The sequence below is a fragment of the Hyperolius riggenbachi genome, chromosome 5, assembly GCF_040937935.1.
Source record: "Hyperolius riggenbachi isolate aHypRig1 chromosome 5, aHypRig1.pri, whole genome shotgun sequence".
NCBI classification, from domain to species: domain Eukaryota; kingdom Metazoa; phylum Chordata; class Amphibia; order Anura; family Hyperoliidae; genus Hyperolius; species Hyperolius riggenbachi.
In genome coordinates, this window is record NC_090650.1 from 375,450,239 (window position 1) to 375,930,140 (window position 479,902).

The 479,902-nt window shown below is 44.7% G+C and overlaps 1 protein-coding gene across 2 annotated transcripts; it reads right to left on the reverse strand.

Moving 5' to 3' along the window:
• Positions 1-111,013: 111,013 nt before the first annotated feature.
• On the reverse strand, positions 111,014-443,830 carry NECAB1 (N-terminal EF-hand calcium binding protein 1). 2 transcript variants are annotated; one of them, XM_068237605.1, is made up of 13 exons: positions 443,483-443,830; positions 404,733-404,757; positions 393,190-393,298; positions 292,900-292,925; positions 272,238-272,335; positions 171,457-171,593; positions 159,156-159,268; positions 153,264-153,340; positions 150,338-150,391; positions 137,613-137,725; positions 126,512-126,589; positions 125,130-125,221; positions 111,014-111,796 (listed from the first exon to the last, which is right to left on the reverse strand). In XM_068237605.1, the coding sequence occupies exons 1-13, from the start codon at positions 443,579-443,581 to the stop codon at positions 111,768-111,770; spliced, it is 1,050 nt and encodes a 349-aa protein (XP_068093706.1). In that variant the 5' UTR covers positions 443,582-443,830; the 3' UTR covers positions 111,014-111,767. The 2 variants fall into 2 exon arrangements, 1 of the variants encoding a protein (XP_068093706.1); XR_011020945.1 differs by lacking the exons at positions 111,014-111,796; positions 125,130-125,221; positions 126,512-126,589; ... (7 more) ...; positions 404,733-404,757; positions 443,483-443,830 and adding an exon at positions 179,550-184,865 and having other exon boundaries at positions 171,517-171,593.
• Positions 443,831-479,902: the final 36,072 nt, after the last annotated feature.

A 479,902-nucleotide genomic window follows, 5' to 3' on the forward strand; every position in this document is an offset into this window, starting at 1 on the left:
CGGTCACTCTGCATTGGCACACAATCAAAAGAAAGGTAAAGCACTTATCCCTCACAAAAAAAGGAATGTAAACTGCAGCTCTTACTTCCTTAAAAAAAAAGAAAAAAGGGCCCTTAAAAAAAAAAAAAAAAAAAAAAGAAGGGAAGTGCAGCCTTTTAAAATTCTGTATTTTGTTTTGTAACTCTGTACACTTGTCACATTTAACTTTTTAGCCAGACATGCAGGGTGTAAGAGGTACGCACAAAAATATAGTCTCAGGTGGGCATGCGGTACTCTTCACTGCTTATCCTATCTGCGCATTTGTAGAACTATAAAGTGGGTACTGAGAACCTTCCTGCTTTATGGAGGATGGATAAGCAGTACCCGGTCACTCTGCATTGGCACACAATCAAAAGAAAGGTAAAGCACTTATCCCTCACAAAAAAAGGAATGTAAACTGCAGCTCTTACTTCCTTAAAAAAAAGAAAAAAGGGCCCTTAAAAAAAAAAAAAAAGAAGGGAAGTGCAGCCTTTTAAAATTCTGTATTTTGTTTTGTAACTCTGTACACTTGTCACATTTAACTTTTTAGCCAGACATGCAGGGTGTAAGAGGTACGCACAAAAATATAGTCTCAGGTGGGCATGCGGTACTCTTCACTGCTTATCCCGTCTGCGCATTTGTAGAACTGTAAAGTCTTGAATGTGATTCATCATCTCAGGTGGATATAAAGCCTTAGTGCAGGTAAGTCATAGGATGCTGAAGTTGTTATATTGTCTCCTTTAGATTGTAAGCTCACAAAGGGCAGGGCCCTCACTTTTGTAAAGTTGAGAAATTCTGTATTTTGTTTTGTAACTCTGTACACTTGTCACATTTAACTTTTTAGCCAGACATGCAGGGTGTAAGAGGTACGCACAAAAATATAGTCTCAGGTGGGCATGCGGTACTCTTCACTGCTTATCCCGTCTGCACATTTGTAGAACTATAAAGTGGGGGATGAGAATCTTCCTGCTTTATGGAGGATGGATAAGCAGTACCCGGTCACTCTGCATTGGCACACAATCAAAAGAAAGGTAAAGCACTTATCCCTCACAAAAAAGGAATGTAAACTGCAGCTCTTACTTCCTTAAAAATAAAAGAAAAAAGGGCCCTTTAAAAAAAAAAAAAAAAAAAAAAGAAGGGAAGTGCAGCCTTTTAAAAGTCTGTATTTTGTTTTGTAACTCTGTACACTTGTCACATTTAACTTTTTAGCCAGACATGCAGGGTGTAAGAGGTACGCACAAAAATATAGTCTCAGGTGGGCATGCGGTACTCTTCGCTGCCTATCCCGTCTGTGCATATGTACAACTGTACAGTGGGAAATGAGGGGCTACCTGCTTTATGGAGGATAGATGAGCAGTACCTGGTCGCTCTGTATGAATAGGTAGGGTTTTTTTTTGTTACATACACTCACTCCTACCACAGACTTATATATGCTAACTACTAACTAATACTGACCTGATGCTTTGACATGCAAAATGTGACACACACTAACTCTTATGCGCTATTTAGAATTATGTACCTGAACTAAAACTACATGGACTGTAGTTTAGGAATAACCACATAGATTAGATTAGGATTAGATCAGGCTTACTCGCTTATACTTATCCTATATACTAATCGATGGATGGTAGTATGCATGGACTTGACGCAACACTAGAACAGGGTACCTTGGTGAGAAGCACCAACCAGAGCAGGAGATGTGAAATTAGAATGGAGGACACATGCTTACAACCTTAGATTATGCTATTTTAGGGTGACTAGCACCAGCCAGAGTAGGCTAGCCCAGTGTAGTGTAGGTCCCACCCCAAAAGAGTCTACCTTGGCGTTGGTGGGTGGGCTTAAAATCTTCTTGGCCAAGATGTTTTACTGTTGGCCAACTGGATTAACCAAAGGACTCTGTACCAACAAAAGAATAAAAAACGCCTAACTATACGCAGAATGACTAACCCAATATGAATAATACACAGCTAGCAGGCACCAAACCCAGGGTACCAGGAAAGGAGTTTTAACAGTGGAGAGATCAGTGAGAGAAGGGGGGTGTGGTGTTGGGAGAAAGGTAAAGGTTAGGCATGGGGAGGTTTATCATTGAGGGAAGGTTAAGGTTAGGAATTAATATGGGGTTGGTTGTCACGTACATCAAAATTGTATAACTAGATGGTGCTAGACCCTTACGCCATACAGTCTCACATGGGTTGCGATTCATCATCTCAGGTGGATATAAAGCCTTAGTGCAGGTAAGTCATAGAATGCTGAAGTTGTTATATTGTCTCCTTTAGATTGTAAGCTCACAAAGGGCAGGGCCCTCACTTTTGTTAAGTTGAGAAATTCTGTATTTTGTTTTGTAACTCTGTACACTTGTCACATTTAACTTTTCAGCCAGACATGCAGGGTGTAAGAGGTACGCACAAAAATATAGTCTCAGGTGGGCATGCGGTACTCTTCACTGCTTATCCTGTCTGCGCATTTGTAGAACTGTAAAGTGGGTAATGAGAACTTTCCTGCTTTATGGAGGATGGATAAGTACCCGGTCACTCTGCATTGGCACACAATCAAAAGAAAGGTAAAGCACTTATCCCTCACAAAAAATGGAATGTAAACTGCAGCTCTTACGTCCTTAAAAAAAAGAAAAAAGGGCCCTTTAAAAAAAAAAAAAAAAAAAAAAAAAAAAAAAGAAGGGAAGTGCAGCCTTTTAAAATTCTGTATTTTGTTTTGTAACTCTGTACACTTGTCACATTTAACTTTTTAGCCAGACATGCAGGGTGTAAGAGGTACGCACAAAAATATAGTCTCAGGTGGGCATGCGGTACTCTTCACTGCTTATTCCGTCTGCAATTTTGTAGAACTATAAAGTGGGGGATGAGAATCTTCCTGCTTTATGGAGGATGCATAAGCAGTACCCGGTCACTCTGCACTGGCACACAATCAAAAGAAAGGTACAGCACTTATCCCTCACAAAAAAAGGAATGTAAACTGCAGCTCTTACTTCCATTAAAAAAAAAAGAAAAAGAAAAAAGGGCCCTTTAAAAAAAAAAAAAAAAAGAAGGGGAGTGCAGCCTTTTAAAATTCTGTATTTTGTTTTGTAACTCTGTACACTTGTCACATTTAACTTTTTAGCCAGACATGCAGGGTGTAAGAGGTACGCACAAAAATATAGTCTCAGGTGGGCATGCGGTACTCTTTGCTGCTTATCCCGTCTGCACATTTGTAGAACTATAAAGTGGGGAATGAGAATCTTCCTGCTTTATGGAGGATGGATAAGCAGTACCCGGTCACTCTGCATTGGCACACAATCAAAAGAAAGGTAAAGCACTTATCCCTCACAAAAAAGGAATGTAAACTGCGGCTCTTACTTCCTTAAAAAAAAAAAGAAAAAAGGGCCCTTTAAAAAAAAAAAAAAGAAGGGAAGTGCAGCCTTTTAAAATTCTGTATTTTGTTTTGTAACTCTGTACACTTGTCACATTTAACTTTTTAGCCAGACATGCAGGGTGTAAGAGGTACGCACAAAAATATAGTCTTAGGTGGGCATGCGGTACTCTTCGTTGCTTATCCCGTCTGCGCATTTGTAGAACTGTAAAGTGTTGAATGCGATTCATCATCTCAGGTGGATATAAAGCCTTAGTGCAGGTAAGTCATAGGATGCTGAAGTTGTTATATTGTCTCCTTTAGATTGTAAGCTCACAAAGGGCAGGGCCCTCACTTTTGTAAAGTTGAGAAATTCTGTATTTTGTTTTGTAACTCTGTACACTTGTCACGTTTAACGTTTTAGCCAGACATGCAGGGTGTAAGAGGTACGCACAAAAATATAGTCTCAGGTGGACATGCGGTACTCTTCACTGCTTATCCTATCTGCGCATTTGTAGAACTGTAAAGTGGGTAGTGAGAACCTTCCTGCTTTATGGAGGATGGATAAGCAGTACCCGGTCACTCTGCATTGGCACACAATCAAAAGAAAGGTAAAGCACTTATCCCTCACAAAAAAGGAATGTAAACTGCAGCTCTTACTTCCTTAAAAAAAAGAAAAAAGGTCCCTTTAAAAAAAAAAAAAGAAGGGAAGTGCAGCCTTTTAAAATTCTGTATTTTGTTTTGTAACTCTGTACACTTGTCACATTTAACTTTTTAGCCAGACATGCAGGGTGTAAGAGGTACGCACAAAAATATAGTCTCAGGTGGGCATGCGGTACTCTTTGCTGCTTATCCCGTCTGCGCATTTGTAGAACTGTAAAGTGTTGAATGCGATTCATCATCTCAGGTGGATATAAAGCCTTAGTGCAGGTAAGTCATAGGATGCTGAAGTTGTTATATTGTCTCCTTTAGATTGTAAGCTCACAAAGGGCAGGGCCCTCACTTTTGAAAAAGTTGAGAAATTCTGTATTTTGTTTTGTAACTCTGTACACTTGTCACATTTAACTTTTTAGCCAGACATGCAGGGTGTAAGACGTACGCACAAAAATATAGTCTCAGGTGGGCATGCGGTGCTCTTCACTGCTTATCCTGTCTGCGCATTTGTAGAACTGTAAAGTGGGTAATGAGAACCTTCCTGCTTTATGGAGGATGGATAAGCAGTACCCGGTCACTCTGCATTGGCACACAATCAAAAGAAAGGTAAAGCACTTATCCCTCACAAAAAAGGAATGTAAACTGCAGCTCTTACTTCCTTAAAAAAAAGAAAAAAGGGCCCTTTAAAAAAAAAAAAAGAAGGGAAGTGCAGCCTTTTAAAATTCTGTATTTTGTTTTGTAACTCTGTACACTTGTCACATTTAACTTTTTAGCCAGACATGCAGGGTGTAAGAGGTACGCACAAAAATATAGTCTCAGGTGGGCATGCGGTACTCTTCACTGCTTATCCTATCTGCGCATTTGTAGAACTATAAAGTGGGTACTGAGAACCTTCCTGCTTTATGGAGGATGGATAAGCAGTACCCGGTCACTCTGCATTGGCACACAATCAAAAGAAAGGTAAAGCACTTATCCCTCACAAAAAAAGGAATGTAAACTGCAGCTCTTACTTCCTTAAAAAAAAGAAAAAAGGGCCCTTAAAAAAAAAAAAAAAGAAGGGAAGTGCAGCCTTTTAAAATTCTGTATTTTGTTTTGTAACTCTGTACACTTGTCACATTTAACTTTTTAGCCAGACATGCAGGGTGTAAGAGGTACGCACAAAAATATAGTCTCAGGTGGGCATGCGGTACTCTTCACTGCTTATCCCGTCTGCGCATTTGTAGAACTGTAAAGTCTTGAATGTGATTCATCATCTCAGGTGGATATAAAGCCTTAGTGCAGGTAAGTCATAGGATGCTGAAGTTGTTATATTGTCTCCTTTAGATTGTAAGCTCACAAAGGGCAGGGCCCTCACTTTTGTAAAGTTGAGAAATTCTGTATTTTGTTTTGTAACTCTGTACACTTGTCACATTTAACTTTTTAGCCAGACATGCAGGGTGTAAGAGGTACGCACAAAAATATAGTCTCAGGTGGGCATGCGGTACTCTTCACTGCTTATCCCGTCTGCACATTTGTAGAACTATAAAGTGGGGGATGAGAATCTTCCTGCTTTATGGAGGATGGATAAGCAGTACCCGGTCACTCTGCATTGGCACACAATCAAAAGAAAGGTAAAGCACTTATCCCTCACAAAAAAGGAATGTAAACTGCAGCTCTTACTTCCTTAAAAATAAAAGAAAAAAGGGCCCTTTAAAAAAAAAAAAAAAAAAAAAAGAAGGGAAGTGCAGCCTTTTAAAAGTCTGTATTTTGTTTTGTAACTCTGTACACTTGTCACATTTAACTTTTTAGCCAGACATGCAGGGTGTAAGAGGTACGCACAAAAATATAGTCTCAGGTGGGCATGCGGTACTCTTCGCTGCCTATCCCGTCTGTGCATATGTACAACTGTACAGTGGGAAATGAGGGGCTACCTGCTTTATGGAGGATAGATGAGCAGTACCTGGTCGCTCTGTATGAATAGGTAGGGTTTTTTTTTGTTACATACACTCACTCCTACCACAGACTTATATATGCTAACTACTAACTAATACTGACCTGATGCTTTGACATGCAAAATGTGACACACACTAACTCTTATGCGCTATTTAGAATTATGTACCTGAACTAAAACTACATGGACTGTAGTTTAGGAATAACCACATAGATTAGATTAGGATTAGATCAGGCTTACTCGCTTATACTTATCCTATATACTAATCGATGGATGGTAGTATGCATGGACTTGACGCAACACTAGAACAGGGTACCTTGGTGAGAAGCACCAACCAGAGCAGGAGATGTGAAATTAGAATGGAGGACACATGCTTACAACCTTAGATTATGCTATTTTAGGGTGACTAGCACCAGCCAGAGTAGGCTAGCCCAGTGTAGTGTAGGTCCCACCCCAAAAGAGTCTACCTTGGCGTTGGTGGGTGGGCTTAAAATCTTCTTGGCCAAGATGTTTTACTGTTGGCCAACTGGATTAACCAAAGGACTCTGTACCAACAAAAGAATAAAAAACGCCTAACTTTACGCAGAACGACTAACCCAATATGAATAATACACAGCTAGCAGGCACCAAACCCAGGGTACCAGGAAAGGAGTTTTAACAGTGGAGAGATCAGTAAGAGAAGGGGGGTGTGGTGTTGGGAGAAAGGTAAAGGTTAGGCATGGGGAGGTTTAGCATTGAGGGAAGGTTAAGGTTAGGAATTAATATGGGGTTGGTTGTCACGTACATCAAAATTGTATAACTAGATGGTGCTAGACCCTTACGCCATACAGTCTCACATGGGTTGCGATTCATCATCTCAGGTGGATATAAAGCCTTAGTGCAGGTAAGTCATAGAATGCTGAAGCTGTTATATTGTCTCCTTTAGATTGTAAGCTCACAAAGGGCAGGGCCCTCACTTTTGTTAAGTTGAGAAATTCTGTATTTTGTTTTGTAACTCTGTACACTTGTCACATTTAACGTATTAGCCAGACATGCAGGGTGTAAGAGGTACGCACAAAAATATAGTCTCAGGTGGGCATGCGGTACTCTTCACTGCTTATCCTATCTGCGCATTTGTAGAACTGTAAAGTGGGTAGTGAGAACCTTCCTGCTTTATGGAGGATGGATAAGCAGTACCCGGTCACTCTGCATTGGCACACAATCAAAAGAAAGGTAAAGCACTTATCCCTCACAAAAAAGGAATGTAAACTGCAGCTCTTACTTCCTTAAAAAAAAGAAAAAAGGGCCCTTTAAAAAAAAAAAAAAGAAGGGAAGTGCAGCCTTTTAAAATTCTGTATTTTGTTTTGTAACTCTGTACACTTGTCACATTTAACTTTTTAGCCAGACATGCAGGGTGTAAGAGGTACGCACAAAAATATAGTCTCAGGTGGGCATGCGGTACTCTTTGCTGCTTATCCCATCTGCACATTTGTAGAACTATAAAGTGGGGAATGAGAATCTTCCTGCTTTATGGAGGATGGATAAGCAGTACCCGGTCACTCTGCATTGGCACACAATCAAAAGAAAGGTAAAGCACTTATCCCTCACAAAAAAGGAATGTAAACTGCAGCTCTTACTTCCTTAAAAAAAAGAAAAAAGGGCCCTTTAAAAAAAAAAAAAAAAAAAAAAAAAGAAGGGAAGTGCAGCCTTTTAAAATTCTGTATTTTGTTTTGTAACTCTGTACACTTGTCACATTTAACTTTTTAGCCAGACATGCAGGGTGTAAGAGGTACGCACAAAAATATAGTCTCAGGTGGGCATGCGGTACTCTTTGCTTCTTATCCCATCTGCACATTTGTAGAACTATAAAGTGGGGAATGAGAATCTTCCTGCTTTATGGAGGATGGATAAGCAGTACCCGGTCACTCTGCATTGGCACACAATCAAAAGAAAGGTAAAGCACTTATCTCTCACAAAAAAATGGAATGTAAACTGCAGCTCTTACTTCCTTAAAAAAAAGAAAAAAGGGCCCTTTAAAAAAAAAAAAAAAAGAAGGGAAGTGCAGCCTTTTAAAATTCTGTATTTTATTTTGTAACTCTGTACACTTGTCACATTTAACTTTTTAGCCAGACATGCAGGGTGTAAGAGGTACGCACAAAAATATAGTCTCAGGTGGGCATGCTCTTTGCTGCTTATCCCGTCTGCGCATTTGTAGAACTGTAAAGTTATCCCGTCTGCGCATTTGTAGAACTGTAAAGTGTTGAATGTGATTCATCATCTCAGGTGGATATAAAGCCTTAGTGCAGGTAAGTCATAGGATGCTGAAGTTGTTATATTGTCTCCTTTAGATTGTAAGCTCACAAAGGGCAGGGCCCTCACTTTTGTAAAGTTGAGAAATTCTGTATTTTGTTTTGTAACTCTGTACACTTGTCACATTTAACTTTTTAGCCAGACATGCAGGGTGTAAGAGGTACGCACAAAAATATAGTCTCAGGTGGGCATGCGGTACTCTTTGCTGCTTATCCCGTCTGCGCATTTGTAGAACTGTAAAGTGTTGAATGCGATTCATCATCTCAGGTGGATATAAAGCCTTAGTGCAGGTAAGTCATAGGATGCTGAAGATGTTATATTGTCTCCTTTAGATTGTAAGCTCACAAAGGGCAGGGCCCTCACTTTTGTAAAGTTGAGAAATTCTGTATTTTGTTTTGTAACTCTGTACACTTGTCACATTTAACTTTTTAGCCAGACATGCAGGGTGTAAGAGGTACGCACAAAAATATAGTCTCAGGTGGGCATGCGGTACTCTTCACTGCTTATCCCGTCTGCACATTTGTAGAACTATAAAGTGCGGGATGAGAATCTTCCTGCTTTATGGAGGATAAATAAGCAGTACTCGGTCACTCTGCATTGGCACACAATCAAAAGAAAGATAAAGCACTTATCCCTCACAAAAAATGGAATGTAAACTGCAGCTCTTACTTCCTTAAAAAAAAGAAAAAAGGGCCCTTTAAAAAAAAAAAAAAGAAGGGAAGTGCAGCCTTTTAAAATTCTGTATTTTATTTTGTAACTCTGTACACTTGTCACATTTAACTTTTTAGCCAGACATGCAGGGTGTAAGAGGTACGCACAAAAATATAGTCTCAGGTGGGCATGCGGTACTCTTCGCTGCCTATCCCGTCTGTGCATTTGTACAACTGTACAGTGGGAAATGAGGGGCTACCTGCTTTATGGAGGATAGATGAGCAGTACCTGATCGCTCTGTATGAATAGGTAGGGTTTTTTTTTTGTTACATACACTCACTCCTACCACAGACTTATATATGCTAACTACTAACTAATACTGACCTGATGCTTTGACATGCAAAATGTGACACACACTAACTCTTATGCGCTATTTAGAATTATGTACCTGAACTAAAACTACATGGACTGTAGTTTAGGAATAACCACATAGATTAGATTAGGATTAGATCAGGCTTACTCGCTTATACTTATCCTATATACTAATCGATGGATGGTAGTATGCATGGACTTGACGCAACACTAGAACAGGGTACCTTGGTGAGAAGCACCAACCAGAGCAGGAGATGTGAAATTAGAATGGAGGACACATGCTTACAACCTTAGATTATGCTATTTTAGGGTGACTAGCACCAGCCAGAGTAGGCTAGCCCAGTGTAGTGTAGGTCCCACCCCAAAAGAGTCTACCTTGGCGTTGGTGGGTGGGCTTAAAATCTTCTTGGCCAAGATGTTTTACTGTTGGCCAACTGGATTAACCAAAGGACTCTGTACCAACAAAAGAATAAAAAACGCCTAACTTTACGCAGAACGACTAACCCAATATGAATAATACACAGCTAGCAGGCACCAAACCCAGGGTACCAGGAAAGGAGTTTTAACAGTGGAGAGATCAGTGAGAGAAGGGGGTGTGGTGTTGGGAAAAAGGTAAAGGTTAGGCATGGGGAGGTTTAGCATTGAGGGAAGGTTAAGGTTAGGAATTAATATGGGGTTGGTTGTCACGTACATCAAAATTGTATAACTAGATGGTGCTAGACCCTTACGCCATACAGTCTCACATGGGTTGCGATTCATCATCTCAGGTGGATATAAAGCCTTAGTGCAGGTAAGTCATAGAATGCTGAAGTTGTTATATTGTCTCCTTTAGATTGTAAGCTCACAAAGGGCAGGGCCCTCACTTTTGTTAAGTTGAGAAATTCTGTATTTTGTTTTGTAACTCTGTACACTTGTCACGTTTAACGTTTTAGCCAGACATGCAGGGTGTAAGAGGTACGCACAAAAATATAGTCTCAGGTGGACATGCGGTACTCTTCACTGCTTATCCTATCTGCGCATTTGTAGAACTGTAAAGTGGGTAGTGAGAACCTTCCTGCTTTATGGAGGATGGATAAGCAGTACCCGGTCACTCTGCATTGGCACACAATCAAAAGAAAGGTAAAGCACTTATCCCTCACAAAAAAGGAATGTAAACTGCAGCTCTTACTTCCTTAAAAAAAAGAAAAAAGGTCCCTTTAAAAAAAAAAAAAGAAGGGAAGTGCAGCCTTTTAAAATTCTGTATTTTGTTTTGTAACTCTGTACACTTGTCACATTTAACTTTTTAGCCAGACATGCAGGGTGTAAGAGGTACACACAAAAATATAGTCTCAGGTGGGCATGCGGTACTCTTCACTGCTTATCCCGTCTGCACATTTGTAGAACTATAAAGTGGGGGATGAGAATCTTCCTGCTTTATGGAGGATAAATAAGCAGTACTCGGTCACTCTGCATTGGCACACAATCAAAAGAAAGATAAAGCACTTATCCCTCACAAAAAATGGAATGTAAACTGCAGCTCTTACTTCCTTAAAAAAAAGAAAAAAGGGCCCTTTAAAAAAAAAAAAAAGAAGGGAAGTGCAGCCTTTTAAAATTCTGTATTTTATTTTGTAACTCTGTACACTTGTCACATTTAACATTTTAGCCAGACATGCAGGGTGTAAGAGGTACGCACAAAAATATAGTCTCAGGTGGGCATGCGGTACTCTTCACTGCTTATCCTATCTGCGCATTTGTAGAACTATAAAGTGGGTAGTGAGAACCTTCCTGCTTTATGGAGGATGGATAAGCAGTACCCGGTCACTCTGCATTGGCACACAATCAAAAGAAAGGTAAAGCACTTATCCCTCACAAAAAAGGAATGTAAACTGCAGCTTTTACTTCCTTAAAAAAAAAGAAAAAAGGGCCCTTTAAAAAAAAAAAAAAAAGAAGGGAAGTGCAGCCTTTTAAAATTCTGTATTTTGTTTTGTAACTCTGTACACTTGTCACATTTAACTTTTTAGCCAGACATGCAGGGTGTAAGAGGTACGCACAAAAATATAGTCTCAGGTGGGCATGCGGTACTCTTTGCTGCTTATCCCATCTGCACATTTGTAGAACTATAAAGTGGGGAATGAGAATCTTCCTGCTTTATGGAGGATGGATAAGCAGTACCCGGTCACTCTGCATTGGCACACAATCAAAAGAAAGGTAAAGCACTTATCTCTCACAAAAAAATGGAATGTAAACTGCAGCTCTTACTTCCTTAAAAAAAAAAAAGAAAAAAGGGCCCTTTAAAAAAAAAAAAAAAAAAAAGAAGGGAAGTGCAGCCTTTTAAAATTCTGTATTTTGTTTTGTAACTCTGTACACTTGTCACATTTAACTTTTTAGCCAGACATGCAGGGTGTAAGAGGTACGCACAAAAATATAGTCTCAGGTGGGCATGCGGTACTCTTCACTGCTTATCCTATCTGCGCATTTGTAGAACTATAAAGTGGGTAGTGAGAACCTTCCTGCTTTATGGAGGATGGATAAGCAGTACCCGGTCACTCTGCATTGGCACACAATCAAAAGAAAGGTAAAGCACTTATCCCTCACAAAAAAAGGAATGTAAACTGCAGCTCTTACTTCCTTAAAAAAAAGAAAAAAGGGCCCTTAAAAAAAAAAAAAAGAAGGGAAGTGCAGCCTTTTAAAATTCTGTATTTTGTTTTGTAACTCTGTACACTTGTCACATTTAACTTTTTAGCCAGACATGCAGGGTGTAAGAGGTACGCACAAAAATATAGTCTCAGGTGGGCATGCGGTACTCTTCACTGCTTATTCCGTCTGCACTTTTGTAGAACTATAAAGTGGGGAATGAGAATCTTCCTGCTTTATGGAGGATGCATAAGCAGTACCCGGTCACTCTGCATTGGCACACAATCAAAAGAAAGGTAAAGCACTTATCCCTCACAAAAAATGGAATGTAAACTGCAGCTCTTACTTCCTTAAAAAAAAAAGAAAAAAGGGCCCTTTAAAAAAAAAAAAAAAAAAAGAAGGGAAGTGCAGCCTTTTAAAATTCTGTATTTTGTTTTGTAATTCTGTACACTTGTCACATTTAACTTTTTAGCCAGACATGCAGGGTGTAAGAGGTACGCACAAAAATATAGTCTCAGGTGGGCATGCGGTACTCTTCACTGCTTATCCCGTCTGCGCATTTGTAGAACTGTAAAGTCTTGAATGTGATTCATCATCTCAGGTGGATATAAAGCCTTAGTGCAGGTAAGTCATAGGATGCTGAAGTTGTTATATTGTCTCCTTTAGATTGTAAGCTCACAAAGGGCAGGGCCCTCACTTTTGTAAAGTTGAGAAATTCTGTATTTTGTTTTGTAACTCTGTACACTTGTCACATTTAACTTTTTAGCCAGACATGCAGGGTGTAAGAGGTACGCACAAAAATATAGTCTCAGGTGGGCATGCGGTACTCTTCACTGCTTATCCTATCTGCGCATTTGTAGAACTGTAAAGTAGGTAGTGAGAACCTTCCTGCTTTATGGAGGATGGATAAGCAGTACCCGGTCACTCTGCATTGGCACACAATCAAAAGAAAGGTAAAGCACTTATCTCTCACAAAAAAAATGGAATGTAAACTGCAGCTCTTACTTCCTTAAAAAAAAAAAGGAAAAAGGGCCCTTTAAAAAAAAAAAAAAAAAAAGAAGGGAAGTGCAGCCTTTTAAAATTCTGTATTTTGTTTTGTAACTCTGTACACTTGTCACATTTAACTTTTTAGCCAGACATGCAGGGTGTAAGAGGTACGCACAAAAATATAGTCTCAGGTGGGCATGCGGTACTCTTTGCTGCTTATCCCATCTGCACATTTGTAGAACTATAAAGTGGGGAATGAGAATCTTCCTGCTTTATGGAGGATGGATAAGCAGTACCCGGTCACTCTGCATTGGCACACAATCAAAAGAAAGGTAAAGCACTTATCTCTCACAAAAAAATGGAATGTAAACTGCAGCTCTTACTTCCTTAAAAAAAAAAGGAAAAAGGGCCCTTTAAAAAAAAAAAAAAAAGAAGGGAAGTGCAGCCTTTTAAAATTCTGTATTTTGTTTTGTAACTCTGTACACTTGTCACATTTAACTTTTTAGCCAGACATGCAGGGTGTAAGAGGTACGCACAAAAATATAGTCTCAGGTGGGCATGCGGTACTCTTTGCTGCTTATCCCATCTGCACATTTGTAGAACTATAAAGTGGGGAATGAGAATCTTCCTGCTTTATGGAGGATGGATAAGCAGTACCCGGTCACTCTGCATTGGCACACAATCAAAAGAAAGGTAAAGCACTTATCTCTCACAAAAAAATGGAATGTAAACTGCAGCTCTTACTTCCTTAAAAAAAAAAAAGAAAAAAGGGCCCTTTAAAAAAAAAAAAAAAAAAAAAAGAAGGGAAGTGCAGCCTTTTAAAATTCTGTATTTTGTTTTGTAACTCTGTACACTTGTCACATTTAACTTTTTAGCCAGACATGCAGGGTGTAAGAGGTACGCACAAAAATATAGTCTCAGGTGGGCATGCGGTACTCTTTGCTGCTTATCCCGTCTGCGCATTTGTAGAACTGTAAAGTGTTGAATGCGATTCATCATCTCAGGTGGATATAAAGCCTTAGTGCAGGTAAGTCATAGAATGCTGAAGTTGTTATATTGTCTCCTTTAGATTGTAAGCTCACAAAGGGCAGGGCCCTCACTTTTAGGTTGAGAAATTCTGTATTATGTTTTGTAACTCTGTACACTTGTCACATTTAACGTTTTAGCCAGACATGCAGGGTGTAAGAGGTACGCACAAAAATATAGTCTCAGGTGGGCATGCGGTACTCTTCACTGCTTATCCTATCTGCGCATTTGTAGAACTGTAAAGTGGATAGTGAGAACCTTCCTGCTTTATGGAGGATGGATAAGCAGTACCCGGTCACTCTGCATTGGCACACAATCAAAAGAAAGGTAAAGCACTTATCCCTCACAAAAAAGGAATGTAAACTGCAGCTCTTACTTCCTTAAAAAAAAAAAAAGAAAACAGGGCCCTTTAAAAAAAAAAAAAAAAAAAAAAGAAGGGAAGTGCAGCCTTTTAAAATTCTGTATTTTGTTTTGTAACTCTGTACACTTGTCACATTTAACTTTTTAGCCAGACATGCAGGGTGTAAGAGGTACGCACAAAAATATAGTCTCAGGTGGGCATGCGGTACTCTTCGCTGCCTATCCCGTCTGTGCATTTGTACAACTGTACAGTGGGAAATGAGGGGCTACCTGCTTTATGGAGGCTAGATGAGCAGTACCTGATCGCTCTGTATGAATAGGTAGGGTTTTTTTTTTGTTGCATACACTCACTCCTACCACAGACTGATATATGCTAACTACTAACTAATACTGACCTGATGCTTTGACATGCAAAATGTGACACACACTAACTCTTATGCGCTATTTAGAATTATGTACCTGAACTAAAACTACATGGACTGTAGTTTAGGAATAACCACATAGATTAGGATTAGATCAGGCTTACTCGCTTATACTTATCCTATATACTAATCGATGGATGGTAGTATGCATGGACTTGACGCAACACTAGAACAGGGTACCTTGGTGAGAAGCACCAACCAGAGCAGGAGATGTGAAATTAGAATGGAGGACACATGCTTACAACCTTAGATTATGCTATTTTAGGGTGACTAGCACCAGCCAGAGTAGGCTAGCCCAGTGTAGTGTAGGTCCCACCCCAAAAGAGTCTACCTTGGCATTGGTCGGTGGGCTTAAAATCTTCTTGGCCAAGATGTTTTACTGTTGGCCAACTGGATTAACCAAAGGACTCTGTACCAACAAAAGAATAAAAAACGCCTAACTTTACGCAGAACGACTAACCCAATATGAATAATACACAGCTAGCAGGCACCAAACCCAGGGTACCAGGAAAGGAGTTTTAACAGTGGAGAGATCAGTGAGAGAAGGGGGGTGTGGTGTTGGGAGAAAGGTAAAAGTTAGGCATGGGGAGGTTTAGCATGGAGGGAAGGTTAAGGTTAGGAATTAATATGGGGTTGGTTGTCACGTACATCAAAATTATATAACTAGATGGTGCTAGACCCTTACGCCATACAGTCTCACATGGGTTGCGATTCATCATCTCAGGTGGATATAAAGCCTTAGTGCAGGTAAGTCATAGAATGCTGAAGTTGTTATATTGTCTCCTTTAGATTGTAAGCTCACAAAGGGCAGGGCCCTCACTTTTGTTAAGTTGAGAAATTCTGTATTTTGTTTTGTAACTCTGTACACTTGTCACATTTAACGTTTTAGCCAGACATGCAGGGTGTAAGAGGTACGCACAAAAATATAGTCTCAGGTGGGCATGCGGTACTCTTCACTGCTTATCCCGTCTGCACATTTGTAGAACTATAAAGTGGGGGATGAGAATCTTCCTGCTTTATGGAGGATGGATAAGCAGTACCTGGTCACTCTGCATTGGCACACAATCAAAAGAAAGGTGAAGCACTTATCCCTCACAAAAAATGGAATGTAAACTGCAGCTCTTGCTTCCTTAAAAAAAAGAAAAAAGGGCCCTTTAAAAAAAAAAAAAAGGGAAGTGCAGCCTTTTAAAATTCTGTATTTTGTTTTGTAACTCGGTACACCTGGCACATTTAACTTTTCAGCCAGACATGCAGGGTGTAAGAGGTACGCACAAAAATATAGTCTCAGGTGGGCATGCGGTACTCTTTGCTGCTTATCCCATCTGCACATTTGTAGAACTATAAAGTGGGGAATGAGAATCTTCCTGCTTTATGGAGGATGGATAAGCAGTACCTGGTCACTCTGCATTGGCACACAATCAAAAGAAAGGTGAAGCACTTATCCCTCACAAAAAATGGAATGTAAACTGCAGCTCTTACTTCCTTAAAAGAAAAAGAAAAAAGGGCCCTTTAAAAAAAAAAAAAAAAAGAAGAAGGGAAGTGCAGCCTTTTAAAATTCTGTATTTTGTTTTGTAACTCTGTACACTTGTCACATTTAACTTTTTAGCCAGACGTGCAGGGTGTAAGAGGTACGCACAAAAATATAGTCTCAGGTGGGCATGCGGTACTCTTTGCTGCTTATCCCGTCTGCGCATTTGTAGAACTGTAAAGTGTTGAATGCGATTCATCATCTCAGGTGGATATAAATCCTTAGTGCAGGTAAGTCATAGGATGCTGAAGTTGTTATATTGTCTCCTTTAGATTGAAAGCTCACAAAGGGCAGGGCCCTCACGATTGTAAAGTTGAGAAATTCTGTATTTTGTTTTATAACTCTGTACACTTGGCACATTTAACTTTTTAGCCAGACATGCAGGGTGTAAGAGGTACGCACAAAAATATAGTCTCAGGTGGGCATGCGGTACTCTTCGCTGCCTATCCCGTCTGTGCATTTGTACAACTGTACAGTGGGAAATGAGGGGCTACCTGCTTTATGAAGGATAGATGAGCAGTACCTGATCGCTCTGTATGAATAGGTAGGGTTTTTTTTTGTTACATACACTGACTCCTACCACAGACTGATATATGCTAACTACTAACTAATACTGACCTGATGCTTTGACATGCAAAATGTGACACACACTAACTCTTATGCGCTATTTAGAATTATGTACCTGAACTAAAACTACATGGACTGTAGTTTAGGAATAACCACATAGATGAGATTAGGATTAGATCAGGCTTACTCGCTTATACTTATCCTATATACTAATCGATGGATGGTAGTATGCATGGACTTGACGCAACACTAGAACAGGGTACCTTGGTGAGAAGCACCAACCAGAGCAGGAGATGTGAAATTAGAATGGAGGACACATGCTTACAACCTTAGATTATGCTATTTTAGGGTGACTAGCACCAGCCAGAGTAGGCTAGCCCAGTGTAGTGTAGGTCCCACCCCAAAAGAGTCTACCTTGGCGTTGGTGGGTGGGCTTAAAATCTTCTTGGCCAAGATATTTTACTGTTGGCCAACTGGATTAACCAAAGGACTCTGTACCAACAAAAGAATAAAAAACGCCTAACTTTACGCAGAATGACTAACCCAATATGAATAATACACAGCTAGCAGGCACCAAACCCAGGGTACCAGGAAAGGAGTTTTAACAGTGGAGAGAACAGTGAGAGAAGGGGGGTGTGGTGTTGGGAGAAAGGTAAAGGTTAGGCATGTGGAGGTTTAGCATTGAGGGAAGGTTAAGGTTAGGAATTAATATGGGGTTGGTTGTCACGTATATCAAAATTGTATAACTAGATGGTGCTAGGCCCTTACGCCATACAGTCTCACATGGGTTGAGATTCATCATCTCAGGTGGATATAAAGCCTTAGTGCAGGTAAGTCATAGAATGTTGAAGTTGTTATATTGTCTCCTTTAGATTGTAAGCTCACAAAGGGCAGGGCCCTCACGTTTGTAAAGTTGAGAAATTCTGTATTTTGTTTTGTAACTCTGTACACTTGTCACATTTAACTTTTTAGCCAGACATGCAGGGTGTAAGAGGTACGCACAAAAATATAGTCTCAGGTGGGCATGCGGTACTCTTTGCTGCTTATCCCGTCTGCACATTTGTAGAATAATAAAGTGGGGAATGAGAATCTTCCTGCTTTATGGAGGATGGATAAGCAGTACCCGGTCACTCTGCATTGGCACACAATCAAAAGAAAGGTAAAGCACTTATCCCTCACAAAAAAAGGAATGTAAACTGCAGCTCTTACTTCCATTAAAAAAAATAAAAAGAAAAAAGGGCCCTTTAAAAAAAAAAAAAAAAAAAGAAGGGAAGTGCAGCCTTTTAAAATTTTGTATTTTGTTTTGTAACTCTGTACACTTGTCACATTTAACTTTTTAGCCAGACATGCAGGGTGTAAGAGGTACGCACAAAAATATAGTCTCAGGTGGACATGCGGTACTCTTCACTGCTTATCCTGTCTGCGCATTTGTAGAACTGTAAAGTGGGTAGTGAGAACCTTCCTGCTTTATGGAGGATGGATAAGCAGTACCCGGTCACTCTGCATTGGCACACAATCAAAAGAAAGGTAAAGCACTTAACCCTCACAAAAAAAGGAATGTAAACTGCAGCTCTTACTTCCTTAAAAAAAAGAAAAAAGGCCCTTAAAAAAAAAAAAGGGAAGTGCAGCCTTTTAATATTCTGTATTTTGTTTTGTAACTCTGTACACTTGTCACATTTAACTTTTTAGCCAGACATGCAGGGTGTAAGAGGTACGCACAAAAATATAGTCTCAGGTGGGCATGCGGTACTCTTCGCTGCTTATCTCGTCTGCGCATTTGTAGAACTGTAAAGTGTTGAATGCGATTCATCATCTCAGGTGGATATAAAGCCTTAGTGCAGGTAAGTCATAGGATGCTGAAGTTGTTATATTGTCTCCTTTAGATTGTAAGCTTACAAAGGGCAGGGCCCTCACTTTTGTAAAGTTGAGAAATTCTGTATTTTGTTTTGTAACTCTGTACACTTGTCACATTTAACTTTTTTAGCCAGACCTGCAGGGTGTAAGAGGTACGCACAAAAATATAGTCTCAGGTGGGCATGCGGTACTCTTCACTGCTTATCCCGTCTGCGCATTTGTAGAACTGTAAAGTGGGGAATGAGAACCTACCTGCTTTATGGAGGATGGATAAGCAGTACCCGTTCACTCTGCATTGGCACACAATCAAAAGAAAGGTAAAGCACTTATCCCTTACAAAAAAATGAATGTAAACTGCAGCTCTTACTTCGTTAAAAAAAAGAAAAAAAGGCCCTTTAAAAGAAAAAAGGGAAGTGCAGCCTTTAAAATTCTGTATTTTGTTTTGTAACTCTGTACACTGGTCACATTTAACTTTTTAGCCAGACATTCAGGGTGTAAGAGGTACGCACAAAAATATAGTCTCAGGTGGGCATGCGGTACTCTTCGCTGCCTATCTCGTCTGTGCATTTGTACAACTGTACAGTGGGAAATGAGGGGCTACCTGCTTTATGGAGGATAGATGAGCAGTACCTGATCGCTCTGTATGAATAGGTAGGGTTTTTTTTTTGTTACATACACTGACTCCTACCACAGACTGATATATGCTAACTACTAACTAATACTGACCTGATGCTTTGACATGCAAAATGTGACACACACTAACTCTTATGCGCTATTTAGAATTATGTACCTGAACTAAAACTCCATGGACTGTAGTTTAGGAATAACCACATAGATGAGATTAGGATTAGATCAGGCTTACTCGCTTATACTTATCCTATATACTAATCGATGGATGGTAGTATGCATGCATCTACCTGCTTTATGGAGGATGGATAAGCAGTACCCGGTCACTCTGCATTGGCACACAATCAAAAGAAAGGTAAAGCACGTATCCCTCTCAAAAAATCAATGTAAACTGCAGCTCTTACTTCCTTAAAAAAAAATAAAAAAGGGTCCTTTAAAAAAAAAAAAAAAAAAAAAAAAAAAAGAAGGGAAGTGCAGCCTTTAAAATTCTGTATTTTGTTTTGTAACTCTGTACACTTGTCACATTTAACTTTTTTAGCCAGACCTGCAGGGTGTAAGAGGTACGCACAAAAATATAGTCTCACGTGGGCATGCGGTACTCTTCACTGCTTATCCCGTCTGCGCATTTGTAGAACTGTAAAGTGGGGAATGAGAACCTACCTGCTTTATGGAGGATGGATAAGCAGTACCTGGTCACTCTGCATTGGCACACAATCAAAAGAAAGGTAAAGCACTTATCCCTCACAAAAAAAGGAATGTAAACTGCAGCTCTTACTTCCTTAAAAAAGAAAAGAAAAAAGGGCTCCTTGAAAAAAATAAAATAAAAAGTGTCATGCCTGCTGTTACGCCAGCCTCTGATGCGGATAGCGGCGCAGCCGCCGCTTCTGCATCTGGTCTCACGGCATCTCCCGTCGCGGCGTCTCGGGCCTCCCACCGGCATCGGGGTGGTCGGGTCTCTGTCAGGATGTGGGTGAGCGTCAGGCTCGCGTGCGCGCTGATCGCTGCCGCTCTTATGCTCCTAGAAAACGTGTCAGCTGACCTGCTCAGGGTTGTCAGAGTCAGTCTCAGATGTTATGATCAGTCATCCTGAGCCCAAAACCCTTGATGAGGCAATAGTGTTGGCAATTAAGATAGATCGCAGGGTCATATACCATAAAAAAAAAAAGAACAAATCCTGCGCACTTTTCAACCAATAATTGGTTTGCGTTCAAAGGTGCTGCTCCAAATGCTGGGTGGTGCCAGCGTATCTGTACAGAGAGTGAAAAAGAGAACAGAAGCGCACCCCTGGTGCAATAAATTCTTTTACTTCAATTGACACGCATTAAAAATTCACTTACAGTGTGTAGTTGTACAAATGCGCCTGTAAAGCCTGCCGGCAAACGTCTCTTATCACCCATGCTTGGCCAGAGCAGCGGGGAGCGTGATGGTTGGCGTGGGAGTCGGAAGCGGTGGGCGGAGCCAGGACGCGGGGATGCCGTCTGACATCACGACGCGTTTCGGCATTAACCACGCCTTCGTCAGGTGACGTGACGGCGGGGAAAGCTAGCATTTAATTCCACCAGAGTGGGTGGGAGGAGGGTCCAAGGGGAGTGCAAGGACTCCTCCTACTGCCTCGTACTATACAAACTATGGGGAGTTTATTGTGGCAGTAAGAATCAGTTAAAAACAATTAAAATAAATAATAAAAAGTGCAAACTGCAAATACATAATTATAAATAGAACCTGATGATAAAAAATTGTGCAAAAAAGCATTACACAAATGAATACTCAATATGGCCCGAGCCAGCGTGGATATAACGTGCATAGCTAATCCCTCAATAGGCTGAATGATAAATCGCCAGCCAGGGCACAAATTATGTTTGTGGTGGCCCATATGTCAGTTATATCCAAAGTTAATGGAGATTAGGTAAACTACAATGGGGCTACTGATTATGTACTATCCCAAAAGAGGGAGGAAGAGGCATTGCAAGAGTGACGTGATGAACGGAAAAATTAACCCATGTTTCCATGTAGCAAAGCATGCTCGGCGCTGAAGACAGCTAGGGGCAAATCATGCGACTAAACAGTTGCATCAATAGGTAGGTGACCTAGAGCATGGTAGAGGATGGTGACCTCAAAACCATTAAATACTCAATGCTATAATAGAAATGCAAACGTCTAAACGCTGGAGGTTGTAAAGTGCAAAATATGCGGCATAGCCTGAGTCAGCGCAAAAATAAAGCGCATAGCTTCTCCCTCAATTGGCCGATTGTTAGATCGCCAATCAGGGGACAAAACGTTACAATGGTGGTCCACATGTAAGTAATATTCCACAACAGTGGTGCTCAACAGAGCTCGAATATTCGAGTAGCTCGAATATTCGAGCTCTTTTCAGCTATTCGAGCTCGGTATTCGAGCTCCGAATAGCTGCAGCTATTCGAATGGGCTATTCGAGTAAACTCGAATAGCCCATTCACTATTCGCGCTAGTCGAACAAACAGCGCTATTCGAGCTCGAATACCGAGCTCGAATAGCGTCATAGCCCAGATTGATGTCCTTAGAGCCAATCAGAGGGCTCCCAGGCCCTCTGACGGCAGCCAATCACAGAGGGGGACCCTGGCCAGCCCCTACCCTATAAATAGCGGCCGCCATTTTAGGTTTTTCCGTCCTTGCCTGACTTTGTACAGAGAGAGATCTGCTCCTTTGTGCTTTGGCTTAGCAAGTGCTCTATTGTGGTCATACACCTAGCGTTTTTGCTCACATACACCTCCTATATACACCTATATTGTTGTTAGTTAGATAGACATTGTATTTTAGTTAGTAGCTTGTGTGTTACATAGAGACAGCTGCTGCAGGCTTACAGCTTTAGGCCTCAGGGCCTGCCTGTGTGGGCAGCTGTTCTCTCCTGTCCTCTGTGTTAGTTTATTTCTCATCTATACCAGTATTTCTGCTGCTGTCCTTTACTACTGAGTGATTGTATTTTATACTGTAACTGTACTAGGACAGTCACTGTCACTGTTTGTTCATAGCTCCTGCGTTTGTGCGTGCACTGTCTGTAGTGTACACACACTCTATTTCCTTGTGATTACTACTGATTATTGTAATTTCTAGTTGTACTTACTGTTACTACTTACTACTAGGGACACTCAGTCACTGTTCATAGGCTAGCTCCTGCGTGTGTGTGTGCGTGCACTCACTGCCTGTAGTGTACACACACTCTATTTCCTTGTGATTACTACTGATTATTGTAATTTCTAGTTGTACTTACTGTTACTACTTACTACTAGGGACACTCAGTCACTGTTCATAGGCTAGCTCCTGCATGTGTGTGTGCGTGCACTCACTGCCTGTAGTGTACACATACTCTATTTCCTTGTGATTACTACTGATTATTGTAATTTCTAGTTGTACTTACTGTTACTACTTACTACTAGGGACACTCAGTCACTGTTCATAGGCTAGCTCCTGCGTGTGTGTGTGCGTGCACTCACTGCCTGTAGTGTACACACACTCTATTTCCTTGTGATTACTACTGATTATTGTAATTTCTAGTTGTACTTACTGTTACTACTTACTACTAGGGACACTCAGTCACTGTTCATAGGCTAGCTCCTGCGTGTGTGTGTGCATGCACTCACTGCCTGTAGTGTACACACACTCTATTTCCTTGTGATTACTACTGATTATTGTAATTTCTAGTTGTACTTACTGACTGTTACTACTTACTGTACTACGGACACTCAGTCACTGTTCATAGGCTAGCTCCTGCGTGTGTGTGCGTGCGTGCACTCATTGTCTGTAGTGTACACACACTTTATTTCCTTGTGATTACTACTGATTATTGTAATTTCTAGTTGTACTTACTACTTACTGTTACTACTTACTGTACTAGGGAGTCGGGACACTCAGTCACTGTTCATAGGCTAGCTCCTGCTTGTGTGTGTGCGTGCACTCACTCACTGTCTGTAGTGTACACACACTCTATTTCCTTGTGATTACTACTGATTATTGTAATTTCTAGTTAGTGTACTATTGGAAACACTCACTGTGTTCACTGTTCACACTTACTGATTACCAATACCGATTATTGTATTTTGTATTTGTACTGTACTAATCACTTAGCGATCTAATCACTTAGTGATTAGTGTCACCTCTCCCACCAACCCACTCCATTAAAGTACCCCACTTTTTCACCCGCCCTTTAAAAAAACTTTAGTGTTTACGCCCAAAACATCTAAGATGTCTGGAAGTGGCAGCCAGCGCGGTTTGGGCAAGGGGAAGGGCAGCAAGGGAATCAGGAGGAGAGGGAGCAGCATTGTGGCAAGCCGCGCCACCATGCACAGTTCCGCAGCAGCTGCGTCAGTGGCTAACATTCCTCCTATAGCCACTGGGCCGTGGACGCCTTGGGCGCCGCCCAGCAGGAGCATCTGCAACTCACGCTGCAGAGACACAGCAGCAGCAGCGTGTAGCACCTGCTCCTATTTTCCTCCAGCCGGGTCGGAAACGTCCCATTGAGGAAAAGGATGCATCCACTGTGGTGCAACTGATGACGGAGGATGAGCAGCCCGCCATCAGCTCTGCATCCGAGGCCTCCACCCTCACCACCACCACCACCCCTGTTCGCAGCAGCCGCCCAGCAGGGCCTGGGGAGGAGGCCAGTTCACCGTCAGTCGCCGACCTGTCATTCAGCAGTCTTTTGACCCCAGGCATCATGAGTCAATTGTCTGCTGTTGTTGGCGATCTTGAGGAGGAGATGCTGATGGGCACTTTGGGGGAGGAGGGATTGGACAGCAAGACTGTGGCGACAGTCAAGCAGCCCATCCATGCATCAGGAGAGGAGTTTGGGGGGTCATCATCACAGCAGGACATGTTTCAGGAGGGGGAGGATGATGATGACACGGTGACAGACAAAGACTGGGTGCCACCAGCTCCAGGGGATGTCGTCATCAGCAGCTCTGAGGAGGAGGAGGAGGATACGCTTGTGGGCCTTGCAAGGAGGCGCATCATTGCAAGCATTGACAGCAGTAGGCAGGTCCCACAGCCTGCTGGTGTCTCAGGCTCAGCAGCAGCAGCATCTGCCAGTACCACCACCAGCCACACCCAAGCCCCCCCCCCCCCCCCCAACCACCACAGGGAGACAGGCAGCAGCGGTTCCAGGCCGTAGGGGGTTGTTTTTGTCACCAATCTGGCGATTTTTCACCATGCCCACTGTGGACAGCAAGTACGCCACTTGCAACCACTGTCAGCGGAAGTTGAGCAGAGGTGCAGACCCCTTAAAGTTCAGCACCAGCTCGCTCATCAACCACCTTGCTGCTAAACATTTCCACCAGCATGAGGAGTTCCAGAGGCTGAAGGCATCTGGTGCTGGCAGTGGCACCACACCCATCACTGCACAGCCTTCAGCAGCAGCAGCAGCAACAGCAGCCACCCGCCCTCCTGCTCCTCCAGCAGCACCAGCAGGAGTGCGGAAACGAACTGCTCCTCCCCCCTCTGCAACTCCTGCCGCCGACACTGAGGCCTGTTCTGGCAGCCAGTCCTCAGTGGCCTCCTCTGCTGTGTCCGCTGATTCCCGTGCTAGCAAAAGGCCACGCCAGAGCCTTTTGAGCGAGTCCTTCCAGGGGGTGGTTAGGGCTCTGCCTCCCAGCAGCCGTCGCGTGCGGCAGCTGAACGGCTTGCTGGCACGGGCCATGTGCTCCCAACTTCTGCCGTACACGCTCGTGCAGGAGGGGAGCGACATGTGTGCGCTGCTTGCTTGTGCAGCCCCAGACTGGCAGCTCCTCAGCAGACACTTTTTCGCCCGCAAGGCCATTCCTGCACTGCACCGCTTTGTGATGGCCAATGTGGAGCGAGGGCTGGAGCACGCGGTTGGTGAAAGGGTCCACGTCACCATGGACTCCTGGAGCAGCCGCTTCGGGACAGGCCGCTACCTGTCCTTCACTGTCCACTGGGTCAGCTTGGTGGAAGGGGGTGAGGATGGGAGAGCAGCAGCGGGCACAGCAGCAGCAGCAGCAGCAGCAACACAGTGGGTGGCGCCCCCCCCGCAGGGTCAGGGGAACTGCAGCAGGTTCCTCCGATCCTCTGCCATCCTCCGGCACACCTGGCCAAACCCCCCGCCTCAGCAGCAGCGTGAAGGCCTGCCACTGCCAAGCGCTGCTGCAGTTGGTCAGCCTTGGGAAGACCAAACTGACGGCAACCCATGCGTTGGCCAAACTCCGGGAGCAGGAGAGGATTTGGCTGACCCCCAGAGGCCTCAGAGTCGGAGAGGTGGTGGCCGACAATGGGGCCAATCTGGTTGCCGCGATCGACAGGGGAAACCTGACCCACATCCCCTGTCTTGCCCACGTGCTGAACCTGGTGGTGCAGAAGTTCCTGCGCACCTACCAGGGGATGGGCGAACTGCTGGAAACGGCAAGGAATGTTGTGCGTCATTTCCGGCACTCGGCTGCAGCCTGTGCGAGCCTGGAAGACGTGCAAAAGGAGCTGGAGCTGCCACGCCATCGGCTGATCCTTGACGTTCCGACTCGCTGGAACTCCACCCTGGCGATGTTGGAGCGTCTGGTTGAACAGAAGCACGCTGTCAACCAGTACCTTGCCCTGGCCACTGTTTCCGCCGCTCAGAGAAGGGACAAGACCAGCAACATCCCGTCCATCGTCCCCGATGACTGGAGGCACATGCAGCAGGTGTGCTTAGTGCTGGCTCCCTTTCTGCAGGCCACTAACATGGTGAGCAGGGACCATGCTATGGTCTGCGAGTGGGTGCCCCTGGTTTGTCTGCTGAACAGGGCCCTCAATGCTTTGCTGGAACAGGGAGCGGCAGCCTTGGACCAGCAGGAGCGTCATGCAGCTGCACAGTCCACCTCTGAGGGGGAGGAGGAGGAGGACTTGGTGGAGGTCCCTGATCTTGCTGCTGATGAGGGGGATCAGCACAGCGCAGCTGAGTTGGTGCGGGGGTGGAGAGAGGATGAGGCTGAGGAGGAGGATGAGGACAGCAGCACTGCCGTCGATGTGCCAGCACACGTGGCCCGCCTCTTCCCAATGGCAGCGCACATGCTGGCGTGCCTGCGCAGGGACCCCAGGGTGATCCAGATGAAGCAGAGGGAGGAGATCTGGATCAGCATGATGTTGGACCCACGCCTCAAGGGGAAGTTGAGCCAGTTCCTGTCGCCTGCAGGAGGAGACCCAGCGCAACAAATAAGGAGCTTGCAGCAGGCCCTTGTTGAGCGCTTGGAGGAAGCCTTCCCCCAGCCTTCCACCCCCACTGTCCAGCCAGCACAGAGGCAGCAGCAGGTGCCTGCATCCAGCAGCAAGCGCCCCACAGACCTGCTGTCTCTCAGCAACGAGCTCTACAGGACTGTAGAGGCTCCGGCAGCAGTGACTAGAGAGGAGGTGCATGCCGCAGCATCCTCCTCCGGTCACAGCCAGCGCCTGACCCGTATGGTGGCTGACTACATGGGGTCCTACAGCGGGCTTGACAGCGATGCCCCTGTTGATCCCATGGAGTATTGGGTCAAGCGCCTGGAGATCTGGAGCGAGCTGGCGCAGTACGCCCTGGAAGTGCTGTCCTGTCCCCCTTCCAGCGTGCTGTCCGAGCGCTGCTTCAGTGCAGCTGGTGGCGTGGTCACCGAGAAACGCTCACGTCTGTCTCACAAGTCTGTGGACAGACTGACGTTTCTCAAGATGAACCAGGCGTGGGTGGAAGGCGAGTTCCTGGCCCCTGTTGTCGGCGAGAGGGGGACATGAACTGGTTACCGGAAAAACCATCTTTAATGTGCCTTACCACCCTTTACCACCTCCTGGCTCCTGCTCACTAAGCCAGCCTGGTTCACTTTGACTATTACGTCGCCTGCAGCCACACATTTTACACCTACAGTGGGCTGCTGTGTACTGCCCTTCTGCTGTCTGTCTGTGTTTCCCACTGCCAGGGTACACAGATTTACCTTCTGCTGCCACTCTGCCACCAGCTATTACGTCAAACAATAGCTATATCTGTGTAATTTGTTGAAAAAAACAAAACAAAAAAAACATTAAAAAAAAAGGTTTAATTTTTTCTGAGGTGCCCGGGTTGAAAACTGTGTTGTCCCAGTTGTGTATTGGACACGATGTGGGCTGCACGACCGCTGTCTGGGACCTCCTGTTGTGTTTATTTACGCCCTGGTATCACCGCTAGGTACCAGGGCTATTATGTCACGCTGCCTGCCTGCTGCCACACTCACACTACTCCTCCATTCCTCCTGCTGCTGCTGCAGTCTGTCTGTGTTTCCCACTGCCAGGGTACACGGAATTACCTTCTTCTGCCACTCTGCCTCCAGCTATTACGTCAAACAATAGCTGATCACATTACTCCACCATTCCTCCTTCTGCTGCTGCTGGTGCTGCTGTCTGTCTGTGTTTCCCACTGCCAGGGTACACAGATTTACCTTCTGCTGCCACTCTGCCACCAGCTATTACGTCAAACAATAGCTGCCCCTGCTGCCTGAGTGCCTGTATTTACCTTTAAAAAAAAAAAAAAAAAAAAAAAAAGGTTTAATATTTCTGAGGTGCCCGGGTTGAAAACTGTGATGTCCCAGTTGTGTATTGGACACGATGTGGGCTTCACGACCGCTGTCTGGGACCTCCTGCTGTGTTTATTTACAGCCCTGGTATCACCGCTAGGTACCAGGGCTATTACGTCACGCTGCCTGCCTGCTGCCACACTCACACTACTCCTCCATTCCTCCTGCTGCTGCTGCTGTCTGTCTGTGTTTCCCACTGCCAGGGTACACAGATTTACCTTCTGCTGCCACTCTGCCACCAGCTATTACGTCAAACAATAGCTATATCTGTGTAATTTGTTGAAAAAACAAAACAAAAAAAACATTAAAAAAAAAGGTTTAATTTTTTCTGAGGTGCCCGGGTTGAAAACTGTGTTGTCCCAGTTGTGTATTGGACACGATGTGGGCTGCACGACCGCTGTCTGGGACCTCTTGTTGTGTTTATTTACGCCCTGGTATCACCGCTAGGTACCAGGGCTATTATGTCACGCTGCCTGCCTGCTGCCACACTCACACTACTCCTCCATTCCTCCTGCTGCTGCTGCTGTCTGTCTGTGTTTCCCACTGCCAGGGTACACGGAATTACCTTCTGCTGCCAATCTGCCACCAGCTATTACGTCAAACAATAGCTCCTCACATTACTCCTCCATTCCTCCTGCTGCTGCTGTCTGTCTGTCTGTGTTTCCCACTGCCAGGGTACACAGATTTACCTTCTGCTGCCACTCTGCCACCAGCTATTACGTCAAACAATAGCTGCCCCTGCTGCCTGAGTGCCTGTATTTACCTTTAAAAAAAAAAAAAAAAAAAAAAAAAGGTTTAATATTTCTGAGGTGCCCGGGTTGAAAACTGTGATGTCCCAGTTGTGTATTGGACACGATGTGGGCTTCACGACCGCTGTCTGGGACCTCCTGCTGTGTTTATTTACAGCCCTGGTATCACCGCTAGGTACCAGGGCTATTACGTCACGCTGCCTGCCTGCTGCCACACTCACACTACTCCTCCATTCCTCCTGCTGCTGCTGCTGTCTGTCTGTGTTTCCCACTGCCAGGGTACACAGATTTACCTTCTGCTGCCACTCTGCCACCAGCTATTACGTCAAACAATAGCTATATCTGTGTAATTTGTTGAAAAAACAAAACAAAAAAAACATTAAAAAAAAAGGTTTAATTTTTTCTGAGGTGCCCGGGTTGAAAACTGTGTTGTCCCAGTTGTGTATTGGACACGATGTGGGCTGCACGACCGCTGTCTGGGACCTCTTGTTGTGTTTATTTACGCCCTGGTATCACCGCTAGGTACCAGGGCTATTATGTCACGCTGCCTGCCTGCTGCCACACTCACACTACTCCTCCATTCCTCCTGCTGCTGCTGCTGTCTGTCTGTGTTTCCCACTGCCAGGGTACACGGAATTACCTTCTGCTGCCAATCTGCCACCAGCTATTACGTCAAACAATAGCTCCTCACATTACTCCTCCATTCCTCCTGCTGCTGCTGTCTGTCTGTCTGTGTTTCCCACTGCCAGGGTACACAGATTTACCTTCTGCTGCCACTCTGCCACCAGCTATTACGTCAAACAATAGCTGCCCCTGCTGCCTGAGTGCCTGTATTTACCTTTAAAAAAAAAAAAAAAAAAAAAGGTTTAATTTTTTCTGAGGTGCCCGGGTTGAAAACTGTGTTGTCCCAGTTGTGTATTGGACACGATGTGGGCTGCACGACCGCTGTCTGGGACCTCCTGTTGTGTTTATTTACGCCCTGGTATCACCGCTAGGTACCAGGGCTATTATGTCACACTGCCTGCCTGCTGCCACACTCACACTACTCCTCCATTCCTCCTGCTGCTGCTGCTGTCTGTCTGTGTTTCCCACTGCCAGGGTACAAGGAATTACCTTCTGCTGCCACTCTGCCACCAGCTATTACGTCAAACAATAGCTATATCTGTGTAATTTGTTGAAAAAACAAAACAAAAAAAACATTAAAAAAAAAGGTTTAATTTTTTTTGAGGTGCCCGGGTTGAAAACTGTGTTGTCCCAGTTGTGTATTGGAAACAATGTGGGCTGCACGACCGCTGTCTGGGACCTCCTGTTGTGTTTATTTACGCCCTGGTATCACCGCTAGGTACCAGGGCTATTATGTCACGCTGCCTGCCTGCTGCCACACTCACACTACTCCTCCATTCCTCCTGCTGCTGCTGCTGTCTGTCTGTGTTTCCCACTGCCAGGGTACACGGAATTACCTTCTGCTGCCAATCAGCCACCAGCTATTACGTCAAACAATAGCTCCTCACATTACTCCTCCATTCCTCCTGCTGCTGCTGCTGTCTGTGTTTCCCACTGCCAGGGTACACAGATTTACCATCTGCTGCCACTCTGCCAACAGCTATTACGTCAAACAATAGCTATATCTGTGTAATTTGTTGAAAAAAACAAAACAAAACAAAAAAAACATTAAAAAAAAAGGTTTAATTTTTTCTGAGGTGCCCGGGTTGAAAACTGTGTTGTCCCAGTTGTGTATTGGACACGATGTGGGCTGCACGACCGCTGTCTGGGACCTCCTGTTGTGTTTATTTACGCCCTGGTATCACCGCTAGGTACCAGGGCTATTATGTCACGCTGCCTGCCTGCTGCCACACTCACACTACTCCTCCATTCCTCCTGCTGCTGCTGCAGTCTGTCTGTGTTTCCCACTGCCAGGGTACACGGAATTACCTTCTTCTGCCACTCTGCCACCAGCTATTACGTCAAACAATAGCTGATCACATTACTCCTCCATTCCTCCTGCTGCTGCTGCTGTCTGTCTGTGTTTCACACTGCCAGGGTACACAGATTTACCTTCTGCTGCCACTCTGCCACCAGCTATTACGTCAAACAATAGCTGCCCCTGCTGCCTGAGTGCCTGTATTTACCTTTAAAAAAAAAAAAAGGTTTAATATTTCTGAAGTTCCCGGGTTGAAAACTGTGTTGTCCCAGTTGTGTATTGGACACGATGTGGGCTGCACGACCGCTGTCTGGGACCTCCTGTTGTGTTTATTTACGCCCTGGTATCACCGCTAGGTACCAGGGCTATTATGTCACGCTGCCTGCCTGCTGCCACACTCACACTACTCCTCCATTCCTCCTGCTGCTGCTGCAGTCTGTCTGTGTTTCCCACTGCCAGGGTACACGGAATTACCTTCTGCTGCCACTCTGCCACCAGCTATTACGTCAAACAATAGCTGATCACATTACTCCTCCATTCCTCCTGCTGCTGCTGCTGCTGCTGCTGTCTGTCTGTGTTTCCCACTGCCAGGGTACACAGATTTACCTTCTGCTGCCACTCTGCCACCAGCTATTACGTCAAACAATAGCTGCCCCTGCTGCCTGAGTGCCTGTATTTACCTTTAAAAAAAAAAAAGAAAAAAGGTTTAATATTTCGGAGTTGCCCGAGTTGAAAACTGTGATGTCCCAGTTGTGTATTGGACATGATGTGGGCTTCACGACCGCTGTCTGGGACCTCCTGCTGTGTTTATTTACAGCCCTGGTATCACCGCTAGGTACCAGGGCTATTACGTCACGCTGCCTGCCTGCTGCCACACTCACACTACTCCTCCATTCCTCCTGCTGCTGCTGCTGTCTGTCTGTGTTTCCCTCTGCCAGGGTACACAGATTTACCTTCTGCTGCCACTCTGCCACCAGCTATTACGTCAAACAATAGCTATATCTGTGTAATTTGTTGAAAAAACAAAACAAAAAAAACATTAAAAAAAAAAGGTTTAATTTTTTCTGAGGTGCCCGGGTTGAAAACTGTGTTGACCCAGTTGTGTATTGGACACGATGTGGGCTTCACGACCGCTGTCTGGGACCTCCTGCTGTGTTTATTTACAGCCCTGGTATCACCGCTAGGTACCAGGGCTATTATGTCACGCTGCCTGCCTGCTGCCACACTCACACTACTCCTCCATTCCTCCTGCTGCTGCTGCTGTCTGTCTGTGTTTCCCACTGCCAGGGTACACAGATTTACCTTCTGCTGCCACTCTGCCACCAGCTATTACGTCAAACAATAGCTATATCTGTGTAATTTGTTGAAAAAACAAAACAAAAAAAACATTAAAAAAAAAGGTTTAATTTTTTCTGAGGTGCCCGGGTTGAAAACTGTGTTGACCCAGTTGTGTATTGGACACGATGTGGGCTGCACGACCGCTGTCTGGGACCTCCTGTTGTGTTTATTTACGCCCTGGTATCACCGCTAGGTACCAGGGCTATTATGTCACGCTGCCTGCCTGCTGCCACACTCGCACTACTCCTCCATTCCTCCTGCTGCTGCTGCTGTCTGTCTGTGTTTCCCACTGCCAGGGTACATGGAATTACCTTCTGCTGCCACTCTGCCACCAGCTATTACGTCAAACAATAGCTCCTCACATTACTCCTCCATTCCTCCTGCTGCTGCTGCTGTTTGTCTGTGTTTCCCACTGCCAGGGTACACAGATTTACCTTCTGCTGCCACTCTGCCACCAGCTATTACGTCAAACAATAGCTGCCCCTGCTGCCTGAGTGCCTGTATTTACCTTTAAAAAAAAAAAAGGTTTAATATTTCTGAAGTTCCCGGGTTGAAAACTGTGTTGTCCCAGTTGTGTAGTGGACACGATGTGGGCTGCACGACCGCTGTCTGGGACCTCCTGTTGTGTTTATTTACGCCCTGGTATCACCGCTAGGTACCAGGGCTATTATGTCACGCTGCCTGCCTGCTGCCACACTCACACTACTCCTCCATTCCTCCTGCTGCTGCTGCTGCTGTCTGTCTGTGTTTCCCACTGCCAGGGTACACGGAATTACCTTCTGCTGCCACTCTGCCACCAGCTATTACGTCAAACAATAGCTCCTCACATTACTCCTCCATTCCTCCTGCTGCTGCTGCTGTCTGTCTGTGTTTCCCACTGCCATGGTACACAGACTTACCTTCTGCTGCCACTCTGCCACCAGCTATTACGTCAAACAATAGCTGTCCCTGCTGCCTGAGTGCCTGTATTTACCTTTAAAAAAAAAAAAAAAGGTTTAATTTTTTCTGAGGTGCCCGGGTTGAAAACTGTGTTGTCCCAGTTGTGTATTGGACACGATGTGGGCTGCACGACCGCTGTCTGGGACCTCCTGTTGTGTTTATTTACGCCCTGGTATCACCGCTAGGTACCAGGGCTATTATGTCACGCTGCCTGCCTGCTGCCACACTCACACTACTCCTCCATTCCTCCTGCTGCTGCTGCTGCTGTCTGTCTGTGTTTCCCACTGCCAGGGTACACGGAATTACCTTCTGCTGCCACTCTGCCACCAGCTATTACGTCAAACAATAACTATATCTGTGTAATTTGTTGAAAAAACAAAACAAAAAAACATTAAAAAAAGGTTTAGTTTTTTCTGAGGTGCCCGGGTTGAAAACTGTGTTGTCCCAGTTGTGTATTGGACACGATGTGGGCTGCACGACCGCTGTCTGGGACCTCCTGTTGTGTTTATTTACGCCCTGGTATCACCGCTAGGTACCAGGGCTATTATGTCACGCTGCCTGCCTGCTGCCACACTCACACTACTCCTCCATTCCTCCTGCTGCTGCTGCTGTCTGTCTGTGTTTCCCACTGCCAGGGTACACGGAATTACCTTCTGCTGCCAATCTGCCACCAGCTATTACGTCAAACAATAGCTCCTCACATTACTCCTCCATTCCTCCTGCTGCTGCTGCTGTCTGTCTGTGTTTCCCACTGCCAGGGTACACAGATTTACCTTCTGCTGCCACTCTGCCACCAGCTATTACGTCAAACAATAGCTATATCTGTGTAATTTGTTGAAAAAACGAAACAAAAAAAAACATTAAAAAAAAAGGTTTAATTTTTTCTGAGGTGCCCGGGTTGAAAACTGTGTTGTCCCAGTTGTGTATTGGACACAATGTGTGCTGCACGACCGCTGTCTGGGACCTCCTGTTGTGTTTATTTACGCCCTGGTATCACCGCTAGGTACCAGGGCTATTATGTCACGCTGCCTGCCTGCTGCCACACTCACACTACTCCTCCATTTTTCCTGCTGCTGCTGCTGTCTGTCTGTGTTTCCCACTGCCAGGGTACACGGAATTACCTTCTGCTGCCACTCTGCCACCAGCTATTACGTCAAACAATAGCTCCTCACATTACTCCTCCATTCCTCCTGCTGCTGCTGCTGTCTGTCTGTGTTTCCCACTGCCAGGGTACACGGAATTACCTTCTGCTGCCAATCTGCCACCAGCTATTACGTCAAACAATAGCTCCTCACATTACTCCTCCATTCCTCCTGCTGCTGCTGCTGTCTGTCTGTGTTTCCCACTGCCAAGGTACACAGATTTACCTTCTGCTGCCACTCTGCCACCAGCTATTACGTCAAACAATAGCTGCCCCTGCTGCCTGAGTGCCTGTATTTACCTTTAAAAAAAAAAAAAGGTTTAATATTTCTGAAGTTCCCGGGTTGAAAACTGTGTTGTCCCAGTTGTGTATTGGAAACGATGTGGGCTGCACGACCGCTGTCTGGGACCTCCTGTTGTGTTTATTTACGCCCTGGTATCACCGCTAGGTACCAGGGCTATTATGTCACGCTGCCTGCCTGCTGCCACACTCACACTACTCCTCCATTCCTCCTGCTGCTGCTGCTGCTGTCTGTCTGTGTTTCCCACTGCCAGGGTACACGGAATTACCTTCTGCTGCCACTCTGCCACCAGCTATTACGTCAAACAATAACTATATCTGTGTAATTTGTTGAAAAAACAAAACAAAAAAACATTAAAAAAAAGGTTTAATTTTTTCTGAGGTGCCCGGGTTGAAAACTGTGTTGTCCCAGTTGTGTATTGGACACGATGTGGGCTGCACGACCGCTGTCTGGGACCTCCTGTTGTGTTTATTTACGCCCTGGTATCACCGCTAGGTACCAGGGCTATTATGTCACGCTGCCTGCCTGCTGCCACACTCACACTACTCCTCCATTCTTCCTGCTGCTGCTGCTGCTGTCTGTCTGTGTTTCCCACTGCCAGGGTACACGGAATTACCTTCTGCTGCCACTCTGCCACCAGCTATTACGTCAAACAATAACTATATCTGTGTAATTTGTTGAAAAAACAAAACAAAAAAACATTAAAAAAAAGGTTTAATTTTTTCTGAGGTGCCCGGGTTGAAAACTGTGTTGTCCCAGTTGTGTATTGGACACGATGTGGGCTGCACGACCGCTGTCTGGGACCTCCTGTTGTGTTTATTTACGCCCTGGTATCACCGCTAGGTACCAGGGCTATTATGTCACGCTGCCTGCCTGCTGCCACACTCACACTACTCCTCCATTCCTCCTGCTGCTGCTGCTGTCTGTCTGTGTTTCCCACTGCCAGGGTACACGGAATTACCTTCTGCTGCCAATCTGCCACCAGCTATTACGTCAAACAATAGCTCCTCACATTACTCCTCCATTCCTCCTGCTGCTGCTGCTGTCTGTCTGTGTTTCCCACTGCCAGGGTACACAGATTTACCTTCTGCTGCCACTCTGCCACCAGCTATTACGTCAAACAATAGCTATATCTGTGTAATTTGTTGAAAAAACGAAACAAAAAAAACATTAAAAAAAAAGGTTTAATTTTTTCTGAGGTGCCCGGGTTGAAAACTGTGTTGTCCCAGTTGTGTATTGGACACAATGTGTGCTGCACGACCGCTGTCTGGGACCTCCTGTTGTGTTTATTTACGCCCTGGTATCACCGCTAGGTACCAGGGCTATTATGTCACGCTGCCTGCCTGCTGCCACACTCACACTACTCCTCCATTTTTCCTGCTGCTGCTGCTGTCTGTCTGTGTTTCCCACTGCCAGGGTACACGGAATTACCTTCTGCTGCCACTCTGCCACCAGCTATTACGTCAAACAATAGCTCCTCACATTACTCCTCCATTCCTCCTGCTGCTGCGGCTGTCTGTCTGTGTTTCCCACTGCCAGGGTACACAGATTTACCTTCTGCTGCCACTCTGCCACCAGCTATTACGTCAAACAATAGCTGTCCCTGCTGCCTGAGTGCCTGTATTTACCTTTAAAAAAAAAAAAAAAAAAGGTTTAATTTTTTCTGAGGTGCCCGAGTTGAAAACTGTGTTGTCCCAGTTGTGTATTGGACACGATGTGGGCTGCACAACCGCTGTCTGGGACCTCCTGTTGTGTTTATTTACGCCCTGGTATCACCGCTAGGTACTAGGGCTATTATGTCACGCTGCCTGCCTGCTGCCAAACTCACACTACTCCTCCATTCCTCCTGCTGCTGCTGCTGTCTGTCTGTGTTTCCCACTGCCAGGGTACACGGAATTACCTTCTGCTGCCACTCTGCCACCAGCTATTACGTCAAACAATAGCTATATCTGTGTAATTTGTTGAAAAAACAAAACAAAAAAAACATTAAAAAAAAGGTTTAATTTTTTCTGAGGTGCCCGGGTTGAAAACTGTGTTGTCCCAGTTGTGTATTGGACACGATGTGGGCTGCACGACCGCTGTCTGGGAACTCCTGTTGTGTTTATTTACGCCCTGGTATCACCGCTAGGTACCAGGGCTATTATGTCACGCTGCCTGCCTGCTGCCACACTCACACTACTCCTCCATTCCTCCTGCTGCTGCTGCTGTCTGTCTGTGTTTCCCACTGCCAGGGTACACGGAATTACCTTCTGCTGCCAATCTGCCACCAGCTATTACGTCAAACAATAGCTCCTCACATTACTCCTCCATTCCTCCTGCTGCTGCTGCTGTCTGTCTGTGTTTCCCACTGCCAGGGTACACAGATTTACCTTCTGCTGCCACTCTGCCACCAGCTATTACGTCAAACAATAGCTATATCTGTGTAATTTGTTGAAAAAACAAAACAAAAAAACATTAAAAAAAAAGGTTTAATTTTTTCTGAGGTGCCCGGGTTGAAAACTGTGTTGTCCCAGTTGTGTATTGGACACGATGTGGGCTGCACGACCGCTGCCTGGGACCTCCTGTTGTGTTTATTTACGCCCTGGTATCACCGCTAGGTACCAGGGCTATTATGTCACGCTGCCTGCCTGCTGCCACACTCACACTACTCCTCCATTCCTCCTGCTGCTGCTGCTGTCTGTCTGTGTTTCCCACTGCCAGGGTACACGGAATTACCTTCTGCTGCCAATCTGCCACCAGCTATTACGTCAAACAATAGCTCCTCACATTACTCCTCCATTCCTCCTGCTGCTGCTGCTGTCTGTCTGTGTTTCCCACTGCCAGGGTACACAGATTTACCTTCTGCTGCCACTCTGCCACCAGCTATTACGTCAAACAATAGCTGCCCCTGCTGCCTGAGTGCCTGTATTTACCTTTAAAAAAAAAAAAAGGTTTAATATTTCTGAAGTTCCCGGGTTGAAAACTGTGTTGTCCCAGTTGTGTATTGGACACGATGTGGGCTGCACGACCGCTGTCTGGGACCTCCTGTTGTGTTTATTTACGCCCTGGTATCACCGCTAGGTACCAGGGCTATTATGTCACGCTGCCTGCCTGCTGCCACACTCACACTACTCCTCCATTCCTCCTGCTGCTGCTGCTGTCTGTCTGTGTTTCCCACTGCCAGGGTACACGGAATTACCTTCTGCTGCCAATCTGCCACCAGCTATTACGTCAAACAATAGCTCCTCACATTACTCCTCCATTCCTCCTGCTGCTGCTGCTGTCTGTCTGTGTTTCCCACTGCCAGGGTACACAGATTTACCTTCTGCTGCCACTCTGCCACCAGCTATTACGTCAAACAATAGCTATATCTGTGTAATTTGTTGAAAAAACAAAACAAAAAAAACATTAAAAAAAAGGTTTAATTTTTTCTGAGGTGCCCGGGTTGAAAACTGTGTTGTCCCAGTTGTGTATTGGACACGATGTGGGCTGCACGACCGCTGTCTGGGACCTCCTGTTGTGTTTATTTACGCCCTGGTATCACCGCTAGGTACCAGGGCTATTATGTCACGCTGCCTGCCTGCTGCCACACTCACACTACTCCTCCATTCCTCCTGCTGCTGCTGCTGTCTGTCTGTGTTTCCCACTGCCAGGGTACACGGAATTACCTTCTGCTGCCACTCTGCCACCAGCTATTACGTCAAACAATAGCTATATCTGTGTAATTTGTTGAAAAAACAAAACAAAAAAACATTAAAAAAAAAGGTTTAATTTTTTCTGAGGTGCCCGGGTTGAAAACTGTGTTGTCCCAGTTGTGTATTGGACACTATGTGGGCTGCACGACCGCTGTCTGGGACCTCCTGTTGTGTTTATTTACGCCCTGGTATCACCGCTAGGTACCAGGGCTATTATGTCACGCTGCCTGCCTGCTGCCACACTCACACTACTCCTCCATTCCTCCTGCTGCTGCTGCTGTCTGTCTGTGTTTCCCACTGCCAGGGTACACGGAATTACCTTCTGCTGCCAATCTGCCACCAGCTATTACGTCAAACAATAGCTCCTCACATTACTCCTCCATTCCTCCTGCTGCTGCTGCTGTCTGTCTGTGTTTCCCACTGCCAGGGTACACAGATTTACCTTCTGCTGCCACTCTGCCACCAGCTATTACGTCAAACAATAGCTATATCTGTGTAATTTGTTGAAAAAACAAAACAAAAAAAACATTAAAAAAAAAGGTTTAATTTTTTCTGAGGTGCCCGGGTTGAAAACTGTGTTGTCCCAGTTGTGTATTGGACACGATGTGGGCTGCACGACCGCTGTCTGGGACCTCCTGTTGTGTTTATTTACGCCCTGGTATCACCGCTAGGTACCAGGGCTATTATGTCACGCTGCCTGCCTGTTGCCACACTCACACTACTCCTCCATTCCTCCTGCTGCTGCTGCTGTCTGTCTGTGTTTCCCACTGCCAGGGTACACGGAATTACCTTCTGCTGCCAATCTGCCACCAGCTATTACGTCAAACAATAGCTCCTCACATTACTCCTCCATTCCTCCTGCTGCTGCTGCTGCTGTCTGTCTGTGTTTCCCACCGCCAGGGTACACAGATTTACCTTCTGCTGCCACTCTGCCACCAGCTATTACGTCAAACAATAGCTGCCCCTGCTGCCTGAGTGCCTGTATTTACCTTTAAAAAAAAAAAAAGGTTTAATATTTCTGAAGTTCCCGGGTTGAAAACTGTGTTGTCCCAGTTGTGTATTGGACACGATGTGGGCTGCACGACCGCTGTCTGGGACCTCCTGTTGTGTTTATTTACGCCCTGGTATCACCACTAGGTACCAGGGCTATTATGTCACGCTGCCTGCCTGCTGCCACACTCACACTACTCCTCCATTCCTCCTGCTGCTGCTGCTGTCTGTCTGTGTTTCCCACTGCCAGGGTACACGGAATTACCTTCTGCTGCCACTCTGCCACCAGCTATTACGTCAAACAATAGCTCCTCACATTACTCCTCCATTCCTCCTGCTGCTGCTGCTGTCTGTCTGTGTTTCCCACTGCCAGGGTACACAGATTTACCTTCTGCTGCCACTCTGCCACCAGCTATTACGTCAAACAATAGCTGTCCCTGCTGCCTGAGTGCCTGTATTTACCTTTAAAAAAAAAAAAAAAAAAAAAGGTTTAATATTTCTGAGGTGCCCGGGTTGAAAACTGTGATGTCCCAGTTGTGTATTGGACACGATGTGGGCTGCACGACCGCTGTCTGGGACCTCCTGCTGTGTTTATTTACAGCCCTGGTATCACCGCTAGGTACCAGGGCTATTATGTCACGCTGCCTGCCTGCTGCCACACTCACACTACTCCTCCATTCCTCCTGCTGCTGCTGCTGTCTGTCTGTGTTTCCCACTGCCAGGGTACACGGAATTACATTCTGCTGCCACTCTGCCACCAGCTATTACGTCAAACAATAGCTATATCTGTGTAATTTGTTGTAAAAACAAAACAAAAAAAACATTACAAAAAAAAAGGTTTAATTTTTCTTTTAATATTTCTGAGGTGCCCGGGTTGAAAACTGTGTTGTCCCAGTTGTGTATTGGACACGATGTGGGCTGCACGACCGCTGTCTGGGACCTCCTGCCTGCTGTGTTTATTTACAGCCCTGGTATCACCGCTAGGTACCAGGGATATTATGTCACGCTGCCTGCCTCATTGACTGCCTGCTGCCACACACTCATCCTCCTCCTCCTGCTGCTGAATTTACCTCCTGCTGTCTGTGTGTTTCCACTGCCAGGGAGCACATACAATGGCGCTTCCAACATGCGTGCGCCACCAGCTATTTATTACGCTCAAAAATAGCTGCATTTGTTTAAAAAAAAATATAAAAGAGAAATAAGTGAAGAAGAAGAAGACGATATAGAAGAAGAAGAAGATATAGAAAAAGAAAATAGAAAAAGAAGAAGAAGGAGAAGAAGAAGAAGATATAGAAAAAGAAGAAGACAAAATAGAAAAATAATAATAATAAGAAGATATAGAAAAAGAAGATATAGAAGAAGAAGATGAAGAAGAAGAAGATGAAGAAGATGAAGAAGAAGATGAAGCAGATGAAGAAGAAGAAGAAGAAGATGAAGATGAAGATGAAGATGAAGATGAAGAAGATGAAGAAAAAGATGAAGAAGATGAAGAAGAAGAAGATGAAGAAGAAGAAGATGAAGATGAAGATGAAGAAGAAGACGATATAGAAGAAGAAGAAGCTATAGAAGAAGAAGCTATAGAAGAAGAAGCTATAGAAGAAGAAGCTATAGAAGAAGAAGATATAGAAGAAGAAGATATAGAAGAAGAAGATATAGAAGAAGATGAAGAAGATATAGAAGATAAAGAAGAAGAAGAAGAAGTATATACAGTACTGAACAAAATTTTGGACACAACTTCTCTTTCCACATTTTTTTTTAAAGGAACATCCCCACATAATCACTTGCTATTGTTACTTGGAAAAAAAGATGTTTCTTGCATCATTCACCCTCAAAACAAGTGTTGGAAGCTAAGGCCAATTCGAATAGTCAGCTCGAATAATGAGCTCGAATACCGACTCGAATAGTGAGCTCGAAGTCCGAGGTCGAATCGAATAGTAAAAAATATTCGACTCGAATATTCGACTGGTCGAATTCGAATAGTAAATTATTCGCGTTCAAACTCGAATTATAAAAAGGGGTATCCGAGCACCACTGTTCCACAAAATAATAATGGAGAATAAGTGGACTACAATAGGGCAAGTAGTTAAATACTATCTCAAAAGAGGGAGGGGAGGGCAGTACAAGTGTAATAAGATAAGGGATGAACAGAGGAGACGGAGCTCAGAGTGGAAAAACGCAATGTGCCTAAAAGGTAAAGGAACTGCAAGTGTAACAATATAGGAATATAAGGGGAAGGAGATTTGCTAGCAGGCTCCGTAAATAAAAACAATGTGAAAGATAAAAAAAAAATTAAAAAAAATAAGATAATTTATAATAACGCGGGCAGAATTTTGCTCCCACTATAAGGCCAAATGCCTTTAATCTCTTCAAGGATCTCCACAGGTTTGTGAGGACATTGACTTTGAAAAGATTCTTTGCACTAAAAGACAAAAAGAAGTCTCGAATTAGTTCAAATCAGGAGCCTCTAAATTAGGTGCTCACTGAAGAAGACAATGAAGCTCTCATGGACTTGATTGATTTAGGAGAGACAAACAATGATGATTACTCTGGGGACGATCTGAATGGGTTTGAAGAACCTTTCAGAGAATCTGGGCTTAGACCCAGATCCATCTTCTACCCAACACAGTCCAAAGGCCAGTTTATCAGTAGTTTTTATCAGATTGTGATGGACCAATTTGATAAATTGTGCAAAACGAAAAACACTAAAAGTCATCTGAGCAATCTGACCAAAGAAGAACAATTAGCACTAGAAGGCCTGAAAAAGAACAAAAACATTGTCATCCGCCAAGCCGACAAAGGTGGTAGCATTGTCATACAAGACTTTGAAAGATACCGGTAGGAAGGGGATAGGCTGCTAGCAGAAGGGTCCACTTATTTAAGACTCTTTTCTGATCCCACTCAAGCCTATGCGAAAGAACTCCGAGTCATTCTTGACAGAGGCCTACACCAAGGGATCCTAACAGAAGATGAATATAAGTTTTTAATTCCATCTAATCCCCTAGTGCCGTATTTTTACCATATACCTAGACTCCACAAATGTGAATCTTCACCGCCAGGGCGGCCAATAGTGGCAGGTATGGAGGGTCTTTTAGCACCCTTATCTGACTATATTGATCACTTTTTACAACCCATTGTCCAGCATACGGAGTCATACACAAGAGACTCGTTACATGTACTAGAGATCTTGGAAGCATACCAATGGAGAAGGAGCTACGCGTGGGCATCCCTGGACGTTTGCTCTCTATATACTTGTATCCCGCACGATAAGGGTCTAGAAGCGGTTAATTACTTTCTGTTGAAAGAAGGTTCTTTTAATCCACTACAAGCGCAATTTATCATGGACCACCTGGAATTTGCCTTAAAGCACAATTATTTTACGTATATGAATCAGTTCTTTCTTCAGACCTGCGGGACTTCTATGGGGGCGGGGTTTGCCCCTAGCTACGCCAATATTTACATGGCTTACTGGGAGAATGAAGTCATATGGTCCAATCATGTTTTTAAGAAGAATCTAAGTTTGTATACTCGTTACATAGACGACATCTTGCAAGGTGTTAGTGGAAACTAACATCTTCCAAGTGGTAGACAGGTTGTATGTGTGCTCATTGTGTATTTGAATCCCATGAGTGGGGTGTGCACTTTTTTGCAGGTAAGCACTCATCTGTTTTTAAGTAGCGCTGTTCATTTCTTTGCTAATGTTTGATTGATTTATTTCTGGTCAGCTGCTCCCACTTGATAGTGTTTCTTTGGTGTATATGCAGAGCCTCTGTTTGGGTTCAAGGTGCGTTTGTAGTTTCTGGGGTGGCTCAGCGCATCTCTGAGCTGAGGCCATTCAGAGGCGGCCTGGTGATGCGCTGATCCCACTTTTTTTGCGCGATAGACGACATCTTGTTGATCTGGGATGGCACAAGAGAGGAATTTTCAGAATTTGTGAAATATTGTAACGCGAATTCCTTTGGACTTGAATTCATGTTTGTATTTGAAAGAGAGACACTTGTTTTTTTAGACCTAGAACTGTTTATTGACGATCAATTGCAAATTTGTACACAGACCCATTTTAAGCCTACATCAGGTAACTCATATTTACATGCAGCTAGCTGCCATCACCCAAGATGGGTAAAAAACATTCCGTGCAGCCAGTTCTGCCGACTCAGGAGAAATTGTAGTAAAGATCAGGACTATGATAGGCAAGCAGCCCAATTAGCAGTGAAGTTTAGAGAAAAAGGTTATCCTGAAGTATGTGTAAAGACAGCAATGGAAGAATTTAGAGGCAAAACAAAAGAGAGTCATCACCATAAGGATCATCTGGATAAAGCTTCAATTCCCACATTTATTACTGGATATACAGAGAGCTCGCGGAGCATTCAAGGCATAATCAAAAGAAACTGGCCAATAATTTTACAGGACCCCCTACTTAAACCCCTCATGCCGGAGGCACCGAAAGTGATTTTTAAGAAAGCCCGCTCCCTAAGGAATCAGATTGCACCAAGTAATAGGAAACAAGATCCTCCACAGACATGGTTGAGATCCAACATAGTGGGGAACGTAAGGTACGGAAGCGCCCGTTGTGGTTGCTGTCCCTTTATGCAGCATGGCATGAAGCAGCTGGAGCATCGAGAAGGAGTTCTGATACCACTCAAACATTTTATCAACTGTGCCACAGACTTTGTTATTTATGTATTACTCTGCAGTTGTAAGAAGCTTTATGTGGGAAGAACTACCAGGACCTTGAGAAAAAGACTTGGTGAGCACAAATGTAATATCCTGGCCAAATCATAAAAACATAGTGTACCAAGACACTTAACTAATTATCATCAATCAGATCCTAGTTGCCTTAAAATCCTAGGCCTGGAAAGTATTCCTTCTACAATGTCCAGAGGCCTTCGCTACAAGAAGCTGTGCGAACAAGAGGTTTTCTCGATTTTTAAGCTTAACAGTCTTGGACCGAACGGACTAAATGAAGACCTGGAAGTCCGAAGTTTCCTCCAATGAGACTCCTTTTGTTGTATTCTTGCATTATTTTTTTATTATTATTATTTTTTTTCACATTGTTTTTATTTACGGAGCCTGCTAGCAAACCTCCTTCCCCCTATATTCCTATATTGTTACACTTGCAGTTCCTTTACCTTTTAGGCGCATTTGCGTTTTTCCACTCTGAGCTCCGTCTCCTCTGTTCATCCCTTATCTTATTACACTTGTACTGCCCTCCCCTCCCTCTTTTGAGATTGTATTTAACTACTTACCCTATTGTAGTCCACTTATTCTCCATTATTATTTTGTGGAATATTACTTACATGTGGACCACCATTGTAACGTTTTGTCCCCTGATTGACGATCTAACAATCGGCCAATTGAGGGAGAAGCTATGCGCTTTATTTTTGCGCTGACTCGGGCTATGCCGCATACTTTGCACTTTACAACCTCCAGCGTTTAGACCAGAATCAGAATCAGAATCAGAAATCTTTTAATCGCCACGCACGACTGGGTCGTGCACGGAATTGGGTTTGGCACATACAATTGCTCAGAGAGAGATTGAGAGTAGTATCAACATAAGAAATTTGCATAGTATCAACAAAGAGAAAAAAACCAAAACAAAACGTAGTCATACAATCATACATTATAAGGCATAGTCATACTAAAACACACAGTATACTCAGTGGTACATATTAGTAGTTAGATGTGCAGCGGTATAGCGGTAGTCTGCAGGGTGCAGTTTAAACAGATTTAAACTAGACAGTCCTTCAGTCAGCGACTGTAGCATTTGGGGGGGGGGGGGGTGGCATTAGAGATGAAGGGAGTTCAGAAGATTGATGGCAGAGGGGAAAAAGGAGTCTCTATGCCTCGAAGTTCTGGTGTAAATGGCACGAAACCTGCGGCCTGAATGGAGCCGGCTGAAAAAGCGGTGACCCGGGTGTGAGGGATCGCTGGCAATTCTCAGTGCTCTAGAGCGTAATCTGGAGTTGTGGAGGAGGTCGAGCGAGGGGAGAGGTCTACCGATGATTTTCTCCGCCGATCTAATGACCCTCTGCAGCTTGTATCTGTCGCTGTTGGAGGAGCCAGCGTACCAGACTAGGATGGATGAGCAGAGGACGGACTCAATGGTAGCTGTGTAGAAGTTCATCAGCAGCTCCTGGGCCATGCCAAACTTCTTCAGTTGGCGGAGGAAAAACAGCCTCTGTTGTGCTTTCCTCTGGGTCAAGGTGGTGTTTGCCTTCCAGCTCAGGTCCCTAGAGATGGTAGTGCCCAGAAGGCGGACGCTAGCCACTCTTTCGACCTCTGTGCCATCAATGTAGATTGGTGGTGGAGTGGGCGCCTTCTTCCTGAAGTCCACTATCAGCTCCACGGTCTTGGCTGTGTTGAGGACCAGCCTGTTCTCCTTACACCACTGACAAATTCTGTCGACCTCACGACGATAGTCCTGCTCGTCATTGTTTGTTATAAGGCCAACAATGGTGGTATCATCAGCGAATTTGATTACTTTTACCGAGTCCACAGTGGATCTGCAATTGTTCGTATAGAGGGAGAACAGGATCGGTGACAGGACACAGCCTTGTGGGGCCCCTGTGTTTGTTGTCCTGGGATGGGACGAGATATCCCCCAGTTTGACAGCTTGGGACCTGTTGGTCAGGAAGTGTGTAATCCATAGGTGAAGGGTGGGGTGGACATTCAGTGCCATGAGATTGTTTTGGAGTATGCGGGGGCAGATGGTGTTAAATGCTGAGCTGAAGTCCAGCATTTAACAACATAAATGCGTTTGCATTTCTATTATAGCATTGAGTATTTAATGGTTTTGAGGTCACCATCCTCTACCATGCTCTAGGTCACCTACCTATTGATGCGACTGTTTAGTCGCATGATTTGCCCCTAGCTGTCTTCAGCGCCGAGCATGCTTTGCTACATGGAAACATGGGTTAATTTTTCCGTTCATCACGTCACTCTTGCAATGCCTCTTCCTCCCTCTTTTGCATAACTTTTGCATAACTTTTACATAATCAGTAGCCCCATTGTAGTTTACCTAATCTCCATTAACTTTGGATATAACTGACATATGGGCCACCACAAACATAATTTGTGCCCTGGCTGGCGATTTATCATTCAGCCTATTGAGGGATTAGCTATGCACTTTATATCCGCGCTGGCTCGGGCCATATTGAGTATTCATTTGTGTAATGCTTTTTTGCACAATTTTTTATCATCAGGTTCTATTTATAATTATATATTTGCAGTTTGCACTTTTTATTATTTATTTTAATTGTTTTTAACTGATTCTTACTGCCACAATAAACTCCCCATAGTTTGTATAGTACGAGGCAGTAGGAGGAGTCCTTGCAGTGCGCGCACTCCCCTTGGACCCTCCTCCCACCCACTCTGGTGGAATTAAATGCTAGCTTTCCCCGCCGGCACGTCACCTGATGAAGGCGTGGTTAACGCCGAAACGCGTCATGACGTCAGACGGCAACCTCACATCCTGGCTCCGCCCACCGCTTCCGACTCCCACGCCAACCATCACGCTCCCCGCTGCTCTGGCCAAGCGCGGGTGATAGGAGACGTTTGCCGGCAGGCTTTACAGGCGCATTTGTACAACTACACACTGTAAGTGTATTTTTATTGCGTGTCAATTGAAGTAAAAGAATTTATTGCACCAGAGGTGCGCTCCTGTTCTCTTTTTCACTCTCATATACCATAAGCAGGGGAGATTACGCACTTTTGCAAAAGCTGTACCTTCCTCTCCTTCTGGTGTGACTAGTGCGGATGAGCCGATGCAAATAGGCCATTCCAAGTTATCTGAGGCAGAAAAGGTCAGGAGAAGGAAAGAAGGTCTCTGTTTATACTGTGGGGAGATGGGGCATCTTGTTCAGAATTGTGGCAAGAAGTCGGAAATCTCCTCCGCCTAGGTGTAGTTGGAGGTGCTACCCTGGGTGAACTTTTTTCACCTCCTAAGAATTCTAAAATGTTGGTGCCCTGTTCTGTTACGTGGGAGAATCAAGTTCATGATACTCAGGCCTTTATCGATTCAGGCTCTGCTGCGAACTTTATTGATTTTGATCTGGCCTCTAGTTGGAATATTCCTATCCTGTCCATGGAGAGGCAGATTTATGTCACTGCTATAGATGATTCTCCACTGCAGAACAGGCAACCTCTCTCCCAAACTCTTCCCCTCACTTGTCACATCAGTGTTTTACATAGGGAGGAATTACAGTTTTATGTATTAAAAATTAGAGATGTAGCGAACGGTTCACCTGTGAACGGTTCCAGGCGAACTTTGGGGGTTCGCGTTCGCCTGCACCATGCGAACTTTTGCGGAGGTTCGATTCACCCCATAATGCACTATGAGGGTCAACTTTGACCCTCTGCATCACTGGCAGCAGGCACATTGTAGCCATTCAGGCTACACTAAGCCCTGGAGCCCCACCCCCCTTATATAAGGCAGGCTCGCTGGCCATGACACTCGTGTGCCTGCAATAGACAGAGTAGGGCAAGCTGCTGCAGATTGTTTCTCCTAGGGAAAGATTAGTTAGGCTCTTGGCTTGCTCCTGGCTGATTGTTGGGACACCTACCTATGCCTACCTACCTATACTGGGTCTCCTACCTATGCTTAGATAACTACTGAGGCACCTACCTATGCCTACCTACCTATACTGGGTCTCCTACCTATGCCTAGCTAACTACTGAGGCACCTACCTATGCCTACCTACCTATACTGGGTCTCCTACCTATGCCTACCTACCTATACTGGGTCTCCTACCTATGCCTAGCTAACTACTGAAGCACCTACTTATGCCTACCTACCTATACTGGGACTCCTACCTATGCCTACCTACCTATACTGGGACTCCTACCTATGCCTACCTACCTATACTGGGTCTCCTACCTATGCCTAGATAACTACTGAGGCACCTACCTATCCCTACCTACCTATACTGGGACTCCTACCTATGCCTAACTACCTATACTGGGACTCCTACCTATGCCTACCTACCTATACTGGGTCTCCTACCTATGCCTACCTACCTATACTGGGTCTGCTACCTATGCCTACCTACCTATACTGGGTCTCCTACCTATGCCTAGCTAACTACTGAGGCACCTACCTATGCCTACCTACCTATACTCGGTCTCCTACCTATGCCTACCTACCTATACTGGGTCTCCTACCTATGCCTACCTACCTATACTGGAACTCCTACCTATGCCTACCTACCTATACTGGGACTCCTACCTATGCCTACCTACCTATACTGGGTCTCCTACCTATGCCTACCTACCTATACTGGGACTCCTACCTATGCCTACCTACCTATACTCGGTCTCCTACCTATGCCTACCTACCTATACTGGGTCTCCTACCTATGCCTAGCTAACTACTGAGGCACCTACCTAGGCCTACCTACCTATACTGGGACTCCTACCTATGCCTACCTACCTATACTGGGACTCCTACCTATGCCTACCTACCTATACTGGGTCTCCTACCTATGCCTACCTACCTATACTGGGACTCCTACCTATGCCTACCTACCTATACTGGGACTCCTACCTATGCCTACCTACCTATACTCGGTCTCCTACCTATGCCTACCTACCTATACTGGGTCTCCTACCTATGCCTAGCTAACTACTGAGGCACCTACCTATGCCTACCTACCTATACTGGGACTCCTACCTATGCCTACCTACATACAAGAAGATAATAAGGTCGTTGCTTCATTGTGGACAGACCAAATTTGATCAGCTGGACAGTCACTGTTGTTCTATCATTGAGCTACCACAGCCCGGCGACCATATGGGCTGGAAAACTGCCACGGCCTGCACTCTGGCCATGTTGCGCATCAGTCCAGCACGGCCATCACTACGCAAACAGCTGTTTGCGGTGCGTTACACAGTGAGTTTGGTGTGTCAGTGTGAAGCAGAACTCTAATTACACTCCCTGATTGATGTATACACATGCAAGATGTTTGAAAGCACTTTAGGCCTGCAATTTAGCATTCAATGTCATTTCCGCCCTTAAAATGCTGCTTTGCGTCACATCCAGATTTTTCCCGGGGACTTTGGCCATATATCCCACTCCGCCATGCCCCCCTCCGGGTGTTAGACCCCTTGAAACATCTTTTACATCACTTTTGAGGCCAGCATAATTTTTTCTATTTTTCAAAGTTCGCATCCCCATTGAAGTCTATTGCGGTTTGCGAACTTTTACGCGAACCGAACCTTCCGCGAAGGTTCGCGAACCGAAAATCGGAGTTTCGCGACATCTCTATTAAAAATGTCATCTGCTATGATTGTCCTGGGGCTCCCTTGGTTACGTCAACATTTACCTCAGATAGACTGGAACACCGGGCAATTACTGTCGTGGTCTCCAGCTTGTCAAAATTCTTGTCTGGAGAAAGTGGCCCTGTGTTCCTCTGAGGTTCATGTGGAAGGTGTTCCTCCTCCATACTCAGATTATTCTGATGTGTTTTGTCCCCGCTCAGCTGATAAGCTTTCCCCTCATAGGGATTTTGACTGTCCCATCGATTTAAGGCCTGGTACCATGCCCACCAGGGGACATTTATACAATATTTCTGGCCCTGAACAATTAGCTATGAAAGAGTATATCAGGGAGAACCTGGAGAAAGGTTTTATCCGTCCCTCCAAGTCACCGGCTGGGGCCGGATTCTTTTTTGTTCAGAAAAAGGATGGTGGACTCAGACCCTGCATTGACTACAGGGCACTGAACAAGATCACTATACCTAATCGGTATCCACTGCCCTTAATTGACGATTTATTCTCTCAAGTCTCCGGGGCTCAGGTGTTCTCCAAGCTGGACTTGAGGGGGGCTTATAATCTAATACGCATTCGACAGGGGGATGAGTGGAAAACGGCCTTCAACACACCCGATGGGCATTACGAGTACTTGGTGATGCCCTTCGGGTTGTGTAACGCCCCGGCAGTATTCCAGGAATTGGTCAATGAGATTTTCTGGAAGGTTCTGGGACATTTTGTGGTCTTGTACCTTGATGACATTTTAATTTTCTCTAGGATCCTCAGAGAGCACAGGCAGCATGTCAAATTTGTGTTAGAAAAACTCAGGCAGAACTGCTTATATGCTAAGCTGGAAAAATGTTTATTCGAGGTCTCAGAAGTGTCCTTTTTGGGTTACATTTTATCCACTAATGGTCTATCCATGGATCCCAAAAAGGTTTCCGCGGTCTTGGAATGGCCACAGCCTGTCGGGTTCAAGGCACTCCAAAGGTTTTTGGGGTTCGCCAATTATTATAGGAAATTCATCAAGGGGTTCTCCACTGTGGTGACACCCCTCACTGACTTAACCAAAGAAAGAGCAGATACCTTTAATTGGTCCAGTGAGGCATGTGCTGCCTTTTCCCAATTAAAGACCCTTTTTTGCTCAGCTCCTATCCTGCGACATGTGGACATGACACATCCCTTCATTGTGGAGGTGGATGCCTCATAGATAGTTGTGGGGGCTGTGTTGTCCCAACATTCAGGAATTCAGGGGTGGTTGCACCCGTGTGCGTTCTTTTCACGCAAGTTTTCATCCGCGGAAAAGAACTATGATATTGGTAACCGGGAACTATTGGCCATCAAGTTGGCCTTTGAGGAGTGGCGTCACTGGCTGGAAGGGGCGGAGCATGTCATTACAGTATACACAGATCATAAGAATCTGGAGTATATTGAAGGGGCAAATAGGCTTAATCCGAGACAGGCTTGTTGGGCACTCTTTTTCTCCCGGTTCAGGTTCATAATTACCTACAAACCTGGTAATAAGAACATTAAGGCCAATGCACTTTCCCGTTGCTTTGAAACTGAGACGGTCCAACCCTCGCTCCCTGTTAAAATCTTGCCAGAGCACATAGTGGTGGCAGCCATAGAACCCATGGAGGATCTGACAGTCACTTTGCAGCCTTAACAGACTGATGCTCCAGAGGGAAAGCCAGATGGTGTCTAGTTTGTTCCGTTGCATTTGCGCCTCCAGGTCCTACAGATCTTTCATAGCCATAAGAATGCAGGGTACCCTGGCATAAACAGAACAGAGGAACTACTGTCTCACAGTGTGTGGTGGCCATCACTAAAAAACGATTGCAGGGAGTTTGTGATCTCGTGTACGGTCTGTGCTCGCAGCAAGCTGTCTAGACAAGCTCCTGCGGGAACTCTGCAGTCTTTACCAGCACCCACAGAACCATGGACCCACATATCCATCGATTTTGTGGGGGAACTCCCTGTTTCTGATGGGAAAACTGTGGTCTGGGTGGTAGTGGACTGCTTCAGTAAAATGGTTCATTTTGTGCCTTTGAAAAAACTCCCCTCGACCCAGGAGCTAGCGGACCTTTTTATTGTTCACGTCTTTTGCCTGCATGGCATACCTGAAAACATAGTTTCTGACAGGGGAGTACAATTTGTTTCAAAATTTTTGCGAGCATTTTGTAAACAGTTAGGATTGACTCTGTCCTTCTCCTCAGGTTACCACCCTCAGACTAATGGCCAAACTGAAAGAATGAATCAGTCATTAGAGCAATTTCTGTTTTGCTATGCGGCTGATTCTTAACACGAGTGGGTCAAGTTTCTTTCTTTTGCAGAGTTTGCTCACAATAATCTGAAGAACACTTCCTCTAGGTTTTCCCCGTTTCAGGTGGTCACAGGGAAGTCACCAAAGTTTTCCTCTATTCAGGTGAATAATTCCCCCTTCCCTGCATTAGAACAGTGGCAGGATTCTTTAAAAAAGATCTGGTCTTTGATAAAGAGCAATTTGACAAAGGCGTTTCAAACACAAAAAAGGAAGGCAGATAGGAAGCATTCTCCTGAGTGGAGTTTCGCTCCTGGGGATATGGTATGGGTCTCCAAACATCATATAGCGTTGAGACAACCATCAGCAAAATTAGGACCCAAATATATCGGTCCATATTCGATTTCTGAAAAGATTAATGAGGTGACATACAAGATTGCTCTACCCTCTACCATGAGAGGTGTGAGGTCCTTTCATGTGTCGTTATTGAAGCCTGCTTTATATGTGGAGTCCTCGCCCCCCCTGTTGTGATAGATGGGGAACCCGAATATGAGATTGAGGAGATCTTGGACTCTCGCAGAGTGCGAAATTCCATACAGTATTTGGTGCATTGGAGAGGTTATGGTCCTGAGGAGAGATCTTGGGTACCCGATCACCGACTGCATGCAGAAGAATTGAAATGGGAGTTTCATACTTTACATCCTGAGAAACCGTTTAAAGCATGTCCGGAGTTCATGCCTGGGGGGGGGAGGGGGGGATGGAAATGTCATGCCGGCTGTTACGCCGGCCCCTGAGGCGGATAGCGGCGCAGCCGCCACTTCCGCATCTGGTCTCGCAGCGTCTCCTGCCGCGGCGTCTCCGGGCCTCCCGCCAGCATCAAGGAGGTCCGGTCTCTGTCAGGATGTGGGCGAGCGTCAGGTTTTCGTGCGCGCGGATCGCCGCCGCGCTTATACTCCTAGAAAATGTGTCAGCTGACCTACTGGTCAGCTGACAGCTGCTTACTCACTGATTGGCTGGGCTTCTGGGCGGCGCTGTTTGAATGGTCCTTAGTATATTAGGACCTGCTTGTCATTTGCTCTTTGTCTGTTGTTGCGAATACTTCACAGTGCTAGCTCTCAGACCTTAGTCAGATCCTGGTGTGTTTGATCCGGCAGCACCCCGGGAATTCACACATAGCTTAGGACTATTATTATTATTGTATTTGATATTTGTGTGTATAATCTCTTGCTTGAACCTCTGACTCCGCTCTCTGCCTCCTGATTCTGTACTGTACCAATCTGATCTGTTGCCGATTCTCTGCCTGATTAATGACCCTGATTTCTGCCTCACAATTCTGTACTTTGTCAATCTGATCTGCTACCGACTTCGGCCTTTTTGACTACGATATTGCCTGACGATTCTGTACCGTTACTGACCGACCCGCTGCCGACCTTGCTTGTACGACCACTCTCTGCATAGTGATAGCCCAAGTCTCTAGGGCTATCACTTTAGAAGTACTCCTGATACTATTGTGCACCAATACACCTGTGATCACACTCTGAATAAAATACTGATTACTGTTCTGATAGAGCACAATCTGATCATCTATACACCACTGATCATTACAAAAGGGAAGTGCAGCCTTTACCCCTTAAAAAAGCGGGGGGGGGGGGGGGGGTGCGGCATTGAACCCCCCCAAAAAAGAGGAAAGTAAGTGTAGCACTTACCTCCTAAGAAGAAGCACATATAAACCTAGACATGCAGGGTGTAAGAGGTACGCACAAAAATATAGTTTCAGCTGGTCATGTGGTACTCTTCGCTGCCTATCCCGTCTGTGCATTCGTACAACTGTAAAGTGGGAAATGAAGGGCTACCTGCTTTATGGAGGATAGATAAGCAGTACCTGATCGCTCTGTGTGAAAGGGTTGTTGTTTTTTTCTTTTTACATACACTGACTCCTACCACAGACTGATATATGCTAACTACTAACTAATAATGACCTGATGCCTTGACATGCAAAATGTGACACACACTAACTCTTATGCGCTATTTAGAATGATGTACCTGAACTAAAACTACATGGACTGTAGTTTAGGAATAACCACATAGATGAGATTAGGATTAGATCAGGCTGACCCGCATATACTTATCCTATATACTAATTGAAGGATGGTAGTATGCATGGACTTGATGCAACACTGGAACAGGGTACCTTGATGAGTTGAAGTTGTTATATTGTCTCCTTTACGGTGGGTACTAACGGTCCAATTTCTAGCGAAAAATCTTTTGAGCGATTAGAAATTCTGATCAGATTGGTTGTAAATTATCTCAGTTGATGGGCACAATCAATTACAAACGATTATAAAAACAGTCATCGAACCAAAAATGTTTTTTTTTTTTTTTTTTGGTTGTGATAGATAGGAATCAAATATTGGTTCATTGAGGCTGTAGTGAACGATTTCACTTCCGATCAGAATTTCTGATCGCTCAAACATTTTTTGCTGAAGTCTACCACAGCCGATCGCTGTGATAGGCTGATGGGGGGAGGGCGGGGAATTAAAATAACAAAAACCAAGGAAAATTTTATAAAAAATAAAGACATAAATATTTATTTATAAATAAACAAACATCTGGGGGGTGATCTGATCCCACCAACAGAAAGCTCTGTGGTGAGGAGAAAAGGGGGGAGGGAATCACTCGTGTGCTGAGTTGTGCGGCCCTACAGCGAGCTCTTAAAGCTGCAGAGGTCTGATTAGGAAAACATAGCCTGGTTACTAGGGGGGTTTAACACCTTGGTCCTCAAGTGGTTAATATATATTATTGCTGTTCATATGCTTTGAGCATAATTATAGGACCTGATCACTTTTTTTACTCTTTGGGATTTAGAGCATTACTTAGGTTTTTCACACTCATTGGACCCGGGGCGGGTCCCCAGTCTCCATGACAGATTCAATTTTTAAATCTGAATGGTTTATTATACAGCCTTTAGGGTTACTTAGATAATTATGGAGGTGAGGTATTTTTGATACCATGTATTTCCCCACATATTACCGTCAGGCATGCTCAGATGTACCAAAATTCGGTTCGGGTACATTCGAATTCGGGTCCGCATGACATTCTAATTCAAATTCGCCTTCGACCACGGAATTCGGTTCGAATTCATATTCGGTTCAGGGGTTACGCCTCAAAATTCGGTAAAAATTCGTGTTCGCGAATTCGGGGTTTTTGTGTGTGTAATGTAATACCAGACTCTTGAGTATCTATTAAAAGGGCATATATCCATTTCCTGAACATAGGGTTTCAAATGTTGTATATCTACCTGACAGCTGTGTCTTAGACCCCTGTTTGAGTAAAAAAATATTGAAATTGAATTAAGGCCCAACTGTCTATCAGAGGACTATTTCTCTGTACCCGTAGGGCATTAAGATCCAGCCAATTGTCATTCTCCAGAAGTTGGCCAGCATGAAGTGTATGAGCTACTCTCCAATGTACATATGCCTTCTTATGCATACCTGGTGGAAACAAAGGATTATCTAAGAGCGGTAGCATAGGAGAGGGCCAGTAGGACAAAAAAGCCAAGTGCCTAACTTTAAAAAATTGTCGAAGAATGTGTGCTGCTATTGGATATGTTATGTCAACTGCTACTGATTTTTTCTTTTGCCCAGACCAGGTATAGTAAAGAGGGGTTTACTATACCATGTTCCATTGAGACCCACTGCTTATACTTTCCATGGCGGTGCCAATCAATTATTTGTGCCAAGATAGCTGCAGTGTGATAGAGCTGCAAGTTAGGTACAGCTAATCCACCCTTTTCTTTAGGTAGGTTGGTTATAGAATAGCGAAGTCTCGGTGGTCTATTCTGCCAAATAAACCAGTGAAAACAAAGTCTCATTTCCTTAAAATATAAAGAAGGGACCATCACAGGTAAGGGGCCATATGCAATTCACTTTTTCACCTGAGTTTTCTCCTAGGAGAAACATTTTCATCTTTGATTTACAATAACTTTTTAGCACTTTGCAAAGGAAAAAAGTATCAAAACGTAGGTAAAAAGTACTATCAAAATTATTTTGAGTATTTTATTACTTGCTGGTAGTTTAAAATGGATTTTATTGACAAGTTTTAAAATATCACCTAGGAGAAAACGCAGGTGAAAAAGTGAATTGCATATGGCCCAAGGTCTGGAATACATAGAGAAAAATATTCACACGTCCATCAAGGTGAACTTTTCTACATCCCACCTCTTTAAGTCAGCTTTAGCATCTGCTAGCAGTGGTTTGTATTGAAGGGTTAAAATATCAGAATAATTACTAGGTATCTTAATACCCAGGTATGTCAATGCCTTTGAGGCCCATTTAAATGTGAAATTTTCCTCAAGCATCTTTTTCACTTCTAGATCTAAATTGACGCTCAATGCCTCACACTTATTATAATTGATTTTTAAAATTAGATAGCTGGCCATAGGTCGAGAACTCTTTTAACAAACTGGGAAGGGAAATGTTGGCGCTTTATAAATACAATAAATAATAATAATAATAATAACAAATCATCCGCAATTTTATGCTCCACAGATGATTGCCTAAGTCCCTGGATATCCCCAGCTCTTTTAGTATACAAAAGTGGTTCCAAAATAAGCACAAAGATAAACGGGGATAGTGGACACACCTGTCATGCCTCATTTGAGATTCAGAAGGGATCCGACAGCAGCTCCCCGTTAACCCAATGCAAGCAGAGCGGCTCCTGTATAAGGCAATAATATAATTAAGCATAATGCTCTCTCACTGGTTGCCTGGCCCCGTGTGATCCCAGCCAGCTACAAGCATCTGTATCTGAATGAAAGCGATGGGTGCACTGGGGAGACATGTGCAGGAAAAGGCAAGTGATTTATGTCTCGAGTCCCAGCCGCCCAGCTCTGCATATACAGGACACAGCCTGTGTCAGACTGTGCCTGTGTGCTTATGGACGCAATGTTGTGTATAATGTATGAGTCCCCTGACCTCCCCCACTGACCTGACAACCCTGTGCCCACATTACTGTGATGATTGGCGTGCAGGGGATAATCTTTTATTACTCCCTGACTCCTATCTTAGCTCAAGGAGTAGGAACAATCTGCCTGGAGGTCAGGCATACTCTGTGTCAGCCTCTCACCCCCCTTACAGAAGAGGGAAACCGAGAGCCCAATATAGTGTAGTAAGTACTGCAAAAATGGATATATGTAAAGAGTACAATATATATACTCACAAGACAGGGTTACCTCCAGGCAACCACTGTATATGCAGGTGAGGAGATTATCCTGTCCCCACTCAGGAATAAGAAGTCGCTCTCTGTAGACAGGAAAAAAGGGGTATCCCCCTCCACCTAGGGTGGATAATTAATATTATGTAGAAAGAACAGAGGCGCCAGCAGGATAAAATCAGGTGATAAAACGTTTAAAAGTGCTTTGGAGGCAGCGGTGGACTTACCTCCTATAAGCAGACACTATAAACTGTCAGTTCAAGTCTAAATAAATTTATTGGCATACTCCAAGGGGTCGCAACGCGTTTCACAGGTGTAAACCTGCTTCCTCAGGCAATATAACATAGGAGCATACAACAGTAAAAGGTCTGGGTAACACCTGGCGCCTCAGTCTGAGGACTGAGGCGCCAGGTGTTACCTAGAGTTGGGCCGAACGGTTCGCCTGCGAACGGTTCCATGCGAACTTCAGTGGTTCGCGTTCGCGTCCCGCAGGCGAACCTTTGCGGAAGTTCGGTTCGCCCCATAATGCACATGGAGGGTCAACTTTGACCCTCTACATCACAGTCAGCAGGCCCAGTGTAGCCAATTAGGCTACACTAGCCCCTGGAGCCCCACCCCCCCTTATATAAGGCAGGCAGCGGCGGCCATTACGGTCACTCGTGTGCTGCCTGCGTTAGTGAGAGTAGGGCGAGCTGCTGCAGACTGTCTCTCAGGGAAAGATTAGTTAGGCTTAACTTGTTCCTGTCTGGCTGCATACCTGTTCTGTGAACCCACCACTGCATACCTGTGCTGTGAACCCACCACTGCATACCTGTGCTGTGAACCCACCACTGCATACCTGTGCTGTGAACCCACCACTGCATACCTGTGCTGTGAACCCACCACTGCATACCTGTTCTGTGAACCCACCACTGCATACCTGTGCTGTGAACCCACCACTGCATACCTGTTCAGTGAACCCACCACTGCATACCTGTGCTGTGAACCCACCACTGCATACCTGTTCAGTGAACCCACCACTGCATACCTGTTCTGTGAACCCGCCACTGCATACCTGTTCTGTGAACCCACCACTGCATACCTGTTCTGTGAACCCACCACTGCATACCTGTTCTGTGAACCCACCACTGCATACCTGTTCAGTGAACCCACCACTGCATACCTGTGCTGTGAACCCACCACTGCATACCTGTGCTGTGAACCCACCACTGCATACCTGTTCAGTGAACCCACCACTGCATACCTGTGCTGTGAACCCACCACTGCATACCTGTTCTGTGAACCCACCACTGCATACCTGTTCTGTGAACCCGCCACTGCATACCTGTTGTGTTCAGTGAAGCCGCCACTGCATACCTGTTCTGTTCAGTGGACCCGCCACTGTATACCTGTTTAGTGACCCCGCCACTGCATACCTGTTGTGTTCAGTGAACCTGCCACTGCATACCTGTTCTGTGAACCCGCCACTGTATACCTGTTCTGTTCAGTGAACCCGCCACTGCATACCTGTTCTGTTCAGTGGACCCGCCACTGTATACCTGTTCAGTGAACCCACCACTGCATACCTGTGCTGTGAACCCACCACTGCATACCTGTTCTGTGAACCCACCACTGCATACCTGTTCAGTGAACCCACCACTGCATACCTGTTGTGTTCAGTGAACCCGCCACTGCATACCTGTTCTGTTCAGTGGACCCGCCACTGTATACCTGTTTAGTGACCCCGCCACTGCATACCTGTTCTGTTCAGTGAACCCGCCACCTGGTGGTCAGACCAAATTTGATCAGCTGGACAGTCACTGTTCTGTCATTCAGCTACATCAGCCAGGCGACCATATGGGCTGTAAAGCCACCAAAACCTGCACTCTCGCCATGGTGCGCACCAGTCCAGCACGGCCGTCACTACACAAACAGCTGTTTGCGGTGCGTTACACGGTGAGTTTGGTGTGTCAGTGTGAAGCAGTACCTTAATTACACTACCTGATTGATGTATACACATGCAAGATGTTTGAAAGCACTTTAGGCCTGTCATTTAGCATTCAATGTGATTTCTGCCCTTAAAACGCTGCTTTGCGTCAAATCCAGATTTTTCCCGGGGACTTTTGGCATGTACCCCACTCCGCCATGCCCCCCTCCAGGTGTTAGACCCCTTGAAACATCTTTTCCATCACTTTTGTGGCCAGTATAATTATTTTTTTTTCAAAGTTCGCATCCCCATTGAAGTCTATTGCGGTTCGCGAACTTTAACGTGAACCGAACCTTCCGCGGAAGTTCGCGAACCAGGTTCGCGAACCTAAAATCGGAGGTTCGGCCCAACTCTAGTGTTACCCGGACCTTTTACTGTTGTATGCTCCTATGTTATATTGCCTGAGGAAGCAGGTTTACACCTGTGAAACGCGTTGCGACCCCTTGGAGTATGCCAATAAAATGTATTTAGACTTGAACTGACAGTTTATAGTGTCTGCTTATAGGAGGTAAGTCCACCGCTGCCTCCAAAGCACTTTTAAACATTTTATTACCTGATTTTATCCTGCTGGCACCTCTGTTCTTTCTACATAATCTCACCCCCCTTACTTTCACTATTCAGTCTCACTGACTGATCTGCCCTCTGCTTTTTCATCTGCTCTGCTCACTCCAGCCTGCATTTTCTTTTATTAACCCTTCCACTGCTTGTCCTAGCTTCTTAAGCTTTGTGTATCCTAATCTAATCATTTGTAGCTGCTGCTGATCTCATATTAAGAATGTCTTAAAGTGTACCAGAGATGATTGATACTTCCCGTTTTATACATACCTGGGGCTTTCCCCCACCCCATGTGCACAGATCGCTCCCACGCCACCGTCTTCTGCCTGCTGCTCCAGTATCAGGTCCCGTTAGTTCTGCCAGTCTGCGCAAGAGAAGTGTGCCCTCTACGTATCTCTCCAGCGGCCGCCGGAGAGATACGTAGAGGGCACACTTCTCTTGCGCAGGCTGGCAGAACTAACAGGACCTGATACAGGAGCTGCAGGCAGCGGAGGACGGCGGCATGGAAGCGATCAGTGCGCATGGGGCTGGAGGAAACCCAGGTATGTATAAAACAGTATCAATCATCTCTGGTTTCCTTTAAGGTGGCCATACATCAGAAACTTGGCAGTTGATCGACCATCTGATTCAATAATTATTGAATCAGATGAAAATCTTTGCTGCCAAATGCATGCCCAATTGAAGATTGGTTGCATATATCAGTCGGACATGCTGCAAGATGAAGGGCCGACTTTCTGGATCGGGTGCTCGAAGGTAACGATGAACAATATCGGGACTAGCAACATACGTGTATAAATGTACACGTATGTGTGCATTTATACATTACCTGTCCTGTGTCACAGTGCCCGTCTGTCTTCCGAATCTGCTGCTCTTCCATTAGCCCCATACACACCGCCGGAGTGTGCTGTGTGCCAGCAGCTTGTATGGGGCTAATGGGGTATTCAGAAGATGGACGGCCACCGCGACACAGGTAAGGTATAAACACACACATACATGTACATTTATAGACTAGAGCAGTGTTCCCCAACCCTGTCCTCAAGGCCCACCAACACATGCATGTTTTGTGGAAATCCTCAGAAGTAGTTAATGAGCTCTGTTGAGACACTAATTACCTCACCTAAGAATGTTTGTGGTTTACTGCAAAACATGTAGGGCCAATTTCTACTAAAGCGAATCTGCATGCATTTTCTACATGCAGATTCGGATGACATATACAAGTCAATAGGGTTGTTAATAGTAATGAATAGCGATAGTAATATCACATAAAATCGCATGAAAAACCATACACATGCAAATCCGCATGCATTTTTTTTCTATGCAGATTCGCAGGTATTGTGGAAACGGGCCCATACTGTTGGTGGGCCTTGAGAACAGGGTTGGGGATCTCTGGACTAGAGAACGGAGACAGACTCAGCCGGTTCAGAGGTTTCATGCTGAAATTGATTGGGAATCGGCCTGTGGTGTATAGGCAGCGGACAGATCTCTCTCTAATCAGATTTGATCAGAGACAGATTTGTCTCTTGGTCGAATCTGCCCATAATCGCTAGATGTATGGCCACCTTTAGGCCTTAGGCTACATTACATATTGCCATTGGTTAGGCCACCCATGACCACGTCCACTTTCTCATTGCATGGCAACGCCCATTTCTCCATTGGTGCCCTGAGGTGCCCTGGATCTCCCAGGATCCTAGCAATGCCCCTGGCTACACATGTCCTAATGGTATTATCCCTAGCCTCCCGTGTGGGAATAAAGCCCACCTGATCATAATGTAATATATACACATTATACACCACTTTGTATTGGTCTTTCATGTGGAATTCCAATAAAATTGATTCATGCTTGTGGCAGTAATGTGACAAAATGTGGAAAACTTCAAGGGGGCCGAATACTTTTGCAAGCCACTGTAGAACTGAAGAAGAGGATTGACTCCTGGGTGCATGAAAAATCACAAATTGCTTTATTTATAATCACATAGATAGAATAGAAAAATCAATTAATTAATACTACATCATAGTAACCCCCCATAAAACAATGTATATCATAGCAATACTCCATCTGGGCATAAATATAAATATGTTGATGGAGCTTCAGTTCTCACAAAAAAACATAAAAAAAAAGAGTCCAACTCTGCTAGGTTTAGTATAATAGGGCCTCAATGTAGATGACTCCGAGTCAAAGGGTGACATGTGGTAACAAATGGTGGTGCATCAGATTGAAATGTTCATCAATGAATCCAGAGAATGCAATAGATCCTAGAGAGATATAGCATCCACTTGCTGAAATCGAAAAGAATGACAGTTCCAAAAGAATGACTGGCCCCCAATCGCAGGGCTGGCTAGGGTGATGGAATCACATCAAGCTTCTTATGCAGATGAAAAAGGTAAACCTTGTATAGGCTCATTTACATGCAGCGAAGCAGCACAACTTGGATAGCTGAATACATGCATGAATGGATCAACAAGTATCCCCAATCGCAGGAACATGCAGTGAATATATTTGACGAAACATTCATAGGTTGAAGCAAGCTAAGCAGATGCAGATTATAGGCAAAGCAATGCAGTGGCCATCATGCAAATGTCACATAGTTACCAGTCCTATTGATGCAAAGTTTCAGACGATATAATGGCTGAAATATGTAAAAAGAGAACCGAGAGCCCAATATAGTGTAGTAAGTATTGACAACTGGGTAAATGAAATGAGTATAATATATACTCACAAACAAGGGTTACCTCCAAGTAACTACTGTACAGGCAGGTGAGGAGATTAGCCTGTCCTCACTCAGGATTAAGAAGTCGCTCTCTGTAGACAGGAGAAAGAAAGGGGTATCCCTCTCCACCAGGGATGGATATCAATTATAACGTAATGAAGAACAGAGACGCCAACAGGATAAAATAAATTCTTAAAACTTTTAAAATTGCTTAGGAGGCAGTGGTGGACTTACCCCCCGCAAGCAGACACAAAAACTGTATTCAAAACAATCAAATTTATTGGTACATTCCAGGGGTTTTTGCAACGCGTTTCACAGGTATATTCCCGCTTCCTCAAGCAATAAAAAAATAGGAGTACACACAGTACAGCCTCAAGGTCACGATAAGCAGTCGCAGTGGCTGAAAAGGCAGAGTTGCTCAAATAAAGAATGCACAGAGGAGATGAAGGCTGTCAGTATACTCCTGACATGTTTCGCCGCACTAACGGCCTTTTCAAAGGCAGGACAGCATAGAGTACAAACATATAGACGCAAGAATGGCGTCTTTGTGCTGTGTGTCAGGAGTGGCCTCTCCCTGCCCCTCTCCAGCCGCATCATCGCACACGCACACACCAAGCAACGTGCCAACGTGTGAGCTGCAAGTCACTGGAGCGCAAATGCGCTCCACAGCCGCAGAATCAGGAAGCGCTGTAAGCGCCCCCTACAAATGCCCAGGAGTGACCCAGAGCCCTATAGCAAGGACGGGGAGGAGTAAAGGAGCGAGGAGGGGCAGACAGCAACACGTCTTACCAGAACAAACTAAAAAATAGATATATCATTCGAAAAATTACAAATAAATTTCAAAAATGTGTGTGTGTGTGTGTATATATATATATATATATATATATATATATATATATATATATATATATATATATATATATATATATATATATATATATATATATATATTTATATATATATATATATATATTTATGAATTAACCTGTGGCAAAGCCATGCCACAAGCATGGCACAAACAAGGCGATAGCAAACCATCAGCGTTTGTTGACATAGGCAATTCAAACATCACACCACAGTATCTCTTCAGGTATACATATCATATGAGGCTGAAGTGAAACTATAGCCCTCCATATAAGAAATAATAACTGGGTTTATATAAGAATATCTCAGTTAGCAACAAAATTGGCTAAAAAGTGCCACAGAGAAAGGGAAACCACAAATGCAGCAGGGGGGGAGGAAAAGAAGAAAAACAACTATCCTATATCCTATATACATCCTGAAAAACAGGGGGCCGGAAGGCAGAGCATTAATTGATCAAACGATTTAGGTAAAAAAACCTGATAGTTTAGACTATCATTGAGCCCCCTACCTTCAGTTGCCTTCAAATTAAAAATCCAGCGTGACTCAAGTTGCAGTAATGACTTATCCAGATCTCCACCTCTAGGCTGACCATGAACCCTTTCCAGGCCTGTAAATTTAATGAACTCACATCTCCTTTGTTTTGTAGCAGGATAACAGAGGCGCCAGGTAGAGTAAAATTAATTAAAATCGTTAAAAATAGGGAAGTGGGTGGACTCACCTCCTGTAATGATCCGCTCAGCTGTCTGCACAGGCAGACAGCTGTTTGACCATTCCTTAAGTCTGAGGGCTGCAGGTCTCTGGAAAAGAGACCAGTCTTTACTTTGCAAGTTTCAGACTTGCTCTGCCACTGAGGAATTTGCATACACTTTTCATGCAAATTGCCTAGCTGCCTCCTTTGAAGGCTTGCAGTATATACCATGTTCTCCAAGGATCCTTTGCTGGTCATGATGGTTTGTTCCTGCTAAACACTCCTGGAGTGTCAGCCTTGCTATTGTTTGCTAAAGAGTATCTTAGAGTATTCCTTGGGACTGCACTAGGCACCCCTTCTAGTGCAGTCAGGTTGTATTACTTGTATTGCCTTGTTCTGTTTCTCTGCCTCGATTGTCTTGTCGCCAGCGGCGGTCGACAGGAAATCGTTCTGTCTGTCTGGGAGTGTAGGCCAGAGCTGCGGTTGCTGCTGGCTGCTCCATCTGTCTGGATTGCATTCGCCCTAGTGGTAGTGGCAGTGCTTCCTTCTGTATTCTGCCTTAGGGGTGCTAACCAGAGCAGCGGTTTCTACTGGTAGCCCCATCTGTTTGTCTGTCTGGATCGCATCCGCTCTAGCGGTAGCAGCGGTGGTTCCTTCTATATTCTGCCTTAGGGGTGCTAGCCAGAGCAGCGGTTGCTACTGGTAGCCTCATCTGTCTGTCTGTCTTGTCCGGTATGAACGCTTGCTGTAGGCTCGGTGAGGTATCGGTTTAGCAAGCGTTCGCGTTCTCTATTTCGTGTTTGTGTACTTTGGTTAGTTAGGGTGGCATGCTTATCACTGGGCGCCTAACGCGCGGTGATCGTGCTTAAACGCGTTCGCTGTTGCGAATGAGTGCGGTGTTCGCGTTTAGCTAGCGTTTGTTATTTTCCTTGATGTTCTTATTATTGTTGCTTGCTGTGCCTTTTGCTACTCTCGTGCTCTGTCCTGCTCAGTCTTGTGTCTGTTGGCAATCGGCAGTCTGGCGATTGCATTCATACTTTGTTTCTGCTGATGCGTGTTCACCGTCGCTGGGTGGCAACTAGATTGGTGGACACACATTCATTCTGTCCCTGTGCTCTTTCTTTATACTTGTGCTCTGTCTAGTTCAGTCTTGTGTCACTATTGGCAATCGCTACACTTGCGATTGCGTTCCCACTTCATTTCCGTTGCTGTGCGTTCACCGTCGCTGGGTGGTGACTAGATTGGTGGACACACATACATTCTATCTCTGTGCTTACTCAGTCTTGTTTTGCTGTTAGCAATCGTCATCTCTTGCGATTGCGTTCTCACTTGGTTTCCGCTGTTGTGTGTTCGCCGTCACTGGGTGACGACTAGATTGGTGGACATACATACATTCCTTCTCTGTGCTTAGTCAGTCTTGTGTCGCTGTTAGCAATCGCCATCTCTTGCGATTGCTTTCCCACTTGGGGCTTGATTCACAAAGCGGTGCAAAGTGTTTGCACGCCTGTGAAAAGCCCTTTATCACGCCTAAACTCAGTTTAGGAGTGATAAGAAGAAACTCGCGCGATCTCCCGCGCGCAAAGTTTTGCGCGCGTAGCGCACCGCGCTGCGCGCGCAGTGTGCCCTGCTTCGCGCGCAGCGTCCATTGAGCCCTATGGGACTTTGCGCGCGCAGCGCGGTGCGCTACGCGCGCAAAACTTTGCGCGCGGGAGCTTCGCGCGAAGAGCAGCACAAATCGGTGATAACTCAGCTTTGCACCGCTTATCACGCCTAAAGTCTTTTAGGCGTGATAACTGAGTTATCACCGCTTTGTGAATCAAGCCCTTGGTCTTCACTGTTGTGTGTTCATTGTCACTGGGTGGAGACTAGATTGGTGGACACACATACATCCTGTCTCTGTGCTCTCTCTCTTTAAGGGCTATCTCGCCCTGCATTGCTTCCCCTCGTACAATTCCTATCTGGCATCTGTGGCAGTACAGAGGGGTTGTTCCTCTGTTCTCCACAGCTCCATCTGCCGGCAGGAATTCCCCTCTACAGGTGCATAGCACCATTGCTGGGTTCTCTCCGATTATACGCTTGTGGAGGATTTCCACAGTGTCAGCGCGCATCCTGTGTGCTGACCACGGAAATAATTAGACAATCGTTACACCTCCCTTCTGGAAGAAATGGCCGGACAATGGGCAAGTTACTTGCAGTTTAAAGTAAAATGTATTAATAACTCCAAAAGTGCACTTTTGGAGTTATTGATAAATGTTACTTTAAACTGCAAGTAACTTGCCCGTTGTCCGTCCATTTCTTCCAGAAGGGAGGTGAGTCCACCCACTTCCCCCTTTTTAACGATTTTAATTAATTTTACTCTACCTGGCGCCTCTGTTATCCTGCTACAAAATAATTGAATCCACCCTTGGTGGAGGGGTGTATCCCCGCTTTTTCCTATCTACAGAGAGCGACTTATTAGACCTGAGCGGGGTCAGGTTATAATTCTCCCGGCCTGCTCACCCAGTGGTTGCCTTGGTGGCGACCTACCTTTGTGAGTATAATCGCCTTCTTCATCACCAGATATCATTACATTAACATACTACACCATATCGGGCTCTTGGTTTCCCTCTTTACATCACATCTCCTTTGTGCTCATCATAATGTACAGTGGGATGCTTGTGCAACCTTGTCAATTGTAATACAGCTTTCGTCATTTTCTGGTATACAGGATCTTCGAACAAAAAGGTAAAAAAGCAAGGCTTACCAGATTCCAACAACCCACATTATAAGGTTGTAAACGAGTTTGGTAGATGGTCCGCAGAACTTTCAAATGGTGTCGTTTCACCACCGATGTTGCACACCACAGATTCCTCCGGAATAGAATTGCTTTTTTACCTTTTTGTTCGAAGATCCTGTATACCAGAAAATGACGAAAGCTGTATTACTATAGACCTGCGCTGACTTTATATATTCATTGCTTGTGTGGACTTTTGGACATTGTCCTTCTCGGCTGCGGTCGCCTTCTACCTTGGCGCTGACACTTGTTGTTTATTTCAACCTTGTCAATTGTCATGATTTTCCTGTATAAATCATTGGTTGTTACGATAAAAAATGTCAGTTAAATATAACATTTAGGAGACACACACAGTGATATTCGAGAAGTGAAATGAAGTTTATTGGATTTACAGAAAGTGTGCAATAATTGTTTAAACAAAATTAGGCAGGTGCATAAATTTGAGCACCACAAAAAAGAAATGAAATCAGTATTTAGTAGATCCTCCTTTTGCAGAAATTACAGCCTCTAAACGCTTCCTGTAGGTTCCAATGGGAGTCTTGATTCTGGTTGAAGGTATTTTGGACCATTCCTCTTTACAAAACATCTCTAGTTCATTCAGGTCTTGGGAGTCTTGATTCTGGTTGAAGGTATTTTTGGACCATTCCTCTTCACAAAACATCTCTACTTCATTCAGGTTTGATGGCTTCTGAGCATGGACAGCCCTCATTAACTCACAACACAAATTTTCAATTATATTCAGGTCTGGGGACTTAAAGAAAACCTGTAACATCAAAAAGTTCCCCTGGGGCGTACTCACCTCGGGATGGGGGAAGCCTCAGGGTCCCAATGAGGCTCCCCGCGCCGTCCCTCGGGTGTCTTTCGCTGCAGCCCTCCGAACAGCAGCGATGTAAATATTTACCTTCCCGGCTCCTGCGCAGGCACTGTAGCGGCTCTCGGCTTCGAAATAGGCAGAAATACCCGATCACCGTCGGGTCTGCTCTACTGCACATGCGCAAGTCTCCGGCACCTGCGCAGTAGAGCGGACCCGACTGAGATCGAGTATTTCCGTCTACTTCGGAGCCGAAAGCCGCAACAGTGCCCCCGCTGGAGCCTGGATGGGTAAATATTGAACAACCTGTCGGATCTGTCAGGCCGCTGTTCGGAGAGCTGCAACGAGACCCCCGTGGGACAGAGGACAGCGTGGGAAGCCTCATTGGGACCCTGAGACTTCCCCCTCCCGGGGTGAGTACCCCCCAGGGGAACTTTTTAATGTTACAGTGTCTCTTTAAGATTGCCATTCCAGAACATTGTACTTGTTCCTCTGCATGAAAGCCTTAGTGGATTTTGAGCAGTGTTTAGGGTCGTTGATCCTGCCCTGGCACAGCTTTAGCTTTCGCTGATTCCTGGACATTGGTCTCCAGAATCTGCTTATACTGAGTGGAATCCCTGTGTCCCTCAACTTTGACAAGATTCCCAGTACCTGCCAGGGCAGTTTCTAGGCTAAAATGCACTCAAAATGAGGGTGTAAAAATTGCTCCCAAAGGGAGCCAGGTATACTTGCCTGCAGTATAGCCAGGTCTAGTTGCACTCAGTATAGGAAGCCATGTATAGGTTGCCGCAGTATAGGTAGCCAGGCATAGGTGCCCCAGTATAGTTAGCCGGCAATAGGTCCCCCCAGTATAGGTAGGCTAGGTAGCCAGGCAAAGGTGCCCGAGTATAATTGCCCCTAGTATAGGTTAGCCAGGTAGGTGCCTCCAGTATAGGTAGCCAGTATAGTTGCCACCAATATAGGTTAGATAGGCAGGTGCCCCCAGTACAGGTTAGCTAGGTCGGTGTCTCCAATATAGGTAGCTAGAATAGTTGCTCCCAGCATAGGTTAGCTAGGTAGGTGCCCCCAGTATAGATTAGATAGGTAGGTGCCCCCAGTATAGGTTAGATGGGTAGGTGCCCCCAGTGTAAGTTGGATAGGTAGGTGCCCCCAGTACAGGCTAGATAGATAGAAGCCCCAGGTACAGGTTAGATAGGTAGGTGCCCCCAGTATAGGTTAGATAGGTAGGTGCATCCAGCATAAGTTGGATAGGTAGGTGGCCTCAGTATAGGCTAGATAGGTAGGTGCCCCCAGTATAGGTTAGATAGGTAGCTGCCTCCACTGTAGGTTACATAGGTAGGTGCCCCCAGTATAGGCTAGATAGGTGCCCCCAGTATAGCCTAGATAGGTAGGTGCCCTTAGTACAGGTTAGTTAGGTAGGTGCCCCCAGTATAGGCTAGATAGGTAGAAGCCCCTAGTACAGGTTAGATAAGTAGCTCCCAGGGTTGCTCGAATGTACCAAAATTCAATCCGGTACATTCGAATTCGGGTCCGGGGCAAATTCGAATTCGAATTCGAATTTGATCGCGATCACCGAATTCAATTCGAATTTGGTTCGTGTTCCGTAACAAAATTCGCATAAAAATGTGTGTTCGCGAATTCGGATGCGTTTTTTTTTAAAGGGAAATCACATTTAAATAGGTGTAATAAAAAAAAATGTGATGGAAAACTTTTTTTCTGCATTTCTTGTTTATTCTTCTTCACCGTCTTCACCTTCTTCTTTTTGTTCTCTCCATCTTTTTCTTCACCGTCTTCTTTTTCTGTTTTACCATCTTCTTTCTCGTCATCAATCATTACTATCATCTTCATCATCTTCTTCTTCACTGGCATCTGGTTCTTCAAGTTCTTCTTCTTCTTCACCTTGTTCATCTTCAATTGGTTTTTCATCTTCTTCACTTGGTTCTTCTTCGTCTTCTTATTTTCCTTCTTCATCATCATCTGGTTCTTCTTCTTCATCATGTGGTTCTTCTTCTTCATCATCATCTAGTTCTTCTTCACCTGCTTCTTCTTCTTCTTCTTTTTCTTCTTCTTCTTAACCTGTTTTTTCTTCACCTGGTTCTTTTTCATCACCTGGTTCTTCTTCTTCTTCATCCGGTTCTTCTTTTTCTTCACCTGGTTCTTCTTCTTCCTCATCTGGTTCTTCTTCTTCTTCTTCACCTGGTTCTTCTTCATCTGGTTCTTCTTCTTTTTCTTCTTCTTCATTTGGTTCTTCTTCTTCTTCACCTGGTTCTTCCTCTTCTTCTTCTTCACCTAGTTCTTCATCTTCTTCTTCTTCACCTGGTTCTTCTTCTTCTACTACTTCTTCACCTGATTCGTCTTCTTATTATTATTCTTCACATGGTTATTCTTCTTCTTCACCGTCCACCACCATCTTTTTTTTTGTTTTGTGTTCATATTCTTCCTCTTGAACCCAACTTAATGTGTTTTCCTCTACAGGACTCTACTGTTGTAAAATGTTATCTTCAACACCAGCATAGCTAAATTTGGGGCGTAATAGCTAGTGGTGCATGCCAGCAGCACATAATTCTGTGGACCCTGGCAGTGGGAACACAGACAGCAGGAGGATAAATACAGCAGCAGCAGGAGGAGTGACGTGTGGCAGCAGGCAATGTAACGGGGCCATGGTACTTAGCGTGGGTACCACAGCTGTAAATAAAGACACCAAGATCAGGAGGTTCCGGACAGCAGTCATGAAGCCCATATTGTGTCCAATGCACAACTGGGACAGCACAATTTTCAACCCAGACACCTCAGAAATGTTTTTTTTCTACAACAGTATATAGCTATTGTAGTGGCGTAATAGCTAGTGGCACATGGCAGCAGCGCATAATTCTGTGGACCCTGGCGGTGGGAACACAGACAGCAGGAGGATAAATACAGCAGCAGCAGCAGGAGGAGTGACGTATGGCAGCAGGCAATGTAACGGGGCCATGGTACTTAGCATTGGTACCACGGCTGTAAATAAAGAAACCAAGATCAGGAGGTTCCGGACAGCAGTCGTGAAGCCCACATTGTGTCCAATGCACAACTGGGACAGCACAGTTTTCAACCCAGACACCTCAGAATTTTATTTTTTTTACAACAGTGTATAGCTACTATTGTAGTGGCGTAATAGCTAGTCCCTGGGGTGAAGACGAGTGAGCTCAGTGAGGGCAGGCTGGTCGCTGGGGTCACCGTAACCTCAAGCGGTGGTGGAGGCCTGCTGCGGACCGGAGTGCTGGTGGTGGTGGCACTGGTCTCGTTGGCGCTGGAGGTCTGGCTGGAAACGGTGGCTTGCTGCTCCGCCATCATTTCCACCACAGCCTGTGCCTCACTCTCTGCAATGGGCCGGGGGTGACGACCCGTCTCAAAGATGGGCGCAACACGCTGCTGTTGCGCCTCTGCTCCCTCCTCCACAACTCTGCGGTCAGTGGCTGGCGGTGGACCAGTCGCAGACCTGCTGCTGCTGCCAGTGGCTGCTGCAATGGTGCTGCCTCTCCTGATGGTGCCTCACCCTCTACCACTGCCAGTCATTGTGCAATAATATAGAAATACAATAAGAAAAAAATATGCGTAGAAAAGGGCAGGAAAGGGTGTAAACTTTATTAAAGTCTGAGTTGGTGGTACTACTACTAACAGCAGTAGTGTAGTCTACAGTACTAACTAACTCGTGTCGTGTGACGGACAGTGACAATTAAAGTCAGTCACACACGGTCAGATGCAATCAATCAATAAGGGCAGGCAGATGACAGTCACAGGTCACAACGGATGCTGACCTGTGATGTAACTGTTATGTATTACACAGTACAGAAGCTAATAAACTCACAGACTAACAGTAGAAAAAATTAACTGAACGGGTAGTAGTAGTAGTAGTAGAACACAAGTAACTAATAAATCCCTAGTGTACTACACCATAACTAAGTCGTGTGCCAGACATTGGGTGACAATTAAAGTCGGTCACACACGGTCGGAGGAAATCAATCAATAGGGTCGGGCAGATGACAGTTAGAGTTGGGCCGAACCTCCGATTTTAGGTTCACGAACCTGGTTCGCGAACTTCCGCGGAAGGTTCGGTTCGCGTTAAAGTTCGCGAACCGCAATAGACTTCAATGGGGATGCGAACTTTGAAAAAAAAAATAATTATGCTGGCCACAAAAGTGATGGAAAAGATGTTTCAAGGGGTCTAACACCTGGAGGAGGGCATGGCGGAGTGGGATACATGCCAAAAGTCCCCGGGAAAAATCTGGATTTGACGCAAAGCAGCGTTTTAAGGGCAGAAATCACATTGAATGCTAAATGACAGGCCTAAAGTGCTTTCAAACATCTTGCATGTGTATACATCAATCAGGTAGTGTAATTAAGGTACTGCTTCACACTGACACACCAAACTCACCGTGTAACGCAGCGCAAACAGCTGTTTGTGTAGTGACGGCCGTGCTGGACTGGTGCGCACCATGGCGAGAGTGCAGGTTTTGGTGGCTTTACAGCCCATATGGTCGCCTGGCTGATGTAGCTGAATGACAGAACAGTGACTGTCCAGCTGATCAAATTTGGTCTGACCACAATGAGGCAACGACCTTATTATCGTGGGTGTGCCCCCCGAGACACTCATCTAGGCGCCGGTCATTGCTTCATTGTGATACGCAAGCCCCTTCACCACGGCAAGGTAATGATCACGAAGGGGAATGGGCGCATGTACATGCCTTTTCTTTTGTTGTTGCAGCTGCCCGCAGTGCAGCCAGAAAAATTAGGCAGTCATGTGCACGGACCAGAAAAATTATTACAGCGGCCGCTGCTAGCAGCGGCCTAAAAAATTCAGCAATCCGCCTGGAGTCCCGGACCCTGTTGGTGGTGGCGGAGAAGGTAGTCAAGCGGCCTGCAGGCAGACATGCTGTGTGGAGGGACTGGGAGCGACTTAGTCTTCTTGGGGCAGGGCAGGCAGCCAGTCACACGGCGTGCAGGCAGAGATGCTGTGTGTGCGGGGACTGACTTAGTCTTGGGGTGGGCAGCAGCCCTCCGGGATCCATGCCTCATTCATTTTGATAAAGGTGAGGTACTTAACACTTTTGTGACTTAGGCGACTTCTCTTCTCTGTGACAATGCCTCCAGCTGCGCTGAAGGTCCTTTCTGACAGGACGCTTGCGGCAGGGCAGGAGAGAAGTTGGATGGCAAATTGGGACAGCTCTGGCCACAGGTCAAGCCTGCGCACCCAGTAGTTCAAGGGTTCCTCATCGCTGTTCACAGCAGTGTCTACATCCACACTTAAGGCCAGGTAGTCGGCTACCTGCCGTTCCAGGCGTTGGTGGAGGGTGGATCCGGAAGGGCTACGGCGAGGCGTTGGACTAAAGAACGTCCGCATGTCCGACATCACCATGAGATCGCTGGAGCGTCCTGTCTTTGACTGCGTGGACACGGGAGGAGGATTAGTGGCAGTGGTACCTTGCTGGCGTTGTGCCATCACATCACCCTTAAAGGCATTGTAAAGCATAGTTGACAGCTGGTTCTGCATGTGCTGCATCCTTTCCACCTTCCGGTGAGTTGGTAACAGGTCCACCACACAACAGGTATGCAGTGGCGGGTTCACTGAACAGGTATACAGAACAGGTATACAGTGGCGGGTTCACTAAACAGAACAGGTATACAGTGGCGGGTTCACAGAACAGGTATGCAGTGGCAGGTTCACTGAACACAACAGGTATGCAGTGGCGGGTTCACTGAACAGGTATACAGTGGCGGGTCCACTGAACAGAACAGGTATGCAGTGGCGGGTTCACTAAACAGAACAGGTATACAGTGGCGGGTTCACTAAACAGAACAGGTATACAGTGGCGGGTTCACAGAACAGGTATGCAGTGGCAGGTTCACTGAACACAACAGGTATGCAGTGGCGGGTTCACTGAACAGGTATACAGTGGCGGGTCCACTGAACAGAACAGGTATGCAGTGGCGGGTTCACTAAACAGAACAGGTATACAGTGGCGGGTTCACTGAACAGGTATACAGTGGCGGGTCCACTGAACAGAACAGGTATGCAGTGGCGGGTTCACTAAACAGAACAGGTATACAGTGGCGGGTTCACTGAACAGGTATACAGTGGCGGGTCCACTGAACAGAACAGGTATGCAGTGGCGGGTTCACTAAACAGAACAGGTATACAGTGGCGGGTTCACTAAACAGAACAGGTATGCAGTGGCGGGTTCACTGAACAGGTATACAGTGGCGGGTCCACTGAACAGAACAGGTATGCAGTGGCGGGTTCACTAAACAGAACAGGTATACAGTGGCGGGTTCACTAAACAGAACAGGTATACAGTGGCGGGTTCACTAAACAGAACAGGTATACATTGGCGGGTTCACAGAACAGGTATGCAGTGGCAGGTTCACTGAACACAACAGGTATGCAGTGGCGGGTTCACTGAACAGGTATACAGTGGCGGGTCCACTGAACAGAACAGGTATGCAGTGGCGGGTTCACTAAACAGAACAGGTATACAGTGGCGGGTTCACTGAACAGAACAGGTATACAGTGGCGGGTCCACTAAACAGAACAGGTATACAGTGGCGGGTTCACTGAACAGGTATACAGTGGCGGGTCCACTGAACAGATCAGGTATGCAGTGGCGGGTTCACTAAACAGAACAGGTATACAGTGGCGGGTTCACTGAACAGGTATACAGTGGCGGGTCCACTGAACAGAACAGGTATGCAGTGGCGGGTTCACTAAACAGAACAGGTATACAGTGGCGGGTTCACTAAACAGAACAGGTATGCAGTGGCGGGTTCACTTAACAGGTATACAGTGGCGGGTCCACTGAACAGAACAGGTATGCAGTGGCGGGTTCACTAAACAGAACAGGTATACAGTGGCGGGTCCACTAAACAGAACAGGTATACAGTGGCGGGTTCACTAAACAGAACAGGTATACAGTGGCGGGTTCACAGAACAGGTATGCAGTGGCAGGTTCACTGTAATTTTGAGTGTGGAGTCGCACTTGCTTGGCTTCCATCAATTTCAGATGGTCAGGTGTGCAGATCTAATAGTCCCGGACACCATGGGACTCAAACTGTGGCAAATGAAGAGAAAGATCCGCACCACCTTCAGAAAAGCTTAGTCTGTTTTATTGGAAAAAAACATACAAATTTAAAAAGAACTTTAAGGCAGGACAGTCCACTGTTTCGGGCTCCTGCCCATCTTCATGCTGCCTAGTTCATGAACTAGGCAGCATGAAGATGGGCAGGAGCCCGAAACAGTGGACTGTCCTGCCTTAAAGTTCTTTTTAAATTTGTATGTTTTTTTCCAATAAAACAGACTAAGCTTTTCTGAAGGTGGTGCGGATCTTTCTCTTCATTTGTGGCAGGTTCACTGAACACAACAGGTATGCAGTGGCGGGTTCACTGAACAGGTATACAGTGGCGGGTCCACTGAACAGAACAGGTATGCAGTGGCGGGTTCACTAAACAGAACAGGTATACAGTGGCGGGTTCACTAAACAGAACAGGTATACAGTGGCGGGTTCACAGAACAGGTATGCAGTGGCAGGTTCACTGAACACAACAGGTATGCAGTGGCGGGTTCACTGAACAGGTATACAGTGGCGGGTCCACTGAACAGAACAGGTATGCAGTGGCAGGTTCACTAAACAGAACAGGTATACAGTGGCGGGTTCACTAAACAGAACAGGTATACAGTGGCGGGTTCACTAAACAGAACAGGTATACAGTGGCGGGTTCACAGAACAGGTATGCAGTGGCAGGTTCACTGAACACAACAGGTATGCAGTGGCGGTTCACTGAACAGGTATACAGTGGCGGGTCCACTGAACAGAACAGGTATGCAGTGGCGGGTTCACTAAACAGAACAGGTATACAGTGGCGGGTTCACTAAACAGAACAGGTATACAGTGGCGGGTTCACAGAACAGGTATGCAGTGGCAGGTTCACTGAACACAACAGGTATGCAGTGGCGGGTTCACTGAACAGGTATACAGTGGCGGGTCCACTGAACAGAACAGGTATGCAGTGGCGGGTTCACTGAACAGGTATACAGTGGCGGGTCCACTGAACAGAACAGGTATGCAGTGGCGGGTTCACTGAACAGGTATGCAGTGGTGGGTTCACAGAACAGGTATGCAGTGGTGGGTTCACAGCACAGGTATGCAGTGGTGGGTTCAATGAACAGGTATACAGTGGCGGGTCCACTGAACAGAACAGGTATGCAGTGGCAGGTTCACTGAACAGGTATGCAGTGGTGGGTTCACAGCACAGGTATGCAGTGGTGGGTTCACAGCACAGGTATGCAGTGGTGGGTTCACAGCACAGGTATGCAGTGGTGGGTTCACAGCACAGGTATGCAGTGGTGGGTTCACAGCACAGGTATGCAGTGGTGGGTTCACAGAACAGGTATGCAGCCAGACAGGAACAAGTTAAGCCTAACTAATCTTTCCCTGAGAGACAGTCTGCAGCAGCTCGCCCTACTCTCACTAACGCAGGCAGCACACGAGTGACCGTAATGGCCGCCGCTGCCTGCCTTATATAAGGGGGGGTGGGGCTCCAGGGGCTAGTGTAGCCTAATTGGCTACACTGGGCCTGCTGACTGTGATGTAGAGGGTCAAAGTTGACCCTCCATGTGCATTATGGGGCGAACCGAACTTCCGCAAAGGTTCGCCTGCGGGACGCGAACGCGAACCACTGAAGTTCGCATGGAACCGTTCGCAGGCGAACCGTTCGGCCCAACTCTAATGACAGTCACAGGACACAATGGATGCTAGCCTGTGATGTAACTGTTATGTATTACACAGTACAGAAGCTAATAAACTCACAGACTAACAGTAGAAAAAATTAACTGAACGGGTAGTAGTAGTAGTACCGTACGCAAGTAACTAATAAATCCCTAGTGTACTACACAGTAACTAAGTTGTGTGCCAGACAGTGGGTGACAATTAAAGTCGGTCACACACGGTCGGAGGCAATCAATCAATAGGGTCGGGCAGATGACTGTCTGTCACAGATCACAACAGATGCTGGCCTGTACACAGTCAGTAACTAACACAGTACTGAAGCTAATGAACTAACAACAGACTACAGCAGTACAATTAACTAAACTAGTACAAGTACAACAAAACTAACTATAATCCCTAACCTACCTAAGCTAGTAGTAGGCTAAGGCTTCCCTAGGCTAGCAGGCCTAGCCTGCACACAGGCTAACACTAGCCTAGCTCAGTATACACTATACACTAGCTGACTAAAAACAATCAAATTACTAGCTAACTATAAACTGTACAATCAATGTGTTTAGGAGGTGTTTAGGAAGCAAAACGCTGGGTTTAGCACAAGAAAAATGCACTTGCTCAGACGCAGCAGCACTGGAGAATCTCTCAGTACAACACAAGTCACACAGCAAGTAAGTGGCTCCGCAACATGGCCATTGCCTTATATAGAGGAGGGGAGGGCCAGGCTCCCCTCCTCTGATTGGTTGCTAGCGTTGCCAGGGCCTTTGGCTTTGACTTCGGCAATGTGGCAAATCTACCCGAATTTTCTGGTAGATTCGCATTCGAGAGTCCTGATGAGCACCGCTGGTAGCTGCCCCCAGTATAGATTAGATAGGTAGGTGCCCCCCATAATAGAGGGAAGAGTTAGCCGCAGGGAGGGCGACCCGACCTCTCCCTCCCTTCCTCTCCTGGGCCGCCCTCCATGCTCCCTTGCTCCGCTGCAGACTGCAGAGTGAACGCAGGGAAGCATTGTATAGAGCAGCAACTCACCTCCCTGCATTCCAATCACCGATCACTTGCTGCTGGTCTCCTGCTCTGCATAGCCGCTGATACACACTTTACTTCCTGCTAAACAGGAAGTATAGTGTGTATACACGGCTATGCAGAGCAGGAGACCAGTGGCAAGTGAACGGCGATTGGAACGCAGGGAGGTGAGTTGCTGCTCTATACAATGCTTCCCTGCGCTCACTCTGCAGTCTGCAGGAGAGGGGGTAGCATGGAGGGCGGCCCGGGAGACGAAGGGAAGGAGAGGTCGGGTCGCCCTCCCTGTGGCTTCAGCTCCCCCTTCATCATGGCGCCTCCCCTTTCCTCAGCGCTCAGGGCAGCCACACGGGCCGCACTGCTCTAGAAATGGGCCTGGATCGGGCCGTTCATATTGGCGGGTCGTTCATAAGTCGGGTGCCGTTAAACCGGGGACTACCTGTATATAGTTTGAGCTGGGGCAGTTGGCACTGGAACCTACTTGTTGCTAGCAGTAAATAAAACAAGGTGCATTAAATAAGTTCTACTGTCACGCATTCTTCATGGCGAATTAGGGCTGGTTCACGCTGGTAGTGGTGGTGTTGACTAATGAGTAGTGCACACAGCTCAGAATTACTGCTTAGTATGGTGGAGTACAGAGTGGTGTGACGCCCATGCAGCCAGCACAACGCCGCTTTAAACTATTTAAAATGTCTGCGTTTTTTACATGATTGCACCTGATGAAGGACAGTAACATCTGAGGTGGTTCTTCTACAAAACTCTTTGTTTAGGCCTCTTTCACAGAGGGATGTTGTGTTTGATGCGACGTTAAGGTTGCATAATTTGCCACTAATGCAACGCATTGAAAGACTATAACTTAGATGTTATAGTACATTCTTTAGCCCTGCGTTTGGTGCACCATTTTCACCACCATATTTTACTGTAGGTAGCAGGTGTTTTTATTGGAATACTGTGTTCTTTTTCCTCCATGCATAACGCCCCTTATTATGCCCAAATAACTCAATTTTCATTTCATAAGTTCACAGCACTGTCATGTTGTGTGATAATAGATGTAATACCAAAGCCATATTTTTCATGTTCTGTCTGCTGTGTACCATTTCAGATGTGTATATGTTAAGAACCCAGTCTGGCAGCTGGCTTTGAGGTATAATTGGGCACCAGGCTGAAGGAAGCTGCTAATTTGATTTTCTGTATGGAAGTGTAAAGTACATTTGCATTCAGTTTCCTCTGGACACTGCGGCCTCCAGCAAGGAAACAGTTAATTAGATAATGATCCACTACTTTGTGCTGCACCTCCTGAAAGGTACTGCATTGCTTTGAAGTCTATACATGTAAACAGCTACTTGTTGTTCTCAATATACAATCGGACTGACTGAGTCTGCAAAGTTCAAAGGTGAGCAGGAAACCTCTGAAATGTGCATGTCACAGCAAGCGAGGATTACAGAGGTCTTCGAAGACTATGGTGTCATCATCTGGGGAAATTACATTATTTCTGGATATTGATTAGCCCCAGGCTACCTGTCTTCCTATAAAAATCAGCTTGATGGACACAAAACTTGTAGTTCCCTGGAGATAGCAAAGACGCTAGGACTATCCTGGTCGGACCAGCCGCTGTGTTCTTCCGCAAACAATGTTTAGACCTTTATGCTGGTAACGTTTTATTCCCGTTTTATTTTTAAGCAAACTGTCTTGTTGTGTGTCTTTGTAATTTTTACTTTGTTTTTGTACATCTTTTGTATATATTCCTCTCTGCACTGTTCCACTTTTTGGAATATAAAATATTTATTTACTAAGCCTGACTTCTGATGTACTAACAGCTCATAGCCTAGGGAGAGACTGCAGTGTAATTTGTGTTACAAGTTCAGTGCCTGGTAGTGCCTTGCTACTGTGTGATTGTATTGTGTGTGTGGCGTTCCCGTATTTTGGCCTAAGCGTGCAGTTGACCCAAATACGAAAACGCTGGACTGAGTGCAGGCCACTTGACAGCAGAGTGGGAATTGTTGAAGTGTCTAGCAGCAGCTAGTGGTGGCAATGAGAAGTGTTTTGAAGGGTGTTGGCTTGAATAGGGCTGCTTCCCCTCTCGTTCTAGTCCAACCCCCAGTCGGGAACCATCTCTGCAGGCTTGCCATGGGGCCAGTTTTTGACAAGCACCTTATTCCAAAATGAATCTGGCTTGTCTAAATGTGCTTTAGCATACCTCAAGCGGCTCTGTTTGTGCTGTGGGCGGAGAAAAGGCTTCCTCTGCATCACTTTCACATACAGCATCTTTACTTGTGTAAAGGCCGAATGGTTGAACGATGTACAGTGACTCCATCTGCAACAAGATGATGTTGTAGGTCTTTGGTGCTGGTCTGTGGGTTGACTCTGACTTCTAACCATTTGTCGCTTCTGTCTATTTAAGATTTTTCTTGGTCTGCCACGTCAAGCCTTAACTTGAACTGGGCTTGTGGTCGTCCATTTCCTCAATATGTTCCTAACTGTGGAAACAGACAGCTGAAATCTCAGAGACAGCTTTCTGTATCCTTCCCCTAAATCATGATGGTGAACAATCTTTGTCTTCAGGTCATTTGAGAGTTGTTTTGAGACCCCCATGTTGCTACTCTTCAGAGAAAATTAAAAGAGGAGGAAAACTTACAATTGACCCCCTTAAATGCTCTTTTTCATAATTTGATTCACCAATGTATGTAGGTCAGGGGTCACTGAGCTTACCAAGCCAATTTGAGTTCCAATAATTAGTTCTAAAGGTTTTGGAATCAATACATTGACAACAGTGCCCAAATTTATGCACCTGCCTAATTTTAATTAAACAATTATTGCACACTTTCTGTAAATCCAATAAACTTAATTTCACTTCTCAAATATCACTGTGTGTCTCCTGTATGATATATTTAACTTAATTCCGCATCTCAGCCAGAGGCGGTCCCCGCCGCGCTGTCACACACTACATCACGGCCAGGTCCTTCGGCCGCACGCAGAGCAAGGGCTACGCGTGCGCGCGCCCAGCGGCAGGACCTTTATGCCACAAGAAGGGGAGTCAGCTGACTCGCCGGTCAGCTGACTCCAGCGAGCTTCCTGATTGGCTGGGCTCTGGGCGGCTCTGCAGAGCGTTCTCCCGCATATAAGGAGCTGGCTGTCAGTTGTTCCTTGTCTGCTGTTGCGAATACTTCGTGTTAGCGCTCAGACCGTTGATAGCTATAATTATAACTGAATACTATTGTATATTTACTGTGTTTGACCCTCTGCTCGTATTTCTGACTCCGATTTCTGCCTCCTGATTCTGTACTTAGCTATCTGATCTGTTGCCGACCTTTGCATGTACATTTGACTCTGATTTCTGCCTCCTGATTCTGTACCTTATCTGTCCAACCCATTGCCGACCTCAGCTCCCTCTTTGACTACGATTAGCCCTACGATTCTGTACTGTTGCTGACCGATCCTTACCGACTTTGCCTGTACGACTATTCTATTAGTGATAGCCCCTACAGCCAGGGGGCTATCACATAGGAGTACTCCTGAGTACTGTGTATTAATCACCTGTGATCACACTCTTATTAAAGTACTGATTGTGCTAGTGAGCCTTCCGCTGATCTACTATCAGAAAGATACTGATTGCTTTTGTCAAAATATATCTGCATTAGTGGTGATACTGCTGATCACCACTTAATCAGATATTTGTGCTCTCGATGACACCTTGTTACAGGATGTATTTAAATGCCATGACATTCGTCCTAGTCTATTTTCTAGTATGCAGAGGCCAATAGTCATTGGGGCATGATCAGAGATCGATCTTGTGGATATTTCTGTATCAGTAATAGCTGACAGGAGGTTATGTGAAATAAAAATATAATCAATTTGTGAATAAACATTATGCGGGTGGGAAAAGGAAGTATATTCACAAGCGGATGGATTCATTATACGCCAAGAATCGACCAATTGTCTCATCTGTAATGCTGATCTACATTTCTGTATCAATCTAGTAGGAAGGACATATCTACCCGAGGAAGTATCTAATATGGGATCTAAGGTGACATTTAGATCTCCTCCAGTAATTAGACTACCCTCAGCAAAGATATCGAGTTCCTGAAGGAATTTTCCCAGGATGTTTGTTGTCCCGTATTTGGAGCATAGAAAGTTCCGAGTGTCACCTTCTTATGATTAAGGATATCCTTAATAATCTGGTACCGGCCCCCGGAGTCTGACAAATGCTGGATGTGCACAATGGCAACTCCTTTTGTCTTACTATCTGGAAAGTTACTAATATATACTTGTGGGTATCGCATATTACCTAATCTAGGGTGTTCTGTTACCTTAAAGTGTGTTTCTTGTAAAAATGCTACATGTATCCTGGCTCTATGTAGTTCAGAGAGTACTGCTGAGCATTTCTCAGGTACATTCAACCCATGGACTTTGAGCGTCATTACCTTAAGTGACCCCAGTGAATCCAAACCAGTCCTCCCACCCCTTCCAAAGACCCCCTCCCCCTACTAAGCAACACATTCCTAAAGATTAGATTCAGAAAGAAAGAGAAATAGATATAGAAAGAGAGAAAAAGGAATAAGGGGCAAATGCCCCTAAATACATGGGGATAGGGGCAGCATCCCAAGCAACCATGTCACCCAGTTTTGGCCTGTCCATCCCTCCATTTTTATGGGGAGTGGTTCCCAATTTCTGGCCAAACGGGGAGAGGAGGGGAGATCCATAGCTAACGTGGTTCACCCCCATCACTCCCAACCATGTGTGTAGCTGGAGTAATATAAAGGAAACAGAAAAATGAGATATCAGTAGCATTTAGTTACCCTCCACCCATATCCACTCTAATAACCTGCCCATTTTATTGACACCTCCCCTAATATCGTCAGGTATATCACAGGGACCGACACCATACCCCACACTGGCTCATGCCTCCAATAATTCCTGTGGGACTATGTCTTCATTATTCAAAATTCACCAGTGCCGGGGGGGAGGGGGGGGGGGGGGGTCTTGGGGCGGGGGCTTGGGGCGGTGGCAGGGGGGAATACTCGGTCTCTATCATAGACCGAGGCGTTCTGACTAAACCCTGATCCCGATATATATTCATTTCCTTTAGATCCCTACATGAGCTCCATTTATAGCCATTTATCTACCATAGTAGGGGTTACAATGATATCCATGTCTGCCCACCCCCTCGCATAATTCTCTGTGATCAAAAGGATACTAGAGGGCGGGAATGGGCACCATCCAACCCCACTCGGAGAGACTCAACCATCACACAGTGAACACTCAAGTCTCTAATATGGAGCAAATGAAAACTTCTGGCATAGTCAGTGGAGAAATACAATAGCACATAATTAGGTTTATAGCTTTAGTGGAGAAAGCTTATATTATCCCCTTTACGTAATCATTGGTTTCCCGTAAGATGCATGCACACATCCGGTGCCACGAGCTATCCTTGTCCAATCCGGTCCGGCAAGGAGGCCCAGGCCAGAAAGCATCCACTGATGGTACAGTCCCCACCCCACCCAGCCCTGCCAAAACCGTGCGGCACGGAGACCAGTCCAATAAGCCCGACGTGTATATATATTAGACCTAATCACTCATTGGCCGACCATCCAGGCCGCTGGAGGACCACAACCCATATATATAAAGGGCCAGCTCAATATTGAAAATAAATTACATTCCCTCAGCGGCCAACCGGTCAGCCGGCCACCAAAGCATCCAGCATCTGATTAAACTAAGTATCCGGACGTGTGCATGCACCAACAAAGAGGGGGGGGGGGGGGGGGAAACCCACATTATATCAGCATACTCTATGAGCACAAAACAATCAATCAGGTCAACATCTGCAAGGAGTTCGTATGTTCTCCCCGTGTCTGTGTGGGTTTTCTTCCGGGCACTCCGGTTTCCTCCCACATCCCAGAAACATACAGATAAGTTAATTGGCTTTCCCCTAAATTGGCCCTAGACTACGATACATACATAAACATATGACTATTGTAGGGATTAGATTGTGAGCTCCTCTGAGGGACAGTTAGTGACAATATAATATACTCTGTGCAGCACTGCGGAAGATGTCGGCGCTATATAAATACTAAATAATAATAATAATTTCCTTTGGTATATATCAAACAGCCAATCATTTCCTTTGATTATATCACAATCGGGTAAGTATAGAATGAACACATAAATTCAGAAGTGCAGATGATCACATATCCGAATGTCAGTAGTTAACATCTTACGCTATTAAGGCCCAAAGGGATTAACTGTGCAAAAATAAGCACTTAGTATCAGGTAACCAACACTAATCATTATAGCATGTTCTACAATTTACACCGTTTTCCCAGTTTTTTTGGGGAAAAGGATGTATGTTTGTCTGTTTGATAATGTATGTGGCATTTTTGGGCACAATTGCATAGGAAACAATATAGTCTTGGTAGGGACGTAATACAATCTGTAAGATCACAATAACGTGATATTGAGCCTAACAGGTTCAGGGCAATGAGGTCGGCAACAAGTACTGAGCAGGTCGGCAGCGGGACATAGTGCATGTAAGCATCAACTGTAGATAGTAGAAAAGTACCTGTTAAAGAGACACTGAAGCGGAAAAAAAATGATGATATTATGATTTGTATGTGTAGCACAGCTAAGAAATAAAACATTAAGATCAGATACATCAGTGTAATTGTTTCCAGTACAGGAAGAGTTGAGAAACTCCAGTTGTTATCTCTATGCAAACAAGCCATTAAGCTCTCTGACTAAGTTAGTCATGGAGAGGGCTGTTATCTGACTTTTATTATCTCAACTGTTCCTGGACTATTTACTTTTCCTCTGCTAGAGGAGAGGTCATTACTTCACAGACTGCTCTGAAAGACTCCTTTTAGATGCTGAGTGTTGTGTAATCTGCACATATTATAGAATGATGCAATGTTAGAAAAAACACTATATACCTGAAAATAAAAGTATGAGAATATTTTCTTTGCTGCTAATCTTCTTGTAATTATTCATAGTACACAACCAATTCACTATATCATATTTTTTTTTTGCTTCAGTGTCTCTTTAACTGGGGCTATAGTTATCACGTAGCCTCTTTCATATGGGTTCGTTATCCCTGTTGTCATTGTCTAGATCACACTCTGTAACAGCAACTGGTGGGATGCATAATGTTGAAAAGAACTCCAGCAGATCTCTCAGGTGTTTAAGGGTGCCCATCGCATTTCCCAGGCGTGCTTTTAACCACATAATGACAATCTGACTTATAAAAAAAGTCCTGCTAAGAGTCTCTTAATGGCTCCAGGACATTTTTATAAGTCAAGCAGTGCTGCTGACGCTGTGTGCGTGCACGTGAAAATTGTGAAAAAAAAACCCCACCCCCAAAAAAATACACCTTTATTTCCAAATACTATATTATCACCATACTTTGTACTAGGGACATAATTAAAATCTTGTGATAACCAGAACAAAGAGGCAGGCAGATAAAATGTGTGGGTTTTATGCACAGTAGCAGTATTTATATTAAACTATAGGGGAAGAAATTGGAGAAATAGTGTATTTTTTCATTTTTCCTTATTTTTCCCTTTAAAATGCATATAAAATATCAATACTGAAAACAAATATCAACCCCAAAAAGCTCAATTGGTGGTGAAAAAAACAAGATATAGATCATTTAATTGTGATTAGTAGTGAATAAGCTATTGGCAAATTAAAGGGATGAGCACTGAAAGGTGAAAATTACTCTTGTCCGTCATGGTAAAAACACCTTTGGGGTGAAGTGGTTAATTGAAAGGGGTATCCCCAGTGATATGTGGCTCCGTCCTGTTGCCGAGCCAGAATAAAAGGTTTCAACCCTCTTCAGGGTTTTTTCAATAGGCCTGTAAAAATACCTTGTAGGGTACGATGTAAATCCTCTGCCCCTATCGCTTCCGGGAGTCTGCGCTCTCTAATATTATTTCGGCGACTCCGATTCTGTAGATCTTCAACCTGCGAACAGAGCATGCCATTCAGAATCTGCTGTCTACTTTCTCTATCTTTTAGCGCCATCACCTCGGCTCGGAGATCCACTGTATTCACCTCCAGAGTTGAGACACTCTGGGAGACTATTGAAATATCCGCTTTGATGGTCACAAGCTCCTCCCTAGTGGAGTGCACTATTTGCTCCGTTGATGTTGAAGGTCTGCCTTAGTGGGCATCTCTCCTAGGTAAGCCCACAGATCTCCTATCGTGTTATGGCCCATACTCACGGGCTACAATTGTCGCCCGTGAGTATGGGCCGTTGCACGGCGCGCACCCCGAACTGTCGCTCGTCACTGCTGTCGCCGGGTGATTGGCGCGGTCAATTGCCTGGCGACAGTTGCCGCTGCAACTCCGCCGCAACTGTCGCTAGTCCGTGTGAGTATGCGGACTAGCGATAGCAACCTCTTACTACAATACGGAACTTCCGGGGGCGGGGGAGGAACGTCAACGACAGCTTCTGTCGCAGAGCTGGTCCCTCTTCCGCGTGTGTACGCGGAGGGACCTGGCGACGAGCTGTCGCTGGCCTGTCACGCACACGCTCACGTGTGCTGGTGACAGGCCACTTTTGCAGCCCGTGAGTACGGGCCATTAGTCTCCACTGACGCCCCAGTGGAGCCCAGGGTAGCTTTTACGTTTATCTGTTTGGCTGCAGCCATCTTGGAGGTGTTGCTGCGGGTCGTAAACCGGGAGAAATAATGATCAAGTGACTCTGTAGCAGGGTTGCTCATCAGGACTCTCGAATTCGAATGTACCTGAATTATCCTGTAGATTTTCATGGTTGCCGAAGTCGAATTCGAATAGCGATGATGTTGACGAATTCGAATTCGATTGTACCCGAATAGTGATTCTCGAATTCGGCCAGATCTCGCGTGATTAGGCGAATCGGCTTCGGTATCCGCGGTATGACGTCATTGGGCCTACCAACCACAATCAGAGGAGGGGAGCCTGGCCCTCCCCTCCTCTATATATGGCAGCGACCATGTTGCGGAGCCCGTCCTTGCTGTGTGACTGAGCGGTACTGAGAGCATCTCCAGTGCTACTGCGTGTCTGAGCAAGTGCTTTCCTATTGTTAAACTAAGCGTTTTACCTCCTATACACATTCTATACCCATATATTATATTGTTTTATAGTTAGATAGTGATTTGATTGTTATAGTTCAGTCAGCTAGTGTAGTGTATACTGTATACTGTGCTAGGCTAGTGTTAGGTCTGTGTACAGGCTAGGGATTATAGTTAGTTGTTATTTACCTACGTACTATTTTACTTCATTTCTACTGTTGTTAGTTGTTGAGTTTATTAGCTTCAGTACTGTGTTAGACTTAGCTACTTTTGGTCACTCACTCACCCACCAAACTAGACTCTTTATTAAAGTTTACACTCTTTCCCGCCCTTTCTACATATATTTTTTTGTTTTTATTGCTGTAATTGTATAATTGTACAATGACTGGCAGAGGTAGAGTCACCAGCAGGAAAGGCGGCACCATTGCCAAAGCCACTGCCGGCAGGTCTGTGACTGGTCTTCCGCCAGCCACTGACCGCAGAGTTGTGGAGGAGGGAGCAGGGGCGCAGCAGCAGCAGGTTGCGCCCATCTTTGCCTTTGGTCGTCGTCCCTGGCTCATTGCGGAGAGTCAGGCACAGGCTGTGGTGGAAATGATGGTGGCGCAGCAAGCCACAGTTTCCAGCCAGACCTCCAGCGCCAGCGAGACCAGTGCCACCACCAGCACTCCGGTCTGCAGCAACAGCAGCCACCCTCCACCACCGCTTGAGGTCACGCCGACCCCAGCGGACAGCCTGCCCTCACTGAGTGCGCTCTTGACACCTGGGACCGTGAGCGACTTGATGGATGTGGTTGCCCAGCTTGAGGAGGAGATGTTGGGGGATGCAAGGAGGAGGAGTTTGAGGTGGAGGAGGTTCTTGTTGGTGGCGCACAACAGGTGGAATTTCAGTAGGAGGAGTGGCTGATGAAGGGGATGTTGGGGTAGAGGAGTTGGTTGAGGTGGGCTCAGAGGAGATGTTTGGGGATGATGATGATGACCTGCTGGATCGTCCCTATGTGCCACCACCATCAGCACAGTTGTTTGAAGGCAGCTCGTCATCGGAGGAGGAGGCGTCTCTGGCGCAGAGGTGTGGCAGCAGCAAGGCGGCCAGCACAGGGCGTGGAAGGCAGGAGCCACAGCCTGCTGCTTCAGCCGCTACCACTACCCGCAGCAAACCTCCTCCAGGCAAAGTGAAAAAACACAACCCTCCAAAGGCCAAAAAAAATCCCCAGCCCTCAAGCTTGAAGGGCAAGTTGAAATCCCCAGTCTGGTGGTTCTTCACTAAGTGCGAAGACGACAAGACACGTGCAATTTGCCACAATTGTGGTGTCAGTTTGAGCAGAGGTCGTGATCTCAACAAGTTGAGTACCTCGTGCCTTCAGACCCACTTGGAGACCAAATATTTTCAGGAGCACAGTGAGTTTCTGAAGCTGAAGGGCAGTGGTCAGAGCCAGACAGCCACTGCACAGACTTCAGCAGCAGCAGCTTCCCACCCTCCTGCTCATCCAGCAGCAGCAACCCCCCCCCGGCAGCCAGTCCTCAGTGGCCTAATCAGCTCCCTCCACAGTGGCCTCCTCATCCTCCCGTGCAGGCAAATGGCGCCAGACCCTTCTCAGCGAGTCCTTTCCCGGTGTGACCAAGGTGCTGCTTCTTACCAACAGGCGCATCCGGGTGCTGAATGGGTTGCTTGCCCGGGCCATGTGCTCCCAGCTCCTGCCGTACTCCTTTGTGCAGGATGGGAGTGACATGAGAGCGCTCCTGCAGTATGGGATCCCGGAGTGGCAAATTGAAAGCTGCCACTATTTCTCCCGCACGGCGATCCCAGCACTGCACCGTTTTGCTATGGTGAACTTGGGCCATGCGCTCGATCACGTGGTGAGTCAGCAGAACCACATCACCATGGATTCATGGAGCAGCTGTTTCGGGACAGACCGCTACCCGTCCTTCATGGCCCACTGGGTCAGCCTGGTGGAATGCGGCAGCGAGGTAGCAGCAGGTCCATCCTCAGGCGCATCAGCGGCACCAGTCGCCCACTATGTGGTGCCACCATGCGGGGTCAGGGGAGAAGCAGCAGCTCCCGCCGCTAAGCGAACCCGCCTCAACAGCAGCGTGAAGGCCCGCCATTGCCAAGTGCTGCTGGAGATGAGAAGCCTGGGGAAGAATAGCTTGACAGCAGCCAACGTGCTCCGCTACCTGAAGGAGCAGGAGAACACGTGGCTGACCCCCAGAGGCCTCCGAGTCAGATTGGTGGTGTCCGACAATGCGGCCAACCTGCTGGCTGCCATCAGCAGGGAACACTTGACCCACGTTCCCTGCTTGGCCCACGTCCTCAACTTGGTGGTGCAGAAGTTCATGCGCACCTACCAGGGGATGTACGAGCTGTTGGAAGCGGCTCGGAAAATTGTGTACAGTTTCCGCCGCTCAGCTGATGCCGCAGCAAACCTGGCAGACATCCAGCAGCGCCAGGGCCTGCCACGACACTGCCTTGTCATTGATGTGCCAACTCGCTGGAACTCCACCCTGGCGATGTTGGAGCGGCTGGTTGAGCAGAGGGGGGCTGTCCACTGCTACATCATTGATGCCACTGTTGCCGGCACCACCAAACTCCAGCTCATCTCCAATGCGCAGTAGGTGCAGATGCAGCAGGTCTGCTTGGTATTGGCTCCCTTCCTGCAGGGAACCAACCTGGTCAGTGAGGAACGGGCATCCCTCTGCCAGTGGGTGCCTTTTGTTTGTCTGCTGGACAGGGCACTGTGCGATTTGATGGTTGTGGGAGCGGAGGTCCTGAAGCAGCTGAAACAGCAGCCGCCTGCGCAGTCCACTTCTGCGCAGGAATTTGAGTTGTTGGAGGAGGAGGAGGAGTTGGAGGTGCTGGATGTTGCTGTTGAGGGGGAACAGCGAAGCACAGCAGCAGTGGTGAGAGGGTGGAGAGAGGAGGAAGAGGCTCAGGGGCCAGAGGAGGAGGACAGAAAAGTTGAGGCCACTGACCCTGATGTCTCTGCTGGACGGACCGCCCTGTTCACCATGGCAAGGCACATGCTGCGGTGCCTGCGCACAGACCCCAGGGTTAAGCAGATGCAAGCGAGGGAGGACGCCTGCATCAGCATGATCCTGGACCCACGGCTGAGGGGGAGGGTGGTTATATAGAAGGAAAGAGGGGAGGGGGAATTTGTAGACACCCACCAATTTACCTTATGTATCACTTGGTTTCTCAAACCCAACCTCCACAATTGTCCTACAATCAATCAATATGTGACATGGTTGCCGTGAAAAAGGATTGGTTTATTGGTTACTCTGTGACATAGCAAATCATAAAAGTGTGCCTAGACACATCATTAAAAACAACAGCGCTGTTGTAGAATATGCTGTGGCACTCTGCCATACCCAAACACATCACCCAGTCACCAGTCAACCACATGCATACGGGCCCAGGGTAGAAAAGTCCATCATTCCTCAAATACTTCGGCTGAAAGGCAAGGAAGCTAAGCTATTGTACTAGCAGCAAGTCCAGCACAGGCATAAAAGCTGTCTGCAAAGCACTATGATATAGCAAAAAGCAGCAAGCAGTCCAGAGCATATATCACTCGCAGGCGTCCGGCTCACTAATACTCACGCCTCCTGGCTACGCCACTTCATCAAGGAAAGAGACGGATGGATAATATTTCCACTCAGGGGCCCCTTTGTTTTAGTTATGCATGCACTTGACCTCTTCCTCCAGCAGCGTTAGAGATCTCCTTGTTTTTACGCCGTCTGTGTAGCAGACCACGTGGTTTCCATCGCCCCCTGGTTGCTTGTAGTCTTTCAGGCAGTGCACGGTAAAGGCAATCCTGCTCTGTACTTATTTTCCTGGACTATAGCAAGCACATCTCACGGGATTGGTCTCCGACCATATTCCGCATAGTGCAGTCAGCGGAGACAACCTACAACCTGCCACTGGGGAATGCTGGGCTAGGCGGCGGTTCGAGTCGGCAGAGCGGCACAGCGTAGCCGACTAGTTTCGACCGTACCTCCGGTCTTCATCAGGGCGTGGTTTCCTGAGGGGGAGGGTGGCTCAGTTCCTGCCTGCTGGAGATCGTGAGCAGCGAACAAGGGAGTTGCAGGAGATCCTTGTTCGGCGATTGGAGGAAGCCTTCCCCCAGCCTTCCACCCCCTCTGTCACTGTCCAGCCAGCGCAGCAGCCGGTGCCTGCAGCCAGCAGCAGCAGCATCATGCGCCCAGGAGACCTGCGGGCCTTGACAAAGGCACTCTACCTCACGGTAGAGCAGCCGAGAGAGAAGGTGGGTGCAGCAGCATCTTCTTCTCAAAGTCACAGGCAGCGCCTGCCCCAGATGGTGGACGACTACATGGGGTCCTTCAGCGGGCTTGACACCCACGACGAGGAGCCTGTGGACTCCTTGGAGTACTGGGTAGAGTGCTTGCAGATCTGGAGTAAGCTGGCGCAATACGCCCTGGAAGTTCTGTCTTGCCCCCCTTTCAGCGTGCTGTACAAGAGGTGATTCAGTGCGGCTGGTAGCGTGTAGAGTTGAGCTGACTTTAGCGGTTAATAGCAAAGCCTGCTTAAAGTTTAGGAACACCAAATTCCCAGGGTATATTAAGGGGATCAGTGGGAATAAGAGGCGGCGGCGAGTGACGTCGGGTGCGGCGTAGTTACAATGTAACAAAGTTGTTACATTGTAATAACTTTGTTACATTGTAACTGATAGAACATTTCCGAGGCTATTTCGAGGGATCATTTATTTAAAGGGACAGGTAAGTATTAATGGTTAATTAAGAATATTAAAGGACTTTTTTCGTGGTTATGTTTTTTGTTCAATTAAAATACTTTTTCTAAGTGTTTGTGTGTTTATTTACTTTTAACTCTTAAAGGAAATGGGTAAGGGGTACAAGTACCTCTATACTCATTTCTCCTGGGAGGGGGAGTGGGCATCTGGGGGGCCCCTTTTTAAAGGGGACTCCCAGATTCCACCATGAACCTCCCCCCCAGGAAATCGCGGCCTCCACCTCCACCGCCCATCGGAGGTGGAGAAGAGCCCCTTGTCCTTGGATTGGACAAGGGCTCGGAGGGGGAGGGTAAAGCTTGGCTGCCCCTCCCCTTCCGAGACCCCCCAATCCATGGACCATGCGGGCTGGTATAGTCAGGGTGCGGAGCCCCATGCGGCCGGTGCTCCGCATTCTGGCTATCCCAGCCTGCATGGGGGACAAGGGGTTAAAGAGGTCTGGGAGGGGGGACCCCACGTCGTTTTTTTTTTAATATTTCCCACACTCAGAACGAAGTAAGTAAAACTCTTCCCACTTGGGGGAATATATGAAAATAATACACTATTGTTACCTGTGCAAAAAAAACTGACATTTTCTGCATTTAAAAGACATTTTCGCCCTTGAAACTTAAAAATCAATTTTCTCAAAAACTATAAGGTCTTTTTGAAAAAAAATGTTTTCCTCTTATTCCCACTGATCCCCTTAATATACCCTGGGAATTTGGTGTTCCTAAACTTTAAGCAGGCTTTGCTATTAACCGTTAAAGTCGTCGGGTTTTTAAATGTTTACATTTTTCCTTTGAAACTTTAACATCGATTTTCTCAAAAACTATAAGGTCTTTTTGAAAAAAAAAATGTTCCTCTTATTCCTCCTGATCTCCTTAATATGTTCTCCAAATTTGAGGCTCTTAGCATTTAAGGGGGCTTTGCTATTAACCCTTAAAGTCGGCGGCTACCTAACATTGATACATGCGTCAACTTTTCCGCTTCGGGAGCATGACCATACGCATTAATTTCGTAATACCCGTTGCAATGCGAAAATTACGCGAAAATTACGCTTACGCGAAATTTCGCGAAATCCTTCTTCATTACGATTATGTACTTACGGCCATAAACGTAATTACACTAATTACGCGAAATTTCGCGAAATCGTAATTACTCCATTACTCTCATCTCTAGTAGCGTGGTCACCGAGAAGCGCTCTCGTCCCCAGAGGGCGTGGACAGACTCACATTCCTCAAGATTAACCAGGCCTGGATTGAAGGCACGTTCCAGGCCCCTGTTGGCGACAGGAGGACATGAGGTGCCTGGGAATTATTGTTTGACAACATTAACCTTCAGTCCCCTGCTACTTTGCCTGGTTTTTCTTTAGGTGCTGTGGTACCAACGCTAGCTACCATGGCCCGTGACATGCCTGCTGCCACACGTAACTCCTCCTCCTGCTGCTGCTGCTGTATTAAACATCCTGCTGTCTGTGTTCCCACTGCCAGGATCCACAGAATTATGCGCTGCTGCTAAATGTCACTCCTCCTCCTGCTGCTGCTGCTGTATTTAACCTCCTGCTGGCTGTGTTCCCACCGCCAGGGTCCACAGAACTATGTGCTGCTGCCATGCGCCACTAGCTATTATGCCACTACAATAGCTATATAGTGTTGTAAGAAAAAAAAATCTGAGGCGTCTGGGTTGACACTGTGCTGTCCCAATTGTGCATTGGACACAATGTGGGCTGCACGACTGCTGTCCGGAACCTCCTGCTGTTGGTGTTTATTTACAGCCGTGGTACCAACGCTAGGTACCGTGGCCCCGTTACATTGCCTGCTGCCTGCCACACGTCACTCCTCCTCCTGCTGCTGCTGTATTTTACCTCCTGCTGTCTGTGTTCCCACCGCCAGGGTCCACAGAATTATGTGCTGCTGCCATGCGCCACTAGCTATTATGCCACTACAATAGCTACGCTACTACAATAGCTGTTTAGTGTTGTAAAAACAAATCTGAGGTGTCTGGGTTGAAAACTGTGCTGTCCCAATTGTGCATTGGACACAATGTGGGCTGCACGATTGCTGTCCAGAACCTCCTGCTGTTGGTGTTTATTTACAGCCGTGGTACCAACGCTAGGTACCATGGCCCCGTTACATTGCTTGCTGCCTGCCACACGCACGGCAGCAGCACATAATTCTGTGGACCCTGGCAGTGGGAACACAGATAGCAGGAGGTAAAATAAAGCAGCAGGAGGAGGAGGAGTGACTTCTCCTCCTGCTGCTGCTGCTGTATTTTACCTCCTGCTGTCTGTGTTCCCACTGCCAGGGTTCACATAATTATGTGCTGCTGCCGTGCGCCACTAGCTATTATGCCACTACAATAGCTACGCCACTACAATAGCTGTATAGTGTCGTAAACTAAAAAAAAATCTGAGGTGTCTGGGTTGAAAACTGTGCTGTCCCAATTGTGCATTGGACACAATGTGGGCTGCACAACTGCTGTCCGAAACCTCCTGCTGTTGGTGTTTATTTACAGCCGTGCTACCAACGCTAGGTACCATGGCCCCGTTACATTGCCTGCTGCAACATGTCACTCCTCCTCCTGCTGCTGCTCTATTTTACCTCCTGCTGTCTGTGTTCCCACCACCAGTGTCCACAGAATTATGTGCTGCTGCCATGTGCCACTAGCTATTACGCCACTACAATAGCTACACCACTAATATAGCTATATAGTATCGTAAAAAAAAAAATCTGAGGTGTCTGTGTTGAAAACTGTGCTGCCCCAATTGTGCATTGGACACAATGTGGGCTGCATGACTGCTGTCCAGAACCTCCTGCTGTTGGTGTTTATTTACAGCCGTGGTACCACCGCTAGGTACCATGGCCCCGTTACATTGCCTGCTGCCTGCCACACGTCACTCCTCCTCCTCCTGCTGCTGCTGTATTTTACCTCCTGCAGTCTGTGTTCCCACCGCCAGCGTCCACAGAAATATGCACTGCTGCCATGCGCCACTAGCTATTATGCCACTACAATAGCTACGCCACTACAATAGCTGTATAGCATTGTAAAAAAAAACCTGAGGTGTCTGGGTTGAAAACTGTGCTGTCCCAATTGTGCATTGGACACAATGTGGGCTGCATGACTGCTGTCCAGGACCTCCTGCTGTTGGTGTTTATTTACAACCGTGGTACCAATGCTAGATGCCATGGCCCCATTACATTGCCTGCCGCCACACGTCACTCCTCCTCCTGCTGCTGCTCTATTTTACCTCCTGCTGTCTGTGTTCCCACCGCCAGTGTCCACAGATTTATGCACTGCTGCCATGCGCCACTTCTCCTCCTGCTGCTGCTGTATTTTACCTCCTGCTGTCTGTGTTCCCACCGCCAGGGTCCACATAGTTTTGCGCCACTAACTATTACGCCACTACAATAGCTATATAGTGTTTAAAAAAAAATCTGAGGTGTCTGGGTTGAAAACTGTGCTGTCCCAATTGTGCTGAACCTCCTGCTGTTGGTGTTTATTTACAGCTGTGGTACCAACTCTAGGTACCATGGCCCCGATACATTGCCTGCTGCCTGCCACACGTCACTCCTCCTCCTTTTTCTGCTGTATTGTATCTCCTGCTGTCTGTGTTTCCACCGCCAGGGTCCACAGAATTATGCGCTGCTGCCATGCGCCACTAGCTATTATGCCACTACAATAGCTACACCACTAATATAGCTATATAGTATCATAAAAAAAAATCTGAGGTGTCTGGGTTGAAAACTGTGATGTCCCAATTGTGCATTGGACACAATGTGGGCTTCACGACTGCTGTCCGGAACCTCCTGCTGTTGGTGTTTATTTACAGCCGTGGTACCAACGCTAGGTACCATGGCCCCATTACATTGCCTGCTGCCTGCCACACGTCACTCCTCCTCCTCTTGCTGCTGTATTTTACCTCCTGCTGTCTGTGTTCCCACCGCTAGGGTCCACAGAATTATGTGCTGCTGCCGTGCGCCACTAGCTATTACGCCACTACAATAGCTACTCCACTACAATAGCTTTATAGTGTCGTAAAAAAAATCTGAGGTGTCTGGGATGAAAACTGTGCTGTCCCAATTGTGCATTGGACACAATGTGGGCTGCACGACTGCTGTCCAGAACCTCCTGCTTTTGGTGTTTATTTACAGCCGTGGTACCACCGCTAGGTACCATGGCCCCGTTACATTGCCTGCTGCCTGCCACACGTCACCCCTCCTCCTGCTGCTGCTGCTGTATTTTACCTCCTGCAGTCTGTATTCCCACCACCAGGGTCCACAGAATTATGCACTGCTGCCATGCGCCACTAGCTATTATGCCACTACAATAGCTACGTCACTACAATAGCTGTATAGTGTTGTAAAAAAAACAACTGAGGTGTCTGGGTTGAAAACTGTGCTGTCCCAATTGTGCATTGGACACAATGTGGGCTGCATGACTGCTGTCCAGGACCTCCTGCTGTTGGTGTTTATTTACAACCGTGGTAACAACGCTAGATACCATGGCCCCGTTACATTGCCCGCTGCCACACGTCACTCCTCCTCCTGCTGCTGCTCTATTTTACCTCCTGCTGTCTGTGTTCCCACCGCCAGTGTCCACAGATTTATGCACTGCTGCCATGTGCCACTCCTCCTCCTGCTGCTGCTGTATTTTACCTCCTGCTGTCTGTGTTCCCACCGCCAGGGTCCACATAATTATGCGCCACTAACTATTACGCCACTACAATAGCTATATAGTGTTTAAAAAAAAAATCTGAGGTGTCTGGGTTGAAAACTGTGCTGTCCCAATTGTGCTGAACCTCCTGCTGTTGGTGTTTATTTACAGCTGCGGTACCAACTCTAGGTACCATGGCCCCGATACATTGCCTGCTGCCTGCCACACGTCACTCCTCCTCCTGCTGCTGCTGTATTTTACCTCCTGCTGTCTGTGTTCCCACCGCTAGGGTCCACAGAATTATGTGCTGCTGCCGTGCGCCACTAGCTATTACGCCACTACAATAGCTACGCCACTACAATAGCTGTATAGTGTCGTAAAAAAAAATCTGAGGTGTCTGGGTTGAAAACTGTGCTGTCCCAATTGTGCATTGGACACAATGTGGGCTGCACGACTGCTGTCCAGAACCTCCTGCTTTTGGTGTTTATTTACAGCCGTGGTACCAACACTAGGTACCATCGCCCCGTTACATTGCCTACTGCCACACATCACTCCTCTTCCTGGTGCTGCTCTATTTTACCTCCTGTTGTCTGTGTTCCCACCGCCAGTGTCCACAGATTTATGCACTGCTGCCATGCTCCACTCCTCCTCCTGCTGCTGCTGTATTTTACCTCCTGCTGTCTCTGTTCCCACCGCCAGGGTCCACAGAATACTGCACTGCTGCCAGGCGCCACTAGCTATTATGCCACTACAATAGCTACGCCACTACAATAGCTGTACAGTGTTGTAAAAAAAAATCTGAGGTGTCTGGGTTGAAAACTGCACTGTCCCAATTGTGCATTGGACACAATGTGGGCTGCACAACTGCTGTCCGGAACCTCCTGCTGTTGGTGTTTACCTACAGCCGTGGTACCAGCGCTAGGTACCATGGCCCCGTTACATTGCCTGCTGCCTGCCACACGTCACTTCTCCTTCTCCTGCTGCTGTTGCTATATTTTACCTCCTGCGGACTGTGTTCCCACCGCCAGGGTCCACAGAATTATGCGCTGCTGCCGTGCGCCACTAGCTATTACGCCACTACAATAGCTATGCCACTACAATAGCTGTATAGTGTTGTAAAAAAAAAGATCTGACGTGTCTGGGTTGAAAACTGTGCTGTCCCAATTGTGCATTGGACACAATGTGGGCTGCACGACTGCTGTCCGGAACCTCCTGCTGTTGGTGTTTATTTACAGCCGTGGTACCAACGCTAGGTACCATGGCCCCGTTACATTGCCTGCTGCAACATGTCACTCCTCCTCCTGCTGCTGCTCTATTTTACCTCCTGCTGTCTGTGTTCCCACTGCCAGTGTTCACAGAATTATGCGCTGCTGCCATGCGCCACTAGCTATTACGCCACTACAATAGCTACACCACTAATATAGCTTTATAGTATCGTAACAAAAAATCTGAGGTGTCTGTGTTGAAAACTGTGCTGTCCCAATTGTGCATTGGACACAATGGGCTTGATTCACAAAGCGGTGCTAACTGTTAGCACGCCTGTGAAAACCCCCTTAGCACGTCTAAACAAGCTTTTCGCGCATAAAACTTTACGCGCGCAAAACTTTATGCGCATAAAACTTTACGCGCGTACTGCACAGAGCGCCGGGCGCTCTGTGCGAAGTGCCCATTAAAGCCTATGGGACTTAGCGCGCATAAAACTTTGCGCGCGTAAAACTTTACGTGCGCAAAGTTAGAGCGCGATCTGATTGAGAAATCCGGTGCTAACCTACTTAGCACCCTGGTTAGCGCGTCTAAAGACTTTAGACGTGCTAAGTAGGTTAGCACCGCTTTGTGAATCAAGCCCAATGTGGGCTGCACGACTGCTGTCCGGAACCTCCTGCTGTTGGTGTTTATTTACAGCCGTGGTACCAATGCTAGGTACCATGGCCCTGTTACATTGCCTGCTGCCTGCCACACGTCAATCCTCCTCCTGCTGCTGCTGTATTTTACCTCCTGCTGTCTGTGTTCCCACCGCCAGGGTCCACAGAATTATGCACTGCTGCCATGCGCCACTAGCTATTATGCCACTACAATAGCTACGCCACTACAATAGCTGTATAGTGTTGTAAAAAAAAATCTGAGGTGTCTGGGTTGAAAACTGTGCTGTCCCAATTGTGCATTGGACACAATGTGGGCTGCACGACTGTTGTCCGGAACCTCCTGCTGTTGGTGTTTATTTACAGCCGTGGTACCAACGCTAGGTACCATGGCCCTGTTACATTGCCTGCTGCCTGCCACACGTCACTCCTCCTCCTGCTGCTGCTCTATTTTACCTCCTGCTGTCTGTGTTCCCACCGCTAGTGTCCACAGATTTATGCACTGCTGCCATGCGCCACTCCTCCTCCTCCTGCTGCTGTATTGTACCTCCTGCTGTCTGTGTTTCCACCGCCAGGGTCCACAGAATTATGTGCTGCTGCCATGCGCCACTAGCTATTACGCCACTACAATAGCTACACCACTAATATAGCTATATAGTATCGTAAATAAAAAATCGGAGGTGTCTGGGTTGAAAACTGTGCTGTCCCAATTGTGCATTGAACACAATGTGGGCTGCACGACTGCTGTCCAGAACCTCCTGCTGTTGGTGTTTATTTACAGCCGTGGTACCAACGCTAGGTACCATCGCCCCGTTACATTGCCTACTGCCACACATCACTCCTCTTCTTGCTGCTGCTCTATTTTACCTCCTGCTGTCTGTGTTCCCACCGCCAGTGTCCACAGATTTATGCACTGCTGGCATGCTCCACTCCTCCTCCTGCTGCTGCTGTATTTTACCTCCTGCTGTCTCTGTTCCTACCGCCAGGGTCCACATAGTTATGCGCCACTAACTATTACGCCACTACAATAGCTATATAGTGTTTTTTTTTTTAAAAAATCTGAGGTGTCTGGGTTGAAAACTGTGCACTGGACACAATGTGGGCTTCACGACTGCTGTCCGGAACCTCCTGCTGTTGGTGTTTATTTACAGCCGTGGTACTAACGCTAGGTACCATGGCCCCGTTACATTGCCTGCTGCCTGCCACACGTCACTCCTCCTCCTGCTGCTGTATTTTACCTCCTGTGTTCCCACCGCCAGGGTACACAGAATTATGCGTTGCTGCCATGTGCCACTAGCTATTAGTTACGCCACAAATTTAGCTATGCTGGTGTTGAATACAGAATTTTACAACAGTTGAGTTCTGTCAGGGAAAAAAACATTAAGTTGGGTATAAGAGGAAGAATATGAACACAAAAACTAATGGTGGTGAAGAAGAAGAAGAACCAGGTGAAGAAAAAGAAGAAGAACCAGGTGAAGAAAAAGAAGAAGAATCAGGTGAAGGAAAAGAAGAAGAAGAAGAAGAACCAGGAGAAGAAGAAGAAGAACCAGGAGAAGAAGAAGAAGAAGGAGAAGAAGAAGAAGAACCAGGAGAAGAAGGAGAAGAAGAAGAATGAGAAGAATGAGAAGAAGAAGAAGGAGAAGATGAAGAAGAAGAAGAAGGAGAAGAAGAAGATTGATGACGAGAAAGAAGATGGTAAAACAGATAAAGAAGACGGTGAAAACTGTGAAGAAGAAGAAGAAACAAGAAATGCAGAAAAAAAGTTTTCCCCATCATTTTTTTTTAAATTACACATATTTAATTGTGATTTCCCTTTAAAAAAAAAAAAGAGCAATCTGAATTCGCGAACATGAATATTACCCGAATTCAGTTACCGATCACGAGTCGAATTTGTATTGCCTGCCTGGTCATGCTTGGGAAGCCATTGCCAAACCGCATCTCTGTCCAAAAGTCGTCTTAGTGGCTCACACACCTCAGATAAGTGTGGCAAGAATTTTGCTAGATATGTAACAAAGCCAATAAATTTCTGTACTGCTTTGAAATCAGCAGGCTGTGGCATGTCCACAATGGCTTTAATCTTCTCTGGGTCAGCTTTCTAGGCTTGTGAAGACAGGATATGCCCATGAAAGCGGACTTCTTGTACCTTGAACTGCAATTTCTTTACGCTAAGCCTCAGCATCACCTGTCTGCAATGATCTAGTAGTGCTATAAACTTCTCGTCATGGTCACTATCAGCTTCTTCATCAGTACCACAGCCAAGTATAAGGATGTCATCAGCTATTGGCTCAATTCCATGGAGCCCACTCAATAGTTCATGTTGCTTACGCTGGTAGACCTCTGGTGCCACAGAGACTCCAAATAGAAGTGTAAGCCATCTGTTTCTGCCCCAAGGAGTCCAGAAGGTGGTCATGTAGCTGCTTTTTTCATCTAGTTTGCACTGTAAAAAGGCATCCCTTGCATCTACAAATGTAAAAACACGTGCTTTTGGAAGGTTGTGCAAAACATCATCAAGTGTAGGCATTAGGTAGTGTGACCACTTCAGGGCTAGGCCTGAACGATAAATCGCTTGGGGATCGAAATCGCGATCACGGAAACGGCGATTCAGAGCGACGATTTCGTCCCCCTCTGCAGGCAGCCCCCTCGCGTGCTGTGCACAGCTTGCCGCTCCATGCGGCGGCGGCTCAGCGGGTGTTACTCGCGCGTCCCTTTCGGCTATGGAGGCGGCTCACTCTCTCCCCAACTTCCGTGCCTGCAGCCTATGAGATGAGCGGGCAGCAGCCTCCGCCCACAGTCTGTCACTCTTGCGGCGGCTCACTCCTCCCAGCGCCTCCATGTCATTGGCTGGGCGGATGGAAGACTCCGCCCACAGGCTCTCAATCCCGCATAGCTCAGCCTCCCGAGTCCACATCACTAGCTGGCCGGGCAGCCTGTCAATCAACGTTTTTGCACTGCCTCCACTTCCTTTGCACAGCGTGTCAGCAAGATAATGTTGATGACTGTGCTGTGACTGACTATGGTAACTTAGTATTCTGCACAGCTGTTTGCAGTGGGGTACTGTGAATTTGAAATTGAGGCAATCTATTCTGCATAGCTGTTTGCTGCAGTGGGGCACAGTAAATTTGTGCAAAGGCATAATTGTGTTTGCAGGAAAGGCTAGGCTTGATAAACTGGCCAAAGCAAAGCTTGATTGACAGGCCTGCAGAGACTCTCATAAAGCAAAAAAGGACTCTGCTCACACACACAAACTGAGCCTAGTTGTGAAATTACAAGCTATCAAAAATCGTGTAAGCTCACGAAAATCGTGAATCGAATCGAAATCGCAATTTCTGACAGAAATCGTGCGATTCAATCATTTCCTAAAATCGTTCAGGCCTATTCAGGGCCATATTCAGAAACTTGGGATTGATACAGATCCTGATCTTTACAGGCTTCCTGATGACCACCATGTTGCTTATCCAGTCTGTCGGTTGTGATACTGAAGTTAGATGTCCCTCAGCTTCATATTTGTCCAGTTGTGTTTTCACCTGTGGCTTAATAGCTATTGGCACATTCTGTGAAGCACATTGTACTGGTCGAATGGCAGAGTCAAGTTCAAAGTGCACCTCTCCTGGAACAGACACTACCGGGCCCTCAAACACATCACTGTAGGCATGAAGAATTTGCTGTTTGGTCAGCGGACTGGTCAGAAAATTCGCTGGCTGATTGTCAACATTGTGCAGCTCAGCAGGAATAGTAAACTTCATCAGTCCGAGACGCTCACATGTTGAACCAGGTAATAGCGGTTTCTGATCAGCTTCCACAATCTCAAAGTGCAGCTCGTGCACACGATCACGTATGGTGCATTGTGTTCAGTCGCGTAGCTAACGAGCTCTGGGCCCCGATGCAAGTTTTACATTGGGCCCCCCCCCAAGCACTCTATACATAACAATTGATGTGGCGCACCAAAACCTGCCAATGGCAACTACAGTGTCAGAGGTACAAAAAGGGGTTGGGGAACAACTTGTTAATGATTACCACTATTCAAAGTATCTGTAGAAGTGATTATTATGAGCACAGGACCAATAAAGAGCTAAATCTGCAGTTGAGTTGAGGGAGGGCTCCTTAGCCCCTATGCGGTCGAAACCTCTGCACCCCCTATTGCTATGTCACTGGTGGGAACAGGGATGCACCAAGTAGTGCTACAGGGCCAGGCTACAACTTACAACACAGAGTACCTGAAACACAGTGGTAACCTAGCTCTCCATGTATGCCCAGATACAGCCATGTCTGGCATACACAAACGGTAGATCTGCATATTTGGGAAGAGAAGCTCATGTGAGTGTCTTCGCAAGCTCATGTGAGTGTCTTCGCTGCTAATCAGGTCCCTCAGAAGCAATGACTGTGAACCTTGTAGCGTGGTCATGTCAGGAGTGTGTGCCTCCACAAAGGACAAGGTCTTTCAATCACTATGCTATCCAGGCAGGTGCAACACACCCACTAGCTGATCTCAGCGTTTTGCCAGAGCGTGATGGGTTAAACACTCAGTTTAAGAGCTTTGCTCTGTGTTCTGCTATTTGACTGCAGTGTGGCTCAGGCAGGATTAGCGGCAGAGCCAATCACGCGTGTATACTGACCGGCAGGCAGCGGGTGTCCTCGGCCATGTAACAGATTCACTGACGAGACTGTCAGTGAATCTGTTACATGGCCGAGGACACCCGCTGCCTGCCGGTCAGTATACACGCGTGATTGGCTCTGCCGCTAATCCTGCCTGAGCCACACTGCAGTCAAATAGCAGAACACAGAGCAAAGCTCTTTTAAACTGAGTGTTTAACCCATCACGCTCTGGCACGTGTCCATATAGATACACACATGTGCAGACAGGAATGCCATGGGGCAAAGCGACCACTGCACACAGATGAACATACTTGTAACAGTTTTTCTCCAGGCGTGTGTTCCAGTGGGGCACATCTAAAGAGCGCAGAGCGAGGAAAGTGCACAGCCAAGCTCTGTCATCTCGCCAGACTCGCCTGGCAGTGGCTCCGCCGCTAATGACTGCTGTCTGCTGCTGAAGCTGGGGAGGAGGGAGGCGGAGCCGAGGGAGAGAGAATGAGATGAGATGAGATTGTGTGCTGGAGCCGGCGGCTGCGCCGCAATTAGTAAGGATGCCGGCCCGGCAGCACCCACACACTGCTCATCCTCGCAAAATGTTACATTATGCAAACATGGAGGGGGGGCCCGGCGGCCGGGCCCCCCCTCAAGGCTTCAGGCGGCGGGCCACCGTCGCGAATGCGACCTCTGCGACCTCCATTGCTACGCCCCTGATTGTGTTTGAAAAAGTCACAAAGATTCCAAAACTTCCCCTGAGTACAGTGAGCTTTAGTTTAGTGCTGCTAGGCTGAAGTGCTGTTCTGGGCGCTAGTTTCATTTTGTCCTTTAAACTCATTACATCACATGTTGCACATGTTGCACCTGAATCCAGCTGGCAGGGTTGGATTATATTACTCAATCTGAGGTTCACAAACCATTTCTTGCCCTTTGTGTTTACAGCACCGATGCATTCTGAAGAGTAAACCATATCAGTACTGAGAAGTTGTGCATCCTCAGAATCAGGCATTTGCTGAATTGTGTGCAGCTTCCTTGCTTTCATGTCACGGGAGAGACACACACTTGCAAAGTGATTTGGTTTACTACAGGCTGTGCAGTTATCTTTCACTCATACATGCAAAGTGCCACAGTACTTGCATGATGCAGGCTTCCCCTCAGGTGAATGGTGCAGGCGACTCTTGTGCTGTTGTTTGGAGGCTGCATTGATATTGTCAGTCATTTTATCCTGCTCCATAGCTTTTATATGCTTGTCAGTAAGTTCTGCAGTATGACATATCTCAAGTGCTGTTTGCAGGTCTAAATCACGTTTCCTCAACAAGTGGCGGCGTGTGTTTTCCTTGGTGATACCCAGAACTATTTTATCACAAATAAGTTCATCTCTCAACGAGCCATAATCGCAGCTTGCAGATTTTTCTCTAACCCGTGTGACGAACTTGTCTATCGATTCACCATCTTCCTGCTTGCAGCAGCCAAATATGTACTGTATCTTTCATATATGACATTTTTAGAAGTCCTGAAGAATTCTTCTAATGCATCCAGGATGGCTTTGGTCTGACTCTTTTGCTCCAGGTTTAGATTATGCTTGCAAACATGGAGGCATTCATTGCCCATCACCCTCCTCAGAGTTGCTGTTTGGACTGCTCAGGCTTCTCCTTTAACCCTGTTGCTAGGGAGTAGTCATTAAACTCCGCCCTGAAGGTGTCCCAGTTATCAGAGACGTTTCCGCTTACTCTCATCGACTCAGGTAGTGGAATGTTGTTAGCTGCCATCATGCTGTTCTGGCCTGTGTCAAATGCTCAATTTCATGGACAGGAGACTGGAGGCACAAACACACTGCAAGGCTGTCAGGCTCTCAGAGGCAAATGTGCAGAAGCAGCGCAGATTCAGATACTTCTGACACCATGTTTCATGTGGTGTAAATAAAGACAGCCTCCATATCCCTCTCATTACAGCTGTTCTGTAAGGACCAGAGGCTTTTTGGTTAATAAATGGGGCTCACCGATGTCACGCCGCATGAACCCTTCTTGCTGCTCTCCTGTCACTGAAGCCCACTTGTTCTGCTGTTGGTATGACAGCAGAGCTCTGCGAGCCAGTCATGAGCCTATACATTGGCTCCTGACCCTGTGATCACTGTGAGCCAATCACAGTGATCACAGGATCAGGAGCCAATGAAATCTGCTCCTGACTGGCTCACGGAACTCTGCTGTCATACCAACAGCAGAACGATTGGGCTGTAGCAGTGGGAGTGTGCAGCGTAATTGAAATCTACACCCTAGCAGGGATAACAGGTCCCAAACAGGGCGTAGATTTCAGACCAAGAATTCGACCAAGGCAGCTGATAACTGCCCCTGCTGCAATTCTAGCGGCCCCGATATCCCCCTGGCCGAGTGCTGCGTAAGAGCATTGTTCTCCGGTACTTACGCAGCCATCCAAGGTTACACGTGCCCCACTCCGTCCACCCTCTACACACTCCCTCCCCCCCCTCCCCGCTTATCAAGTAACATGATTCCAATCCCTGGAAAGCCACATGCCTGTGTATGAGGCACTAAGATTGTAAGGCTTGGTGGTATAATTCTAGGAGTCAGCGTGTATGTCCCAGGCTATAGGTCTCGCTCTTCACCTAACTATCCCTTCCTGGCACACCACTAACTGACACCTACACTGTCCCTACCTGGCACACCACTAGCTGGCCCTAATTAGGACTTAGGCGAGTAAGGCATACAAGCTGACCTAGAAGGCAGATATACCACCGGGAGCCACTACTGAGGCTAGTAACACAGTTCAACAGTATCACATACACAGTTCAGGTGAAGTAATCTTGGTATGATAATCTTCATGCAAAACTATTCAACAGCAATAGTAATTTGATCAGAGTTATGAAATAATTCAAGCAGACTTGTATGCAGTATAGCAACAGGTGATAATTGATGCAAGTATTAAACAGTTCATTTAAGTGTGCATGCAAGGTTATGTGACAGGTAGCAGAAGTCCCAGATGATATATGACAAGTTATGCGAGACTATATGCAAACTGTTAACTGACTGATAAGGAGAGTAGACTTTATACTTATTGTCCAGAGCAAGTGGCATACAAATAATATCCGGTAACAGTCCAAGGTCGGTCTAGGTGGCAAGCAAGGGATGTCCAGTATCTTAGCAGTGGTCGATCCAGGCAGCAAGCAAGGGATGTCCAGTAACTAGCAGAGGTCGGTCCAGGCAGCAAGCAAAGGGATATCCAAGAATCGAGCAGAGGTTAAACACAGCAGAGTAGTCAAATACAATCCGAGGTCAAAGTGCAGAATATCAATAACGATCAGCGTTCTCACCCAGCAACTAGCCAAAGCTATGCTTATCACGGGCAATGACTGGGAGCACTCTGCAGGTTTAAATGCAGACCAACATCCAATCAGTGGCCGACCACACTCCATACAACCAATCACACTGCAAGGCCCTGCCTAGGTGTCAGCTGAATGATCAGCTGACACCACTCTGTCAGCTGACCGCTTAGTCAGCTGATCACTGTTTACCTTTGCGGACGGCGTGCTGAGAACGCACCCTCCGCCTATCAGTGTCCGCCTATCAGAAGTGCGGCCTGTGAGCCACCGGCAGCATCATCAGCAGGGAACAGGCGCAGAGACCCGGAAGTGGCAGAATCAGCCCGGGTCTCGGCAGAATCAGGTATATTCCATATAAGAATAAAGTATTTAATAATAGTAATCCGAACATTTGTACAGCGCTTTTCTCCTGTTGGACTGAAAGTGCTGCAGCCACTGGGACATGCTCAAGAGAGGCCACCCTGCAGTGTTAGGGAGTCTTGCCCTAAACTCCTTACTGAATAGGTACTGACCCTAGCCAGGATTCAAACCCTGGTCTCCCAAGTCAAAGGCAGTGCCCTTAAAGAAGTGATGGCTAACCTTGGCACTCCAGCTGTGGTGGAACTACAAGTCCCATGACTGAGTGACTGCGAGGGCATGGGTCGGCTGGAGGGGGCTGGTAGAAGCCCCAGGAAAGTAAAACTGATTTTTTATTCCTGGCTTAAGTGTCCCTTAAACCAATACACTATCCAGCCACTTTGAAGCAACATAGTGAGATTGACCTGCGCATGCACAGTCCCAATTCTACTTAGACTTTGCATTTGCACTCCCATTCAGTCTGCAGTTGGCTGTCTCTATAGAATATGGCAAATGATTGCAGCACTACAGAAATGTCAACATGACACTTGAGTTGACTGGCTTGACTCCCTATGGGCATGGGCCAGGGCCGAATTTTACCATACGGCATTGTAGGAAAGTGCCTACAGGCACCTGCTGATGGAAAGGCGGCTTACTCTAACCTCCCCCCCCCCCCCCCCAGTCTCCCTCTCTCCTTCCCTATACAGAGTCAGGAGAGTGTAAATGAGAGGTTACTCACTCTGCACTTGACATTCTACTGACGAGATCTCCCTTCAGTCAGGGGCACCTCTAGCTACTTATTACTGAGGTTCTTCTAGCTACCTAATACTTGGGCGCACCTCTAGCTACTTATTATCAATGGTACTTCTGGCTACCTAATACTAAGGAACACCTGTAGCTACCTATGACAGGCAAGGGAAGTAAGGGAGAAGTGACAACTGGAACAGCCAGCACACTTGCGGTGCAGCTTGGTGGGGGTTTGTAGGTACATGAAGGGCGAAGTCTAAGGTGCCAGAACATCTGTGCCTATAGGCTCCTGTGAGGTAAATCCAGACCTGGCATGGGCAATAAAAACCACAAAGAGGTTTACTTTACATTGTGTAATGCCCACACTTTGACACTGGCATGAAGTAACATGCACTCTGCATGTTATAACATACAGGCTACTTTTTGGCTGAACTGACCCTTTACCAGGGCTGTGGAGTTGGTACAAAAATACTCTGACTCAGACTCCAGGTACCCAAAATTACTCTGACTCCTTAGGCCTCTTTTCCATCGGCAGTTGATAGGCAGCGAAATGCCTCTCAAACTCTCACAACTGCTGACTGCTGCCTGGTTACTGATCACGGTTGCCTGGTAACTGCTTACTGAGCACACAGTTCCACTGCGTGGAAAAGAGGCCTTAGCCTAATTCTTAGAGTCTAATTCCACAGTCAGCTGAACTGCGCACTCAGTGAGCAGTTACGAGGCAGCAGCAAGAAGTTACCAAGCTACAACGGGAAGTTACTAGGCAGCAGCAAGCAATTACCAGGCAGCAGTGAGCAGTTACCAGGCAGCAGCCAGCAGCTGTAAGAGTTTGAGAGGCAAATCACTGCCTATCAACTGTCCATGGAAAAGAGGCCTAAGGGCCCTTTCACACGAGCAGTTGATAGGCAGTGAAAAGCCTGTCGGAATTTCACGACTGCTTGCTGCTGCCTGGCAACTGCTTGTTGCTGCCTGGTAACTGCTCACTGCCACCTAGTAACTGCTTGCTGAGGACACGGTTCAACTGCCCATGGAAATGAACTCCAACTCCAACTCTACAGCCCTGCCTTTTACAATTTGCTCAGGTCTCCTATAATTGCAACTCTGTAGCTCATTACAATCAAAACACTTACAGCAATACGCTTCAATAAGGAGAATCCATTTATTGTTTTGGCACAAAATAAAGATAACACACGTCTGTACTGTTTACATATTATAGTCAGCGTTGCTCATTTACAACATGAATTACAATTTCTTTGATGAATTTCTGTACATTTAGCAAGTTGTTTTATACTGCAGACCCAGGACAGGGAATAGGTGTGAAATGTGTGCTATGTTTGTACAGCCCCATCCTGTTCTGCAGCGCTGTCTGCTTACATTTAAGCCTCTTTTCCACGAGAAGTTGATAGGCAGTGAAAAGCCTCTCACAACTGCTTGTTACAGCCTGGTAACTACTCACTGCTGCCTGGTAACTGCTCACTGCTGCCTCTCAACTGCTTGCTGAGCACAGTTCAACTGCTCATGAAAAAGAGACCTTAGGGTTCTTTCAGAAGGGAGGCCGAACTGTGTGCTGGCCAATCAGTTCAGTTATCCGCCCACCAGTGCAATTTAAGCCGAATTACAGTGGTTGCAACACCACACGTGGCAAGCGCTGACATGCGGTGGTGTTACAAGGGGCAACGGAGGACCGTGACATGTTGAGTGTGAGTGTGGCTCTGTCTGTGCTCAGATCTGATTCCATGGGGGGGGGGGAGGGGAGGAGCCTGTGTAGTGCTGGTACCGACCACTAACAAGTGCCCAGGCGGTACAGAAGAGCAGCTGACAGGTCGTTAATTCACTGCCTGCCAGATACCGGTCTCAAGCCTCTTTTCAACGGACTGTTGAGCTGTGTGCTCAGCAAGCAGTTACTAGGCAGCAGTGAGCAGTCATCAGTAAACAGTTGCCAGGCAGCAGCAAGCAGTTGTAAGAGTTTGAGAAGCATGTCACTGTCTGTAGAAAAGAGTCTTAAGAGCCCTTTCATATGGGCAGTTGATAGGTAAGTGAAATACCCTTCGACCTCTCACAACTGCTTACTACTGCCTGGCAACTGCTCGCTGCTGCTTGGTAACTGCTTGGTGAGCAAACAGATGAACTGCCCATGTGAAAGGACCCTAAGAGTTAAATACAATTAGGACTGGCCCTCTAAAGGATATAAAAAACATAACTTTTAATATAAAAATATTGAGCAAAAAGGTCATTATTATAAAGTGAGTTTCTAATCAGCTTGATGGAGATCCCTATGAGGCAACATTTGTGGTACTGTTGTATTGTAGTGGTCCCATCATCAAGCTAAGAAAATAAACAAATGACCCTCAGACAAAAGCCCATATGTTTCACCTCCATATAGGAGGCTTTGTCAGGGGTGAAATAAAGTGCCAGTTTTTAGCTGCCTCTTTGTCCAAAATGCTGCTATATTCTGATTGAATTGTATATTTATATGTCCTGTTTTCTATGCATGTTCCACCCTGGCACTTTGCACTTTATGAAAATATGAAAATATTGAACACAGATGTGAAATGAGGTACAGTGTTAAAGAGGAACTGTAGTGAAAATAACTTAATGAATACAATTGCGTATTTTTTTTACAACATTCGTTTATAGATTATTTAGTCAGTGTTTGCCCATTGTAAAAAAAATTCTCTCCCTGATTTACATTCTGAAATGTATCACTGGTGGTGACATCTTTAGTCCTGCCAGGTGATCTGAATGGAATGTTTGTTACTGAGAGTTCTATGCACAGAGGGAAATATGGCTTGCTTGGCCATTGGAAAAATCAGTTATTTCCTGCATTGCAATGATGGTCACAGGCAACAAAGTGTCAGGACCATGGTCATGATATCACACTGTGGGAGGGGTTTCACCACAATATCAGCCATACAGACCCCCCTCATGATCTAATTGAGAAAAGATTTCTTGTGGGAAAGGGAATATCAGCTACTGATTGGAATGAAGTTCAATCCTGGCTTAAAGTTCCTCTTTAAGTTATGTTATAATATCCTCCTTTAGAGGGTCAGCCCTAATTTAATCTGGTCTTGTGATTTTTTTTTTTCTGCTTACATTTAGGCTAGGCTAACAATGGGGTGTTGTGTTGTAAAATATAAGCGCAGTCCTAACGCAATTATATTGTAATTGTGCTGTGTGATGGAATCTGAGGCATTCAGTGCAATAACAGTTGCTTATGTACTGTATCTACTTAAAGGGGTTCTTTCGCGAAAAAAGTAGGCAGTTAAAAAATGTGACAGATGACAGGTTTTGGGCCAGTCCATCTTTTTAAGGGGGATTCTCATGGCTTTATTTGTTTTCAACAGCATTTCCTGAACATCAGTTTAACTGCCAAAATAGCAAGATACCAGCCGGCCTCCCTAATCACTTGCACACTATTATGTCAGTTAGATTTTGCAACTGTTGTTCAGGAAATGCTGTTGAAAACAAAGAAAGCCCTGAGAATCCCCCTTAAAAACATGGACTGGCCCAAAACCTGTCATCTGTCACATTTTTTAACTGCCTACTTTTTTTGCGAAAGAACCCCTTTAAGTCCAACTGGACGGATATATTTGTCCTGTGTATTTGGGGAGAGTACACCACCAGTTTGTTACTACATGATGCATATGTGGTATCATTTTAACCGCGAAGAGTTGTAGAATACATTTTAGTGTGTCTTAACGCTTGAGCGCATTTCACATAAAAAATGGGTAGGGACAAACTCAATCCAACATAAAAAAGTAATTTTCAACAATATGATCAAACTTGGGAAAGTCTTAGCAAAACTACAAGAGACATATGTGGTAACATTTTAACCCTGATAAGTTGTAGAATGGAGTTTAGGGAGTTTTAGGGTTGAGGCCCATGTCTTGTGTATTCTTTTTAGTCATAAACTGAATCAAAAGCAATAAAATTTTCATATAATCTGTACCAAAATATAAGACTTGTAAAATGAAAAAAAGTGACAGAATATAACAGAAAATACATGTATTGTTACCTTAGGAACTTGGCTTTTTAAATATGTATGCCATGAGGGTATATTACTATTATTTTTCCAAACAAGCTCTCATAATCATTGTATTGATAGTGTACAATGAGAAAGCTAAAAACACAAAACAGAAAAATGACACCTTTATTTCCAAATACAATAATGTCACCATGCATTGTGCTGGGGACATAATTTATATGTTGTAATAACCAGGATGGGCGAGCAAATAAAATTTGTGGGTTTAACTTATACTTAGCACTGTTTATTGTAAAGCTATACTGAATGTAAATGGAGAAATAGTGTTTTTTTTCTATTTTTTTTACCTTAATTTCCCTTTAAAATGCATTGAAAATTAGGTAATTACTAAACAAAAATATCACTCACTAAAAGCCTAATTTGTCCTGAAAAAAAAAAACAATATATAAATAATTTAGGTGTGATTAGTAGTAATAAAGTTATTGACGAATGAATGGGAGCAGTGCTAAGTGAAAATTGATCTCGTCCTGAAGTGGGTATGCTTCACATGTGTTGCAACACACATATAATGCTCCATGCAAGTTGTGTCATGTGTTGTGATGTCACTTTTGCAGGCCTTGCAACACATTGGGCTCAATCCACAATAAATGCTGATAACTGCTTGTTGAGCACATTGTTCAACTGTGCGTGGAAAAAAGGCCTGTGATTTTAAAAGCTCTTGCTAATGCAATGCTATGGAGGATTTTTACAAAATCACATCGCTCCAGTGAGAACACACACATAGGATAACATTGGCAAGAGCTTTTAAAATCAAAAAGCGCTTAGTAAAGTTCTTGCTTAGGAGCATGGGATTAGGGATGGTCAGTGAGCTGCGAATAAATTCAAGTTGCTTAAATTTGCATACAAAATTTTGCATAATTCTGCATCAACTCAAAATTATTTTCATCTCATTGACCATCTCTATATGTGAGATCTGATATGCAAGAGCTAACATGTGTCTGGATTACTGGGAATATCTACAGGTACCAAGGAGACCCCCTAATTGTGCTACGTAATTAAAATAGGGAGAATGGATCAAAATGTAATTTAATCAGCAGAAATGTGCAATTGATTCAACCAATTCCAAGTTGCATACAATTTATTACATTTGCAAACACTCCAGAATTCTATACATCTCATTGATCTATTCAGGATGTTCACTCTCTTTTTATATTGATCTTTTATTCATGTGGTTGCCTCCTCTATCTTACAGTTGTGGCTATATGTAGGTGTGCGCAGTGCAATGTAGTGTGGTGTATTATTGCACTACCGCCTGCAATTCTGAACTCAATGCCCCGTTTAATACAGTTAATCCAAATGAAGACTGATTTATATTCAGGCATTTTAGGAAGAGGTTTTTTAGGGGTTTATGTTGCTGTTGGAACACCCCACGCAGAGTAGGATTATGTAGTACCACCTGGAAATAGGAGGCAAGACAGAAATGGGGCCCTATTCAAGTAGTAGCTTTGGATCCCACTTCTGGTCATTTTGGTAAGCTGAGGTGAAGGAAGGTGGCAGCTGGGCCCCTTGACAACCACTTGGCCCCAGGCACCTGTCTAGGTTGCCTTGTGGATTATTCTTCTTTTTGAAGCAGTCCTGGTAGAATAGAAGATGAGACAAACCACTGTATGTATGGCATCATGTACAGGACAAATGGTATTTCTGTCCAGTCACTGTGCTCCTATAATATGTCTGACGGATACACTAAAGGCTACACTAGGTTTTATTGGTTTAGATGCGATGTCAGACAGAATGCGTCTCTCTGAGGAGCTGGTGATGACATGTTCAGTTGTTATTGAGGACCCACCAAGATGCTGCAAGAAACAAAGATCATGTTAGAAATACAAGGTAGAAATAAGCGCTGTAGTGTAGCGATACATGCACATGTCAGAATAAAATCTTAGGATAATGAAAGATCAACAATCCATCTGCCGCTAATTGTTATACAATAGTTTGCACAAGACCTCCAAATGTAGCCACCAAAGATATTTGTCTCTCAATCTGTCAATTCCATCCCAGTGAATACGGTCTGCTGGCGAACGTTCCTTAACCCTTTTAGGACCGGCCGGCTAGGCACTTTTGCAGGGGGGGGGCGCGTTTGGGGGGTCAGGCAGCAGGATACCGTTAGGGCTTGCTGGGCCAGATGTCCCCCCTGGAGCCAGATGTCCCCCCTGGAGCCAGCAGCTTTCACTCACCTTCCAGGCTCCAGCGATAAGCCGACATCCCCGCTTGTTCTGCGCTAAGTCCCGGGTCGCGGCTTGATGACGTCATTAAGCCGCGGCCCGGGACTTACGTCACAGTGAGCAGAGATGGTGTGGAGTGCCGATCATCGGGGGAATGGCAGGGAGGTGAGTGGATCATCTTCTCCCCCCTTCCCCCCCGCCGCAACTCTGTAAGTCATCACTATGATCCGACGGCGATCATAGTGATCACGTGATCAGAAGCCATACGCGATGGCTTCTGATCACTGAGGGGAGATGTATGCTGTCACATGACAGCTTAATCTCCCCTCTGGGGTGCGCACGATCGCGTCGGGGAGTGGTAACGGCGTGTGGCGTACATCCCACGCCGCATCAGGCTAGAACAGCCACAAGTGCGGCGTAGAATCTAATGCAGGCAGTCTCCAAAAGTTTAAACAAGGTGCGTATAAGGTCATCAGATATTTCTTACACTTTGTGTGCACTGCACTTGTGTGAAGGAGGAAGTAAATGGACTACAAAATCATTTCTTGGGTCTTTTGCATGAACTGATCGCAGGGCTCTCACATTTTTCTGTCTTTAGATTTGCTATATATTGTGCTCATCATGTTACATTTATCACTGTAATTACCATGTCCACCTATTATGTATTCATGGGCGTCCGCAGAAAATTTTCCAGGGGGGGGGGCAAAAAGTGGGGAGCAAAAAGCGGGGCAGCGCACCGCAAATCTGGGTTGGTGTAAATGGAGCTATGTCATGCCAAAAAATGGGTGTGGTCATGAACCAGAATGTGGGTGTGGTCATGGGTGGAGACAAGTTTACATGAACTAAGCAATGGTGGGACATTAGATTAGGACAGTGGTGGCGAACCTTTTGGAGGTCGAGTGTCGAAAACTGCAAAGTCACTTTACTATCACGAAGTGCCAACAGCAATTTAAACTAAATACAAACGTTTTAACTCATACATGAACATTATGGAAAATTAAGTTGAAAATAAACAATTTCATCCATCGTACTCCTGAAAAAAATATTCATTTTTTTTAGAACCTCCCAGTTTCATTTTCTGTTTTAAAAAGCGTAAAAAGTAGGTTTAATGCTATTGTCTCATATGATGATGATTCAGCTTTTTCCATAGTCTCGCAGTTAGCAATCATGTGACCCCCAACAAGACAAATTCAGCAATCATGAGCCCCCCCCCCCCCCCATCAAGACAAATTCAGCAGTCATGAGGCTCCCAACATGACCAACTCAGCAATCATGAGGCCCCCAACAAGACAAATTCAGCAATCATGAGGCCCCCAACAAGACAAATTCAGCAATCATGAGGCCCCCAACAAGACAAATTTAGCAATCTTGAGGCCCCCAACAAATCATGAGGCCCCCAACAAGACAAAGTCAGTAACCATGAGGCCCGCAACAAGACAAATTCAGCAGTCATGAGGCACATAAATAGACAGCTTTTCACATAAATAGGCAGAATGCCCCCTTAATATGTAGACACCTGTCACCTGGCAGCAGTTCCCCAAAATACACTCAATCTGACAGCAGTGGTTCCCCAAAAATAGGTAGCCCCAGGTCTATAGGTGTCCCCAGAACTGGTAGCCAGGGGTAGAGATGTCCCCAGAACAGGTAGCCAGGGGTATATGTGCCCAGTATATGTAGTCAGGGGTATATGTGCCCAGTATATGTAGGCAGGGGTATATGTGCCCAGTATATGTAGGCAGGGGTATATGTCCCCAGTATATGTAGGCAGGGGTAGATGTCCCAGTATATGTAGGCAGGGGTATATGTCCCAGTATATGTAGGCAGGGGTATATGTCCCAGTATATGTAGCCAGGGGGATATGTGCCAGTGTATGTAGGCAGGGGGTATATGTCCCAGTATATGTAGGCAGGGGGTATATGTCCCAGTATATGTAGCCAGGGGGATAGGTCCCAGTATATGTAGCCAGGGGGATATGTCCCAGTATATGTAGCCAGGGGGATATGTCCCAGTATATGTAGGCAAGGGTATATGTCCCAGTATATGTAGCCAGGGGGATATGTCCCAGTATATGTAGCCAGGGGGATATGTCCCAGTATATGTAGGCAGGGGGTATATGTCCCAGTATATGTAGGCAGGGGGTATATGTCCCAGTATATGTAGGCAGGGGGTATATGTCCCAGTATATGTAGCCAGGGGGATATGTCCCAGTATATGTAGCCAGGGGGATATGTCCCAGTATATGTAGGCAGGGGTATATGTCCCAGTATATGTAGGCAGGGGTATATGTCCCAGTATATGTAGCCAGGGGGATATGTCCCAGTATATGTAGCCAGGGGGATATGTCCCAGTATATGTAGGCAGGGGTATATGTCCCAGTATATGTAGGCAGGGGTATATGTCCCAGTATATGTAGCCAGCGGGATATGTCCCAGTGTATGTAGCCAGGGGGATATGTCCCAGTATATGTAGGCAGGGGGATATGTCCCAGTATATGTAGGCAGGGGTGTATGTCCCAGTATATGTAGCCAGGGGGGTATGTCCCAGTATATGTAGGCAGGGGTATATGTCCCAGTATATATAGCCAGCGGGATATGTCCCAGTATATGTAGCCAGGGGGATATGTCCCAGTATATGTAGCCAGGGGTATATGTCCCCAGAAAAAGTGGCCATGTGTGCCCCAGCAGGAGGGGAGCAGCGCAGAGAAGAGGGAGAGCTATGGGCACTCACCTTAGGGGGCTCTCCCTCCCTCTCTTGCTCTCCCCTCCGGAGTCCAGAATGAAGTGTGCAGCGGCTGGGCAGCGGGCGGAACTCACCTCCTCTCGCCGCATGCGCCGGATGGATTAGCCGCTACTCTGGTCTGATCCAGACCAGAGTGCGGCACCAGAACTTCCGGCGCAGGAGCGAGACGAGGTAAGTTCCGCCCGCTGCCCAGCCGCTGCACACTTCATTCCGGAGGGGACAGCGAGGGAGAGAGAGCCCCCTAAGGTGAGGGAAGGGGGGGGGGAGACGTCCGCCCTACCCCACTGTGCCCATAGCTCTCTCTCTTCTCTGCGCTGCTCCCCTCCTTCTGGCTGCACGGGCACGCGAGCCAGGGGGGGGCAGCGGGCGGCTAGGCTCGGGCAGATGCCCGGTTTTGCCGTATGTGCGGACGCCCATGTATGTATTATGTAACAGTGTCTAAATTTTGTGTATACCATTGTCTATATTATTATGTTTCTTACTCTGTACAGCGCCACGGAATATGTTGCCGCTTTATAAATGAATAAGAATAATTATGTTCTGCTATGTGCCATTTAAGATCCAAATTATGTGGATACCTTTATCTGACCTACTTTACATTAGATCTGCTGCTTGACCATTCTCCAGAACAAGTGGTAGTACTAGTGGACCAACGGACATGTACATTGGCCCATACTTTCCTATGGGCCTGTTCACATAGTCTGCTTGCATTGGATATGGGAATGTCTGTTGCAATACCACACCTGACTGTTCTGAACTGCACAATAACTGGCAGATGCATGGTTATATCCGAAGATATGACACAGTATAGTTGAGCACCTCCAGTAGACGACCAGAGCGGGTACAGCACATTGGCTATGCCACTCACTCTAGGCAGTCTGTTGTAGTGTGACGTCACTTGCATCAGATTCCTAAACTATAAAAAAAACCTGACAATATATGCAAATATGCAATGCAAATACGCAATTCCAGCCTCTATATCAATCCAGTTACCGTTACCTATTACCAAAAATAAGCAAAAACCTTATCAAATCACTTTAGACCAGGGGTGTCATACTCAAATACAAAGTGGGCCGAAATTGAACAATGGGACAAAGTGGCATGACAACCGCAATGTCTAGTGGCTACCTACCTCCCTTATAAAGTTTTCTGCTGTAAATGGAGCTACGTCATGCCGAAAAATGGGTGTGGTCATGAACCAGAATGTGGGTGTGGTCATGGGTGGAGACAAGTTTACATGAACTAAGCAATGGTGGGACATTAGATTAGGACAGTGGTGGCGAACCTTTTGGAGGTCGAGTGTCCAAACTGCAAAGTCACTTTACTATCACGAAGTGCCAACAGCAATTTAAACTAAATACAAACGTTTTAACTCATACATGAACATTATGGAAAATTAAGTTGAAAATAAACTGTGAAGATAAACAATTTCATCCATCGTACTCCTGAAAAAAATATTCATTTTTTTAGAACCTCCCAGTTTCATTTTCTGTTTTAAAAAGCGTAAAAAGTAGGTTTAATGCTATTGTCTCATATGATGATGATTCAGCTTTTTCCATAGTCTCGCAGTTAGCAATCATGTGACCCCCAACAAGACAAATTCAGCAATCATGAGCCCCCCCCCCCCCCCCCATCAAGACAAATTCAGCAATCATGAGGCCCCCAACATGACCAACTCAGCAATTATGAGGCCCCCAACAAGACAAATTCAGCAATCATGAGGCCCCCAACAAGACAAATTCAGCAATCATGAGGCCCCCAACAAGACAAATTTAGCAATCTTGAGGCCCCCAACAAATCATGAGGCCCCCAACAAGACAAAGTCAGTAACCATGAGGCCCGCAACAAGAAAAATTCAGCAGTCATGAGGCACATAAATAGACAGCTTTTCACATAAATAGGCAGAATGCCCCCTTAATATGTAGACACCTGTCACCTGGCAGCAGTTCCCCAAAATACACTCAATCTGACAGCAGTGGTTCCCCAAAAATAGGTAGCCCCAGGTCTATAGGTGTCCCCAGAATAGGTGGCCAGGGGTAGAGATGTCCCCAGAACAGGTAGCCAGGGGTATATGTGCCCAGTATATGTAGTCAGGGGTATATGTGCCCAGTATATGTAGGCAGGGGTATATGTGCCCAGTATATGTAGGCAGGGGTATATGTCCCCAGTATATGTAGGCAGGGGTATATGTCCCCAGTATATGTAGGCAGGGGTATATGTCCCAGTATATGTAGGCAGGGGTATATGTCCCAGTATATGTAGGCAGGGGTATATGTCCCAGTGTATGTAGCCAGGGGGATATGTGCCAGTGTATGTAGGCACGGGGTATATGTCCCAGTATATGTAGGCAGGGGGTATATGTCCCAGTATATGTAGGCAGGGGGATATGTCCCAGTATATGTAGCCAGGGGGATATGTCCCAGTATATGTAGCCAGGGGGATATGTCCCAGTATATGTAGCCAGGGGGATATGTCCCAGTATATGTAGCCAGGGGGATATGTCCCAGTATATGTAGGCAAGGGTATATGTCCCAGTATATGTAGCCAGGGGGATATGTCCCAGTATATGTAGCCAGGGGTATATGTCCCAGTATATGTAGGCAGGGAGTATATGTCCCAGTATATGTAGGCAGGGGGTATATGTCCCAGTATATGTAGCCAGGGGGATATGTCCCAGTATATGTAGCCAGGGGGATATGTCCCAGTATATGTAGGCAGGGGTATATGTCCCAGTATATGTAGGCAGGGGTATATGTCCCAGTATATGTAGCCAGGGGGATATGTCCCAGTATATGTAGCCAGGGGGATATGTCCCAGTATATGTAGGCAGGGGTATATGTCGCAGTATATGTAGGCAGGGGTATATGTCCCAGTATATGTAGCCAGCGGGATATGTCCCAGTATATGTAGCCAGGGGGATATGTCCCAGTATATGTAGGCAGGGGGATATGTCCCAGTATATGTAGGCAGGGGTATATGTCCCAGTATATGTAGGCAGGGGTATATGTCCCAGTATATGTAGCCAGCGGGATATGTCCCAGTATATGTAGCCAGGGGGATATGTCCCAGTATATGTAGGCAGGGGGATATGTCCCAGTATATGTAGGCAGGGGTATATGTCCCAGTATATGTAGGCAGGGGTGTATGTCCCAGTATATGTAGCCAGGGGGGTATGTCCCAGTATATGTAGGCAGGGGTATATGTCCCAGTATATGTAGGCAGGGGTATATGTCCCAGTATATGTAGGCAGGGGTGTATGTCCCAGTATATGTAGCCAGGGGGGTATGTCCCAGTATATGTAGGCAGGGGTATATGTCCCAGTATATATAGCCAGGGGGATATGTCCCAGTATATGTAGGCAGGGGTATATGTCCCAGTATATGTAGGCAGGGGTATATGTCCCAGTATATGTAGCCAGGGGGATATGTCCCAGTATATGTAGCCAGGGGTATATGTCCCCAGAAAAAGTGGCCATGTGTGCCCCAGCAGGAGGGGAGCAGCGCAGAGAAGAGGGAGAGCTATGGGCACTCACCTTAGGGGGCTCTCCCTCCCTCTCTTGCTCTCCCCTCCGGAGTCCGGAATGAAGTGTGCAGCGGCTGGGCAGCGGGCGGAACTCACCTCCTCTCGCCGCATGCGCCGGATGGATTAGCCGCTACTCTGGTCTCATCCAGACCAGAGTGCGGCACCAGAACTTCCGGCGCAGGAGCGAGACGAGGTAAGTTCCGCCCGCTGCCCAGCCGCTGCACACTTCATTCCGGAGGGGACAGCGAGGGAGAGAGAGCCCCCTAAGGTGAGGGAAGGGGGGGGGGAGACGTCCGCCCTACCCCACTGTGCCCATAGCTCTCTTTCTTCTCTGCGCTGCTCCCCTCCTTCTGGCTGCACGGGCACGCGGCCAGGGGGGGGGGCAGCGGGCGGCCAGGCTCGGGCAGATGCCCCGTTTTGCCGTATGTGCGGACGCCCATGTATGTATTATGTAACAGTGTCTAAATTTTGTGTATACCATTGTCTATATTATTATGTACCCCATGTTTGTTTCTTACTCTGTACAGCGCCACGGAATATGTTGCCGCTTTATAAATGAATAAGAATAATTATGTTCTGCTATGTGCCATTTAAGATCCAAATTATGTGGATACCTTTATCTGACATACTTTACATTAGATCTGCTGCTTGATCATTCTCCAGAACAAGTGGTAGTACTAGTGGACCAACGGACATGTACATTGGCCCATACTTTCCTATGGGCCTATTCACATAGTCTGCTTGCATTGGATATGGGAATGTCTGTTGCAATACCACACCTGACTGTTCTGAACTGCACAATAACTGGCAGATGCATGGTTATAGCCGAAGATATGACACAGTATAGTTGAGCACCTCCAGTAGACGACCAGAGCGGGTACAGCACATTGGCTATGCCACTCACTCTAGGCAGTCTGTTGTAGTGTGAAGTCACTTACATCAGATTCCTAAACTATAAAAAAAACCCTGACAATATATGCAAATATGCAATGCAAATACGCAATTCCAGCCTCTATATCAATCCAGTTACCGTTACCTATTACCAAAAATAAGCAAAAACCTTATCAAATCACTTTAGACCAGGGGTGTCATACTCAAATACAAAGTGGGCCGAAATTGAACAATGGGACAAAGTGACATGACAACCGCAATGTCTAGTGGCTACCTCCCTCCCTTATAAAGTTTTCTGCTGTCTAATGCCCCCCCTCCCCTCCCCTATACAGTTCCCTGTTGTGTAGTGGTCCTCCTCCCTCACCAATACAGTTCCCTGGTCCCTCCTCCCTCCCCTATACAGTTCCTTTGTGTCCAGTTCTCCTCCCTCCCTCCCCCCTATACAGTTCCATGGAGACCCCTATACGGTTCCCTGGTGTCTAGTGGCCCCCACCCCTATACAATTCTTTCTTGTGTAGTGGTCCCCCTCCCTCCTCTATACAGTTCCCTGGTGTCTAGCGACAGCCCCCCCCCCCCATACAGTCCCCTTGTGTCTAGTGATTGCCCCCTCCCTCTCCCATATGGCTTCCCTGGTGATCCAGGGCTTCACCTACAATATAGCTGCCCTGGTGGTCTAGAGGGGGCAACCATAATGCAAGGTGGGGAAACCACTTGGGGGCCAAATCTGATGGCTCCAGGGGCCAAGTTTGGGCCACAGGCCAGAGTTTGAGATGTATGCTTTGGACCCAAGTTGGTTAAAGCTTGCTCAGTCATCCAGAACTCCACAAGTATGGATATCCCAACCCTGCTGCTGATGGACTTTGAAATTTCAACTTGCTACTTGTTTCACAATTTACAAGTTTTCCATCTTTAGTGTACTTGGTTAAAAACTAGTAAAATGTATAAAGTTTAACTCGCATGTGAATCTGTATCAAAGGGACCCAAAGTGTAGCATGCATCAAGTACTAAACGCCACTGCTGTTTGTTATTGTCCACCCCATCCAGAGTTTTTAACCAAGTACAATAAAGCATGAAAGTTATGCACTTTTTAAATCTTTTGTACGCGAATCTGGTGGTGAGCTGGCCTGGCCTGGTAAGTGGTGGCCACAGGAGCCTATGGGCACAGGCGTCATGGCACCTTAGACTGCGCCCTCCAGGAACCCACAAACCCCCACCAAACTGCACCGTGAGTGTGCTGACTTAATCAGCTGTCACTTCTCCCTTACTTCCCTTGCCTGTCATAGGTAGTCACTGGTGTGCCTTAGCATTAGGTAGCCAGAAGCCCCCTCAATATTCAGTAGCTAGAGGAACCTCAGTATTAAGTAGTTCTAGATGCTCCTGACTGAAGTCAGTGGAACGTCATCAGTGGAATGCTGAGAGCAGGGTGAGTAACCTCTCATGTACACTCTCATCAGGACTCTGCAGAGGGAAGGAGGGAGAGATGCGCTCAGGGAGGGTAGTGAGCCGCCTTTAGGTGCCTGGTAAATCCGGCCTTGGTGGTGGCCATTGGCAGCAGGACTGGTGATATCCATACCTGCGGAGCTCTGGATGACTGAGCGCACTTTAGACTTTATAACTTGGGTCTAAAGCAATTTGGTAAGCTTCCTGCTTATTTGTGGTGATCAGCGAAGGGATCGATATAGAAGCTGGAATTGTGCTACAGATTAGCATGTATTGTTTGAATTGGTCGCTCTGAGGACTCGACTTTTTAGCAGCAAGGCTGGCTTTTGGTTTGAGTGTTGAAGTGCGAATATTCATTTATTTTATTGAAACCTACAACAAACAAAAACATATACTGTAATCAAAAGCCTTCCTTATGTCCAGGGACAAGAGCTATTTTAAAGAAAACCTGAAGTAAACAAAATAAAAGATGCTTAACTTGTTGGTAGGAAGTCTCTGGATGGGTCGAATGTTTCTTCCAAGTGTGAGCGCAGCTGTGAACGAGAGTGTCCATACAGCGCACGCATGAATATTTCGTGCAGGCCCAATAGGACTAAGGTGCTCATGCTCAAGCATCTTCCTACCGGGCCTGCGCAGCCATACTCGACCATGTGCAGTATGGCCATGCTCAACCACAGCCACGCTAAAGGTGGCCACTAAGGATCTAATTTCTAGCGAAAAATCGTTCAAGCGATTAGAAATTCTGATTGGATTGGTTGTAAATAATCTCCATTAATGGACACAATTGATTACGAACGATTTAAAAATAGTCGTCCGATTGGATTTTGGTCAAACCAAAATTTGGATTTTCTAGTTGGTTGTGATAGATAGGAAGTAAACATTGGTTCATTGATGGTTTAGTGAACGATTTTTCTTCCGATCAGAATTATCTGATCGCTCAAACAATTTTTTGCTAGAAATTGGAACGTTAGTGGCCATCTTACACATTTAGAGGACACAGAGGGACCCAGCGCTGGAATGATGATAGTTATTATTATTATTATTATTTTTTATTTATATATAGCGCCAACATATTCCGCAGCGCTTTATAAAGCACAATAAGACGACAAGGGGAACATAGATACAACAGCAGAGTTCCATGCAGCACAAATATTGTTACAAAAACAGTAAACATTAGGAGGATGACCCTGCCCTTGCGAGCTTACAATCTAATGGGTAGTGGGGGACACACTAGGGGCCTGATTCACAAAGCGGTCATAACTCAGTTATCACGCCTAAAAGACTTTAGGCGTGATAACCTTTGCACTAGCAAAGTTATCACCGCTTTGTGCTCTAACTCGCGCGAAGCTACCGCGTGTATGCGCGTAAAGTCCCATAGGGCTTAATGGGAGCTTCGCGCGAAGCGGCGGGCAAAACTTTGCGCGCGGAAAATTTGCGCGAGTTTCTTCTTATCATGCCTAAACTGAGTTTAGGCGTGATAAAGGGGTTTTCACTCGCGTGCAAACACTTTGCACCGCTTTGTGAATCAGGCCCAAGGTAAGGGGGTGGAGGATGGATGAGGCAGTGACCCTTTGCCTCTGATTACATTGTGACAATTCAGTAAATAAGGGCTATAGAATGTTATAAGCTTGTCTGAAAAGGTGTATTTTAAGAGTGCGTTTGAAGATGCACGAAGTACAGGCTGTGGAAGAGAGTTCCAGATAAGGGATGATGCTCGTGTAAAGTCCTGGATGCGAGTATGAGAGGAGGTGATCAGCTTAGAGGCCAGGAGAATTTCTTGGGAGGAGCGAAGGTTGCGTGAGGGACAATATCTTGAGATTAGTGAGTAGATGTATGGAGGAATAAAAAGAAATGTTATCTAAATAAACGGGTTACGCTTAGATATTGCCGTTTTTGTTTTCCTATATAAATTCTTGAAACTTTACCTCCATACGGATATCCACTGGATCTTCACGACGTCTGATGTTCCCTGGACGTTATCTGTGACCTGAGCCATTTTACAACCTTATAATGTGGGTTGTTGGGAGCCGGTAAGCCTTTTCTTGTTTTGATGTTTGGCGGATACCTACCTCTGAGCATTTGATATATTGTGGTGAAGGATTTAGCATTCCCTACATACAATGACTTTCTAAACCTGCACTGACCTTTGATGTATGCCTGACTTCTGAACTTTTGGACATTGTTCTTCTCAGTGGCGGTTCTATTGTTTCTTGGCGCTGATATATTTGCTATTATATAATGTGGAGGTTAACCTGAAGGATACTTTCATTAAAGAGTTTTCTTTTAATTATCTTTCCATATTCTGCTATAAACACTGTGTGTACTTTAGTTACAGCTATGACTTCAGAGCGTATAATGGGAACATTTCAGCTGTGATCCATGATAGAGGTGTGTTTAATTACAGCATATTCCAGGCGATCTACCTTTCCTGAAGATAACTCCGGAGCAATCATTGCACTGGCCAAAGTGAAAGCATAAGCTTGTAATGCATGTAAATTACACCACCAAGCTAAATACTCTTTAGGATCGGCTATTTTTATCATTCATTTTAACTTTTATTTTTCTGTATAACCATGTTAGAGATTTTTGATGTGGTTTTAGAATTATCCTTTAAAATATTATTCATTCCAGCTTTATTTTATTGTGGATCTAAACCCAGAACTTCCTCTCTGCTCTAAAAGATTAGGCATAGCATGGTAACCTTGGGGGATACTTACCTCGGGAGGGCTAAGCCTCTGGATCCTAACGAGGCTTCCTCCGTCCTCCGTTGTCCCAGCAATCCAGCACAGCGACACTCTGAACAGCGGTGTGGTAAATACTTACCTACCACGATCCTGCACAGGCACAATAGCGGCTCTTTTTTTCGGGAAATAGCCGAACCCGATTGGATCCGCTCTACTGCACAGGCACAATTGCTTTGCGCCTGCACAATAGAGCGGATCCGATTGGGTTTGGCTATTTCCGCCTTAACCCGAACAAAGAGCCTCTAGTGCATCTGCGCAGGATCACGGTAGGTAAATATTGCCAGTGCCTGCACACCCTTGTCAAGCCTTGTCGAGGGACTTTTGAGGGATCCAGTGCTGGATTCCCTCACACTATAGAGGACAGGGAAGCCTCATTGGGACCCTGAGGCTTCACCCTCCCGAGGTAAGTATTCCCCAGAGGAGTTTTTTTTTTTGTTACAGAGTCTCTTTAAAAATCCTGAAGAATGAATGCAACACTCTCATTCACAGCTACTGATAATGGTAATTACATTCTGATATAGCTAAACAAACATGCAGCCTGCTGCAGTGGATTTCTATATCATTTGTATGTGGAATGAAAACTTTTCATTGTGCGCTGTGCAAAAAATCTGGGTCCACTTTAAGTAAACATGAATTGAGAAGCAAAAAAGAGAGGGCTCCCCAAAATTCGTTGCAGATTGTATTGGAGTAAGAAATAAATATTGAATACTTTTTATGGTACATTATTGTTGTGTCATTGGTGGGGAGGTAAGTCCACCAATACCCCCCATTATAAACAGTTCTTAATATATTTTATACTTTTTTGGCGCCTCTGTATCCACAATTTATCGAATATCCGCCTGGTGGATGGGTGTTATTGCCCCTCCTCTTGTCTACGGAGAGCGACTTCTTAGCCTGAGTGGGGACAGGATAATCTCTCCATCTGATCATACAGGGGTTGCCTGTGGTGGCAATCCACTTTTGTGAGTCATTTTTTCAATCGATTTATTGTTATATAGCATACAATAATATTACACTATTCGGGGCTCTGGAATTTTTCTTTTTGTCTTTACACTTTCAAACTTCATAGTTCTACACAAATTGGTTAACCCATAAATCGACACTCTGGCGACTGACCTATTCCCGTCATAATCCGAGAACTATCAGCAAGTAGTGATGGTCAAGTAGATGCAAATAACTTTGAGTTGATGCAAATGTATGCACATTTTTATGCAAATGTATGCAGCTTGAAAATGAACCAATCACATTTTTACCTCAGCAGGATGTGATTGGTTCATTTTGAAGCTGCATAAATTTGCATACAAAATTGCATACATTTGCATCAACTCAAAGTTATTTGCATCTACTTGACCATCACTATCAGCACAGCAAGCACTGGAGATGAGGCCTTATGTGCACAAGGGGCAGTTGTCATTATGTAGTTGGTCCAGTGATGGTAAGCCATGCTATAATCTGTTACAACACTAGGCATTTACTGAGCCATGCAGCTTTTACAGTTAAAGTTGAATGTTGATCGTTATGACACATTTAGCATGAGCTGGATTGTCTCTCTGGAGCAGAGGAGCCGCAGTACAAATAAAACAACATATAATAGTGTTCATGAATGCAGTGATGATAATTATACAAACCTGGAACAAGCATGGTAGTCATCATCTCCGGTGTTTCCAGGAAATCCACATTACTCCTCTGAAATGTCTTGCTGTAATTAGCTTGGAGGTGGCTGTGTAAACATGTCATCAGTTAGTATGTGCAAAGCTGTCAGCTATCACCTGCTTCACTGCGTATCAGGATTGCTCTTTTCAAATTGGCTTTTTTTTTGTAAATGATGTAAATACATTTAAAGCAAAATTCTCAGCTTAAAGGGCAACTGTAACGAGAGGAATATGGAGGCTGCCATATTTATTTCCTTTTAAGCAATACCAGTTACCTTTTTATCCTACTGATCCTCTGGCTCTAATACTTTCAGCCATAGACCCTGAACAAGCTTGCAGCACATCAGGTGTTTCTGACATGATTGTCAGATCTGACAAGACTAGCTGCATGCTTGTTTCTGGTGTGATTCAGACACTACTGCAGCCAAATAGATCAGCAGGACTGCCAGGCAACAGGCATTGTTTAAAAGGAAATAAATAAGGCAGCCTCCATACTCATCTCACTTCAGCTGTCCTTTAAAGTGTACCTGAGAAGGAAGGGGGGTTCTATTTTTTTTAGCTGGGGCTCATTTCAGCCCCCTAGCCTTAAAGATCCCTCAGGTTCCTCCTGATCTGCTCCATTGTGCTGCTATGCCACTCTGAAAGCTTACCGACGGAACCAGTTGCAAGTTATAGTGCATGCGCATCACCGGCCATGTGCTTCCTCAATGCTGTGGCCAGGGGCGCTATCCAGGGCTGGATTTGTACTTTTTACGGCCCAATACTTGGGAATACGTCCAACAAAATGCATGAACAGACCATTTTTATTGGTCAAATTCCAAGCTACATAAGTTTGCATAAAAGTGACATACATTCAAATGTATAGCATCTCATTGACAACTGTTGGAGATCTCCAGAGATGCCTTACTAAATCAAAGCTAATGGGCCCGAACCAATTCACCTTTTTCCCCAAGTTTTTTTCCTACATGACATTTTTACATTATAAATAAACTGCCTTCAGTAAGCAAGAAAATAATTTACAGCACTTTTTTAACCTACTTTATAGTACTTTTTCAAGAGTGCTGAAGTTATTTTAAACAGAAAATGTAAAATTATCTCTTAGGAGAAAAATTAGGAGAAAACGTGACTTGCACATGGCCCAATGGGTATAGCACACTGGTAGCTAGCAGGGACTTTCCCAGATCTCAGTCCTACTGTTGGCACAGCACTGCGGACTTCTACATGAACAAATCAAACTAAAGTAACTGCAGAGGTGTGATTAGAAATATATGCCCTGCTTGTTATTTCTAGAACACAAAAAGGAAATGGTTACACTGTGATCTGGATAAATGAGAAGCTTACCGGACTTTTCTACTTACTTTTTCCATACATTGCTGCTTTCCCAGAACTCATAAATGATGAATCTGGACTCATTGGAAAGCCTCTGAATGGACACACTGTGGAAGACAATGACACACTGGAGATTACATTGATCAACGTGGAACTAAACTCAGAGCACATCCTCTCTGCTCTACAAGATTAGTCACAGCATCAGCATGACACTCTTTATGGAAAAAAATGCCTTGATTACAGTGGAAATTCTAAAAAAAACAGGGAGCACTGAAAGGGTTAAGCATCAGTGTTTACTGTATGGGGAGGGCTGCCTAGGCAGAGCTCCTGCAGTCTATTCACAGCTGCTGATAAGAACTAATTAGACACTCTGGTCTGGTTAAACAAACAAAGAACACAGAGCAGTGGATTTCTTCAGCAACTGTATGTGGAATAACATCTTTTCATATGCTGCGCAAGACATCAGATGAAACTCTGCTTGTTATTTTGGATAGAGAGTAGATGAAATACAAGTTATGTAAGTTTTTCGTTGTGGATTTAGGTCAGGAAGGGAGGTGGTCCCTATCAAGTTGTACACAACCATGGCAACATTATTCTGTTTACAATAGAAAAAAAAAAATCAGTGCCACCAAGTAACGATTGCTGCTGACAATAATTTCCAAAGTTCAGAATAAATCATACACATAAATCAGCGTAGGTCTCATTGGTCGTAAGGTACTCCAATGTAATGTTCCACCGTGCAGTATCTTCAGATATTTTAAAGATGTGCCCACCATCACCAATTGAGAGTATAGAGGCTTACCAGCCAGGAATATCCCATGTTATAAGGTTGTATACAGGGCTTGAGCAATCAAGAATAGTCCAAATTTTATCTCAATCCTCCAATTGGAATCATTGGTATTGGTGACTCAACATTGCGAAACCGGTCGTCAGCGGGATTGATGATGTAAAATTGTGAAACCGGTCAAGCAGGAGACAGGAGGCCCCTCTTTTATCTTTTAACCTTATCCCGTTGTTGACCAGCACACATGCGCAATTCACCACCAGGAAGAACCCATTTTTTTGGCTCCTGTATGTAAGTGCCTATTTTTCTGCTTTCTTTTATACATTGTTTGTAACAGTTTTTATAAAATAAAAGCAGTCTACACCGAAATTTGTCGCAATTTTGCATCATCAATCTGCCCATGACGATTGGTTTTGCAATGTTGTGTCATCAATCCCAATGATTCCAATTGATGGATTGAGATGCAGTCTGGAGCCTGGAAGATCGTCTTACCATTCTTGATTGCTCCAGCCCTGTATATAACCTTATAAGGTGGATTGTTCCTGGCTGGTAAGCCTTGATTCTCTTATTTGGTGATGGGCACATGTCTTTAAAATATCTGAAGATATTGCACGGTAGAACATTATTACATTGGATCACCTTATGACCACTGAAACAATATTATGTTTGTAAGTGGAGGGCCTGGGTAAAGACAGGTTCTCCAGTGGCACCAGTGGAATGCTGATCCATGCACCAGTCGACCTTATTCTTTCTGACATACGCCTTAGTCCCGGCATAAAACAAACGTTCTGTTTGACATCTTTTAAGCTTACTAGCTACAACATTCATATTTCTGTTTATCAGCTTAATTTTTCTTTTTTTTGGGAGGGGGGGGGGGGCACAAAGGGGGCATGATGGCTGGCTGGTGGGGCCCATTTGGGTGATGAAAATCAATGTTTGTATGGCGAGCTTTAGATATTTTTTGCTTAACTCAGGTGATAAAATTGGCTACTTGGCTAGTTTGCTGGTATGCTTTAATCCTTACTTGCTTGCAAGCTGCTCCTGTGTGGACAGATCACAGTCAAATCATTCCAGCCCACAGCCTGTGTCTCATGACTGCAAGCAAGGGGAGGAGGAGGAGGCAGGAGGGAGAAAAACACTGTGTGTGTAACTCCTTATGTTAGAAACTAAGCATTGCTGGAGACTGAGCGCTAGTATATTGGCAAATTTAAAAGAAAAGCAGTAAGCTTTTGGCTTGTAAGCCTTCTCCAGACTCTTTTCCTGTTGACTGACAATGTTAGAAGATACAATCAGAGAAATATAGAGACATTTATTTTCTAAATATCAGTATGATATAGATACATTTATTACAAGGGATCTTGCAAGGATTGTGAGGTATTTATGGCAAATAGATAAGACCCTTGGTTTACTTAACACCTACATAGGCCCAGTGCAAACCAAAACCGCTAGCAGATCCTTAAAACGCTAGTGGTTTTTGAAGAAGAGTTCAGAGCGATTCTAGGCATGTTTAGAGACGTTTTCTAAACATGCCTAGCGTTTTTGGGAGGGTTTTTGTGTAGCAGATTACAAATATTGTTACAGTAAAGGCTGTTACTGAACAGCTTCTGTAACTTAAACACCTGGAAAACTGCTCTGATGTAGCTTTTTCCACGGCGGTTCACGTTTTTCCTATACTTTACATTGAGGCAGAAACGCTTCTGCAAACCGCAAACGTGCAGCAGGAGGCACGTTTGCAGTTTGCTAAAAACCTCAAACCGCTGGTGTGCACCATCCCATTGAAATACATTAGCCAAGCGTTTTCCCTGGCAGATGCGGTTGGCGGATCGCTCCTAAAACCGCTCGGTGTGCACTGGGCCATAGACTCAGGCTGACATGGAGAGCTTTTTTACAGACCCTATCCTGTACAGTGTATGCTGCTAGAGCCTGGAAACAGTTAACTGTATGTTACTGAGCAGGGGGGCACTCAGGGAGGGGGGGCACAGTGATTTCCAGGGGCGGCCAGTGCCCCAGTGTGCCCCAATGTAGCGCTGCCGCCCATGCTGTTTAACAGCATACATATCTAGTGATATGTCTTATTGTGTGTGTGTCTTTCACCATTTTACCGACAGTCATTTTTCTAAAAGGTCTTACACTGCAGTGCATTTGCAATTACAGTACGCTTATGGATTATTGTAAAAAACCATGCAAATCTATTACCCTCTGTAGTAATCTGTAGTTTACTTCAGCTGTATGTAAACAGACATACACTAGGTGGCACTGTTAACACACTGTGTACTTTTGATATTCAAAATGCTAACGGTGAGGAATGTATTATTTTCAGAGTATATGATATGCAATATCACTCCTGTTTGTACTTTTTTTTTTTTTTTTTTTTTAAACAAGAAAAGGGTTGAGTACAATAAATACCTAATGTGACTCTATCTCCATCCTTCAGATTGTAAGCCTTTGGCAGGGCCCTCCTCCAGTGTTCCCAGCGTGATCATGCACCCTTGTTGTCAGGCACCCCTCTCATGGACATTCAATCCCATTGCATGATCGCGTTTCTTGTTCTGAAGTCCTTGGGCTTGATTCACAAAGCGGTGCTAACCTACTTAGCACGTCTAAAGTCTTTAGGCGCGCTAACCAGGGTGCTAAGTAGGTTAGCACCGGTTTTCTCAATCAGATCGCGTGCTAAGTACCGCGCGCAAAGTTTTGCGCGCAAAGTTCTATGCGTGCGCTAAGTCCCATAGGCTTTAATGGGCACTTTGCGCGGAGCGCCCTGCGCTCTGTGCAGTGGGCACGTAAAGTTTTACGCTCATAAAGTTTTGTGCGCGTAAAGTTTTATGTGCGAAAAGCTCGTTTAGACATGCTAAGGGGGTTTTCACAGGCGTGCTAACAGTTAGCACCGCTTTGTGAATCAAGCCCCTTGTATGTTAACCCCATTTATCTATTGTGCAGCGCTGCATAATATGGTGGGGCTGTATAAATACCATAAATAGTAATAGGAGTACTGCATATGATATGCATCTATTTACACTACTAAACATTGACATAGGTTAGCTTTACAGAATCTCACTTTCTTTGTCAGATAATCAACATGAGTACACCCAAATGCTAATCCTGAAATATATATATATATATATATATATATATATATATATATATATATATATATATATATATATATATATACTGTATAATGATAGTGCAAATAGAAATACTATCACACAAAAAGCATGCAACCTTTTTATGATCCCTCAAATGCCATTATATAGCCACCATCATCTGACTTAAAGGATACCTGAAGTGAGAGGGATACGGAGGCTTCCATATGTATTTCCTTTTAAATAATGCAGAATGCCTGGCTGTCCTGTGGATCCTCTGCCTCTAATACTTTTAGCCATAGATTGTGAACAAGCATGCAGATCAGATGTTTGACTTAAGTTTGACTGCATTTGCTGCATTCTTGTTTGAGGTGTGCGATTCAGACACTACTCATGCAGGAAAGATCAGTAGTACTGCCATGCAACTGGTATTTTAAACAATTAAGAATTTTTTTACTACAAAAGCAAGAAGTTTTCAATCAGGATGATACTATTTATCGGCTAACTTAAAAGAATAAGAGTAAGCAAGCTTTCGGCTGTGTAGCTTCATCAGACTTCAATCCTGTCTGACAAAGGTTGCATTGCTGAAAGCTTGCCTACGCTTATTCTTTTAAGTTAGCTAATAAATGGTATGATCTTGACTCAAAAACTTCTTGATTTTACTGATGGCTAACACTGTACAATACTGTACTGTTCACTTTTTATGTTACTTTTAAAATAACTTTAGTGACCTGTTTATCATTTCAAAGTATTGAAAATATTTGTATTACATGATATGGTGAATACCGTTTATGTATATTTCATGCTTTTTTTCTCCTAAATAATTTGTATATCTTACCTGCTGTACTATAAATAGTGATAAAGTAAATTTGAACGGAAGCACTCCAATATACTACTGTTAAAAATGTGGTATATCTTTATTATAAGGCCATATATGAAGTATACATAATTGATACAAAACCTGAATGTAACAGACATCAAATGTATGTAATTATGTCGACATACAAATAGTCTCCCAGTTCAAACATCTAGCATTATTTGTCCTTCATTCCTTGTCATGGGACTAGTAGTCAAAACAAGGTCATAAGGAATTCATGAGAAGGACAGTACAATATAAATGCATATACAATTGGGACCCGAATCCATGAACTCTCATTGTATTCTAGTTTGATGTTTCAGGGACAGTGCACCCTTCCTCAGGAAATGAGTGTCAAGTAAGTATATAGAATGTGACATAAATCTGCACACACGTAAGAACAAATAACATAAGTACAAAATGCTATTTATGTTATGAAAAGCCTAAGGATACTTTCATAAGCGGAACGTAGTGGAAAGAATTGACAGATTACTGGGTGGGGCTGGGGAAGACCCGGCTGTCATGGTACACATTGGCACCAATGGCAAAGTTAGTGGGAGATGGAAGGTACTCAAAAATTATTTTCAGGTACTTGGAGATAAACTTAAAGCAAGGACCTCCAAGGTGGTGTTCTCTGAAATACTGCCAGTGCCACGTGCTACATCTGAGAGACAGAGGGAGCTTAGGGAGTTAAATAAGTGGCTGAGAAATTGGTGTAGGAAGGAAGGGTTTGGGTTCCTGGAGAACTGGGCAGACTTTGCAGTCGGCTACAGGTTCTACAGCAGGGATGGGCTGCACCTTAATGGGGAGGGTGCAGCTGCATTGGGGGAGAAGATGGCTAAACGGTTGGAGGAGATTTTAAACTAGGATCTGGGGGGAGGCGGGAGGATAAAGTCTCAATACGTAGACAAGATAAGGTAAAAAGACAGTGGGAACCTGACATTATGGGGGGTGGAGAGGGGGGTGGGGACAGTGTAAAGATTAAGGAGGTTGGTAAAAATTCAAGTAGCCCATTTCATGTAAACAAAATTGGTAAATGTGGTGGTAAAAATATAAAGTGCATGGTAACCAATGCTCGGAGCCTTGCAAATAAAATAGACGAACTAGAGTTCATTCTGAATGACAAAGGCTATGACATTGTGGGAATAACCAAGACATGGATGGATGAAAGCCATGACTGGATAGCTAATTTAAAAGGATACAATGTGTTTAGGAAGGATAGAACAGGGAAAAAAGGTGGAGGGGTTTGCCTCTTTGTTAAGAATTCTTTTACAGCTGTCTTCAACGATGAGATGGAGGAAGATTGTGAAGATGTGGAGTCCGTTTGGGTAAATATTCATGGTGGGAATAAAAGTTGCCAATTGCTTATTGGGGTATGCTACAGACCACCTCTTATTAATGAAGCTGCAGAACTGCGATTACTACAGCAGATTGAGAAAGCTGCAAGTAAAAATGAGGTCATAATTATGGGCGACTTAATTAAAGGGACTCCGAGCAGTGCAGAAACTATGGAAAGATGCATATCATTTTAAAGCTCTCTTTCTCCTCTTTCCAATGATATATAAACCGCCGCCCTACGCCTTTTAGTTTTCGCTATTTTCGCGATTGAAATTGCCGCGGCCGAGATTTCAATCGCGAAAATAAAGAAAACTAAAAGGTGTAGAGCGACGATTTAGGTGTCGCCAGAAAGAGGAGAAAGAGAGCTTTAAAATTATATCCATCTTTCCATAGTTACTTGTATTACACAGGACGACACTCTCCCCAGTGTCAGCAGCTCCATTCAGCAGAAAAAGTCGGCCTGTGTAATACAATGTAACTATGGAAAGATGGATATCATTTTAAAGCTCTCTTTCTCCTCTTTCTGGCGACACCTAAATCGTCGCTCTACACCTTTTAGTTTTCTTTATTTACGCGATTGAAATCGCGGTCGCGAAAATAGCGAAAACTAAAAGGTGTAGGGCAGCGGTTTATATATCATTGGAAAGAGGAGAAAGAGAGCTTTAAAATGATATGCATCTTTCCATAGTTTCTGCACTGCTCGGAGCCCCTTTAAACTTTCCAGACATTGACTGGAGTATTGAGGCTACCCATTCTGGTAAAAGCAGCAGATTTCTGGCAGCACTACAGGACAATTACTTGACTCAAATGGTAACGGAACCAACTAGGGGGAATGCGTTACTGGATCTGATAATTTCTAATAGACCAGATAAGGTATCAAATGTGCAGGTTCAAGAACATTTGGGAAATAGTGATCACAACATGATAAAGTTTGATCTGGTGACTGATAGGCCACAGGGCAGCGGGACCACTAAAACTATGAATTTTAGAAAAGCAAAGTTCAATCAAATTAGGCAGGCACTAAGTTTGGTGAACTGGGATAATGTACTACAAGGGGAAGACACTGAAGGGAAATGGCAAGCTTTTAAACTTATACTCAATCAATATTGTAGTATGTATATCCCATATGGAAACAAAATATCTAGGAATAAAAAAAGGCCTCTATGGATGAATAGAAAGGTTAAAGATAAAATGAAGAGGAAAAATAATGCCTATAAGGTCTTAAAACAGGAGGGGACTGAGGCTGCACCAAGCAATTATAAGGAGTGCAATAAAAATTGTAAAAAAGAAATTAGGCAGGCAAAGGTTGAAGCTGAAAATCAAATCGCTAGGGATATCAAATCTAACCCAAAAAGTTTTACAAGTACATTAACTCTAAAAAAAAAGAAAGGTTGACTGTATAGGACTCCTAAAGGATGAGGGTGGGAACTCAATGGTGGATGACCAAGGTAAGGCAGAGTTATTAAATGCTTTCTTTGCTTCTGTCTTCACAAAAGAAACAGCACTGTTGAAAATTACAGAGGCAGAAGAGGCTCAATCTTCTAACTGTAATACTAAATACTTAACGCAGGAAGAAGTGAAGGCAAGACTAAATAAATTAAAAATAGACAAAGCACCTGACCCGGATGGCATGCATCCTCGGGTCCTAAGGGAATTAAGTTCAGTTATAGATAAACCCCTTTATCTTATCTTTTGTGACTCTCTTTCAACTGGCAGAGTCCCAGTGGATTGGCGTACAGCCCACGTTTTCCCATTATTTAAGAAGGGCAAAAAATCAGATCCAGGAAATTATAGACCTGTAAGCTCAACATCAGTTGTATGCAAACTATTTGACTGGTTACTAAGAGATACTATACATGACTTCATAGTAGAAAATAATCTTATTTCTCAGCATCAACATGGGTTTACTAAAGACAGGTCCTGTTTGACTAACATGCTCAGCTTTTATGAGATAGTGAATGCTAATATGGATATTGGGAATGCTGTAGATGTGATATACTTAGACTTTGCAAAGGCCTTTGACACTGTTCCCCACAAAAGTCTGGTGCAAACGTTGAGGATGCAAGGACTGGGGAAGAGTCTGTGTGCATGGATAGGGAACTGGCTAATGGACAGAAAACAAAGAGTTGTGGTCAATGGATCGTACTCAAAATGGGAGACTGTTAGCTGTGGGGTACCACAGGGGTCTGTTCTGGGTCCAGTGCTCTTCAATTTATTGATTAATGACCTAGTAGATGCAGTAGTGAGCAATGTTGCTATTTTTGCAGATGATACAAAATTGTGCAGAATCATCAACTCTCAGGAAGATAGTGTCATATTGCAACAGGATCTGGATAGGATGGCTATATGGGCACATACATGGCAGATGAAATTCAATGTTGAAAAATGTAAAGTCATGCATTTTGGACGTACTAATGGTCTAGCACCATACAAAATAAATGGGATACAGTTGGGGACATCAAACTTGGAGAAGGACTTAGGAGTACTCATTGACAACAAGTTAAATAATCGTACTCAATGCCAAGCAGCTGCAGCTAAAGCTAACAAAATTTTGGGATGCATTAAAAGAGAAATAAAAACTCGAGATGCTAGCATAATATTGCCCCTGTTTAACTCTCTAGTAAGGCCACATCTGGAATATGGAATTCAGTTCTGGGCACCACATTACAAAAAAGATATTGCAGTTTTAGAGCAGGTGCAGAGACGAGCAACAAACTTGATACGTGGGATGGAAGGTCTCACTTACCAAGAAAGGTTAGATAAACTGGGTTTATTTAGTCTAGAGAAAAGACGCCTTAGAGGGGATCTAATTAACATGTATGCATACAGGCATGTGGTGGGACAGCTTTCCTCCTGGTGCAGCCGCAACAACTTGGAACTAAATGCTCTCAAAACTATGGAGATGATAATAGACTTTAGGAGATCTCCCCCCCCCCCAGCACCTCCCCTTAACCATAAATGGATCCACAATAACCCAAGTAGAATCATTCAAGATTCTTGGGTCCACGATCTCAAACGACTTAAAATGGGACATCAACACTGCCACTATTGTCAAGAAAGCACAACAGAGAATGTACCATCTACGGCAGCTGAAAAAGTTTGGCCTACCTCAAAATCTAATGGTGCAGTTCTACACTGCAATCATCGAATCCACCATAACATCATCTATGACTGTATGGTTCAGCTCCTGCTCAGCATTAGAAAAGGGGAGGCTGCAGCGCATCATCCGATCAGCGGAAAGGATAATTGGCTGTAGCTTACCTTCCCTGCAGGATCTTTACACTAGCAGGTGCAGTAAGAGAGCAACCAAAATTGCCTCTGACCCCTCTCACCCAGCTCACTCCATCTTCCAGCGCATGCCTTCAGGAGTAAGATTCCGGTCAATCGCTACCAAAACCTCTAGACACAGAAACAGTTTGTTTCCTCAAGCGGTAGTCATACTTAATGCTGAACCATGTTAGAGCTGCTAGGACTGAAAGTAATCAGCACAGAACTAAACATGAACAATTCTCACATTGCTTACTGCCACTATACTTATAACGTCCTTAACTTGTAATATTCACACTGTCTGTCCTTGTATTGTTTGTGTTTGTGTTTGTTAAGCAACTGCCAAGACAAATTCCTTGTAGGTGCAAACTTACTTGGCGAAAATAAATTGATTCTGATTGATTCTGATTCTGATTTATAAATACATCAGAGGGCAATATAATAGCTTGGCGGGTGAGCTTTTTGTCCCTAGGCCTTCTCAAAGGACTAGAGGACATGATCTGCGCATGGAGGAAAAACGTTTTAGCCATTTATTCAGGAAAGGGTTCTTTACAGTAAGAGTGATTAAGATGTGGAATGCATTGCCACAGGAAGTCGTTATGGCAAACTCTATACCTGCATTTAAAGGGGGCTTAGATGCTTTCCTTGCGTTGAAAGACATCCATGGCTACAATTACTAGGTAATGCCTAATGATGTTGATCCAGGGATGTTATCTGATTGCCATCTGGAGTCGGGAAGGAATTTTTCCCTTTTGGGGCTAGTTGGACCATGCCTTGTAAGGGTTTTTTCGCCTTCCTCTGGATCAACAGGGATATGTGAGGGAGCAGGCTGGTGTTGTACTTTGTACTGGTTGAACTCGATGGACGTATGTCTTTTTTCAACCCAAATAACTATGTAACTATGTAAGGTATTTGTAGTTCATAATATTTATCAAAAGCTAGCTTTTGACCTTTCTGTGAGAAATAGGTCCAGGAAGTGGTTCATATAATGCATAAGCCCAGTTGTGATTTTATCCATGAGAGGCTGGATAATAGTCTGGTCTGGTCTCCACACAAACGTTGGTTGTTTAGTTTATATGCCATAGAGTAATGGAAGAGACCTTAAAAAGCTAGGTATTAATCAAACAAGCACTTTTTAAACATTGGTGTACTGAAGAGACTCACAGGTTTCAAACTCCATTCCTTGAGGACTATGTCCATGCCAATGCTTAGGATGGAGAAATGTGTTTGACTTGATGCACCACAATTTCCCTGATTCAGTCCCATGATCCATCAATTAATCTGCGCTGTTCCAAAAGCATGTAAGGACCTCAACCCTTGAGGACTGGTGTTTAACATCCCTTCTCTAGCTTAAAAAGTGAAATATTGTATGGATCTTGCCTCATTTAGCATTTCAACTGCTCAGCCATTCATATTTTTCCCTACATAATGTACTAAATGTTTGCTGTAGGACCCACAATAGCATCAGCCAAGGATACGTTACAGTAGACACTGGAATACACCACTGGCAATATGGAGAACTGGAATATACTGTGTTTCACAATTTTTGCTGCCTGAAACAGAATTTCCATCCTTTGCCTGGACGGCCTGTGCCTAGAAACTGTGGTGGGCGTACTAGCATGCTGAGTATATTACTAAAGGTCAGTTTGCAGAATAAAGGTTTACATAATTTTACAATGGCTATAAAATATTAATTTATAAATATACACTTAAAGATGATTACATTGATCAGCATAAAAAAACACCGTGATCAGAGAAACTTACATAACAAAACAAACAAAACGCTTATACAACATACTTACTGTAGACAGCCTGACTGAGCTGAAACAGATTCAACGTAGTGCTTCAGAGAAAGGCGAAATTCTTCCAACTCCTCTATTAGCACAGTCAACTGCCGCTGAACAATCATTATGTGCTGCGGAATTCAGAGAGATTGACATAATTTGACAATCAGACAAAGGAAGGGCCATTAATCATGCATAGTTTGTTAGAACAGCCTGAAATGGAAGATAAAAGGATCTCGGGATAATTTACATGCTCCTCGCTGCCATGTATATATTTGGCTCCGGAAATTCTTTGGAGCTTGAAGGATCAGAAGCATTCTCGCTCCTTGCAAATTAACTCTGTAATACAGGCAGTATACTGAGCCTAATTTTCCTGTGTGTAGTCGGTCATTATTCTTGTATCTCTTCCCGGAAGGTCACATGCACATGATCGCTCAGCATACAAGCGAATCCGCTGCCCGTGTGGGTTTGGAAAGCAGTAATTCAGGCTTGGCAAAGCGGCTTTGGTGGGTGTCCAGTGTAAATGAATGAGTGAATCTCCAGCATCAGGCGTGGTCCTGGCATCAGAGATGAATGTTTTGTAAAACCAACAAGTATAGCGAAGCGCTCACTTTTGGCACAGGTGGTGTGCTTGGCAGTAACATAGCCTGCAATGTTAACTTTTTTTAGTTTAGTTTTAGTTTAGGACCTTACAGTGCAAAGCAGGTGGTTTTGGTGCACGGCGCTCACTGCCGGGTGCCAAAACCAGGAGCCCCACAGCAGCAGTGTAATGCTGCGTGGGGCGCATAAGCATAATCTGGGGCTTCGGCGGTTGCCGGACCATGAATTCCATCTTTCTCTGAATACTATTAGGGTAATAGGGGGAATAGTATTTAACGCCGCCGGTGAGTTTTGTGGCAGCAGGGAGAGCCGTCATTGGGCTCTCCCGACACCCAATTTACCGGCAAAGCGTTCATACATATGCCTTACAGTGGGGGTTATGGCTAGGCATTAAGTGGGGGGGTCAGTTTAGGAACTTAGAAGGTAGGATTCAAGTCAGAATGGGTGCCAGACAGTGGCAGTATCACAGTATCAGACAGTATCACACTATAAAGACAGAGACAAAAACAACTTTTGTCTCTGTCTTTATAGTGTGCTACTCCTTCTCTTGTACTGCCTGAGGAAGCAGGAATATACCTGCGAAACGCGTTGCCTGTTTAACTTGGAGTATGTGAATACATTTTTTCTTGCCAATAATCGACAGCTTTGTGTCTGTTTTGTGGATGGTGAGTCCAACACTGCCTCCCAAAACATTTTTAAGAATTTTAGCCTTTTTTTTTATCCTTTTGGCGCCTCTGTTCATTTTCTACAGGGAAGTCAGTAGACTGAAGGCCCAGGGATCTTGTATCTACGGATAAATAGGCAAGTATCTCCAAAAAATAGACTTTTACTTTGGAGAATTCAAAGTGTAAAGTAATACTTATAATGTATAATAAACAATACATGTGCTTTAAAAATGTAACAACTTAATTTGGTTTATTTTGAAAATTACTTAGTATCAAGTTTCGTTAGCCAATTGCTTTGCAAATATGTAATGTTCACTAATAGCAAACTACAATCAGCCGATGTAATTCAGGCACCAGCTATTGCCGGCATCCAAATTACCTCATTTTTTCCACAAACATTGTCTGTAGGGAAGGTGCAGCTATAGCTATAATATTAAGCCAGTTAATCTTAAGTGTCAGGGCATATTCACAGTGGGATGTTGTGGTTTAATGCGACGTTAAACTCGCAACGCGTCTGCGTTTAGAGGTAATGCACTGCAAGCAGTGAGTTACCACAACGCAACATTTTTCAACGTGACGTTAATGTCGAACTGTAAACGGCCCATAGGATTAGCATTGCAGTGCGGTAAGCTGCGTTATAAGACTTTATTACGCAGCTCCGCAATGTGGCACTGTGAATGTGATCTCAGTTAAAGTAAAATTCCACCTCTGTCGTGTTCAGATTTACATGTTGTTAGGATAAGTGCCACATATTTCAGATTGCTTGACCTAATTCAAATGATGAGTTACGTGCCCACTCGTTCTTAACCTGAATCTGTCCGTATGTCGGGACTACCTGTTTTGCCCCCTTGAAAATGAAGAATATGGGCAGCAGAGGGTAAATAGAGGCCTACTCACCTGATCCACAGCGGTAGAAGGTCCCCTTGCGGTGCCCGGAAGGTCCGCAGCCCGTCCTCTCGCTTCCTCCATTGTTCCCCGGCGGCTCCTGGCTTCACATGCGGCGCATAATGACGCAATTAGGAAGAGCCCCCTAGTGGCGGCGCTTCCTAATTGCGTCATTATGCGCCGCATGTGAACCCAGAAACCGCTGGGAAACAGTGGAGGAAGCGAGAGGACGGGCTGCGGACCTTCCGGGCACCGCAAGGGGACCTTCTACCGCCGTGGATCAGGTGAGTAGGCCTCTATTTACCCTCCGCTGCCCATATTCTTCATTTTCAAGGGAGGCTCCCTTAGCTTGCCATTTCAATTGGCCTGGCACTGCTATTGGCCTGAGGAAGCGGGCTCAGACCCGTGAAACGTGTTGCCTGTGCTACCAATAAAATCTTTTGTCCCTACAAAGATTTGTCGTCCTTGAGGTAAGCAACCTCAAACCTTTCTCGGTTTTAAAACTGCTTTTAAACGCTTTTATATACCACCAGGGCGCCTCTTTAAACCATTTAGTGCATCCCTAACCCCCATACGATACCCGTGTGAGGGGTGGAGGCAGAACATATGTGGTTTACACCACGGTGGACATCTGCCTCCCTTCTTTTTTCAAGGAGGGCGACCGCATCCAAGTCCTTAGTGACCTCCCCGAGTGGAGTCGGGTTAATTGTCTCCACCTGCTTCCTGTGGTCGGTTGCCCCTCTGCAACCCACTCTTGTGAGTAGATTCTTATCTTCTACATTGACAACTTTGACTAAACATATTACACTATTGGGCTCCCGTGTTTTTGTTTCCTGTGTCTTTTCCCCAGAAGGTGTCCTGACACCAATCATCCACTACCATGTACTTTTATGTTCTCCACATTATTTGGATTATGGCCACTCACATGGGGTTCCTTCATTTAATCTTCACAGGGGCTCGCAGTTGGATTTGTCTGCCACTACATCACAGCTCTCACTGTGTTTGTGCAGGTGTGGAAAATAAGCAATAACTGTTGCTACTGTGTTCAGCTAAATATTCCTGCAGGGTGGGGAAGCTCCTTGTGCTCTCTGCACTGCAAAAACCCATAACAAAAAGTACAGATTCCAGATCAGAAAAGTAATGCATCCAGGATTTACAGTAAATTGTGAAAATTCATACCTCGCATGCATGAAAAAAGGGCGCAGTGAAAAAAGGGCCCGACTGTATAACAATATGGTGCCGGTGGATAATGAAATCTGATAACAATAAACACCGTTGTAAAAACAGATGGGAAATATTAACGAAAAGATATTAATGTTAAAAATTGTTACCTAATTCAACAATACAGCATAACCCAACCCTACCCTCACACAGATCCCTCCCCTGGTGGTGCCTAAAACTAACCACTCCCCTGGTGGCATGGTGGCGCCTAACCCTAACCACTCCCCGGTGGCACCTAACCCTAACCACCCCCCTGGTGGTGCCTAACCCTAACCACCCCCCTGGTGGTGTCTAACCCTAACCACCCCCACTCCCGGTGTTGCCTAAAACTAATCTCCACCCTGGTGGTGCCTAACCCTAACCACTCCCTCTGCAGAAACACCCTATAAAAATGATAATATCTTTGATAACGTAAAATTTGTACATACAAATGAAATAATATGATAAAAATTATAACGTTGCAAGCTTTTAAAATGATAACATACTTCAAATGTTGTTAACCGGACCCAAACCAAACGTTTTTTTAATTCAAAATATTTAGTTGCACCACTCTGACACAAACAAAGATAAACAAACACTCCTTCAAGCCTATGAGCATTTTTAGTGCATGCTTTTCACCCTTCTCTTTTCATAGCTAGGGTTATACTAGGGGCAGGCATTAGCAATTCCTCCTTTGCCAGACACCCCCTACTCCACCAGTTTGCCGGATTCTGTCCCGGCAATATGAAAGGAAGGGAGGGGTTCCTCCAATAAATGTAAAATATTTTATATTTGTCATCATGCAGCTGAAAAAAGGCTGCTATTTATTATTATAATTTAGAAAATAGATTTTATTTCTGAAATCTTGTATTTTTAATTTGGGTCCACTTTAACCATATTTACCCTTACACCCTTTTTTCTGCTTTTTTTGCCGTATTAACGATAATTGCATTAGAGTCTATGGCGGCGCCCTTTTCATCCCCCCTCAGCCAGCGCCCTTTTTTTCCTGCTACCCATACCTCTCTGTAAATTTGACTGAGATGCATACAAGTAAATTAAACTCTGAAATGTGCAATTTAGTCACATTTAAAGGTATATTGTACTCTAGCTTGGAAACCTCTTCTCTCTCTTGCATCCAGGACTAGGACTTCTCACGAGCGTCCCCTCTCCTTTGGAACTCTCTCCCACGGCCTGTCCATAATGCTCCAAGCCTGGAAATCTTCAAACGCACTCTCAAAACACACCTTTTCAGACAAGCCTATAAGTTGCTATAGGTAGCATTGGAGACTCACTGCCTCATCCATTAACCCCTGTGTCTCCCTCCCTATTGTTTCCACCCCACTACACTCTCTAGATCAGGGGTCCCCAAACGTTTTGATTTGAGGGCTGGGTCAACATACTTCAGACAGCTGGGAGGCCGAAGTATACGTAATATGATGTAAAAGTCTTTTCGCCAGACAGTGAAGCATACCTAGATGACAACCTGCAGTTCAATTGGACAGCAGTGTCACCTAATGTGAAATTTGATTGGAAACCAGAAAATTGCTGCTTTCTGGCTTTCATGTGGATGGGTGGTGCCAGCACTGCTATTCTATATGCGGACCACTAATAGTTAAGGATGTAGCTGACTGCATCTATAAGTAATATATTTTGTGTGTGTGTGTGGGAGGGAGGGGGGGCATTAAAAAAGCCTCAGGGGGCCACATTCGGCCCGCAGGCCTTAGTTTGAGGACCACTGCTCTAGATTGTAAGCATGTAAGGGTAGGGACCTCCTCCTATTGTTTCTTATTTTACTGTAATGTGCCATATGAACGTGTACCAATTTTAGTGATATCTAAAACCACATATTAACTGTGTATGTATTTGTGCTTGTATTGCTGGATGTCATGACTGTACAGTGTGTTGAACTTCTCATGTATATATGTTCCCCAATATTTGTTTTGTACTATGTACAGCGCTACGCGGTTGGCGAGATATATACTGTATATATATATATATATATATATATATATATATATATATATATATATATATATATATATATGTTTGCTACTCTTGGGGCCTGATTCACAAAGCGGTGATAACTCAGTTATCACACCTAAAAGACTTTAGGCATGATAACCTTTGCACCACACTGGTGAAAAGCCAGTTTAGGCGTGATAAGTTTAGGTGTGATAAGTTTAGGTGTGATAAGTTTAGGCATGATAAGTTTAGATAAGTGTAGATAGCGTGCAAAGTCCCGCACGCAAAGCAGAACCATTAAGCTCTATGCAAAGTGCACCAGACTTTGCTAGCGCAAAACTTTTGATCAGCTGTGCACTGCGGTGCTAACGCAGTTGGTGCTTAAACTTATCATGCCTAAACTTATCACACCTAAACTTATCATGCCTAAACTTATCACACCTAAACTTATCACACCTAAACTTATCATGCCTAAACTGAGTTTAGGCGTGATAAAGGGCTTTTCACCAGGGTGCTAACTGTTAGCACCGCTTTGTGAATCAGGCCCTTTGGATCTAGTCCTCTCTCGGTCCCCTACTTCCAGTGCTGTCAGCCCCATTGCAGGTATTCTACCAACTTGTCAAATACACCCTCAGGGATCCTCAGAAGGTTTTGGAAGGTCTTGTGTACCCAAGTGCCAAAATGTAGCATTTTTGGATTGCAACCACCAAAAAACTGCAGCAAACACAGTGCACAATCATTAGGTAATTCAAATGGTGTTTTATGTTCCAAGTGTGAACTGGACCTCATCCTGAGGTGCAGGAGGGGTGCAGAAGGGTAATGCCTCACATATTATTATATAGGGAACTGTATAATTACAATGGCATTTTATGGAGAAGAGGGATCATTTCCGATGGGCATATTTAAAGCAGTCTACCCACAAAGACAATCACTGTGCCAGAGAATAAGAAGATGCCTTTGAAGTTCAGCAAAGCAAAACGCTAACTAGAGCAGCTTTGTGATGTTTGGCTGAAGATATGTTGACATTTGAACAGTAATATATTTAAGGAGCAAAGCATCAAAGGTGAAGTGAAGAGAAACAGCGGGAACACAAGTTTTGAAAAGGTCACGGATCTCCTGCTGGGCTCATTCTCCTGAGGGCTTCTATCTTATGTCTCATGCTCTCGGCTATTCATTCACACTCCACAAAGGCGGCAGTCGGAGAATCACACAATGTTTTCATTTAAAGGAATAATTCTTTCTGTGGGGACTCGATCACACACACAATAATCTCTCCGCCAGTTAAAGCATTTCTTTTGAGGTTAGCTTTTTTACACATTACTCACAAGTCACAAAACAGAAATGTGCCTTCTTAAAACGGAAGGTACTTGCAATTATTCAGTTTAGAGTGAGCATATGATATCTCCCACAATGCATCACTGCTGAATATGCACATTGTCCCTAACAGCTAAACACACCTCCAGATCCGCTGAAATATCATGATGTGTCAACTAGTTAATGTCACAGACCAGGCCCGGATTTACCTCACAGGAGCCTATAGGGACAGATGTCCTGGTACCCTAGACTTTTCCCACCATGAACCTACAAACCCCTGCTGAACCGCATCGCAAGTGTGCTGCTTGGCCCAGCTGTCACTTCTCCCTTACTTCCCTTGCCTGTCATAGGTAGCTACAGTTGCTACTTAGTATTAGGTAGCCAGAGATGCCCTCTTTATTAAGTAGCTAGAGGTGCCCCGACTGAAGGTAGATCTCATCAGTGAAATGCAGAGAGCAGGGTGAGTTACCTCTCATTTATGCTCTGCTTGAGACTCTGCATAGGGAAGGAGGAAGTGAGCCACCTTCCCATCAACAGGCACCTATAGGCATGTGCCTACAGTGCCTAATGGTAAATCCGGCTCTGTCACAGACTGTTTCAGACTGGATGGTCCAGGCTGGTTTCGAACTTTGGGGGCATGTATAAGGGGGTAAGAGTGAGGTTAGTTAGGGACCCCAACAGCACTGGGTCCCACTGCAACTGCAGGGGATGATCCTCCATTTTTTATGCCTCTGGTAAGAATATTTATAGTTGGTAAGATAAAGGATATACGATCAGTCAAGGAGCTGAGAAAGTAAATATTTTCAGAGGGTCTGTTAGGGGAGGGTTAATGTTAGGGTTAGGCAGGTGATAGAATCAGGCCAGTGTTAGTGTAGGGTTATAGGTTATAGTTAGGCAGATCTAGTTGGAGTAGTGATTTTGAGGCTAGTTGAAGACCATGTTCACCAATTTTTGTTCAGGACTGTTCCAGCAGCATAACCCTTGCAGTGTCTGTTTACCACCTAGTCTATTAGAAATGACCACCTGTGCCACCCAGCTGAATTACCAGTACCATTACCATTATTACATTATCTTCTCTGAAATGCACCCTAGAAACCAAATATGTCCACAGAGGAACTTTTACCTTCTGCTCTTTGCTATCTGGCATTGTAGCTGACTCTAGACCAAGGCCGGGCCGAGGCAGAGTTGAGAGAGGCTCCAGCCTCAGGGCGCAGTGTAGGAGGGGCCGCACAGCTCACTCAGCTATCATTCCCCTTTTGTGTTTGAAGCTGAGAGAAATAAGAAAAGGGGATACATGGCAGTGACTGCGAGCCACATAACTAGAGATTAAGGTGTTGGGGGCCCTGGGACACCTCTTAGTCTAATAGCAATCAGTGTGTGACGGTTGGGGTAGGAGGGATGGAGGGGCGCACTTTGGTGTCTCAGCCTTGGGTGCTGAAGGACCTGGTCCCGGCTCTGCTCTCGACTAAGTAGATTGTCCTACCATGCAGAGCAAAAAGAGAACAGAATGGCCCAAATGACAGCATCACAACTAATGAATCAAATCAAAAAATTCTGCCTTTATTGGTATAACATTATGAAAAAAATAATAAAAAAACCTTAAAAACAGAAACACCTGAGTGGCATTTCCCCAATAATTACAGTACAAAGTTGCAGATAATAAGTCCTGACATCTCCTGACCCGGGGCGCAAAAGATGAATAAGAAGTTATAAGTAAATCAGTGTAGTAGAGGAGTTCCGCAGCATCTGACAGTGACCATAGTACTGTAAGGGTGAAAGGGTAGAAGTGTCAGCAGAGGAGTGAGGAAAACGAATCATAAAGGTGTAGATAAGATGCCCACAGGGCTAGGCCGAGGCAGAGGCGAGAGAGGCTCCAGCCTCGGGGTGCAGTGTAGGAGGGGGCGCACAACTCACTCAGCTATTATTCCCTTATTGTGTTTGAAGCAAAGAGAAATAAGAAAAGGGGATACATGGCAGTGACTGCAAGCGAGATAACTAGAGATTAAGGTGTTGGGGGGTTGGGGGCCCTGGGGTGCCTCTTAGTCTAATAGCAATCAGTGTGTGACAGCTGGGGTGTGATGGAGTGGTGCACTTTGATGTCTTAGCCTTCAATGCTGGAGGACCTTGTTCCGGCTCTCGATGCCCAAGCAGGGGAATGCAAGAAAAATGCACCGCAGTATACAAATAAGGGGCGGTATAGACGCCGGAGTGCTAAGAGCGTGTGCATTTACCAGTAGGAGAGAGGATAGGAGCGTGGGCCACCAGCGTGTTACACCATTGCGTTTCGACGCTAACTGCGACTTCTTCTGGGCATGTGACTACCCGGCTGTGTTGTTATTAAATAGAGTGCTGTGGGTGGGCAGGAGCAGGCCCCTGGAGAGGTTGCTAAGCGTGCGTGGCCACGCACAAGGGATTGGGTCCCGCATACCATTGACGTACTGAAAAGTTTTTGTTAAACAGAAGATGAAAAATTATCTCCTAGGCGAAAACTTAGGAGGAAGAGTGAATTGGATAGGGCCCTATGATTTTACCAATTACAGCAAAGCATCTGCTGTGCTGCCCAGAATTCACTTTAAAGGGTACCTGAAGTTACATGTGAGATAATGAGATAAATATGTGTATGTATAGTCCCAATCCTACTTAGAACTCAAGGAAAGAAAGGAAGGGGGTGAAAATAGGAGAAAACCAAGAGCCAATATGGTGTAGTATGTTTCTGGCACGGGAGTTTTACAGGTATAATCCTGCTTCATCAGGCAATAACAACGGTGTAATAGCATATAGAGTCAGTAGAAGAACCAAGTGCCTCTGCAAAACACCTGCAAAATGCGTTGCACTTTTGGAGCATTGTGAATAAATTGTTGTTTAATATAAACCAACAATTTTTGGTGTCTTCTTGGAAGAGGTAAGGCCACCACTACCTCCTGTTTTTAAATGTTTTTATACTACCTTGGTGCCTCTGTTATACAGCCTAGTATAACTCTATATTTGTTAACTAATTAGAATTTGTAAAATTCAGATGACTACAGGGAACACAGATGAATACAGGGACCAGATAGCAAGACCAAGGCTCAAGGGGCCTGATTCACAAAGCGGTGCTAACAGTTAGCACCCTGGTGAAAAGCCCTTTATCATGCCTAAACTCAGTTTAGGCATGATAAGTTTAGGTGTGATAAGTTTAGGTGTGATAAGTTTAGGCGTGATAAGTTTAGGGGCCTGATTCACAAAGCGGTGCTAACAGTTAACACCCTGGTGAAAAGCCCTTTATCATGCCTAAACTCAGTTTAGGCATGATAAGTTTAGGTGTGATAAGTTTAGGTGTGATAAGTTTAGGCATGATAAGTTTAGGTGTGATAAGTTTAGGCATGATAAGTTTAAGCGCCGACTGGGTTAGCACCGCAGTGCACAGCTGATCAAAAGTTTTACGCTAGCAAAGTCTGGTGCACTTCGTATAAAGTTTAATGGTGCTGCTTTGCGTGCGGGACTTTGCAAGCGATCTAAACTTATCTAAACTTAGCATGCCTAAACTTATCACACCTAAACTTATCATGTCTAAACTTATCACACCTAAACTGGCTTTTCACCAGAGTGGTGCAATGGTTATCATGCCTAAAGTCTCTAACTGGGTTAGCACCGCTTTGTGAATCGAGCCCTAGGTTTGATAAGTTTAGGCATGATAAGTTTAAGCACCAACTGCGTTGGCACCGCAATGCACAGCTGATCAAAAGTTTTGCGCTAGCAAAGTCTGGTGCACTTCGCATAGAGTTTAATAGCGCTGCTTTGCGTGCGGGACTTTGCACGCTATCTACACTATCTAAACTTAGCATGCCTAAACTTATCACACCTAAACTTATCACACCTAAACTTATCACGCCTAAACTGGCTTTTCACCAGCGTGGTGCAATGGTTATCACGCCTAAAGTCTCTAACTGGGTTAGCACCGCTTTGTGAATCGAGCCCGATGTATCCATATGGGAGCTGAACAACACTGAAAAACTAATGTATATAAGAATATCAAAATATTAAAATGTCTATATTTGCCTTGAAATGCAAAATAAAATGGAATTCCTGGACGGTGCCATTGAGGATTAGGACTTTATCTCATCCGTTTATTTTCACTTCAGGTTTGCTTTAAAATTACACACCTGCCTCTCATGCAGTACGCTGGCAACTATGTGGGGCGCAAACGTGGAAGAGGAGTCTGGACACATCGGTAGATGGTGGCAGGTCAAGTATTAATGCAGGGGTACCGGTGGGTACATGTACGCTATCACGTAGAACATGTAAGAAAAGAACAAACAGGGAGGGCTCATAGCGCAACCAGCTAGTTATGACAACACCTCCATCTCTCCAGTGATATAATACTCCTCCACCGTGGTGAACTCCGTGCAGATACACACACCCCCAATGCGCCCGCACTCACCCAGAAGGCTAGTGGATGCAGTGCACGGGACGCAGGGGAATTAAGGCAGCGTGTGTGGAAGCGGCTACCCGGGATTCGCCTAAACATTTGTACAAAGTGCTTTACCTCTGACATTTGTGAGTGCAATTCTTGTCTTGATTCTCTTAATAAATGCTTTTACACTATATGGAGCTGTTTTAGTTTTAGTTATCGGTGGATCAGCGTGATTTTGCCTGCCCCTCTTATGCCATTGAATCCTACCTCCGGACATATTGGTGACCCTCTGGGTGAGTGCGGGCGCATTGGGGGTGTGTGTCCCTGCACAAAGTTCACCACGGTGGAGGAGTACTATATCACTGGAGAGATGGAGGTGTTGTCATAACTAACTGGTTCCACTATGAGCCCTCCCTGTTTGTTCTTTTCTTACATGTTCTACGTGATGGTCTGAATTGGAGGACTGATATCTATCCCTGGAGTGTCGGCATATTCAGGGTCCTGTTCTCTCAGCAGAGACAGTGGATTCATGTGGATGGTGACATTTGAATTGTTTATATCAGTTCCAGTTTTAGCCATTTAAGCGTGGTCATTATATTTTTATTGACTCAAATTGCATTTATACAAGTGTTTGTGACCTGCGCACCACGTGATTGCATATATTTATCCATTACCGCATGATTTTTTCTCGTATGGTACATGTACGCTAGGGGGGGGGGGGGGGGCAATGACCTGGGTCGACAAGGTGATGTCACAAGGCCAATTGCCAAAAGATTTCATGCTGAAATTGATCAGGAATCGGCTTGTGGTTTATGGCGGCCAACTAATTTCTGTTTGATCAAAATGAGATCTGTCTATTGGGCGTTCGGCTGCTAAAATCACTAGATGTATGGATACCTTCACATTTGAAAGCAATCGCACATATTCTCTGTGTCTAAAAATGTATACTTTGACTGCTGAGTGCAATTGAAGATAGCTTTCCTCTGGCTAATGGCATATGTAATTATTGCTGGCTGAAGCTCTCTGAGGCATGTGCCTTCACTCTGATCCCTCCTTTTTTGCTGAAGTGATTCAGCTCAGCTGTTGCCAAGGTGATCTATCTGTACAGCAGAGTGAGGAGGGAGGGAGAGAAAGGAGGAAGCAGAATCAAGACAGAGGCAGAGTGTCCTCTGCCTTTGCCAATGTGACAGGGATAAGCTATCTGCAGATAAAGTATATTTTATACACACAGAGAATGCATGGGATTGTTTTCAAATGTTCTTTTATGTAACTAAGAGTAGTTACTGAAATTTTAGTTTTGGGAGTATAATAGCACTTTAAGAACATGGCTATTTCACAACAGCTGATCATGTAAATACATTCAATATACACAGATCATTTTGCTGCAGGCCAGAGTGCTGTAGACTTTAGTTCGCCTTGTACATGTTAGCCCATGCAGAAGTAGCCCAGCATGGTCTGATGGTTGTTTCACAACAGTCACAGTTTTAAATCGTGATCATCTAGCATTTGAATTTTACTGTAAAGGAAGAGAGTTTTATCAACTGAGTTACTATCTTTTCTTTATAAATCTCATATTACCTAGCACTTAACAATTCAAAAGAAACATTTAATTGACTAAAAAAAATGTAAAACGTGCTCATGATTGTTATAGATGTCAAATTTGGAAGCATTTACAGAACACATTTTAGCACTTAGTCTACTATGGTAAACAATGAATCACTCACAGAATTTGTGGTGCTTTCTAAGACCTCCTCTTCCGGGGGCTCCAACTTCAGGTCCTGTTCAGAAAACAAAGCAAAGTGCAAAACAAATGTTAGTATAAGATGACATTTGGTATCATTGGATTTATTGTAAATGCATGTCCATAAGTATGTCAATACATTAATATCATACTGATATATGCTGATGCACTTTAATTTCAGAACCGCTCTCACCATTGAAGACTTACTTGTGGCAAACCTCAAAGATATCTATTAGACTTTGGAACACGGCTAGAGAGAGATTGGCATTAATGGAGTTAGACATTGATATTGGCCTGTGGCACTCGGCTTGCAGCCGGCATTCTGATTCACCCCAAAGATATTCTTTGGGATTTAGGTCTGGACTTGTTGAAGGTCAGCTAAGCTTTTCCCACACCAGACTCAGGAAATCACTGGTACGTTGTACTTTGTGCACATTATGCTAAAACATAAAGATGTCCTCCCTAAACTAGAACTGAAAACATTGTCATTGTAAGCTGTAACATTAAAGAATAAGCAAACTTAAAAGCTAAATTCATCTAGCATTCAAGCACTGCAGAGAGAGAAGCAAAAATATTACTCTAAACCTTAAAGACTAAGCTTTCAATATAATTTCTTGAGCTTTTACATCCATGTAGTCTAAAGAAGGTCTATTGGAAGACTGGAAGCTTGTTAAATTGAGCCAATCATGGCATCATCCTGATTTAACTTATGGCTAAGGCAAATAATATAAATGACCAGCAATCACAACCACAAAGATTCCAAATGTATTTAATAATTTTCAAAAATATGCTATGCAATATAGTGACACATAGCACATCTGCTGGGAACTTGCAATAGTAAATCACAAATTTCTCTGTCTATGGGAAAATTAAGTAATAGTCCGTAGAGAAACTTGATCCAACCAGTAGAATGCAAAACATTTAGAGGACATCAGATAGCAGCATCTACATGTGCCTAAACATGTGTCCATTGGTTTAGTGGAGCTATTTTGGACACAACCATGTCAGTCCTCAAGCCAAGAGAAGTGAAAAAACGTGATCTTGAGGATGCACACACACAGCTCTGGGCCTCCCTGTGATTGCAAGCAGTTTGCAAAATGTGGCATTAAAGTGGGATTGTCAGCCATAAAATCAAATTCCATTTGCCCACTGCTCTTTGTTTATTATGCAGCCCGCAACCTTACACTGTGTTGCAAGCACTCCAATCTAATCAGAAATGTTTGTGCTGTAAGAAATATTATCTCAGTCAGCCTGGTTCTATTTGATACATTGCTGACGAGAAGGAAGCTTGTCATCACCCCTCCCACTTACCTGTTCCTCACTGATTGGCTGAGGGAAGTTCAGTGTGAAGCTGCTGATATATGATCTATGCTGTTCTCACTAGGGATGGTCGGAATGCCAATTTCCGATTCCGCGGTAAATCCGCATTCTGCCATTGCCAAATTACCGATTCCACTTTCCGCTACCAATTTCTGCATTCCTATGCGGAATTTCCGCCGGAAATCGCGGAAATTCCGCCCGACTTTAACATCGATTTTCTCAATAACTATAAGGTCTTTTTGAAAACTTTTTTTTGCATCTTGTTCAGAAGATTCTGTTTAATAAACCCTGAAAATTTGGTGTTTCTAGGACTTACGGGGGCTTTGCTATTAACCGTTAGAGTCGGTGGATTTTTACAGTAATGTAAAATGCAGAAAATAGACAGGTGCAGATTTTCTGCTTTTTAAATTACAGTAAAAATCTGCCGACTTTAGCGGTTAATAGCAAAGCCCCCTTAAGTCCTAGAAACACCAAATTTTCAGGGTTTATTAAACTGAATCTTGTGAACAAGAAAAATACCTTATAGTTTTTGAGAAAATTGATGTTAAAGTCGGGTGGAATTTCCGCGATTTCCGGCGGAAATTTACATCCGCCTACCGCACTTGAATTACCGATTTCCGCATTCCGATGCGGAAATGCAATTTCCGATCGGAATTTCGGAAATTGCATTTCCGCGGAATCCGAATGGGCATCCCTAGTTCTCACAGGTTTTTACAAAGAAAGCTAGATAGGACAGTGCAGTTTCTATGAGAAAAAAAGAGTAAGGGAGGAAATGACATCAGGATTGGCTTCAGACAGAGGGAATAAAAATGGAAAATGCCAAGAACAGTTTTCTCTTTACTATATAAAATTAACTGAAATCAAAACGTGGACTGTAGAATTCAAATGTTATGTAAAAAGAATAAATATTTATTCACCTTTTTTTTTCCTGGGATAGTATGGCTGTCCCTGCTGCTTTAAAGAGAAAGTGCTTCGCTGCCCACCGCAGACATCCAATTCTGTGCAGAGGAGTTCTTCATTTATCATCTGCCCTGCACCTTACTGGAGCTTGTTGTGCCCTTCACAGATATACCATCTGTGCACATACGAGAATTGTGAAGGGCACAACAAGCTCTACCTTCATCTGAGCAAGTTTTTTCCCCACCATCCAAAAACATAGTTATATTTGTTGGCTAATGCTACTAATGGCCACTAATGAACTGTACAACTGCTAGAATACTTAGACTGATGTGAATAGATCAATGTTTTCTGCAAAGCTTTGCAGCCATCTTTTCTATGTAAATAATAAGAATAAATAGAATAACGTTGCATTATTACAACTGCCACATCCCCTTTAGCAAGTCAGGAAAGAAAAAAAATACAGGAAATTGCACATGAATAAAATGTATAGTTAGCTCATGTTTGCCTAGAGCTGTCCTTTATGCTGCCTGTAAATGTATGTTATGCACAGTTCTCTGGGTTGTACAAGCTCTGGCACCATTAGGGTTATGGTTCAACAATGGCCAGTAGAGGGAGGGGCTAACTGGCTCTTTGCAAATTAGAAACACATTGATAATAATAATAATAATAATAATAAGAGATTGTAGTACCTTTTTCTCCAGCCTGTCAATTAGTTTCTGAAGTCTGTTTATCTGGGTCATCCACTGGTTGTCTTCCTCTAACAAGCCTACGGGAAGTATAAATAAATAATAGAATGGAAAATATTCAGGATTTTGTTCTTAAGTAGGCAAGAAGGGCTGTTTCAGTGCACAGAGGCCCTGCAGTTATACTGTTCTAGCACAGTCACGATTTGGCATGCACATCTGAGTTAAACAGTTGTTCAGTTACTGAGAGTCTTTACATAAGAGACTTAAACTGGCAAATAACCCATAGCCATAGTAATGTCAGTGGAGCTGCCACAGGCAGTGCAGCACAGTTGCTTCAGACCTGTAGAGCTCAGTGGAGGCTGGGCTACAATCTCCTAGCCAATCAAAACCAGGCATACATTCTTTAGATGGGATATAATCAATTTGTACCTTCCATTGGTCATTTAAAGTAAACTAGAGAAGTGAAAGACTAAAGATATAATACATACCCAGGGCTTCCTCCAGCCCCATAAGCTCGTCTGAGTCCCACGCCGTCCTCCCGTGGTCTGCTATTCAGCCGTGATCAGCCCCGGCAACTGGCTCAGTCATGTCAGTCTGGGTCTACTGTGCATGCTCGGGATGTCCACATATGAGCAGAAGCCCCAGACTGGACCCGACTGAGCCTGTTAGTGGGGCTGATCGCTGATGAACAGCATACTGCGGGAGGACGGCGTAGGACTCAGACGAACTTATGGGGCTGGAGGAAGCCCGGGGTAGGTATCAAATCTTTACCCTTTCACGTCTCTGGTACACTTTAACACCTCAAGACATTAGCACAGTTGGGATCTGATCTGATATGCTTCTATCCCTCTCCATATCACAGTGGCGTAGCAATACCCCAGCAACCCCAGGACTCCAGGGGGACCCGGAGATGTGGGGGCCCTCGCCTCCTCCCTCTCCCCACAGGCGTAATATTTACCTGCTCCAGGACTGCGAGTCTCTTCCATACATCAAAGCTGCAAACTCTCTGATGCCATTCTCCGACTTCCGATCACATGACCAATGAGAGTCACATGATTGGGAGATTGTGAATGGCAGCAGAGAGTGTGCGGGTATGATGCATGGAGAAGTCCTGCAGCACTGGAGCAGGTAAATATTATATTACACAACTCCCTGTGCTACTCTGTAATGCTCTCAGGGCAAAGTATGTGCATAGGGGGGATTGGGTAATTTAGGGAGGAGTTTGGATCCTGGGGGCCCCATGACAATTTCACATGGGAGCCCTATGGGTTGTTGTTATGCCCCTGCGGCCTGCCCTACCACTTCCCATTGTCTTAGTTTCACTCCTGCGTTATGTCAGACCATGTTTCTCCCCTTCTTCCATGTTCCATTCCCACTCAATCTTCTAAAGAACAACGTCTTCTGGATAAATGTTAAATGAAAAAAACAACATAAAGGTGGCCATACATGGTACAATTTTTTTCCGATTAGATAATTTAGTTTGATTATTCCGTTAGATCGAATATAAAGATTTTTCCAGCATGTCCGATCAGATTTATCTCGAAAAAACTGGATAATCGTTCGAATTTCTTGATCGGAAAAAAAATATTTTCTTCTTTCATTCGATTCGATCATTTAGATCGAAAAAACGGGAAAATAAAACGCTTTTATTGTATCGTGTATGGCCACCTTTATATCGACCAAGGGAAGCACCTTTTTTCATTGGATTTTCTGTTTTGTTTTTTTGGGGGATTTAACATGTAATTCTTACAAATTGTATAACTTAACTGTCCAGAGTTCAACCTGGGGTCCGATTGCTCACCATGCACCCTTTTTATGAGCGCATAAGAAGTATATTACATCAAGTATTTATAGTTCAGACGAGTTAAAAACAGCCTGCCAAACGTTAGTGAAGATTTAGATGTCTGAGTGTCCTTCCAACGTACATCCTGCCTGGTAATGCACAATTATTGGCTAAGGAATAAAATATTTCTAAACCATATAATTTATTTGAATTGGAAGATCCCGTGCCAATGAGGGGACAAGCAAAATAAAAGTCTGCATTCTTCTCACAAAGCCAGTACGCTTTAAAGCACACTTGAGGTGACGGAATATAGAGGATGACATATTTATTTCCTTTTAAACCACAAATCGCCCGGCTGTCCTGCTGATCATCCGCCTCTAATACGTTAAGCCAAAGACCCTGAACAAACATGCAGATCAGGTGCACTGACTGAAATCTGACTAGATTAGCTGCTTGCTTGTTTCAGGTGTGTGATTGAGACACTACTACAGCCAAATAGATCAGCAGGGCTGGCAGGCAACTGATATTGTTTAAAAGGAAATAAATATGGCAGACTTCATATCCCTCTCACTTCAGGTTCCCATTAAATGAACTATAGTCGTACATGTGCTCATATGGCTCATCAATAATTTGTATAATATACTATTAATAAAAAGAGAAAACCCTTTTTGAGATAAACTATGAGAGTGGTATGGCCTGATTGAATACAAATAGATTTATAAAAATACAAAAAACTTAATTGAATCCTTGCAAATAGGAGCTTCATATAAAATCATACATAGCAGTGAATACCTCAGAACCCACCCCACCCACAGAAACCCACAACTACCAGACAATACTCCTAAAGTCTAGTACTATTAAAAAAAAGATGAAAGGTGATAATTTTCTCTAAGGCATTTTCTCTATGATTTAAAGGAAACCTGAAATGATTTTTTTTGTTTTCCTTACTCTGGGGCTTCTACCAGCCCCCTGCAGCAATCCCTCCCCCATTTCCCCCTACCTGCGCCATCCTGGAACGACCCTCTGAGTTTTATTACAACCGACTTGCACGTCGACGGGCACTGCACTTGCATGGCCCGGGATGCGCGCATCCTCGTTTGCGCTCCCAACAACAGGAGAATCCTGCGCAGGTGCAGTATCAGGTCTTCTCATACTGCGCCTTGACAACGGGAGCACGATTGAGGACACCCACGACCATGGCCGCACAGGCACAGTGGCTGCTGACTTGCAAGTCAGTTGTAATTAAACTTATCCGTGGCGGGGGACTGAAGGATCAATCCAGGTATGCAGGTATCCAGGTATTTCCTTAAAAATATGATCTAGAAAATGTTGTGTTTAGTTTCTTATAATGGGCTAACACAGCCTGTTCAGCCTGAATTATTTGCTGATTTGTGTGAGGCTACTCTGTCCTTCACACAATGGGTAGCTTTGATATGTAATTACCTACAGAGGTGCTTGTTTGCATAGATAGCAACAGCGCTGCGTAATATGTTGGCGCTTTATAATACAATAAATAAATAAACAGATAGCATGGTTGCTGTTGTAATCCAATCTCCCTTTGATGGAATCTTGGTTCCATGTCTGGATACATTAGATCGGGTCTCTATTACACATATGTAAATGTCAAGCATGGGAATGGGACACATGAATCCTGACTTTATTATACCCACCGGATTGGCTGTTTGTAACCTATTCCCTAATGAAGGAGCTTGTCTAGAAGACATTAGAGGAGTTGAACGAAACTCAACATATTAGTCATCTGTTAATGTATTCCTTTTACAGATTGTTAGCTGGCCTCTAACTTCTAGCCCATATTTTTGAAATAAAAAAGGTTGCCGATCCATACGTGTATACACCTGTAAATATTTATGTAGCACAGACACATTTTTGTTCCATGGTAGGATCCACAATATAATGAACCTGCCACAGTTTATGGATAATTTTGAGGAAAGACATTTCACCACTATTATGTTTTTGGGATGTGGGAGAAAGCTGGAAGGTTCCAAGGACAAGTACAGGACAATTACAGCAGAATACAATGCTCCATGCAGAGAGTGTCCTGGCCAAGACCAAAACTTGCAAGATGAGAGTTCTGGCTGCTTGGAAACCATGCATGAGGGTTAAGAGTCTGCCTGTACATCATCTCAGCTGTCACGCTCGGTGGTATATTCTCCACAGTCAGCACGTAATGCATAACCTGACGTGAAGGAGACACACACGCAAGCACAAGGAACCAGGATATCCCCTGTGATAGTGCGAACGCACTAGGGGAGGAGAGGACCGACTCCAGTAGGAGATGTGGCGCACAGAGCAGGCGCAGATCCGAGCAACCGCAAACAATACTAAACAATATTGGCTCAGCGCAAAGTAGCGCTGAGCGCATAAACGCGAACTCAGAAGATCAGGGCAGGTAGGCAGAATGAACGCTTGTTAAACTAGTCACTGACTCAGTAACAGCAAGCGCCCATAAACAGGACAGACTGAAATGAGGTAGCCAATCGTGAACGCACCTCACAAGGACAGGACAGAATAGTCAGGAAACAGCAGAATTAAAGGCAGGCAAATGCAATACATACAAATATACAATAGATATGATATTCCTAGCGTATTACAATTACAGCTATCAATGAAACTACAAACGACTGACTAACATATGTATATATCGGCGATGAACCAATATATAACATAAGCAAGGAACACTGGCTAGGAACTGGAGCAATACAGGGAACAGGACTAGGAAGGATTCGCTACTTCTACGCAGAAGTGAGCGCAATCTATGCAAGGTAACAGGAACAGGACTGAACTAGCTAAGCACCGGTGATCACGATAAGCGCAACCTACCAAAATGTGCTGGAACTGACTGACTGAACACAGGATATAAACAGTTCGAGCACATATATATCAGCGACACTGATGTATTAACTTAACACGAATACAAGGAAAATAACAAACACGCTAGTATGCGTATATATCGGCGATGAACCAATATATGATGCAAGACTAGCAAAGTAACAAATACTGATAAACAAGAACAGGACTAGAAGGACTCACTGACTCCTACGCAGGAGATCAGTGCAGTACACATGAATTAACACTAGAACCAGGAACACGGTCAGGGGCCCAGAGTAACAGCGAGACAGGCTGATGCTGAAACTATGATAGCCCATGGAGCACTGCAGGAAGCAGCTCTTTATACTGAGGTCATCCAATGGGAGCAGACATGCAGATTCCCACACAGGTGAATGATAATCAATCACAAGCTGACAGCAGGAAAAGGCAGACAAAACTATGCAGGCTGCATGAAAGGAATTGCAGCTCCACTGCAACAGACAATGGGCTTCATTCACAAAAGAGTGCTAACTGTTAGCACGGCCATTTTTTTGCGCGAATGTTCGTGTTTGCGCGCAAGTAAATGTTTTTGCACAAAATCGTTATTGTTTTCACGTGCAAATGCGAATTTTCGCGCAAAACAGTAACGATTTTGCACAAAAATTTGCGTTTGCACACAAAAACGATAATGATTTAGCGCAAAAATGTTCAATTGCGCGCGAACGCGAAATTTCGCATGAAAAACAGCCGTGCTAACAGTTAGCACTCTTTTGTGAATCAAGCCCTTAGTGTGATTGCAAGCAAAATTATGCGAGCAAATGCATGTAAAGAAATCAAAAACTGCTTGTCTACAGTACAACTGCAGCCAGCAGTACATGCTGCAGAAGTGATCATAACATCAGCAGTAAAGGTGGCATCAATTTTGCCTCTACAGAGTCTTGACATCAACATCATTGAGCCAGTCTGTAATATTACTTGCAGAAGTAAAAGCAATAAAGACACTCAACGTTTTCAGTGGAGATGCTTACAACAACCACATGGCTACTTTCAGAACCTACAGACAAGCATAACCAAGAAAATGGCTGTTGTCATGTTCAACCTGAAGAGTGGTTAAATCAAATATCCATATGTGCATTTTATCTTTACTGTGCTTTCTTGGAAGGCACCTTAGCTAAGCTTATAAAAACAAATTATACTATTTTTGAAGTTGTTTTTACTTAACAGCACTTTTTCAGAAGCACCTAGGACATTTTGACAGTAGATAGATAGAATGACGTATATACCAAGGCTAAACTGAGGACTGTTGGGTGAAAAACTGTTATTTCTCTGAAGTCTTCGACTGGATCGTTTTCCTGTCCATGGAATGGAGAGGACATGGGGCTTTGTAGGACCTTGTCTGGAAGTACAAGACACATGTTAGAATATACCTGAATAAAAATGAGCTTTAGCTTTGACTCCACATACAACGATATTTTTCAGACATCAGACAGGCTAGTAGTTGCAGGTGGTGGTGGGGGGAGGGTGGTTAGGGAGTTGCCTGCTCTCCACAGCACCATTACATCCTCAGAAGAGTCAGCAGAAGCCTTTCTGGTGCCATAGGCAAAACATAACACTCACTGGGGCATATTTACTAAGCGCTCTTTGCATGATTAGTGCATCAGTGTTATCTTCGTAACACTTGCATTGCTAGGGTAACACACTATACTATTATTTATAACCCAGGTAAGGCCCATTTTTACTGAAGATTAGGGGATTTGCTCCACTTGCACCACCTTTGCTAATAAGGTGAGCTATTTATAAAGTAGTACAAGGTAGCAAAAGGCAAGTTTTAAAGGGTTTCTGAAGTGACATGTAGTATGATGAGATAAACAACATTTGCATTTACAGTGGCCATTTGGTTTTTGCTGTTTTGAAGTACTGGTTAAGGGCTCTGCCTCTGATACAGGACACCAGGGTTCAAATCTTGGCACTCCATGTTCAGCAAGCTAGAACCTATTCATTAAGGAGACCTTGAGCATGACTCCCTAACACTGTTTTTGCCTACTGAGCAAATATATGTAAACATACACAATTAAGAAGTACATTTCTTCCAGAGTAAAATGAGTCATAAATTACTTTTCTCCTAAGTTGCTGTCACTTACAGTAGGTAGAAAAATATCTGTCAGAATTGACAGGTTTTGGACTAGCCCATCTCCTCATTGGGGGTTCACAGGGATTTCTTTATTTTCAAAATGCCCTTAGTGATTGGCAGTTGCTCAGTCCAACTGCCAAAAAAGTGTACAGTGAGCAGGGAAGTTGGCCAGGATCATTGTATAAATCTTTTTCAGGGAGTGTCTTTATAAAAGAATAAAGGCCATGCTGAGAATCCCCTATGGAGAGATGAACTAGCCTAAAGCCTGTCGGTAATGTCAGATTTCTACTACTTACTGTAAATGCCAGCAACATAGGAGAGAAGTAATTTATGGCTCTTTTTACTCAGGAAGAAAAGTACTTTTTATTTTTATGTGTTTTAAAGTTTAAGATTTTCGCAACAGTTCCTTTTTAACTGTGCAAGATGTGAGCTCTAAAACATTAAAAGCTGTCATCATTCACCTGAGACAATAAAAACTTAAAGAGAAACTCCGACCAAGAATTGAACTTTATCCCAATCAGTAGCTGATACCCACTTTTACATGAAAAATATAATGATTTTCACAAACAGACCATCAGGGGGCGCTGTATGACTGATTTTGTGCTGAAACCCCTCCCACAAGAGGCTCTGGTACCGTACGGTACTCTGGGCAAACTGCCACAATGTAACAATGACACACACAGGAAATGGCTGTTTATAGCTGTCTGTTAAAGCCAGAACAGCTACATAATCTGCCCACAGTAACAATGTCACCATGTAATACATGTCAGAATGTGAATCTGGGAGAGGAAAGATTTTACAATGAGCAAACTCTGACTAAATCATGTATACATAATTATTGTAAAAATTAAGCACCTTTTTATATTAAATTATTTTCACTGGAGTTCCTCTTTAAACTTATTTTACATTTTTAACACACAAAATAAGACTGTGGGAGTGCTGTTTAAGATTAGGACTATAGATACAATTGGTTATCTCATCCGTTCATTTTCAATTCAGGTTCCCTTTAAAGGACATCCATAGCGGGAGGTATGTGGATGATACCATATTTATTTCCTTTTATGCAATACAATTTGCCTGGCTACCCTGTTGATCCTCTGCTTCTAATACATTTAGCCACAGACCCTGAACAATCATGTAGCAGATCAGGTGTTTCTGATATTATTGTCAGATCTGACAAGATTAGCTGCATGCTTGCCAAATAGAACAGCAGGGTAGCCAGGCAACTGATATTATTTAAAAGGAAATAAATATGGCAGCGTCCATATACCTCTTGCTACAGTCGTCCTTTAAAGCCAGGAAACTAGGACATTTCTACACAGACAGCCTCCATAGCTCTCTAAGGCCTAGTTCAAACTGGTGGTTTTAAAGGGAACTAGAGACGCCGACCATAGAAAAAGAAAAAAGATTTCATACATACCTGGGGCTTCTTCCAGCCCCATAAGCCTGGATCGCTCCCACGCCGCCATCCTCCGCTTCCTGGATCGGCCGGTACCGGGTCCCGTCACTTCCAGCGGACGTGGCCAATTGTCCGCATACACAGGGGCTCCCTCCATACCCGTACGCATGCGGCTGCGCAGTATGCAGCCGCACGCGTAAGGGTATGTCGGGAGCCTCTGTGATGCGGACAATTGGCCGCGTGCTGCCGCCGACTGGCCGACTGGCCGAAACTACGGGACCCGGAACTGGCTGATACAGGAAGCTGAGGATGGCGGCGTGGGAGCGATTCGTGCGTATGGGGCTGGAGGAAGCCCCAGGTATGTATAACTTCTTTTTGCTGGAGTCTCTGGTTCCCTTTAAGGGTGATAGGCCCCAGCATTTTACCCTACTTTGAAGTGGTCAGCATGCTGATTAATGTATGGGCCCATACATGGGTCCTGTTAGGGGTGCCATGTTTTAAGGGTGGTTAAAGAAAACTCTGTATACACATACATGTGTACAGGCCGCAGTGGTATGTTCCACAGTAAAGTGGATTATGCAATAACAGCAGATAAACACCTGGTTTTGCCCCTAAAATTATTCTTGTTGATTTATAAAGTGGCAACATATCCTGTGGCGCTGTACAGAGTAAGAAACAAACATGGGGTGGATAATAATACAGATAATGGCATATGGTAAGTCATTGGTAGACAGCATAGTAATTACAGTGACAAATGTAACATGAGTAACAAAATAAATAGCAAAATCCAAGGCACAAAAGGGTGAGGGAGTCCTGTCCTTGCCAGCTTATGAACAATTACTCAAATCTGGATAGCACAAGCCTTGGAAACTGACATATACAGTATCCAGGTGTCCAGATAACCGTCAGTGCAAACTAAGCCTAATGCAGACGTACTTCGAATTATCCATGCCCTTTGGGAATAAACAGAGGCTGATGTACAGCATTGTTTCCAAGCGGCAATCCATACCTAAAGTTCAGGTTTCAGACAGCGCCGGGAATCTTAAGTAACACAGAATGTCAAACAGCATTGGAATCTATTGGAGAGCAAGTTACTGTGATAAGTGAAATGGATTTTGCTCTCGCTCTTCCCGGGACTCACGCTGACGGCTGGACAAGTCTTCAAGCTGAGCGGGTTTTGTGGTTTTAGCGATTATGCTTATGCAGCTTTTGTCATTTTAAAAGAGTTATTTATTCCACCTTGTTGTGACAAACAATGTGCAATTTATACTGCTGGTTGTCACCTATGGAGGTGATGGTGATTACAATAGCAGCGCACATCTGGCTTTTAAATTTGATATAATCAGCCTAGTTATACAATGACCTATCTGATGTACATGCTGATCAGTCTGAAGAGGTGGCACCGCATGTAGATGGATTTATACTCTATATTATAATCAGCAGCAAAACTTCATGAATAATAAAGACCAGATTGAAATTTGCTAAGCGCCTGAAACTCTACATACCAGATACGTGGGGCTGTTGCTATTCAAAGCTGGATTCCGGGAATCATGGAACCTTGCTTATTAGAATTATGCCGTTGCCAGAAATAGGTGAAGCACACTTACAATACAGGAGTACTGTTTGTACTCAGAGGCGTAGCTATGGGTTGGCGATGGAGTACAAATGTCCCCAGGTGCAGCACTGTGAGGGCGCTAAGCTGGCTGCTGCAAACCAACATGCATGAGAGCGGCTCGCTGACTGCCTGAAGTGCCCCTGATTCTCTCCCTCCCTTTGCAGAGGAGTGCAGAAGCTTTAACGGGAGCAGAAAAAGTGGGGCACATCTGGCTATCTAAAGGGGGGCACATCTGGCTATCTAAAGGGGGGGTGCATAGCTAGTTAAAGGGGTGGCACATCTGGCTATCTAAACAGGGGGAAAGGGGGAACATCTGGCAATCTAAACAACATTTGACTCCACCCATGACCACAACCTGATGGGTGGCCACGCCCATTTTGTCCAGGGGGGTGTGTGTGCAAAAACTGTCTTTGCCCCGGGCGCTGAAAACCCTAGCTATGCCTCTGTTTGTACTACCCTGACGGTGACCCTGTATGGCCCTGTCCAGCTCTCATAGAGTAACTGCCTGTCTCTTCTAATCTCCTCCATGCCCTTGAGACTGTGCAGGGAGACACTGCCATCCTGGAGGTGTTGGATTACCTGTGCTGCCTCAGTAGGGCCCAGGTATAGCCTATTAGTGCCAGTAGTGACTGGTGATGTGCATTACAAGTAAACTTGAGTACGTACTACTCACAATCAAAATTTGAATTAGACATCGCTGCCCATGGCACGGGGGGGTTAACTTACCCATGCCTTAGCCAATGCACTCCACACGCGTTCCGGGTCACTCTTAAGCTTCTTCCGGGTTGAAGGAAGAAGCATGCAAGTGATGTGAAACACGAGTGTAACGCGTTGACTAAGGCGGCATTGGGTAAGTTAACCCCCCTTTTGCTGTGGACAGCGCTGACTAAAAAATGTTGCTTTTGAGGAGCTACGTACTTGTAGCTACTTGTTGTGCACATCACTTGTAGTGACAATGAGCACAGGCAAATGCAAAAGTAGTGAAAAATAGTTTTCAAATATTACAAGGGGAGAATGTCAGTTGACTCCACTAATTTGGAAGTCGATGAAAACATGTTGAATGTCATAATTAAAGGCATTTATGTATGCTGATATCACTGGCACATTATTTGATTTTGGGATACCAGCAGGTGCTGCTATGTATTCCATAACGCATTGTTATTGAGATATGAATGGGTAGAAAGATAAAAGTTTGGTATAAAAATGAATGCTGGAAAATATTGTATTGGCGGGAATTACTAACTTTGCCAATATACTGGAAGAAAGGTCAAAGGGATGGTCTCCCGCATTGCACAAATGTCTACATTCACTGCAGTGGCGTACTAAGCAGGGTGCGGGGTGATTTAGGGGGCAGGCCACACTGGGTGTCACCATAGAAGAAGTGATAACTGGGCAGAAGCAATCGAGGCTCCAGCCGGCAAGGCCGATTAGCTGGGTTCACACAAAAATGGCGCCTGCGAAAGATTGCACATGGTGATGCCGATGTTTTTTTGCTGCTTATCGTTATTTAGCGTTATAGCACCTGATTTTAAATGTTAAATACCATTTTGATTAAAATTACTAAATAAATCTACCAATATTTAATTAACTTAGTGCTTAATTAAAGTTATTTTCGGTTTCCTAGTAAATGCTATTTGTATTTACTATATCTTAACCACTAGATGGCGTTAGTCACATTATCACCTTACAGAAGACTTTACTACCGATTTCCCCGAAAATAAGACACTGTCTTATATTAATTTTTCCTTAAAAATATGTGCTAGGGCTTATTTTCGGGGAGGTCTTATATTTTGTGGTGCTAGCCAGATCCCCTTCAGTATTTAGCTAGATCTCCCCCAGTATATAGCCAGAAACCCCTAGTGTATACCCACACACCCTCCCACCCACCATTATATAGCCAAAAATCCCCCTATTATGTAGCCAGCGTATATTGGCATATTCCCCCCTCTCCCTGCCCCTGCCGCAGACACTAACACCTCTCCGTGCGAATGCATGGAATGAAACTGACTCCATCAAGATAAAACACAGTAAGCTTCTGACAGAGTTGCGCTGCTGCCGCCTTCAATTTACCTCCCTGCTGCTGGCCCCCCTCCTCCAGAAATTTGGACCCCCCTCGGTTTCCAATGTGCATAATTCAAATATCAGATCAGCGGGGAAAAGCATATAAACTTGTACAGTATCAATGCCTCCGTATACAGGAAGTGATCTCTGTTTACTTCGTGTATATGTCAGCGCTGTTACTATACAACTTTAGATGCCTTTCCCCGCTGACCTGAGATCTGCATCATGCACAGCGCACGCCGGAGGGAGATCCGATTTGCTGGAGGAGGGGGTCCAGCAGCAGGGAGGTAAATCGGCAGCAAAGCGGCGGTGCGGGCATGGGGGGTGGGGGGTCGGTGGCTCAGCGGCATGGAGGATCGCGGGGGGGCGGGGGGGGTCTTATTTTCGGGGAATGTCTTATATTTCAAGCATGCTTGAAATAGAAGGGATGTCTTATTTTCGGGGGATGTCTTAATTTAGGGGAAAGACGGTAGAAGCACCAAATATAGCTAAAGAAAAGATAGTGTGGTGGTTTTGGTCTGTAGTTTTGCAGGTTCAAGACTCATCATTATTTTTTTTTTAATTTCTATAATATAAATTAGTACATTACATGGCCCCATTCAGGTGCCACATACATAGTTAATGAAAATACACTATTTTTTTCTAATAAATAAGGATACAACATATATATTTACAAAATCAAATAGTCCCTATTTTTAAAAATTAAAAATTATAGTATTTCCAGCTTTCACCAATCAGGCGGGGGGCGCTGCCCCAGAACCACCAATCACTGCTACTGTCTTCTCAGCTCAGTCTTTTAATTGGTCCCAATTCTCCCGCCTCCGAGGCCATCGGGTCCCAATTAAAAGACTGAGCAGAGACGAGAGTAGCGGTGATTGGTGGTTCTGGGGCAGCACCCCCCTCCTGATTGGTGGATGGGCTCAGATACTGTTGCGAATACTTCCATCAGCTGCTTGTAGTATTATACTCCAGGCCAGGGGCAGCTGGACAAGCGAGGGGTCGGGCAGAGGATGGACGCAGGGGGAAGTATATACTGCAGTTTTATATACTTCTGTGCTGTCCCAAAGTCAGGAAACCAGGGAAAACCAGGGCATAAATAACTTCAAAGAAAGGGGGAAGAGAGATACTAAACTCTCCGTACATTCCTAAAACATAATTTATCGTTAAGGGCAAAAGGGAAGTGCAGTGCAGACCATGAATTACGGCAAGGTCAGGGGGAAAAAACGGGGAGGATGCTGCTGAACATTATTTACTTATTGGTTTACAGTAAGAAATGTGATGTTACAGGAGTTAATTAGCATAACCACTTTTCTCTAAGGAACAAAAGATGGTGAACAGCAAGTAAATAAATGGTATTTACTCATTCACCCATTTAATTACCACTAGCCGACCCGCAGCGTAGCATAAGCCACATAAGGGGGTAGCGGGCAGGAAGGGGGTATTGGGCACAGCGGTGGGGAGGGGGGTCGGACCCTCCCCTCCCTCACCTGGGTCCCCCATGTGCTCCCCCCTCCAGCTTAAGTTTGTGGCGAGGAGGGGGGGTCAGACCCCCCCTTCCTCACCTGGGTCCCAATGTGCGCTCCCCCTCCAGCTTAAGTTCAGCAGCAGCCGCCACTATTAGTAAGAGGCAGTGGGCGTTAGATGACTCGCCTCTTCCGTGTTCCAGCGTGCATTCCACTGTCCTCACTTTCTTTCTTAGAACAGAAATAATTTGTGATAATTCAGGTTGGAGTGAGCTTGAGATGTTTCCCAGGGCATCACTGCTGAATATATGCAAATTAACCATTGTTGCCCCAGTGTTTAGCTTCTAAGGGCAACAATGGTTAATTTGCATATATTCAGCAGTGATGCACTGGGAGACATCTCAAGCTCACTCCAGCCTGAATTATCGCAAATTCTTTCTGTTCCAAGAAAGCAAACTTTTGTTCTCCATAGAACTTAAGCTAGAGGAGGAGCGCCGATGGGGGACCCAGGTGAGGGGGGGGGGGGAGGTCCGACCCAATACCCCCTTCCTGCCCGCTACGCCCTCCAGCTCGGAGGCAAGTGTAGGACCGCCCCTGGCTACTTCTTCTTCTTGCTTGGACCGGCCCTGGGGGCAGGGTGATACTTCTTCTTCTTGCTTGAAGGTTGAGGCACTTAGCCTATTATATATATAGATTACTTAGGAGTTTACTATTACAGTGTTATTTATCGTTATAAGGAATTTAGAACATGCACTAAACTTAGGAAAACAATGGGGATTAGTTAATGAAATGTGTTGGCATAAAATGTAAGAAAAGCTTATTTAGCGGTAGCAGCAGTAGCGTTCCTACCTAAGGGCGCAGGGGGGCGTGGCGCACCGGGTGCCAGACAGCCAGGGGGGTGTCGCCACGACCCCCCTACACCTGATTAAGGAGGGGAAGAGCAGCGCTAGGAGGAGGGGTGACAGCAGGGATAGCGGCGGGGAGGGGGGAAATATCCCCCCCCTCCTTCACCTTAGTCCCCCTCCTTCTGCCTCTCTTCTCCCCCCAAAAATGCGGGCAGCGGGCCGAGGGCAGTGGGCAGTGAGCAGGCTGGCGCGGAGAATACTCATGTTACTTCCGCGTATCAGCCTGGAACGCTGCGTCGCCATCACGTGCCTCTTCTGCGCCTCCAATCATTGGAGGCACAGTAGAGGCACGTGACGGCGACGCAGCGTTCCAGGCTGATACGCGGAAGTAACGTGAGTATTCTCCGCGCCAGCCTGCTCGCTGCCCCCGGCCCGCTGCCCGCATTTTTGGGGGGAGAAGAGAGGCAGAAGGAGGGGACCCAGGTGAGGGAGGGGGGGATATTTCCCCTCTCCCCGCCGTTATCCCTGCTGTCACCCCTCCTTCTAGCTACACGGGGGGGGGGGGAGCACTATACTACCTAAACTGGGGGCCACTATACTACCTAAACTGGGGGCCACTATTCTACCTAAACTGGGGGCCACTATACTAGCTATACTGGGGGCCAATATACTGGGGGCAGCTAAACGGGGGGCCACTATACTAGCTACACTGGGGGCATCTATGGGGGCCACTATATTACCTATACTGGGGGGGGGCACCATACCAGCTACAATGGAGGCAACTATACTATCTAAACTGTGGGTCACTATACTAGCTATACTGAGGCAACTATGAGGGCCACTATACTAGCTATACTGGAGGGCAGCTGTACGGGGGCCACTATACTAGCTACACTGGGGGCAGCAACACTACCTACATTAGGGACAGCAGCTATGCTGCCTATCCTGGGGGCAACTATACTAGCTATATTGGGGCAACTATACTACCTTCACTGGGGGCAACTAGCTACCTATACTGGGGGCAACTGCTAGCTACCTATACTAAGGGCAGTGGCGGCACCGGGGGGGGGGGGGGGGGGGGGGGTGCTTTGGGTGCTGAAACACCCCTTAAAATTCTCCAAGCACCCCCCAGCGTGAACTGACTTTCGGCATCTAATAGATGCCGTATCAGTTCACCGCAGCGGCAGAGCAGGGCTATAGTAAAATGTCCGAAGCCCTGCTCTGGATACTTTGGGAGTTGCTGGCTGCAGAGGATCGTGGGAGTTGCGCACTGGACGGAGGCCGGAACAGGAGCTCTGCTGCAGGTGAGTAAATGTTTTTTTTTTTTTATTTATATTAGCAGCCAGGGGTAGCGTTTATGTTCTGGCCAGGTCTGCTACACGATTGAAGTGTTTTCTGGACAGGTCTGCCACACGATTGCATGTATTTTCTGGTCAAATCTGCTACATGATTGCATGTATTTTCTGGGCAACTCTGTCGACATGATTGCATGTATTTTCTGGGCAAATCTGCCGACATGATTGCATGTATTTTCTGCGCAAATCTGCCGACATGATTGCATGTATTTTCTGGGCAAATCTGCCGACATGATTGAACGTATTCTCTGGGCAAATCTGCAGACATGATTGCATGTATTTTCTGGGCAAATCTGCCGACATGATTGCATGTATTTTCTGGGCAAATCTACCGACATGATTGCATGTATTTTCTGGACAAATCTGCCGACATGATTGAACGTATTCTCTGGGCAAATCTGCAGACATGATTGCATGTATTTTCTGGGAAAATCTGCCGACATGATTGAACGTATTTTCTGGGCAAATCTGCCGACATGATTGAACGTATTTTCTGGGCAAATCTACCGACATGATTGAACGTATTCTCTGAGCAAATCTGCAGACATGATTGCATGTATTTTCTGGGCAAATCTGCAGACATGATTGCATGTATTTTCTGGGCAAATCTGCCGACATGATTGCATGTATTTTCTGGGCAAATCTGCCGGCATGATTGAACGTATTCTCTGGGCAAATCTGCAGACATGATTGCATGTATTTTCTGGGCAAATCTGCAGACATGATTGAACGAATTCTCTGGGCAAATCTGCAGACATGATTGCATGTATTTTCTGGGCAAATCTGCCGACATGATTGCACGTATTCTCTGGGCAAATCTGCAGACATGATTGCATGTATTTTCTGGGCAAATCTGCCGACATGATTGCATGTATTTTCTGGGCAAATCTACCGACATGATTGCATGTATTTTCTGGACAAATCTGCCGACATGATTGAACGTATTCTCTGGGCAAATCTGCAGACATGATTGCATGTATTTTCTGGGCAAATCTGCCAACATGATTGCATGTATTTTCTGGGCAAATCTGCCGACATGATTGAACGTATTTTCTGGGCAAATCTGCCGACATGATTGAACGGTTTTTTTTTGGGGGGGGGGGGTGTCTTATAATACCCAGCACCGGGTGTCAAATGCCCTAGGTACGCCACTGGGTAGCAGTGTTGGGCGCCATTATTTCACCTTACAAGCTGTTAATTTTTTAACAGTGTTATATTAAATACATTCAACATTTTATAGTTTAAGTGGATCCGGGGTGAACTTTTACTCATTGCATAATTGTGTTCCTTTCCTATTGTTTATAGGGCATTCCTCAAGCCAAATACTTTTTTTGTTTTTGTTTTAATACTCTAATTCCCTATAAACTAAATAAACCACGCCCACAGATTTTCAGAGAGCCTTGGCAGTAGCAAGGGCTCATGGGAGCTCAGTCTGGGCAGGAGGAGGGGGAGGTATTACTAGCCAGAGATTTCAGAGGCAGAGGGGAGGAGAGAAGATTAGGGTTTTTGCTCAAGATACAGATAAGCCTGCCTCTGTGTAATGTTTACAAACAACATGGCTGCTGTCGTTGTATCACAGGAGGAAATAATCATTTTCTATTAAAGCTGTTTGCAGCTAGATTTGCTGTGTAAACCATCTAAACTTTAGATAAGATATATAGAAAAGTTACTTGTTATAGTTAGTTTTTCATCTCGGATCCGCTTTAAGGGCCCTTTTCCACTAGCAATCGCTAGCGTTCACGCTGAACGCTAGCGATTGCTGAATCGCAATTACCGGCGATTCCCCGACGTTCGCGGCCGCGATTTTGCTATGCTATGCACTGCATAGCAAAATCGCGGCAATAATCGCTCCGCCGCGCGATCGCGATCCGGTCAAAAACGAATCGCGGTAGTGGAAATGACCTACCGCGATTCCTATGCTAAAAGCAAACTGTAGCGATTTGACAAATCACTAGCGGTTTGCGGTTTTGCGATTAAGCAATCGCAAACGCTGTAGTGGAAAAGGGCCCTTAATAACATTTGCAGTTTGGTTTATGTACCGCACTATTGATAAATAACGTCACTGTGCGCCATATTTATTCCTTTTTCTCCGTGCGCCATTATTATGCATTACTAACGTTAAGTAGCGTTAAGCTTATCTTTTCAATGCAGCGCCATTTTTAAGCCATTTTGAGCCATTATTCTCTGATCTGGATTAACAATGGGTAGTCTCATCATTCCTCCCTCTCCAGTGTCCCCCTGCAGAATAGGGCACAGTGGCAGCTTGTGAGTGAATCTCTCCTGATCCCAATGCCTCCACGCTACTCGTCAGCTGGCCACTCACTCTACAACCTGTTTCCTGCATGTTGCTTAGTTACATGTCACAAGCAGAGGTTTGTCAGGCAGAGAGTAGCCAGCTGCCGAGGAGCATGGGCATGTAATGCACACATCTTTGTACATTGCTAGGTAATGCAAATTTACTATCATATGCACCATGAAGAGGTATCAGGCCCATAGGGATGCCCCCATATGGGAAAAGGGGCAAATCCCTTTGGCATTATACTCCTTGTGTAAACATTAACATACTTTTCCAAAACAAACATTCTCATGATCAAGATTGAAAGTCATCAATAACAAATGTGTGCAATTTAGTCGAGAAATGAAAGCAGATTTACGGTAAAATGATAGACAGGCCTGAATTGCGTGACCTATAGTTTGTTTGCAGAGCATACACACCTTTCCTGACGCGTCTGCTCCTCTGTAGTTTCCATGGCACACTCTAATGAGTTCTGGAGAGACTGCAGCTGGTTCAGCGTTTCCTTCAACAAAAACCGTGTCACAAACTGTTCCAGTTTTGAGGCATTTTGATATTGCTGGAAAGAGAAAGGCAAAAATGTCACGTTGGATTCTATTCATCCCGAATCCCTTTTTATCTCCACGAAATGCAATTAAATGTTCTGGGCTTTCAGAAGTCTTCTTTCATTGTGCCAAGGCAGCATTCATAAGCCAATCACCAGACAAGCCCTTAATTATGAGAAGGCAGCTGACATGATGAACAGGATCCCAAAATATACAAATGAAGAAATGGAATGGATAAGAGACTGAAAGGTGGGTATAATTCCCAAACTAATGCAAGTAGTACTGTATATTCTTACTTTCAGACTTACCTCAAACAAACAAAGTGGTGCCCGCTGGGCAAGGTACAGGAGAGGAAATTAGAATGACTAAGGCTAGCTTAACTTTAGACTAGTGTTTCTCAAACCTATCTTCGTGACTCCTCTACGGTGCATGTTTTTCAGGCAACCTCCCCTATGCCCAGGTGGGGGAAATTAGTGTCTCTGCTAGGTGGATTTCATGTAGCTATTAACTCCAAGAAAAGTTCCAATGTGGATCAGAAATTTTGTCAGAAATTTAAAGACAGCTCCACACATGTATGATGCAAAATGTATTCATCTTTATTAAACAATCCAAATAAAACAATTATTAAAACCAATTAAAATCTCCCGATTCAAATCAAAGGTAATTGATATTCCAGCTCATAAACAATAGTATTCCAATAATATTGTAATGGTCAAAAATACAAGAGGGCCAGATAACAAGTGCCTGGTGCAAAGTGCCCAGTGCAAGGTGCCTAGTGCAAAATGGATACAAACTACTGTATAAATACAACTGTGCAAAAAAGAAGGGGGGGGGGAAGGGATCATAAATCCATATTCATATATCTAATAAAGTGCCTCATGCCTGTGAATTTATATGAAGGAATACAAGTATAAATAAACATCACCCTGTAAAAAAGAAATTAGTCTGTAATCAACCATATATGCTGTATGCAGGAGCCGCGTGCATATCCAGTCCCAGGAAAAAACACTGGACCTGTACATGCACACAACCCCCCACACAGACCCTGTGCAAACACACACCCGTAATCTCTATGATTGTGTCTCCACATAAATAAAGTGCATAAACAGTGAGCAAGTGGCCTTACCGATATGAGCTGGAAGCCAGGAGAGGAACCACGCCTGACGCGATCGCAGCTGATCTGCTGCTTCAAAAGAGTTTGTATCCATTTTGCACTAGGCACCTTGCACTGGGCACTTTGCACCAGGCACTTGTTATCTGGCCCTCTTGTATTTTTGACCATTACGATATTATTGGAATACTATTGTTTATGAGCTGGAATATCAGTTACCTTTCATTTGAATCGGGAGATTTTAATTGGTTTTAATAATTGTTTTATTTGGATTGCTGGCGGTAAGCCCGAGCTGAGCTCGGGCTATGCCGCCGGAAGGCACCGCTCAGGCCCCGCTGGGCCGATTTGCATATTTTTTTTTGCTGCACGCAGCTAGCACTTTGCTGGCTGCGTGCAGTGCCCGATCGCCGCCGCTACCCGCCGATCCGCCGCTATCCGTCGCGCCGCAGCCGCCCCCCAGACCCCGTGCGCTACCTGGCCAATCAGTGCCAGGCAGCTCTATGGGGTGGATAGGTATCCCCTTTGACGTCACAACGTCGATGCCGTTGCCATGGCGACGGGGGAAGCCCTCCAGGAGATCCCGTTCTTTGAACGGGATCTACTGATCGCCGATCGCCGGAGGCGATCGGAGGGGCTGGGGGGATGCCGCTGAGCAGCGGCTATCATGTAGCGAGACTTTGTCTCGCTACATGAAAGAAAAAAAAATTAAAAAAAAAAGATTTGCTGCCCCCTGGCGATTTTTTAGCAAACCGCCAGGAGGGTTAATAAAGATGAATATATTTTGCATCATACATGTGTGGAGCTGTCCACATCCACATTGGCACTTTTCTAGGAGTTATAGCCAATTGGGCAGTTTTGACCTTAAAATTGGATGTTGGGTCATATGACCCCTTTCGCTCACTTAGTTTTTTGAGTTAGGATTTCATGTAGCTGAGACACTAATTACCCCGCCCGAGCCTAGGTGGGGTTGCCTGTAAAACATGAAGCGTTGGGGAGTCACAAAGACAGGTTCAAGAAACACTGAACTAGACCTTAAAATGGAGCACTTTCTGGTGTGGAGACAGGCAGATGGACAATTACTACGGGGTTGGTTTGCCTAGGGCAACAAAAAGGACAGAAACAACCCTGCCTGGACTTCAAAGGCTTCTCTGATATACAAAATGTAAGGCCCGGCTCACACTAGACCTAAAAATGGACCATTTTCCAGAGCAGAAACAAGTGGATGGACAATGTGGAGGAAGTGACAAAATGTTCTGTTTTGCCTAGGGAACCAAAAAGGACAGAAACGGTCCTGCCTGGACTCTGGTTGAGATTAGTCAGTACATGCAGTTCTAGGACCAGTAAGGCTAATATCACACATTCTACTGTCGCATGATGACCCGTTTCAGGGCAATTGCACTGCACCATTTCGTGTTTAAACCACACTGTGGCAAAGTGCGCTGACAAGGTGATTCCACCCACACTCCCTGGTGGACAGGTAGTAGGACATGCTCTCTGCTGGACAGGTAGTAAGTCAATGAATTCTGACTTATCTGTGAATGTGCATCACACTGCACTATTGGCTCCAATGCAATTGCGTGTAAAGCGTTACCACTTGGCAATGCACTGCAAAGTCTGCTTTGTCTCTGCATTGTCAGAAGCACTTTGTCGCACTGCATTGCGGGCAGTGTGACCAATCTCATAGAGACTAATGGTCACTGCAACGGGGAAGTGCCAGAGGAGTGTACCACAATGCAAAGCAACATGTGTATGCCACAGCAATATATACAGAGGGGGTAGAGCGGCTTTGTCTTCCTTTGCATCATGCTTGCTCCTCTGAGGATAAACAAAATGTAAGACTAGGTTCACTACCTTAAAATGGATCCTTTTCTGGAGTGGAGACAAATGGCTCCAACCTCACACCTACTCTAACACTGATACCCAATACTAGCTGGTTGTGCTTATAATTCCAGATTACATATAAATTGTATACAGCATGACACTGGGCCAATCCCAAGCAGCAGGAAGCTCATTTGATTGGCCCAAGCCAGCAAACCTCTGCTAGCCATGGCCCCTTGGGACCAGGGCATCTCACCGCCTCATTCGCACTGCGCAGCGCCTGACTTTTACAATCAGCAAGGAAGGAAGGCGCGTAACTCCAAATATATTTTAAAATGTACAACTTCTGCTTAAGACGCCTCAGACATGCTCGGCATATTTCTGAAGGATATAGATTGTAAATAGGCGCATCATTTGCAATAAGTTATTTCAAGCATAATTACAAATGAACTAGAGGAGCTTTGCAAGTGTCTCTTCACACCCAGCTCGGAAATCTTCTTTGCCAGCGACATGCTGATGGTGGTGACCGAGGTGGAAGTTTGCAGACATATGTAACTAATATTGTTCAATGCAAAAAGTTCTGAATCAGGGTCATACCATGGGGTTGATTTACAAAGCTTTTCTCATGAATTATCTTAACTTACTTCCATTTCATGTCAACTATAAAGGGCAGGGGCACGACTACAGGGGAGCAGCCCCTACAACCGCAGAGGTTCCCCGAGCTGTGTGGGGGCCCACAGGGCCGGATTTAGCATAAGGCACTGTAGGCACATGCCTACAGGCGCCTTATACTGCAAAGGCGGGTTTCTGAATGTCTCTATTTTGCAATTCAAAAGGTGGGAGCGCGATCACTGTCACTACCACGGCCCACCCACGATCGCGTCTCTCAGCCGCACACAGTTTAGTTGCCAGCTTGAGGTCCCACCCCCCAGGAATTTGTGGGTGTAGCCTGTGTTGAGGGGCAGAGCTTAGAGCACCAGAACGCCTCTGCCTACAGACTCCTGAGTTGTAAATCCGGCCCTGGGGCCCCAAATACTACTTCACTCTCTCTAATAAAGGGGTCCATCCTTCAGATCAGGTACATAAATATCATGATGTCCACAATTGTTTTATGAAGCTTGCAACAAGATCCCCCAGGCTGTGAGGGTTCCCATTGGTAGCCAAGGGAGAGGGTGTGAACATGGGGGGGCATTAAAGTTTTGCTGGAGGGCCCCGTGATTTATAATGACGTCCTTGATAAAGGGGTAGTTTTACTAATAGTCGTTAATATTACTGTGTGCAGATAAGTAGCATACTGTAGCAATGCTCACGCTGCCCATGTACCATGGAGCGCACTAATTGTGCAACATGCGGCGTTCTGCTGGCAGCAGTACTGGTAATATGTCTGCGCACTACAATATTAACGGCTATTAGGGAATCAGTTTCAAAGAAAGCTAATTCATGCTATAAACAGATAAGAGCTCATATTTAATATATTGTATATTGCAAAGGGTCGCAAATATGACAGCGACAGGTATACTGAGCAGGTGGCAACACAATATGTAATGGAAGAACCAGATGAAAACTGATGCCCAGCATATCAAACTGATCTGTTTAAACAGAAAACAGATACGTTTTTACAAGATCAGTTTTTCATCCGGTACAGTGTGAACCGAGCCTTACTTTTTTGTTCTTTATTTTTTTTCTTTTTCAAGATAATTTTAGCTTTCCTGGCACTACTGCCATCCATGCCAACCAGGGACAACTTATTTTGTATGCTTTTTGCTTAAAGAGACTCTGTAACAAAATTTTGAGCCTTATTTCTTCTATCCTATAAGTTCCTATAGCTGTTCGAATGTGCTCTGTCTTACTGCAGCATTTCCTAGTTGCACAGTGGCTGTGTTATCTGTGTTATATGATCTAATCTTCTCTCCTCTGTCGGGTCTGTCGGGCTCAGGCAGTCAGGCTGGAATGTGCTGTGCTGCTTGTGATTGGATAGAAGCTATATACACCCTCTCCAGGCCCCCTGCACACTTTGTACGACTCACACACTAAACTACTGTCAGCCTATCACTTGCTATGTCTTTTGTTTGTAAACACTGCATAAAACTGGCAATTACAAGCCAGGATTGCAGCAGGGAGAGGCAGAAACAGCACAGAGGGGCCCAGGAGAACATAATGGATAGAATGGTATGCTTTTTATTGTAAGAATTTTACAGTACAGATTCTCTTTAACAAGCAGCGATAAGTTTATGTGTAGAAAAGTTAACGCTCAAGAAAGTTTTCAGGCACTCATTGCCCTCTGACTCCCATGCCTGATTTGCAAGTTTCTCAGAGTCATCCAGGACTCGCAGGTCTATGGGAAAGTTTGTCCTGGTTAGATCTGAGGTGTGCAGAGAATGATGACAGCTGGATGTGGTGGAGAGGAGCTGACACATTTCTCTGCAATCATTTTTCATTGAAATGACACAAAGGGTTCCGTCAGGTGCTGAGTGTGGCTGTCCTGTCTCCTGCGATTGTGAAGCAGGACTTGCACTGTCACTAGCGGTTCCTCATCACAGACAAATTCAGCCTGAACTGTCTCCCATATCATAAAGACCACACAATGATTTAATATGTCCACTCACCTGTGAATTATATCCAACTGTGAAGGAATTAACATTCACATTTCTTGTTTTTTTAATTAAATGTCAGTCGCTTCTCATACTTTACAAACACAACACATAAATTGTTTCTGATGGAGCATAATGTGTATCTCAGAGTCAGGGCTAAAAATAAACAATGAAGAGGCATTTTCAGAGAATAATAAAGGAATAAGCCTATTCTGGGTACAACAAGCTTAGTAAATTGTAGCATGGGCAGCATGGTGGTGTTAGTGGTGGGCAGCACAGTGGCATAGTGATTCGCGCTTTTGCCTTGCAGCACTGGGTCCCTGGTTTGAATCCCAGCCAGGGTACTATCTGCACAGAGTTTGTATGTTCTTTCCTTGTCTGCATAGGTATCTTCTGGGCACTCAGTTTTCCTCCCACATCCCAAAAACATATAGATAAGCTAATTGGCTTCCACCTAAACTGGCCCTAGACTACAATACATACACTACACAATACATACATAGACATATGACTATAGTAGGGATTTGATTGTGAGCCTCTGTAAGGGACAGTTAAGCGACAAGACAATATACTCTGTAAAGCGACGTGGAAGATGGCAGCACTACAGAAATAATAATAATGAATACAGGTTCTTCTAGTACCTATTCTTGAAGGGGCACGATGGCGAAAATTAGGCTATTAGGGTAACCTGGTAAAATGTAGCTTATATTAGGAGCTTCAGTTACTTAGCCTTTTTTTTTTTTAAATCTGGGTTTAAAAGGTTTTTTGACCGAATATGTAGAGATACAACCCGCCGTTTTCTCTAGCTATGCGACGTACTCCCCCGTCTCAGTGCTGTTACAATGCAGCCCAAGTCAGCAGAGGGGGATGACAGGCAGGATCACTACATATGCTGTCTAAAATCTCTCAAGCAAATATTTAAAAATACTATTTTTTTAATTACTCTGATTTTTCATCATACTTATTTATATAATTGCTCATGGGTATTGCCTTTCTTGTAACGTCGCGATTGGGATCCTGAGGAAGTGGATTCGGCTTCATGAAATGCGTTGAACAGTCCTCCTGTCGTGATTTTGTCTGTGTATTTATATCTGTGAGCTGAGAATCAGAATTGTTGCAGCGGTGGGACTTCAGGCTGCTATAAATCTTTTCAGAGATACTCGGCAGGCTCTTTACTTGAACTGCCTTGTCACCACTCTTCTTTGGTGTACCTCTATTTACCGAAGCAGGTGGTTTTGGCGCCCGGCACTTAGCAACAGGCGCCAAAATCAGGCACGCTATAGCAGGAATGTAATGCTGTGCAGGACGCGTAAGGGTAATTTGGGGCTTTGGGGGTTGCTGGACCCTAAATTACATCTCCCTCCGATTTGCGACAACTCGGAGAGGGAATAGTATTTATCGCCGCCGGGGAGTTTTGTGGCAGCAGGGAGAGCCATCATTCGGCTCTTCCCGGCACCCAACTCACCGGCAATGCGTACATACATACACATATTTACTTGCTGGCACACATGATTTTTCATTGCTTTTTTGATTTTAACGTGTTTTTAGAACATTATTTTTTTGTCTTTTTAACCCCCTTAGCGTTCTGATTCTTTCCGGATTTTAGGGTCTAAAAGCGGTGCCATTTTTTTGCACCCTTTCAGACCCTAAAACCTGGAAAAAATCATGCTGCCAGGGAGATCTGCAGCAGTTCGGGTAATCACTCACCTCCCTGGCTCCAGCGCTGCAGTTAAGCCTCCATACTCCGGGTGGCGATGCAACTCTAAAGTGAAATTGCCGGCTGTCATCATGACGACAGCCGGGGATCTCACCAGCAGAAAGCAGAGCCCCGGAGGAGAGGAAGAAGAATGCCGGCCGACGTCGGGATCCCTGGGAGGTATGTAGAAACGCTCCCGCTGCGCACATTGCTCTGCATTCAGCCTCCGGCGGCTACCCCGAGCAGAGGTCGGGATCACTGCTCTTAGCTGCGGTTTTCCGCCCCGACTCTAGCTCGGGATAACCGCCAAGGAGGTTAATGTCTTGGAACTCAATTAAAAACAAAACAGAAACGTGTAATCTTTATGTAATTTGACTGAATTTTGCAGACTTTGAGACCTTGTTAAAGTCACATGCAAGTCACCTTTCAATTCTCCATTGTTTTCATTTTTAATAGAGTGGCAACTTTACACTGCTGCCTTTCATGTAATATGTATATATATATATATATATTGTGGACTGTTGCAGCCTCTTGCAGGATTCCACCATGCACAAACAGGGGTAGTGACCAGTTTTTCCCATACAACCAGTCTGTTGCTCAGGCTTTATTGTGCAAGTTGCTCAAAACAATAAACAAAAAAAAGGAAAATAAACATAGCCGTCTGGCTCCTGCCTACCTCACTCAGCAGTCCTGTCTATACTAGCAACACAAATATATTTGATCACAGTCCATGAAACAAAACAGAGCAACTTACAGTTTAGCAGGTTTGCAATCACTCACAGAGCTCCTTTTCCTTGCAGCTTTCAGGCAGACTGCATACAGGAAGCTCTCCCATTGTCCAGCCTGCTAACTTAAGTACTACACCTGTGTGAGCAGCACACAGATAGGAAAAACCCGGACTGGCTCCAGGTGGTCAGGGAACCCACCCAGCTCTTCCCTGACCGGCTCCAGGACCCTAGACTGGTTTTCTTTTTCCCAAATAGGCTTCAGGAAAGAAGAAAACAACAATATTCCTGGAGCCTTTTAACACATGAAGTGCTGGAATCGTGGTGCAACATATACACCATCCAGCACTTTCTCTGATAAACATTGTGACACCCTGTCACATACCTCCCCCCTCTGTTCGAACCCGTGGGTACGGACACTTTTCATAAACATACAATAAGTACGGGAGAGAGCATCAGCATTAGCCTGCAGCTTTCCAGCTCTGTGCTCCACTGAGAAGTTGTAGTCTTGTAGAGACAGGAACCAGCGAGTTACTCTCGCATTCTGACCTTTTGCTTGTGCCATCCAGGTAAGGGGGGAGTGATCAGTCACCAAACGAAACCGACGGCCAAGCAGATAGTATCGTAGAGCCTCCAAGGCCCATTTGATGGCCAAACACTCACGCTCCACAATACTATAGTTTTTCTCAGCCGGAGTTAATTTTCTACTCAAGTATACCACTGGATGCTCCTCTCCATGCACCATCTGTGACAACACAGCGCCTAGGCCCACATTGGACGCATCCGTTTGTACCACAAACTTTTTTTTGAAATCAGGAGCAATCAAGACTGGCCCACTACATAACACTTCCTTGAGTTTACAGAATGCAACCTCAGCATCTTTGTTCCAAGTAATTCCCCCTGAGCTTTTGCCTTTGATTAGGTTCGTAAGTGGGGCAGCTATGGTGGCAAAATCTGGGACAAACCTCTGGTAATATCCTACCATGCCCAGAAATGTCCTGACCTGCTTTTTTGTGCAAGGTTGAGGCCATTCCTTGATTGCGTGTACCTTTTGGACCTGGGGTCTGATGAGGCCTTTTCCAATAATGTACCCTAGGTATCGTGCCTCTTCGAGGCCCAGGGCACATTTCTTTGGATTGGCAGTCAGACCGGCCTGCCGAATGGAGTTGATAACAGCTTGAACTTTGGGAAGATGACTTTCCCAGTCCGAACTGAATATCACAACGTCGTCAAGGTACGCCGATGCAAAATGCTGGTGTGGTCTGAGGACCTCATCCATCAGCCTCTGGAAGGTGGCTGGGGCCCCATGAAGCCCAAATGGCATTCGCACATAATGGAACAAGCCCTGTGGGGAAGAAAATGCTGTCTTCTCTCTAGCAGTTGGAGTAAGTGGAATCTGCCAGTACCCTCTGGTTAGATCCAGGGTGGTAATGTACCTTGCTGGCCCTAATCTTTCTATTAACTCATCCACCCGTGGCATCGGATAAGTGTCAAACTTTGAGACCTCGTTAAGTTTACGAAAATCATTGCAAAACCGCAATGAACCATCAGGTTTTGGTACCAAGACAATAGGGCTACTCCACTCACTATGTGACGGTTCAATAACCCCTAGTTCCAACATTCTCTGAATTTCCCCTGCTACTGCCTGCCTGCGGGCTTCAGGAATACGATATGGCTTCAGGCGAACCCGAGCTTGTGGATCGGTAACAATATCATGCTCAATGACATGAGTGCACCCTGGCAAATCTGAAAATACGTCAGCATTTCTAAGGAGGAATTCTTTTACTTCTTGGGCTTGGGGCCTTGATAAAGCCTCCGAGACCCTCACCTCAGGAACTCCTCCCTGGAGTGAAGGACTGAGACGCTCAGCTGCCATTGAGACTAAAGGGTCCTTCCAGGCCTTGATTAAATTAACATGATAGATCTGTATCTTTTTCCGTTTGTCAGGTTGGTGTACTTTATAATTTACATCCCCCATTTTTTCCACAATTTCATAGGGACCTTGCCACTTTGCTAGAAATTTACTTTCTGCTGTGGGGACCAGAACCAGGACCCGATCACCTGGCTCAAAAACCCTGAGTCTGGCTCCCCGATTATAGATACGACTCTGGGCTTCTTGAGCCTGCCTCATATGTTCCTGAACTATGGGCATTACTGCTGTGATGCGGTCCTGCATCTGTAAAACATGTTCCACAACTGAGCGGTGAGGAGAAGGCTCCTCTTCCCATGATTCTTTTGCAATATCTAAAAGTCCCCGGGGGTGTCGCCCGTACAAAAGCTCAAACGGGGAAAACCCAGTAGATGACTGAGGTACTTCACGAACTGCAAACATCAAGTAAGGGAGTAGGCAATCCCAGTCTCTCCCGTCTGCATCAACCACCCTTTTTAACATACTTTTGAGAGTCTTATTGAATCGCTCTACCAGCCCGTCAGTTTGAGGGTGGTAGACTGATGTCCTTAACTGTTGTATACCCAGTAATTTACACAAATCTTTCATTACCCTAGACATAAAGGGCGTTCCTTGATCTGTCAGGATCTCTTTGGGTATACCTGTTCTAGCAAACATGTGAAACAGTTCCCGGGCAATTGTTTTAGCTGATGTGTTCCGTAAGGGAATCGCCTCTGGATATCTTGTGGCGTAGTCTAAAACCACCAGAATGTATTGATGTCCCTTTGCAGACTTCACCAGGGGCCCCACCAGATCCATAGCAATCCGGTGAAAAGGTACCTCAATGATGGGTAGTGGTACCAAGGGGCCCCGGAAATGAGGAGCAGGGGACGTCAACTGACATTCTGGGCAAGACCCACAGTAACGTTTGATTTCTGCAAACACCCCAGGCCAAAAAAACCTTTGGAGCACTCGTTGCTGAGTCTTCTCAGCAGCCAAGTGTCCTCCCATTGGGTTTTTATGAGCCAGGTCAAGTACAATTTTTCTGTGTGAACTAGGAACAACCAGTTGTTCCACCATTTCACCTCTTATATTATCAACACGATAAAGGAGATTATGGTTGACAACAAAGTGAGGATACACATTCTCCAATCCTGTACCCTGGGCAACACCATTAATCACAGCCACATTTTCCCAAGCATGAGCTAAGGTTGGATCCCTTAACTGGGATGTGCCAAAGTTATCCTGAGAATACTCCAGTTCTGGCATAGGTGACTCTTCCACAGTCTCCTGGGACGCTTCAGTGTCCCCAACCAACACAGAGAGAGGGAATTGGTCAGGCTCAAGTGGGGCTACCCTTACAGCTGAGACTTCAGAACTTGAGTCCCCAATTTCTGGCAAAGAAGCTGAACATTCATCTCCCAAAGTTAAGGGAGTCTGGGGTGGGAACTCGACCTTCCAGAGTTCCCAAAACAAGGGAAAGTCACGTCCCAGTATAACACTATGCATCAATGATTTAGACACTCCAACCTCATGGGGTGTTACACCAAATTGGGTTTCAATTGGGACCACCGCTGTACCATAACTCTTTGCATCACCATGTATGCACAAAACACCAATACACTGTTTTTTCATCTGGTCTGGTGCTACCAGATCTGAATGTACAAGCGTGACCAGGCTCCCAGAGTCTAGCAATGCCTGGACACTCCTTCCACCCACTTTGACCAGCGCCATGTGGGCCACAGCAGATGTCAGACACGCAGGATGGGCAAAGAAGGATAACCGCCGTGCTGCTTCACACTCCATGGGCTCTGTGACCATAGGACACTTGGCAGCTACATGCCCCCAAGCTTTACACCGCCAGCACTGGATACTGGAGCCTGGTAGAGTATCTTTCGAACACCTGGTATCCATATTGGTCTTCACCCATGTTTTAGAACCCCCAGGAGAACTTAGGGCTGATGTGCCTCTTCCTGGCCCTGCTGGCAGACGCCGCTTTGCAGGTAAGTTCTCTGGAGCCGACACACCTGCTAAAAACCCTTCTGCCGCTAGGTAGCGTTCTACCATCTCAACCAACTCATCTGCGGACTTTGGATCAGCATGACTAACCCACTTTCTTAACTCATGCGGCAGAGCTGTCAAGAATCGATCCATCGTGACCCTTTCGACAATCTGGGGTGCAGTGAGTATCTCAGGTTGTAACCATTTTTGCACAAGATAAATCAAATCATGCATCTGTGACCTGGGAGACTTATTAGACAGGTAATTCCAACGGTGCACTCGTTGGGCCCGCACAGCTGGAGTGACCCCCAACCGGCGGAGAATTTCTAGTTTTAATTTCTCATAGTCCTGAGCATCCTCAGCAGTCAAATCAAAATATGCTTTCTGAGAATCACCGGTTAGAAACGGAGCAACCAAGCCTGCCCACTGGGTCTTAGGCCACGCCTCTCGCTCTGCTGTACGCTCAAATGTATTCAGAAATGCTTCCACATCATCATGTGGAGTCATCTTTTGGAGAAAGTGGCTTGCTTTAACCAAGCCACTGTTACCAGTGGCACTGCCAGCTTGTTCCTGGCGCAAGTTCAGCTGCTGCAGAACCTCCGCAAGGGTTTCTCTGTCTTTCCTGGCAGCTTCAGCTTGCACATTCCTATCTCTCTCTGCTGCCTCAGCCAGGGCTGTCACCTGAGCACTCAGCAGACGTACAATTTCCTGCTGTGCCTCCTGCTGGGCAGCCTGCTGTGCAGCCAGCGCCTCCTGCTGGGCAGCCTGCTGTGCATTAGTCTCTCGCTGCAGCACATTTGCCTCTTGCTGGGCTGCACTAAGTTGAGCCAAGCGTAACACAAGATCTTCCATCGTTTTTACAAACAGCAGACGTGATGCAATGCAACCAACTTGCTAGATGAAACGCACTTGGTAGGGAATCTTTATGCCCGCATCCGAGCACCAATTGTGGACTGTTGCAGCCTCTTGCAGGATTCCACCATGCACAAACAGGGGTAGTGACCAGTTTTTCCCATACAACCAGTCTGTTGCTCAGGCTTTATTTTGCAAGTTGCTCAAAACAATAAACAAAAAAAAGGAAAATAAACATAGCCGTCTGGCTCCTGCCTACCTCACTCAGCAGTCCTGTCTATACTAGCAACACAAATATATTTGATCACAGTCCATGAAACAAAACAGAGCAACTTACAGTTTAGCAGGTTTGCAATCACTCACAGAGCTCCTTTTCCTTGCAGCTTTCAGGCAGACTGCATACAGGAAGCTCTCCCATTGTCCAGCCTGCTAACTTAAGTACTACACCTGTGTGAGCAGCACACAGATAGGAAAAACCCGGACTGGCTCCAGGTGGTCAGGGAACCCACCCAGCTCTTCCCTGACCGGCTCCAGGACCCTAGACTGGTTTTCTTTTTCCCAAATAGGCTTCAGGAAAGAAGAAAACAACAATATTCCTGGAGCCTTTTAACACATGAAGTGCTGGAATCGTGGTGCAACATATACACCATCCAGCACTTTCTCTGATAAACATTGTGACACCCTGTCACAATATATATATATATATATATATATATATATATATATATATATATATATATATACAGCGTGATGTGCTCTGCAGGTGACACAATACACTTCTGTTATATGTTTTCATACACTAAATCTCAGTGGACTATGTTTCTGGGTCACCACAACGTCATGCCAATGCCAGTCAATATGTGATGTTTCAGCTATTACAGTATTATTATTTTTTATTTACACATACTGTATACAGTGCCAACATCTTCTGTAGCACTGTACATAGTACAAAACAAATATTGGGGAACATAGATACATAAGAAGTTCAAAACACTACAATCAGGACAGACAGCAATACAAGTACAAATACAGACATTACTGATGTGTGGTTTGAGATACCACTAAAATTGGTGCATGTTCATATGATGAATTACAGCAAAATAAAAAAAAAAAGACTAGGAACAGGTCTCTGCCCTTGCAAGCTTACAATCTAGAGGGTAGTGGGGTGGAAACACTAGGAAAAGACAGCAGAAATCTATTAACCCTTCGCACTCTCGCATGCAAATGTTCAAACAAATGCATTCACAGATTCACTCATCCAGGCACCACTGTTATCCATACAGCTAAGTTAAAAGCCAGGGTCTTAGTTCACAGAAGAATGCATTCTTATGCTTAGTCACCTATACTGTGCAGAAGTACCCAGGTAAACATAAGTGTCCTAACTCTGGCCCTGTAACAGGGCCAGAGTTAGGACACCTATGTTTACCTGGGTACTTCTTTTAACTTAGCTGTAGGGATAACAGTGGTGCCTGGATGAGTGAATCTGTGAATGCATTTGTTTGAACATTTGCATGCGAGAGTGCAAAGGGTTAATAGATTTTTGCTGTTTTCTGGCCACACTCCCTTCAGCACCTCCCTTTCCATAATAACTTATTTAATGTCCTAACTAGAGGCGATGTGCCTGGATATATACGTTTTTTTTCTTGACACTAGGGAAGGAGACACAGAGTTATTGGATAAGGCAGTGAGCCTCGACTGCGTCCTACAGCAAATTATAGGCTTGTCTGAAAAGATGTGTTTTGAGTACATTTGAGGCTACTTTTATACTTGTGCTGTGAGTCCACGTCAACTCAGGAGAGCCTGCCACGGGATCACTGCACCACACCCCACTGCATATGACCCTGCGGCAGAGTGCGCCAACAGGGTCATGTGTACATGTGTATAGGCCCTCCCCCATTCAGTGTCAAACTCCTTGCTGAACAGGAAGTATATCACTGGGATTCCCATCGGTCCATGCATTGCAGCAAGCTCTGTCATTTACACTTACTGCGTCACCACACAATTGCATTACTGCATAATCCATGCGGTAGGCACGGATCAAATGGTAACGCACTGCTGACTTTGCATTGGGATTGCATCGATTTGACTACTTCCATCTCGTCACGTCACATTAAGTATGAAAGTCTCCATAGACGTTCATTTACTGAGAGGCCTCTAGTGGTCAAATTGCTTACCGCAACTTTACTGTAACACAATAGTGTAAAAGGGCCCTGAAGGTTTCCAGGCTCAGAGAATGACGGACAGACTGTGGGAAAGCATTCCAAAGGAGGAAGGATGCTCGTGAGAAGTCCTGGATGTGGGAGTGAAAGGAGGTGACCAAGCGCAGAGGACACAAAGGGTCTCTTGGGAAGAGCAAAGGTTCTGTCTAGGACAGGTGTGTCGAACTCAAATACAATGTAGGCCGAAATTGAGCTCTGAGACCAAGTAACGCGCTGACCTCCAATGTCTATTGGCCACCTCCCTCTCTTATAAAGTTCCCTGGTGTCTAATAGCCCCCTCCATCCTTTATACAGTTCCCTTATGTTTAGTGGTCATCCCTCCCCTATACAGTTCCCTGATGTTTAGTGGTCTTCCCTCCCTCATCTACTCAATTCCCTGATGTTTAGTGGTCCTCCCTCTCTCATCTACATAATTCCCTTATGTTTAGCGGTCATCCCTCCCCTATACAGTTCCCTGGAATCTAGTGACACCCTCCCTTCCCTATACAGTTCCCTGCTGTCTAGTGTTTCCCCCTCCCTCATCCATATGGCTTCCTGTGTGATCTGGGGTTTATCCTCCAATATAGCTTCTCTGATGGTCTAGAGTGGGCCAAACATAATGCAAAGTGGGGAAACTACCTGAGGGATAAATCTGATGGCTCTGGATCCAGATTTGGCCCACGGACCAGAGTTTGACATGTATGGTCTAGGATGAAATCTTAAGATTAATGAGGAAATGTATGGAGGTGATAACTTATGTAGAGCTCTGTGTGACAGCATGATGTATGATCGGCAATGTCACCTTCTGTCTTCCAGGGACCTGCCATGCCTTCCTGTGATGCCACAAGCATTATACAGTTCTCTAATGCCACATGCAGTTCTATCAAACCCAGATTCTACAGCCGATATACCGTACTATTATTGTTGGACATTACAGTCAATATTCCATTGTTCTGACATGTCACTGTCAATATTAGTTCTAGGAAGTCACAGTCAATACGCCATTATTCTGAGATATGACAGAGAATATAGCATTATTCTGGAATATAACAAAGCGCCATTGTTCTGGCAGGTTACAGTCAATAAGCCTTTGTTTTCGAATGTTACAATGTGATATAATTGCTCTGGGGTATAGCAGTCAATAATACTCTATATATGGCCAAAAAAAATAAAGAACAACATTCACTTGTTGTCATTTGTTATTAATAGAGCTTCCCTAATATTTTGCATTCTATAGTGGACGGCTCAATAATATAGTGGATAGAACTCTTGCTTTGCAGCAATAGTTCATATCTGGGCTTGGACACAATCTGCATGGAAATGGCATGTTCTTCCTGTGTTCGCATGCGATTTTATTTATTTATTGTACCACTGTTGTGTAATACCACTTTCCATGCACACTTATTGTGTAATACCCCATTCAGTGTAACACCGTTAGTTGTGTAATACCCCATTCAGTGTACCACAGTTGTGTAATACCCCATTCAGTGCACCACTGTTGTGTCATACCCCATTCAGTGCACCACTGTTGTGTCATACCCCATTCAGTGCACCACTGTTGTGGAATACCCCATTCAGTGTACCACTGTTGTATAATAACCAATTCAGTGCACCACTGTTCAGACGCGTATCTACTGGGGTGCAGGCATGGCATGTGCCCTGGGCGCCCTCCCCCTTCTAGCAACAGTGGGGCGCAGTGCAGCAAAATGTATTCATTAGTAGCAGCGTGCATGAAGGTCGCGCTACGTAGCTACCGCCGGCGCCGCCCCTCCACTACAGTCAGCAGCAGCTTCCAGGATGGCTACATCAACTTCACAGTCTTTGCTGTGAAGTTTGTTACAGCTGGTGTGCTCTGATCAATGTAACAGCCGTACGGGATAAGCGGGCAAAGAAGAGAAAGCAAGTGCCTGCGCCTCTGTAATGTAAGTGCGTGTGCGTACTAGCGCTGGGCTGCTGGCTGTCTTTTAAAACTTGTGACACTGACATGACTAACGGACCCAGACGAGCTAGCAACAGGGGGGCTGACACGAGGTAGCAGCTGAAATGGACACTGCTAAGTGAGTCACTCATGCACGGTGGGTGTCCTGTCCTGCCGTCTGCGACACTATTGTCCCTCACTTCCTTTCTCCTATTAGCCTGGGGAGGGGGGGGGGGGGGGATGGGAAAGGTGGTGGGCTGTTACAGCTCTCTCTATCTACTGGAGACTGACACCTATCAGTGAGGGGGGGGAGGGGAGGGAGAGGAGGCATCTTTCACTACTCAGGGAACGTCTACCATAGACTAGTTTTATTATGGGGGGAGAATCTCTTACTGTGTGTGTGTGTGTGTGTGTGTAGTGTGTGTAGTGTGTGTTGGTAATTTATCACTACCTATACTGAGTAGGGGTACCTCTAGCTGCCTATATTAGTATATGCCGGGAAGGGCATTTCTCACTATCCTGGGGTACACATCTCTTTGGGCCCGCCTCTTTTACTACCTATGGGGCCACATCAAGGGGGTCACATCACTACCTATACTGGGGGGACATACCTTTCGCTGCCTCACATTACTACTTACTGTAAACCTGAAGTGAGAGGGATATGGAGGCTACCTTATTTCCTTTTAAACAGTTCATATTGCCTGGCAGCCCTGCTGATCCTCTGCCTCTAATACTATTAGCCGTAGCCCCTGAACAAGCATGCAGCAGATCAGGCGTTTCTGACATTATTGTCATATCTGACTCTATTAGGTGCATGCTTGTTCCTGGTGTGATTCAGACACTACTGCAGCCAAATAGACCAGCAGGGCTGTCAGGCAACTGGAATTGTTTAAAAGGAAATAATTATAAAGAGGCTGCCATATTTATTGCTTCAGGTTCCCTTTAATTGTTGTATATAGGGCAAATTTGGTTACTTATTTCATCTTGAGGCACCTGGCTATTTCATTATTTAAGCAGCTGCTATTTATTTAGGTAGTGTGGTGGTGTAGTGGTTAGCACTCTCACCTTGCAGCACTGGATACCTGGTTCAAATCCCAGCCAGGTCACTATCTGCACAGTTTGTATGTTCTCCCTGTGTCTGCATGGGTTTCCTCCCAAATCTCAAAAACATACGGAGAAGTTAATTGGCTTCCCCCTAAAAATTGGCCCTAGACTATGATACATACACTATGCATAAAATTGGCCCTAGCCTAGACTGTGATATAGACATGACTTTTGGTATGGATTAGATTGTGAGCGCTGAGGGACAGTTAGGGCCCTTTTCCACTTGCAGTTGCTAGCATTCACGCTGAACGCTAGCGATTGCTGAATCGCAATTACCGGCGATTCCCTGACGTTCGCGGCCGCGATTTTGCTATGCTATGTACTGCATAGCAAAATCGCGGCAAAAGTCGCTCCGCGGCGCGATCGCGAACAAGTAAAAAATGAATCGCGGTAGTGGAAATTACCTACCGCGATTCCTATGTTAAAAAGCAAACCGTAACGATTTTAAAATCACTAGCGGTTTGTGGTTTTGCGATTAAGCAGTCGCAAACGCTGTAGTGGAAAAGGGCCCTTAGTGTCAAGACAATAATTTCTGTACAGCGCTGTGGAAGGTGGCAGCGCTATATAAATACTATAATAATATTTTATATTGAGGCAGCTGACTACTTAATTATTTTATCTGGAGTTGTGTAACTACTGGAATATTTTTTTCTGGCTGCTTGTGACTACTTAATATTTTCATCTGGGATGGGGGGAGGGGGGCGGGTATGTGACTACTGAATTCTTTTATCTTGGGACACATGCCTACTTTTTTTTTTTTTAACCTGGATGCATGTGACTACTTGATTCTTTTATCTGGGGAGACATCTGACTACTTAATTCTTTAGGGCCCGTTTCCACTTCCGGGTCTGCGGGAACGCTGACAAATCCCATAAGCTGTGCCATGCGCGGTTATGGGATTCGCAGCCTCCCGCGCGAAATCTGTGGGTAGTGTCAGCCGAATCGTTAGGGTAAGCGATTCGGCCGGCGGCGCCATAGTTCCCTATGGCAGAGTTTCCCCGTGCGATTTACCTGTGGGGAAACTGCGGATTCTGAGCGGTTTCTGCTCCAGTGGAAACGGGCCCTTAATCTTGAGGCCCATGGCTACTTAATTCTAGTACCTGGGGGGTATGGCTACTTAATTTATGTTTCTGAAGGGCATTGTGGCTATCAATTTCTAGTACTGTATCTCTGTGTGCATGTGTGTCCTGAGTGCGTGAAGGAATTGCCCTGCCAAGCAAGATTAAGCCCAATCTACACGTCACAATTCCATGTGCGTTCGATTGAATTCAATTGGATCAATTAAATCCGACATGTTTCGATCGATAGTGTAATCGATTTTGGTTAGTTATCAATGCAAAATCGACCACACTATCGATCGATTCCTAATCAGATATGTTGGATTTAATTGATCCAGTCGAATTCGATCCAACTGAATTTGATCTATCACACATGGAATTGTAACGTGTAGATGGGGCTTTAGGCAGGATGTTGTCGATGGGGGTTCTGTTGATGGGGGGGGGGGGGGGGGGGCGCAATGTTAGTTTTTGCCATGGGCGCCATCTTACCTAGATACGCCTCTGCCACTGTTGTATGATAACCCATTCAGTGTACCACAATTTTGTAATACGCCATTCAGTATACCACTGTTGTGTAATACCCCATTCAGTGCACTACTGTTGTGTAATACCCCATTCAGTGTACTTACTGTGTTGTAGTGCTCTGTGTGCTGTTGTTCTCCAATACCCCATTCAGTGAGTTGGTGTTCTGTAATGGCCCATCCAGTGAGTTGGTGTTCTGTAATGCCCCATCCAGTGAGTTGGTGTTCTGTAATTCCCCATTCAGTGAGTTGGTGTTCTGTAATGCCCTGTAAAGCACATAATCTGTGCACATATTATCACTGAAGCTAACACCCCCTTTGCCTGTAGTGAGTGCTAGGTGTGTAATTTAGTCCAGTAGTTATTGGAGCTCTGCACATCAATGCAGATAAATAATTCAGGTATAAGTTCACCCCTCACTGAAGCCACGCTGCCCTCCCCCACCCTTTTTGCCAGTAATGAGTGCTAGGTGAGTAATTTAGACCAGTAGTTATTGGAGCTCTGCACATCAATGCAGATAAATAATTCAGGTATAAGTTCGCCCCTCACTGAAGCTACGCCCCCCCCCCCCCCTTTTTGCCAGTAATGAGTGCTAGGTGAGTAATTTAGACCCGTAGTTATTGGAGCTCTGCACATCAATGAAAACAAATCATTCAGGTATAAGTTTGTTTGAAGCATTGCCATATCTCCCGCTGTGCAAATTGATTGTAAGTATACTAGTGGCCAGCTGCATTCACTGTTTAAAATTCACTTTCAAAAAGTCTTAGATTAGAATTAGCACACAATTTGCATCTGTTTTGTATTCAAGGCATGTATTTAGTTCCAGAGGGGCTCAGCATTGCCTATGTTGGCTTACAATTCAGATGCTTCCTTGAGCGCTGTCACTTGTCTGTCTATTTGTTTTTTTATGAAATGTGTATACCATTTTTATGATTAGCAGCATGAGGAATAGTGTGTTTTTATCGCTAGATTAGCATTAGGTGTTCTACAAGGGGGTACGTCACTGCCGTGGGGAAGTCTATTAGGTAATAATTTGTGCACATATCACTGAAGCTAACCCCCCCCCCCCCCCCCCTTCTTTTGCCTGTAGTGGGTGCTAGGTGTGTAATTCAGTCCAGTAGTTATTGGAGCTAGTTATTTAAATTCGAATTAGCACACAATTTGCATCTGTTTTGCATTCAAGGCATGTATTTAGTTCCAGAGGGGCTCAGCATTGCCTCTGCTGGCTTACAATTCAGATGCATCCTTGAGCGCTGCCACTTGTCTGTCTATTGGTGTTCTGTAATGCCCCATCCAGTGAGCTGGTGTTCAATAATGCCCCATTCAGTATAGCACTGTTCTATAATGGTCTTTCAGTTTTTCCCTCTATAATGCCACATACAGGATGCCACCACCCAGTAATTGCCCCTTTATTGTGTCATTACTCCAAGAAGCCTCATTCCACATCATTATGTTTAGTGCTGATGCATCTAGCTGACGCTGATGCTGAGGCATCCAGAGTCCACAATTCAATTAATTACTGTTCTTCAACATTAAAAACTTATTGTGCCTCCTCTAGAGTCCCTAAAAATTGGATTTTGATATGAAGTACTTAACATCTGTTAACAGGAACGGAAAACAAGAATTCATAAAAATGCAAAGTGGGTTCTGCGCTACATGCCGGCCACCAGAGAGATTCTGATTCTGAAATAGGGTTAACTTAAAAAGTCATTTGATTTATTTTCACCTGAAGGGCTGTTTGTGCTGATGCTGAATGTTTATCAGTTACAGAATCTGTTTCATGTTTGCAGGTCTTGAAGCATTTGCTGTCAGGGTGATTTAATTACAGTGTCTGAATAGCGACTATATAATTACATTTTATGTAGATATTTCCATCTAAATTACATGATCAGTGCAAAGATGGAAGGAAAATGAACAAATATACAGAGAGACTGATTGTAATCCTTAATAAGCTCTTAATACTGCCAAAATGCCCTTTTAATGACATTTAGCAAAACCATGCAATGATGAGTGCGATTCAGTAGCCTCACAAGAAAGCGCTCAAGACAGCAGTATCACACCATGGGCAACAGAACCATACATCATTACCCACTAGGCACTGCTGGAATTTGCAACAACCAGTGGCCTAGCAATAGGGGTTGCAGAGGTCTCGACCGCACCCTTGGCCCAGAGGGGCCCCCTAGGGCCCTCCCTCTACTGCAGTACTAGCTCGTTATTGGTCCTGTGCTTGTAATTACCACTTCTATAAATGCTTTGAAAATAATTATTAACAAGCTTATGCCCCTCTTGCACTGTGTTGTCCTTGGCAGCAGGTTTTGGTGTACCGTATCAATTGTTATGTATAAAGTGCTTGGGGGGGGGCATGTAAAACTCGCGCAGGGCCCATAGCTCCTTAAATAAGCCACTGGCAACAACTTTCATGGTTAGACTGTGAGTGTGCTAAAATGGCCACAGGGTGGCACTGTGTATTTTGTAGACGTACATGCTTAGCATTACATGGCGTTGCATGCTCTTCTATCACTCTGCACTATCATTTTCTGGTTTCTTCTTCCACTAAGTTAGTTTACTAAATTCTGCTATTATCCCTTCTCAGAAGATCTTGCTGATGTGAGTATTGTGTGTGTATTAAGGTGGCCACACACAATAAAATTACCTAATTGTACAGCAATTCAATAAAGACGATCGGTTGTCCTGAACAATTAAATGTTTTTTGTTTTTTTATACAAGCAAGACATCCATTTTCGATTTTTCGTTTTTTTTTTACATAAGTCGATTGGGAGTGGTGGATTTTTCTGATCAAGTTTTAGGAAAAATGAATGGTGTCTGAATATTGAATATCTGTTGGAATATCTCCACAATCAGGGGCGTCTGTGTCATTAGGCAACTATACATTTTTGCCTATGGCGCCGTTGGTGGAAGTGGGCGCTCTCTCGCCGCTCTGTGCATGTTTTTTTTTTTCCCCCCCTTTCAGCCAGGTCGGCGCCGGCTGTGACAGGCAGCTCAGCTTGTGCCCGGCGCCGCCTACTGGTCCGCCCCCTTCCTCTCCTCCTTAGAGCGAGCAGCACGCACATTAGTTTATATGTGCGATGCCGCTGCCTACTGGTCCGCCCCCTCTACCCGCCCCCTCTCCCTCTCTGTGCAGAGCATGCGATCGTTGCACGCTAGTTTGTTGACACGTCGGCGCCGCCCCTAACTCCGCCCCCCCGCCTGTCACACGTGCTGGCCGCCGCTGCAGATAGATCGTCGGTCGGGGGATCTGCGCCCAGGGAGAGGAGTCTTCTGCAGGTAAGTAGATACTTTTCTTTTTACAGGTTTAGTGAAACACTGCCTGCATTAGGATAATTTTCTGGGGAACGCTGGCCACATTACGATTATTTCCTGGGGAACGCTGGCCACATACGATTATTTCCTGAGGAACGCTGGCCACATCACGATTATTTCCTGGGGAACGCTGGCCACATACGATTATTTTCTGGGGAACGCTGCCACATTAAGATTATTTCCTGGGGAACGCTGGCAACATTACGATTATTTCCTGGGGAACGCTGGCCACATACGATTATTTCCTGAGGAACGCTGGCCACATTACGAATATTTCCTGGGGAACGCTGGCCACATACGATTATTTTCTGGGGATCGCTGCCACATTAAGATTATTTCCTGGGAAACGCTGGCAACAGTACGATTATTTCCTGGAGAACGCTGGCCACATACGATTATTTTCTGGGGAACGCTGGCCACATTACGATTATTTCCTGGGGAACGCTGGCAACATTACGATTATTTCCTGGGGAACGCTGGCCACATACGATTATTTTCTGGGGAACGCTGGCCACATTACGATTATTTCCTGGGGAACGCTGGCCACATTACGATTATTTCCTGGGGAAGGCTGGCCACATTACGATTATTTCCTGGGGAATGATGGCCACATTACGATTATTTTCTGGTGAACGCTGCCGCATTATGATTATTTCCTGGTGAACGCTGGCCACATTATGATTATTTCCTGGGGAACGCTGGCCACATACGATTATTTTCTGGGGAACGCTGCCACATTAAGATTATTTCCTGGGGAACGCTGGCAACATTACGATTATTTCCTGGGGAACGCTGGCCACATACGATTATTTTCTGGGGAACGCTGGCCACATTACGATTATTTCCTGGGGAACGTTGGCAACATTACGATTATTTCCTGGGGAACGCTGGCCACATACGATTATTTTCTGGGGAACGCTGGCCACATTACGATTATTTCCTGGGGAACGCTGGCCACATTACGATTATTTCCTGGGGAAGGCTGGCCACATTATGATTATTTCCTGGGGAACGCTGGCCACATTACGATTATTTTCTGGTGAACGCTGCCGCATTATGATTATTTCTTGGTGAACGCTGGCCACATTATGATTATTTCCTGGGGAACACTGGCCACATTATGATTTATTTTCTGGTGAACGCTGGCCACATTACGATTATTTCCTGGTGAACGCTGCCGCATTACGATTATTTTCTGGTGAATGCTGGCCACATTACGATTATTTTATGGCGAATCATTGCTGCGTTATGATTATTTTCTGGTGAAAGATTGCCGCATTACGTTTATTTTAAGTGAATCATTGCTGCGTTATGATTATTTTCTGGTGAAAGATTGCCGCATTACGATTATTTTAAGTGAATCATTGCTGCGTTATGATTATTTTCTGGTGAAAGATTGCCGCTGGGGGGGGGGGGGGGGGTTATTATTTATTGATCAAGTCAAAAATATGAACGAACAAGTCATCATAGATACAAAACGTATCAAGTAGCACAGGTATAAAACAGATAATATATAAAATAATTACAGTCCGAAGTTGAGCCACAAGACATAAGTATAAGGGTCAAAAGCATAAATGGAAATGTCCATCTAAAGAGAGACTGATTGTTTGAAACAGCCCCAGGGATTCGAATAGTAGTGGTAGGAGCAGCATATAAAGCTGAAATAGCTGCTGCAAATAGGCCAGTTATACCAAAACTCTTCATAGAAGTTAACAAATAATCCCAATTCACATAATTGAAGGCTATGCTAATGTCCAGGCCTAACATAAGAAAACCTGATTTATGCAATTCAGCGTCTTGTAGTAGATTAACAGCCAATCTGACATTGTCATATCCCTGTCTGCTGGGAATAAACCCAGCTTGGTTACCTTTAATTAACCACTTAAGGACCAGCGGTCTCTGGGCACTTAAAGACCAGAGACCGCTGGTCCAATCCCGACGAAATCCCGACGGATCGCCGCACATACCCGCCGCAACCGCCGTCATCGCCGCTCGCCAAAACCCTCAGGACATAGACTATACCCTCTCTATGACGGCAGAGTCATGTGAGCAGGACAGGAGCCGCTTTCATTGGCTCCTGACCCTGTTTTTCAATGTAAGCCAATGGGAACGGCTTACATTGAAAGACAAGGTCAGGAGCCAATGAAATCGGCTCCTGACCGGCTCACATGACTCTGCCGTCATAGAGACAGGCAGAGCCTGTGAGATGCGGCGAGAATCGTCGGGTTCGAGCGGCGCGATCGGCGGGTAGCGGCGGAAACGGCGGATGCGCGCTGCGGACAGTGATTGAGATCTACGCCCTGCCAGCCAGGAGCCCACCAAAACAGGGCGTAGATCTCAATCACTGCGGTCCGAAAATGGTTAAGCTACCCACATAATGAGACAGCCTGGAGGCCAGGATCCTGGCGAACAATTTAATGTCATTATTGAGCACAGATATGGGGCGGAACCCACCAGAGGAGGAATGATCCGCTCCTGGTTTAGGGATCAAAGAGAGGTTTGCTGATAACATTTCAGGTGGAAAAACAGCACCCTGTAAAATAGAGTTGTATAGTGAGGTAAGAGGAGGAACTAGAAAGTCAGCAAACTTTTTAAAATATTGAGATGAAAAGCCATCCGGGCTTGGGGCAGTAGAAGGCCTCAATGTTTTAATAGCTAATCGCACGTCCGATTCAGAAATCGGGGAGTTTAAAGCCTCTAACTGCTCAGGGTTCAGAGAGGGCAGATTCAAGCCAGTAAGCCAGGCCTCCAAAGCCGTCCCATCCGCACTAGAGACATGACCAAACAGGTTAGTGTAATAAGACTCAAATAGTCTCATTACATGAGAGGGAAGGCATTTCAGCTTGCCCTGAGAATTATGTAATCTAAATGAGTGAGGTGGTTTATAGTAATTAGTTAGTTTCCTAGCAAATTGTGTAGAGGAGTTATTTCCTTATAGTAAAAATCGAGCCCTAGAAACTTGATTGCCTTGAGATGGGATTGGAAAAGGAGAGAGTCAAGCTCCAACCATTTAGTAGAAAAGAGCTGGGCAGTAGTAGGATCCAGGTTCTGAAAATGCCTCTTGTATAGAGAATCAAGCTCACGAGTTAGATTCAGAATCTGTTCCGACCTGTTTTTTCAAATGAACAGCTTTTTTAATAAACATTCCACGAATCACAGGCTTATGAGCCACCCAACGAAGGGCAGGAGAATAGTCTTGTGAGTGATTGAATAGAAAGTATTCTTCCAATCCAGAGGCAATCTCAAATATAATACAATGTATTTATTCATTAAAAGCACTTGGGAAATCACTTTTCAAAGCGCTTTTTCAAGCACTTAGCGATTTCCCTATGCTTTCTGTTGAATTGCAAACGTTCGGAGCCGTGTTTGCGATTGGATAGAAAGCTCATCATGTATGTGTGAACACTCACATAAGCGAACATTACACAAGCGCTTTTAAGGCGACTTTTAAATTCGCCAGCGCTAAAAAAAAAAAAAACTAAATCAGCCCTAATTAACTGATTCTGATTCTGATGTGAACAAGACCTGAAAGTGGGTATCCTGAATAATTTACTGCATTCTATTATATGTGATTACAGTACCTCTTTAAAGTGAACCTCCGGACTAAAAATCTACTCAGCAGAGCTGAAAAGGCTTGGTGTTTCACAGCATCAGAACTTTCTTTTTCTTTACCAAAGCATAATTTTTAGCTGCATTTTTAGCTAAGCTCCACCCATCAAAGAAAAAAAGCCCGGGCTTTTTTCCCCTGATGCTGTGCAGAGCATGATGGTATTTCCTATATTGTTATTCACGTTGCCTAGCAACTGGGAGAGGTGCTCAGGATACAGGACAGTTGGAACTGTGTCTCATGCTCCCTGTCACCTCCTTTCAACCAAAAAGATGGCTGCCCTCATGAAATCAAACATTTGCCTGTTCTTTTAAAACAGTGTGGGTTATATTACCTATCTATTTTAATTAACATAACTAATGTAACTTAATGACAGTATGTTTGTTTAGGCTGGAAATCCTCTTTAATAGACCTAGGCGTACGTGCACCACATGTAGATAACCTTAGATCCGCAGCACAGAAAGTTGAGGCTCCTTTCTTTGAAAAACACAACTGTGAATGTTTGATTGGTTCAGTCACACTAATTTCATAGTTCAGAAACCCTCAAGGTAATTGTCTACTTTAGAATTTGCAAAGTAATTTGTATGCTTCAACATCTGCCTAAATGTCAGCCCACACTAATGACTAAACACCAGATGCTTCACCAAAAAAGCATCTTCTATAATATTTACCTAATCTTTAGCATGAAGCCTGCATTACAGTGCCTTTGCCATGGCAACAGTATCATGACAACTGAAGAGATGATGGAGATAAATTTTAAATATTTGACTTGTATAAAACGGGATCAGCACATTTCAAACACGCACCACCAATTAGAGACTGTTTTAGGTTTCACAGAACATCCATACACGAGACAGGCTATAGGGAATGGAAGATTACAGTGTTAAAGGATGGAGCAGAGTGTTCTGTACACGGCAATAGGCAGCTAGTGCAACAAGTTAGAACTCAGTAGTGAAGAAAAACATGCAGAGATAAATCATACACCACCATCAGGTAATGCAGCTTACTTGGGACAGGGAGGAACACAGAGTGAGCACAGGAAATAGCAATGCCATACAGGCCATTATCACATTTTACACACAGTGACATCTTGTGGTTGCTTTACAATACTGCAGTTTAGGTAATAATCTTTTTGATACTTCCAGCAAAAGGGGGTTTCAGGATTCATCCTATTAAGCGATAGTCCCTCTTCATTTCAAATCTTACAGCAATACAATAAAATAATTAGGTTTGTCAATGGTATTTATTTCAAAATGTGCTTCCCAGTAAAAAATCTGTACATGCTTTTTAATTATGACTGCACTGTGTCTTAGCTGAAATATTTCAAGTGTACTTACATATCATATTGCAGCATGAATATTATACAGTGATCGTTATTTAGTGAAATCAATTTCTGAAATTGAAAGATGCCATGCTTTCTTTACCACTATTGTACGAAGCTAGGAAGAATTCAGAGTTCAGCAGTATTGTATTTTGCAATGGACTGGCAAGCTCCCCTTCACAGCCTCCAAGGAGCCTGCTGTCCAAAACTAAGCCTCTTATGCCCTCCACAGTCTGAACCAACCCTTCCACTTAGTGTTCCCCCATGCCCCCCCCCCACCCCCACCCCCAATTCCAGGGAACTTAAATAGAAATAAATTGAAAAAGAAGAGTGGCCTATTAACTGCTTCAGGAAAAATAGGAAAGGTTGGTATTTAATGCTACGGAAACACTAGTGCAGTGTTTCTCAAACCTGTCCTTGTGACTCCCCAACGGTGCATGTTTTGCAGGCAGCCTTGCCTATGCACAGGTGGGGTATTTAGTGTCTCAGCTAGGTGGATTCCATGTAGCTGAGACACTAATTACCCCACCTGTGCATAGGTGAGATTGCCTGCAAAACATGCACCGTTGGGGAGTCACGAGGACAGGTTTGAGAAACACTGCATTCGTGTAAAAATTCTGAAGAACCTCAAATTCAACACTAGGTTAACCTGGTCAATGAAGTCCTTCTCTTGTACACATTAACCTGGCAAATACTAGGGGCACATATGTGACCCATGAGTGAAATGCCATGACTCAATCACTACAAATATAGACATCAACATTAATATTCTAGATTACGGTATATTTGAGTAATGTGTTAGTCAACATGCCTCAGATTTGATTTTGTACTTATTATTCTAAGATCTTGTCCCATTGACTTGTACATTTCTTGTCCTATCTTTGGCTGTTTTTGGTACAATGTAAATGTAAGCTGAAGTTTTAAAAAAATCCAGGCACTTATTCAATTCTCCATTTCTCCTAAGTTTTCTCCTAGGAGATATTTTTCCATCTCTGTTTACAATGACTTTTTAGCACTCTGCAATTAAAGAAGTGCCAAAACAAGGCATAATAGTACTGTCAAAATTACTGAGGCCCATATGCAAGTGACTTTTTCTCCCGAGATTTCTCCTATGTGCTGTTTTCAAACCTTGTCAATAAAATGCCTATTAAACCAGCAAGCAAGGAAATACTCAAATTATTTTGACAGTACTTCTTCACCTACTTTTTGACACTTTTACAATTGCATGCAGAATACTGAAAAGATATTTGAAACAGAAGATGAAATATGATCTCCTATGAGAAAAATGGAATTGAAGAAGGTCCAAAGTGAATTAAAGGAATACTATCGATTGAAACAACTTTTTTTTTTTAATACTCTATATTAGTGTACGCATTACCACTAGTGCTAGGGGCACTTTATTTATTCACCCAGGTCTCTCTCTCGCTATCCCTGCTTAAAAATTCATTTCTCACACAGCTCATAGTAGTTTGGGTCACCCTGAGCTGCTTGGTTACTCTGTCACACAGCTCACAAATATATTTCACTGTGTCACTCACAGCATGCAGCAGACATGAGGAGAAATAGGCTGATCTGAGGTGGTAACAGGTAACTAAATGAGCTGTAATATTGCTGGAATATAACTAGCTATACCACGAGTCTGTGTTTACACTCAGACTGGCTGCCTGCTTGTAGTGTTGTCCGGATCATGAACGATTCGGATCTTTGATCCGAATCTCTTTTGTGAGTCGAATCATCCGAATCATCAAAATGAGTGATTCGGATCTCAAAAGGGGCGGGGCCAGGAGCGACACGCCCCCCTCTCAGTGGGCAGCGGGGTCCTGGAAGCAGAGCAGAGATGGATCACTCTGTTGGAGGGGAGCCAGGGACAGGTAGATGAGAGAGAGGGGACATGGGTGCCACTGCCAGATATGTGTAGAGCACACATACTGGCTATAATCTGCTGCTCATTATAGGCTGTCTGTTCCGTAGTTGTGCACAGTGAACAAATTGGAAGCTTTTGGCTCAGCTCAGCACAGCTCAGTAACTTTGCAGGCACTGTGATTGCAGGGCAATATGATCCTCCTGCACTACTCTAAACAGCTGCACTTATCTTCTGGGAATGCTTTGGGGAATGCTTTCTTTCACTGTGCGACGTTTGCATTCAGAGTATACAGATGAACATATAGGTGAAATATATGTAAAGCATAATGATTGCAGCATGTGGGTATTGTGTGCAAACAAACATTTCTGCTCTCTGCACGTCCCTCCTCCTTTCTCTGTCCACTCCCTGCCCTCTGTCCATCTTCTCCCCTTCTCTGTGTGTCCACCCCCCTTCCCTTCTCCTGTCCTGCTAGTCATTTAACGCCCGAATGCTTCCGTAGTAAAATGATCCGAGATTCGGATCAAAGATCCGGATCTTTTCAATGATCCGATTCGAATCATCCAGATCAGTGAAAAGATCCGAACTTTGCATCTCTACCTGCTTGAGGTGATTCACTCCAGGCTGCATCCACTTTACAAGCTGCTGAGAGGGGCAGACCACTGTCTACAATTAGCATTATTAGTATCTTTATCAGTCAAGAGAAGCAAAGATAATAAACACACATTGCTAGAATCTTTAACCCCTTACCACCATATCAATAAGATTCATTCAGCAAGGTGATAATTAAACTATAAACTGAAGAGTTGATAGCAACTCCCCTGTGCAAAGACATGGTCTAGCCCTCTGGGAGCCCAGTATTAGATACATTTTGTATCCAACACTGAGGCCAAAACTGACGGAGGATTTTACAGCTGAGAGGAACAGCTGTGTGAGGAATCAAATTGCTCCTAGTACTTGCCCTAATGTGTGCTACAACATACAGCATTTAAAAATAAATGCATACATCGATAGTATTCCTTTAACCGGTTCAGCACCGCAGTCCGAAAATCTCATGCATCCGAGCAACGTTCACCTCCCATTCATTCGCCTATAACTTTATTGCTACTTATCACAATGAATTGATCTATATCTTGTTTTATCAACCACTAATTAGGCTTTCTTTGGGTAGTACATTTCGCTAAGAATTATTTTTTTCTAAATCTATTTTAACAGGAAGATTAAGAAAGAAATGAAAAAAATGCATTATTTCTCAGTTTTTGGCCATTATAGTTTGAAATTAATATATGCTACCGTAATTAAAACTCATGTATTTTATTTGCCCATCTGTCCCCGTTATTACACCGTTTAAATGATGTCCCTATCACAATTTATGGTGCCGATACTTCATTTAGAAATAAAGGTGCATTTTTTCAATTTGCGTCCATCACTATTTATAAGCTCATAATTTTAAATAATATAATAACATACTCTCTTGACATGCATATTTAAAAAGTTCAGACCCTTGGGTAACTATTTATGTTGTTTTTGTTTTTTTTTTATTGTATTTTGTATTTTTTTTTTTTATAAAAAGTGTATGTGGGTAATTTTTGGTGTGGGAGGGAAACTGCTAATTTTAAATGTAAAATTATATTTTTTTTTTATTAAAATTGTATGTTGGTGCAGTTTACTATTTGGCCACAAGATGGCCACAGTGAAAAAAGTCCTGGATGCGAACGATCTCGCATCCAGGAACTAAAATGCTGGGGAGATGTTTCCTGGGGGCAGAAATACCGCGCTCTCTGGAGAGAAAGCGTCGGTATTTCTGCGGGGAAGGTTGATCGGTGAATGGGAATTATATTCCCATTCACTGATCGGGAGCTAGCGGCGGGCAGCGGGAGCATGCGCGGGGCGCGCCCGATCGCGCGCACGAGCCGACGGCAGCAGCAGTGCCTATCTGGACGAGTAAGCTCGTCCAGATAGGCCAAACTGGTTAACTAGGGGCCCAAGTATTTTCTTGCTTGCAAGTGGCTTAAAATGCATTTTACCTCCTTTTGCAGTGAGTGTTTTTTCCTGAGTTTTCTCCTAGGAGATCATTTTTCATCTTATATCTGTATATATCGCCCCCTATGCTGCTATTGCGACCTCCTGGCCGCAATAGCGGCATAGGGGGTGATATACAGGCTGGGAACGCGAACAATCACTCGCGTTCCCATGCCTGTCGGCCGGTGACGGCCAAACCGGAAGTGCTCGCCGGCGGGTCCTGGGACATCGGAGCGGAGCTGCGAGGGCACCGATTGTCTGCAGGGGGCTGAGGGAAGCCCCAGGTGAGTTCATCTCGTTTGTTTTTTTTTTACTTTAGGTTCTCTTTAATGTATCGATATTGTACTACTTCATGCATATAGTAAAATATCTCTAATTCTTACCAATATTTTACTATAACCTGACCTCTCTCTACTCTCACACAGAACCCTCTTCTGTTGGTGCCTAGCCTTAGCTAGCTGGTGGTATCTAACTTTTACCCCCCTGTGTTGCCTAACCCTAAGACCCCCCTGGGGGTGCCTAACTTAAACCCGCCTGAAGGACACCTATCCTTAATCCCTTGTTTTATTTGTGTAATGTAAATTATAATAGGATTGTTTATAGTTTAATTTAACATAGAATAAAAAAAATGATAAAAGGAGTCAAAATGTAAAAATAAACTTTTTATTATTTATAAGTTTAAGTAGGTTTGTTGAAAAAAGATAATTTGTAACACAGGTGAGAATCGCAGAAGCTGCTCGTTGTGGTGCAAAAAGCTGAAATGTACACAATGTTTTTCTGAGAAAGCATAGGGAACAGTTTTAGAAACAATTACAGTATTTTTCGGGCTATAAGACCCACCTGACCATAAGACGCACCTAGGTTTTGAGGATAAAAACCAGGGGAAAAAATTATACTAAGCCTGGTGCGTCCATGGTGCAGGGGTGTCTACTGGAGATTGTTCCCCCAAGCTGTCTCTTTACATGCCACCACACTGGTTCAAGTTCCAGCTAACTGCAGCTCAAAGTCCCAGTTAGGCACACCAATCAAGCCAGTTTCACCTTGTTCAAAAAATACCCAGCCAAAGGCAAATAAATGCATCAGTAGATACAGATTAGGCACATATAGTAATTATGGGTAGACATACCAGTCCTGTGGGTATAAAGGCCCTCATCCTGTGTTGAGTGACTGGATGTGGCAAATGTTCACCTCCAGAGGGGTCCCAGAAATAGCAGGTGCAATGTTGCAAAAGCGGAAGTCAGCGGCGCCAATTCAGGCAGCCAGCAGTGCATCTAAGAGAGAACCATGCCTGACAGCCCTGCACAGCTTGCATCTGCAGCACAGCGTGTCCAGCTCTCTAGACCTGCAACACTTCAGTCAGGTGGGCCTCCAGTCACAGCGTCCCTGCGGCACACACTGTCCATATCCCACTTCCCTGCCCAGGTTGTCTCTCCCTTAGACAGGCAGCGGGCAGGAATATGGAGTGCACAGACTCACCGGCATTTCAGCAAAGGTTGACAGCGCTGCGGGGGTAATCGGGAGAGCCAACACAGAGAGAGAAAACACTGCACAGCCTGCAATGAAGCACCACAGTCCACTCTGGTCCTTCCACATGCCAGTCATGCAGGCCTCCAGTTCCATTGTCCCGCTGGTAAGCACATGCTGCTCATCTCACACTTTTCCACTCAGCTCAGGTGTAAACAGGCAGAGTGCAGGAATAGGGAGTGCATAGACCCATCAGCATTTCTGCGAAGGTTGACAACGCTGGGGGGGAGGGTGATCGGGAGTGCCAGCAAACCCAGAACAGCTTGCAGCCCAGCCCACTCGGTCCTTCCACGCGGGAGCCTCCAGTTACAGCGCCTGCAGGTAAGCACGTGCTGCCCTTCTCACATTTCTGTCTTCGGCTGTGACAAGAGCGGGCAGATGGAGCTCATAAGCACATCAGCATTTTGGTGAGCAGCTGCAGGCTGACAGTGCTTGCGGGGTGATCAAGGCAGCCAGCACAGAGAGAGCCAAGCCAGGAAACTTGGCATAGTTTGAAGCTCAGCACCACAGCTCACTCCAGTCCTTCCACAGCCAGGTTTCCAGGTATCAGGTATACATGCGCTTGCCTTCTCCTACTTCCCCGCCCATCTCCTACTTCCCAGCCGCAATTGAAGCTCACAGCCTCACTCCGCATTCCTCAGGCTCCTCCCGATGCTTTAAAGTTGCTGCGGAGATTAGTAGGGGATGCAGGAAAGACAGTTGGGCTGGTCCAAAAATGTAGCATTCGGACCATAAGATGCAATTTTTCTTCCCCAAAAGTGTGTGTGTGTGGGGGAGGGGGGGGGGGAGTCAGTGTGTCTTATGGTCTGAAAAATATGGTATACAGCTTTAAAACAGTTATTTGTTAAATAATGTGTTGTTGTAATCAATACATTTGGTATGGAAATGAAAGTTAAAGGGAAATGAAAGTTAAAGATAACAAGTGATATAATTGTTTGATATTTACCTGGCGCCCTTTTACAAATGATATAATTGTTTTATATTTGCGTGGCGCCCTTTCACAAACTATACAGTTGTTTTATATTTCCACGGCACCCTTTTTATACACTTGGCGCCAATAGAGAAAATATTTGCACTGATGTGAATAGGGCACCCTTCTCAATAGGTGCCATTGTTACGTTCTACCATGAAAATATCACTCAGGAGAAAATCGAATAGAAAAGGTGACTTGACTATGGGCTTTAGAGAGACTTTCCTCTTGTTTGTTTCTCTTTTTGTGAAAAACTAATAAGAAACCAGAAAATAAAAAAGAAGCCCAAACATAGCTTTAATTAAAAAAAAAAGTTCAAAAGTTGTTCAAATACACATAGTTGCCATTTTTTCCTGTAAACAACAGGAGCCCCAGAAATGTGCGCGTCTCCAGCGTGGAAGTCAGGCTTTTCATAAATCTATTAGAAGTTCGGAAAAGAGCAATCAACATTTTTATCTGTTTCTAGCAATTTCCCCGTGCTGTTGTCGCGAAGTGCAGCTACTATTCCCTGGTGTGATTTAATCACTTATCTGGTCCTAGATTTTCATGTGAGATTATTTGCTATGCTGGTGCTGTGTGTGTTATCCCGCTGCAGTCATCTTGTTCTACTCCCTGAGGAGATGGATAGGCTTTCCCCGAAATCTGCTTCAGTCTACGGGGACCAGAATCATTTGTTCTTTAACTACAAATTATACAATGCCTGCTTCTCATCAGCGGCAGAAAGAGCCATTCCCACGATGAAGGTGATGTCCCAGGAGAAAGGTCCCCAGCTCTGATCTAATCTCCAGGGATGTTGTTTGCTTTTATATAGTTAATATGATGGTGACAATTTCAAAACCACAGTATTACAGCGCTACAGGATCAGATATGTGTAAGAGGTGGTGCGCGCTATATACGGTTACCAGTCCAGTATCAGAGTATTTTCAACAAATAGCTTGCGCTCAATCCATACATCCAATAGGGGAACCTGCTTCTGCAAGGTTTCTCCTGGGCATAGAATCACCTCGAGAAATTCAAAAGAGATATACAAGATAATAGTGCAGACTGTTAAACATTTGTTGGCACCCCACTGGTGTAAACACAACCATGCACACTCTACTTGTGAGGTTTAGGGGGCGGGGACCACCACCACCAAGTAAAACGCACACTCTCCCCTCCAATCTGCTGTATTCCCTGCTCACCGTCAATGAGGTAATATACAGCCAGTGGGATCAGCGCTATACAGCCTTTCACTTAGTCCACTTGTCACAAGTAAGGGCCCAAGCAATTCCTTTATACAGCATGCACCTCAAGGCAAAACAAAGCTTCCAATGTGTAAAAACATACTTTTAATATTGGCTAATTTAAAAGTAATGCGCGTACATCACAAATTCTTTAAAAGTAACATTTCACAAGCATAATACCGATCTCCCCTCCAGGGCCACGGCTCAACTCGCTCTCGTATCCGGCGTGTCCGGCGTCTCTCGCACTTGTTGTCCTCCTCGCTGCTCCAAGCCACGCCCTACCGGTTTCGTCACAAAGCGTGACTCATCAGGGGCTATCTGGCATGCGTAGGGTGGGACAACTATATACAACCCGCTGAGGGCGGAAGCCCGCAGTCAGGACCACTGTCCCCCTCCGCTTCCGCCCTTCTCTTGTGCTTCCTGGCTTGCCGCTAGTCACATGACCTAAGTCACAGCGCAAGCCAGGCTCTACCCAGAAAAAAGATACCACCCTCTCCCCTTCCCTCATCCGTACCGCCCCTATTCCCCATGGCAACACTGCGACACGCCTCCCCCAGCGTAGTCACAGCGCCGCCCGCTATAGTGCCCGTGTTAGCCGCATCCTACAACTGAAGGAGCGATCGGCTTACAGTAAAAAACCATTGGAAACATTGCCACTTCATTACATTGCCTCTAACCTGTCACTAACAAGCGATCTCTATCTAGGTTACCCGTATATTATACTTTTCAAAGGGATGGTAGGTATGAAAAAATGATAGGTGTATATTTAGGGGATCAGCATAAAGCAACCCTAAAGATGTGGTTGTATACCAGTACACCAACAGCATCTATATATAGATAATGTTATCCTAATCATTATTTGCTTGCCATTCCTAATTCAGGAGTAGCACAATTGCTCTCCATTCATGGTGATGAATTCACCACTTTAATCATTCCTCATAGAGGTTATAGACATCATATGATTATCATATATAAATATACACATTCCTGCCTTCTCCTTTACATCCAAACCCATAACACCCATGCCAGTTATAGTGCCAGTTGGTTTATTCAGATCCCATCTCAGTCTCAGGGGTTCGTATTGCCCTGCCCATATAGGTGTATTATATATGACAGATTTGGTATTCAATCATTGGTCAGGAAACAATTTATGTCCAAATCAATATTTAAACCTCCAGGGTACATTGTTTTCAATGTGTAGATCCACTTTGTTTCTGTCTGACATAACTTTCTTAGTTTGTGACATCCCCTCCAATCTGTTTGTATCTTCTCAATTGCACATGCTTTTAAGTGCTTTGGGTTACACCCATGTTTATTTTTAAAGTGTCTGGAGACACTATGGTTATCATGCCCTTTCGTAATTTTATAGATATGTTCCCCCACCCTTTCTTGTAGCGTTCGGGTGGTCCTCCCCACATATCTGTATCCACAGTTGCACCATAATAGGTACACCACGTGGTTACTTCTACATGTGATACATTGTTCAATCTTAAATTCTTTAGTCTCATCTTTAGCTGTGAATTTATTTGTCTTAGCCATAATTCCCATTTTACAAGCTTTGCAGTCTCTGCAAGGAAAAAAGCCTTTTAGTTGTGTGTTATAGTTTTCCCTAATCCTTGGGGGGTTCACACAGCTCGGGACCAATTTATCCTTTAAATTCGGGGCCCTGCGGTAGATAAATTTTGGGTGCTCAGGTATTACTCTCCTTAATTGTGTGTCGCTCAGCAGGACCGACCAATTTCTCTTTATGATCTTCTCCACAGCCCTATGTTGCCGGGAGAAGTCACTAATAAAAGCAAGTTGGAAGTTTTCTCCCTGCTCATTTGGTATCCTGTTTTCTAGGATTTTATTTCTTTCCATTTCCCCCACACGTTTTGCCGTGTTGTATATGATGTCCCTCTTGTACCCCTTTTCGATGAACTTTTCACCTAGGGTGATGGCTTGTTGTTGGTAATCTGCCAATGATGTACAATTACGCCTCACCCTAGTAAACTGTCCTCTCGGCACACCTTTGATCCAACTTGGATGGTGGCAACTGGTAGTTGGTATAAAACCATTCCTATCTGTTTGTTTAAAGTAACATTTCATTGTAAGTCTATTATTAGTCTTCATGATATCCAAATCGAGGAAATGAATATTATGAGGGTCCGCCTCCAATGTCAACTTGATGTTAGGGGCAATCTCATTAATGTCCTCCACAAAATGTTCCAGTGATCCTCTGTCTCCCCTCCATAGGAAGATGAGGTCATCTATATAACGTTTCCACAGGGTGATGTTATTACCCCCTTTCCTTATGGCCTTCTCCTCCCATATTGCCATATAAATATTTGCGAGGGAGGGTGCATACGATGCCCCCATGGCGCATCCATACTTCTGGTTATAGAAGTCTCCTCCATACCAGAAATAATTGTGCGTTAATGTAAATCGCAGTAATTCCGCCAGGAACAGAATTTGTTTTTCCGGCAAGTTGCCATCCTCCCTCAATACTTCTGTAACCGCCCGTATACCCTCCTCATGCGGTATATTTGTATATAACGATGACACGTCTGCTGTTGCCAACAACGTGTCATCGTCTATCTCCAGATTTTCCAAAATTTGTATCGCATGTTTGGTATCTCGTAGTACTCTCGGTAGTTTATCCACCACTGGCTGCAAGAAGAAGTCCAAATATTGTCCTATTCGGTGATTAACTGACCCAATACCACTGACAATGGGGCGACCTGGGGGGTCTACTAAACTTTTATGTATCTTGGGGGTCTGGTAGATTACTGGGATTCTCGGAGCCGTGGGCACTAAACAGCTGAATTCATTATCCGTCAGTATGCCCTCGTTAAGTCCTTGCCTCAATATTTGTATAAGGTCCCTTTTATATTTATTTGTTGGGTCGTTGGGCAATTTGTCATAGGTGTTCTCATCTTTAACCAGCCTATCCAGCTCCCCAAAATACTGCGTTTTATTAAGTACCACAACCCCCCCCCCTTTGTCTGCCGGTCGTATCACCAGATTTTTCTCATCCAATAGACTTTTTACCTGTTCCTTAACCCCTATGTGTCGTCTAATTGGGATCTCTCTGATTTCCCTATTGACGACGTCTCGAAACACATCAATTGCTTTACAATTTGATTGGGGGTTAAATGTAGAATTATTCTTCATGTTTGAATGGTTGTAAGCAGTTACTGGATTTGCTCTAGTACTTGGCCCTTCTTTGTCCAGAAAGTACCGTTTCAAATTTATCTTCCGCACAAATTTGTGCACATCGATAAATTGATTGAATTTATTAATATCATTTGGAGGTGCAAACTTTAATCCCTTATTCAGTAGTTTCATTTCTTTAGTATCCAATTCCTGCCCACTCAGATTAAAAATTCCTTCCAGGTTCACTCTCTTCTTTTCTTGTTGTTTTCTACCTCCCCTACATCCCCTTCTATTCCTCTTTTTCTTGAGCCTCTTGGGGATTCGTATGTCCCTATTTGATAATGGCCTCTCTCTCTGTAGGGGTGATGATGTTGGCCCCTGCCTAAAAAATATTGCTCATCTCCCTCTCTCTGGGGCCCCAAATTTTCATATCGATTGTAAACTGGTACACCATATCTCTCAGCATTCTGGTTTGGTGGTGTATATCCCCCATAATTTTGACGCCATTGTCCCCTTTCTGGTGGGCCATATTGGCCCCTCCCATTATATCTTTGTCCTCTCGGGGGGTATATCTGACCCCTCCCCCCTCCATTATTTCCATAACTTCGATTTTGCATTACATTGTGCCTATTTTCTGGTTGTTGAGTTATGGGGGCTTTTTGGACAATTGCTGCCTTTTCACCTTCCTGTTTGGGGGCCTCTGGGTTTTCATTCCCAGTGGCTGTTTTCTTTTGCCATTTATATGCTGTTTTCCCTTTATATTCTTCCACATCTCTAGTATATTGTTTTTGTTTGTCTGCAATGATTTCCTTTTCGCTTTTATTTAATGACTCCTGAATTTTCTCCAGCCTCTTTTTGTATTCATCAAATTCCTTATATGGTTCTAATTTGGTTCTTAACTCCTCAATTTCTCCTCCTAATCGCTCCAATCTCTTCGTTTTTCTCTTTATGTATAATTTAATTAACTGGTTCCCATTCCTTTCAAAAAATTTCTCCCATTCCTCATCATTTTCCTCCCCCTCCTCCCCATCATTCGGTGTTACATCCCACCTAAGTTTTTTTGGCACTATTCCCTTCTTGTCATATTTATTTAAAGTGGCAATGTCCCACCAGGTTTGTTGCTCTTTAACCATAGTAGTATGCAAAGTTTTTAAATCCTGGTCCATCCCTCCACCCCTCCCCCCCTCAATCCCATCATCATGGTTAAAGAGCAACAAACCTGGTGGGACATTGCCACTTTAAATAAATATGACAAGAAGGGAATAGTGCCAAAAAAACTTAGGTGGGATGTAACACCGAATGATGGGGAGGAGGGGGAGGAAAATGATGAGGAATGGGAGAAATTTTTTGAAAGGAATGGGAACCAGTTAATTAAATTATACATAAAGAGAAAAACGAAGAGATTGGAGCGATTAGGAGGAGAAATTGAGGAGTTAAGAACCAAATTAGAACCATATAAGGAATTTGATGAATACAAAAAGAGGCTGGAGAAAATTCAGGAGTCATTAAATAAAAGCGAAAAGGAAATCATTGCAGACAAACAAAAACAATATACTAGAGATGTGGAAGAATATAAAGGGAAAACAGCATATAAATGGCAAAAGAAAACAGCCACTGGGAATGAAAACCCAGAGGCCCCCAAACAGGAAGGTGAAAAGGCAGCAATTGTCCAAAAAGCCCCCATAACTCAACAACCAGAAAATAGGCACAATGTAATGCAAAATCGAAGTTATGGAAATAATGGAGGGGGGAGGGGTCAGATATACCCCCCGAGAGGACAAAGATATAATGGGAGGGGCCAATATGGCCCACCAGAAAGGGGACAATGGCGTCAAAATTATGGGGGATATACACCACCAAACCAGAATGCTGAGAGATATGGTGTACCAGTTTACAATCGATATGAAAATTTGGGGCCCCAGAGAGAGGGAGATGAGCAATATTTTTTAGGCAGGGGCCAACATCATCACCCCTACAGAGAGAGAGGCCATTATCAAATAGGGACATACGAATCCCCAAGAGGCTCAAGAAAAAGAGGAATAGAAGGGGATGTAGGGGAGGTAGAAAACAACAAGAAAAGAAGAGAGTGAACCTGGAAGGAATTTTTAATCTGAGTGGGCAGGAATTGGATACTAAAGAAATGAAACTACTGAATAAGGGATTAAAGTTTGCACCTCCAAATGATATTAATAAATTCAATCAATTTATCGATGTGCACAAATTTGTGCGGAAGATAAATTTGAAACGGTACTTTCTGGACAAAGAAGGGCCAAGTACTAGAGCAAATCCAGTAACTGCTTACAACCATTCAAACATGAAGAATAATTCTACATTTAACCCCCAATCAAATTGTAAAGCAATTGATGTGTTTCGAGACGTCGTCAATAGGGAAATCAGAGAGATCCCAATTAGACGACACATAGGGGTTAAGGAACAGGTAAAAAGTCTATTGGATGAGAAAAATCTGGTGATACGACCGGCAGACAAAGGGGGGGGGGTTGTGGTACTTAATAAAACGCAGTATTTTGGGGAGCTGGATAGGCTGGTTAAAGATGAGAACACCTATGACAAATTGCCCAACGACCCAACAAATAAATATAAAAGGGACCTTATACAAATATTGAGGCAAGGACTTAACGAGGGCATACTGACGGATAATGAATTCAGCTGTTTAGTGCCCACGGCTCCGAGAATCCCAGTAATCTACCAGACCCCCAAGATACATAAAAGTTTAGTAGACCCCCCAGGTCGCCCCATTGTCAGTGGTATTGGGTCAGTTAATCACCGAATAGGACAATATTTGGACTTCTTCTTGCAGCCAGTGGTGGATAAACTACCGAGAGTACTACGAGATACCAAACATGCGATACAAATTTTGGAAAATCTGGAGATAGACGATGACACGTTGTTGGCAACAGCAGACGTGTCATCGTTATATACAAATATACCGCATGAGGAGGGTATACGGGCGGTTACAGAAGTATTGAGGGAGGATGGCAACTTGCCGGAAAAACAAATTCTGTTCCTGGCGGAATTACTGCGATTTACATTAACGCACAATTATTTCTGGTATGGAGGAGACTTCTATAACCAGAAGTATGGATGCGCCATGGGGGCATCGTATGCACCCTCCCTCGCAAATATTTATATGGCAATATGGGAGGAGAAGGCCATAAGGAAAGGGGGTAATAACATCACCCTGTGGAAACGTTATATAGATGACCTCATCTTCCTATGGAGGGGAGACAGAGGATCACTGGAACATTTTGTGGAGGACATTAATGAGATTGCCCCTAACATCAAGTTGACATTGGAGGCGGACCCTCATAATATTCATTTCCTCGATTTGGATATCATGAAGACTAATAATAGACTTACAATGAAATGTTACTTTAAACAAACAGATAGGAATGGTTTTATACCAACTACCAGTTGCCACCATCCAAGTTGGATCAAAGGTGTGCCGAGAGGACAGTTTACTAGGGTGAGGCGTAATTGTACATCATTGGCAGATTACCAACAACAAGCCATCACCCTAGGTGAAAAGTTCATCGAAAAGGGGTACAAGAGGGACATCATATACAACACGGCAAAACGTGTGGGGGAAATGGAAAGAAATAAAATCCTAGAAAACAGGATACCAAATGAGCAGGGAGAAAACTTCCAACTTGCTTTTATTAGTGACTTCTCCCGGCAACATAGGGCTGTGGAGAAGATCATAAAGAGAAATTGGTCGGTCCTGCTGAGCGACACACAATTAAGGAGAGTAATACCTGAGCACCCAAAATTTATCTACCGCAGGGCCCCGAATTTAAAGGATAAATTGGTCCCGAGCTGTGTGAACCCCCCAAGGATTAGGGAAAACTATAACACACAACTAAAAGGCTTTTTTCCTTGCAGAGACTGCAAAGCTTGTAAAATGGGAATTATGGCTAAGACAAATAAATTCACAGCTAAAGATGAGACTAAAGAATTTAAGATTGAACAATGTATCACATGTAGAAGTAACCACGTGGTGTACCTATTATGGTGCAACTGTGGATACAGATATGTGGGGAGGACCACCCGAACGCTACAAGAAAGGGTGGGGGAACATATCTATAAAATTACGAAAGGGCATGATAACCATAGTGTCTCCAGACACTTTAAAAATAAACATGGGTGTAACCCAAAGCACTTAAAAGCATGTGCAATTGAGAAGATACAAACAGATTGGAGGGGATGTCACAAACTAAGAAAGTTATGTCAGACAGAAACAAAGTGGATCTACACATTGAAAACAATGTACCCTGGAGGTTTAAATATTGATTTGGACATAAATTGTTTCCTGACCAATGATTGAATACCAAATCTGTCATATATAATACACCTATATGGGCAGGGCAATACGAACCCCTGAGACTGAGATGGGATCTGAATAAACCAACTGGCACTATAACTGGCATGGGTGTTATGGGTTTGGATGTAAAGGAGAAGGCAGGAATGTGTATATTTATATATGATAATCATATGATGTCTATAACCTCTATGAGGAATGATTAAAGTGGTGAATTCATCACCATGAATGGAGAGCAATTGTGCTACTCCTGAATTAGGAATGGCAAGCAAATAATGATTAGGATAACATTATCTATATATAGATGCTGTTGGTGTACTGGTATACAACCACATCTTTAGGGTTGCTTTATGCTGATCCCCTAAATATACACCTATCATTTTTTCATACCTACCATCCCTTTGAAAAGTATAATATACGGGTAACCTAGATAGAGATCGCTTGTTAGTGACAGGTTAGAGGCAATGTAATGAAGTGGCAATGTTTCCAATGGTTTTTTACTGTAAGCCGATCGCTCCTTCAGTTGTAGGATGCGGCTAACACGGGCACTATAGCGGGCGGCGCTGTGACTACGCTGGGGGAGGCGTGTCGCAGTGTTGCCATGGGGAATAGGGGCGGTACGGATGAGGGAAGGGGAGAGGGTGGTATCTTTTTTCTGGGTAGAGCCTGGCTTGCGCTGTGACTTAGGTCATGTGACTAGCGGCAAGCCAGGAAGCACAAGAGAAGGGCGGAAGCGGAGGGGGACAGTGGTCCTGACTGCGGGCTTCCGCCCTCAGCGGGTTGTATATAGTTGTCCCACCCTACGCATGCCAGATAGCCCCTGATGAGTCACGCTTTGTGACGAAACCGGTAGGGCGTGGCTTGGAGCAGCGAGGAGGACAACAAGTGCGAGAGACGCCGGACACGCCGGATACGAGAGCGAGTTGAGCCGTGGCCCTGGAGGGGAGATCGGTATTATGCTTGTGAAATGTTACTTTTAAAGAATTTGTGATGTACGCGCATTACTTTTAAATTAGCCAATATTAAAAGTATGTTTTTACACATTGGAAGCTTTGTTTTGCCTTGAGGTGCATGCTGTATAAAGGAATTGCTTGGGCCCTTACTTGTGACAAGTGGACTAAGTGAAAGGCTGGATAGCGCTGATCCCACTGGCTGTATATTACCTCATTGACGGTGAGCAGGGAATACAGCAGATTGGAGGGGAGAGTGTGCGTTTTACTTGGTGGTGGTGGTCCCCGCCCCCTAAACCTCACAAGTAGAGTGTGCATGGTTGTGTTTACACCAGTGGGGTGCCAACAAATGTTTAACAGTCTGCACTATTATCTTGTATATCTCTTTTGAATTTCTCGAGGTGATTCTATGCCCAGGAGAAACCTTGCAGAAGCGGGTTCCCCTATTGGATGTATGGATTGAGCGCAAGCTATTTGTTGAAAATAATATGATGGTGAGGTTGGATGCCTTGGTGAACATGCAGTAAGGAAGGGATGTAATGCAGAGCAGACATTACATTTAGGGGCCAATCACACTAAGTGGTGCTGAGTAAGGATGAGCAGGAGAATGCAAACAGTTTTGCCTGAAGCACTGCTGGTGCATGCGGGCATCAGCAAAAGGGGTTAATTTGCCTACGTCGGTGCACTCCATGTCACACTCCATCCTTCAGACACTTCCTCTTACACATAGGAAGTTTCTCTGTGAAGGAGGAAGTCTCAAAGGGTGGTGTGGGGCATGGTGTGCAGCGACCATAGGTGGCAACATAGGCAAATTAATGCCTCCTGCCATAACCCATGTGCACCAACATTCAGGTTCAGTTTCACTTCAGGTGAAATTGCAATTTGCATTCGTCAACTCATCCTACGTGTCAAGTAGTGCTCAGCCGTAGTACTGGCCTTGGGGGAGCATGATATAATGTGACCTGACTGATTACTGGCAAGTCTAATTACTGACAAGTCTAAGGTATGCAGGTTTAGGGGTTACTTATATATAATCAGTGCCTAAACTGCATATAAGGTAGCCATGAGACCTATATAATTTATACATGTCAGTAATTAAAGGGATGCTTTCCATTTAGGTTAATGGGGATCTCCTCTCCACCACATGAATTACTTTTGCTCTCTAGGTTGTCCAGCTGTCACTATAAATGCAAGAGGGTGGCTGACAGGGGGCATTGGTGAGGAGAAAGCTATGCAAAGCAGTATGCACCATTTTGTGCAACAAAAAGTATAAACAGGTCCTTGATGCAAACCTATACCTGCTTTATTTGCTTAGCATGTAGGGGCTAGCACTAATGGATCTGACACAAGATGGGAGGGAAGCAATATATACAATAAAAATAAAAATCATACTTCACCTGGCCAAATTGGCTTTTTTCCTCTTATGTCAGTGCTGTGGATATAGTCATAGCTCTGTCCCTCATTGCACTCTCCTAATGATGCCTACCCCCACTTCCCACGATCCTCTTACTGGTGCAGAGGCCATGAGGCAGTGACAAAATAGTCTGCTAGCTGCTTCTGTTCTCTCCACCGCCAAGTGTGAGGACTTCACATGTGGAACACTGAAGATGCTTTGGAAAGGAAGGGGGCCATGCTGTGGTTTACCTCATGCATGTCTAGAGGTTATCAATTTTGGGACAGTAAGTCTGTCAGATGGGGGATGGCAAACTACCCGCATTTTTTTCTAGAATTGTAAATACATATTTCCATGCAAAAAAAAAAAAAAAAAACAGAAGCTATTCAGCAGGTTTCATAATTATTTATTTTATGTGAGAAACTCCCATGATGCATCACTCCTGCTCAGTGAGTGAATATGAAAATCATGTTTTTTTATGTCTCTGAAAAGCGGAAAGGACATCTGGAGCTGGTAGTGTATCGCCCATTAACTTTACAGAGCCATGCTAATCCAACTTGTTCTTTCAGGCTAAATGGGCCTTCATCATTACAAGGCATGGTTAATATGACTTTGTGGGCAATATTTAAGGGAAATTTAAACTTAAAAAAAATAATAATAATTTGAGGAAAAATACATGTATTTCAATCATTTCAGCAGACAAAGCAAATACGGTTGAACCTTGTATGTTGCGGTGTCTGAACTCTTCTATAGGTTTGTGTTGTCTCGCATACACTAATGGATTAGACCATGAGGGAACCAGGGAGAGCTGCAGCTTATAATAGAGGGATCACGCCCCCTACATGACATCAAGCAAGGCAGGAAGCTGGCGCATCCAATATAATTTTGTATTTGTTTTGTATGAAAAAAATAGGCAACATTTCGGAACCACGTAGGGCCCCTTTGTCAAGGCAGAGTTTGCTCGTATGCAACAATCTGTCTGCCACAATGTAAAGGATCCTATTAAGGAGAAGATAGGGAGAAGGCTCCTCTGGACAGTGTCCAGAGGAATCTTCTCCCTGTCTTCTCCTTAAAGGATACCCGAGGTGACATGTGACATGATGAAATAGACATGTGCATGTACAGTGCCTAGCATACAAATAACTATGCTGTGTTCCTTTTTTTCTTTCTCTGCCTGAAAGAATTAAATATCAGGTATGTAAGTGGCAGTTCCTGTCTGAGTCAGGACTGGGTCCGACTACAGTGTGACCCTCACTGATAAGAAATTACAACTCTAAAACACCTTCCTAGCAAAAAAAAAAATGGCTTCTGAGAGCAGGAGAGAGATAGAAGACCCTTTTTATCTCTCTCCTGCTCTCAGAAGCCATTTTGTTTTTGTTTTTTTGCTTGGAAAGTGTTTTAGAGTTGTAATTTCTTATCAGTGAGGGTTCATAGTTCATAGATTTTAGCTCGGGCAAAAACAATACAAACAGTAAAAACTTAAAAAGTAGATTTAAATATAAAATAAAACTGTGGAGTATCTTAAAAATTCATTTTTTTAGGAGAAGGAGGATAGATACAATTGTTTATTTCATTAGTTTATTTTCATCGCAGGTGTCCTTTAATAGGAACCTTTACATTGCAGTAGACAGATCGTTGCCTGCGAGCATACTCTGCCTTGACAAAGGGGCCCTACAAATAAATAATTATGTTGGATGTGCCAGCATCCTGCCTCACTTGAAGTTACTGAACTGACTGACTTCCTGAATAGAGAATGGTAGGTAGGTGCGTGTGCAGATAAGTTGCTAACAATAACATTTTGCTTGTATTTTCAATCATTAGTTAGGGCTATGAAATCATAGTCATACTTCTATAGCCAAAATAGGACAAAGCAGGAGATTGCAGTACAGTTGGTTATTGGCACTAATGTACCCAGGAAGTTTATCTGCAATAACATTTTCAAGGCAAGCTCAAAGAGTTTTGGCCACCGTTGCTTGGATTCATCACAATGTGAAAAGTGAGTGCCAGTTAGTATTTAGGAAAAATAAGTGTTAAAGGCTAGTTCACTGTGCTTACTTGCGTTGCAGAAAAAATCTGCATGGCAAATCACTGCCCTTACAGTGCTATTGACCTGTTCACAGTACTGCATTGTAACGGATCACTTTATTCTAACTTGCTGCATGCAGACTTTGTATTAAAGTCTCTGTGCAGTCTCCACTGCAATTAACACTCATTATAATACATTTTATGCAACTGAGTTAACATTAAAGGACAACCGAGGTTGCATGTGACATGAGATTGACATGTGTATGTACAGTGCCAAGCACACAAATAACTAGGCTGTGTTCCTTTTTTTCTTTCTCTGCCTAAAGAGTTAAACATCAGGTATACAATTGACAGTTTCTGTCTGGGTCGGGACCAGGTCGGCCTGGGTCACACTACAGCATAACCCTCACTGATAAGTATTTACAGCCATAAAAAACTGTCCTGTCAGTAAATGGCTTCTGAGAGCAGGAAAGAGATATAAAGGGTCAATAATTCATAGATTTGAGCTCTGGTATACTTCAATGAAGGTGTCATTGAGCAGAGCCAATCAAACGGTAAAAACTTATCTGTGGGATATCTTTAAAAAAAGTCATTTTTAAAAGAAGGGGACAGATACAATTGTTTTTTTCATTATTTTCACCCCAAATGTCCTTTAAGGAGAATCATAGCTTCAACGTCAGGAAGAGTTTAGTATAAGGCTGCTTACACACTAAGACGTTACATGCGCACGTTAGTGCAGCCTGTAACGATCCCCCAACGCACAGCAATGTAACACAAGTGGGTTGTTCACACTGCCCACGTTGCGTTACATGTAACGCTGCACATTCTTCCGAAAGTGCAGCATACTATAGCGTTACAGCGGCTTAAGCCGCGTTAGACTGTTTGCACATGCTCAGTCATGTTGGGGAGGAGCGGAGAGCGGCCAGGCACATGGCTAATTAATATTCACTGCACATTGTGACGTGCAGTGTTTACTTCCTGGTGCGGCCGCTCTGTGCGGCGATTGGCCGGCGGGACCACATGATGACGCATGCGTCCAAGACTACGCATCACGGCATCACTGATGCCAGAGTGAGCTGCACAACGCGGCTCACTCTGACATCCACATCGAAGAGCACCAGGCATTGCATTAGGTGCACGTTATGCGACCTTAACGTAGCACCTAACGCAACGTCTTGGTGTGCAAGTAGCCTCAGGGGTGAGGTGAGGGTCAGACATCCAGAAAGGGGTTCGTCTTAACCTTTAGACTACCAGCTATTTTTCTTTACAAACGCTACATGTCAGTGCCAGCTATGTCTGAATTGTATTTACTAAATGTCTTACCCATATCTACATGTACCAGTCCAAATTAGTCAGTAGGGATGCTACTGAGGTGCAAATTGAGAATTATACTAATTAATATGGTACAGAATTATGCTAATTGTTATGAAAATCTATTATGAAATGGATTAATCAAATTTTTCAGTGAAAGCATTTGGTCCATTTACAAACTGCATAGATTTGTAAATTAGTAACCTTAGTAACATTTGCACAATTCTGCATCACCTTAGAATTATTTGCGTATTTCAAGTAAAGTAAAAAGTTGCTACTAAGTTAAAACGTTGCACTAAATGCCTTTTAGCTGTCGATGACAAAGGAATATGAGGAAATGAAAACGCCTATAGATGTCAGCTGTATGCGGTAGTAATTTTACAATGGGTGTCTAAAATGCTTTTAGACGTCCATGGCATATGGATGTGAAAACTCAGAACACGAATAGTTGCCTGGAGAAGTCTAAGGGTTAAAGGGGAGGTAAGTTTTACATGCCTGAAATGATTTTAGGCATCAAAAAGGGATTACTGTATTTTTTGGAGTATAAGACTCACTTTTTCTCCCCCAAAAGTGGGGGAAAAAGTCACTGCATCGTATAGTCCAAATGCAGGGAGTTCCTGACTTGTGAACGTCTGCTAATACGAACCTCCAACCCTCTGCAATGTCGGGACTCCCTGTACTGTGCCCATGCAGAGGAGGATGCAGGGGGACAAATGGGGGACACAAAGGGGCATAGAGGAGGACACAAGGAGGACAGAAGAGGACACATGGGGACACATAAGGGCACAAGGGGGACAGAGGAGGACACAGGGAGACACAAGAGGGACAAGGGGGCAAGAGGTACAAAGGGGGCGTAATCCACAAGATGCCCCTTCACCACGGATGCACCAGGTTTAGTATATATTTTTTCCCCTGGTTTATGTCCTCTAAATCTAGGTCATCTAGAACAGTCTTATGGTCCTAAAAAATATGGTAACTTAGGGGATAGCTTGGCCTCAAGCAGGACAGTTAGGTGGCACAGAATATGCTATGGTCAACAGCCCCTTCACTACCTTTCAAGTCAAAATCAGTTACATTTGTGAATATGGAGAGCAATAGTTTAAATGTACATACCAGGCAGCTCTTAGCAATCTAATTTGTGCCCATATTAATGTGTCCAATACAATCAGTACAACATTATTAGTACTCAACCTTACAGTTACATTCCAGGGCAAAGGTTCTATATTTGTTATTAAAATAAATGAATTACTAACCCCCAGGCCCATCTTCAATTCACTGCTGTCACCCTATCTGACCTCGTCCATTTATAGTCTTCCGTGCTTGTCATTTTGGCTTTGTAATAACTATGTGCCTGGAACCCAAATAAAACTGTGCAGTAGCCAAATTCCTGGGGCCAAATATAAGTTCTGACAGCTAAAAATGTAGTAGCCGAATGCAAGCTGTCATAGACAATGTGCTGGTCCTAAAATGAATTACCCTGATTTTAACTGATCCATGATCAGCTAACAAAGAGAAAAAAAAACTGTAATAAAAGAAATAAGCAGAAATGGACTTTAGAGACACTTTAAAGGGCACCTTAGCTGAGAGGGATATGGATTTTTCCTTTTAAACAATACCAGTTGCTTTGCTTTTCTGCTGATTTCCTTGCCTGCAGTAGTGGCTGAATCACACACCTGAAACAAGCATACAGCTAATCCATTCTGACTTCAGTCAGAGCACCTGATCTGCATGCTTGTTGAGGGGTTGTGGGTAAAAGTATTAGAGACACAGGATCAGCAGGAGAGTCAGGCAACTGGTATTAATTTAAAAAGAAAAATCCATATCCTCCTCAGTTTACGTTCCCTTTAAAGAGACACTGAAGCGAGTAAAAAACTTGCTTCTTCTCTTATATTCAGCAGGGGCATGTGTACCCCTGCTAAACCGCCGCTATCCCGCCGTACAACTGGGGTCCCTTACCCCCAATTCCCCCCCCCCGCAAAGTCTACGACCAACTTGGTCGTAGATTTTGCTGCTCCTAGAGGCAGGGCTGACGGCTGCAGCCCTGCCTCACAGCGCGTCTATCAGCGGTGCATCGCCGCCTCTCCCCCGCCTCTCTCTCAGTGAAGGAAGACTGAGAGGGGCGGGGAGAGGCGGAGATACGCGCTGACAGATGCGTGTGAGGCAGGGCTGCAGCGGTTAGCCCTGCCTCAATGCGGAAGAGATCCCCAACGAGGATGGAGGGGATTTGGGGGGTACGGGACCCCCGTTGTGCGGCGCGATAGCGGCGGTTTAGCAGGGGCACACATGCCCCTGCTGAATATAAGAGAAGAAGCGAGTTTTATGCTTGCTTCAGATTCTCTTTAAGGCAAGGATAATATGCTTTAAAGTGGTATGAAACTCGACATCTCTTCAGTGCGGCAAAAGATTATTTACAGCATAAAACCTACTACCAGAAAAAAATTGTACCAGGACAGCATTCAAACCAGGAGCGTTGCTAGCCCCAAAGATCAGTGGCACGTGCCCTGGATCTATTCTGGAGTGCCCCGGATGTCCCCCAGTCAGTCAGCTGTGGTGCCTCAATGGTGGGCATGCTGAGAGCTTTGGTGCTTCAATGAGGGTTATGCTGGGTGCTGTGGTGCCTCTATGTGAGCATACTGGGCAAACACCTAGATGTTCGGGTTCGCGAACGTTCGCCGAACATCGCCGCGATGTTCGGGTGTTCGCGCCGAACTCCGAACATAATGGAAGTCAATGGGGACCCGAACTTTCGTGCTTTGTAAAGCTTCCTTACATGCTACATACCCCAAATTTGCAGGGTATGTGCACATTGGGAGTGGGTACAAGAGGAAAAAAATATTTGAAAAAGAGCTTATAGTTTTTGAGAAAATTGATTGTAAAGTTTCAAAGGAAAAACTGTCTTTTAAATGTGGAAAATGTCATGTTTCTTTGCACAGGTAACATGCTTTTTGTCGCCATGCAGTCATAAATGTAATACAGAGAAGAGGTTCCAGGAAAAGGGACCGGTAATGCTAACCCAGCACAAGCAGCAGAACACGTGATGGAACAGGAGGAGGCGCAGGAGGAGGAGGCCATGCTTTTTGAGACACAACATCCCAGGCCTTGCATGAGGACAAATAGCGTGCAGATATAGCAATGCTTTTTGCCGCCATGCAGTCATAAATGTAATAAAGATGAGAGGTTCAATAAACAGGGACCGGCAACGCTAACCCAGCAGCAGCAGCAGCAGCACACGTGATGGAACAGGAGGAGGCGCAGGAGGAGAAGGCCACGCTTTTTGAGACGCAACCCAGGCCTTGCATGAGGACAAAAAGCGTGCGGATATAGCAATGCTTTTTGCCGCCATGCAGTCATAAATGTAATACAGATGAGAGGTTCAATAAACAGGGACCGGAAACGCTAACCCAGGCCAGCAGCAGCAGCAGCACACGTGATGGAACAGGAGGAGGCGCAGGAGGAGAAGGCAACGCTTTTTGAGACACAACATCCCAGGCCTTGCATGAGGACAAATAGCGTGCGGATATAGCAATGCTTTTTGCCGCCATGCAGTCATAAATGTAATACAGATGAGAGGTTCAATAAACAGGGACCGGAAACGCTAACCCAGGCCAGCAGCAGCAGCAGCACACGTGATGGAACAGGAGGAGGCGCAGGAGGAGAAGGCCACGCTTTTTGAGATGCAACCCAGGCCTTGCATGAGGACAAAAAGCGTGCGGATATAGCAATGTTTTTTGCCGCCATGCAGTCATAAATGTAATAAAGATGAGAGGTTCAATAAACAGGGACCGGCAACGTTAACCCATCACAGATGGTCATTGTTCATGTTACTTGGTTGGGGTCCAGGAGTGTTGCATAGTCGTTTCCAATCCAGGATTGATTCATTTTAATTTGAGTTAGACGGTCTGCATTTTCTGTGGAGAGGCGGATACGCCGATCTGTGACGATGCCTCTGGCAGCACTGAAACAGCGTTCTGACATAACGCTCGCTGCCGGGCAAGCCAGCACCTCTATTGCGTACATTGCCAGTTCGTGCCAGGTGTCTAGCTTCGAAACCCAATAGTTGAAGGGTGCAGATGGATTGTTCAACACAGCTACGCCATCTGACATGTAGTCCTTGACCATCTTCTCCAGGCGATCGGTGTTGGAGGTGGATCTGCACGCTTGCTGTTCTGTGGGCTGCTGCTGCATGGGTGTCAGAAAATTTTCCCACTCCAAGGACACTGCCGATACCATTCCCTTTTGGGCACTAGCTGCGGCTTGTGTTGTTTGCTGCCCTCCTGGTCGGCTGGGAATAGCTCCTGCGAATACCCCATTGTGTCCTGAGGTAGTTCATTGGACTGGTTATCTGGCAGTTGTGTGCGTGGTGTCGCTGCCGGTTGTGTCAGCTTTGTGCCCACTGGCTCCTTGTAACTGGCTGAGGACTCGGACCTCGTGCGTGATGTGCTGGTGCTGCTTAACCCACTGCTGGACGCTTGAGAGGTCATCCAAGTAATTATCTGGTCCTGTTCTTTTGGATTTGTGAGGGTTGTTGTCCTCGACAACATGGGCGGTATTGAGTGGGTTTTCTTGGGTGCTCCCCTGTGGCCTGTACGTGAACCGTCAGGGGAAACACCTCTTCCCTTGCCCCTCCCTCTTTCACCGGATTTCTTCCTCATTTCACTTATCCTTAAAGTACACGCTGACTGGCAGCAGTACAGTGGCAGTACAGAAATGCTATACAGTGGTGGGTGAGCGGTGTACCACTATTCCCAGCAGCGACACAGAGCACAATGCTATACAGTGGCGGGTGAGCGGTGTACTACTGTTCCCAGCAGACACAGAGTGGCAGTAAACACAATGCTATATAGTGTTGCTGAGCGAGAGGTGTACTACTGTTCCCAGCAGACACAGAGTGGCAGTAAACACAATGCTATATAGTAAGCTGTGCAGAGGCGCCAAAAGAATAAATATATACTAAAAGGTTTAAAATATTCGGGTGGCGGCGGTGGACCGGCCACTCCAAAAAGGACAAGAAAATTGTCACTTGAGGGTAAGACAATTTATTAAATACTCCACAAACGATTTGCAACGCGTTTCACGGGCATATCCCGCTTCATCAGGCAATAAACATACGGAGTATCACTATAAAAATGACAGAGATGGAAGCATGTCAAAAAACTGTACAATATATATGGATGTACAAATAATCGTGGTACGTGATTTGGTAAATACATTATATTGTGGATTACATACACAGTAGACACAATCAACATAAGTAATATGGTGAAGAGAGTACTGGAGTGTGAAGAAGTTATTGCCCAAATATGGGGTGAGGTGGACTTCACTATATATGGGTGGTGCACTATAGTATATATGATAGAATGGTAAATGAGGGAAAAATCTTTGAAAAGTTTAAGCTATACGGTAATCATATGTGTATCCTAGAAAAGTGACCAGGTAGTCTGATAAAGGAGGGAGGGGGGGGGGGGGGGTTACAGGTGTGCGAAGGGTGAGAAGGAGGGGGTGGGTGCGGAATTGCAAGTATATGCACAGTAGAAATGCGAGGGTAGGATAAATGTAAGCAGAACAATTGGTACAGTAAGGGGTAATACAAATAGTGTTAGGCATTGACTTACCGGCTAGACGTCCAAAACGCGCTTGGCACCTCTGTATCGTTGTGCCAGCGTGGGACTGTTAAGTAGCCGTGGTGTGTGTGTTTCCGGGGTCACGAGGGGTGATATTCTGAGCCAATGGGGATGCGTGGGGAGTGGGGATGGGCTGATTGATAACGCAGCGTGCGAATGGGAAGTCGCATTCGGGCTGCGCAACGAGGTGGGCGGAGTGGTAGACAGGCAGCGTCCAGCCACCAATGGCTGAGGCGCTCCTGTATGCGTGATGACGTGGTCGTGTGGGTGGTGACACCCTCGTGCGCTGTAGCGCATGTGCAAGGGTTAGGGGGAGTATAGGTTCGCCATATTGGTTCAGGGCATTTTGCCCATGGTGTGATAGGGTGTTATGTAGCGGGGAAAGAACAGGGGCTGCAAGGACATATATATTGTAGAGATACATAGGGTCTGGATAAGAGTAGATGGTGGGGGAAACGAGTGTTTATTTAATGGGGATTGTGAAAAACGTATGGCTATGTGTATTGCAACAGTGAAGGTGGGTTGCTGCCACCTAGTGGTATAAAAATGTATGACAAGATAATATTATACTAGGATCTCAGAGTGTATAATATAAGGGGATATGGTGTGTAAACATATAGAGGCATATACATCCTCAAGGGGAAAATCTCAATGTGTGCATGTGCTAGTGGGTTAGGGAGGGTAATGGGGGAACAATATTGGGGGGGAAAGGATAGCAGGGTATATCTCTACTAAATATGCGCAAGTATATGTAAAAAAAGAGGGGGGGGGGTTAACACATACAGAGGTTAATACATAAGTGATATTGGGTAAACAAGGTATATGCATGTGTACATAGAAACACACCAGCATACACCTGCGTACATAATCATATATATGCATGCCTCAATAAACCAATAAGCTATAAGCGGGAATACCTGTGTTCCTGCGCGTCTAAATGATAAAATATATGACTTAAAAAGAAATTAAAACATTATAAAGTCTTGATAATAGTAATATACACCTTCTATATAGTATATACATATATATCTTAAGTAAAAAAGCTAGTACGAAAGCTCGTATAAAACCAATAAGAATTGATAAAATCGAGAGGACAAGTAAAAAGAGAAACTGTATATTATTGATGGAACTGGTTAGTGGATTTTTTCCAGAACTTCGTTAAGACCCTCTGGAGTAAGGGTTCTCAGAATTTGGATCCAATACATTTCGCGTTTTTTTAGGGAGTCAAAAGAGTCGGAGCGGTTGTGCGGAATGGATTCTATAAAGGTGATGCGACCCACCACAACAGCAATCCCCAACTATTTCGCATCACCTTTATAGAATCCATTCCACACAACCGCTCCGACTCTTTTGACTCCCTAAAAAAACGCGAAATGTATTGGATCTAAATTCTGAGAACCCTTACTCCAGAGGGTCTTAACGAAGTTCTGGAAAAAATCCACTAACCAGTTCCATCAATAATATACAGTTTCTCTTTTTACTTGTCCTCTCGATTTTATCAATTCTTATTGGTTTTATACGAGCTTTCGTACTAGCTTTTTTACTTAAGATATATATGTATATACTATATAGAAGGTGTATATTACTATTATCAAGACTTTATAATGTTTTAATTTCTTTTTAAGTCATATATTTTATCATTTAGACGCGCAGGAACACAGGTATTCCCGCTTATAGCTTATTGGTTTATTGAGGCATGCATATATATGATTATGTACGCAGGTGTATGCTGGTGTGTTTCTATGTACACATGCATATACCTTGTTTACCCAATATCACTTATGTATTAACCTCTGTATGTGTTAACCCCCCCCCCTCTTTTTTTACATATACTTGCGCATATTTAGTAGAGATATACCCTGGTATCCTTTCCCCCCCAATTTTGTTCCCCCATTACCCTCCCTAACCCACTAGCACATGCACACATTGAGATTTTCCCCTTGAGGATGTATATGCCTCTATATGTTTACACACCATATCCCCTTATAGTATACACTCTGAGATCCTAGTATAATATTATCTTGTCATACATTTTTATACCACTAGGTGGCAGCAACCCACCTTCACTGTTGCAATACACATAGCCATACGTTTTTCACAATCCCCATTAAATAAACACTCATTTCCCCCACCATCTACTCTTATCCAGACCCTATGTATCTCTACAATATATATGTCCTTGCAGCCCCTGTTCTTTCCCCGCTACATAACACCCTATCACACCATGGGCAAAATGCCCTGAACCAATATGGCGAACCTATACTCCCCCTAACCCTTGCACATGCGCTACAGCGCACGAGGGTGTCACCACCCACACGACCACGTCATCACGCATACAGGAGCGCCTCAGCCATTGGTGGCTGGACGCTGCCTGTCTATCACTCCGCCCACCTCGTTGCGCAGCCCGAATGCGACTTCCCATTCGCACGCTGCGTTATCAATCAGCCCATCTCCACTCCCCACACATCCCCATTGGCTCAGAATATCACCCCTCGTGACCCCGGAAACACACACACCACGGCTACTTAACAGTCCCACGCTGGCACAACGATACAGAGGTGCCAAGCGTGTTTTGGACGTCTAGCCGGTAAGTCAATGCCTAACACTATTTGTATTACCCCTTACTGTACCAATTGTTCTGCTTACATTTATCCTACCCTCGCATTTCTACTGTGCATATACTTGCAATTCCGCACCCACCCCCTCCTTCTCACCCTTCGCACACCTGTAACCCCCCCCCTTCCTCCTTTATCAGACTACCTGGTCACTTTTCTAGGATACACATATGATTACCGTATAGCTTAAACTTTTCAAAGATTTTTTCCTCATTTACCATTCTATCATATATACTATAGTGCACCACCCATATATAGTGAAGTCCACCTCACCCCATATTTGGGCAATAACTTCTTCACACTCCAGTACTCTCTTCACCATATTACTTATGTTGATTGTGTCTACTGTGTATGTAATCCACAATATAATGTATTTACCAAATCACGTACCACGTGAAACGCGTTGCGAATCGTTTGTGGAGTATTTAATAAATTGTCTTACCCTCAAGTGACAATTTTCTTGTCCTTTTTGGAGTGGCCGGTCCACCGCCGCCACCCGAATATTTTAAACCTTTTAGTATATTTTTATTCTTTTGGCGCCTCTGCACAGCTTACTATCAAGAATTCCACCCTGGTGGAAGGGTGATATACCCTCTTTTCCTTCTACAGAGAGCGACATCTTAATCCTGAGTGGGGACAGGTCTAATCTCCCCACCTGCCTATACAGTGGTTGCCTATGCGGTAACCCTCGTTTGTGAGTATATTACTTACTTGCCTATTATTCTCCTGGTTCCAATACATACTACACTATACCGGGCTCTCGGTTTCTTTGTTTTGACAATGCTATATAGTGTGCCTGAGCGAGGTACACAGAGTGGCAATAAACACAATGCTATATAGTGTGGCTGAGCGAGCGGTGTACTACTGTTCCCAGCAGACACAGAGTGGCAGTAAACACAATGCTATATAGTGTGGCTGAGCGAGGTACACAGAGTGGCAGTAAACACAATGCTATATAGTGTGGCTGAGCGAGCAGTGTACTACTGTTCCCAGCAGACACAGAGTGGCAGTAAACACAATGCTATATAGTGTGGCTGAGCGAGGTACACAGAGTGGCAGTAAACACAATGCTATATAGTGTGGCTGAGCGAGCGGTGTACTACTGTTCCCAGCAGACACAGAGTGGCAGTAAACACAATGTTATATAGTGTGGCTGAGCGAGGTACACAGAGTGGCAGTAAACACAATGCTATATAGTGTGGCTGAGCGAGCAGTGTACTACTGTTCCCAGCAGACACAGAGTGGCAGTAAACACAATGCTCTATAGTGTGGCTGAGCGAGGTACACAGAGTGGCAGTAAACACAATGCTATATAGTGTGGCTGAGCGAGCGGTGTACTACTGTTCCCAGCAGACACAGAGTGGCAGTAAATACAATGCTATATAGTGTGGCTGAGTGAGGTACACAGAGTGGCAGTAAACACAATGCTATATAGTGTGGCTGAGCGAGCGGTGTACTACTGTTCCCAGCAGCGACACACAATGACTGGGGGGGACCCTGGCTAGCGTGGCTGGAGCGCGAACTACCCTGCCTGCCTACCCAAAGCTAAACCCACAGACAAATGGCGGAGATATGACGTGGTTCGGGTATTTATTTACCCGAACCACGTGACAGTTCGGCCAATCAGAGCGCGTTCGGGTCCGAACCACATGACCCGTTCGGCCAATCACAGCGCTAGCCAAACGTTCGGGGAACGTTCGGCCATGCGCTCTTAGTTCGGCCATATGGCCGAACGGTTTGGCCGAACACCATCAGGTGTTCGGCCGAACTCGAACATCACCCGAACAGGGTGATGTTCTGCAGAACCCGAACAGTGGCGAACACTGTTCGCCCAACACTAACTGGGTGCTGTGGCGCCACGCTGGGCACTGTGATGCCTTTATGGGGGCATGCAGGGAGCTGTGGTTATTCTATAGGGGCATGCTGGGAGTTATGTAGCCTCAAAGGGAGCCCCTTGGGAGCACGGGAGGGGGTCCTCTAGTAGGTCAGGGAATGCTATAGGGGGACTGCCAGACAACCTGGCAACAGGCCAACCTGTCCAGCAGAAAGCCAAACTAGCCAGTACAGAAGCCAGGTATCTCTGCCTAGTTATGTTTAAGTGACACTGCTTATTTATGTGATATGCTGCATGTTTTTTTTGTTGTTGTATTGATGGAGAGGGGGCTTTATCGAACAGTTTGCTGAGCAAGCCTACTTAGACCGCTGTTAAGTTCATGTAAATTTGGCTCCACCCATGACCACACCCACATTCTGGTGCGCGGCCACACCCATTATCCGACTGTAGTGCCCACAGGTGCCCCGGATTTATTAGGATCCTAGCAATGCCCCTGATTCAAATGTTAAACACAGCTCTTTCTTCTTCAATGGAAAGCTTGCTGCTGCATCCAAAGAATGTAAACACAAGATAACATGATCTTTTGTTTACATTCCTTTGTCTGCTACAATTCGTATACATTCCTAGCTGTCCTAAAAATGAGCTCTCTCTGCTGTAGTAGCAGAAAGGCCTGAGAAGTGATCACTAGGTAGATTTTAATATATGAATACAGCAGTTATGCAATAAAATGCAATGGTAGCTTTCAGAGCAGATAAACTGTACTTTGGGAACTTGTGATATGTAAACTGACAATACTACATGTGCACAAAAGCAAATATGGCAACTGTACAGGTAATAAAAATTAGGAAAACTCATTTTTATTGAATGTTATGTCAGCGTTTTTTCCCACTTTAAGTAAAGCAGATCACTGAAGCAGATGTGATGTCTGCAGTATTTTTATTGTCCTTTCTGACATTCCCAGTGTACTATGCTTTGCGTCTAGCTCCATGGCTACAGAGGTTATAGCTATTTCCTGCCTTGTCTTGTGCCAATATTGACATGCTCAGAAGTGTGTGGTAAAGGAAATTGTCTGATAAAGTAAATACAGAACATCTCAGAGCAGCTTGTATTGAAAGGACTTTAGAGATCCCAGTCACTTCCTGTTCTGAAGACATTGCAAATAAGGATGAGGGTGTGAATTCTGCAAAATTACTTGTTTTTTTTCCATCCTTTCTACCTTAATTTTCAGAATTTTTTTTTTTAACACAGGCATCTGGTGGTGATGCTAAACACAGCTACTGTCAGTAAAGTGCATATTTCTATACATTCAGCACCCTTCTCTTAGTACAACACACCTAGCAGAGAAGGACTAAGATGTAATGGGGCCCGAGGCAAGGTAGTAGATTTGGGGCCCCCTTCTGGTCCTTTTGGTAAGCTGAAGTGGAGAGAAGTCAGAGAAGGTGGTTGGTGGGCCGATTGACACCCACTAGGCCCCAAGCACCTGCCTAGGTTGCCTGGTGGATGATCCTGCTCTGACACCTAGCAACGCCATTTGCAGGTAGGGTGCTGTTTTTTTTGCTGCATCAGTGCAGAGTCCAGTAGGAGCAGAACTATACTACATGACAACATTTTTAGTTGTTTCCAGCCAGTTAATTCAATTGTAGCTTCAACACTGCTAACTCTAACCATTTAGCTGTAACTACACTCCCCTTTCTAAAATCCATCCCTAATCCCCCCTTCCTTCCGATTACATGATCTTCTATCATTCCTTGAAGACGCTATCACAAACCAAGACATGCCGCCGGAACCCAAAATAAATGGCACCAATTATTCATGTGCCTTGATCACATGATTTCACCATTAAAGCGAACCTTAAGTCAACTAAAAAAAATGAGATTTACTCACCTGGGGCTTCCCTCAGCCCCCAGCAGCTGATCGGTGCCCTCGCAGCTCCGCTCCGATGTCCCAGGACCCGCCGGCGAGCACTTCCGGTTTCGCCGTCACCGGCTGACAGGCATGGGAACGCGAGTGATTGTTCGCGTTCCCAGCCTATATATCGCCCCCTATACTGCTATTGCGACCTCCTGGCTGCAATAGCAGCATAGGGGGCGATATACAGGCTGGGAACGCGAACAATCACTCGCGTTCCCATGCCTGTCGGCCGGTGACGGCCAAACCGGAAGTGTTCGCCGGCGGGTCCTGGGACATCGGAGCGGAGCTGCGAGGGCACCGATCAGCTGCTGGGGGCTGAGGGAAGCCCCAGGTGAGTAAATCTCATTTTTTTTAGTTGACTTAAGGTTCGCTTTAAGGACATGTTTGCCCATGTGCATGATATGGTTTTGGAAAACACACACTTCACAACTGAGGGGTTTTACCCCTTCAGCATCCAAGCAATTTTCACCTTTCAGCGCTCCTTCCATTCATTTGCCAATAACTTTATCTCTACTTATCACAGTGAAATGTGTTAAATGTGTTTTTTTTTATCAATAATTAGGCTTTCTTTGGGTGGTACATTATGCCAAGAATTATTTTATTCTAAATGTTTTTTAATGGGAAAACAAGAAAAAAATTGGAAAACATTCCTTATTTCTGAGTTTTCGGCCATTATAATTTTTAAATAATACATGCTACCGTAATTAAAATCCACGTAATTTATTTGTCCATTTGTACCGGTTATTACACCATTTAAATGATGTCCCTATCACAATGTCTGGCACCAATATTTTATTAGGAAATAAAGGTGCATTTTTTTCAGTTTTGCGTCCATCACTAATAAAAAGCCCATAATTTATAAAGTAACAGTATTATACCCTCTTGACATACATATTAAAAAAAGTTCAGTCCCTAAGAAAACTATTTATGTATTTTCTATAATTGTAAATTTATTTTATTTTATTTTTTTTTACCAAAAAAATAAATGTTGGTAACTATTGGGGAGTGTGGGAGGTAAGGGGCTAATTTTAAATGTAAAAACAGGTCTTTGCATTAAAAAAAATGCTTTTAGATGTAGTTTTACTATTTGGCCACAAGATGGCCTCAGTCTTTTTTTTTTATGCGTCCTGTTAGTGAAATATGTATGCTTACAGGAAGTGTCCTGATGATGGGAAACTTTTATTTATTAGAATGATCGTGCAGCTTCCCATAGAAGGCGCCGATCATTGCTACGGGGACTTAGATCAATGATTAGGAATTGCTTTCCCATTCATTGATCTCCTGGCGGGCAGATGGCAACGTAAACGAGCGCACAAGTAAGCGGGGGCGCGTACAGCAGTGGTAGCAGCGCAGGTACGTATATTTACTCCCCTGGGCGTTTAAATGAAGTCTGCAGGGGAGTAGATATACTGTACTGAAGCTGTGAAGTGGTTTAAATGTATTGCCTGTTCAAAAGAATATAAGATGAAAAAAAGCAGGTGTCAACTATATAAACTACTAGCTGATTGCCCGGCGTTGCCCAGGTATGTATTTGGCTGGTGTTGGCTCCGCCTACTTTTTCTAACCCTAACACACAATTACTCACTGACCAAGTTTGTGAGCTTTGCGGTCTTTGGTATCAATAATCTGCATTGAAATGAAACAAATCTGATTGGGTGTGTGTGGCTCCACCCCCTTTTCTGAATTTGAACCCCAGTCACCCAATAACCAACTGTACCAGGTTTGAGGCCTGTGCCATTAACAGTTCAAGAATGGTAGCAATTAAATATTCCCCTTGAAAAACAACAGGTGAAGTTTGATTCACTTTTGTAGGCTCCACCCACTTTTCTGAATATTAATTTCAGTCACCCAGTGACCAACTGTGCAAAGTTTAAAAACCCTGCCATTAACAGAATGGCTGCAGTTTACATTTTCTCAGTGAAATTTGTATTTGTCTTCACCCACTGATGACCCGGCGTTGCCCGGGTATGTATTTGACTGGTGTTGGCTCCGCCCACTTTCTAACCCTAACGCACAAACACTCAATGACCAAGTTTGTGAGCTTTGGGGTCCTTGGCATCAATAATTTGTATATTCCCATAGAAATTAAACAAATCAGATAGGCTGTTTGTGGCTCCACCCCTCTCCAGCATTTGAACCCCAGTCAACCAATGACCAACTGTAGCAGGTTTGAGGCATCTGCTATTAACAGTGTAAAAATGGCAGCAATTTAAATATTCCACTTGAAAATCAACAGGTGAATTTTGATTGGCTACTATAGGCTCCACCCACTTCCCTGAATATTAATCTCAGTCACTCAGTGACCATCTGGGCAAAGATTGGGAACCCTGAAATAAACAGAAGGGCTGCAGTTTACACTTTTCCAGTGAAATTTGTTTTTGGCTCCGCCCACTTTTTGTAACCTGGACACAAAGTCACTACTTAATGCCCAAGTTTGTGAGTTTTGGGGTCCTTGGCATCAATAATTTGTATTTTCCCATTAAATGAAACAAATCTGATTCACTGTTTGTGGCTCTGTCCCCTTTTCTGAATTTGAACCCCAGTGACCCAATGACCAACTGTACCAGGTTTGAGGCTTGTGCCATTAACAGTGCAAAAATGGCAGCAATTTTAATATTCTCCTTGAAAAGTGACATGTGATTTTTGATTGGCATTTTTAGGCTCCACCCACTTTTCTGAATATTAATCCCAGTCACCCGGTAACCAGCTATGCTAAGTTTGAGAACCCTGCCATTAACAGTGAAGACGGGCTGCAGTTTACAATTTCCCAGAAAAATCTGTTTTTAACTCCACCCACTTTTTGTAACCTTGACACACAGTCACTACTCAATGACCAAGTTTGTGAGCTTTTGGGTTCCTGGCATCAAAATTGTGCTAATATAAGCAGTTTATCCAGCAAAGAAATCTGGCTGTTTTTGGCTCCGCCCCTTTACTGAATTTGAACCCCAAACACTTAAAGGGAACCTGAAGTGAGTAAAATTATTTAAAATAAACACATGACGTCGCTGCAAATGAATATTACATACTTACCTCACTGTCAGTTCCTCTCAGAAGCTCACCATTTTCTCCTTACAGTGATCACTTCCAGTTCTGACAATATTTTGTCAGAACTGAAATATACCAGTTGCTGTCAGTTATATATCAGCAGCTGTCAGTTACAACTGAATGTACAAGGTAATGTCCATGTTTCCCTATGGCTCAAGTGAGCGATATTACAGTTTAACAGTGTGATGAGCAGGAAGCTGTTATGGGGTATGGCCATTTTTAAAATGGAGGACGGAGAATTCCATTGATCACAGTGGACAAATAGGACATGGGAGAGGAGAAAGAGATTGGGGAGTAGACTGCACGGGAGGTAAGTATGACCTGTGCATGTTTATTTTGACTTTTTATTTTCAGTTCAGGTTCTCTTTAACGACCGACTGTAGCAGGTTTGAGGCCTCTGCTATTAACAGTGTGAGAATGGCTGCAGTTTCAACATTCCCCTTGAAAATCAATAGGTGAATTTTGATTGGCTCTTGTAGGCTCCACCTACTTTTCCGAATATTAATTCTAGTCACCCAGTGACCAACTGTGTGAAGTTTGAGAACCCTGCCATTAACAGTGTAAGAAAAGCTGCAGTTTACATTTCCCCATGTAAAAAGTTAGTTGTTTTTGGCTCTGCCCACTATTTCTAATCTTGACATACAGTCACTTAATGACCAAGTTTATGAGCTTTGGCATCAATAAGTTGCATTTCACCATTGAAATTAAACAAATCTGATTGGCTGTTTTTGGCCCGCTCCTTTCAGAATTTAATCCCCAGTCTCCCAGTGACTGACTGTAGCAGATGTTAGGCCTCTGCCATTAAAAGTGCATGAATGTCAGCAATGTAAATATTCCCCTTGAAAATCAAAAGGTGAATTTTGATTGGCTGCTGTAGGCTCCACCCACTTTTCTGAATATTAGTCCCAGTCACCCAGTGGCCAACTGTGTCACATTTGAGAACCCTGCCAATAACAGAATGGCTGAAATCAATCTAACAAATCTGATTGGCTGTTTGTGGCTCCACCCCTATAGTGAATTTGGACCCCAGTCACCCAATGACTGACTGTATCAGGTTTGAGGCCTCTGCCACTAACAGTGTAAGAATGGTAGCAATGTGAATATTCCCCTTGAAAATCAATAGGTTCATTTTGATTGGCTGTTGTAGGCTCCACCCACATTTCTGAATATTCATCCCAGTCACCCAGTGGCCAATTTTGTAAAGTTTGGGAACCCTGCAATGTAAAGAATGAAGTTGTTGGCACTGCCCACTTTTTCTAACCTTGACATACAGTCACTCAATTATCAAGTTTATCAGCTTTGGGGTCCTTGGTATCAATACTTTGTATATTCCCATTGAAAAATAAACAAATCTGGCTTTTTGTGGCTCCGCCCCCTTCCTGAATTTGGACCCTAGTCACCCAGTGTACAACTGTACCAGGTTTGAGGCATCTGCTTTTACCAGTATAAGAGAATGGTAGCAGATGAAATATTCCCTTTGAAAATCAAAAGGTGAATTTTTATTGGCTGTTGTAGGCTCCACCCACCTTCCAAAATCTTAATCTGTCACCCAATGACCAACTGTGCAAAGTTTGAGAACCCTGCCATTAACGGTGTAAGAATGGTTGCAATTTATATTTTCCCAGTAAAAGTTGTTTTGGCTCCACCCACTTTTTGTAACCTTGACACACGGTCACTCAATGACCAAGTTTGTGAGCTTTCAGGTTCCTGGCATCAAAAATGTGTGAATGGAAGCAGTTTATCCACTAAGGAAATCTGATTGGCTGTATGTGGCCCCGCCCCTTTAGTGAATTTGGACCCCAGTTACCCAATGACCGACTGTAGGAAGTTTGAAGCCTCTGCCATTAACAGTGTAAGAATAGCAGCAGTTTACATATTCCCCTTGAAAATCAATAGGTGAATTTTGATTGGCTGTTGTAGGCTCCACCCATTTTCTTGAATCTTAATCTCATTCACCCAGTGACCAAGTGTGGCAAGTTTGAGAACCCTGCGATTAACAGTCTAAGAATGGCTGCAGTTTACATTTTCCCATTTAAAATGAACGGCTGAAATTTGATTGGCTGTTTTATGCTCCACCCACTTTTCCTGGATTTGTAACCTCGGTCACCAAGTGACCAACTGTGCCAAGTGTGGGGACTTTGGCTTGATTACTGTGAGAATGGCAGCCTTTTACATTTTTTCCATTGACTTGAATGGGTGGAATCTGATTGGCTGTTTGTAGCTCCGCCCACATGTGCAGGGGGGCCGCGAGACCCCCAGAACATATCCTCCCAGGTAGTAAGGGATCTGTGTACCAAGTTTCGTTCAAATCGGTCAAGCGGTTTTCGCGTGATCGCGGCACATACACACACACATACACACACACATACATACATACATCCGATTTTATATATATAGATATTACTTGTGATGGGTCTAATGTTTGGTACACACTATAAGTATTTCCTCTTGATGGATGGATTCGATAGATAATTTCTGACATGTCCGATATTCCAATTGATTCTGCGCTTGATTTCTCAAAGACGTGAATGGAAAAAGATAAGAAAAACGAGTGGAAGATAAGAGAATCGAGCACAGAAGCGAGTGGAAAAAGTGACCGAGTGGAAAATCGAGCGTAAAAACGTATCTATCGTGTGTACCCAGCATAAGGGATTAAAGGGGAGGTTAGGTTTAGGTGCCTGGAATAATTTTAGGCAACAGAAAGGAATTAACTTAGGAGATAATAATCATGGGTCTCTGTTTTCATTTACCCAATTGAGGGATAGATTTCATTTACCAGATTCGGAGACCTTCACCTATTTACAGATAGCGCACTTGCACAGGGCTCAACATCGGCAGAATACCTACTCAAATGTGGTCGCATTTTTTTGTACACTACTGACCTTAGAGGCAGGATTGGGTTAGATACATGATAAATGCTGACCCTAACTCTATACAGAAATGTATCAAAGTATGGGAATATGATCTAAAATTAAGCTTTTCTTATAAAGATATGGTAGCTGATTTTGCAATACTAAATCCTTCTCTAGATGTATTATTTATATAGAAACTACAAAAAAAATTCTATACAAGTGGTATCTCACCCCAAGATTATTAGCCAACTTCTCCACTCAATATTCCACCTATTGTTGGAGGAACTGCTCAATGTTTGGCACTTTATCACATATCTTATGGGATTCATTGCCATTTATCAAGCAGTACTGGGAGAAAGTCTCCAACCTCATTTCACAGATACTAGGTCACACCTTTAATCTTATCTCCCCAACTAGGACTATTTTTGTTGATGTAGGCCAAATACCTAGGCCACATAGACCTGTCGTAGTTCATATTATATGTATCCCTTGCCACAGCTCCGCTCTTAGCCAGTCCCCAGGATTTCCTCTGTATCGGCCACTGACCTCCCCAGGTCTGCGGCTTCTGCACATGTGCGAGCGTGTGAACGCTCGCTGTTGCGCTCCGGTTGCTGGGAACGTTCTGCACAGGCGCAGTACTGGCTTTTTTGTAGATCATTTTTGTATTGGAACTAATACCTTCCAGTTAAGCAGGTTCTGTTGCCATATCTTTGTTCACTTAACAGATTTGCAGGTCAGTAATATTGCAAATATCGGTTAAGTCAATCCTAATTATTATGTAATTACTGCACTTCTCCTGTTCTTTTTTGGAGAGAAATATCCTTGGCAAATCTTTCTGACCTGAGTTTTTGTATCAGTTATTTAGACTTAATGTTTCTTGCTCTTTTTATCGCCGTTTTAAAAACTTTCATAAAAAATTATGATAAAAAGAATATAAGATGTATGAGTCTACAAAATTTAACAGACAAAGATCACCAGAAAAAATTTTGTTGACAAATGGGCCTGATTTAATCATAGAATTTCAGCCTGAAATTCTTGGATTTAAAGCAATCTAAGCACTCTCACCTTGCAGTGCTGGGTTCCTGGTTCAAATCCCAGCCAGGGCACTATCTGCAAGGAGTAATTAGTATTATTATTATTGATTTATAAAGCGCCAACATATTCAGTGGCGCTGTACAAAGTAAGAAACAAACATGGGGTACATAATACAGACAATGGTGTACACTAATATACAAGATACATAATTAGTGACAAAATACAAAAAATTATACAGCATACAGAATACAAAATACAGAAGTGGTAATGACAGTGATAAAAGTAACATGATGAATCAAATGTATAATGATTTCCAAGACACAAAAGGGAGAAAGAGCCCTGCCCTTGCGAGCTTACAATCTAAAGGGAATGGGGGGAAACAAGAGGAGGGAGTTTGTATGTTCTCCCCATGTTTGCTTTGGGTTACTTCTGAGCACAGTTTTTTCTACCACATTCCACAAAGTTAATACTGTATACATATATATAAGTTAATTGGCTTCCCCCTAAAAATTGGCCCTAGACTACGATGGACATATGACTTTTTGGAATTAGATTATAAGAGCCATCTGATTGACAGTGACAAGCCTGTATACACTGTACAGCACTGCAAAAGAAGTTGGCACTATATAAATAGGGGGGCATCCATCCTGCTATTGCGATTGCCACAGATCGAAGCAACGACACCTCAGGCAGTTGTACACATTTTTAATAAGAGAAATAAAAACTACAGGTACAGTCCTTAATAGGATTCCCATATTAACTGAGTTCCGTAAAATCCCTTACAGACACACGCCGGATAGTGGAAACCAGTTCATACTCTTTGGTAGAACATGGCTCTTTTGAAGTTGTATCCCATCCTTTCTGAAGGACTGTTATCAAATTAAAATCACAACTTTTTTGGCTGCTGAAAAGCTTGACCCCAATTTTGAGAGCATCAATGCCAATCAAGTCCAGGCATTAGAGGACAGGGAAACGGAAAGGCTCTGCAGGATTATCTTCCTAGACAATGAACCAGTTAATCGCGCCGCTAAGAGCTGGCAGATTATGTGTTCACTTGCAGACTTCTTAATCTTCTCTGCTTGAAATGCCACAAATAGTCACGCTCTGACTTTCAGGAGTGGAAACTACTGATACTCAGATTTGATGGGGGTTCTCTTTTTACGGAGCTCAAGCAATTGTAATATCCCTGAATAATTTATTCTTTTAAAGTTGAAGAATGAGAGCAGATAAATGGATATTTAAATCGATCTATTCTTGGCTTTTAGTTCATTTTATGGAAACCCATTTGGAATATTTAAAGGTTTACAAACTGATGCTTTACACCATTGTACATATATTTGCTATTGATATTATAACTTGATTTACATAAAGTTTATCAACATAAAATTAAATCATGGTGCAGCGATTTTACTTAGTATGCAAAGCCTTAATGGTTTTAATAATAAAACACAGCAGAAGTTTCATAACTAAAGGCTGGCAGGTGTCTTTATTTCAATAGGCATCAGGGACACCGCCAGCATATAAGCGAGGCAAGCCCCTGCTTTAGTCCTACTTTAGAAGGGGGTCTCACTTTCCTGCTGGCAGCTTGCCATGTGCTACATCTGGCCCTCTCTAGTGTTCCAGTGCCAAATCCTGTCACCATGGTTACCCCGGCAGGCACCTCTCATGACATCAGAGGTGTCGGATGGAAGTAACCATGGTGGTAGGATGCAATGCCAGTGTAATGTCTGATCGCGCTGCCCGGAAGCTCCCCTCCACACTGAGTAGCACACATGCGCAGGGTGAAGTTAATTATGCTGCTGATGGTAACATAATAAATATCTCCGCTTCCATGCATCCTACACTCCTCAAATTTTCAGGGAAGGGAGAGTATCCCCCGAACTACCTATATGCCAAATTGCAGCCCCCAAGCCCCGCTGGTTCAGGAGATAGATTAGAGAAACCTACTTCGGGAACCAGTGGGGCTCGGGGGCTGCAATTTGGTATAGAGGTAGTTCGGGGAATCCCCTCCCTACCCTGAAAATTTGAGGAGTGTAGGATGTGTGGAAGTTGAGATATCTATTATGTTACCATCAGCAGCATTATGAAATAGGAAATGTGGCCGCACAGTCTCCTACTGCGCATGCGGGGCAGCGCAAATCCACAGGCAGCGTAATCAGACACAACACCGGCAACAGGAGAGAGCAGTGAGAGAAGTCAGCACTGGATCGGGGCCTTGTTAGTTTCTAGGGGCAGCCTATACCTGGATATCCTATACTGGGGCACCACCTATACCTGGCTACCTAAACTGGAGCAGTGTTGCCAACCGTCCGTGAATTTACGGATTGTCAGTAAAAAATGTATCAATTTTCCCTGCCCGTGAAATCCGTAGCTGTGTTGCTGCTGTCCATAAAAATACACAGGCGGGGCGGGGCTTCCAGCCGCGGGGGGCAGGGCTTCCAGCCGGGGAGTCCTTGCCTCACAGCAGAGACAGAGCTGACAGAGATTACAGTCAGTCTCCTCTCTCTGTACAGCCAGCCAATTGCAGCCCAGATTCCAGCCTTGGTCCCTCCCAGCCTCCTCTATCCTTTCTGCCAGTCAGGCTCCGGGTCCGCCTCCGCCTCTCTCTCACTAGCAAAAAGCAAAGGAGGAACGTGAGACAGAGAGACAGGTCAGAGCTCGTGTTTGCAGTGCAGCCAGCCATCCAGCATCAGGAGTGCCAGCCAGAGCAGCGTCCCACAGTCCCAGCACACAGAGAGGTTTGTGCTCAATGATTCTCCTCACTCCTCTGCCTTTGTCTGTAGTTGCTGGCTGCCTTGTCCCACCTGCTGAAAGTAGTTCTCTCTCCCTGGGGACAGGCAGGAACTGTCTCTCCATGTGAGTCTCTCCCCCCTGGGGACAGGCAGGAACTCTCTCTCCCCCCTGGATTGCTTTTGCTGCTTTTACTGTCCTAATTAGCCCTCTGGTCTACAGGGAGACTGCACACAGGAATGATGGGGGGGGGGGGGGGGGGGGTGCCTTTTTATGGGCATAGATGCTCCACCCATAGTCTGGGTCAGCTTGTTAAGTCAGCTCCCCTCCTGCAGCTTTTTTTCCCCTCTCCTTAAAGCAGGGCTGGCCAATAGGTCGATCGCGATCTACCGGTAGATCGCGACCGCCTTCCTGGTAGATCGTGGCCTCTCGGCCGCGTCTCGTTAAATTTTGCGGCCGGCATTATGTTTAGCTGCCGGCCGCTGGCCAATAAGGATGCAGGAGGAGAGGCTGCGAGTTAGAGAGGGAGGAGAGAGGCGGCGCGGCCGCTACGTCATGGCTGGGGGCGGCGGCGGGCAGCCTGCAACGTACGTGCTTGTAACGTGCCCGGTGTCGCCCCCAGCCATGATGTAGCGGCCGCGCCACCTCTCTCCTCCCTCTCTCCTCGCCGTGTCTTATCCCCTGCATCCTTATTGGCCAGCGGCCTGCCTGCCGGAGGTTCCAGGAGTCCAGAGGACCTGGCTAACCTACGCTGCAGGTACATATACAGTACCTGGCTAACCTACACTGAGGGCCCCTATACCTGGCTAACCTACACTGAGGGCCCCTATACCTGGCTAACCTACGCTGCAGGTACATATACCTGGCTAACCTACACTGAGGGCCCCTATACCTGGCTAACCTACACTGAGGGCCCCTATACCTGGCTAACCTACACTGAGGGCCCCTATACCTGGCTAACCTACACTGAGGGCCCCTATACCTGGCTAACCTACACTGAGGGCCCCTATACCTGGCTAACCTACACTGAGGGCCCCTATACATGGCTAACCTACACTGAGGGCCCATATACCTGGCTAACCTACGCTGCAGGTACATATACCTGGCTAACCTACACTGAGGGCCCATATACCTGGCTAACCTACACTGAGGGCCCATATACCTGGCTAACCTATACTGAGGGCCCATATACCTGGCTAACCTACACTGAGGGCCCATATACCTGGCTAACCTACGCTGCAGGTACATATACCTGGCTAACCTACACTGAGGGCCCCTATACCTGGCTAACCTACACTGAGGGCCCCTATACCTGGCTAACCTACACTGAGGGCCCATATACCTGGCTAACCTACACTAAGGGCCCCTATACCTGGCTAACCTACACTGAGGGCATGTAACCTATGCTGCAGGCACATATACCTGGCTAACCTACGCGGGGCAAGCAAGGGGGGGGGGGCGCATGCTTAGCATTTGGGACGTTGGTAGATCTCCTGGCCTCAGCAAATTTTAAAGTAGCTTGCGAGCCAGAAAGGGTGGGCACTCCTGCCTTAAAGGATACTAGAGGTAAAAACATTTGGGGGGAGCAGGCATTTACTGTTACCTGTGCTGATGCCTACTGCTCACAGCCCCCCCCCCCCCCTTTCATTCTCCTCTCAGCCACAGGAGCGCAACTAGGGTGCATGCAGCTCGGGGCCGCACATGCGCAGTGGGGTCGCCACCGCTGACCGGAGGGTATCAGGAGGACGTTGTGGGCATAGAAGTCCAGGGGGCTGGAAGAAGCCCCAGGTAAGCGAAAATCTTTTTTTTTTTTTTTGACTTAAGATTCCCTTTAAGTTTCCTTTCACTGGTGCCTGCTGAAATGGCGCACAAGCAAGCATATATACTTACCTGGGGTTTCCTTCTGTAAGCCTCTCTGTGTTCTCCCAAGCCGTTCTGTCAATAACCACTGTCAGCACCAGTAGTCGGGTACTACAGCACATGCGTGGCTCTGGCCATGCGTCTCCTTGGTCACATTCCTGTGGCGAGCAGCGTACTGCACCTGCAAAGTTAGTTAAAGCTTGTAACTACTAAGGCACAGAATGCTCCTGACTACGAACGCAACCAAGGAGGTGCACGGCCAGGGCTGCGCATGTGCAGTAGTCCTTTACCAGAGCTGACTGCTGGAGAATAGACCAGACCAGATGGACACCAGGGAAACATATGAATTACAGGGGCCAGGAAGAAGCCACAGGTTCAGATAGTGTAAAGAAATGTAATCTGCATTAAAGTACCACTGAATTGGCACAAAAAAAAAGGTGATGTTTTACTTACCTGGGGCTTCTTCCAGCACACTGTAGTCTTTCAGGTCCCTCATTGTCCCCTGGGTCGCTTACTTGTTGCCTCCTCTAAAAGCGCTGCGACTAGAGCTCTAGTTGCAGCCACTGCACATGCCCAGTCTTGGCATTTGTGGGCCTCCTTGATTGTGCTCCCATCACCAGGAGTGTTCTGCGTGTGCACACGGCACAGTATAATTCTTTTGGGAACTACGCGAGTGCACAATGCTCCTGGTGAGTGTTTTTTGTGGGCATTATTTTTTGTAGGAGAGGGGGGCTACAGCAAACTTTTTGCTGAACAGGCCCACTTACACCACTGCTAAGTTCATGTATGTATGGCTCCACCCATGACCACGCCCATGTCCTATTACATGGCCACACCCATTTTTCGGCGCGGCGCACTATGTGCGCCGCAGGGTTTTTGTCGGTAGAAAAATTCCTTTGTCAGTAAATTTTTAGATCTTTGTCAGTAAATTTTTTTTTTAAAGGTTGCCAACACTGAACTGGAGACACTTATACCTGGCAACCTATACTGCAGAAACCAATACAAAAATGTTTGCAGGCCTCAGGTTCTGGTCAATATCATACGGGGAGTCACAGATAAAGGCAGGAGGCTCATCAAGCCTCCCATAACATAATGTCCATAAAAATACAATCCAAATCTGGACTCGATCCTTTTTAAGTGAATCTTCAATTTTTATTGTCATTCCAGCAAGCAGTGATACAGCAACTATACCTGGGGGCGCCTATACCTGACTACCTATACACCGGGGGCACATATACCTGGCTAACCTACATTGGTGCACTTATACCTGGCTAACCTATACTGTGGTACTTATACCTGGATAACCTATATTGGGGCACCTATACCTGGCTAACCTATACTGTGGTACTTATACCTGGTTAACCTATACTGGGGCACCTATACCTGGCTACCTATACTGGAGGGAACTATACCTGGATACCTATACTGGTGCATGTATACCTGGCTAGGACAGGTCACAGGGACAAGAGTTGACACAGCAACACAGGGATAAGAGTGACACAGAGGATACAAGAGTAGACACAGGGACACAGAGGGGGACAAAAGTGGGACAGGGGGAACAGAGGGGGACAAAAGAGGCACTGGGAGAACATATGTGACACAGAAGGGGACAAAAGAGGCACAGAACAGAGATGACATAGGGGGACATAAGGTGACACAGAGGAGGACAAAAGAAGCAGAGGGGGACAAAAGAGAACAAAATCAGGTTAAGAACGGACCTATCTCATTCATTAAAGAGACTCCGTAACAAAAATTGCATCCTGTTTTTTATCATCCTACAAGTTCCAAAAGCTATTCTAATGTGTTCTGGCTTACTGCAGCACTTTGTACTATCACAGTCTCTGTAATAAATCAATGTATCTTTCCCTTGTCAGACTTGTCAGCCTGTGTCTGGAAGGCTGCCAAGTTCTTCAGTGTTGTGGTTCTGCTATGCACTCCCCCCTCAGGGGGGAAAGAAACACACAAATGATCTCTTGAGATTCAAAAGGAAGTCTGTATACAGCCTGCTTGTGTATGGATGTATTTTCTATGTGTGGACATACTGTACATCAACCTACTTCCTGTTTTGGTGGCCATTTTGTTTGTTTATAAACAAACTTTTTAAAACTGTTTTTAACCACTTTTAATGCGGCGGGGAGCGGCGAAATTGTGACAGAGGGGAATAGGAGATGTCCCCTAACGCACTGGTATGTTTACTTTTCTGCGATTTTAACAATACAGATTCTCTTTAATGGGAGACAACCTGCATTTCTCTAGTCACTCTATTAGTTAAGTAATACTAATACTGAGTATGACCTTTTTTGCCATCAGAACTGCCTTAATTCTTCATGGCATTCTTCAGAGATTTTTGGTCCATATTGACATGATAGCATCATGCAGTTGGCACAACCCACATCATGTCATGGTCACGCCCATATTTCTTACCGCTGCACACTCCATTATTTACATTTACCCACTTGTCTCCAATTCGGAAAATGGTCTGGCTTTATTTCTGGTGCGAACCTAACCTTACAGAGTCCCTTACCCAGCCCTATTCAGATTTTGCTTCCACAAAACAGCAAAAAAAAAAACAAAAAAAAACAAACACTACAAAAAAAGAAGAGAACATACACTGGTAAACTGGTAGTTTACTGGTAAATGTTGTACACGTACACACTAATCTCACTTAAACCCTGTAAACCATTATGTTAGTAAAATGCAGCAGTGTGCTCACTGTGCTGTCTCTGAGGTGAAAATATCTTAAACAGGAGGCATATTTCTTCCAAATCATGCTCCCTGGGGAAAAAATATGACAATCGGTTAAACCCTGACCTCAAGAGGGTAGAATGAGACATTTAATTGGCTCCTTTGAACTGCATACTTTACCATCAAGCTCAGTAACAGAGCTACAACAAAATCCTACAATGGCAACAGCTCATGAGAAAACCTAACTTGGATTTGTTGCATAGCAACTGTGACGCAATGAAGGCCATTATCCACAATAGGTGTACTAAATGGCGAATGCATTTCATGGAGGGATCTTTCCTAAGACAAATAATCAGAGGTGCACAAACAGGGGATTCAACCAGGGCAGAAGTACCATGTGAAGGAATTATTATATTTTACAGTGACGACAGAATATGAAGCAAAAGTTACACAGTTGGGTTGGCAAAAAGCATATGACTATTGAGTTCAACCAGAATATATGGTACAGCACTAGCCTATACCCTCACATACCCCTCAGGGTTGCCAAGCGTCCGTAAAAAGACGGACTGCCCGTACAAAAGCACTTAAAATACAGCTGTCCGTACTGCCCGTATTTCAAGTGTAGTCGTCCGTCCAAAACGCATTAAATGTGCAAATGTATTCTGCGCATGCGCCATGCACACTCTATTTTCAGCCTCCCCTCTCCTCGCTGGGTCCCTCCCTTCCAATCAGATAACTTTTTTTGGCGCAGGCGCCACTCGCTGCCCAATAATAGAGATGCAGGCAGCCAGCCCAGCCCACCCAGCCCAGCGAGCGAAGAGGAGGACTGTGAGTGTCACGGCTGGTCGGAGCTGAGGTCGTAGCGCCACAGGCAGCCAGCAGCCGAGCAGGAGCAGGCAGCCAACCCACCCAGCCCAGCGAGCGAGGAGGAGGAGGACAGTCAGTGTCATGGCTGGTCGGAGCTGAGGTCGCAGCGCCACAGCCAGCCACCAGCTGAGCTAGCAAGCAGCCGAGCAGGAGCAGGTAGCCTGAGTCCACAGACTGATTGGAGCCCAGCAGCCGCCGCCAGGAGGGACCACCAGGGAGACAAACAGCCGACCAGCACACTGACTGTGAGTCACTTTGTATCTGTGTGTGAGAGAGGGGGGCCGCGGCTCTACCTGAACTACAAAGCATTCCAAGCTAGCCTGCCTCCTGTCACTTATGTGTCCCCACCCCCGATTCTTCAGCCTGAGTCCCCTACCTCAATCACTGTCAGCCCAGCAGCTGCCATAGATCCTCCATAGTCTCCTGCACACAGCCCACCTCCTCTCTACAGTCACAGTGACCAAGTTAAGGGTCAACACATAAAGGCAGGTCATATCTTAATATATTGGGCAAATGTAAATGCTGCTGTTATCCCTGACTGTAATGGATGCCATAAAAGTGAGTGTTTTGAGCTGTGAACAAAGAGGGAAATAGAGGTTCCTAAATTTAAATCCTTTTAAACAATGCAGGTTGCCAGGCTGTTCTGCTGATCCTCTGCCCCTAATACTTCTAGCCATAGACCCTGAACAAGCAATCAGATCAGATGTTTTAATCACACAGCTGAAACAATCATGCAGCAAAAGCAGTCAGACACTACTGCAGCCAACGAGCTTGCCAGGGCAGCCAGGCAACTGGTATTGTTTAAAAGGAAATAAATATGGCAGCCTTCATTTACCTTACTAGGGCAGTTGTAATTTAAAGGAAACCTAAAGTGAGGGAATTATGTTTTACTTACTTGGGGCTTCTTCCAGCCTCTCCACAGTCAATAACAGCCCTCGGTGTCCCCTCAGCCCACTCGGTTGTGCTGCTTTCACTCCTGGCTGTGTGCGCCTCCTTTATCGTGCTCTTGTGGCTAACGACACTGAGAGGAGCTCACAATTTAATTCCCACCATAGTCATAGTCTAATGTCCTACCATATTATTATTATGTATTTATATAACACTGACATCTTCTGCAGCACATTACAGGGTACATAGTCATGTCACTGACTGTCCTCAGAGGAGCTCACAATCTAATCCTACCATAGTCATAGTCTAATGTCCTACCATATTATTATTATTATGTATTTATATAGCACTGACATCTGCTGCAGCACATTACAGAGTACATAGTCATGTCACTGACTGTCCTCAGAGGAGCTCACAATCTAATCCTACCATAGTCCTAGTCTAATGTCCTACCATATTATTATTATGTACTTATATAGCACTGACATCTTCTGCAGCACTTTACAGAGTACATAGTCATGTCACTGACTGTCCTCAGAGGAGCTCACAATCTAATCCTTCCATAGTCATAGTCTAATGTCCTACCATATTTATGGCAAAAAATTCTTCTCCGTTCAAGAGGGCTGCTTCACATGAGCCCTACGCAGCAATCTCCTGCTTCAGCTATGTTTCTTTCCTCCCGAAATTCACAAAAAGTTCCCTAAAAAGCCCGCTACTGACTCCGCCCATGACTCCGCCCCCTGTCCGTCCAAAATTTGGGGTGTCCAGATTTTTTGACCATTTTGTCCAGGAAAAATGCGAAATTGGGTTGGCAACCCTGATACCCCTGGAACAATTGTCAGGGTTCACAATCACTGCAAAATTACAGTTCTGCTTAACAACGTTGGTACCAGCGGCCTCTGGTCCCTTAAAGAGGAACCGTCGCAAAAATCCTAAAATTTAAAACACATACAAATAAGAAGTACATTTCTTCCAGAGTAAAATGAGCCATAAATTACTTTTCTCCTATCTTGCTGTCACTTACAGTAGGTATTAGAAATCTGACATTACCAACAGATTTTGGGATTGCCCATCTCTCCATAGGGGATTCTCAGCATGGCCTTTATTCTTTATAAAGACATTCCCTGAAAAGGATTTATACAAAGATGCTGGCCAGCCTCCCTGCTCACTGCACACTATTTTGGCAGTTGGAAGGAGCAACTGCCATTAACTAAGTGCTTTTAAAAATAAAGAAAACCCTGAAAACCCACCTATGAAAAAATGGGCTAGTCCAAAATCTGTCAGTAATGTCATATTTCTACTACTTACTGTAAGTGACAGCAACATAGGAGAAAAGTAATTTATGGCTCATTTTACTCTAGGAGAAATGTACTTATCTGTATGTGTTAAATTTTAAGATTTTCACGACTATTCCTCTTTAAGGACCATATTTATTTCCTTTTAAAGTAAACCAGAGACCAAATAATAGAAACAATCGATACTTACCCGGGTCTTCCTCCAGCACATCTGAATCCCTTGCCATCCTTGCACAGTCTGCCGTTCAGCCACAATCAGTCCCGGTAACTGGTTTGGTCACATCAGTTGGGGTCTTATGCGCATGCTGCGCATTTTGCGCACGCACATGCTTATGGTGCTGGAGGAAGCCCTGGGTAAGTATCGATTATTTCTATTATTTGGTCTCTGGTACACTTTACACATTACCAGTTGCCTGACAGTGCTGCTCATCCTCTGAATCTAATACTTTTATCCATGGACCCATAGTAGTGGCCACGCTAATGGAGTACTGCGGTGGTTGTCCTTCTGGAAGGTTCTCCTCCACAGAGGACCTCTGGAGCTCTGACAGAGTGACCATTGGGTTCTTGGTCACCTCCCTGACTAAGGCCCTTCTCCCCGATCGCTGAATTTAGATTGCTGGACAGCTCTAGGAAAAGTAAAGGTGGTTTCGAACTTCTTCCACTTACAGAGAGGCCACTGTGGGACCTCTTTGGGACCTTCAAAGCAACGGAAATTTTTCTGTAACTTTCCCCAGATTTGTGCCTTGAGACAATCCTGTATCTGAGGTCTACAGACAATTCCTTTGACTTCATGCTTGGTTTATGCTCTGACAAGAACTGTGAACTGTGGGATCTTATATAGACAGGTGTGTGCCTTTCATGTCCAATCAACTGCATTTATCACAGGTGGACTCCAATTAATCTGCAGAAACATCTCAAGGATGATCAGGGGAACGGGATGCACCTGACCTCAATTTTGAGCTTCATGGCAAAGGCTCTGAATACTTTTTTAATTTGTAATAAATTAGCAAAAATCTGAAGAGTTTTTTCATGTTGTCACACTGTGTGAAAAAAAAAAATGTTTTTAGGGCTCTTTTCCACTAAGGCGTTTGCGATGGCTGAATCACAAAAAAGCTACAGTTTGCTTTTAACATAGGAATCGCGGTAGGTCATTTCCACTACCGCGATTCATTTTTTGCCTGATCGCGATCGTGCGGCGGAATGATTATTGCCGAGATTTTACTATGCAGTGCATAGCATAGCAAAATCGCGATTGCAAACGTTGGGAAATCGCCGGGAATTTTTTACCTTTTGCTGAATCGCAATCGCTAGCGTTAAGCGTGAACGCTAGCGATTGCTAGTGGAAAAGAGCCCAGTCCATTTTGAAATAAGGGTGTAACATAACAAAATGTGGAAAAAGTCATACGCTGTGAATACTTTCTGTACGCAATGTATGTCCACTTCTGCTTCCATCGTGTTATCCTTACAATTACTGGCCATTAACCATGTTAACATAGGGGTTTTCTTTTGGAGCACACCAAAACCCACAAGTTTGCTTAACCTACAGCAGCAGACTACATGAGAAAAACCTCTTCATTTAATAAGGAATGGTTTTTGAAAGCTACTAGATTCATGTCTTTCCTACGTTACTCTCCAAGTTGCATAAAATGGTCCCTCCCATTGCTTTATTCATTCTTTGCTGTTTTTTTTCCTTTTCTTTCTTTTTTTAACAGCAACACTTTCCTCAGACATTTGGTGGCATTGGTTGCCATGGTTTAGTCCACAAGCCACAACTAAACCCCTGAAATGTTCTCCCATTGTGTCCAATCCTATTCTCTTTTCTTCTATATTTTCTCCAAGAAGATAATTTTTCATCTTTTGTAATTCAATAACTTTTCAGCACACTAAAAATGAAATAGTACCAAAAAGTAGGTAAAAAGTAGTGTCAAAATAGGTTCCTGCTTGCAGGTGGTTTAAAAGCCATTTTATTGATAGGATGTTAAAATATCACCTAGGAGAAAACTTAGGAGAAAAAGTGATTGGACCGGGCCCATTGACTTCAATTATGTTCTAATTCAGTACTCCATTTTGACTGCTTCAGCCAAACAGCAGTACAACTGGACAGAGCCATATTCCATTGTCTTTTCCTGCAGGTAAATCTGCCACCAACTGCTGTGCAGTTTCCATTTTCAGCCCTTTCACTGCAGAGTAGGATTGTAGATACTGGGGTAACCGTGGTCAAACCCACTAAAGAAAGTTATAAATTGCTTTCAACAGGCTACTATTTTTTTCAATAAAAACATGTTTTCCTACTTTTTATATGCCATACAGTTATCATATTTGCATTTGTGCATAAGTATTATTATTCATTTAGAAATTACAAGTTCCCAAAAGTACATTTTTTTTTGCTTTGAGAGCTGCCTTTGCATTTTATTCATAACTGGTTTTATTCATGTTTGTATTGAAGGCAGAAATGCTTTCAGTGTCTCTCTGTGTCCAGGAGCTTCTGCACAGTCAGAGAATGTGTCACATTCCTCACTTGATACAATGAAGTAAACACAAGATAACATTATCTACACTTCGGATGCGTCCAGATTTCTCTGCACTGAACTTTCAAGACCTGTGTTTAACTAATTGAATGCTGTTCTAGAAATAGAACAGCATGGTGGTAGTATATAATATGCTGTAAATAATTTTTTAGAACAAAGAAGAAATTCTGGGTTTCATTCCACTTTAATGCTTCTTTTCCTCAGTGCTACCCAACACATTCAGATCTTCTGTCACACTGCCAAAACACCTGCTTAGCCCTCTTAAAAAAGCAAGTTGGATTTTACACCCATCAAGTGGTTAATATAGGCCTTTAGTAGGTATGTAACTGCAGCTCATTCCACTCCACATCACCCAAGAAATTAAGCTGTTGAGAAGAAACATATAGAGGAAGAGTTTGTTTCTTCTTATTTCTGTCTCTTTTTGTGGTCCTCGGGCACAATGTCTCTATGTATTGGGAAGTCCAGCCCTGCTGTCTGTGCTGGCTAAGAACACCACAGAATTATGGGTAAGACTGGCTTTGGACAGATAGAGGTCATATAAAAAAAATCTCCCCTACAGTTTTTCCAGCACTACTGACTACCACCGTGTTCTTCTGGCCATTACTGCACTTTTCATTTCCAAGGAACGCAAACAATTACCTACCACTCAAAAACAGATTTTCCAACTTGTTGGAGAAACTTTGTGTTTGACAATGATCCTTTGTTATGGCCCGAAACACTTCCTGAATATCAAGTCAGCCCAGTTATAAAGATCAGTGCTTGACTTACAATAACATCCGTACAGTACACAGGCTGCAGCTCAAAACTATAATGGAAGGGTTTTTTTTGCCTTCTATGCGTATGTTTTTGCTCTTAGTTTGTTGCTTTCTCTCTCTTTTGTGCTTTAACAACATGAGCTCCCTCTAACTCCTGTAAGTGTTTTTCTTTACATCTTTGTTCGTTTTAAACATTGATTTCTCAACGCAAAGCAAACAATTTACCTTGTTATGTGCATTGTCATCTATAAGAATAACTACTTTAAACAAGTATCCATCAAAGAATTGTTCCTGACGTTATGATTTTTTTCTGACTCAGAGATTTATATTGAAATTGTTGTGTTGCTAAGGTTTAAAAATAAAAGCACTTACACAAAGAGGCAAACACAATAAGATGGCTGAATACATACCACACAGCCATAAGCATGAACCCACGTACACCCATATGTGCTGATTATATTGTTAGCCCCTCTGGGGTATAATTACTGAAAAGACTCTGTAAAGCACTGGTGGCTTCAGATAATTAGAGAAATTATTATTATTTAATATTTAAATAGTGCTGACATCTTCCATAGCGCTGTACAGAATATATTGTCTTGTCACTTTGCTGTCGCTCAGAGGGGCTCGCAATGTAATCCCTACCATAAGCATTTGTCTATATCGAGGAGTGTATGTATTGTAGTCTAGGGCCCATGTATGTATTGTGTAGTGGGTGTGTATCATAGTCTAGGACCAATTTAGGGGCGAAGCCAATAAACTTATCTCTATGTTTTGGGGATATGGGAGGAAATTAGAGTGCCCAGAGGAATCCCATGCAGACACAGGGAGAACATACAAACGCTGTGCACATAATGCCCTGGCTCCGATATGAACCGGGGTCCTAGAGCTGCAAGGCGAGAGTGCTAACCACTTCAACAAGGGCTGAATAAATGGCTTATACAGAGCCCAAAAACTACTTAAAGAGGAACTTCAGCCTAAACAAACATACTGTCATTAAGTTACATTAATTACCTTAATTAAAATAGATAGGTAATATAATCTATTACCCACCCTGTTTTAAAAGAACAGGCAAATGTTTGATTTCATGAGGGCAGCCATCTTTTTGGTTGAAAGGAGGTGACAGGGAGCATGAGACACAGCAGTTCCAACTGTCCTGTGTGCTGATCACCCCTCCCAGTTGCTAGGCAACGCGAATAACAACATAGGAAATCCCATCATGCTTTGCACAGCATCAGGGAAAAAAAGCCCGGGCAGTTTTGTTTGATGGGTGGGGCTTAGCTAAAAATACAGCTAAAAATGATGCTTTGGTAAGAAAAAGAAACTTCTGATGCTGTGAAACTGTTAAAGAAACACCAAGCCTTTTCAGTGCTGCTGAGTAGATTTTTAGTCCGGAGGTTCACTTTAATAGAAGCTGCTTTGCACTAATTTCTAGTAAGATTAGCAGGGATCGTAACTACAAATCCTTGGGCCCCCCAGCAAAACTTTGCTGGGCCTCCCTTAATGTCCACAACCCTTCTTTTGCCTACTTCTGGTGACCCTCACAGCCTGAGAGCCCATCTTACAAGGCTCATAAAACAAGTGTGGCCATCAGGATCTTCACACCCATAACATGTGTAGCCACAAAAACACCTGATCTGGAGTATCAGAGAAAGGGAAGGTTAGTAGTCGGGCCCTCCCACACCTCTGGGCCCACCTGCAATCACAGGGGCTGATCCCCCCCTAGTTACACTCCTGGAGATTTTTTACATTCCACTTTATTACAGATTGAACTGTTACATCATTTAAGCTCCTTGAGATAATTTACCATTCATCTTACATGACCAATGGAAACTAGCAGTGGGAAAGGCAATACAAATGTTTCTTCTTCTGAGAGCTCATGAATTCTTTAGTTTTGTTTCACTCCCATCCTCCTCTTTCTTCCTTCAGAACTGGTGCAAAGCCTCCCCTACAGCATTTCTATACAGTACATATTGCATGATAGAGACCACCAAACCCAGCTCTCCAACAAGAACAGCTTTTTTATGAGAGAGGTGTGAGCAGAGGAATGGCTTTTTAATGATCATTATTCAATTCACACACAGAAGTAAACCAGTGAAGAGCTAATGTAGTGACTGGAGGATGGCCCCTTTGGGTCCCTCAGGTAAAATGGTGCAGTTGTAACCTCTGCATGCCCCTAATACTACTCTACTGATGGAAGGTTACAACAGTATTACCTGGGCATGACTTTCTTACCATGACCAGCCCATCCATAGGGCCACCTGGGACCCACCTGTCCCGAGTCTCCACCCAACTATATAGAGATCCCTGGGGCCCACGCATAGTTTTTGACTCACCTATCCTCTATGACTCACATATTATTCCGTATAAATGGCAGAATGTGTTTTACAGGACGCAATGTGTTTCCACAACAGCCTGATTCATTATTGTTGCATTGTAATTCTTAAACTAGACCACTCAACAGTCTCTCCACCTGTCACTCATATTAAATGAGTCATTAACAAGAAGCTTCTGGAGTGTAATAAGCATTATTCCCCTGATCTTCCCTGGGCAAGTCTAGCATATAGTCGTGTTAGTTTGAAAACGTGTGGATCCCTGCTAGAACCACAACTTGAGTCAGTGACCAGATCTGTGTTGTTGTTGTTGTTGTGTTGCCTAAAGAGCTCAATTGTGATTTTAAAGTGTAGATAAACCGAGAGCCCAATATAGTGTAGTAAGTTAAGCATAAATGAAGTACAGGTTATCGTGAGAAAATTATACTCACAAACGTGGGTTACCATAAAGGCAACCACTGTATAGGCTGGTGAGGAGATTAGACCTGTCCTCACTCAGGGATAAGAAGTCGCTCTCTGTAGATGCGAAAGGGGGTAGATCACCCCTCCACCAGGGGTGGACACGGTATAGCAGTAGGAGAACAGAGGCGCCAGCAGGATAAAAGCGGATAAAAACTTTAAAATTTGCTGGGAGGAAGTGGTGGACTTACCTCCATGAAGCAGACACGAAAGACTGTCTGAATAGCAGCAATCACATTTATTAAATAGTACCCCAAAAAAGGGCAACGCGATTCGCAGGCCCAGCCCGCCTCATCAGGCAATAAACGTGGGGACAAAACAGAATTTCGGCATTAGCAGGTGTAGTGCCTCAGACTGAGGCGCTACATCTGCTATTGCCAAAATTCTGTTTTTTCCCCACGTTTATTGCCTGATGAAGCAGTCTTTCGTGTCTGTTTTATGGAGGTAAGTCCACCACTTCCTCCCAGCAAATTTTAAAGTTTTTATCCACTTTTATCCTGCTGGCGCCTCTGTTCTCCTACTGCTATACCAATTGTGATTTTAGTATATTAAAAGTACGGCAAATGATGTCTTACTAAGGTCAGATATATCCTACTAAGGACAAGTGTACACTTTTCTTGTTCCTTTTACCTTACAGCTAACCTGAACTGAAAACAAACCTAAGAGATAAGATAATTACATATACAATATCAATTGTATATGGATCCCTTCTGGTGTCACATATTCTTATTTTCAATTCCAAGTGTACCTGAGATGTTATGTAGTACATTATTTATACTTACCTAGGGGTTCCTTTGGCCCTCGCTGTCCTCCCCAGCTACTCCGTTTTCCCGTTTTCTGCTCCGATGAATTGACCAGTCATCTCTATTAATGCTACAGTATGCAAGGCCATGCATATGCAGTGTAGCGTAACTTGTCTAATTTATTGGAGCGGAGAACAAGACAATGGAGATACCGTGGAGGACAGCGAGGGAGCCCTCGGCCTGCATGGGGCAAGAAGAAATGAATAATGTATTACATAATTTCTCAGGTTTCCTTTAAAGTGTACCCGAGGCAACATGTGACATAATGAGATAAACATGTGTATGTACAGTGCAAAGTTATAGCTTCTGTCTTGTCAGTGTCTGCCGGTGCAGCAAAAAAGCAATAGTTGTAGTCACTATTTCCAAACGTTTCTAGGTCCACCATCATTCAGGGCCTGCCGGTGCCAACAAACTTGATTTTGTTTAACAGCTTGTGATCTTCTAGCCACCAGAGGCCACACTACTGCAGCCTTGAGGTTGCAGGTGTTGAGCAATAGAGACAAATGAATTATACGCACTAACACAGGTTACCATTCAGGCAACTATATAGGCAGGTGGGGAGATTAGACCTGACCCCACTGAGGTTGAGAAGTTGCTCTCTGTAGACAGGAAAAAATGGGGTTGCACCTCTCCACCAAGGGTGGACTATAACATAAACTGTAAGTTGGAAGAGAGGCTCCAGTACACGTATAAAATGTATTAAAAAAACACGTAAAAAGAGGAGGTAATTGTAGACTTACCTCCCCAAAGTAGACACAATTCTGTTGATTATTTTCAACAAGTAACTTAATTCATATACTCCACAATGCAACACCTTTCACGGGTTCAATCCTGCTTCATCAGGCTGTAATTGGAGCAAACTATTGCAGTACATCAGAAAGCCAAACTCCTCTTTACAGGGGCACTTGGCTTCCTGACATACTGCAATAGATTGCACCTCTTACCGCCTGATGAAGCAGGATTGAATCTGTGAAATGCGTTGCATTGTGGCAAATATGAGTAAAGGTACTTGTTGACAATAATCAACAAAATTGTGTCTACTTTGGGAAGGTAAGTCCACCACACCTCTTTTAAATGTTTTTTAATGCATTTTATACTTGTACTGGTGCCTCTGTTTCATTTTACAGTTCGTACACAGAAGTACATTTTTTCATTTCATTTCGACCGAGCAGTCTCCAGCCAATATCACTGTTGAAATAACAAAATCAGCAAAAATGAGTCCTAAATCTTCTCTGACATTTGGCACACTTCCTTCATCTGTTTGCATCCTTACTGCACAAAGGAAGAAGTAAGGTTTTACGCATGCTATTCTGTATCCTCTAGTTTTACTGCATTGGCACATTCACAGCACATAGAGGAGGTACAGTGCTGCCCATAATTATTTATACCCCTGGCAAATTTTGACTTAAATTTACTTTTATTCAACCAGCAAGTAATTTTTTGACGGGAAATGACATAGGTGTCTCCCAAAAAACAATATGCAGATGTACAAGAGGCATTATTGTGGGGGAAAAAAATTTCTCAGCTTTTATTTACATTTGAGCAAAATGTGTCCAGTCCAAAATTATTCATACCCTTCACAAACTGTCACAGTTTGTGGGAAAATCCAAAGTTCTATACCATTCCAAATAGTTCAAGCTGTTCTAAAGCATCCTAATTACCCTGAATAATTGGAAACAGCTGTTTTAATCAATTCAACAGGCAAAAGACAGCAGCTCTCTGCAGTTGGTTTGTGGACAGTCATGGCTAAGACAAAGGAGCTCAGTGAGGACCTACGGCTGCCCATTGTGGCTGCTCACAAGTCAGGAAAGGACTACAAGGCCATTTCTAAATGTTTTCAAGTTCCAGTGGCTACAGTGCAAAGTATTATTAAACAATACAAGATGTTCCGTACTGTGGAAAATCTCAGAGGATGTGGTTGGCAGCCAAAAGTGACAGCTGAAAAATGTTTTTTTTCCCCACAATAATTCCTCTTGTACATCGTCTTATTATCTTTTGGGAGACACCTATGCCATTTCCCGTAAAAAAAAAAAAATGACTTGCTGCTTGAATAAAAGTAACTTTAAGTCAAATTTTGCCAGAGGCACGGGAGTCCGCACATCGAGCAAATTGGGGCACCTGCCCTGCCCTGGACACCCGCTGCTCCCCCTGGCTGCCGCTCCCCCCCTCTACCCGCCGCTCCCGTCCCAGCATCAGACCTCGATCAGGCGGCGACCAATAGTGCGGGCGCTAGGACCTAGCACACCGCACTGATATGCGGAAGTGACATCACCTTCGCATATAGAGCGGTGTGTCCGTGCACCGCTCAAACTGGTCGGGTCGCCGCTGATCGAGTTCTGACTCTGCAAGGTGAGGGGGGGGGGGGGGGGGGGCGCCTATCACTACCTAAACGGGGGTCCCTGTCACTAACCTGGGGGACGCTTGTCACTAACCTGGGGGGCGCCTATCACTAACCTGGGGGGTCCATGTCACTTTCTTACCTGGGGGAAGCCTATCACTACGTACAAAACACCACACACTACCAGTATATGTCGCTCAACTGCTGGCAATTTATTCAGTTACAAAAAGAAAAAAGGTCAGACATAGATTGCATAGATATAATATAATGGCAAAACCATTACATTCACCAATAGCTGCATATACCTTTTCTGTGCAGCAGGAACTATTCAGTTCCAAAAAGGAACAATTGTTCCCAATTGGTATGGATCGCCCCACCATCAACGGGAGACAGGCATAGTCCCCACAAACGATCACCCTTGCGACAACCACCAAGCGGGGGTGGCAGGGCAGGACATTAATACTATGGCCGCAACTGCAGCCTTGCACTCTGTCCCGATCCTCCACCGCACGGTGAGGCCACAATGGTAACCGAACAAACCAGCTGACAATAGTCAGCACCACTCCCCTCCCTATGATCCCCCGCAGATCAGCGCACACACACCAACAAACATTCCTGGGGTCGTCACCCCAATATATACTCAGGAAATAGAAAACTCATATTTGCATTAATCTTACGTATATGGACTAGAGAAGAGAAAAGACTAGTGCACAAGGAGGCAACGCTACGTGAAAGAGTTCCTCAATTGAAGAAAAAACAGTTCAAAAATTGTGTTTGTATATTAGTTCCACAGTTTCCTTCCTGTTATCCGGGGAAAGAGAGATGTAACTTGTAATTTACATGTGTTAACACAGTCCTTTCCTACACTTCTCTGCAAAAGAGTATAACCATCAAGGCTCATTGCTTGGTCATCGACTCCGACTGCTGCAATTGATCATCAATCCTGAGTTTTAAATTTTCATTGTCCCCAATGGTAGATAGCTTGAATAGCAAAAAACCCCAGTGCAACACATTCATGGCGTGTATAGTTACCACTCCTCACTTCGTAGTCTGCTGTTTAAACGCACGTGGTGGTGCCCAGCTAACCGCCTATCGATTTCCTAGGCAGGAGTCACCCGTCCATTCACCGGGGACTCAGGGCCGCTTGCCATTAGGGTTGTCTGAACTTATTTTTCATTCCTGGGGTCCGTAGGGTGTGAGAGCGCCGATCCCGGCGGGAGAGCAGAGGGAGGAGAGCGGTCCAGCAGCGCGTGACGTAGGCCTGCGTCACGCGCTGCTGGACCGCTCTCCTCCCTCTGCTCTCCCGCCGGGATCGGCGCTCTCACACCCTACGGACCCCAGGAATGAAAAATAAGTTCGGACAACCCTAATGGCAAGCGGCCCTGAGTCCCCGGTGAATGGACGGGTGACTCCTGCCTAGGAAATCGATAGGCGGTTAGCTGGGCACCACCACGTGCGTTTAAACAGCAGACTACGAAGTGAGGAGTGGTAACTATACACGCCATGAATGTGTTGCACTGGGGTTTTTTGCTATTCAAGCTATCTACCATTGGGGACAATGAAAATTTAAAACTCAGGATTGATGATCAATTGCAGCAGTCGGAGTCGATGACCAAGCAATGAGCCTTGATGGTTATACTCTTTTGCAGAGAAGTGTAGGAAAGGACTGTGTTAACACATGTAAATTACAAGTTACATCTCTCTTTCCCCGGATAACAGGAAGGAAACTGTGGAACTAATATACAAACACAATTTTTGAACTGTTTTTTCTTCAATTGAGGAACTCTTTCACGTAGCGTTGCCTCCTTGTGCACTAGTCTTTTCTCTTCTCTAGTCCATATACGTAAGATTAATGCAAATATGAGTTTTCTATTTCCTGAGTATATATTGGGGTGACGACCCCAGGAATGTTTGTTGGTGTGTGTGCGCTGATCTGCGGGGGATCATAGGGAGGGGAGTGGTGCTGACTATTGTCAGCTGGTTTGTTCGGTTACCATTGTGGCCTCACCGTGCGGTGGAGGATCGGGACAGAGTGCAAGGCTGCAGTTGCGGCCATAGTATTAATGCCCTGCCCTGCCACCCCCGCTTGGTGGTTGTCGCAAGGGTGATCGTTTGTGGGGACTATGCCCGTCTCCCGTTGATGGTGGGGCGATCCATACCAATTGGGAACAATTGTTCCTTTTTGGAACTGAATAGTTCCTGCTGCACAGAAAAGGTATATGCAGCTATTGGTGAATGTAATGGTTTTGCCATTATATTATATCTATGCAATCTATGTCTGACCTTTTTTCTTTTTGTAACTGAATAAATTGCCAGCAGTTGAGCGACATATACTGGTAGTGTGTGGTGTTTTGTACTCGGTTTTTTGACCAGTGTGGTTCCTGCTGATGGTTGCATATATTTTCATGTGAAGGTGTTTTGGGAAGCCTATCACTAACCTGGGGGACGCCTATCACTAACCTGGGGGATGCCTATCACTAACTTGGGGGATGCCTATCACTAACCTGGGGGTCCCTGTCACTTTCTTACCTGGGGGACGCTTGTCACTAACCTGGGGGGTCCCTATCACTTTCTAACCTGGGGGACGCCTATCACTAACCTAGGGGACGCCTGTCACTTTCTAACCTAGGGGACACCTATCACTAACCTGGAGGGTCCCTGTCACTTTCTAACCTGGGGGACGCCTATCACTAACCTGGGGGGTCCTTGTCACTTTCTAACCTGGGGGACGCCTGTCACTTACTAACCTGGGGGACGCTTGTCACTAACCTGGGGGGTCCCTATCACTTTCGAACCTGGGGGACGCTTGTCACTAACCTGAGGGGTCCCTGTCACTTTTTAACCTGGGGGACTCCTGACACTTTCTAACCTGGGGGGCGCCTATCACTAACCTGGGGGGTCCCTGTCACTTTCTAACCTGGGGGACGCCTGTCACTAACCTAGGGGACACCTGTCACTTTCTAACCTAGGGGACACCTATCACTAACCTGGAGGGTCCCTGTCACTTTCTAACCTGGGGGGCGCCTATCACTAACCTGGGGGGTCCCTGTCACTTTCTAACCTGGGGGATGTCTGTCACTAACCTGGGGGGTCCCTGTCACTTTCTAACCTGGGGGACACCTGCCACTAACCTGGGGGATGCCTGTCACTAACCTGTGGGGTCCCTGTCACCTTCTAACCTGGGGGATGCCTGTCACTAACCTGGGGGGTCCCTGTCACTTTCTAACCTGGGAACGCCTATCACTAACCTGGGTGACGCCTGTCACTTCCTAACCTGGGGGAAGCCTGTCACTAACCTGGGGGGTCCCTGTCACTTTCTAACCTGGGGGGCACCTGTCACTAACCTGGGGGGTCCCTGTCACTTTCTAACCTGGGGGACGCCTGTCACTTTCTAACCTGGGGGATGCCTGTAACTAACCTGCATCACCACCAGCCAACCAACCCAGAATCACTGTGAAAAAGGCCACAGCATCACCACCAGTCAGGCCAGCATTTACTTCAACAATGCTAAACATCTACTGCAGTGAACTCATGCAGAGCTCCAGAGCAATCGTCAGAGAAAACACAGGTATACTGGCTTGTTAAACTACTAAAGGGTGCAGAGATGATTTAATAATGATTTAGAGGAAGTAATGCTACACCTGAAGCCCCCTGGTGGTGCCTAACCCTAAGACCCCCCCCCCCCCCCCGAGGTGCCTAACCTTTAGAACCCCCTCTGGTAGTGCCTAACCCATGGAGCTGCCTAATCCTCAGCCCTCCCCCCCGGTGGTGCCTAAACCTAGCCCCCTCTGGTGGCGCCCTAACCCTATACCCCCCTCCTTGAGCTAACCCCCCCCCCCATCCCCAAAACCAGGATATGCGGCTATGAAGGTAAATTGAGGTACCCGATTACCAGCAAAAGGAGCCATAATGTGGCTTTTGCAACACAAAAGGTAAAAATGTGTAAATGTGTGCCCTGCTGTGCCCGCTAGGGCTGCCGCCATGCTCCCACTAGTGGGTGCCGCCATAGGCCCAAATTACCCCTTTTATTCTGCTAAATACGGCTTTTATAATAGGCGCATATGGCGGTGTTGTTTTTTTCATAAGGGTTCCTGCGCCCTTTTTTCCTGCTTTGTTTGTTAAAAGACAGAAAACTCTGCATTCTTCATTCATTCACAGCCCAGAGTTTTTCCAGCTTGGTGAACGGAAGAAGCACAGAAGCTTGCAGCAGCGATTTTCTTCATTCCAGACAAGCAGTTTTATTATTAAGAATTCCTATTATCTGCCTCTAAGCCAGCAGGATATTTGCTGTATCAGGTTATCAGCGCTACAGAGATCCCTTCCCTGTAATTAATGTCTGAAATAACTCTGTCAAACCCCATCCAACGTACTGCTACCAGTAATTATAAGACTTCTCCAAAACATGTGGCGAATCAAGATATTTTTAAACTTGTGTTTGAAACGGAATCCTTGTAAATGAATACTTTATCGCCTCTTGAACACAGGTAAAGGGGGAATTTAAAGAGGAACTCCAGTGAAAATAATGTAGTAAAAAAAGTGCTTCATTTTTTACCATAATTATGTATAAATGATTTAGTCAGTGTTTGCTCTTTGTAAAATCTTTCCTCTCCCCGATTTACATTCTGACAATTATTACATGGTGACATTTTTACTGTGGGCAGGTTATGTAGCTGCTCCTAGCTGTTTTGGCCGTTAGAGACAGCTGTAAACAGCTAATTCCTGTCTGTGAACATTGTTACATTGTGGCAGTTTGCCCAGAGTACCGCGGTACTCAGAGCTTCTTGTGGGAGGGGTTTCAGCACAAAATCAGTCATACAGCGCCCCCTGATGGTCTGTTTGTGAAAATCATTATATTTCTCATGTAAAAGGGAGTATCAGCTACTGATTGGGATAAAGTTCAATTCTAGGTTGGAGTTTCTCTTTAAGCCAACCGAGTGAATGCACAATGAAAGTACATATTATACAGCATACAGTGGCTTGCAAAGGTATTCGGCCCCCTTGAAGTTTTCCAGATTTTGTCATATTACTGCCACAAACATGAATCAATTTTATTGGAATTCCACATGAAAGACCAATACAAAGTGGTGTACACGTTAAAAAAAATGGAACAAAAATCATACATGATTCCAAACATTTAAAAAAAAAAAATAACTGCAATGTGGGGTGTGCGTAACTATTCAGCCCCCCTGAGTAAATACTTTGTAGAACCACCTTTTGCTGCAATTACAGCTGCCAGTCTTTTAGGGTATGTCTCTATCAGATTTGCACATCTAGAGACTGAAATCCTTGCGTACATCAAAAAAGGGCGTCGGGAAAAAAGGGCGCGTGGTGTAAACGATAAACAGAATTATCGTTTATAGAAATATTGTGTAGAATTTCGTTTACATATAGTGTTTTAAGAATTTATAAATCACTAAATAATGTGTATGAGATCGGCAATTCGTAAAACGTTAATCTTCCCTGTTTGTAAAGTGAAACTTATATTTACGTTTATTAAAAACCCTCCCTGTACCTATCCCTAACCCCTAGACCCCCTGTTGGTGCCTAAACCTAAGACCCCCCAGTTGGTGCCTAAACCTAAGACCCCCCTGTTGGTGCCTAAACCTAAGACCCCCCAGTTGGTGCCTAAACCTAAGACCCCCCTGTTGGTGCCTAAACCTAAGACCCCCCAGTTGGTGCCTAAACCTAAGACCCCCCAGTTGGTGCCTAAACCTAAGACCCCCCTGTTGGTGCCTAAACCTAAGACCCCCCTGTTGGTGCCTAAACCTAAGACTCCCCAGTTGGTGCCTAAATCTAAGACCCCCCTGTTGGTGCCTAAACCTAAGACCCCCCTGTTGGTGCCTAAACCTAAGACCCCCCAGTTGGTGCCTAAACCTAAGACCCACCTGTTGGTGCCTAAACCTAAGACCCCCCAGTTGGTGCCTAAACCTAAGACCCCCCTGTTGGTGCCTAAACCTAAGACCCCCCAGTTGGTGCCTAAACCTAAGACCCCCCTGTTGGTGCCTAAACCTAAGACCCCCCTGTTGGTGCCTAAACCTAAGACCCCCCTGTTGGTGCCTAAACCTAAGACTCCCCAGTTGGTGCCTAAACCTAAGACCCCCCTGGTGGTGCCTAAACCTAAGACCCCCCTGGTGGAGCCTAAACCTAAGACCCCCTATGGATAATAATTAATAAATAAATAACATTAAATAACATAAATAACATTAATAAATAAAAAATGTAAATACAAAAATGTAAATAATTTTTTTGGGTGGATAATAATGTTTTACAAATGTTTTAGAAATAGTGATTTAGTATCTTTATAAACGTTATTCGTCACGGGCTCATTTTGTAAATTTAAATCATCTCAAACATAGTTATAAAACCTTAAAAATCTCCGGGCGCCGTTTGTAAAACGTTAATAATCTCCGGAGCCCTTTTTTCCCTGTTCGGCGCCCATTAAACGATATTTATAATAGGAGTGAATGGGGCGCCCTTTTTGTCCACTTGTCTCATGCGCCCAAATCTACTGCTTCCGAAATCCTTGCCCATTCTTCTTTGCAAAACAGCTCCAGCTCAGTCAGATTAGATGGACAGCATTTGTGAACAGCAGTTTTCAGATCTTGTCACAGATTCTCGTTTGGATTTAGATCTGGACTTTGACTGGGCCATTCTAACACATGGAGATGTTTTGTTTTAAACCATTCCATTGTTGCCCTGGCTTTAGGGTTAGGGTCATTGTCCTGCTGGAAGGTGAACCTCCGCCCCAGTCTCAAGTCTTTTGCAGACTCCAAGAGGTTCTTCTTCCAAGATTGCCCTGTATTTGGCTCCATCCATCTTCCCATCAACACTGACCAGCTTTCCTGTCCCTGCTGAAAAGGAGCACCCCCAGAGCATGATGCTGCCACCACCATATTTGACAGTGGGGATGGTGTGTTCAGAGTGATGTGCAGTGTTAGTTTTCCCGCCACGCATAGCGTTTTGCATTTTGGCCAAAAAGTTCCATTTTGGTCTCATCTGACCAGAGCACCTTCTTCCACATGTTTGCTGTGTCCCCCACATGGCTTGTGGCAAACTGCAAACGGTACTTCTTATGCTTTTCTGTTAACAATGGCTTTCTTCTTGCCACTCTTCCATAAAGGCCAACTTTGTGCAGTGCACGATTAATAGTTGTCCTATGGACAGATTCCCCCACCTGAGCTGTAGATCTATGCAGCTCCTCCAGAGTCACCATGGGCCTCTTGACTGCATTTCTGATCAACGCTCTCCTTGTTCGGCCTGTGAGTTTCGGTGGACGGCCTTGTCTTGGTAGGTTTACAGTTGTGCCATACTCCTTCCTTTTCTGAAGGGGATGTTCAAGGCTTTGGAAATATTTTTGTAGCCTAAGCATGCTTTACATTTCTCAATAACTTTATCCCTGACCTGTCTGGTGTGTTCTTTGGACTTCATGGTGTTGTTGCTCCCAATATTCTCTTAGACAACCTCTGAGGCCGTCACAGAGCAGCTGTATTTGTACTGACATTAGATTACACACAGGTGCACTCTACTTAGTCATTAGCACTCATCAGGCAATCTCTATGGGCAACGACTGCACTCAAACCAAAGGGGGCTGAATAATTACGCACACCCCACTTTGCATTTTTTTTTTTTAAATGTTTGGAATCATGTATGATTTTCGTTCCACTTCTCATGTGTACACCACTTTGTATTGGTCTTTCACGTGGAATTCCAATAAAATTGATTCATGTTTGTGGCAGTAATATGACAAAATGTGAAAAACTTAAAGGGGGCCCAATACTTTTGCAAACCACTGTCTGATCTGTGTCACTTTCCAAAATATAGAAAATAATGTATGACCATTTTTGTTTATCTGGTGCAGTTTATAGCTAAGAGGTAACACCACTCCTCTGTGCATGCAATTCTACAGCTTCCTGCATAGGCAAATGCAGGGGGGGGGTTTACAGCTGCCCAGAATCCCCCCTCAGACCAGGACCATTGCAGTGTCTGGGGGGACTGGCACAATTTGTGACACCAGAATATCTGCAGGCCTCCTGCAGCTCACAGCATTGCCTCATTTCTTTCCCTGCTACCGTTGATTTTGGATGGAGCAGAAGCGTGTGTACAAAGCATGGAGCAGCAGTGTGTGTACAGAACATGGAGCAGCAGTGTGTGTACAGAGCATGGAGCAGCAGTGTGTGTACAGAGCATGGGACAGCAGTGTGTGTATAGAGCATGGAGCAGCAGCGTGTGTACAGAGCTTGGAGCAGCAGTTTGTGTACAGAGCATGGAGCAGCAGTGTGTGTACAGAGCATGGAGCAGCAGTGTGTGTACAGAGCATGGAGCAGCAGTGTGTGTACAGAGCATGGAACAGCAGTGTGTGTACAGAGCATGGAGCAGCAGCGTGTGTACAGAGCATGGAGCCGCAGCGTGTATACAGAGCTTGGAGCAGCAGTTCGTGTTCAGAGCATGGAGCAGCAGTTTGTGTACAGAGCATGGAGCAGCTCTGGGAAACTTAACAGAGCCAGGCATGAGCACAGCCCTGTGCACTGCTGTGTAAATGGCTGCTTCATTTTCTACTTCATTAGCAATGTTGGCTGTCATCATTATTGTCTGTATCCAAACAGCTCCTGATCGATCCCGGAGCAGATCGGACATTAAAGAGATAATCGTCAGATCCTGTCAGTCGGATGGGAAATTGCATTGTGTGTACCCAGCATGATGTCCTACCATAATATTATACTGTATTGTGCGTTGCTGAGGGAGCCCTTTCAGGAGTCGTCGTCTCCCCCCCCCCCCCCCCTTGAAAATCCTGTGTTTGCTCCTGTCCTGTGTCACCCCTGTTCCCAGCATTACCACAGTGAGCAGTGGCATAGCTCATACCTCTCAACTTTTTGAGATGAGAAAGAGGGACACTTAAGCCACGTCCCTGCCACACCATTGATCACGCCCCTGTCACACTTGTCACGCATACCATAAATATTTCATAAGAAAAATATTTTGTTTTATAATTCAAAGCACACTGGTCCTTTCTATACTGGTTAATTTCTCTTCATATTAACATTTTAAAATTAGTAATATATCAATTTAAAGAATGGTAATCAAGTTTAGAGTCAAACACATTTTTTAGTAGGGAAATACATATATTTACGTAAAAAGAGGGACAAATGAGGAGGAAAGAGGGACTGCCCCTCCAAAACAGTTGGGAGCTATGGCGTAGCTAAGGAGCTATGGGTCCCAGTGAAAGCAGTACATTGCTCCCCCCAACACTCTATACGTAACAATTGATACGGCGCACCAAAACCTGCCAGGGACAACCCCAGTGTCAGAGGTGCAAGAAGGGGATGGGGAAGAGCTTGTTAATGATTACTACTATTCAAAGCATATATAATAGAGGGGGTACCAGCACAGCACGAATAAAGAGCTAATACTGCGGTTGAGGGATGACTCCTCGGGGCCCTAGACCCTGAATAAGCATGCAGATCAAATATCTATGACAAATCTGACAAGATTAGCTGCATGCTTCTTAGAGGTATGTGATTTAGACCCTACTGGCCAGAAAGATCAGCAGGATTGCCAGGCAACCCGTATTGTTTAAAATAGAGTGACCAGACGTCTCGGATTGCCCGGGACGCAGCCCGGATTCGGGGTCCGCTGTCCCAGGCAGCATGAGGTCACGGGAAATGTCCCGCTTTTAGCTGCGGGATGTCCCGGACTCTGGCCACTGTAACTGCATGAACTGGCAGCGACGTCTATAGACGCCGTGCCAGTTCATTGCCCGCAGCCCCGCTCCAGCCTCCTTAGTCTTCCGGTGTTCCGACAACGGCAGGCGAGCAGGGCTACGGTAAGATGGCTGCCGGAGCCCTGTACTGGAGACTATTTGTGTCTCCAGTACAGGGCTTCGGGCACCATCTTGTCGTAGCCCTGCTCTGTCTGTCAGCGTGGGAGACTGTAGGAGGAGGAGCAAGACTGTCCCAGGAGCAGCGCGCCAGAGGCCGGCCAGGAGCGAGAGGAGACTTAGGCCAGGTGAGTAAATTATTTTTTTTCCAGGTGAAATGTGCCCCCATTGCATCTATTTTGCACTGATATGTTGCCCACAATGCGTTTATTTTGTGCTGAAATGTTGCCCATTGTGTTTATTTTGTGCTGTAATGTGCCCACATTGTGTTTATTTTGTGCTGAAATGTGCCCCCATTGCGTTTTTTTGTGCTGAAATGTACCCCCATTGCGTTTATTTTGTGCTGAAATGTGCACACATTGTGTTTATTTTGTGCTGAAATGTGCCAACATTGCGTTTATTTTGTGCTGAAAAGTGCCCACATTGCGTTTATTTTCTGGTGTCTTGGGTAACTGTTGCTGCATTTATTATTTAATGGTCATTGTTGGCTATGTTTGCTGCTTTGGGGTTACGGTATACTATTAAATAGCATCACACAGTTTCTGCACACCCATGATGCGAATCCGCGTTTGACCACATCATGGCGTAAACACTGCTTTCTTATGCCTCGCTGTTACATCATTATGTTAGCTCCGCCCATACAATGTCATGGCCACGCCCATTTTTCGGTGCGCCGCAGCCTACAGTTTTCCGGCGCGGCGCGCATCCTCTGCCCCCCCTGTCCCAGGTTGAACCGACAAAAATCTGGTCACTCTATTTAAAAGGAAATAAATATGGCATCTTCCATAGGTCTCTTGCTTCAGATTCCTTTTAAGTAAATGTTAGTCACAAATAAGACGTTTCTCACTAGCTCAGTGCTTACAGAAGGAAGATTAGAGGGAAGTCCTTTGAGAAGAGGTTGAAATTACAGTTAACAGGAAGTGACTTCCAGGTGAACAGCTATTTCTGCACAGGACCTTCTCCATTCAGCTTGTACCATTATTTAGTCTAGGTTTCCACTGCTGCGATTACGGTCTGTTTCCTGCCCACAAAATCGGATTTGATTTGGCAGCCTATTGAAGTCTACACGGAGAATCAAAATTCGTGGTCGGGGAAAAATCTGATGGCATGCAGCATAATCTTGCGTCACTTGTCCGAATAGAGGGATTCGGCCTTTAAGGGTTTTAGAAACACTACAAAGATTGGATCACCTGCTGCTAAGAAACAGAAGTCTACCAATCAGAAGTTCATCAGTTTCTTAAGATTGTATTATATGAAAATTGAGAAGCTGACTGTCCTAAGCGAATCTGAGGGATCTTATCAGCGATCCTTAACCTCCTTGCCGGTCTAAAAAATCCGGCAAGGAGGCAGCGCCGCACTTTTTTTAAATTTTTTTTTTTAAAATCATGTAGCGAGTCCAGGGCTCGCTACATGATAGCCGCTAAGCGGCGGCATCCCCCCACCCACTCCGATCGCCTTCGGCGATCAGAGTATGCAGGGAATCCCGTTGAGAACGGGATTTCCTGCAGGGCTTCCCCGGTCGCCATGGCGACCGGGCGGGATGACGTCACCGACGTCATAGACGTCGTGACGTCAGAGGGAACTCCGATCCGCCCCTTAGCGCTGCCTGGCACTGATTGGCCAGGCTGCGCAGGGGTCTGGGGCGGCTCGGCGCGGCGGGTAGCAGCGAATCGGCGGCGAGCGGCGGCGATCGCAACCTACACGCAGCTAGCAAAGTGCTAGCTGCGTGTAGGGGAAAAAAAATTATGCAAATCGGCCCAGCGGGGCCTGAGATATCCTCCTGCGCAGGTTACCCCGAGCTGAGCTCGGGATAACCGGCAAGGAGGTTAAAGGACTTACGAGCTGAATTAAAAATCCACTTATCATTACATGCAGGGGCGCGCCCCCTCAGCACAGAATGCGAGCGCAGAGTGAGGGAGGATGTACTCACTCATGACGTCACGCACATGCGCAGAGAGTGCCCGGCAACAGGAGCGCGATCTAGGATGCGCTCCGCCGGGCAGCGCAGGCGTACTACTCCGGGTCATTGCGACCCGGAAGTAGTAAGAGGCCCATGGATTTAGAGATGTTCGCCGGCGAACCGTTCGGGAACCGTTCACCACATCTCTACTCTAAGGTAATTATCAGTTAATCAGTTCACCCCCAAGGGTTTTTACCCTAACGGACCAGAGCAATTTTCACCTGTCAGTGCTCCTCCCTTTTGTTCCTTAATAACTTTATTACTACTTATCACAAGAAAATTATCTATACCTTGTTTTTTTCGCCAGAAATTAGGCTTTCTGTAGGTAGTACATTTTGCTAAGATTTTTTGTTATTCTAAATGCGTTTTAATGGGAAAAATACAAAAATAATGGAAAAAATTCATTATTTCTCAGTTTTCAGCCATTATAGTTTTAAAATTAAACATTCTCCTGTGGATAAAACCAACACATTTTATTTGCCCAGTTGTCCCGATTATTAAACCGTTTAAATTATGTCCCTATCACAATGTATGGCGACAATATATTATTTTGAAATATAGGTGTTATTTTTCGGTTGTTTTTTTTTTGTCCGGTCCATAATTGCAAGCTGCTATGCAGTAAAGTAAAAGTAATTTTCCCTCATTAAATATAGATTAAAAAAGCTGAGTCCCTAAGGCAACTATTTATGTATTTTTTAAGATGATTTTTTTTACAAGTGGGGGGGGGGGGGGGGCTTTGGAAGTGTAAGTTATTAACTTTATTAGTAATGTGTATAAGTGTATGTGTATGTATGTGCCTGTATGTGTAATATACTTTTTGGCCACAAGATGGCACTAGTGAACACTCTCCTGTTTATGACGTGTTCACTTTTTTTACACTTTGCTAAACTGTGACGGCTTCATGTTTCTGAATGGACGCAGTCATTCATTCAAGGCATTGCGATTGGGTAGAGGACCGCTCAGTCCTCTTCCCCAATCACTTAACACGGAATCCCGATGGAAACAGCGGCAGGAGCGGCGCGCACACATGAGGAGCGGCAGCGGGAACGTGTGACATATTAAAACATCATGTTGCCGTTAACAGGCTCTAACATGACGTTGTAATACGATACATTGTCATTGAATAGTTTAAAAACTGGTAGAGTGGTGTGAAGGATTTTTTCATGGATACGATCACAAACTGCTTTCAAAATTGGGAACTTTTGATTTAAAGGGCAACTTCAGCCTAAACAAACATACTGTCATTAAGTTACATTAGTTATGTTAATTAAAATACATAGGTAATATAATCTCTTACCCACCCTGTTTTAAAAGAACAGGCAAATGTTTGTGATTTCATGGGGGCTGCCATCTTTTTGCCTAAAAGGAGATGACAGGGAGCATGAGACACAGTTCCAAATGTCCTGTGTCCGGATCACCCCTCCCAGCTGCTTGCGCTAGGCTTCAAATCTCAAATTCAAAATGTAAAGAACACAAGTTTGCACTAAAACAGCAGTGGGAGAACAACAACATCAGAAATCCCATCATGCTTTGCACAGCATCAGGGGGAAAATGCTCAGGCAGTTTTCTTCTGTGCAGCTAAAAATGAGGCTCAGATAAGAAAAACAAAGTTCTGATACTGTGAAACTGTTAAAGAAACACCAAGCCTTTTCAGTGCTGCTGAGTAGATTTTTAGTCTGGAGGTTCACTTTAATGCTGTGGATCAATTGCAATGGACCCATACACCATTCGAAGCCCAAATAAGGTTCCACAGAACGGATTGTGCGGAGAGGATTGTGCTAACCCCCATTTTGAACAAATATTGCAAGAAAGGTTTATACAGCACTGCTAACAGCAGAGATGACAGGCTACAGGCAGCCACTTTAAATAAGTGAAATATGTAATTATTCCCTTACTTTTTTTGTCTTGTCCATTGCCTTCAGTATAGAGAGGTTCAGGTCTTCCAGTGCTGCCAACACACTTTCATACTCTCCCAAGTGCTGGGAAAAGTAATCTGAAAAAAATAAAATAAAAATACAGACGTTATAATATAGACTAAACTGAATGGAAGGTGTTTTTCCCATTCCGAGCATAAGATGCACTGTAAGCGTTCAGATCGGTGACACAAGAGCTTGCAATCCAGTGCAGTTGCTTGCTACAGTCCTGGCAATAATCAATATAACAGTGTGGTCATGGTGATAGATAGAACAGGTAGTTACAGATTCAGTGGTTGGAATGGTCAATGAGATAGATGCAAATAATTCAGAGTTGATGCAGAATTATGCATATTTTGGTGCAAATTTATGCAGCTTGGAAAAGGACCAATTGAGTGGAGCCGAGGTGGGATTTGATTGGTCCATTTTCAAGCTTGCTTTACATTTTTTATAAATCTGTAAAATCTGTATATACACTATTATTTGCATCTCAATGATCACCCCTACCCTACTTGGCATTTAACTTCAATCTCAGCTTAGGCCTGATTAACCTTTCTCCTGAGTTTTCTCAAAAGAGGCTATTTCACATCCTATCTACAAAATAAAACAAGTGAAAATGTATTAAAAACTAATTAAGAAAAGTGATATCAAACTTGAGTAATTTGGGGCAACCATTTGTAAAGTAAACCTGAGGAGAAAAAAGTGTTAAAACATACTTACCTACATGATCTATATGGTCTCCTGACATCTCCAGGCTCCTTATTGTGTCTGGCCTCCCCTCCATCTTGCTGCTTTATTCCACATTTGGCGCTCTGGTAGGATCACCGGGGCATGTGCTGTCCATTCGGGTGCCCTCTCTGTATGCACTGCCGCACAGCTGTGTGTAGCAGCCGTCACTGGAGGTGTTCTGGGCATGTGCAGTTCCAGTTCTTTCCGAACTGCTCATGCCCATGATGCTCTTTGCTGCTGTGCACAGCCGTCCTGGAGTACGATTCACAAGGGCACGCGGAGTGGACTGCGCATGTGCCAGTCTCTGACTGGTCCCAACATGAAGACAGGGGAGGCAGGACGAAATAAGGATCCTGGAAGTCTCTGGAACGATGCAAGACATTTGGGAGTGCCCGCAGCCAAAACAAAAAACTTAGGTGCGTACACAATAATAATTGTGGTGATAGTGGCGTCCAGAGGAGAATTGGGGCACGGGAGGTGCCGGGGCAACGTAGGCACCAAAAGCAGCAGAGATTGCCTTTTAAATAGCAGTGGCAGGGGTAAGTTACTGGGTTAGTGTTAGGATTAGGTAGAGGTGGTTAGTGCTAGGCTTACCATAGTTAGGTAGGTTAGCTTTAGGAGTAGATAAAGCATTGAGGATATTCTACTGGTGGCTTTACATGGTGTCCTTTTTTGATTTACACCACTGGAGACCTTATAGGTCATCTAAGTATATCTGTTCATTTTGCATCCCCTCCCCTTTCATGAGAGAAAAGCTTATTGAATCAGAGCCTCTACATTCTAAAAACTATATATATATATATATATATATATATATATATATATATATATATATATATATATATATATATATATATATACATACATACATATATATATATATATATATATATATATATATATATATATATATATATATATATATATATATATATATATATATATATATATATATATATATATATATATATATATATTTAGCTGGCCTGTGGATAGCACAATCTATTCTTTCTAGTTTTTACAGTTATGGTCCTGGTACCGGCATGCATGCTGGAATGAACCCAGTGACATATACAGTACTATAGACTGGAGAGGGAGAGGAGATCTTCTGCTGCATGGGAATACATCAACATACATATATTAGCAGAAAAAAATCCAGTATGGCTAATTGCTATTCTCCGAGTTGAGTCGATTGCAGAAGATGGGGAAGACCTGTACAGACATCAAACTAGTAATAGATGGGCAGAGCCTCTGTGCCAGGCAGAGTCTCAGTTATGTACGGATTGAGTAAACAAAAGGCTTTATCTGGTTGTCATAAATCAGCAAACATCCTCTCAAGACCCCATTTGGATGTTTTGTTTCATTAAGGCATAGTAATAACATGTATTTATGTTTCAAAAAAAATCCATGTATCCCCTTTTGATGTTGCATGTACTGTATATAATGTACATTCTGGCGCATAAGACTACTTTTTAACCCTTGAATATCTTCTGAAGAGTCGGGGGTCGTCTTATACACCGGGTGTATGGTACCGGGTGATGCGCGATGCTGATACGTGATGCGCATACGGGAAATGCTGGTGTTTATGCGATGCTGACACATGATGCGCGTATGCAACATGCTGATGATTCATTACCAGGTGCTGGAGATTCCGCAGTCACCTCATATGCTGGGGGGAGTTCATTGCTCACGCTGCAAGGTCTGGGATGCCCAGGGTATGAAAGAAAGAGATTACACTGTGCCCATAAAACACGCCTCTTCCACCTGTCTGGTCCGCCCTATCCTGTGTGCTGTGGAAGAGGGGTAGTCTTATACGGCGAGTATATCCCAAACTCTTTATTTTATATATATATATAATTTTTTTTTTTTTTATTTTTTTTTTTTAAAGTTTGCCTTTAAATGGTATAATCCTGATTCAAAACTTTTTGATTCAGGAAACTAATGCCTGTAGTGGATTTTTAATCTAATCTGACCTAAAAGCAAGCAAAGAACCTGTATGAGCAATATTGGGGTTACCAGGAGAAAAAATATGCTAAAAGGACCTTGTGATTAAAAACCTTCACAAAATCATATTACTGAAAATGCCAACAGCAAGGCACGCAGCATCACATCCAATAACTGTTGATATGGGATCAATGTAAGGGTCAAATCACGCAGTTGACAGGTTGGTGATATCTGACTCCAGAGGCTGTATCGCGTCATTTCAGCTCGTTCTTAACATATTCACGTAACTCTTGTAGGGATTCCACCCTGAGTTAGCGAGTGATGGAACGTTGTCAGAGGACTTGAGTAGCAACACTGTCGCCCGTAGCAGCCAGTCACTTCCCGTGTAAGCCTATTATTAGCTACGGCTGCTAGAGACATGTCATTGCCTCTAGAGACATGTCACAGCCACAGCACACAGGTGACACTGTTGCACTTACACATCCTGCAATTACTTATTGCAAATGACAATACAGTACTAAGATACATTACATTCATATATGACTTGCATCATCTGCTATTTTTTTTATTTGTGTAGAAAAAGAAAAAAGGAGGAGCTCTCCTACACTGCGTTAACCTTTGATTAAATATAAAAACCTGACGAAGGTGTGGTAATCGCTGAAACACGTTGTGACAAAAGACAGCATGCACATGGAACATCTCAACCCACCGAACGTCCTTCCACGCCAACATCACACTTTAGCCCTAGCAAGGCTCTGGATCATAGCGAGGACAAGCTGGCGGCCTGACTCGCACATATTTATCCACTTAATTGTAAGCGCAACTTGTATGTTTTTTTATTTTTAATAAAAGTTTAACACACCAGGGGGTTGATTCACTATAACAAATAGTGTGCCTTATCAGAGTTTACATGTCTTATCAGAGTTGATATGCCTTATCAGAGTTAGCGTGCCTTATCAGAGTAGTGTAGCGAGTGCTACAAACTTATGCCCGCTAATTGTCAATGACGAGAGCTCCACTTGTCCTGCCCTAAGCCCCTGTGGGTCCAATTACTTTAAAGGACATTATTCCCGCCCAATAGGCTGCCTGTCACTTGACAGGAAACGTGACAGGCTATTCCTATCCAGGAAGTCAGACTCGTTTAGTCTAGTATCAAAAACAGCTTTTAGTCTCATATTTGAAAAAATTCCAATTTCCAAATTGGAGGGTTTTTTTTACATATGAGAATAAAAGCTAGACTTCCTGGGGAAAAGAGGTGGGCCTAAAACTAAAATTGGATGAGAGGTTATGGGATAAGATCTTCCAGTCGATTTGGATTACTTCGGATACAAGTACCCAATTGACGCAATACAAACTCATAACGAGATGGTATCTTACACCGGCAAGGATGGCAAGTAGTGGCCTAATAGCAAATGACACATGTTGGAAATGTATTAATCAACGCGGTACTTTGGTACACATGATGTGGGAATGTCCTATAGTGAGGAATTTTTGGGTGGAGATAGAACATTTTTTAAAAACTAAATTCATTAAGCAATTAACCATCGACATTATGGGGGCTCTCTTTGGGGTGCTGGAGGGGACTCAGGGATTGGGTCAGGTGTGGGAGTCATTGTTGATCCTGGGAACAGCGGTTGCGAGGAAACTTATCATAAAATTATGGAAAACACAAGGAGCACCATCTGTTCAAGAATGGGTAATTGAGATGACAGCAATTTTGGAGGATGAAATAGGTAATGAGGTGGTAGAAGAGGTAGAAGACAGAATACAACCTAATTGTAGAATAGGGAAAGAAATGTGTATATTATGGAATAGTAGATTATAGTTTGAATTTAATGGTGGAGAAGATCAGTCCCGGAATAAATGGATGATTGGATGGGGTGAACATGGATGAATGGATGTGGTAAGAGGAATGAGGTATGAGGTGGAAGAAGGGGTGGGTATTATCTACCGCCTTATGTGTCTTTTTGCTGTGGTAAAGGAAGTAATAGGCCCCTGTAGCTAATAATGAGGCGCGAATGGGAAGAGGATGGGGGGTCCAAAATAGGTTTCGGGCGGTAGAGGGGGGGGGGGGGGTCTGATTTGGAGAATTTAGGGTTGTTTTTCTTTTCTTTTTTTTTTCTTTTTTTTTTTAGCTTAATCTATTATATAATAAAGAAGTTTATAGACCAACGCAAACTATGATGCAAATTACTCCCAACCACAGGAGGTCTCTGATGAAGCCAAGTTTACAGGTTGGGACATGGCTTTTGTTGAGTTGCTGACTGTTTGCAAAAAATAAGAAAGAAAAAAAAAAAAAAAAAGCTAGACTTCCTGGAGGTAAGTCCACCACTGCCCCCTTTTTAACCTGTTTTTAATGTATTTTACTCTTTGCTGGCTCCTCTGTTTCACTGTCCATTCCATTTACAATATCCACTCTTGGAGGAGGGGTGTCATCCCATTCCTACTACTACAGAGAGTGACCGTTTTAGCCTGAGTGGAGTCGGGTATAATCTCCCCACCTGCCTGCACAGTGGTTACCTTGGAGGTAACCCGCCTATGTGAGTATTACACTTCACAAATTTCCAGACAACCCAACCTTTTAGAGAACATACTGCACTATAGGCTCTCGGTTTCCTTTGTCCCCATTTTGTCAAAGAGATCAGCTGGAATGTCAGGCGGCAGGTATTGCTTAACCAGTTCGCATTCAGTCGTTTTTCGCTTCATGCATCCGAACAATGTTCACCTCCCATTCATTAGCCTATAACTTTATTACTACTTATCACAATGATCTGATCTATATCTTGTTTTTTCCGCCACCAATTAGGCTTTCTTTGGGGGGTACATTTTACTAAGAGCCACTTTACTGTAAATGCATTTTAAAAGGAAGAATAAGAAAAAAACGGAAACAAATCATTATTTCTCACTTTTCGGCAATTATAGTTTTAAAATAATACATGCCTCCATAATTAAAACCCACGTATTGTATATGCCCATTTGTCCCGGTTATTACACCATTTAAATTATGTCCCTATCACAATGTATGGCGACAATATTTTATTTGGAAATAAAAGTGCATTTTTTCCGTTTTGCATTCATCACTATTTACAAGCTTATAATAAAAAAAGAAAAGAAATATTTCATCTTTACATAGATATTTAAAAAGTTTAGACCCTTAGGTAAATATTTGTGTTTTTTTTTTTATTGTAATGTTTTTTTGTTTTTTTTTAATTAAACATTTTATGTGGGTATTTTTGGGAGGGTGGGATTGAAATTGTATTTTTTTTTTGTAAATATATGTGTATTTTTATTTTTATTTAACATTTAGATGTAGTTTACTTTTTGAGTTGTTTACAGTGACGTCACTCTAAGCGTACCACGTACGCTTAGAGCGACATAGGAAGCAGAAAAAGCATAGCTTCCGAGAGAAGCTGTCGCTTTTTCTGCGGGGGAGAGGAATCAGTGATCGGGCACCGTTGCCCGATTCACTGATTCACTGGCTAACAAACCGCCGGCCGGGAGCGCGCGTGCACGCGCGCGATCGGCCGCGTGGACGCGCAGGAGCGCACATGGCTTCCTGGACGTGAGTTTCATGTCCAGGAATGTCAAATAGTTAAAGTGGACCTGAACTCTTGCACAGGACACAAGGAAAACAGAGAGGAATGCACTGTGTGTTTTTAGAGAGAAGAGCTTGTCTAATCCCCCTCATCTGTAAGTAATCACAAGTGTAATTTGATCTCTCAGCTGTGTCAGCACAGAAATTCGTCAGTCATAGGCAGACACAGTTAATACGTAAACACAGGATGTTAACCCTTTGTCTGCTTCCATGAAAGCATGAAGTAGACACACGGCAGATTTATTGCAGGAGTTCTGTAAGCTGTAACAAAGAAATGTTTTTCTTTAAAAGTTATTATGCTGTTGCTTATTATTTAGAGCAGTGAGGAAGTTCTGAGTTCAGGCCCCCTTTAAAAGGAAATAATTATGGCAGCCCCCACATCTCTCTCCCTTCAGGTATCATTTAACAAATATAAATTACAGTATTAGTATATATTATGATATGAAAAAAAGTATGTCTGTAGACTGGTAAAATATATATGAGGTTAACTTTAATTTTTAAAAACGAACAATGGAAAATGTTTAAAGTGGAGCTATCAGCCATACTATCTCAGAAAAACAAAACACATGTATAAGTAGATAAATACTTGCTCCACCTACATAACATGTGTATTGCACTGTCCACGTTTTCATTTTAGTGATTTTTCTATAGTACAAAAAGAGAAAATCCTTTTTAGGACTCTCCATTTCATCTGTGTCTAACTTGAAGCCAATCCTGACATAATTTACTACCTTACTCTGTCCATGTATCACTGCCCGCCCCCCTACCAGTCTTCAGACACTCCTACCCAGGTCTGCCGTAGAAAGTGCATTAAGAAATAATGGCCAATCAGAGAGGAACAGAGGTGTGTGTGTGTGGGGGGGAGGGGGGGCAGGAGGGAAAGAGGCTTCAGCCAATCAGGCTGCATTAGTTAAGTCTGAGGGGAAAGTAAAGAAGAAAAAAAGACAACCCAGCATGACCTGCAACTTCCTTTGTGTGGCAGATGTACCAAATCAGAGCCAGGGAAACGGGGGAATGATGTTTTAGGGAGAAGAAAAATAAGAGTGATTTTTAACTTCTGGATTGCCTGGTTAGCATCCTATTACAGTACTTGTTTACCAGACAAAAATAAAGAATTGATTTCTGATTTTATGCCTGGCAGTTACTCTTTAAGAAGTGAAATTAATGTACATGACACACATTATATAGTGGGAAGTGACTAATATAGTGTAAATTTTAGGACTTTTTCTCAGTTTCTATGGCAGGAATGGTGAACTTACAGTGAATGCTAAGCAAATTAAAAACAAAAAAACAAACTGAAACCTATGGAGAGGGAAGGCTCTGGGTCCTGTAGAGCCTTCTTGTTCCAGAGCCTTCACTCGTCATAGGTAACTACCTGTTTTTTGTTTTTTTTTGTTTTGTTTTTTAGTTCGATTTACATTGGCTTTAACCACTTCCCGACCGCCTAACGCACAGAGGCGGCCGGAAAGTGGACCCCGTAAGGACCAGCTCATGCCCAAAGGCGGCGGTCCTTGTAGGGGCATGGGCGGTGCGATCGCGTCATTCGTGACGCGATCGGCCGCCGGTGCCTGGCTCCGCCCCCTTGCGCTGTAACCCGCCGGACGTTCGGAAGTGCCGGCGGGTTACTAGCACCCGGATCGCCGCATACAAAATGTATAATACACTTTGTAATGTTTACAAAGTGTATTATACAGGCTGCCTCCTGCGCTGGTGGTCCCAGTGTCCGAGGGACCACCAGGGCAGGCTGCAGCCAACCTAGTCTGCACCCAAGCACACTGATTCCCCCCCCGCCCCCTGATCGCCCACAGCACCCCTCAGACCCAGACCCCTGTTTGCACCCAGTCACCCCCCTAATCACCCATCAATCACTCCCTGTCACTATCTGTCAACGCTATTTTTTTTTGTTTAGGTCCTAACTACCCCCCTGGGGACTCCTGATCACCCCCCCCACCCCTCAGATTCACACGCTCAGATTGCCCTCAGACCCCCCCTTATCAATTCGCCAGTGCAATATTTACATCTGTTCTTCCCTGTAATAACCCACTGATCACCTGTCAATCACCCATCAATCACCCCCTGTCACTGCCACCCATTAATCACCCCTGGCACTGCCACCCATCAATCAGCCCCTAACCTGCCCCTTGCGGGCAATCTGATCACCCACCCACACCAATAGATCGCCCGCAGATCCGACGTCAGATCACCTCCCAAGTGCAGTGTTTACATCTGTTCTCTACCCTAAACACCCACTAATTACCCATCAATCACCCATCAATCGCCCCCTATCACCACCTGTCACTGTTACCCATCAGATCAGACCCTAATCTGCCCCTTGCGGGCACCCAATCACCCGCCTACACACTCAGATTGCCCTCAGACCCCCTCCTTATCAACTCACCAGTGCAATATTTACATCTGTTCTTCCCTGTAATAACCCACTGATCACCTGTCATTCACTTGTCAATCACCCATCAATCACCCCCTGTCACTGCCACCCATCAATCACCCCCTGGCACTGCCACCCATCAATCAGCCCCTAACCTGCCCCTTGCGGGCAATCTGATCACCCACCCACACCAATAGATCGCCCGCAGATCTGACGTCAGATCACCTCCCAAGTGCAGTGTTTACATCTGTTCTCTCCTCCAAACACCCACTAATTACCCATCAATCACCCCCTGTCACTGCTATCCATCAGATTAGACCCCTATCTGCCCCTAGGGCACTCAATCACCCGCCCACACCCTTAGAACGCCCTCAGACCCCAGCCCTGATCACCTCGCCAGTGCATTGCTTGCATCTATTCCCCCCTCTAATCACACCTTGAGACACCCATCAATCACCTTCTGTCACCCCCTAGCACACCTACCCATCAGATCAGGCCCTAATTTGCCCAGTGTGGGCTCCTGATCACTCGGCCAAACCCTCAGATCCCCCTCACACCCCCTTCCGATCACCTCCCCAGTGCATTGATTGCATCTATTTTCCCCTCTAACCACCCCCTGAGACACCCATCAATCGCCTCCTGTCACCCCCCTAGCACTCCTATCCATCAGATCAGGCCCAATACAACCTGTCATCTAAAAGGCCACCCTGCTTATGACCGGTTCCACAAAATTCGCCCCCTCATAGACCACCTGTCATCAAAATTTGCAGATGCTTATACCCCTGAACAGTCATTTTGAGACATTTGGTTTCCAGACTACTCACGGTTTTGGGCCCATAAAATGCCAGGGCGGGATAGGAACCCCACAAGTGACCCAATTTTAGAAAAAAGACACCCCAATGTATTCTGTTAGGTGTATGACGAGTTCATAGAAGATTTTATTTTTTGTCAAACGTTAGTGGAAATTGATTTTTATTGTTTTTGTTTCACAAAGTGTCATTTTTCACTAACTTGTGACAAAAAATAAAATCTTCTATGAACTCGCCATACACCTAACGGAATACCTTGGGGTGTCTTCTTTCTAAAATGGGGTCACTTGTAGGGTTCCCATACTGCCCTGTGCCTCAAAATGACCTGTGAATAGGACGTTGGGCCCCTTAGCGCACCTAGGCTGCAAAAAAGTGTCACACATGTGGTATCGCCGTACTCAGGAGAAGTAGTATAATGTGTTTTGGGGTGTATTTTTACACATACCCATTCTGGGTGGGAGAAATATCTCTGTAAATGGACAATTGTGTGTAAAAAAAATCAAACAATTGTCATTTACAGAGATATTTCTCCCACCCAGCACGGGTGTGTGTAAAAATACACCCCAAAACACATTATACTACTTCTCCTGAGTACGGCGGTACCACATGTGTGGCACATTTTTACACCCTAAGTGCGCTAAGGGGCCCAAAGTCCAATGAGTACCTTTAGGATTTCACATGTCATTTTGCGACATTTGGTTTCAAGACTACTCCTCACGGTTTAGGGCCCCTAAAATGCCAGGGCAGTATAGGAACACCACAAATGACCCCATTCTAGAAAGAAGACACCCAAAGGTATTCCGTTAGGAGTATGGTGAGTTCATAGAAGAGTTTATTTTTTGTCACAAGTTAGCGGAAAATGACACTTTGTGAAAAAAAACGATTGAAATCAATTTCCGCTAACTTGTGACAAAAAACTAAATCTTCTATGAACTCACATCTCCTAACGGAATACCTTGGGGTGTCTTCTTTCTAAAATGGTCAATAGTGGGGTTCCTATACTGCCCTTGCATTTTAGGGGCCCTAAACCGTGAGGAGTAGTCTTGAAACAAAAATGACCTGTGAAATCCTAAAGGTACTCATTGGACTTTGGGCCCCTTAGCGCAGTTAGGGTGCAAAAAAGTGCCACACATGTGGTATCGCCGTACTCAGGAGAAGTAGTATAATGTGTTTTGGGGTGTATTTTTACACATACCCATGCTGGGTGGGAGAAATATCTCTGTAAATGGACAATTGTGTGTAAAAAAAAATCAAACAATTGTCATTTACAGAGATATTTCTCCCACCCAGCATGGGTATGTGTAAAAATACACCCCAAAACACATTATACTACTTCTCCTGAGTACGGCAATACCACATCTGTGGCACTTTTTTGCAGCCTAACTGCGCTAAGGGGCCCAAAGTCCAATGAGCACCTTTAGGCTTTACAGGGATGCTTACAGATTAGCACCCCCCAAAATGCGAGGACAATAAACACACCCCACAAATGACCCTATTTTGGAAAGTAGACACTTCAAGGTATTCAGAGAGGGGCATGGTGAGTCCGTGGCAGATTTCATTTTTTTTGTCGCAAGTTAGAAGAAATGGAAACTTTTTTTTTTTGTCACAAAGTGTCATTTTCCGCTTACTTGTGACAAAAAATAATATCTTCTATGAACTCACTATGCCTCTCAGTAAATACTTTGGGATGTCTTCTTTCCAAAATGGGGTCATTTGGGGGGTATTTATACTATCCTGGAATTCTAGCCCCTCATGAAACATGACAGGGGGTCAGAAAAATCAGAGATGCTGGAAAATGGCAAAATTCACTTTTTGCACCATAGTTTGTAAACGCTATAACTTTTACCCAAACCAATAAATATAGGCTGAATTGTTTTTTTTTTTTTAATCAAAAACATGTTTGTCCACATTTTTCGTGCTGCATGTATACAGAAATTTTACTTTATTTGAAAAATGTCAGCACAGAAAGTTAAAAAAAATCATTTTTTTTACAAAATTCATGTCTTTTTTGATGAATATAATAAAAAGTAAAAATTGCAGCAGCAATCAAATAGCACCAAAAGAAAGGTTTATTATTGAGAAGAAAAGGAGCCAAAATTCATTTAGGTGGTAGGTTGTATGAGCGAGCAATAAACCGTGAAAGCTGCAGTGGTCTGAATGGAAAAAAAGTGCCTGGTCCTTAAGGGGGGTAAAGCCCACGGTCCTCAAGTGGTTAATTGGGCAGTGTTAAAAGTGCAGTAAAGACTGAGTGGACAACCTGAAATTATTTGTTACAAGCGCTGATTCGCTGTAATTTATAGCATCTATGGGGAGACCATCTACTTCCCAACTACCCACCAATTACAGATCATCAACCTACCATGCTTTCCCTGGTCAGGTTGTATTGAGTTAAGTGGCGCCGGAGGAAATTTGATTAATGCAGCCTTAAACCGTTCTTTTTGTGGTGCAGGCATCATTAATAATTGCTGCTGTTCAACTAGGTAGCAAAAATAGATCTTTAATGCCTCAAGATTAGCTGCTTTCCTGCCAAATTGTTTAGGCTGCATAAAACATCTGATTTTAGCTGCCAAGTCCGGAAACTTACTGGATGAATTTAAAATGTGCTCAGATGCGCTTTAATCTTTCAGAGGATCTAGAGAACAAACACAAACAACTTTCACAATTCATAACAAATAAAAACCAAAACATCACACTGGAATACATTTTTCGAAATTGGAGAAAATACTGTAGATTATGAGAGTGTGAACATATACAGGTGAAACTCCAAAAATTAGAATATTGTGCAAAAGTCCATTTATTTCAGTAATTCATTGTAAAATGTGAAACTAATATGTGTAATATGAACCCTCTGCTGTTTTGGCTTAATGAGCTGATTCGAGTCTGACATGTAATGAGTTTATTTCATGTATAAGTTTCACCTTGTAAGTTGAATTACTGAAATAAAAGGACTTTTTCCCAATGTTCTAATTTTTCAAGTTTTACCTAGTGAGCAAACCATAAAGTCTCTGTCCCATTTTCAATACTTCTCTGGTTTAGATCAGAAGCTGTCTTTGCAAGAGTCACAAATAGTAGAATTGTACGAGCCCTGCCACCGCAATGAATAACGTTATGAATGCCTGGCACGGATGCAAGCAGGAAGACTCTGCCCTTACACAGTCACTGATGTGTGTAGAAGTACCTGTGGCGTTGTACATCCAATGACAACATACACCTCTACTTTCCACTGGTCATCCCTTGTGTAGGACACCCTCCACTGACTCCAATCACATCAGTGCCCATAAGAGAAGGTACTCCCTCTGTGTGAAATTCCATATGGCAGTCTTTATTGGAATAAGAAGCCAAAGAAAAGCATAAGCAGTGGAGTAGCTAGAGATTATGGGTCCTTACAGCAAAACTTTCATGGGGGCCTCAGATGTAGGCACTCTTGAGAAATTCAACATGCCTCTTCCCTATGGATAAGAGTTAATTGGAAAATGTAGATTCTCATGCCATCTACACTGCATATAGTCCATGGGCACTTAGACAAAATCATAGGGTGGAGGAACACAAGAAAGTTAATGGTGAAATACATCACGTACCATCTGGGCCCCCTCTGCTCCAGGGCCCCATAGCAACTGCTATGGCTACTATAGCTATTGCTACGCCCTTGAGCATAGGGCTGAGTGGGCATTGTGTTCTAGTGAAAGTGTATCTGAGTACCACAAGGGTGGGAAGCGGACAGAGCCAGTGGGTCCTTAATGGTTTACAACCCACCAAAGTGAGCCTGACATATGGAATACCACACTGAGTGCCTCCCTCCTCTTATTTTTGTCCCCACATGTATGGGCACCAATGTTATAGGAGTCGATAGAGGGTGTCTTACACAAGGGACAGCCAGTGGAAAGAGGAGGTGTATGTTGGCACTGGATCAGATGCATGGCCCTGCAGGTCCTTTTATATATTTGCAAAAGTACCTTGACAGATGTGTGTACAGGGTGGCTCTATTTGGGCACAAGGATAACTATAGGTGAAGAAGTCCCTGCAGCTGCAGGGGGTAGGAGGCCTTTGTGCAACTTCTTGCCTATCCTCTTTCCAATCCAGAGGCTGCCCAAAGACCAGGTGTAGTTGTGGCCACAATTAAATCAGGAAGGGGTTTACGGCGCCACAGTTATTTGATTCATGGCTATGGGACTCCTGGGTGTGAATGTTGGGGGGGGCGGCATCAACGTTTTTTTCTGAGGTGCCTCATGTTTTGTAGTTTTGCCCCTGTAAGTGAGAGGTGTCTAAGTGCTAGAAACTATTGGTCCACCATGACCATACATTTGGACTTGGCAAGCAACAGCACCTCGGTATTACCGCGGAAAGCGCTGGTGCGATAGTATGATGATATGTACAGAAGACATCTGTAAGTAAATTCAGTGCTAAATGTAGGAGCAGGAAGAGTAGTATTAGGTGTAGCGCAGTGTGGTTAGTGTTAGAAGTAGCGGCAGTGAGGTCAGTGCTAGAAGAAGTAGTGGCATCTAGATTAGTGTTTAAAATGTGCTCTCATCCTATAGGTGCACATTGTAAGAGGCAGTAACTGCATTTCATGCACTGACATGCCTGTGGTAATAAATAAAATAAGAAACACCGAGAGCCCAGTATAGTGTAGTATGTATTGGAAACCGTGGATAAATTTAAGTGTGAGATGAATATACTCACAAACATGGGTTACCTCTTAGGCAACCACTGTAGATGCAGGTGAGGAGATTAGACCTGTCCTCACTCAGGATTAAGATGTCGCTCTCTGTAGATCAGGAAAGTAGGGGTAGGTCACCCCTCCACCAGGGGTGGACACAGTATTATCGTAAGAGAACAGAGGCGCCAGCAGGATAAAAGGTAATGAAAATTTTAAAATTTGCTGGGAGGCAGTGGTGGACTTACCTCCGGAAAGCAGACTCAAAATACTGTCTGAATTAAACAAATACATTTATTATTGGTACCCCCAAAAGATGCAACGCGTTTCGCAGGCACAGCCTGCTTCATCAGGCAATAAGATAGGGGACAAACAGTAGCTCGTCAGTAGCACGAATAGCACCTCTGTCACCTCTGAAAGGCGTTGCATCTTTTGGGGTACCAATAATAAATGTATTTGTTTAATTCAGACAGTATTTTGAGTCTGCTTTCCGGAGGTAAGTCCACCACTGCCTCCCAGCAAATTTTTAAATTTTTATTACCTTTTATCCTGCTGGCGCCTCTGTTCTATTACGATAATACTGTGGTAATAAATGCTCCCATTAAGTTGTCCTGTAGAGCAACCAGCATGTGCTCGCTCCCAGCAATTAAATGGCTGAACAGCACAGTAAGCAAACCATTTTGCCGTCCATCAGAAAGAGCCCTTAACACTGTCTTCTTGCTGGCTGGTCCTGGGAAAACCTCATAGTACAATTTCAGCCAGGGTTGCCAGCTGTACAGGGAGATAATGTAGACTAGAACCCCTTAACCCATAAGCAGTTTCAAAGGAATTATCTGGCACTGCTTTTGACCTCATCTGGGAGAATTTGTTGTGCTGTAACTTCTTGGAATGGTCTGATGTCTCTCTGCTAGCAGAAAATATAGAAACTGAAAGCAGAAGTCCTCTGTTATTGTCTCACACTGCCCCCTAGTGACAAGTGGCCATAAACACACATTACAGCACTAATAATTAGTAGCAAGGAAATGTAACAAATACATTTAAAAAAATGATAAAATTAATTTGGCCTGGAGCACTTGAAAGCCTCTAAATAAACTGGTTGATAAAGGATTCAAGGTTTTTTTTATAAAATAACCTGAAATGTCAAAAGTGAAATTCACACAAGTAGAATTACAATATCATTAATCAATGTGATATTAAAGGCAACATTCTATTACTATTTAATGTCCTGCATGAAACTGAAGTGGGAATAGCTAAACTCTACATTATGCTAAGTATCTTATCTCCTTAACCACTTCACCACTGAGGGGTTTTACCCCCTGACCACCAGAGCAATTTTCACCTTTCAGCGCTCCTTCCATTCATTCGTCTATAACTTTATCATTACTTATCGCAATGAAATGAACTATATCTTGTTTTTTCCGCCACCAATTAGGCTTTCTTTAGGTGGGACATTATGCCAAGAATTATTTTTTTCTAAATGTGTTTTAATGGGAAAATAGGAAAAATGTGGGGGAAAAAAAATTATTTTTCAGTTTTCGGCCATTATAGTTTTTAAATAATGCATGCTACTGTAATTAAAACCCATGAAATTTATGTGCCCTTTTGTCCCGGTTATAAAACCGTTTAAATTATGTCCCTATCACAATGTTTGGCGCCAATATTTCATTTGGAAATAAAGGTGCATTTTTTTCAGTTTTGCGTCCATCCCTAATTACAAGCCCATAGTTTATAAAGTAACAGTGTTATACCCTCTTGACTTAAATATTTAAAAAGTTCAGTCCCTAAGGTAACTAATTATGTATTTTTTTTAATTGTAAATTTTTGAATTTTTTTTTAATTACAAAAAAAAAAAATGGGGAGTGTGGGAGGTAATGAGTTAATTTTTTGTGTAAAAGTCATTAATTTGTATGTGAAAAATGTGTAGGGTGTAGTTTACTATTTGGCCACAAGATGGCCACAGTAACTTTTTGCTTTATTGCGACCTCCAAGCCTCCTTCCGGAAGCTTGGAGGAAGAATAAGGAGGCTGGACACGTGAGTTTCTTCTCACAATGATCGCGCTGCCCATAGGAGAGCAGCGGGTCATTGTGGGGCTTAGATCAACGAACGGGAATGGATTTTCCCGTTCATTGATCTCCGGGCGAGCGGGCGGCGGCGGTTTTACTAGCGGCGGGCGGCGTGTTTACGAGCGGGAGCGCGGACAGCGTCGGGAACGCGGAAAGTACGTGTTTCTCCGTCCCTGGTTTTTAAAGGATGGAAAAAGGGGCGGAGAAATACGTACGCGCGGGGGTAAAGTGGTTAATCAGAGTATCTTACAATGTACCACTAATTGCAACCAGCAAAGGAAATACACTCACTTCAGTGATAAAAAGCACCAAAAAGATAAATCCTCTGAGGTATCATTGATCTGATATAAATCAGCAGGACATAAGAGCAGTATGATGACATAGCTATCACCGGGTATATTTTCTGATTGCCTCTATAAAACCTTCTAAGTACAGTATGTACATTAATGCCTTGCAGCTATCAAGACAAATCTTGCATAACAAAGGCTTTAAATAAACTGAGCTACAGAATAAATCAGTGTAGTCTAAAAGATGACTTATTAAAACAGTGGGAATTGTGTATGACAGCAGCAGGCAAATGTTCCATACCCAACCACTTCATTAAATGGAATTTGTCGGAGCGGGGGGGGGGGGAGGGAGGAGAGAGTAAATGAAAAATGACAGTACGGCATTGGCATGATAAAACATAAACAATGATGTATTTCAATGCAATGCTAATGTATCGCTTGAAGCTGAAAGGAGGACTGCCTAATTTAATCTTTATTTAGGTAAAGCTTTCAAAAATGTGCATATATTGCGTTGGAGATTTTGATTCTAAGTACAGTTGTGACAAGGCAGCAGCATCCTTGAGTACAGTTGTGACAAGGCAGCAGCATCCCTAAGTACAGTTGTGACAAGGCAGCAGCATCCCTAAGTACAGTTGTGACAAGGCAGCAACATCCCTAACTACAGTTGTGACAAGGCAGCAGTATCCCTAAGTACAGTTGTGACAAGGCAGCAGCATCCTTGAGTACAGTTGTGACAAGGCAGCAGCATCCCTAAGTTCAGTTGTGACAAGGCAGCAGCATCCCTAAGTACAGTTGTGAAAAGGCAGCAACATCCCTAACTACAGTTGTGACAAGGCAGCAGTATCCCTAAGTACAGTTGTGACAAGTCAGCAGCATCCTTGAGTACAGTTGTGACAAGGCAGCAGCATCCCTAAGTACAGTTGTGACAAGGCAGCAGCATCCCTAAGTACAGTTGTGACAAGGCAGCAGCATCCCTAAGTACAGTTGTGACAAGGCAGCAACATCCCTAACTACAGTTGTGACAAGGCAGCAGCATCCCTAAGTACAGTTGTGACAAGGCAGCAGCATCCTTGAGTACAGTTGTGACAAGGCACCACCATCCCTAAGTTCAGTAGTGACAAGGCAGCAGCATCCATAAGTTCAGTAGTGACAAGGCAACAGCATCCCTAAGTACAGTTGTGACAAGGCAGCAGCATCCCTAAGTACAGTTGTGACAAGACAGCAGCATCCCTAAGTTCAGTTGTGACAAGACAGCAGCATCCCTAAGTACAGTTCTAACAACGCATCATAATTGTAATGCGAAATTTCAGAGAAAATGGTAATTAGTTTCATATGTAATAGTAATAATTTATAATTTTGTGTAATTTTCTGCATAATTTTTGCCTAATTTAGCAAAATTTTGTGCCGACTTTGGCGGTAATTAGCAAAGCCCCCATATATGCTATTGCTTCCAAAATTGCTGCATATGTAATAATAGTGAATACAAGGGAAAATTTTGATTCAGCACACTGTGGACGTACAAACATACATAGGGGTTTATTCATTATAACAAATCATGTGCCTTATCAGAGTTAACATGCCTTATCAGAGTTAACATGTCTTATCAGAGTAGCATAGCGAGCGCTACGAACTTATGCCCGCTAATTGGCAATGACAAGAGCTCCACTCGCCCTGCCCTGAGCCTTTGCGGGTTCAATCACTTTAAAGGGCATTATCCCCGCACTTTGATTGGCCCAATAGGCTGTCTGTCAAGTTTCCAGTCAAGTGACATGCAGCCTATTGGGCCAATCAAAGTGCGAAGACTGGAGTCGCAAGGGCAGGACGAGTGGAGCTCTTGTCATTGCCAATTAGCGGGCATAAGTTTGTAGCGCTCGCTATGCTACTCTGATAAGGCGTGTTAACTCTGATAAGGCACGCTATTTGTTATAGTGAATCAACCCATATATTTTTCTTTTTTTGCACAGAAACATAAAAAAAATGTAAATTGATATTTCAGTAAATGCTAGCAAATAAAAAAAACAAATTTGTTTGGCTATTCTTAACCACTTCGGTCTATCTGGACGGATCTATCCATCCAGATAGACTGCACAGCTGCTGCGGTGCCGCGAGCGCTCCCGCCGCCTTTTGCTGCCCCTGAGATCAATGAATGGGAATACAGATCTCATTCATTGATCTGTGTTCTCCTAAGAAAAACCAATGTCTTTCTCCGAAAAGCCGCAATTTTTCTGTGTCCCACATCACCCCTTCTGTTCCTGCAAGCGAGAGCTCTCGCTTGCAGGACGGAAAATGAAAAACTCACTGTGGCCATCTTGTGGCCAAATAGTACAACTACATCTACATATTTTTTATATTTTTTAAATATGCACAATAAATGTAATTTAAAATCCCCTGTTTAAATCCCCACTCCGTAAAACCCCAAATAAAATTTTTAATACAATTTTTTTTTTAAAATTACAATTAAAAAAACAACATAAATAGTTACCTAAGGGTCTGAACTTTTTTAATATGCAAGCCAAGCGAGTGTATTACTATACTTTTTTAAATTATAAGCTTGTAAATAATGATGGACGCAAATTGAAAAAATGCACCTTTATTTCCAAATAAAATATAGGCACTATACATTGTGTTAGGGACATAATTTAAATGGTGTAATAATCGGGATAGATGGGCAAATAAAATACGTGGGTTTTAATTATGGTAGCATGTAGTATTTTAAAGCTATAATGGCTGAAAACTGAGAAATTGTGATTTTTTTTTTCCAATGTTTTCTTAATATTCCTATTAAAATGCATTTAGACAAAAATAATTCTAAGCAAAATGTACCAACCAAAGAAAGTCTAATTGGTGGCGGTAAAAACAAGATATAGATCAATTAATTGTGATAAGTAGTGATAAAGTTATTGTCGAATGAATGGGAGGTAAACGTTGCTCGGATGCATAAGGTGAAACGACACTGTAGGCTGAAGTGGTTAAAGTGAATGGGAACCGAAATCTAAATAAAAAACTCAGATACTCACCTAAGGAGAGGGAGGCTCTGGGTCCCATAAAGCATTCCCTCTCCTCTACCGTTTCGGTCAAATACCGCTGTTTCCCTGCCGAAGGGAGGTTTCGGAAATGCTTTGGGAGCCCCCGAAGACAGGCCGCTCCACACTGCACACACGTGAGCACCGTCTATGACGCACAAGTACGTGCGCAGTATGGAGCCGCCTGTCTTCGGGAGGACTTGGCTCCCGAAGACTTCCAAGGTCCCCGTAGCGGGGAATTTGAACGGGGGAGCCAGCGCAGCACCGAAGGCACCGGAAGAGAAGAGGGAAGGCTCATTAGGACCCGAGCCTTCCCTCTCCTTAGGTGAGCATCTGACTTTTTTTATTTAGGTGTGGATTCCCATTAGCTTTAAAGATGAGCTCTGGTAATGACTGTTCAGCAAAACTCCTGGTAAAAGCAGTGACTTCGGTTAGTGTTAGGAGTAGGTAAGGAGGAGATTAGTGTTAGGTTTAGGTAGGGAGGAGGTTAGTGCGAGGATAGGGTACAATATTAGTAAAATTACTGATATTCTACTTTCGGCAACATCCTGCACCTAATTTAAGTGTGTGCTTTTAAAGAGGAACATTAGCGAAAAGGGGGAAAAAAATAAATCAATACATTGCAAAGTGAGACGTTAAAGGATAGAAGCGAGATTAAGAAATTATTGATATTTGCCGTGTAATTTGGTTATGTTAATTGATCCGCAATGAGCCGACACGTCATAATCTTTACTACTGGCAGACATGAAAAAATCTACACAGCACCAACCTAGGTCATGACATCACACTGTGGGAGGGGTTTTACCACAATATCAGCCACACAGATTCCTTTTGATGATCTATTGGAGAAAGGTAAAGGTTTCTCATGGGAAATGGGGTATCAGTTACTGATAGGGATGAAGTTCAATACCTGGTTACAGTTCCTCTTTAAAAGCATGCAGTTCTGTTAAATTTCCAGAGACAACTACACTACATATAGATATCCCAGAGAAGGTATTTTGTTTTCCACAAAAATTTTACTTTAAGATCAAAAATGAAAACATACCTGTAGTTGGCATAAGTAAAATCCACTCTTTTCCTACACGTTACTCCTTGAACATTGAAAGTTAGAGGAAACAGTGCAAATGTGAAAAGTAATCAAAAGTCATCTTACCATATAATTCTTCTGTATCCAGGTTGCTATTAAAGAAAAGAGAAATAAATATTATAAATTACAACAAAAATAGGAGCATCCAAAGTGAAATATGTATTAAAAAACGGGGTGGGAACCAAAACATGTGACCATGACATTGTTTTCCTTTACTGTTAACCAAATTAACACTTCCTTTATTTTTATTTTGTGCATATATAAGAGGTTTTCCTTAATAACAAGTTTTAAACCAAACCTAAGCCTCTATTTATGTAAAGGAAAGTGTGCTTATATAACTATTCTTTCCCAGCCACCACAGCAGGAGCAGATTGGTCTCTTCTAATGGTCTTGCACCTCTATTCGTGAAACAAGGGCTTGCTGTTGCAGTCAATATTCCTCGCTATCAAGAGTCATAGGACCAGCCCCCCCCCCCCCCCCCCCATCACATAGTTTATATAGTGACCGCAATCCTTAGAGTAATAATAATAATAATAATAATAATAGTGTAGCTTCAACTGGACACTTTTTTCTGTTGTAGAAAACCCTTCATCTTCTTCCGCTCTGAGTGCAATACTGTATATACTTGCATATAAACTGACCCGCATATAAGCCCTCTTTTCCCTTATAAACCAGGAAAAAGTGATTGACTCACATATAAGCCCCGTTCCCAGTATAGCCCTCTCCACAGTAGCCAGATGTGCCTTCAGTACAAGTCAGCCACCATCCCCACAACCAGATGTTCCCCAAGGATTATACAGCTGTGTCTTAAGATGCCACTAGATGGTGTCATAGATATGAGGCATAGTGATTGCCACACAGCAGGAATCCCTGATTGCACCACTGAAACATTGCTTGTACGTTTCACTCCAAAAGCCAGGGAACACAGGTAGTCTTGAGCAGCACACTCTGCACACCATGTTGCAGGGGTAGGGGGCACAGACACAGCAGGAAGCCAGCTGACAAGAGCAGGATCAGTAGTGCACGAACCTTACGCTCCTCTGCCAGTAACAAAACCTGCTTCGTCATTCGTTCTGTTCCACTGACTCCCATATAAGCCGAGGGGAGTAACTTTTCAGCACATTTTTATGCTAAAAAATTAGGCTTATACCCGAGAATAAAAGGTATTATTAAGTCCTAAGCATTTTATAAGTCATCAGTCATCAGTTAATTACTGAATTTGATTGGCCCATTTTCCAGCTGCACAAAATTGCATAACATTAGCATCAACTTGGAATTATTCGAATCGTATTGACCATCCCCATTCTTTAGGTGACTGGCTGATGGCGGATAAGGGTGCTGTCTGGTTGCTTGAGACTGACCTAGCTAATCAGGGATGGTCTTAGTCAGCCAACTTCATTACGCTGGAACTACACGTAGTTTTACGCATTTACACTTCACCAAACTACGGCTTCCAAATCAAATATTCGCTTCGTATGCATTTCGTAGACTACGCGTTAAAATACACAATTACACATAGTTTGAAGCGTAGTGTATGCGTATACTTATGCCCGTATGCAGAAAATTGTACGCATGAATTCCTCTTTAAATGCTTATATTGGGTACTCTTCTATGCGTGTATTACCCCTTTCCAATGCGTAAATTTGTAAGCATACAATTGCACGCAGAAAATTAGCCGCGAGTAACGCATTCGTAGTTCACTACGCAATACACATGTTAACTATGCATAGTGGGCGTAAGCTACGCGTAGCGGTACTTCGCTACGCGTAAATTCGTAAGCGTAGTTTTTCAAACTTCACCTATGAACTATGATGCGAAGATGCGAACTACGATGCGTAAATTCGCACTGGCGTAGTTTCTGCTCATCCCTGCAGCTAATACAGTAACAGTACTATACCCCACTCTAATACTTCATACCATGGACTCTGTATTAAATGTTACACTACTGTAATTGAAAGTATATTACATTTAACCAGCCTTCAATGTTTTTTCACCTTGTGCATCCAAGCAATTTTCACCTCCCATTCATTCACCAATAACTTTATCACTACTTATCACAATTATTGATCTAAATCTTGTTTTTTCCACCACCAATTAGGCTTTCTGTGGGTTGTACATTTTGCTAAGAATTTTTTTTTTCTAAATGCATTTTAATGGGGATATTAAGAAAAAAAATGAAAAAAATCATTATTTTTTTGGCCATTATAGCTTTAAACTAATACATGCTACCATAATTAAAACCCAGGTATTTTATTTGCCCATTTGTCCCGGTTATTACACAATTTAAATGATGTGCTGTAACGATTGGTGTCAGTAACACAGATTTTTCTGATTATTGGTGATCTGCAGTATCACCAATAATACAGATGCTATACCTGATTATGTGGTGATCTGCAGAATCACCAATAATACTAGTATAGCTAGACACAGGACACCCAATGTGGTATAGTGTTTGGTGCAACAGTAATCGGAGAGGTTATCTCCCGAGAAGCGGGAGACACAGACACTACTGCAGCCAAGGATTCCCTGAGGAGCAGGGAATCAGACTGCACTGCAGCCAGTGGACCTCTGAGGGGCAGAGTCCCACTGACTGTGCTGCCAGATAATGATATGTAATGGAATGAGTGATTCTGATAGACCTGCAGCCGAGGATTTCCTGAGGAGCAGGAAATCAGACTGTACTGCAGCCAGTGGATACCTGAGGAGCAGGGATCACTGACTGGAGTAATAGGATAATGATTGGTCTGCAGCTAGGGATTCCCTGAGGAGCAGGGAATCAGACTGTACTGCAGCCAAGGATTCCCTGAGAGGCAGGGAATCAGACTGTACTGCAGCCAGTGGACTTTAGAGAGGTAGAGACCCACTGACTGTGCTGCAAGATGGTCTCCAGAGGAGCCTGTGACCATAGGCCTGAGCTTGCAGCTAGTAAACACTTGAAGAGCAAATGTCACAGATAGTACAGTAAGGCTGATCACCCAAGGGCTAGGTGACAGCCAGAAAGGTCAGACAAGCCAGGTCGGCAACACACGGACAGATAAGGTACAGAGGCGGAAGACTGATTCGGTATCCAGGTACAGGCAATGTTGGCAACAGATAATCAGATGAGCGGAGGTACCGAATCAGAGAACAGGAGAATAGTCAGGAAAGCCAAAGGTCATAACAGGTAACAGTAATATATCTCAATCCTAGTCTTAGGTGTGAGGTCCTTGGTCTCAACACCTGAGATCTAGTCTAACGGATAAACAGTAGCAATCTCCTAGTCTTAGGTGTGAGGTCCTTGGTCTCAACACCTGGGAACTAGTCTAACACATAAACAGTAGCAAACAATAGTACTTTAAAGCTATCAACGGAATCTGACTCAGTGTGAATTCCAAGCTCCGGCTGGTTCTAACACACTGTAGGATCTGACTCAGGTCTGAGCGCTCACATGTAAATGTTCGCAACAGCAGACAACTAGTAAGTGACAGGCAAGTCCTATATATACCAAAAGCGCTCCACAGCGCCGCCCCAGTCACTCAGCCAACCCGGAGCATAGCTGGAGTCAGCTGATCGGCCTGATCAGCTGACTCCCCTTCTACTAGCATAAAGGTCCAGTCGCCTGGCGCGCGCGCGCTTAGCTCTCCATCTGTGTGCACTAGAAGGACCAGGCGAACCAGCATCATGTTGCTGCGCGGCAGAAGCCGCCGGCTGGGACGCGGAGATAGCCGCAATGCCGCTTGCCCATGCGGCGGCATCTCCGCTATTCATTACATGTGCCTATCAAAATGTATGGCGCTACAGAAACAGGATGATGCAGGGACAGTTAGGTTTTATTACATAGGATTTTTGCATTTAAAATTCCTGAGTTCCAAAGTATGGATTTATCAGATGTAATCGCTGCCTTGCAACTTAAAACTGGATAAAAATGTATTTCATAATAATCTTATCTAGTGAAAGAGAATCTGGATCAAAAATAAAAATAAAAACTCTTGCTGATTTGAACACTCCACTTTTTGTCATTTTACATTGATTCTGCTGTCCACCAGATCCCTGGATAGATTCCTGAACCATCATCCAAAATGGCTGTGACATCGGAAGTACCTCCGGTTCATGGCACATTCACAAGAGTAGTGCACGAGAGTGTCTGAACTCCATGCTCCGTAGGTCCTCTCGTGCACTTTTTTCTATGCCTGTAGCCTGCTGTGTGTGAGCGAGCATGATGAGGCAGAGTAGAGGCAGGGAGAGGCATGGGAGGGGTGTTCCTGATGCAGGAATGGGCTGTATGCAACAGTCACTCTTGTGAAAAGGACGCTACTTCCTATGCAAGCTGCTGACAAACTCCTTGTCCATGATCATGATTTCGGGAAGCTGATACAGCGGTTTAGCGGGGGGGGGGGGGGGGGGGGTAGGGACAGGGCGGAGAAGGAAGGACACAGAGGTATGTAATAGACTCACTAACATGCCTCTGTGTCCCAATTATTATGTAAATTCTACCTTGGGTACACTTTAAAGACCCAGTATCAGACATTAAACCATTCTTAGTATAAATACACTGATATTCAGTACCTGTACACGTTTACAATTGTAAAATTACGTAAGAAAGAAGGTTTAAAAATGTCAGAGGCTAGATCCTAATTTTATGACATCACATTAGGACAGCAGGTTGCCATGGAAACAGTTTCTGTGATAAAATGTTTAATGTACACGAAGACCAGCAGCTGTGCCAGGTGATGGTGGAAGCTGTGCTTTCCATCCTTCAGGATGTTCTCTCTCCCTGGATCACTCACATGACCTAAATGCTGCTAACTCTGCTGGACCGCAGTACATCGCCTAATATTAACTTAACTGGACATTTATTTTTATTTTCTTGTAGCTGAGGCTCAGTTGAAAATCTTGGTAGTAAACAACATGACCAATCATGTCTCATTTGTGCTCTGGCTTTATATCTTACTAAGAGTACCAATGACATGTGGCCATTTCTAAAGTTAGCCCAGTCCACAGATATTCAGTGTTAGAAGGTCACTCCGCGTTTAATATCAAAGCTCAGCCCTGGGAAACATCCTCACAGATGTCACCTCCTCACATTATAAATCCAGCATCATATAAAAAAAGATAGTGATCAAAGGGCCCTAAATGCAAACTATCTTTTTATTAATCACATTACTTAAAAATAAGATAAAACCTTCATCCTAGGCCCAAAGACCTGGACCTTTAAAGACAAAAGTGCTCAGAACATCCAGTCAAAGAAAGCTGATCCTCTCCAACCGACCGGTTTCGCTAACAGTTTTTACATGTTTATAGTTAACCTGTGTTAAACTTTACACAGTACCCACTAAACATAAGGTGTAAACAAAAGCGGAGCCGTCACCGCGCAGGGCAGCATGGCGGCGGCCTCCGCATCTCAGCCAGCGGTTTCCGTTCAGATCACGGAGCCGCTGGCACAGATGGATGTGGACACCGCACCACTAGCAACACGGCGGCGGGTCCCGCTATGCGGCCAGCAGATTTTGGGATGCAGGCGCGCGTGGACTCGGGTCCTGGCCTCTCGGATACACTGAGGCAGAGGGTCACACACGCGCGCGCAAGGAGGCAGGACTCTCCTGTCAGCTGACATCAGGAGGGTTCTGGATTGGTTGGGGCTCTGGGGCGGCGCTGAGTAGCTCTCTAGCTACAAATACAACTTGCCTGTCAGTAGCAAGTTGTCTGCTGTTGTGAATACACTTGTGTTAGCGCTCAGACCTTAGCTCAGTGCCCTGGTGTTGATACTAAGGATTTCACACCTTAGTTAGCATTGTATTTGATATTGTATCTGTGTTTTGACTCCGGCTATCCTTGACTACTCTCTCTCGCTACGCCATTGTACCTCTGCTTATCTGATTCTTGTTGCCGACCTCTGCATGATTACCGATTACTCTTCTGCCTTCCGTTCCTGTACTACTGCCGTCATCTCTGTTGCTGAACCCTTGCCTGTCTGACCTTTCTCCCTTCAGTGGAACGTCTCCCACTGGAGGGTTATCTCTGAGGCTTGCCTCTCCGAGACGCCTGCCCCAAGCAGACGATTACTGCTAAGGGTCGAGATTCCTCACTCTGCCTGGTTAGAGGATCTCACTCACGGGGTTCCCATTCAGAGGTAACCACACCTCTGAGGAATTGCCGTGAGGTGCATATTTCCACACTTTTGTGGTATTACTGTATTTATTGTGTTTCTTTTGCTGGGTGTCCAGAGGTTAGCGATATATCTATATTATCGGTGATTCTGCAGATCGCCAATAATCGGTTATATATCTGTATTCTTGGCGATACTGCAGATCGCCAATAATCAGATTCTCTCTGTGTGCTGACACCGATCGTTACATAAGGCTGCAGAAAGCAACAACGCCAGATTATCTAGTGGAAAGTTGCAGTGAGTGAGAAAGGCTTTATTAACTTTAAAAATGCCTAAAATGTAACTATCGGGCATAAAATAAAAAATCAATTCTTTATTTTTATCTAGTAAACAAGTCATAAGGATGCTGACCAGGCAATCCAAAAGTTAAAATCACTATTATTTTTCTTGTTCATAAATGATAATTCCCCAGTTTACCTGACTCTTATTTGGTATACACAAAATTTGGTACACAAAAAGGAAATTGCAGGGCATGCTGGGTTGTCCTTTTTTGCTTCTCTACTTCCCCTCAGACTTAACTAATGCAGCCTGATTGGTTGAAGCCTCTTTCCCTCCTGTTTTCCCCTCCCACACCTCTATTCCTCTCTGATTGGCCATTATTTCTCACACTGAGATAATGCACTTTCTATAATGAAGGGCAGGCAAATCAGGCAGAGAAGAGTAAGGGAGGAAATTACATCAGTATTGGCTTCAAAATAGCCACAGTTAAAGTGGGAAATGCTAAGAAGGATTTTCTCTTTTTGTCCTGTAGAAAAATCACTAAAATCAAAATGTGGACAGTGCAATACATACAGTATGTTATGTAAGTAGAGCAGGTATTTATCTACTTATATATGTGTTTTTTTTCTGCCATAGTATGGCTGACTTTAAAGTATGCAGACCTCAGTATTCCTTCCATTCTTATGGTCAGATGCATATCATGGACCACATTTATCTGTTCCTAGCTGTCTCATGCAAGCAGTTACTGTCTCATTCACAAACTAAGTGCTACATATATTCAGAGAGCTGCAGCTTCTAACTTATTCAGCCAATTACAGCTGGTTCACATTATGCAATGCAGGGCTTTTTGCACCTGCCACACACAGCATAGCATCAAAGCTTGGTGCGGCTATAGCAGTAATGCTACAGTCCGAATTTGGGAACCTGAATTACATCTCCCTCCGAGTTGTAACAATTCGGAGGGGAATAGCATTTAACCCCCCCCCCCCCACAATTTGTGCGGCTGCAGGGTGAGCGGTCATTTGGCTCACTTTGCGCCAAAAAGCCCTGCGCCAAACTGCCATGTACACATACTATGAGCGTTTTTCTTATTGCTAGCGATTCTAAAATCGCTGTAAAAGCGCTTGTGTAATCAAATCCTATGTGAGTATTCTCACATGAGCGATGAGTTTTTTTTCCAATTGCGAACGGAGGTCCTGCACCATTTTCTGAGTATTTGCTCTTCAATGCAAAGCATAGGAAAAATCCCAAATCGTTTTAAAAGCGCTTTGAACAGCAATTTAGTGAGCATTTTTCAAGCAAATTTGCTTTAAAAGACATTCAGTTCTGGGTCAGAGTGCTCTTCCTGTTTGTCTGCACACACAATGGGATTGATTCACTTTAACAAATAGCATACCTTATCAGAGTTAACATGCATTTTCAGCGTTAACATGCCTTATCAGAGTAGCTTAGCAAGCGCTACGAACTTATGCCTGCTAATTGGCAATGACGAGAGCTCCACCCGTCCTGCCCTGAGCCCCTGCGGGTCCAATCACTTTAAAGGACATTATCCCCGCACTTTAATTGGCCCAATAGGCTGCCTATCTTCACATGACAGGAAACTTCACAGGCAGCCTATTGGGCCAATCAAAGTGCGGGGATAATGTCCTTTAAAGTGATTCTACCGGCAGGGGCTCAGGGCAGGACGAGAGGAGCTCTCATCATTGCCAATTAGCAGGCATACGTTCAAAGCGCTTGCTATGCTACTCTGATAAGGCATATTAACTCTGATAAGGCATATCAACTCTGATAAGGCCTGCTATTTGTTATAGTGAATCATCACCAATATCACAAATCGCCATGTACTTTTTTAGGTTTTGAGGAGAGTGTAATGGTTAAGGGCTCTGCCTCTGACACAGGCGACCTGGGTTCAAATCACGGCTCTTCCTGTTCTGTAAGCCAGCACCTATTCAGTAGGAGACCTTAGGCACGACTCCCTAACACTGCTACTGCTTATAGAACACGCCCTAGTGGCTGCAGCTCTGGTGCTTTGAGTCCGCCAGGAGAAAAGCGCGATATAGATATTATTTGTCTTGTCTCTTAAAAAAAACAAAAACAAAAAAGCACACACATAAAAGGGCACAATCTTTAAACACACTTCACAGTGACCTGAAAAGTAAGATAGGGATTACTTCCCCTCCTCCACTACCCTCATACCCATCCTCTCCCCAAGAAGGCTGCCAAAACCCCATGGGCCATGTAGGGCAAAGTCCAATTCTGAAAAGAGATCTCATGTTACCCCAAAACACCATGAAGTAAAGTCTCTGCAGTACATGCATCATAAATATTAATATAAATATGCTTGTCAGTGTAAGTAAATATTTTTTTGTACATTTCTTGATATGGGTTTAGCATCTAAATGAAAAATTAAACGAATACGTTAAAGCGCAAAATATAGAAAGAAATGGAGCTTACGTTTTCTACATGAAATTATTTATATATCCATAGCAACAACATTCTCTCTTTCTCTATCCCAGTGGAGTACTGGAGATGAAAAAACAGAATCTTATTAGTTCCATTTTTACAGCAAAATGCAGCTGAATAGTCTATGCTGATCAAGGGTGTAAAGTGACTCTCATATAAGGAGTAAGAAAGCATTTTTTTCCCAGCAAAACAAAATTGCCCAAAAATGTCTCCCTCTGAAGATTTCCTTTTTGGCTTCCTCTGTATCTGCAGAGCTGAACCCCAGAACTTCACATATTAGGGATCCCTGGGGGGTATGTAATGTGTCAGTGATCAGGGACGATTGTTGGGGACCGGAGGGACTTGGGGGGCATAGTTAGCTAGCCAAGTGCTAGCTGAACAATATACAACAATTTTATGTAAAAAAAATTCTCCCGGAGCCATGCGATCCCCCGCGGCGGCTAGCCCGACACTGTATTGGACTTACCGCCAGGGAGGTTAAGGAGAGGGAAGGTTCCAGGTCCTATAGTGCCTGAATCAGAATCAGAATCAGTTTTATTTCGCCAAGTACAGCGGAGCTATACTCGGAATTGCTTTTGGTACACATGGCATAGACATAGTATAAGAGGACAGACGCACAACACATACAATTTAACAATTAATGCAAATTACGAATTGCAGACGTGGTATAGATATGGCCTTCTCAATAACAGTCCCAGATCAACAGTTCATCAGTTAGTGTGTACTCCATCTGTGCGGGAACAGTCCAACAACACTAATGCTGATAGTAGTAGGGATAGGGATAATAATAATAATAATGGTGGTAGTAGCAATAACAATGACAATGAACCCCCAACTGGACTCTGGGCTGACAGCGGCCTGCAGTCCAGCACTGGATCCCTCGGTAGCAGTCTCCGACCAATGGGGACTGCTCACTTCTGCCACTGTGGGAGGCTACAGCAATCTTTGGGAGCCCAAGTGTAACTGAGCATGCGTGAGCACGCAATCTCATACACTCTCGCAAGCGCAGTATGGAGCAGTCGGAGACTGCTAACAGTGGATCCAGCACTGGAACACGGGCACAATAGGAGGAATGGGGAAGGCTCTGCTTTTTTTTTTCTTAAACTTGCTTCAGACTCTTCAAATGAGAAGAGTAATCCACAGTGACCATCGCTGCACACTATGTCACAAATTGCTACAGACTGAGAGGAGCATAAATGAACCGTAAACCTAAAAATATCCACACACTTCTAACCCACTGTACCTCTACCCCATCCCCCCCTGCTTTGGCCATGACTGTATGGATCTTGGTCATGCCAATAAAGCTAGATTTGATTTGATTTGATCTCAGAGAAGGCATATGTGCTCTCTACAGTGCTGAAAATGTGCTTTGTGTAAGGCTTGAGTCATGCTTGTTTTCTGTGAGTGGTTTTCAACATGCATTTAAAAAAAAAAAAAAAAAAAAAAAATGCACAACACAATGGTAGTGTTGAAACTATGCTAATAGGCAACAGCAAACCACAATTATTCTGAAAAAATGAACTTTGTGCACATGTATCAGCAAAAGATTCACCCTAATGGGATGCTAGCAGCTTATTGCTTGCAGTTTCTCAGTTTTGCTGCTACTGTTAAAATTTTACATCAACCATTTTTTTTTTTTTACTTTTCATAAAGTCTTGGATGGGGATGTATTAAATCCTTTGTCAGGTTTTTGTTCTCTTTTCCCATGGTGGAGGTTTCTTATGATGTGAGAGAAACTCTATAACTATCCAGCAGTATCATGTTCAGCAATGAAAACAAGACAGTGACTCTAATTCTTCCACAGCAACACAAATGGATGTGACCCCAACAGGTTAATTGTCCATAAAGGACACATGTCCTAGAAGTCCCCAAAATTCAAAGAGAGCTCCTATTCCCTAACTGCACTTTTCCTACTCTTACCATCCTCCCATCCATAAAGAAAGTCTTACAATGACCTCAAAAGACCTGTTACACTAAAAGGGCATAGTCCATAAAAAGCTCTTTGGTTACCCGAATAGTCCCACTGTATAAGAAAGAGGACTTCCTATGTCTGCTACCTCTTTTTCACCATGTTCACTTTCTCCCCCCATAACATTTTTAAAGGGGTTCTGTGGGGGTTTCTGAAGAGAAAAACTGCCACTTACCTCGGGCTTCTATGAGCCCCATGCAGCGGTAATGTCCCACGACGTCCTGCTCCCATCCCAGCTGGCACCGGGCTATTATTCGTCTGACATACAGGCGAATAATGCGCGTTGCCGTGCCTCCGCTCGCGTCATCTGAGGCTTACTGCGCAGGCGCAGTACAACGGAGCCTTGTACTGCGCTTGCGCAGTAAGCTTCCGATGACGCAGGCGGAAGCGAGCGGGTGCGCGGCCACTCTAGCGCAGCCGCAGTTGGATCCCATGCCGCTTAGACCGGGGCCGGCGGAGGAGAACAGCAGATGGGAGGAGGACGGCGTGGGACATTACCGCTACACGGGGCTGATAGAAGCCCAAGGTAAGTGTCCGTTTTTCTCTTCCACAACCCCCCACAGAACTCCTTTAAAGACTCAAATTACACTAAACTTCTGTCAGGCTGCAACAAACATACTCCATACAAAAAACTCCATAATTATCTCAAGTCCTGCTGAACAAGAAAGCGAACTTCTCAACCTCCTTTCCATCCACACCCTCCACTCTCTCCTCTCCACAGAGGACCTCTGGAGCTCTGACAGAGCGTCCATCGGGTTCTTGGTCACCTTCCTGACTAAGGCCCTTCTCCCCCGATCGCTCAGTTTAGATGGCTGACCAGCTTTAGGAAGAGTCCTGGTGATTTTGAACTCCTTCCACTTACGGATGATGGAGGCCACTGTGCTCATGGGTACCTTCAAAGCAGCAGAAACTTTTCTATAACCTTCCCCAGATTTGTGCCTGGAGACAATCCTGTCTCGGAGGTCTATAGACAATCCCTTTGACGTCATGCTTGGTTGGTGCTCTAACATGAACTGTCAAATATGAGACCTTACATACAGTAGACAGGTGTGTGCCTTTCCAAATCCTGTCCAATCAGCTGAATTTACCACAGCTGCAGAAACACCTCAAGGATGATCAGGGGAAACAGGATGCACCTGAGAACAATTTTGAGCTCCATGGCAAAGGCTGTGAACACTTATGTACATGTAGTTTCTCAATATATTCATTTTGAATAAATTTGCCAAAACCTCATGTAAACTTTTTTCTCATTGTCATTATGGATCGTTGTGTGTAGAATTCTGGGGGGGGGGAATTAATGTAATCCATTTTGGAATAAGGCTGTAATATAACAAAATGTGGAAAAAGTGATACGCTGTGAATACTTTCTGGATGCACTGTGCACTCCATAACAAAGACGTTTACCTAAGTCAAACGACAGACAACATATAGAAGTTTGTAATTCCGGCATAAACATACCTCTGTACTTATCTGAGGTAGTTTTTCCTCAGGTCAGGTATACTTTAGGGTAACAGTAAATTCGGGCGCCTGAGGCAAGTGGACAAATCGGGCGCCGCCATTCACTCCCATAATAAATATCGTTTAATGGGCGCCCGACAGGAAAAAAGGGCGCCGGAGAAAAATAACGTTTTATAAGCGGCGCCCGGAGACTTTTACTGTTTTATAACTGCTTCTCATGATTACGCATTATTTTATGATTTATAATTTTTTAAACATTATTTTTAAACGAAAAACAGTACAATCTTTTTTAAAACATTATTTTTAAACGAAAAACAGCACAATATTTTTTTCACACGTTATTAATGCTTATCACAGGGGGGTCTTAGGTTTAGGCACCACCAGGGGGGTCTTAGGTTTAGGCATCAACAGGGGGGTCTTAGGTTTAGGCACCACCAGGGGAGTCTTAGGTTTAGGCACCACCAGGGGAGTCTTAGGTTTAGGCACCATCAGGGGAGTCTTAGGTTTAGGCACCACCAGGGGGGTCTTAGGTTTAGGCACCAACACGGGGGTCTAGGGGTTAGGGGTAGGTACAGGGAGGGTTACTTACTATTTTTTTTAAACGTTATTATATGTTTCATTTTTTAAACGGAAGATTAACGTTTTCACAATTGCCAATTTCATGCACATTATTTAATGATTTATAACTTTATAAAACATTATTTTTAAACGAAATATAGTACATTATATTTTTAAACGTTATCCATGTTTATCGTTTAAAACCCGGCGCCCTTTTTTCCCAGCGCCCCTTTTTAACATACGCATACTTTAGACCTTGCTGAGCTGATACTGTGGCTGTCTTGGGCATCGTTTGGTGTTCCATATCTACTGTTATGTATACGGTGTTTGAAGAAGAACAAAGTAAAACTTACATTGGGGCCCATAGACTAAGCGCTGTAAAAATAGCGCAGGAGATAGAAATAACGGCTATAGCGGCACTCAGTAACTTGGGCACCGTCAAAATACGGAGCACAAATTACTATAAAAAATACTGTAATTCAGCCATCAGCAATAGTTGGAAGCCGAATTACGTCTTTCCCCTCACTATCCATGGCGACCTGGAGGGCGAATAGTAATTAACGCCGCCAGGACTTGTGACGGAGCAGGGTGCGCCTTTTATCGGCTTTATCCTGCGCCAAATCACCCTGCTGCTAAATCAGTAGTAGTGAAAACTAAAAGAAAGAAAGAAGAAAAAGAAAAAAAATATTAATGTAAATTTTCCTGGGTGATTTTAGGGTATGTCCTAAAGTACACAAGATTCTCCCTTTTGCTATCAAATTGAAGTGCTATACATCTTCAATTTTGATTGGCCAATCACAGGCAAATTTTTCCACCTCTGTGACTGTTTACCTACACAATCTGTTCATAGTATTCAAAGAATGTTGTCCCTCAAACTACATGGAGGTGGTAAAATTGGTCAGTCATTGGCCAATCAAGATTGAAGGTGTATACCAGTCTTTAGGGATTAAAATGGACCTGAATTCTTGCACAAGACAGAAGGAAAACACAGAGAAATACACCCTGTATGTACAGTATTTAGAGAGTTTAGCCTGTCTAATTCCCTCTCATCTGTGACTAATCACAACTGTAATTTGATCTCTCAGCTGTGTCAGTTGGCTGCCTTGGCTGAGCAGCTAATTTGCAAACGCAGGATGTTGACCCTATGTCTGCTTCCATGAAAGTAGGAAGTAGACACACTTCAGACTTATTGTAAGATTTGTATCCGCTATAAAAAAGAAATGTTTTTATTTAAAGTTCTATATGCTGTTGCTTATCTTTTGGAGCAGAGAGGAAGTTCTGAGTTCAGGTCCGCTTTATGAATGAAGTTTCAATAGAAATCAGCAGCTGAATGTGTATGTGGGGTCCGTGCATATGTGGTGCTGTGTCTGTGCACATGTGTATGTGTGTGTGCCATTGTCTGCGTGTGAGGTTGGCTTAATTGGTCATATAATGCCCCACAGTGTCTGCAGGCTATCTGAAATAGGAACCAACATGGAAAGCGTCAGGAGGAATAAGTTCCTAAACAAAAACAAAAAAAGATCAAATAAGCTTTAAAATATGCTCCAATTCAGCATCATTATGTCAGCATTTTAGTTCTGCATTTTTTAACAAACTGAATCTTAAACTCTGCTGTGTAACCTAAACAGATTGTGTGAGCTGAATATTCAGCGAATTCATTCACACTGTCCGTGGGGAAGCCGTTCTGCGCGCACCGCTTTCTACTTCCTCAGCTGTGTTCCCTCTGCTGCCTGTGTGACCCCATTCAGAGCGCTGGAACACCGTCTGACTGCTGCTAAATTGGTCTCAGCCCCTCTCTGGAGGAAAACTTAAAGGAAAAGAAATATTTGCGGCTCGCCACAAAAAACCTACAGTCAGGTAAAAGCTCCTGTCACGGTGCATATCTGAATGAATGCGTGTCCGGTCATGAATATTTGAGAAGGAGCTGATCTGTCACATCACACAGGAACTGGAGCACGGAGAAGCCCTGGCTGATTAAAAAATATTGAATATAATCACAGGGTATTCTATAAATACAAACGTTTACTAGTCAATAATTCATATTTTTACTTATTTTAAAATCTGCTGCACTTTTCAAAATAAATAAACCATTCACATTAGTCTCTGCTCACAAGCTAATGCAAGCCCATAGATATATACACCAGCGCTTAACTGGATTAAGAGTTAATGGAGAAGTGAAATAAAACAGTCACAAAAGCTAGCCATATACCAGTCCTTACAGAGAGAATATAAAATGGCCCCATACCTGGAACATCTCCCAAACTCAAGAGAGGAAAATCCTGAGCATCTGCAGACTGAGTGCTCACAACCTTCAAATCGAGTCTGGGAGACACAGACAGACGTACAAACCCAGGGAGAATAGACTATGCCAACACTGTGAGCAGAAGACCCTCGAGAACGAGAATCACTTCCTGCTACACTGCCCCAAATACACTGCAACCAGGGAAACCTTGTTCAACAAATTGATGGAACTATTTCCAGACTTTCACGCATTAGAGGATGAGAGAAAACTCTACATTCTACTAGAAGAGGAATCCACAGTGACAATCGCTGCACACTATGTCACAGCATGCCACAGACTGAGAGTTGTATAAATGAACTATAAACCTAAAAATGCCCATGAACTGCTAACCCACTGTATCCCTACTCCACCCTGTTCCATGTCCCCCAGCTTTTAGGTTTATATTTTGGGACATTATCATGCTGGAGGATCCATGACCTGCAACTGAGCTTTCTGATACTGGCCAGTATGTTTGGTTTCAGAATGCTTTGATAGTCTTTATATTTCCATTTTCCCTGCATAGACTCAGGACAGCCGACGCCACGCCAGATGCAGAAAAGCTCCCTCAAAACATAGCCAAGTCGCCTCCATGTTTCACAGTGGGTATGGTGTGGTTTTCTTTGAAAGTTATTTTTTGTGCAAGTGTAAACATAGAGCTGACTTGCAAAAAAGCTCCAGTTTTGTCTCATCTGTCTACACAATACTCTAAAAGAAGTATTGCGTCTTGTCAAAATGATTTTAAGAAAATTCCATCTTGGTACAGTAAATAGCCTCATATTTTTAACTTCAGTTTGATAGCTTTCATTTTTAAGATTGCATCAAACTGTCACAACTACTGTTTGGAATCAACACTCTGCCTTATAAGCTGAAAAAGATGCAGAAATAGTGACACTTTGAACCTTCCTGCAGTAAAACCTTATTCACCTTGTTCCTGATACTGACAATTATCAGGCTTTTAGTTTTTATTTACTTTTCAGGAAACCCAACTGAATACCACAAGCTGTTTTAAACTCTTGCTGTACTGGAAAAGAACTTCAGATAATTACTTAGTAGGTCTAGCACTATGGGCTTGATTTACAAAAGAGTGCTAACTGTTAGCACGGCCGTTTTCGCGGCAATTTTTGCATTGCGCGCGATCGCGAATTTTCACTCGAAACGATAGCATTTTTGCGCGCAAACGAGAATTTTCACGCAAAATCGATATCGTTTTCGTGTGAAAATTCGTGTTTGCGCCCAAAAACATTGTTTCGCGCGAAAATTCACGATTGCGCACAATGCGAAAATTCGCGCTAACAGTTAGCACTGTTTTGTGAATCAAGCCCTATATGTGTATATGTTTCACATCACATCACATGATGTCACATGTCACTTCGGGTATGCTTTTTTACTTTGAGCACACTTCTGGGGCTCTTTTTATTGCAGTCCACCAACTGTCACTGTCCAGTCTGATTGACCCTTAATAGTTCTGTGAAGAAGAGAAGGCAACTACTGCAAAGTCTGAATGTGAAAGATTGCTAGAGAAGAATTTGGACAGACTCAAGACTATCATTAAAATAAACAAAACAAATAGTTCCCCAAATTACTGACATGACGGTAGGGACAAGTGGAGTGATCCTATATTTTTTTAATTGTGAACTGTTTGCTTTTTATATATTGTTTTTTTTTTTTTTTCGCTTGGCTGTTACAAGTTGTATTGAGTAAATACAGCTGAGGGAAAAACATTTTGTAAGCCTTTCTTCATTTCAGGCTTCAAATCCACTGAATATAAAACCAGCATGCATTGCGCCTCAGCTGCGACAGAATATACAGCTTCTTTTTATCTCGTATAATCCATTGAGGATGCCATAAATGATTTACTGGCTCTCATTCATCGCTAAAGCCTAGTCATATTTCTGATTTTATGCAATGTTTTAGGTTTTACTGTTATTGGGGTAACTCGAGGGACAGACTGACTGAATTATGGATGCTGTAAAAAAACAAAAAAAAAAACAGGCATTTCTGATTTCAGCATTTTACAGACGTACCCTCCTAAGACGGGACCAGTTCCTCCAGCACCCAAGGCTGAGACACCAAAGTGCGCCCCTCCATCCTTCTCACCCCAGCCGTCACACACTGATTGCTGCGCCCCTCCATCCCTCCCACCCCAGCCATTACACACTGATTGCTGCGCCCCTCCATCCCTCCCACCCCAGCCATCACACACTGATTGCTGCGCCCCTCCATCCCTCCCACCCCAACCATCACACACTGATTGCTGCGCCCCTCCATCCCTCCCACCCCAGCCGTCACACACTGATTGCTATTAGACTAAGAGGCTCCCCAGGGCCCACAACACCTTCATCTCTAGATATCTGGTTTGCAGTCACTATCATGTAGCCCCTTTCCTTATTTCTATTGCTTCAAACACAATAGGGGAATAATAGCTGAGTGAGTTGTGCGCCCCTTCCTACACTGTGCCCTGAGGCTGGAGCCTCTCTCACCTCTGCCTCATCTCGACACTGGTACCCTCAGAACTCTATAACAATATACAGTTGCACTACAAGGAGAGGTGTTTGAATTCGGGTTATTGAAATTTGGAAACCCAAATTCGCTCATCACCTCACTTCAGCACCATACAAGTGGACAGGGTCAGAGGGAGTTAACTTATTTGTGCTTCACGTGGCTCACACTGACCCTGTCCACTTGTCTGGGTGCTGAAAAGTAGTGACAGGCTAACCGCTAACTCATGTTTTCAAAGTTCAGTAGGCAGGGTAATATAGAGCCTAAGGCAAACATTGAAATTGCGCCCCCGCCCCGGTCAGAGCCCCCTTCCCCTCTAAAAACAGCATTTTTCTCATGTACATGTGTTATGGCTGGCTCTGAATTTAAAAACATTCTACTATCACCAAATTGACCACGCTTGTCAGGGTCACTAGTGGGACATTGTAAATCTTTTCTTAAAGAGAACCCGAGGTGTGTTTAAAGAATGTTATCTGCATACAGAGGCTGGATCTGCCGATACAGCCCAGCCTCTGTTGCTATCCCAAACCCCCCTAAGGTCCCCCTGCACTCTGCAATCCCTCATAAATCACAGCCATGCTGTGAGGCTGTGTTTACATCTGTAGTGTCAGTCTGAGCTGCTCCCCCACCTCCTGCATAGCTCCGGTCCCTGCCCCCGTCCCTTCCCTCCAATCAGCAGGGAGGGAAGGGATGCAGGCGGGGACTGGAGTTCTGCAGGAGGCGGGGAGAGCAGCAGACTGACACTATAGAGATAAACACAGCCAGCTCTGACAAGCTGTTTGTCAGCAGCATGGCTGTGATTTATGGAGAGATTGCAGAGTGCAGGGGGACCTTAGGGGGGTTTGGGATAGCAACAGAGGCTGGGCTGTATAGGAAGATCCAGCCTCTGTATGCAGATAATATTCTTCAAACCCACCTCGGGTTCTCTTTAAACAAAAATAAAAAAAAGAGCATCTTGTGGTTTTCAAGTTTTGGTGGTAAAATGCAATATATAGCCGCATCGCACCGCTTCTAATGCAAACAGGCCCTTAACTAGAATGACATTAACTGCCAAAATAAGACAACCATTAACTCTGGCTTCAGCTATTGAATAGCAATTTGGTGTTTTGCAGCTACGGATGAGCTTATGAGAGGCATACTCCAAGGATTGGGGTTATAACCAAGAGGCAATATACTGGGAACTTTAAACATCCTACATTGAAGTATATTAGTTATAAGCGAACAAATTTTGGTTTAGAAATCTGCCATAAAAAGCAGAGAGCGTGAACCAGTTATTGAATTGCATAGGATGTCCGTGTGAATGCGTTACCTGCAAGGCAGGAAAACGCACGCATCCGTGATCCCTGCATCAAGCAAAATGGGCTCAATAACAATTGAGCCATAATTCAACATGCGTAATAATAAACTGTACATTAGAAATGAATTCAGAGAATACTACATGTTATATTTATGTATTTGTGGCAACCACATAAACTGCAACCAAGTTACATAGTTACATAGTTACATAGTTATTTTGGTTGAAAAAAGACAAGACAAGACAAATAACATTTATATTGCGCTTTTCTCCTTGCGGACTCAAAGCGCCAGAGCAGAGCAGCAGCCACTAGGGCGCGCTCTATTGGCAGTAGCAGTGTAAGGGAGACTTGCCAAAGGTCTCCTACTGAATTAGTGCTGGCTTACTGAACAGGCAGAGCCGAGATTCGAACCCTGGTCTCCTGTGTCAGAGGCAGAGCCCTTAACCATTACACCATCAGCCAACTGCTTACACCGTCAGCCAAAAAAGACATACGTCCATCGAGTTCAACCAGTATAAAGTACAACACCAGCCTGCTCCCTCACGTATCCCTGTTGATCCAGAGGAAGGCGAAAAAACCCTTACAAGGCATGGTCCAATTGGCCCCTAAAGGGAAAAATTCCTTCCCGACTCCAGATGGCAATCAGATAAAATCCCTGGATCAACATCATTAGGCATTACCTAGTAATTGTAGCCATGGATGTCTTTCAACGCAAGGAAAGCATCTAAGCCCCCTTTAAATGCAGGTATAGAGTTTGCCATAACGACTTCCTGTGGCAACGCATTCCACATCTTAATCACTCTTACTGTAAAGAACCATTTCCTAAATAAATGGCTAAAACGTTTTTCCTCCATTCGCAGATCATGTCCTCTAGTCCTTTGAGAAGGCCTAGGGACAAAAAGCTCATCCGCCAAGGTATTATATTGCCCTTTAATGTATTTATACATGTTAATTAGATCCCCTCTAAGGCGTCTTTTTCTCTAGACTAAATAAACCCAGTTTATCTAACCTTTCTTGATAAGTGAGACCTTCCATCCCACGTATCAATTTTGTTGCTGGTCTCTGCACCTGCTCTAAAACTGCAATGTCTTTTTTGTAATGTGGTGCCCAGAACTGAATTCCATATTCCAGATGTGGCCTTACTAGAGAGTTAAACAGGGGCAATATTATGCTAGCATCTCGAGTTTTTATTTCCCTTTTAATGCATCCCAAAATTTTGTTAGCTTTAGCTGCAACTGCTTGGCATTGAGTACGATTATTTAACTTGTTGTCAATGAGTACTCCTAAGTCCTTCTCCAAGTTTGATGTCCCCAACTGTATCCCATTTATTTTGTATGGTGCTAGACCATTAGTACGTCCAAAATGCACGACTTTACATTTGTCAACATTGAATTTCATCTGCCATGTATGTGCCCATATAGCCATCCTATCCAGTTAGTTAATACTTCTATTCCCATATACACTGCACATTTATTTTTATACAGTGCACTATATATGTATGGTGAGGATTTTTTTTTCATGTGTGATGTCACAGGCTCGGGAATTCTATGCATTCATCTTATATGTTTTGTGCCCCTGGGTGTTTGGGCACTTCTGCCTCCCACAGCTGCTGCCTCCTATTTATAACTTTATCCATTACTTGTAATGCATCACTGTGTGCCAGCGCTGTGCACAATGCATTCTAGGGACAAGCCTCATATGTTTTCTTCCCATCAGTTTCTCCACAAACACATGAGCCATTCTGGAAATACACTAAATAAAAACAAAACAAACTACATGACAGGATAGTAAAGCCCCAGGTTAGATACGTTATTATATGCATGTAATAGAACATTAATGCATAAAAAGGTTTAATAAACAATATTTTGTGGAAAACAAAATTAAAACTACCTGCTATACCAATTATTTTCCTCTTCTCAGACTATACAGCTGCCTCCTCACACCAAGTCAGTCTGAACCACGCCCCCTGTTAGTCACTAGGACATGCAGGAGGAAAGGGATTGCTTCAGTCACAAGAAACTGCCAGGAACAGTTCTCTTTATTTACTACCGGGTATGTAAAATTCACTGAAATCAAAACATGGACAGTGCAATACATCTGTTATGTAAGCAGAACAAGTATTTATCTACTTATATAGGTGTTTTTTTCCCTGGAATGGTATGACTGCCCTTGCTACTTTAAATGTGACAGGCAATATTCAGATGTGGGGAATGGGGAACCTCCCTAGTGTTCTGGACGAGCTGAGCTCGTCCCGAGAGACGCTAGAGGGCACCGCTCAGGCCCCGCTGGGCCGATTTGAATATTTATTTTTTAAAACACGCAGCTGCGTGTCCTACCCGATCGCCGCCAATCCGCCGCTACCTGACGCGAAAGAGGGCCCCCCCCCCCTCGCAGACCCCGTGCGCAGCCTGGCCAATAGCCGTCAGGCTGCGCTTTGGGGTGTGACGTCACGATGTCGATGACGTCACTCCGTTTGTCGCCATGGCGACGGGGGAAGCCCTAAAGGAAATCCCGTTCAGAACGGGATTTCCTTATGGGCGTGATTGCCGGCGGCGATCGGAAGGGTGGGAGGGAAAGAGCAGCAAGGGGAGAATCATGTAGCTAGCGCTAGGATAGTTACAAGATATTAGAAAAAAATCTGGGGAAAAAAAAACCCTCTCGCGGCCGCAGGTTAAGCAGATGGCTTTAAGTGATAGAAACTGCTTGGACAGTTTATTTACTGTGTGTCACACATCTGTCCCTGTTCTTTAACCATCACAGCAACATCAACTGTGCTGTCTCCTTGTGACACTCACCAGGCTACTGATACTTCAAGCCAGGGTCTCCTCTTCAAGGTGCACCTCCACTCTCCTGTATTATACTGTATAGACTATACTGTATAGACTAGTGTTCCCCAATCCTGCTCTCAAGGCCCACCAACATGGTTCTACACATCTTCCATTGAGAGCTACACAATCTGCCTACTGTATTCAAAATCTGTAGACTTCCGTTCTACATGGAGGTGGTGAAATTGGCCAATCAAAATTAAAGGTACCAGGCTTTAGGGTTAGGCTACAATAATGAGAGTAAAGCTTAATGGATACAGAATCAAAGCTGAAAAATACACTGATGGCCACACCAAAAAGACATTAGCCCATATGAAATGCACGTTCTCACCTGAGTTTTCTCCTAGGTGGTATTTTCAAACTTGTCAATAAAATTCCTTTTAAACCACCAGCAAGCAAAAAAAATGCTCAAAATAATTTTGATAGTACTTTTTTGCCTACTTTTTGGTACTTTTTCCATTGCAAAGTGCTAAAAAGTAACTATAAATCGAAGAAAAATGATCTCCTAGGAGAACACCTGGGAGAAAAAGTGAATTGCATATGGCCCCTTGTATCAAAATAAGTTAGGTTTGGGGAAGAAGGCAGAATGACTAATAGGGAAAGTACCGGTAGGTGCAACTGACTCTCTAGCTGGACTCTAGCTGGGCAAAAGGATAGGCATAATTACCTACCTTTATGTACCTGGGTATACAGCATATGATGACCATGCATTGCACCACTAAGTCACTGACCACTGAGGAATAGGGGTAGACAGCATGCAATCTATTACAGCTACATGGGGGTAAAGGGGTTGTCACATGACTTGCTCATGCCACTCCTTGTATCTATGATGACTTGCTTATCACTATTTTCTCTTTTCATTAGTTACAAAGCAGCATGCTTCACCACTTCCCATGAAATATGAGCATTCTCATTAATGGTCATGCATTGGTGTCTCTGTCTCTGTGTTCCCGACTGAGAAAATAAATAATTACTGTACATGACTTACATATGCACATCATATAAGGAAATAATAAAACAAAATAAATGTCAATCATAAATACTCTGAGTATGTCTGGATTGCCTTTAGTTAAGTATCGGATTTGTTGTATACAGGCGTAAATATCAATAAATAGCTCCTCCATATTGTAGATCAGCTTTCTGGATCTTCTGGAAGCATGGAAGTGCTGTGTGGGTTTGTGTTTCTAAAACGAGTGCATACTTTTTTGAGCTCAGATTGCAGGAACATATGGCCAATACCATAACAGGATTAGACCTAGTGAGCAGGGAAATCTGGAGCAGATATATATATATATATATATATATATATATATATATATATATATATATATATATATATATATATATATATACAGCAAAATGTTAGAAAGGGAGAAAATAATCTAAAGCAAAAGTGTTGTGCAGAATGTCACCCCTATAAAACATCTGACATAGAACACAAGTGAGAATAATATTATGTATCAGTTAATGCTTTATGGGGCTGATTTATTTAGGCAGGTGCAGAGCCAGGACAAGGTCCTCCAGCACCCAAGGCTGAGACACCAAAGTGCGCCCCTCTATCCCTCCCACCTAGCCGTCACACACTGATTGCTATTAGACTAAGAGGTGTCTCAAGGCCCCCGACACCTTCATCTCTAGTTATCTGGCTTGTAGTCACAGCCATGTATCCCCTTTTCTTATTTCTCTCTGCTTCAAACACAATAGGGGAATGATAGCTGAGTGAGTTGTGCGCCCTCTTCCTACACTGCGCCCTGAGGCTGGAGCCTCCCTCGCCTCTGCCTCGGCCCGACCTTGGGCAGGTGTAAAGAACACTGGAGCACAGGGACGTAATTAGAAGGGAGCAGCACCAGCGATTGCGGGGGGGGGGGGGGGGGGGGGGAATCACAGGGGGATGGTGGACAGAGCTGTGAGGGGCACCCCAAATACTAACCTTCCCTTTCTCCGATACAGGGGACTATACTTCAGTTCAGGTGGCTACACTTATGTGTATGAAGACCATGATGGCCACACTTGTTTTATGACCCTTGTGAGATGGGCCATGAAGGGCACCAAGGAGAGGCGAGGGAAGGGGTGCGAACATTGAGGGGGCCCTGATGATTTGTAGTGACGCCACTGCTGGAGCAACCAATAAGGTATCAGCCCTTTGAGTAAATCAACCCATTCTCCCTCCCCATGTGGCGACCAACATGGCCAGCCACTAGGGGAAGCCATCTGTGTGGATATTATCACCCTCCACATACAATGCTGCCACCAAAACTCTGTGGCCACAATAACACTTGCTATGGAGGGGCTGTATTGGAGGGAAGTCTGAACCCCACAGCCCTGGCTGGCACTGTAACTGCAAGGGACACTCCCCAGAAGTTAGTCATTTTCCTGTTTAAAGAGAACCTGTATTGGGCACTGTGCACCTGGACACTGGGCCACCTGTCATCATAAACAGGGCTCTGCTAAGCCCTGGTGAGTCCTCATGGTCAGATAAGATTAACTGTACATTCAGTTATTAACTACTTCCCTCCTACTTCCTTCCCATCTCACCTGATATCTTCCTGACCATGCTATTGGTGTAGATGCCGCATGACGGCATCACCAGGGATGGGAGGAAGTTAATGGAAGAGTATCGCAGGGAAACGCATGGCATGAAAGAAGGTGTGGCATGGACATGATGAGGCATAGTTGGACTTATGTTTTCAAGTCCTAGCAGTTTCAGAATTAGTGTGGTTCTGCATTAAGCATAGCTAGCTAGCATTTAGCATAGCTAGTGCCTGAGGGAAGAAGCTGTTTCTGTGCCTGGAAGTTTTTGTTGTGACTGACCGGTATATCACCCCTGAAGGCAGAGGTTGGAAGATAAAGTAGGCAGCATTAGAAGTATCAGAGGCAATCTTGTTTGCTGTATTTGCACACCTGCTAGTGTGGAGGTCCTGCAGGTAAGGAAGCCTAGAGCCAATTATTATTTCTGCTGATTATGCGCTGCAGTCTCACCTTCTTCCATACGGAGCTTGAGCCGAACCAGACAATTACTGATGGTGTGACTGTACATGTGGTGATGTGATTGCAGTGAAAAACTGCACCATTGCTTTCTGTGATAGGCCAAGCCGTGGTGGTACATCCTCTGCTTTCTTCGTGTTGGCAGCAGTGTTGCTTTTACAATTTTGGATTGTTAGAGATTGTGTCAATCCAGTTAATTAGAATGGCTTTGCTTAGGTCACAGCAAGATTGCACAATCAAGATTGTATCTTTTACCCCCTCCCCCCCCCCCCCCCCTCCCTGCCTGGCGGTATGATTATTTCCAGATCTTAGGCTCTTTTTAAAACGTTTCAGACCCTAAAATCAGGAAAAAGTCATGCCGCCAGAATGCCTGCAGTAGCCCCAGCACTTACTCACCTCCCTGGGCTCCAACTCTGAAATTTTACCTCTGGGTGGCACTGTAACTCTGCAGTGAGATCGATGATGATCTCCCCTGCGTGATTCAGAGCCTCGGAGGACAGGAAGGAGAATGGCTGCCTGCGTCTGGATGCCTCGGGAGGTGAGTAAAAATGCCTGCTGTGTGCTACACTCTGCATAAAGCTCCGGCGGCTAGCCTGAACTTAGCTCGGGATTACCGCCAGGGAGGTTAAAGGACCACTCCAGTAAAAAAAAAGTAAGCATTTAAAATCTGACAGAACCAACAGGTTTTGGACTAGTCCATCTCTTCATAGGGGATTCTTAGGATTTTCTTTGTTTTTCAAAAGCATTTCCTGAACAGGCTGCTAAGGCTGCTAACAGTTGCTAAGTCTAACTGCCAAAATAGTATGCAGCGGGATAGGGAGGCTGGCTGGCCTGGTATCTTACTATTTTGGCAGTTAAATTGCCGTTTAGATAACTATTTGAAAACAAAGAAATCCCTAAAAATTCCCCATGAGGAGATGGACTAGTCCAAAATCTGTTAGTTTTGCTTAACTCTCAACTCCTTGAAAAACTAGCCTTCCCCTAACAGAAGCCCTACTACACAGATGTCTAACCATAACTACTACTCATTATCTATTATCTTCATCCCCAGTGTCTATATCAAGATCCAGAGTGGCAGCAGTCAAATGATGCAGCATACTGCAGCGCCCAGACCAGGGAGCGATAAAAGTATTTGGTAACGCATTGCTAATATTAACTGCCTCCTTCGTGCTTACAGCTCTGTTACTAGAAGAGTTGAAGTCTGTATAGCTGTTTTAATAATACATCATGAACAGAAGTGCTTTTATCAAATTAGTGCCATTGTGTAAACTACAATATAATAATCTGATGACCACATACTTTTAAAATAAAGGTGCTGCTAAGCAGTCAAATCTAACATTCTCAAGGACACCCCTGTCAAACTACTACTCTGGTGGTATTACACCTCTTTCAGATTATTGTACAGAAGTTTTAAGGCACGTACACACGCCTGATTCCTGCAAGCGACGGGTCGTCAGACCCGCCCGTGGGGCAGCTGTTCTGCCGACAGTTTGCCAGTGTGTACAGTCTGTTGGCAGGCTGACTACCCTGCATATTTATTGCAGGATTTTTATCAGCTGTAGCAAATAAATGTTTTTCTTCAAAGGTTATTATGCTGTTGCGTATCTTTTAGAGCTGAGAGGAAGTTCTGTGTTCAAGTTCGCTTTAAAAATGCTAAAAATGATAGCCTATAATATGCAAAATAATCAGTTTGATAGCTCCAGCTTTCTAATAGCGGCTCTATTACAGTGAGAAATCCTAGCTCCGTGGCCTGGCAGTCGTGTCAGACAGACATCCACATGCCTCATGTCTGAGCACAGCAGCCCTGTTGATTTTTATGTGAGCTAATTAGCCTGAGATTGGGTCACATCCACCTCGCACTCAGTGACATTTCCTCATTGGCATCTCGTACAGCAGACTAGCACTTCTCATTGCCTCTCAACCCTTCCTGTCCTCATTTAGTCATCCAGGTCCTTGGAACGGATACGCATCCTTCAATCAAGCCCTGTGCTGATGAGATGCGCCCTCCCTGCCCATTTCACATTCACTTTCTGCACTTGTACAAAAGGGGGGAATTGAAGCCGTTTTCTCCGTGTCGCTGCCTTCATGCATAAACTAATCACACCACTTGGGAAATGTTGCATACGTGATAACAAGACGAATGGATTTTTATAGAAGCGTATTTCTTATCATCTCAGGGCTTAAAAGAAATGGGATTTGTATATGGAAACACGGTAGACTGCTAGTTCTATAAATATACCTTGTATATCGGTATACTGACTACAGAGACTAAGCAACCGCTTAAAGCAGACCTAAACTCTTGCACAGTAGACAAGGAAAAACACAGTGGCGTAGCAATAGGGGGTGCAGAGGTTGCGACCGCATCGGACCCTCAACCACAATATTAGCTCTTTATTGGTCCTGTGCTGGTAATAGTAACTTCTCTAGATGCTTTGAGTAGTGGTAATCATTAACTGGCACTATCCTGGGTGGAGTGAGCGGTGCTGTGGTGTGTCTTTTCAACACAAATTAAACGCAATGGGGGCAAACATGTCAACACAAATTAAACGCCAATGGGGGCAAACATGTCAGCACAAAATAAATGCAATGTGGGCACATTTAACCTGGATAAAAAAGCATTTACTTACCTGACATAAGTCAGCCGGCTGTCCTCTGGTGTGTGTGCGTCCGGAGGCGGAGCCCTGTACTGGAGACACAAATAGTCTCCAGTACAGGGCTCCGCCTCCGGACGCCATCTTCCCGTAGCCCTGCTCTGCCTGTGCCTGCCGGAGGAGGACAATGCAGGCTGCTGGAGCGGGGCTGCGGGGAATGAACTAGCGCTAGTTCATGCGATCGTAAGGTGGCCAGAGTCCCGAAGCCGGGACATCCCGCTGCTAAAAGAGGGACGTTTCCCAGGACCTCATGCAGCCTGGGACAACGCCCCCCGAAGGCGGGACGTGTCCCGGGTAAAGCGGGATGTATGGTCACCATAGTTTAGGGAGATCAGCTGATATCCGCAAGTGTGAAGGTGGCCATGTATCAGGCGACTTGGTGGCCAATCGACCTTCTGATTCCATTATTATAATCGAAATTGGATGAAAGTTGGTGCCACCAAGTGCATGCCCAATTAACGATGTGACCAGTGTCAGGCTGAAATTGGTTGCATTAACCTCCTTAGCGGTAACGTTGTGCTACACACGTGGTAGCCGCTGCGGAGGATCACATGGCCCCAGGACTTAAAGAAATACGGTTCGCTAGCTAAGCGTATGCACAAAGTTGCTCCGGTCCCCCGCAATCGCCCGCAATTACTTCCAGGATACATACCCCCCAGCGTTCCCACGCCGGCCCAGCCGCCCAATCGGCTCAAGGCTTCGCGATGACGGCGATCGGGATTGCAGCTGACGTCATGACGTCATCTCCGATCGTCGCCATAGCAACGCTGGAAGCCGAAACTGCGCTTTTTGTGGGATCGTGGCGAGGTATGTATAACCGGCGGCGATCGGCAGGCATGGGAGGGACCGGAGCAACCTTGTACATACGCTTAGCTAGCGAAATGCTAGCTAAAGCGGTTTTTTTTTTAAATTTGGGGCAAAAACTTCCTGGCAGACGCAGCCTCAGAAACTGCGTACTGCCAAGGGGGTTAATTGGGCGCAATGGGCGGACATGCTCCATGATATTGGGCCGACTTGCTCGACTGGGTGCACAGCAGGACCGGCGAGAGATATCCAAACACCAGTAGTAATAAACATTTGGTAATAAATGTAAAAAGGATTATACCACAAATTGTTTAAAGCGGAATATAACCCTGCATTTCAACTTTGCTCTAAAACATTATTTACAGCATATTATATGCAAAAAGCATTTTTTTTTTGCTAGACCAGCATTGGAAGGGTTAAACACAGAGGTTTAAAGTTCCGTGGAGAGATATGCAGAAGTTCAGATTGTTACATTCTATTTAGTTAAATGTATCTATTGAGAAATGTTACACACTCTTTGGCTGTCCTCCAGCTCCTTCTCAGAGAGAGTGAGTCACATTCAACACTTAGGTACATTTATGTAAACAAAATGTCTCCAGGAACTTTAAAGCACTGTGTAACCCTTCCAATGCTGGTCTAGTTAAAGAAAATGCTGGTTGCATATAATATACTGTAAATAATGTTTTAGAGCAAAGTTGAAATGCAGAGTTATATTCTGCTTTAAACGTGTGGTATCTCATGCATATACAGTGGCTTGTAAAAGTATTCGGTCCCCTTGAAATTTTCCATATTTTGTCACATTACTGCCACAAACATGAATCAATCTTATTGGAATTTCACGTGAAAGACCAATACAAAGTGGTGTACACGTGAGAAGTGGAACGAAAAATCATACATGATTCCAATCATTTTTTACAAAATGTTTGGAAAGTGGGGTGTGCGTAATTATTCAGCCCACTTTGGTGTGAGTGCAGTCAGTTGCCCATAGACATTGCCTGAGGAGTGCTAATGACTAAATAGCGTGCACCTGTGTGTAATCTAATGTCAGTACAAAAACAGCTGCTCTGTGACGACCTCAGAGTCAGAGGTTGTCTAAGAGAATTTTGGGAGCAACAACACCATGAAGTCCAAAGAACACACCAGACAGGTCAGGAATAAAGTTATTGAGAAATTTAAAGCAGGCTTAGGCTACAAAAAGATATCCAAAGCCTTGAACATTCCACAGAGCACTGTTCAAGCGATCATTCAGAAATGGAAGGAGTATGGCACAACTGTAAACCTACCAAGACAAGGCCGTCCACCTAAACCCACAGGCCGAACAAAGAGAAGGCTAATCAGAAATGCAGTCAAGAGGCCCATGGTGACTCTGAACGAGCTGCAGAGATCTACAGCTGTGGTTGAGGGAATCTGTCCATAGGACAACTATTAGTCGTGCACTGCACAAAGTTGGCTCTTATGGAAGAGTGACAAGAAGAAAGTCATTGTTAACAGAAAAGCATAAGAAGTCCCGTTTGCAGTTTGCCACAAGCCATGTGGGGGACGCAGCAAACGTGGAAGAAGGTGCTCTGGTCGGATGAGACCAAAATTGAACTTTTTGGCCAAAATGCAAAACGCTATCTGTGGCAGAAAACTAACACTGCACATCACTCAAAACACACCATCCCGACTGTCAAATATGGTGGTGGCAGCATCATGCTCTGGGGTTGCTTCTCTTCAGCAGGGACAGGGAAGCTGATCAAAGTTGATAGGAAGATGGACGGAGCCAAATACAGGGCAATCTTGGAAGAAAACCTCTTGGAGTCTGCAAAAGACTTGAGACTGGGGCGGAGGTTCACCTTCCAGCAGGACAACGACCCTAAACATAAAGCCAGGGCAACAATGGAATGGTTTAAAACAAAACATATTCATGTGTTAGAATGGCCCAGTCAAATCCAGATCTAAATCCATTTGAGAATCTGTGGCAAGATCTGAAAACTGCTGTTCACAAACGCTGTCCATCTAATCTGACTGAGCTGGAGCTGTTTTGCAAAGAAGAATGGGCAAGGATTTCAGTCTCTAGATGTGCAAAGCTGGTAGAGACATACCCTAAAAGACTGGCAGCTGTAATTGCAGGAAAAGGTGGTTCTACAAAGTATTGACTCAGGGGGCTGAATAATTACGCACACCCCACTTTGCAGTTATTGATTTGTAAAAAATGTTTGGAATAATGTATGATTTTTGTTCCACTTCTCACATGTACACCACTTTGTATTGGTCGTTCATGTGGAATTCCAATAACATTGTTTCATGTTTGTGGCAGTAATGTGACAAAATGTGGAAAACTTAAAGGGGGCCGAATACTTTTGCAAGCCACTGTATGTAAGATGCTAAAGGAAAAGAGGTCAAATAGAATAAATGCATGACAATTATATAATATGAACAAAAAAAGAACATATAAGAAGAGTAAAATAAAACCAAGAGCACAAATAAAAAAGTGAGAGCAAAAAAAAATATATATGTAAAGAGCAAAAAAAAAGAGGAAGAGGAAAAAAATTATATTAGAGAAGAACACAAAAATGGTAGAAGATTATATATATATATATATATATATATATATATATATATATATATATATATATATATATATATATATACTGTACATGCATGAGATACCACCACCTATCAGACTGACAGCACACAGAGTCCGCTAGCAGGGGAGCTCCACATCTTTGGCAGTTTTGGTTTGCTTATACCTGTTGGCCACGGTGGATGTCAAGTGGGATGTAATACTTTATGCATCATTGTAATTGTAAATAAAAGGGTAAGACTCCAGTGACATATAGAGATCAACAGTGCTGCTGGCCAGGAAGCTGGAAGTACATGATCCATGGGCCTGCAACGCTTGAGGTTGGTTTCCCAGCATGCCTCATTATTCTTATGTAGGGCCTTCTGCTCTCTTCCACTCAACGTCCCCTCTTTGCCTTTCCATAGAGAAGAACATGCAGATTGGCAGATAATCAAACAGGATGTTTGTAGTAAAGAAGGCTCACCCGAAACCACCAAGAATGATCATTTTGGACAACTATTACATGTTACAGGTTAGGGTAAATCATTGTTTTAGAATGGGCAAGGTAGGGTGAAGTTAGAATTAGGAGGCTAGGGGCTGAAGAAGGTGTTTGTGTCAGGATAAAAGTTATGGTTAGGCTTAAGGAAAGAATTTAAATTCGGAAAGGAGGTTACATTTAGTTGGGCGAACAGTGTTCGCCACTGTTCGGGTTCTGCAGAACATCACCCTGTTCGGGTGATGTTCGAGTTCGGCCGAACACCTGACGGTGCTCGGCCAAACCGTTCGGCCATATGGCCGAACTAAGAGCGCATGGCCGAACGTTCCCCGAACGTTCGGCTAGCGCTGTGATTGGCCGAACGGGTCACGTGGTTCGGACCCGAACGCGCTCTGATTGGCCGAACTGTCACGTGGTTCGGGTAAATAAATACCCGAACCACGTCATATCTCCGCCATTTGTCTGTGGGTTTAGCTTTGGGTAGGCAGGCAGGGTAGTTCGCGCTCCAGCCACGCTAGCCAGGGTCCCCCCCAGTCATTGTGTGTCACTGCTGGGAACAGTAGTACACCGCTCGTTCAGCCACACTATATAGCATTCTGTGTACTGTTCTGTGTCTGCTGGGAACAGTGGTACACCGCTCGTTCAGCCACACTATATAGCATTCTGTGTACTGTTCTGTGTCTGCTGGGAACAGTGGTACACCGCTCGTTCAGCCACACTATATAGCATTCTGTGTACTGTTCTGTGTCTGCTGGGAACAGTAGTACACCGCTCGTTCAGCCACACTATATAGCATTCTGTGTACTGTTCTGTGTCTGCTGGGAACAGTAGTACACCGCTCGTTCAGCCACACTATATAGCATTCTGTGTACTGTTCTGTGTCTGCTGGGAACAGTAGTACACCGCTCGTTCAGCCACACTATATAGCATTCTGTGTACTGTTCTGTGTCTGCTGGGAATAGTGGTACACCGCTCGTTCAGCCACACTATATAGCATTCTGTGTACTGTTCTGTGTCTGCTGGGAACAGTAGTACACCGCTCGTTCAGCCACACTATATAGCATTCTGTGTACTGTTCTGTGTCTGCTGGGAACAGTAGTACACCGCTCGTTCAGCCACACTATATAGCATTCTGTGTACTGTTCTGTGTCTGCTGGGAACAGTAGTACACCGCTCGTTCAGCCACACTATATAGCATTCTGTGTACTGTTCTGTGTCTGCTGGGAACAGTAGTACACCGCTCGTTCAGCCACACTATATAGCATTCTGTGTACTGTTCTGTGTCTGCTGGGAATAGTGGTACACCGCTCGTTCAGCCACACTATATAGCATTCTGTGTACTGTTCTGTGTCTGCTGGGAACAGTAGTACACCGCTCGTTCAGCCACACTATATAGCATTCTGTGTACTGTTCTGTGTCTGCTGGGAACAGTAGTACACCGCTCGTTCAGCCACACTATATAGCATTCTGTGTACTGTTCTGTGTCTGCTGGGAATAGTGGTACACCGCTCGTTCAGCCACACTATATAGCATTCTGTGTACTGTTCTGTGTCTGCTGGGAACAGTGGTACACCGCTCGTTCAGCCACACTATATAGCATTCTGTGTACTGTTCTGTGTCTGCTGGGAACAGTGGTACACCGCTCGTTCAGCCACACTATATAGCATTCTGTGTACTGTTCTGTGTCTGCTGGGAACAGTAGTACACCGCTCGTTCAGCCACACTATATAGCATTCTGTGTACTGTTCTGTGTCTGCTGGGAACAGTAGTACACCGCTCGTTCAGCCACACTATATAGCATTCTGTGTACTGTTCTGTGTCTGCTGGGAACAGTAGTACACCGCTCGTTCAGCCACACTATATAGCATTCTGTGTACTGTTCTGTGTCTGCTGGGAATAGTGGTACACCGCTCGTTCAGCCACACTATATAGCATTCTGTGTACTGTTCTGTGTCTGCTGGGAATAGTGGTACACCGCTCGTTCGCCACTGTATAGCATTGTGCTCTGTGTCGCTGCTGGGAATAGTGGTACACCGCTCACCCGTCACTGTATAGCATTGTGCTCTGTGTCGCTGCTGGGAATAGTGGTACACCGCTCACCCGTCACTGTATAGCATTGTGCTCTGTGTCGCTGCTGGGAATAGTGGTACTGTATAGCATTTCTGTACTGCCACTGTACTGCTGCCAGTCAGCGTGTACTGTAAGGATAAGTGAAATGAGGAAGAAATCCGGTGAAAGAGGGAGGGGCAAGGGAAGAGGTGTTTCCCCTGACGGTTCACGTACAGGCCACAGGGGAGCACCCAAGAAAACCCACTCAATACCGCCCATGTTGTCCAGGACAACAACCCTCACAAATCCAAAAGAACAGGACCAGATAATTACTTGGATGACCTCTCAAGCGTCCAGCAGTGGGTTAAGCAGCACCAGCACATCACGCACGAGGTCCGAGTCCTCAGCCAGTTACAAGGAGCCAGTGGGCACAAAGCTGACACAACCGGCAGCGACACCACGCACACAACTGCCAGATAACCAGTCCGATGAATTACCTCAGGACACAATGGGGTATTCGCAGGAGCTATTCCCAGCCCAACAAACTTCCACCTTTCAAAGGTCAATGGAGGAACAGCCAGAAATGTTGTGCCTGGATTCACAACCGTTAACTGTGGGAAATGCACCGCGCACTGAAATACAAGGCGAGTCCGAAGAGGACTCGGAAACCCAAATCCCAGAGCAATTTGGGCAGGAGGGGTTGCAATTGCAGGAGGTCGGCCGACAAGATCTGGAAGACGACGTTGGAGTGTGCTGCGCAGAGGTTGTTGTGGGGAGCTCTACTCCACGGCGGTGGCCCACAATGACATATGACGAGTTTGAGGAGATGGAAGAGGAGGGTATGGACAATGTGGACAGAGACCCAGATTTTGTTTGTGAACGAGAACATCGCCGTCGTAGCAGCAGCACAGATGAGTCTGTTGAAGAACACACTGCTGCACGAGTTCGCCTTGTGCCACAAGGTAGGCGGCGCGCAATTTCAGGCACCACAAGCGTGGAAGTTCAAGTGAGAGGCAAAAGAGGAGCAAACAGAAATCGCCAGCAAGGAGGCAGGTGCTCCAAAGTCTGGGCTTTCTTTGAAGACTGCACTGAGGATGTTACCATGGCGATTTGCAAGGTGTGCAAGACCCGCCTGAGCAGGGGGAAAAATATTAACAACCTCTCCACCACCAGCATGAGCCGTCACATGCTATCCAAACATCCCACTCTTTGGGCAAACGCGTCAGGACAGGGTACCAGAAACAACACTGCCTCCCTTGGGTTCACCAGACTCACCACCAGACCCGCCTCAGCAGCAGCAGTAGCCCAGCCATTGCGTGGTTCACAACATTCACAAACATCAGACGACGCTGACACTGTCACTTTCCGGAGTAGTGCTCTTGAGGTCTCCCAGTGTTCATCAAACACAACAACCAACAGCCCTTCCGTGTGCAGCGCTACGGTTCAGTTGTCTGTGTCGGAGATGTTTGAGCGCAAGAGGAAATTGCCAGCAAATGACCCCCGGGCCGTGGCAGTAACAGCCAGCATAGCCAAGCTTCTGGCCTGCGAAATGCTGCCATATCGATTGGTGGAGACAAACAGCTTCAAGGGCATGATGTCAGTGGCCATCCCACGTTACGTGGTTCCCAGCCGCTACCACTTTGCACGCTCTGCAGTGCCTGAGTTGCATGAGCACGTGGTCAGCAAAATAACCCGAAGCTTGAAGAATGCCGTTGCCTGCAAGGTTCACCTCACCACTGACACCTGGACGAGTGCGTTCGGCCAGGGTCGATACATCTCCCTTACCGCGCACTGGGTGAACCTTGTGGAGCCTGGCAGCGATTCCTCACCTGCTACGGCACGGGTGTTGCCCACGCCACAAACAGCTGCACCGCCGTCCCTCCCACTGGATAACAGCAGCACCTACCTCTCTGACTCCTTCTCCTCCAACGCATCTCAAAGCTGTACCTCATCCGGAAACGCTAACCCAGCAGCAGTAGGATCGTGGAAGCAGTGCAGCACAGCTGTTGGCATGCGTCAGCAAGCGTTGCTGAAGCTAATCTGCCTTGGGGATAAGCAGCACACAGGGGAGGAAATTTGGAGGGGAATAAAGGAACAGACGGATTTGTGGCTGGCACCGCTGGACCTGAAACCGGGCATGGTTGTGTGTGATAATGGGAGTAATCTCATTCGCGCTTTAAGGTTGGCTAAGCTGACACACATCCCTTGCCTGGCGCACGTGATGAACCTAGTAGTTCAGCGGTTCCTGAGGACATACCCAGGCGTGCCCGATCTGCTGTTGAAGGTGCGTCGAGTGTCCAAACATTGTAGAAATTCCAGTACTGCTTCGGGGGCACTCGCCAAGATGCAGGAGCGCTTCAATCTCCCCCACCATCGCTTGCTGTGTGATGTCCCTACGCGCTGGAATTCTACGCTGCACATGCTAGCCCGCTTTTGCGAGCAGAAGAGTGCAGTGGTCCAGTACATGACGGCGCAGTACCGAGGCGCATCCGGCCAGCTGCCAAGCTTCTGTGGATCCGATTGGGCCAACATGTTGGACCTCTGCCAAGTCCTCCAAAATTTTGAGCAATCCACGTTGCTTGTGAGCAGTGACAACTCTTCAGTCAGCATTACCATACCACTGCTGTGTTTACTGAAGAGGTCGATGTTAAAAATCAAGGAAACAGCTGTCATGATGCAACTGGGGGAATCTGAAGGAGAAAACGATCAGCGTGATGGTACCAACATCAGGCCATCCGCCTCAGGGAACGCTGGCCCCAGCAGCTATGACGAAGAAGAGGAGGAGGAACAGCTGGAGTTGGAGCAGGAATTTCATGCCACCACTGACGAGGGCCAGAGCGGTGCACGTTGGACTTCCACAATTCAACGCGAATGGTCAGCAGAAGCAGACCAGGAGGAAGGTGACGACTATGATGCATCACAACAACTATCACAACGCTCACAAGAGGATGATGAGGATTCTGGTAGGACTCTGGCACACATGGCTCAATTCATGCTAGACTGCATTGAACGTGACCCACGCATTGTGCGCATTCTGGACAACACCAATTACTGGGTTTATACCCTTCTGGATCCACGGTACAAACACAATGTTCCAAAACTGCTTGAAGAAAGAGTCAGACAGGTCAAAATGGAAGAATACCAGCAGGCCCTTGTGGAGACTTTAGAGAGGAGATTGACATCCTCCCCCTCCTCTAGCCAGTTGTACGCAGACAGACTGACTTCCGCAAACCCAGGACGACCAGGAGGGCAGCAAACAACGCAAGCCGCAGCTAGTACCCAAAAGGGAATGGTATCAGTAGTGTCCTTGGAGTGGGAAAATTTTCTGACACCCATGCAGCCGCAGCCCACTGAACAGCAAGCGTGCAGATCCACCTCCAACACCGATCGCCTGGAGAAGATGGTCAAGGACTACATGTCAGATGGCGTAGCTGTGTCGAACCATCCATCTGCACCCTTCAACTATTGGGTATCGAAGCTAGACACCTGGCACGAACTGGCAATGTACGCAATAGAGGTGCTGGCTTGCCCGGCAGCCAGCGTTATGTCGGAACGCTGTTTCAGTGCTGCCGGAGGCATCGTCACAGATCGGCGTATCCGCCTCTCTACAGAAAATGCAGACCGTCTGACTCAAATTAAAATGAATCAATCCTGGATTGGAAATGACTACGCAACACTCCAGGACCCCAACCAAGTAACATGACCAATGAACATCTGGGATGGTGTTGCGTTTCCGGGCCCTGTTTATTGAACCTCTCATCTGTATTACATTTATGACTGCATGGCGGCAAAAAGCATTGCTGCTATATCCGCACGCTTTTTGTCCACATGCAAGGCCTGGGTTGTTGTGTCTCACAAAGCGTGGCCTTCTCCTCCTGCGCCTGCTCCTGTTCCATCACGTCTGCTGCTGCTGGGTTAGCGTTGCCGCGTGGTCCCTGTTTATTGAACCACTTATCTTTATTACATTTATGACTGCATGGCGGTACAAAGCATGCTATCCGCACGCTTCTTGCCCTCATGCAAGGCCGGGGTTGTTGTGTCTCACAAAGCGTGGCCTTCTCCTCCTGCGCCTCCTCCTGTTCCATCACGTCTGCTGCTGCTGGGTTAGCGTTGCCGCGTGGTCCCTGTTTATTGAACCACTTATCTTTATTACATTTATGACTGCATGGCGGTACAAAGCATGCTATCCGCACGCTTCTTGCCCTCATGCAAGGCCTGGGTTGTTGTGTCTCACAAAGCGTGGCCTTCTCCTCCTGCGCCTGCTCCTGTTCCATCACGTCTGCTGCTGCTGGGTTAGCGTTGCCGCGTGGTCCCTGTTTATTGAACCACTTATCTTTATTACATTTATGACTGCATGGCGGTACAAAGCCTGCTATCCGCACGCTTCTTGCCCTCATGCAAGGCCGGGGTTGTTGTGTCTCACAAAGCGTGGCCTTCTTCTCCTCCTGCGCCACCCTCCTCCTGTTCCATCACGTGTGCTGCTGCTGGGTTAGCGTTACCGGTCCCTTTTCCTGGAACCTCTTATATGTATTACATTTATGACTGCATGCCGACAAAAAACATGTTACCTGTGCAAAGAAAACAGACATTTCCCGCATTTAAAAGACAGTTTTCCCTTTGAAACTTTAAAATCGATTTTCTCAAAAACTATAAGCTCTTTTTGCTAATTTTTTTTTCCTCTTGTACCCACTCCCAAGGTGCACATACCCTGTAAATTTGGGGTATGTAGCATGCAAGGAGGCTTTACAAACCACAAAAGTTCGGGTCCCCATTGACTTCCATTATGTTCGGAGTTCGGGTCGAACACCCGAACATCGCGGCCATGTTCGGCCTGTTCGGCCCGAACCCGAACATCTAGATGTTCGCCCAACACTAGTTACATTGTGGGGCTTTGTTCAGGAATAGCCGATCAATGGGAAGTAGCACCGAAAACTCCTATAGTGCAGTTGGAAACCCACTTGCAAATTATCAGTAACAGCCCATTATAACAGATGCCTCCTGTAAACGAATACACGTGTGCATTGTGCAGCTCACAGATCGTAAGAGCCAAACTCCAGGTAGCATTAAGCTGTATGGTAGAAATTAAGAGACATCGCACTTGATGATGCCTGAAATGACTGTTCCTGATCGTTTCCCCCGTCACTTTGATGTGTATGCAGGCGTCACTGGCTTATGTGCCTGATTTAATGCAGGAAACAAGGAATCAGTTGGGTGGATATTTTTGGCTCGCTGCTTTGTCCCCCAAAGAATTCCGTGCCTCTCCTCACCCTATTCTTTTCAATAAACACTACATGCAGCTCGACAGAGCCAAATGTCTGTGAAGTGTCACTGAGTGCCAGCAGACTGTCAGCAGAAGCGTTTGTCTTTACGGCTGGAGAAACTCTGTCTGTACCCTATGCTGTCGCGTGCAATGTATTTATTTCGCTTTATTAAAAGGTTGATATTATTTAACAAGATTTATTTTTCATTAAAGTGGGATAAAACTCTGATATAACATTCAATAAAAAAGTGCTTCTTTATATTACCCGTACAGTTATCATATTTGTTTTCTCTGCACAAGTAATATTGTCGGTTTACAAATTACAAGTTCCCAAAGTACAGTTTATCTGCTCTGAAAGCTGCCGTTGCATTTTATTGCATAGCTGCTGTATTTATATATTAAAATCTATTTAGTGATCAGTTCTCAGCTGCACACATACTAGAAGCAGAGAGATTTCAGTTTCAGCAATTTGCTAATGCTTACATATCTCTGTCAGATACATTTAGTAAACAAGATGGGGCCATAAGCTTTCTACTAAAGCATGGAGCTTTCTACTGAAAAACAAAGTGCTGTGTTTAACTGTTTGAATGCTGTTCTGCTACCTTTTTTTGTGGTAGTAGATTTTATGCTGTAAATAATCTTTTAGAACAAAAAGGAAATGCTGAGTTTCATACTACTTTAAAGGGAACGTTAAAGGGGAACTTCAGCCTAAACAAACATACTGAGCTCGATTCACCAAGCGGTGCAAAGTGTTTGCACGCTGGTGAAAAGGCCCTTATCACGCCTAAACTCACTTTAGGCATGATAAGAAGAAACTCGCGCGAAGTTACTGCGCGTACGCGCAGCACCTGGCACTTCGCGCGAAGCTCCCATTAAGCCCTATGGGACTTTGCGCGCGCACGTATGCAGAAACTTCGCGCGATAAAGAGCAAAAATCGGTGATAACTCAGTGGTGCAAAGGTTATCACGCCTAAAGTCTTTTAGGCGTGATAAGTGAGTTATCACCGCTTTGTGAATCAAGCCCACTGTCATTAAGTTACATTAGTTATGTTAATTAAAATTGATAGCTAATAATCTCTTACCCACCCTGTTTTAAAAGAACAGGCAAATGTTTGTGATTTCATGGGGGCAGCCATCTTTTTGGTTGAAAGGAGGTGACAGGGAGCATAAGGCAAAATGCATTCATAGTCTATGATATCTGCAGATCCTCATACACACCTTGTTTAACAGACATTCATCTGCAGATCAGACAATTATCTGCAGATCTGAAGATCCATCCTGGTGGATCTGATCTGCAGATGAATGTCTGTTAAACAAGGTGTGTATGAGGATCTACAGATATCATAGACTATGAATGCATTTTGCAGGAACGGATCTTTTGCAGGAACAGATCTTTTGCAGATACTGATCTGTTGCATGTGTACAGCATCTGTGTGTGCAGCATCTTGCAAATATTTTTATCTGATTGGGAGTTCAGCTCAATAGAATAGACTGTGTAGAGTATGGCTCTCATACTACATGGAATGGGGTAAAATTGGTCTGTGATCTTGCCTTTTCCAAAGACTTTTATCTCAAGTGTGTATGTAGCCTTATCTGCTTCTGATCATTTCCTCCCCTCCCCTGGTAATCTGCCAAAAGCAAATAATTCATTTTACTAGAAGTAAATTATATCAGCGGAATGGACATTATTACCTCTAAACATAAAGCAGAATGCTTAAGCTTATTGGTCTCGGCACAACAGGCAAAAACAAGTCAGTTTAGCTCACTTTAGGATTGCACAGGGTTTCCAACAGCAGAAATTCTGTTTTCAGCAATCAAAGCATATTATAAATTAGTTAAAACAAACTTTATGTGGATACCCAGATTGTTTACTGTATTTAAAGTAAATCTGAGGTGACCCAAGCAAAAAGGATGAGAAACTTACCTAGGTGGAGGAAAGCCTCTGGATAGACCAGACTGAGTCTTCTTATGTCTCCTAGCCCCCATCGCTGCTGCTGAACTCTCTGAACCAGTGGCGTAGCAATAGGGAATGCAACCACATTAGGGCCCTTGGATCAGAGGGGGCAACTAGGGGCCCGCTTTTATGCTTCTTAAATGGTATGACAGCATTACTGATCAACTTCAACAGAGCCCCAGACAAACTGTACTGATCAATACCTGTTGATAAAGTGTGGAGTTTTGTACAAGCACAAACTTGTCTTTATCCCTAGGCCCCTTTTCTACAGACAGCGCTTGTCAGGCAGGTCAGCCTCCAGGCTAACAGCCACAATAGCTTTTCAGCTGAAATTTGTATGCAGCCATATGGCAGAATATGTAACAATATGCTTCTCATCATTTTACACACAGTGGTTTAATCTGGCAGCAAAAAAATATCTCCATGGAGGGGCGGGGGCGCCTTTCAAATGCTTATGCCAAGAACCTCCCATGAAAAAAAGGGCCTCAGGGCTCATTCACACAAAGATCGTTTTTGCCCTTTTTTCAAGCGCAGGCGTTTTTAAAAATCGTCCACAAAACACTTGTGCAATGAATCTCTATGAGAAGGTTCAGCACGTTGCGTCCGCAAAGCGGTGCCTGTACCATTTTCGGGGCGTTTTTGCTATAATGGAAGGTATAGGAAAAAGCAAAACCCTCACAAAATCGCTTTGGGCAGCAATTGCGTTTGCGTTTTTTAAGAATAAATACATTGTATTTATTATTTTCCAGGTCAAAGCGTTATCTTCCTGACTTGCGTCATGAAGTGAATGAAAAAAACCCTCTGGAAAAGGGCTTAGAACAGCGCTTTTACCAAAAACATAGTACAGTTAAAAGAAACGCACAAAAACGCAAAATGATTGCGTTCGCGTTTTTGTTTTTAGATGTGAACAAGGCCTCAAAGAGAACCTGCGGTGGCAAATTTTCATAAAAAAAACAAAAACCTACCTGATCAGTGGGGCTGGCCGGATCAGGTAGCTGCAATCCTCGCTGCTCCTGTGGCCAGATTTATAAGCCACTTTCACTTTCAGTGACCCCCTGGAGCCATGACGCTGCAAGCTCTTCTCTGTGTGCTTCATCACAGAGTAGAGTGCAGGGAGGCGGGGGAGAGGCAGAGCTGCCCTATTAGAACCTGGGAAGAGGCGTTAGGAACACTCCAAGTGGGTGTTTTGCCGTTCCCCCTGATAGACGACGACAACCTCTTTGTCACTAGTTCCAGGGGTCACAAGACGGTGCAGGCGCAGCAGAGCGCGGTGCATATTTTACACAGAGTCATGACAGATCTAGGGGGGGCAAGCGGGTATCTTGCCCCAGGCGCAGTTTGTTGAATTCTTAAAAAGGCGGCAAAATGAATGGCAGTTTAAGCGCCAAAACCTGACCTTTAGGCGCCAAAACCTGACCTTGCCCCAGGCGCAACTTGGTCTTGATCCGTCCCTGAGTCATGTCTTGGACTAGGGAACATGCCTCTGTGTCTCCTCTGCCAAGCCCCCCACCACGCTACATCATGTACACTTTAATTCTGAAGATGTCAAAGCATAGCATAGCAAAGCATATGCATATTGTTGCTTTCCATAAATGTGTATTTGCATAATGATGACATAAATGCACTCCAAGTTTCCATACTTGTATAAAAAGTCACTGCACATTTTTTTTTTTTTACTCTCAGGAGGGTCACAGGTTAATTACATATTTGTCATCATGTTTTCATGCTGTAGTTGCTACAACTGCCATGATATTTGACCGGGCTAATCCAGATGCAGCCACGTCTGCTGGTTGTGCAACAATGTGCACTCAGGGATAATGAGCTAATTATGCTGATTGATGTACCCACTGGCTCTTCTAGGTTATTATTATCTCACAATTACATTTTACTAATTCACATTCATTTATGTTATGAAGCCTTAATCCTGAAAACAGTATTTAGGCTGGAAATGCTTCTTCGCTGTTGCACCTTATTAGGATGTTACAGGGGGTGGAGTCAGAGCACCCTTCCCTATCTGGACACTGATTACATTGGTGGATTATGAGGCCCCTTTTACACTTGCAATGTAAACCTGCATTGTGTTATGTTGGCCATACACTTAGGCCTTGTTCCCATTGCGTTCCGCTAGCGTGTCCGTCCGCGTTGGGCTTTTTTAGGCAATTTTTTTTCCTTTCCCGCCACTTGGGTAGGCGATGCGGTTTTGTTAAAATCACTTTTCTAAGCGCTTTTCCCAAGCCTTTTTTTAATTCACTCCCAGCCGCAAGTCAGGATGTGAACTTTTTGACCCGGAAAAGAATAATTGCAATGTATTTATTCTTAAAACCGCAATCGCTGCACAAAGCGATTTTGTGAGCGTTTTCCTATACCTTCCATTCAGATGGGATCGCCTCAAAAATGGCCCATGCAACGCTTTTCTGAGCGGATCGGAAACGCTTTCAGGGTGATTTTGAAAATCGCCAGCGCTTAAAAAATTTAAAAAACGCCCCTAGTGTGAATGAGCCCTTATAGATTTGCAGCATATTCGACCATCAGATAGATTTCTGTCAGATGCCTGTCAAGTTAAATCTGACAGGCATCTATCTGATGTGTGCCACACACTAGGAACAGATTTTCAATAGATTTCAGAATGAAATCTATTGGAAATCGATCTATGTGCATTAGTGGACCATTAGATTCAATGCAACTCTATGGGCCATCGATCTGCTGCCAGCAGCAGATTGACCTAGATTTTCCATCCAGTCAGATAGATTAAATCGATCGATCGATCGATGGCTGAAATCGACCAGTGTATGGGCCCCTTAATCCTTTTTTACTGCAGGGTAATGCAACGGTAATGCAAGGCAATGGGACCTAGCACACTTACTGCTCAGCGCCGGAAGTGCCCGATCCGCCGCCAAGCCACTGCAACGTCAACAGCGTTTTTCCGGCCGACTTCCACAGTGACGCAGCTGTGGCAGAAGTAATGTAGGCAGGAATTTTAAAAATGTTGGTGGCGGCATTGCGCAGAACAACGGGAATACGGTGGGGAAACCCGGGAATCCCTGTGACATACTTCCTGTCCAGCAGGGAGAACGTCACTGGGCGAGGGGTGTGAAGGTTGGGCAGTGCTATCCATATGACCCTGTCTGTGCACCCTGATGCAGGATCAAATGATGTCATTTTGTGCATTGCGGTGAGATGCGGCAAGGGGCAGGGCATCACACCACAAAACGCACTTTTCAAGTGTAAAATCGGCCTACACCTCCTTAGATTTGTCACAATTTGATACATGGACTAACCTGTGATGGACTCTGCAGCTCATTCTGCTGTACACAAGTCTTACCTACCTTCCAACTTATGGTATTTAGGTTCTGATATGGTAGCTACATAGTTACATAGTTAGCTGAGTTGAGAAAAGACATCTGTCCATTGAGATCAACCAGAAAAAAAGCCGGTATACTAGCCTGCACCCTCACACATATCAGTTGATCCAGACGAAAGTGAAAAACCCTTATAAGGCTCGACTAATTAATCCAGATTCCAGATAGAAATCAGATAAAATCCCTGGATCAACGCCACAGGGAATTACCTTGTAATTATAGCAATGGAAGTCCTTCAGTCATGCAAGGAAAGCATCTAAGCGCCCCCTTAAATGCAGATATAGAATTTGCCATAACTACATTTTATTTACCTTTAGAGTAAAGGACCCTTTTCTAAATAAATGGCCATTTTTCCCCCTCCAACCGCAGATCAGTCCTTTGCAAAAGCCTAGGGAGAAAAAGCTCTTCTGCCAAGCTTTTATATTGCCCTCTGATGTATTTATATAAGTTATAAGTATATAGATTAATCAGATCTGGCATCTTTTCTCCAGAATAAATAAGCTTAGTTTATCTAACCTTTCCTGGTAACTGAGACCTTCCATCCCTCGTATCAGTTTTGTTGCTCTTCTTTGCACCTGCTCTAAAACTGCAATGTACCTCCTGTAATGCGGAGCCCAGGACTGAATTACATACTCCAGATGTGGCCTTACAAGTGAGCTAAACAGGGGCAGTATTATGTAAGAATCCGTTTTAACGCATCCCAATATTTTATTTGCTTTAGCTGCAGCTGCTTGACATTGAATATGAGTTACTTGTTGTCAACGACGAGTACTCCTAAGTCCTTCTCCAAATTTGATGTCCCCATCTAATTCTTGTTTATTGAGTATGTTGCTAGATCAGTGGGTACACCAAGGATGCATGACTTTACATTTTGCAACATTGAATTTCATTCATGTCATTTATGTGCCCATCTATTCAATCCAGAGCCTTCTGTAATATGTTGTTATCTTCCTAATGGTGGCCATACATGGTACAATTTTTTCATACAATCTTACAAGGGAACTGCCTAAATTAAACTTTCAGTATATTCACTTAATTTACCCTTATACTACATAGAAAAGGTAATATTGTATGAAAAAATTGTACCATGTATGGCCACCAATAGAGTTGATCATTCTGCACAGATTTGTATCATCTGAAAAAAATTACACAATTTTACACAAGGACCAGAGGCTGAGAACGATATTCCCTGAACCTCTCCTACTGGCATATCGTCAACCACCCAACTTAACCAGATGATTGTCAGGAGTGCCTTGAATAGGCAAGAGCAGAATGGAACATTCCCCTACTGACAGAAAAGATGTGGGACCTGCAAGCATATCCATTCTACGGGCTTTGAATACCCCAATTTGCTTTAGCCTTCAACAAACATTGTATGTACAGTAGTCTGACCAAGTAGTGTTTGAATGAGTAAAGATGTCTCTTCTTCACTTTGAGTCTGTGGTATGTGATGTTTAACCACTTCCGGATACCGGGTGGTTTTGCTGATCGGTGCTGCGTGGGCTCTCCAGCCCGCAGCACCGATCAGCTCGCAGCCAGGCCGATCAGACTTCCCCCCTTTTTTCCCCACTAGGGGGATGTCCTGCTGGGGGGGTCTGATCGCCGCCGGCTGCTTGCGCTTGCGGGGGGGGCTCTCTTCAAAGCCCCCCTCTGCAGCGCTTCCTGGCCACCTTCCCCTTCCCTCCCTGTACCTCCCCCTGTGAGCGGCGCAGGACGGAATTCCGTCCTGCGCCGGATAGGATAGGCTTCAGCCTATCAGGTGCCGGCGGTCCCCGGCCAATCAGAGGCCGGGGATCGCCGATCTCCGCCACGGCGCTGCTGCGCAGCAGCGCCGTATACATGTAAACACCGGGGAAGATCTTCCCCGTGTGTTTACATTTACCCTGCGAGCCACGATCGGAGGCTCGCAGGGTGTTCACGGAGACACCCTCCGTGAACTGACATGGAACGGCCGCTCATACGAGTGGCCGTTTCCATGCAATCCACTTCAGGATTCAGGGGCGTAGTTAAGCGTACGCCGAATCCTGAAGTGGTTAATCAAACAAGTGATCTTCACTTTTAGTCATAAATTAGCTGGCATGCTTGTGAAACCTTCTTGATGTTGTAATTAAGGCATCCAATGACTTTTATTGCAGAACAATGTATCTCCTTTTTAATGTCCAGTGTATGTAAGCTGTATTTTAAGTTTTGTCAGTATACAGGAATCAGTCTGACGAAGGCTTCATACCTGAAAGCTTGATGCTTTTCTTCTAAGTTAGCCAATAAATGGTATGATCCTGATTCATAACGTCTGCAAAAATTACCAAACTACTTTCTAAATAGATTTAAGAATACTGGACTCAGCACCGACCCTGGCCCCACTGTTAACAGTCACATTTTTAATATGATCCATTGATCACAACTCTTTGCTTTCTCTCCATTAGCCAGTTCCTTATCCATACACACAGATTCTTCCTAATCCCCAGTCTTTGCATCCTCAACTTCTTCACCAGACTGCTGTGGGGAACAGTATCAAAGGCCTTTTCAACGTCTACATATACAACATCTACAGCCAGGGCCGACGCTACGATAGAGGCAAAGGGGGCCTGACCTAGCAGCGCCGACCCTGCTATATTTTCTTCCCCCCCCCCCCGCACGCACTGCTCCCCGGGGCCCTGCTGCAAGTATATTAGAAGCCATAATTACCTTATTCCCGGCGGGTGAGCATACGGGCAGCGGCTGCACTCGGAGACACGCTGTCTCCGTCCTTCTCTATGACCTGGCGTGTGTTTAAACATGAAGCGCCGGGTCATAGAGTGGGAGGGAGACAGCATGTCTCCTAGTGCAGCCGCTGCCCGTATGCTCACCCGCCGGGAATAAGGTAATTATGACTGCTAATATACTTGCAGCAGGTCCCGGGGAGCAGGGGGGTAATGGGGGGGGGGGCAATGCTGAAGTTTGCCCCAGGACCACAAGGTCCACCTTACATTATTAGCTGATATGAATTCTCGTATAGTTTATCTTAGGAAACCCTCAAATTGTTCCCGTACAACTGATGTCAAGCTTACAGGTCTTTAATATACTTATATGATTTATTGCCGTTCTTAAATCATGGGAAAATGTGGGCAGTACTGTGATTGTTGATGGAATAAATACATGATTCTGGGGGTGCCCTCTCTCATCCAATACCTACAGGGTACATATCATAGAATTTGCCTTTGGTAATGCAGTGTGAGTTATTCTTGAGCCTTGCCTCCACAGTCCAGAGCACTTTCTCTCTGGCTGTGCTGTGACCACATTTATAATATGCTGTAGAATATATAATCTTTACTGGAATGGATGTCAATGCCCCAATTAGTATCCCTGCTACAGCTCCCTGGCTCATCAGTAAATGTGAGAATGATTTCTGCGTAGTGTCTCAGTGGACCAATTTCCTAGTACTGGGTATTCCCAGGGCACGGCTAGTCAACTTTCCAAGTGTAATTATAAACTGGACTCCATAGCATGTTCTATGGAGAATCTAACATGAATGCGTCACATAGCAAAACACCCGGGTGTGAAGGCTGATGGACACAGCTGTCCCCCCACATGCATGCTGCAGGGCAGCTATGGGGCAGTCACCCTGAAAAGGCTCAGCTTCACCACTAGGATGTGGTGTGCCTTGTAATAGAGCAGCTTCATGTCAAAATCTCTTTGTTTAAAGAAAAAAAAATAATCCAACTAGCCAGAGTAACAAAGGGACGTCTGCACACCACACTCTTAATGGACAACTGTAATGAGTGGGATATGGAGGCTGCTATATTTATTACCTTTTAAGCAATACCAGTTGCCTGGCTGTCCTGCTGATCTTCCGTCTCTAAAACTTTAAGCCATAGACCCTGAACAAGCATGCAGCAGATCAGGTGTTTCTGGCATCATTGTCAAATCTGACAAGATTAGCCACATGCTTGTTTATGGTGTGATTCAGACACTACTGCAGCCAAATAGATCAGCAGGGCTGCCAGGCAGCTGGTATGGTTTAAAAGGAAATAAATATAGCAGCCCCCATACTCTACTCACTTCAGTTGTTCTTTAACCACTCTTTGACCCACTAACGCTGACGGCAGCCGCAGAGTGGTTCCCCCAGGGCCGCCTAACGTCGATCGGTGACAAGTCCTGGGGGCGGAGATTAGCGGGGATCGCGTGTGTAACTGCATTATATTTGCCCAACATCGGTCTGAGTTGATCCCCTGGATAGATTGCACAGAATGCCCGATGTCGGTAGTTCGTTGTTGTCGTTTGACTACATTTTTGCACACGATACCACGAAATCTGTTGTTTGTCGGACGTTTAAAACAACTTTAGTTTAGCATATGTAGGAGGCTTAATTCAGTCAGCTTCTGTTTGTGCTGCACAGCAGAGAAAGCTGAGTAAATATGAAGATATTTATTAATGGGAAAACAAGTACAGTAAACCCCCATTATCTGGCACCGATGGGGATTGGCTGATGCTGGATAAGTGTAGTTTCTGGTTGTTTGAGAGTCAATGTCAAAAATAGGCCCAGCTAAAACAACATTACTATACACCACACTATAGAGTTATCATAAACTCTTTATTAATGGTGAAATACAGTAATGAAACTAAGCCAAAGGACAGACTTAACTTAAAGAGACACTGAAGCGAAAAAAAAATGATGATATTATGATTTGTATGTGTAGCACAGCCAGGGCCGCCATCAGAAATTTTGGGGCCCCTCACACAACATTAAGCCTGGGCCCCCCTACAGACTGCTGTGCACGCCCAGTACAGTGCCCCAGTATAGCCAGTACAGTGCCCCAGTATAGCCAGTATAGTGCCCCAGTATAGCCAGTACAGTGCCCCAGTATAGCGCGCCAGTATAGTGCCCCAGTATAGCTAGTATAGTGCCCCAGTGTAGCCAGTATAGTGCCCCAGTATAGCCAGTATAGTGCCCCAGTATAGCCAGTATAGTGCCCCAGTATAGTGCCCCAGTATAGCCAGTATAGTGCCCCAGTATAGTGCCCCAGTATAGCGCCCCAGTATAGCGCCCCAGTATAGCGCCCCAGTATAGCTAGTATAGTGCCCCAGTAGTGCCCCAGTATAGCCAGTATAGTGCCCCAGTATAGCTAGTATAGTGCCCCAGTATAGCTAGTATAGTGCCCCAGTATAGCCAGTACAGTGCCCCAGTATAGCCAGTATAGTGCCCCAGTATAGTCAGTATAGCGCGCTAGTATAGTGCCCCAGTATAGCGCGCCAGTACAGTGCCCCAGTATAGCCAGTACAGTGCCCCAGTATAGCTAGTATAGTGCCCCAGTATAGTCAGTATAGTGCCCCAGTATAGCCAGTACAGTTCCCCAGTATAGTGCCCCAGTATAGTGCCCCAGTATAGCCAGTATAGTGCCCCAGTATAGCCAGTATAGTGCCCCAGTATAGCTAGTATAGTGCCCCAGTATAGCTAGTATAGTGCCCCAGTATAGCCAGTATAGTGCCCCAGTATAGTCAGTATAGCGCGCTAGTATAGTGCCCCAGTATAGCGCGCCAGTACAGTGCCCCAGTATAGCCAGTACAGTGCCCCAGTATAGCTAGTATAGTGCCCCAGTATAGTCAGTATAGTGCCCCAGTATAGCCAGTACAGTGCCCCAGTATAGCCAGTACAGTGCCCCAGTATAGCGTGCAAGTATAGTGCCCCAGTATAGTCAGTATAGTGCCCCAGTATAGTCAGTATAGTGCCCCAGTATAGCCAGTACAGTGCCCCAGTATAGTGCCCCAGTATAGTCAGTATAGTGCCCCAGTATAGCCAGTACAGTGCCCCAGTATAGCCAGTACAGTGCCCCAGTATAGCGCGCAAGTATAGTGCCCCAGTATAGTCAGTATAGTGCCCCAGTATAGCCAGTATAGTGCCCCAGTATAGCGTGAAAGTATAGTGCCCCAGTATAGTCAGTATAGTGCCCCAGTATAGTCAGTATAGTGCCCCAGTATAGCCAGTACAGTGCCCCAGTATAGTGCCCCAGTATAGTCAGTATAGTGCCCCAGTATAGCCAGTATAGTGCCCCAGTATAGCCAGTACAGTGCCCCAGTATAGCGTGCAAGTATAGTGCCCCAGCCCCAGTATAGTCAGTATAGTGCCCCAGTATAGTCAGTATAGTGCCCCAGTATAGCCAGTACAGTGCCCCAGTATAGTGCCCCAGTATAGTCAGTATAGTGCCCCAGTATAGCCAGTACAGTGCCCCAGTATAGCGTGCAAGTATAGTGCCCCAGTATAGTCAGTATAGTGCCCCAGTATAGTCAGTATAGTGCCCCAGTATAGTCAGTATAGTGCCCCAGTATGGGTAGGTAGTGCTCGTTCCCGCCGCTGTTGTTACCTTAACAGCGGCGCTCTCCCCTCTCCGGCGCGTACTTTCCAGCAGCATCTCCCGGCTGCTCTGTGTGAGGCGGCAGGAAGCATGGCAGCGGATTCCTGTAACGGCGATCTGTATCGCCGTTACTATGGGAACCAAGCCATGCTTCCTGCCGCCTCACACAGAGCAGCCGGGAGATGCTGCTGGAAAGTACGCGCCGGAGAGGGGAGAGCGCCGCTGTTAAGGTATTAACAGCGGCGGCCGCTGGGGGAGGGGACGTGGGAAAAGACCTCTCAGGAGGTTAATGCCTGGGGGGGGGGGGCCGAGGCTGCGGGCCCTAGGCCCGCCCCGGGCCCATGACGGCAGTCACGCTTGTACCCCCCTGATGGCGGGCCTGAGCACAGCTAAGAAATAAAACATTAAGATCAGATACATCAGTGTAATTGTTTCCAGTACAGGAAGAGCTGAGAAACTCCAGTTGTTATCTCTATGCAAACAAGCCATTAAGCTCTCCGACTAAGTTAGTCGTGGAGAGTAGAGTTGAGCCGAAATTTTCGTAATTTCGCATTACTATAATTACGCATGCGAAATTTGCGATTACGATGCGAAATTACGGTAGCGTAATTGCCATTAAAATCGTAATTGAAAATACCGTAAGCGTAATTTTCAACGCGTAATTTCGCGTTTCGTTCATGCCGTAATTTTGCATTAAACGCTACCGTAATTTCGCGTTAAACCGTAACACTCCGTATCATGTAAAAAAGCCGCCGACTTTAAGGGTTAATAGCAAAGCCCCCTTAAATGCCAAGAGCCTCAAATTTGGAGAATATATTAAGGAGATCAGAAGGAATAAGAGGAAAAAAATGTTTTTCAAAAAGACCTTATAGTTTTTGAGAAAATCGATGTTAACGTTTCAAAGGAAAAATGTAAACATTTAAAAACCCGCCGACTTTAACGGTTAATAGCAAAGCCTGCTTAAAGTTTAGGAACACCAAATTCCCAGGGTATATTAAGGGGATCAGTGGGAATAAGAGGAAAAATTTTTTTTCAAAAAGACCTTATAGTTTTTGAGAAAATCGATTTTTAAGTTTCAAAGGCGAAAATGTCTTTTAAATGCGGAAAATGTCAGTTTTTTTTGCACAGGTAACAATAGTGTATTATTTTCATAGATTCCCTCAAGTGGGAAGAGTTTTACTTACTTCGTTCTGAGTGTGGGAAATATAAAAAAAAACGACGTGGGGTCCCCCCTCCCAGACCTCTTTAACCCCTTGTCCCCCATGCAGGCTGGGATAGCCAGAATGCGGAGCACCGGCCGCGTGGCTCCGCACCCTGACTATACCGGCCCGCATGGTCCATGGATTGGGGGGTCTCGGAAGGGGAGGGGCAGCCAAGCTTTCCCCTCCCCCTCCGAGCCCTTGTCCAATCCAAGGACAAGGGGCTCTTCTCCACCTCCGATGGGCGGTGGAGGTGGAGGCCGCGATTTCCTGGGGGGGGGGGGGGTTCATGGTGGAATCTGGGAGTCCCCTTTAAAAAGGGGTCCCCCAGATGCCCACCCCCCCTCCCAGGAGAAATGAGTATAGAGGTACTTGTACCCCTTCAAATCAAAAGGAACCCCATTGGTCTGCTAAGGACCAATGGGGCTCCTTGGAGCCCAAATTCAAAGATGCTTAGAGAGCTCTGAGCTATATAGCTCAGAGCTCTGTCGGGTCTGTGCAGCGCAGACGCGTATGCAGCGGCTGAGCGGCGAGTGACGTCGGGTGCGGCGTAGTTACAATGTAACAAAGTTGTTACATTGTAAATAACTTTGTTACATTGTAACTGATAGAACATTTCCGAGGCTATTTCGAGGGATCATTTATTTAAAGGGACAGGTAAGTATTAATGGTTAATTAAGAATATTAAAGGACTTTTTTCGTGGTTATGTTTTTTGTTCAATTAAAATGTGTGTTTATTTACTTTTAACTCTTAAAGGAAATGGGTAAGGGGTACAAGTACCACTATACTCATTTCTCCTGGGAGGGGGGGTGGGCATCTGGGGGACCCCTTTTTAAAGGGGACTCCCAGATTCCACCATGAACCCCCCCCCCCCCCCCAGGAAATCGCGGCCTCCACTTTCACCGCCCATCGGAGGTGGAGAAGAGCCCCTTGTCCTTGGATTGGACAAGGGCTCGGAGGGGGAGGGGAAAGCTTGGCTGCCCCTCCCCTTCCGAGACCCCCCAATCCATGGACCATGCGGGCTGGTATAGTCAGGGTGCGGAGCAAAAAAACCTGACATTTTCCGCATTTAAAAGACATTTTTGCCCTTGAAACTTAAAAATCGATTTTCTCAAAAACTATAAGGTCTTTTTGAAAAAAATTTTTTTCCTATTATTCCCACTGACCCCTTTAATATACCCTAGGAATTTGGTGTTCCTAAACTTTAAGCAGGCTTTGCTATTAACCGTTAAAGTCGGCGGGTTTTTAAATGTTTACATTTTTACTTTGAAACTTTAACATCGATTTTCTCAAAAACTATAAGGTCTTTTTGAAAAAAAAATTTTCCTCTTATTCCTTCTGATCTCCTTAATATATTCTCCAAATTTGAGGCTCTTAGCATTTAAGGGGGCTTTGCTATTAACCCTTAAAGTCGGCGGCTTTTTTATATTATACGGAGCGTTACGGTTTAACGCGAAATTACGGTGGCGTTTAATGCGAAATTACGGCATGAACAAATACCCATTGTAATGCGAAAATTATGCGAAAATTACGCTTACGCGAAATTTCGCAAAATCCTTCTTCATTATGATTATGTACTTACGGCCATAATCGTAATTACACTAATTACACGAAATTTCGCGAAATCGTAATTACGTCATTACGCTCATCTCTAGTGGAGAGGGCTGTTATCTGACTTTTATTATCTGAACTGTTCCTGGACTATTTACTTTTCCTCTGCTAGAGGAGAGGTCATTACTTCACAGACTGCTCTGAAAGACTCATTTTGAATGCTGAGTGTTGTGTAATCTGCACATATTATAGAATGATGCAATGTTAGAAAAAACACTATATACCTGAAAATAAAAGTATGAGAATATTTTCTTTGCTGCTAATCTTCTAGTAATTATTCATAGTACACAACCAATTCACTATATCATATATATTTTTTTGCTTCAGTGTCTCTTTAATGTAACAGAGGTTTTTTTTACTGTAAGTGTAAAAGATTTATGCACCCTGCAAGGCTAGGAATTCTTTTCTGGTTGCTCGAGAAGTCTGGTTAATTGAGTTCTGGATAATGGAGGTTTTATTGTACTGTATTGCTTTTCTGCCAGTTCACTTTGCTGGACCAGTGGCATGCTACTGCGCATGCGTGGCCTGGGCCCGTACACCTCCTGGATCGCGCACCCAGGTTACAAAAGCCCACGATGATTGATCAGGGGAGCAGCGGAGCAGACCAGGAGGAAACTGAGGGAGCTGTAGAAAAACTGTTCTAAAAACTAAATTGTACAGTACTTAAAAGAGAATCTGTAATGTGAAAAAAAAACCCTGTGGGATACTTACCTCAGGAGGGGGAAGCCTCTGGTTCTTATTGAGACTTCCCCCATCCTTCTCCGTTCCTCCGTTCAAGGGCCCGGGTTACCCGAAGTGCAGCAAAGTAAATATTCACCTACCGCGATCCTGTGCAGACGCACTAGCCGCTCTTCATTCGGGTTAAGGTGGAAATAGCCAAACCCAGTCGATCCGCTCTACTGCGCAGGTGCGAATCCTTTTGCGCCTGGGCAGTAGAGCGGCTACAAATGAAGACGCCGCTGCTGCACCTGCACTGGATCTTGGATAGGTAAATAAATCAAGCCTTGTCAAGCTTGTCGGGCGAGGATTAGGGGGAGACAGCGCTCGCTTCCCTGAAGCTACAGAAGAGGAGGAAGCCTCATTGGGACCCTGTGGCTTCCCCCTCCCAAGGTAAGTATCCCCCAGAGGGGTTTTTGTAAGTACAGATTCTCTTTAAAGAGAACCCGAGGTGGGTTTTGTAAAATCCTATTAGGACACAGAGGCATATTCTGGATACAGTGACCTGCCTCTGTGACCTTCTATAGTGCTCTGCTGTCCCCATTGAAAAAACGCCAGGCTAGCGACACACAGATTGTCGCTGTTATTTACCTCTGCCCTGCCACTCAGCGTCGCTCCCCCCATCTCCTGTATAGCGTGGCTCTCCACCTGTGTCCCTTCCCCCTCTCCTCCGTAAGCCGCTTGGAATATTTTAAATAGGGGACAGCAGAGCCCAAGGGGGGGGGGGGAGGGGGGTTGGGGGTAGAAGGGGAGGATGGATGCACTATAGAAGGACACAGAGGCTGGTCATTGTACAGAATATGCAAAACTTTTTCTGCTGTTATGGTTTGTAGTTATCACATACTTTAGGGGCACTGGCCCTAGTGCCAAAGAGTTGAATGCTGAGAGTTCTTTTTATCTATAATATATTCCTCCTCTTCCATTTATTTCCCTGCCTAGCTTCTTATCTGAAACACCTCTGCTCACTTGTGTTTACAAGCAAGGCTGAGGTGACTCAGTGATTGGAGGATAAGACAGTGCAGTTCCTACTAAACACCTCAGTGGGAGTGTCTGAAGACTCTGGGAGGAGGGCAGCTAATAAATACACAATGAGCAAGAGAAGGGAGGGGGGAAAACAAGAGTCAGGGAGGATATGATGTCAGCATTAGCTTGGCAAGATGGCCACTGCCTAGAATAGGATTTTCTGCTTTTCCTTTATAAAATTCACAGGAATCATTATGTGGATAGCACAATACATCTGTTATGTAAGCAGGGTCACCATCAGAAATTTTGGGGCCCCTCACACATCATCAGGCCTGGGCCCCCCTCCCTGGGCCCACCCACTGGTTGCTGTGCCCGCCCACTAGCTACCTCACCTCCGTGTCCATGCGCAAAGTTTGCTGCAGCGAAAAATGTGCAGGGTTCCGACACTGAAGAAAGCGGAATGCACAGCGTGATGCGGCAAAAAAGTGGGCGTGACCATGGCATGCTGTGGGTGGAGCCAAATACGAGCAAAATACAGGTAGTCCCCAGTTAACAAATGAGATAGGGACTTGTAGGTCCGTTCTTATCCTTTATCCATTCTCTTTTGTCCCCCTCTTTTCTTCCTGTGCCACTTTTGTTCCCCCTTGTCTCACCTCAGTTTGTGCCTCTTTTGTGTCCCTCTGTGTGACCTCATGTTCTCGTCTCATCTCTTTTCTCCCTGTCCCTCTTTTGTCCGCCTCTTTTTCTCCTGTGCCTCTTTAACCCCCATGTGTAACCTCTTATTCCCTTCTTTCTCAGCTTGTGCCCCTGTCCTAGCCAGGTATAGGTGCCCCCAGTATAGTTATCCAGGCATAGGTGCCCCCAGCATGGGTAGCCAGGTATAAGTTCCCCCAGTATAAGTAGCCAGCTATAGGTGGTGCCCCAGTATAGGTAGCCAGGTTTAGATGCCCCCTGTATAGGTATCCTGGTATAGCTGGTGTCACTCTTCTATCAGTGCTGGAACGCAGTGTGCTGGTTAGTGAGCCACAGGCCTGCAGCCAGCACATATGGCCCTTTCAGCACTTTGGGGGGCCCCTCATTGCAGTGTCAGTTGTGTGTCCCCCCCCCCCCCCCCCCCCCCGATGGCTTCCCTGTATGTAAGTAGAAGTAGTATTTATCTACTTATATATGTGTTTTTTATTTCTAGGTTAGCATGGGTGTCACTTGTTCTTTAATGAAGATCTCACAGAAGACATATGCGGTCTCCATGGTGCTGAATATGTGCTTTCTGTAAGGCAGGGGGTCACGCTTGTTTTCTGTTTGTTAGGTTTTCCGTGCATTTTTCTGCACACATTGGGCCCGATCCAATGTACTTTTTCTGCTGAGGTTTCTCCTAAGAGATAATTTTTCATCTTCTGTGTAAAATAACTTTTCAGCACCCAGCAAATAAAAAAGTACCTAGTGGCTTGAAAGGCATTTTATTGATAAGATATGAAAATTTCACCTGGGAGAACATTTAGGAGAAAAAGTGAATTGGATTGAGCCAAATGTGTGATCATAAAAATTCACTGGGCAGAACAGCGACATTAATCTGTCATGAGCAATTGACCATTCTTTTTTTTATACAAATAGTTGATAATTGTACTGTTAATCTTAACTGTTAAAGCAAGCCTGAAACAAACAAAAAACCCTTATGATATAATGAATTGTATGTATAGTACGGAAAAGTAATAGAACATTAGAAGCAAAGAAAAGGGTTTCATATTTTTATTTTCAGTTATATAGCTTTTCTTTATAACATTGCATCATTCTGTCACAGTTGCAGTTATAAAACCACACTCTGTCTTTTAAACTATAAAACAAGGCAGAAATAATGACCCTTTGAACTTTTCAGCAGTTAAACCTTATTTTAAGTTGTATAACACTGTTTCTTTGCTGTTTAAGTGCTTCAAGAAACAAGACTGTACTCGACCCAATAGCTCAGAGAAGCTCTTTTGCATACATAACAACTGACGTTTTTTAATTCTTCCTGCACTGGAAAACAATATGAGACTCTTTTTTTTGCTACTAATGTTCTATTTCTTAGCTGTACTACACATACAATTTCCGTATATCATAGGTTTATTTTCGCTTCAGGCTTACTTTAACCTTTGGCCTGACCCTACTGTTCACTATTATGTGCACAGGCCTCCTATTGCCTAATTAACACATCAGAATGATCCTTTTCTGGTCCTAGGATAAAACACTTTCTACACTTGATCCCAAGCAGCAAAACAAGGTCCTGCTGTTCTGCATTCTATATGTTTCCTCTCCAAAGAGCAATGCGATGAGCAGATGTGCTAAATGTGTCACATCTCTGCATTCATTCATTATTGTCGTGCATTTAGAGAATAAAGCTGAAGGGAAGCTCTGATATTTGACCACACTAGGGGGTTGATAGTCTGTAAAATGAGAAGCACATCAGTGAATATAGAACCTGGAGAGAGATTTGATGGGGCGCTGAGCTGTTAAAGCGGGATTGTCACCATAAAAATAAAATTTCAACGGCAACTGGTCTGAGTGTATTAAGTGATAAAGATTCTAATCCTGCATTTAAAACGTTCAAAACCTTTTCTGCTGTTATGGTTTGGAGTTATAACATACCTTAAGAGCACTGGCCCTTTAACCTCCCTGGCGGTATGATAAATGCGGCTGCGCGGCCGCTGGAGGTTTTTTTTCAAATTATTATTTTTTTTAGCATGTAGGTAGCCTAGCGCTAGCTACATGCTTCCCCCCCTCCCTGCGGCGTCCCCCCCGTACCTACCGATCGCCGCCGGCGCCGCTTGCCCATAAGGATATCCCGTTCTGAACGGGATTTCCTTGAGGGCTTCCCCGTCGTCATGGCAATGAACGGAGTGACGTCATCGACGTCTCTGACGTCGTGACGTCACAGGGAATCCCGATCCACCCCATAGAGCAGCCTGGCCGCGATTGGCCAGGCTGCACAAGGGGTATGCGGGGGGGGGGCTGTTTCCACGGCGGGTAGCGGCGCATCGGCGGCGGGCGGTGGCGATCAGACCAAACACGCAGCTAGCAAAGTGCTAGCTGCGTGTTTGAAAAAAAAATTATGTAAATCGGCCCAGCAGGGCCTGAGCGACACCCTCCGGCGGCTTACCCCGTGTCACACACGGGGTTACCGCCAAGGAGGTTAATAGCCATTGCCATTGAGTTGCATGCTGGGGGTTCTTTTTATCTATGATATATTCCTCCTTTTCCTTTTATTTCCCTGCCTAGCTGCCTAACTGAAACATGATCCTCTGCTCACTTGTATTTACAAGCAAGGCTGAGGTCACTCAGCGATTGAAGGAGAAAAAAAAAAAAAAGTTGAGTGAAGAAATGACATCAGTATTTAGCCTCAAACTGTGGGCAAAAGACATGGTTGCCACCAGGAACAGAATTCTCTTCATTTGCTATATAAAATTCACTGAAATCAAAATGCCGACAGTACAATACATGTGTTGTGTAAGTAGATCAAGTATTTCCCGGTATCTACTTATATATGTGGGTTTTTTTTTTCCCTGGCATAGTATGGCTAATCCTCCTGCTTTAAAAGACAAAAACTGAAAACTCAGGACAAAATAAACTTATTTCAGGAGTTACATGGCAATAGGGGGTGCAGATGTAATATATTATTTAGAATACCCAATTTTACCTTAAACATTCTGGTTTTAGCACCAGAAACTCTTCCTATATGTATATATTGCTGTATATTAGCACGTAACCCCGCCCTGCCAGTGATGTTTTAGCCTAGGCTATGAAGTCACAGCATTCAGCCCCAAAAGGCTCTGGGAGACCAGATGTTGTTTCTGCTCATTTAATAACAAACAAACATCCCACAGCAATGCACCTTGCCAGCAGTAAAGATGTGTTAAATTTAAGAATGTAAATCACAGTGAAGAAAATTTAGGTCAAAAACCTGAGCTGTTCTTGCCTTTTTCAAGATTGCTAACTCAGTAAAGGACCGGCCTTTAAAGCATTGTGATCATATAAATCCGGTTTAGCGGGGTCTGAACCCTCTATAACAGTAATTATAGATTGACGGTGTACCTTGAAATAAATCAGAGCACTCTATTTGATTTTATATAAAAAATTGTATTTGCTTATCATACAGCATATATACAAAATATGAACAGTTCCAAGTAGTGTTTCCTTCTAACAGTATTCCATCTCATCAAGGCTTTAGAGCCAAGCGATCATCAATCTTCTGAACACATTCAAAAAAGAATATAACAGTTGTGTTATGTAGAATAAGATCAAAAGTAGTCTCATCTGTATTAATAGCTGTGTATCTAGTAGCTGTGTAAAACTTGTAGTAATCTTCTTAAAGAAATAGCAAAAAAAAAAATAATCCTAAAAACACTTCTTGCTAACATCTTAACAGAACTTAATGCTGAAAAATGAATAAAGTAAATCACCAGAATATTAAAGTGAACCAGAGACGAAGCACCCTTGTGTATTTTACCATAGAAATCAGTGGGAACATTAGAGAAAACATTTACCATGCTCTCTGTTCCATCCTCACTGCTAAAAGTGTCTGTTATCTAGCTGAGATAAGAATCCCGGACTGAGCATTGATTCTGGCTTTGCTATAATGACTCAGCTATAATGATTCCTGAGCAAAGCCAGCAGGGGGCAGGCTTGGACTTGAAGACAGCAAAGAACACAGTCTCAGCTATAATTATTCTGTAGCAAAGCCAGACCGACTGCTTAGTCGGGATTCTTATCTTAGAGGTGATAACAGGCAAATTAAACAGAGAACAATGTAACAAAGAGCAGATTAGGTGTTTACTGTCATGTTCCCACTGATTTATAAGGTAAAATACATGAGGTTGCTTCATCTCTGGTTCTCTTTAAAGAGAACCCGAGGTGTGTTTAAAGAATGTTATTTGCATACAGAGGCTGGATCTGCCTATACAGCCCAGCCTCTGTTGCTATCCCAAACCCCACTAAGGTCCCCCTGCACTCTGCAATCCCTCATAAATCACAGCCACGCTGTGAGGCTGTGTTTACATCTGTAGTGTCAGTATCAGCTGCTCCCCCGCCTCCTGCATAGCTCCGGTCCCTGCCCCCGTAGCTTCCCTCCAATCAGCAGGGAGGAAAGGGATGCAGGCGGGGACTGGAGTTCTGCAGGAGGCGGGGAGAGCAGCAGACTGACACTATAGAGATAAACACAGCCAGCTCTGACAAGCTGTTTGTCAGCAGCGTGGCTGTGATTTATGAGGGATTGCAGAGTGCAGGGGGACCTTAGGGGGATTTGGGATAGCAACAGAGGCTGGGCTGTATAGGCAGATCCAGCCTCTGTATGCAGATAATATTCTTCAAACCCACCTCGGGTTCTCTTTAAGCATATTACCCCTTCTCTGTCATCTCTTCAGCATCTAGAACCACTTGTGGGAAGGTAGCTTCTGCCTCGTGTGTCTTCTCAGGAGATTGGCAGGCTAGTGCACTGCAAACTATGAGCTTTCAGCTCCTACTTTTATAGTAATTAGATGCAATATGGCTGCCTAATCTGGAATTTCCCTGAATCCCAGGTTCTGATTGGCTGAAACTTTCGTGCGTAGCTCGCTATCTTTGTTTTGAATACTGTAAATAGTTGACATTTAAAATAACCATAACAGATTTGTTTATAAACTCCTTAATTACCTTATCTTGTGAGAATTAACGTCATTTGGAGTGTTTGACATTTTGACATGTGATTAATAGGTCATATTTGACGCAGTTAATTAAAAATGGATGTCACCTGCCATCTTGTCTGCTGGTTGACATATTTGACCTAGACATTGGGACTTCCAAACATTAAACAATGTCATTCATGAGGCATTTCTGATAATGTGCCCTTCTGCTAATTAGTTTGGAATGTGTCTGTACTTTCCCAGACATAAGATTGGTCAGGTTGACACAGTAAAGCAGCCCATACACTCAGCCGATTTTCTGGCCGACCGATCGATCCCGATCGATCGATCGATCGATCGATTGCAAATCGGTTGGCCAATCGACCGATCGATGGCCGATTTCGATCGATTTCGATGGATTTCCATCGAACTTGCAGGGTGGAAAATTTAGGTCGATCTGAAGAGATTGCTTATCAGTTTGCATTGGCCTTAATGGAAATCTGATGGCAAAAAAATGCCATCAGATCGAATTTCAATAGATTTCAAACTGAAATCTGTTGGAATTCTATCCTGGTAAAAAATGTTCTAAAAACGCATCAGATAGATCATCAGATGCATTTCTTATCTATCTGCTGCCAATCTGACGAGTGTATGGGCACCTTAACACTGTAAAAGAGTCTTCAGCAATTTAAGGTTTATTGAAACATACAGGGCTTCTAATATACCTATTTAAATACAGGTCCTTCTAAAAAAATTAGCATATTGTGATAAAGTTCATTATTTTCTGTAATGTACTGATAAACATTAGACTTTCATATATTTTAGATTCATTACACACAACTGAAGTAGTTCAAGCCATTTATTGTTTTAGTATTGATGATTTTGGCATACAGCTCATGAAAACCCAAAATTCCGATCTCAAAAAATTTGCATATTTCATCCGACCAATAAAAGAAAAGTGTTTTTAAAACAAAAAAGGTCAACCTTCAAATAATTATGTTCAGTTATGCACTCAATACTTGGTCGGGAATGACTACTTGCAGAAATGACTGCTTCAATGCGGCGTGGCATGGAGGCAATCAGCCTGTGGCACTTCTCAGGTATTATGGAGGCCCACGATGCTTGGATAGCGGCCTTAAGCTCATCCAGAGTGTTGGGTCTTGCGTCTCTCAACTTTCTCTTCACAATATCCCACAGATTCTCTATGGGGTTCAGGCCAGGAGACTTGGCAGGCCAATTGAGCACAGTAATACCATGGTCAGTAAACCATTTACCAGTAGTTTTGGCACTGTGAGCAGGTGCCAGGTCGTGCTGAAAAATGAAATCTTCATCTCCATAAAGCTTTACAGTAGATGGAAGCATGAAGTGCTCCAAAATCTCCTGATAGCTAGCTGCATTGACCCTGCCCTTGATAAAACACAGTGGACCAACACCAGCAGCTGACATGGCAACCCAGACCATCACTGACTGTGGGTACTTGACACTGGACTTCAGGCATTTTGGCATTTCCCTCTCCCCAGTCTTCCTCCAGACTCTGGCACCTTGATTTCCGAATGACATGTAAAAGTTGCTTTCATCTGAAAAAATTACTTTGGACCACTGAGCAACAGTCCAGTTCTGCTTCTCTGTAGCCCAGGTCAGGCGCTTCTGCCACTGTTTCTGGTTCAAAAGTGGCTTGACCTGGGGAATGCGGCACCTGTAGCCCATTTCCTGCACACGCCTGTACACGGTGGCTCTGGATGTTTCTACTCCAGACTCAGTCCACTGCTTCCGCAGGTCCCCCAAGGTCTGGAATCGGTCCTTCTCCACAATCTTCCTCAGGGTCCGGTCATCTCTTCTCGTTGTGCAGCGTTTTCTGCCACACTTTTTCCTTCCCACATACTTCCCACTGAGGTGCCTTGATACAGCACTCTGGGAACAGCCTATTCGTTCAGAAATTTCTTTCTGTGTCTTACCCTCTTGCTTGAGGGTGTCAATGATGGCCTTCTGGACAGCAGTCAGGTCAGCAGTCTTACCCATAATTACGGTTTTGAGTAATGAACCAGGCTGGGAATTTTTAAAAGCCTCCGGAATCTTTTGCAGGTGTTTAGAGTTAATTAGTTGATTCAGATGATTTGGTTAATATCTCGTTTAGAGAAACTTTTCATGATATGCTAATTTTTTGAGATAGGAATTTTGGGTTTTCATAAGCTGTATGCCAAAATCATCAATATTAAAACAATAAAAGGCTTGAACTACTTCAGTTGTGTGTAATGAATCTAAAATATATGAAAGTCTAATGTTTATCAGTACATTACAGAAAATAATGAACTTTATCACAATATGCTAATTTTTGGAGAAGGACATGTATAAAGCTTATTATATAATTCTTCTTTAAACAATTTAGCATATAAGATATAATTGCACATTAAAATGTAATAATATAAAATCATGTTCTATATATTTGCCTTTCCACCGGCAGATGTCATAATTTCATCATTTTTGACTAATTGGGAAAACCCCTTATATTGTTTTATATTTTATGAGGCCTTTTCCCAAAACATAGCATATGTTACCAGCTATCAATGTTCAAACCTATTGTAATGTTTATACTTTTCATATGTTGACTTTCTCTGGCTGAGAAATGTTATCTTTTCTTGCTGACCTTGTAACATGTAAATAATCTTCTAGCTTACAAGTTAAAATGATCTAAAGGTGCCCATACACTCGTCAGATTGGCAGCAGATAGATAAGAAATGCATCTGATGATCTATCTGATGTGTTTTTAGAACATTTTTTACCAGGATAGAATTCCAATAGATTTCAGTTTGAAATCTATTGAAATTCGATCTGATGGCATTTTTTTGCCATCAGATTTCCATTAAGGCCAATGTAAACTGATAAGCAATCTCATCAGATCGACCTAAATTTTTTATCCTGCCTGGTCGATGGAAATCCATCGAAATCGATCGAAATCGGCCATCGATCGGTCGATTGGCCAACCGATTGGCAAACGATCAATCGATTGATCGATCGGGATCGATCGGTCGTCCAGAAAATCGGCTGAGTGTATGGGCCCCTTAAGAAAAGTTTTACTTTCTCTAACTATCACTGACAGAATCCAGCATTAAATGTATTTCAAAGTATTACATTCTTTTATATGCAATTATAGGTTTAACAATAATTATTTCTTTCTTTAGAAAGACTGTATTGATTATGAATATTTATTTGTAATAACTGAGCAAATATACATATATGATTACTGCAGTAATGTGACTTTTAAACGTGTTTTCTGTCTGCACATACTGCACTGTCTAACCTAGACATTTAAAAGATTCTTGTAGCATAAACAAAGAATGTTTTGCTACTAAACTAAAATAATATAATTATGAGTTTCACTGCCAGGAATATGCTGAGATGTCACAGAGCAATATTTTAAAAAAGTACTCTAACTTTACAGTTTACAATGAAATTTTGCATAGAACATTAAAACTTAAAACATACACATGACAGCTTTTCCTGCATAAATAAACCGCTAGAATTCTGACAGCCTCAAACTTTGGGCAAAAGACATGGTTTCCACCAGGAACAGAATTCTCTTCATTTACTATATAAAATTCACTGAAATCAAAACGTGGACAGTACAATACATGTGTTGTGTGAGTAGATCAAGTATTTATATACTTATATATGTGTTTTTTTCCCCTGGTATAGTATGGCTAATTGTCCTGCTTTAAAAGACAAGTTACATGGCAATAGGGGATGCAGATGTAATATATTATTTAGAATATCCAATTTTACCTTAAACAGTCTGGTTCCAGCACCAGAAACTCTTCCTATATGTATATATTGCTGTATATTAGCATGTAACCCCACCCTGCCAGTGATGTTTTAGCCTAGGCTATGATGTCACAGCCTTCAGCCCCAGAGGGTTCTGGGAGACCAGATGTTGTTTCTGCTCATTTAATAACAAACAAACATCCCACAGTGAGGCACCTTGCCAGCAGTAAAGATGTTGCCACCTGTGTTAAATTTAAGAATGTAAATCACAGTGAAGAAATTTTTTTACAATGGGTAAACATTGAATAGATAATTTATAAAGTAATACAGTATAATAATATAAGTCGCTTTTTTATAGCTGTAGAGTTTTCTTTTAGCCCTTTAGTTTGGAAATTTCCCTCAGTAAAGTGTACAAAATAAGCAGCACTGAGTTATACATTCACGCTATTAGACATTTATGGAGGGTAACGGATCTGAGTGTCTTTCCATAACTGGCTCTCCTTCTGCATATGCTACTTCCTGATGCGCTGTAGTACATGGACATTCAGGATAATCACCTCAGACTGCAGCTCTCGTTGCACAGATTGCTGTCTAAAGGTTGCCACGCATGATTGCGTTTTCATATAATTTTTTAAATTCAAGAATTACAGATTACTCTGTAATGCAGATCACTCTCACTACTTCCTGTTAGTGCACTGGGGCACCTATGCCTGGCTAATCTATTCAGGGACAGCTATGCCTGGCTAACCTATACTGGGGGCATCTATGCCTGGCTAACCTATACTTGGGGCACCAATGCCTGGCTAACTTATACTGGGGGCTCCTATGCTTGGCTAACCTATACTGGTGACACCTATGCCTGTCTAACCTATACTGGGGGCACCTATTCCTGGCTAACCTATACTGGGAGCTCCTATGCCTGGATAACCTATACTGGGAGCACCTACGCCTGGATAACCTATACTTGGGGCACCTATGCCTGGATAACCTATAATGGGAGTGCCTATGCCTGGCTAACCTATACTGGGGCACCTATGCCTGGCTACCTATACTGGCCGGCACCTATGCCTGGCTACCTATACTGGGGGCACTTATGCTTGGCTATCTATACAGGAGGCACCTATGACTGGCTACCTATAGTGGGGGCACCTATGCCTGCCTACCTATACTGGGGCACCTATGCTTGGCTACCTATACTGGGGGTAGCTACACCTGGCTACCTATACTGGGGGCATCTATTCCTGGTTACCTATACTGGGGGGCTAAATACCACATTCTCAAGCCCACTGGGGGGCGCATGTTTTATGCTAGGTACACACCATACAATTTTGTGTTAGATAGATGGTTCGATAGATAATTTCCGACATGTCCGATCTTATTTTCAATTGTTTTTATGAACGATTTCTCAAAGAAGTGAATGGAAATAGATAAGAAAAGATAACAGAATCGAATATCGATCGTAAAATCGAATCGTAAAATCGATCGGATGGAAAATAGATGGAAAAAACGCATCGTGTGTACCCATCATTACACCTTCGCCCTTGTTGCAATTTAGCCTAGAAACTGCCCTGGAGATAGGGACATGGCCAGCTTGACAATTATCCTCCCTTCACTGGTAAAATATATAGGGTGCTGTGAGGGGTTGGGGCAGTGTATAAACAACCAACGTCTGGGTAGTGGTGGTGGTAATGGGGGTGGACAACCAAAGTTAAAGATCTGTTACGTTTGTATCTTTTTCCATTTTTGTTGGGTGGAGTAAAAATCCTGGTTATCAGCTGAAAAATAGTGGCAGGTGACAGAGATGGACGTAAAATCCTAGGACAGGACAGGACTTCAATCCACCACTGAAACCTCTCCACACTTACCCAGTCAGCTGTCTTTAGGTGCAAGTATTCAGCTGTGAGAGACACACAAGTCCTTCCTCAGCTTACATTGTTTATAAAATTCCAGCTGTACAAAGCCTGGGATTTTATAATCTGGTTTTGATTTTTGCAGTTTACAGAGGTCTGTGTGGTACAGGTCTATGACTCACCATCTGAGCTGACAGAGATCACCAAGCAGTAAGAAGGTTAGTGGTTCAGTCAGCTGTACCATGGTGATGATGATTGCTGAAGTGGACATACACCCTCTGGGCAACACATGTACTTACAAACAGCAGTACAAGACAATACATGTTACGTAACCTCAGAAGCACTTGTCTGGGTGAGCAGCACAAGCCGAATGTGCAGCAGTTTTGTACGCCATTCTCTGGCTTTTTACAAAGGAGCACTTTATAGCACACATCGGGAGAGATCTTTCAAATCTGTCACACATTGCTCATTTCAAAACTGGAGCAGCATGCAACATATTGACTGCAGCAGAGCAGCTGGCATCATAAAGATTTGCACATACTGAAATGTTGTTGCTTAAAATATTATTTCAGTAAATTTTTGACCTCTGATATCTCCTTCACGGTGAAATGCCTGCCTTCTAGTGGCGGTTAAAAAAACAAACTCAAGGACCCCCCCCCCCCCCCCCACCCCATGCAACTTCTGCTCTGCACAAAACATTATTCTGTCATTTACCAGAATCAACCACTCACATCAGCATATTCCAGACTTCTCACGAGCCTCTCCTCCTGAATTCCTTTCCAAAACACATTTGTCACTTTTCAACCCTTCAAACCTTTAAAGGGACACTTAAGTCAAACAAAAAAAATGAGTTTTACTCACCTAGGGCTTCCAATAGCCCCCTGCAGCTGTCCGGTGCCCTTGCCGTCTCCCTCCGATCCTCCTGGCCCCACCGGCAGCCACTTCCTGTTTTGGTGACAGGAGCTGACAGGCGAGTGATTCTTCACGTTCTCAGACACATTAGCACCCTCTATGCTGCTATATGGTATATGATATATGCTATAGCAGCATAGATGGCGCTATTGTGGCCAGGAACGCAAAGAATCATTCGCGTCCCCAGCCTGTCAGCTCCTGTCACCGAAACAGGAAGTGGCTGCCGGCGGGGCCAGGAGGATCGGAGGGAGACGGTGAGGGCACCGGACAGCTGCAGGGGGCTATTGGAAGCCCCAGGTGAGTAAAACTCATTTTTTTTTTACTTAAGCGTCCCTTTAAAGGACACTCGAGGCAAGGTAAAAAAAAAGTTGGCTTTCTGTAGAGGATTTTTCCAGCCCCTGTAGTCTTGAAGGTCCCCATTCTAGTCACCTGGGTTGATCCGCTTTCAGCCACAGTAAAGTCCACAAGTTGGTGGGGTTGGGCACTACTGTGCATGCGCTGACCCAGTGGCACACCTCCTTGATAGCGTGTCCGTAGCCAGAAGCATTCAGCACATTCACAGTTCACCAAGGCTCGCAACTATGCATGCGTGGAATGATTCCGGACACAGGTGTGTGTGTGTTTGAAAGGGGTCACCTGGTCAGTGTATGAAGTAGTGCGCCACCAAGACAACTTTCAGACTTTACCAGGGCTGAAATAGGATCGATGGAGGGGACCAGAAGAACACCAAGGGACCTTCAAGACTACAGGGGCTGGAAGAAGCCCCAGGTAAGTAAAAGAGAACTTTTTCATCCCATCAAAGGCTTCCTTTAAGCGCACCCTTAAAAGTCACTCTTTAAGACAAGTACTGTATGTTATCTAACCCCCATTAAAGAGGAACTCCAGTGAAAATAATGTAATAAAAAAAGTGCTTCATTTTTACAATAATTATGTATACATGATTTAGTCAGTGTTTGCTCATTGTAAAATCTTTCCTCTCCCAGATTCACATTCTGACATGTATTACATGGGGACATTGTTACTGTGGGCAAATTATGTAGCTGTTTCTAGCTGTTCTGGCTTTAACAGACAGCTGTAAACAGCCATTTCCTGTCTGTGAACATTGTTACATTGTGGCAGTTTGCCCAGAGTACCGTACGGTACCAGAGCCTCTTGTGGGAGGGGTTTCAGCACAAAATCAGTCATACAGCGCCCCCTGATGGTCTGTTTGTGAAAATCATTATATTTCTCATGTAAAAGTGGGTATCAGCTACTGATTGGGATAAAGTTCAATTCTTGGTCGGAGTTTCTCTTTAACCTCTTACCAAGCTCTGCTTCTTGCCAAATACAACTTGAAAACACACCCAGCCTCATGAAACACAGCTTACATATTGCCCTGCCTTTTCTTGTCTCCTTATTCCATTAGATTGTAAGCTAGCAAGAGCTGGTTTCTCTTCCTTCTGTTTCTTGTATGTTGCCCCGCATTTTGTTACTCACATTGTGTTAGTCACCATGACAATTACATTGTCTACCAACTGTGTATTAAATACCAATGACTCTTTTTTTATGTAGATATTGTAAAGAGAGATAAAACAAAAAAGGTTTAGGGTTTAAAGGCCAAGTAAGAAACTTTCAAGTATGTATAAAACGTAAGATTTATCATAATGAGATAATATAAAAGTCTGGATTGCGAACTTCAATAAAATATCAGTTCAGTGTGTCGATACTTGACTTTTATATCATAATAATAAATGTTACGTTTTATATATCCTTGACAGACTCTCACTGGGCCTCCAATCCCTAAACCTTTTTTTGCTTGTTTTCTTTTTACGATACAGCAAAGTCTCAGTTATCCGGAACTCAGGCAAGCGGAAATCTCAACTAACCAGCATGCCTGAGGGGGACAGTGCTTTGTGAGGTTTGCATGGCATTGTAGGGCAGAAAATATAGATTCGCCAGGGCCGTCTTCGACTCTTCCAGCAGCTCGCTTCAAAAAGCCAATAGGAGCTTCAGGAAAGGTAGAGGGTGGTGCCTTGAGGCTCGGCAAGTATTTACTGCTGCATGAGGGGAGGCTTGTGCTTTTTCGGCCAACAAGCACACATATCGGGCATCAGGCAATCCTTGCTGTTGCCGGATACTGGGGACTCTGCTGTACGTAGCTAATAACTAGGGGTGGCCAACTGCACATATCTATTTTTATGTACCCATTTGTTTCTTACTTTGTACAGCAGTTTGTTGCAGTTTGTACAGCACCACAGATGATGAGGGTGCAATATACATCAATTATAATAATTCAACTCCAGGTTATAAAGGACACAAAGCTGTGTCTCAATACAGTAAAGTGTACCCCAGGCGAACCTCATGTAAGAAAGCACATAGTTACCAAAGAAGAGGGAAGCCTCTGTATCCTGTAGAGGCTTCCCACGCCGTTCCCAGCCCCCCAAAGCGAAATCTGACAAGTCCTTGTCAGATTGAAGATCAGGCCGCTCTCATGTTCAGCAACGAACGCGGGTGTACTGCAACTGCGCAACGAGAAGGCTGCATAACAAACAGCCTAGTCTAAATATCACGGGATTGCATATCAATATACAGCAATTCATTGTGAGTATGTAGCTTAAGAGGTTTTAGGGAGATCATGTTGTTACTCTAATTAGGGTTTGTAGCTTTACTACAGTATATCAAGTTATATCGGCATAATCCAATTTTGTGGTGTCCTAATGGACAGAAAGTTGGTAGTGCACCTACAGTGCTGCCCATAATTATTCATACCCCTAGCCATTTTTGTCTTAAAGTTACTTTTTTTTCAACCAGCAAGGAAATGACATACAGTATATAAAAAAAGTGGTATATTTATATTATAATTTGGAACGTCTTAGTTGGCTGCAGATTTGAAATATAAGTTTAATTAATAATAATAATAATAATGTTAAAGACAATTGTAAAGAGGCGCCCTAATCGTAGATAAAAGCATCTAAAAACAGTTTAAAATTGACAAAAACGTGAGGTAGCTTACCTCAATGACGACAAATCTTTGTAATAAACAAAAGATTTATTATAGCACAGGCAACGCGTTTCGTGGGTCCAAGCCCGCTTCCTCAGGACAATATAAGTGCCTACATCAGCAAAAACAAGACTCCTCAATATACCAGTACTAATAGGGTACATACATTTATAACATCAGTGTCACACATGCATTTAAATCATTATATTGTTTAACATTTGACAGTGACACGCATGTGTGACACTGATGTTATAAATGTATGTACCCTATTAGTACTGGTATATTGAGGAGTCTTGTTTTTGCTGATGTAGGCACTTGTATTGGCCTGAGGAAGCGGGCTTGGACCCGCGAAACGCGTTGCCTGTGCTATAATAAATCTTTTGTTTATTACAAAGATTTGTCGTCATTGAGGTAAGCTACCTCACGTTTTTGTCAATTTTAAACTGTTTTTAGATGCTTTTATCTACGATTAGGGCGCCTCTTTACAATTTTCTAGTGCATCTTGTACCCCCATACGTGTCCCGTTTTAAGGGGTGGAGACAGACCACGCGTGGTGTACACCACGGTGGACACCTGTCCCCCTCTTTTTACCCTAGGAGTGCGACCGCATCCAGGTCCTCGGTGACCTCCCCGAGTGGAGTCGGGTTTATTGTCTCCACCTGCTTCCTGCGGTCGGTTGCCCCTCTGCAACCCACCTTTGTGAGTAGATCTTTACTTACTACAATTACCCGATTTTATTGACGTACTGCACCATTGGGCTCCCCGTTTTGTTCCCTGTGTCTTTTTTCAGAAGGTGTCCTGACACCCACTACCCACTTCATAATGTTAAAGAGGTATTGTCAGCCACAAAATCCAATTACATTTACCCACTGCTCTGTGTTCATTATGCAGCCTGGGATCTCACCCTGCAGTGCAAGCACCCCAATCTAATCTGAAATGTTTCTGCTGTAATAAATCTTATCTTAGTCAGCCTGGCTCTCTTTTTGCCATTACCAAGGAGAAGGAGGCTTGTCATCACCCCTCCCACATTCCTGCTCCTCACTGATTGGCTGAGAGCAGTTCTGTGAGCTGCTGAAATATGATCTATGCTGTTCTCACCTGTGTTTACAAAGCAATCTAGCTATGGCAGTGCAGTTTCTAGGAGAAAAAAGTAAGGGATAATTGACAGCAGGATTGGCTTCAGTCGGAGGGAATGCCAGGAACAGAATTCTTTTTATTTACTATATACAATTCACTGAAATCAAAATGTGGACAGTACAATACATCTGTTATCAATACATCTGTAAGTAGAACAAGTAGGTATCCTCTTATATTTGTGGTTTTATTTCCTGGGATAGTATGGCTGTCCCTACTGCTTAAACTCTTAAAAGACTTGCGCAAGCACCAACGTATGTTTATGGCAATTTATTTCCCTTTAAATGGATAATATTCCATCCTGATAACAGTCTGTGGCGCACTGGAATGAAGCAATGTTCCTGCTGCGTGGATTTTAGCTGCCTGGCTGCTGTGAATATTTTGGGACATGATCCGCTCTTTATAACAGACGCCTTCCCAGCCTCTCCGCTCTGATCAGAGCTCAGCCAATGGCTTTATTAATTCTGTTTCATTCTGCTCCAATAACACATCAAATATTCATTATTAGATGGGTCTGTGAGAGTGTGCAATGCCACCATCAATGAGCAGCTTTGTATGGCCATGCAGTGCTGAGAGAGTTAATGGAGGGCTACAGTCAGAATCCAGCAAAGGAACATTATAGGGATTCATTCTGAATATGTTTTTATCATTGAGAATAGAAAAAAACCTATATTTTGTAATTAGATTCACATTTATAAAACTCTGCAAAAGGAATCTACAACAGATTTCTGTTTTCAACAGACTGAATTCCTTGCAGCAGCTTAATAATTAAGTTAACAAATCAATTACCTAATATTTTTTATTTTCCTGATTAAAAAAAATATACATATATTTTTTAGTGTAAAAAAAAACTCAGGAGAAAAAGTAAATTAAATAAGGGCCCTTATCTCTTTTAACTCATGATGTATCTCTCCTTACCCCCAGTGGCTTGGCTGAATGTTATGGGCGGGGCCATAACAAAACTTTAATGGGGCCATCAGATGCGGGCACTCTTGAGCAATGCCACCTGCCCCTACTCTATGGATATATGAGTTAATTGGGCAATTTACATTCTCATGCAATCTACACTGCTTATAGTCCATGGACGCTGCCTGAGACAAAGTCAGGGCCTGGAGGAACACAAGAACATTAATAGTGAATGGATAAAGTACCACCTGTGCCCCTCTACTCCAGGGCCCCATAGCAGTTGCTATGGCTATTGCTACATCCCTGCTTTGCCTCTATTCAACTTTTCTTGTGAGTTTTTTCACAGGAGGAACTATCATACCTTATCAATAAAATGCCTTTTAGGCCTCTTTCCCACCAAGACATTGCGTTTTAGGGGACGTTAAGGTCGCTTAACATGCCCCTAACGCAACGCATGGTGGTGTTGAAGTTGGACGTCAGATTGAGCTGCGTTATGCGGTTCTCAAAGCAGCCACTCCAGGATAGTGATGGGAAGTCCGGATCTTTTTAAGGATTCGGATCATTCAAATCGGATCATTGAAAAGATCTGGATCTTTGAACCGAACCATTTTAATCATTTTACTAGGGAAGCAGACTGGGGGTGAAATGACTAGCAGGACAGGACTTTCCCTGCACTGTACATTCTATATGTTCCTGTTTCTTCCAGACAGACATCCACTGTGAACCGAATCTTTCATTGTGATGATCCGGATAAGTCGACTCACAAAAAAGATCCGGATCAAATGAACGATTCGTTCATGAGCCGGACAACACTATGAGTCCCACCACGAGTCACCACAGTGCAGTGAATATTAATTAGCCTTATGGCTAGTCACTGAGCATGTGCAAACAATCTAACGCAGCTCTATAGGGGTATAACGTACAGCATGTTGCACTTTCATTTAACGTGCAGCGTTATACCCTAACGCAACGTGGGCACTGTGAACAGCACATTGATTTTACAGTGCTGTGAGTTAGGCTGCGTGACTGGCTGCTGTAACGTGGGACTTTAACGTCCCACTGTAAAACCAGCCTAAAACCACCAGCAAGCATGAAAATACCCAAAATATTGTAAGTTTGATATTACTTATTAGTATTCTTCAATTGGTAGGCATGGGCGTAGGGCCCGTGGTCGCAGCGGTCGCCTTGGCGACCGGGCCCGGCTCCTGAGGAGGCGGGGGAGGGGCCTGGGGGGCCATCTCCGTTTGGAGGGCCATGCGACCGTGCGCGCTGGTAGGAGGGAGCCGCAGCCGCGGGGAGGGCAGCCCGACCTCTCCCTCCCTTCCTCTCCCCGGGCCCCCCCCCCCCCTCAGATGCAGAGTGCAGCTCACGGAAGCGCTGTAGGCAGAACTCACCTCCCTGCGTTCCACTCGCCGCTGATCTCCTCTCTGGCTGGCTCTGCATAGATGTTGTTACACACGCAGCTTCCGGCTAAACAGGAAGCTGCGTGTGTAAGCATCTATGCAGAGCCAGCCAGAGAGGAGATCAGCGGCGATTGGAACCAGGGACGGAGGTGAGTTCTGCCTACAGCGCTTCCGTGAGCCGCTCACTCTGCATCTGAGGAGGGGGGGGGCCCCGGGGAGAGGAAGGGAGGGAGAGGTCGGGCTGCCCTCCCCGCGGCTGCGCCCCCCCCCTCCATTATGGGGACGGGGCACCTACCTACCTGCCCTATCCTGGGGGGCAGCTACCTAATCTATCCTGGGGGCACCTACCTAATCTAACCTATACTGGGGGGCACCTACCTAATCTATCCTGGGGGGCAGCTACCTAATCTAACCTAATCCTGGGGGGCAGCTACCTAATCTATCCTGGGGGGCAGCTACCTAATCTATCCTGGGGGGCACCTACCTAATCTAACCTATACTGGGGGGCACCTACCTAATCTATCCTGGGGGCAGCTACCTAATCTATCCTGGGGGGCATCTACCTAATCCTGGGGGGCAGCTACCTAATCTATCCTGGGGGGCAGCTACCTAATCTATCCTGGGGGGCACCTACCTATTCTAACCTAATCCTGGGGGGCACCTACCTAATCTATCCTGGGGGGCACCTACCTAATCTATCCTGGGGGGCAGCTACCTAATCTATCCTGGGGGGCAGCTACCTCATCTAACCTATACTGGGGGGCACCTACCTAATCTATCCTGGGGGCAGCTACCTAATCTATCCTGGGGGGCAGCTACCTAATCTAACCTATACTGGGGGGCACCTACCTAATCTAACCTATACTAGGGGGCACCAACCTAATCTAATTTATACTGGGGGCACCTACCTATCTATCCTATACTGGGGGCACTTACTTATCTAACCTGTATTGGGGGCACCTAGCTAGCCTATACAGGTGGCAACTAAACTGGCTACCTATATTGGAGGCACCTACCTAACTAACCTATACTGGGGGCACCTACCTATCTAACCTACGCTGGGGACAACTATTCTGGCTACCTATATTAGAGGCACCCACCTAGCTAACCTGTACTGGGGGCACCTATCTATCTAACTTATACCGGCGGCGCCTGCCTATCTCACCTATACCGGGGGCAACTATACTGGCTTACCTATGCCTGACTACCTATACTGGGGGTACCTATAGCTGGCTATAGGGATTTTGATAGGTGTGTGCATCCGTCGGGTGTTGCCGGGGGAGGGGGGCTGTTGTTGCCGGGGGGGGGGGGGGGCCCACATCCAGATTCCGCATCGGGGCCCAGAGGTTTGTAGCTACGCCACTGTTGGTAGGCCCTAAAAAGGTATGACTTCATTAGTAGGTAAGGAGAAAATGTATCACCTTGGGAGAAAAGATAATTGACCTTATCTGTCTTAACATGAACCTGAAGTGAGGAAACTCACTTCAGGATAGATACTCACCAATATATAGGGAAGACTCTGGATACCAATGGGGCCTTCCGGGTCCTTGGTTTGCAGGGCCGGTTTTAGTAACAGTGGGGCTCCGGGGCAAAATTAACCTAGGGGCCCTCCAACAGACAACCCCAACCAAAAGGCGGCATTAGGGACCCATTGTAGCAGCCAAATTCACTCCTGAGCTGGCTGCTGACCCTCCCTCCCAATAACTTCTCAACTTAACTGTGCTCCATGGGCCCCTGCAGAGTTTTTGGCAGTGTAGCACCTCACCTGCCCACCAGCACTGGTGAGACGCTACTCTGCCAAAGACTCTGCAGAGGTCTCAGGGAGCAACAGTAAAGATGGGGAGAGACACCTTGGGGCCCCTACAGGCTCTGGGGCAATTGCCCCCTTTGGTCCATACCGCCATTCCCGTACTATCCCCACTGAAGGTATTTGGCCTGCTACATCGAATACCTCTTCAGCACTCCTCAAGTAGCATTTGGAATTACTTGCTTCCCCAAGTATTTCTGAAGATGAGCGCATCTGTACTGCCCAAGTGCTAGTCCGGGCTCGGGCATGTGCAGTACAGATGCACTACTCTTTAGAGCTACTCTGGGACGCATGTACTTCCAAAACCTTCTTTTATCGAATAAAAACGGAAATTCAATCAGGTGTTTTGGGACAACTGATTGTATTTATCGAATTGGTGTAAAATTGGATCTTTTAATTGTATGGTGTGTGGCCACCTTTAGTGTTTGTCATTTGCTCGCCCGACTTACTCTTACTCTATAGAGCCTTGCACATTAGGATCATTTTCTGCCTATCTTTAACAGGATGACATAACAGTCAGCTGACTGGGGACTTCCCACCAATCAAAATGCAGTATTTGAAGGCAGCAGTGCTTGTGCAGTGAGAGGTATGCACAGCCGCCATTATTGCAATGAAACACCTACTAAGTTATGAAAGAAATAAAAGTTTGGCCAGTGGTTGCTAGTCCTTCATAAGCCAGGTAGAAGCAAGATTTTCAGCTTCCTGATTTATTACACAATTAAAAATTTTGATGAAATTTTGCTGCCCCTCAGACTGTCCCTTTGGTAGTAAAAGATGCGAACACTGGCAATCAGGTGCTGGAGACTTGGGCGCAGCCGGCGCCACCACAGTCCATAATAGTAACTTTGGAGCCGTCAGAAGACGTAGCTGAAGTTACTTTTAAAACACAATAATTCGGCTTCCAGCAATTGCTGGAAGCCAAAGTATTTCATTCCCCACCATCCATGGCGGCGTGGAGGGGAAATAGTATTTAGTACAGCCAGGAACTTGTGCAGCAGCAGGATCAGCCATATACCGGCTGTTTCCTGCACCCGAGTCTCCCGTGCCGATTCCTCGCGTACGCTAAAAGATGCCCCTCTTGACAAGGCCTGTTTCGGATGCACTTTATGAACGTGAAAATACCTGTTACGTAAAACACTATCAGAAAAAACACTTTCCCCTCATACTATTCAGTTCAAACTTTAACAAAAGGCTTCTCTACAATAGCCCTCTTCCTGTTGTTTCTGAATTCTTTGCCTGTTTTGTTACATAGTCTATGAAAACAGCAGGGGCCCAGCACAGCAATACATAAAAGCAGCTCTACTTTTCATACATTCATTCTTCTTTCTCAGGTCGCTATTACTATAGTCACAGCCGATGCTGCCAGACTGTGCGGCCCGCTGAAAATCGCACCATGCTGGGCCCAGATCTACTGCTCTCTTCTGAAAAGAGGTGCCCGAAGGTAAAAAAAAAAAAAAAAGGCAAACGAACCACCTGTTATAGCTACTTTAGTGTGTAAGAAAGTCACTTCACTCAGTGATTTCATTGTAAGCAAGATACATTTATACAGTGAGCTGGGTAACCAGTGGCGGCTACAGCTTCCAATTTTTTTTTCCGGGGGGGGTCAAAAAGGGGGCACGATGGCTGGCTGGTGGGGCCCATTTGGGTGTTCAAAATAGAGGTTTCATTGGCAAGCTTTAGATATTCACTTCTTCACCTGAGTTTTCTCCTTGGAGATCAATTTTCATCTTGTATTTAAAATGACTTTTCAGCACTTTTTAACTAAAAAAAAGTACCACAAAGTAAATGAAAAAGAACTATCCAAATTATTTTGAGCATTTTCTTGTTTTCCGATGGCTTTAAGTGCATTTTATTGACAAATTTAAAAATATCACACAGGAGAAAACTCAGGAGAAAAAGTGAATTGCATATGGGTCCTTGTCTTTAACCACTTAGTGACATGCAGACGTATTAAAACGTCCTGCTGGAGCCTCTTAATGGCTCCAGGACGTTTTAAAACGTCATGCAATGCTACTGCTGCTGCACGCGCTCCCGTGCGCGTTCCCGCGTGTGCGTGCATTCCTGTGCATGTGCACGAGAAAATAGGGAAAAAACCTACACAAAACAAATACACCTTTATTTCCAAATACTATATTGTTACCATACTTTGTACTAGGGACATAATTAAAATCTTGTTATAACCAGGACAAAATGTGCAGATAAAATGTGAGGGTTTTATGTACAGTAGCAGTGTTTATATTAAAAATATAGGGGATGAAATTGGAGATATTGTGTATTTTTTCACTTTTCCTTGTTTTCCGATTTAAAATGCATACAAAATAAAGTAATTACTGAAAACATATATCAACCCCAAAAAGCCCAATTGGTGGTGAAAAAAACAAGATATAGATCATTTCATTGTGATTAGTAGTAATTAAGCTATTGGCAAATGAAAGGGATGAGCACTGAAAGGTGAAAATCGCTCTTGTCTGTTAGGGTAAAAGCCTACTTGGGGTGAAGTGGTTAAAATACAAGCTCTAGTTTATTGGCTAATTCAAAAGAAAAAAAACTTGAACCTTTCAGCTTGTAAGTCTTCTTTAGACTCTATTCCTGTTGACTGACAATTTTAGGTTATATATAATTATAAAAATCACTCCTTTTTGAAAAAAAAGGGGTAAAAAGTAGCCTAAAAAAAGCATTTTTTTCTACCTCAAGCCAGAACCATTGACCATATGAAGATTTATATCCATATGTGTTTTATGAAGATGAATGAATTGATTACATTTTTTCTATGAAGAATTTTTTGTGCAAATAAAGATTTGAACCTTTTTGAACTGCAAAATATTGCTGTGGGATCTTGAATACAATGTCCTTGCTATATAATAAGGTAGACAGACATTGTTAGCACAAACAATCAGAAGGAGGTAGAGAGATTTTTTTGTGTGCAAATATAAGTGTCATCCAGATACATTAATTACAAGGGATCTTGCAAGGATTAGGAGGTATGTATTGCAAATAGATAAGACCTTTGGTCTTCTTAACGGCTACATAGACTCAGGCTGACATGGAGATTTTTTTACAGACTCTATCCTGTACAGTGAATGCTGCTGGAGCCTACAAACAGTTAACTATATGTTACTGAGCTGGTGGGGCACTCAGGGGGCGCAGTGATTCCCGGGGGGGGCAGTGCCCCAGCATAGCGCCGCCACTGTGGATAGCTCTGAGTTACGTTTAAAGGTAGTTTTGAATTGTGCAGCATAGTATAAAATGTCCAATGTGCAGGGCCAATGTGTAGTAGGCAAGCAAGGCTTCTGCTTCATCTTCCTGGAGCACTTGTTCTTGTACAGCAGCAGCGGCATAGAATCAGCCATAACGCATTCTATGATTTGAATAAGGTTTCATCTGACAAATAATCGGAATCGGAAACTGCAGCGTTGTTCATTAATAACTACTTCCAAACAGGTATTTTGTTCAAGGTGATTGATTAATAAGGATAAAATGAAGAGGATTGGTGGGACTGGCACTAGATCACTGGCTGATGAAACTGAGGGTATGGTGTATACTAATACCGTGCCTCCAGAGGTAATTCAATTGCATCAATGTTTGTAGAACGACAGAAATTCCGGGCACCGGTAGTAGCAGCAAAGAAACACCTTTATTTCATCCTCAGATCAGAGATTAAAATAGTCAGATGTAAAGCCTGACAGCCTGTTTCGCAGAGTAACAAGCTCTGCTTCTTCAGAGGCAAGAAGATTACACCAAATATATCATTTCAACATTTAAATACAATAGTAACAGCCTTACCGCTCCAGACGCCACTCCCCCCAACCGAGCAGAGTACGAACGCCAAAGCTCCGAGCCGCCACCGTCAAACAGAGCCCCGCCCCTTCCGGGTACGTCATAGAGGGGCCAGCATCCCACACAGGGAGCCAATCGCGTAACATCGCGATAAGACGAACGCGGTATTAGGGAGGAGTGAGGACGGGCATCTAGTTGCCTAGGTAACCCGTCTTGGAGCAGGAACGCTGTAATTAAAAACAGAAACATACAGAAACAAATTACAATTAAAAACAAAGCGGGCTACTGGAAGTTCTGTTGCTAACACTATACATTATACCATTAGAGAAATTGATCCACAAAGAGAAGAATTCTGGACAAGTATCAACCGAGCCAATTGAAGGCAATAACAGCGACACCGATAATATCCCATATACAATGAGGGTAGTTCCGATCAAAATCGAGATTGCAAAATTATGGAACACACTTGTTCCATATCGAAGCGCAAAGGCCGCTGCGGGTGTCCACCTGGGGATAACGGGGGAAAAAGAGAAAAAGAAGGGAAAGGGACAAGAAGAGAAGAAAGAAGAAATAGGAAGAGATAAAACAGGTAAAAAAAGAAGAAGAAAAGAGAGAGAAGGAAGAAGTCATAATGGTTACCCACATTAAAACCACAATTTCATTGATGCTTATCCAGAAAACACCATAGCTCGTTACGTTCATTCAAACCTAGTCTACCGCAAGTATTAGTGATGGAGATCAACCTAGCTTTCTCTCTACGTAGCCATCTGTCTCTCTAGGGGGTACAGGGACCGTTTTTAGACCACAGAAACGGAGGCAATCTGGATTGCCACCATGTGTCTCCCTTATGTGTGCAATCAAACGACCTGCACCTTTACCCGTTTTTATTGAGTTATAGTGTTCCTGAAATCGGGTACCTAGGGGTCTAGTTGTTTTGCCAATATAATAACGTTTACACGGGCACAGTACAGCGTAAACCACAAACAAGGATTTACAGTGGAGAAGTTCTTTAAAAACGATTAATTGTCCACCCAGGATGATCGATTTACCAGGAAGAAATTGGTGACAGTGGGTACAGTTGTGGCACCGAAAGTTGCCCTTTGGTTTCATCTGGGTAAGCCAATCAGGCTCCCTTTTCTCCCTAAATTCACTCCTGTACCCACTGTCACCAATTTCTTCCTGGTAAATCGATCATCCTGGGTGGACAATTAATCGTTTTTAAAGAACTTCTCCACTGTAAATCCTTGTTTGTGGTTTACGCTGTACTGTGCCCGTGTAAACGTTATTATATTGGCAAAACAACTAGACGCCTAGGTACCCGATTTTAGGAACACTATAACTCAATAAAAACGGGTAAAGGTGCAGGTCGTTTGATTGCACACATAAGGGAGACACATGGTGGCAATCCAGATTGCCTCCGTTTCTGTGGTCTAAAAACGGTCCCTGTACCCCCTAGAGAGACAGATGGCTACGTAGAGAGAAAGCTAGGTTGATCTCCATCACTAATACTTGCGGTAGACTAGGTTTGAATGAACGTAACGAGCTATGGTGTTTTCTGGATAAGCATCAATGAAATTGTGGTTTTAATGTGGGTAACCATTATGACTTCTTCCTTCTCTCTCTTTTCTTCTTCTTTTTTTACCTGTTTTATCTCTTCCTATTTCTTCTTTCTTCTCTTCTTGTCCCTTTCCCTTCTTTTTCTCTTTTTCCCCCCTTATCCCCAGGTGGACACCCGCAGCGGCCTTTGCGCTTCGATATGGAACAAGTGTGTTCCATAATTTTGCAATCTCGATTTTGATCGGAACTACCCTCATTGTATATGGGATATTATCGGTGTCGCTGTTATTGCCTTCAATTGGCTCGGTTGATACTTGTCCAGAATTCTTCTCTTTGTGGATCAATTTCTCTAATGGTATAATGTATAGTGTTAGCAACAGAACTTCCAGTAGCCCGTTTTGTTTTTAATTGTAATTTGTTTCTGTATGTTTCTGTTTTTAATTACAGCGTTCCTGCTCCAAGACCGGTTACCTAGGCAACTAGATGCTGTCCTCACTCTTCCCTAATACCGCGTTCGTCTTATCGCAATGTTACGCGATTGGCTCCCTGTGTGGGATGCTGGCCCCTCTATGACGTACCCGGAAGGGGCGGGGCTCTGTTTGATGGCGGCGGCTCGGAGCTTTGGCGTTCGTACTCTGCTCGGTTGGGGGGAGTGGCGTCTGGAGCGGTAAGGCTGTTACTATTGTATTTAAATGTTAAAATGATATATTTGGTGTAATCTTCTTGCCTCTGAAGAAGCAGAGCTTGTTACTCTGCGAAACAGGCTGTCAGGCTTTACATCTGACTATTTTAATCTCTGATCTGAGGATGAAATAAAGGTGTTTCTTTGCTGCTACTACCGGTGCCCGGAATTTCTGTCGTTCTACAAACATTGATTAATAAGGATAGCTGATTCAGAAGAAGGTGAAGTGGGGGCCAACCTGCTTCAGAGGGCCCTCCACATGCGTACGAGAGGAATAAGCGCAGGAGACTTGGGCGCAGGATACAGCTGGTTTCTGGCTTATCCTGCTCCTGCACAAATTCCCATCCAGGTTAACCACTTAATGACATGATGACTTATAAAACATCCTGCTAGAGCCTCTTAATGGCTACAGGCCGTTTTTATAAGTCATACAGTGCTGCTGCTGCTGCTGTGCACATGCACGTGAAAATAGTGAAAAAAAAACACCAAAAAAATTACACCTTTATTTCCAAATGATATGTTGTCACCATACTTTTTACTAGGGACATAATTAAAAATGTTGTGATAACCAGGACAGCTAGGCAGATACAATGTGTGGGTTTTATGTACAGTAGCAGTGTTTATATTAAAACTATAGGGGATGAAATTGGAGAAATAGTGCATGTTTTCATTTTTTCATTGTATTTCCCTTTAAAATGCATAGAAAATGAAGTAATTACTGAAAACAAATATCAACCCCAAAAAGCCCAATTGGTGGTGAAAAAAATAAGATACAGATCATATCATTGTGATTAGTAGTGATTAAGCTATTGGCAAATGAAAGGGATGAGCACTGAAAGGTGAAAATCGCTCTTGTCCGTTAAGGTAAAAACCACCTTGGGGTGAAGTGGTTAAATACTATACCCCCTCCATGGGCTCCATGGGTGGTGGGAAATGAAATAATTCGGATTCAAGCAATTGCTGGAGGCCAAATTACAGTGTTTTATACTGTAACTTCAGCACCGTCTTCTGACGGTGCTGAAGTTACTCACTGCTGCGCCCAAGTCTCCTGCACTGGAATGAAAGAGTTCGCCTCCACATACCAATCACATAATACTTTGAGGGTGCATACACATATCCAATTTTGACTGGCCAGTTTTACCACTTGTCTGTATTATGAGAGCTTACCTACACAATTTCTCATAGAATTAAACATCTGTTAAGGTAGCCATACACTGGTCGATGTGCCATTAGATCGACCAGCTGACAGATCCCTATCTGATCGAATCTGATCAGAGAGGGATCGTATGGCTGCCTTTACTGCAAACAGATTGTGAATCGATTTCAGCCTGAAACCGATTCACCATCTGCTGAGCTGCTCCTGCCGCCTGTCCCCCCCCCCATATACATTACCTGACGCTGGCTCCCGGGCATCTTCTCCGCATTGCACGGCTCTGTTCCGGATCCATTACGGCGCTTCCTGTGTTACTCCGTGACCAGGAAGTTCAAATAGAGCGCCCTCTATTAGAACTTCCTGGTCACTGCAGTGACACAGGAAGCGCCGGGATGGATGGAGCCGGAACAGAGCCGTGCAGCGCGGAGAAGACGCCCGGGAGCCAGCCTCAGGTAATGTATACCTGATCGGATCGGCCGCCGCTAGCGACGCGCACTTTACCGGCGGGCGATCGAGGGTAATTTCCCGCACGGCGCGATCGACGGACCGATCCGATTCCGGGAGGGAATCGGATCAGCGGCTGCGTTTACCGCAAACGATTGGCAGCAGATTCGATCACAGGATCGGATCTGCTGTCGAAACGGCCGGGAATCGAGCCAGTGTATGGCTACCTTTAGCCCTTGTACTACATGGGAATGGTATAATTGGTTAATTAAATTGGATGTGTGCACACATACCTAGTTCAAAATTCTTTTCAACACTGGAAGCAGAGGTTGCTCTATAACGTGTATTTTTGCACACGCTATGCAGAATCGCATTGTATACAGTGTAGAAAGTGCGATACGTGATCCATTGCAAAGTTGTGGTGTGAACATGCCCATACAATGGTATGGGCAGGGATTTCGCATGTGGCAATGCAGCACAATGTGCATAGTGTGAACACAGCCATATTTGCAAAAATAAGTCATTTCTTTCATTTCCGGCACACTGCGTTTCTCGCCAGGGCTCTTCTCTGCAGTCAATAATCTGTGCTATCACACTTCTCGCTCTCTGACCGATTTTATTATTTTCATTTTGTTGTCTTTTATTTCATTCATTCATTTGTGAGCTTGCACCATTTATTTATTTATTTTCCACAAAGCTTTTATTGAGTTCAATCATTAGATGTTCCATCCAACAAACAATCAGTTCTTGAAGCACGGCAAAGTGTATCAAAAAACAATTGACAGCTTTTACCAGTATTGTTTACATAGTATTGACCACCAGTTCTAATTTAAACAAACAGCCATTGAATAGGTGTATTATCCTCATCATTATCTTCCAGCTTGCAGTGAAGCTATTAGCAGGGTTGGCATGTTTATCCGGTGGTTCTGTCAGTTGCTTCTTCCCAGAAGTGTCAAAAAAAAGGGGAAAAATATATTTTCACTTTTTGACACTAGGTATGGAAGAGGTGCTGTGAAACCAAGCTAGTTTATTTTGCTTTGGACAAAATAGCGCATTTTTTATTTCATTTAGGGATCAGGTCTTTATTAGTTTGGGAATTTTGTCCATTTTGGACGCTTTTACCTCCTCCATTTCACAAATACATTCAAACTTTTGTTTGCCACTCTCTAGCACAGGGTAGGGAACCTATGGCTTGGGAGCCAGATGTGGCTCTTCTGATGGCTACATCTGGCTCACATACAAATCAGTAGGGGTTGATTCACTAAGCTGTGCTGCTCAAGCAACGCAGCTTAGTGTGGCAGAGCAAGTAAAGTTCTCAAAGAAGTGCACGCTACTGCTGTAGAATGCACCACTAACTTACTCACACTCCCCCCAAAATGAATGGCTGCTCCAATTGTCCCACTCTGGATCCTGTCAGGTCCAGTGACTTTGTAGGATGGGATCCCCACACTTTGATTGGTCCAATAGACCGCCTATCACTTGACTTCTGATAAGGTTTTACTGCAGGGGAGTTAAAAGAGTCATTAGCTCTGCTCTGCTTCATAGTTTAAAATACAGAGTGTTGTTTGTAATTGCAAATATGACAAAATAATGCAATGTTATATATAAAAAAGCTATATATGTGAAAATAAAAATATGTGACTCTTTGCTTTACTACTAATGTTTTATCAATTATATGTACTACACATACAATTCATTATATCATACTTTTTTTTGCTTCAGTGCCACTTTAATATATAGGAGTGAATTGGAAAATCTAGCATGATTTTGTACTAACTCCCTCCTACTCCACTTCTTACATTAAAAGCTGAAAAATCATTTTAATGCAGTTATTACCTAATGCAGTTATTACCTAACACAGCAGTATAATTCCTTTAATATGTCAGGATTGGTAGTTATGATGGATCATTTCAGATACAAGCCAAGCTAATGGCGCAGCACTATGGATCTCTCTATGGATCTTTAAAATGGAGTAGTTCCTCAGTGTTGCGCTGTGGTTAGATTGGCCGGGCTTTTCTCAGTCCTCTCACATCCCAGGAACATGGGGGTAACTATTATTATTATTTAGTATTTACAGTATATAGTGCCGACATCTTCTGCAGTGCTTAGTATATAGAAATGTCAATAACTGTCCCTCAGAGGAGCTCTCAATCTAATCCCTAAGTATGTCCATTGTGGTCTAGGGCCAATTTAGGGGAAGCCAATTAACTTATCTGTGTATGTTTTTGGGATGTGGGAGGAAACTGGAGTGCTTAAAGAAAACCTGTAACAAGAAAAAGTTCCCCTGGGGGATACTCACCTCGGGTGGGGGAAGCCTCCGGATCCTATCGAGGCTTCCCCCATCCTCCTGTGTCCCACGGTGGCGGCAAAAAAGGTCTCGGAACGGTGGGGATGTAAATATTTACCTTCCCGACTCCAGCGCAGGCGCAGTATCGGCTCTCCGCTCAGGGATAGGTGGAAATAGCCAATCGCTGTTGGGCCACTCTAATGCGCAGGCGCAAGTCTCCTGCGCCTGCATAGTAGGGCAGACCCGATGGATATCGTCTTTTTCCGCCTATCTCCATGCTGAGAGCAGCAACAGCGCCACCCGCTGGAGCCAGGAAAGGTAAGTAAATGTAGCTTGTCAGGCTTGTCGAGCCTGGATTGCCGGAGACTTCAGGGGAGCCAGTGCTGGATTGCCTGCAGCTACAGGGGAGGGGGAAGCCTCATTGGGATGCTGAAGCTTCCCCCTCCCGAGGTGAGTACCCCCGAAGTGAACTTTTTTTTTGTTATAGAGTTTCTTTAAGGCAAACCCACACAGACAAGGGGAGAGCATACAAACTCTGTGCAGATGGCTGGGATTTGAACCGAAGACCCAGCACTGCAATCCGAAAGTGACTATCCATTACGCCACCCTGAAGTCTATCCACCCCCCCCCCCCTTTCCCCAAGGTTATTCTTCTGAGGCAAGGGATCGATAGTTGCAGGCGATCGGCTACAACTATTCTTTACTAGCTAATAACCAAATCACCATTGAAAATTCCTGCTGATCACGACACCCAATTGACCTGACCAGCTACTACCCAGTGCGAGAAGCTCTGCATGTGAAACAGTCATCCATAGAAGCACATAGATGGCTATACGAGACAACTGCTTACTATCTTCACTATAACAGGAAATCCAGCAATTGGAAGAATAGGTGAAATGTCACTCAATGTAATTCTTCTATTGCGTCTTTTTCATTTCTGCGCCAGTGAATTGGGTGCAGGGTAAGCAGAAGGACGTCTCACACTACTGCCGCTACAATTCCCGGCAGCGTTAAATCCTAATCCCCCTCCAAGTCATAGCAACTTGGAGGGAGAGATAATACGGGGTCCAGCGGTCGCCGGATTCCCAAATTACCCTTGCGCAGGGGCAAACCCAGGACTTTTAAGGGGGGGGGGATGAGGGGAAGGGTTCTGAAAGGTCTCCCTCAGCCACGCACAATACAGTATAATAAAATGGTAGCAGGGAAAGAAAGGGAGTGGTGCTGTGAGCTGCAGGATGCCTGCAGATATTCTGGTGTCTCAGCTTGTGCCTGTCCCCAGGCACGGATTAATTGAAAGAGGCGCCCTGGTGGTTTATAAAAGCACTTAAAAGCAGTTTAAAATTGACAAAATATTTTGAGGTGGCTTACCTCAAATAACGAAAATCTTTGATGAAACAAAGGATTTTATTAATAGCACAGGCAACGTGTTTCACGGGTCTGAGCCCGCTTCCTCAGACCAAATAACAGCGCCTCTTTCAATCAATCCGTGCATTCTATACCCCCATACCTTATGGTCTGAGGGGTTGGGACAGAATACACGTGGGTTACCGCAGTAGAAATCTCCCTTCTTTTTCCAAGGAGAGCGACCGCATCCAGATCCCTAGGGGTCACCCCGAGTGGAGTCGGGTTTGTTGTCTCCACCTGCTTCCTGTGGTCGGTTGCCCCACTGCAACCCACCTTTGTGAGTAGTTTTGTTTCCATCTTTTATATCCACCATTGGTTTGAGATATTACACTATTGGGCTCCGGTCCCTGTCTCCTGTGTTTTTTCTCCAGAGGGTGCACAGACACCCACACCTTGCCACCTGTCCCCAGACACTGCACCGGCCCTGGTCTGAGGGGGGAACCTGGGCAGCTGTAATCCCCCCCTGCGTTTGCCTATGCTGCGTGGGTCATGGACTATAGCACTGCTTCTATAGCCGTGCCAAACTCAGGCACTCCGCAACGAGAACAGGCGATCCGCTCCTACTGAAGTCTACAGTTAATGTAATGTAGGTAGTAGAGGCCTGTACTCGGTGCCATAGTATAGCAAGACTAAAATAAATATTTCTGCCTGTGTTGTAAGAATAAGAATGACACCATTTATATTGCCTGTTATGTAACAGATCTATTTTTAAAACAAATGTATTTTTAAAATGCAGACACGGCAATTTTACCAAAGAGTAATCAGAACTCCGATAATCCATCCCCACAAAATGCCACCAAGATATTTTATTGTCATTCGCTAGCACAGGTGTCTTGTAGCAGCTCCAGGTGCGCCCTACTATGAATTAAACATGACGGGTGACCCACAAACCTTAGAGAAATGTAAGCAGGCAGATGTATGAAGCAAGAGATTTGGTGTTCTTATCTCCTGCAGGGGATGAGCAGCCGAGCTGGACTGGAACTAAGCTGAGAATTCGAAGTGATATATTATTACCCATCGCCATTACCAGGAACTAACCTGCTTCATGCGCAATGAAACAGGCTGTATAGCATTCCAGCAAGACAAACTGGTATTTTTAATAATGCTTCTGTTGTTTTTCTCATTGTTATACAGGCCATTTAGAAATAGAATGGGATTGTAGAAGGGAAGTGGGATACGTGTGTTTGCAAAATTATTATTGGACTTCTAGATTCTTGCCCTCTATTTTGAGACTTGTGGCTTTCATAATCAATAAGAAATGTTTTTGTGATGAGATCACATTAGGATTTCTGTGTCTGTCACCTTGTGAAGTCGGCCTGCTGTGTGACTGCAGTGATAATGGGAGGCAAGGCCTCTGCAATGACATGGCAGATTGCCTCCATGCAAAAAAGGGAACAGGAAAATGGTCACCGAAAATAGCCGCAGGTGGAATATCTGTAAAATTGCCAATATTCTACTGATAGGCTTTATATAATTACAATAGTAAAATACAGCAAAGTAAAGTCCCTGGTACAGGCCCGGATTTACCTCAGAGGAGCCTATAGGCACAAATCTCCTGGCACCTTAGACTTTGCCCTCTAGTTATCTACAAACCCCCCCCTGAACCGCACTGCAAGTGTGCTGGTTGGCCCAGCTGTCACTCCTCCCTTACTTTCCTTGCCCATCATAGGTAGCTACAGGTGCCCCTTAGTATTAGGTAGCCAGACGTACCCTCACCATTAAGTAGCTAAAGTTGTCTCCAAGTATTAGGAAGCTAGTGGAACCTCAATATTAAGAAGCTAGAGGTCTCCCCAAGTATTAGGTAAGAGGAGTGAGCCCCCTTTCCATCATCAGACGCCTGTAGGCACGTGCCTACAGTGCCTTATGGTAAATCCAGCCTTGGCCTGGTATCTGACACCCATGGGGATCGCCTGATGCATGTGCTTGCCAGTTGCTTGAGCAACCGGCCTAAAAAGCACAAACCTCCCCACATGCAGCAATACTTACCAAGCTTCCAGTAATGTCTTCTAACCTTCCTATTGCTTCGTCCTTCGTGTATGGCTCCTGGTGCATCACCTGACCTGCGTGAGGTCACATGACACGCTGGGAGCCATGCAAGGCCACCGGAAGGTCGGTGGGAGCTACAAGAAGGTTGAAAGACGTCACAGGAGGCTAAGTAAGTATTTTAATCCTTATAAAACCCCTGCAGAACCGCCAAAACTTTGTCCCCATTATTCCCTCAGGCATGCCGGTTAGTTGAGAATTCCAGAGTTCCAGATAATGGGGACTTTGCTGTATCTAATTTTTACTGATATTTTACGAACGCCTAACCCATTGTCCAGGGCTGGATTTACAGCTCCGGAGCCTATAGGCACATACCCTCCGGCGCCCTAATCTCCGCCCCTTAACAGGCCACACCCCCACTGTATTGAAATGTAGGCTGATACTAGCAGGAGTCAGTGGTGGTAGGTGGGTGGAAGAGTGCGGCAGGTAGGTATAGAGTGCGAAGTAAATAGTCAGTGGGGGTAGAAAGGTGGGAGAGTGCAGTGGGTAGGTACAGAGATCTCAGAGGGAAGTCAACGGGGGTAGGTAAGTGGGAGAGTGCAGCAAGTAGGCATAGAGAGCAGAGAAAGGAGTCAGTGGGATTAGGGAAGTGGGAGAGTGCAGCAGGTAGGTGTAGAGGGCACAGAGAGAAGTCAGTGGGGGTAGGCAGGTGGGAGAGTGCTACAGGTCAGTGTAGAGGGCATAGAGAGGAGTCAGTGGGGGTAGGTAGGTGGGAGAGTGCAGCAGGTAGGTACAGAGAGCAGAGAGAGGAGTCAGTGGGGGTAGGTAGGTGGGAGAGCGAAGCAGGTAGGTACAGAGAGACGATGCAGTGGGAGTAGGTAGGTGGGAGAGTGCAGTAGGTAGGTACAAAGAGAGAATGCAGTGGGAGTAGGTAGGTGGGAGAGTGCAGTAGGTAGGTACAGAGAGACGATGCAGTGGGAGTAGGTAGGTGGGAGAGTGCAGTAGGTAGGTACAGAGAGACGATGCAGTGGGAGTAGGTAGGTGGGAGAGTGCAGTAGGTAGGTACAGAGAGACGATGCAGTGGGAGTAGGTAGGTGGGAGAGTGCAGTAGGTAGGTACAGAGAGATGATGCAGTGGGAGTAGGTAGGTGGGAGAGTGCAGTAGGTCGGTGTAGAGGGCACAGAGAGGAGCCAGTGGGGGTAGGTAGGTGGGAGAGTGCAGCAGGTAGGTACAGAGAGCAGAGAGAGGAGTCAGTGGGGGTAGGTAGGTGGGAGAGCACAACATGTAGGTGTAGAGGGCACAGAGAGGAGTCACTGGGGGTAGGTAGGTGGGAGAGCGAAGCAGGTAGGTACAGAAAGACGATGCAGTGGGAGTAGGTAGGTGGGAGAGTGCAGTAGGTAGGTACAAAGAGAGGATGCAGTGGGAGTAGGTAGGTGGGAGAGTGCAGTAGGTAGGTACAGAGAGACGATGCAGTGGGAGTAGGTAGGTGGGAGAGTGCAGTAGGTAGGTACAGAGAGACGATGCAGTGGGAGTAGGTAGGTGGGAGAGTGCAGTAGGTAGGTACAGAGAGAGGATGCAGTGGGAGTAGGTAGGTGGGAGAGTGCAGTAGGTCCGTGTAGAGGGCACAGAGAGGAGTCAGTGGGGGTAGGTAGGTGGGAGAGTGCAGCAGGTAGGTACAGAGAGAGGATGCAGTGGGAGTAGGTAGGTGGGAGAGTGCAGTAGGTAGGTACAGAGAGACGATGCAGTGGGAGTAGGTAGGTGGGAGAGTGCAGCAGGTAGGTACAGAGAGAGGATGCAGTGGGAGTAGGTAGGTGGGAGAGTGCAGTAGGTAGGTACAGAGAGACGATGCAGTGGGAGTAGGTAGATGGGAGAGTGCAGTAGGTAGGTACAGAGAGAGGATGCAGTGGGAGTAGGTAGGTGGGAGCAGGGCCGGGCCGAGGCATAGGCTGGAGAGGCTCCAGCCTCAGGGCGCAGTGTTGGAGGGGGCGCACAATTCATTCAGCTGTCATTCCTAATTGTGTATGAAGCAGAAAGAAATAAGAAAAGGGGATGCATAGCAGTGACTGCAAGCCAGATAACTAGATATTAAGGTGTTGGGGAGGTTGTGGGCCCTGTGGCGCCTCTTAGTCTAATAGCAATCAGTGTGTGACGGCTGGGTGGGAGGGATGGAGGGGCGCACTTTGGTGTCTCAGCCTTGGGTGCTGGAGGACCTTGTCCCTGCTCTGGGTGGGAGAGTGCAGTAGGTCCGTGTAGAGGGCACAGAGAGGAGTCAGTGGGGGTAGGTAGGTAGGTGGGAGAGTGCAGTAGGTGGGTGTAGAGGGCACAGAGAGGAGTTAGTGGGGGTAGGTAGCTGGGAGAGTGTAGTAGGTAGGTATAAAGATCAGAGAGAGGAGTCAGTGGGGGTAGGTCGGTAGGTAGGTGGGAGAGCAAGATAGCAACAGCGTAATAACCTTTAAAAAAACATTTTGTAACAGCTGATACAAATCCTGCAATAAATCTGCAGTTTGTCTACTTCCTGCTTTCATGGAAGTAGACATATTGTTATCTCTGTCATGGCACCCAGCTGAGACAGAGGAGAGATCAATTTACTATTAATCACAGATGACAGGGAATTAGACAGGCTAAACTCTCTTAACACTTACAGGGTCCTTCTGTCCTAAGAGTTCAGGTCACTGTGCAGGAGTTCATTCAGGTGTTGGAGTGGGCGGGGTTCCGGGTGGAGGGGCGGACTTGCGGCAGATTCAAATTCTTCTTCTCCCAATTGCCCGAGGATCCAGATAGCGGCTGAAGGGGACTCGGTGGGCAGAAGAAGGACTCAGAGGATGGAGAAGGACAGCCGGATCTGAAGGAGCGGTGGCGGCAGGTTCCAGCGGCGGCAGCGGCATCAGCAGCGAGCAGCACATTTCATAGGATGCTCACCGGGGTTGACGTCACTCAGAAGCGCCCGCTGCGTCCCACACTGTAACCATGGCGAGGACGCAGGGGGCGCTGCTGAGTGACGTCAATGCTGGACACCAGGAGCCGATAATATCCTTTCATCCGTGCCGCTTGCTGCTGCCGGGGGATGGAGCCGCCCGCCATCGCTGCCGCTGGTATAGAGGGTGGGAAGGAGGGAGGGAGAAAGAGAAGGAAGCACTTTTGGTGGCCAGTGAGCCACCCGCCCCTTACAAATGGCTCCGCCTCTAGGCACGTGCCTATAGTGCCTATTGGTAAATCCGGCCCTGCCATTGTCACTTGAAACCTTCCTCTATCAATGCCTAACTCTAACCAACCCCCCAACCACCAATGACACATCATAGGGTGGAATAGAAATCTAGCATAGATTATAAGGGGCAATGGGAAGTAGAGACGTAAAATAGCAGCACTGGTAAGCAGTATTATGCTACAGGCGACGCTTGGTAACTGGGACAAACACTGTGTTATGAAACTAGGTAAATGACCAGTGTGGACGACCAGAGTTTGCAGAAAGACTGAGGCAAGAGAGATCTGTGCAATAATATTTAATATACAAAACACATGCAAGTGATATCACAGTGGGAATAAAATGTGCACTACAAACCTCAGTGACTCTATCTACACTAGCTAACTAAATACACGCTAATATAAATATATACAAATATACAACAATATGGTACAGGAAACAGCAGGCATGACACAAGCTCATAGTGGAATTTGGGTTCAGCAACAAGGAACAGAAAAACAGAACAAGAGCAGAAATGTCCAGAGAATCCGGGCATACAGCTCAGGCACAGCTAAAGCCTCATACACACATACGAGGTATGCCGCCTAGTGGGGATTGGGACTCCATTTCTCGGGTGACGGATTGACACTGTACAGACACATCACAACTCTCCAGGCTAGCAACATGTTCCATTGCTATGTGGAGGAGAGGAGTGCGTGGCTTCACACGGCAGGTGGGGTGAGAGGAGAAAATAATGCTCTTGGCCCAGGGCTGGATTTACCATAAGGCACTGTAGGCACATGCCTACAGGCGCCTGATGATGGAAAGGCGGCTCACTCACCTCCCCAACTGCCTCCCTCCCTCCTTCTCTATGCAGAGTCCTAAGCAGAGAGTAAATGAGAGGTTACTCGCCTGTTCTACTCTGTATTCCACTGACCTGATCTCCCTTCAGTCAGGGGCACCAAGCTATCTATCCAATTCATGGGGGCACCTCTAGCTACTTAATACCGAGGATAGCTGTGGCTACCTAATACTAAACGACACCTGTGGCTACCTACCCCATGCAGGGGAAGTAAGGGAGAAGTGACAGTGGGGTCAGCCGACATATTTTTGGTGTGGTTCTGTTGGGGTTTGTAGGTTTGTGGAAGGCGAAATGTAGGGTGCCAGGACATCTGTGCCTATAGGCTCCTGTGATGTAAATCCGGGCCTGTTTTGGCTAAAACTATATGCCAGGCTGATCACTAGCCTAGGTGTCGGGGGGTGTCCCAGACACATGGAAGATTCTCACCAGAGGTGGTCGCTATCAGCCACATTGGCTGAGTTTCATATAGTATATGCATACAGCTTTAGTCTTTGAAGAGCTCGTTAACAAAGAGGTTCCACCTGCTGCATGATGTAGCCAGAAAGCCAGCATAATACACCGCCCGCAGTCAGAGCAGAGCAACACAAGGACAGTCTACATGCAAGATAAGGCCACATTACTGGTGGCCGGCAGTGGAAATCCAAGGCTGCTCTGTACCACCACCAGCAGACACAAGGTAATAGGACTAAGTATTTTAGAAGTTGAACAAAAAATGTTGATACTATTAGTTTCTAAATATCGCAATAATTGGTCAGATCTGTACATAAAACCTGAAAGAGGGTCAACAGTGAAAAAGAAGTTCAGAGAACCTACTCATAGGGTTGATATGGCGTACTCGTAGCTACTCGGATCGAAATTTGAATAAGCTGTGACCATTGGAGGGAGGGTGTTAACATACCCATGCAGCCATCTGATACGATGAATTACATCGTGTCTCTGACAGACAGACACAGAATATTTATATTGCGTTTTTCTCCTGGCGGACTCAAAGCGTCAGTACTGCAGCCACGAGGGCGCGCTCTATAGGCTGTAGCAGCATTAGGGAGTCTGTCTTGCCCTTCCGGGTTGAAGGAGGAAGTGCGGGAGTGGAGTTGAACGTGACTTGCGATGCATCGAATCAGATGGCCACATGGGTATGTTAACTCTTTCTCCCGTGGTAACAGACGTCTAGCTATGAAGCTATGAATACTCAGTCATATCAACACTACCTACTGTTTAATTCAATTACAAAGCAGTGATTACATATATCTTCCTAAATCACTTATCTGTCTGAAAATTATGAGCATATAAAGTATGAACGGTAAAAACAGAAAAGCCGCCTGAACAGATAACTCTCCCTGGAGTTAAAATATTTTGCCTTTATAACAATACACAGCATGGCTCGCGAGCATCACTACAATGTGCTTCACCGCTGTGTTTTCTGTCATTATACCCAACACAATCCTTACACAGCAGGCTGCCAGTACAAGAAATGGCTTCTTACATAAACTGTGCTGCTAAATATCAAGGGACTCCCAGGATTCTGGCTATAAAACAGAACCCGATAAGTTGGAAAGGGACACTCAACAGGGAACATGTTCCAAAAATTAGGTTACATAAGTTTGCGTTTTTTTAAAACTCTGCTGTGAAAAGGAATTTACAACTAATGGGGAAATATGTTTTCACAAGACTTCATTAAAACCTTTTAAATTGTTTCTTTATCAGTGGACCATATTGAAATAATAATAATAATAATAATAATAATATAACAAGAGTATGTGAGGAGCAGGTGTTGTGGAAACATTGCAATGAAATGGTAGGACCTTAGAGTATGACTATGGTAGGGATTGCGGTAAATTGTGAGCTCCTCTGAGGACAGTCAGTAACATGGCTATGCACTCTGTGCTGCAGAAGATATCAGTGCTATACAAATAAATAATAATAATACATTAGGACATTACACTATGGCTATGGTAGGATTAGATTCTGAGAGCCGTCCTGTGCTCCAGAAGATGTCAGTACTATATAAATACTAGTTAAAATTAGACAATGTTGAGGCGTACCTAGGGCGTTTGACACCCGGTGCTGGTTATTATAAGACACATCCCCCCCACCGCCCCTCCTCCAACCCCCCCTCCCACGAAAAAAAAAAGGAGCGAGTGTTGCATACTAAGCGCGACACTGTGGGTAATGCCAGGTATAGGTGCTCCCTGTATAGTAACGTGGGCAGAATTTCACCAGAAATCGTAAAGTGGGCAGCATTTCACCAGAAATTAATCGTAAAGTGGGCAGCATTTCACCAGAAATTAACGTAAAGAGAGCAGCATTTCACCATAAAATAATCGTAAAGAGAGCAGCATTTCGCTATAAAATAATCGTAAAGAGAGCAGCATTTCACCAGAAATCGTAAAGTGGGCAGCATTTCACCAGAAAATAATCGTAAAAGTGGGCAGCATTTCACCAGAAAATAATCGTAAAGTGGGCAGCATTTCACCATAAAATAATCGTAAAGAGAGCAGCATTTCACCATAAAATAATTGTAAAGAGAGCAGCATTTCACCATAAAATATTCGTAAAGTGGGCAGCATTACACCATAAAATAATCGTAAAGTGGGCAGCATTTCACCATAAAATAATCGTAAAGAGAGCAGCATTTTGCCATAAAATAATCGTAAAGAGAGCAGCATTTCACCAGAAATCGTAAAGTGGGCAGCATTTCACCAGAAAATAATCGTAAAGTGGGCAGCATTGCACCATAAAATAATCGTAAAGTGGGCAGCATTGCACCATAAAATAATCGTAAAGAGATCAGCATTTCACCATAAAATAATCGTAAAGAGAGCAGCATTTCACCATAAATTGCAAAGTTGGCAGCATTTCACCATAAAATAATCGTAAAGAGAGCAGCATTTCACCATAAAATAATCGTAAAGAGAGCAGCATTTCACTAGAAATCGTAAAGTGGGCAGCATTTCACCATAAAATAATCGTAAAGAGAGCAGCATTTCACCATAAAATCGTAAAGAGAGCAGCATTTCACCAGAAATCGTAAAGTGGGCAGCATTTCACCAGCAAATAATCGTTATGTAAGCAGCATACACCAGAAAATAATCGCTATGTGGTGAGCATTCACCAGAAAATAATCGCTATGTGCGCAGCATTCACCAGAAAATAATCGTTATGTGGACAACAGTCACCAGAAAATAATCGTTATGTGGGCAACAGTCACCAGAAAATAATCCTGTAAAAAAAAAAATTCACTCACCTGGCCGGCCTTACATGCGCAGCTCCCTGACAATCCTCCAGCGACGATCCTCCTGCAGCCAGTGTAAATCTCCCGCGCTGACAGGCAGAGAGCAGGGCTACGGGAAGATGGTGCCCAAAGCCCTGTACTGGAGACACAAATAGTCTGCAGAGCAGGGCTTCGGCAGCCATCTTCCCGTAGCCCTGCTCTGCCTCCAGAAGGCAGTCCCAGCAGTGGGCTGCGGGGAGATGAACCGGGTGCGGGCAGGCAGCGGCGGGGGAAAGAGGCAGAAGGAGGGGACCCAGGTGAGGGGGGAGGGGGGATCTGTCCCCCCTCCCCACCGCTGTCCCCCACCCCTCCTTCTAGCGCTGCTCTTCCCCTTCCATGGGGGGTCGTGGCAACACCCCCTTGGGTGTCAGTCACCCGGGGCACCACGCCCCACTGCACCCAATGGTAGGGACGCCACTGTTTTTGTGTGTGTGTGTGTGTGTGTGTGTGTGTATGTGTATGGGGGGGGGGTGCACGAGAGGATGGAAGAGAGATGATAAGACAGAGAAAAACAGTAGGAGAAAGAGATAGAAGAGAGTAGGGGTAAGGTATAGAGAGGATAGTGAAGACAGTAAATGGGAAGAGACATGAGTGTCAGTGTGTCTGTTGGAAAGAATAGAGTGAGGGAAAGAGTAAGAAGAAAGGGGAAGAGTAAGAAGCAGGGATGGGTGACACAGAGAGACACAGGCACAGGTCAAAGAAGAAGGGAAGGAGGCATAGGACAGAGGGAATTGGAGGCAGCACAGAAACAGGTGAGAGATACCTGACCAGAAATGCAATATTTTACAGGGCCATACTGAGAGATAATACACAGATATATTGCATTGTGGAGGAGAAATAACGGGTGAAAGGGAGAGAGGATATACCAGGGAGAAATGATGAGAAAAGACATGGGGGAGAGCGAAACACACTTCAGTGAGAAATAGAGGTAATTTGAGACTTGAGGAGGCTATCACATGAGCAGCTCAAGAGCAGGAAGTATTCAGCTGGCTTATTCGTCTAGACCTTCCTCAGTGCTTTGTCTCCTATCACTACAGAAGTCGGCTGATTGTAAGCATTGTTATCTGTATCCACTGGCCTCTGCAGCATATTCAGTTTGGAGTTACAGCAGCCAGTGGATACAGATAATAATGAGGACAGCCAACATCTGTAGTAAAAGAGAAAGTGAAGTCTTCTATAAGACTTCCTTCTTTACTAGCACACAGCAGGGGTACAGGGACATGCTCATGCTTGGCTCTGTACTCTGTCAAGTTCCCCAGAGCTGCCCCATGCTTTGTACACACGCTGCTGCTACATCCAAAGTCAACTGTTGCCGGTAATGAAAAGGGGCAAGGCAGCAGCACAGTCTGCAGACATTCTGATGTCACAACTTGTGCCTGTCCCCATACAGTTCCCTGGTCGCAGTCTGAGGGTGGATTCTGGGCAGCAGTAATCACTCCCTAAACTTGCCTATGAAGTATTGGTTTTTTTTCTCCTTTAAGTAGAACCCGAGGCGAACCTTAGGTCAAGAGCTAAAGACTTACCTAAGGAGCATAAACCCGACTTACCGGAGCACCACACTTCAGTCAACAAGTAGACATGGCCATGGGAAGTTCACTTACTTGTGTTTCGTGGCATTCTTCATGTGAATCCAATAATTCCTCCAAAGCATTGGGCTCCCGTGAAGGGCAAGTGTAATGCTGGGGGACCATACTTTCTGACCACCCAGCACAACAAGGCTAAGAGCTGGATAATGGAAGAGGTTACACAGGCTGCCCAGAGCAACTGCAGCTCTGGGCTTCCGATATCGCTACAAATAAAACACAATGGCAGCTCTGAGCGATGTTGCGCTGCCTTAGTTCACACTGTGCTGCCTTAGCGATAGCAAGCATTCAGACAGGTACAAGACAGGACTATAGATTGGAGCATAACGAGTAGCAACCGCAGCTCACAGTCACGTCCACAGAAGCAGAGCAAGCTGGCTGACAACAGTCATCCAGCAAGAATCCACCCAGGCAAGACTACAGGATAGAAAGTAACTAATTGCAACTGCAGCCTATAGTTACGTTCCCAGAAACTAGAGTAGCAGGAATACTACCAGTCACCAACGTGGTGATGGCAGAATCCAAGCTATCTGGATAATGGACTTCACTGACCCACCGCGGATGCAGCGAATGTCCATCAAGCATGGCACTAGGCAATACACAATAATAAGAAAAATAACAAACGACTCAACTACCGGATAAATATATATTTGCAAGTCTGCATATATATTTATCAAGAACTAGGTATAGCACAAGCAATGAGGTCGCATAGAACTTCAATAACAGAACTATACAGAGTAACCAGGTGCCCAGTAGATCAGCGTACTGACCACTATGTCGGACGGGGTACGAAATGGAAGGCAGACTTTTATGCCGGCATCAGCCAATGGATGCAGGTATGCAAATCTCCACAAAGCTGAATGGTAATCACTCAATCCACTGCAACGGACAGAATACGCTACAGGAGGCATCCTTAAAGCAAGTAAGTTAACTCTCTGCGACCCCGACCACTTGCTCAGGTGCTAAAGTGTAGAGCTTGGGCAGGGCCGGCGCTTCCACAGAGGCAAAGTGGGCAATTGCCCCAGGGCCTCCGACCTCTGCTGGGCCCCCAGGTAGTCTGCCTGACTGTTCCTGTGTCCCTCATGTTGTGCAGCTCAGCTGCAGTGGCAGGGCCAGCATTTAATAGATCCAGGAGAGGCTGCAGCTAGGAGGAGGGGGTGATTTGTATATAATAATTGCAGAGCGGAGGATAATTAAACTTTACTGGTCCTGTTATGATACACGCTGTGGCTCCTCCACTTCCTCATAAGTTGTATGTGCTGTGCAGCCAGCCAATCACCATGCGGCTTCACTCCTTGCATGGTGATTGGCTTGCTGCACAGTACATATAATTGATTAGGAAGTGAAGGAGCCGTGTATCATAACAGGACCAGGTAAAGTTTAACTACACTCCGCTCTTCATTTATTATATACAAAGACTGCTACACACATACTACTAGCTGCTTCTCAGCAGCTAACACATGCTGGAAAACGTCTGTGCAGGGCTGTGAGACTGGTATCTGATGTCAGACAGAGCAATACAACCCCTCCAACAGTTAACAGGACTGATGTAATCTGAGAATGGAGCTTCCCGGAGACACTTGCCAGCATGCAGACAGCAGCCATAGTGCACCCACCTGATGTACAGAAGAGAGGGGGGATCTAGTTTGGTGTGTGTGTCTGCGTGTGTGCATGTGTGTACAGTGTGTCTGTGTACAGTGTGTCTGTGTACAGTGTGTGTGTGTGTACAGTGTGTCTGTGTACAGTGTGTGTGTGTGTACAGTGTGTCTATGTACAGTGTGTGTACAGTGTGTCTGTGTACAGTGTGTGTGTGTGTGCGCGTCTGCGTGTGTGTACAGTGTGTGTGTGTACAGTGTGTGTGTGTGTACAGTGTGTCTGTGTACAGTGTGTGTGTGTGTACAGTGTGTCTGTGTACAGTGTGTGTGTGTGTACAGTGTGTCTATGTACAGTGTGTGTACAGTGTGTCTGTGTACAGTGTGTGTGTGTGTGCGTCTGCGTGTGTGTACAGTGTGTGTGTGTACAGTGTGTGTGTGTGTACAGTGTGTCTGTGTACAGTGTGTGTGTGTGTACAGTGTGTCTGTGTACAGTGTGTGTGTGTGTACAGTGTGTCTGTGTACAGTGTGTGTGTGTGGTGCATGTACAGTGTGTCTGTGTACAGTGTGTGTGTGTGTACAGTGTGTCTGTGTACAGTATGTGTGTGTGGTGCATGTACAGTGTGTCTGTGGGTGTGTGTGGTGTGTGTACAGTGTATCTGTGTTGTGTAAAGTGTGTGTATATTCTGTATATTTGCAGGCTTTTTATATATTGCCTGAATAGCGTGTAGGTACATTGGAGCATGGCATAGCTTTGTGGGACAGTCTTGGGTGACATTAATAGGTTTCCTGATTGACTCTGCTGGTATATCTGTTTTGGTCCAAGAGGTTCAGACTCTGCTGCTTTTTTTTTGTTTGTTTTTTTACATGAGGCATCAGAGCTGCCTGATGTATTGTAGTCACACCCCTGCTCAGCTGCCTTGTAATAAATCACCTGTCCCTGCAGCGGCTTCATCCTGTGCTCCCTCTTCAGCCTGCTGCCTGCCTCTCTATATCCAGCGCATGTTATTTACACATAACACATGCTGGATGGAGAAGACGCAGGCAGCGGGGCTGAAGACGAAGCACGGGATGGAGCATCCGGGACAGGTGAGTTATTACAAGGCAGCTGAGCTATACAGTGTGCGCTGGCCACGGGAGCAGTTGGTGGGAGACCGCTAGGGGTAGCAGCTGGCTTGGGGGCTGACTTTGTTGGGGGGGTAGTGGGCCCCCAAGTTACTTTTGCCCCGGGGCCCCTGCATGGCTTAAACCGGCCTTGAGTTTGGGATAAGTGAGGTTTGCAAATTTGAGCACCAACACCAGTGGCCAGCCTAATTCTTTCTGGTTGATTGGATCCGAGTACAATTATTAATTTCTGTCATATTTTACTGAACAAACATCAAGACAAACTCTGGTGACTACTCCCTTGGAATTTGCAAGCTTCATAGATGACGTCTGTAACATCAATCCCTCTTTGGTTGATGTACACCTCAATGTACATGCCATCCCGAGCACTACAACGTGCAGAGAAATGAAGTGGTTTTCTGCTTAATCTACTCATGAAAGATACTGAAAAGGTCTCTTACTCAGTTTTGTGGGTGTCAATCTTGTGGAAAAGCTCGCTCAGCTCCTCTGCACTTAGGATTCCATCAGCAAAGTACGCCTTGAATTCTTCAAAGGACAGTTTCCCATCATCTGCAATCACAAGAAAGAGGCTGAGAGAGGCAGGAGAACTGTCTATTTGTATGAAAAAAAGCATCTCCTTCATCTATATAAAATCAAAGGCTGCATTCCCCCCCCCCCCCCCCCCCCCCCCCCAAAAAAAAAAAAATATCTGTGTTGTGTATGATTCATGCTATGTGAGAAAAATCCACATGTATCTATCAGTAACAAAATTTTACAATGATAATGAAATATATTTCATAACACAGCTATAGAAGCTTATATGACAGGATTGGTTACTCTATGAATTATAAGAAGACAGCCTATAACGTGGGCAGGAGCCTATGTAAAGAAAACAGCGCCAATGGCAAACACTGTGTGAGGTGATGAGGGGGCCACAACCGCCAAATATTTTTAGCTATAGTCTCAACTTAACATGATTGTATCCAAGTTGAAGTGTAGTGTGACCTGTTAGAATGAAGTATGGTAACAGGTCACGGTATAAATGTCCCACCAAATAATAGGACTTGAGAAATGAGAAGTGGCTACTGGCTACCTTTGGAAAACAATCACAGAGACAATGGAAGCCCAAATGGTGTAATATTTTCTATTAAAGGGGAAAATTAAATGGTATAGGAGGGTACGGACGAGGGAGGGAAACCAACCAATTGAGTACAGAGTCCACCACTATACTACAGTCGCTCTCTCAAGGACAAAAAGCTGGAACCTCTCACCTAAACCAGCTGGCAGGAGGACACCCTCCTCTGAGGTATCCATAAAATACTGTAAAATCCCTAAAATAGGAAAAATGAGAAATGGATTACTTTAGAGATGACAGGGATATAGGATAGTTTTCTATTTTTTTGCACTAGGCAACACATTGCATGAGCATGTACATCTCGTTTTGAAGCGGCCAATGCCAGTCTACTTTCCTAACTGGCACTGATATTTGGCCTGATGAAGAGAGCTGTACATGCTCATAAAATGCATTGTCTAGTACAAATAAACTTCTGTTCTTATCTTCTATCCTCGTCATCTCTGAGGTAAGTCATCTCTTATTTTATTTTCTATTTTCTTTTTCTTTTTCAGAATCTCAGATAAATCAAAGCAATTGATGCAGCCCAGCTAAAATAACAGGCTTCATCACCATGCTCATTACGCTGGGCTTTGCGCTCTCATCATGGCCTCATAAATATAATAAATAATTAAGAAAGGTCAATTAAACCATAAAGTAAATGGCTAATCCCAAAAATAAAGTGAGAGGAGAAAAGAAAGAAAAAGAAAGGAAAGAGAGGAGAAAAGGGAAAAAAAGAGTAGAGAATGCAACCAGCATCAGATATTTAGCATTGCTAATTGCTCAGTCCTTTCTTATATTTTAAGGCAAAAATGTATATAACTTCGACCATCTTAAATTTCTTAAGATTCTTCTATGTTGTAAGAAGCCAGCTCTGAATCCCATGGATCAAAAAGGTTAGTTAGCCGCCACCAATCATCTTTGTTGGGTAACACTTTTGTGCCCCACTTTTTGACTATTAGTTTTCTAGAAACTAGTGTACATACAGTATGTATAAGAAATCGGGATTGAAGTTAGAAAAGGTAGTCATATCGAACCCAAAAAGAGCCATCCCTCCATTTAAGGAGATATCATATTTCCTCAGAGAACCTAAAGAGCCCTTGATAGCTTTCCAAAATTTACCTAGGGAGGATTTTAATCCCAGCAGCAGAATGACCCTAAGCATACTAAATACATACTAAAACAACATTTGAGTCGTTAAACTGGAAACGTGTTGGAATGGACTAGAGAAAGTCCAGATTTCAATCAAAAAAAGAATCTAATTAGGCTTGAAGATTGCTGTTCACAAGCGAAAACCATCAACATTAGGGAGCTTGAGGAGTTTTCCCTTGATAAATGGGCAAACATCCCAGTCTTGTGCTGAAACCATTACAAAGGTTCATTGGGTTTGTGAACTACTATCACAAATTTATTCGCAACTTCTCCACTATAATTGCCCCCTTGACAAATATGACCAAGAAAGGAGCCCGATCCCTCTTGTCAGAATCTCATATTAATGCAGAGAAATGATGATCTCCCTAGCCATACTGTGTCCAAATATTTGAAATGGTTTGCAGATAAATTGAGTGAATTTCAAGATTAGTGAGTACGAGCAGAAACAGAATTAAGTTGTGTAATTTACAGTATTATTGTTGGAAGTGAGCTGTTTATTTCTACAAGGTTAAGAATGAGATAGTATTTAAGAGATGTTCACATGTTATGCAATATTGTTGTGTTAGTAAGATCAACCGTCTAAGGTCAAGATATACACTGCTTAAGCTAAGCCTATTTTATACGCAAGATGTTAATCACATAGTGTTCACACATAGCTAATAAACTGATCAATAATATACACTTTATTTCAGATTGTATAAAAACAGTTAGGCCATGAGCCTTGTGTAGGCCATTACCTCTTATAACCATAGGGGGCATCTCTTGTGCCTACTACTACCACTTATAACCACAAGGGGCCTCTATAGAACTCTATCTAAAAATAAAAATGAAATCATACCTGTATTTATAGAGATGTTATAAACAATTAAGTCATAGTTTGGAAATTCCCTTATATCATTTCTTGGGAGAAATTCTCTATAAAAAGAGAGTTTTCAGGCTGTATATTTATTCATTGCCTGATGCCCTAGCTGATTGAACGACGTTTATCCTTCTCACAGACATGATTCTGAAACCCAAGAGAGGTAATATGCAATTATTCTTGGTGAATTCTTTGACAATTAGTCTATGCAAAAGTTAAAGACTTGTCTTTTTAAACTTCAGCAGTTTTTTGAGTTTTGGATAACTTTTTTCTATGCTATAAGTTTTACTATTTAAACGCAATTGCCAGCTTAGAAACAATTATCAAGCTTTGATGGATTAAGATATATCTACTTTAAGTTCTTCATATAAGAATAGAACTTCATATATCATTTTTTAAGGATAAAGCTATATTGTGTGTAACATACACTGTTCAATCTCGAGACAATAATAATCGGTGAAGGATAAAAGCTACAGCAGAATATTTGCTATATTGGAATGGACTCTTTTAACTAAAGGAACTTTGAAAATGTATTTTTGGATGAAAATGTATTCTTGGAGAATTGACAACAACTGGAGAGATGTATATTCCTGTATATAAATGCTTTATCTATTTTTCTTAACAAGATAATTTTATAAAATTCAACAGCTGAGTGTTGCGTTTTTCTTTCAGAGGTAAATCTGTTAACCTATAAATATTCTGTTTATAGTGAGCACGCACCCACTTCTGTCTAATTTTGGTTATGACGCTTTAAAGGCTGGTCCTTTACTGAGTTGGTAATCATTTTAAAGAGAACCAGAGATGAAGCAACCTCATGTATTTTACCTTATAAATCAGTGGGAACATGACAGTAAACACCTAATCTGCTCTTTGTTACATTGTTCTCTGTTTAATTTGCCTGTTATCACCTCTAAGATAAGAATCCCGACTAAGCAGTCGGTCTGGCTTTGCTACAGAATAATTATAGCTGAGACTGTGTTCTTTGCTGTCTTCAAGTCCAAGCCTGCCCCCTGCTGGCTTTGCTCAGGAATCATTATAGCTGAGTCATTATAGCAAAGCCAGACTAAATGCTCAGTCCGGGATTCTTATCTCAGCTAGATAACAGACACTTTTAGCAGTGAGGATGGAACAGAGAGCATGGTAAATGTTTTCTCTAATGTTCCCACTAATTTCTATGGTAAAATACACAAGGGTGCTTCGTCTCTGGTTCACTTTAAGCAGATATCGATCAGATATTTGACACTCTCACTGGTCAGTTGAGGCTTCCCAGGCTTTCCAGTCACTCAAAAAAGCGTTTTGTTCTGCCCCCGTCCTCATGCATGCCAATGTCCTCCGACCATCTATTGTTGAAGTTGACACGTCAGAGATAGGAGTAGGTGCTGTCCTGTCTCAGTACTCCGGTCATCGAGAACGCCTGCACCCTTGTGCGTTCTTCTCACGGAAGTTCAGTTCGGCAGAGAGAAATTACGACATTGGCAATAGAGAGTTGCTGGCAGTTAAGAAGGCTTTTGAGGAATGGAGGCATTGGCTGGAGGGGGCAGAACACACCATTACAGTATACACAGATCACAAAAATCTGAAATACATAGAAGGAGCTAAAAGACTGAACCCCAGGAAGGCACGCTGGGCTTTGTTTTTTTTTTCCCGCTTCCGGTTTATCATAATATATAAGCCTGGGAGCAAGAACATCAAAGCCGATGCGTTATCTAGATGTTTTGATCCTATAGATTCTGTATCTACCGCTCCTTCTAACATTCTTCCTGAGCATATTGTTATTTCAGCAAACGAGTTATCAGTTGATCTGTCAAAATCGTTGGCCCAGTTTCAGGCAGAGGCCCCGTCAGGGAAACCCCCTGAACGACTGTTTGTCCTGTTACACTTACGGTTATCTGTACTTCAGCAATACCATTGCAATAAAGTGGCAGTTCATCCAGATGTAACCAGAACATTGGATTTACTCCAACAGCATTTCTGGTGGCCCTCTATTAAAGTTGATTGTAAGGAATTTGTGTGAGCTTGCACGGTCTGTGCTAGAAGCAAAGCAGCCAGGAATGCCCCTGCTGGTACGCTTCAACCATTGCCGATTCCTAGTTCTCCCTGAACGCATATTTCTATGGACTTTATCGTAGATCTCCCTGCGTCCCAGGCAAAGACTGTCATCTGGGTTGTGGTACCGACCCTGCCTGTTGACCATTCTCATTATCTGTACTCAGTGTTAGTGCTGCCTTCTACTGACATTGTCTGTAGATGTATCCCGTTTAGGGAACGTCTGATATTTGTCTGTCTGCTAGTGCTCGCACACTAGCAGATCATTACACTTACTAATTCATTATATCTGTACTATGAGAGAGGAATAAGAGTGAGAGGCAATGGTTTGTTACCACTATTTAAAGCTAATATTGAGGTGATCATCACCAGCATAGCACAAATGAGGGGCTAATGTAACAGATAAAAGAGGAGGACCCTGGATGGGACCCTTTGGTCCATGGAACAAAGTGAGGACACACATTTGTCATCCCGTTACCATTCAATTGCTAGCCTCTGTCTTTGGTAGGAGTATTTGAGTTTAAAGCGCACCTGAGGTGATGTGTGACATGATGAGATAGACAAGCGTATGTACAGTGCCAAGAACACAAATAACGTTCTCCTTTTTCTGCCTGAAAATGTTAATTATTTTAGGCATGCAAATTACAGTTTCTCTCCAGTCGGCACCTAGTTACCCTATAGTACTCAATAAAAAGAAATTACAGACAAAAAAACTCTTGCTCGGCAGAGAACAGCTTTTGAGTGCAGGGGATAGATAAAAAAAGATCAATAGTTCATATATTTTAGCTCTGGGACACTGAGACTGTGTGAAAGACTGCATCATTCATGTGAGACAATACAACATTAAACCTACATTGTTAGCTTTTAAAAAGAAAACTGTGAGGCTAAAAAAAAATACATTTTAAGGAGTTGGAGGATAAATTGAATTGTTTATTCATCTGTTTATTTTCTTGATGGGTTTCCTTTACGCCCTTTAATAGGACAGTGTATAACAAGACATGTTTTATGTTCTCTTGAAAGACCTTTGAAGCATCAGCCCAATAAAAGTTGTAAAAAAAAATAAATATAAATAAATACAATTGAATGATAGTTCATGATTATTGTCGTCCATACAGCTATACAGCACATGCATTTGCAGTGAGTACAAACTGCTAATAATAGAAAGGATAGTAATAGCAAGGAGCAGTCATCAACCGCATGCAAACAATAGCTAATACTAATGTGTACAATGTAAGCTCTAACTACAAAAAGAAGAAATTAGAGCTTTGTTCACTTAATCTAGGTGAAACAAATACTACACTGAATGCCTTGAAAACGCATCATTTTAATTAGAATTCACGGATCAGAATCTTACATGTGACATCTTTGCTGCAAATGCTATTAGAGCAGCAGAAGGTCCTGCTCTGTCATTATGTATCGGTCTTCAAAGACATACAGATGTATAAATGATGCACAGTTACTTGAATCATGCACAGCATCAAGAAATACAATCTATATCAAAGGGGTTCTTTTGTTTCTCCATTGCTGGTCTGATAATCATTGCTATCAGCAGAAAATGAGGTTTTCATATTTCCAGGGGAATCAGTTGTGGTGTTAAATTGGCTCTTTAACACATTTAATAAAATAAATGTGAGTTATTAAAATAACACATTTATTTTCATTCACTGTATATATATTCAAAACAAACTACTCTGCTGTTTCCTGGGTATTTAGGAAGACTGTATTCCCCAAAACAACATAATTAGGCAGCAAGCCCCCCTCCCCCAAACAACATGAGCAGAATAATCCCACAAATATAATTAGGCACTTTACTCCCCAATAGCATACATGGACAGAGTGCCTCCAAACAACATCATTTGGCAGATCACCTTCAAAAAATATAATTAAGCAGTGCGCCCTCAAACAACATCATTAGGCAGCATGCTCCCTTACAGGACCACTATGATTACAACAAAACTGAAACTGTAAAAAACACGTGATCAAAACATACTATGATAGAAAAAACTGTGGACTGTAAAACATATGTAAACATACATATTCAATACATGTGTTCCTGAATAAAGAGCACTTTAAATGTTTTTCTGATTTAATAGTCATTTCCTATGTATTTCCTTTGCAGTTCACACTTCCAGTAGATATTATTATTCTGATGGCCCTAAACCTCTTCCTCACAGGTTTAGAACTAGTACGTCTCCTTATGGGGGATTCCCAAGGTTTTCTGTATTATTTTCAAAAGTACTCCTTGACAAGAACCTGTATAATACTATTCTGGCTGTTTGACTGTGCTACTGCCATCCATTTAGTGCTTCTGAAAATAACTAAACCTGGAGAGTCCCCCCTGAGGAGATGGACATTTCCAAAACCTATGGGTAAGAAGTTCAAATCCATCACATTCCTAATACCAGCTGTGATAGCCATGTAGGGAAAAAGTTGTTTTAGATGCATTTTATTAGGGGACAAATGTATGTCTTATATGTATGTGTACTTAAACCCCCGCGGTACGAATTTCTCCGTCCCTTTTTTCCCCCCTAAAAAACCAGGGACGGAGAAATCCATACCTTCCGCGCTACCGCCGCTGTCCGCGCTCCCGCCGCTCGTGCGCGCACACCCGCCGCTCGTGCACGCCGCCGCCTGCTCGCACGGAGATCAATGAATGGGAAAATTCATTCCCGTTTGTTGATCTAAGCCCCCGCAATGATCGTGCTGCTTCTATTAGAAACAGCGCGATCATTGTGATCTTCCCAGCCTCTTACTGCTTCCTGTAAGCGTCCGGAAGGACGCTTACAGGTCGCATGTAAACAAACACACTGTGGCCATCTTGTGGCCAAATAGTAAACTACACCCTAAAAGCATTTTACATAAACAAACATTACATTTACACAATAAATTAACTCATTACCTCCCACACTCCCCAATTTTTTTTTTTTTTGTAATTAAAAAAAAAAAATACAATAAAAAAAAAACATAAATAGTTACCTTAGAGAGTGAACTTTTTAAATATTTATGTCAAGAGGGTATAACACTGTTACTTTATAAACTATGGGCTTGTAATTAGGGATGGATGCAAAACTGAAAAAAATGCACCTTTATTTCCAAATAAAATATTGTCGCCAAACATTGTGATAGGGACATAATTTAAATGGTTTTATAACCGGGACAAATGGTTAAATACATTTCATGGGTTTTAATTACAGTAGCATGCTTTATTTAAAAACTATAATGGCCGAAAACTGAAAAGTAATAATTTTTTCCCACATTTTTTCCTATTTTCCCATTAAAACACATTTAGAATAAAATAATTCTTGGCATAATGTCCCACCTAAAGAAAGCCTAATTGGTGGCGAAAAAAACAAGATATAGTTCATTTCATTGGGATAAGTAATAATAAAGTTATAGACGAATTAACCACCCTGGCGTTCTGATTAAATCGCCAGGGTGGCTGCGGGAGGGGTTTTTTTAAATAAAAAAAAAACTATTTCATGCAGCCAACTGAAAGTTGGCTGCATGAAAGCCCACTAGAGGGCGCTCCGGAGGCGATCTTCCGATCGCCTCCGGCGCCCAGAATAAACAAGGAAGGCCGCAATGAGCGGCCTTCCTTGTTTTGCTTATATCGTCGCCATAGCGACGAGCGGAGTGACGTCATCGACGTCAGCCGACGTCCTGACGTCAGCCGCCTCCGATCCAGCCCTTAGCGCTGGCCGGAACTTTTTGTTCCGGCTACGCTGGGCTCAGGCGGCTGGGGGGACCCTCTTTCGCCGCTGCTCGCGGCGAATCGCCGCAGAGCGGCGGCGATCAGGCAGCACACGCGGCTGGCAAAGTGCCGGCTGCGTGTGCTGCTTTTTATTTCATTAAAATCGGCCCAGCAGGGCCTGAGCGGCAGCCGCTGGCGGTGTTGGACGAGCTGAGCTCGTCCAGACCGCTCAGCTGGTTAATGGAAGGAGCGCTGAAAGGTGAAAATTGCTCTGGTGTTCAAGGGGTAAAACCCCTCAGTGGTGAAGTGGTTAAAGCTTTTCATAGTGTTCCTTTGAACAATGCACATAGGCGGCATATACTCCAATTATAATTAGACAACATAGCCTTCCAAACATCTAAATATTGAGATTGGTCCAAAAACAGACTTAAGCAATGTGCCCCCCAAACATAATTAGGCAGTGTGCCCCCAAAACTATTATTAGGCAGTGTGCCTCCAAAACTATTATTAGGCAGTGTGCCCCCAAAACTATTATTAGGCAGTGTGCCCCCAAAACTATTATTAGGCAGTGTGCCCCCCAAACATAATTAGGCAGTGTGCCCCCAAAACTATTATTAGGCAGTGTGCCTCCAAAACTATTATTAGGCAATGTGCCCCCCAAACATAATTAGGCAGTGTGCCCCCAAAACTATTATTAGGCAGTGTGCCTCCAAAACGATTATTAGGCAATGTGCCCCCCAAACATAATTAGACAGTGTGCCTCCAAAACTATTTTTAGGCAGTGTGCCTCCAAAACTATTATTAGGCAGTGTGCCTCCAAAACTATTATTAGGCAGTGTGCCTCCAAAACTAGTATTAGGCAATGTGCCCCCCAAACATAATTAGGCAGTGTGCCCCCAAAACTATTATTAGGCAGTGTGCCTCCAAAACGATTATTAGGCAATGTGCCCCCCAAACATAATTAGACAGTGTGCCTCCAAAACTATTTTTAGGCAGTGTGCCTCCAAAACTATTATTAGGCAGTGTGCCTCCAAAACTATTATTAGGCAGTGTGCCTCCAAAACTATTTTTAGGCAGTGTGCCTCCAAAACTATTATTAGGCAGTGTGCCTCCAAAACTATTATTAGGCAGTGTGCCTCCAAAACTAGTATTAGGCAATGTGCCCCCCAAACATAATTAGGCAGTGTGCCCCCAAAACTATTATTAGGCAGTGTGCCTCCAAAACTATTATTAGGCAATGTGCCCCTCAAGCATAATTAGGCAGTGTGCCTCCAAAACTATTATTAGGCAGTGTGTCTCCAAAACTATTATTAGGCAATGTGCCTCCAAAACTATTATTACGCAGTATGCCTCCCAAACTATTATTAGGCAGTGTGCCTCCAAAACTATTATTAGGCAGTGTGCCTCCAAAAATATAATTAGTCAGTGTGACCTCAGACATAATTAGATAGTGTGTCCCTAAAACATAATTAGGTAGTGTGTCCCCCAAACATACGTAGGCAATGTGATTAGGCAGTGCACCCCAAGAAAATACCTGGACAGTGTGCTTCCAAATATAACTAGGTAGTGTGACCCCAAACATAGGTAGTGTGACCCCAAACATAATTAGGTAGTGTGTGTCCAAACATAATTAGGTAGTGTGACCCCAAACATAATTAGGCAATGTTTCCCTAATAAGTAATTTGGCAGTGTACCCTCAAAATATACTTTGGTAGCGTTCTCCCAAATGTAATGTTCCCCAAATCCTAATTAGGCAGTGTGTCCTCCAAAACATATTTAGACCGAGTACCCCCCTCACATCATTGATGTCCAGTAGTGATGCAAACAATGAGATGCAAACAGTTCTCACTTGATGCCACAGCAGCATTTGATTGATCTGTTGATAGAATGCGTACATTTTCATAAAATTACCATAAAGATTTGCATCAGCTAGTTCATTGTCAATGAAAGCCTCCTTGTTTTCCATCACTACTGGCTGTCTTAAGGTCCATACACACTCTAGATGGATGTTGCCCAATTGGGATTGGGAGCCGATCCCTTGGCGACATTGCTGGGCCAAGACAGTGCAGGCGCATAGTTAGCCTGAAGGCTAACATCATGCTCTGTTGCAATGTAGGGGGGGCAGAGGACCGACTCAGCTGCGCAAGTGTGACATCACACAGCGGGCGGGGCGAGCAGATAGAACAAAAGCTATTGACCATCACTCAGCCAAACTGATCCGCCTTGCAGATCGATAGCCAGGGCTGCTGTACTGACGCCGGATTATTGGCAAAGGCAGTCTTTATTCCCCACCACAGCCATCTTTAATCTAGCGCAGTAGCGTGTGTATAGGCCTTAAAGAGACACTGAAGCGAAAAAAAAATATGATATAATGAATTGGTTGTGTACTATGAATAATTTCTAGAAGATTAGCAGCAAAGAAAATATTCTCATACTTTAATTTTCAGGTATATAGTGTTTTTTCTAACATTGCATTATTCTATAATATGTGCAGATTACACAACACTCAGCATTCAAAATGATTCTTTCAGAGCAGTCTGTGAAGTAATGACCTCTCCTCTAGCAGAGAAAAAGTAAACAGTTCACTTACAGTTGAGATAATAAAAGTCAGATAACAGCCCTCTCCACGACTAACTTAGTCGGAGAGCTTAATGGCTTGTTTGCATAGAGATAACAAGTGGAGTTTCTCAACTCTTCCTGTACTGGAAACAATTAGACTGATGTATCTGATCTTAATGTTTTATTTCTTAGCTGTACTACACATACAAATCATAATATCATAATTTTTTTTTCGCTTCAGTGTCTCTTTAACAGATGTCCTAAGCTACAAATCAAATTTCAGCTCCATTTTCGATTGACAGCTTAAAGAAAAAGACACATCTAATTGATTCCCCTGGGAGCATCTACATTCTTCTATTACAAAAATATTGAGCTCATTGTACTGAACAAACAAAAAAGTTACATCCTATGCGCACCTGAATGCATGAAACTTGTGCAATTTAGCCATTTCTGAAATGATCAGTGATAGATCTTTCTCTCCAATTACTGTTAGCCTTCCAAGCCGCAGGCTAGCTACAGAAGGCATAAATATATCATAGCTCCTCTACAGATATTTGTTTCATATTTAATGCTGTCATGTTCTTACCGTTTTTGTCTGCTCGTCGCAGGATCTGAAAATAAAAGAAAAGAAATTACTATCGGTGTACAAGTGACAGATTTATTAATACCAATTACATTTTATTTGACATTTTTGTCAAACGATCTTGTGCAGGCTGAGAGGGAGCAGCAACTCCTAAATCACCCACAAGGTAATTCTGACTCACTGACAGTACAAGATTGTGAGATGGGATGCTTCATAGATATATAAATTGTATAACAATCTTTCAGACCAGTGTAGCTTGCCTTCTTAAAACAGAAGGCGTTTGCGATAATTCAGCTTTAAAGGACTTACAAGCCCAAATAAAAAAAAAAAAGTAAAGTTAAGTACCTGCCTGAAATTTCAATGCACGGAGGATGCCATCCACGCCCTCCGTGCAGTTCCGCCGGGTCCCCGCAGTTAAATCGTCCCCCCGGGCCGCTCCCGACCCGCAGCCCGGGTCGGCCTCTCCTGCCTCGAGGCCCTAGAGCTCCACAGACGCACTCGCGTCTGTGCGGACTGCGCAACCGCAACCAGCTCAGGCGGCCATTTTGCTAGAGGCAGGAGAGCCTGACCCAGGTTGTGGGGTCGGGAGCGGCCCGGGGGGACGATTTAACTGAGGGGACCCGGTGGAACTGCACGGAGGGCGTGGATGGCATCCTCCGTGCATTCAAATTTCAGGCAGGTACTTAACTTTTTTTTTTATTTGGGCTCGTAAGTCCTTTAAGTGAGTGATTGTAGTCTCCCACAATGCATCACTACTGAATATGCAAATTATCTCTTTATGTCCCTGAAGCCAGGCTTATATCCGGAACCGCTGGAGACCACAATCACTTTTGCTGGGCATACACGGCTCGATTTTGCCGCTCCATTCTTCCGTTCGATCGATTCCCCGCTCGATCCTGCAGGCGATTCTCTTATCTTCCGCTCGTTTTTCTTCTCTTTTTCCATTGTCCTCAATGCAAAATCGAGTGGTGAAATGATCGGGCTGGAGATAAGACGTGTCTGAAATTATCTATTCAGCCATCTAAATGACTCAGAATCGAGCCGTGTATTCCCAATCCCAGCATAACAGCTGAATTATCGCAAATATCTTCTGTTTTAAGAACACAAACTACACTGAGCTTTGGCTTTTCAGTAGGAGGGCTTTTCGGTCTCTTTCAGTCCCCTATACCTTCCTAGTAGTTTTGGGTCACCCCGAGCTGCTTGGTTACTTTGTTGTACTGGTGAGGAGGATCAATAGTTTGAAACAGGCTGTCTGCATGTGGGGTTGATGTGGCTCTGTAAATGTTATAAGCTATAGGCTTGCTACACACCACCAGCCTGGCTTCAGAGGCATAAATAGATACTCTGCATATTCAGTAGGGAGGCATTGTGGGAGACCACAGTCTGAATTATAGCAAATACCTTCTGTTTTAAGAAGGCAAACTACACTGAGCGTTAGCTTTTTAGTTGGAGGGTTTTTCAGTCTCTTTTAGTCCACTATACTTTCCTAGTAGTTTTGGGTCACCCTGAGCTGCTTGGATATTCTGTCAATCTTTCAGATGCCACACCAGGATCATTCCATAGCATTTCTTGCTGATTATGAGCTCTGTGGATCAGACATCACAACTTGGTAAGAATGACTTTCTAGCAAAGGTGGCTAAAGATGTAATGGGGCCCTAGGCAAGGTAGTAGATTTGCCCCCCCCCCCCCCCCCCTTGTGGTCTTTTTGGCAAGCTGAAGTGGAGAGAGGTCAGAGTAGGTGGTAGGTGGGCCCTTTGACATCCACTAGGCCCCAGGCATCTGCCTAGGATGCCCGGTGTATAATCCTGCTCTGCTTTCTAGCGAGCTTATATCACCTTCATGAGGCATACGTGCCCAGTGGTGTAGTCAGCTCCGCTCCAGTTACACATTCAGCCTGATTTACTAAGTAAAAGGGATGCAAATTGAGATCTTATGGCTTAGAATGGGTTTGAATGCTGCCTGACCTGCAATGTATAGAAATCAGAAGACCCCCTGTGATGCTGCATACCAGGAGCTATGATCAGCTACCATTGAAACGATTGGTAATTGGCACATACGCACATGATTCCCTATTGGCTGCTGGACTGGACCTCCTGATGCCTTCATAAGGGACCTGCACTGACTATGAAAAACTGCAGCCTTAAAATTAAAAACTTGACAAAACACTTTTTCCAACTGGACACAGGGTGTAAAAAGTTTTAAAAACGTAAAAAATATATGCTTAAGAATAAATAAATAAAAGAGAAACAAAAAATGTAGTTCTCTCTGTAGAAAGTCCTTAACCCATTATCCTACCATGCAGGTTGGGTGCTGGTTGGAGGACCTAGAGCCAGAAAGCTTACAGCCCAACCTCCTGATCCATAACCAGCCCATACGGTTTTCAACATTGGGGCAGTACCTTGGGAGGAGAGTGTGGAAGATCCAACCCCCTCTCTCCCTCTTCAAGATAACCTGAGGCCGGCTTCACACTGCAGTTTGGTGGCAGCGGTGCGGTGCGCGCCACACAAAACAAACCTTCAGGGTTTACCACGTTAATACGTGGTAATCCCTGTTTGGCATCCGGCCGTGTCCAGATCGGAAGTCATGTAAGTCTATGGTACCGCACGTGTCTTTAAAAAACCTGCATGCGCGGAAGTGTACTTTAGAAATACACTTCTGCGCACGTCAGTGATTGCCCAACAGGAAGTGTCACTTTGATGTCTGCTACCAAGAGCTATGATAAAAGTTGACAGATGTCTGCTACATCTGTCAACTTTTACCAGATGGATATTATGAGTTACAAGTTGGTCAGAGGTGGAGTTTTTTTTTTTTTTCATATAATTTATTTTTTCAACGAAAAAGAGAAAATTACAATCCACTCGCTTGTTACATATACATTCATTTTACAGAAACGAAAAAAAGAATAAAAAAAAAACATATTCCCTAATCCCATCCTCCTCCCATGCCCACAAACATATTCCTTATCACGTCAATATCTTATTGTAAACAATTTCATATCAATTTCCTTCTTTCCCATAACCCTCCTTACATCCCTCCAAGAGGTCCCCTCCTACATCTCCATCATATCCCCATATTCTTTTGTACCCTGAAATTCACTCCATTTCTCCCACTTATCATGAAACCCTTCTAACTTATCTTGTTGTAATGCAATTTGATTCTCCACCCCCTTTACCATATTTACTCTACCAACCCAATCTATAAGGGAGGGAGAACTCTGGCATCTCCATTTAACCGGAATCAAACTCTTAGCTGCAATCAATAATTGAGGCACCAAAGATCTCTTGTACCTACATATTGATGCACACGTTCCATTCAGCAATACTTCCACCGCATCAAGCTTACCCACATCTTCACACACTTTTCCAATACAGTCCAACACATCCTTCCAATACTCTGAAATGACCGAACAATCCCACATCAAGTGCACCAATGTACCCTTTGCCCCACACTCTCTCCAACATCTATCACTAATTCCTTGGTACATTAAAGCCAATTTCTCCAGTGTTATATACCACCTGGTCAATAATTTATTATTAACTTCCTTTACCTTAGAACTTACAGACGTAGCATGAGCTAGAATACAGATCTTCCTCTTTTGACTATTTTCTAATGAGGTGGATGTAACTCCTGGACACTTACTTGATTTACCGAATGCTTTCATCTTTGTGAATTGCAATTTCTTGGTATTTACCGCACAAGTCGGTAATTTTACTGTTGAGTGCGGTAAGAGGTTTAGTGAATTGGCATTTGGTAAGGTGCAAGGGTGTAGCAATAGGGGTTTCAGAGGTAGCCACCGCATCGGGGCCCTTGGGCCAGAGGGGCCCCGAAGGGCCCTCTCTCAACTACAGTATTAGCTCTTGATTGGTCCTGTGCTCATAATAATCACTTCTATAGATACTTTGAATAGAGGTAATTATTAACAAGCTGTTCCCCATCCCCTTCTTGCACCTCTGACACTGTAGTTGCCATTGGCAGGTTTTGGTGCGCCATATCAATTGCTATGTATAGAGTGCTTGGGGGGCCCCATTGTAAAACTTGCATCGGGGCCCACAACTCCTTAGCTACGCCACTGGCTAGGTGATTGGTAAAATCAGCTGTTTCTTGCATTGCCCAGTACAGTAATGCTTAGTGAATTGAGGCCAATGTGTGATATGAAGAAGAAAACTAATTACACAGACATGGGGAAAACGCAGACAATGGCATGTATTCAAATCATTTTTCTCCAGTTTTCTCATACGAGATACTCTTAATTTTTCATATTCTATACAAAATAACTTTTTAGCACAAAAAAAAAAGTATACAAAAAATAAGTAAAAATGTAACATATTTTGGGTATTTTCCTGCCAGATGATGGCGTTAAAAGGACGTTATTGGTAAGTCATGAAAATCCTACCTGTATGAAAATACAGGTGAAAAGTTTTTGAATAGCACCATAGGGGGAAAAGACACAGGCAGCATTAATGAAAGGGGGAAGATAGGGTTGCCAGATAGAAGAGAGAGGGAGAGAGAGGAAGAAAAACAGAAGGTGGATGAGAAGTGTAAAGAGATTGTCAGTGAGAAAGTAAAAAATTACATCAGACAGAGCAAAGGAAGAAATAGAACTGTATGGATACTGAAAGAGAAAATAAACAAGAGACTCGGAAGATGATAAGCATGAGAAGGAAAGAGATAACTGAAGATAAAAGGGAAGGGGGCTTACAGAGATGAAGATGAGTAAGAGATAAAAGGATGGGAGAAAAGGGGAGGGCACAAAAGAGAGGAGGCAGACAACATGAAGACATAAGGACGGAAAGAGAGATGGAAAAGATAGAGCAAGAAAATGAGAAGAAACAGCAAGATAGAGAAGAGAATGCAAAAGAAAGGAAGCTAAAGACAGGGAGGCAATGAGAGAGGGACACAGAGAGAGACATACAGACAGAGGCAGAAAGAGACATACAGAGAGGGAGGCAGAGAGAGACATACAGACAGAGGCAGTGAGAGAGGGAGACAGAGAGAGACATGCAGACAGAGAGAGGGGGGGAGAGACATACAGACAGAGAGAGGCACAGAGAGACACACAGACAAGGAGAGAGGCACAGAGAGACATACAAACAGAGAGACTCAGAGAGACATACAGACAGAGAGAGGCAGAGAGACATACAGAGAGAGGCACAGAGAGACATACAGACAGAGAGAGGCAGAGAGAGACATACAGACAGAGAGAGGCAGAAAGAGACATACAGACAGAGAGAGAGATAGAGAGACATACAGAAAGAGAGAGGTACAGAGAGACATAGAGACAGAGAGAGGTACAGAGAGACACACAGACAGAGAGAGGCACATAGAGACATTCAGACAGAGAGAGGCAGAGAGAGACATACAGACAGAGAGAGACAGGCAAAGACATACAAAGAGAGACATACAGACAGAGAGAGGCACAGAATAACACACAGACAGAGATGCAGAGAGAGACATACAGGCACAGAGAGACAAACAGACAGAGAGAGGCAGAGAGAGACACACAGACAGGGAGGGCACATAGAGACATTCAGACAGAGAGAGGCAGAGAGAGACATACAGACAGAGAGAGACAGGCAAAGACATACAAACAGAAAGAGGCACAGAATGACACACAGACAGAGATGCAAAGAGAGACATACAGGCACAGAGAAACACACAGACAGAGAGAGGCAGAGAGAGAGACATACAGACAGGGAGAGGCAGAGAGAGACATACAGACAGAGAGAGGCAGAGAGAGACATACAGACAGAGAGAGGTACAGAGAGACACACAGACAGAGAGAGACACACAGAAAGAGGCACAGAGAGACATACAGACAGAGAGAGGCAGAAAGACATACAGACAGAGAGAGGCAGAGAGACATACAGACAGAGAGAGGCAGAGAGACATACAGACATAGAGAGAGGCAGAGAGACATACAGACAGAGAGAGGTACAGAGAGACACACAGACAGAGAAAGGCAGTGCGAGACATACAGACAGAGAGAGGCAGAGCGAGACACACAGACAGAGAGAGGCAGAGAGAGACATACAGACAGAGAAAGGCACAGAGAGACACACAGACAGAGAGAGGCAGAGAGAGACAGAAAAAAAGAGACACACAGACAGAGAGAAGCAGAGGGAGACATACAGACAGAGAGAGACAGGCAAAGACATACAAAGAGAGACATACAGACAGAGAGAGGCACAGAGAGACACACAGACAGAGAGATGCAGAGAGAGACATACAAGCAGAGAGAGGCACAGAGAGACATACAGACAGAGAGAGGCACAGAGAGACACACAGACAGAGAGATGCAGAGAGAGACATACAGGCAGAGAGAGGCGAGGCAGAGAGAGACATACAGACAGAGAGAGGCACAGAGAGACACACAGACAGAGGCAGAGAGAGAAATACAGACAGAGAAAGGCACAGAGAGACACACAGACAGAGAGAGGCAGAGAGAGACAGAAAGAAAGAGACACACAGACAGAGAGAGGCAGAGAGAGACAGAAAGAAAGAGACATACAGACAGAGAGAGGCACAGAGAGACACACAGACAGAGAGAGGCACAGAGAGACATACAAAACAGAGAGACTCAGAGAGACATACAGATAGAGAGAGGCAGAGAGACATACAGAGAGAGGCACAGAGAGACATACAGACAGGGAGAGGCAGAGAGAGACATACAGACAGAGAGAGGCAGAAAGAGACATACAGACAGAGAGAGAGACAGAGAGACATACAGAAAGAGAGAGGTACAGAGAGACATACAGGCAGAGAGAGGTACAGAGAGACACACAGACAGAGAGAGGCAGAGAGAGACACACAGACAGAGAGAGGCACATAGAGACATTCAGACAGAGAGAGGCAGAGAGAGACATACAGACAAAGAGAGACAGGCAAAGACATACAAAGAGAGACATACAGACAGAGAGAGGCACAGAATGACACACAGACAGAGATGCAGAGAGAGACATACAGGCACAGAGAGACAAACAGACAGAGAGAGGCAGAGAGAGACACACAGACAGGGAGGGCACATAGAGACATTCAGACAGAGAGAGGCAGAGAGAGACATACAGACAGAGAGAGACAGGCAAAGACATACAAAGAGAGACATACAGACAGAAAGAGGCACAGAATGGCACACAGACAGAGATGCAGAGAGAGACATACAGGCACAGAGAAACACACAGACAGAGAGAGGCAGAGAGAGACATACAGACAGGGAGAGGCAGAGAGAGACATACAGACAGAGAGAGGCAGAGAGAGACATACAGACAGAGAGAGGTACAGAGAGACACACAGACAGAGACACACAGAAAGAGGCACAGAGAGACATACAGACAGAGAGAGGCAGAAAGACATACAGACAGAGAGAGGCAGAGAGACATACAGACAGAGAGAGGCAGAGAGACATACAGACATAGAGAGAGGCAAAGAGACATACAGACAGAGAGAGGTACAGAGAGACACACAGACAGAGAAAGGCAGTGAGAGACATACAGACAGAGAGAGGCAAAGCGAGACACACAGACAGAGAGAGGCAGAGAGAGACATACAGACAGAGAAAGGCACAGAGAGACACACAGACAGAGAGAGGCAGAGAGAGACAGAAAAAAAGAGACACACAGACAGAGAGAGGCAGAGGGAGACATACAGACAGAGAGAGACAGGCAAAGACATACAAAGAGAGACATACAGACAGAGAGAGGCACAGAGAGACACACAGACAGAGAGATGCAGAGAGAGACATACAAGCAGAGAGAGGCACAGAGAGACATACAGACAGAGAGAGGCACAGAGAGACACACAGACAGAGAGATGCAGAGAGAGACATACAGGCAGAGAGAGGCACAGAGAGACATACAGACAGAGAGAGGCCAGGCAGAGAGAGACATACAGACAGAGAGAGGCACAGAGAGACACACAGACAGAGGCAGAGAGAGAAATACAGACAGAGAAAGGCACAGAGAGACACACAGACAGAGAGAGGCAGAGAGAGACAGAAAGAAAGAGACACACAGACAGAGAGAGGCAGAGTGAGACAGATTAAGACTCAGAGGCAGAGAGAGACATACAGACAGAGAGAGACAGGCAAAGACATACAGTGAGAGACATACAGAAAGAGATTTGCAGAGACAGGAGGTGTTTGTGGGGGGGTAGGTTAGGGGGTCAGAACAGAGAGAATCTACAGGTCCTTTTATTCCTCACTTCATTACAATATTGCTAACATGCTTTGATTTGTTCTTGCACGCTGCATTATTTATGTACAATGTTAATAGCATCCTCGGGGCACTGTCATTGATCTCAAGATTATTTTTTGTATATAGAATGTAAGAATAAGAATTACATTTGCAATATATTATGTTAGGAGGGGGACAGAAAAATAAGCGATGATATCCTCAACAATGAATAGTCATAAACTTACATGGTATAAATATACGGTATATATTTTTAAACTGTATCTAGGTTTATAGCCAAGAAACTGTCAAAAAATCTGCTTTACAGTTAATTTAGCAATTGTTCATTTTCATGAATTCCATTGCTATGAGCTGAAAATATCCCTCACCGGGTTATAAAAACAGTGAATCCATTACATAACTGCGGCAAAAGGCAGTTTGTGAAAAGAAATCAGGATTGACAAAAGGCAACACGGAGTGGTCGGAATAGAGGCAGAATTCTTAGTTTACACAATATGGTTTATATGATATAGATTGTTCATTGAGATTTATATAGAGCTTTCTACAGAAACATCTAACATCTGGGCACAGCATACAACTTGAGAAAAGGTTTTACTGCAGGAAAGTTCAAATCGTCATTATTTCTGCTTTGTTTTGTAGCTTAAAAGACAGAGTGTGGTTTTAAAACTGCAACTGTAATGACATGATGCAATGTTATAAAAAAAAAAAAGATATATAACTGAAAATAAAACTATGAGCCTCTTTTCTTTGCTATAAATGTTCTATTCATTATCCGTACTACACATACAATTCATTATATTATGAGGTTTTTTCACTTCAGGTTTGCTTTAAAGAGGAGCTGTTAGGTATAAGGTCTCAGAGAAAATAAACACATATATCAGTAGCTAAAGATTGGCTGTACTTACATTACATATGCATTTCACTGTCCACGTTTGGATTTCACAGAATTTGTATATAATATATGCAGAGATAGATGCTCCTGACAGCTCATGGCAGGCTCCATGTTTTTCTGTCAAATGTGTCGTCATGTCCTGCCTGCTTCCTGATCACAGAAAAGCTCCTACTTGAACAACACAGTGTGCAGTGAATATTAATGAGCCATGTGGCTAGGAACAATAGCTGACTCCTGCAGTGTACTCTGCCCGGAGATTTATCAGTGCTACGCGCTGGACTGATTACAAGCTGCTGTAACGTCTCATTAGCAGCCGAGGGGAGGGCCCCAGAATGCTTTGCAGTATAGTATGCGGCTTGCGTCCTCTTGGGTTTTAACAGCCTTGCTGATAAGCACACATCAAAGGTAACTGAGATTTTTATCTTCACTAATGGCTTTTGGGCTTCCTTCTAAACTGTTTAACACAGGAGAATAGAGGTTTAAATTAGCTTCTGCAGCCTGACAGTTACTCTTTAACATAAGAAATCCATTGCTCAGTCAGTAGATGAAAAAGTAAATATTGCAGTTCATTGTCTCTTGAACTTTGGTGGCGAGATCTACTTGCTGAGATTACACCAACCACCTCTTCCGATTACTTATGCTCCAGACGTGCTGAACTTGTCTCTAGACACTCTTACTGACCTGAAGAAGCAGGTTGTTGTCTGCAAAACGCATTGTCCAGTGCTACGTCAAATAAATTATATTTTGTTCTAATGTTTTTTCTTAAATTGTGTGTCATTATTTGAGGTAAGTGCTTCTTACCTTTTAAAACAGTTTTGTTTTAAATATATTTTAGGGGCACCTCCTTCCGTCCTTCATATCTCGCCATTACTTTGTGCCTTACTTGCAGCAGGCTAAGTCTCACTGAGACAGGGGGGGAAGAGGCGCCCATTGGCCGGTGCCTATTAAAAGTTATTAATCATTTGATTGTGTCTTCTTTGAGGTAAGCCACCTCAATTTTCTTCCATTTAACTGGTTTTAACCACTTGCCGACCGCGCACTCATAACGCGCGTCGGCAAAGTGGCAGCTGCAGGACCAGCGACGCACATCTGCGTCGCCGGCTAATTAATCAGGAAACAGCCGCTCGCGCGAGTGGTTGCTTCCTGTCAATTCACAGCGGGGGGCTCCGTGAATAGCCTGCGGGCCGCCGATCGCGACTTGCAGGCTAAATGTAAACACAAGCAGAAATAATCCGCTTTCTTTACACTTGTACAACGCTGCTAACAGTAGCAGCGTTGTACTAGATCAGCGATTCCCGGCCAATCAGCGGCCGGGGATCGCTGTCACATGACAGGCAGGAGCCTGTTAGAGGCTGCACAGGACAGATCCGTTCCTGTGCAGCCTCCGATCTCCGGGGCAGGGAGGGAGGAGAGGGGGAATCCTGCGGTGGAGGGGGCTTTGAGGTGCCCCCCCGCCAGCCACACGCAGGCAGGAGCGATCAGACCCCCCCAGCACATCATCCCCCTAGTGGGGAAAAAAGGGGGCGATCTGGTCGCTCTGCCTGGTATTTGATCTGTGCTGGGGGCTGTAGAGCCCACCCAGCACAGATCAGCGAAATCAGCGCTGGTCCTTAAGGGGGGGGGGGGGGGTAAAGGCTGAGTCCTGAAGTGGTTAAAATGAACCTCCAGATTAAAAATCTACTCAGCAGCACTGAAATGGCTTTAGGTTTCTTTAACAGTTTCACAGCATCAGAACTTTGTTTTTCTTACCCAAGCCTCATTTTTAGCTGCACAGAAAAAAACTGCCCGGGCATTTTCCCCTGATGCTGTGCAAAGCATGATGGGATTTCTGATGTTGTTGTTCTCCTTCCGCTGTTTTGGCACTAATTTGTTATTTTGAATTTGAGATTTGAAGCCTGGGAAGGGTGATCAGGACACAGGACAGTTGGAACTGTGTCTCATGCTCCCTGTCACCTCCTTTCAACCAACCAAAAAGCTGGCTGCCCCCATGAAAAAAATGGCTGCCCCCATGAAATCACAAACATTTGCCTGTTCTTTTAAAACAGGTTGAATAATAAATTATATTACCTATCTATTTTAATTAACACAACTAATGTAACTTAATGACAGTATGTTTGTTTAGGCTGAAGTTCCCCTTTAACTCAGTTTTATCATACCCTGGGCACCTCTTTCTCCCTTGTGTCTTTCATCCTCCTTTGGCAGAGTGTACCGCCTTGGCCCTATGTGGCCCAGCCACCTCTAATCCCATCCGGTTGTTTCTTACATCAAGAGTGCGACCACACCCAGCTTGCCTGGACACCCGAGTGGAGTTGGGTTTATATATCTCAACCTGCCTGCAGTGGTCGGTTGCCCTTCTGCAACCTCCCTTTGTGAGTACACATTTTTTATTTTCTCATTCCTGTCCTGACTTACTGCACCATCTGGGCTCCATTGTCTTTGTGTTTTCTTTCCCTCCAGGGTGGCGTTTGACCACCTCGATATCTGCAAGTCTCCCTGAGGCTTATACCTCAATAAAGTCAGAGTAAGCCGAAACAAAAAATAAAGTTACAAGATAAATAATTGAAGCTGTAGAACAAATCCTAAACTTTCCTGGAGTCCCCAATCCTCATTTTAATTTCAAGGGTTAAAAAACTAGTTGTGACATTTAAGCCAGAATTAATTATCTATCTATTGGATCTTCTGCAATGTTACAATCATACAAGTAAGTATATTTTCTTAAGCTCCATTTGGACACACAGTGGTTTAAAGGTAAAAATAAAGAATTAGATGTCTGAAAATTGGACAAGAACACCCTTTTCCCAGGACAACCTGCAGCCTCTGTGGCAGATCGCACAAGTTCTAGAATGATGAGACATCAGAGAATGTACCTATATATAGAGGTGTACCGAACGGTTCGCCGGCGAACGGTTCCAGGCGAACATTGGGGGTTCGCGTTCGCCTGCGCCAGGCGAACTTTTCCGGAAGTTCGATTTGCCCCATAATGCACTATGAGGGTCAACTTTGACCCTCTGCATCACAGTCAGCAGGCACATTGTAGCCATTTAGGCTACAGTAAGCCCTGGAGCCCCACCCCCCCTTATATAAGGCAGCCTCCGGCGGCCAATACAGTCACTCGTGTGCCTGCTAGAGAGAGGAAAGGGACAGCTGCTGCAGACTTTTTCTCTTAGGGACAGATTAGTTAGGTTCTAGGCTGCTTTGCTTGTTCCTGACTGATTAATACTGCTTTTAAAGCACCCAGCAACAGCTCTTTTCAGAGCTCAACCTGTACATTTTTTTTTCTGACACTTTTGTTGCATGCACAGCGTTGCTAATTGATAGTGTGTGTGCCACTGCCAGCAGCCCAGCACATTCAGTGACTGACTGACTGCCTGTGTGTGTGACAGGGAGCTGCACATTGTACTACCCAGTACTGCATATACCCCAGTACCTGTTGTGTTTACTTAACCCACCTCATCACTGCATATACCTAGCTTTGTGTTGAGTGAACCCAGCTCACTGCATCTAACTACCCAGTACCTGTTGTGTTTACTTAACCCACCTCATCACTGCATATACCTAGCGTTGTGTTGAGTGAACCCAGCTCACTGCATCTAAGTCTAACTACCTGTTGTGTTGAGTGAGAACCCACCTCACTGCATCTTAAGTACCTTTACTGTATACTGTTCAGTGAACCCAGCTCACTGCATCTAACTACCCAGTACCTGTTGTGTTTACTTAACCCACATCATCACTGCATATACCTAGTGTTGTGTTGAGTGAACCCAGCTCACTGCATCTAACTACCTGTTGTGTTGAGTGTGAACCCACCTGGCCACCTCACTGCATCTAACTACCTGTTGTGTTGAGTGAGAACCCACCTCACTGCATCTTAAGTACCTTTACTGTTGAGTGAACCCAGCTCACTGCATCTAACTACCTGTTGTGTTGAGTGTGAACCCACCTGGCCACCTCACTGCATCTAACTACCTGTTGTGTTGAGTGAGAACCCACCTCACTGCATCTTAAGTACCTTTACTGTTGAGTGAACCCAGCTCACTGCATCTAACTACCCAGTACCTGTTGTGTTTACTTAACCCACCTCATCACTGCATATACCTAGCCTTGTGTTGAGTGAACCCAGCTCACTGCATCTAATTACCTGTTGTGTTGAGTGTGAACCCACCTGGCCACCTCACTGCATCTAACTACCTGTTGTGTTGAGTGAGAACCCACCTCACTGCATCTTAAGTACCTTTACTGTTGAGTGAACCCAGCTCACTGCATCTAACTACCTGTTGTGTTGAGTGTGAACCCACCTGGCCACCTCACTGCATCTAACTACCTGTTGTGTTGAGTGAGAACCCACCTCACTGCATCTTAAGTACCTTTACTGTTGAGTGAACCCAGCTCACTGCATCTACCTACCCAGTACCTGTTGTGTTTACTTAACCCACCTCATCACTGCATATACCTAGCCTTGTGTTGAGTGAACCCAGCTCACTGCATCTAATTACCTGTTGTGTTGAGTGTGAACCCACCTGGCCACCTCACTGCATCTAACTACCTGTTGTGTTGAGTGAGAACCCACCTCACTGCATCTTAAGTACCTTTACTGTTGAGTGAACCCAGCTCACTGCATCTAACTACCTGTTGTGTTGAGTGTGAACCCACCTGGCCACCTCACTGCATCTAACTACCTGTTGTGTTGAGTGAGAACCCACCTCACTGCATCTTAAGTACCTTTACTGTTGAGTGAACCCAGCTCACTGCATCTAACTACCTGTTGTGTTGAGTGTGAACCCACCTGGCCACCTCACTGCATCTAACTACCTGTTGTGTTGAGTGAGAACCCACCTCACTGCATCTTAAGTACCTTTACTGTTGAGTGAACCCAGCTCACTGCATCTAACTACCCAGTACCTGTTGTGTTTACTTAACCCACCTCATCACTGCATATACCTAGCCTTGTGTTGAGTGAACCCAGCTCACTGCATCAAACTACCTGTTGTGTTGAGTGTGAACGCACCTGGCCACCTCACTGCATCTAACTACCTGTTGTGTTGAGTGAGAACCCACCTCACTGCATCTTAAGTACCTTTACTGTTGAGTGAACCCAGCTCACTGCATCTAACTACCCAGTACCTGTTGTGTTTACTTAACCCACCTCATCACTGCATATGCCTAGCCTTGTGTTGAGTGAACCCAGCTCACTGCATCTAATTAACTGTTGTGTTGAGTGTGAACCCACCTGGCCACCTCACTGCATCTAACTACCTGTTGTGTTGAGTGAGAACCCACCTCACTGCATCTTAAGTACCTTTACTGTTGAGTGAACCCAGCTCACTGCATCTAACTACCTGTTGTGTTGAGTGTGAACCCACCTGGCCACCTCACTGCATCTAACTACCTGTTGTGTTGAGTGAGAACCCACCTCACTGCATCTTAAGTACCTTTACTGTTGAGTGAACCCAGCTCACTGCATCTAACTACCCAGTACCTGTTGTGTTTACTTAACCCACCTCATCACTGCATATACCTAGCCTTGTGTTGAGTGAACCCAGCTCACTGCATCTAACTACCTGTTGTGTTGAGTGTGAACCCACCTGGCCACCTCACTGCATCTAACTACCTGTTGTGTTGAGTGAGAACCCACCTCACTGCATCTTAAGTACCTTTACTGTTGAGTGAACCCAGCTCACTGCATCTAATTACCTGTTGTGTTGAGTGTGAACCCACCTGGCCACCTCACTGCATCTAACTACCTGTTGTGTTGAGTGAGAACCCACCTCACTGCATCTTAAGTACCTTTACTGTTGAGTGAACCCAGCTCACTGCATCTAACTACCTGTTGTGTTGAGTGTGAACCCACCTGGCCACCTCACTGCATCTAACTACCTGTTGTGTTGAGTGAGAACCCACCTCACTGCATCTTAAGTACCTTTACTGTTGAGTGAACCCAGCTCACTGCATCTAATTACCTGTTGTGTTGAGTGTGAACCCACCTGGCCACCTCACTGCATCTAACTACCTGTTGTGTTGAGTGAGAACCCACCTCACTGCATCTTAAGTACCTTTACTGTTGAGTGAACCCAGCTCACTGCATCTAACTACCTGTTGTGTTGAGTGTGAACCCACCTGGCCACCTCACTGCATCTAACTACCTGTTGTGTTGAGTGAGAACCCACCTCACTGCATCTTAAGTACCTTTACTGTTGAGTGAACCCAGCTCACTGCATCTAACTACCCAGTACCTGTTGTGTTTACTTAACCCACCTCATCACTGCATATACCTAGCCTTGTGTTGAGTGAACCCAGCTCACTGCATCTAATTACCTGTTGTGTTGAGTGTGAACCCACCTGGCCACCTCACTGCATCTAACTACCTGTTGTGTTGAGTGAGAACCCACCTCACTGCATCTTAAGTACCTTTACTGTTGAGTGAACCCAGCTCACTGCATCTAATTACCTGCTGTGTTGAGTGTGAACCCACCTGGCCACCTCACTGCATCTAACTACCTGTTGTGTTGAGTGAGAACCCACCTCACTGCATCTTAAGTACCTTTACTGTTGAGTGAACCCAGCTCACTGCATCTAACTACCTGTTGTGTTGAGTGTGAACCCACCTGGCCACCTCACTGCATCTAACTACCTGTTGTGTTGAGTGAGAACCCACCTCACTGCATCTTAAGTACCTTTACTGTTGAGTGAACCCAGCTCACTGCATCTAACTACCTGTTGTGTTGAGTGTGAACCCACCTGGCCACCTCACTGCATCTAACTACCTGTTGTGTTGAGTGAGAACCCACCTCACTGCATCTTAAGTACCTTTACTGTTGAGTGAACCCAGCTCACTGCATCTAACTACCTGTTGTGTTGAGTGTGAACCCACCTGGCCACCTCACTGCATCTAACTACCTGTTGTGTTGAGTGAGAACCCACCTCACTGCATCTTAAGTACCTTTACTGTTGAGTGAACCCAGCTCACTGCATCTAACTACCCAGTACCTGTTGTGTTTACTTAACCCACCTCATCACTGCATATACCTAGCCTTGTGTTGAGTGAACCCAGCTCACTGCATCTAATTACCTGTTGTGTTGAGTGTGAACCCACCTGGCCACCTCACTGCATCTAACTACCTGTTGTGTTGAGTGAGAACCCACCTCACTGCATCTTAAGTACCTTTACTGTTGAGTGAACCCAGCTCACTGCATCTAATTACCTGCTGTGTTGAGTGTGAACCCACCTGGCCACCTCACTGCATCTAACTACCTGTTGTGTTGAGTGAGAACCCACCTCACTGCATCTTAAGTACCTTTACTGTTGAGTGAACCTAGCTCACTGCATCTAACTACCTGTTGTGTTGAGTGTGAACCCACCTGGCCACCTCACTGCATCTAACTACCTGTTGTGTTGAGTGAGAACCCACCTCACTGCATCTTAAGTACCTTTACTGTTGAGTGAACCCAGCTCACTGCATCTAACTACCTGTTGTGTTGAGTGTGAACCCACCTGGCCACCTCACTGCATCTAACTACCTGTTGTGTTGAGTGAGAACCCACCTCACTGCATCTTAAGTACCTTTACTGTTGAGTGAACCCAGCTCACTGCATCTAACTACCTGTTGTGTTGAGTGTGAACCCACCTGGCCACCTCACTGCATCTAACTACCTGTTGTGTTGAGTGAGAACCCACCTCACTGCATCTTAAGTACCTTTACTGTTGAGTGAACCCAGCTCACTGCATCTAACTACCCAGTACCTGTTGTGTTTACTTAACCCACCTCATCACTGCATATACCTAGCCTTGTGTTGAGTGAACCCAGCTCACTGCATCTAATTACCTGCTGTGTTGAGTGTGAACCCACCTGGCCACCTCACTGCATCTAACTACCTGTTGTGTTGAGTGAGAACCCACCTCACTGCATCTTAAGTACCTTTACTGTTGAGTGAACCCAGCTCACTGCATCTAACTACCTGTTGTGTTGAGTGTGAACCCACCTGGCCACCTCACTGCATCTAACTACCTGTTGTGTTGAGTGAGAACCCACCTCACTGCATCTTAAGTACCTTTACTGTTGAGTGAACCCAGCTCACTGCATCTAACTACCTGTTGTGTTGAGTGTGAACCCACCTGGCCACCTCACTGCATCTAACTACCTGTTGTGTTGAGTGAGAACCCACCTCACTGCATCTTAAGTACCTTTACTGTTGAGTGAACCCAGCTCACTGCATCTAACTACCTGTTGTGTTGAGTGTGAACCCACCTGGCCACCTCACTGCATCTAACTACCTGTTGTGTTGAGTGAGAACCCACCTCACTGCATCTTAAGTACCTTTACTGTTGAGTGAACCCAGCTCACTGCATCTAACTACCCAGTACCTGTTGTGTTTACTTAACCCACCTCATCACTGCATATACCTAGCCTTGTGTTGAGTGAACCCAGCTCACTGCATCTAATTACCTGTTGTGTTGAGTGTGAACCCACCTGGCCACCTCACTGCATCTAACTACCTGTTGTGTTGAGTGAGAACCCACCTCACTGCATCTTAAGTACCTTTACTGTTGAGTGAACCCAGCTCACTGCATCTAATTACCTGCTGTGTTGAGTGTGAACCCACCTGGCCACCTCACTGCATCTAACTACCTGTTGTGTTGAGTGAGAACCCACCTCACTGCATCTTAAGTACCTTTACTGTTGAGTGAACCCAGCTCACTGCATCTAACTACCTGTTGTGTTGAGTGTGAACCCACCTGGCCACCTCACTGCATCTAACTACCTGTTGTGTTGAGTGAGAACCCACCTCACTGCATCTTAAGTACCTTTACTGTTGAGTGAACCCAGCTCACTGCATCTAACTACCTGTTGTGTTGAGTGTGAACCCACCTGGCCACCTCACTGCATCTAACTACCTGTTGTGTTGAGTGAGAACCCACCTCACTGCATCTTAAGTACCTTTACTGTTGAGTGAACCCAGCTCACTGCATCTAACTACCTGTTGTGTTGAGTGTGAACCCACCTGGCCACCTCACTGCATCTAACTACCTGTTGTGTTGAGTGAGAACCCACCTCACTGCATCTTAAGTACCTTTACTGTTGAGTGAACCCAGCTCACTGCATCTAACTACCCAGTACCTGTTGTGTTTACTTAACCCACCTCATCACTGCATATACCTAGCCTTGTGTTGAGTGAACCCAGCTCACTGCATCTAATTACCTGTTGTGTTGAGTGTGAACCCACCTGGCCACCTCACTACATCTAACTACCTGTTGTGTTGAGTGAGAACCCACCTCACTGCATCTTAAGTACCTTTACTGTTGAGTGAACCCAGCTCACTGCATCTAACTACCTGTTGTGTTGAGTGTGAACCCACCTGGCCACCTCACTGCATCTAACTACCTGTTGTGTTGAGTAAGAACCCACCTCACTGCATCTTAAGTACCTTTACTGTTGAGTGAACCCAGCTCACTGCATCTAACTACCTGTTGTGTTGAGTGTGAACCCACCTGGCCACCTCACTGCATCTAACTACCTGTTGTGTTGAGTGAGAACCCACCTCACTGCATCTTAAGTACCTTTACTGTTGAGTGAACCCAGCTCACTGCATCTAACTACCTGTTGTGTTGAGTGTGAACCCACCTGGCCACCTCACTGCATCTAACTACCTTTTGTGTTGAGTGAGAACCCACCTCACTGCATATAGCTAGCATACCCCCGAGATGGACAAAATGGACAAACCAGGTAGAGGAAGAGGTAGAGGCAGACCCAGAGGAAGGCCACCAGGCACCGGCAGGTCTGTGGCCGTGCGAGGTGGTGTTGCTGTGATTTCATGCGGACCTGCCTCAAAATACAGTGCTCAGAAGAAGGCACGTGCCATCACTTCCCAAAATCGTGAGGAGGTGATTGAGCATTTAACACAGAACACCTCATCTCCCGCAGCCACCAGCGCTACAACCAGCACCACATCCGCTGCATTTGACACTTCGCAGGAGTTATTTGGTGGTGGTGGTGAAATCACTGATTCCCAGCCACTACTGCAACAACAACAAGAAGGCGCAGGTACACCACCTCATACGTCTGAGTTAGGTGGCGATAGTATGGACGTAACGTGTGTGGATGGGGATGATGGTGGACCACCTGAAGTTGGTGCACTTGAGGAGGTGTCTGAGGAAAGCGCAGCTGGCCAGGAGGATTATGATGACGATTATACGGATACCACATATGTTCCCGGTAGAAGAGATGACCAGGGGGACAGTTCAGAGGAGGAGTTAGAGAGGAGTAGGAGGAGATGACTCCATGATAGAAGCAGAGGGAGCTCGTCCTCAGAAACAGCTGGGGGCAGTGTCCGGTGCCATGTATCGCCAGCTATGGCCAGGGAGCACACATGCCCTTCAACGTCAGCTGCTGCTGATGCCACCGTAGCGCCATCACCCCAGGGGGGCTGAGCGGTTTGGAAATTTTTTCACGTGTGTGTCTCAGATCGGAGCAAAGCCATCTGTTGTCTCTGCCAGCAAAAATTGAGCCGTGGAAAGGCCAACTCTCACGTAGGGACAAGTGCCTTACGAAGGCACCTGGAGAGAAGGCACAAACAGCTATGGCAAGAACACCTGAGTAAAAGCAGCACTCCTCAAAAGACAAGCCAAACTCCTTCTCCTCTTCCTCCTTCAGGTGCATCGTCTTCATCCACTTTCTCCCTTGCACCTTCACAGCCACCCTCCTCCCCACCGCCTCTTTCCTTGAGCGGTTCCTTCTCCTCTGCCCACAGCAGTACCCAGCTGTCCGTGAAGGAAGTATTTGAGCGGAAGAAGCAAATGTCTGCCAGTCACCCTCTTGCCCGGCGTCTGACAGCTGGCGTGGCGATACTATTAGCTCGCCAGCTATTACCATACAAGCTGGTGGAGTCGGAGGCTTTCCGTAAGTTTGTGGCCATTGGTACACCGCAGTGGAAGATACCAGGCCGCAATTATTTTTCTCAAAAGGCCATACCCAAACTGTACCGTGCAGTTGAGAGGCAAGTGGTGTCATCTCTGGCACACAGCGTTGGGTCAAGGGTCCACCTGACCACGGATGCCTGGTCTGCCAAGCACGGGCAGGGCCACTACATTACATACACAGCCCATTGGGTCAACCTGGTGACCGATGGCAGCAAGCAGGGAGTACGTGGCTGCGCAGAGGACCGACTTGTCACACCTCCACGGCTTGCAGGCAGGCCTCCAGCCACCTCCTCTCCACCTGCTATCACCGCTTCGCTGTCGTCATCCTCCTCCTCCTCCTCCTTGGCTGGTGCCGCCATCTCCTCCCCAGCTACACAGCCCCAGCACCCCAGGGCCTATGCTGCATGCCAGGTGCGACGGTGTCATGCAGTGTTAGACATGTCTTGCCTGAAAGCGGAGAGTCACACTGGAGCAGCTCTCCTGGCTGCTCTTAACAAACAGGTGGAGCAATGGCTGACCCCGCACAAGCTTGAGATCGGCAACGTGGTGTGTGACAACGGCAGCAATCTCATTGCTGCGTTGAATTTGGGAAAGCTGACACACATACCCTGCATGGCACATGTGCTTAATCTGGTCGTGCAAAGATTTGTGTCCAAGTACCCAGGCTTAGAGGACGTCCTGAAGCAGACCAGGAAGTTGTGTGGGCATTTCAGGCGCTCTTACAAGGCCATGGCACGCTTTGCAGAGATTCAGCGTAGAAACAACTTGCCGGTGAGACGCCTGATTTGCGATAGCCCGACTCACTGGAATTCCACCCTGCTGATGTTCTCTCGCCTGCTAGACCAGGAGAAAGCCGTCACCCACTACCTGTATCATTACAGTACAAGGACACAATCTGGGAGGATGGGGATGTTGTGGCCCAACAACTGGACACTGATGCGAAATGCATGCAGGGTCATGGAGCCCTTTGAGGAGGTGACCAAACTGGTGAGTCGCGATGAGGGCACCATCAGCGACTTGATCCCCTACGCCTACTTCCTGGAGCGTGCCGTGCGTAGAGTGGTGGATACAGCTGTGGACAGGGCCGGATTTCTACTTTTCAACACCCTAGGCCAGCTATCACCAGGCGCCCCCTTGCTCCCCCCCCCATATAAATACATAATAATAATATGGTAGGACATTAGACTATGACAGGATTAGATTGTGAGCTCCTCTGAGGACAGTCAGTGACATGACTATGTACTCTGTACACTGCTGCAGAAGATGTCAGTGCTATATAAATACATAATAATAATATGGTAGGACATTACACTATGACTATGATAGGATTAGACTGTGAGCTCCTCTGAGGACAGTGAGTGACATGACTTTGTACTCTCTAATGTGCTGCAGAAGATGTCAGTACTATATAAATACATAATAATAATATGGTAGGACATTACACTATGACTATGGTAGGATTAGATTGTGAGCTCCTCTGAGGACAGTCAGTGACATGACTATGTACTCTGTAATGTGCTGCAGGAGATGTCAGTGCTATATAAATACATAATAATAATAATATGGTAGGACATTAGACTATGACAGTGGTAGGATCAGATTGTGAGCTCCTCTGAGGACAGTCAGTGACATGACTATGTACTCTGTAATGTGCTGCAGGAGATGTCAGTGCTATATAAATACATAATAATAATATGGTAGGACATTAGACTATGACTATGGTAGGATTAGATTGTGAGCTCCTCTGGGGACAGTCAGTGACATGACTCTGTACTCTGTAAAGTGCTGCAGAAGATGTCAGTGCTATATAAATACATAATAATAATATGGTAGGACATTAGACTATGACTGTGGTAGGATTAGATTGTGAGCTCCTCTGAGGACAGTCAGTGACATGACTCTGTACTCTGTAAAGTGCTGCAGAAGATGTCAGTGCTATATAAATACATAATAATAATATGGTAGGACATTAGACTAGGACTATGGTAGGATTAGAGTGTGAGCTCCTCTGAGGACAGTCAGTGACATGACTATGTACTCTGTAATGTGCTGCAGGAGATGTCAGTGCTATATAAATACATAATAATAATATGGTAGGACATTAGACTATGGCTATGGTAGGATTAGAGTGTGAGCTCCTCTGAGGACAGTCAGTGACATGACTCTGTACTCTGTAAAGTGCTGCACCACACACACTCAACAGAGAAACAGTGCCTGAGCCCCCAGTGTTTCCACTTCTCTCCCCAAACAAACATTGCAAGAATACAGGACAAGCAGGCATAAGATCTGTAGAGCTGAGCAGCAGCCTGTCAGAGCTCTCAGCCTCACACATGTCTGGCATTCCTGACGCTGCCTGCAAAGTCTGTGCTGCACAAACTGAGGAGGAAAGGCTGCAGCAAGATTGCACATTCAGTGTAACAATCCTCCTGGTGATACATGCAGAGTTGCTTACACTCTGGATTCAATTTGCATCCCAGCCTCTATTCTCCCTCCCCCTGTGCAATGCTTGCTGTGCTGACTTTTTCATTTGTACCTCTCGTGCAGGTACTATTCCATTCCTCTTCCAGCAGGTCTGCCCGGCTCTATACAGCTCCATACTACCACAATGCCAAGGGGGAGGGGCGGAGACAAGAGCAGACCTGTTGGAGGAGGAAGGAAGTAGATCGTGCACGGAGAGGTAAATATGCAGAAGCCTCTGCAAACAAGATCAGAAGAGCCTCCCCGGCTTGTACGGAGGCTAGAAATCATTACCTCCCGGCTAGTACAGCTTGTTGGACTCACACCCTGTCCTGTAGAAATAGGCTGGAGCTGGGGAAAGTGCAGAGGCTCCACCACGATCGCTGCCTGCTCCCAGTGCCCCGCAGGGATCTTTATCCCCCACCGCCACACAAGTGAGTCATGTGCCACCCGACTCAGCCTGCCCGCCGCCCGCTGCTTATCATTTGCAAACAATGCAGGGCGGTGGAAGACAGATCTGGTCTGGCTGCTTACAGCGGGGGAGTGCAGTGGAGGCTTCAGCTGGCGGCTGGGCGCTTTGATGATTTTTACTCCTGACAACTCTGTCTGCACTGCATGCACTTTCCTGCCTCTCAGCCGCCCCAAACACTGCTGAAATTCTGGCGCCCTAGGCCAGGGCCTAGGTTGGCTTGCCAGAAATCCGGCCCTGGCTGTGGAGGAGCGTGAACAAGAAGAGTTAGGGCAGCAGGATTCATTGGAGCCATTTACACACGAACCCGATGTTTCCACAACACCGGCGGCAGCACAGAGGGGGGAGGAGGAGGAAGAAGAGGAGTCGTGTGGGGAAGGAGAGGAGTCAGACTCTGATGATGGTGATGATGAGGAAGGTGTTTCTGTGGAGGAGGAAGAGGCGGCGGAAGGAGAACCACCGTGGCAGCCATCACAGGGGGCTTCTGCTGCTCCACGTTCCCGTGGTATTGTTCGTGGCTGGGGGGAGGAAGAGGAGTTGCGTCCCGTCACTGAGGAAGAGCAAGAGGAGATGGAGAGTACCTCTGCATCCAGCTTTGTGCAGATGTCCTCTTTCATGTTGTCCAGCCTGTTGAGGGACCCCCGTATCAAAAAACTCAAGACGAATGACCTGTACTGGGTGGCCATGCTACTAGACCCTCGGTACAGGCACAAAGTGGCGGACCTCTTACCAACTCAACAAAAGGCGGAAAGGATACAGCACTTGCAGAACAAGCTGTCGATGATGCTTTACAATGCGTTTAAGGGTGATGTGGCTGCACAACGCAATCAAGGTACCACTGGCAGTAACCCTCCTCCTCCTCCCAAGTCCACGCAGGCAAGAACAGGACGCTCCAGCGATCTCAGGGTGATGTCGGACATGCGGACGTTCTTTAGTCCAACTCCTCGCCATAGTCCTTCCGGATCCACCCTCCACCAACGCCTGGACCGGCAGGTAGCCGACTACCTGGCCTTGAGTGTGGATGTAGACTCTGCGAAAAGCGACGATGAACCCTTGGACTACTGGTTGCGCAGGCTTGACCTGTGGCCAGAGCTGTCCCAATTTGCCATACAACTTCTCTCTTGCCCTGCCGCAAGCGTCCTGTCAGAAAGGACCTTCAGTGCAGCTGGAGGCATAGTTACTGAGAAGAGAAGTCGCCTAAGTCACGACAGTGTTTAGTACCTGACCTTTATCAAAATGAATGAGGAATGGATCACGGAGGGCTACTGCACGACCGAAAACTAAGTCAGTCCACTCCCCACACACAGCATCTCTGCCTGCAGGCCGCTTGACTGCCTTCTCCGCCACTACCAACAGGGTCCAGGACTCTAGGCGGATTCCTGAATTTTTAAGGCCGCTGCTAGCAGCGGCCGCTACACTAATTTTTCTGGTGCGTGTACATGTGCCCATCCCCCTTCGTGATCATTACCTTGCCGCGGTGAAGGGGCTTGCGCATCACAATGAAGCAATGACCGCCGGCTATTTGAGTGTCTCGGGTGGGGGTGGCACACAAAAGATATTAAGGTCGTTGCTTCATTGTGGTCAGACCAAATTTGATCAGCTGGAAAGTCACTGTTCTGTCATTCAGCTACATCAGCCGGGCAAGCATATGGGCTGAAAAGCCACCATCACCTGCACTCTCGTCACGGTGCGCACCAGTCCAGCACGGCCGTCACTACACAAACGGCTGTTTGCAGTCACTGCATACCTTTCACTGCATCTGTGACTGCACATTATACCTGGCAGTCAGTGCATAACTTGCACTTGAATGGATACACTTTCAAACAATTTAAAAATACAACCATCTAAACTTTCAAACAATTTAAAAATACAACCATCTAAACATTCAAACAATTTAAAAATACAACCATCTATCATTTTCAAAAATTTTAAAAAAAGGGCAAAAAAACTTGCCCTCCGTAAAACATTCTTGGCAAATGCTTTCGACTTGGTTTGTCTTCCGCTGGCTCAAGGGTCCATCTGACCACAGATGCCTGGTCGGCAAAGCACGGTCAGGGCAGCTACAGCATGGGTCTCAGCAGGCTCCCACTTCGGGCCGGAATCCAACCTTCATTCCCCGCGGTGACAATGGCAGACTTGCCCTCCATAACGGATTCCCGTTAAAGGATTTAAAGTTAGTTCATTTCAATTAGGGCCGCAAAAGGTCCTCCTGAGTCCTGTATTGTTATTTTTGGTCACTACCTCGGGCGGGCGTGCATGCCTGCCTGCTTCCCTCCTTGCCTGGATGTGTGGTGGTAGACGTTGATCAGGCTCCAACTCCGGAACGCAATACAAGAGGGAGCTCGTCCTCAGAATCAGCTGGGGGCAGTGTCCGGCGCCATGTATCGCCAGCTATGGCCAGACAGCCAACATGCCCTTCAACGTCAGCTGCTGATGCCACCGTAGCGCCATCAGTCCAGGGGGGCTCAGCGGTTTGGAAATTTTTTCACGTGTGTGTCTCAGATCGGAGCAAAGCCATCTGTTGTCTCTGCCAGCAAAAATTGAGCCGTGGAAAGGCCAACTGTCACGTAGGGACAAGTGCTTTACGAAGGCACCTGGAGAGAAGGCACAAACAGCTATGGCAGGAACACCTGAGGAAAAGAAGCACCCCTCAAAAGACAAGCAGCGGAGAACAACCGTGGCAGCCGTCACAGTGGGCTTCTGCTGCTCCACGTTCCCATGGTATTGTTCGTGGCTGGGGGGAGGAAGAATGGATACACTTTTAAACAATTTAAAAATACAACCATCTAAACTTTCAAACAATTTAAAAATACAACCATCTAAACTTTCAAACAATTTAAAAATACAACCATCTAAACTTTCAAACAATTTAAAAATACAACCATCTATCATTTTCAAACATTTTTAAAAAAGGGCAAAAAAACTTGCCCTCCGTAAAACATTCTTGGCAAATGCTTTTGACTTGGTTTGTCTTCCGCTGGCTCAAGGGTCCATCTGACCACAGATGCCTGGTCTGCAAAGCACGGTCAGGGAAGCTACAGCATGGGTCTCAGCAGGCTCCCACTTCGGGCCGCAATCCAACCTTCATTCCCCGCGGTGACAATGGCAGACTTGCCCTCCATAACGGATTCCCGTTAAAGGATTTAAAGTTAATTCATTTCAAATACACAGCAGGGCCTCGAAAGTCCGCCTCCTGTATTGTTATTTTTGGTCACTACCTCGGGGCGGGCGTGCATGCCTACCTGCTGCCCTCCTTGGATGTGTAGTGGTAGCCGTTTCTCAGGCTCCACACCGGATTCCATCCCTCATTCCCCGGCCATTACCCGGGGTCACAAATGACAGACTTGCCCGCCTCCATATGATTCTCGTGAAAGGAATGTGGTGTCATCTTTGCCCGCCATAACTGGTTCTCGTTAAAGGATTTAAAGTACATTCATTTCAAATACACAGCAGGGCCTCGAAAGTCCGCCTCCTGTATTGTTATTTTTGGTCACTACCTCGGGGCGGGCGTGCATGCCTACCTGCTGCCCTCTTTGGATGTGTAGTGGTAGCCGTTTCTCAGGCTCCACACCGGATTCCATCCCTCATTCCCCGGCCATTACCCGGGGTCACAAATGACAGACTTGCCCGCCTCCATATGATTCTCGTGAAAGGAATGTGGTGTCATCTTTGCCCGCCATAACTGGTTCTCGTTAAAGGATTTAAAGTACATTCATTTCAAATACACAGCAGGGCCTCGAAAGTCCTCCTCCTGTATTGTTATTTTTGGCCACTACCTCGGGGCGGGCGGGCGTGCATGCCTGCCCGCTGCCCTCCTTGGATGTGTAGTGGTAGCCATTGCTCAGGCTCCACACCGGATTCAAACCTCTCATTCCCCTGCCATTACCCGGGGTCACAATGGCAGACTTGCCCGCCTCCACAGGATTCTCATTGTAGCGGTACTGAACAAGTACACAGCAAGTAGAAAATGTAAATTAAAAACAAAACGTAAGCTTTTTAACAATGCCATGGAAAGTTGAGAAGGAAGTCACACATTACCTGACATCACTGAGTGAGGAAGAGCAATCACGCCATGTTGCGCAGTAGTCCAGCATGGCCGTCACTACACAAACAGCTGTTTGCGGTGCGTTACACAGTGAGTTTGGTGTGTCAGTGTGAAGCAGTACTCTAATTACACTCCCTGTTTGATGTATACACATGCAAGATGTTTGAAAGCACGTTAGGCCTGCAATTTAGCATTCAATGTGATTTCTGCCCTTAAAACGCTGCTTTGCGTCACATCCAGATTTTTCACCGGGACTTTTGGCATGTATCCCACTCCGCCATGCCCCCCTCCAGGTGTTAGACCCCTTGAAACATCTTTTCCATCACTTTTGTGGCCAGCATAATTTTTTCTATTTTTCAAAGTTCGCCTCCCCATTGAAGTCTATTGCGGTTCGCGAATTTTTCCGCGAACCGAACCTTCTGCGGAAGTTCGCGAACCCGGTTCGCGAACCGAAAATCGGAGGTTCGCGACATCTCTACCTATATACAGCCTATCCTGTAGTAGGTGCCAGGAGTGTAACAATAGACCCTGCAAGGGATGCTGCCGCAGGGGGGGAGCAGAAGCCACAGGGGGCCCCGTCCTGAGAGACTGCGAACTAAGGGCAAGGAGAGAAAAAGCTTCACCTATTATCTGCACAATTGTTCTAATGACTGCATCTGCTCAGCCACTGATAACAAATCAGACAATCCTATTCAGTGTGCAGCAGGCTCTTCTGTACAATGCTCAGCCCCCTGCCTCTCTACCCCTCCCCAAGTGCTATGTACTGTAGAGATGCTGGAGGTGTCTGCAGAGCCAGTTCTGCTCCATCAGAGATGGACAGAGCGAGTGTAATAAGCTGAGGCTGGGAGCACACTCATCTGTCGCTCTTCTGTATGCATTTTCTGCACACCACATGTGTGAAGGGGCCCCATCCAAGGTTTTGCAGGGGGCCCCAGTGATTACTAGTTATGCCCATGCTACTGTTTCACTAATCTGCTACATGATTGCATTGCTTTTACCTGTTTTCAAAACATTTTGCTTGAATTAAGTTATTTCATACTTTTTCCGCTGAAACTACAGCATATACAGGGGCAGATTGTACACAAACATACAGCAGCGCCAAAGGGAGTGGATCAGCTAATGGTGATGTCAGAGACACCTTATTCCAACACATCTAAGAACTATACAGTACATGAATTAATCATAGCACATGCATGTCACGGCAAGGCATTCGTCACGCTGGGAGACTCGATTCATAAATACTGTATATCAGGTGCAGGAAGAAGAGGTCAATGAAGACTGCTCTGAGCCACAGACAGGGGGCAGCTTTCATCACATGAGACTGAATGATAATCACTGCTTGTTTACAATTACCAAACATAATAAATCAATGCACCACGATGAGTTGTATTATTCTGATTAATCAAGTGAAACCTAATTTAATAGGAACTGTAGTGAAAATCGCATAAATAATAACGTCCCCCCCACAATATTAATTTATAGATTATTTAGACAGTGTTTGCCCATTGTAAAATCATTCCTCTGATTTACACTCTGAAACCTATCACTGGTGGTGACATATTTAGTCCTGCCAGGTAATCTGTACAGAATGTTGATTACTAAGAGTTCTATGCACGTAGCAATAGGGGGTGCAGAAGCTGCGACCACATTGGGGCCCTTGGGCAAAAGGGGCTCTGAGGGGCCTTCCCTTAACTGCAGTATTAGCTTTCTATTTGGTCCTGTGCTCATAATAATCACTTCTAAAGGTACTTCGTATAGTGGTAATCATTAACAAACTGCTCCCCATTCCCTCCTTGCACCTCTGACACTGTAGTTGCCATTGGCTGGTTTTGGTGCATAATATCAACTATTACCGTATGTACATTATACAGTGCATGGGGGCCCCAATGTAAAACTTGCATTAGGGCCCATAGAGCCTTAGCTACACCACTGACAGACAGAGATATTGCTTGCTTGGCACTTGAAAAAAGCTGTTATTTCCCACAATGCAATGAAGTTGACAGACAGCAAACTGTCAGCACCATGGTCATGACATCACACTGTGGGAGGGTTTTCACCACAATATCAGTCATGCAACCCCACCCCCCACCCCCTGATGATCTATTTGAGAAAAGGTAAAGATTTCTCAATGGAAAGGGAGTAACTATCAACTATTGAGTGGAATGAAGTTCAATACTTGGTTAAGGCTCCTCTTTAAAGTGAATCAGAGACAAAGCACCCTCCTGCATTTTACCATATATATCAGTGGGAACATTAGAGAAAATACCTACCCTCCTCTCTGTTTCATTCTTCACTCCTCAGCCTGCTTCTTGTCAGCCCTGATAAAATCCGCAACTGAGCATTCAGTCTGGCTTTGCTCAGGAATCCTTATAGCTGAGTCATTATAGCAGAGCCAGAAGGGGGCAGGCTTGGATCCTAAGAGATCCGGGGCACTTTTGGGCACTCCAGATGAAAAATGGGTGTGGCCATGCACCAGAATGTGGGTGTGGTCACGGATGGAGCAAAAGTAGGCTTGCCCAGCAAAATGTTGTATGAAGCCCCCCTTTCCATTAATGCAAAAAAATGCAGCATATCACATACTGGGCCTGATTCACAAAGCGGTGCAAAGTGTTTGCACGCCAGTGTAAAGCCCTTTATCACGCCTAAACTCAGTTTAGGCATGATAAGAAGAAACTCACGCAAATTTTCCGTGCGCAATCGCGCGGCGCACAGTGCGGTGCGCGCAATGCGCCCATTAAACCCTATGGGCGCTGCGCGCGGAGTTGATGATTGCGCGCGCAAAACTTTGCGAGCGATAAAGAGCACAAAGCGGTGCTAACTCAGCGGTGCAAAGGTTATCACGCCTAAAGTCTTTTAGGCGTGATAACTGAGTTATCACCGCTTTGTGAATCAGGCCCACTGTCTGTAAATAGGCAGTGAGAATCAGATGTTAGGAGCTCTAGCATCTGATTCATTCTCAGAGACTAGGTGGAGAAGCCAGGAAGAGAAGATGTCTGCAGAATCTGGAGACCAAGCGACCGAAGGTGAGTACTGCCGCAGTGCCGCACACTGCCTGACTCTGGGGGATATCCGGGGCACCCCAGAATAGATCCGTGGCATGTGCCACTGATATTTGGGGCTAGCAACGCCCCTGCAGGATACCCACTTTTAAAAAATATAAATAAATAAATAAAATAAGCAATTTTATTCATAACATTAGCTAAAAGTAACTTTTAGAATCTTGGTGCTGCCGATTTCTTGCCAGATCCAAAAGGCTCTGAACATTTAAAATCGCTAACTAACATATATAAACCTCAAAAAAACAGGTGATCGGAATTTCTCTCCTTTTCTATAATTAGCAACAATTATCAGCCAAGAGTATAGATAGTAGATGAGATGGAAAAAAATCCAGCTTACATGAAATGGGATTGGACCAATCAAAACAGACAGGAAGTGAATTTGCCTGGCCCATACAATGTAAGTACATGTAACGATTCGCATCATCTCGTTAACCATCTTTAGTCATGAGGTGCCACATACGGCCTATCCAGTTTGTGTATAATGTTTGCAAGGACTGGACTCCATAAACATGTGTGATTTATAGGTAGCAGCAAGGAATGATGAGATCTAGTAGTGTTGGTATTGGAATGCAGAACCATGTGGATTGGGACCTGAACACATTCATTCAGCACCATTTCAGCACCGGACAGCAGGATGTAGTACATTTCATTGAACTTCAATACTTTTTCCTTCCTATCCTAGCTGAAAGGAGGAAGGATTAAAGTTAAAGTGGACCTGAACTCAGAACTTCCTCTCTGCTCTAAAAGATCCGCAACAGCATAATAACCTTTAAAGAAAAATATTTCTTTGTTACAGCTGATACAAATCTTACAATAAATCTGCAGTGTGTCTACTTCCTGCTTTCATGGAACCAGACATATTGTTAACATCTTGTGCTTTCAAATTAGCTTATATGGCATGGCAGTCAGCTGACACGGGAGAGATCAAATTACACTTGTGATTAGTCACAGATGCTGGAGAATTAGACAGGCTAAACTCTCTAAATACAAACAGGGTGCATTTATCCATGTTTTCCTTCTGTCCTGTGCAAGAGTTCAGGTCCACATTAAATGAAATTCACCACGACCTGTTATTTGGTGCTGAAATGGTGCTGTTCAGGTTCCGACCCACATGGTCCCGCATTTGAACAACAACACTAGTATCTAGAAATCACAGGACGACCCAATATCAACATTTGGATGGAGAACCCTAAAACTAGGCACACTTCCTCAATGACAACATACCCAGACAGGTAACAGGCACTCACATGCAATGTACACTGAATATACAACACATGGACACAGACATGGAAAATCACAGGGTGGAGGAAAAAAGCAGCAAACACATTAAGCACCCACTGCTCTAGGGCCCCATAGCAGCCAGTATGACTCTTCATACACCCCAAGAGCAATAACAGGTTGTTAGTATATACCTACGCCCCTAAGAGCAATAACATATTTACAGTCAGTATAGGCAATAGACAAATGCAGACATTCTCCAGAATGTGGGACGATGTCCTGATGTTTGGACTAGTATTCTGGGAAATATTTCTATTCAAGTGAATTTGATGCACAAACTGACAGATGTTTTGAGCACTGGCAACACCCAGACCTTTTGCCATTGCAAATAAGAATCAGTCTACCTACGATCAGCTTCATTTAGTTCTGTATAAAAAAATTATATTAAATGTGAATAAGTCATTCCTAATTCTTTATTTCACATGATGGTCAGGACAGTATCTGCACAGAGTTTGTCATTTTTTTTCCCCCTCGCTTTTTGTAGGGTTCCTCTCAGTACCCTGACTTCTCCCGAACAGACCCTACAGAAAGGGTATCAAAGCTTGGTAAAGCCTGGTACACACATACAGCTTTGACTGGCCAATTTTCCTTATTCCATGCATACTCGAGTACAAGTTGACCTCTTGTATAAGTCGACTCCAATATTTAACCCTCTTAAACTGGAATGTTTTATTGACTCAAGTATAAGTCTATCCAGCAAATTAAAGGCTGCACTAGGGGCTCAGGAGGGGTTAATGACTGCACTGCATACAGTAGTGTAGCTATTAACCTCTCCTGTCTCTTAAGTGCAGCCAATAACTCCTCCAGGCCCCCAAGTGCTGCAATTATTGACTCCCTTTCCTGCAGCCCTGTATTTCCCCCACCCCACCCCTTTCCCTGTTAATTGCTGTGGCCTGGACTTTCAGACCTGTGTTTTCTTGGCATTTCCTTTCCTCAAAGTATCACTTACCACAGTGTAAATTGCTGCAAATGGGAATGTCACTATTAGTATACACTTTACTCAGTGTTGCCCGTGACTCGTGTATAAGTCGACCCCTATACTTTTCTGAAGTGAATCAGACCTACATTTCTAGACTTATACTTGAGTATATGAGTATGACAGCTCATAATACATGGAGGAGGTAAAATTGGTTAGTGATTGGCCAATCATAATTAAAAGTGTGTATCATGCTTTAGTCCAGCTGCTGTGATACAGTCTGTGACATATATTGTTCCATGTACTCTGTACAGCACTGCTGTGTGTCGGTGCTATATAAATATAAATTAATATTAATAATCATATGCACTACCAGACGCACATGGAATACAAGTTTCATGAATTGAAAATATTCCCCCAGCATGAAAAAAAGCCTATTGCATCCATCGCTGCCTAACGGTGGCCATTAACGATCCAATCTTTTTCATACAATCTTATCATTGTTATGCAATATAAAGGGCTGCCTAAATTATCCACCCATTATACTCACTCAATTTACCATTATACTACAAAGATTTGGTAATATTGGATAAAAAAGATTGGATCATTAGTGGCCACCTTAAAAGCTCCTGATTCCCAGTTACTACACATCACTCCTAATTCCCAGTTGTTACACATCACTCCTGATTCCCAGTTGTTACACATCACTTCTGATTCCCGGTTGTTACACATCACTCCTGATTCCCAGTTGCTACACATCACTCCTGATTCTCAGTTGTTACACATCACTCCTGATTCCCAGTTGCTACACATCACTCCTGATTCCCAGTTGCTACACATCTCTCCTGATTACCAGTTGTTACACATCACTCCCGATTCCCAGTTGCTACACATCACTTCTGATTCCCGGTTGTTACACATCACTCCTGATTCCCAGTTGCTACACATCACTCCTGATTCCCGGTTGCTACACATCACTCCTGATTCCCAGTTGTTACACATCACTCCTGATTCCCAGTTGTTACACATCACTCCTGATTCCCAGTTGTTACACATCACTCCTGATTCCCAGTTGTTACACATCACTCCTGATTCCCAGTTGTTACACATCACTCCTGATTCCCAGTTGTTGCACATCACTCTTGATTCCCAGTTGTTACACACCACTCCTGATTCCCAGTTGTTACACATCACTCCTGATTCCCAGTTGCTACACATCACTCCTGATTCCCAGTTGTTGCACATCACTCCTGATTCCCAGTTGTTACACACCACTCCTGATTCCCGGTTGCTACACATCACTCCTGATTCCCGGTTGCTACACATCATTCCTGATTCCCGGTTGCTACACATCACTCCTGATTCCCGGTTGCTACACATCACTCCTGATTACCGGTTGCTACACATCACTCCTGATTCCCAGTTGCTACACATCACTCCCGATTCCCAGTTACTACACATCCCTCCCGATTCCCAGTTGCTACACATCCCTCCTGATTCCCAGTTGTTACACATCACTCCTGATTCCCAGTTGTTACACATCACTCCTGATTCCCAGTTGCTACACATCACTCCTGATTCCCAGTTGCTACACATCACTCCTGATTCCCAGTTGCTACACATCACTCCTGATTCCCAGTTGCTACACATCACTCCTGATTCCCAGTGTCTACATATCACTCCTGATTCTCAGTTGCTACACATCACTCCTGATTCCCAGTTGTTACACATCACTCCTGATTCCCAGTGTCTACATATCACTCCTGATTCTCAGTTGCTACACATCACTCCTGATTCCCAGTTGCTACACATCACTCCTGATTCCCAGTGTCTACATATCACTCCTGATTCTCAGTTGCTACACATCACTCCTGATTCCCAGTTGTTACACATCACTCCTGATTCCCAGTGTCTACATATCACTCCTGATTCTCAGTTGCTACACATCACTCCTGATTCCCAGTTGCTACACATCACTCCTGATTCCCGGTTGTTACACATCACTCCTGATTCCCGGTTGCTACACATCATGCCTGATTCCCAGTTGTTACATATCACTCCTGATTCCCAGTGTCTACACATGACTCCTGATTCCCAGTTGTTATACATCACTCCTGATTCCCAGTTGCTACACATCACTCCTGATTCCCGGTTGTTACACATCACTCCTGATTCCCAGTTGCTTCACATCACTCCTGATTCCCAGTTGTTACACATCACTCCTGATTCCCAGTTGTTACACATCACTCCTGATTCCCAGTTGCTACACATCACTCCTGATTCCCAGTTGCTACACATCACTCCTGATTCCCAGTTGCTACACATCACTCCTGATTCCCAGTTGCTACACATCACTCCTGATTCCCAGTTGCTACACATCACTCCTGATTCCCAGTTGCTACACATCACTCCTGATTCCCAGTTGCTACGCATCACTCCTGATTCCCAGTCTTTACGCATCACTCCTGATTCCCAGTTGCTGCACATCACTCCTGATTCCCAGTTGCTGCGCATCACTCCTGATTCCCGGTTGCTGCGCATCACTCCTGATTCCCAGTTGCTACGCATCACTTCTGATTCCCAGTTGCTATGCATCACTCTTGATTCCCAGTTGCTACGCATCACTCCTGATTCCTAGTTGCTACACATCACTTCTGATTCCCAGTTGCTACACATCACTCCTGATTCCCAGTTGCTACACATCACTCCTGATTCCCAGTTGTTACACATCACTCCTGATTCCCAGTTGTTACACATCACTCCTGATTCCCAGTTCCTACACATCACTCCTGATTCCTAGTTGCTACACATCACTTCTGATTCCCAGTTGCTACACATCACTCCTGATTCCCAGTTGCTACACATCACTCCTGATTCCCAGTTGCTACACATCACTCCTTATTCCCAGTTGCTACACATCACTCCTCATTTCCAGTTGCTACACATCACTCCTTATTCCCAGTTGCTACACATCACTCCTGATTCCCAGTTGCTACACATCACTCCTGATTCCCAGTTGCTACACATCACTCCTGATTCCCAGTTGCTACACATCACTCCTGATTCCCAGTGTCTACATATCACTCCTGATTCTCAGTTGCTACACATCACTCCTGATTCCCAGTTGTTACACATCACTCCTGATTCCCAGTGTCTACATATCACTCCTGATTCTCAGTTGCTACACATCACTCCTGATTCCCAGTTGCTACACATCACTCCTGATTCCCAGTGTCTACATATCACTCCTGATTCTCAGTTGCTACACATCACTCCTGATTCCCAGTTGTTACACATCACTCCTGATTCCCAGTGTCTACATATCACTCCTGATTCTCAGTTGCTACACATCACTCCTGATTCCCAGTTGCTACACATCACTCCTGATTCCCGGTTGTTACACATCACTCCTGATTCCCGGTTGCTACACATCATGCCTGATTCCCAGTTGTTACGTATCACTCCTGATTCCCAGTGTCTACACATGACTCCTGATTCCCAGTTGTTACACATCACTCCTGATTCCCAGTTGCTACACATCACTCCTGATTCCCGGTTGTTACACATCACTCCTGATTCCCAGTTGCTTCACATCACTCCTGATTCCCAGTTGTTACACATCACTCCTGATTCCCAGTTGTTACACATCACTCCTGATTCCCAGTTGCTACACATCACTCCTGATTCCCAGTTGCTACACATCACTCCTGATTCCCAGTTGCTACACATCACTCCTGATTCCCAGTTGCTACACATCACTCCTGATTCCCAGTTGCTACACATCACTCCTGATTCCCAGTTGCTACGCATCACTCCTGATTCCCAGTCTTTACGCATCACTCCTGATTCCCAGTTGCTGCACATCACTCCTGATTCCCAGTTGCTGCGCATCACTCCTGATTCCCGGTTGCTGCGCATCACTCCTGATTCCCAGTTGCTACGCATCACTTCTGATTCCCAGTTGCTATGCATCACTCTTGATTCCCAGTTGCTACGCATCACTCCTGATTCCTAGTTGCTACACATCACTTCTGATTCCCAGTTGCTACACATCACTCCTGATTCCCAGTTGCTACACATCACTCCTGATTCCCAGTTGTTACACATCACTCCTGATTCCCAGTTGTTACACATCACTCCTGATTCCCAGTTCCTACACATCACTCCTGATTCCTAGTTGCTACACATCACTTCTGATTCCCAGTTGCTACACATCACTCCTGATTCCCAGTTGCTACACATCACTCCTTATTCCCAGTTGCTACACATCACTCCTCATTTCCAGTTGCTACACATCACTCCTTATTCCCAGTTGCTACACATCACTCCTGATTCCCAGTTGCTACACATCACTCCTGATTCCCAGTTGCTACACATCACTCCTGATTCCCAGTTGCTACACATCACTCCTGATTCCCAGTTGTTACACATCACTCCTGATTCTCAGTTGCTACACATCACTCCTGATTCCCAGTTGTTACACATCACTCCTGATTCCCAGTTGCTACACATCACTCCTGATTCCTAGTTGCTACACATCACTCCTGATTCCCAGTTGCTACACAACTCTCCTGATTACCAGTTGTTACACATCACTTCCGATTCCCAGTTGCTACACATCACTCCTGATTCCCAGTTGCTACACATCACTCCTGATTCCCAGTTGCTACACATCACTCCTGATTCCCAGTTGCTACACATCACTCCTGATTCCCAGTTGCTACGCATCACTCCTGATTCCCAGTCTTTACGCATCACTCCTGATTCCCAGTTGCTGCACATCACTCCTGATTCCCAGTTGCTGCGCATCACTCCTGATTCCCGGTTGCTGCGCATCACACCTGATTCCCAGTTGCTACGCATCACTTCTGATTCCCAGTTGCTATGCATCACTCCTGATTCCCAGTTGCTACGCATCACTCCTGATTACCAGTTGTTACGCACCACTCCTGATTCCAGTTGCTACGCATCACTCCTGATTCCCAGTTGCTACACATCACTCCTGATTCCCAGTTGTTACACATCACTCCTGATTCCGAGTTGTTACACATCACTCCTGATCCCCAGTTCCTACACATCACTCCTGATTCCTAGTTGCTACACATCACTTCTGACTCCCAGTTGCTACACATCACTCCTGATTCCCAGTTGCTACACATCACTCCTGATTCCCAGTTGTTACACATCACTCCTGATTCCCAGTTGTTAAACATCACTCCTGATTCCCAGTTCCTACACATCACTCCTGATTCCTAGTTGCTACACATCACTTCTGATTCCCAGTTGCTACACATCACTCCTGATTCCCAGTTGCTACACATCACTCCTTATTCTCAGTTGCTACACATCACTCCTCATTTCCAGTTGCTACACATCACTTCTTATTCCCAGTTGCTACACATCACTCCTGATTACCAGTTGCTACACATCACTACTGATTCCCAGTTGCTACACATCACTCCTGATTCCCAGTTGTTACACATCACTCCTGATTCTCAGTTGCTACACATCACTCCTGATTCCCAGTTGTTACACATCACTCCTGATTCCCAGTTGTTACACATCACTCCTGATTCCCAGTTGCTACACATCACTCCTGATTCCCAGTTGCTACACATCACTCCTGATTCCCAGTTGCTACACATCTCTCCTGATTACCAGTTGTTACACATCACTCCCGATTCCCAGTTGCTACACATCACTCCCGATTCCCAGTTGTTACACATCACTCCCGATTCCCAGTTGCTACACATCACTCCTGATTCCCAGTTGTTACACATCACTCCTGATTCCCAGTTGCTACACATCACTCCTGATTCACAGTTGCTACACATCACTCCTGTTTACCAGTTGCTACACATCACTCCTAATTCCCAGTTGTTACACATCACTCCTGATTACCAGTTGCTACACATCACTCCTGATTCCCAAATGCTACACATCTCTCCTGATTCCCAGTTGTTACACATCACTCCTGATTACCAGTTGCTACACATCACTCCTAATTCCCAGTTGTTACATATCACTCCTGGCATTTATAATTACTTTTCCCTTAAAATCCTCATTATCTGCACTTTTAAATGCCATTTTGTTATTTTCGTTATTTCTGTGCTTTTTTTTTTTTTTTTACAATTAACAGTTCAGAAAAACAAATAAGTGAAAATGTTTCAAAATGAATAACGAAGCTGAAAGAAAAAATGGAAATATGGGCATCACGGTGGCGTAGTGGTTAGCACCCTTGCCTCCCCGTGCCTGCATGGGTTTCCTCCGGGCACTCCAGTTTCCTCCCACATCCTCAAAACATACTGATAAATTAATTGGCTTCCCCTAAATTGGCCCTAGATTGCTAAACATACACTACCTGATACATTCATAAGCATATAACTATAGTAAGGATTTGATTGTGAGCCCCTCTAAAGGAACAGTTAAGTGGCAAGACTATATATTCTGTACAGCACTGCGGAATATGTTGGCGCTACATAAATACTAAATAATAATAATAAAATATATTAGACTGGAGGTTTGCGGGCATACTTACATCCAGGAAGATTGACATGCCTTTAGTCATGTGCAGAGATGAGCTGATCTCCTCTGAGGAGTCAGTCCTGGACGGAGAGGACATCTCCTGGCCATCCATTCCGTAGTGGTTAGTCAGATGACTTCACTCCCAGTAGAGCTGTGTGTCTCTATCAGCGGATCCCTGCTTTGCTTTCCTGGGTAGCTCCTGGTCCGTAAGCTACTGATGCTCAACTCTAATAGCAATGTGCTGTCTGCTGCTCTTCCTTCAGACCCTCCCAAGTGTGCTCAACCTCCTTATCATTAGCAGCACTGCACACCCCCTCAGCCTACTCCTCACCAAATGTAACTAAACACATTATGTCACCTCACTTTGGCTAGTTTCATTATTCACTGCTGCGTAAAACTACTCCTTTTGCGTAAGAGCTTTCTCATTTGCCAGCTGAAACTACTGATTGTCCACTGAGAGCTTTTTTTTTTTAGTAGTTAAATTATTAAAATGAATTCTTTACAGCTGGATGATCTCAGATTATAGATATAGTACTCTGGCGCCATCTAGTGGTATGTTTCCAGTAAGTTTAGAAGATGCCAAAAATGTTTTTAAGATTATTTTTTTTACGGCCCCTTTCTCTTCTCTGACATTTGGTACAGTTAGGGCGCTTTACAGTGACACTGAAGTGAAAAAAAAACGTATAATATAATGAATTGTATGTGTAGTACGGATAATTAATAGAACATTAGTAGCAAAGAAAATAGTCTCATATTTTTATTTTCAGTTATATTGTTTTTTTTTTTTTATAACATTGCATCATTCTCTAATGTTTGCAATTTACACACTATTCAGCATTCTAAATGATTTCACAGAGCAGGCTGGTGAACTTTTGAACTTTCCTCTGCAGAAAAAAAAACAAAACACAGTAACGGACAGCTGAGATAATAAGCGTCAGAAGACAGAGCTCTCTGCGACTTTAAAAGGCGGAGAACTCAGTGAAGCTCTTTTGCTTTGAGAACAACTGGAGTTTCTTAACCCTTCCTGTACTGGAAACAATATTAGACTCATAACTCTGCTGCTAATGTTTTATTTCTTAGCTGTTCTAAACATACAAATCATTATATGATAAGTTAATTTTTACTTTACATTCCCTTTAACACTATATATGCTGCATTGTGCATCCAGAAAAATAGGATCACAATCACTGGCGTAACAATAGGGGAAGCAGCCCCGACCCCCACAGGGGGGCTGCTCATGGTCATTTTGGGGGGGCAGGAGGGGTCGCAGCATGAGGGGAGAGCTTGGTAGCATGTCGGTGGGGAGGGGGGACGCCCCCCCCCCCTCACCTCGGGCTCTCCCCTCTGCGCTCCCCTCCTGCCTCTATGTGTCAGCAGCAGCGGCAGCAGCCACCTCCGTCCACCAAAACAGGAAGTCATGTGAAAGTAATGTGAAGCCCTTGCAGATTCGGTGGTGAATGGAGGTGATTATAGCTGCTGCCGCTGCTAACACTTACATAGATGCAGGAGGGGAGCGCAGAGGGGAGAGCCCGAGGTAAGGGAGGGGGGGGGACCGCCCCCCTCCCCACCAACGTGCTACCAAGCTCTCCCCTCATGCTGCGATCCCTCCTCCCCCCCCCCCCCAAAACGACCATGAGCGGGACCCAGGGTGGGGAGGCCCGCTCAAATCCTTGCAGGGGGTCCCGGGGACTTCTAGTTACGCCCCTGATCACAATGCATAAGTGTTGAAAAGTGAATTGGGTATTACGAGTGTGATGCATCCAGTACATAGAAGTATGCTTCACTACACCTGTAAAGGTGCACATCTTCAGTCAGGTAAACGCACAGCATGCTGCACACCATTCTGATGGAATCTGCTGCAGCGCCAGAGGTGTACAAGAGAGCAGCCCCTGCAGCACCTCGGTAGGGCCCAGAGCTGTAAAGGGCCCCAACTACTACTGCACTCCCTCCAATAAAGGGCTCCATCCTCCTGATCAGGTTTTTTGTGGCTACACTGGTTATGGGTGTGAAGATTATGATGTCCCCACCAGTGTTGCCAACCGCCCGTAAATTTACGGGCAGCCCGTAATTTTAGATACAAATTAAGCTGCCCGTGAATTCCGTAAGGAATTCAGCAGCGTCCGTAAAAGGGCGGCCAATAGGCCGCCCGCTCTGTTGCAGGACAGCAGCGCAGTGGAGGAAGAGCTGTGGGCAGCGGTGGAGAAGGGGGGCAATCTCCCCCCCCCCCCTTCTCTCACCTTTGTGCTCTCCCTCCCTAGCTGACTGTCCCCCTCCTAAGTGACGAGTGGCGTTTGGCAGCGGGCGGGACTTACCTTCCGTCTCGCTCCTGCGCCGGAAGTTCTGCTGCTCTGGTCTGGACCAGACCAGAGTAGCGGCAAATCATCCCGCGCCGGCGACGAGAGAAGAGAAGACGCAGGTAAGTTCCGCTCGCTGCCGCCTGCCACTCGTCACTTAGTTCAGGAGGGGAGAGCGAGCTGCTCCCCTCCTGCTTTGGGGCCGGGTCACCTGGCTACCCATGGGCATTGGGCACATATACATCTGGCTACATCTACTGGGCACATATAACCTCTGGCTACATCTACTGGGCACATATACTTCCTGGCTACATCTACTGGGCACATATAACCCTGGATACATCTACTGGGCACATATACCCCCTGGCTACATCTACTGGGCACATATACCCCCTGGCTACATCTACTGGGCACATATACCCCCTGGCTACATCTACTGGACACATATACCTCTGGCTACATCTATTGGGCACATATAACCCTGGCTACATCTACTGGGCACATATAACCCTGGCTACATCTACTGGGCACATATACCTCTGGCTACATCTACTGGGCACATATAACCCTGGCTACATCTACTGGGCACATATAACCATGGATACATCTACTGGGCACATATACCCCCTGGCTACATCTACTGGGCACATATACCCCCTGGCTACATCTACTGGGCACATATACCCCCTGGCTACATCTACTGGGCACATATACCTCTGGCTACATCTACTGGGCACATATAACCCTGGCTACATCTACTGGGCACATATAACCCTGGCTACATCTACTGGGCACATATAACCCTGGCTACATATACTGGGCACATATAACCCTGGCTACATCTACTGGGCACATATACCCCCTGGCTACATCTACTGGGCACATATACCCCCTGGCTACATCTACTGGGCACATATACCTCTGGCTACATCTACTGGGCACATATAACCCTGGCTACATCTACTGGGCACATATAACCCTGGCTACATCTACTGGGCACATATAACCCTGGCTACATCTACTGGGCACATATAACCCTGGCTATATCTACTGGGCACATATAACCCTGGATACATCTACTGGGCACATATACCCCCTGGCTACATCTACTGGGCACATATACCTCTGGCTACATCTACTGGGCACATATACCCCCTGGCTACATCTACTGGGCACATATACCTCTGGCTACATCTACTGGGCACATATAACCCTGGCTACATCTACTGGGCACATATAACCCTGGCTACATCTACTGGGCACATATAACCCTGGCTACATCTACTGGGCACATATAACCCTGGCTACATCTACTGGGCACATATACCTCTGGCTACATCTACTGGGCACATATAACCCTGCCTACATATACTGGGGACATATACCTCTGGCTACATATACTGGGCACATATATCTGCTGGCTACATATACTGAGGACACTGGCTGTTTGCCATTATGTGCATTCACTGGTGAAAAGCTGTCTCTTATGTGCATTTACTGGTGAAAAGCTGACTCTTATGTGCATTTACTGGTGAAAAGCTGTCTCTTATTATGTGCATTTACTGGTGAAATGCTGTCTCTTATTATGTGCATTTTCTGGTGCAAAGCTGTCTCTTATTATGTGCATTTACTGGTGAAAAGCTGTCTCTTATTATGTGCATTTACTGGTGAAAAGCTGTCTCTTATGTTCATTTACAGGTGAAAAGCTGTCTCTCATTACGTGCATTTACTGGTGAAAAGCTGTCTGTCATTACGTGCATTTACTGGTGAAAAGCTGTCTCTCATTATGTGCATTTACAGGTGAAAAGCTGTCTCTCATTACGTGCATTCACTGGTGAAAAGCTGTCTGTCATTACGTGCATTTACTGGTGAAAGGCTGTCTCTTATGTGCATTTACTGGTGAAACGCTGTCTCTCATTATGTGCATTTACTTGCCATGCCCACTTTAGTCGCCGCAAATTTCCTCAAACATGTTGCCCCCTACCCATTTGACTGCCCCCTCATATGTGCCAGTCTAGAACCGGCCCTGTACCCCTGCCTACATATACTGGGCACATATACCCCTGGCTACCTGTTCTGGGGACATCTCTCCCCCTGGCTACCTGTTCTGGGGACATCTATACCCCTGGCCACCTATTCTGGGGACACCTATAGACCTGGGGCTACCTATTTTTGGGGAACCACTGCTGTCAGATTAAATGTATTTTGGGGAACTGCTGCCAAATTATGTGTATGTTGGGGGAATCGCTGCTGCCAGATTACATCTATTTTTTGGGAACCACTGCCATATTATCTGTATTTTGGAAGAACATCTGCCAGATTACGTGGATTTTTGGTGAAATGCTGTAAGATTACATGTATTTTGGGGGAAGGGGGGGAAACACTATGGCAGAGCTCAAACTTCCCTGGCAGACCTTTCACAGCAATATTAAAATCATGTATATTTGGCCCCACCCATGACCACGCCCACATTCTGTTGCGTGGCCACGCCCATTTTTTGGCGCGCCACGCTACGCAGGGTGTTTTGTCAGTAAAAAAAATCTTTTGTCAGTACATTTTTAGGTATTTGTCAGTACAAAATAACGTGAAAGGTTGGCAACACTGGTCCCCACTTGTCTTATGATGCATGCAAGATGTGCCCTGAGGCTGTGAGGGTCACCAGGGTAGGCAAGGGAAAGGGTGTAAACATTGAGGGGCCCCATCTAATATTTGCTGGGGGGCCCCATGATTTGTAGTTACGTCCCTGTGCGGTGCACCACTAACGCATGGCTCCCATCTGTCTCTTTTTTGGCGGGACAGTCCCTCTTTGGGAGCCCTGTCCCTCTGCCCCTCTTCCCTCTTAATCTGTGCCTCTTTCAGGACTGATGTACAGATCTATGTAAATATAAGTATTTTTCTACTGAAAAAAATGTGTTTATTTGATTCTAAACTTCATTCCCATGCTGTAAATTAATATATTTCTTATTTTCAAATGCTATTTTGAATAAAAATGACTAATAATAGAAAGGACAAGTGTGGTTTGAATTATAAAACAACATATTTTTCCTATGAAATCTTTATGGTATGTGTGACTAGGGGAGTGTTGGGGACATGGTTAGGGGTGTGGCTTAAAGAGGAACTCCAGTGAAAATAATGTAATAGAAAAAGTGCTTAATTTTTACAATAATTATGTATAAATGATTTAGTCAGTGTTTGCTCATTGTAAAATCTTTCCTCTCCCTGATTTACATTATAACATTTATCACATGGTGACATTTTTACTGCTGGGAAGTGATGTCACTGGAAGGAGATGCTACTTGCTTTTTTGACAGTTGTAAACAGCTGTTATGTCCCACAATTAGGGTTGCCGCGGTATACCGGTATGACGGTATACCACGGTTTCAAAATGCATGATAACCATACCATGCACTTTTTGAAAATACCGGTTTACCCAAGATGGCGCTGTAAGACATTTGCCCGGCACACAGGGCTCCAACCCTCCTCCCCCGACGGCCTCACCGCATCTGTGGGAAAGATTCCCCCTGCCTCCAGGAATCCAGGGACGCTTTGCGGAGTGTCCAGGGACCCAGGGCTCGCTGCAGTCGGACTCCGGAAATCTTAACCACGTGGCCGCCCCAGCTCCATACATGCCGCTGCCGCTGTCACTTCCTGCTGATCAGCTTCCTACTGATCGGAGCTCCCCATGGCTGACCATGCCGGTCCCCGCCCGCTAAGCCCCAGGACCACCACAGCTCTGCGGCCCCCACTGCTGGGTCTCACCGAGTAGCCGCCACTGATCGTCACTCCAGCCGCCTCTGCTTCCGGACCGCACGGCCACCCATGCAGGGGTGCCCTCTTCTTCCAAGCTGCCTCACATTGCCTGCCTTCCTCATATCCACCACCACCAGGCACGGAAGACACCCCCAGCAAGAGGCCTCCACACCACCTGCAGATGCCGCTGCTCAAGTGACAGACTAGGCCACCCATGTAGAGGAGCACCTACTACATATGCTGCAGGCACCTATCCTGGCTACACCTATCCCTGGCTACCTGTGCTGCAGGAACCTATCCTGGCTACCTATGCTGCAGGCACCTATCCTGGCTACATCTATCCCTGGCTACACCTATTCCTAGCTACCTAAGCTGCAGGCACCTATCCCTGGCTACCTATGCTGCAGCCACCTACTACTGGCTACACCTATCCCTGGCTACCTATGCTGCAGCCACCTACTACAGGCTACACCTATCCCTGGCTACCTATGCTGCGGCCACCTACTACCGGCTACATCTATCCCTGGCTACCTATGCTGCTGCCACCTACTACCAGCTACACCTATCCCTGGCTACCTATGCTGCAGGCACCTATCCCTGGCTACCTATGCTGCAGGCACCTATCCCTGGCTACCTATGCTGCAGCCACCTACTGCTGGCTACACCTATCCCTGGCTACCTATGCTGCAGGTACCTATCCTGGCTACACGTATGCCTGGCTACACCTATTCCTGGCTACCTATGCTGCAGGCACCCATCCCTGGCTACCTATGCTGCAGCCACCTACCCCTGGCTACCTATGCTGCAGCCACCTACTGCTGGCTACACCTATCCCTGGCTACCTATGCTGCAGGCACCTATCCCTGGCTACCTATGCTGCGGCCACCTATTACTGGCTACACCTATCTCTAACACCACCTGGACTTCTGCAGGAGCAGGGTAAGCCTTTTTTCAGTTTTACCTGGGGCCCCAAATCTCCCAGGGGCTTAATCATATATATACTGAAGGAGTAGCGCACCCCACACTGGGGTGGGGGTGGGGTGTAAGGGGTGCTCAGGGTCCAAATAATTCTATTATAATTGTATAATACCGTATACCGCAATACCGTCATACCGTGGTATTTTTTTTGACGGTTATCATACCGTGGAATTTCATACCGTTGCAACCCTACCCACAATGCAACAAGTGTGATGTCAGTACCTCAGTGCTGTAAGGCGCTGACATCATTTGTAGGGATGCTCGCTGGATTCCACTGAATTCTAAATTCCGCGATTTCGGCCGGAATTGGGACAATTCCGATTCCGCCGGTCGGAACGGAATTGCTATAGCTCTAAAACGGAATTCCGCGGAAATTTTTTTAATTCCGCGGAATTTTACGGAATTCAATTTTTTTCCCCTCACCTATCTATTTTCCTTCTCCCTCCCCTCCTCCCTTTCTCCCCTCCCGGAGGGAGGAGGGTCTCATCTTCCAGGGAATTGTAGTATTTCAAAAGTCAGCTTACATACCGTGGCTGGGAATTGAACCCAGGCTGGGCTGGGAATTGAACCCAGGTCTCAGTTTGTGGTAGGTAACTAACTTAACCACTATACCACCAACACTACATGCTGAAGCCAGCCTAGCATGTACCATTATGATCAATCCAAGAGAAAAAATAACATGCTTAAGGATTTGTAGCATGTCAAAAGCCAACTCACATTGGCTGGGAATTTAACCAGCATGTAGTGTTGGTGGTATAGTGGTTAACCAGCATGTAGTGTTGGTGGTATAGTGGTTAAGTCAGTTACCTACCACACACTGAGGTGTGTGGTAAGTAACTGACTTAACCACTATACCACCAACACTACATGCTGAAGCCAGCCTAGCATGTACCATTATGATCAATCCAAGAGAAAAATTAGCTTGCTTAAGGATTTGTAGCATGTCAAAAGCCAACTCACATTGGCTGGGAATTGAACCCAGGTCTCAGTGTGTGGTAGGTAACTGACTTAACCACTATACCACCAACACTACATGCTGAAGACAGCCTAGCATGTACCATTGTGATATACCCAAGAGAAAAATGAGCTCTCTCTCTCTCTCTCTCTCTCTCTCTCTAGGACTTGATGCCATTGAACTGAATTTTCAGCTTAAAACCATCAACGGATACCGGCAGAATTTCACAGGCATTTTCGGAATTCCGCCAGATTGAAAAAGCAATTCCATTCCGACCAAACGGAACGGAATGACCAGTTTCCACCTAAAAATTCCGGAAAATACAATTCCGCGGAAAGCGGTGACCATCCCTACTAGAGAGAGAGAGAGAGAGAGAGATGAATCTACCTGGCTATCTGTGGTTCTCTTCGGACAACCGTTGAACACAAAAGGCAAGACCATGCCTGGCTACATATCCTTAAAGGGAACCTTAACTGCTGCGGAAAAATAAATTCACTTACCTGGGGGCTTTCCCAAGCCTCCTGCAGCCGTCCTGTGCCCGCGCCGGTCCTTCGGTGCCCTCCGGTCTCCCTCCGCCGCTGAGTTTCGATTTCGGACGACTGCCAGTCGTCCTGGGGCCTCTTCCGCATTCCTTGTCGTAAACTGCAGTAAAGCGCGTCCGCATGACGCCAAACGCGTCATCGCATGACGTCAAACGCGTCATGCGGACGCGCTTTACTGCAGTTTACGACCAGGAATGCGGAAGAGGCCCCAGGACGACTGGCAGTCGTCCGAAATCGAAACTTAGCGGCGGAGGGAGACCGGAGGGCACCGAAGGACCGGCGCGGGCACAGGACGGCTGCAGGAGGCTTGGGAAAGCCCCCAGGTAAGTGAATTTATTTTTCCGCAGCAGTTAAGGTTCCCTTTAAGCAAGCTAATTTTTCTCTTGGATTGATCATAATGGTACATGCTAGGCTTGCTTCAGCATGTAGTGTTGATGGTATAGTGGTTAAGTCAGTTACCTACCACACACTGAGACCTGGGTTCAATTCCCAGCCACGGTATGTAAGCTGGCTTTTGAAATACTACAATTCCCTGGAAGATGAGACCCTCCTCCCTCTGGGAGGAGAGAGTGAGGAAGGGAGGAGGACTAAGTTAATAGGGACTATGGGCAATCATATAGGTAAATAAGGTTACTTTAGTGATTTTTTCAATTTTTCCGACGGAATCCGGAATTCCCGGGAATTTCTTACAAATCCGGCGGAATTTTCATAGCGACGGAATTTAACACTGACGGAATCCGTGATTTCCGGCGGAACGGACTTTGCTCTTTCCAATCATCCCTAATCATTTGTGAGAGGGGTTTCACCACAAATACATCAATACAGAGCCCCCTGATGATCCGTTTGAGAAAAGGAATAGATTTCTCATGGGAAAGGGGGTATCAACTACTCACTGGGATGAAGTTCAATTCTTGGTCACAGTTTTTCTTTAAGTGTCCCTCTTTCTTATTTCAAAAAGTTGGGAGGCATGCTAATGTGCAGGGGTAATTGTGCCATTGCAATATAACTGCATCAGTTGCTATGGCTGCTATGGCGATTGCTATGCCCCTGGTATTGTGATGAGATTATATGCAGTGTGAAAGTACCCAGTGATATACTAGAAGTTTATGAGAACAAACAAGGGTCATAAAGATAATGCACTGACATACAAGACACCCCATAATAGTACACATACTGCAGGTAAAAGAGCAAGGTATTCACACTGAGTGGCCAAGTTATTAGAGACTAGTCATGGTCATATCTAGGAAAACTCATGAAGAAGCATGTGATAAGTTTAGTCAGGTGATAGATATGTGTAAGTCTCTGATTTTCTAGTCATGATCATGCAGGATGTGATCACAGAAAATCAAAGCTTTGCAAATCTATCAGTTAATCAAACAAATCACATGCTTCTCTATGAGTTCTCCTAGACACATGACAATCACTATTAGAGACGCTACATGTATAACAAGTTGGTCTTGCTCCAGCTTTGATCACAGACTTCTTCCAGGTAGAGATTCTACAAGGTGTTGGAGTGAATATGCAGATACATTGACCTACATAATAGCATCCCTTACACCTAATTCTGCACATGCTCTTTGCAGTTGAAACGAGGTGATCTCAGCTGGCCAATGAAGCAAGTGGAACTCAAGAGTCATGTTCACTGAAGCTGTCTGAGACCTGTCGAGCAGACTGATGGAATGCACTGTTCTGTTAAGGGCCCATTTCCACTATCGCGAATCTGCATGCGTTTTCTACACGCAGATTCGCACAGCCAATACAACTTAATTAGCCTGTGTCAGGAAAACAGAGCGTTTTTCTGTGCAGGAAAAATCTGCACAGCAGAGCCATCAGAATTCGCACACCGCAAACGTACGCGAATTCGTTTTCACGTTTTCCGCAACGAATTCGCACTGCACAAGTGGAAACGGGCCCTAAAAGTTTCCAACCTGGTCAGGGAACATTGTAACCATAAACAGCTGCGCCTGATTAGCAACAATATTGATGTAGCCCATGCCATATATTTCCTGAGCTATTAGGGGACAAACTATGTCCCAATAGATCATTCCCCAGACCATTATTCTATAATATGTCAATAGAAAGCGCTCCGCTGTCACATCACAAGCTTGGGTCTCCCATAAGAATTGCACTCACCCTTCCAGAATGACCACTGTTAGATTGGTCTTAGATAGCTCCGCGTCCAGCCCCCGGTCCACGGGTCTGCTGTGAAGGTAGTGTGTCGTGCTCCTCTCTTTAGAACATCCTGCCTAAAGAGAGGAGCACGACACACTACCTTCACAGCAGACCCGTGGACCGGGGGCTGGATGCGGAGCTATCTAAGACCAATCTAACAGTGGTCATTCTGGAAGGGTGAGTGCAATTCTTATGGGAGACCCAAGCTTGTGATGTGACAACGGAGCGCTTTCTATTGACATATTATAGACTGTATTGAAGGGAACAACACTGAGCCCACTATAGAGCGCATACGCAGGAGGGATAAAGAGGACATTAGCAGTGCATGAGAAGTGGACTTTTTGTGAACTCTTATAACTGCTTTGGTTTAGCGCTTTACATAAGGTTAACACCCAGACCATTATTGCACTGCTATATACTTGTAGGTCTCTCGCTCACCAAGATGGTCCCATAGATTTGTGGTGCTTGTGCCATATTCTGATCCTGTCATCAGTATATTAGAGAATGAACCATGGATTGTTGGACCAAGAATTTTGTTTTCCCACTCATCATAAGTCCAGTTGCAGTGGTTCTGTGCTGTTCTATCACTTCCTGCAATGCCGTCCACTTACAGTACAGTGGGCGTCATTGCAGGAAGTGACGAGAGTGGAACTCACGCTGGAAGAGGTTAGTCATACCCGCTTGCTGCCTATTCATACTACGCTGCAGTGCTTAATAGCTGGATGGGGAGCACAGATTGGGGGACCCAGGTGAGGGGGGGGGGGCGCCACTTTGCCTAATACCCCCTTCCTGCCTGCTACCCCTTCCAGCCAGGAGTGTGCCCCCCCCCCTCCCACACACACACTTTGCTGCCTGAGCACAGTGAGGAAGATGAGAGGCCAGCTCATGCACACTCCTCTCTTACAGATTCCAGGCGCTGGAGGTTCCACCCACCATCCTTCTCTGCACTCCTGCTCTGTACTTCCTGCTTCTCAGATCGGGCACTAGAGCCCAAACTTAGAAGCAGGAAGTACGGAGCAGCAGTGGTGCAGATCTAACAGACGAGACCTCCAGCGCATGGAGCATGTAAGAGGTGAGTGTTTGTGTGCTGCCTCTAAACTTCCCCACTGTGCTCTATTCAGGAGGACAACATTGGAGAGCATAAGTGGGACCCCAGAAGCAGAAACCGCTATGACCACGGCCCCTACGCCACTGGTGCCACATATCCGATAGTCATGTGGGTTAAGTCCCTCTGCTGGCATCAAAGCCAATCTCCTAGAGGGGTCCATATTCCATATACTAACGGAGTATGCATCTGCATGCTACACACACAATGAGCATATCCAAAATTGGACACATGTCTTACCTGAGGTCGCCCACAGGGTCATGAGTCCCCAACCTCGTAGGGTGCAGTCTGACATCAGGGTGAGGGACTACCAGCAGATTCCCCCTGTGTCTCTGCACACACCAAACAGTAAACAGCAAACTAACGTTTTTTATTTTATTTTTTTTTGCTAATATAGGGCTGGTGCACACCTCAAGAGCTTTTTAAACACTAGCGATTTTAAAAGCTCTTGCTAATGCAATGCTATGGGGGATTTTTACAAAATCACATCGCTCCAGTGCGCACACACACATAGGATAACATAGCAGGAGCTTTCATACCTCCCAACTTTTTGAGATGAGAAAGAGGGACACTTAAGCCACGCCCCACCACATCCCTGATCACGCCCCCAGTCACGCACACCATAAAGATTTCATAACAAAAATATGTTGTTTTATAATTCAAACCACACTGGCCCTTTCTATCCTGGTTCATTTTCCTTGATATTAACATTTTAAAATTAGTAATATATCGATTTAAAGGATGGGAATAAATTTAAGAGTCAATCAAACACACTTTTTTAGCAGAGAAATATATATACATTTACATAGAAAGACGGACAAAGTGTCCTGAAAGAGGGACAAATGAGGAGGAAAGAGGGACAGAGGGACAGGGCTCCCAAAGAGGGACTGTCCCTCCAAAAGAGGGACAGTTGGGTGCTATGGAGCTTTTAAAATCAAAAAGTTCTCAGAAAAGCTCTTCTGGTGTGCACCAGCCCATACACATATTCTTCTACCCATGGGGATGGAGTTGCAATCTCAATTACTGACTAACGTTAATCTAATTTATAATGGCACACTTGTAGGCCCAAGCCTATCATTTTATGTGTTGACTGACGTAAGTACTGCTTCCTCTTTCATAATGGCACATTCTAGTCTCGTGTAGCCCTTGTTTATTCCAAGACTTCAGTCAAATGCAGCCCCTCGCTGTGAGCTGGTTTGTCATTAAAGAACTGCAGTTAGACATGCTGACTAAAGAACAAACAAGGCCACATGATCACAAGCCAAGAGCCAGACATGCAAGTTAATATTTAACAGTGATGAGTACGAGCGATAAAGTTTAGAGTACAAATGCTGGTTTCTGACTGTCATGATAAAGTCTGTTATCAGTGCAGTCTTTGTTTTCTGTGATTTGCTAATAGTTTCTATACTCCACTGATTGATTGCAATAATTCTGCATAAAGGAACCATCAAATAAGGGTTTGCTTTTGTGTGTATTACTGCATTTCAGCCACCTGGGGGAGACAAATTCATACATTCTGCTGTAGAGTTTCTTGTGCTACAGCTACAGCAGACGTTTTTTTTTCTTTCTTTCTGTCTAATGATACCATAGCTGTCTGTAATGGGATTTTAATGTTGAGTACATGCTGCATACCAATAATGGCCGGTACAAGCCTGCAATTAGTGGGCCTGAAACAATTGCTAGAGATGGTTTCAGGCGCCTTTTCCAACTGTATGCATGTCCCCAATATTTGCTGACAGCTTGTTAACAATTGTCTCCTAACATACCCAATTACTTTGTACATTAGTTGCCAACTGTCCCTTCTTTTGGAGGGACAGTCCCTCTTTGGGAACCCAATCCCTCTACCCCTCTTTCTTCCTTATTTGTCCTTCCTTCAGGAATGATGTATAGATCTACAATATGTAAATATGCATACTTTTCTAGTGAAAAATGTGTTCAATGGATTCTAAACTTTATCCCCATCCTTTAAATTTTTATATTTCCTAATTTCAAATGGTAATATGAAGGAAAATGAGCCAGGATAGGAAGGGCCACTGGGGTTTGAATTATAAAACAACATATTTTTCTTATAACATCCTTATGGTATGTGGGACTAGGGGTGGGACTAGAGGTGTGGCAGGAGTGTCATTGGCGGTGTGGCAGCCGGCAGGGTGTGGCTTAAGTGTCCCTCTTTCTTATCTCAAAAAGTTGGGAGGTATAACTACAGTATGTACCACCACATGCATCTGCAACTCCTTCTCACACGTCCTTCATCCTCTCCTCTATCCTCTCCATAGCAGAGCTGAATATGCTGAGCATCAGGAAGCCGACCTATCCAGCACTGGGCCCCTTTAAGCATATATTACAGGAGCAAGATTGCACACTATGAAATGCTATCGGGTACCAAAATTTACATTCACTGCTGCTTATCAGGTGCTGAAATGCACCTTCCTTTCCGCATATCGCTGCTTTGCGGCGGGGGCGTTAAGACTTAGGGGGTAGGTTTAGGCACCTCCAGGGAGAGGTTAGGGTTAGGCACGGGTGGTGGTGTCTTAGGTATAGGTACCACTAGGAGGGTCTTAGGGTTAGAAATCAGGGGGTCTTAGGCCCCGTTTCCACTAGTGCGGTGCCATTCCTTTGCGGAAAACACGAAAACGGATTCGCATGTGAATTCATATGCGATTGTATGCAAATTTTAACGTGAAAACATATTAAAATTCGCATCTGTAAGTATGCAAATTTAACAATGTCAGTGCCTGTGTGCTTTTACATTGATTTTTAAGCGAAAACGTACGCGAATTCGCAATGGAAAATTTGCATAATGAAAACGCAGGCGAATTTGCTATGAAATACATTACAGGCGAATCGCACACTAGCTTTGCGGTGTGCGAATTCTGATGGCTCTGCTGTGCAGATTTTTTTCTGCACAGTTCACCGCACAGAATTTTTGAATGGAAGTGGAAACAGGCCCATTGATTTATATTGGTTATGCGAATCTGCATGCGGAAAACGCATGCAGATTCACTCTAGTGGAAACGGGCCCTTAGGCTTAGGCAGCACCAGGGGGGGTCTTAGGGTTAGGAACCACTAGAGGCATCTTAGGGTTAGGAACCAGGGGGGGAACCTTAGGGTTAGGCAGCACAGGGGGGGTCTTAGGGTTAGGCACCACCAGAAGGGGGTCCTATAGTTAGGCACCACCAAGGGGGGTTAAGGTTAGGCATCGGTAAAGGGAGGGTTCTGTGTGAGAGTAGAGTTAGGTTAAGCCATAGTAAAATGTTAGTAAACATTAGCAATATTTTACTATCGGAATCCAGCACTAGAATGTCACTAATTGTAGTGATATTCTACTAGCGGCAATCCCCTGCGCTCTATTTTCCAGGCGCCTTTTTTTCATGTATGCCCTTTGCAAAAAGTATCACTCATGTTCACAAACAATTCAATGTCAAAACATAACTATATGAACATCAAAACATATTCAGAGGTACTTATTATGCAACACATATGTTTTGATGTTCATATAGTTATGTTTTGACATTGAATTGTTTGTGAACATGAGTGATACTCACAAAACCTGCCTTACACTATGTCCTCTGACACTTTGTTTTCAGCTGTATGCTCCTTTTTGATTGGCCTGATGAAGCGGGATTGAGCCCGTGAAACGCGTTGCCTATTTTTACTGTGGAGTATAAATAAAATTGTTGTTTGACTGTTGATGCCACAGTCCTTCCTTTGTTTGCTTTGTCTGCATGGATGGGATAGGCCCACCACTGCCCCATCGGTTTTAAGCTCGTTTAAGTGACTTTTATTCTATTGGCGCCTCTGGAAAGCTTCTACATTTTGCTAAGTCCACCCTTGGTGGAGGGTTGTACCCATCTTCTTCCCATCTACAGAGAGCGACTTTTAATCCTGAGTGGGGTCAGGTTAATCTCCCCACCTGCCTTCACAGTGGTTGCCTAATGGTAACCCTGGTTTGTGAGTATTAAATTGTTATATTACTCATTATTAATTATCATCTATACAATATCACACTATTGGGCTCTTGGTGTCCCCCCTCCCTTTATCTCATATTTCATGTATGTTGAATATTGCCCTTTGACTGTTTTGTGTTGTTTTTCTTTTTAATACAATCACAGCTTTTGTATCGTTCCTATGGCATGTTAACCTCATGTGCACTCTCTTATATACAGTATATTATGTTATTATGGATGTTAGCTTTCGTATGTTTAGCTATGGCTGTGTTTCATGCTCTCTACTTTTATGCGATTCGTTTTGTTCATTTGTTCTTTTGTCTCTGCTTCAATAAAGCTTATAATGTGAAAAAAGTGTTAACCCCTGAAATACCTGTATCTGTTTATAGACTTCAGATGCGATCTTCCACAGTTTGCTTCAGGGAGCAGAAAGTCTAGAACTGACCCCGTCAGCACTATATAAATGCCCTGTAATAATATGAACATATTGATTATGATCTAAGCGGTGCTCTGACAGGGATATATGCAGGTTTGCAAGCTAATAATTACCCACACATATTTCGTAGTGTTCTGTTCTTCTGTGTTTGCACATAAGTACTGGATGAATCAGGCTGCCTAGGACTTGTTAAAACTGCTTTATCATCCCAATATTCACCACAAATACATGTCTTGCTGAAGATTTGTAGGTTCAGGTTGACTAGCAAAGCTAGGTATATGTGCATGCTTGGGTATCTACATGCCCTCAGCCTCTGTCAGCCATACATACCTATACTCTATAAGACCCATCTAAATAAATAATAATATTAACGCATAATAGAGAAACAGAGGTCTCAAACTCAATTTACCTGGGAGGCCGCAAGAGGCAAAGTCAGGATGAGGCTGGGCCGCATAAGGAATTTCACAATCGCGGCGCATTGCCGCCTCTGCCCGCCCCTCTCACTCTTCCTTCACAGAGAGGGGAGGGGAGAGGCGGCGACTGACATCAGGAGGGGCAGAGCTGAAGCTGAAAGCTCTGCCCCTTCCAGGAAATGCCGGCGGATTGCCCCCCGGGCGATTTGGGGGCTCTGCAGACCTCATTTAGCGGCGGGGATGTGGCGGATTACTTGGGAGCACTGAAGCGAACTATAAGGAAGCTTTTGCCGGCGAGGGCCACAAAATATTGTATCGAGGGCCGCAAATGGCCCGCGGGCCGCGAGTTTGAGACTGTTAGAGGCATGACTACACTATATTACATAGCTTCAGTATACATGACACTTGGACATTTTTATATGGTTACATTATGTGGAAACAGTACTAAGTTGGCCCCTTCCTGTCCCAACATGGCTGCACACCAGCAGTGCATATAGCAAGGTCCATAAAGACATGGATGAGTGAGTTTAGTGTGGACTGTGGAAGAACTTTCCTGGCCTGCACAGACCCCAGACTTCAACCTAGTAGAACATCTTTTGGATGAAATGCAGACATCAAACCAACAAACGTTGATTGTGGTGATACCTTTATTGACTAACTGTACATGGTTTATTGCAAGCTTTTTAAACATTAAGTTTCTTCTTGAGCATCATTCAAAACTGTATCAGAACCGTACAGTTGAATAGATTAGAGTGAAGACTGTGGGCTAGACCTTCTCATTCAACCAGTGGCGTATCTGGGTAGTATAGCGCCTATAGCAAAAACTTAATTTGATGGAAGTTACTTTTTTGGAAATATCTCTTCTTAACACTAAATTTCCCCTCTTTTAACACCTAGCACTAACCTCCCACTCTGATCCTAACCTTCCCCTCTTGACTCCTAACACTAACACCCCCCCCCCTCCACTCCTTATAATAACCCTTTCCCTTACCATTACAGCTAATTAATTTGAGCACCAAATATGCACTAAGACCATACCCCAGGAGGACCAATTAATTTGCCAGGTACCGCATGATAAACAAATAAACAGCCAGGTGCTTCAAGATAACTTAATAGCCAAGTGCATCCTATATACATAAATTTAGTAGCCATGTCCCCCAAATAACAGAATGAATCTGATCTGAGCTCCAAGTGATGGGGAGGCATGGGGGCAGGCATGGCAGTGCAGCACAAGTGCAGGCATGGCAGCGCAGCACAGGGACAGGCATGGGGCCAATGGTGTTATGGTGCAATGGTGCACACCTCTAGATATGCCACTGCATTCAACTTCAGTGCCTCACCTCACAAATGCTCTTCTGTAAGAATGGTCAAACATTTCCATAAACACACCCGTAAACCTTGTGGAAAGCCTTCCCAGAAGAGTCAAAGCTGTTAAAGGTGCAATGGGTGGGCCAACTCCATATTAAAACCAATGGAATAAGAATGGGATATCATTAATGTTTCTGTGTGTAAAGGCTGTTGTTCCAAACATTTTGTCAAAAAATGTGTAAATCATAAGCGAAATTGGAATGGGGCCCACAACCACGTATACATTTGAGCAATAGCGCTGTCTTCCATGAATATCTGTGGATACAGCAACATACAATCACATACCGCATTAAGAGCATGACGGCAAAGACATATAGCTGCCATCCACTGAGACAGAGCATGCAGGAAGTCTGTGCTGGACAACGTCACCGTAACAGACTATGGGCTTGATTCACAAAGCGGTGCTAACCTAGTTAGCACGCCTAAAAGACTTTGGGCGTGATAAGTAGGGTGCTAACTAGGTTAGCACCATTTTGACAATAAGATCGCGTGCAAAGTCCCATGCGAAACTTCGCATCCGATGCACCTATAAGGTCGCATAGGGTGTGCCGTTAAAGTTGCACCCCATGCGACCTTATAGGCGCATCCGATGCGACGTTAAAGTCGCATAGTGGTGTGACGTTTCTCGCGCACCACGCTGTGCCGTGACTTTGCGTGTGAGTTGATTTTATCACGCCTAAACTGAGTTTAGGCGTGAAGGGGGGCTTTTCACAAGCGTGCTAACAGTTAGCACTGCTTTGTGAATCAAGCCTAATATATGCCACGACTTGTGGCCAGTGATGTTGCTTTTGGTGGAGGTGGAGTTAAAGTTTTCAAGACAAAACATTGAAATACTCATTCAACACAGCTTCCTTGCAGGCTCTGTATCCAACATTGTTATGCTGCGTAATTGCCTGTCACAAGGGGAAGGTATGGATCAGACTGGGCCCCCAACTAATGCTGGGCCCTATAGTAACCACTACGGCTGAAAAGGCTGTGGCTCCACCCTTAGTCACAGGCTAAAGCTGACTGCAGTGCGGCCATACATTACTTCTCCCCCTTCCCCTCCTTCTCTCGCAGCTCCTGGCCAATATACAATTCACTTTGTATCCTGCGTTTTCTCTTTGTAGATATTATTGTTTATATTCCTTTTGTAAATAACTTTTCAGCAGTTTGCAACTGAAACAAGTACCCAAAAGTAGGTGAAAAAGTACTAGTGTGAAAAACCACTTGGGAGAAAACTCAGGAGAAAAAGTTAATACCCTGTCCTCAAGGCCCACCAACAGTGCATGTTTTGTGGCAATGCACAGAAGCAGTTAATCAGCTTTGCTGAGACACTAATTTCCTCACCTGAGAATGTTTGTGGCTTTCTGCAACGCATGTACTGTTGGTGGGCCTTGAGGATAGGATTGGGGAACTCCGCTTATAGGAATGTGAGGGAGAGCTATTCTTCACAGCTGTCATCTTCCAAGCTCAAAACCACACGGTAGCTTCCACCATACTCCCCAACCGCCCCGATTTCGACGGGATTCTCCCGCTGTGGGAGGCTTGATCCTCCCTCCCGCGATAGCTTGCCTGAGTCCCGGGCTGAGAAGTCAGGATGGGGAGCGGCAGAGCGATCATAGAGAACAGAGCAGTCACCGCGGGACTTCCTACACAGAAGTGAGCAATGACGTAACTTACAAAGCCCAGGTGATTGCTCTGCTCTTTGCAAAGTGGTGCCTGCTTCCCCATACATCTCCTGTTGAGTTCTGTCCTCCTCACTGTCTGCTCCTAACTTCTGTGATGTGCCGGGGTCCTCTGCCTAGCTGTCATGCTCTAGCAGCGGTGCCCTCTGACCTTTCTCTCCCCTCTCTGCACAATCTCCAGTGGAGAGGATGGACCCTGGCTGCAGAGACCTGCTGGAAGATAAGGCACAGGCAGAAGCTGGGCACACAGGATCATGTTACAGAGGAGGACTGCTATCATGACTGTCTTCCCTCCAGCAACAGTGCTGTAAGGTCTGTGCCCTCCAGTCATAAATGATCCAAATACATTGCCATAGCTCCCCTCTTTGGGAGCCCTGTCCCTCTTTCTTCCTCTTTTGTCCCTCTTTCAGGACTTCGTCCCTCTTTCTGTGTAAATATATATATATATATATATATATATATATATATATATATATATATAAGCCAAGGGATGAGCAGCACAAACCGAATTTTATGCAATACTATGCAAAGCATGAACTATATGTAGAGTGAACACCGCTACATCTCACCACACTCCACGACAGTGCACGACCTGGTCAGCAAGTCCAATAATCATGAGCAAAAAGAAATGGTCCGCACTTGTCAATGAAGGTTTCCTTTATTGTTGGACATATCCAAAACATCTGAGGCAAACATCAGATAGCTGACATGTTTCGGACTAACTGTCCTTAATCATAGCTAACAGAGTAATGACCATCTGGACATATAAATAGTGTCTGCACAAGGTTACCGCCCCCAGGTCCCACCCGCACGGGCGGAGTCACCTGAGCAGGTGCAGAATAAAAACACATATGCAAATATACAAAAATAAAATTACATGAAATGTAAAGTGAAAACTATTTATAAAACAAGGAACAGCGTTCTCAGATTTAAGACAAACAAATAATAAGGGGTATACATGCAGAGAGCAAGGAGAGAAAAAAAAAAAAAAAAAAAAAAAAAAAAATCATGTAATAGTGGTGAGGTCCCATCTGGCATTTAAGCCATGTGGGATTCTAGTATTTAGTTCAAATATCCACTCGGCTTCTCTCCGTAATAATTTTTTGCGCAGGTCGCCGCCTCTTGTGGACGGCATGACTCTCTCTATACCACAATATGAAAAATTAGTCATATCCCCCCTGTGGACTTCCCGAAAATGTTTCGCCACATTACTGATGTGAGAGGTATGCCAACCTGCACCCAAGTAATGTTCCGCTATCCTCTCCCTCAAGGGCCGGGTGGTGCACCCCACATACTGCAGGGAACAAACCCCACAGGTAATGAGGTACACCACATATCTAGTACCACAGTTAATGAACTGTTTGATGTTGTAACTTCGGCCCGTTGAGAGAGAGACGGCGACTTTGGCACTGCCATGTACACGACAATATCTGCAGGTCGGCACACCACATCTGAAGGAGCCGACAGTTGACAACCACGTTCTACAGGTGGACCCAGAGTTAAATAGACTAGGGGACAACATCTGTCCCAAAGTTGGCGCTCTTCTACTAGAAAACCTGACTCCGTTTTGTAAAACTGGTGTGAGGCCACTGTCCGCCTGTAAGACCGGAAGGTATCTAGCAACTATATCAACAACTTTCTTGTATTCAGATGAATACATTGTGACAAAGGTGGGTCTGGAGGGTTCTAATTGATGGGGTTCTGGAGTATTAACTAAGTCGATTCTAGATCTCCTGTCCACTCTGGATCTACCCCGTTTAATGCACCATCCTGGATACCTCCTTTCCTTAAGGCGAGCTTCCACCACATTCAATTCGTGTTCTAAATTGCAAGAGTCGGAACAATTCCGCTTCGCTCTTACAAATTCGCCCACAGGTATGCCACGTATGGTGTGGGCAGGATGGCAACTGTCTGCCCTCAAAACAGTGTTACCACTACATGGCTTTCTGTAGGTAGTAGTCACAATTACGCCCTGAATGGGGTCACCTCTAAGAGTCAAATCAAGATAGCTAATGGAATCCTCACCCACGGAGTAAGTAAACTGTAAGTTCTGGTTGTTGCTACCAAAATATTCAACCAGAGACCTGACCTCCGCACTATTGCCATTCCATATGATTAACAGGTCGTCGATGTACCTCCCGTACCACACAACACTTTCCAGCAGACGACAGGCTCCCCCAAACAAATAGCGCTCCTCCCACCATCCCATGTAAAGATTAGCAAGGGACGGTGAGAATTTGGCGCCCATGGAGGCGCCTTGCCTCTGGAGGAAGAACCTGCCGTCAAACATGAAGTAATTGTGGGCCAGGAGGTACTCGACGGCCATCAAACAGTCAGGGAGCCAGCATGTGGAGCAACTGTCAGGGTCATAAAACTTGCAGGGTCAGCCATCCTATTACAGGAGGCACAAGTTTCACAGGAAGAGGGGAGGGGGCAGAGGAGGAAAACGCGGAGAGCAGGTATGAGAAATCGTGGTAAATTACCCACCTCTTCTCATGATGGAGATCAATCCAATAATGTGGTGAATTTATCTAAACATGTATTAAGTGATATTGAAATAAAGATCCTTTCCAAGGGCTTGTCTTTTGCACCTACTTGCCACTTGAATGTTTTCGAAACTCTTTTGGATGTCAATAAATTTGTTAGATCATTGTTACTCAGGAAGCATTTTGATCAAGGGGATGACTCCTCACAGGCTCAGCCCTCTCTGCGGACTTTTGACATCCCCCAAATCGGGGACTTCAGCAATACCCGCGCTAGGTGGACATTAGACGCTTTGTCGTCTGATAGCGCGGGTATGGTGACTCTGAATGATGTCAAACCAGTCGGCATAAGAAACCCGGATTTTTATCCGATTTCAGAGAGGTCTTTGCATGTGGAGAATTTCCAAGATTTGGTGGAGAAAGATCTCCTTGATTTGGCTGGCAACTTGACTGGTGCAGGTCCATCTAATATCACTGCTGCGGAGCGACTAGCCCTCAGGAGTCTGCAGAAGAATGACAAAATTGTCATCAGAAACGCAGACAAGGGGGGATCGGTGGTCGTTCTCGACAGTGATATGTATAGAAATGAGGCTTTAAGGCAATTGGAGGACAGTGACACATATATGGTCTTGAAGACCAACCCCACTGTTGATTTCCAGCAGAAGCTATTCAGCCTCCTATCTTGTGGTGAAAGTATGGGAATATTTGATCATAAAATGTCGGAATATTTGGGGGTTAAATCTCCTGTTGTGCCCATCTTTCACCACTTGCCAAAGATCCACAAGCCGGGCTATCCTCCAGAGGGGCGACCCATAGTGGCGGGCATTGGCTCTCTGGGCGAGCGCCTGGGTTGTTGGGTCGACTCTCTGCTACAGCCCCTTGTTAGGCGATTGCCGGGTTATGTGAAGGATACAAAACATTTACTAGCCAGCTTGGAAGATTTCCAATGGCAGGACAATTACTCGTGGGTAACCATTGATGTAAAGTCCTTGTATTCTTGTATCCCACATGACCTGGCACTTCAATCCCTGGAGTTCCATCGTACCCGTTATGCAGATTATCCAGCCGACCTCTGCACATTCATTTTGATGGCCGTCGAGTACCTCCTGGCCCACAATTACTTCATGTTTGACGGCAGGTTCTTCCTCCAGAGGCAAGGCGCCTCCATGGGCGCCAAATTCTCACCGTCCCTTGCTAATCTTTACATGGGATGGTGGGAGGAGCGCTATTTGTTTGGGGGAGCCTGTCGTCTGCTGGAAAGTGTTGTGTGGTACGGGAGGTACATCGACGACCTGTTAATCATATGGAATGGCAATAGTGCGGAGGTCAGGTCTCTGGTTGAATATTTTGGTAGCAACAACCAGAACTTACAGTTTACTTACTCCGTGGGTGAGGATTCCATTAGCTATCTTGATTTGACTCTTAGAGGTGACCCCATTCAGGGCGTAATTGTGACTACTACCTACAGAAAGCCATGTAGTGGTAACACTGTTTTGAGGGCAGACAGTTGCCATCCTGCCCACACCATACGTGGCATACCTGTGGGCGAATTTGTAAGAGCGAAGCGGAATTGTTCCGACTCTTGCAATTTAGAACACGAATTGAATGTGGTGGAAGCTCGCCTTAAGGAAAGGAGGTATCCAGGATGGTGCATTAAACGGGGTAGATCCAGAGTGGACAGGAGATCTAGAATCGACTTAGTTAATACTCCAGAACCCCATCAATTAGAACCCTCCAGACCCACCTTTGTCACAATGTATTCATCTGAATACAAGAAAGTTGTTGATATAGTTGCTAGATACCTTCCGGTCTTACAGGCGGACAGTGGCCTCACACCAGTTTTACAAAACGGAGTCAGGTTTTCTAGTAGAAGAGCGCCAACTTTGGGACAGATGTTGTCCCCTAGTCTATTTAACTCTGGGTCCACCTGTAGAACGTGGTTGTCAACTGTCGGCTCCTTCAGATGTGGTGTGCCGACCTGCAGATATTGTCGTGTACATGGCAGTGCCAAAGTCGCCGTCTCTCTCTCAACGGGCCGAAGTTACAACATCAAACAGTTCATTAACTGTGGTACTAGATATGTGGTGTACCTCATTACCTGTGGGGTTTGTTCCCTGCAGTATGTGGGGTGCACCACCCGGCCCTTGAGGGAGAGGATAGCGGAACATTACTTGGGTGCAGGTTGGCATACCTCTCACATCAGTAATGTGGCGAAACATTTTCGGGAAGTCCACAGGGGGGATATGACTAATTTTTCATATTGTGGTATAGAGAGAGTCATGCCGTCCACAAGAGGCGGCGACCTGCGCAAAAAATTATTACGGAGAGAAGCCGAGTGGATATTTGAACTAAATACTAGAATCCCACATGGCTTAAATGCCAGATGGGACCTCACCACTATTACATGATTTTTTTTTTTTTTTATTATTTTTTTTTCTCTCCTTGCTCTCTGCATGTATACCCCTTATTATTTGTTTGTCTTAAATCTGAGAACGCTGTTCCTTGTTTTATAAATAGTTTTCACTTTACATTTCATGTAATTTTATTTTTGTATATTTGCATATGTGTTTTTATTCTGCACCTGCTCAGGTGACTCCGCCCGTGCGGGTGGGACCTGGGGGCGGTAACCTTGTGCAGACACTATTTATATGTCCAGATGGTCATTACTCTGTTAGCTATGATTAAGGACAGTTAGTCCGAAACATGTCAGCTATCTGATGTTTGCCTCAGATGTTTTGGATATGTCCAACAATAAAGGAAACCTTCATTGACAAGTGCGGACCATTTCTTTTTGCTCATGACTATGCAAAGCATGCACGCAGCACTGGAGAACCCCAATCTCCATAAGAAATATATAAATACAGAGGATGCTGCAGCACACAACAGGAAAACAGTGACAGGGGCTCTTGGTTACGCTTTAACGCGTTTAAGCTCACCAACTGCGCCAAAGTGTCCCCGATCTGCGATAAGCGCAGTTGGTGAGCTTAAACGCGTTAAAGCGTAACCAAGAGCCCCTGTCACTGTTTTCCTGTTGTGTGCTGCAGCATCCTCTGTATTTATATATTTCTTATGGAGATTGGGGTTCTCCATTGCTGCGTGCATGCTTTGCATAGTATTGCATAAAATTCGGTTTGTGCTGCTCATCCCTTGGCTTATGTTATTTTCCCCTATGAGCGTGCATAACCACGCCCACCTCTAGCACAGTTAAGCATATAAATGAGCGGTGCTCATAGTTCAGTTAGTAGCTAGTAGAAGGTGAGGTGTTTTTAATTTCATTTCTCCCATTTAGCTGACCCCTGGGCTTTTGGCATGGTTCCCACTAGAACGCTGATAAAAACTAGCATTCTTGCCTGGTTAGAGTAGGACTCACCAGATCGGGGACACTTTGGCGCAGTTGGTGAGCTTAAACGCATTAAAGCGTAACCAAGAGCCCCTGTCACTGTTTTCCTGTTGTGTGCTGCAGCACCCTCTGTATTTATATATATATATATATATATATATATATATATATATATATATATATATATCTACTAAAAATTGGATTGACTCTAAACTTTATTCCCATCCTTTAAATTGATATATTACTAATTTTAAACTGTTAATATGATGGAAAATGAACCAGGATAGAAAGGACCAGTGTGGTTTGAATTATAAAACAAAATACTTTTCTTATGAAATCTTTATGGTTTGCGTGACTAGGGGCGTGACGGGGGCGTGATTAGGGGAATGGCAGGGCGTGGCTTAAGTGTCCCTCTTTCTCATCTCAAAAAGTTGGGAGGTATGGCTTCCACCAGTTGTAGCTCTAGTGGAATAACACTAGGTGGTGCATTAGAGCTGTGGGGAATAATGCTTACTATACATGACAGCTATGATTGTTCAGTGACACCCCATATATCCAGTTTAACTACAATGGTTTTGTTTATATTTTAATGATATACCCTATTTTATTAAATATATAATTGATATGCTGTGGGAAAAAAATGAAGGACTTGATCATGCTCAATGAAATGGATTGAAAATATTCAAACAATCATTTTAGATTCAGTTGTTTAAAAACTAATAGTTTAGGAAAATTGACTAAAGATCTAACACATATATGACAACACTGAACTTGTTAGAAGTAGTCTAGCTCTGTATTTTTCAGTTGCCTTTAGATGGCCTTTAAGTTGTATTTTTGCTGGATTTGTCACCAATCTTTATTTTCCTGAGTTTAGACTATAAGTATGGGAGCCGGGTAAATGTTATATAATTCTGCACTCTTTTATCCTTTTTATGAGGTCACATGCTTCACATTCATGGCAAGATCATCTAAAACAAACAGCTTGTTAAGATTTAAGAACATTCGTTTTGTATAAACATTGACATGAAAGCTGATACAGTGACAGGTTTATTACCAGATGATAGGACATTACCGAGAGTTCACTATTTTCGTATATTTTAGTAGTTTGTATTTGAATTAATACGCTGTATGCACCAGATGTCATACCATTTTTTTGTTATTACCTAGTCAGAAGGCAATAACAAACCCTCCCCAACCAGCAATAGAGATGGCTCGAACCTCCGATTTTAGCCACTTCACCACTGAGGGGTTTTACCCCCTGACCACCAGAGCAATTTTCACCTTTCAGCGCTCCATCCATTCATTCGTCTATAACTTTATCATAACTTATCACAATGAAATGAACTATATCTTGTTTTTTCCGCCACCAATTAGGCTTTCTTTAGGTGGGACATTATGCCAAGAATTATTTTATTCTAAATGTGTTTTAAAGGGAAAATAGGAAAAATGTGGGAAAAAAATTAATTATTTTTCAGTTTCCGGCCATTATAGTTTTTAAATAATGCATGCTACTGTAATTAAAACCCATGAAATTTATGTGCCCTTTTGTCCCGGTTATAAAACCGTTTAAATTATGTCCCTATCACAATGTTTGGCGCCAATATTTTATTTGGAAATAAAGGTGCATTTTTTTCAGTTTTGCGTCATCCCTAATTACAAGCCCATAGTTTAAAAAGTAACAGTGTTATACCCTCTTGACGTAAATATTTAAAAAGTTCAGTCCCTAAGGTAACTATTTATGTATTTTTTTTAATTGTAAATTTTTTAATTTTTTTTTAATTACACAAAAAAAAAAATGGGGAGTGTGGGAGGTAATGAGTTAATTTTTAGTGTAAAACTAATTTATTTCTATGTAAAAAATGCTAAGGGTGTAGTTTTACTGTTTGGCCACAAGATGGCAACAGTAACTTTTTGTTTATTGCGACCTGCGAGCGTCCTTCCGGACGCTCGCAGGAAGTACAAGGAGGCTGTAAGTGTTTGTTTTTTCTCACAATGATCATAGGAGAGCAGCGGATCATTGTGGGGCTTAGATCAACGAACGGTAATGGATTTTCCCGTTCATTGATCTCCGGGCGAGCGGGCGGCGGCGTGTTTACTAGCGGCGGGCGGCGTGTTTACGAGCGGGAGCGCGGGCAGCGGCGGGAGTGCGCAAAGTATGGATTTCTCCGTCCCTGGGGGCTTAAAGGATGGAAAAAGGGACGGAGAAATCCGTACGGGCGGGGGTAAAGTGGTTAGGTTCGTGAACCTTGAACGCGAACTTCCGCAAAAGTTCGGGTTCGCGCGAACTTCGCAAACCGCAATAGACTTCAATAGGGAGGCGAACTTTGAAAACTACAAACATTTATGCTGGCCACAAAAGTGATGGAAAAGATGTTTCAAGGGGTCTAACATCTAAGTTTTTACATGGATGAGTGGGATAGATGCCAAAAGTCCCGGGGAGAAATCTGGATTTGGCGCACAGCAGCGTTTTAAGGGCAGAAATCAGATTGCATGCTAAATTGGAGGCCTAAAGTGCTTTAAAACATCCTGCATGTGTATTCTTCAATCAGGGAGTGTAATTAGTGTTCTGCTTCACAATGACAGACAAAACTCACTGTTTAACGCACTGTAAACAGCTGTTTGTGTAGTGATGGCCTTACTGGACTGGTGCGCTCCATGGCGAGAGTACAGGCCATGGCAGTTTTCAAGCCCATATGGTCGCCAGGCTGTGGTAGCTCAATGATAGAACAACAGTGACTATCCAGCTGATCGAATTTGATCTGTCCACAATGAAGCAACATCCTTATTATCTTGGGTCAGGTGTGCCCCCCCCCCCCCCCCCCCCCGACACACTCATATAGCCGGCGGTCATTGCTTCATTGCGATACGCAATAATTGCGGCCTGGTATCTTCCACTGCGGTATCCCAATCGCCACAAATTTCCGGAAGGCCTCAGAGTCCACCATCTGGTATGGTAACAGCTGGCGAGCTAACAGTTCCGCCAAGCCAGATGTCAGACGCCGAGCAAGGGGGTGACTGACAGAAATTGTCTTCTTCCGCTCAAAGATTTCCCTCACGGACACCTGGCTGCTGCTGTGGGCAGAGGAGCAGGAACTACTCAAGGTGAGAGGTGGAGTGGAGGAGGGTGGCTGTGAAGGTGCAAGGGAGAAAGCTGCTGAAGATAATGCACCTGAAGGAGGAAGAGGAGAAGGAGGGTGGCTTTGCTTTTGTGTGCTGCTTTTGCTCAGGTGGCCTTCCCATTGCCATTTGTGCTTTTTCAACATGTGCCTGCGTAAGGCAGTTGTCCCTACGTGAGTCTGGGCCTTTCCACGGCTCAATTTTTGGTGGCAGAGAGTACAGATGGCATTGCTCATATATGAGGCAGACACACAAAAACATTTCCACACTGCTGAGCCCTCCTGGGGTGATGGCACTATGGTGGCATCAGCAGCTGACGTTGAAGGGCATGTTGGCTGGCTGTCCATAGGTGGCGATACGTGGCGCCGGACTCTGCCACCAGCTGTTTCTGAGGACGAGCTCCCCCTGCTTCTTTCAGCAACTCGTCTCCTCCTACTCCTCTCTGACTCCCCCTCTGAACTGTCCCCCTGGTCCAGATGTCTAGTAGGATCCCACATGGCATCCATGGCAGTATCATCATCATCATCATCATAATCATCCTCCAAAGCTTTCTTTGTATCAGACACCTCCAAAACTGCACCAACAGCAGGTATTTCATCATCATCATCCTAACATCTTACGTCCATAGTGACGCCTAACTCAGACATATGAGCGCCTTCATCTTGTTGTAACAATAATGGCTGTGAATCCCCACCAAATAACTCCTGTGAAGTGTCAAATGGAACGGATGTGGTGCTAGTAGTGGCACTGGTGGCTGCGGAAGATGAGGTGTTCTGTGTTAAATAGTCAACTACTGTACGTCCTGACACACACAGGTACCGTGAACAGGTATGCAGTGACTAGTATTACAAATGTGCAGCTGTCACACACAAAGTACCGTGAACAGGTATGCAGTGACTAGTATTACAAATGTGCAGCTGGCACACACACACACAGGTACCATGAACAGGTATGCAGTGACTGCTATATAATATACCACTGCATGCTGTTACGCAGGTGCACTGAACAGGTATGCAGTGACTGGTTTCAATACAATGTGCAGCTGTCACACACACAGGTACCGTGAACAGGTATGCAGTGACTAGTATTACAAATGTGCAGCTGTCACACACACAGGTACCGTGAACAGGTATGCAGTGACTAGTATTACAAATGTGCAGCAGTCACACACACAGGTACCGTGAACAGGTATGCAGTGACTGCTATATAATATAACACTGTGTGCTGTCACGCAGGTGCACTGAACAGGTATGCAGTGACTGGTATCAATACAATGTGCAGCTGTCACACACACACACACACACACACACACACACACACACACACACACACACACACACACACACACACACACACAGGTACCATGAACAGGTATGCAGTGACTAGTATTACAAATGTGCAGCTGTCACACACACACACAGGTAACGTGTACAGGTATGCAGTGACTAGTATTACAAATGTGAAGCAGTCACACACACACAGGTATCATGTACAGGTATGCAGTGACTGGTATCAATACAATGTGCAGCTGTCACACACACAGGTACCGTGAACAGGTATGCAGTGACTAGTATAGAAATGTGCAGCTGTCACACACACACAGGTAACGTGAACAGGTATCCAGTGACTAGTATTACAAATGTGCAGCTGTCACACACACACAGGTACCGTGTACAGGTATGCAGTGACTAGTATTACAAATGTGCAGCAGTCACACACACAGGTACTGTGAACAGGTATGCAGTGACTGCTACATAATATAACACTGCGTGCTGTCACGCAGGTGCACTGAACAGGTGTAACGATTGGTGTCAGCAACACAGATTTTTCTGATCATTGGTGATCTGCAGTATCACCAATAATACAGATGCTATACCTGATTATGTGGTGATCTGCAGAATCACCAATAATTCTAGTATAGCTAGACACAAGACACCCAATGTGATATAGTGTTTTGTGCAACAGTAATTGGAGAGATTATCTCCCGAGAAGCGGGAGATACAAACACTTCTGCAGGCTGGGATTCCCTGACGGGCAGGGAATTAGGCTGTACTGCAGCCAGTGGATACCTGAGGAGTAGGGATCACTGTCTGGAGTAATATTGATGATGATTGGTCTGCAGCTAGGGATTCCCTGAGGAGCAGGGAATCAGACTGTACTGCAGCCAAGGATTCTCTGAGAGGCAGGGAATCAGACTGTACTGCAGCCAGTGGACCTTGGATAGGTAGAGACCCACTGACTCTGCTGCACTATGGTCTCCAGTAGAGCTGGTGACCATAGGTCTGATATAGCAGCTAATAACCACCTGAAGAGCAGGCGTCACAGGTATACAGTAAGGCTGATCACCCAGGGGCTAGGTGACAGCCAGAAAGGTCAGACAAGCCAGGTCGGCAACAAACGGACAGACAAAGTACAGAAGCTGAAGACTGATTCGGTATCCAGGTGCAGGCAATGTTGGCAACAGGTAATCAGATGGGAGGAAGTACCGAATCAGAGGACAGAAGAGTAGTCAGGAAAGCCAAAGGTCATAACAGGTAACAGAAATCTCTCTCAATTCTAGTCTTAGATGTGAGGTCCTTGGTCTCAACACCTGGGATCTAGTCTAACAGATGATAGTAGCAATATAGCAATCTCCTAGTCTTAGGTGTGAGGTCCTTGGTCTCAACACCTGGGATCTAGTCTGACAGATGATAGTAACAATATAGCAATCTCCTAGTCTTAGGTGTGAGGTCCTTGGTCTCAACACCTGGGAACTAGTCTAACAGATGATAGTAAAAATTTAGCAATCTCCTAGACTTAGGTGTGAGGTCCTTGGTCTCAACACCAGGGAACTAGTCTAACACATAAACAGTAGCAAGCAATAGTACTTTAAAGCTATCAATGGAATCTGACTCAGTGTGAATTCCCAGCTCCGGCTGGTTCTAACACACTGTGGGATCTGACTCAGGTCTGAGCGCTCACACGTAGATGTTCGCAACAGCAGACAACTTGCAAGTGACAAGCGAGACCTATATATACTAAAAGCGCTCCACAGCGCCGCCCCAGTCACTCAGCCAATCCGGAGCATAGCTGGAGTCAGCTGATCGGCATGATCAGCTGACTCCCCTTCTAGCAGCATAAAGGTCCTGTCGCCTGGCGCGCGCGTAGTTCTCCATCTGTGTGCACTAGAAGGACCAGGCAAGGCAGCATCACGCTGCTGCGCGGCAGCAGCCGCCGGCTGGGATGCGGAGATAGCCGCCATGCCGCTCTCCCATGCGGCGGCATCTCCGCTATTCATTACAACAGGTATGCAGTGACTGGTATCAATACAATGTGCAGCTGCCTGTCACACACACAGTTACTGTGAACAGGTATGCACGGTCGGTCTGGTATTACAAATGTGCGCTCAGCTGTGAGAGGCGCTCAGCTTTGATGTTACTAGCAGATGCTTTTTTACTCCTATCTGTATTGCCTGAGGAAGCAGGTTTAACCTGCAAAATGCATTGCACTTTATTTTGGAGTACCCAATAAACATTTTTTGACTGAAAATCTACAGTCGTGTGTTCTGTTTGGAGTGGGTAAGTCCACCACTGCCTCCTCTATTACCAAATTTGTTTTCAAGCCCACTTAGTCCCTTTTATCCTTTTGGCGCCTCTGATATCTTATTGCTAACCAGCAATAGTCAAAATACACCCCCAGTTTGCTCCCTAACCAGCAGCAATCACAGAACCCCTCCATCCAGTTTCTCGCTTAACTGGTGATATACAAATTGTCAATAAAATACTCCACCAGCAAGCAGAAATACACTCTAAATTATTTTCTTATTACTTAATACTAATACTTAATTGCATATGACTGCTGGTCTCCCAGGTACGTATAAAACTGTTTCCTCCTTTCGTCTCAGGTACCCTTTAAGTTTCCCATAAAGTAACAGCTCCCACAATGGAGTCGATTCATAAAAGGCTGTGCGGGGAAAAAAAGCTGGTCGGGAAAATACAGCATTCTGTAATTTAGACTTTTGTGTGCTAATTCATAAAAATGTTCACAGGTGCGGTAGAAGTGCGGTAAATTACCGAAGCCCATTGTCAGTTACACCAGACGAGTGTGAGTTGTTTGTGTTGTTACATGCTGCTCCGTGCAGAGACAGCATTACAATATTAGGAGGCATCCTATTTTGTCAAATGATCGACAGCGATAACAGGCGCGGGAGTGCATGGGGGGGGGGGGTTTGGGGGCGAGCAGGAGTGCGAGTACATAGTAGCTACGTCCCTGCAAGGGGAAGAGGCAATTTGCAGGAACATAGTCACTCATCCCGGCAGAGGGGAAGTGCTTAAAACACAAAAGGGCCATATGGAATTCACTTTTTTACCAGAGTTTTCTCCAAGTTGATATTTTCACAACTTGTCAATAAAATTGCCTTTCAAGCCATCAGCAAGCAAAAAATTTGAATAATTTTGATAGTACTTTTTCAGTTATTTTTTGGTGCTGAAAAATCATTTTAAAGAAAAGATGAAAAATGATTTCCTAGGAGATAAGTCAGGAGAAAACGTGAGTTGCATGTAGGCAAGAAGCGCTTCCTTCTTAACTTTTATACAACTTCCTGTCTGTGTCCTGATTGCTGTCTGTCCAGGGGGACTCTGGGATATTAGCCTCCATTTTGCAATCTCAGTCCTGAGAGCTATAAATGATTCAGTCTTACTAAATTGTCAATTGGGGCTTTGTATTTCTGTTCTTTATTAGTACTTCATTATTCAGAATGTAAGCTACTTGTTCTGCCCTGATGAAAAGAGGAGGAGGCAAATTATAAGTAAGCTGACATCAGTGTTGGTAAGACACTCTGACTGGATTGTATTATTATGAAAGAACAAATACTCCAGAGTGGAGATGTTGGCTAATTAGCTCATTGCTAACAATAAAGGCGTATTCCCTCAGGTATAGATATGTGCGTCAGATGGGAATAGTGCCTCTCTTCCATCCGTTAAGCCAGAAGCAATGTGTCCCTATGTAATGATCGTTAAGCCCTCATTGTTCAGGCTACACATTTTGCTGAAAGACCTGAATAACACATTTTTTTACTGTCAGCAGGGTGTGCTTTAGTGAGTATCACGCTGGTTCGTGACGAGGTAACGTACAGATAACACAAAACAATAGTACAAGGTATCGTCTAGATCGGTCAGAACTTGTGCACAAGTATGTAGAAGTACAGAGTCGTTAAGCTAAATCGTAGTCAAATTCGAACAGGGTCATACACGTGTATCAGATGTCAGTCGTATTGCAAGGATCAGGCAGAAACAGAGTCAGGGACAGGCCGAGTCGGTAACGTAAATCAGATGGCAGCGGTACAGAAGGACTAGACAGGAACGAGGTCAAAATGCAAGCGAGAGGTCGGTACACAGAATAATTATACAATAAGATGTTACTTCAATAATATCAAGAGGATATTACGAATGATTTACAACAATAATAATAATAATCAAATACGAAAATAACAAACGACTGACTAACTGGAGTACATACAGTACATATTGTGCGTCTACACAATATATTAATGTAACTCAAGACTAGCTAGCTAGGCCAAGAACCAGCAAACTGATGAGTATCAAGGCCAGTGAGCATCTGACTCACTTGGCCTAATATAGTAGAGGGAAATGAGCCAGGCCAGCCCTCAGGAGAACGAATCTAATCAGACACACCTCCTGAGCCTGTAAAGGCCGCTCTGACTCGCGCACGTGCGACTATGCGAACTGCGCACGCGCGCGCCATGACTGCCTGTCAGAGAGATGCTGGGGATGTCTTCTGAAGCTGACGGCGCTGGAGACTCCCCACGCGAGCGAGTCCCGCCGGAGACGCCGCTGGAGTAGTCGCGGGACCCGCCGGGATAAGGTAAGATCGTTACAGTGAGTTTGTTTTGACATCCCTGTTTTCATTGAGAATGCTGCCACATGTGCCATGCCATAGTACAGCCTAGTGTTTATAGTACAGTTTACAAGCAGAAGGTTTGCATTCATTTTTACATGTGAAAGAAGTTACTCCCAAAATGCAACGCTTCCACCACTTCAGGACAATGAGTGAATACAGTTCCTTTATGCTTCTCAAACGCTAAGCATATATCCAAAACTGCTGTTTCACAGCACTCCTATATACTACAGTATAACCCAGGTCCACAGTTCAAATCCTAGCCAGAGCACTATCTGCAAGGGGTCTGCATGTTCTCCCCGTATCTGCATGGGTTTCCTCACAGCACTCCAGTTTCCTCCCACACCCCAAAAACATACAGATAATTCAACTCATTTCCCTCTAAATTGGCCCTAAAGTACGATACATACACTATATGATACATATATAGACAGATGACTATGGTAGGGATTAGGTTGTGAGCCCCTCTGAGGGACAGTTAAGTGACAAGACAATATACTGTGTAACGTGCTGTGGAAGAAGTCAGCGGTAAATACTAAATACAGTAAAACCTTGGTTTGCAAGCATAATTTGTAACAAGCTTGTAATCCAAAGCACTCTTATATCAACGCAAATTTCCCCATAATAAGTAATGGAAACTCATGTGATTTGTTCCACAATCCAAAAACAGTTATAGAAAAATATTTTATACTAAGTACTGTATAAAATTAAAACTATATGAAAGTAGACTAATGAAGACTACACTATAACTTACAGAATCATTGCTATCTGGTGGCTCCGTCACCACAACCTTTCTTTTAGTATAGCTGTATCAAGGAACTTATCTAATGACTGTTACTTTTGCCTACTTCTGAGGATTTCATGAAAATGTACTTTACACGCAGCTCAAGTATAATTAAAGAGGAACTGCAATGAAAATAATGTAATTAAAAAAATGCTTCATTTTTACAATAATTGTGTATAAATGATTTAGTCAGTGATTGCCCATTGTAAAATCTTTCCTCTCCCTGATTTACATTCTGACATTTATCACATGTTGCCATTTTTACTGCTGGCAGGTGATGTCACTGGAAGGAGACGCTGCTTGCCTCTTTGGCAGTTGGAAACAGCTGTAAACAACTATTTCCCACAATGCCACGAGGTTTACAGACAGGAAACTGTCAGGACTATGGTTCAGGCAGTTCAGCCTCCTGGACATGAGCGCCACGCACAGATGTGACTTTGTAGGAGGACTGCCTCTCCACCGCCAGTGGCGAGCACTAGCAAGCGTCCACCCAGTGCACGGGAATTAATTCTGCCTCCCGTGAAAAGGGGTGACTTAATTTAAGAGAAGGAAGTTTACAATCAGGATGATACCATTTATTGGCTAACTTTCAAAGAGCAGTTAATTTAAGAAAGCCATATTATCCAACTTACAGACAGCTGTTTCAGGCATGTCTTGGCTTTCAGCAGTGCAAAGTATGGACAAGTCTGCGGTAGGACTCACAAGGCAGGTGTCACAGAGTGCTGCATGTTTATAGTAGCAGAGAGCAGCTCCTGTGGTTAAGCCTTATTTGCTCCTAACAGAGCTGTCACTGTGTCACAGCACTGAGATGGATTAGAAGTCACAACTGCTCTAAAATGATACTAAAGATTAAAGCTTCCGAGAGCTAATGAAGCATACAAGATTGCACTGCTATTAGAGCTATTTATATGTACTAATGGGCCAAGCTATGCCGTTCTCCGCACGTTTAGAAGTAGCCTGCAGTGTGAGTGAGTGCTCCGGAAAGCCTCAATAGAACCGTAATGCTAATTAAGACAAAACTTTTAGAAGTCTTTGTGATTGCACAATATAAAGTTGAACTCCATTTATTTTGTTTTTATTAGAAATAAAGCTCTAAAATAACTAACAGATGTTGGCTGCTCTTAACTTTTACCTTTGGATATCACAAGCAGCCTTATTGGATGCCGAGTCTGGTCAGTGTAATATAC

Bases quoted from the DNA above. Each gene is read 5' to 3' on its own strand.
- NECAB1 (XM_068237605.1), bottom strand. From the start codon at position 443,581: ATGGATGGCCAGGAGATGTCCTCTCCGTCCAGGACTGACTCCTCAGAG. The intron at 404,758-443,482 runs GTAAGTATGCCC...TTTTATTTTCAG, and splicing joins GCATGTCAATCTTCCTGGAT to ATCCTGCGACGAGCAGACAA. The intron at 393,299-404,732 runs GTAAGAACATGA...TTGTGATTGCAG, and splicing joins GCGACGAGCAGACAAAAACG to ATGATGGGAAACTGTCCTTT.